Source organism: Dendrobates tinctorius, unplaced genomic scaffold (assembly GCF_039654945.1).
Source record: "Dendrobates tinctorius isolate UK_male_01 unplaced genomic scaffold, ASM3965494v1 ptg000039l, whole genome shotgun sequence".
NCBI classification, from domain to species: domain Eukaryota; kingdom Metazoa; phylum Chordata; class Amphibia; order Anura; family Dendrobatidae; genus Dendrobates; species Dendrobates tinctorius.
The window spans coordinates 33,245,157-33,821,872 of record NW_027361707.1 but is presented as its reverse complement, the minus strand read 5'-3'; the positions used below and the strand labels follow the sequence as shown (position 1 = coordinate 33,821,872).

General features: G+C 45.5%; 3 protein-coding genes across 11 annotated transcripts; all 3 read left to right on the top strand.

Annotated features, from left to right (window-relative positions):
• The first annotated feature begins 84,243 nt into the window (after positions 1–84,243).
• On the top strand, positions 84,244–148,330 carry TAPT1 (transmembrane anterior posterior transformation 1). 2 transcript variants are annotated; one of them, XM_073574626.1, is made up of 14 exons: positions 84,244–84,377; positions 91,882–92,012; positions 103,625–103,743; positions 117,263–117,425; positions 117,695–117,830; positions 120,320–120,417; positions 127,921–127,990; positions 128,520–128,600; positions 131,468–131,577; positions 133,499–133,558; positions 133,648–133,716; positions 134,134–134,210; positions 146,613–146,767; positions 147,524–148,330. In XM_073574626.1, the coding sequence occupies exons 1-14, from the start codon at positions 84,338–84,340 to the stop codon at positions 147,748–147,750; spliced, it is 1,536 nt and encodes a 511-aa protein (XP_073430727.1). In that variant the 5' UTR covers positions 84,244–84,337; the 3' UTR covers positions 147,751–148,330. The 2 variants fall into 2 exon arrangements, with proteins under 2 accessions (XP_073430727.1, XP_073430726.1); XM_073574625.1 differs by lacking the exon at positions 84,244–84,377 and adding an exon at positions 84,622–84,854.
• Positions 148,331–211,321: 62,991 nt separating this feature from the next.
• PROM1 (prominin 1) lies at positions 211,322–529,146 on the top strand. Of its 8 annotated transcripts, none has more exons than XM_073574616.1 (30): positions 211,325–211,538; positions 242,402–242,772; positions 345,114–345,172; positions 345,860–345,886; positions 353,074–353,279; positions 361,745–361,865; positions 364,019–364,082; positions 364,639–364,728; positions 404,216–404,433; positions 404,557–404,631; positions 407,265–407,328; positions 418,565–418,724; positions 427,994–428,146; positions 429,140–429,263; positions 455,144–455,247; positions 455,872–455,956; positions 457,519–457,665; positions 469,645–469,716; positions 474,577–474,669; positions 476,868–476,885; positions 481,468–481,521; positions 498,264–498,344; positions 498,684–498,752; positions 500,333–500,425; positions 500,919–501,034; positions 511,239–511,262; positions 511,668–511,736; positions 522,958–523,056; positions 525,538–525,574; positions 528,678–529,146. In XM_073574616.1, exons 2-28 carry the CDS (start codon positions 242,559–242,561, stop codon positions 523,022–523,024), a joined length of 2,667 nt encoding a protein of 888 aa, XP_073430717.1. In that variant the 5' UTR covers positions 211,325–211,538; positions 242,402–242,558; the 3' UTR covers positions 523,025–523,056; positions 525,538–525,574; positions 528,678–529,146. The 8 variants fall into 8 exon arrangements, with proteins under 8 accessions (XP_073430723.1, XP_073430721.1, XP_073430720.1 ...); XM_073574615.1 differs by having other exon boundaries at positions 242,399–242,772; XM_073574617.1 differs by lacking the exon at positions 476,868–476,885 and having other exon boundaries at positions 242,399–242,772.
• Positions 529,147–532,467: 3,321 nt separating this feature from the next.
• On the top strand, positions 532,468–554,902 carry FGFBP2 (fibroblast growth factor binding protein 2). Its single transcript, XM_073574624.1, has 2 exons — positions 532,468–535,522; positions 554,616–554,902. The coding sequence occupies exon 1, from the start codon at positions 534,711–534,713 to the stop codon at positions 535,518–535,520; it is 810 nt and encodes a 269-aa protein (XP_073430725.1). The 5' UTR covers positions 532,468–534,710; the 3' UTR covers positions 535,521–535,522; positions 554,616–554,902.
• Positions 554,903–576,716: the final 21,814 nt, after the last annotated feature.

Below are 576,716 nucleotides of genomic sequence, written 5' to 3'. Positions count from 1 at the left end.
AGGTCCCTTAAAAGACAATAATAGCAAGATAATAATAGAGGACAAAGAAAAGGCTGAGATATTAAACAGGCACTTTTCATCCGTGTTCACCAATGAACTAACTGTTCCATGGATCACTCAACAAGGCAAAAATCAAAGATCACCACCGGAAATAACACAAGAAGAAGTATGTCTGCGTCTGTGCAAATTAAATATTGACAAATCCCCTGGCCCAGATGGTATTCATCCACGGATACTGAGGGAATTGAGCTCAGTAATTGACATAATGCCATATCTTATATTCTTAGCCTCTCTTGTAACAAGAGTGGTACCACAGGGTATTTAAAAAATGTAAGAAGGTGGGGCAGGCAAATAGCATCCGGTAAGCCTTACATCAGTAGTGTGCAAATTTCTTGAGGGCATTATAAGAGATGGCCTGCAGAAATATATTGCAAAGAATAATATAATAACTGACAAACAGCACGGATTCATTAAAGATAGGCCGTGTCTAACTAGCATGCTGGGTTTCTATGAGGAGGTAAGTGCAGCTGATGTGATTTATCTGGACTTTATAAAGGCATTTGGTACTTTTCCACATAATATCCTTATACTGAAGCTCCATAAGCAGGGACTGGGGAAATTATATGCAGATGGGTAAGGAATTGGCTAAATGACAGGAAACATAGAGTCGTCATAAATGGTATATTCTCTAAATGGGATATAGTCAGAAGTGGGGACCACAGAGATCTGTACTAGGAGCAGTGAGGACCACAGGGATCTGTACTGGGGCCGCAGGGATCTGTACTGGGAGCAGTGAGGACCACAGGGATCTGTACTGGGGCCGCAGGGATCTGTACTGGAAGCCATGGAGTACCGCAGGGATCTGTGCTAGTACCAATTCTTTTTAACCTCTTTATCAATGACCTTTTGGATATGATTGAGAGTAAAGTGTCAGTCTTTACTGACGACACCAAACTATGTAGGAAACTAAGATCTGACCTTGACATTACAATTTTGCAAAACAATCAGTATAAGACGTCTGAATGAGCAAACACTTGGCAGATGACGTTTAATGTAGATAAATGTAGAGTAATGCAGCTAGGACGGAGTAATCCTTTTGCTGCATACACATTAAATGGGAGAATACTTGGGACTACAGAACAGGAAAAGGACTTGGGTGTTTGGGTTACAAGTAAGCTGAGCAGCAGTACTCAATGTCAATCAGCAGCCGCAAAAGCAAAGATTTTAGGATGCATGAAAACAGATAAAGTCCCACAATCCCAATGAATTTTTAATTTATAAATCACTTGTGAGGCCACATCTAGAATATGGGATCCAGTTTTGGGCTTCACATTTAAAATAGGACATTCAGAAGTTAGAGTCAGTTCAAAGGTTTTTATCTAGATTATTGCACGGGATGGAAGGCCTCTCATCTGATGAGAGGTTGGAAAAGTTTGGCTTGTTTTACTTAGAAAAAAGACGCCTCAGAGATCTCATTTATATGTATAAATATATGTGTGGTCAGTAGAGAGGACTGGCACATGTCATTCCTTCCAAGGACCATACTAAGGACCAGGGGGCACTCATTTCTGGTGGAAGAAAGGCGATTCCAGCAGCTAAACAGGAAAGGGTTCTTTACAGTAAGAGCAGTCAGGCTGTGGAATGGCCGACACTATGACAGATTTTAAAAAAGAGCTGGAAGATTTCCTCACTGCACATAACATTGTGGGTTATAGGTATTTTAGTGACAAAATGAGCAATTGGTGGAGAAAGGGAGAACTTAATGGACCAAGGTCTTTTTTCAGTCTTTCTAACTATGTAACTATATCTGAACAGTTTATCTTAATCTGAACTAATTATGTAACGAAGTAGACATGTAGGAAATAGAGTGAAAATCTTAGTACTGAGAGCTATAAATGGAGAAGCTGATAGAGAAGAGCTGATCCTCATGGACATGAGTGATATGTCCTCGGTGTAATAAGGACATATTAATATTATATCCGTTACCTGTCCCAAGTCTATCCACAGGTTTTGTTCTGAGCAGCTGAGTGATGAGATCCTGCGCATCGGGTGGAGGAGTGTTATCAGGATCCCATGGTATATCTCCTGTTATATAGAAAATTACAGAACATAAAACCTCTTTACTGGACTGTAAGATAAAGCAAAGGAAGGAACTAAACCAAGAGAACCAGGCAAGGCAATGATCAGATTATTCTACTTACCAATGATCGCTTTGTCAAAAGTCTCCTCACTGGAATACCCATCAAATGGTTTACATCCCATGAGAAATTCATATAATATGATGCCCATTGACCACCAGTCAACAGGTCTTCCATAGCCTTTCATCAGGATGACCTCTGGGGCTATGTAACACGGGGTGCCATACACCTGGAAACCAACAGAAGGTAGAGATGAGAATCGATGAGACAATTATTATGACAAGTTCTTCACATAAAAACAGAATGACAGAGGATAACATATCAGTAAAAAAGCTCTCTAAAAATGAAGAATGAAGGGAAGAGAAAATAGAGTTATGAGATTTGTGCAGAACAAGCTAAGTTCCTGTAGGTAATGCCAACCTCCTCGTCCAGGAACTCTCTGGTGATGTTCTCTGCTGATTGTTTGTAGATGTTGGTGTTTGGCATCATGACTCCAAGTTTCGAAAGTCCAAAGTCGGCAACTTTAATATGTCCATCAGATGTTATCAGGAAGCTGTGAAAGAGAAGATGATTTTAGCTTCATAGACCATGAGATAATAAAGGATAACTTTCCCCTTTGTTTTGCTACAGGTATTCACTTACTTATCCGGCTTCAGGTCTCTGTGCACCACACCGTGACTATGCAGATATTCCACAGCAAGGACAGCTTCTGCAAAGTACAAGCGGGCCAACGGGACAGGGAAAGGACCCCTGGTCCTTAGAAGGGTCTTACAGTCTCCACCTATAGAAGAAAGGAAATATGACCGGTGAGGGGTTTATACAGCAGATCACCATGATGTGTGATGAGAAGTGAGCGGAAACATTGGGGCAGGAGACAATATATAAAGATATAATGTACTGTATACTGCACAAATGAATTAGTCTGATGTCATGGTGAAATATAATCTATGTAACTAATGACATAAAGTGATGTCACATCTCATCTACAGCTGGAGATACTGATGTACTCAGTGCGGACATACAGGGAGATCACACATCAATGATATTCTGGACACCATGGTAAGAGATATCCTATAGTAAACGTTGGGAGGGGATGTAACGTCCACGGGGACAAGTCCTAATGATGTGAGAGGTGATAAGATGTCAGCAGACACAGGCTGAATATAATACAATGTACGTGTCCTACCTCCTACATACTCCATGACCATACACAGGTGAGATTTAGTTGAGAAGGAGCAGAGCGTGGAGACCACAAAGGGACAATCTGCGAATGTTAAGATGTCCCTCTCGATAAAGGCCAATTCTATTTTCTGTGGAGTATTCAGGAACCTCTTGGCCATTTTCTTCATAGCGAAGATCTGTTGTGATTCTTTATGGCGCACTAAGTGGACGGACCTGGAGAGAAGGAGAATCCATGGTTTATAATGAACCCTTATTAACAGTCTGTATATACAAGTCATTATATGATCTTTTGTACTAATGTTTAATACCAGCAGTCCGGCCATCACTAGAAATCCATGAAATAACACTACATAGATCACCTATGGGGGTCTGCACAATGCCACGTCTGCCGGACCCTCACCCAGGTCACATTATAGATGAGAGAATCTACCGAAATTCATCTTGGGCAGATTCACTATAACCGACCAGTAGATATGATTCAGTCCAAATAAAAATTGGTCAAAATTGAAAATGCTCCAAATGTCGTAAGAAGATGTTTTTAATCTTTCTCCACAGCCCAAGGCAGAATAAATGGAGGGGAGGGAAGAAGATAAAATATAATTAAACACATTACACCCCCTTGTCCTCGTCCCTTCCCATCCATCACTGCAGTCCTCCATCCTCTGCGCCAGTCTTTGGTTGTCCTCCCTTCTGCTGCTGAGGCCAGTGATCGGACTCACATGGTCATGGTGAAGGGTGGGGGTGCAGATGTCATTGGCGTCAGTATCGTGTCACCCCTCACGTGACCGTGTGCAGCCAATCACTATTATCAGCTCCATAATAGGGTCCCGAAAAATCCGAAGATCGGTGCAGAGGACAGGGAAGCGGTGGTGGAGGCAGCAGCATAAGAGCAGATGAGGTCTGGGACCGGTGGGTGTAATGTATTATATCATCCCTTTCCTTACAGACTGATTTGTTACAGATCTGGTCGCTCAGCTGTCTATAACTGAGCTGAATAGTGACATTGAGATGTGGACAGTGATGTGGACTCTGATCGTTTCCCTATGATAACACTGAATGGCAGAGCACAGAGGCAGCAGCATTGTCATAGGGAACCCTGAGAAACGGGGATTATGGGAACAGAAATCTCACCCAAAATGTCCCCTGCCGATCTGTATAGATGTCTCATAGTCGCTCATACGCGGCTCTCCTGCCGGGATCAATGATCTGATCACGTCCTAAAAAAGAATAAGAAATAATACTAAGATATAGAAGCTGCAGGAAAACATCTCAGGATGTAAAATCTTCTCCTATATTATGTCCCAGCTGATTTACACTGATCTGATGTGGGGAATGATACAAGCCGGACGCTCCGCAGACACGGATGTAATATAAGGGGGATCCTCTGTGTAACAGTATTATTGTAATGTGCTGGATAATACGGGAGATCAGTAGGAGATTATCACTGGAGGACTATGTGTCTCGTGCCGTGTAGTCTTATTGCTCTGTAAACGCTCCACCACCAATGAATAGCTGCTTTCTGCCTATGCACAGTGTACACGAAAAGCTGCCAATCAGTGGTGTGTATGGAGTTATACAAGGCTCAGGATTCAGAGCTCTGCTAGATCTGCAGTATAAAAAACTGGGATTTTATCCCATCTGCTGGAATCAGGGTCTCTGTCCCTACATCATGCTCCTCTCAAATCAAATAGCATAAACCTGGTGACAAAGTCCATTTAATATAAATGCTCTTATCTAACACCCTAATGCCATAGACATCCCATGGTTATATGGGGGATAATACTGGAAGGGTCACTCACACCCCATGATCTGGTGATACACAGAAACCCCCTATATCTGCACAAGCCGACATTAATATACTGTACAAGGGACTTGAATGCACAATATTTCTGTAATGACGTCCATTATCTCAGCTGCAGCATTTACAAGTAGGAAGACTCTGATAGAGCGAGAAAGAAGGGAAAATACAGACTTCCCCCCACTGAGCTGTGACTACATCAGCAGAATACAGACTGTCCTCACAGAGGAGGGAGCAGCACAGACAGGCGGTCATAAAACCTCCTGTGCCTTCCGGGGACTGACAGGGAGGCCTGTAAGATCCAACACCAGATCTTCTGATCTCTGACTGGTGATCTGGAGAAGATTAGACAACAAGGACGTGTGATAGAGAAGATGATGGCTCCTTACCGGGTGTTCCGATGAGCGTGCCGGACGTTCTAGTACACACAGGACTATATCGGCCAGATCTTTAATATAATCCAAATCTTCTATTTGAGATCTTTTTTCAGCCTATAAAGAAGAAAAGAAACAAAAAGGAAAAATGTGAGATGAGAAAAGACATAATTGGAGGCGGCCATTGTATGTGACATCTGCTCCTCTCTGCAGATAGAATAACTCCATATCTGGGGACTCATCGTGTTTTATATAGGAGGAAAGAAGAAGCTTCTCTCCCACCATTATTATCTGTGACTAGCTGAAGAGCCCGGCGCTGCCTGGGCATAGTAACTAACTGTGGTTAGTTATAACAAATTATAATTATCCTCCATCCCATAGTCCCGTGCCCATATACCCATCATACATATCCACCATCCCATAGTCCTGTGCCCATATACCCATCATACATATCCATCATCCCATAGTCCTGTGCCCATATACCCACCACACATCCTCCATCCCATAGTCGAGTGCCCATATACCCATCACACATCCTCCATCCCATAGTCCAGTGCCCATATACCCATCATACATATCCTCCATCCCATAGTCCCATGCCCATATACCCATCACACATCCTCCATCCCATAGTCCCTTGCCCATATACCCATCACACATCCTCCATCCCATAGTCCCGTGCCCATATACCCATCATACATATTCTCCATCCCATAGTCCCATGCCCATATACCCATCATACATATCCGCCATCCCATAGTCCAGTGCCCACATACCCATCATACATATCCACGATCCCATAGGCCCGTGCCCATATACCCATCATACATATCCTCCATCCCATAGTCCCATGCCCATATACCCATCATACAAATTCGCCATCCCATAGTCGAGTGCCCATATACCCATCACACATCCTTCATCTCATAGTCCAATGCCCATATACCCATCATACATATCCTCCGTCCCATAGTCCCATGCCCATATACCCATCACACATCCTCCATCCCATAGTCCCATGCCCATATACCCATCATACATATTCTCCATCCCATAGTCCCATGCCCATATACCCATCATACATATCCGCCATCCCATAGTCCAGTGCCCATATACCCTCATACATATCTGCGATCCCATAGGCCCATGCCCATATACCCATCATACATATTCTCCATCCCATAGTCGAGTGCTCATATACCCATCACACATCCTCCATCCCATAGTCCCATGCCCATATACCCATCATACATATTCGCCATCCCATAGTCCCATGCCCATATACCCATCATACATATTCGCCATCCCATAGTTGAGTGCCCATATACCCATAACACATCCTTCATCTCATAGTCCAATGTCCATATACCCATCATACATATCCTCCATCCCATAGTCCCGTGCCCATATACCTGTCATACATATCCTCCATCCCGTAGTCCAGTGCCCATATACCAATCACACATCCTCCATCCCATAGTCAACCATTATGACATCATAATGAGCGGCAGCAGGGCTTGCAACCTATGATGACATCAGCATCGCCATGGCAACCATTGTGACATGATAATGAGGGGCGGGGCTTGACACACACACACTTTTTCCCCCAGTATGTAGATACGGGCAAAATTGTTTGGTGAATTGGAACGCGCGGGGTTAAAATTTCGCCTCACAACATAGCTTAGGACGCTCTCGGGGTCCAGACGTGTGACTGTGCCAAATTTTGTGGCTGTAGCTGCGACGGTGTGGATGCCTATCCCGGACATACACACATACATACACACATACATACACACATACACACACACACATACATACACACACATACACACATACACACATACACACTTTGAGCTTTATATATTAGATTATGGAGAAGTTTTGTGCGGAGCGTCCGCCATTTACCTGGTGTAGTAGTGTCCTGATGTTGTGACATAAATCCGTCAGATACTCTGACGTTAGTTGATCTTGTCTGTTTTTGTTCAGGCAATCCTTTACTAGCTCCACCACCAGCCGGTAAGTGAAGCAGAGGACGCCATCAGGTGGTAGAAACTCAATGTCAAGGTCATTGACGGTAAGAATCTCCAATAGTGCTTGTACCTGAAAATGGTGCAAACGTAATTCAGCCATAGTGAAAAATTGCAAATGCTCTCAGTCACTATAGAACCAAAAATGGCGCCGATGATCCTGTGTACATTCTATAAGTAGTGACTGAGCTGTGATGTCACAATGGTCAAGAATCATCAGTGATGTCATAGTAGCCGAGCATCATCAGTGATGTCATAGTAGCCGAGCATCACCAGTGATGTCATAATGGCCGAGCATCATCAGTGATGTCATAATGGCCGAGCATCATCAGTGATGTCATCACGGAATCTTGTGATAGAATGTTGAAGGATCGGCTCTGCACAACTACAGTGGGGAAAATAAGTGTTTGATACACTGACAACTTTGCAAGTTTTCCCACCCACAAAGAATGGAGAGATCTGTAATTTTTATCGTAGGTTCAGTTCAACTGTGAATCTAAAAATAAAACATTATCACATTATATGATTTTTAAATAATTAATTTGCATTTTATTGCATGACATAAGCATTTAATCACCTACCAACCAGCAAGAACTCTGGCTCTCACAGACCTGTTAGTTTTTCTTTAACCCCTTAGTGACAGAGCCAATTTATACAATTCTGATCACTGCCACTTTATGAGGTTATATCTTTGGAACGCTTCAACGGATCCCACTGATTCTGAGATTGTTTTTTTGTGACATATTGTACTTCATGTCAGTGGTAAAATTTGTTCAATATAGCTTGAATTTGGAAAGAAATTTTGGCGAGTCCCAAAAATAGATAAAATCCTCAAATTTATTTCACATATTTTAAAAGATCATATAGGTTGGGGATACATCTCAACGCGTTTCTGGCAAAAGCCCTTATTCACTGAGATACAGATTCCTTATGATACATGGTAAAAAAAACAAATGGTAACCAACCGTTGATCAATGAACACACATGTTAGCAATCAATCACATATTGAGAATAATTTGCATAATCACCAAGCTAGATCCCCCCCCCCAAAAAAAAAAACCCTCCATAATCAAACCACCGGAACTTAATGTAGATAAAAAGTGTCATTTCTATAGTTCTATAGTTCATACCATTGGGGCATTTTGTTCCAAGTTTGATGATCCAAAACCATTTTTTTAGGGGCCACCTCACATTTGAAGTGAGTTTGGGGGTCAATATAAGAGAAAATACCCCAAAGTGACAACATTCTAAAAACTGAACCCCTCAAGGTGCGCAAAACCACATTCAAGAAGTTTATTAACCCTTCAGGTTCTTCACAAGAACTAAAGCAATGTGGAGAGAAAAAATGAAAAAAATTGTTTCCAAAATAAATTTTTATTTTCACAAGGGTATCAAAAGAAAATAGACCACAAAATTTGTTGTGCAATTTCTTCTGAGTACGCTGATACCCCATATGTGGGGAAAAGCCACTGTTTGGGTGCATGGCAGTGCTCAGAAGGGAGGGAGCACCGTTTGACTTTTTGAATGCAAAATTGGCTGGAATCAATGGTGGTGCCATGTCGCGTTTGGAGACCGCCTGATGTACCAAAAGAGTGGAACCCCCCATTTCTAACTCCAAATCTAATCCCAACACACCCCTAACCCTAATCCCAACCCTTACCGCAACACAACCCTAACCATAATCCCAACCATAACCCTAACTACAAACCTAACCCTAACACACCCCTAACCCTTGTCTCAACCCTAACCCTAATCCCAACCCTAACCGTAATCCCAATCCTAGCCCCAACCCTAACCCTAGCCCCAACCCTAACTTTAACCCCAACCATAACTTTAGCCCCAACCCTATCCCTAACTTTAGCCCCTACCCTAACCCTAACTTTGGCCCCTACCCTAACCCTACCTTTAGCCCTAACCCTAACTTTAGCCTCAACCCTAACCTAAACTTTAGCCCCAACCCTAACTTTAGCCCAACTTTAACCCTAATGGGAAAATGGAAATAAATACTTTTTTATTTTATTATTTTCCCTAATGGGGTAATAAAGGAGGGTTTGATTTACTATCTTTTTTTATTTTGATCAGTGTGATAGGGCCTATCACAGTGATCAAAATGAACCAATAAGAAAAATTTCCCATTGTTACACGGTGCAGGATGGTAGATCTCGGAGGGCGCACTGCGCATGCGCCCACCATTTCTTCTCGGAAGAAGACGCCGACGGCCGTGGGGGGATGCAGGAGGGTCCAGGGACACCGGGAGGTTCTGGGGGAAATCGGGGTTCCTATTTCTCTCTCTTCTGATGTGTGATCACATCAGAGGAGAGAGAAATTAAATGGAAAATCTGACTTTTATTTTTCCGGTCGCTGTTACACCGTTAATAACGGCGATCGCAACCCCAGGGTCAGTAAAAACCGACCTGAATCATGTTCTCTGGCATCTCAGCTACCCCCGGAAGTCGAGACCCTGGAGAAATTCCGACTTTGGTGGCACTATACCCTTATTCCTCAGCAACAGCACTCTGGTTTAAGTACGCTTAACTGCCGCCGCTGAAAGGCGATCCGGCGGTCATTATAGGGTAAGAAGCCCTCCTACTCTGCACTCAGTACCTGTATTAATCGCTCCTGTTTGAATTTGTTAACTTAGTCACCAAATTTGACCAGCAATAGTCAATATCCTATCACTTCTCAAATCTATACATCATCATTTATGTTGCAAAAAAATATCAAAAGAATGGAAACAACAAGAAGCATGTAATATTTTAATTAAAAGATATGAACTTTATTAGAACAAGTGAAAAAGATATATACAAAAAAGGTGCAATATAAAAAGTGACCAAAAACCAAGGCTGTGCTAAATAATACACGAACAACGCTAACATGTAGATAGCACCAAAAATATAGAATGAGAAACCTGAGTTGTACACTCAAAGGGTAGCTATATAATGGTTTCTGCTACATAAATATGCTTGCCAAATACTATAACCTCCTACCCATAAAGCATAAAAAGAGTGCTTCCAAAATGACAGAAAAAATCCGAATATGAATCACCGGCTGTTAAACCAACATGCCCCCAGTAACACTGATCATAATGGGATATATAAAAGGGCTATACCTGTCACCAAAGGCGCCTGGCCTGGCACCAAAGAGATGCAATGGAGTCCCTCTACATGTAAGTGCTGTCCACAATGAAAATTCCCTATCGGTTTACTATCTGTTAACCATGTAGATCTTTTTATATCAGCTGTAAATCTTTTCCTTATCAGTAGGTCGCCAATATTTTTCTTTCTTCTATAAGTAACTCACGGTTTATTCTGAGCTACAGTACTAAGGTCTCGCTCACTTTCCAATAAATGCCAGTTTTTTCTGATCGCAATCTTTATCAAACTCATATTTGGGTTATTTCTAAAAATAAAAAATAAATCTTTGTTTTCTTTTAATAATATCAGTTCTTGGCTTTTTTTATTAATTCTGTGTGCGTTTTTTCTTTAGCTCTATTTTGTGCCTCTTTTAGCTCTAAAGTTTTTTGTGAGTTTTATTGCTTGAGTTTCAAAACCTGCATCACTACTGTTGATTCGTCTTAGGCCGCGGGGTCACACTTGCGAGTGTGATGCAAGAAACTTGCGCGAGTCTCTCAGGTCAATACCCGGCACTACCGCCGGCAATCAGGACCGGAGTGTTGGGGCTGCATAGAAATACTCTCCGGTCCCGAGTGTCAGCGGCAATGCCGATATAACAGGCCAGATTAATCCCCCACCCAGAATATACCCAGGGTTAAAGTGGCCTAGGCCAGATTATACCTTTCCGGGTCAGAATATACCCCCAGCTTCTGTAGATCAGATTTTTCACGCTTTTGAGAACCATTGAGTGATATACTCAACAACGGATCCCCAGGAAGCACACGGGGCCCCAGGCAGCACACAGGGGCCCCAGGCAGCACACAAGAGGGCAGACACAGTGCACAGGGCCCCAGACATCGCACAGGTTTGAGTGATATACTCAAGAACTGGGCCATAGACAGCACACAGGGGGTCCCAGACAGTGCCCAGGGGGGCAGAGCGCACAGGGGCCCTGAGTGCTGTCTTTTCCCCCTTGTTCACTATCTCTGCCCTCCTGTGCGCTGTATCTGCCCCGTGCAATGTCTCTGCCCCCCTGTGTGCTGTGTCTGCCCGCCTGTGTGTTGTCTCTGCCCCCCTGTGCAATGTGTTTGCCCCCCTGTGCGCTGTCTGGGGCCCTGTTCTTGAGTATATCACTCAATACTGTGCGATGTTTGGGGCCCCTGTGCCATGTCTGGGGTCCCTGTGCCATGTCTGTGCTCGTGCTGCGGAAAATTCCACGCGGAAACGCAGCGGTTACTTTCCGCAGCATGTCAATTCTTTGTGCAGATTCTGCAGGGTTTTTACACCTAATTCATTATAGGAATCCGCAAGTGTAAAAACGCAGGGCAAATCCACACAAAAAACTCCGAAAATCCTCAGTAAATCCGCAATGAATCCACAGGTCATTTTACCTGCGGATTCTGCAGATTCTGCGCAGAAAAATCCGCACAGAAATCCGCAACGTGTGCACATACCCTTACCGTGCAATGATAACCTATGGAAAAAAAATTGGCTATGCACATGCTGTGGAAAATTCTGCACGGAATCTGCAGCTGTTCACTTTCCACAATTGTCAATTCTTTGTGCGGATTCCGCAGCATTTTTACACGCATTCCATTATAGATATCCGCAGGTATAAAAACGCAGACCAAATTCGCAAGAAATCTGCAGGAAATCTGCATAAAAACGAGTGGATTTTGACCTGCAGATTCTGCCAAGAGATGCAGATTCTGCATGAAAAAATTCCACACAGCAATCAGCAACGTGTGCACATACCCTCATAATGCCCATAAAATAAATATATCATCCACATATCGATGATACAAGTGGATATATTTGATCTATGGGTTGCCAACACTGTAGATATAATCATTTTCAAAACTAGCCAAAAACAAATTTGCTGTACCCGTTACTTGCACATACCAATTATTGTAAAAGGTGAAGGCGTTATGAGATAATACAACATCTAGTCCTTCTGTTATGAATTTTATATTTAGTTCTGTGTCCTGTGTTCATTCCAAAATCTTCGTAATAGAATCTATCCCCAATGATTGTGGGATCGTCGTATATAAACTTTCAACATCTATCGATGCAGTTTACAATCTTTTTGCCACTACAAATATGAAGGAATTTGAAAAAAAACATTAGTGTCTTTTATATATGCTGGTATTAATTTTAATAAAGGTGTTCTGTCCTCACTGAATAAGGCAGAACACTCCCCGTCTGGCATCAACGGATGTCACTATTTCCTTCCTCTGAAGACAATAAGACCAGTTCAGTTACTGGTCTGAAAAATGTCTTAAGTTCATTCCCTTTGGCCATCCTAAGTTCGACTTTGCGGATGTTGCCATTCTTACTTGGGAATGTTGCAGTCACTAGTCCAAGTGGCCACTGGTTTCAGTGGACTGGACAGTCTTTCACAAGGATGAGGTCACAAATCCTCAGATTAGGCCTAGTAGATTGCCACATTGTCCGTGGCTGCAGGGTAGACAAGTATTATTTGAACCACCTGTCCCAGAATGCATTGGCAAGACTTTGTACCTGTCTCCATTGGTGCTTGTAGAGGTCCTTGGCATCGAATCCTCCTGGAGGGGCACTGGATAGTCTTTTCTGGGTGAGGAGAGTAGCTGGAGTCAATGTATGAAGTATAGTATAGACACATGAGGTCAGATTTCAGCATCTGAGTCATCTCCCACTAGTTCAAAGGTGTCTGGAAAATGTTCCTCAGTGTACAATAGTTTTGGTCCTGAGAGCCATTTTATGCTCCCTAGTTGACTTGCATCAACTGCTCTAGTTGAGTGATCTGTAGGATTTTGGTCCGTGGGAATGTAATGCCACTGTTTTGAATGAACTGATCTCCTAATTTGTAGCACTCTGTTGACATAAACATAGAATCATCTGGTTTCATTGTGGATGTATCCCAGGACTACCTTGCTGTCTGAGTAGAACTTGGCTTGTGTCAGGTCGATATCCATCTCGGACGCGATGAACTCAGCTAACTCGACTGCTAAGACTGCAGCACAAAGTTCCAACCTGGGTATAGTGTGCTCTGGCTGTGGAGCAAGTTTGGCCTTCCCCATAATGAATCCAATGTGGCTCTGACATTTGGAGTCCACAATTTTGAGATAGGCAACAGCAACAATTGCTTTGACAGAAACATCTGCAAATACGTACAGTCTTTGGCTTTGAATTTCTGTAAACGGCACAGGGGTTTATGGTCTTCGAACATTCAGGTTGGAGAGGGCTGCTAAAGAGTTCTTCCATACTTCCCACTGGATTCTCTTATCAGGTGGCAGAGGTGCATCCCAGTCAGATGTTTCCTTAGTTAAGTCTCTTAGTAAGGCTTTCCCTTGTATAGTAACAGGAGCTGCAAAACCCAAGGGATCGTACAGGCTGTTGATGGTAGACAGGACACCTCCGCGTGTGAAAGGCTTTTCTTCCTGGCTGACCTGAAAGGTAAAAGGGTCTGACTGTAGATTCCAGAGAAGCCCGAGGCTGCGTTGCATTGGTGTGGGGTCTGACCTCAGGTCCAAGTCTCTGAGACTGTTACATAAGTCTTGTGAAGGGAATGCTTCCATGAGTTTTTGGCTGTTTGAGGCTATTTTGTGAAGCCTGAGGTTAGAGCAAGCAAGCATCTCTTGGGCTCTCCTGAGAAGACTGATGGCAGTCTCATTTGAAGGCATGGCTTTCAGACAGTCATCAACGTAAAAGTCCTTTACTATGAATTGTCTGACATCTGATCCGTATTCTGTTTCTCCTTCTTGAGCTGACCTTTTGAGCCCATAAATGGCGACTTCAGGTGAAGGACTATTGCCAAAGAAGTGCACTCTCATGCAATACTCTGTGATCTCTTTAGTAGGATCATTGTCTCTGTACCAGAAGAATCTTAGGAAGTTCCTGTCTCTCTCTCTCACAAGGAAACAATGGAACATTTGCTGGATGTCAGCAATGAAAGCAATGCAATCCTTACGGAAGAGCACAAGTACTCCGAGCAGTTTGTTAATGAGGTCTGGTCCTGTCAGTAGAACATCATTCAGGGAGATATCATCAAACTTAGCACTGGAGTCAAACACCACTCTAATTTGGCCCGGTTTCTTAGGGTGGTATACTCCAAACATGGGTAGGAACCAGCCTTCTTCAGAGTCTTTGAGAGTGGGAGCTAGTTCTGCATGGCAGTTCTCAAAAATCTTTGACATGAAGGAGAAAAATTGATCTTTCATCTCTGGTTTCTTTTGCAGATTATGTTTGAGAGATGAGAAACGTTTTAATGCTTGTTTTCTGTTGTTCGGTAGAAGTGGTCTGTGGGTTCTGAAGGGAAGAGGCGCAACCCAGCTGTTGGTCTCATCCTTTACAAGTCCCTTGTCCATTACCTCTAAGAACAGCTTGTCATCTACCGACATTGCCACTTGGTTGTCTTGCTTAGTTTTCTGGAAGACTGTGCACCCTAACTGATCCTCATAGCTTCCTGACACAATACTGCTGTCATGAGTAAAGTCTATTAAATAATTAGGCCGTTGGATGCTGTGTGGTAGTTCCTTGACATGGAACTCGTTGCAAGGTTGAAACAGAGATGGGCGTCCTTTCTCCAGTGTATTTGTTAGCATACTTGTCACAGAAGATGGGGCGTGCATATGTCCCAAGCATACATTTCCTATTATGACCCATCCTAGGTCTAGCTTTTGGGCATAGGGAGCATTGTGGAGTGCATTGATATGACATCTCACTTTATGGACCTGTAGGATATCTCTTCCCAACAGCAATATTATCTGAGCCTGATGGTCGAGTTACGGTATAAGGTGTACTATGCGTTTTAAGTGAGCGTGTTGGATTGCCATATCCGGCGTAGGTATTTCGGATCTGTTGTCTGGGATCTGATTACACTCGATGATTGTAGGTAGTTGTCGGCAGAATTGTCCATCTAAGGACTCAATTTGGTAGTCAGTAGCTTTCCTAACTGCTGTTGTCACAGTACCTGCACATGTCTTTAATGAGTAGGGGGTGCTTGGCCCTTTGATGTTGAATAGGTCAAAGAATGCTGATCTAGCCAAGGATCGATTACTTTGATCATCCAAGATAGCATACAGTCTTACAGCTTTGTCTCTATGACCTTTTGGGTACACTCTGATGAGGCATATTTTTGAACAAGACCTACTGTTTATTGTCCCTTTACAGACTTCAGTACATTATGAAGTGATCTCTGGCGTAGCTGCATCAGTGTTCCTTTCCTTCCCGCCATGCTCACTGTGTCTCACTGGCGTGTTTTGTGTACTCCATGGAGCTGGGCCAGGGTGTAGAGCAGTGTAATGATCTGTGGTGCCACATTCTGTGCATTTTACACTGACCTTACAATCCTTGGCGAGATGAGTTGCTTTTGCAATCTGGCATAGATTTTCCTCTGAAGGCTCTGCATTTCAGTAGAGGAAGAGGCTTTTGATGGAGCGGGCACTGCTTGTCAGCTTCTTGTACCTTTGACTCTAATTGGGAGCATCCAGCAGACCTGTAATTGGAACTTGGAGAAGAAACATAAGTCTTGTGCACTGCCACAGATGTTCTGTGTGGGTTTACAGCTGGTGACGGTGTGGCACATGACATTGCAAAGTCAAAGCTGGGATCATTTCTGATTGTCGCTTTTTCGTGTATAAAGTCTACAAAAACGGAGAAGGGAGAGAATGGAACACTGTTTTGTATTTGTACATGGAACCACATGTGAGCCACCTCTCATGTAGATTGTAGGGCAACTTTAGGACTGTCGTAGCTGTTTTCGTTTTGACCAAAGTCAGTTCACCAGATCACCAGTGAGTCCGAATTGTGAGGTTTTTCGCCCTTCTGATGACAAACGCTTGGAGACAAAGGGACTCGACACACAAGCCGTGGTCAAATCAGTTTATCTGACGTAATGAAATACAAGACATGTTTTTATACCATTTACAACAATATGTGACTCTATGGAGCTCCTTTGGCCCCCACCATCACCTCAGGGTAGTACCTTGTTTACAATGTACCCAGAACACGTTGTTGAGAACAAATATGATAACAAGTATAGTTTCCTTGAAGACAGAGACTAGTAGTCTACATAAGAATAATAAGAATAATACATAGCACTATTAGGCAAAAGGCAATTGAAGTCTTAAAGGCATTTAAAGGGATATAAAAGCAAACCATTAACTCTTCTATATCAATTTCTCCCTTTTGTAAATGGTATAACCTTTGCCACAGGGTCAGCTGATGTCCACAAAGGAGCTACTGTCTAATGGGTCTAGTACCCATAAGGGGGGTTCCTATCTGTGTAGGGAAGGTGACCTGATGTACGGACGGACGTGTCAGAATGGAGAAAGATAGGTATGCACAGTGTAGGTAGGTGTCAGTTATTACAGTGGGGAAACAGCTAGGAAAGTGTAGTGGACGTGCAGTACCTTGGGTGGACATTAGATGGCAGGGAGGAGTGTGAGCAAAGGACTTTACAGCAGCTTAGGGCTTTAGAAACCGTTGGTCATGGGGGGCGTGGTGACAGTTAGAGTGACAGTTTCAAGGAACCGGGAGAGTTATAAATACTGAGGGAGGGTTCCAGAAAGTTCCAGTCCCCAGGGGGAGCTCAAGTGACAGGAGGACTACGACAGTCTGTGCACTCTGAGGAGAATCCAGACCAGGGGGACTGAGGAGAGAGGACGTCAGGGGGGTGGTCCTGACAGGAAAGGACCGCAGTTGAGACGAGGTACTGGGTGTGAGACACCGTATGTGACACGACGACTGAGCAGTAGAAGCGCTGTTGGTTAATGGGCCTAAGGCGGCCACAGTGACGGAACTGTCAGGAGCGTCGACAGTAAAGGAGGGGATGGTGTGTGCAGACACGTCTCCAGTGTACGGTGTGAGAAGCGGCTCTGGAAACGGAGGGCCGCGAGGTGTGCCGTCAGTCGGACGGCAAGTGAAGAAATAAACTTGGACCTGTTGCACCCAGAATCTGCCTCCATCGTGTCTCTGTTGTCATCTCTGCGCGGTAAGAAGTGGGACCACCCCCTCCTACTCCACCCCCCAGCTCGCCCCACTGACCCTACATTTGGCGTAGTCGGCAGGATCGCCGCCGCTAATACCTCATCTTCTGCGGCAGGCCTGCCTCAAAGAATGGAAAAGGACTTGGACTATGCTGCATGGATTATAAACACCTGTGGATTACAAATGACATACCTGTGGAATATCAATTGGGAGCGCTGTGTCGGATCTGTGTGGCCAGCAGAGGATCCGGGGTGGTACCAGGTACTGTGCAGTATGGCGGTATTGCTTCAGCGCAGAGGAGAGGTCCGGGTGTTCGCAGTTGTTCAGAATGGACTGGGACCCCCTCCAACGTACCCCAAAAAGAAGCAGTATGTGCCTGGAGATCGACGCTTCCATATATTGGACCCTGACAGGTGGGTGGAGAGGCCTGCCGACACCCCACCTCACAGAGGGAGTGGCACAGAAGAAAAACTTGGCTGCGGCTGTCTGACGCCATTCGAGTGCTGCCCAACCGACGGTATGAGATGCTGCGGGTGTCGGGGCATTGGCCGCCTAGAGTGGCAATGGCGGCAGGAGATGGAGCTGCATCAGAAGTCATCTGTAGAACCACGGGCAGGCAGCGGGATGCTGAGCCGGGGAGCGGAGCCTGAGCGGAGTCAGCGAGAGTGGCCGCCACCAATATCGGCAGAGGACTTCTCCGCGGAGCCCCCGAGTTTGGAGGAAAGGCCCGCAGGACAGTGGAGCGAGGAACGTAGGCTGCGGGGAAAGCCGCGTGATGGTGAGACGGAGGCCGCAGCGCCGGGGAAGGTGAGAGTACCCCCGGCCCCACCAGTGCCTCCGCAAGCAGCCCCCACCATTCTGTCACAGCACGCGGCCCCCTGCGCACCAGAAGGCCTAGTTACATCGGGCCCTGTGGTGTATGCAGAACTGAGCGAGGCCCCCGCTCATGTCCCCGAACTACCCCGCCCGGAGTCACCAGTGCAGAGCTCACCCAAAGAAGACGCTGCTGCGCTTCCCCTGCTAATAGCAGCTGCATCGTTGAAATCAGCCGTTACTCCGGCTCAGTTGGAAGTAGTGGATGCGGCCTGTCCTGAGGCCGCGGTTATGTCGCTGCTGGAGTCGGCTGCGGCTGGCTTAGCGGGCCCTGTGATTCCAGCCCCCGAGGACCCGGTTGTCCCCATTTGCCACCTGGCCCCAGCGGCTGCTGAGCCGCAGAAATCATCGGCCGCCTCTGATCCACGCCCTTCTTCGGTTAAGTCCCGCCCACCGGACTCCAGGGCTCGTGCCGGACCCTCTGTTTGGGTCGCAGGAGTTATAGAGAAGAAGAGGGCCAGGGGGCAGGAAGTCTGGAACCTGCTCCATGAGAGGGGAGAGGCTGGCATGGTGGCTGCACGACCCCCGGGACGGCTCGTTTATGCGAACTTGCAGAAAGGGACACTTCTTGCATCCTGGGAGCTCCACGGTTGTGGGGTCCCATACTACTGACCACCGAAAGGAGGATTGAACTGTCAGGAGTTCGTTGCACCGTTGTGCAGGTCAAAAAGGACAGTTCGCGGTCAGCTTTTAAAAAAAAAAGAAATGTTTATCTGTGATTTTTATGTCTGTTTTTCTATGTTCCTCTTACAGGATAGTTTGTGTTTACCTGTTAGACTGACAGAGCGGGGATACTTAGAAGAGAGGGAGTGTCCATGTCCAAGGAAGGGGGGAGAAAGAAGACATGCAACGTTATGTTATATTTTGGTTTTAAAAGCAAGAGAAAATGAAAAAAAAAATTATAAAAATGGGTACTTGTGCTATTATAAAGTTGTTTAATGTATAATATGCCAAAGTAAATGCAACAGGTCCGGGTAAGGGAAGGTCTGCGGGACCAAAGGAAAGTGTGAGATCCGGTAGGGATCTAAGAGTTGAGGTCTGGGAGACCGGGACGCCGACCATGACATGTAATTGAAAGAAGGGAAAATGAGTTGGAAGACGTGAGAGAGACAGCCGTCCTAGGTCAGGTTCCCAACACCACGGACACCCCTGAAGGAGGAAGGCGGGCGCTGGTAATGATCTGGAAGGTAAGAGACCTCGATCATGGCGTACCGAATAGTGAAAGGTAACAGAAGGGGAGAGTAGGGGAAAGATACACGCCGTAGAGAGAATACGGGTGTACCTTGCCCAGTTTGAAAGACGTTGTCGTGTGGCGTGCGCGCTGGTGAGTAGCAGTAGGCTGCTCAGAGCATAGTGCTCCCAGTATGGTTCGGCCCCCGCAGATAGTGGGTTTGGCTCAACAGCTGGTCCGACAACAGAATGTAGGTGTAGTTTCAGAACGACAAAGGCAGGGATGACGATTGTCGAGGACGACAATGGACAAAGGAAGGGGGAGTGTAGGGAAGGTGACCTGATGTACGGACGGACGTGTCAGAATGGAGAAAGATAGGTATGCACAGTGTAGGTAGGTGTCAGTTATTACAGTGGGGAAACAGCTAGGAAAGTGTAGTGGACGTGCAGTACCTTGGGTGGACATTAGATGGCAGGGAGGAGTGTGAGCAAAGGACTTTACAGCAGCTTAGGGCTTTAGAAACCGTTGGTCATGGGGGGCGTGGTGACAGTTAGAGTGACAGTTTCAAGGAACCGGGAGAGTTATAAATACTGAGGGAGGGTTCCAGAAAGTTCCAGTCCCCAGGGGGAGCTCAAGTGACAGGAGGACTACGACAGTCTGTGCACTCTGAGGAGAATCCAGACCAGGGGGACTGAGGAGAGAGGACGTCAGGGGGGTGGTCCTGACAGGAAAGGACCGCAGTTGAGACGAGGTACTGGGTGTGAGACACCGTATGTGACACGACGACTGAGCAGTAGAAGCGCTGTTGGTTAATGGGCCTAAGGCGGCCACAGTGACGGAACTGTCAGGAGCGTCGACAGTAAAGGAGGGGACGGTGTGTGCAGACACGTCTCCAGTGTACGGTGTGAGAAGCGGCTCTGGAAACGGAGGGCTGCGAGGTGTGCCGTCAGTCGGACGGCAAGTGAAGAAATAAACTTGGACCTGTTGCACCCAGAATCTGCCTCCATCGTGTCTCTGTTGTCATCTCTGCGCGGTAAGAAGTGGGACCACCCCCCCCACTCCACCCCCCAGCTCGCCCCACTGACCCTACATCTGCTTCGCCCATCCACCCTCAGTGTGGACACTCACTTTCCCCATCAGGAATGGCCACCTGGGGTCTATGATACACTACAGAAGGTTCAGCCTTAGATTCTTTTTTTCACACATACATTATTCAGTAGCTTAAGTAATACATATATTAGCGCTTTTACGGCTACATAAAACAATAAGCAAAACAACAAACTTTGCATACAAGTCTATATAATGCCAAAAAAAATCCATCCTGCAAGGCCATTAAACCAATTTGCTGGATTTAGGAAAGAGAATGCGTTACCCCACCAGGAGTCTCTGTTTGCACTGTGTTGTTTTAACCATTGGTCTCTAAGTTCACCTATTTTGTCTATACTGGCCCTGATCTGGAGATTGCCAGCAGGGTCGATATAATTACAACATGTGGGACCAATTATCTGACACATTCCTCCTTCTTTTGCGGTCAGGTAATCTAGTACTATAGTATGTTGGTTAGTAACTACGATTAATTGTCTCTGTATTCTATTAGTTTCATTAAGAACTTCAAGAATCTGGAAAATCTGATCGTCCAGGTAGTTGGTAGCTTCCACTAATTTATCCCACATTTGGGTTATGAAGGGGTATATTAGCATACTACTGAATAATTTGTTATCCCCATTTCTACTAGATGTGGCCTACCATTTGGCTTATTGTCTGCAGCCCTTCTATACGAGGTGTGAATTGGAACTGCTGCAGTGTCTATTTTACTATGAGGAACTATGAAAGTGGCTCGTGTCAGTTTAGCAAGAGTGCAGACCCCTCTTATGTCCGGGCTCAAACACCTGTAGGCACGATGTCCGCAAACCAAGAATACTCCGTCAGGGAGAACACAAACGTGACCAGGGGTCTGTATACATTGGTATAAACTCAAAAGTCCTGACCTACTGTAGGCTTATGGGCACACCAAGTATTATTCATTTGTTTTCCACTTACACCAGATGTACATTTACCCCTTTCTTTCCTTATTATTTTACCCGTAGATGATTTACAGCCTTCAACACCATCTTGGTACACGTATCATTAACCTGTGTTCGATCGCGAGTGTATATGCGGAAGCAATTATTGTCCTCACCACAGGTGTCTGCTCCAGTGTGTTGAAGACTGAACTACAGTCCATCATTGGGAATAGGGTCTGAGTGAGGGATTTCCGACATCTGAGTCATATTCCCGCCACCACATTTGTACCTTTAGGCCGCGTTATATTAAACTGAAACCAGGGATTAGCGGCCCATTTGACTATAGCCAATGAGGCAGATATATCATGGGGCACACCTAGATTGAGTCCAAGTCTCATTGTGTATGCAGTGTGGGGTTAATACCTCCCATGGCTCCAGAGGTAAGGCTAAGTACGGCATAGTCCTCGCAGATACAGGGCTGTGTGTACAGATCCAACAGTCCTTCGGTTTCTGTCCTTCCATGTCCTTTATAAGAAGAGCATGATGCTGAATAAGTTTGTTGTCCCAATCATCATTTGAGAGTTTGTCCTGTGTCTCTGTAGAGTGCAGTAATCCTGTCACTGCCAGCAAGGTGATGAGGAGTACAGTCATTCTGCTGTTGACAGGACCTTCTTGCAGTGACTGGCGTGGATCCAGGTGGGCTTTCCCTCAAGTTTTACTGAAGTGGATGTGGTCAGCTGGACTTGGAAGGGGCCGTCAAATCGTGGGTCCAGGCTCCTTCTCACGTTTCTGCGTATAACCACCCAATCACCTGGATTCAGCTGATGCACATCTGCACTTTCATTAGGATCTGGAATGTATGAGAACACATGTTTATGCACCACATTAAGTCTTTCCTGCAAGTCCTGGACGTAGGCTGTCATAGCACCGTGTTGCATTTGTAGCACCTGTGGGAAGTACAGACCAGTCTTTGGTGCACTACCAACAGGACTTCAGAAGGAGACAAGCCTGTGTCTCTATTTGGAGTGTGTCTGACTGAAAAGAGTGCAAGAGGCAAGCACTCTACCCAGCTCTTTCCTGTGTCTGCCATGGCCTTTTGAATTTTCAGTTTGTGTCCCATTTAGTCTTCCACTTTCCCACTACTTTGTGGCCTATATGGTGTATGAAATGTTTGCTGTACACCCGGGGCCTGCATGACTTCCCTCATTATTTCTCCCGTGAAGTGTGTACCCCTATCTGTTTCTGTGGCTTCTGGGACACCATACCTGCAGATCAGTTCTTTCATCAGTTTGTCTGTAGTCATTTTAGCATTTGCACATTTTACCGGATAGGCTTCCGGCCAACCAGAGAAGAGATCTACACATACTAGGATATTTGCATACACTCCTACCTTGGTAGCTGTATGTCGTCAATCTGCAGTCTCTGAAACGGGTAGAGAGGCCTAGATGTCGCTTTATTAGGGACTTTTACTGTTTTACCTGGGTTGTGCTGTGCACAGATGAGGCATGATTGTACAAGTTTCGCGGCTGCGTAACTGAAACCAGGAGCGATCCAGAAGGCATCTACCATGGCACACATGTGACTTTTTGAGGTGTGAGTGGGGCCATGTGCTGCTTGCGCCATGATTGGGAACAGGGACTTTGGTGGGCACTAGAGTTGAGCGAAACGGGTCGAAAAATTTCAAAAGTCGCCGACTTTTGGCAAAGTCGGGTTTCATGAAACGAAACCCGACCCTAGGATGAGGTCGGCCACGAGGTCGGCGACTTACGTGCCAAAGTCGCGTTTCAAAAGTTTGTTTTGCGCTCTTTTTCAGCCAATCAGGATCCACGGACACTGTGGGCAACGTGATGACATAGGCAGGGGTCACCACCATCTTTCAGAAGGGCATGCAAGTGATTGGCTTGCTTTGGTGGGCGTCACAGGGGTTATAAAAGGGCGTGCACGCCGACCGCCATCTTACTTCTGCCGATCTTAGCATAGGGAGAGGTTGCTGCTGCTGATTCTGTAGGGAAAGCGTTAGGCAGGGAAGAAGAAAAAAAAACTGCTTCTGCTGCTAGCGATTTTGCCTGTACAACACACCAGTCAATGTGTGTGCAGTGCAAGGGGAGGCTATATTGTGGTGGATCAGCGGTGTTGGTTGTTAGGCTGCCTTCTAAGGCTTCCTGACAGCTGCATTGCTGTTAACCCACTGCTCTGCAAACTGCTTTTTTAAAAGCAATCCCAATTTTATTTTTTGTCCTGCTGAGGTACTGAGCGTGCATTTTTGCACACCATACAGCGGTGTACGCTCCTCACACAGTACCGTGTAACGGCTGTTATCACAGCCACAGTGAAGCTATCTGTTTGTCACTCTGTGAGAATAAGTCAAGGACATGTTCTGTTCTTACAGACCTGCACCTACTAGTTTTGTCTAGCTTTCAAACAGTTAAATATATTTGCTGTTGGATCACATTCAAAACTATAGAGAGACAGCGTGTGTCAGTCCGTATACTTAAAAAACACAGAGCTTGACAATTTTACGTACACCGGACAGCCGTGTACGTGCACGCTCCTCTCAGTACCGTGTAACGGCTGTTATCACGGCCACAGTGAAGCTATCTGTGTGTCACTCTGTGAGAATAAGTCGAGGATATGTTCCGTTCTTACAGACCTGCACCTACTAGTTTTGTCTAGCTTTTAAACAGTTAAATATATTTGCTGTTTGATCACATTCAAAACTATAGAGAGACAGCGTGTGTCAGTCCGTATACTTAAAAAACATGGAGCTTGACAATTTTACGTACACCGGACAGCCGTGTACGTGCACGCTCCTCTCAGTACCGTGTAACGGCTGTTATCACGGCCACAGTGAAGCTATCTGTGTGTCACTATGGAAGGATAAGTGGAGGACTTGTTCCGTTCTTACAGACCTACACTATAGGGAGATTCCTATTCTGCCCAATTCTACATACACCTTGTAGTTTGTGATACACTAGCCAATTTCTGCCTGTGACATAGCGCTCTGATATTCAGTGGGCCTCACACAATCCAAAAGTGTCCAGTGTCCACTAGTGTGTGCAGAAATTCAAAATCTCCCTTATCCTGTAGTCACTTTTTTCACACCTGTGCCATCGAGCCTGTGACATAGCGCTGTGATATTCAGTGGGCCTCACACAATCCATAAGTGTCCAGTGTCCACAAGTGTGTGCAGAAATTCAAAATCTCCCCTGTCCTATAGACACCTTGTACCTTGTTTTACATTACTATATAGTTTGTTGGATTTTGTCTACATTTCTACAAAAAATGAGGAAGGCTGGTGGAAGAGGCCGTGCAATTGGGCGGGGGTTGGCAGCTGGTAATGAAGGTGTTGGTGGTGGATCTGATGGTAGTGGCAAGAGCAAAATAGGACCGAATGCAGGAGGTGTTGAGCCTGCGTCATCGTCTGGCTCCATAAGGCTTCGAAGGCTTAGTTTTCTAGGAGTTGGCAAACCGCTTTTAAAGCCAGAGCATCAGGAAAAAGTTTTGTCTTACATTGCTGACTCAGCCTCCAGCTCTATCGCCTCCTCTTCTGAAGTTGTAAAAAGTAAAAGCACTGAGTCGTCATTGGAGGCTCATGTTCATGAACCACACCTTTCCTTGTGTCCTTCACCCCAACCAAGATTGAAGGATGACGCAGGCCATACTACTGATTACTCCATGGAGCTGTTTTCACATACCATGCCTGGATTATCAAGTGAAATGGTGAATTACCCAGGCCAAGATGAATCTGACATGGAGTGCACTGATGCACAGCCGCTGATAGATGATTCTGCTGGTACATTCACTCAGAGCACTACATTGTCCTCGCAGTGTACAGAGCCAGATTCTGACCCTGATGAGACTCAGGTGTCCCTTCCCGCACACTATACCACCATACACGGTGACACAGAGGAAGGTGCACATGACATTGAAGAGGAGGTGATGGATGACCCAGTTGTTGACCCAGATTGGCATCCATTGGGGGAAGAGGGTGCTGCTTCCAATAGCTCAGATGAGGAGAATCCACAGCAGACATCGACATCGCAACAGCTGTTATCTGGCAGGCCTGGAGCACTCCAAAGACAGGTTCCAAAAATCAAAAGAGTTGCTGGACAGCTTGTCCAGAGGGTCAAAAGATCACAGCGTGCTAGGCCGCAAAATGTCTGCCAAAGTAGGAAAAGTGCAGTGTGGCACTTTTTTGAACAAAATCCTCATGATCAGGCCAAGGTTATCTGTAAGAAGTGCGCAAAGACCTTTAGCCAAGGGAAAAATCTGAAAAATTTGAATACCAGTTGCATGCTTAGACATTTAACCAGCATGCACTTGCAAGCGTGGACACAACACCAAACCTCAAGTGCCACATGTGCAACTGATCACAACGAAGGTAGTCAGCAAAGCTACATTGTTTCCCCCACTGTAAGCCCACCGGTTAGCACTGCAGCAAATGTTGAGGTGTCGTTGCAAGGCCACAGCAGTCAGGGAATCCCACTGTTATATCAACGAAAGACTGATTCTAGGCCATCAGAAAGAACACCAACTCCATCACCATCATCAACCCTCTCTCAGTCCGCCCTGTCCACCGCTACTTCCACCATATGCAGCTCTCAAGTCCAGCTCACCCTCCCAGACACTATGAGTAGGTCAAGAAAGTACTCAGTCTCTCATCCGCGTACACTGGGTTTGAACGCCCACATTGCCAAACTAATCTCGTTTGAGATGATGCCCTATCGGTTGTGGAAAGCGCAGCTTTCCGCGAACTCATGGCCTATGCAGTACCACGCTATGACCTACCCAGTCGCCACTTCTTCTCTCGCAAAGCCATCCCAGCCCTCCACCATCATGTAAAAGACCGCATTGTCCATGCACTCAAGCAGTCAGTGAGTGGAAAGGTGCACCTCACAACTGATGCATGGTCCAGTCGGCATGGCCAGGGCCGTTACGTGTCCATCACTGCGCACTGGGTTAATGTGGTGGATGCAGGGTCCACAGGGGACAGCGGTGGTGGGACAGTGCTGCCTAGCCCACGGTATAGGAAACAGTTGGCTGTAGGCGTTCGACCCTCCTCCAGAAGCGAAAGCTCGTCCACAGAGCGCAGTCGTACGAGCACTCCATCTGCAGCTGCCACTGTTGCACACGAGGTGTCCCCCTATCGAGCAGCTAGTGGAAAGCGTCAGCAGGCTGTGTTGCAGATGATGTGTTTGGGCGACAGACACACCGCCGAGGTGCTGGCCGAGTACTTGAAGCGACAAACTGAGTCATGGCTGGGCAGTGTACATCTTGAGGCAGGCAACGCAGTTAGTGATAACGGCCGTAATTTTGTGGCAGCCATAGCCCTTTCAAAACTCAGCCACATACCTTGCTTGGCTCATACCTTGAACCTGGTGGTGCAGTGCTTCCTCAAAAATTATCCGGAGTTAACAGCCCTGCTCCAGAAGGTGCGAAGACTGTGCGCGCACATCCGCCGGTCACCTGTACACTCCGTTCGTATGCAGAAGCTGCAGCGATTGCTCCACCTTCCCAACCACCGCCTCATTATCGACATTGCAACAAGGTGGAACTCCACCCTGCACATGGTGGAGCGGCTGTGCGAGCAGAGGCAGGCCATAATGCATTTGTGGGAGGATACACGGCCAGGCACTTTGAGAGCAGACATGGAGTTGACAGGTGTGCAGTGGTCGAAGCTGAAAGACCTCTGTAAAGTCCTTCAGTGTTTTGAGGAATGCACACGGCTGGTAAGCGCAGACGACGCCATCCTAAGCATGAGCATCCCACTTATGCGTCTGCTCATGCAAACTTTGACGCACCTTAAGGAGCAGGCGTCTGCAGCCAATGTTGACTAGGAGGGAATCCTTGATGACATTCAGCCATTGTCTGCTCAGGGACCTCTCCTGGACGAGGTGGAGGAAGAAGAGGAGGAGGAGGATGATGATGGGGATGATTACTTAGGGGAGGAGGATGCATCTCGTGGGGCAAGTGAAAATGTTGGCGTGGCAAGGTCTGATACAGGGTTTGTGCGTGACTGGAGGGATGTGGATTTGCCAGAAAGTGCTCCTCCACCCAGCACTCGCAGTGCATCATTGACACCGGGAACATTGGCCCACATGTCAGATTATGCCTTGCAGATCCTAAAAAGGGACCCCCGCATTGCCAAAATGATGAACGATGATGACTACTGGTTGGCCAGCATCCTGGATCCACGCTATAAAGGCAAATTACAAAACATCATGCCACAGGAGAACCTTGACCTAATATTGGCTAATAAACAAGCAACTCTGGTAAATCGGTTCCTTGAGGCATTCCCAGCACACAGCAGCGGTGATGGTTCTCACACGAGCCGTACGGGCCGGGGGCAGCTTGGCAGAGGTGTTCATGGTGCACACAGCAGAAGTGGCGTTGGAAACAAGGGTTTCATGACAATGTTGTGGACTGATTTTTCAAGTACCGCTCACACAACTGGTAATACTGCATCGATGGAAAGTGACAGGAGACAGCAGTTGTCAACTATGGTTACAAACTACTTTTCCTCCCATATCGATGTTCTCCCACACAGGTCATTCCCCTTTGACTATTGGGCCGCTAAACTGGACACCTGGCCTGATTTGGCACAATATGCCTTACAGGAGCTCGCTTGCCCAGCTGCAAGTGTGCTATCGGAAAGAGTCTTCAGTGCAGCTGGATCAATCCTGACAGAAAAAAGGACCCGTCTGTCAACCCAAAATGTGGATGATCTAACCTTCATTAAAATGAACCATGCATGGGTTTCCAAGGATTTTGTCCCACCTTCCCCTGATGACACATAGGGTGACAGAAAAATGGCTTGCTTTGGTCCACCTCTTCCTGGGACTTGACCTATTTCGCCTTTTGCATCAGCTGAATGTCCAACATCAACATATGCCACTTTCTAAAACTCCCTAACTGTGCTGCCTTCCCCCCCCATGACCGGGGTCACCACCTAGCGCACAACACCGTGCGAGTGCCGTTGCCCTGGACAGGTGGGTAGGCCAACTCTTGGGCGCGGGCACTGGCACAGGGTCCCTCATAGTGCAATCAAGTGTCTCTGACGGTGGTGGTGCACACCTGCCGTCAGACACACCGCCGTACTATGAGGGGCCCAGTGCCAGTACCGACGCCCACGAGTGGGCCCCCCTTGCTTGGGCAGGGCCCCAGCATTTGCAATCTTTACCTCTCCCTGCTCCTCCGTTGTGTAGTCTGGGCCGTCAAATCCATACTGTGCCTGACACCGTCTGAGCCTGCCTCCTGATGTATAGACATACATGTTATCCGGGGTTACGGTACCCTTTCTCACCTTTGTGCAATCACGTGCAATCCATACTGGGCCTAACATCGTCTGAGCCTGCCTCCTGATGTATTGACAAATATTTTGAATGTGTATGCTATCCATACATGTTATCCGGGGATACGGTACCCTTTCTCACCTTTGTGCAATCACGTGCAATCCATACTGGGCCTAACACCGTCTGAGCCTGCCTCCTGATGTATAGACATATATTTTGAATGTGTACGCTATCCATACATGTTATCCGGGGATACGGTACCCTTTCTCACCTTTGTGCAATCACGTGCAATCCATACTGGGCCTAACACCGTCTGAGCCTGCCTCCTGATGTATAGACATATATTTTGAATGTGTACGCTATCCATACATGTTATCCGGGGATACGGTACCCTTTCTCACCTTTGTGCAATCACGTGCAAGCCATACTGGGCCTAACACCGTCTGAGCCTGCCTCCTGATGTATAGACATATATTTTGAATGTGTACGCTATCCATACATGTTATCCGGGGATACGGTACCCTTTCTCACCTTTGTGCAATCACGTGCAATCCATACTGGGCTTAACACCGTCTGAGCCTGCCTCCTGATGTATAGACATATATTTTGAATGTGTACGCTATCCATACATGTTATCCGGGGATACGGTACCCTTTCTCACCTTTGTGCAATCACGTGCAAGCCATACTGGGCCTAACACCGTCTGAGCCTGCCTCCTGATGTATAGACATATATTTTGAATGTGTACGCTATCCATACATGTTATCCGGGGATACGGTACCCTTTCTCACCTTTGTGCAATCACGTGGAATCCATACTGGGCCTAACACCGTCTGAGCCTGCCTCCTGATGTATAGACATATATTTTGAATGTGTACGCTATCCATACATGTTATCCGGGGATACGGTACCCTTTCTCACCTTTGTGCAATCACGTGCAATCCATACTGGGCCTAACACCGTCTGAGCCTGCCTCCTGATGTATAGACATATATTTTGAATGTGTACGCTATCCATACATGTTATCCGGGGATACGGTACCCTTTCTCACCTTTGTGCAATCACGTGCAATCCATACTGGGCTTAACACCGTCTGAGCCTGCCTCCTGATGTATAGACATATATTTTGAATGTGTACGCTATCCATACATGTTATCCGGGGATACGGTACCCTTTCTCACCTTTGTGCAATCACGTGCAAGCCATACTGGGCCTAACACCGTCTGAGCCTGCCTCCTGATGTATAGACATATATTTTGAATGTGTACGCTATCCATACATGTTATCCGGGGATACGGTACCCTTTCTCACCTTTGTGCAATCACGTGGAATCCATACTGGGCCTAACACCGTCTGAGCCTGCCTCCTGATGTATAGACATATATTTTGAATGTGTACGCTATCCATACATGTTATCCGGGGATACGGTACCCTTTCTCACCTTTGTGCAATCACGTGCAATCCATACTGGGCCTAACACCATCTGAGCCTGCCTCCTGATGTATAGACATATATTTTGAATGTGTACGCTATCCATACATGTTATCCGGGGATACGGTACCCTTTCTCACCTTTGTGCAATCACGTGCAAGCCATACTGGGCCTAACACCGTCTGAGCCTGCCTCCTGATGTATAGACATATATTTTGAATGTGTACGCTATCCATACATGTTATCCGGGGATACGGTACCCTTTCTCACCTTTGTGCAATCACGTGCAATCCATACTGGGCTTAACACCGTCTGAGCCTGCCTCCTGATGTATAGACATATATTTTGAATGTGTACGCTATCCATACATGTTATCCGTGGATACGGTACCCTTTCTCACCTTTGTGCAATCACGTGCAAGCCATACTGGGCCTAACACCGTCTGAGCCTGCCTCCTGATGTATAGACATATATTTTGAATGTGTACGCTATCCATACATGTTATCCGGGGATACGGTACCCTTTCTCACCTTTGTGCAATCACGTGGAATCCATACTGGGCCTAACACCGTCTGAGCCTGCCTCCTGATGTATAGACATATATTTTGAATGTGTACGCTATCCATACATGTTATCCGGGGATACGGTACCCTTTCTTACCCTTGTGCAATCACGTGTAATCCATACTGGGCGTGAGAACGGCTGGCGAGCTGTTAAGCAAGCTACAGCACCTGTGGTTTGCACACGTAAGTTTTTCATTTTTTCAGGAATGACGGTTAGGTCTAATTCCGGAACTGCGGTTGACCTGCACTTACTGGGAAATCATCGTTCGCGGGTAATAATTGTAATCAGTGATCCCCATCACTACCGTTGTTCAGCGGGTTATCTGCACCTGTAAGCGACAAACGCTGGCCTTTTCAGTGTAGCGCACATGCAGCCACGGACATGTAAGGGCATGACACACCAGTTATTGGCCAATCTCATGTGCCAGAGCCTCACGTGTCCCTCTAGTAAGCCGGACTCGGACCACGGGGCATGACGGAGTCTCGTTCGTTAACGGAATTAAGCTTGCAATGTGTGCATCTTTTCTGTAGCTGGCATGGTTGAGGTTTCCCAGGTGGAGTCGAATTTAACCGTAGGCTCCACTCCTGGTGGTGCCCTTCTGGACATTCCTTTAAGGTTCAGCTTTGCAACCATACTGCCCACGTAAAACAAACACTTTGCCTTCATGAACGCTGTTTGGAGGGTCATGACTCGTGGGAATAACGCCGCCCAATCAGTTAACCTGCTAGAGAGATCCTTCGTTGCTCCCAAGCATGACATCACACTCCCTAGGAGGAAGGTAATGCCACTGTGGCGTCCGTACTCCTGGGGGCGACACAAGTGCACTGATGCCCAGCCACTGCTCGATGAATCTGCTGGTACATTGACCCAGACCACTACATTCCCCTCGCACGCTACACGGCCTGAATCTGACCCTGATGAAACTCAGGTTACCCTTCCCATATACAGTTCCATCTTACACGGTGACAAAGAGGAAGCTGCAGATGAAAGTGCAGGTTCGGCCCACCCGCCATCAGACACACCACCGTACTATCAGGGGCCCTGTGCCAGTGCCGTCGCCAACGAGTGGGCCCCCCCTGCTTGCCCAGGATCACAGCACTTGCAAAGTTGAAATACTGTGCAGTGAGATGGAAGATGGGGACGACGAGGAGTCCAGACAAGTACAGGGATTCCCTAGCGAGGAGACTTATTTGATTGTTTTCAATGTTGGGACAGCAATTTTTGGGGAGCACTATACTCTGGAGAATGATAGATGGGGCCCACCATACACTGGAACATTCCAAAGGTGGACATCAGACACTGGAGCAGCATTTACAGGGCCCATTATACACTAGAGCATTAGAAATGGGGCCCATTATGTTTGGAGCATTATTTGGGCCCATAAGACAGTGGAGCTTCATCCATGGGGACCAACATATACTGTAGCATTATGTGGAGCTCATCATATACTGTTTCAAACATTATATGGGACCAATGATTCTGTATGGAGAAATAGATGGGCCTCGTCATGAGATGTAAAAAGTGAAGTATTTTTCATTGTACTATACCGCTATTTCTCTGCCGTATCGGAGCATGATGAGTTGTGGTATGTGTTAAAGGGGCACTCTTTCGCCCAGGGCACATGAAAACCTGGAGCCAGCCCTACCCCCCCACAACTTTAGCCAAATAACCCCCATTTTTCAGTGCGTAACTTGTATTATGAAGTTAATTAAGGTTGACAAGCTTAAGTAAGAAGAATTGATGCTTTTGGCATTCAAATGGGCACTGTAGGTGTGTTTCCTGTCCTCCTCTCACTGCCGACTTTTATTCCCCATTGACTTACATTGGGTTTCGTGTTTCGGGACGACCCCGACTTTTCCCTACAATCGGCCGATCTTGCTCGACCCGACTTTTGGAAAAGTCGGGTTTCATGAAACGAAGCTCGACCCTAAAAAAACAAAAGTCGCTCAACTCTAGTGGGCACATTTTATCCTTATTCTCCCATACTCCATTTGAGTTCAGCTCAGCTCCCAGTCTCCCCCGGTGTACCTTCTCTGTTTGGGCAGCCTTTTGCCGGAGGGATTTCAGGACATCTAGACCCAATGTGGCTGGAATACGCTGACTCCCCGCCACCGTCCACTGCTCTCTCTAGGCCGCCTTGTGCTATTTTAGCAGCCTCGTTCGCCCTTCTATTGCCCTCTACCTCCACGGAGTCACCTTTGTGTGTGCTTTTACCTTGACAATGCCAACCTGGACTGGTAACATCAATGCCTCCATCAATTGTTTCACCAGCTCTGCATTTTTAATGGGCTTCGAATCTGTGAAAATATTACCTGCAGCAGCTCTACACGCCTCAGTGAGTGCCTTCAACTCTGCCTCCGGCGCCGACATGTGAGGAGAGGGTGGTTCCGCTCGGATTACCTCATGTGAGGATACTACTGCATATCCAGTGTAGAATCATCCATCCTGGTGGTATCTGGGGCCATCTACAAAAAAGAAACTCAAAGTCTGCATTAGGAACAGGTTTTTCATGAACGTGTGCAAACCCAACTGTCTCCTGACTCATCAGTTCTATGCAGACATGTTCATGTGTCATGTCAAAGTATCCTTCCTCACTCACTAATACGGTCACCAATTCCCCCTTTTCTGAATCCACAGGCAGGAGGGTGGCTGGATTCAGAACATTACATCTTTTGAGGGTGACATACTCAGGAATTAGTAGAGCACACTCAAGTCGGAGCTGTCTGGCCATAGACAGATGTTTTGGTTGAACTTGTACGAGTATGGCATGGATGTCATGTGAGGAATAGATTGTCAAAAGAAACGTCAGTGTGATCTCACATGCCTTTCCTAGTAGTAGTGCAGCTGCTCCTACCGCACAGACACAATCAATTTTGTGTGAGGTCCCGAGTCTGATGACAAGCAGTCATAAAGTGGTTGGAATATTTGTGAAGCGGACCTTATCCAAGGCCTACTGTAGGTCACTAAACCTAGGAAAGTGCATAGATGCTGATGTGACCTGGGTAGAGGGAGATCTTGAATTGCCTGTTTCCTGTCAGGTGTCTGGTACCTTCGGTAATATAATGTCCCAACAAATGTCACCTTTTGTTTGTAATACTGTAATTTGTCATGTGAGACCTTGCAACCCTTAGGGTCATCCACATACTGTAATAGTACAATCAGCGGATGAGGTGATTGCCACTACTCAAGGATCCCTGCCATTGCTGCTGAATAGATGGCAGGGGATTTCTTTCCCCCTTTGTGGGAGGACTGTCCAACAATATTGTTCACCTTTATGAGTGTGACGGACTCAGCTCCTGCTGAGCCCATTTTTTGAGTGGACCCTCTGGGTCGTGGCACCCACCCACCTAGGGCGAGCTTACCTTGTGAGAAACCACCCCCTATACAGGGAGCGTCAGGGGCAAGACCAAGGGGGTGAGCCACCACGACTGCTGGGACCAGACGGCCGGCTCAGGGGACACTATTGAGTGTCTGGCAACAGGACGAGCAAGAAGCAAGACAAGACGTAGGTGCAAGGTATCTTCATTAGGATAACTCAGGATCACATACAGTGCAAAAACGTGAGAAAGCAAACAAGGAAAGGTGCGTGCGTGGGCACGCCAAGGTCCATAGCATGGTACGTGCCAGGTGGCACGCCTAGGTACAGGTAACGGCACGATGGCATCGGACTCCGGACTGCTGGCAACGATCGACATCATCAAGGCATCAGGCTGCGGACATCAGCTCCGGACGTCAGGCCGCAGTCATCCAGCTCATGATCTCTGGCAGCGATCGGCAGGTTCCGGGCATCCGGCAGGCAAACCAGGTTTCAGGCAAGGAGGCACGACAGATATCCAAGCAGGGTGCGTGTTAGGGAACACGCCAAGGTCCAAGGCTAGGTGCGTGTGTAGGGGACACGCCAGGGTTCAAGGCTAGGTGCGAGACAAGGTGCGTGTGTAGGGGACACGCCAGGGTTCAAGACTAGGTGCGTGTGTAGGTGACACGCCAGGGTTCACAAAACAAGACAGGGTGCGTGTGTGGAGACACGCCAAGGCATGAGACAGAGTGCGTGTGTAGAGACACGCCAAGGCACGAGGTACAAAACAGAGTGCGTGTAGAGACACGCCAAGGCACAAGGTCACAAAGCAGAGTCCTGCGCGTGCAGAGAGGCACACCAGGATCAGGCGAGGCAGAGTCCTGCGCGTGCAGAGAGGCACGCCAGGGACAGGCGAGGCAGAGTCCTGCGCGTGCAGAGGCTAGCTGATCGGGCTGCGGCACTGACAGACGGGCAAGACTCCAGCGAACCTGGCTGAGGCATGGCAGGCGACACAGCTGTCACTGACCGACGAGCACGGCTGAGGCACAAGCAGGCGGGCACGGCTAGGGCGGGCATGGCTAAGGCACAAACAGGAGGCTAGGAAGGCCAGGCGTATGCAAAGGGCACACGAAGAAACAGAGCAAGGGAAGACAAGACGAGAAACAAGACAGAGCTTAGGCAGTGTACGGAACCAGGGACGGAAGCATAGGCAGAAACACGGAATCAGGTCAGAGCAAGAACAGAGCTAGCAGCGGAGCGTAGGCCGAAGCCCAGAGCCGGGCCAAGGGAGAATCTTGGGACTAGCCTAGAAACGTGCAAGAGAGCATAATAGGAAAGAGTCTAGCAGCGGAGTGTAGGCCGAAGCCCAGAGCCGGGCCAAGGCAGAGCCTTGGGACTAGACATGGAAAAGAGCATGAAAGGAAAGAAAGGAGAGATGGTGCGTGTGCCAGGGAGCACTACAGGAGAGAGCGAGGCAGAGCAAGCAAAGACTGAGACCATAGGGAGGAACAAGGCAGAGCAAGGCAAGGTACGAAACAAGGCATAGCGAAAACAGGCAAGGCAGAGAATAACAGAAGGACTACAAGTCCAAGCAGGACAAGGATGAACATGGCACAATGGACAAACATAAGACAAGGCACGGGACAAGAGATGGAGTACGAGCACGGAGCGTGTGCAGAGATGCACGACAGAGCAGAGTGCAAGGGCACAGAATAGAGGGAGCGCTCCACAGACCAAGCAGCCATGCAGAGGCACAACACAATACTCAGGCCCTGAGCATAGGAAGGGGCGGCCTGATATAGGGCATAGCACCTCCTCTTCCAGGTCAGGATCAGGGGAGCACTTCCAGGTTCAGATCCACAGGATAACAGAGCACAGTCACATGATCAGAGTTCCAGACATGACAAGACGACTGCAGATCCAGTGCTGAAACCTAGACAGGTCACATGATCAGAGTTCCAGACATGACGAGACGATTGCCGAACCAGACAGTGCAGGATCCTAGGAAAGGTCACATGATCAGCGTTTCAGACATGACGAGATGATTGCCGAACCAGACAGTGCAGGATCTTTAGGAAATGTCACATGATCAGCGTTTCAGACATGACGAGATGATTGCCAAACCAGACAGTGCAGGATCTTTAGGAAATGTCACATGATCAGCGTTTCAGACATGACGAGATGATTGCAGAACCGGACAGTGCAGGATCCAGGCAGGAACACATGATCAGGAATCCTAGACATGACGAGAAGATCACAGAACGCAGAGCAGAAACGCAGGCATCCTGCAGCTCAGACATGAGGTGAGTGTGCACACTGCTCTAGTGAACATGCAGGACAGCAGACAAGATATGCACATGTACATCGCTCCAGGAGTTCTTGAGACAAAACAGACATGAAAACCAGGGGAAGAGTCTTGAGGAGATCATTTGCATATTCCCAGTACCTTCTGGGATAAGTGAAGAGTCTCTGCGAGCTCAACGATCACTGGGTTTTGGCCGTTGCAGCTGAAAAGAGGAAATCGGAAAACCAGGGGAAGAGTCTTGAGGAGATCATTTGCATATTCCCAGTACCTTCTGGGATAAGTGAAGAGTCTCTGCGAGCTCAACGATCACTGGGTTTTGGCCGTTGCAGCTGAAAAGAGGAAATCGGAAAACCAGGGGAAGAGTCTTGAGGAGCATTTTGGCTCATCTTTCATCGTTTTTAAGAAATCTCAATATGGAAGAGGCCAGGAGCCATTTGGTGAGCTGCATTTCATGCTACATGTTCACAGACTTACCAGTGGAAAAGCCAAACTTCACATGCCACAAATGCAAGCTTGTGTCCCTGTTGGAGGAAAAGTTGCAAAATCTCGAAGAGAGGTTAGCTACGTTGAAAATCATTAAGGAAGGTGAAGAGTTCTTGGACAGAGCAGAATTATCTCTTCATGTTACAGAAAGAGAAGAAATTCGAAGTGCACCTGAAGAAACAGAGGAATGGAGACATGTGACCCAGAGAAGCAGGAGGATCAGGAGGCAGTCAGCACCCATACTTCTCAGGAACCAGTACCAGGCTCTCACGCAGGAAAACGATGAAGAAATACATCATGATAAGACTTTGCCATCAAACAGCAACCTTGTACGCCTTCAGAGTCCTCCTGGATGGAGAAAGAAAAATGTTGTGAAGAAGAAACGGAGAGTGGTGGTCATGGGGGATTCCCTGTTGAGAGGAACAGAGGCCGCTATCTGCAGACCGGATATAACTTCAAGAGAAATGTGCTGTCTTCCAGGTGCAAGAATTAAAGATGTGTCTGACAGGATATCAGGACTCTTCAGACCTACAGATGAATACCCATTCCTTCTACTACATGAGGGGACAAATGACACCGCAAGAAATGACCTGGAAACCATCTGCAGAGACTTTGAAGACTTAGGCAAGAAAGTGAAAGAACTGGGAGCGCAGGTGGTCTTCTCTTCCATCCTCCCAGTGGATGGCCATGGAACAAGGAGGTGGAATAAGATTCTGCAGGTGAACAACTGGCTACGTCGATGGTGCCGTCAGCAAAGATTTGGATTTCTGGATCACGGAGTGAATTACTTATACGATGGACTACTTGCTAGAGATGGGGTGCACCTTACGAAGACTGGAAAGCATGTATTTGGAAGTCGCCTTGCTACACTTGTAAGGAGAGCTTTAAACTAGAACAACATGGGAAGGGAAGCAAAAGACCAGAAAAAGCCATACACCTGACAAATGCTATTGAGAACTCTGCTATTAGAAGTGGAAAGGAAGAACAAAGACAAAAGAATATAATTAATAAAAATATTGGAGAAAGAGAAGCCTATCACAAACTAAAATGTTTCTATACTAATGCACAAAGCATGGGCAACAAACAAGGAGAATTGGAACTACTAACACAGGAAAAGAAATATGATGTCATTGGAATCACTGAAACTTGGTGGGACGCTACACATGATTGGAATACAAGACTAGAAGGATACAACTTATTTGCAAGAAACAGACTTGAGAAACGAGGAGGAGGTGTCGCATTGTATGTTAGAAACGCATATATCTGCACAGAGATTGAAGCTTCAAAGACTGGGAGTTCTGTGGAAACTGTTTGGGTAAGAATACAAGGACAGAACAATGGAAAGGACACCATTGTAGGCATTTACTACATGCCGCCTGTGCAAGCTAAAGATATGGATGAACTCTTTATGCATCAAATGGCCAAGTTCTCCAAAAAATATGACATAGTTGTCATGGGAGATTTCAACTATCCAGACATTTGTTGGGAATCTCTCTCAGGCAAAACTAACAGGTCAAGGAAATTCTTATCCTCTCTTGCTGACAACTTTATCTTCCAAAAGGTAGGGGAGAAAACAAGGGGAACTGCTACCTTGGATCTAATCCTTATAAACAGGGAGGAAATGGTTGAGGAGGTAAAAGTGGCTGGGACCCTAGGAGGTAGCGACCATGCTATTTTAGAATTTTGGATAACTAGAGGCGGAAGACCTGTGAAGACTCAGCCGTCAAGGTTAGATTTCAGAAAGGCAGATTTTAAGGGATTCAGAAAGAGAATTGGAGGGATCCAATGGCTGGATATCCTTAAAGACAAAAATGTCCAGGAAGGATGGGAAATCTTGGAAAATGAAATTCTCAAAGCACAGTTGTTAACAATTCCGAAAAGAGGAAAGAATAGGAAGCATTTAAGGAAACCAGGATGGATGAACACAGAACTTAAGCACATGCTAAAAAGGAAGAAAAAAATGTTTATAAAATGGAAAGAGGGAGGCATATCTAAAGAAGAATATAATGCTGTATGCAGAACCTGCAGGGCACAAATCAGATTAGCTAAAGCTGAAAATGAATTGAGGCTTGCAAGAGATGTCAAAAGCAATAATAAAGGATTTTGGGGATATGTCAAAAGTAAAAGAAAAGTCAAAGATGCTATAGGATTTTTACAGGATGAAAATGATGAAATGGTAAGACAGGATGCTGAGAAAGCTGAACTTTTAAATTCCTATTTTGCATCTGTTTTCTCTCAGAAAGGAAATGTAACATCAACTGTTCTTCACTGTCCTATTAAGGGAATAGAAGAATCCAGGATATCTATAAACAGAAAGATAGTGAGGAAACACTTAGCTAGCCTAAATGAATTCAAGTCTTCAGGTCCAGATGAATTACACCCCAGAGTACTGAAGGAGATAGCAGAAGAAATTTTTGAACCCCTCTCCATAATCTTTGAAAATTCTTGGAGAACAGGAGAAGTGCCAGAAGACTGGAGAAGAGCAGATGTTGTTCCTATCTTCAAAAAGGGGAAGAGGGTGGACCCAGGCAACTATAGGCCAGTGAGTCTGACTTCTATACCAGGAAAGATCTTTGAACAAATTATTAAACAACATGTATGTCAGTACCTGGATAAGAATGAAGTGATTAAACAGAGTCAGCATGGGTTTGTAACTAATAAGTCATGTCAGACTAACTTAATTTCCTTCTATGATGGAATCACTGATTGGGTGGATCAAGGAAATGCTGTAGATATAGTATATCTTGACTTCAGCAAAGCATTTGACAAAGTCTCTCATACAATCCTTATTGAAAAAATGACTAAGTATGGAATGGACAAGGCAACTGTTAGGTGGATTCATAACTGGCTTAGTGATCGGACCCAAAGAGTGGTCGTAAATGGCTGCACATCCAGTTGGAAGAATGTCTCAAGTGGGGTACCACAGGGCTCTGTCCTGGGCCCTGTATTGTTCAACATCTTTATCAACGATTTAGATGAAGGAATTGAGGGTAAACTGATTAAATTTGCTGATGACACAAAGCTAGGAGAGATAGCTAATACTAGAGAAGAGAGAGAGAGGATTCAAAAAGATATAAATAAACTGAAGAAGTGGGCAGCAACTAACAGAATGGTTTTTAACAGGGAGAAATGCAAAGTACTACATCTGGGCAATAAAAATGAAAAAAGCATATACAGAATGGGAGGAATAGGGCTAAGTGATAGCACATGTGAAAAAGACTTGGGTATACTAATAGATCACAGATTGAATATGAGTCAACAGTGTGATGCAGCAGCAAAAAAGGCAAATGCAATTTTCTAGGATGTATTAACAGAAGCACACAGTCTAGATCACGTGAAGTCATTATTTCCCTCTACTCCTCTTTGGTCAGACCTCATCTGGAATATTGTGTCCAGTTTTGGGCACCACATTTTAAAAAAGACATCAACAAACTGGAGCAAGTTCAGAAAAGAGCGACCAGAATGGTGACCGGTCTGCAAACCCTGTCTTATGAGGAAAGGTTGCAGGATTTGGGAATGTTTAGTTTGCAAAAGAGAAGACTGAGAGGAGACTTAATAGCTGTCTACAAATATCTAAAGGGCTGTCACATTGTAGAAGGATCAACTTTATTCTCATTTGCACAAGGAAAGACTAGAAGCAATGGGATGAAACTGAATGGGAGGAGACACAGATTAGATATTAGAAAAAACTTTTTGACAGTTAGAGTGATCAATGAGTGGAACAGGCTGCCACGAGAAGTGGTGAGTTCTCCTTCAATGGAAGTCTTCAAACAGAGGCTGGACAGACATCTGACTGGGATGATTTAGCGAAACCTGCTTTGAGCAGGGGGTTGGACCAGATGGCCCAGGAGGTCCCTTCCAACTCTACAATTCTATGATTCTATGATTCTATGATTCTATGGCAGACATGACAAACATGGCGGACATGACAATGAGTAAAGGAAAAAGATACTGACAGTCAGGATGCAGGGGTACAGAGAAAAATGCACCTGCTAAATCAATGACTGTGAAACATTTTGACGTTACTGGGATCTGTGACAGTATTGTCTGTGTTTTAGGGATGATTGAGGTCACACTCACTGTATCATCATTAATAGCCCTTAAGTCATGAACCTTTCTGTAAGTGTCAGCAAACCCTTGAGTCCTTTTTTTTCCTAATGGGATACAAAGTGGTGTCGAAGGGGGAAGATCTTTGCAGGCCAGGGGGGTTTCTTTGCACCAGAACCCCTGCCTTAACATACTCTCTAATATCTCTGCTCGGAGCAATTGATATGGCTAGGCTCAAGGGTTATTGCTTAAAACAAGGAGGAGTGGTTCCTTTTTTTTTTTTTTCAATTTAATCATGACAGGGGGAATGGGCAAACGACTCACATCATTTTTCCCCCCTTGCCCAAACAGTGTCTGGCACCTGTCCCATTTCTTCATCCTCAGGCATTTGGTGTCAGGTGTTAGTTTCACCGCTTTTGTCATATACACCATTGCCGCAATCTTACACAAATGTTTATCTGAGAGGGGACTTGTGACTGTAATACCCTCAGGAGAGTACTGTATGATGGCCGGGATCGCACTCAGCACATCTGCTCCCAGTAAATTCATAGGGTTATTGTCACTAACAATAAGTTTTGTAAGTACCACAATTCCAGCACCTCACTGTTTCTATGTCCTTAGGTCCCTTATTACGTCTCCACTTTTTTCCTTGTGCTCCAGCATACATGACAGGTCGTCTTATTGTCCTTGTTTGCTCAACTTCTTTAGCTACCTTAAGGAGGTCTTTTCGGATCTACATATCTCCATTTAGGTCTGGCGTCTCGTAAGTCTTTGTTCATACCGTCAATGAATGCATTCACCAGTATTCTAACATCAAGTGGGTTTATGCAAATGTACCCCATGTCTGCCCATTTCAGCTGTAACCGTCCAAAGTACATCTCTACACTCTCTCCTTTTTGCTGTGTCACATTAGTCAGGAGTACGGACTGCTCTGATTGTTCCACTGTAGCCCATTGTCTTAAGGCCCCGTCTCACTAAGCAATCTCGGTAGCGAGATCGCTGCTGAGTCACAACTTTTGTGACGTAACAGCGATCTCACCAGCGAGATTGCTGTGTGTGACAGCGATCAGCGAGCGGCCCCCCTGCCGGTATCGCTGATCGCTGCAAGAAACCTCTGGACATTTCTTTGGTCGCTGGTCTCCCGCTGGCCAGCACGCATCGCTGTGTGTGACAGCGGGAGACCAGCGATCAGGTGTAAAAAAATAATAAAAAAAATAAAAAATATAGTTATTCTCACCTTCCGAAGTCCCGCGCAGGCATCCTGCCTCTCTCCACGCTCCGATCCCAGTGCTCCTTTGCACGAATGACCGCGAGACTTTGTTATCCCGCGAGACCGTGACATCTCGCGGTCATTCGTGCAAAGGATCACTGGGACCGGAGCGTGGAGAGAGGCGGGATGGCTGAACGCGACGTCGGAAGGTGAGAATAACTATATTTTTTATTTTGATTCTATTTGTACAGCGATGGCCAGCGATGCCGGGCGCTCGGCATCGCTGTGCTGATCGCTGGTGAAGCTGTCTGTGTGACAGCTCACCAGCGATCACATAGCGACTTACTAGCGATTCTGACACCTTCATATCGGTGTCGGGATCGCTGGTATGTCGCTTAGTGAGACGGGGCCTTTAGTGACTCACAGTATGTCTCCCCAGACCATGCAGATTTATCATCCATGCCCAGAGCTTGATCCTTTGTCACATCTGTGTGTGTCTTAATTATATGTCTTAGTGCGTCACCTGCCTTTAAACTCACCAACCTCTCTAGGTCTGCCCAGGTACACTTATATGTCTGCTGTATTTCCTTTATGTGTCTGCAAAACGGGAATGATTGGTCTTAAGGGTCAGGCAACTGCTTCAACAAAGCTAGCTGGTCAGAGGGGCTCCAGGGATAATACACCTGCATCTTTCTTATTCTAGTCGCACTTCTAGGTCCTGATGGGGTTGGTCGTCTGATGTCTACTGGCAGCTTACTCCTCGAAGTTCAATGTCTCCACTACCCACTATCCACACTATTATGTCAGCTTCTTATGATCTTGTCTGGACAGGATTTAGCGCAACTCGCTTAGGTCAGTAGCACAGGTCACACAAATAGCTATTCAGTCTGGGTTTGTCTGAGTCTGATCACAGTGTTTACAAGTCCATCTGTTTTGTCTGGGTCTCTGGTTAAATTTTGTCAATCAAAACAGTCATAATACACCTTCCATACCGCTGCACATTCATTCTCAAGCATCATTTATTCACTTGCCATTTTCTTCCCTTGTCTGTGCCTTTTTGTACATCCAAACATTCACACTCTGGTATTTTTGCCTTTTTAAATATTGGTCCAACCTGTTTCACTGCTTCCTTTCTTCTCTGTCTTTTACAATTTGCATAGCTGTCTTGGATCTCATTGGGGGCACCGACTGTACACAGAAAAAGTTGCCATGGCTTCAACCTTTTTCTGCTGACAGCTGACCTTTCTTCTGAAATGCCCTCCCAGTGTGCCTGGACCTCTGTCTTACAGGCCACACTTAGCAAGTCAGAGAGAGCCTGCCAAGGTGTAGCGGGAAGGCTCCTTGCCTCTCGCCCGGTAGACCTACAGGATGTAACGGGAAGGCTCTCTGCCTCTCACCCGCTAGATCAGCTGACTAGATAGGAATAGGCCTTTTTCCTTCTAGCCCAGCTCCATGGATTGTGGGAAGGCTACTTCAACTTAGACAGCTCACCATTCTTCTGAAATGCCCTTCTGTGTGTCTGGACCTCTGTCTTACAGCCCACACATAGCAATGTCAGAGAGAGCCTGCCAAGGAATATCCAGAGGGCTCCTCGCCCTCGCCTATCACCCACAACAAAAAACCAGCTGACTAAAGTAAGAAGGCCCAGGTGTGATAGGTCTCTGACCTACTTTATCAGCCGTACAGTCGGCTACCTCCTCTGTTGATACACAATTTGCTATACAAATCAATCACACAACTAGAAGCAGGTTCAAACACATTAATGACCAAACAATCACTTACAATGACCAAACAATCACTTATAATGACCAAACAATCACTTACAATTTCCTTCTAAATTAGGCACCATATTTTACTTTTAACTTCCAACTTCAATCAAGTACTGTTGCTTTAAAATGCACAAATCTTTCAGCGCGTACCTTACGGATAGAATTACAGAGAATTTTGAGCACAGCTCACAATCAGCAGAGATAAGAGCGAAGGGAGAAGAAAAACTGTGCAGCGGCATCATTCCCCCCTCCCATCAGAATATGCGTCCTTCACAGAATTCCGTAGTTCTTTAGACTTATCAAAATCAATTTCTACAAAGAAACTCAAAATCACGGGATTTCACTGTAAGAGCAGATAACTGTATAATGTGAGCAACCACGTCTTGCCCTTTTCCTGGCCAAATGCATTCAGGAAACTTTACAATGTAATGCCACATATAACACGAGCTATATCATTACTCAATTCATTCAGTCTCTGATGTAGATTTGAAATATCTGTAACGCATCTGTCTGGGATTCCACCACAACTAGAAAGGTAACAATCTCTTGATACAAAAATGATGTGTGATGATTCATTCATACATGCTCATTCAGGGATTTTTTTATACTCAATTCATTCAGTCTCTGAACTCATTCAGAGGTTCTCATAGACATACATACAAGGATTCACACAGCCTGCCTATCTTGGACCTTGGATTTAACACCTTAACCTACAGCAGTGTCCACTGACACTCTGAGAACACCAAAGCCAACTTTTTTAAACAACAAGAATCAATGAAAACCAAACCAACGTCAGAAGGTCCAAACAACCAAAAAACACAGCCCTATACAAAATACAGCCTCATATGATTTGCTGCCAATAAAAAATAACAACAACTGCACAGAGTCTATCCCAGACTTTGTTTGTGCTACACAGTACACCAGTACACAACCAGTTAGAATATTAGTATATTGCTAGAACAGATTGACAGATAATACAGATGACAATTATTATCTTATTACTCTATTATTCAACTCTCATACAGACATACTCACCACTCACTGGTGATGTGGGTTCTTTTGAACCGTATTTGTACAGTCTTACCCAGAGATATGTAGAGATCCTTAGAGAAGCTATAGATGCAGAATCAATGTAAGAATAAATGTTCTCACCTGCTGCAGCCTGGATTCTGCATATTCAACCTCCCAGGAAGCTCCCACATACGGATTCCGAATAGGCTGGTTTCCACGGCCCCACGTTGGGCGCCAAAAACTGTCGTAGCTGTTTTTGTTCTGACCAAAGTCAGTTCGCCAGATCACCAGTGAGTCCGAATTGTGAGGTTTTTCGCCCTTCTGATGACAAACGCTTGGAGACAAAGGGACTCGACACACAAGCCGTGGTCAAATCAGTTTATCTGACGTAATGAAATACAAGACATGTTTTTATACCATTTACAACAATATGTGACTCTATGGAGCTCATTTGGCCCCCACCATCACCTCAGGGTCGTACCTTGTTTACAATGTACCCAGAACACGTTGTTGAGAACAAATATGATAACAAGAATAGTTTCCTTGAAGACAGAGACTAGTAGTCTACATAAGAATAATAAGAATAATACATAGCAATATTAGGCAAAAGGCAATTGAAGTCTTAAAGGCATTTAAAGGGATATAAAAGCAAACCATTAACTCTTCTATATCAGGACTATAGGGTTAACACCTTTGGCTGTGTCAAGAAATGCAAGTCCTTGCAGGTCACCTTCACATTTGGCAACTAGGACTTCCTTTAGCAGGTCACTTAGTTCTCTAAGTTTCTCGAGACCTTTGTTAGATATTTTAGGAAAGTCATTGATTCTTTTGAACAAGGCTCTTCTCCTAGGTATTTGACTAAGAGGTCTTTCTCTTCCCTTTGTTGTAGCCCCAAGTCTCTAGTGACATTTTGGAAGAATGCTTTTCAAGATCTGTAACCTTCAGCGTGGTCAGTGAATTTCATGAGTCCCTAGGCAACCAGATCACGTCGTGTGAAGAACTTAGCAAATTCTGTTGTGAACCGGTTGTCAGCAGAGTATACTGGTGATGGGTAACCCTGATAGTGATGTGTGGTGTGTTCATACTTGTTAGTATCCTCAGGGCAGCATCATATTGCTTCAGTCTGACGTGTGGTGTGTCAGCAAGGTGATTCACGTTGGTTACTTGGTGAGGAGCAAGGTAGACATTAGCAGAGTTGTTTTGCTCCACGTTTTCCTGGAGCTGAGCCTCATGATGACTCTCACTTACTTCACTGGATGTGTCGTGTTCTTGGTTATAGTTTGGATCAGGAAGTTCATTTACATACTGCGATGTGCGTTGTGGTGAATCTTGCAGTGGCAACTTCAGACTTGACACACTGCTTTGGCAATGGAGCTCAGGGTTGTGTGCGGCTTCTAGTGAATGCTTTGGCTAGTGCTGCAGCAGCTTCTCTTTTTGCTGCTAAGCTCGCTAAGGCGGCATCCATGTGTGCCTTCTCTAACTGCGTGCTGCTCTCTAGGTCAGCTCTCTAATTTATCTTGCATCTCTTGATCAGCAAAGCTTGCTCGTATTTTGGCGGCCTCAGCATTTGCGCGGGCAATGGCGCTGCTGATGGATACAGTCTTTGAGGAGACGGAAGTAACAGATTTTGTCCTGTGTGATTTGTGGGGCATGGTGTCTTGGGGGAAAGCTTGGCTGTGCAGAGATTGCTGTAGCTGTAGTATTTCTCTAGGTAGCCAGTGACTTGAATCTCACTAGGTGGATTTCTGCAGTTTTACTAGTTCCTGCAGGATGGAAGGCAGTCTTTTCCCTGAATTCCCACTAGCTGGATGGCCGCTGTTTCACTGCGGTCCTGCAAGATGGAAGACTGTCTCTTCCCTTAATTCCCACAAGCTGGAGGGCCCCTGTTTCACTGCAGTCCTGCAAGATGGAAGACTGTTCTTTCTCTGAGTTCCCACTAGCTGGATGGCCGCTGTTTCACTGTTCTGTCCTCACTGAATTTATTTGCAGTTATACAGATCAGCTAAACCGCTATACCGGGGTCCAATAAGGAGACTGTAGGTTGAATCTGTGCTTTATTGAACGTGATGGTATATTGATGCGGTGAAACTACAATACAAACATATATACACTCTGTCAGTATGGGGTACATTGGAATACAAATATACATTATAAATCAAGATCTGCACTACTAGCTGAGCAGGGGAAAACTAACTAAGCAGGCTAATATGGGACAGAAAATAGATACAGGAAGCAAGATTACATACCAGCGATGTGCTCACAAGGGGAGTAGAGAAATTAGATGCTTCCAGGATGCAGGCTGAGGGAAAATGGTGGACTGGAGGGAAAATGGGGGCTGTACTAACCATAATCCTTTGCAAAAGCTTACCAGAATGCATTGCAACCTTACCAGAATACATTGCGACGGAGGGAAAAAGAGATTCAGAAAGTGAAAGTAAAATAACACAATAACACTGCGGTTATGACTCTGGTCACTAGATGGAGCCAGAGACACTGAAAACATTAACAAGCAGGTAATAATGGATTATGAATTAAATGTCGGAGACAGAAAAAAAGGTTTTAATTTCCAATCTAGGGACTTTGAAAGCGGTTCAGTAATAGATCCAACCTCTGAGATGATTGGACGTCCAGGGGAGCAGTTTTCATCTTTATGGACTTTTGGTATTTCATACCAATGGGGTTTCAACGGGAACTCTGGAAATAATTTTTCTGCTATTTGTTTAGAAATTGCTCCCTCTTTTATGTAAGATCTTAAATGGCATTTGTAATTATTGATCGGATCCAACAATAATTTTTTGCAAGACAATTGTCTCAAAGCCTCTTGTTTGTACAGTAGTAATCAGTTGTTAATAAGACGATATTACTGCCTTTGTCAGCTTTCCTTATAATCACACCTTTCCAACCTCTCAGATCGTTCAAAGCCTTTTGCTCAGCTGTAGTTAAATTCAGTGGCATAACTACAAAGTTATGGGCCCCGGTGCAAACTTTCAAATGGGGCACCCCATGCCAAAATACACGCACATTTCAACTCCGTAGACCTCATACACGCGCGGCTCCTCTCCGTACACCTCGTACACACCCGGCTCCACTCTGTACACTACATACACGCGCTTCTCCGCTCCGTACACCTGGTACACACGCAGCTCCTCTCTGTACACCTGGTACACACGCGGCTCCACTCCGTAAACACGCGGCTCTGCTCCGTACACCTCATACACACGCGGCTCTGCTCCATACACCTAGTACACACGCGGCTCTCTGCTCTGTACAACTCGTACACATGCGGCTCAGCTCCGTACACCTCATACACACGCGGCTCTGCTCCATACACCTAGTACACACGCGGCTCTCTGCTCTGTACAACTCGTACACATGCGGCTCAGCTCCGTACACCTCATACACACACGTCTCTGCTCCGTACACCTCGTTCACACGTGGCTCTGTTCCGTACATCTCGTATAAACGAATCTGCTCTGTACACCTCGTACACACGCAGCTCTGCTCTATACACCTCGCACACACACTGCTCTGCTCCGTCCACCTAGTACACATGCGGCTCAACTCACCTCGTACACACACGGCTCTGTTCCATACACCTCGTACACACATGGCTCCACTCACCTTGTACACACAGGGCTGCACTCCGTACACCTTATACACACATGGCTTCGCTCCGTACACCTTGTTCACACACAGCTCTGCTACATCCACACTGTGAACCCCTCCTGACCCCACACAGAAAATTTACCTCATCCAGCACCATGACAACCAGCACAGCAGAGTTGTGCATACACTGAGACCCCTGATCACATGATCCCTGACTCCTCCCCTTCTGTGACCTCATCACAGGTCCTGTGCGCAAAGAAAAGAACAGCCTAGGATGTCATTGTAGGCTGTGGAGGGCAGCGGTGGGTCTATCTGGGAGGGCGATGATGGGGTGCATGGGGGGCGTGGCGGCTCAGTGCAGTGCAGGAAGAATAGACTCCCAGGTGGGACTTGGGTGGGGTCAAAAACGGGACTGTCCCACGAGAATTGGGACAGATGGGAGATATCATGGTCTGTGAGGTTTTACCTGGCGGGCCCCTGACTCCCCCCGGGCGCGGTCGCAGTGGCGACTGCTGCGACCGTTATAGTTACACCCCTGGTTAAATTCTTAGTAATGGTTTTATTCAGCAAACATTGCAGATCACCTCTCACTCTATCATAGAACAAGTCCACCACATTTCCCGGACTGATAGGGGGCATAAAGGTTGATTTACCCCTCCTGTGAATGGTAATGTTGGAGTTAATAAACTAAGTTCTTTATGTGCAGATTGCTCTTCATTCAGACTTAGTAGCAAATTGACATCTTCTGCTTCTGCCCTGTCCCCTGAGAATAAAGAAGAAAAACCTATAGGGTGTACTTTTGTAATTTGGGATCTGATGTCTTCTAGACTTGATTTTTTTTATTCCCAAAGTTTTTATAGAAGTGAATTTTTCTAGTCGCTTTATATAGATCAATTTTGAAGTCTGTCATATTAAATTCTTCTGGTAAACAGTAATTTAGTCCTTTAACACATTGAAATGATCAGAGTTCAGGATATGTGAACTTAAATTCAAAGCTTCATTATTAGAAGATTTTATTTCCTCCAAGACACATTATTATTATTATTATTATTATTATTATTATTTATTATTATAGCGCCATTTATTCCATGGTTCTTTACAAGTGAAAGGGGTTACCTAATGAAAACAAGTACAGTAGTCTTAAACAATACAATTCAAGACTGGTACTGGAGGAGAGAGGACCCTGCGCGCGAGGGCTCACAATCTACAAGGGATGGGTGAGGATACAGTAGGCGAGGGTAGAGCTGGTCGTACAGTGGTTTGGTGGATCGGTGGTTACTGATGGTTGTAGACTTGTCGGAAGAGGTAGGTCTTCAGGTTCTTTATGAAGGTTTCGATGGTAGGCGAGAGTCTGATATGTTAATGCAGAGAGTTCCAGATTAGGGGGGATGTGCGGGAGAAATTTTTGATGTGACTGTGGGAAGAGGAGATAAGAGGGGAGTAGAGAAGGAGATCTAGTGAAGATCGAGAGTGCGTGCAGGTAAGTATCGGAAGACGAGGTCACAGATGTATGGAGGACACAGGTTGTGGATGGCTTTGTATGTCATGGTTACGGTTTTGAACTGGAGTCTCTGGGTAATGGGGAGCCAGTGCAGGGATGGACAGAGGGGAGAGGATGGGGAATAGCGGGGGGGCAGGTGGATTAGTCGGGCTGCAGAGTTCAGAATAGATTGGAGGGGTGCAAGAGTGTTAGAGGGGAGGCCACAGAGCAGGAGGTTGCAGTAGTCAAGACGGGAGATGAAGAGGGCATGAACTAGGGTTTTTGCAGATTCTTGGTTGAGGAATGTACGGATCTGTGAAATATTTTTGAGTTTAAGTAGGCAGGAAGTGGAAAGGGCTTGTATATGTGGTTTGAAAGAGAGATCAGTGTCAAGGATAACCCCGAGGCAGCGAGCTTGTGAGACTGGGGAGATTGGGCAGCCGTTTACTTTAAAGGATACGTTCATTGGGGTGGAGTCGTGTGAGATGGAGGAACATATGTTTCCTTTTGATGCTTGCGTTATCGCCGCCATCGTCTGCCTCCCCATCTTGTTTTTTTCCTAAAGGGAGAGGAAGCTATTTGCTCTTTATCAACAAAGTTATTATTTTTAATGTCTTTATAACCACTCGAATCTGATTCAGTCCTCCAGCCATCGCGATCAATGCATCTTTTTTTCTTGTAGTTAGTTAAGTAAACTGAATACCCCCTAACTAAGAGAAGGCTAAAAATATTATATACTGGTGATACCTGTAAGGCCTCTTTCACACATCAGGTTTTCGCCGTCAGGCGCGATCCGGCGCTTTTGACAAAAACCGGATCCGGCGAAATGCAATGCCGGATCCGGTTTCCCCCCATTGACTTTCATTAGAGCCGGATCGAGCCGGATGGCCATGCGTTTCATCCGATTTTCGCCGGATCCGGCAATGTGACGCGATCCGGCGTCTGGAAAAAACGGCTACTGTAACGTTTTTTGTCTCCGACAATGAAAGCCTATGAGCGCCGCAATGCGCCTGATCCGGCGACAGCCGGATCCGGCGGCCGGATCCGGTTTCTTTGGTCTGAGCATGCTCAGTAGCTCTGCCCACAAGACATATATAAAAGCAAGACAGTGGGACCCTCAACCACACCCAACATGACACCCAAGCCAAGAACCAGGAGCAGGAGAAGGCAGCAGACATCTGCAGCAGCACCAACAGCACCACCCCAAATGGAGCAGCATGCTGAACAACAGGAGGGGAGTCCAGCAGCAGATGAGAGACGGTAATTATCAAATCCCCCATTCCTCCAAACTAGGGCTATGGAATATCAAGATATTCATTGGCCCTTTGTTTCTCTTTATTCAACAGCCGCCCAATAGATGCAGCAGTAGCAGCAGCAATGGCAGCAGCAGAAACACCACCCACAGCCATGGAGTCTGGCCATGAGGAAGACAGCACATCTTCTAGGAGCCCTCCCTCGCATCGTCAGCGTTTGACGGTAAGTTTTTATTTCCAAAATCCATCATCTCTGTAATATATGTCTATTCATTGCCTTTTATTTCAAAACAGGAATCACAAGATGAAGAGGAGCTCCCAGAAGAAGAAGGAAGGGGTGGACAGACACTTGGAGTGGGCTCACAATTGGTAAGTTTTTTTCATCAAACGCAGAAACACAACATCACACTACACACAACACATAGAAAACAATGTTCTGCAGACCACACACAGCAAACAAATGCCTACATCCAAAGACATAACATTTTTTGTTTTCTTCTCTAGTCTTCCCAATCTGGTGCTCGGCCAAGAGGTCCTCACAGTGCCTCCCGGGGTCGTCGGCGACAGCAACGCGGCGGTCACCAGCGTGTAAGTATAAATATTTTTTTTTTTTTTTTTTTGCACTTTTTATTTCATTTCTTTTGTGGAGGCTAATTATGTTATTTTTGTCTTTTTCTTTAACAGCCTTCACAGCGTGCTCCCGACTCTGACGGTGAGGATGGAGGGATTTATGTGGACCGCCTCATCGATCTCGTCAGAGAAAGGGAGCCGCTCTGGAATATGGCTGACCGCCGCCACGCTGACCTGATCGTTACCCGACGACTCTGGGAGGAAATCTGTTCGCTCCTTGTGGACCGCTGGGAGGACCTCGAAGCTCGGGCCCAGATTAAAGAGCGTAAGTATATACAGTACCGGTTGCTTGATTTAAACCAGTGTTTCCCGAACTCCAGTCCTCGTGGTCCCCACGGATCATGTGTTCAGGATTTCTATTTACTTTGGAAATCCTGAAAACATGACCCCTGGGGACCATGAGGACTGGAGTTTGGGAAACACTGATGTTGTATACTAACCACTTTGTCCTTTCTCGTTTCAGGGGAGAGAATTGTGAAGCGGTGGCGGTCTGTGAGGGATCGTTTCAAGAAGGAGTTCAATAAAGAGATGCAGGCCCCGAGTGGATCTGGAGGACGCAGGAGCAAGTACAAGTACGCACGAGCCCTGTCGTTCCTCCGGGAGACAATGCTCACCAGAAGGTAAATATTACACACCACATGTGACAAAAAAATGTTTAGATGTAACTTTTTTTTTTCAGCCAGGGCCATACCATGTCACTATTTTAATTGTTTTTTTTTCTCTTTATTCCACAGCACGGTGAGCAGCACTCGGGAGCCTGCACGATTGGACCCTTCTGAGGCGATCCCTGAGGAGACCGGCACCGAGGGACACTTCGACCGCCCCGGTACATCTGCACCTTCCCAGCCTTCCCACACATTCGACCCATCTGTCCCATCCACCAGCACAGGAGCATCATGGCCGCCTACATTACATGAAGCTGCTGGTGAGGAGATCGCTTTCCCTTTACCCCACCCTTCTGCCACTGCCACCTCTAGTACACCTGCGGGTACTGGGCGGCAGCGGCAGAGGGGTCAGGAAAAGAGTTATGCGCCAGAGTTCTTGCATCTGAATGCATCTTTCCAGAACTGTCTAAAAGTCTTGTCAGAGCAAATCTCCGCAGGCTTTCAGCAGATCAACTCCAGCATTCTGGAGGTGAAGACACTTCTGCAAACCATGCATTCAGAAGCAAGATCTTCGCCAAACCACACCTTTTTCAGGTCTGTTGTGGAGCGCATGGCAACACTATCTCCTACCCAGCAGATGCATGTAATGCATTCGTGCCACGGTGCTCTACAGCAGGTTACATCCCAACCTCCACCTCCCACCACTGTAGTTCCTCCACCTGCACCCCCTCCAGCCACTTTCCATCCTCCCCCTCCTATTACATCTGCACCCCCTCCATCCTCTTTCCATCCTCCCCCTCCTATTACATCTGCACCCCCTCCAGCCACTTTCCATCCTCCCCCTCCTATTACATACCAGCAACCTCCCCAGTACCAGCAACCTCCCCAGTACCAGCAACCTCCCCAGTACCAGACATCTCCCCACTTCCAGCAACCTGCCCCGTATCAAACTCCTTCCCCGTACCAAACTCCTTCCCCATACAACTTTCCATCAACATCATCTGCTCCTACAGTCCCTGCCCAACCCTCCACTCCACCGCCCACCACCTCTTCGGCCTCCCACATGTCCACCCATTCTGTAGCTTTTTCCACACCATCACCTCTAACTGTTCCTTCCCCACCACGATCCCAGTCCTCTCTCCACACTCCCATTGTCGAAGTGTCCCGCAGCCCCTCCAGCAGTATTTCCACCCCACACTACACAGATTTATGATGTGTTTTGTAATAAAAATGCCCAGTTGGTTTCAAACCTTTATTAAAAAAGTTTTTTTAACTTTAAAAAACAGTTTACAAAAAAAAAATATTTTAAATAAAAGTTAAATTATTGTTTACACTGGTTGTCTGTCATTTCTTTCTGCGGCGAAATATGTTTAAAAAAAAAGGTTAAATACAGGGTATTTAAAAGGTAAAAAGGTATTCAAAACCAGGTATATAAATGTGGGTAAATTTTAACTTTTTGCCACAGTTGTGTTCCTGGTTGTGTTTGAAGCAAAGTATTTCACCTAAAAAGTTGTGTTTATTGTTGGTGATTTCCTAACAATGTACACAACTTTTGTTAAAAGGTGAAATACTTTGCATAAAACACAACCAGGTACACACCTGTGGCCTAAAGCTAAAAATAGAGACCATGACAAGATAGCCAACTTTGGTTGGCAAAGGTATATACTGTTGGTACAGAAGGTACACAAGTTTGGTTAGGGCACAAATCTTTCACACTCTGTCATCCTGCCAGTGTACTCTGCCTTGAGGTGACATAAAGTATAGTGCAAAATTGTCCCTCATTACTGAAACCGTCACAGAACTTCTAGTGGTAATGTCATGGTAATCTTGCAAGGTGGTTTCTTCAGAGGTGTCCTCAATGGAAATGGGTTCCTTGCAGATAACAAAATTGTGGAGTACCACGCAAGCTTTGATCACCTCGTCAACAGTTTCTGTCTTGAGGTTGATCGCAGTCAATAGGACCCGCCATTTGGCTGTCAGAATACCAAAGGTACATTCAACCATTCTTCTTGCTCTTGTGAGGCGGTAATTAAAAATGCGTTTTGGTCTTGTCAATCCTCTGCTAGAGTACGGTTTCAAAAGGTGTTCTGACAGCTGGAAGGCTTCATCCCCTACACAGACAAATGGCATAGGTGGACCAGATGTTTGCGGCAGCGGTCTAGGTGGTGGGAACTGGAAGGTGTTTCCATACAGTTTACGCCCCATGGCAGACAGTTTGAAAACTTGAGAGTCATTGGAGCGGCCATAGGCCCCAATATCAACAGCAATAAATTTGTATTCCGCGTCAGCGATGGCCATGAGGACAATTGAAAAATATTTCTTGTAATTGAAATATTCCGATCCCGATCCGGCTGGCTTTACAATGCAGATATGTTTCCCGTCCACAGCGCCCAAGCAGTTGGGAAACTGACATATCTGTTGAAACTTGTCAGCAATTTCAATCCACCTCTCTGTTGTGGGCTCTGGTAAAAACTCTTCAGCTAAGGAGTCCCACAGTGCACGGCATGTGTACTTCACTATTCCTGATATGGTGGAAATCCCGAGTCTGTACTGGAAATGCAGTGACGAAAGGGATTCTCCAGTTGCAAGAAATCTGTGGGGAATTAAAAAACAATCAATTAGTTTTAAATCACAGCATTACATACCAAAACTCAGCTATAACACTTGGAGATACAAACTACCACCAACAAGATTGCAGTGAAAGTGTGCTCTGATGCGATCACATCCAATAAATGTGGCTTACCTTAAAGTCACCATCAGACGCTCTGCGGGTGAAACAGAGAAGCGGCAATAGGTGTCCGCTTTTCTTATGAGGTGTGCAATGCGCTCCACCAAGTAATCAAAATTCTCCATTTTCATCCGCACATATCCAAAAAATGTATCCGGGTTTCGTCGAAGGTCCATGCAGAGTGTAGAATAGACCCCACGCGTCATTCTCTTGGCTGTGATGGGGTGGATCCACAAACGTCGTCTACGATGCCTGATGCGCTGCTGTCTCGCTCTCTCCTTCTCCAGAACAATCACCCTCAAACGATTCGCCTCCGCTATAAAATCCGCCAAATTCTTCAAAATATTTCCAATCACAACATCCATCTTCGCCAGTAACTTGCTCTTCTCTCCAACCTGCACTTTCTCCTCGACAACCTGTCAAAGAAGGGCTGTAGGAACATGCTATATATAGTTTTCCAGTAGCCAATCCCGTTCGGAAGGCCACAAGGGTCAATTTTAAAAACCGGATCCGGCGTAATCCGTCGAAAAACGGATAGAAAAACGGATGAACCGGATGAGACGGATCCGGTTTTGTCTGTCAAGAACAAGACGGATCCGGCAGAAAACCGGATCCGGAACATCAGGTTTTACAAAACATTTGCCGGATCCGGCGTTCCGGCACGACGCCGGATCGCGCCTGACGCCGAAAACCTGATGTGTGAAAGTAGCCTTAGGTACAAATGAGCGAAAGTTCATCCATAAAAGTGAAAAAATCTTTAAAAAAATACATGAGCAGTTAAAGAGTATAGTTGACGAGCTGAAGTAAATAAGTGCTGAAAATAATAAAAGTGAAAATAAAGTGAAAAATCCGACTACATACATCATGTGACCATGAAGATGTGATCAAGTGTAAAGAGAGGGTAAAAATTAAAGTGCAAGAGAGCGGACAGTTGTAGGGTCGTGGGCCGGACTGGGGGGTGGTCCCTCTGTATAGTGACGTAACAGACACAAGATGGAGGCAACTTTCGGGTGCAACAGGTCCAAGTTCATTTCTCGCCGTCCGTCTGACGGCCCCAGCAATACTCCGCAATCCTTTTCACGGCTCTCCGTTTCTAGGCCCCGTTACACACACCGTACTTTGCACTAGAGACGAAAATATACGCACCGTCCCTTATTCAATCTTAGTGACGTTCCTGACTGCTCAGTCACTGTGGCCGCCCTAGGCCTGTACACTGACAGCAATTTTACTGATCTGTTGTCGTCCTTAATTCGGTATGTTTTCCCCCGAGGCCTCGTTTGTACTGCGGTACTTTGTGTCAGGAGCACCCCCCTGACTTCCTTTCTCCTCAGTCCCCTGGTTTAGCTCTCCTCACAACACTCGAAATGTCACAGACTTCTTGTCTCTTGAGCTCCTCCCGGGGACTGGAACTTTCTGGAGCCCTCCTGTCAAATTTATATCTTTCCCAGTTCCCTGTAACTCCGCCCCCATGACCAACGGTTTCTAAAGCCCTAAGCTGCTGTCAAGTCCTGAACTCACACTCCTCCCTGCCATCTTGTGGTTAACTCAAGGTACTGCACGTCATCTACACTTTCCTAGCTGTTTCCCCACTGTCATAACTGATATCTGTCTAAGTGAGCAAACCCTTCTCTTTCTAGTCTGACAAGTCCGTCCACCCATCAGGTCACCTTCCATACACAGTCAAAAATCAAAAGGGCCGACATTCACAGAATGCCCTCCTGAACAACGTGTAGATGACAAACAATGTGTAAAAAGAAGAATTATTACCCTGGCAATGAATACGCGTAGAAAGCCAAAGTACAACTACAAGGAAAATAAGACAAGATGAGTGAGAGGGAAATGGGAAGTGAAAAAGTGAAGATTGGTGATATCTGCAATGCTTAACCCCTTTCTGCCATATGACGTACTATTCCTGGGACTTAATTCCCAGGGACGGGATAGTACGTCATAGCGATCAACAGCGCTCACAGCTGACACCCGGCACTATGTGTCAGGGGCGGTCACGCACCGCCCCCGACACATTAACCCCTGGCACACTGCGATCAAGCACAATTGCAGTGTACCTGGGATTTAGGGAAGCATCGGCAAGGAGGGGGCCCCCTCCGTTCTTCCCTGAGACCCCCGCAGCAGCGCGATGTGCAGCGCTGCTGCGGGGGCCTCGTTCCCTGCAGGTCCCCGGATCCAATTTGGCAGCGGCGACTTTCGGGGGCCTGCAGGGAACTGGCTTCATCACTGCCTGCAAAGCGCAGGAATGAGGAAGCTTGCTGAAGTGCCTGTGTCAGATGGCTGATATGTCACAGCGATCTGTGATGTGACGGATCAGTGATCTGTCACATGACAGTTATGTCCCCCTTGGGACAATGTAATAAAGTTAAAAAAAAGTGTAAAAATATTTGATAAAAAAATGGCTAAATAAATAAAAAATATATATATATTCCCTAATAAATTCATTTTTGTAAATAAAAAAACCAATAAAAGTACACATATTTAGTATCGCCGCGTCCGTAACGACCTGCCCTATAAAACTGATCCACTAGTCAACCCCTTTAGCGAACCCCTTAAAAAATAAAAAACAAAGCAAAAAATAATGGTTTATTATTTTACCGCCGAACAAAAAGTGCAATAACACGCCCATCAAAAAGACATATTAATAACCATGGTACCACTGAAAACGTCATCTTGTCCCACAAAAAAACGAGCTGCTATATAACATCATCAGTGAAAAAATAAAAAAGTTATAGCTCGCAGAATAAAGCGATGCAAAAATAATTATTTTTTATATAAAATTGTTTTCATTGCATAAAACAGCCAAAACGTAAAAAAAGACATAAATGAGGTATCGCTGTAATCGCACTGACCAGAAGAATAAAACCGCTTTATCAATTTTACCGCACGCAGAACGGTGTAAACGCACCCCCCAAAAGAAATTCTTGAAATGCTGGTTCTTGTTCATTCTGCTTCCCAAAAATTGGAATAAAAAGTGATCAAAAAAGTCACGTGCCCGAAAATGGTACCAAAAAAAATGAAAACTCGTCCCGCAAAAAATAAGACCTCACATGACTTGGTGGGTCAAAATATGGAAAAATTATAGCTCTCAATATGTGGTGATGCAAAAACTATTTTTACAATAAAAAGCGTCTTTTAGCGTGCGACAGCTGCCAAACATAAAAACCGCCATAAATAGTAAATCAAACCCCCCGTTATCACCCCCTTAGTTAGGGAAAAATAATAAAATAAAAAAAATGTATTTATTTCCATTTTTCTATTAGGGCTAGGGCTAGGGTTAGGGTTAGAGATAGGGCTAGGGTTAGGGCTAGGGCTAGGGTTAGGGCTAGGGCTAGGGTTAGGGTTAGGGGTGTGTTGGGGTTAGGGTTGGAGTTAGAATTGGGGGGTTTCCACTGTTTGGGCACATCAGGTGCTCTCCAAACGCAACATGGTGTCTGATCTCAATTCCAGCTAATTCTGCATTGAAAAAGTCAAATGGTGCTCCTTCCCTTCCAAGCTCTGCCATGCGCCCAAAAAGTGTTTTACCCCCATATATGGGGAATCAGCCTACTCAGGACAAATTGCAAAACAAATTTTGGGGTCCATTTTCTCCTGTTACCCTTAAGAAAATAAAAAATTGGGGGCAAAAATATCATTTTTGTGGAAAAAATAAGATTTTTTTATTTTCACGCCCGGACGTTATAAACTTCTGTGAAGCACTTGGGAGTTCAAAGTGCTCACCACACAGCTAGATAAGTTCCCTGGTGGGTCTAGTTTCCAAAATCGGGTGACTTGTGGGGAGTTTCAACAGTTTAGGCACATCAGAGGCTCTCCAAACGTGACATGACACCTGCAGACCATTCCATCAAAGTCTGCATTCCAAAACGTCACTACATCCCTTCCGAGCCCCGACATGTGCCCATACAGTAGTTTTCTCCCACACATGGAGTATCAGCGTACTCAAGACAAATTGGACAACAATTTTTGGGGTCTAATTTCTCCTGTTACCCTTGGGAAAATAAAAAAATTGGGGACTAAAAGATCATGTTTGTGGAAAAAATATGATTTTCTTATTTTCACGCCCGGGCGTTATAAACTTCTGTGAAGCCCTTGGGGGTTCAAAGTGCTCACCACACATCTAGATAGGTTCCTTGGGGGGTCTAGTTTCCAAAATGGTGTCATTTGTGGGGGGTTTCCACTGTTTAGGCACATCAGGGGCTTTCCAAACGCTGCATGGCGTCCGATCCCAATTCCAGCCAAAAAAATCAATTGGCACTGCTTCCCTTCCGAGCTCTGCCATGCGCCCAAATAGTGGTTTACCCCCACATGTGGGGTATCAGCATACTCAGGACAAATTGCACAATAACCCTTAGGGTCCTGTTACCCTTGGGAAAATAAAAACTGGGGGTGAAAAGATAATTTTTTGGAAAAAATGTGATTTTTTAATTTTACGGCTGTACGTTGTAAACTTCTGTGAAGCCCTGGGAGGTTCAAAGTTCTCACCACACATCTAGATAAGTTCCTTTGGGGGTCTAGTTTCCAAAATGGTGTCATTTGTGGGGGGTTTCCACTGTTTTGGCATATCAGGGGCTTTCCAAACGCGACATGGTGTCCGATCTCAATTCCAGCCAATAAAGTCAAATGGCGCTGCTTTCCTTCCAAGCTCTGCCATGCGCCCAAATAGTGGTTTACCCCCAATATGGGGTATCAGCGTACTCAGGACAAATTGCACAATAACTTTTACAGCCCTGTTACCCTTGGGAAAATAAAAATTGGGGGTGAAAAGCTCATTTTTGTGGAAAAAATATGATTTTTTAATTGTACGGCTGTACGTTATAAACTTCTGTGAAGCCCTTGGGGGTTCAAAGTTCTCACCACATATCTAGATAAGTTCCTTGGGGGGTCTAGTTTCCAAAATGCGGTCACTTGTGGGGGATTTCCACTGTTTAGGCACATCAGAGGCTCTCCAAACGTGACATGGCATCCGTTCTGAATTCCAGCCAATAGTGCATTGAAAAAGTCAAACGGCGCTCCTTCCCTTCTGAGCTCTGCCATGTACCAAAACAGTGGTTCCCCCCACATATCAGGTATCAGAGTACTCAGGACAAATTGGACAATAACTTTTTTTTGTCCAATTTCTCCAGTTACCCTTGGTAAAATTAAAAAAATTGGACCTGAAGTACTTTTTCATTGTTCATTTTTTTTAAACATTCAAAAAATTCCTGTGAAGCACCTGAAGGGTTAATAAACTTCTTGAATGTGGTTTTGAGCATCTTAAGGGGTGCTGTTTTTAGAATGGTGTCACTTTTGGGTATTTTCTATCATATAGACCCCTCAAAGTGGCTTCAAATGTGATGTGGTCCGTAAAAATAAAATGGTGTTGCAAAAATGAGAAATCGCTGGTCAACTTTTAACCCTTATAAACTTCCTAACCAAAAAAATTTTGGTTCCAAAATTGTGCTGATGTAAAGTAAACATATGTGAAATGTTACTTATTAAGTTTTTTGTGTGCCATATCTCTATGATTTAATGGCATAAAAATTCAAATTTGGAAAATTGCAAAATTTTCAAAATTTTCACCAATTTTCCATTTTTTCACAAATAAACGCAAGTTATATCAATGAAATTTTACCACTATCATGAAGTACAATATGTCACGAGAAAACAATGTCAGAATCACCAGAAGCCATGGAAGCGTTTCACAGTTATTACCTCATAAAGGGACAGTGGTCAGAATTGTAAAAATTTGCCCGGTTATGAACGTGCAAACCACCCTTGGGGATTAAGCAAAGATAAAAAGCATTTTATTGCGCAAGACATTAAAATTAAACTATATACCCAAGTAATACAAATTCTATGTACCAATCGGAAAACTGCCATTGCCACAGTGCAGTCAATATAAGCTGAAACATATAGTGCCCCCCAGAAAAATGATTAACACTAAAACAAGGTCCATGGTCACAAACCGAGAAGTATAGTGACCAAGATGGAGCTAATAGTCATAGGACACAGTACAGGGTCACATCTTCATTACCTGTCCTGTAGGAAGACCAAGTCTCCATTTTCTCACAACAAATAACTTATAAATGACATAACCTCAAAACGCATAAAGTCAATCTAATTTGGTGATGAAGAAAGCCAATTGCAGTGCAACCCAGAGATAAGGCCAGTATGTCCAGGTGGTCCGATTCCACTGTCCCGTCAGTTCAGGGTATCACACTGGATATGTATACTGGTCACCACGGCCCTGAGGTTTTACAATTATTGATTAACCGCATAAGGATAAGTCCAGTCAGCGTGTGTTCCTCGTGGTAAGTCAGCAATGTCAATAGGTTCTGTTATCATGGGCCGTAAAAATTGATTTTTTAAGAATGGCCAATATCCATCATGTCCGAAGTACAGACATCCAGTCTTCCCAAGATGGTAATGATAATGTCTCATGACCATAAGGTGTATAATGTCAGTCCCATGCAGCTGTGGATGGAGCCAACTAATGCGGATCCTGGAAACAGGGCAAGTGCGTCCCAGACCAACGATTCCTCCACATAATCTGTTCATAGTGTCGACCTGGAAGAATCTTCAAGTACCCCCGTCTTATGGTTTGATGGTTGCTGATGGACAATATGATGATGGTGAATTAGTGAATTAAAATCATGTAAGAAAAAATATAAAAATCCCCCCAACCAAACCTCTAAAATGATACCTACAAAAAAAGGCCTACAAATGATCACAAGAATGCCTCAAAACCAAGATTTTCATTCAAGCCTTGAGGTGCCAAAGTACCCAGCCTAAATTCCAGCGGCTTTCAACTTGGGCCAAGCATTTCCTCCATGGTATTTCTTATAGTGTCTAAGGATTGTCTTGATTGTTGTGACGTCCTCCGCTGTCTTGGCTTTTTCGATGTCATGATGGTGTTCCCGGACCCGTATCTTTAATTCCCTAGTGGTGAGCCCTGTATAAATCTTACCACATAGGCATGTAAAGCAGACACCAAGCAATATATAATGCACCATTATAATAAGCGAATAATCATCAGATATTTATAACACATTATTGGTGCAAGTATGGGACCAATATACAGAGCCAATCGCAACCAAAACTATTAGAAAAAAGAGAACATAGCGCTCAAAGAAGCCCAAATTTAATATATAAAAAGAGTATGAGTTTTATTAGCAAATCACAGAGAACATTAACATAGTGGAGAATCAAAGTGCATACGTGCATTAGAAAAAATACCAAAAAGGGTACAGGTAATACAGGGCACCGGAATTAATAGAATTAATATACATTTAGAGATCTGTACAAATAGGTGCCAATATTCCAAGGTACAGATCAATAAGTAATTGTACATGTACCGGGTATATCATATAGTGCGCTGGACAATGGAATAATAAATATATCATAAAGATCATAGCGCCATCACAACAGATATAGTCTTACCCGGATACTAATAGTGATGCCCTGGAGCCTGCACCCACCCCATGCCCGTTTCAGCGCTGCCTTCGTCAGGGGGCATGATTTTCATTCAAGCCTTGAGATGCCAAAGTACCCAGCCTAAATTCCAGCGGCTTTTAACTTGGGCCAGGCATTTCCTCCATGGTATTTCTTATAGTGTCTAAGGATTGTCTTGATTGTTGTGACGTCCTCCGCTGTCTTGGCTTTTTCGATGTCATGATGGTGTTCCCGGACCCGTATCTTTAATTACCTAGTAGTGAGCCCTATATAAATCTTACCACATAGGCATGTAGCGTGAAAGATAATGCTTTTTTCATGATCCAGTCCAGAGTTTGTTTTTTGCTGTCTTCTCTTTGGACTGGTCATGCGGGGGTTAATACCCTCTGCCTCTTTCTGGAGCTGGCTGGCCTATTTCAATCCTCTGCGTCCTGCGGGCCAGCATCAGCTATACTGCAAGCTTCCAAGCTAGTGCCTCTGACCTGCATTCCTTTAGTGTTCCTCCTGCCCCGATTACCTGGACTTGTGTGTGACCCGGCTTGCTCTCTGGACTCTGCTTCTGTTTTTTCCGTTTCTGATACCACGCTTTCCGACTGGCTTTGACCCTTTGGCTTGTACCTTGACAACGACTTACGTCTTATGTTTCTGATACTATGTTCCTGGTAGGTCCTGACTTTTCGCTCTTCCCTGACTACGCACTTGCTGTCTCCCTTGGTTCTTCTGCTCCTGACAGTTGCTGACTTTGGCTAGTCTGACCACTCTTTCATTACCTGTGACACCTGTGCTGTTGCTCTGTGTTACGCTGTGTGGGTGTGTGTGCAACCTCTCTTCCCTCACCATCACCCCCTGGTGGAGGTTGTGCTGTACTACACTGCAGCAGCACTTTACAGCCTTTAGACGCACAGGTGAAAAGTTTTTGATCCATCAAAAGTCATAACGCTGAAAAACACCCCCATAGCTTGATGCTGCCACCACGTTTCACTGTTGGGATAGTATTGGGCAGGTGATGAGCAGTGCCTGGTTTTCTCCACACATACCACTTAGAATTATCACCAAAAAGTTCTATCTTCATCTCATCAGACCAGAAAATCTTATTTCTCATAGTCTGGGAGTCCTTCGTGTGTATTTTTTAGCAAGCTCTATGTGGGCTTTCATATGTCTTGCACTGAGGAGAGGCTTCCGTTGGGCCACTCTGCCATAAAGGCTGGTGGAGGGCTGCAGTGATAGTTGACTTTGTGGAACTTTCTCCCATCTGCCTACTGCATCTGTGGAGCTCAGTCACAGTGATTTTGGTTCTTCTTTACCTCTCTCACCAAGGCTCTTCTCCCATGATGGCTCAGTTTGGCTAGAAGGCCAGGTCTAGGAAGACTTCTGGTGGTCCCAAACTTCTTCCATCTAAGGATCATGGAGGCCACTGTGCTCTTAGGGACCTTGAATACAGCAGAAATTCATTTGTAACCTTGGCCAGATCTGTGCCTTGCCCCAATTCTGTCTCTAAGCTCCTTGGCCAGTTCCTTTGACCTCATGATTCTCATTTGGTCTGACATGTACTGTGAGCTGTGAGGTCTTATATAGACAGGTGTGTGTCTTTACAAATCAAGTCCTATCAGTTTAATTAAACACAGCTGGACTCCAATGAAGGAGTAGAACCATCTCAAGGAAGATCACAAGCAAATGGACAGCTTGTGACTTAAATATGAGAGTCTGAGCAAAGGGTCTGAAGACTTATGACCATGTGATATTTCAGTTTTTCTTTTTTAATAAATTTGCAAAAATTTCTACTTTTCTGTTTTTTTTCAGTCTAGATGGGGTGCAGAGTGTACATTAATGAGAAAAAAATAATTTTTTTTGAATTTGCCAAATGGCTGCAATGAAACAAAGACTGAAAAATTTAAAGGAGTCTGAATACTTTCCGTACCCTCTGTGCGTAAACCACACGGGAAATAGCATTTAATTGCTGTGTCTGATCTTGTTGATCCTGTAGAATATAAAGCAGAAAGGGCAGGGTCCTCTCTCCCCTCTGTATCAGTCTATCATTGTTAGTTTGTTTACTGTAAGTGATATCTGTAATTTGTATGTCACCCCTTCTCATGTACAGCACCATGGAATCAATGGTGCTATATAAATAAATAATAATAATAATTCTTTGCTGTAGATTTGCAAACAATAGAGGGCACCACTGCACAGGATCACCTGTTACATGCTAAAGAACCATAGAACTGAATAAAGAGAAAGAGGCATGTATATATCAGGGATCAGCGAGAAATAGTATCAAACAATCCTTTATTATAACACCAGAACACACTATGAAAACATTAAAAACAATTAAAACTGCAAAGATGCAATCATGATAGTACCATAACCCATAAGGGTTGAGCCCCCGCAAAAACGACACATAGAAGGTACTCTGTACAAATAAGCAATAATAAAGTTAAAGTGGTACAAATTATTCCACCATGTAAATGTACTTTGAATACATAGCCAATTCAAATAAACCCAAATCTTCAGAGACTGTATGATAAATACAACAGGTACTACTCTGCTACTTGAATAGAATGAGAGGTTACCCCAAAATGAGGGGGAGCAGAGTGCCACATACAACCTGAGTCACGGAGGCAAATGCCTGCATAGGTGAAGATAGACAGAGGACGCTCATGCAGTGGGAGTTTAAAGGCATGGGAAGAGAACTGGGGCACAGAGAAGTTTCCCGATGTGTTACGCCAGTAAAACTGGCTTCATCAGTAGCGGTGAGCAAAGTGTGAGCGGGTGAGGTATAAATACCTTATTCAAAATGTGGCAGACAGGGAGCAGCTAGGAGCAATCGGCGTGTATGGAAGCAGATACTTCTGACCGGCGTACGCCGATACCGGAAGTAGGAAGCATATGTCTGCGCAGTTGCAGAGAGGCAGGTTGAAGTACTGGGAGCGGTGTACCAAGATGGCTGCAAAGTAACATACTGCGCATGCACCGGACAGCGCGCACTTGACAAAGTGGCAATGTATACAGAGAATGGGCCACCATTTTATAGGGATAGCGTGTTTCTGGGCGAAGGTCGAGGACATAAAGTTCCCCTCAGCCCCGGAATCCAAGGTAACCTCTACCTCCCAGGTGGAGGCCCCGCTATCTAAGGTCCCTCGGAATACCGGTTTGGGAGAAAAGGGTTTCATATCTGTCTGACCACCACCTATGGCCACTGGACATGATCGTTTTTCCGACCGCAGAGGACACGTGCTAGCCGAGTGACCAAATTGCCAGCACTGGTAACAAGGTGCGGAGCTTCGCACTGAACGTGGCTTGGGGCCGGCGCGAGACACCTCCATAGGTTCGGAGGATGTAGGCTCCTGAGCGGGAGATCTTAGCGGCTCAGTGAAGGTGGGAGCCAAGTTAACCCTTCGTCTGGATTGCGCACGTTCCAGCCCGCGCTCCGAAAACCGGTGATCAATGCGGGTGGAGATGGCAATCACTTCCTCCAGACTTGTGGGGACCTCTCTGGTTGCTAGAGCATCTTTGACATGCTCTGCTAACCCTCTCCAAAACACAGGGATGAGTGCTTTATCAGGCCACTCTAGTTCGGAAGCCAATGTCGGAATCGGACGACATAATGGCTGACCGAGAGAGACCCCTGTGTTAGGGCCAATAATTGGAGAGAGGTGTCGTGCGTGATCCGTGGTCCCAAAAATACCTGCTTCAGAGTCGCAAGGAACTGAGCAGCGCCCTGAACCACGGGATCATCACGCTCCCACAATGGCGTAGCCAACGCTAATGCCCTGCCAGATAAAAGAGAAACAATAAACCCCACCTTAGCCCGCTCTGTAGGGAACCGTGCAGCCAGTAACTCAAGCTTGATAAAGCACTGACTCACGAATCCCCTATAGGTGGCGCTGTCACCCGAAAACTTGTCGGGGAGCAGGAGGCGAGATATTGTCGGCATAGGCGTGAGTGTGGGCACGGGTGAGACAGCCTCTGCGACTGCCTGAGCAGTGGCTACCGTAGCATTCGCAGCTGAGGTGGAGCTCTTGATAGCCACCAACCTGCTCTCCAGCTGCCGAATGTACCGCTGCAGCTGCTGCAGGTCCGCCATTACTAGCCAGACCCTGGCGCTAGTATAATGTTAGGGACAGCGGAATGCATTAAATATAAATAATAGGAAGTGCGTTCGCCGCCCGGGGTCCACCGTGCAGTAGGTGTAACAATCACTGCTGAGTAATGGCAGACTCGCTATATGGCGGCATACTGCGCTCGGGTTAAACGTCACCCGAGGTGTGCAGAGCAGACTCTGTTAAAACTCACAGAGGCGCTTTAGTATAAATAAAGCATAAACGCCAAGCCTGTTAGCTTCACAAGTCTCAGCTGGCATGCACACACGGTATATGGTCACAGGATATAGCCCAAGGCAGAGGTCGGTGTCCGTCTTGACCTACCGTGCGTGCGGTGTCGCTACCGAGGATGCCGGTAAGTGCTGCTAACTGCAGCGCAGCGGTAACTACTGCCGCTGTACGACAGTGCCGTAAGGCATAACACTATCGGACGCTAGTGTAGCGGTGCAATACGTACTGTGGCATATGGCTTGCTATTGACTGGCGCTGACTATAACTCTAATTCCCTAACCACATACGTAATATCAGAGGGAAGGGGTTTTATAATGAGTCAGTCACCAGAATCATACATCCGTCACCATTCACACATAGCAAGTATAGTTTATACTAGCACATGGCCGAGCGGCCACTCGGGCCTTTTATAGCCATGCGCTTCCGGGACATTCCAGACCTCTGAGATGGGCCAATTAGATCAGGACAAGGACCTGAGCATGTGACCCCCGATCTCCACTGGGAGATCATCTCGTGGGCATGCCCAGTAGCGTGGCGAGAGGACTTAGCCTCTGGAGTGGTTTCCTGCAAAGCAGGTTGCGCTACCATTGCTGGTCCAGAGGTGGCAGCAACATCCAGACCCACAGTGCTAGTCTGAGCAGGGCGCCTGGCTCACCGAGAATGCTGTGCAGGTCCCTGAGTGGTCGGAAAGGAATGGGAAACCGCTGAATGTATGGCTCTGGATTCTTGCTGTGCAGCTGCTGGAATCCGACGCCTAACACCACCGAATTAGGAACCGCTATATATGTGGAGGATAGTTACTATAGCAATATACTTTTTTAAGCATGTGACAAATGATGGGAGCAACTGAGACTGCCTTAAGTACCAATGGGATTACGGGAATTATACTTAATCGAATAAACCCACCCTCATGGGATCATGGGATCACCATACTCGGCCCATTGACAGCAGTTTACCCTTATAGGTAGAATTACCCTGTGTTCACTACTACTGTATATTCCATTAGTGCAATCATTGTAGCTGGTTTGTCTAAAAATTGACACTGACAGTTTAGAATGTACACACAATGAAATGGACATGTGTTGTATGTCAGTGGGCAGGTCCCCGATAGACCTCCCCAACCGTCTCCATTGGCTGGTAGTTGCTTTTATAGCGATGATGCTTCCCACTCCGACACCCCCCCAAGGAAGAAGCACTAGCGAAACGCGCATAGGGGTTTGATCCATACAGGTAATATGTACATCTCCTAGTTTTGCCAAACAGTGTCTATATATGACTAGATGGTGGCCCGACTCTATCGGGTATTCTAGAATATGTATGCAGTTTATTTTTGAAGATTTAACAATAATGCAATAATGCACCCCCAATCCTGATATGTATGGTTCTCTCACCCCCAATCCTGATATGTAAGGTTTTCTCACCCCCAATCCTCATATGCATGCTACCCCTCAACCCCCTATCCTGGTATGCTTGGCCCCTGACCTCCCAATCCTGGAATGCATTGTCCTCTCACCCCCCAATCCTGGTATGCATGGTCCTCTCACCTCTCTTTCCTGGTATGCATGGTCCACTTACTCCCCTTTCGGGGTATGCATGGTCCCCTCACCCCTCAATCCTGGAATGCATGGTCCTCTCACCCCCCTCTCCTGGTATTCATGGTCCCCTCACCCCCCTTTCTTGGTATGCATGATCCTCTCACACCCCAATCCTGGTATGTATGCTCACCGTCACCCCCCTTACCTGGTATGCATGGTCCCCTCACCGCCTAGTCCTGGTACGCATGGTATCCTCACCCCCTTTTCCTGGTATGCATCGTCTCCTCACCCCCCTATCCTGATATGCATGGTCCCCTCACCCCCCTTTCCTGATATGCATGGTCCCCTCACCCTCTTTCCTGATATGCATGTTCCCCTCACGCCCCAATCCTGGTATGCATGGTCCTCTTACCCCCCTTTCGGGGTATGCATGGTCCCCTCACCCCCCAGTCCTGGTATGCATGGTCCCCTCACCCCCCTTTCCTGGTATGCATGGTCCCCTCACCCCCCAATCCTGGAATGCATGGTCCCCTCACCCCCCTTTCCTGGTATGCCTAGTCCCCTCACCCCCTTTCCTGGTATGCATGGTCCCCTCACCCCCCAATCCTGGTATGCATGGTCCCCTCACCCCCCTTTCCTGGTATGCATGGTCCCCTCACCCCCCAATCCTGATATGCATGGTCCCCTCACCCCCCAGTCCTGGTATGCATGGTCCCCTCACCCCCCCAATCCTGGTATGCATGGTCCCCTCACCCCCCTTTCCGGGTATGCATGGTCCCCTCAACCCCCAATCCTGGTATGCATGGTCCCCTCCCCCCAATCCTGGTATGCATTGTCCCCTCCCCCCTTTGCTGGTATGCATGATCCTCTCACACCCCAATCCTGGTATGTATGCTCACCGTCACCCCCCTTTCCTGGTATGCATGGTCCCCTCACCCCCCAATCCTGGTATGCATGGTATCCTCACCCCCCTTTCCTGGTATGCATGGTCTCCTCACCCCCCCAATCCTGGTATGCATGGTCCCCTCACCCCCCTTTCCTGATATGCATGGTCCCCTCACCCTCTTTCCTGATATGCATGGTCCCCTCACCCCTCAATCCTGGTATGCATGGTCCTCTTACCCCCCTTTTGGGGTTTGCATGGTCCTCTCACCCCCCAGTCCAGGTATGCATGGTCCTCTCACCCCCCAATCCTGGTATGCATGGTCCCCTCACCCCCCTTTCCTGGTATGCATGGCCCCCTCAACCCCAATCCTGGTATGCATGGTCCCCTCACCCCCCAATCCTGGTATGCATGGTCCCCTCACCCCCCTTTCCTGGTATGCATGGTCCCCTCATCCCCCTTTCCTGGTATGAATGGTCCACTCACCCCCCAATCCTGATATGCATGGTCCCCTCACCCCCCTTTCCTGGTATGCATGGTCCCCTCACCCCCCTTTCCTGGTATGCATGGTCCCCTCACCCCCCAATCCTGGTATGCATGGTCCACTCACCCCCCCAATCCTGGTATGCATGGTCCCCTCACCCCCCTTTCCAGGTATGCATGGTCCCCTCAACCCCCAATCCTGGTATGCATGGTCCCCTCCCCCCCAATCATGGTATGCATGGTCCCCTCACCCCCCCAATCCTGGTATGCATGGTCCCCTCACCCCCCTTTCCTGGTATGCATGGTCCCCTCACCCCCCTTTCCGTGTAGCCGCGACCAATCACTGCTGCGGCCCTCTAGCATGTCAAAAAATAATATTAAAAAATTAAAAAAGTTATTCTCACCTTCCGACGGCCTCCTGTCTTCTTTCCACGCGCCTGGCCTCACGTTCCCAGTAATGCTTTGCGGCTTAGACCGCTGATGACGTCGGTCTTCTTTCTCGCTCTCGCGAGAGTGACGTCGATCTTCTTTCTTGTTCTCGCGAGAGTGACGTCACCAGCGGTCTAAGCCGCAAAGCATTACTGGGAACGCAAGGCCAGCCGCGTGGAAAGAAGACAGGAGGCTGTCGGAAGGTGAGAATAACCTTTTTTTGATTTTATTTCTCTTTTTTACAGATTAAGGCCTGCGCCCGATTGAGTGCTGCGCCCGACTGGGCCTGCCGCTGATTGGTCGCGGCCTGGCGGCTACGACCAATCAGCGGCAGGCGCAGCTTACTGTTACAAACAGCTGCGCCTGTCGCTGATTGGTTGCGGCCTGGCGGGGGCCTGGCTGCCGCGACCAATCAGAGACCCTCGATTTCGGTTACAGACAGACATGATAAGGTGTTTATATATATAGATTATTTCTACATTGCGTTGCTACGCATATCATTTTGTGATGTCACCTCTATTAGTATTTATCCTCAGATGGGAATTTTCCCACAGCACTGTCTATCTGCATAGGCGGCATAACTTATGTACAGGTGCTTCTCACAAAATTAGAATACAATCAAAAAGTTAATTTATTTCAGTTTTTCATTACAAAAAGTGAAACTCATATATTATATAGAGTCATTACACACAGAGTGATCTATTTCAAGTGTTTTTTCTGTTAATGTTGATGATTATGGCTTACAGCCAATGAAAACCCAAAAGTCATTATCTCAGTAAATTAGAATACTTTATAATACCAGCTTGAAAAATGATTTTAAAATCCGAAATGTTGGCCTACTGAAATGTATGTTCAGTAAATGCACTCAATATTTGGTCGGGGCTCCTTTTGCATCAATTACTGCATCAATGCGGCGTGTCATGGAAGCGATCAGCCTGTGGCACTGCTGAGGTGTAATGGAAGCCCAGGTTGCTTTGATAGCAGCCTTCAGCTCGTCTGCATAGTTGGGTCTGGTGTCTCTCATCTTCCTCTTGACAATACCCTATAGATTCTATATGGGGTTAAGGTCAGGCGAGTTTGCTGGCCAATCAAGCACAGTGATACTGTTGCTTTAAACCAGGTATTGGTACTTTTGGCAGTGTGGACAGGGGCCAAGTCCTGCTAGAGAATGAAATTTCCATCTCCAAAAAAGCTTGTCGGCAGAGGGAAGCATGAAGTGCTCCAAAATTTCCTGGTAGGCGGCTGCGCTGACTTTGGTCTTAATAACACACAGTGGACCTACACCAGCAGATGACATGGCTCCCCAAACCATCACTGATGGTGGAAACTTCACACTAGACCTCAAGCAGCTTGGATTGTGGCCTCTCCACTCTTCCTCCAGACTCTGGGACCTTGATTTCCAAATGAAATGCAACATTTACTTTCATCTGAAAACACCTTGGACCACTGAGCAACAGTACAGTTCTTTTTCTCCATGGCCCAGGTAAGACGCTTCAACAGTCCAGTTCTTTTTCTCCATAGCCCAGGTAAGACGCTTCTGGCACTGTCTATTGGTCATGACAGAGTGGCTTGACACTATGAATGTGACACTTGTAGCCTATGTCCTGGATACATCTCTATATGGTGGATCTTGTAGCAATGACTCCAGCAGCAGTCCACTCCTTGTGAATCTCCCCAAAATTTTTGAATGGCCTTTTGTTAACAATTCTTTCAAGACTGTGGTAATCCTGGTTGCTTGTGCACCTGTTTCTACCACACTTTTTCCTTCCACTCAAGTTTCCATTAATATGCTTGGATACAGCACTCTGTGAACAGCAAGCTTCTTTAGCAATGACCTTTTGTGGTTTACCCTCCTTGTGGAGTGTGTCAATGACTGCCTTCTGAATACAAAGACCTGACACAACTTAGTGATGTGAAAGATTGCTTTTATTGTAGTACTTGAAAACGTTTTGGTCACATGGACCTTCATCAGTTACTACAAGGGATCAGAATTATAAATAAAGTGTGGTGTAGTGACCACTGTGTCTGCTAGGGGGCGCTGTGTGGATGTCCCAGGAGAGAGGATGAGTGGCAGAATACTGAATGACCATTATGTATCTCAAGGTGGATGGATATAACTGTGATGCTAAGAGAGCCTGTGTGCTGGACATGGCACAACCTGTGTGACCACAGTAATAACAGAGGGAAGCTCTGTCATGGATGCTATGCTGTTGATATGAACTGTTTTATGGAAAACCTGTGCCGGATGTGATTTATTGGCTGCCAAGCGAGTATCCCCTACCCGAATGACAGCGCTACCTTACAATTGGTGGAGAATGCTATGAGCAGTGTTGTAGCCTTGTTGCTAGGAGCAACGGAAGAGGACTGCAAAATTCGGTTGCTAAGGGCAACGGTTTCCAATAGCACATGGTGCAGTGCTGGCAACGCTGAGCCAGGAGGGCTGACAGTCTTGAAAGCTGTGTGATGTGATATAATGACCAGGGTCAGTGGGAAAGACTTATAGGACACTTCTGCGGTAGAGGGGTCCGAGAACCTGCGCGGCCAGCAGGTGACGGTCGTGAAAGCCGTGTAATATGCTGACCGGGGTCAGAGAAAGAGACTGGTGATTGCTAGGGTGCCTCTGCGGATAAGAGTTATCCGAGGACCTGTGTAGCTGACACAGGTAACGGACAGGTGTTCGTGTTGTACTGACCTGGGTCAGTGAGAGAGACTGTGTACCTGGAGGGTTCAGTGAGAAAAGGTCCTGGAGGGTCAGTGTTGGGAGGTTCTGGGAGAAGAATCGGATCCCTGGAGTATGTTGTATGACCTTGGACCTGGTGAGGCATAAGTGTTGGACAGTCTCAGGCGGAGACGGATGTCCTGAATAGCACTCGCCGAACCCCTGGACCTGGTGAGGCCGGTGTGTTGGGAAACCCTGGGAGGAGGGTCGGCTCCCTGAATAGCACCCGGTGCGCCCTGTGTGTTGGACGGTCTCAGGTGGAGACGGAACGTCCTGAATAGCACACAGACAGGACACGTGAGTTTTGTGTGGTGTGTTTTTTTTTCTCTTGTCTCAACTCAGCTGCGGTGGCTCAGGAGAGTCAAAAAGGTGACAAGCGGCTTGCTGTAACTTGGCGGGGTTACGAAGGTGACAAGCGGCTTGCTGTAACTCGGCGGGGTTACAAAGGGGACAAGCGGCTTCCTGTATCTCGGTGGGGTTACGAAGGTGACACCAGCAGCGGTGTGTGAACAGCAGCCGGGGGTGTCGGAGATTGGTGATAGCAGGAGCTGTAGTGGTGTCAGCAAGGACTTGTGTGGTATCGTAAAAGACATAAACTGTGTTATGTGAACTGCGGTCTAAGGAGACCGGTAAGACGGACATGGGGAAATCCCGAAAGGGGGTGGCCAAAATTGGGATGGTGGTCCAGAAAGGGGCCGAGTTTGCAAAAGTGGCAGCACTCGGTACCTCAGTGGACATGTCTGGGGAACCGCAGTGTGTGTATGTCTTTTGAGGAGTGCGGCATGTATTTTCCAGATAACGACGGGCCACAGGTGTGTACCGTGATGCTGCACTGGGAAGGAGTCTCTGGTAGGCTTGACTCAAAGAGTCAGGTGACTCTGACAGGAACTCCGCTCGTTTTATCTCTGACTGACAAAACTTCAGGGTTCGCTGCGACCACGGGGTCATTGTGAATTATACGGTGGAAAGAGTCCTGATTGAGATAACAAAGGGGGTTAATTGTCAATGTGGTAGTGTGCCACTAAACTTAGTGCATACCTTTGAGAGGGGTCAGGACTTTGTCTTGTTTGATGATATATGGCAGGAGGATGGAGACGTTCCTACTGTTGGGTTAGCAGACATGGTGATGGTGACGCCTGCTAAGCTGGACGGGTCGGTTGTAGAAGTGACCAGAAGAAGGGGTACGTCTGTCCAACGTACGGACCTGACGTCTCGTGACATGACGGATGGTGGGCTGGGAGATGAGACGACTGGAGTGGACACACGGTCAGAGGGTAACTGGAGAGTTCTCTTGGATGATCGGTGTGACTCAGACTCTAGGGGGTGACTGTGGCTCTGAGAGAGAGAGGGAGCACAGACTAGATGAGCTAGAGAAAGAAGTCTTCGAGCTCAAAGGTCACCTGGCATCGTGGCAAGGTCTGAATAAGTCCCTCAGAGAAGAGGTAGGAGTACTCACAGAAACTGTAAGAGGTCTTCTGCGGGAGAAGTGGGACGAAGACTTACAGCGGCCAGGCCTGAGTGATGAACAGAGTGAAGACAAGAAGAAACTGGAGAGTATGGAAGAAGAGATGATCCATATGCAAGAGAAGCTTGCTGCTGCAGAGCATGCTAAAAGGCAAGCACAGCAGGAAAGAGATGAACTGGCTGATGTGATTGCCAACAGTGGTAAAGATGCTCTGGCTTTGGAAGAAAAGAGGCGGTTAGAGTCTCGCATTGTTCAGCTGGAAGAAGAAGTGGAGGAAGAACAAGGCAACGTTGAATTAGCCAATGACAGGCTGAGAATGGCTTCACTTCAGGTTGACCATATGAATGCTGATCTGAAGACAGAACGTAGTAATGCTCAGAAGAATGAGAGTGCCCGTCAGCAATTAGTTCGCCAGAATAAGGAGTTAGAAGCAAAGGTTGCACTACTGGAGGAACAGCTTGATGCGGAAATTAAAGTGCGACAATCTGCAAGCAAACAAGTACGTCGTACGGAGGAAAAACTGAAGGTTATACTAAGGCAAATGGATGATGAAAGGCGTAGTTCTGAGCAGTACAAAGACCTGGCGGAGGGAAATGATGTGCGTCTGAAACCGCTGAAACGCTATGTGGAAGAAGCAGTGAAAGAGGCTCAACGTGCCAATACGTTGCACCATAGATTACAGTGTGAACTGGAGGATGTTACAGAGACAGCAGGTGCAATGAACCGTGAGGTTAATGCACTGAAAAGCAAACTTAGACGTGATGGGGTACTATTTGTTACAAAACGCTTAGATAGAGAAAGGATGGTGACTAAACAGTGTCTGACAACGCAGACAGACCGTGGCTGGAGGGTGAAAGACAACGACCGATATTCTGACCGCTGGGGGCGGGGGAGGCCTAACGTAGGGATGAGGCCGTATGACAGAGGGAGACGGTTCTCTCGACCTGTGGGGCAAGGTGTAATGAGTGCCCGATCTCGAGATCCTGGTGTAATGTTGTGTGTTCAACCCCACAAGTTTGAACAGAGGGGGGAGGTATGTGGTGTAGTGACCACTGTGTCCGCTAGGGGGCGCAGTGTGGATGTCCCAGGAGAGAAGATGAGTGGCAGAATACTGAATGACCGTTTTGTATCTCAAGGTGGGTGGCCTTGGGATGGAGACTTGTGTGTGTAGATCAGCATTGATACTGCTGAGGTGCTGTTTCAATGTGTTTTGGACGTCTCCAGGTAGCTGATGAGACGGGTGGGACCAGTTAACTACAAACCCACCCAGGGTGTGTGTTTAAGAACGCTATTATAAAGTGTATATGAGTGGTTGAAGGAGCTGTGATGGCCATAGCCATGTGACCCGATGGGCGTGGCTACGGACCATATAAGGTGGCCAGGGTAGGTCACATGGAGTGAATGCAGGGACCCGGTTGGTCAGTTTTGGAAGGTCCCGTCTGAGTGAGATGGGGCTGTCTGCCTGACAGCAAGTGAACGCTCTGTTAATGGCTGCACATGCCTGATAGTTCCCTTGAGGGAATGAATGTCTGCAGTATGGAGAAGCGGCCATGAGGTAAACCCGGAGAGGGGATATAACTGTGAGGCTAAGAGAGCCTGTGTACTGAACATGGCACAACCTGTGTGACCACAGGGATAACAGAGAGAAGCTCTGTCATGGACGCTATGCTGTTGACATGAACTGTCTATTGCTTTGAGGGTTTATGATGCCTAAATAAACCGCATGGACTGTGAGTGTTTTATGGAAAACCTGTGCTGGATGTGATTTATTGGCTGCCAAGCGAGTATCCCCTACCCGATTGACAGCGCTACCTTACAAAAGATACAAATTTTAAAGAAAACATACAATACAAAAATAATACATTAAGTATTTACATGAATAGAAATGGTTATTCGTAGAAAAAATATGATTTTCAAAGCATCTTGAACCACAATCAAACAAGGTACAGAGAAAAGGTGCCAAGGTGGTAAAGAGATAGATGGTGGAAAATATAGTAGTGCCAACACATACCATACTATAGCAAATGTAGGATTTTCTATGGAAGCTTAGTTAAAGCGAGTATAGATGTATCAGCATCTAAGATAAGAAAGTATTTTTACTCAGTGTAAGGTAATAACGTGGTTATAACGGGATGGTACACCTACCCGTGGGAGTAAGGAACTAAAAGAGGCTGGTTAGCCCTAGTTAGTGGATTGCCTATGGACACATAGTTGAAGTACAACATCTAAGATAAGAAAGTATTTTAAATCAGTGTAAAGATAGTCACATATGGCTATAACGGAATAGCACACTTACATATGGGGGTGAAGTACTAGTAAAGGCTCGTTAATCCTAGTCCTAGGATTACCTATGGATGCTTAATGGAAACAAGTATGGATGTGTCAGCATTTAAGATAAGGAGGTAATTTTACTCAGTAAATATGAGTGCTAGTGTTAGTGGGGATGCTGTGGGCATTGGTGGAACCCCTGCAAGGACACGCCCTATGGGCACCATATTTAGTGTGCTTCCAAAGTTTAATGGCAATAATATGCTCCTGTCTGATTGAGTGTCCCGGCTGCAAAGCACTCTGAAGAGTTATAACATCAGCACAGACCTTGAAGTGAACATTGCGTTGATTACCTTGGAGGGAGAGGCCCGTAAAAACGTCTGTCTACAGCTGGAACTCACTTGTAGTACCCTGAAGGAGTTAGTGAAATTCTTGGAAGAGATCTACGGCGAGACTGCTAGCGCGGGACACCTTTGCGCCAAATATTTCTCTAGACTGAAGCGGGAAGAGGAAGGGATCTCTCAGTATGCGACAGCACTGCAAGAAGTTTTGGCAGAAGTGCAAATGAAAGAGACGGATAGGCTCGGTGGCATGGGCTCCAAAGACCGGATACTCCGGGAACAATTCATTCTTGAACTGCACAACACATCCTTGAGGAAAGCACTGTAAGAACGGGTCTGTGTAGATCCGGCTCTTTCATTCCATCAAATCCTGGCAGAAGCAGTGTCCAGAAGCAAGGAAGACAGTTACGCGTCTGGGGTGATGCGTTTCCAGGGTGCCAATACCAGAGGGGACCCAAATCATCAGTAGGCGCTGGTCCAGGTACTGCAAGGTACTGCAAGACTTGCAGCGGTCTCTTGTCAGTATGCAAGACCAATTAACCCGGATGGAGCAAAGAATGGGAGAATAACAGTCTAACCCATCGTACTCATATAACCACTCTTCGGCCCGACCCATAAGGGATCGGTGGGTGCAAGCTCCCTTCCGTCAGGCATCGGAGGCATGAAGACAGGCCCGGGGTGCCCCTCGGCGGAGAGGATGCATCCAATGCTGGGAATGTGGAGGACAAGGGCACCTTGCCAGAGACTGCCGGAATTATGTTCAAAGCCACTGTTAAACTACCAACTCCCGCAGTAACGCGGCACTCTGCGGGGGAGGTAAGAAAAGAGGCCGCTCCTTATCATAATGAACATTTGATTGCTGGGAGTCCTATCCTGCGTGCCGAATTTGAGGGTGTTCCAGTGGATTGCTTGATAGATATTGGGTCACAAGTGACATCAATGCCAGAATCATATTTCAATCAGCATTTTCAGGCCCTGGCCAAGTCAGAGAAGGAGACAGTGATTCGGTTGTTTGCTGCCAATCAACAACCAATCCCGGTCACAGGGGTCATGTGGATGAATATTTGAATCTGTGGGCAAGAAATGGGAAAGAAAGGGATCCTGCTAGTCCCTGAGTCCATCATAGAAGATGTGCCTGTAGTACTGGGAATGAATATCCTACGAGAACTCAGATAGTGTTTACCAAACGGGGACCCAGTTATTGTAAGAAGGCTGCCACACACAGCCTACTCAAGAAGCCCTTCAGCGATTGATCCGCATCTGTGGGACACAAAAGAGTGTGCTGTCTTATCAGATGGTAGGGGTCAACAGGGCCCCAGGGAAAGAGCCTGTAATCCTGCCTCCCAAGCAAGAAAGTATATTACACCTTCCAGTGGGGATTCATCGCAACCTTGATGGGCTGAAGGTGATTGTTCAGCCTGTGGTAGGTGGAGGAGCAGACCAAGAAGTCATGATAGCTCGTACGATAGCGGTGGTCCAGCGAGGACACGTCTCCATAAGAGCTTTGAACATGGGCCCCAGGGAGGTGACCTTGCCGCGAGGGACAGATCTGGCCAATGTGTACCTACACAAGGGCGAAGTGATGAGTCATCACATGTCTTTATCGCCGATAGAAGGTACGGGGTGGACTCTGGCAGTTGCTGCAGGGCCCGAAGAGACTCCATCCCCGGAGTGGAATGGGCGGGTCATTCTGGATCAAATGGAAGTGGATGTGAAGGCCCTAGGCCCTGAGCGTGTGCAGGCGATAGAAGCTATGCTGTGGGAAAATCAGGCCGCATTCACTCGTCACGCCGAAGATTTTGGCTGTACCGAAGTGATAACACACGAGATACCAACCGGGGACGCTCGTCTAATTCGAGAACGATACTGGGAAATCCCACCCAAGATGTATCAAAAGGTAAAGACATTACTCGGGCAGATGCTGCATTCAGGAGTAGTGCAGAGTAGTCAGAGCCCCTGGGCGGCCCCGGTGGTGCTCGTCAAGAAGAAGGATGGTAACATCTGGTTCTGTGTAGATTACAGGAAACTCAATGCTTGCACTGTGCATGACTCATACCCGTTACCCCGCATTGAGGAATCCTTGACAGCATTGGGGAAAGCCAAGTACTTACTTCAGCCCCGATTTTGGCCTACGCAGATTTCGATCAACCGTTCCTGTTGTACACAGATGTAGCCTTCATGGACTCGGTGCAGTTCTTTCCCAAATACAGGATGACATGAGAGAGTCATCAGGTATGCTAACAGGTCCCTGTGAGACAGCAAAAGAAACCCCCACAATTACAGCTCTTTCCGGTTAGAGCTCCTGGCCCTGGAGTGGGCCATGACAGAGAAGTTTGCGGGATTCCTGGCAGGGATCAAGATTCAAGTTCGAACGGACAATAACCCCCTGGCCCACCTTGAGAATGCTAAATTGGGGGCCTTGGAACAACGGTGGGTGGCTCGCCTGGCCAAGTTTGACTTTACCATCCGTTATCACTCTGCCACTGAAAATGCAAATGCCGAGGGCCTGTCACAAGTGACGGTGGAAACACCAGTGGGGGATCTCGATGAACAACTCGAAGAGGAAGAAACCCCAGACTTCTGTAAGTTCAGGACCCCAGAGGTTGCGGTCCAGTCAGGTAGGGAGGCCTGCAAACTACCCCGATCTCTGGGGAGAACCAATGAAAAATGGTGATATGTTCAAGATGAAGACGAAGGGCTGAGACAGATGAAATGCTGGGTAGCGCAGAAGCGGAAGCCAGGCAAACATAATCTGGACGCTGAGATGAAGAGTGTCTTACACCAGTGGGATAGGCTGGAGGTGCGAGAATCAGTGCTATATCGCAAGAGACAACAGCCGAAAGACACTGAAGTAAGGTGGCAGGTGGTCATCCCAGGAGGAATGGCCCAAGAAGTTACTAAAGAAGCCCATGAATTCGGAGCCCACTTCGGGTCCACAAAGACCTACCAGTGGTTACAGCGGTAGGTGTACTGCCCCCAGTTGGAGTCCGTGGTAGAAAAGGTTTGCCGGCAATGTCGGGTATGTGACCTCGTTAAGAGTACTAAACAAAGACTGAACAAAGGGCACCCATCCAGACCATACATACTAAGGAACCACTGGAAGTCTGGAAGTGCCCATAGCTTATCCACTCTGACCAAGGTGTGTTGTGAACGCATTTTCTGGTCTACCAGTTGTGAGTTCTCCTTCTGGGCTCCCTCTGGTGGTAACAGGAGGTAGTGAGGTTGATTTAATTAGTAGAGATCTGCCAACTGATGATGAGGATAACGATTGGATCTCTGGAATCTCATACTGGATTTAAGACAGCCGAGCCCTATTCTGGTGCTGGTGATTCCTTCTGGCTTTTCAGGTCTTGGTTTTCAGCTCTGTTCCAGTCATCTCAAGCTAAGTGTTCTGCTAATGTTCACACTTGATTTTGTTGGTCTATTCAGTTTTTTGTGTGGTCAGCCAGCCCCGGCTGGGGCTGTGCTGAATTTCCACTCTTATTTATCTGTATTTGCCAATTTGCTTTTTGTCCCTTATTAGATTGGCCTCTTTTTTGCTCTGTCTCAGAATATTTCAGAGTGCTGATATAGTGGGAGAAGTCTAGTGACTTCAGGGTTAATTTTGATATCAGAAGTGTTGGACATTATTTTTGTAGGGTTTTTTGGGCAGATTGCAGACAGTGTCTTTCCTTTCCTGTCCTTTCTAGTTAGTTTGGGCCCCATCGTTTGCTCAGCCTATTTTCCTGCCTTTGTTTGTGTTTTCATCTTGTTTCACCGTCAATATATGTGTGGGGGCTGTCTATTCCTTTGGGGTCTGCTCTGGAGCAGTTAGTTTTCCCCTTTTCTTGCTTTAGGCTTATTTAGTCCTCCGGCTGTGACGAGGCGTCTAGATTCATCGTAGGAACGCTCCATGGCTGCTGCTAGTTGTGTGGTTAAGATTAGGGGTCTGCAATCTGCATAGTTACCAACCTCTCTGGTTTTCTGTGACTTAGCTTGTTTAGTTTTCCTCCTCGGTGACCCATTCATAACAAAGGTGCATGTTTCCAAGGCAAGGTGATGGAAGAACTGTATCGTTTGTATGGCATCGAGCGGTCCCGTACCCCCCTTACCACCCTCAAAGTAACGGAGCATGTGAACGCTTCAACCAAACCTTCCTTCAAATGCTGAAGACGTTGGAAGAGGACAAGAAGGCATGCTGGCCAGACTACCTGCCAGAGTTGGTCTGGACCTACAACAATCGGGTCCATTCCACCACGGGTTACACCTCACATCTGCTGCTGTTTGGAAGAGCTGGACAAGAGATCATTGAGTTGAAGTTAGAACAGCCAGAAGAGCTGATGGAGCGAACCGTCTCTTCATGGGTGAAAGAACATCGGCAACGATTGCAAACAATACGGCGGTTGGTGAGTCAGCAGCTACAGGAGAAAGAACATATGGGCCGTAAACCGATTCAGGAGACACCGCTCCGGCTCGGGGACCGAGTATTAGTCAGAGAGACATGCCCCAGGCGTAAGCTAAGTGAGGGATGGGAAATACAGCCTTACAAATTAATAGAGCGAGTGTATACTGACAGCCCGGTCTACAAGGTGTAGGCTGAGAATGGGGCGTCCGCCCCTAGAGTGCTCCACAGAAATATGCTGCGGCCAAGCCGGTCCGAGGCCCGTCCTGTACCAGTGCCGCTTGAGGGTCATGCTCCACTTCCTGAACCTGTCTTGCCTGCTGGTGAAATCAATGATGAATGGTGGATCGGCCCTGACACTGTGGGGGGCCCTCAGGTGGGCAGAGATGGTAATCTTCTGGATGTACCACTGCCGCCACGTGACGATGAGTCCAGACAAGAGCCTACTACAACTCCTGAAGCAAGTATTCCTCTGGAAGATAGTCAAGAAATCCGGAGATCCCAGATGTCTACTGCAGGGGTTTTACCAGCCCGATACATAGAACAGTGTTCATTGTCTGTCTCTCTGCTTGTGTTTTCTCCCCTATATGTGCTGCTCCGCATTGCAAGTGTCTCTATCCCACTGCAACCTTGATGCGGTGATGGTCGAGGACAACCATCTTTAAGTAGGGAGGCATTGCTATGGACCGTAGAGACAAGCTGCCACTTTAAGAGACAGCACCCCCCTTGTTTAGAGCAGTGGGACTGTGTGGTTTCTTCTGCCAGCACTGGAGAGGAGCTGCTTTTCTGTGTGTGAGGAGAGAGCCGAGATTTCTGCAGGAAGGAGACGTGCCTGGAGCTGTGAATAAAGACTTGGTAAATTCTTCTGGGGATAACAAGGTGGCTTTCCTGTGTTTCCGTGAGGAGCCATGAAGAAACACAAGAAAGGAATCCAGGGGAGGGAATCCACCATTTCTACAAGCATCACTGGACCTGCACACAAGGAGAAGACCACGTTGCACAGAGCTTCCGGGAAGACGTGTGCACCATCTTGCAAAGCTGCAGGGGCCCTGGGATTGGACTGAGATACCAATACTACTGTGAGTGTTAACCCCGTCTGTGCACATGCTAGCGTTTAGGATAGGCTGCAATAGACAGAGCATGGCAGCACGTGGCCTGGTTAGCAAAGGCCAGATAGGCTATAGTTAGCGTAGCATCATACATTACTGTGTTGTCTTGCCAGTTGGATAAATACACTAAAACCGCAAGTGAGTGTTATTTCATCTGATCCTGATTCATCAGATACAAATCTTAGTGCTTCTGATATTTCTTTAAATGAATCGGGTTATTCTATGAAAACACATTCCTTTCGGCCGTCCAAAAAAACTGCAAAAGTCGAGGCGGCAGGAAACATAGGAAACGTGTCGAGCTTGCCAACTCGTTACCAGAAAACACCTACGGTATAAGCTCTCCTGTTAATATATTGTATATATCTTCTAGGAATTTTTCCAAGGTGTAATTGGATGTCCTATCGCAGTGGTCCCCAACCTTTCTGACTTTGAGAGCCACATTCAGCTTAGAGAGATGGTCACGAGCCACATTCAGCTCCCACCCCCCAAAGCCCCCATTACAGGTATAATGATAACCAAAGGTTTTCCCTCAGAAATCACTTCAAAGCAGTACACTGAGATCCAGTGGTTGTTCCCACATTTCCCTCATTCATTAGTCACCCATCAAGGACTCCCAACACACTGTCACATCCAGCTTTGAGCACCTCCTCTAACAGGTAGTACCATCCTCCAGCGTACCATACCTAAATCATATCTAAACCCCGTGACAGTTTATGTGCATCTAGATTTGCTCTTCTGTGCAGGGCTACTCACACAATTCACCATTTTGAGATGTTCTCTTCATACTTGTTTGCTAGACCTGGAATTAATGCACCAAGCTGGCAGACAGCCGCGAGCCACAATTAATGAGATCGCGAGCCACATGTGGCTCCCGAGCTACAGGTTGGGGACCCCTGATCTAGTATATAATATCTAATTAACTCAATTTCTGGGCTCTAAACTTAATCTGTGACTTTTGTAGTGAAGAAAGTGCACAAAACCAGATGCAAAAGACCAAACACATTTAATAACCATAAACGTAATAAATCGAAAAGTACCCAAATTTCACAACTACCGCCAAAACCCTATTTGTAAGAAAACCCTAGTTATTTCTATGAAATATCCACAAACTTTCCATTATTCATTCATAAATTGAGCAAAATAAACAATCGTGATGAAAAAAAACACAAAAAGTACAAATCTTCAAAAAGTGAGAACCTTCAGGCGCAATGAGCCTGAGAGGCCACACCTGCTCTCCGCAAGGACGGCAGAAAAACAGAGTGGGGTGTGAAGTTCAAACAGACCCTAAAAATGAAGGCCGTGGTTGTTCGGGACCCCCCACCGCCTTGGAGAGGAGGGAACTCAATAATGCGTGTGAGGGCCTGTGAGGTCTACTGCGCCAGGAATGTGACCAGGTGAGACTGACAGGGTGATCGAGGTGTCCACACTACACACGCTGCAGCCTGTCCCTCCTGTGCTCTCTGACCTCACAGGTTCCTTTACAAGTGGCTTCACCTGGTGGGAACACATATAATAAGGATTCCAAAGGGCCAGCATTTCTTAGTGAGTGGATCCAAGTGATCCCAGTCACCACAGAGAGCCAGACTGCCCATCACTACGGCCATGCTGCCTCTGACACCTCCTCCTGCCAGGGTGCAAATAGGTAAGGAGTATGGCTGGTAGTTGTATAGTTTGTCCCTCTTTCTTTTTAGAGTGTTAGGACATGTGTCTCCATAAGAAGGGACTTCTTCACCAACCCACCAGGGCTGTGCAGCAATAACCCCCAGCAGCAATGCCACCTCAGGGAGAGCAGGAACCTGAGCAACAGCAAAGAGGACAGAGGGCATTCCACCCTCATCCAACATGGCGCTGGCGGCCTCCAGACCACGCCCCCTGGTGTAAGCGCAGTCATCGCTCTCCCTGGCGCCGGCGCCTGGTGATGACGTGCTGTGTTTGGTGAGACACACTCACTTCGGGGGATCCTGGCCGCCGCGGTAGGGGATGGCGGACGCGGCGGCTATCAGCGGAGAAGACAAGGAGGAGGATGGTGGGAAAAAGGCGGCGGGCCCCGCGGAGACACTGGGCTTCTACGAGAGGAGCGACATGCAGCGGGCGGAGGAGAAGAGGCGCCACCTGTCAGGTGACTGACAGGCCGGGGTGTATGGTGGGTGGGGGGTTAACCATGCAGTGACCCTGCTCCGGCCATTGTTTACCCAAGGGCCCTTCCCTGAGCGGCAGACAGGGGAGTGCTGTGTGTATATATATATATACCAGTGTCCGGCCAGCGCTGCAGACAGGGGAGTGCTGTGTGTATATATATATATATATATATATATATATATATATATATATATATATATATATATATATATACCAGTGTCCGGCCAGCCCTGCAGACAGGGGAGTGCTGTGTGTGTATATATATATATATATATATATATATACCAGTGTCCGGCCAGCGCTGCAGACAGGGGAGTGCTGTGTATATATATATATATATACCAGTGTCCGGCCAGCCCTGCAGACAGGGGAGTGCTGTGTGTGTGTATATATATATATATATATATATATATATACATATACCAGTGTCCGGCCAGCGCTGCAGACAGGGGAGTGCTGTGTATATATATATATATATACCAGTGTCCGGCCAGCCCTGCAGACAGGGGAGTGCTGTGTGTGTATATATATATATATATATATATATATATATATACCAGTGTCCGGCCAGCCCTGCAGACAGGGGAGTGCTGTGTGTATATATATATATATATATACCAGTGTCCGGCCAGCGCTGCAGACAGGGGAGTGCTGTGTATATATATATATACCAGTGTCCGGCCAGCCCTGCAGACAGGGGAGTGCTGTGTGTATATATATATATATATATATATATATATATATATATATATATACCAGTGTCCGGCCAGCGCTGCAGACAGGGGAGTGCTGTATATATATATATATATATATATATATATATATACCAGTGTCCGGCCAGCACTGCAGACAGGGGAGTGCTGTGTGTATATATATATAACCAGTGTCCGGCCAGCACTGCAGACAGGGGAGTGCTGTGTATATATATATGTACCAGTGTCCGGCCAGCGCTGCAGACAGGGGAGTGCTGTGTGTATATATACTGTATATACCAGTGTCCGGCCAGCGCTGCAGACAGGGGAGTGCTGTGTGTATATATATACCAGTGTCCGGCCAGCGCTGCAGGGGGAGTGCTGTGTATATATATATACCAGTGTCCGGCCAGCGCTGCAGACAGGGGAGTGCTGTGTGTATATATATACCAGTGTCCGGCCAGCCCTGCAGACAGGGGAGTGCTGTGTATATATATATATATACCAGTGTCCAGCCAGCGCTGTAGACAGGGGAGTGCTGTGTGTGTGTATATATATATATATATATATATATATATACCAGTGTCCGGCCAGCGCTGCAGACAGGGGAGTGCTGTGTATATATATACCAGTGTCCGGCCAGCCCTGCAGACAGGGGAGTGCTGTGTATATATATATATATATATATATATATATATATATATATATATATACCAGTGTCCGGCCAGCCCTGCAGACAGGGGAGTGCTGTGTGTATATATATACCAGTGTCCGGCCAGCGCTGCAGACAGGGGAGTGCTGTGTATATATATATCAGTGTCCGGCCAGCCCTGCAGACAGGGGAGTGCTGTGTATATATATATCAGTGTCCGGCCAGCGCTGCAGACAGGGGAGTGCTGTGTATATATATATATACCAGTGTCCGGCCAGCGCTGAAGACAGGGGAGTGCTGTGTATATATATACCAGTGTCCGACCAGCGCTGCAGACGGGAGTGCTGTGTGTATATATGGGTCAGCGTCCGGCTCTCGCTGGATGCATATTTTGCCATAGAGATAAGCAGCTGCTGATGGCTCCTGTGACGCTTTTCCCTGGTTACGGTTCAGTATGCCCAGATGTGCCCCCCATACATCACATGAACCCGCTGACCATTACCTGAAGGAGCAGTTTCCGTGTGTTATATGGCACCGATGTCCTCTCTGGATCAGGCCCAGAGTGCATTGTGTAAGAGGTCCTCCAAAGATATTGTATAAAATATTCAAATTTTATTCAATGCAAAAAATGACACAAAATATAAAAAGAAACAGCAAACCATACAGAAAGTGGAAAATAGCATGACACTGGGTGAAAGAAATTTTTGATGACTATTGAATGACTGGTATAAAATATAGCACATGAGGGAGCATATAAGAAAAATATTACATGAAAAAAAATGCTTAAAGTGCTGGTGCAGCAAGCAAAGACAGGTTACATAGTAGCACTAAATAGTTAATTGTAAAATTTCACATATCAAAGCCTAATAGCATGCTTGGTGAAGCTTGCAGCAGGATCATACACAAGAAAATAGATAAAGCACAGACATTGCTGGTTTCCCCATATCATGCTATTTTCCACTTTCTGTATGGTTTGCTGTTTCTTTTTATATTTTGTCATTTTTTGCATTTAATAAATTTTGAATATTTTATACAATATCTTCGGAGGACCTCTTCTCTATAGTGTTTATACTTGGTTTCACGGTCCTCCGTGTTATAACCCCCTTCCGTCTTTGAATATTGGTTTATGCATTGTGTAAGAGTTCTACATGGGCACGGTGCCTGGGCAGGTGTCTGACCCTGAGATCACAGCGCTGGATGTGGAGCGGAGCCGCCAGCTGTCGCCATATGTGTCCTCAGGTGAGGTGCGGGGTCTGCTAATTGATACAAATAAGCTAGCTATGGTTATTTTTTCCAGTGCTGGAGTGGAGCTTCTAATCTAAGGTTCCTGTCCCCGGTCTTAAGGTACTGTCACACTTAGCGATGTACCAGTCATCCCGGCCAGCGATGTGACGCGGTCAGGATCGCTGGTGAATTGCTAAGTGGTCGCTAGTGAGCTGCCACACAGGCAGGTCTCACCAGCAACATCGCTGGGGACGGGGGTCGCTACTTACCTGTCACACCAGACGATCCTGCATCCTCCCGCCCGGCTCCACGCGTCGCTCGTCGTAACAGCAGGAAGCGCCGCAGGAAGCTGACGACGAGAAACAGTCCAGCCGGTTCTCGCGCGATCAGCGATAACCAGCGGGGGAGCCGGTCGAAGGTAAGTATCACACACAGCGATATCGCTAGCAATATCGCTATAACGTCACTAGTTATAGCGATATTGCTAGCGATATCTTAGTGTGACGGGGCCTTTATACTCAGCTGCCGCCACCTTCACCTTTATCAGATCCCCCTTCTTGCCCATGATGTCCTCTTGTGAGCGCAGCTTCTGAGTGGCCGGAGGTGAGATGTCATGTAACAAGCTCTCAGTAAGTCTGAGGGCCACAATGAGGATCTCACAGACTTGTACTGAGTTGTGATCTCCGGCGTTCTCCATGAAACACTGGAGCGATCCTGCAGGTTACAAACTGCCTGAGACCGTCGGGAGCGGCGGCGATATAAGGGGAAGATGGCGGCTGGTGAGTATTACAGTAGGGTCAGGGACTTTGCTTTAGAAGCACCACTCCTGCAGTAAAATGAAGAAAAAAACACTGGTTTAACATTCCTATTTTTTAGATGATTCTTACGTTTCTGCATTTTTTTTTTTTTTTTTTTTACTCCTGCCTAATACTTTTGCACAGTACTATAAATAGAGCGGAGGTAACATCTTATGATTCCTTATCGATAGTCTCATAGTTCAGCAGGTAGACGGCAGCCATTCGAGGAGCTAACAGAGCGCTCACAGGTGTAGCAGAGCTGAGTGCGACATTTAAGGAGCTGTTGGGGTATTCTGTTATAGGAAGAGACAAACAGAATAAGTGATCCGTGGCCTCGGGTCTAGTAATGGAAGCAGAGGGATCCCATAATAATAGATCTGGCCCCTCTCCTTTCATTTGGCCGCTTTGTTATAGTGGCTCCTGACCTCCTGAGGCTGCTGCGGTGTAAATGCCCGGCTGGCCCAGGCTTCCTCCTGCAAATTCTGCTGTTTTCAGAGGCGCAGGGTGAAGGTCCTGTTGCAATCAGCTGATCACCCTAGCGGCTGCATGATAAAAGGGGTTCACTTTATTGGTCTGCCTCATACATGTTCCTTAATTAGCTGTAAGTAACATTTCTTCACTTGCGTCACTTAAAATCGTGTCGTATGTACCAATAACATCCAGAGCTGCCTTCAGAATTCTGCTGGCTACGATTGCAACCCACTGAGACATCTCTAATGGCCTCATACAATCGCAAGCTACACAGTCCCGCTCTACACACTATATTTCCTACAACACAGCGTTGGATGCTCTGTACTGACAAGGAGCCGGTAAGGGACTGGTTAGCGAGGTTACGTCTTAAAGGGGTTTCCGTGATCACAGGCTGCCATATCGTGACCACACCGCCAGGGTTCTGCAGACTTTTTTGTTCAGCCCAGAAAACCTCTCTGAAGTGTTGTCTTCCTGAGAGCTAGCAGTAAGGCAGCAGAAGTCCGAGCAGCGTCACACAGGTTCTCTCATAAGTATAGAAGCGGAGCTGTGCCCTACATATGGTGGGTGAAGGTTTGTGTCGGGGCACAGGAGCGGTGTCCAGTGCTTGGCGTTGTTACCCTTTATATTTCCGTCTGATATGGAGTAACAGCTGCTTTTACTCTTGTTTCTAGTTGTTTGTAGCAACCGTTACCATGAGCTGGTGCAGTCACCCCCCTGATATAGCCGCACACCACTGTTTTACAAGAAGCGTTGCCGTAGCATCGTCACGCCTGCGGGAGAGGTGGACTGGCATAGAAAAGGCCTTCTTGTGGGTGCTTGTTGCTGGCATATAGTAACGTGAGAAGTACTAAAGACCAAGATGTTAAGTTACGTACGTGGCCGGGTCTTGCCCAGCGTTATCCGAGAAATCAAAAGGGATTTCTTCTAAAATGGAACAATAAAGGGTTTGTACCGAGCCGATAACTTGTTCCACATCGATAGGACAAGGGAGAACGTATGAGCCTATGGGGCCGACTGCTGGAAACCCCAAGAATCCCAAGAATGGGGTTCTGAAGAGCGCCAGTCTGAATGGCTCTGATGTTCATCCTCCGCACCTACTGTCCATTCGTTCTCTGACTGCACGTGATGCAGAATATCGATCTTGGCCTTAAAAGGAAAACTTGTCGCCTCGTTAAAACACGATTTACCTGTAGATAAGGGGTTAATCTGCATGTAAATAGCATTACAATGCTGTGTGGCCACTGGGAGAAAAATTAACTCCTTTCCTCTCGAAAGCCGTTGGCCTTTAGTGCACGGAACAGCTACAGTCATCGCTCGCTTTTTTGGGAGTGATGTCCGGCTGTTAATCCGCCCCCATCACTTTGACAGCCGGCTCTGCGTCTTGTGTGTCTTACAACAAAGTGAACCCTGAGCGTTAAGATCAGACATTCAGATAGTACTCTCTCACCGCCGCTGCTCCGCTCTCTGTGTTTTGATTGCAGTGGTGACGTCATTACTATAGCTCACATCACCGCTGCAGCCAATCTTTGGGCTCAGTCTCTCTGCCGAGTGACGGTGGTGTGCACTTTAGTCCTGACATCACCGCTGCGGGAGGGTGAGTACTGTCTGGCTTTGTTCCTTGCAGTCGTTCCCCCTTTGTTATAAGTGGAGAACCCCTTTAAAATGAATATTCCATTTTGGAGCTCCACAGAATGGTCCTCATAGATGTATGATCAGAGAATCGCTTACAGTGCAGTTCCCTAATATATCAGTCTCCCAAGGATGGGCCTGATTTTTATGACACAGTTCTTTAGTTTGCACCATGGAGGGGTGATGCAATCAAATTGTCACCATCACTTCATCTCTGCGGACACCGTTGCATTATTTCCGTTGACGACTTCAGAGTCTTGACTTTGACATTTCTAACACTCTCCAGCGCGCCGTGATTCATGTCCTGTTGGAAAGGATCCTGCCGTATTATTACACGACGCAACTTGTGAGCAGTTTAATGAATGAGCTGGGAGAGGTGACATTGAACTCTTTACAGTATTTGCCAGGAACGTGATAGTAATGCTTTATAATGCGTACTGGTCTGGTCGTGCTGCAAAACAACGATAATGGAGCGGAAAAAGACAGGAGAGAGCTCTACATTACACACACATACCCCCCCCCCCCGCATTGCTGAGTTAACAGGCGCAGGTCTTCCTAAAGAAACACTAAATATACCAAAAAAAAAATCTGTGTAATCTCTCTTTAATACGCTTCCCTCCATTGATCCTATTGAAATACATAATTATAGATCTTCCCAATGCTCCCCTCCTCCGTCTCACATCCTGTATCCGGCTGTAAAACCACTTTCTGCAGCAGGAGCCTCCCCCAATTCCTCTGTTTGCAGTTGTAGACCAGGGCTATTAATCCTTGCCCTTCAGAAAACTGGTCAGAAGATTTCTAGGTTAGGAGCCTTTAGAATAAATTAAAGACTTTAAGAGGTTGTCCAGGATTTTTAATTCTTTAACTATGGGCCTAAAAATGAACAGGCAGTTGTTCCGGGCGCAGACTTGGAGTGTTCACCGACCACTCCTGCCAGCAGGTCAGCTGCTCCTTGTCAACAGAGGATCTCTTCTTTTTCCCGGCTGCTCTGTTGACTGCTCCTGCCAGCAGATCAGCTGCTCCTTGTCAACAGAGGATCTCTTCTTTTTCCGGGCTGCACTGTTGACTGCTCCTGCCAGCAGATCAGCTGCTCCTTGTCAACAGAGGATCTCTTCTTTTTCCGGGCTGCTCTGTTGACTGCTCCTGCCAGCAGATCAGCTGCTCCGTGTTAATAGAGCATCTCTTCTTTTTCCAGGCTGCTCTGTCAACAGGGCGAGACTGCTGTCGTCATGCTGATGGACAGCTGACTTACCGCAGTTAGGCATCGAGGCGCCAGCTGCTATTCAGCATAACGCCAGCAGTCACCACCCGTCAACAGGGCAGAAAAAAGGCCACTGCTCTATCGACGTGACGTCAGTGGAAGCTACAGGCGCGACCAGTGACCTCTCTGTGCTGACAGATTGGTGCCGGACACAACATGCAGGAAGTTGGCTATTACCTGCCTGTTCTTAGGTACATTGTAAGAAAAAAAATCCAAGATAGACATTTTCTTTTTGTGTCAAACTTGTAAACTGACTTTCCATACACTTTCTTGTTTTTCAGATTTGTCATTATTTAGGTTCATCAGTGCTGAGCTCACCCGGGGATATTTCCTGGAACATAATGAGGCAAAATACAGGGAGAGGCGAGAGCGGGTATATACCTGCCTACGGATCCCCCGAGAGCTGGAGAAGGTTAGTATGAATGAGAATATCAGAGAACAGTCTCTCACTGTGTGTGATCAATGGAGGCTGACTTCTGGCCTTCTATCTATCATTCTCCATAATTAAAGGGGTTGTCCAGTGGATTTTTTTTTTTTTTTTTTGCTGTTTTTTTTTTTTTTTAATGATCTGAAAGGAAATGAATATTATAACTTAAAACCGTCATTGATCACTCCCCCCGCCCTAGTACTGATACTTACCCAGTCTCATTCTAGTCATGTCTCGAAACTCCAATAATCGCCAACTACTCGCTCAGCTAGTCACTGTCAGCAGCGGTGACCTACCTAAGTCACTGGCTGAGCCGGCAATTCCAGCGTCATGGCAGGAAGAGAAAGTAGAAACCAGTGGAGGCCCAGTACGTATCAGAATTGGGTTTGTTGGGGGTAATTTCCTTGGGTGAGTTCCTTTTAATGAGGAAAGGGAATAAAGCAAGGATCAGGCATGTTGAAATGCCAACAGGCCCCACCTTCGTCTTGTACAACTTTCCTATATACTTTCTGTAACAATTTCTCATTTAAAGATCTCAAATTCCAGTCATTTGGAGCCGTTGTATTTTAGGGAATACAAAGGCTACTATTGTTCAGATATGAGGACCTGGCTGGGCCACCGAGTCTCCCAACCAGTTGGCTTAGGTCAGGAGGGCCAGTAGTCAGATTGGGCCTTCAGAGTCCTGCCTGATCCAAAATTTTATAGATGTGTGAAAGGGACCTAAATCAGAAATAAGCAATTGTCTAAATGGTCTGCAATAAACTTCCCCTACTATGTGTATGGTGCAGAAGCAGTGCAGCTCCTATCCATAGCTGGCTATGGTGCTGCTTCTAACCTGGATAACACATGGGGGTGTACGACTGTACGTGGTAGATCACAATGTGGAGAAGGTTCCTAAATAAAGCCTTATTTGGTTTTCTTCTGCCCACACTCACATTATCGTCCCAGCTGGAAAGGGGTATAAACTACTGCCAACCACAATTAGCAATGACTTGTTTCCCTTCAGAGGCAACGTATCGGGCATATTGAATTCTATCTGCACAGTCTTTCTACACATTCAATGGTTGACTTGTAGTGTGTATGCAAATTTACATCATCAGAAAGGACAGATCGCACACGCAGTACTGTATGCGAGTGTAGGTGGGGAGTAGCCTAAAAAGGCTGTCCCGTATCAGAGCACAGGGGAAGGTGAATCACACACCATGTCCAGTAAGAGAACTCATGGCAGACGACCATAGGGGAGTGGAGAAGTAACCATGTACTTTTCAGCTTCGGTGTCTATCCACCCATGGAAGCAGAGCTCAATTTCTAGGCTACAGGGGAAGTCGGTGCAGGAATGAAGCTGTGCTGAGACATGAGAGCTAGGGTAGACAGTAGCATTCAGGACCTGGTCTTCACATCCTGCATGTATTAGGGGGCAGATCCGCATGAGAAAAGTCTGAAACTAGGAGCAGGTTGTAAACTCCATATCAGGGTGTTTCAAAATTAATATTGATTTCAGAATGAAACTTTGTGCAACTTTTTTTTTTAACTCTAGGCTACCTCTAATATACACTTATATGGAGAAAAGTTTATCCCCCCCCCCCCCCCTCCACATTACACTAGGAGGAGCCTAAATGGCATCTTATTCTAAATCCATAGGCACTAATGTGGGGTTAGGTCCGCCTTACCAGGTATAAGAGCTTCCACTCTTCTGGGAAGGTACTCGACAGGATTTTTGAAGAGTCTGTGGGAATTTTCACCCATTCATCCAGTCTTTGTGAGGCCAGACACTGATGATGGAGGAGAGGTCAGGCTCACAATCTGGCTTAGTTGTGATCTCAAAAGTGTTTGATGGGGCTGAGATCCAAGCTTTGTGCCGCAGGTCAGGTTCTTCCCACCAAACTCGCCCAACCATGTGTTTATGGAACTTGCGTTGGGCACAGTCATGAGGAACGGAAAAAGGCCTTCTCCAAACTCTTCTCACAAAGCTGAAAGCTACTATTGTCCAAAATGTTTCTATATTCTGAAGCTTTGAAGGGGTTGGCTGGTCTTAAACTGCAATTCTGCAGTCACTCATGTGACTACAGACTTGTGAATCCTCACATCATGTGCACTGTGCTCTTTGAGGGTTTGCCGGGAGCAGGCGGTCATTTGAACGCAAATATACGATGTACGTCCTCCCGGCCACATTCCAACTGGATGCTCGTGACCTCACTTGTCTAGTTGGAATGTGCCTGGGAGTATGCATATTGTATACTTGCAGTCACATGACATCCCTCTGCTGACACCCGAGAATCTTCACAGTGTGCAGTGCGCACGATGTGAGTATTCACAAGACTGCATTCACATGATCTGCAATTTTACAGAACACGACTGCATGATTTGTAATTTTACAGAACACGTTTCCACTGCTCCAGAGTCCAGTGGTGGCGGCTTTACACCACTCCATCCGAGTCTCAGCATTGTGCTTGGTGATGTAAGGCTGCATGCAGCTGCTCAGCCATGAGGCTCCCAGCGGGGGCACTGAGTATGTGCTGATATTAATACCAGAGGAGGTCTGGACTCTGCAATTATGGAGTCAGCCAAGCGTTGGTGACTTTTCTGTCCTCTGCTCTTCAGCACTCAATGACCCCGCTCTGTAATGTTACATGGTCTCCACTCTGTGGCTGCATTGCTGCGGTACCTTCCGCTTCTAAATAATTCACTCACGGGTGATGGGGGAATATTTTAAGCGGAATTGTTGTCAGGACCTGACTTGTTACACCGGTGGCTCCTATTACTGGACCGCACTCAGTGAGCTCTGCACCATTGGCCGTTTTGTCACATGGTAGTAAAGGCAGATGGCATGGTGGGGGGCTGGATGTTATACACTGGGGGGCAATGAAGCCATATGTTATACACCAGAGGGGGATGGGACAGGATGTTGTGCATCTGGATGTGATGGAGCCGGATGTTGTGCACCGGCGAGGCAATGGGACCCGATGTTGTACACCGTGGGGGGGCGCAAAGGAACCCTGATGTTGTACACCGCGATGGGGTGGGGCAATGGAACCTGATGTTGTACACCGCGAGGGGGGGCAATGGGAATGGATATTGTACACTGTGGAGGGGCAATGGGACCGGATGTTGTACACCGCGAGGGGGGGGAGGGCAATGGGAACGGATATTGTACACTGTGGAGGGGCAATGGGACTGGATGTTGTACTTCGCAGGATGGGGGCGCAATAGGCACGGATATTGTACTTTGCGGGATGGGGGCGCAATGGGCACGGATATTGTACACCGCGAGGGGGGGCAATGGGAACGGATGTTGCACACCGCGAGGGGGGGGCAATGGGAACGGATGTTGTACACCATGAGGGGGGGCAATGGGAATGGATGTTGCACACCGCGAGGGGGGGCAATGGGAATGGATATTGTACACTGTGGAGGGGCAATGGGACCGGATGTTGTACACCGCGAGGGGGGGGAGGGCAATGGGAACGGATATTGTACACTGTGGAGGGGCAATGGGACTGGATGTTGTACTTCGCAGGATGGGGGCGCAATAGGCACGGATATTGTACTTTGCGGGATGGGGGCGCAATGGGCACGGATATTGTACACCGCGAGGGGGGGCAATGGGAACGGATGTTGCACACCGCAAGGGGGGGGGCAATGGGAACGGATGTTGTACACCACGGGGGAGGCAATGGGAATGGATGTTGCACACCGCGAGGGGGATAATGGGAATGGATGTTGTACACCGCGAGGAGGGGCAATGGGAACGGATGTTGTACACTGCGAGGGGGGGCAATAGGAGCGGATGTTGTACACTGCGAGGGGGGGCAATGGGAACGGATGTTGTACACTGCGAGGGGGGGCAATGGGAACGGATGTTGTGCACCGCGGGGGGACCAATGGGAACGGATGTTGTACACCGCAGGGAGGGGGGACCAATGGGAATGGATGTTGTACACTGCGAGGGGGGAGGGGGCAATGGGACTGGATGTTGTACACTGTGGTGGGGGGCCAGATTTTGTACGTCGGGGTAGAGTGGTGCAAGGGCCGGATGTTGTACAAAGGGGAGGGAGGGGCTAAATGTTGTACATGCGAGGGACTGGATGTTGTATGCCAGGGGACAGTGAGACTGGAGAGGAAATAACTAATTTCAGTGATGGAGACTGTGTTCTTTTACTTTTCGTACTATATGGAGAATTCTTTTTTGCCATTTGTCCATCACCGTTGTCGCCAGTTTCTTGTTCTCTAATGTCTCTTATTCTCAGGACAATGTCAGGGCTGTCAGGCACAAAGTATTCTCCTGCGATTTTTTTTTTTTTTTTTTTTTTTTTTTTTTTTTTTTTACATTCACGTCTGTCTGAGCAGAACTGAAAACCTTGTGTGATCCCATCTGCCCCAGATGAGAATCCGAGTATTTGTACAATCCCTGATGCCTCTGTAATGTGCTGTGTAATAGTGACCTTCTGCAGCCGACAGTCACCACAGACGATGACGACGTCACCGGCAGCCCAGAGAGAAGGGTCCGCTCCTCAGTCAGCAGCGTTATCTCAGAGCCGCACATGGATGTGTATCTGCAGGAACCAGCCCCAGGAGACAGACGAATCTGGCCTAAATAACGATCTTCGTGTATCTGAGCCGTCCCTCAGCCCGGGATATAGCTGTGTACTCTGTGGACAGGCCGCCATATGCTGTATACTACGCTTGCGTACTTGTCTAGGATGTTACCCCAGTCAGTGGCGGTTCATCTGTGAAACATGTCAAGCTGAAAGCCTTTTTCCTCCCTGGGATATAACATTAGTTCCTCTCCTCTGATGCTTTTGTGCCAGGTGTAACACCATAAAACTATAATCCCGTGCCACCGAGCCAACATTAGATGATGAGGTGCGCTCCTGCAAGTTTCGGGCTAAGATCTGACTGTACGAGAATCAATACAACGTCCGTCTAGTTCTTGATGGACATGTCAATCTCTGAGACGTGTGAAAAGCCATCAGAATCCAAGAATTAAAGGGGTATTCTGGTGAGGGCAAATAAAGCTTGTTCTTTGTACTCTGAAAAGTTTTTAGAGAACTTTCCAACATGTTTTCTGCATAAATTCCTCTGTTTTCAAGACCTCTGTTTGCTGTCTTTAAATAATATTTATTTATAATAAATCTTTATATAGCGCCAAACATATTCCGCAGCACTTTACAGTTTAACAGTTTCAAAACACAAGTCATAAGTAACAACGTTAACAATACAATAATTAAAGCAAAATAAGACGCCCCTGCTCGTGAGAGCTTACAATCTACAATGAGGTGAAGGAGATACAAAGCACAGGTGTGTATTTACAATAGTGTATAAACAATGATGGTCCAGCCATCTTGAGGGAGTGAGGGATGGATGGAGATGGAGTGAATGGGCTACACATGCACAGTTACACATAAAATGACTGATTAGTGAACGTGATAGGCCGCTCTGAACGAATGCGTTTTGAGGGAGCGCCTAAAGCTGTGTAAATTGTGGATAGTCCTAATTTCTTGGGGTAGAGCATTCTAGAGGATTGGCGCAGCGCGGGAGAAGTCTTGGAGTCGGGAGTGGGAGGTACGGATTAGTGCAGAGGTTAGTCGAAAGTAGTTTGCAGAGCGCAGCGGTCGGTTAGGCCGATAGAAATGAGGGAGGAGATGTAGGGGGGTGCCGCACTGTGGAGAGATTTGTGGGCGAGAACAAGTACTTTGAATTGGATCCTATAATGAATGGGCAGCCAGTGTAACGGTTGGCGAAGGGCAGACGCGTCCTAGTACCGATAAGCCAGATGGATGACCCTGGCCGCTGCATTAAGTATGGACTGGAGAGAGGAAAGTCGAGTAACGGGGAGGCCAATTAATAGAGCGTTGCAGTAGTCCAGGCGGGAGTGCATCAATGCTACAGTGAGGGTTTTTGTTTCCATGGTGAGAAAAGGGCGGATTCTAGAGATGTTCTTTAGGTGTAAGCGGCAAGAGATTGTATATAGGATGTGAAGGAGAGATTGGTGTCAAATATAACACCCAGACAGCGCGCCTGCTGCTGGAGTGTTATTATGGTGCCACCCACGGAGAGGGAAATGTCAGATTTAGGGAGGTTAGTAGACTGCGGGAGCAGAAGTTCAGTTTTTGAGAGGTTAAGTTTCATATAGAGAGCGGACATGATGTTGGAGACTGCGGACAAACAGTCACTGCCGTTCTGTAGTACAGCGGGGTAAGGTCGGGGGAAGACGTGTATAGTTGTGTGTCATCAGCATAAAGATGGTACTGAAAGCCAAATCTGCTGATGGTCTGTCCAATTGGGGCCGTGTAGAGAGAACTAAATAAAATAGGAACTTTAAGGCGGCTACTCTCTAATCCACCTGAAAAAGCGCAGCAAAAAGTGAACATAACGCGCAGCAATGTCAAAACGCCATTGTTGTGCACATGATCCATCCCATGTCACACTAAAACGACTAAAAAAAGTGATATGATCATCCTATAGAGTGAGCGTCGCCACCGCAAGAACAACGGCATCTCCATATCGGCATGTGCACGTACCCTAAAGGGGTTTTCTGGTTCCGGAGAACCTGTCCCTAGCCGCAATTAGTAAAAAAAAAAAAAACTCTACATTTAATTCACATTGAATGAGTTCACAGATTCCTGGCGAGATTCGAGCAAAGAGGCTGAATCAGGATTTCAGTAGAGATGCTCCTCATAAGACTTTACCCTCTGTGTCCGTGACCCTGAATGGAGGCTCTTACTTGGCTTCTTACTCGCAGTCGCCTCCACGATGATGATCGCTATTTTTTCCTTCAATCTCTGGTGTCGTTGACCTGGAGGGGCCAGGTGACTTGAATATATGGGAGAGGTGAGGCCGACTTTCCTCCGTGTAACGTTTCTTTGCAAAACTCCATATATGTGCTCAGAGACCGCTCTGCACATCGGCTTCCTCTGCGACATCCTCCGGGCTGTCTCTTGGCAACATCGATCTTAGTTGAAGATCTGCTTTGTAATTAGTGCTGGGAGTGTAGAAAATCCCTACTGATGCTGCTTTCCTTTTACTCACTGCTGTCTATAATCGCCTCTACAGCATGCTCTATATCAAGGTCCAGACAGATAGCCGTATTTCTCATGCGAATATCTCATTGCAGTGTCAGCACCTTCCTGACCTGAGCATGATGGTGTGATGTACACTGCCGTGTAAAAGATGGGCTCCCCTGGTCAAAATTACTGTTATTGTTAGCAGTTAAGCACGTTGAAGATGAAATGATCTCTGCAAGGCCTAAAGTTAAAGATGACACATTTCTTTTATATTTTAAGCAAAAAAAAATATTTTCTTTTGTTCACACTTTAAAAATTACAAAAAGGGAAAATGGGACGATGCAAAAGTTTGGGCACCATTGAAGATTTGTGGGATCAGATAACTTTGACCAAGGTTTCAGACCTTTAATTAACCTGTTAGGGTTATGGCTTGTTCATTATCATTAGGAGGAAAGGCCAGGTGACTTCCCAACTTTATGAAAGCCCAGCCTCCTCTTGGCTTGTGCCAAACACAGCAGCCATGGGTTCGTCTAAGCAGCTGCCTTGCACTCTGAAAATGGTGGAGGCCCACAAAGCAGGAGACAGCTATTAGAAAATAGCAAAGCGTTTTCAAGTTGCCCTTTCCTCAGTTCGAAATGTAATTAAGAAATGACAGTTAACAAGAACAGTGGAGGTCAAGATAATATCTGGAAGACCAAGCAATATTTTAGTGAGAGTTGCTTGTAGGATTGCTAGAGAGGCAAATCAGAACCCACGCTTTACTGCAAAAGAAATTCAGAAAGATTTAGCAGACTCTGGAGTTGTGGTACATTGTTCTACTGTTGAGACACATGCACAAATATGGCCTTCATGTAAGAGTCATCAGAAGGAAACCCTCCTGCGTCTTCATCATAAAATTCAGCAACAGATGTACGCAAAAGAACATCTAAACAAGCCTGATATATTTTGGAAACAAGTCCTGGGGGCTGATAAGATTAAAATAGAACTACTTGTCCACAATGATCAATGGTATATGTGGAGGAAAAAAGCACAGAATTTCAGGAACAGAACATCTCACCAACCATTAAGGATGAGGGTGGATCAATCATGCTTTGGGGTTGTGCTGCAGCCAATGGTACGGGGAACATTTCACGGTTAGAGGAAAGAATGGATTCGATGATATTTCAGCAAATTATGGATTCAAACATAACCTCATCTATAAAATAAAAAGCTGAAAACAGGATGGCTTCTATGATCTTAAACACACGTCAAAATCCACAATAGACTACCTCAGAAAGCGCAAACTGATTTGATTCTTTCCAGTGCCATGTATGACCCCTTTCTAATATAAGGAAATGGTACATCAGGACCTCCGGATCGGGGGTATACTTCGGCTCTTGCTGTAGGACGCCTCGGCACTATTCCACTATAACCTCTGCTGTTATTCTGCACATACAGAACATCCGTCTTCTGCAGTTGTTTTCGGTGTTATAACTTGGCGTCCGTGGATATAATGTTACCTCCCGGCACTCGCCCTTCTCCTTTGATTCTCAGATTCTGCGGAGATCCCTCCTATAATATTCTTTCTCTTTTAATCAGACAACCTTTGTCCTCGTGGAATATTCTGTCCCTATGGTCACGTTGTACCATATCTAAGATTTTTTATTTCTCCCTTAAATACCACAAATCGTAAAATTCCTTAAACCTGAGCAAGCGTGATAAAAATCGAGCTCGCCCCTCTGTCAGCGAAGTGGTGGTCTACAAGGGGGCAGCGACATCTGAGCTGTAATTTTAGTAAGCCGTGATCTTGGCAGGGATCGTAGTGAGCACAGACAGCTAAATGTGGCAGTGAAATGTCCCACCTTGCCAGGAGGAGAGGTGATGACTGCACGCCTCGCGATCGCTGCCGAGACATGCCCCATGTCCTGCTGAACATTGGAGTGAATGGATTTAGAGCAGTTTAGCAGATGGTGGCACTGTGCTAGGTATACACGGCCACTCACCGGGCATTCGGGATATATTACATTCTTGGCAAGTGGATCGGACAACTCACTGACACATATTGATTACAAGATCCTAGTGTTCCAGCTTGAAATGTTTGAAAAAATGGCAGCTGGGTGTTACTAAATTCCTGGTCAAAGGGCGTGTCCCACACAGACAAGTATGATGCAGCCCACACACACACGCGTCACCACTCCCCCTTACACACGGACAAGTATGATATCCCCAGTCCCCACACACAGACAAGTATGATGTCCCCACTCCCCCCCCCCCCCCCCACACACACAAACACACACCGATAAGTTTGATGTCCCCACTCCCTACACATAGACAAGTGTGATGTCCCCACACACACACAGACAAACATGATGCCCCCACTCCCCCGACACACGGACAAGTGTGATGTCCCCAGTCCCCCCCCCCTCCAACGCACAGACAAGTATGATATCCATACACATGTGATGACCCCACTCCCACCCCCACACAGACAAGTATGTCCACACAGCAATCTATTCTGAATTCTCTGCAGTTAGGCCCTAAGGACAGAGGTATCATTATTTGTTTCGCATGTACAGATCAAAAATTAACATTTCCAGCCTGTCCTGAATGTAAGTGGTCTGCTGTTACTGTGATATATACCTACATACAAATAGTGCCGCACTGTGAGCACACTGTTGTGTACAGGGGCGGCAGGTGTCAGGCAGATGCAGCACCAGTAACTCCGATGCTGGGAGACATCGAAGGTGCATTGTGTTTCTGAATGAACCTGCTTGGTTGTGTATTAATAGCCGTGCAGTCACCGCAGCCTGCACCAGTCCAGTTTTTTGCTTTCCCTGTACATGAGACCTCTCAATGTGGATTTATGTAGGGTTACTAAGAAGTAATGTTTCTTTTTGTGGAGAATGGTGCCATGTCGGCATGTGGAGTCTTACAGACCATACCATGCTCCTGTGGGAATTTAAAGGGGTTGTCCGGTCAACACAGATCAGTCTGCAGTCGCCGGTTTCAGACCCAGGACCAGGTCAGTGGGCTGCGGCCTCGCTCTCCGTACACTTGTATGGAGCTAGGCAACACCTACTAGATGGGGCACAGCCTCGGCTCAATACAAGCGTATGGAGCGAAGCCGTGCCCACTGGCCGAGGGTATGGATGACACATACGTACCTTCCGGTACCGGGTCTGAAACTGGTGAATCCTCGCAGCGCACAGAGCGTGCACTGGGGGGATTCCTAAGTCTGCAGTCACACACTCGGCACTGATGAGAAGCAAATGCTCTGAAACACAGGTCTGCAAATGGAGTGTTTTGGTTTGGATTTTTTATCCGAAGTTGTGCGGCAAAGCACATTAAAGGATCAATAATGACTCTTTGGATCTCTACATCCCATAAATGGCACTACGGTTTGTACTCTTCCTCTACAAAGAGGCTATTTGCATAAACCCATATATTTGTCCATGTACCGTATTATGCAAAAGTTTTAGGCAGGTGTTGAAAAAATACTGCAAAATAAGAATCCCTTCAAAAATAGACGTATTAATAGTTTATTTGTATCAGTTGATAAAATGCAAAGTGAATAAAAGTGAAATCTAAATCCCATCAGTATTTGTTGTGATCGCCGTTTTACCTTTGCTATTCTGTGGTTGTCGATTATGTAAATCAGACAGACTGGATGTGAGGTCAGGGCTCTGTGGGGACCTTATCTTCATTTTCGAGACTTATTGTTGTGTATGTTGAAGATAGTCCTTAGTGACATTGGATGTTTGTGGTCATTGTCCTGCTGCAGAGCAAATTGGACACCACCCTGGTGGTATTGCACGTTGGATAAGAATCTGCCTGTATTTCTCAGCATTGAGCACTCCAAGAAATGGGCAATATTGAGGACCGTAGAAGAAGTGATCGGCCGCGGTAACTTGGTGCAGCAGGTAAGACACATCTTGCTTACTTACCTGTTGAAATCGGAAAATGTCAAGCAGTGCCATCAGTTCAGAACTACCAGCAACCACTGGCACACAGCTACTCTTTGGAGGGGTCTTGCCAGAAGTGTTCTTCATGGAAGAACTGCTGCTAAAAAGCCATACCTTCAGCATACAAGCAAGGCAGAAGAGGGATACTATCATGAGAATCTGCGGGCAACAATGAAGCATGATGGAGGGTCCGTACAAGTTTGAAGCTGCATTTCATCCAATAGAGTTAGGGATTTGGTGAGGATTAATGCTGTACTCAGTGCTGAGAAATACAGACAGATACTTATCCATCTTGTAAGATCATCAGTGAGGTTTCTGATTGGCTCCAAATGTATTCTACAGAAGAACAACGACCTCAAACATACAGCCAATGTCATTAAAAACTATCTTCAGTGTAAAGAAGAACATGGAGCCCTGGGAGTGGTGATATGGCCTCCACACAGCCCTGATCTCATATCCTCCAGTTTGTCTGGGAATACATAAAGAGACAGAAGGATTTGTGCAAGCGTCATACAGAGAAGATCTGTGTTTAGTTCTCCGAGATGATTGGGACAACCTCCCAGCCAAGTTTTTATATGTATTTATACAATTATATTTTGCATGTAGTAGAATTAGAGGAATGACCTTCCCCGTGTTCCCCTTTGTCCTGCAGCTGATGATCTTCGGGTTCTTCCTGTGCCTGGATGCCTTCCTGTACGTGTTCACGCTTCTCCCATTGAGGGTGCTTCTGGCCTTTGTCAGGTTCATTACTCTTCCTTGTTGTGGGTTGAGGTAAGTGTAATAAAGATTTGGCCTCCAAGTTAAGCAAAATTTTCAATCATTAACCACTCAGTAAATGCCACATTATGTTCTTACAGCTTCCGATAAGGGAACCTCTTCTGATGTGCCATCTTTTTGCAGTGGAGCTTCAGGATAAGGTTGCAGCATTATGTGCCGCGCTGTCCCCGGATGCCTAAAATTAAAAAAAAACAAAAAACCTTTTCAGTGATTATTGTAGTAATTTTTTTTTTTCAAAGTTCAGGATTTTTCATTTCCATTACGTAAAGGCAACTTGTCTGCAGGATTGTGCTGTGTAACCTACTGTGTCAGGTCGGTGCCGTTATGCTGATTACAATGATACCTTGGTTGATGAAATCCGTCTTGTGGTTGTTGGGTTTTTTTCAGTTAATGATATGCCGGTGCTCTGGGGCGGCCTGTGGGGGGTCTTCATGTTGTGCTCTGCTTAGGTATTCATGTCTATGGCTTCTGACAGGTCACTGATCCCTCACTGACCTCCCAACTAGATCACATCCATGTTTAATCTGTATTTTCAGTTTACAACAACAACCACAAGACGGATTTCATCATCCAAGGTATCATTAATCAGTATAATGGTGCCAACCTGACAATGTCTGTAGGTTACTGAAAAATATATAAAGTGCTCTCAGTGAGAGAAACAAAATAGGAATCTTGTGGGTATGATACCTTTTAATGGCTAACAAATAATAGTGAATGTTGTTACAAAGCAAGCTTTCGGGACTGCTTATGTCCCTTCATCAGGCCATATCAGCCTGATGAAGGGACATAAGCAGTCCCGAAAGCTTGCTTTGTAACAACATTCACTATTATTTGTTAACCATTAAAAGGTATCATACCCACAAGATTCCTATTTTGTTTCTCTCACTGAGAGCACTTTATATATTTTTTTCTACTGGCTAACACGGTACCAAACCACTTACTCTGTCGCCTAATTGGGGGACACAGAACCTTGGGTGTTATGCTGCTGTCCACTAGGAGGCGACACTATGCATAATCTGAAAAAAGATTAACTTTGGCTCCTCCTCTGCAGTATACACCCCTAGACGGCGTCAGCCTTCTCCAGTTTTTGCTTAGTGTCGCAAGGAGGCACACCTTTTTTCTTCCGTTTTTTTCCTTTTTTCACGGAAATACAGATGAAGAAAAGTGGGTCTCCAGCGAGACTCCCGGCATGGCTCCCTCCTCGGTCCCCTATTAGGGGTACCCGGTTGAGGTTGAGGTGGTTTTTTTCCCCATGTCGCTCCCTCCCCAGTCCCTCGGGTCCTGGTTCGAGGTCGAGACCCCCCTCCTTCCCCAACACCCTTAAGGGGTCTGGGTTGAGGTCGAGGCGAGGATGAAGACCCCCTGACGGTGACAGACGCACCCTCCCTAATCCCCCGCAGGGGGTATTAGGTTGAGACGCCTCAGGTAGGGTCGGAGATCAGGCAGCATTCCGCAGCTTCCAGGGACCCCAGGCCGGCTGAGGGATCCTGTGGGGGCCGGGGGAGGGTGCGGACTGGATGGCACAGCAGAAACAGGGCTTTTGCTGTGTCCCTGTCTCTGCAGCAGCAGCGGCTCCATAGCCCTTCAGGGGCCCCCCATACGAAAACCGCTACCCCTGCTACCCCCACCGCTATCCAGTCGACCGTTCTGGGGGGGTCTGGTACAAATCCGCCCCCCCCCCCCCAGACTACCGCGCCGCTCTGGAGCCCTCCTGGGCATCAGGCTTCAAATTTAGACCGCGGCTTCGGCCTAGCTGAAGCCGCCCCCCGGATGACCAAAATGACACACTGGAGTGTCATAGAAGGGGCGGATTGAGGCAGAAAGGGCGCGTTTTTACACAGCCCAGCGCGCCCTTTTCAGCTCTCCGCCCCCTCCTCCCTCTCCTCAGAGCCCCGGTGGCCATTTTTTCTGGATGAGATCCAGGAGAGAAGCATCACAGCGGTCTCCGGGGGGCACAGAACTCGGATCTGTCGGCGCTGGACCTAGGGGCACACCGGTGGGGTAAGCTCACAGCTGGGTTCTCATTACTCAGCTGTGAATCTATACTTCCTATAAGGCTTTCTGTGGGTTCCCTCTGCGTAGCCACCCCTGTACGACCCCTTATAGCCAGCCTCTGTGCACTATGCCGGGCTCAAGGAAGAGAACCAGGCAGGAATGTTTCTATGCATTCTGCACAGCCTGCAAAGCCACGCTCCCTAGTGGCAGCACGTATCCGCACTGCCGGGTCTGCATCCAGAACTCTGGGTCAGAACCCCAGGGAGTCCCTACTGACGCTTCAGTGTCACAGGCCACGCCGGAATGGGCAACTCAGATGTCTCAGTCTATGTCACAGTCCATAGACAACCTAACTGCTACATTGCTGCAAGCTCTGCAGAGTCGGACCCCGGCTATGGACGGTACACAGCAAACGGACAGCTTGTCTCAGGAACATGCTGCTTCCGACTCTCACAGACGTAAGCGGACTCACAGGTCTCGATCACCTGAGTCGCACTATAGCACAAGGTCGTTCCCCTCTAGGGAGAGACAGCGTCATTCCAGGTCTCCTGGGCAGTCCCCTGCCACAGACAGACAGTGCAATTTACCACAGGGATCCCCCACCACAGAAGACCCCCGCCCCAGGTCGCCCTCCAGGGATCACCTTAGTGAGGCACAGGATTCGGAGGGCATCTGTGACTCCGACTCAGATAATGAAACGGTCAGGTCCGTGGTACCTTCTCCCCCTAGCAATACAGCGCTAGTTGAGGACATAATTTCTTCTATTCATCGGGTGCTAAAAATTCCAGAGTCGCCCCCGGAAGTCCCAAAACATAGGATTTGCTTCGAAAGTGTTCAAAAACCACCTAAGGTCTTCCCTAATCACGATGAGTTTGAGAAAATACTTACCAAACAGTTTGCGCAGCCTGACAAAAAATTCGCTAATCGCAAATATCTGGAAGCGAAGTACCCCTTCCCACAGGAAGACACCAAACAATGGGCAGATCCACCTGAAGTGGACCCTCCGGTTTCTAGGCTAGCAGCGCAGACTTTACTCTCTCTGCCGGATAGCTCAACCCTCAGGGACGCAGCAGACCGGCAAGTAGAACGCATGGCTCGTTCTATTTTCGAAGCGGCAGGCGCCTCTCTGGGCCCTGCGTTTGCTTCAGTTTGGGCAGCCAAGGCCATCCTAGCTTGGGCCAAAAGACTACAGGAGGGTCTTCAGGCTTCAAATCCTGAACTCTCGGACCAAGCGGTCCAGATGGCAGTGGTAGCAGACTACATGATTCATGCAGCCCTGGATTCCGCCAGAGGTGTAGCGGGAATAGCATCAAACGCCATCACGATCCGACGCATCCTCTGGCTGCGAGAATGGAAAGCGGATGCGGCCTCAAAGAAGTCCCTCACGCGACTTCCGTATTCTACTGGTAGACTTTTCGGCGAAAAGTTGGACACCATGATAGCCAATGCCACCGGGGGGTAAGAGTACCTCTCTCCCTCAACTAAAACCGAAACGCACGTTCAAACGAAGAAACCAGACGCGATTCCGATCCTTTCGGAATTCCTCGGGCTGGTCCGTTTCGCGCCCAGTGCAAAACCGCAACCGTTCTCCACGCAGAGACAACCCACGGACGCAGCAGCGACCGGACAGGGCTTGGCAGTCGAAAGCAGGCCAAGCGAAACCCAAGGGAGGAAAACCTCAGAACTTCACTTCATCATGACTCGAGACCTCCGGAAGACACCCCACCAGTAGGCGGCCGACTTTTACTCTTTCAGCAAGTCTGGCTGCCTATTACAGAAGACAGGTGGGTCAGGGAAATAGTGTCTTCCGGATACAAGATAGAGTTCACTTCCGTTCCACCGAACCGGTTCTTCCTTTCTGTTCCTCCAACACCACCAGAAAAGGCTCGTGTCTTCCACCAAGCGGTTTCCTCTCTCCTTCAATCAGGAGTTGTGGTGCCGGTTCCCGCGAACGAGAGATTCCGAGGATTCTACTCAAATTTGTTTGTAGTCCCCAAGAAAGGAGGCGGCGTCCGACCCATACTGGACCTAAAACAGCTCAACAATTACGTACGGGTCCGTCATTTCCGCATGGAGTCCCTCCGGTCCATCGTTGCATCCATGGAGCAGGGAGAATTCCTCGCCTCCATAGACATACAGGATGCGTATCTCCACATACCAATTGCTCCCGCCCACCAAAGGTTTCTCAGGTTCGCGGTCAACCAAAACCACTACCAGTTTGTCGCCCTTCCGTTCGGACTCGCCACGGCTCCAAGAACGTTCACCAAAGTCATGGCGGACACCATGGACGTCCTGCACTCGAGGCATTCTAGTCGTCCCGTACCTGGACGACCTCCTCGTCAAGTCTCCCACTTTCAAAGACTGCGAGGTCAGTGTCTCAATCACTCTAGACACTCTGAGTCGCCTGGGATGGCTAGTCAACCTACAGAAATCGTCGACCATTCCAACTCGGACTCTAACATTCCTGGGAATGGTATTCGACACCACCAGGGGCCTGGTGCTCCTTCCCAAGGACAAGACACTGGCCATCCGTCTGGGAGTTCGCACACTCCTTCGCAGTCCTCCTCGATCTCTCCGGTTTGCCATGAGAATCCTCGGCAGGATGGCAGCAGCAATAGAGGCAGTGCCATTTGCCCAGTTTCACCTCAGGGTCCTTCAGCTAGCCATACTCAGATCTTGGGACAGGAACCCCTTCTCCCTCGACAGGGAGTTCAGGTTGACGTCATCGACCAGGAGGTCCCTGCACTGGTGGCTCAAACCAACCTCGCTTACACGAGGGAAGCCATTCCTCTCAGGACAATGGAAGATCCTGACTACCGATGCAAGCCTGACAGGCTGGGGGGCGGTACACCTACATCACAGGGCACAGGGCAAGTGGTCACCGAGGGAAGTGACATTGCCCATCAATGTTCTGGAAATCAGGGCCATTCTCTTGGCACTGAGAGCCTTTCATCACTTGCTTGCAGCCTCGCACATACGGATACAGTCGGACAATGCCACGGCTGTGGCATACGTGAATCACCAAGGCGGGACCCGCAGCGCCCAAGCAATGAGAGAAGTGGCTCATATCCTCTGCTGGGCGGAAGACACAAGGTCGGTTCTTTCTGCGGTACACATTCCGGGTGTAGAAAACTGGGAAGCCGACTTCCTCAGCAGGCAAGGAATGGACTCGGGGGAGTGGTCTCTCCATCCCGAGATTTTTTACCAGATCTGTCAACGATGGGGAACCCCGGATGTGGACCTAATGGCATCCCATCTCAATGCCAAGGTTCCCAATTTCATGGCCAGGACACACGACCCGCGGTCGCTCGGAGCGGATGCCCTGGTCCAGGACTGGTTCCGACTCCTGTACATTTTTCCACCCCTCCCCCTAATAGCCAGGGTCGTGAGGAAGGTCAAGCAAGAGGGAGTTCCGACCATCCTCATCGCGCCAGACTGGCCCAGACGTACTTGGTACGCCGACATCGTCCAACTTACGGCAGACGCCCCCTGGCGTCTACCCGACCGCCACGACCTTCTGTCTCAAGGTCCGTTCTTCCACCAGAATTCAGGGGCCCTCAATTTGACGGCATGGCCCTTGAAACCTGGATTCTAACCCAGGCACGTTTTTCACCGGCAGTCATTGCAACTATGATCAGGGCAAGGAAGCCTGCCTCTGCCAAGCTCTATTATCGTACCTGGAGAGCCTTCTTTTCTTGGTGCGAATCTCATGGACAAGTCCCACTCCCTTATTACCTCCCGAAGGTACTAGGTTTTCTTCAATCGGGCCTAGATGCCAAGCTATCCTTAAGTTCGCTTAAGAGTCAGGTGTCGGCGCTTTCAGTCCTTTTTCAAAAGCGCATTGCTATTAAACCGCAAGTAAGGACTTTCATCCAGGGAGTTTCCCGATTGGTTCCTCCCTACAAACGTCCGATGGATACGTGGGACCTCAATCTGGTCCTGACAGCATTGCAAGCTCCACCCTTCGAACCTCTTAGAGAAGTTCCACTCTCCATTCTGTCTCAGAAAGTGGTTTTTCTAGTGGCTATCACCTCGTTACGCAGAGTGTCGGAATTGTCAGCACTTTCCTGCAGACGACCTTTCCTAGCCTTTCACCAGGACAAGGTGGTTTTTTTCGCACGGTACCATCCTTCCTTCCGAAGGTTGTGTCCAACTTTCACCTTAACGAAGAGATTTCACTGCCTTCCCTTTGCCCGGTTCCGGTACATAGAGTGGAGAAGGCTCTGCATACGCTTGACCTAGTCAGGGCATTGCGGATTTACGTGTCCAGGACTGCACCTTTCCGGAAATCCGATTCCCTCTTCATTCTTACGGAAGGTAGTCGCAAGGGGTTGCCGGCTTCCAAGGCTACCCTTGCCAGGTGGATCAAGTCCACCATACATGAGGCCTACCGACTTAACAGTTCCCCTCTTCCGGCCGGTATCACGGCACACTCTACACGGGCAGTAGGGGCCTCCTGGGCCATTCGGCATCAGGCTTCGGCACAACAAGTGTGCAAGGCGGCCACTTGGACTAGCCTACACACGTTTACGAAACACTACAGTGTTCATACCCTGTCCTCAGCGGATGCGAGCCTGGGTAGACTGGTTCTGCAGGCGGCAGTACCCCAAGTCTAGGGGACTGTCAGCACAATATTCGTCCACTGCTTCCCACCCAGGGACTGCTTTGGGACGTCCCAAGGTTCTGTGTCCCCCAATTAGGCGACAGAGTAAAGGAGATTTTTGTGTACTCACCGTAAAATCTCTTTCTCTTAGCCTTTAATTGGGGGACACAGCTCCCACCCTGTTGCCCTTACGGGCCGTTGTTTCCTGTTGAGTTCTCATATTGTTCTTGAGCTCGTACATAGTAGCCTTCTTACAGGCATGGTTATGTTATTTGGTTACGTTCCTCCTTATGCTTTGGCACAAAACTGGAGAAGGCTGACGCCGTCTAGGGGTGTATACTGCAGAGGAGGAGCCAAAGTTAATCTTTTTTCAGATTATGCATAGTGTCGCCTCCTAGTGGTCAGCAGCATAACACCCAAGGTTCTGTGTCCCCCAATTAAAGGCTAAGAGAAAGAGATTTTACGGTGAGTACACAAAAATCTCCTTTTTGTAGGTTACTGTGCACAATCCTGCTGACAGGATCCCTTTAATAAATGTGGCACATCTTACTCCGGCAGATCCTGGATCATTGCTGGCATACGAAACGCTAATCTTGATGAAAACCCCCTATAACACTTTCAAGGGTTATGGAAGCCAGTGACACATAGCACTTTTCCTGCAGGATCAGAGCAAAAGACAAAGGCCGGCTTTTATCAAGCATGGCGTCAGTTTAGTCACCCGCTGGACCTTACCGACTGATCCTGTGACACATTTATGACTGGTTCTATTTTCTTTGATAAATCTGTCATGACAAAAATCCATGACATATTACCTATCACACTGTTAAAAACGACGCCACTCTTTCTGTGCCGATATGTGCGTGGAGTAGATTTGGGATACCATTGTTACCAGACAGAGGCACGGGCGTGTACATTGAAGATGGCACCAGATTACAGGTGTAAGGCTAGTTTCACACTAGCGTTTCAGGGTGCAACGCACGGCCGCTGCTGAGCCCCGCCCAAGGCTGCGCCCCCTCCTGTCATCTCCGGTCGCATGAGGCTGCATGCGATCAGCATATCCTATATTTGGCGTTGGATACGCTGACCGTGCGCTGGTCTGATTTTGCTAGCACTGCGCCCAGAGCACAAAAATGCAACAGAGTGCACGATCAACGCTAAATATAGGATACACTGATCACATGCAGACTCATGCGATCGGAGGAGGAGATGACAGGAGGGGGCGGGGCTTAGCGGCGGCCGTGCGCTGCGCCCTGAAACGCTAGTGTTATACTAGCCTCATTGGTACAATTTAAAGGGAATCTAAAAAAAAAAGGCAGAAACATAATGATTAAATACCCTACAGTAAATTATTAAATCACATAGTGCATGAAAATAATATGCGGTACTTAGTTAACATGTTTTAAAAAAAAATAAATAATTCAAACGCCATCCCACCACTCCACGGTGACCATAATTAGGACAGTCCTATCTCTCATATTAAAAACCTTTACCGTTTGTCTAGTGACATGCATGTGGATAAACGCTGAGAAGGACTGGACCCAGCTAGTGGACACATAGCTATGGGGAATCCCATCAGTATAATGTTTAGCTCAAAGAAAAGGTAGGTCACACCTTTATATGCACAGGTGCACAGACTGGAAAAAATAAAAAAAAAACAACTGGGATATAAACCGGTGTGTATGCAACGTGTAAGTGCACGTTCACACTGGCCACTGACCAGAAAAAACTAAAGACAGACACAATGATTGAACACCCTGCAGTAAATAAACAGCATAGTGCATGAAAATATAATGTACTTGGTTAACATGTTCACACTTAGTTCAGTGGCCAGTGTGAACGTGCACTTGCTTTCTGCATTCAAACCAGTTTTATCTTCTGAAGATCTGCAGAGCACTGCACAGCATTCAGAACACTGATAGATCTGCAGAAGATAAAACTACATCAAGCAGCCCACTAAGTGATACGTTTCTGCCCTTACTTCGTGCTGCTCTCAGATTAGGTGGAAAAGACCTGATGACAGATTCTCTTTAATGCATAGGGAGGTGTGGACCACAGTCACAGTATTTTGCCCCACTTCCCACAGAGGTCAGTAGCTGGTGCCGGTGTTCCCCTGAATATCCTGCACAGATGGCAGCAGTGGCACCAGAGCTTTCCCATCATGGCGTATGATGGGGGTTGTAGACGGCTGGTATCTCCAGGAACTCATTATTCATCCATTGAGCCTCAGCGTCCTCTCCTCCGGAGTATTCTGGGCGATTGCTTCCCTGCGTTGTGCTCCTTGTGAAGCTTCTCTGGTATTGGGTATCGGCAGTCACAGACGAGGCTCATGTCACCGCTGGTGCACGCAGCATTCAGAAGGAGTCAGTCGGCACAGAATGACTGTTCAAGCCAAGCACAGGCACCCCGGTGCACCCCTAGTGTGTCCAAACAATTTGGTGCACCTTCCCATCAATTATTTTTTCCCCTGTGTCTCCGTTCCCTCCATTGAGATATAGGGGAATACATGTAGGTGGGAAGGAGCACTGAACTGTTGCTGACATTCACCCCAAAAATATGTCCTTAGAGCTGCAGTCGCCCATCGAAAGCCAGGAGTGTATATTTGTCCTTCTTTGGGGTGGATGGTGCTGTCCTACTTGTAAGGCCACTACTGGAAAAAATCTCTGCACACTTAGTCAGTGTGGACGTATGTGATAGTAATTCCATACTTTGAAGGGTAGGAAGTCTTCCAGCCTTATATACCTCCAGTAATGGAGGAGTCAGTACCGTGGACTCCCTATAATTCTGTGTTAGAGTCGCAGGTCAGAGTATGGCGCCCCCAAGCAGCAGGCACAGAAGTGCGTCCAGGGGAGAATTCACCCTTGTAGTATGGCACACCATGGAACGTGATAGAATATCTACAGGGTGGGCCATTTATATGGATGCACCTAAATAAAATGGGAATGGTTGGTGATATCAACTTCCTGTTTTTGGCACATTAGTATATGGGAGGGGGGAAACTTTTCAAGATGGGTGGTGACCATGGCGGCCATTTAGAAGCCGGCCATTTTGGATCCAACTTTATTTTTTCCAATGGGAAGAGGGTCATGTGACACATCAAACTTATTGAGAATTTCACAAGAAAAACAATGGTGTGCTCGATTTTAACATAACTTTGTTTCACTAGCTGAACAGCCCGGCGTTGCCCGGGCACAGTAACTAACTACGGTTAGTTATAACAATTTATAATGAATATATATATATATATATATATATATATATATATATATATATATATAGCCACATTCACCATAATATCCCACATCATCCCGTCAGCCAGGGCCACCGGACTACCACCGCTAATATCCCGCATCATCCCGTCAGCCTGGGGTCAGAACCAGAGCGCTGAGTGGAACGGTCCTAACTTCCATAACGGGGATCCCTTTAAGAGGGGCCTGGGGTCAGAATCAGAGCGCTGAGTGGATTTGCCCTGACTTGCATACCAATGATTCCTTTAATAGAATCCTGGGATCAGAACCAGAGCGCTGAGGGATTTGCCCTGACTTGCATACAGGAGATCCCTTTACGAGAGGCCTGGGGGTCAGTACCAGAGCATTTGAAGTCAATTGCCCTCACTTCCATACTGGGGATCCCTTTAAGAGAGGCCTGGGGTCAGAACCAGAGCGCTGAGTGGAATTGTCCTAACTTCCATACCAATGATCCCTTTAAGAGTCCTGAGGGTCAGAACCACAGTGCTGAGTGTAACGGTCCAAACTTCCGTACTGGGGTCAAACCAGAGCACTGAGTGGATTTGCTCTGACTTTGCATTCCAATGATCCCTTTAATAGAAGTCTGGGGTCAGAATCCGAGTGCTGAGGGATTTGCCCTAACTTCCGTACCAGAGATCCCTTTAAGAGGGAAGATGTGCCTATGGGATGGAGGATGTGTGATGGGTATATGGGCAGGGAGGGGGTGATTCATGTCTGTCATGTGCTCTCTGCTACTTTCTGGGGGGCAGACAATGGCTGGGAGCTTATGTTTCCGGGGATGCTAGATTTTTTCCCACCCGGTCAGTGTCTGCTGAGGTGTTGTGGAGTGGGAAAACTGTTGCTCATAGCAACCAATCACAGCTCAGCTTTCATTTATTAAACCACTCTGGTGAAATGAAAGATGCTTCATGATTGTTGACACACACATACACACATACATTCAATTTTATGTGTATAGATGAGTTATTTACAAGTTTATGACCACTTATAAAATGTGTTCAAAGTGCTGCCCATTGTGTTGGATTGTCAAGGCAACACTCTTCTCCCACTCTTGACACACTGATAGCAACACCGCAGAAGAAAAGCTAGTCTAAGGGGGTCAGATCGGGAGACCTTGGTGGTCATTCAACTGGCCCACGACCAGGAAACTGTTCATGTAGGACCTGACACCCTATAATGTGGTGGTGCACCATCTTGCCAAGCATTCCTACAAGGAATCTGACCCCCTTAGACTAGCAAAATGCAAGACGGTGCGTTTGGCGCAGGTCGGCACACCGTCAAAAGGATGCATGCGCCGGCAATCGCATACCTCTGAGCACAGCATGCATACCTAATGCTAAAGATAGGGTATGCAGGTCGCATGCAGCGTCATGCGCCCATTGGCGGAGCGGCCGGGAGGCGGCGCGGCTGGGGTCGGAGCTTAACGCTAGTGTGAAACTAGCCTTACTCATCGTTTTTTACTTTGGCTTGACCATGTGGTCGTGGTTTTCATTATGCAGATATTTTTGGCTAATTCATCATGTCGGACTTTTTGACAAGTTACAATTTATTTTCTTTGCACAATTGTACTCCAGTACCATAGTGGAGAGCAAATTTTTTATAACTTAGTGAAAAGGTTCATTCTGCATTTCACTATAAAAAAAAAAAAAAAAAAAAAACAACCAGCAGAATAGTAATAAAAAAAATCTTTGCATTTGCTCCAGATTCATTAAACATTGCGCTATGTTTCATACATTTGGTGCAATATCCGCTAGGACAAAAATTAAAAAAAATACTCCATGCGCAAATGACGACTTGACCCCTAAATGCTGCACTACTGGAGAGCGCAAACGTGATGCAAATGAAGGGGAGTAATGTGCAGTGTCGTGCTGTGCGCGCAGTATGAGCGGATAACTATTGCCTCTGTCAGCTTCAGAGTGGTGGATGTCCAGTCTTGTAAAGTTTTTAGAAGTGTTTCCCTCTAATGAGTAGAGAAGGGGGCCGCACATGTCGCCGGGCTCTCTATTCTACTCTGTGGGAAACAGCAGAGTCAGTTTGCTGTCGGTGAATGGGAAACAGCAGTCAGTTTGCTGTCGGTGAATGGGAACATTCCCTGCTGTATTTTGAGGCTAAAAACCCCTCTGGATGGAACATCACACAGTTCTCCTGTGTATATACATAGATTATACACACATATATACATACACAGTACCGGCAGGTTGGACATGTTTTCATGCACTGGTTTTCCTTTTTATTGGAATGTGCACAGACTGAAGTCAGCAAAATCACAGACACATGGAAACAAGGCATAAAGAAACGCGAGAAACAAACCAGGATATGTGCTAAATCTTACATTTTAAAAGTAGAATAAAATGGCGCCATATAGCATGGTACCGACTCCGACACAATTTTATTGAAGTAATTTACTACAACATTAAAGGGAACCTGGGACCAGAAATAACACTGTTAACATGCAGATATGGGGTTAATCTGCAGGTTAACAATGTTTTTATGCCATCCGGGGCCTGCACGCAACCGGGGATAAAATGATCTTTATTCTCCCCGCCAGCATTCGGTGTTCGGTCATGGGGGGCAGGGACGGCGCCGACTCAGTCACCGCTCTGATTATCCAGAGGGGCCATTGTGTCCGGGGGCGCTCCATATACTCAGAGCAGTTCTGTAAGTTTTGCTGCACATTACAATTTTGAGTTGATTCAGCCGGAATGAAAGCAAAGAACAACATTTTAATACAATTATTACGGTATGTTTATACTGCGCGATAAAGGATGGTGTAAAAGAAATGATCTACAATGAAAAGCTAAACAAGCCCTTGGTAGGATATGTGCCCACGATCAGTGGGTTGGACACTGCGTATTTATGTAGCGCCCAGCTGTGACAGCATTTCTAGAAATCCCATGTCCACTCTGCGTCCACAGACCGGATCACCAGCGGACACTGACATGTGGCACGCCTTTCAAGACCGCAGCATGTCCATTTCTCTTGCGGAGATGCACGTCTCCATAACAGAAATCACATCAATAGAATGTGTTGGTTGCGGTAAACTCACTCAGTTCAGTGATCACATGTGGATTTACCAGCGTTCAATAGACGGCCATGCTTTGGACGCTCCTCTTCCAAAGCTCTGCTAGTTCCGGATTGTGGGCACCCGACCTTATGGTCCCAAAAGGTAGAAGGGGCAAAACAGCATGGGGGGAATTTATGGGCTTTTATGGAATCTTACTATGATGGTCGAAATTTGGACCCCAACCCATGAAAACTGAAAGGCTGTGTCCTTCTTTTTAGTTTTCTGTATTCCTACGTCCTGCGTCTTGTGGAGCTGCGACTGTCAGTACAGCACCTTACAGAGACGCGTCCTGGAATAAGTGTAGCGCCACAGCTTATTGGCAGTACCTTTTTCAGTACGGGGGTCTGCATTGCTGCTGTTTCTCTTTTACTTCTGCTTAGCAGTTTAATGTCACTGATTAATCTGTAATTGCACATTGATGTCTTATCTTAAAGGGGTCCTCCTAGATTGACTGCTCCAAGGGCAACTCATCAATATCTCAGCCCAACAACCCCGCTAACAGAAAACCCTGCAGAATGTTTTATTTCTTGTGTAACACTGCGGTGTGACTCTAGAAGGCGCATTTTCTCTTGTGGTCAGTAACATTGTGTTTTTTCACATTCCCAGTGGTGGTCGTGTCCTCCAGCCTGCACAAGTGTGTGACATCCTGAAGGGGGTGATACTAGTGATATGCTACTTTATGATGCACTACGTGGACTACTCCATGATGTACCACCTGATCCGAGGCCAGTCTGTCATCAAGCTGTACATCATTTACAACATGCTGGAGGTAAGGCGCTAGAAGGCGCTGGTTCTGACCTGCCGTCCCTCCTGATCGGGCTTTAGTCCTGCAGAATATCTCGCTGGCTCCTGCTGTCATTTTCCTGCTCACGATCTCTGGTAGCGTGACGGTGAACACGTATGAGCTGTCGGTCTCGTGTGATTCTATAGATGTCCACCACCCTGGCCGTGTGTGGGTAACTTGTCTATCACCAGTGCTGCACCACACATGGTTTGATCCTCACCGCCTGCTATAAGCCATCTTGTCTCTCCCTCCAGGTTGCTGATCGCCTGTTTTCTTCCTTTGGACAAGACATTTTGGATGCTTTGTACTGGACGGCTACAGAACACAAGGAAAGAAAACGAGCCCACCTTGGCGTCATCCCTCACTTCTTCATGGCCGTCTTGTATGTCTGTATCCTTTACATATAGCGCCTCAGTGTTGTCCGCTACCCACTTGTATGGCCACGACTGTCCAGTAAGTGCCAGATTTAGGTTTCTAAGGCCTTGTTCACATCATGGCTTTGCCTTACTATTAGTTTCAGTCAATCCGAAATCATTCTTTTTATACTTGCAGATAGCTGTTTGCAGCATGAGTTAACTGAGAATTCATCAGTGAGCTTGTCCTTCTCATGGTGCGTTTTTGTTTATAAAATTAAAAAAGAAGCTGGCTGCAAAGACTTAGCCAAACATGAGAAAGATGGCCTTTTCTCCAAGCATCTCGCTCTTGAAAAACTTTGCTGGTGTGCCGGAGTCTACAAAAACTCCACGTGCACAGCTCCTTAGAAAAAGCTCAGTGACTGATTTTTAGTTATCAATCCTGTCACTTCATTAAAAAAAATGACATTAAAGGGAATCTGTCACCCCACCGCCATCAGGGGCTTATCTGCAGCATTCTGTAATGCTTTAGATAAGCCCCCGATCAAACCTGAAAGATAAGAACAAAGAGTTAGATTATACTCACGGGGGGCGGAGTCGGGTGTGGTGGGTGTCGCGGTCCGGCGCCTCCCATCTTCTAGCGGTGACGTCCTCCTTCTGTCGTGGCTCCTGCGCAGGCATACTTTAGCTGCCCTGTTGAGGGCAGAGTAAAGTACTACAGGGCGCAGGCGCCGGGAAAGGTAAGAGAGGTCCTGCGCACTGCAGTACTCTGCTCTGCCCTCAACAGGGCAGATAAAGTACACCTGCGCAGGAGCCGTGGCAGAAGAAAGAAGGAGGACACATCGTATGAAGATGGAAGGCGCCGGATCGGACGGCGACAGGACCGGACCGAACACCAGGGTGAGTATAATTAACTCTTTTTTTTTTTTTTTTTTTTTTTTTTTTTTTTTTTTTTCTTCTTTCAGATTACATCAGGGGCTTATCTACAGCATTACAGAATGCTGTAGATAAGCCCCTGATGGCGGTGCCGGCAGCTGATAGTCCAAAAATGGGGTGACAGATCCCCTTTAAATACTGAGTACCTCTTAATCTGACACTTTTTTTTTTTGTTTGTTTGTTTTTTTTTTTGTTTTGTGCTACCTTGCACCATTGCAGAGATATTCACATTTGTTCCTTCTGGAGCGCAGTATGTGAAATCTCTGCTTGTAGTGCAACTGGGCGCTTCTTCACAATCTTTGGGAGTCAATTGCACCCAGATGCTGCCAATCACGGCTAGGCAACTCATGCAGTAGTAGTTTCTGACACTGCCGAGCTGTGATTATTAATGGAGGGGAGGGGTGAAGGCTCACACCCCCAGAGAAGACTCTGAATAAACACCCACCAGTTGCACTACAAGGAGGGATTTCACATACTGCGCTCCAGAAGAGACTAATGTGAATATCTCTGCAATGGATTGACGCACTGCAAAACTGAAAAGAGCAGCAGAATCAGGGGAGGTCAGAGATTTTTACAACTCGGAAAGTGTTGTCCACCCCAGGACAAATTTTCGGGAAGCACTGTACCTTGCCAAATCGTGACAGATCACATAATTGTGGTTGTGTGATAACCGCTCGAAATGGCAAATGGAGCGGAATCCTAGCACCGTCTATGTTGCTCGGTATTGGGATTCGTTTTAAGCTGCGGTGCTTGCTGAAAGTTCGTCCCGGGGTTTAAAATCTCTTATCTCTAGATTTCTGCAATGTCAGGACAGCAAATGGTGCAAAATATTTAATGAAACTCAATTGGGAAAGTTTTTGTTAGCTCAAAATACATGCATTTAGGTAAAAAAAAAAAATCGTGAAGGTGAACATTAGTGATAAGCGAGCGTGTTTGGATAAGGTGTTAGCCAAGCATGCTCGTGTGCTTGGCTGTTAGACAGCCGCAACACATAGAATCATAGAATCGTAGAGTTGGAAGGGACCTCCTGGGCCATCTGGTCCAACCCCCTGCTCAAAGCAGGATTCGCTAAATCATCCCAGACAGATGTCTGTCCAGCCTCTGTTTGAAGACTTCCATTGAAGGAGAACTCACCACTTCTCGTGGCAGCTTGTTCCACTCATTGGTCACTCTAACTGTCAAAAGGTTTATTCTAATATCTAATCTGTGTCTCCTCCCATTCAGTTTCATCCCATTGCTTCTAGTCTTTCCTTGTGCAAATGAGAATAAAGTTGATCCTTCTACAATGTGACAGCCCTTTTTATACAGGGATTGCCCAACAGCCGCGAGACATGCAGCCGCGGGAACGCAAATAAATTATTCGATCACGCAGAAGGCTCTCGGCACCAGAGCATGCTCAGATAACACCTTATCCAAGCTCATTCGCTTATTGCTGCCGAGCATGTCCTTTAACAGAAATGATAAAAACTAGTCTTTGTAACAAGGAGACGTAGTGCACTAAAGGGGGGGGGCATCATCTGTTTCCAGGAATGTTGGGGTCTGTGTGCACAATGTTGCTGTGGTTGTTTTCCTTATGGCGTCTGCCCGTAGTCTTACATGCCATCCTCATATTGGTGCAAGCCACCACCCTGAATGTTGCCTTCAATTCCCACAATAAGTCACTTCTCACCATCATGATGTCTAATAATGTAAGTGCCGTATAGAGGTGATGCGTATTGATCATTGAGATACAGATATAGCTATATATTCTATATAGAATAGAAAGAGTATATATATATATTCTCTATTGTATCCATTATATGCATGTGATCAGGGGTATAGAAGATGTACTGTGCACTGTATGGTGGTAAGCTTTACAGTGCATTCCCAACATTTTATTCTTTTATCGCCTTATTGGAGGACACAGATTACCATGGGTGTATGCTGCTGCTGCTAGGAGGCTGACACTATGCAAAACAGGAAAATTAGCTCCTCCCCGGCAGTATACACCCACCGACAGATACCAAGTACCTCAGTTGGTGAGAAAGCAGTAGGAGAAGCAACGAAAAACTCCAAACATATGTACCAACCCAACAAGATACTCAAAGACCCAACACGGTACAACTTAGGGAGGGAGCTGTGTCCCCCAATGAAGGCTCCAAGAAAGAGATTTTACTGTAAGAACCAAAAATCCATCTTTCTTTATCGCCTTATTGGGGGACACAGATTACCATGGGACGTTCCAAAGCAGTCCCAAGGGCGGGAACAGCAATAAGAAACTACAGAACAGGAAGGGCTTAGGTCGGACGGTGTGCCACCGCCGCCTGCAGAACCTTCCTACCAACAACTGCATCAGACGAGGTCTGGGTATGAACCCTATAGAACCTCACAAAAGTGTGCAAGGACGACCAGGTCGCGGCCTGCAAATTTGTGAAGCCGAAGCCTGGTGACGAACGGCCCACGAAGCTGCCACATCCCGGGTGGAGTGAACTCTCACTCCCGGAGGGGGCCGTTTTTCCTGAAGTCCTCCCCAGCAGTATACACCCACCAACAGGCACTAATCACCTCAGTTTGTGCTTAGTGTCTGTAGGAGGCGGACCGGGATCTCCCCAGATCCGCATCTAACCATTTTCTTTTAGGTTTTGTGTGTGTGTATATTAATCTTTTCCCATTTATTTTCCAGATTCTACACCGGGAAACAGGGGGTAAATGTTCACCTTGCTTTCCCATATCATGCGGCTGAGCGAGCAATGTGGTGTTACCCACATCGCAACTCTCAGAACCGCAGGCAGGACCCTTTCCCTATCACCCTCAGGTGCTACGGGCTGACTTCAGGTGGCGGGTCCTAGCCAATTCCCCTCCTCACCCCTCTCCTGGGACAGGGCTGAGAGGAAGACGGCGGTCACTGGCGGTGACTGTCCGTTGCAGGCAGAAAGGTTTGGCGCCGTCTTCTGCACTATTGAGAGAGAGTGCGGGGCAGAGGACATTCCCAGCGGCACCCCCTCATCGCGGGCCCCTGTGGTCATCCTCTTCAGGAAGCATGTGGATGTCAGGTAAGCGGCCTAAAGGGCTACCATCAGTCCCATGCACGCTCCTTACAGCCTGGTAGCAGAGTCTCCTTTGAATTTCCCGCCCATTCTCTGCAGTCGCGCGCCTCTCTGCAGCCTTTCATCTCCCACGCCGGGTGTCCTTCCCCTGAAGCAGCAGGCAGCGGGGCCTCTCTCCCTTCCCTCATCCACCGCGGCGTCACGGGCTCATCGCGCCAGAATCAGGGCTCCGGGGGCAGAAACCGGAGCGGCGCTGATTTTACTTTCACTTTCTGTTCTGCTCCGGTGCGCGCCCACTGCAGAGCGCGTGCTTTGTTGGCGCCATTCTTCAGCCCGGCACAGGACTGCGCTCTGTTCATGGATCCTCTCATCTCCTTATGACTCGCCCCCCCCCCCCCCCCCCGCAGGTCACAGCCAGTCGTGCAGCGCTGCCGCCCAGCTCTAAGGTCCTGCGCCTCTGATTCCTTGTGTGAGACACGCCAGGGATCTCAGCTTTCGGGGCACTTCTGCTGTTCTGCTGCACATCAGATAACGGTGCTGGTGATGGTAGGCTCTTAATTTTTGTTTTTTTTGAGCCCCTAATTTTAGCTCCCGCGGCAGTACTTCCTATTCAGATACTGGCTGCAGTCATTCTGCAGTCCTTGCATATGTCCAACCCTGCAGGGACTCCTTACCCTAGACCCACCACTACCCACTATGCCTGCGCGCGCTGCAAAAAGAAGTGGGCGTCAGGTCACTTGTCTCCCTTCTGCCCGTCCTGCAGTCCTTCTGCGATGTCTGCCCCACCGGAGCACCCAGAGTCCTGGGATGAGCGCACCCCCCCTCCTCCAGAGTGGGCTGCTGCAATGTCTCTCAGTCCCTGGTCCGGGTCTTAGTTGCGAAAGTCGTTCCATCTTCAGCCACCTGTGCTCCGACCGCCTCTCACGGTGAGTCGTCTGCTCCTGACCCCGACCTCCACAGGGACAGGCCGGGTAGGATTGCTAGGAAGCGCGTTATCTCTAGCTCGTCTTCCAGCTCGCAAGGTCCGTCCGCTCCACCCAGGCTGCTTTTCTCGTCCCCCTCGTCAGAAAACGACCTTAGGTCAGACAATGTCTCTCTATCGGGATCTGACTCAGACGCAGATAACATGTCCAAGACTCAGGACATGGTCGATAGTCTCATATCGGCTTTTTTCAAAACGCTCGAAATAAAGGAAGAAAAAGCTCCTCTTCAGGACTGCTCCGTCCCCTTTAAACGAGCGAAACCCTCCTCCCGAACCTTTCCTAACCACAAAGAGTTTGAGACCACTTTATCCAAACACTGGGAGCCCCTTGAGAAGCGCTTCTCAGGCCGCAGGTACGTAGACGTCCTGTATCCATTCGATGCGGACCTTCTTACAAAATGGACGAAAGCACCCGAAGTGGACCCACCAGTTTCTCGTCTATCCTCTTTGAAGCATCCGGCGCCTCTTTCTGCACTATTTTTTGCTTTTGCCTTGGTGGCAAAAGTCATTTCAGCTTGGGCAAAAATTCTTCGCAGGGGCATTCTGTCGTCTGCCCCTCAGGACGCGTTGGCAGATCTGGCAGACCAAAATAATCATGCGGGTAAATACCTTTTGGCCGCCGCCTTAGATGCGGCCAGGTGTGTAGCAAGAGCTAACAGCAACATAGTAGCTATACACCGTATTCTTTGGTTGAAGTCTTGGAGTGCGGTTACCACCTCCAAGAAGTCTCTCACTAACCTGGCATTTCACGGCTCTAGACTCTTTGTCGCCAAGCTGGATCAGAATAATCTCCGATGCCACAAGTGGTAAAAGTACCTCTCTGCGGCCGTTTAGGTCCTTTCGTCCCTTCAGCAGAAGGATCATCCCAGCAGGACCGACCATCTGTCTCCAGAGACTGCAGAAAACCATCGTACACACACGCTCCCCGCTGGAGATCGAGAGGCCAACCCTCCAGGTCCTCAGGCTCCCGTTCCGGTAGATTTTCCTCAAAGTGACGGGTCACCCACACCCGGAAATTCTTCCAGGGTGGGAGGCAGACTTTCCTCTTTCATGGACGCATGGCTGTCTGTTGTCGATGACGCTTGGGTCAGGGAAGTCATCATGTCCGGATACAAATCGAATTTTCTTCCCCCCCCAATCTGGCGCTTCTTCCTGTCGCGATCACCAAGACAGCGGTCCCAAATTCCTGGGTTTCTTCAAGCCGTTTCCTCCCTTCTTTCCGCCTGAGTTATCGTCCCTGTTCTTTCAAACAAATGGTTTTCAGGGTTCTACTCGAATCTTTTCGTAGTTCCCAAAAAAGACGGCTCCCTTCGTCCAATCTTGGACCTCAAGTTGCTCAACCGCCACGTAAGGATCCTCCACTTCAAGATGGAGTCCCTGCGCTCGGTGATAGCCGCAATGGAACCCGGGGAGTTTCTCTGTTCTGTGGACATTCAGGATGCATATCTTCACATTCCTGTGTGTTTGCAACATCAGAAATATCTTCATTTTGCTATTCAAGAAAATCACTACCAGTTCATGGCTCTTCCCTTCGGGCTAGCCTCCGTTCCCCGCGTTTTCACGAAGGTGATGGCGACAGTCATGGCCATTCTTCGCTCCAGGGGGATCCTCATCATCCCTTATCTGGACGATCTCTTGATCAAGGTCTTGTCCCGTCAAGACTGTCTTCAGAGCCTTTAGATAACCCTAGATACTCTTTGCCGCCTCGGATGGATAGTCAACAAGAAGTCCGTTCTGACCCCCACTCAGCATCTGACCTTTCTGGGCATGGAATTCGACACGAATCTAGCCCGGGTGTTTCTTACGAAAGAAAAAAGTTGCAGCTCTCTCCAAGGGAATCCAAACCCTCAAAAGGCCAATGCCCATTTCCCTTCGGTCCTGCATGAAAGTTCTGGGGAAGATGGTAGCTTCCATGGAAGCAGTTCCTTTTGCACAATTTCACCTTCGCCCCCTTCAGCTGTCCCTTCTCTCAGCCTGGGACAAATCCACGTTGTCTCTGGACCGCCCCATTCTTCTTCCTCTCAGAGTAAGGCAATCCTTGACTTATTGGGCAATGCCAGCGTCAGTTCTACAAGGGAGGTCCTTTCTTCCGCTTCAGTTAGAAGTCATCACCACCGATGCCAGCCTTCTAGGATGGGGAGCAGTGTTCCATCAGAAAACGGCCCAAGGAAGCTGGAATCCACAGGAAGCTCTCCTCCCTGTCAATCTTCTGGAGATAAGAGCAATCTTTCTGGCCCTGCTCCGCTGGCAGCCTCTCCTCATAGGCAAACCAGTCCGCATTCAGTCAGACAACGCCACGGCTGTGGCATACATAAACCACCAGGGGGGCACGCGCAGCAAGCAAATAATGTCGTAGGTGACCAGGATACTGCGCTGGGCAGAACGTTACGTTCCGGCAATCTCCGCCATTCACATTCCAGGAGTGGAAAATTGGGCAGCCGACTTCCTGAGCCGTCAAGGCCTAACATCAGGCGAATGGGCTCTTCATCCCTTAGTCTTCGATCAGATATTCCAGCGCTGGGGCTCTCCAGATGTCAATATCATGGCATCGCGAATGAACCGCAAGGTTCCGTGCTTCGTAGCTAGGTCCAGGGACCCCCTAGCCGTCGCCTGTGACGCCCTAGTAATTCCGTGGTCCCAATTCCAACTTCCTTATCTGTTTCCGCCTCTTCCCTTGATCCCAAGAGTGGTCAAGAAAAAATCGGAAGGCGTCCCAGTGATTCTAGTAGCTCCAGACTGGCCAAGACGTCCTTGGTACGCGGAGCTGGTGAACATGCTCGCGGATGTTCCCTGGAGGCGTCCAGACCTTCCCTCGCGAGGCCCCCTTTACCACGAGAATTCTCAGTCTCTGAATTTAACGGCATGGCCATTGAGGCTTCGATCCTGAAAGAATCAGGTCTGTCCAGCCAGGTTATTCAGACTATGATCAGAGCCAGAAAACCTGCCTCTTCCCGCATTTACCACAGGTACTGGAAGGCGTTTTTCCGTTGGTGCGATGTTAAGGGAGTCTTTCCAATGTCCTTTTCCATTCCATCCATACTTGGTTTTCTCCAGTCTGGGTTGGATGCAGGTCTGTCACTCAGTACCCTCAAGGGCCAGGTCTCCGCTCTGTCTATCCTCTTCCAAAGAGAGCTCGCTCCCTTACCGCAGGTTAAGACCTTCCTCCAAGGGGACGCCCATGTGGCCCCTCCTCATCATTTGCTGATAGACCCGTGGGATCTCAATCTCGTCCTTAGCGCTCTCCAAAAGGCGCTGTTCGAGCCTATCTAGGACATTCCCTTATCTCTCCTCTCATGGAAGATAACCTTCTTGATTACCATTACATCCGTCAGAAGAGTTTCCGAATTGGCGGCCTTGTCATGTCGTTCCCCTTACCTGATTCTCCATCATGATAAGGTTGACCTCAGGCCCGTTCCTTCCTTTATTCCAAATGTGGTATCCTCTTTTCACATCAATGAGGACATTGTTCTCCCATTCTTTTGTCCTGCTCCTTCTCACCCTCTTGAGAAGTCACTTCACAAATGGGATGTAGTTAGAGCCTTGTGGGTCTATCTCGCCAGGACCTCTTCTCTTCGTCAGTCCGATTCAGTGCTGGTCATCCCTGAAGGTCGCCGGAAAGGGCTTCCGGCATCCAAATCCACGATCGCTCGCTGGATTCGTTCTACCATTCTGGAAGTGTACCGACTTCAGGAAAAACGGCCCCCTCCGGGAGTGAGAGCTCACTCCACCCGGGATGTGGCAGCTTCGTGGGCCGTTCGTCTCCAGGCTTCGGCTTCACAAATTTGCAGGGCCGCGACCTGGTCGTCCTTGCACACTTTTGTGAGGTTCTACAGGGTTCATACCCAGACCTCGTCTGATGCAGTTTTGGTAGGAAGGTTCTGCAGGCGGCGGTGGCACACCGTCCGACCTAAGCCCTTCCTGTTCTTTCGTTTCTTATTGCTGTTCCCGCCCTTGGGACTGCTTTGGAACGTGCCATGGTAATGTGTCCCCCAATAAGGCAATAAAGAAAGATGGATTTTTGGTTCTTACAGTAAAATCTTTCTTGGAGCCTTCATTGGGGGACACAGCTCCCTCCCTAAGTTGTACCGTGTTGGGTCTTTGAGTCTCTTGTTGGGTTGGTACATATGTTTAGAGTTTTTTGTTGCTTCTCCTACTGCTTTCTCACCAACTGAGGTGTTTAGTGCCTGTCGGTGGGTGTATACTGCCGGGGAGGAGCTAATTTTCTTGTTTTGCATAGTGTCAGCCTCCTAGCAGCAGCAGCATACACCCATGGTAATCTGTGTCCTCCAATGAAGGCTCCAAGAAAGAGATTTTACGGTAAGAACCAAAAATCCATCTTTTTACTGTAAGGTATTGTGATCACTAAACTGCATTATTTCGCTACATGTTTATGAAGTTTTTCATCCTATAAAGTTTTTTTTTTTTTTTTCTTATTACAGCTATCTATAAGCTGTGAGGTCAGCATACTCCGATTTAAAGGGGTCTTATCTCGGACATAAACATGTGATAGATGCAAGTCCTAACGCCATGAGTTCACTTTCTCGGTAGCAGAGAGAGCTGGACATACAGAACCACCGCTCTTCTGCCGGTGGCTGGGGAAGATCGGACATTAATGCTGTAACCTGTGAATACGTCATAAATGTCTGAGATGACGATACCTAATCCTCAGCACCCGCTTTATTAGAGGCCTCAGTTTACTGGTACATTTAGCTTGTGTTGCAGATGTCCTAAATCATTAGTGCCATGTTAGTCCTGTATGACATTCGCACAGGATATGCCATTAGGATGGTGGGGGCCCGAACACTGGGACCAGCACCAATCGGCAAAACGGGGAATTTTTCTCTATCGATACAGTATGGCGCAGCGGGTTGGATGCCCGACTGCTGCTCCATTCATTTCCTGTGGGACTTTTGAAAACTGCTGGGCACTTGACAGCTCCATAGTGGGTGAATGATTTGACGGTCTACCATGCACGCTGCCATACTACAGAACTAAAAGTTCCCCATTCTGGCAATCTGTGTTGGTCTCAGTGGTCGGACCCCCACTGACCCTGTGCGTAGGTGATGATGTGTTGTCACCGGACAATCCGTTAGTTACAAATAACATGGCGCTCTCTGGAGATGGTTGGTGACAGGTGAGGGTTGTGGCATTAGTTCTGTCCTAAACTTGTATTTTCTTCTCAGTTTGTGGAAATAAAAGGGAGCGTGTTCAAGAAGTTCGAGAAGAACAATCTGTTCCAGATGTCCAACAGTGGTACGTCTTCAGTATTGGCATTGATTTCATTGGATGCTCTCATATTTGGAAGGACGTTGGATTTTTCGTCTATCCTTGGCAGTGTCCCTTACTTCACATTTAGTTCTGTAGTTCCATCGGGAGGTGAACCCAATGACTGAACGTTGTGTTTTCTCCTGTGGTGGCTAATTATCTGTTTTATTAGGAATGTCCCAGGCAGTAGGACATCATGGTGTGGTCCACAGGGGAAAGCTGGGAACAAAGAAACTCTGACCTTCTCGGTGCATCCATGTATTACACGGCCAGCCATTCGTTAGTGGTTCCTGATGGGGGTGTAGTGGGTGCTCTGTGTGGTGAATGGAGTGGTGTTGATGGCGGGTGCCCTGTACAAGCCAGTCCGGGCAGCTGTAGCGGTACAGGATGCTTACATGGCAATTATGAAGAAGTGTGCCATGCTATGGTAGCGCCCCATGACCCAGTCTTCTGTCAATATATATGTAGACTGCTTGGTCGTATGATTTCCTTTGTAACCCTTCTCCGTTCATTGCAGATATCAAAGAGAGATTCACAAATTATGTGCTACTACTGATCGTATGCTTGAGGAACATGGAGCAGTTCTCCTGGAATCCAGGTCTTTACTTCATAGTCCTTTTTATATATGTGTATATAGATATATATAATGTATGTATATAACGAATGATGATGGGGGTTGGACAACCGTTTTTAAGTTGTCCTTCCCAGTAGATGACCGTTGGGTGACATGTACAGTACAGACCAAAAGTTTGGACACACCTCATTCAAAGAGTTTTCTTTATTTTCATAACTATGAAAATTGTAGATTCACTCTGAAGGCATCAAAACTATGAATTAACACATGTGGAATTATATAATAAACAAAAAAGTGTGAAACTGAAAATATGTCTTATATTCTAGGTTCTTCAAAGTAGCCACCTTTTGCTTTGATTACTGCTTTGCACACTCTTGGCATTCTCTTGATGAGCTTCAAGAGGTAGTCACCGGAAATGGTTTTCACTTCACAGGTGTGCCCTGTCAGGTTTAATAAGTGGGATTTCTTGCCTTATAAATGGGGTTGGGACCATCAGTTGTGTTGTGCAGAAGTCTGGTGGATACACAGCTGATAGTCCTCTGAATAGACTGTTAGAATTTGTATCATGGCAAGAAAAGAGCAGCAAAAACCATCAAGCGCTACAAAGAAACTGTCTCACATGAGGACCGCCCCAGGAAAGGAAGACCAAGAGTCACCTCTGCTGCGGAGGATAAGTTCATCCGAGTCACCAGCCTCAGAAATCGCAGGTTAACAGCAGCTCAGATTATAGACCAGGTCAATGCCACACAGAGTTCTAGCAGCAGACACATCTCTACAACAACTGTTAAGAGGAGACTTTGTGCAGCAGGCCTTCATGGTAAGATAGCTGCTAGGAAACCACTGCTAAGGACAGGCAACAAGCAGAAGAGACTTGTTTGGGCTAGAGAACACAAGGAATGGACATTAGACCAGTGGAAATCTGTGCTTTGGTCTAATGAGTCCAAATTTGAGATCTTTGGTTCCAACCACTGTGTCTTTGTGCGACGCAGAAAATGTGAACGGAAGGACTCTACATGCCTGGTTCCCACCGTGAAGCATGGAGGAGGAGGTGAGATGGTGTGGGGGTGCTTTGCTGGTGACACTGTTGGGGATTTATTCAAAATTGAAGGCATACTGGACCAGCATGGCTACCACAGCATTTTGCAGCGGCATGCTATTCCATCCGGTTTGTGTTAAGTTGGACCATCATTTATTTTTCAACAGGACAATGACCCCAAACACACCTCCAGGCTGTGTAAGTTCTATTTGACCAAGAAGGCGAGTGATGGGGTGCTATGCCAGATGACCTGGCCCCAATCGAGATGGTTTGGGGTGAGCTGGACCGCAGTGAAGGCAAAAGGGCCAACAGGTGCTAAGCATCTCTGAGAACTCCTTCAAGACTGTTGGAAGACCATTTCCGGTGACTACCTCTTGAAGCTCATCAAGAGAATGCCAAGAGTGTGCAAAGCAGTAATCAAAGCAAAATGTGGCTACTTTGAAGAACCTAGAATATAAGACATATTTTCAGTTGTTTCACACTTTTTTGTTAATTATATAATTCCACATATGTTAATTCATAGTTTTATTGCTTTCAGAGTGAATCTACAATTTTCATAGTCATGAAAATAAAGAAAGCTCTTTGAATGAGAAGGTGTGTCCAAACTTTTGGTCTGTACTGTGTGTCATAGTGAAGATTGACATTACATACACTATAGGGCTAAAGTTTTAAGCAGGTGTGGAAGAAATGCTGCATAGTAAGAATGCCATCTAATTGTTAGCAATTCAAATGCTAAGTGAATGAACAAATCTAAATCGCATCAATATTTGGTGTCACCGCCCTTTGCTTTCAAAACCGCATCAAAGCATCAGTTTTTCTAGGGACATTTGCACTAAATTTTTTATAGAACTTAGCAGGGAGTTTAACAAACATCTTGGATAACTAACCCACAGATCTGTGTATGAGGCTTGTGCAAATTCTTCTGTATATTCATGTAATCTCAGACAACTGGATGATGTTGAGATCAGGGCTCTGGTGGGGCCAGATCATCACTTCCAAGACTCCTTGTTCTTTTAGTTATTATTGACATTGGCTGAATGTTTTGGGTTGTTATCCTGCTGCAGAATAAATTTTGAACCAGTCAGACGCCTTCCTGGTGGCCTTACATGGATAAGTATCTGCCTGTATATAGAAGCATAGAGGGAACCTTTAATCCTGACCAAACCACCAACTCCATTTGCTGAAATGCAGCCTCTGATTTGCAAGTAGCTTCCACTATGCTTCACTGCTGCCTGCAGACTTTCATTATTGTGGTGCTTTATTTATTTGACTTGAATTTCTCTTTTGTTTATTCCTTTTTGCACTTTAATTGATTGAAAAAAATAAATCTCAGTAGTTTAAAGGCCCTTTTACATTTAGCGATGCACCAGCGATCCGACCATCGATCCGACCCGGTCAGGATCGCTGGTGCATCGCTAAATGATCGCTAGTGAGCTTTCACACAGAAAGACCTCACAGCGATTCAGCAGTGACGCAGCGCACGATACTCACCTTTCACACACAGCGATCCTGACGTCCTCCCGCCCGCCTCCGCGCGTCGCTCGTCGTCACAGCAGGAAGCTGACGACGAGAAATGGAGCCGCCCGATCAGCGATGGACAGCGGGGGAGCCGGTCGTTGGTAAGTATCACACATAGCGATATCGCTAGCAATATCGCTATAACGTCACAAAACCGGTGACGTTTTAGCGATATTGCTAGCGATATCGCTTAGTGTAAAACCCCCTTAAGTCTTCTTACGTTACGGCATTTTTCCACATCTGCCTAACATGTTTGTACTGTATATTTTATAACCTTTGTAATATCTACTGCAGCTATACATTAGTTTAGTGTTATTTCTTATTTCCGGCTCTTCAGATCACCTGTGGGTGCTGTTCCCTGACGTGTGCATGGTCATTGCCTCTGAGATTGCGGTGGACGTGGTGAAGCACGCCTTTATAACCAAATTCAACGACATCACTGCAGATGTAAGTGTTCTGCCAGTTCATCTCATTGCCGCCATTCCTTGCTGGCCTCTGTCTGGCCATGGGGGTTGTCTGTATAGCGTTCATTTCACTATGTAGAAAAGTGCAGCAGACCGCTCTCACCCATACAGGGTCACTGCCTGCCCATGCAGCCTGTGTGGCTCGGTCATTGGCTGCCCATCAGATGACTCTATCACAAAGGTGGGCAGCTCTGGTAATAGGAGTATTTTAGGATGGTGCCCTGCTGTGTTCAGTTTCTCAAGTGTTTTTTTTTTTTTTGTTGTGTTTTTTGTGTTGTTTTTCTACATTATGTTAATAAAAAAAAATAAAAAGGAACATGCATATTTCTAAAACTTTAAGGCGGATGTATGAAAACAATCTTAAAGCGGTTAACCACTTTTGCAGATTTTTTTTTTCTTAAATGCATTTATTTTTGGCTAAAAATTATTTTTGCAATTGGATTTCATTGCCCATTTTGCACCGTTGCCTTCTATAGCTTCTGTGTTGCACTTTCTAGAGCTGACCGTAGCACAAGGTGGCTGAGAATCCGTAAATGAGCTCGTTCAGATGGTTCAATGTCGTGTTTTTTTTTTGTTTTTTTTTTCTTCGTTTTTTTCCTTCTGCGCAGTTATGACTACAGACCACCTCCTAGTTGAATGTGCAGGGAAACAAGTAGCCAAACAGTGCAAAAAATTTTAATGAAATCCAATTACAAAAATGATTTTTATCCCCAAATACATTCATTTAAATAAAAAATAAAGCATTGTTCCTAGAGGTAAAAAAAAAAAAACTTTAGGAAAAACTGTCTAGTTACCAATCACAGTGCAGCTTTCCATACCTCAATGGTAAGACCCCTGACCCGGTCTTTTGTATTGAAGTTTCTAACGAGTGTGTGCAAAGGCCACTGTGATGGCAGAGGAGCAGGGTCGGATGTGACATGACCTACTGTGATTAGTGTATCATGTATCAGTGTAATCCTGCCTCTGATGATAAGGAGACTGCTGACAACTCTTCCTGATAGGACAGGAAATATGAGGCTTAAAAAAAGACTTCATAGAGTTTAAATGGTCGGGCTGCATAGAAGCGTAGTTAGACGTGATCATGTTGCTGCAGGAGCGGAGATCTGGCTTTCAGTTTATTACTGTCTGCATTTTCTTTATCGCTATGTACACTGCACTAAACAAGTGTTCTGTATGCAGTGATGGGGCGCGCTGACAGTGCTTCCTCCAAAAGATCCAGTCATCATGGAATCACTGTGTAGAAAGAGGGAGCAGGAGCTGCTGGGTCATAGGAGACTTTCTCAGCTCTGCTACGCCGCCAGCAGGCTCTGTGTCCCCTGTAACTGGGGATAATATACCATCCCCAGTTACAAGGGAAATAAGATGAAAATTTCAATATTGAAATGTCACAATGTCTTTTGTGACCTTATGGGCTGCACAATGTGTAAAATAAGTTAAAAATAAAATGATTACATAAATTAAAAAAAAAAAAAATTGAAGTAAATTTTATTGGCACATCAAATCACTGCTGCTAGCCCCGCCCCAATGCAAAAAAAACAAGTTAAAAACAAGTTACTGAATGTACATTACGACAGTGATATAAAAATGAAGCCCCATGTATCACGATGCACACGGCTTTTTAGATTACATGTAGGAAAAAAAATGTCCAATTTGCCATTTTTTTTTTTTTTTTTTTCATTTTTTTGTGTTCCAATCCACAAAAAGGAAATAAACCTGTGTATAGCAAAATGTGTAATGGCAATAATTTTCTGTGAGATAAACTTCCATTTTCTGCAACAATTTCAAGGGTGCCAACACTTTCTGTCATGACTGTACAGGTGCTTCTCACAAAATTAGAATATCGTCAAAAAGTTAATTAAATCCCTGCAAGTCGTGTCTGATGTGTCCCGTTATTTCTCCGGCAGGTATACAGTGAATACAGAGCCAGTCTTGCCTTTGAACTCGTTAGCAGCCGTCAAAAAAATGTACGTACATAAAAAAAGCTTATCAAATAATTAAAGGGTTTTATTAATTTTTAGAGCACAGACTTGAGCTATGTAAAACTTTGTTTCAGGCTTACACTGACTACAGCGACTCTGTCTCCCGGAGGATGGGATTTATTCCTCTCCCGCTTGCCGTGCTTGTAAGTTTATGGGCGACACTGGTGTATTATCTGGGTGGCTCAGTCATTGGCAGCCAAAGCCAAAAAAGCAAGAAGGAGATCGCTATAATGGATGGGACACGGCCATACTAATGACAGGTCCAGCTGGGTGATACTGTCACTCATGTCACTGCTTAGGGAAACCTCTGCTTGGTGATGGGCTGGCTGGAAATTAACGAGTTACAATAGCAGTGTAATGAAACCATAGTGGAGATATGTAAATATCAAGGGGATTTTACTGCTTTTGGAAAATCTATTTCTGAAGGCATAAAAAAAAACCTGAGCTTTTCTCACCCTTCCCAGGTCCAGAGCTTAGTCTCCGCCAGAAGTTTTATTCAGTTATTTATTCAATACCAATTGTGTTGGCAAAACTCTTAACCCCGTGTGTTCTCCTTCCAGCTGATCCGAGTGGTCACCAGTTCGGTCAAAGTGCAAGGAGTCCTTGCTTACACCTGCGTTGTGCTCTTCTACTTTGGGTGAGTTTTTCCACTATGGTTTGGTCAGTCCAATCTGAGTTTCCTATTGGTTTCATACCCTGGATTTTTATAACCAAAATGAAATACTTGGCTCTGAATCCAGTGATGGACACTTACTTGCATAATATACACGGTGTACATCATCGATGGCAATGTCCATGTCCACCTAATGCGCCGAGTGTCGGTGGTCGCACATGCTCAGTTACTGCCCACAGTTCTCTGCACACTGATCCTGCCCTGAAAATTGCGACTTTTTGGCGTTTTTGGACCACTTTCTTCCTGCTCTGTCAAGGTGGATGGAACTGAAGAAGAGACCAGACGTGGAAACTTCTTCCCAGAAAATATAGCAAAATGGACTTGTGTAACGTTTCTGCCAAAACCCATGCCCCTGATATGCCCCAACAATCGAGTGGGGGACTCCTCCTTACGAATCTGATGCATCTTATTCCTTAATTCCCCTCATTGAGACTGATGGATAAAATATTGGCGTTAATGAACTGGGAAAGAAGGAATTAGATCATCAGCTGCCGATCAGTAAGGAGCCGGATTCTGTCTAAAACCCACAGCCAGAGGCACAAATGAGCAGGAGGCAAAACATGGATGGCAATGTTATTTTAATGCTTCAAATGATGTTAATTACATTTGGAAAACCCCCGTAGTAAATGATGGAACTGCGATCTCCGTGTCCTAATTGACCGGTCATTTGAGGGGACATCTGAAGGACTGGCGAGGATGGAAATGTCTGGGGTTTTTTTTTTTTTTGTTTTTTTTTTTTATAGACTACTTGTATGTTAAATAATTTTGCTTTAGGTCTTCTCATCCAGTTAAGGATTTTTAACCAAATTTTGCCCAATTTATTTAGCAGAAAAATGACTGATCACTGGGGGTCGAAGTACTGGAACCGCCATTTATTCCCGAGAAGGAGGATCCGTCTGCAGAGCTTTGGGTGGGGCATACACAACTCTGCTCCATTCATTCTCATGGGGCTACTGGGGATGGCTAAGCTCTGCATTTGGTTATATCCGGTAGTCCTAAATCAGATCTCCACGTAATAAAGTAAAAGGAGTCCTGTACCAGAAGGGTAGTGGTAAAGCTCCCTGTGGGCTAAAGATTTGGCTGCACCTGTCCAGTATACGGCTTATGGTTTGTTAGGCAATCCCTGCATGTGTTGCAGCTGTCTTATAGCCGTAAGAAATGCAGCCGCGAGGACTCGGACATATTTTTTGAGCACGCCGGATTCACACAGTTGGCACCCAAGCATGCTCAGATAACACCTTATCCAGGCACGTTCGCTCATCACTACCAGACTGATGTTATATGTATATGGTAACCAGAAAAGTGAGAGCATTTTCTTTTGATGTTCAGTTCTCTGCACCCTGCAGACCTCGCCGTATGCTCCCTATTTGTCGTTCCTCTGGCAGGATTACCATTTTTAATAGCGGTGCCTCGTGTGCGCAGCCGTCTAGCGCTCTGCTCTATTTATTATAAACACATAAGTACTGCTCGGATTTCTGCAATACAGCTGTACCTAGACTTGGGACAGATTAGCTGCCATACGTCGATTTTAATTCTTCCAAGCGAAGATCTTATATCGCGCCCTTATCTCAGTAATACAGATGCAAGTGGCGCATAGGGAGCAAAATTCATCACATTAACTAGGGCTTAAATGAGCACTCAACCTAGGAGGGAAGGAATGTAAAAATTAAAGAAGGAATATATTCCGTCCGTCCCCCCCCTCCCCCGCCACTGCTTGTTAGTTTGTATGATGCTGAAACACAGTATTGTAGAAATCCTCCTGGAAACATCAGGGTTAATATCCTGCTGGTCATTTTCATCTGCAGCTTGTGGTGCTGAGGCTTCTCCACCTTCCCCAGGGGTCGGAGCCCACTGATCCAGTGCACGGGGGAGATCTGCTGCAGCCAGTTGTCTAACAGCTACACACAGTACAGTGAGGAGCACGCGGCTGAGCTCCTGAGACACACAGGACAGTGAGGAGCACATGGCTGAGCTCCTGAGACACACAGGACAGTGAGGAGCAAGCGGCTGAGCTCCTGAGACACACAGGACAGTGAGGAGCACGTGGCTGAGCTCCTGAGACACACAGGACAATGAGGAGCATGTGGCTGAGCTCCTGAGACACACAGGACAGTGAGGAGCACGTGGCTGAGCTCCTGAGACACACAGGACAATGAGGAGCACGTGGCTGAGCTCCTGAGACACACAGGACAGTGAGGAGCACGTGGCTGAGCTCCTGAGACGCACAGGACAATGAGGAGCACGAGGCTGAGCTCCTGAGACACACAGGACAGTGAGGAGCACGTGGCTGAGCATCTGAGACACACAGGACAGTGAGGAGCACGTGACTGAGCTCCTGAGACACAGGACAATGAGGAGCACGTGGCTGAGCTCCTGAGACACACAGGACAGTGAGGAGCACGCGGCTGAGCTCCTGAGACACACAGGACAGTGAGGAACACGTGGCTGAGCTCCTGAGACACACAGGACAGTGAGGAGCACGTGGCTGAGCTCCTGAGACGCACAGGACAATGAGGAGCACGAGGCTGAGCTCCTGAGACACAGGACAATGAGGAGCACGTGGCTGAGCTCCTGAGACACACAGGACAGTGAGGAGCACGCGGCTAAGCTCCTGAGACACACAAGACAATGAGGAGCACGTGGCTGAGCTCCTGAGACACACAGGACAGTGAGGAGCACGTGGCTGAGCTCCTGAGACACACAGGACAGTGAGGAGCACGTGGCTGAGCTCCTGAGACACACAGGACAGTGAGGAGCACGTGGCTGAGCTGAGACATTCAGTTTAATTGTGCAGTCAAAGATGTTAAGGTAGTAGATAAGAAGCTGATGACGCCATATATTATCCAGGGTCTATTTTAATGATCTGAATACTACTTACATTAGTATACGCGGTGGCTGGTAATTTATTGCCTTTAGGGCATACCCGAAGCACTGGCCCTTGACTGGCATGGCTCATCTTTAGGTTTTGTCAATTAAAAATTAAAGGGGTTGTCCGGCCCCTCGTGACTGCAGAATCCCCACATCGTGCATGGTGACTCTTTTCTGACCGTATGTGATTTGAATATATGCAGTCATGTGCCAACTAGACGTGCGTGGCCTCGTTGGATGCAAGCATATTGAGGAAGGCTGGACACGTCTAGTCGGAATGCGCCCACTCGCTCCATGCATCGGAGAATCCTCACGGCGTGGACACCATGCCAGGAGTCACATGCAGACTTGTAGCTTAAGACCGTACAACTCCTTTAATGACAAATGGTTTACTTATTAGTGGCTGCATAATTTAGCTGAAATTTTTCAAACCCCTAATAATAAGCAAACTATTTGCCCTAATTTTATAGTGCAAAGACTGCGATTTTAAGCACCTTCCCCCCACCCATTATAATCATATACTGTAGCACCTTACATTCAATTAAAATTTCGTACTCCCCCCTGCAGTGACCGCCCGTAGTAATAATTAATCCTCCCCAAACCTGCAGTAATCCGCAACCCCACATCCACGTATTATAATCACACTTCCCTATTGCATAATAATTAGCCTCCATAACAGTAACATACCCCCTGCAATAATAATTTCTTTCCCCCTGGGATTTTGATCACATTCCCCCCGTGGTATAATTATTCATCAACAATGGACGTTATCCTCTGTCTTATAATTTAGGGGATAGCTGCTGACCCCCGGGGAGGACTCCAGAACATACACTGCCTCCACTCCATGCATGGTCAGTGCTCAGCTATTTCTGTTAGTCCCATAGGCCATGAATGGAGCGGAGGCCTCTCATGCGCCCCTTTGCTTAATTCTGAATGGGGCTGCTGAGTCTGTGTCACATCCAGCCATGTGTGTCACATCCACCCATGTGTCTCCCATCCCTTAAGTGCCTGTGATAACTGGGCAGATTTGTCATTTCTGTGCCCCCTAATTAAAAAAAAAAACCCAGCACGTGAGAGAAGCACGCTGATAAAATAAGGGAGATGGTAAATTTGCTGTTGGCTGAGCTTATTTGGCGAGGTTATATATATGGTTATGGTTTAAAAATACACACAAATTGACAATCCAACATAATAAAGGGAATCTGTTACCAGATTTTATATCTATCTATCTATCTATATATATATATATATATATATATATATATATATATATATATATATATATATATATCTCTAATCTGAGAGCAGCGTAATGTAGAGACAGAGACCCTGATTAGTGATGTCGCTCTCTGGGCTGCTTGCTGTACTTTTGATAACCTCTTGCTGATAAAACAGTGATTTTATCACTAAATGACTAGTAAACCTGCTGGCATGTAGCCCAACCATGCCCCCACCTCTGGTTGGCAGTTTTCTTTGGCAGCTTTCTGCCTATATACAGTATAGTTTTTAATAAAAACTGCCGCAAGTAGTATAGAAAGTGACCCATCGCTGGAATCTGGGTCTTTACCTCTACAAGTCTACATCATGCTGCTCTCAAATGGGGTAGCAAAAACCCAGTGACAGATTCTTCTTAACAAGAATCTGTCAGCAACTTTTTGTTATGTAATCTGAAAGCAGCATAATGTAGGGGCAGAGACCCTGATTCTAGTGGTTACTTTCTGTACTGCTTGCTGCAGTTGTGATAGAATCCCTGATTTCTCTGCTGTAGATGTTTAAGTAGCCAAAATTCTGAATGCTGTATAACCCGGCCCATTCCCCTGATTGGCAGCTTCCTGTGTGCACTGTGCACAAGCTGCCAATCAGAAGTGGAGGCGGGGTTGCACAGCTTAGTCGACTGGCCTGCGCGTGGGTCCTAGTCCTCTAATGATGATCTCCTGCTGTTCAACCACTGATTGTATTGAAACTACAGCCCATAGCTTAGTAAATGACACAACCCTTGAATTGGGCTCTTTTGCACTATATTTTGCTGGTCTCAGAATGGCAAAAAACTGCTGACAGATTCCCCTTAAGGAATTTAATATCTTGCATATAGAAGAATTTACCTCGCATTAAAAAAAATCCATATTATAGATTATGATCTCTCACATATACGATAACCAAGAATATTATATATATATATATATATATATATATATATATATATATATATATATATATATACATACACACAGTGGGGAAAAAAAGTATTTAGTCAGTCAGCAATAGTGCAAGTTCCACCATTTAAAAAGATGAGAGGCGTCTGTAATTTACATCATAGGTAGACCTCAACTATGGGAGACAAACTGAGAAAAAAAAATCCAGAAAATCACATTGTCTGTTTTTTTTTTCATTTTATTTGCATATTATGGTGGAAAATAAGTATTTGGTCAGAAACAAAATTTCATCTCAATACTTTGTGATATATCCTTTGTTGGCAATGACAGAGGTCAAACGTTTTCTGTAAGTCTTCACAAGGTTGCCACACACTGTTGTTGGTATGTTGGCCCATTCCTCCATGCAGATCTCCTCTAGAGCAGTGATGTTTTTGGCTTTTCGCTTGGCAACACGGACTTTCAACTCCCTCCAAAGGTTTTCTATAGGGTTGAGATCTGGAGACTGGCTAGGCCACTCCAGGACCTTGAAATGCTTCTTACGAAGCCACTCCTTCATTGCCCTGGCGGTGTGCTTTGGATCATTGTCATGTTGAAAGACCCAGCCACGTTTCATCTTCAATGCCCTTGCTGATGGAAGGAGGTTTGCACTCAAAATCTCACGATACATGGCCCCATTCATTCTTTCATGTACCCGGATCAGTCGTCCTGGCCCCTTTGCAGAGAAACAGCCCCAAAGCATGATGTTTCCACCACCATGCTTTACAGTAGGTATGGTGTTTGATGGATGCAACTCAGTATTCTTTTTCCTCCAAACACGACAAGTTGTGTTTCTACCAAACAGTTCCAGTTTGGTTTCATCAGACCATAGGACATTCTCCCAAAACTCCTCTGGATCATCCAAATGCTCTCTAGCAAACTTCAGATGGGCCCGGACATGTACAGGCTTAAGCAGTGGGACACGTCTGGCACTGCAGGATCTGAGTCCATGGTGGCGTAGTGTGTTACTTATGGTAGGCCTTATTACATTGGTCCCAGCTCTCTGCAGTTCATTCACTAGGTCCCCCCGCGTGGTTCTGGGATTTTTGCTCACCGTTCTTGTGATCATTCTGACCCCACGGGGTGGGATTTTGCGTGGAGCACCAGATCGAGGGAGATTATCAGTGGTCTTGTATGTCTTCCATTTTCTAATTATTGCTCCCACAGTTGATTTCTTCACTCCAAGCTGGTTGGCTATTGCAGATTCAGTCTTCCCAGCCTGGTGCAGGGCTACAATTTTGTTTCTGGTGTCCTTTGACAGCTCTTTGGTCTTCACCATAGTGGAGTTTGGAGTCAGACTGTTTGAGGGTGTGCACAGGTGTCTTTTTATACTGATAACAAGTTTAAACAGGTGCCATTACTACAGGTAATGAGTGGAGGAAAGAGGAGACTCTTAAAGAAGAAGTTACAGGTCTGTGAGAGCCAGAAATCTTGATTGCTTTTTTCTGACCAAATACTTATTTTCCACCATAATATGCAAATAAAATGAAACAAAAACAGACAATGTGATTTTCTGGATTTTTTTTTCTCAGTTTGTCTCCCATAGTTGAGGTCTACCTATGATGTAAATTACAGACGCCTCTCATCTTTTTAAGTGGTGGAACTTGCACTATTGCTGACTGACTAAATACTTTTTTTCCCCACTGTATATTATATTGTATGTATATATACACACACTAACAATAACTAACAGAATGGTTTTTAACAGGGAGAAATGCAAAGTACTACATCTGGGCAATAAAAATGAAAAAAGCATATACCGAATGGGAGGAATAGGGCTAAGCAACAGCACATGTGAAAAAGACTTGGGTACACTAATAGATCACAGACTGAATATGAGTCAACAGTGTGAGGCAGCAGCAAAAAAGGCAAATGCAATTCTAGGATGTATTAACAGAAGCATACAGTCTAGATCACGTGAAGTCATTATTTCCCTCTACTCCTCTTTGGTCAGACCTCATCTGGAATATTATGTCCAGTTTTGGGCACCACATTTTAAAAAAGACATCAACAAACTGGAGCAAGTTCTGAAAAGAGCCACCAGAATGGTGACCGGTCTGCAAACCCTGTCTTATGAGGAAAGGTTGCAGGATTTGGGAATGTTTAGTTTTCAAAAGAGAAGACTGAGAGGAGACTTAATAGCTGTCTACAAATATCTCAAGGGCTGTCATTGTAGAAGGATCAACTTTATTCTCATTTGCACAAGGAAAGACTAGAAGCAATGGCATGAAACTGAATGGGAGGAGACACAGATTAGATATTAGAAAAAACTTTTTGACAGAGTGATCAATGAGTGGAACAGGCTGCCACGAGAAGTGGTGAGTTCTCCTTCAATGGAAGTCTTCAAACAGAGGCTGGACAGACATCTGACTGGGATGACTTAGCGAATCCTGCTTTGAGCAGGGGGTTGGACCAGATGGCCCAGGAGGTCCCTTCCAACTCTACGATTCTATGATATATATATATATATTTTTTTTTTTTTTTTGACCAATTCTTGTGTGCAGCGCTGATCCGCCCTTTGAAAATATATGCCGGTCAGGAAAACAGCACTTTTTTTCCCATATACACAGTTCGGGTGTGATTTCAGTGGTGTGAAGCAAGCTACTGCTGATTTTTATCTCTAGAAAAGAAAAAAGAAAAAAACAAGGATTGGCATGTAAGATGTAATCTGCCCAATAAACATCAGATGGCTAGAAGCCTGTAATATAGGGATGGGCTGACTAACAGAGAATCCTAATACATTTTGGATGGTGTTTCCTTCCCTGGCTGTCATGGCACCTAATAGATGAGGCTCTCGCCTATGGGATTGTCGTTCGTTTATGACAGATTATCTGAAAGAGGCAGAGATTGGGTGTTCCCCTTTAAATCCTTTATTTTACAACCATGATGTAGGAACCTGTGCTCCAATGCAATTACTGTGCGATTGGAGAAAATGCAATCCTGCCGTCACTGCCGAGTGTATGTGTTTGATCTAGTCCTCGCGTCCGCCACAGATCTGTGCTCGCTTTCTCACCCGGCCCTCCGGCTGTCACTGTATTAAATTGTCCTTTATAGCAGAGTTTTCGGTAATGTGCTTAATATCTCCGCTTGGCTTTCCGTACACTAAATTGCAATAGCTGCGATGCAGGGTTGTCCCGCAGCGATATATTTTCCTGTACATATATAAAATTAGACAAGCAAATCATTCCATTTCTTCCGATGCTCCTCCGAGCCACATACTGTATAACACAAGAAAATGCTGCACACAGCCGGACGTGTCCTGGAAATGATCACCGGGATATACAAAGTGATGGAAATGGATATAGATTACAGGGAATTCTGTCCGCACAGAATGACTGTTCAAACCAAGCAGAGGCGCTCGCTGCACCTTCAGTGTGGCCAAACATTTAGGTGCACCTTTCCTCCTGCTCTTTTTCCCTCTTTCTCCACTCCTCTTCTTTCATTGACAGCTCTGACTTTATAGTGCCAGAGAAGGGCGGATATGGATGAAAAAAGTAATTGGAGGGTGCACTTCAGTGTTTGACGACGCCAAGGGTGTGCTCCTGTACTTGGTGTGTATGCAGACAGGCTCCTTTTAAAGATGTCAGAGCAATCACTAGTTCAGAAGTGGACCTATGTGCTCTTATTTCATTCCGTCTGCGCCACTGAGTGATCCAATTTTTACAGTTTTCAAATGCGCCGTACAGTGAGGTGTGGGCCTTTTTGTCTAGTGCTTCTTCTGATGATCTTTATGAAGAGGGCGTGGCTCACAGGGTAATTATGCAGAGGAGCCTGAAGACACGCCCCAGAGGATCCTGTGCTCTGCACCCCCTTGATAAAGACCATATAAACTAGCACTAAATAAAATGGATCGTAAATGGCCAGTACGATACTAACGTTTATTTTAAACCATTGGTATATTTAATGTCATAATTTAGTGTTGAGCAATACTTTCCGATATTGGGAAATATCAGATCGGATTGGATCGGACCGATACCCAAAAAGTATCGGGTATCGCCGATTCCGATACCAGAAACCCATGCAAGTTAATGGGACAGAAATATCGGAATTAAAAAAAAAACAAAAAAAAACCCCTTTCTTTACTTGCACATCCAGTTCGGGAGGGGGGAAGAGTGTGGGCGGTGCGTGGGCTGACACTGTGCGTGTATGTGTGTGCGGGCCTGCCGGGGGTCTGTGCGGGCCAGCCGGGGGTTGTGTGTGTGCAGGCATCGTCCGATGGAACTACATGTCCCATCGGGCGATGCCTGCTACAATGACAGTGATTGACACATTAGCCAATGATGGGACAGTAGTAGTCCCATCATCCGGCTAATGTGTTGAATGTAAAAAAAAAAAAAAAACATACATACTTGCTACATTCATACAACATATATGCATACATACTTCATATATACTACATTCATACAACATACATACATACATACATACATAGTACATACTACATATATACTACATTCATACAACATACATACTTCATACATACTTCATATATACTACATTCATACAACATACATGCTACATACATACTACATATATACTGCATTCATACAACATACATACTTCATATATACTACATTCATACAACATACATGCTACATACATACTACATATATACTGCATTCATACAACATACATACTACATATACTACATTCATACAACATACATACTTCATATATACTACATTCATACATACATAGTACATACTACATTCATACAACATACATACTACATACATACTTCATATATACTACATTCATACAACATACATAGTACATACTACATATACTACATTCATACAACATACATACTACATATATACTACATACATACTGTACATAGTACATACTACATACATAAAATATGCTACATACATACTACATACAATACATTCATACAATACATACATTTAGACATACAGTACATATAACATAGAGTACATACTCACCATCACTTGTCACTTTGATCCCCGAAGCCAGTGTCATCTGTAAAAAAATATTAAAATAACAAACAAGCAATATACTCCCTGATCCACAGAAATCCACGAGTGTCCCACGACGATCTCCCGTGGAGAACAGCAGCATCAGCTGATGCCACCGCTCTCTAGGGGCCCAAGGAATACAATGACAGGAGATAGGTATCCTTCTGCACTGTATTCCTCCGCCACTGTAAAAAAAAATAGTCCCTAGTCTCACTTTTGGCATTGCTGTGAGAAAGTTCCCACGCAGCTTTTGCCATAAAGTGAGACCAGTGAACTATAGTAACCTCTCAGTGATGCACTGCAGGAGATCGTTGTGGGACACTCGTGGATTTCTGCGGATCAGGGAGTATATCGGTTGTTTATTTTAATATTTTTTTACAGATGACACTGGCTTCGAGGATCAAAGTGACAAGTTATGGTGAGTATGTACTCTGTTTTTATGTACTGTATGTCTATATGTATGTATTGTATGAATGTATTATGTATGTAGTATGTATGTTGTATGTCTAGCATGTTTTATGTAGCATGTATGTAGTATATATGTAGTATGAATGTAGTGTGTGTATATATGTATATATATATGTAGTATGTATATGTGTGTGTATGTAGTATGTATGTATTTTGTATGAATGTAGTATGTATGTTGTATGAATGTATTTTGTATGAATGTAGTATATATGTAGTATGTATGTTTTTTTTGTTTTTTTTACATTCAACACATTAGCCGGATGATGGGTCTACTACTGTCCCATCATTGGCTAATGTGTCAATCACTGTCATTGTAGCAGGCATAGCCCGATGGGACTTGTAGTCCCATCGGACGATGCCTGCACCCACACACACAACCCCCGGCAGGGCTGCACAGACCCATGATGATATAATTTCAGCAGCCAATCACAGCCACAACACTGGCTCATTGCATTATGGGAACTTCCGATTCCGGTATTCGATATTGTAAAAATATCGGTACTCGGTATCGGAATTGCAATACAGCGAATATCAGCCGATACCCGATATTTGCAGTATCGGAATGCTCAACACTAGTCATAATCTAATCTCTTTTCTTATATACTTTGAATAAAAAGTCCCTCTCATTCCCCCACTATGCTAGTGGCTTATGTCTTTTACCTACTTGATGACTCTTCCTTTGAGAACCTCCAGTGCATGCTGGGATAATCAAATGAGAAGTCATCGGGGCGGAAGCTGCTGTCACTGCCACAGCCTCTGCCCCTTCCCTGAAATGAAGCGTCATTCAGGGGCTGAGCTAGTCCCTGCTCTACAGTGCGTGCGTCTGTCATCAATTCTGACGTATGCTTAATAGAATCTTGTGACTGTGCAATCTTATTTTTAATGGACATTCACTTTGCGCTCCCTCGCCGGCTCTGATGTGAAGTGACGACTTGGCAAGAGAGGACACTGACAGTGTGTATTTTAAGGAGAAAACCTGTTGAGCAGTCTGGCCTCTGCAAGTGACATCATTTTATGGGGCGTAGCTGGTCTCTGCTCGCTGTATTCTCTCCTTAGACCGGGATCACGCATGCGCGGAATACGGCAGAGTCTCGCATGTTAATACCCGACACTGCCGCCGGAACTCAGGAGCGGAGCGTGTGGCTGCATGTATTGCTATGCGGCCGCACGCTGCGATCCGAGTGACGGCAGCAGGGCCAGGTATTAACATGCGAGACTCGGCCGTATTCCTCTCATGTGTGACCCCGGCCTTACAATGAGGCACTGGCAGTGCACTTTCTTGCCGACTCATCACTTCTCATTAGAACTGACGAGGGATGGCACTGTCACTGTGCATTAAGTAGCAAGAGACTGAAGAAAGGAACAGGCATGTTGTCTTTGTATTGCTGTGCATTTTATTAATTTCATGCAGCGTTTTTTTTTAACCTGAAAAAGACACTGTGCACATAGCCTCAAGCTCTTTAGTTTAGGTAAATTTGTAGGATTTTGGCCCGGGAGAAACATGTCTGATAAAAATGGTTGAGATCTTTACAGGGTCACCTTGTTGTGGCTAGTGGGCACACACAAATTTAGTTATAGAAGTGTAGCTGTAATGCAGCTTCTATTTCGTATGTTCAGTGCAAGCATATATCTCCGCTCATACAGTCCTGCGTGGTTTCATATGTGTGCCTTGTCCTTTGGCCAGAAGTCAGGCTGCTGCGGATTATGGGTGTCTTTGTCCTCGGGTCTATGGTACCACCAGTGCATGTAATAAGGAGGCCGATTGGACATTCTCAGACTATTTTGTAGAGTGAAATTGATGATGGTTCATTAGTTGCTATATAAATGATTTATGTTTGCCTCTTTTATCCTTCGGTTTCCAGGCTGATAACACTGAAGGTACTCAACAGCATCATTCTGCTGGGGAAGTCTTGTCAGTACGTCAAAGATGCCAAAATGGAGGAGAAGTTATTTCAGTCGCCATCCACATCCACACCGGGGAAAACGCCCAAGAAAACCCCAAATAAATCAAATCAAGGTGAGCACCTGCCTCTCCCCCACTACAGTGCGACAACCAGTCCTGATCATGCACCACACCACCTTACTGACCTGACGCTTTATTAGCAATCTTGTGTTTGTAGCAACAGCCAAACTTATTTTATTTATTAAGCTACCACATTTTTTTTTTTTTATGCCTTTTTTGCATATATTGTGTGTTACGAGCAATGTACTTTTCTTTTTTCTATATTCGATTGAAAAGCTTCTGCAATCTAGGCCAGAATATGCAATCAAATCCATATGTTTACAATGGCACAGGCTTAAAATCCCAGGACCAATGTGATGGGAAAAAAAAAAAATTGTGCATGAGACGCCCAGTCCAATATACTTCTTTGTTTTTTTTTTTTTTAAGTCTGATTACTTGTTGTAGACTATGGTCTCTTTTTTTCCCTTTAAGTATTTTGCTGTCCTCATGATTTGTAAGTCTTTAGGGTGGCATAGCGTCTTGTGCCATGAAATCACAGGGACTTCATCTTCTGCTTCTACTGTTAATTGCTGCATTTTTCCGCGTGAAAAAAGAGGTATTTTTGCTACTTACCGTAAAATCTTTCTTGGAGCCTTCATTGGGGGACACAGGTAACAGTTACCTGTGTCCCATGGTTGTGTCCCTCAATGAAGCGAAAAAGAAATGCTACATGTGAACAAGCCCTTACATTGTACAAAAAAAAAGAAAAAAAAACATGGTCAGATCTCAAAACCTCAGGTACTAACAGCGCTGTCTTGTGTGCCATGCCAGGAACGCCTACAGATGATTCTTTCAGCACTTTGGTCACCAGCCAGCCTGCCCACCAGAACTCCACCGCTCCTCTTCTCGTTCAGAGCAGCTCCGACCAGTTTCTGACCACCCCAGACGGCGAGGAGAAGGACATCACACAGGACAACCCTGATCTCAAACACCGATCGGCTGACAAGGATCTACTGGACATCGACCGCTTCACCATCTGCGGAAACAGAATTGACTAATCGGACTTCTGGAAGGGAAGAAGAATGTCCTGAACTTGGCACTAAAATATTTATTTTTCTTTAAATTATTTCCACAGGTGAAGCCTATGCCCCTTTTCATTGACAAACCTGCCTTGGCACAGGCTGAAGAAGGTGATATATTGTTTGTATGGACTCACGATTGACAGAACCCTGCTTTTTTGCAAAGCTGAGCTTTGTATGTGTGTGTTTTTTTTTTTTTTTTTTGATTTTAGTTTAGAAAATATTGGACATTCTTGAGGTTAGAAAAAAAAAAAAATTCTCCGTAAGTAATTTCCACATTTCGTAATACAGGATATTTCACTAGGCCAAGATCAAATGCCTTAAAATTTTCATATTAACAGAACCACAGAAAATTCAGGGTGGAGAGAAAATAAATTCCTTCATCTCTGTGTCATAAGGTTACTTAGATCCCTCAGACCTGCTCACATGTATGTAGATTGTTTGTATTTTAGAAGCCTTAATGTTGAAGCATTTTCTTTCTTTGTACATAGGTATACTGTAGATAAAAAAAAAAAAAATTAATGTATTTTAACAGGTACTAGTAAACCAACAAATCTCACTCACTGAGATGCATTTCTGGCAGGCGGTCTAAAGAGGTGTGGACAAGCTGTGATGGGCACAAACCATGTTTGCGTCTAACGTGGCATGTAGTAATGTGACTCTTCCACTTTTTTTTTTTTTTTTTTTAAATATACCAGGTAAGTTGATGACTAGCCATGACCGTCATGTATCATGCTGCATGCAAAGAACCTGAACTTACCATCTGAACTGCAAAAAGACGATCAGGAGGAAGGAAAACTGCGTATTTTATGTGGCGAGACCAATCAAACTGTCCAGGGCTTCATAACGGAACCCCAGAGGGGGGGTTGTGGTGAAAACAGGTAGGGCTCAGTATACTCAATTTCATTGAATAAAGTGCTGCTGTTATGTGACTACACTGATAAATAACCCTTTGTAGTCTGAAGCAGCCGTGATGCTCCCTTTCATCTGTCCCCTTGTTCTTGCTTTTGGCATTGAGCAGTAGTAAAATGTGGCTGACTGATGGGCACGCATGTCTGAAGGATCAGACCACACAGGGTTTGTTTGTAGTCTGTTACCGTAGAGATGCACAGTCCTGCATAGGAGCTGTGCACACTACATCATAAAATGCAGAGCGTCAATACAAAGTTAGTTCTGAAGATGGACCTTCCCTTAAAGGGAAATGGGTCCGTGCTTTAGACTATAATTCTGGACTTTTCTGCTCGCTGAACACAAATGATTTGTCTCCGGTGTCAGACTTGGAGCATACATTTCCCCATCTCTAGTCGTGTGGTCCTCCATGACCAACCATCTTTGCCGAAGATGTGGTTGAGCGCGGCCGGCGGAGGTGGCATTGGGAGTCTCCGTGTAATCTGTTTATTTGACCACGTTTTATACATGCATCAACTGAATGTCAATCTCATATAGAAGGTGAGCGCCTGTGTCTGAGTGCATGGCTTTAAATCCGTGTGTTCCCCCTTCGTAGGTTGATCCCTCGCCCACCTGTAGGTGCTATAGTTTATCCTGTCATGACCTTATCATTCCGTCAGAAGAATCCACCGTTCGATCCTATTAAGGGCACGTTAAGGAGATCTGTGGTGGTCCGGACTTGCAGAAAAGGTTTTTATTTTCTCCATAAACAGCGCCACTTTCGCCTGCAGGCTATGTCTGGTATTACATATAATACCTGACGAAGTGAGATTGCCCGCATTACCAGGTATAGACTATGGCCAAGAGGGATGTGATTTTTAGGAATTAATCTTGGTCATCTCCCCAACCCCTTTAAGGCTTCATAAGGGCAACTGGCAGTGTATCCAGTGCTGGATCCTGACCGTCTTTATCTACAGGGTGCCATGCTGTACGGATGCCTCAATAAGACCCATAACGGATTGTATTCAATCTGAATTACTAAATTATTGCCCAATGTTGTTGAACAGTTTGTAATCACAAAAACTGCCCCGCCAAGACCTTGCAGTAGGGGGCGACGTTAGACTATAGCAGTAACTAAAGGGGGTGATACAAGGGAAGGTCCCTTTTTCTGAGCAGTCAGCGGGATTCTCAGCTTTAATGAATAATCTGCAAGGTTTGTGCATAAAATTAGAATCCAGGTGTGCAGTAAAGCAGATGTTGTGGCCCTTGGGTGCCCTGGCTGGGGTATTTATGCCTTGTACTAGGTATATATAGACCCCTCTGTACACATACCGCCCATATACATGCACTGGATGAGGGCAGCAAAGTGCAGGGAGCCTCAAGAGCCAGTGTTTATATGCAGAAGCATCAGAAAATAAAACTCTTCCCTAAATAGTTTTTTTTTCAGAAACTAGACAACTGATGGAGTCTTCCTGCAAAGAATCTTAAATGCCCTCTGCAAGTCCTGATGGAGTAATTAATGTGTTTGCCAGTAGAGGGAGCTGAGGAGCGGTCTGCACACTGTATATACACTGCACTAATGACTGTCTGCAGTGAGCGCCCCCTAATGGTGGCCGCAGGTGGCCAACATATTCTCGTGGGTCTTCGCAGAGGATCTGGAGCCTTGTATCAAGAAATGCCGAGCTCTAGATGCTGTAAAGATGTAATTTTGGTTTAATTTTCAAATTAAAACACCAAAATGATATAAATGTGGAGCCAAAAATATATATTTTTTTTCACACTAATCCTGTTAGTGAGTTTGATCCGTGATTTATTGGACTTTATCTCCGTGCTTTGGTGCAGACCACTCTTGGGAAAAATACCCTGATTCCAGCGATGTGTCACTTACTGGGCTGCTTGCTGTAGTTTTTATAAAATCGGCAGGAGATTTATCATTAGAGGACTACTTACTATTGCTGCCATTTAGTCCATCTCTGTCCTCACCACTGATTGGCCGCTGTCGGCACTGTGCTTAGGCAGAAAGCTGCCAATCTGTGGTGTGGGTGGGGTTACACAGGGCTCAGCATTCAGAGATCTGCAGCAGATAAATTCGTTTTTAATTAGACCTGCAGCAGCTAGTAAAATAAGTAATGAATCGCTGGAATCAAGGTCTCTGCCTCTATATTATGCAGCAATCACCATGTCTAAAAAATAATTATACACTTGGTGATTATGATTAATATTATACTCGCCACCACAACACAGTAGAAGATTAGGGTTACGCGACTCTAGAGTTAGAAAACCCTTTACGGCAAATATTTTTCTTTTGTGGCCTTGTGACCCTTGCCAGAATACATTTCAGATGTAATTTTCTTCCAAACCATGAAAAGATCTGTAGAAAGCAGGACCCAGATAGTGTGGCAACGTGAAATTATGGGGGAAAAAGGGGTTCAGTTTTCCATAAATGGCGCCTCTATTGTCCAGGAGTTGTCTGGCATCGCGCTACAGCTCCATTCATTCTTATGTAAGTGCCGTAATAAGCTGAATGTTGCTCTCAGCTATCTCTGGTAGAGCCTTAGAGAACGAATGGCATGGCGGTGTGTATGCTCCATGACAACGCCAGTAACACCTGGATTGGAGGGGGTCCCAGCAGCCGGACCCCCAGTGATCAGGAATTTGTTATTATGGATGAGGGATAACGTAACTTCGAAACTTGGTACGACCCCTTATAAGTCGATTTTTCATGTTGATTTCATTTGGCAGAGCAAGGCTAGAGCAAAGTGCTTGAAGTGTTTTCATAGGGACCCAGGTTGTAATTTTAGGAAGAAAATAAAATCTTTCTTGATTGGTCCACTTCTGTATGGCCAGATTAGCATGTGGCGTAACTAACATATACTGATTATTTGCTAATGACGATATTAGCTGTGTGTGATGGAGCTTTGATAGAAATTCAATAATATTTAGTGCTTCAGTTTGATTTTATAATTGAGATGTTCTTGGCCCCAACAAGTGTCGGCCTCAGGTCTTGAGTTATATAAGTAGTATTCCTATAGGAGAGTTTTATGCGTGCGGCATTATTGGTAGTGCTGGGATGGCTATAATTGGTGGTTCTGCGATGGGCATTATTGGCGCTGCTGGTCTGGGCCATAACTGGTAGGGCCGGGATGGGCCGTAACTGGTAGTGTTGGGATGGGGATGACCAGTAGGGCCAGGATGGGCCATGACTGGTAGTGTCGGGATGGCCATAATTGGTAGGGCCGGGATGGGCCATAGCTGGTAGTGTTGGGATGGGGATTACCAGTAGGGCCATGACCGGTAGTGTCAGGATGGCCATAATTGGTAGGGCCGGGATGGGCCATGACTGGTAGTATTGGGACGGGTCATGACCGGTAGTGTTGGGATGGCCATAATTGGTAGGGCTGGGATGGGCCGTAACTGGTAGTGTTGGGATGGGGATTACCAGTAGGGCCAGGATGGGCCATGACTGGTAGTGTCGGTAGGGACGGGCCATGACCGGTAGTGTAAGGATGGCCATAATTGGTAGGGCCGGGATGGGCCGTAACTGGTAGTGTTGGGATGGGGATTACCAGTAGGGCCAGGATGGGCCATGACCGGTAGTGTCGGGATGGCCATGACTGGTAGTATTGGGACGGGTCAAGACCAGTAGTGTCGGGATGGCCATAACGGTACATTTTATCCCCTTCTTCCCCCAACATGAGTTGATTTGTATAGAGCTTTGACATGAAATTTGGGTTATCCGCTTATTTATGAAGGAAATGAAATGATTGGGGTTTTTTTTTTCTTCTGTTGGAAATCATATTGTGTACAAGTTTTATAAGTGCACCTTGTAAAACTCTTCAAAATAAATTTTGTAATCTTTTATAATCTCTGCGAAAAACTGTCATTTTATTCTGCTTAACATTTCTTGCAATGGACCCCGTTACCTGCACACGTGGTCTTCAGAGGGGAGACGTGTAATAAAAGATCGCTGACCCTGAAGTGCGCGGATATCGAGCATGGAGTCACCGAAGTGTAATGTACTGGGGAATGTCGGTCAGCGTTAAAGGGGGTTGTCTGGTGAAGAATTAACAGCTCGGGGGTCCTTTATTTGGGAAGGTGATAAAACTGCGTACACCTCTATGGAGGACCTGACCTGTTGTGCGATACATGAACAGCTCATTGCTCACCACTCGAGTGAGCATCAGGTGCTCGGGTACGTATAAAGTATCGCGGGTGCTTGAGGGTCGTGCTCTCGTTCCTGCTCCGCGTGTTTCACAGCTGTTACACAGGTAATCTCGGCATGTTCATTGGCTGTATAAAAGCCACAAAACATGGGGGGTCAAGAACCCCTATGCCCACTCAAGCGGCGAACATGCTCACTTATTATAATCTCTTCTCGACTGGTTTTTTTTTTTTGTGTTTTTTTTTTTGTGAAGGATGAGTAAAGAAAGACCGGAATAAAATATTGTACTGCAAAATTAATATTGAAAACTTGATCTCTTATTTCTTTTTTTTGTGTGTGTAATTTTCGGAAACCTGTATCTTAATTTTTCAGTTCATGGAGCTGTGCCAGTTCTTTTTTTTTTTTTTTTTTTTTTTTTTCTTGACAACTGATTTTTTATTTTTTTTTTTTAATTAACATTTTGGAGTAGGTATGACAATTTGATTGCTTCCTATTGCAGTTTTTCTAGCATTGCTGTGGCCAAAAAACTGCAATTCTGGTGTTTCGATTTTTTTTTTTTTTTCTGTGTTTACCGATTGGATTAATTCATTTTGTATTTTAATTTGATTTTTGTGGACACAACAATCTCATATGTTTTGGTTTTTCCCTTGGGGTAAAAAAATAAAAAACTACGATTGTATATTATATTACCATAGTATTGCCATATTTAGCAATGAAGCCCAGCCACAGGCTGACTTTTACAGGAGCAGTGTCATGACACACACGAGGGTCTTCAGCCCCACACCTTTCCCCTTATGAAGTATGGCCTCTACACTGCCCCCCCTTTTGAATATGACACTCCTGTAGTGTCCCCACTCCGCGTCACTCCACCCCATACTGATTCCTCTCCGCACTCTCCGACCACTTTGCTGAATCCACACACAGAAAGCTAAACTGTAGTAAGAGATAATTATCGCACTTACACCTTGGCTGCTGTAAATGAAGATCTTAATGGATGTCTTTTCACCCTCGCTGAATGCTCTTGGGATGCATTTCATCTAGATCCACTCCTGGCAGCTTTCCACCATTGAAGTTCCAAGGCCGGAGACACTGCAGGCCATGGTATCACATTTAGACCATGCAGTTGACAAACGTGGCCTAGCATGGTGTTGACAAGTGGTTCCTGAGATCCTTTCACATTCCCTCATGAAGGCCTCTTCATGGTGCCCACCTGGTCTCCAAACCAATCCCCAACTATCAATGCATGTAAGAGAAAAGCGGAACTCTTCACTGAAGAGGATAGACCTTCATTTCAGCCTCCGTTGTCGTCTTGCTCTACAACAGGGGTGGGGAACCATTTTTGTGCCAAGGGCCATTTGGAATTTTATAATAGCGTTCGGGGGCCGTATAAAATTATTAATAATGATGAGCGAGTATACTTGTTGCTCGGGTGTCCTCTGAGTATTTTGGCGTGCTCGGAAATTTAGTTTCAACGCATTTGCATGATTTGCGGCTGCTGGACAGCCTGAATACATGTGGGGATTCCTTAACAAACAGGCATTCCACACATGTATTCAGGCTGTCTAGCAGCCATAAATCATGCAGCTGAGGCGACGAAAATTAAATCTCTGAGCATGCCAAAATACTCGGAGGACACCCGAACATGCTCAGGAAAGCCCAAACAACGAGTATACTCGCTCATCACTCATTAATAACTGTCTTAAACATTAGTAAGCTGGTACCCATGGTAAACAGCGGGTTTCTATATTTCTTGGATACCAGCTCCCAGCGTCGCTGATCGTTGGTCTCTCGCTGTCACACGCAGCGATGCGCGCTGGCCAGTGGGAGACCAACGATCAAAAAATGGCCCAGGACATTCGAGCACAATCAGCGATACCTGGGGGGGGGGGTTCGGGGGCTGGTCGCTGATGCATGTCACACAGCGATGTCGCTGGCGAGATCTCTGTGGCATCACAAAATCAGCGATCTCACTATGAGTGACGGGGCCTTTTAGAGTTCATTTCCTCCCAGCAGTGGGGTTTTATATGCAGGAGCCAGGCAGGTTCAGAATGCTACTAACCTGCTGATTACGGTAACCCCATTTCTGGGGCCTGTGGTATACAGCACATGGGGGGTACATGGAGCCTGAGGTATACAGGACATGGGGGGTAAATGGAGCCTGTGGTATACAGCACACGGGGGGTACATGGGGCCTGAGGTATCGTGATTACCTTGCACACTGCAGCCGCACAGGAGGACGTGACACTTTCAGCTCTATCTCGCTCAGCAGTGGGTGGAGCGGGGGAGGGCAGCGACTCCTGTCAGGGTTGGTTCCTGTGCGCGGAGTCCGGCGTCTCTCTGGTGCAGGCTCGCTGACAATGCAGCCCCCTTGTCTATTGCTGCAGCAGGATTATAACTCTCCCTGTCCTGGAGCTGGCACCGCAGGAGTCTCCCCACTGACTCAGTCCCTCACCTGGAGCCGCACAGCAGGAGTCTCCTGAGTCCCCACTGATGGGAGAAGCGCGGCAAGATACTGTGCGCAATTCTTAAAGGGCCCGCGGCCAAAAATAGGGAAAGTGGGGAAAGCGGTTGCAGGCCGCACAAAATGATATGGCGGGCCGTACATTCCCCACCCCTGCGCTACAACAATAGTTCTTGAGAGTGGCTATGTTGGTCAGTGGAGCACCTATAACTGGACGTCTGGTTTATAGCCTAATGTCAGCGAATGTTGGGTAAATGCCTTTGATGGTTTGTGTAGATTATGTTTGATGCCTTAAGGCCCGTCCCACACATCGATCTCGCTAGCGAGATTGCTGATTTTGTGACGCCACAGCGATCTCACCAGCGAGATCGCTGTGTGTGACGGGGATCAGTGACCAGCCCCTCTGCCGGGTATCACTGATCGCGCTCGATCGTCCTGGGCCATTTTTGGATCACTGGTTTCCCGCTGGCCAGCGCGCATCGCTGCGTGTGGCAGCGAGAGACCAGCGATCAGCGACGCTGGTTTCCAATGTAAACATCGGGTATCTAAGAGCCGCGCGGCTCTTAGTCATCCGCTGTTTACATTGGAAACCAGCTTGCTCGCTGGTCCTGATCGCTGGAGGAGCTGTCTAACGATGTCCCAGCGATCCCATCCATGTTGGATCATTGGTGGGATCGCTGGAACATCGTTATGTGTAACGGGACCTTTAGGCTTGGTGTTTAATGTCCAATTTCACTGTTAGTAAAGAATAATTCACTTTGTGCCATTCTTTGAATCTGAGAAGACCACAGGAGCAGGACCATGTAGAGGCCTTAACGTGGGAAAGTCACACTGGTCCTACTCCTATGATTATGGTGGACGGGTAACATCATGTATGGACCGCTCTAGTCTTCATTCCAGGTACACTTAACAGCTTGGTGTTACATTGATTTATTCATGAAACCATTTTTCTGGCCATTTCTCCAAGTTGTCCCATGAGCAGTTTTTCAACACAGCAACACCTGGCTGTATGTTGCTTGTGCTACTGTGAGCAGCAGGCACAGCATCATGGCCTGCTGCGTCTCCAGCCTTCTCTCCCTTTGAGCACATCTGGGATGTTAATTTGTCGGCAATTCCAAAAGAAGCTGCCAGCAGTGGATTTTGATGATTTGCTGCCAGTGTATTCAGCGTGGTAAAACATTCCTCACACAACCATTAGTAACATGATTTCTAGCAGCCAAGGCGTGAAAATGCTTCTCGCTCATACTTGTTACTGAATAAATCGAGATGTTTTGAAAACTTAGTTTCCATTCTTTCATCATTTGCATATCATTATCATTTAATGATCCTGAGAATTCCATAATTTCAAGACTTTTCATTCTAGGTGTTGCAATTTCAAAATTGATTATAGATACAGCTCTGTTCTACAAGATATCGCTCCTCAGCCCCTCTATATGCAGCCCCATCTGTCAGTATAGCACGGTTCTCAGTCTCTTATATACAGCCTCTTCCTGCAGTATACTACCCCTCAGTGTCTTATTTGTAGCCCCATCCTGCCGTACATCACTCATCTCAACCCCTCTATACAGTAGTGTTCAAAACAATAGCAGTCCAATATGACTTACCAGATGAATCCCTGTTTTTGGTATAAATTATATTACCACTTGTCAAACAATTTCCCAGTTGATGCAGTAGATTCTAAGAAAACGACCATACTCTGCATTCATGATCAGCAGGTTATTGAGTCCGTGTATTAGAATAATTAATTGAAAGAGATGTGCTCCAAATAATAGCAGTGTACAGATCAATTAGTGAGGTCAATCATTCTGTGGAGAAATAGAGGTGAGTCATGTGGCCCTTATTTAAAGGTGAAGCCAGGACATGTTGTGCATGCATTTCTCCTTGAAAGCCTGAGAAATATTGGTCGTTCGAGACATTGTTCAGAAGAACAGCATACTTTTGATTAAACAGTTGATTTGAGAGGGTAAAACTTATAAAGAAGAGCAGACAATGATGGACTGTTTAACTAAAATGATCTCCAGTGCTTTAAAATGGAAAGCCAAACCAGGGAGACGTGGAAGAAAAAGGAAGACTACCATTCGAATGGATGGAAGAATAGCCAGAATGGCAAATACTCAGCCAATGATCAACTCCAGGATGATCACAGAAAGTCTCAAGTGACCTGTAAGTAGAGATGAGCGAGTATCTTCACTTCCCCGCTTATTCGGCAAGCTATAGCACTTGCCCAATAAGTTGCATTGGAACCCGACTTCCTGGATCTCGCCGGGTGAACAGCAGATCACCGTCGCAGCTGCATGTGTTGTGCGTGTGTCACAGCACATGTATGGAGAGCCCAACGCACAGGCTCTCCGTGCATATGCAGTGACACAGCTGCAACACATGCAGCTGCAGTGGCAATCAGCTGTACACCCGGCGAGATCCAGGAAGTCGGGTTCCCGATGCAGCTTATTCGGCAAGTGCTATAGCTTGCCGAATAAGCAGGGAACCAGAGATATTCGCTCAACTCTACCTGTGAGTAGTGGGACAGTGGGACAGTTAGAAGATGCCTGTGTGCAGCTAATCTCTTAGCAAGAAGTTCCTGCAAAGTCTCACTAAGGACATGTACTGAATGGGATACAATTTGCCAAAGATGACATCAACTGGCCTAAAGAGAAATGGAGAAACATTTTGTGGACTGAATAAAGTAAAATTGTTCTTTTCTCTTCGCCACGACAGCACCCACCTACAGAGGGGATCCGCCCCTAGGAACAGGAACCTACAGAGATAAAAGGGGAGGTCCCCCTCGCTCCATCAGTTGGTTTCCTGTTCCTAGGGAACCTGTAGAGAAAAAGGTGAAGAGGATATCTGGGCTGTGATACCACCTGTGCGGTCTCTGTGGGAACGGCAGGGGCTCCAGCGTCGGGGGAGGCCTGTCTCAGCTCCCCCTCATCTGGTAAGGATAGTGTGAGGCCAGGGTCCTGGTTGGTCCGCCCTGGCTCATGCGTGGAGCAGCTGGACTGGCTGTCACTTGTCCGAGAGGCAGGGTGCGGGCATCGGCCGCCCTGCTTCCCCTGCAGGTCATGTACGGCAGCGCGCAGCCAGGAGAAGGAAAGCCAGCGTGCGCAGAAGACCTGAGGAGCGCTCTCACCCGGAAGTACACGGCTTCACTTCCGGGGGGTGCCGGGGAGGCGGCGGTGTCAGCGCAGGAGAAGCGGCTGGGGAGCTGCACATGCACCAAAGAGGGGGACTTCTGGGTCTGTGCATAAAAGAGCCGGCCAGTAAAATCACAGGTGTGCAGTGATGTCATCTCCAGATGACCCCTCAGTGCACCCAAATGATGAAGTGGAGGTGCTACCGCACAGCAGCAGGAAGAGTGGCAGTGGACGATCCAAGCAGAGTGGCTCCACGGTCAGAAGTCGTAAAGACAGGAAAGCGAGTCAGACCATGTCTCAGGCTGTGCTTCCGCCTCTGCAACCGGTACCATGAGGACAAGCTTCACTGAGTGAGTGTTACCAACCACACCTATTAAGCTGATGGCCCCTTCTTTCTGTATACCCCTTCAGGTTAAAAAGACCGGAAAATCAAAGCATAAGGAATGTGCCCTCTGTTCTCAGGTCCTTCCTGACGGTTACCCCTAAAGGCTTTGTCAGATCTGTATGGGGCATACCCTACAGGAGGAGTCCTCAGTCAGAACGGAGGACATTAGGCTCATGATTAGTGAAGAGCTTCAAGCACTTGGCTCCAGCAAAGTCAGAAAGCAGAGGCCCAGCAGGGAATATACCTTTTCCGTGCCCAAGTCATCCTCGGAAAGTAGCAAGCTCAGATTCCTCACAAGAGTCATCATCCTCGGAGGAGGAAAGCCGCACTTGTTTCCCGGTCAACAGCATTAATAATCTAGTTAAATCGGTCCAGCGAACTATGGGGTTAGCTGATACCAGAGAGCCCCACAGCACAAGATATCATGTTTGCAGGCTTTTCTCAAAAGAAAAAGCAGACATTTCCTGTGATACCTGCAGTGAAAGAACTGGTTAAAAAGGAATGGGAGAAGCAGGGGCGAGGATTCCTTCCCTCAACATCCAAACAGCGGTACCCCTTTGACAATGAGGATTTAACATCTTGGTCAAAGGTTCCTAAGGTGGATGCAGCTGTGGCATCAACCTCACGTCGTTCTTCCTTGCCCGTAGAGGATTCAGGAACTCTAACTGACCCCTTTGTTCGTAAGGCAGATACACTCCTTTAAAAGGTCCTGGGAGTCATGCACAGGGGCCTTTAGGTCAGCAATATCAGCCACTTGCACCACAAGATCTATGCTAGTCTGGCTGGATCATCTGGAGGAAAATATTAAAGGTGGATTGTCTAGAGACAAGTTACGGGCCTCTATTCCTCTTATTAGAGGAGCAACGGCCTTCCTGACAGATGCCTCAGCTGATTCCCTGTGCCAAGCGGCCAGATCAGCAAGATTAACCAACGCAGCCCATCGTGCCTTATGGCTAAAGGGCTGGAGAGGCGACGCCCAGGCCAAAGCAAAACTCTGCGCTAGACCGTGCTAGGGTGAGTACCTGTTTGGCACAGTGCTTGACGAGATACCAAAGCAGGCGAAAGAAAGAAGGGGTTCCCTAACACATATGTTCCGTCCTATAAGAGGGCTTTCAGAAAGCAGCCATTCGGCAGAAAGAGAGCCTATAAAAACGAGAGACGCCGGGACAACAGGGAGACCAAGCACAGAGGTGACTTATTTGGCAAAACTGCCTACAAGCGTTGAGACAAGTTCCTCTAACCCCAACCCTCCGATGGGTGGCAGGTTATCTTTTTTTCAGCCATCAATGGAAGGCAATAACATCCAATCCCTGGGCCATTAGCCTCGTATCGTCAGGTTTGAAGTTAGAGTTCGCCCGGGTCCCCCCGGACTCTTTCATATTGACTTCTCTAAAGTCTCACGTGGAGCAGGAGGCTTTGGAGTTGGAAATCAGGGGTCTGCTAACCAAACATGTGCTAGTGGAAGTTTCGGTGAGCCAGAGTGGCAAGGGATTTTACTCTCCCTTGTTTCTTGTTTCTAAGCCAGATGGTTCCTACAGGACCTTAATTCATTTAAGAACGTTGAACGGCTTTCTAAGAACCCATACCTTCAAAATGGAGTCCATAAGTTCAGCAATTAATCTTTTGTTTCCCAGGTGCGTCATGGCAGTCCTGAATCTGAAGGATGCATACTATCATCTGCCATACATCAACAGTATCTTTGAGTGGCGGTCACTCTGGAAGGCCGTATCCAACATCTTCAGTTTGCAGCAATGCTTTTCAGCTTATCCATGGCTCCCCCGGGTTTTTCACCAGGCCAATGTTGGAGGTGATGGCGTATGTGCGGTTGAAGGACAGTTTAATCGTTCCATACTAGATGAGTTTCAGGTGGTAGGAAACTCCGTCTCCCAATGTGAGTATCGACTGGCTGATGCAGTTTCATCTTTGCAGGCTTTGGGATGGCTGATCAACTTGACCAAATCCAGATTGCTCCTGGTGACCCGGCAGACGTTCCTCGTCCTCCATCTGGACTCTAAGTCAAAAAGGTCTCCTCCCAGAAAAGAAGATGTTGGCAATAATAAATAAAGTACGGTCAGCAATGGCAACCCTAAGATGTCCCTAATGGAAACTGTACCTTCTCGGCTCCCTTACATCTTATATTCCTGCAGTGCAGTGGGCTCAGTTCCACACTAGACAGTTGCAGCAAATGATCCTGCAGGAGGAGCGACTGCAGGGACGGTTGGAGTGTCAACTGAGGTAGTTTGTTCCCTGTCATGGTGGCTGGAACGGGACCATCTCTCCAGGGGGGTCCAGTGGGTGCTAAGACCCTCAAAAGTAATTAGTAAGGATGCTAGTCCCTTCGATTGGGGGGCTTATTTAGGCGAAAGTGTATTCCAAGGTCAATGGTCCGTAAGTGAGGCAAACGACTCTTCTAATCTGAGAGAGCTAAAAGCAATTGATCATGCTATACGTGAATTGCTTCCATGGCTGTGAGGATCTCATGCAAGAGTCCTGTCTGACAACACCACCGCCGTAGCCTATTTAAATCTTCAAGGAGGAACAAGATCAAGAACACTAATGTCTACCACACAGAGAATTCTACAGATAGCCGAGGCACACCTTTTGTCCCTATCTGCCCTCCACATCAAGGGAGCAGACAACATCAGAGCAGACTTCCTCAGCCGCCATACGCTGCATCAGGGGGAGTGGATGCTCAGCCGCTGCATCTTCAGGAAAATGACAGCTTTATGGGGTCTTCCGGAAATAGACCTGTTTGCGATATGGGCCAACAGGCAGGTCGAAAAGTTTGCTTCGCTATACCGAGCGGACTGACCGGATATGCTCGGCTCCATTCATTCTCCGTGGCCTTTCCGTCTGGCATATGCTTTCCCCCTGATGATGAAAAGGTGAGAGTAATCTTGATCGCTTCAATTTGGCCCAAGAGGCCTTGGTTTTCAGGGCTCAGAGCCATGTCTTTATCCAACCCCTGGATCCTCCTGTGGGATCGGGACCTGCTTTCTCAGGGACCCTTCCTTCATCCTCGGGTAAATGGTCTACGCCTGATGGCGTGTAACTTGAAAGGCAGTTACTGAGACTAAGGGGGTTCTCGGAGAATTTAATTAATACCCTTCTGCACAGTAGAAAAGAGGCCACGACCAAGATATACACCAGGGTGTGGAGAAAATTTCTTAGCTTTTACACAGGGGTCTTCTCTAATGAGGTACCTATCCCTGATATCTTGGAATTCCTGCAGAGGGGTCGAGAATTGGGGTTGTCAGTAAATACCTTGAAGGTTCAGATATCGGCTCTAGGAGCCCTGTATAGCTACAATGTCGCTGGGGATAGATGGGTAGCCCGATTTATTGCAGCATGTCAGCAAGCAGACCCAGTTCATATTACTCGAATACCACCCTGGGACCTAAACCTAGTTCTTGAAGCGTTGACAGGGGCCCTGTTTGAACCCTTACACTTAGCTTCAATAAAGTGTGTGTCATTAAAGACGGCCTTGTTAGTAGCCTTAGCATCAGCAAGAAGAGTGAGTGATATCCAAGCTCTGTCAATGGATCCCCACTTCCTGTCAATATTCCAGGATAGGATAGTATTAAAACCAGACCCTTCTTATCTCCCTATGGTTTCTGCCAATTTCCATAGATCTCAGGAGATTTTTCTGCCCTCCTTTTATGATAGCCCTGCAACTCCCTGAAGAGGAAAAATTTCACACCTTAGATGTGAGGAGAGTGGTCCTAGCCTATATAGACAGAACAGGTCTCTCTGGAGACAGAGCAGGGCTCTCTTTGTGTCCTTTCAGGGCCACAGGAAGGGGTCTGGAGTGACAAAGGGCACGCTATCCCGTTGGATCAGAGATGCAAGCGGTCTGGCCTACTCGGCAAGAGGTGAAAGCCTTCCGGAGGGGATAAAAGCACATTCCACATGAGCTATGGCATCATCCTGGGCTGAGAGGGTGGACGTTCCAATTGACCTTATATGTAAGGCCGCAACTTGGTCCTTTTCATCTACCTTCTACAGTCACTACAGGCTTGACTTGTCTTCTTCCTCTGACTTAAGGCCCCGTTACATTTAGAGATGCACCAGCGATCCCGACAACGATACGACCCAGTCAGGATCGCTGGTGCATCGCTAAATGGTCGCTAGTGAGCTGCCAAACAGGCAGATCTCACTAGCGACGCAGCGATGCTCGGCGGTCGTTACCTGTCAGACGCGGTGAGGGTGACTTCTTCCGCCAGCAGTAAGCCGACGACGAGAAATGGACCAGGCCGATCTCATGCGATCAGCGATAGCCAGCGGAGGTCCGGTCGGAGGTGAGCGTCACAAAATTGGTGATGCTTTGGCAATATCCCTATGTGTAACAGGCCCTTTAGTCTTTGGTAGATCAGTTCTTTGCACAGTGGCCCTCCCAGGTGATTGTCTCTGAGAATCTCTCGGTGGGTGCTGTCGTGGCGAAGAGAAAGAACCCGATTACTCACCGGTAATGCTCTTTTACAGAGCCCACGACATCACCCCTCCCTTACATTATAGTTGCACGCGGTTCACTCCGAGTGGTGACGGGTTAGTCATATATAGGTAAAGATATATACGTATATAGGTTGATGTATGTAAAAACTTAAATGGTTTGAGGGACAATTAACTAAAGCTTGTGTGGCGGTTCCTCTCATTCTCTGTAATCCCACTGAGGGAGCAAGGGGGACCGCCCCTTTTATCTCTGTAGGTTTTCTGTTCCTAGGAGTGGATCCCCTCTCTCGGTGGGTGCTGTCATGGGCTCTATAAAAGAGCATTACCGGTAAGTAATCCGTTTTTTTTGGGTCCAAGGGACACTGCAGTGAGAATGTAGAGGTCTATAGGGAGCAAGTAAAGGTCTGCAGTAATTCAAATCTCTTTCTATTCTGCACCATGAAATGCGTTTTCAAACCGCAAGTAAATAAAGCCCTTTTTTTTCACTGAGGTGGATCACTGTAAATTCACTTTAAAAGGGTTTAATCAGGACTTGAATATTAATGACATAACCTTAAGTGAAACCTTATGGGTCATCAATATCAGATCGGTAGAGGTTGGGAACTGAGCTGCAGAACCTGGAAAAGGCAACAATACCATTTACTGAGCTGTGTTATTTCTGCTGTTCGTTATTATTTATTTTTTAGCATTAACATATAAACCCCAAATGTATTTTTACTTTCATCAACACCTTCAGATTTAAGTTGGGTCACAAAGTATCATTCTTAGTTAATTCAGAATGGCTAACCAAAATGCCAATATGACTTTTGGAAGTTTGCATATGGCCCCAGAGCCCAATTGGTGCAATGTTCAGTGCTTTGTTACCGAGCTCCCCGCTGCTCTGCTAAGTGAGTGATTTTCAAGGAAAGAACAGATGGTAATAAAACACAGCTGTGCTCAATACCAGCAGAGGTCACTAATGGTCAAAACAGCCAAAACGTATCATTACTTCAAATGGAACCATGGGGGGAAATGGCTCTAATATTGTAACAGAATCATCCTGGAGATCGTCCTAAACTTCTATCATCACTGCACAGAACTGAAGTGTTATCAGTATCGAAGAGGCCGATATGGTGTCTGAATTCCAAAGTGGAGCCCTGAGCTGGAATTTTGCAGGATTTGGTTTGCAAAGCCATTTCCTCAACTTGCTGGTCCGTACAATATAAGAGAATTGAGTCACCATTATTGTAATCCTGGTGAATATACAAAACATAAAACAGGTGGAAAGTTTCATTACCTTCCTCCCAGAGCCTTAGTGTTAATTCATGAAGGATATTATTTCTCATACATGTAAATAGATATCCCTGTGTATAATAAAGCCCAGATAAAGGAGGAGGACATAGTCGCTTCTAAAGGGTTAATCGGCATGAGGAACACATAGCTGCATCTAAGGCCGGGTTCACACAACTGTATAAATAATCATCTGTTTCATCCAGAAAATTCAGATGTTTTTCTTCTCACTTTTCATTCATGTACAAGCAGTTTTTTTTCTTTTTACAGCAGTTATGAATATTTTACAGTTTCCTATGTTACAGAATTGCAATGTACACAAAAATATCTGATGTGCCGCATCTGATTTTTTTCACGCACCCAAAGACTTGAACGGCCGAGTCTCATCTGATTTGCTGAAGAAACTAGTGCACGCTACAATAATTTTCACATGCAGATTCGGTCCATGAAAAAAACAAAATCGCTGATCTGCACTGCCCCATTGAATAACCTTAGTCCGAATGCTGTCGGTTTTTATATAGACAGCACTCAGACCAAAAATGCGTTCATGTGAAACAGCCCTAAGGGTGAGATGTGGTGTTTGCGACATGTATAGATTATGCACGGACTCTAACATCAGGAATCTAAAGTCTATGTGCACACCCATTTTTTAACCTTTCAAGATCCATGAGTTTATCAAGTGGAAAACTTTTAATTTAACGCTTCTTTTTTGAGGAGTTTTTAAGTTCTAGTGATGATCGAGCACTAAAATGCTCAAGTGCTCTGTACACAGAACAAGCAGGTCAGACGCTCGGACAGGATCAAGTAACGTGTAGAATGGAAGTCAATGGGAAGCTCAAGCATTTTTCCGGAAAACCCCAACAGCAGGGCTGGGGGAGGCAGGAAAAACACTGAAATTGATGGAAACAGCACTCAAATGGAATGGGAACAGCATGGAGATTACGCATGGACGCATCTCTGACACCCAGGTCGCTGCTGGAAACTAAATAAAAAATGTGGGATTCCCCCCCATTTTTGATAATTAGCCAAGGTAAAGCACAGCTGGGGGCTGATATTATCAGGCTGGGAAGGTTGATGGTTATTTCAGCCTAAAAATACCAGCCAGTAGTTGCCCCAGAATTGGTGCATCACATTAAATACGCCAATTCTGGCACTTTAGCCTTCCACAACTGCCCTGGTACGCTGACAATCGGGGTAATATTTTTTGGGGTTGATGTCAGTTGTGTAGTGTCAGCTGGCATCAAGCTCTGGGGTTATTAATGGAGATACTAATTCAGAAAGTTAAAAGGGAAAAAAAAATAGAATTTTTTTTAAAATAAATCTCTTAAAAAAGCTATACAGGTCCAACATAGTCTACAAATGGCAACCTGAAAGACGTAAAAAGAGAGATTTAAGAAAAAGACAAGACCATATCCCTCGTTCACCAATTTATTAACCCCGCTGCTTCAGCGTATTCCATGGCATTCCCACGATGACCTCCGATTCTATATAATATCACATTAGTAACGTTTAATCACATATAGACAATTCTGAATATAATTATATTGGCAAATAGTTTGCACCTACTTGGAGCCCTTTATAATGTTGGTGACTTCTAATATGAATAGTTCTTTTTTCCGTCGGGGGACGGAAATTTGGCCAAAATGTTAAAATTTTCAAACTTTTAAATTTTTGTGCCCCTGAATCAGAGAGTTATTGCACACAAAATAATTAATAAATAACATTTTCCAAATGTCTGCTTTGCATCAGCACAATTTTGGAAACCTAATTTTTTTTGTTAGGACGTTAAAATGGTTAAAATTTGACCAGCGATTTCTAATTTTTCCAGCATAATTTACATTTATCATTTTTTTAGGGACCACATCAGATTTGAAGTGACTTTGAGGGGTCTATAGGACAGAAAGTACCCAAAAGTGACACCACTCTAAAAACTGCACCCCTCAAGGTGCTCAAAACCACATTCAAGAAGTTTATCAACCCAACAGGAACTTCACGAGAACTGAAGCAATGTGGAAGGAAAAAATTAACATTTAGCTTTTTTCACACAAAAAATATTTAGACCCAAACTTTTTTTTAGGTTAACAAGAGAAAATGGACCCCAAAATTTGTTGCGCAATTTCTCCTGAGTACGCCGATACCGCATATAAGGGGCAATACCACTATTTGAGCCACAGCAGGGCTCAGAAGGGAGGGAGGGAGCACCGTATGACTTTTTGAACACAAAATTGGCTGGAATTGATGGCAGGCACAATGTCGCGTTTGGAGACACCCTGATGTAACTAAACAGTGGAAACACCCCACAAGTGACCCCATTTTGGGAACCATAACCCTCAACAATTTTATCCAGGGGTAGAGTAGACATTTTTGTATTTAAATATTTTTATTAAAGTTTTTATAAAACTGGGAGGTGGATAGGGAGGGGGAACAAGGAAAAGGGTAAATGTACATAGGGTAAGGGTCATAAAAAATTGAGAACCCTTGTAACAAAGCATGCATTAATAAGTATACAAAATACTAATATCAATAAGAGGCACAATAATGCTGAACCTTTAAGGAGGAGATACAAGAAGGCGGTCTAGTCCAATCACTTAAGGAGATGCATGAGAGAAATTTAAACTCGTCTAAATTTGCTGTTCCAGACATTCCACTTATTAATATGGTCGAGAATATTATTGTTACTAACTGCAAACCTCCATTCGAAAGCATTAAGTTGGTAGATTTTGTCTAGAGAGTAGACATTTTGAACCCACAGGTACGACACAGAATTTTAAAACATTAGGTCGTCAAATTGAATATGTCGTCATTGTTAGTGTTGAGCACAAGTGCTCGCAACTTCAGTTTGCATCAGGCACTCAACTATGCACCAGATATCGCGGGTGCCTGAGTGAGATGCTCGTGTCCCTGCCCCACGATATCTGGTGCTGTTAGACACCCCCAAACACGCAGAGATCTGCGATACTCTGTGCATACCAGAGCACCCGATGCAAACTCGAGTAGTGAGCACTAGCTGTCATATCGCCATCATTTTTTTTTTACTTTTGAAAAAACCCAATTTTAATTAAATCCCCAACACAACTCTAACACACCCCTAACACATCCCTAGCCCCAACCCTAACCTTAACACAACTCTACCCCCAACCCTAACATACCCCTAACCCCAATCGTAACACAACCCTAACTGCAAAGAATGCATGGGGGGTGACAAATTGGGGTCTGATTTAATTTTTTTTTTTCATTTTGATCACTGTGATAGGGTCTAGAACAGTGATCAAAAGGAACCAATAGGAAAAATTTCCTATTGTTGCCGGGTACCAGATGGCAGATCTTGGCCATTTTAACCCAGGAAGATGACGTGGAGGGCCAGAGCAGCAGCGCCTGGAGATGGTGGAGGTAACGGAGGGCTCGGGGGACCCCATTTCTCTCTTCTCTGATATGCTAGATCATTTCAGAAGAGAGAAAAATTAAATGTAAATCTGACTTTTGTTTTGTGATCGCCGTTCTTCTGTGAATAATGGCGATCGCATTACAGGGGACTGTAAAACTCTGCCCTGATCATGTTCTCCAGGGTCTCATCGAACTGAGACCCCAGAGATTTTCTGATGTTGAGGGGGGGAGGCGCTGTACCCTTATTTCTTAGCGTCGTTAAAAAGCCGCGCTGAGGAATAAGTACTCTTATCTGCCGCCTTTAAGGCTATGTGCACATGTGGATTTTATGCGTTTTTGCCGCGAAAACACATACAATAAGCAACCCATTGTATTCAATGGCATTCCGCACATGCTGTGCTAAGGCTGCGTATTTTTCTGCGGCGGTATCGCATCGCGGAAAAATATGCAGTATGCTCGTTCTTTTTGCGGAATCACGGGGATTCCGCACACATAGGAATGCATTAATCCGCTTACTTTCCGCATTTGGCTATGCCCACCATACGTAAAGTAAGCGGAAAATGTGCGGATGGTAGCCAGGGTCTGGAAGAGAGGAGATTCTCACCCAGGCCATGGGTACCATATCCATGTTAAAAAAAGAATTAAAATAAAAAATTGTGATATTCTCACCTTCTGGCGTCCCCAGGCCTCAGCAATGCTCCCGCCAACTCCCGTTGCCAGTGATGCCTTGCGACAATGACCTGTGATGACGTAGCGGTCTCGCGAGATGCTACGTCATCTGGGGTCATTGTCGCAAGGCATCACTGGGAACGGGACTTGCCAGGAGCATTGCTGAGGCCTGGGAACGCTGTGGGGGACGCCGGAAGGTGAGAAGATCACGATTTTTTTAATTATTTTTAACATTATATCTTTTTACTACTGATGCTGCATAGTCAGCCTCATAGTAAAAAGTTGGTCACACTAGTCAAACACTATGTTTGATGAGTGTGACCAACCTGTCAATCAGTTTTCCAAGCGATGCTTCAGATCGCTTGGAAAACGCTAGCATTCTGCAAGCTAATTACGCTTGGAAAACGCTAGTTTTTTGCAGGAATTCCGCATGCGGATTTCCCACGGCAGGGAGTTGCGGAATTGCCGCGGAAATTTCCACTGCAATTCCACATGTGTGCACATAGCCTAAAAGGTGTATCAGCGGTCTTTAAGGGGTTAAGCAATGTTTAAAGCCCAAGAGTTTGTATAGGCAAAAAAACACCAAACATCACCCCGGAGTCTTCCTGGTGTTTTTGGGACTCCCCATTGACCTGTATTAAATAAAGTATGGCGTGTTTTCCAAGCTGAAAACAACTGAAGAATGGTCACTTCTTTTATCCGCTTGGTGGTTTTGGAAACCTGAAGTGGTTAAAAGAAAAACAAAAGCCTGAAAATACGAACAGCAAGTCGTTTTACATAGACATGAATATGTTCCATTCTTTTGAGTGTTTTCTGACTGCTTTTTTAGGTGCTTTTTGGAGCAGACCAGCTCCAAATGCCCCTGAATAAAACCATTGTGTGAGCATACCCTTATGGTATCACATTTGCTATTGAGCAATATCAGCTGAGCAGAACCTCCATCACCAACATTTCGACTGATTATAGAAGCACAAGACTATGACTGAAGGGATTTCAGTCTGGAACGTAATCTCACCCTCTGCCATCACAGCAGTTTTAATGACCTAAATTTCCGTAATAATCTGCATTTTGTTAAGGACACATTCAGTTTAGTAGACTAGGCAATGCATATGCTTATGTCAGCTACCTCAGCAGATGCAGTGTGTTGGGATTATTTGACATTTTAATGCAATACGATATCAATGTAAGGGAATATTTACACATGGCAAATTTCTGGGTTTGGATGATCATTTTAAATTTATTACATCTGGTTGTTTCTGTAGCAGGTGAAAGGATTTCTACAAACCTCATTCAGGTAACCTTAAAAGAGGCCAGGTGAAGCTGATGTACTTGCTATCACATTACCACTATCATAGCGCTAAATTTAGGGGTGGAAAATCCTAAGGGTTTCTCCTCTTGAGTTATTCTGACACAATGATGAATCCCAAAGATACAGCAGAAGACAACCCTATTTGAAAGATAATTTGGGGCTGATCTAGAAGAAAGGTGGCCTCTTAGACTAGAGAAGCCAAAGATATTATTATATTTTTTATTTTTAAAGCAACATTAATTTCATGGTGCTTGTACTTGTAAAAAAGGGTTTTCCTTCATATATAAAATTAAACAAACAAACTGATAAGAGGGGGAGAGGGCCCTGCCCTCACGGGCTTACAATCTATGAGGTAATGGGGATGGAAACAGTAGATCGAGAGGTTTCAGCAGCTCTGGCGGTGTTGAAGTGGTAGCGGGGTTCTTTCAGGTTATAGGTTTTCCTCCAGAGATGAGTTTTCAGGTTGCTACCAAGGTTCCAAATTTGGGAGACAATCAGACATGTTGAGGCACTGAATTCAAGAGGATGGGAAATATCGCTGGAAATATCTTTGGAGACGATTGGGTGAGGAACGTATGATAGTGAAGGAGAGGACGAGATCTTGGGAGGACCAAGATTAGATTATGTGTGGGGAGGTAATGGGAGATTAGTTTGGAGATATATGGAGGAGACAGATTATTATGTCCAACCTTGTAAATCTGTGTTAGTCGTTTGAACTGGATTCATTAGGCCTGTTTCACACATATGTTTCTTCTGTCAGTTGCAATCCGTGAAAAAGGCGGAGAACGGATCCGTGTCCGTTGAGATACTAACGGGTGCCACCGGACCGTTATTTTGACAGATCCGCCGAAGACTGCATTTTAAAGGAACCGCAGCCTGGGGAAAAAAGAGAGAGAGAATATTTTCGCCTGTCCCCGCAACGGCATTTCATAGTTAAAATGCTTCCCGGCGTGATGCTTCCGGGCATGCGCACAGCAAAATAGCGGCCCGTACAAGAAAAATAACGTTGCAGTGTCCGTCCCATCCGCCCGGGAGATGCTGAAATCTTGGCAGATCCGTCAAAAAAACGGGTGAGACGGACGAACGTCAGTCAAGACCCGCCATTAATGTAAGTCTATGGGGGAGAAAAACGGATCCGCCCCTTTTTTGGCGGATTTTGACTGACGTCAAAAAGCGGAAGTGTGAAACAGGCCTTAGGGAATTGGAAGCCAGTGAAGGGAATGGCAGAGAAGGAGGAGTAGCAAGGGGAGAGGTGGGTCAACCGGGCAACAGAATTAAGAACAGATAATGAAAAGATAATCAAAAAACACCAATTGAGTAACGGGGTCAAAAGCATTTTAGTGTCAAGCTCTCCCCACTGTAATACAGACTTATGAATAAAGTGGAGAACTCCAAATATATTAACCACAACTGAAGAACAAACGGAGTAGCAACAAGCCACAATATGGATAAAAAATACAAATTTTATTACACCATTAGAATAAAAGTAGATCATACAGAATCCATACTGTATAAACTTAATACATATACATGGAGGAAACATGAAGGTGGGTGCAAAGTCAAGGCATATGAAGATCAGGGAAAGCTGTTCCTTTGAGAAAGCAGAACACACGAAACGCGCGTCAGGGGCTGCTTGGGGGGGTGATACGGTCTGGACCGGTTATGGGTAAGCTTTTTTATGGGTGATATACTCTCGCTATGGCCTTTTCATATGGGCATTATCTATGTATTATAGGGATTATTTATATCTAATATTGCCCTGGCACATTTGAGTTATCTTTTTCACCCAGCTTTCCCTGGTCTTTATATGCCTTGACCTTGCACCCAGCCCCTACCTACTTTCATGTTTTCTTCATGTATATGTTTTATGTTTTTATGGATTCTGTACGATCTACTTTTATTCTAATTGTGTAATAAAATTTGTATTTTTTATCCATATTGTGGCTTGTTGCTACTCCGTTTGTTCATCAGTTAGACTTAAAGGGAAGGTGTCATCAAAAAATTTTTTAAAAGGTTTGGAATTTCCACTTTTAAACACTAGGGGGAGCAGCTGCTGAAATTTGACACAAAAACCTAGTGTACAACTAGCTCACATTACTGCACAGCAATAAATATGGGCTGAGTCTGCTGACATGGGTGTGATGTCACTCCTCTCCTCCCCTCTTTTGTGTTTGCTAAGGGATAAGAGAGGATGACATTTAGGAACACAGTGCGGAGCCATTTTGTTGGTGACTGCAAAGTTATACTGACAAGTAGACGGTCACCAAGGATGGCAGGCAGAAAGGATTCTGTTAGTTGGTGCTGCCCTCTGTATCATGCTCACACACTGACACTCACACGATGATGCTCGCGCTCACATGCTGATGCTCATGCTGACGCTCACACTCACATGCTGATACTCACTCATGCTCACATGCTGACAAGCTCACACTTTGACGCTCAAACTCAAGCTGACGCACGCTCACACGCTCATGCTCACACTCACACACTGATGCTCACACTTACGCTGATGCTCATGGTGACACTTACACTGATGTTCACACGCTGATGCTCACACCCTGATGTTCATGCTCACACTCACACACTGACTCTAACACTCATTCTTGCACCCATGCTCTCACTCTCACGCTCACTCTAATACTCACACTTTCACGCACATGCTCACACTCAGCCTGACACCCTCATTACTAACCCGATAAGTAAGCACAAACACACACAAACCTACACACACATCGAATCCAGCCTATGTTGGAGTGTTAATAGAAGAATGGTTGTAACCAGACAGCACAGAGAAAGCCAATGGCTGGGGCAGATGTCTATAGCCTGGGAAGGTGGTAATAACTATGGAACTTCCCAGGCTATTAATATCAGCTCACAGCTATATACGTAGCCTTTACTGGCTATTAAAATGGTGGACCAAAAAAATGATGTGGGGTACCCCTACTAGTGGTTCAGCCGCTCAATCCTTATTCACATTCACGTCACTTGGCAGGCGAAAAGGTTTTAGAGTAGGGACTGTCCCACAAGGGTTGCCGTGACGTGGCGGGATGGCTTGTGCATTATTTTGATCAAAATTATGTTTACTAAATACCCTTATTATTATTACTACCTTTATGCATTATTTGCAGTATATTTTTTACTTTTTAGTTCAGGATATTTGTGTTTTTTGCTTTTTGTTTTCACAGCTATATACGTAGCCTTTACTGGCTATTAAAATGGTGGACCAAAAAAATGATGTGGGGTACCCCTTTAACTAATAACCAGCAAGGCTATGCAGACAGCTGCGGGTTGATATTAATAGCCTTGGAAGGGGCCATGGATACTGGCCCCCCAGGCTAAAGAATTCAGCTCTCAGTCACCCCAGAAAAGGTGCAATTATAAGATGCGCTAAATCTGGCACTTAGCCTCACTCTTCCCACTTGCCCTGTAGTGGTGGCAAGTGGGGTAATATTTGTGGGGTTGATGTCACCTTTATAATGTCAGGTGACATCAAGCCGACAAAACAAGACACCCATCCATTACTAATCCTATAGTTGCATGGTAAATAAAGACACAGCCAGAATAAAGTCCTTTATTTGAAATAATCACACAGACTCCTTTAATAATCTTAATTTACCATACGTACTGAATGCCTAATCCACCGACGACCTCGTCTCCTGAAACAAAAATAAAATAATAAACCACAAATATTCCTCACCTGTCCGCCGAGAATGTAATCCATAATTTCCCACAATGATCCTGATTACTTTAAGAGCAGTCACATCAGTGATGTGACTGCTCTCAAAGACAGACAGCGATACACTGACAGGAGGTAATCGCTCCCGCAGTGTTTCACTGAGCTGCAGTGAGAGTTCACCGGAGTTCATCAGCTCCGGTGATCTCCCTTATGGCACCACTGCTGCATAGGAAAATTCTCATGCAGCGTAGCCGTGAGAGCACCGGAGCTGATGAACTCCGGTGAACTCTCACGGCGTTGCAGTGATACACTGTGGGAGTGATTACCTCCTGTCAGTGTATCACCGGCGGACGGTTAGAGAAGTCACATATCCTGATGTGACTGTTCAACATGTGAGATCGCTGTGGGACAAACTGAATTACCTCGACTACGGCAGACAGGGAGTATATGTTGGTTTATTATTTTATAATATTTCTAGGAGATAAGGGTGTCAGGGATTTGGCGTGAAATGCGTATAATGGGTTTTTAATTTTTTGTGAATGTGTACTTTACTTTTTTTTTTTTTTTTTTTAACTGTGAGCACAGGCGCCAGCAGATGAGACTACTCTCCCATCAGTGGCACCTGCTGTCAATGTTATCAGTAACAGCAGATATGACCTGATAGGAGCAGTAGTCTCATCGGCCCATGCCTGCTTTTTTACCGCAGGTCACCACTGCAGGTCAAAGGGTCATAGTCTGCTGCGGGATCATGCTGACATCTGCCAGCATGATCCCACAGTGCTGTGACTGACAGTACCAGTGGTAGAGTTACCGCAAGTGACAGTCACAGTGCGGGGTCATGCTGACAGCATGAGCCCGCAGCACTCTGACCGGCAGTCTTACCGGCAGCTCCTGTCATCACACACACTGAGCAGTGTGTGCAATGACAGGGGAAAATAAAGCCCACAGCATACGCTGCTGGGTACAACAAAATGGCCGCAATCTCCTCCCACAACTGTGACCTGGACAGCCCAGGGGGGCATGCCCAGGTCACAGATAAGAGGCAGGAGGAGCTGCCTCAATGCAAGTGATGTGGTCAGAGTCCAACTGTTGGCTACTATGCCCATGGCTGCCATAAGTGAGGTGTGCAAGTGTCGTGTCCAGACACTTACGCCCACACTAATAAAAATGGCAGCCCCCAGTAGCAAACATGAAAGTCAATAAATAAAAAACTATTAAAGTAGTTTAATTTAATTTTGTATTGAAAATAATTGATTATATAATCAATAATTATTAATACAAAAATTAAAATCACAGCACCTTCTCTTTATAGCTCCAGGAGCTTTCAACTGAGCAGATTAATCCCTGCACTGCTAAAAGAAATTTACACCGTTTCATATGAAGGTGAAGTGCTTCTAATGAGTGCAGGAGTAGGAGAAATCAGACTCTGTGGTCTTCTCGCTCCTCTCTGTCTCGGTAAACCCGTGACACCTAGCCTAATTAATATCAAAAACAATAGTGGAAACACAATGATTAACCAAACTGTGACTGATTTTGAGAAAAAATGCTCGTAAAACCGAACACGAATCCGAATGTGCTATATTCGTGCCGAATTTGGGATTAGCGATCGTTTTCCAAACAAGTTTGCTCATCTCTAATAGGAAACATGGCATATATAAATATTGTTGTCAATCTATGGAATGCTACAATTATAATAGGAAATATGACATTAATATCTAGTTCATAGAAGGGGCCCTCGAAACCATCAGAATTTCAAGATTGTATGTGTGGAAGAATGGGCCAAAATCACACCTGAGCAATGCATGAGACTAGTTTCTCGATTCCGAAGGCATTTGAAGCTGTCATCACCAATAAAGGCTTTTGTATGATCTGTTAAATAAATTTTAACTTTTTAAACTTTGTGCAGATCCTTCTCAGAAATACCCCATATCACTGAACACTGTGTCTGTAATGAGGCGACCTACCTCAGTTGAGCCGCGTAAGCCTCCAGTTCTACCCATACTGGAGCTGCAGTGTGAGCGATGAGTCCCACTACCAAACCATACTCATCACTCAAAAATCGGCTAGGAACTACCATGAATAAATTTGCTCAGCTCGTACACTTCTGCACTAACCAGTACTACCTGGCTTTTAATATGTCGCCGAGCTTAACTTTCTGGGAGAGATAAATACTCCATCCAGTATCCTCCCTTTTGGTTGGGCCTACTTATCCCCCCACCCTCTTCTCCAGACCAGAGGTCTGGGCATTTTGAGCCACCACACAATGAATGCTTGATAATGCATCAACATTCCTCTGTGATTTCCCTGGTCTATGGTCTAGAAATTAAAATTCTACAGTGAAACACACCACCTTGTCACCCTTGGCATTTTTTTCCCTCTTATGTTTCATCCACGTCAGCAGGGCATGATCTGACACAAGCTTAAATCTCCTACCCAAGAGGTAATACTTCAAAGATTCTAGTGCCCATTTTACAGCTAGAAAAATATTCAGAATTGAGAGTTCTCAGTGGTTGATACCCTTTAATGGCTAACTGAAAAGATGGTAACACATTGCAAGCTTTCGAGACTAGTCAGGTCTCTTCAACAGGCTTTGACTAATACAACATCTGAAGAGTCACATATTTATGCACAATACAGCACAGAAAAGATGCAATAGATAAGACAAGTGACGTGAAGCAGAACTATCATTATGGGAGAGGGAGAAACATAAATATTGGACCAGTTCATAGATAAGGAGTATGGATATTTTATTGTCCTCTGATTGGGGTCTCCTAATGTGTTGTGATGCTCCCACAAGGTCTTAGGAGCAAATTCCATAACTGATGTAAAAAGACAAATAACTGGGGGTCTGTATGTGGGGGAGACAGGGCAAAAGCTTAGAACAAAGATGAATTCTCATCGTCACACAATAACAGAAAAAAAGAATGGATCTACCTGTGGCAAAACATTTTTGTGTGCCTGATCACAACACCATGGATATGAAATTACTGGTATTGAAAAGTAACTTCACATCTCAGAGAGAGAGAAGAGTCTGTGATTACAAGCTCATGATGACCTTTGACACTCTCAATGCTGGAATGAATGTGTTGCATGGATTTATGTCTTTTTACATCAATTAAGGAATTTGCTCCTAAGACCTTGTGGGGGCATCACAACACATTAGGAGACCCCAATCAGAGGACAATAAAACATCTAGACTCCTTATCTATGAACTGGTCCAATATTTATGTTTCTCCCTCTCTCATAATGATAGTTCTGCTTCACGTCACTTGTCTTATCTATTGCATTTTTTCTGTGCTGTATTGTGCATAAATATGTGATTCTTCAGATTTTGTATTAGTCTAGCCTGCTGAAGAGACCTGAGTAGTCTCGAAAGCTTGCAATGTGTAACCATCTTTTCAGTTATCCATTAAAAGGTATCAACCACTGAGGACTCTCAATTCTGAATATTTTTCTATCTCCTGGCTAACACGGTACAAAGATATACATCTTTCCTGTATCATTTTACAGCTAAGCATTCACGTTCAACAATGGTATAGTTTTTTTTCCACCTGAGTCAACTTGCTTCTGAAATATAGTACTGGGTGTTCTTCTCCATTTATAGTTTGAGACGACACCCAACCCTGTGTCTGAGGAGTCTGTATGAACCAAGAACTCCTTTTTCAAATCAGGTGTAATTAACACGGATTGGTTAAACACCGCTGACTTAAGGCACTAAAACGTTTGTTCCTCTTCGGGAAACCATGACACAATTACGGACTTTCCTCCTCCTGTCTGGTCCATTAAATGTGCTGTCCTTGAGGCAAAATTTGGTACAAACCTCCAATAGTAGCTGGTGACTCCTAAAAAAAAAAACTACATTTGTTTCTTAGTTACCGGTCTAGGCCAACTCTGTATGGCCTCAACTTTATTAATTTGGAGGTTTGATCAAGCCCCTGCCAATTACAAACTCCAGGTGTTTGGCCTCGTCTAGACATAAGGCACATTTTTCCGTATTTATTGTTAGACCTGCCATACTGATTAGATTTAGCAAGGCTTACACTTTATAAAGATGTCTTCCCCAGTCTGCACTGAAGACAACCACATCAAATAGGTAAGCTGTCGCGCAACTATTATGTGGCTTCAAAATTAAATCCATCAATCTCTGAAAGGTTGAGGGCGCTCCATGTAGACCAAATGGCATGTTCTTGTATTTGTACAAACCCTCCGGAGTGGAAAAAGCAGTTTTTCTTTGTTAAAGGAATTTGCCAATAACCCTTGGTAATATCCAGAGTCGTCATGTATCAGGCATTACAAAGTTTAGCAATTAATTCATCTACTCTGGGCATGGGATACTCATCAAATTTCCAGGCCAAATTTTTTAAATCTGACCATCGTCACTTTATGTGGTAATAACTCTAGAATACTTTAACATATCCCATTGATTTGGATAATTTTTTTTTCGTGACACGTTACACTTTATGATAATAAATTTAGGTTGATATGTTTTGTGCTTATTTATAAAAAAAAATATCCAAAATTTGACAAAATGTAACAAAAATTGCAATTTTCAAACTTTGAATGAGTGTCCCATTAATTCAGGTTGTCATACCATAGCAAAACATGAATAAATAACACTAACCTCATATCTGCTTTACATCAGCATCATTTGTAAAACGTTATTTTATTTTGTTAGCATTTTACTAGCTTTAAAAATGTAGCAGCAAGCATTTTTTTTTCTTTTCCAAAGGAAATTTACCTACCCAGGTTTGAAGTGACTTTGGGAGTCCTATATACTGGAAATCCCCCCAAAATGATACCATTTTAAAAACAGCACCCCTTGACATATTGCAAACTGCTGTCAGGTAGTTTATTAACCCTTCAGTTGCTTTTCAGAAATTAATGCAAAGTGACAAGACAAGAATGAAAAAGTGTATTTTTACCACCTAAATAACGCTAAGTTCTGAACAGGTTTCTACAAGCGGCAGACTCTAAGGACGCTATTTGGTCATGAATTGCCGTGGCAAACATCAGGACCACACAATCATTATCTCAGGGTGCCGATGGGGATAAAGAGGAAACCCCCACACTCTGTTAACCATTTATATGATGTAGTCACTATTTACAGCATCATCTAAGGGCTTAAACAGATATGGACGGTGACAACATTGATTATGGCTAATGCAGCAAGTTGTCAGCTATAGTGTACAGCTGACAGCTGCTGAAATGTTACCATATATCTCAGGTCAGTAAAAAGACGTATTGGCGGTCATTAAGAGGTTACGGTTTTTATTTTATTACCTGGTTCTGTAATTATATCATGTTTTATTAGATAGGTATTCCCAGGCAGGTATGATGGGTTGATGGAAATTTTGGGGCACCCTGCATGGTTAGTACCTAGTAGCACCCACATCTGAAAGTATCACAGCTTTTTGTAAACAGCCAAGAGTTCTCCAATTCTTGTTTGAAGGATTTTCATCCATTCTTCCTTGGAAAATTCTTCCAGTTCTGTGAGATTCCTGAGTTGTCTTGCATGCGCTGCTATATTGAAGTCTAGTCACAGATTTTCAGTTATGTTTAGATAAGGGGACTGTGAGGGCCATTTTAAAACCTTCAGGTTGCGCCTTTTGAGGTCGTCTATTATGGATTTTGATGTGTGTTTATGATCATTATCCATATGTAGAAGCCATCCTCTTTTCATCTTCAGCATTTTTACAGATGGTGTTACGTTTGCATCAAAAATTTGTTGAAATTTCATTGAATGCATTCGTCTCTCTACCCGTGAAATGTTCCCGTGCCATTGGCTTCAACACAACCCCAAAGCATGATTGATCCATGTTTAGTGGTTGGCGAGAGGTTATTTTCCTGAATTCTGTGCCCTTTTTTCTCCACACATACCTTTGATAATTGTGGCCAAAGAGTTCCATTTTAACCTCATTGGTCCACCACAGGACTTGTTTCCAGAATGAATCAGACTCATTTAGATGTTCTTTTGCATACTTTGCATACTTCTGACACTGAATTTTGTGGAGAGGACGCAGGAGAGGTTTTCTTCGGATGACTTCCACGAAGGCCATATTTATGCAGGTGTCTGAACAGTAGAACAACTCTACAGTCTGCTAAATCTTTCTGAAGTTTTTTTGCAGTCAAACAGGGGTTCTCATTTGCCTTTCTAGCAATCCTATGAGCAGCTAGCACTGAGATTTTGCTGTCTTCCAGACTGTATCTTGACCTCCACTGTTCCTGTTAATTGCCATTTTTTAATTACATTTCAAACTGAAGAAGGGCAATTTGAAAAAGCTTTATCTTATCTTCTTTTAGCCTTCTCCTGCTTTGTGAGCCTCTACCATTTTCATTTTTAGAGTGCTAGGCAGCTGCTTAGAAGAACAAATGGCTGCTGTTTTTTGACACAAGGTTAGCGGAAGCTGTTTCTTTTAAAGCTGGGAAATTTGCATCACCTGGCCTTTCCTAACAACAATAGTGAACAAGCCATAATACTAACAGGCTACTTAAGGTCTGGAACCTTGGTCAAAGTTATCTGAGCACACAAATCTCTTTTGCATTGGCCCATTTTCCTTTTCGTAATTTTTTTAAATGAAAAAAAGACATTTTTTTTGTCTAAAATACAAAGGAAATGTGTCATCTGTAACATTAAATCTTTTAGAGATCATTTTATCTTCAACTTGCTTAACTGTTCACAATAACAGTAATTTTGACTGGGGTTCCAAAACTTTTACATGCCCCTGTATATGTGGGGCCATCATACTATATATATTGAGTAGTGGGTCCATAATGATATATATATGTGGGGCAGTGGGGTCATCATAATATATATATGGGGCAGTGAAGTCATAGTCTATATATGGGATCATCATACTATATATGTGGAGCAGTGGGGTGATCACACTATATATGTTGGACTATCATACTATATATGTGGGGGCCAACATACTACATATATGGAGCAATGTGGCCATCATACTATGTATGTGGGGCAGTGGGGCCATCATACTATATACTGTACTGTATATATGGGCTAGTGGGGCCATCATTCTATTTATGTGGGGCACTGGGGCCATCAGGCAGTAAATGTGGGGTCATCATAATATATACTGTATATATGGGCTAGTGGGGCCATCATGCTATAAATGTGGGGTCATCATACTATATATGTGGGGAAGTGGGGCCATCATACTATATATGTGGGGCAGTGGGGCCATTAAACTATATACATGCAATATTCTACTCGCTTCCCAATAATCACAAGGGTTTGAGACCAATGAAAGGTCGCCAATTGTTTCTGGAATATACTCCTGCACTCAGAATTCGAGCATCTATGTGGATAGGATCCCGGGACCATTTGTCATTTCCCTGCCCTCCTACATAATGGACACACCTGACCTTCTCCTCAGGTTGGAAGATATTATCATTGGTGAAAATAACCAGTTGGCATCAATAGACGTTGAGGCAATCATCGCACACAAGGTTGGTTTTAAAGCAGATGATCAGGACCTCAAATCAAGAGGAAAACACGTGACCCCATACAATACCTTTGTTAATGAGATATTAAAATATGTATTAAAACACATTTATTTCACCCTTAACGGTAAGTTCTACCACCAGCTCAGGGGCTCTGCGATAGGGAGCTCATGTGCCTACATGTAGTAATCGCAGGTACGGGTACGCGGGATGCAGTGAAGAGACGGGAGACGGGATGAACTTTAAGATGTAACTTTTATATAAATATAGATGCCTATAGGGGCTATCTCAAGCAACAAAACAAGCTAACAGCAGTTATCCTCGCAGGGATCAAAACAAGAATACACTGGTGACACAAACACGCACTAACCCGGCAAAGACCTGTCACTAAAGGGCCGCGGTATGGCTGACTACGGGTCCAGAATGTTAACTACAACGTGTTACTTATCCTCCCCAACATCCGGCAGAGCGATGATCGATGATGCTTCGGCGTATCAGCCACTGGGCCCAGCCGACAAGGATTTCGCGGAGACTTTGGGCGTTCCTACGCCCTGGCGAAGTGGGGGCACAGCAGGCCCCTGAAGAGTTCCTCTGCGTCGCACCTCCTGGCGGAGGTGGGACGGCGCTGCCCGGGGTCCGTAGGCCGCAGCCGCGGGCAGGAGCCAAGCTGCAGGGGCCGCAGGCGGCAGAAGACAGGCCGCAACTGCAGGCTGGAGAGAAGCGGCGGCGGCCGCGGGCGGGAGCGGACAGGTCGCACCCGCGGGCTGGAGTCATCGGGCCACACCCGCGGGGTGGAGTCGGGTGGCAGCTGCCGCGGGTGGGAGCAGACGGGCCGCACCCACGGGGTGGAGCCAGGCATCGGCTGCTGCAGGCAGGTGTGGTCGGGCCGCACTCATGGGGGTGACGTCTCCCTTCTGTTAGCGGTGAGTGTCCCTTCAGTCTCTCCTGTTGTTAGGAACGGCGGAACGCACTAAATAAAAATAAAGTGCGTTCGCCGCTCGGGGTCCACTGTGCAGTAGGTGTTACACCGCTGCTGGGTAATGACAGACGAGCAATATGGCTGTATAATGAGCACGGGTTCAACTTCACCCGAAGTGCACAGAGCGGGCTCTGTTCACACACAGAGGCACCGCAACAAAAACATACAAAAACGCTGAGCCTGTTAGTGTCACAGGCCTCAGGTAAATGCACACACGGTATCAGGTCACAGGAGCAGGACCTAAGGCAGAGGAGCTGCGTCCGTCTAGACCTACCGTGTGTGCGGCGTCGCTACTGCGGGCGCCAAGAAGGGCTGCAACTGCAGCGCGGCGTAGGACACTGCCGTTGGACGACACAGCTCCAAAGCAGGCGCAATGTCGGACGCTAGCGCAGAGGTGCGGTGTGCACAGTGGCCTAAGGCTTGCCTTTATGCATCTATTAGCCCTCTGTGTCCGTACTGTTACACACTTAACATTATGGCTGGTCCAAACAATCAGGGCAATTGTTACCACCCACCTTTCGTGTCTCCCCTTTTTCCGTCATAGATTGTAAGCTTGCGAGCAGGGCCCTCATTCCTCTTGGTATCTGTTATGATCTATGTGATTATTGTTAAGCTGTAATGTCTATCGTCTGTACAAGTCCCCTCTGAAATGTAAAGTGCTGCGGAATATGTCGGCGCTATAGAAATAAAATTTATTATTATTATTATTCCCTGCTGTTACCTTTCTGTCATTGCCAATCTCCGTCTGTAGTGCACAAATCGTCCCCTCCTACTTCCAGTCAAGTCTGTCCGTCAAGTCACCTTCCCCACACTGCCCACGCGAGAACCTTCGGCCGAAGGTGAGGGGGGACAAAGGTCTTGCCCGGTGGCACAGAGTTTGGCCATTGCGGGGCCCCATTATCCTGGGGAACAGCGTGTTGACAATGGTAACCGCAAATGGAGTTTTGTGCCGGACGCGCCTCGAGAACAGCGCGAGACACCTCCATGGGCTCTGAGAGTAGAGTCTCTGACTCGGGTGGTTCCAGAGGCTCAAAAAAGTTGGGAGTTGAGGTAACCTTCCGTTTGGATTGAGCATGCTCCAGGCCGCGCTCCGAAAAACGGAGATCAATGCGGGTGGAAATGGCAATCAGCTCTTCCAAACTTGCAGAAACCTCTCTGGTAGAGAGAGCATCCTTAACATGCTCCGCCAAACCTCTCCAAAACACAGGGATGAGGGCTTTGTCAGACCACTCCAGCTCAGAAGCCCGTGTCCGAAAACGAACGGCATACTGACTATCCGAGTGGGATCCCTGAGTCAAAGCAAGGAGCTGAAGAGAGGTGTCGTGCGTGACCCGTGGTCCCAGGAAGACCTGCTTAATAGCTGTTAAAAACTGAGCAGCGGTCCGAACCTCAGGGTCACCACGCTCCCATAGTGGCGTGGCCCACTCCAACGCCCTGCCCGACAGAAGTGAAACAATAAACCCCACCTTAGCCCGTTCCGTAGGGAATCGTGCAGCCAGTAACTCCAGCTGGATAGAGCACTGGCTCACGAAACCCCTGCAGGAGGCGCCATCGCCAGAAAATTTATCGGGCAACGGGAGGCGGGAAACTGTCAGCGCAGGGGAGGACGAGGACATACGTGAAACCGCCTCTGCGATCACCTGTACAGCAGCCTCCGAAGACTTCGCCGCTGAGATAATGCTCTCAAGAGTAGCCAACCGGCCCTCTAGCTGGCGAATGCAATGTAGGAGTTGCTGCTGATCTGCCATTACTAGTCAGACCCTGGTGCTAGTATAATGTTAGGAACGGCGGAACGCACTAAATAAAAATAAAGTGCGTTTGCCGCTCGGGGTCCACCGTGCAGTAGGTGTTACACCGCTGCTAGGTAATGACAGACGAGCAATATGGCGGTATAATACGCATGGGTTCAACATCACCCGAAGTGCGCAGAGCGGGCTATGTTCACCCACAGAGGTGCCGTAACAAAAACATACAAAAACGCTGAGCCTGTTAGTGTCACAGGCCTCAGGTAAATGCACACACGGTATCAGGTCACAGGAGCAGGACCTAAGACAGAGGAGCTGCGTCTGTCTAGACCTACCGGTGTGTGCAGCGTCGTTACTGCGGGCGCCAAGAAGGGCTGCAACTGCAGCGCGGCGTAGGACACTGCGGCTGGACGACACAGCTACAAAGTAGGCGCAATGTCGGACACTAGCGCAGAGGTGCGGTGTGCACAGTGGCCTAAGCCTTGCCACTGACTGCTGAACTAATTCCCTATCCACATGCGTAATATCAGAGGGAAGAGGTTTCTTAATAAGTCAGTCACCAGAATCATACATCCGTCACCATTCACACATAGCAAGTATAGTCTATACTAGCGCACAGTCGAACGGTCATGCGCGCTTTTTATAGCCGTGCGGGACCTTCCAGATCTCCGAGATGGACCAATGAGATCTGGAGCAGGACCTGGGCACATGACTCCCGATCTCCAATGGGAGATCGTCTCATAGGCATGCCCAGTATGAGCACAGAGGAGCTTAGTCTCTGGAGCAGTCTGCTGCAAAGTAACCTTCTCTGCAGTAGATAGACAGCAGGAGACCGCAGAATGTGAGGCTCTGGATTCCTGCAGAGCAGACGCAGAAACCTGACGCCTAACACCTTGTTGCTGCTCTGCTCTCCTTGCTTTGGTTCTGGCTCTCGCTCTGGCTCCCTCTAACTTCCTCGCTTCTCCTCTCCTGCTGTGTTGACTGACTCCTGCTGGCGCCCTCAGCCCCTTTTATAGTAGCTCCTCCCCCAACCTTTCTAGAAGTCTCTGTGGTCCTTCCCCCATTAGTGTCCCCCGGAAACAGTCTCCCTAGGAACCTTGGTGACTGCCCCCTTGGTTCTGGCTGGATACACAGCGAGTACACTCCCCCATCCTGTATGCTCGACAGTCCTCGGGCGAGGGCTTGGGGAGGCCTGGGTTGGTGTATCGAGACGAAAGTTTCCTTTGCCATACGAACTGATCCTGTTCGTAGCGTTCAGGGGGTTTGCCAGCTGTTGGCTGCTCAGAGTGTCTTGGTTCAACTGTGGTGGAGTCTTCTCGGCAGGTGGAAGGTGGCGGGTCAGTCGGGCCTGGTGGGTTGACTGGGTCCACTGGGATATTATACCTTGAAGTGTCTGTTTGTACTGCTGGGAGGTCTTCCTCGTCATTCTCATCCCATACTGCTGGCAGAGGTTCTGAGACCTGAGGCATGGTCTCGGGTCGCGTGGGGTCGGTGGAAGTACAGGGCCGTAACATATTATGGTGCACGGTACAGGTAGGGAGATCCCCATCTTTCTCAGGTTGTATTTCGTACACTGGCCCGTCGGAGCTTACTCGGGCAACACTCGATATGGACTCTCTTCTCAGCGGGGTTGCAGCTTCTTCTGAGGGTGCTGATCTCGTACGAGTACCTGATCCCCGGCCCGGAGGACGATTTGTTGAGGCAGAGTCCCCCTGGATGTTCCAGATCCTGGAGTTTTGTGTGGACGATTCGGTGCAGGGTTTGTAGCCGATGCCGGTGGTTCCGGACCCACGACGAGACCCCTGTCCACGGTTGTTGCTCTTCCGGATTTAATTCCACCTCCGTGATCCCCTTGCCTTCCCGGCTAAACAGCAGCGAGTAAGGGGTGTAACCAGTGACTTGGTGTACCCGGTTGTTATAAATCCACACCAGTTCAGGGATGTACTCAGGCCAGCAGGCCTTCCGGTCGCTCTCCAGAGTGCGTAACATTTGGATTAGCGTCCGATTAAATCGTTCGCAGGCCCAATTCCCTTGTGGGTGGTATGGAGTGGTCCGGGATTTATCAATACCATACAGATGGTGTAATTCTTCCATGACTTTTCCCAGGAAGCACGCACCCTGATCTGAATGTATCCGTTGGGGGCAGCCGTACACTTGGATAAAGTTTTTACAAATCGCATAGGCGGCTGACTCCGCAGTTTGAACTCGAGTAGGGGTTACCACGGCGAATTTGGTGAAACGGTCCACCATGACGAGACAATATTCATACCCCTGGTGCGCTGGGCCAATGGTCAAATAGTCAATCATCAAGAGTTCGAGGGGTGCTGATGTTACTATGGTCTGCACTGGGGCCCGTTGTGCGGGTGGTTTAGTTAGCTCGCATAGGCGGCACTCACGGCAAGCTTCTTCCACTGCGGTCTGCAAGTGAGGATGGTAAGCTATTTGTTGTAACCACTGAAAAGTCTTTTGAGCCCCGAAATGAGCCCCTTTTTCATGGGCCTCTAGAGCTAGTTCATTAAGTTGGGCTCCTGGTACGACTACTTGCCAAGCTATTGCTGATGTTGTCCGCGATACCGCCTTGCGGTACAATAGTCCTCCTTTGATTACCAATTTCTCCCATTGGCGTAGCATTAACAAAGTGTCCTGAGTCAAAATTTGTCTCTGAGTGTTGTTAGGTATTTTGCCGGTGGCCACCCATTGGCGCAGGGCCCCAATCTCTCCATCTTCTTGTTGCTGCTGGATCCACTTGTCCCGGGATTGTTCTAGCATGCCTCTAGTGAGTCCTATGTGGGATTGTTCTCGGGTCGTGGCAGTGAGTCCGGTGGGGGTCAGAGCGAACGGCGTCTCTTCTCCTTTCAGTTTGTCGTCTCGACTGTGCCCTGGGGTTGTATGTCGAATCCTGGAGAGGGCGACAGCATGTACATTCTCCGCTCCCCTTTTATAGATGATCTTGTACTTGAACTTAGCCATCCGGGCCACCCATCATTGCTCCAGGGCCCCTAATTTGGCATTTTCGAGGGGGGCCAGCGGATTGTTGTCGGTTCGTACCACAACCTCGGAGCCCGCCAGGTACTCTGCGAACCGCTCCGTCATGGCCCACACTACTGTGAGGAGCTCAAGCTTAAAGGAGCTGCAATTGTCAGGATTACGTTCGGAGTCATGAAGTGATCGACTGCCGTAACCAGGGGTGAACCTAGCCTCTCTGCTGCCTGAGGCAAGCAGCAAAATGACGCCCCCCCCCTCGCACACAAAGTAAATTTTCATATCTATCCTGTAAAACTGAGTACAATAGTGGACATTTTGATTTAGATAAATAGAAAAAAAAAGGTGTCCAAACACAAGGATGTCAGCGCCATCACACGCACATACAAGAACAACACAGAAGTATCCAGAACAAGGGTCATTAATGGCAATGGTCGGCCTGGCACAGGGCCGGACTGGGACAAAAATGTAGCCCTGCCACACAAATCCCACCAGCCCACAAACTATAGCACTCATCACCCCGATCAGTGAATTTTTGCTATACTTTGTCGTGCCCATATCACTCTCTTTAAGGAGTTATTTGAAGAGCCACATGTGAATGGCACCACAGTGGGTATGATTGACCACAGCTCCATTTACATGGTGCTCTTCAAAGCTATGTTACCTAGGATCATGGGGGTCCCAGCGGTCAGATCCACAACAAACAAAGTCATCCCCTATCCCCACACAATGCTCCATACAGTATTATGGGCCCCATATATTACTGCATACAGTATAATAGGCACCTTATACTACTTCATACAGTGTAATGGGCCCCATATATTACTGCATACAGCATAATGGGCCCCATATAATGCTCCATACAGTATAATGGTCCCCATATATTACGTCATACAGTATAATGGGCCCCATATATTACTTCATACAGTATAATGGGACCCATATATTACTTCATACAATGTAATGGGCCCCATATAATTCTTCTCCCCAAACCTCGCTGCTCTGGTCTCCTCAGTGTATTCTGATCCTCTGCACTGCTTGGCACAGGGACATCATTACCTTTACGTATATAATTGTCCACTTGGACTGATAGTAATAGTGATTTGTTTGTACCCTGTTGTCTGGGGCTGGCCCACTTTATGGGGGTGCTCAGGGCATATGATTATACACCAATAAAAAGTATGAGAGGCTCAAAGTGACCAGTGCCACCTAGTTTCCTACCCCCCTTATTCTACTGGTACTGTGGGCACGCTGACTGGTACTGAGGAAAAGAAAGAAAGAACAGAGAGAAAAAAGAAAACAGAGAGAGAAAGAAAGAACAGAGAGAGAGAAAGAAAGAGGGGAAAGAAAGAAAGAACAGAGAAAGAAAAGAAGAAAGAACAGAGAAAGAAAAGAAGAAAGAAAGAAAGAAAGAAAGAAAGAAAGAAAGAAAGAAAGAAAGAAAGAAAGGAAAGAAGAAAGAACAGAGAGTGAGAGAAAGAAAAAAAGAAAGATTAGAGAGATAAAGAAACAGAGAGAGAAAGAAAGATTCTATAAAGATACTATAGCAGCCCAGCTCCCACTGTAGTGCCCACCTGTCCCTCAGGACATATCATGATCCGCTCACATGGCCGGCATCCCCGAGTTCAAGGCAATCCTGCTATCCGCGCTGTTGGAGGAGGACACTGTGATGGATCTGAAGCATTCCCTGAAGTGCCTCCATGGTTCAGTCACAATCTCCTCCCGAAATTACCTAATTTCCGGTCAGCTTCTAGCACGTCACTTCCGGTGGAACGTCACGTGCAAATTTTAAAGTGCTCCTCGGGGCTCTACCATGTACTCCTGTGTCCGCGGGAAAAGTAGTCTCCCAGCCGGGGCAGTATCTCTCTCAAAATCGGGACTGTCCCGCTGGGAGGTATGAATGCTCCCCACCACACACCTTGTACATGTATGGCTCCGCATACATCCTACACACACTGTTCCGCTTTTTATGCCTCGTACACACGGCTCCGTTCTGTACACCTCGCACACACACGGCTCCACTCAGTACACACATGGCTCCACTCCGTAAACCTCGTACACCTTATACGCACGTGGCCACGCTCTGTAAACCATGTACATAAATGGCTCCACTCCGTAAACCTTATACACATGCGGTTCCGCTCCATACACCTCACACACACGCGGCACCCCTCCATACACACACGTGCGACTCCGCTCCATACACCTCGTACACGTGCGGCTCCGCTCTGTACAACTCACACACTCGCGGCTCTGCTCCGTACACCTCGCACACATGGCTCTGCTACATCCACACTGTAAACCCTCCCTGACCCCACATATAAACTTCACCTCATCCAGGACAATGAGAACCAGCACAGACAGCAGAGTCCTGCATAAACCAAGGGCTGATACTGGGTACTGGGGGAACATTATACTGTGTATGGGGGGGATGGCGGTACTGGGGGAACATTATACTGTGTATGGGGGGATGGCGGTACTGGGGGAACATTATACTGTGTGGGGGGGTGACGGTAGTGGGGAACATTATACTGCGTGTGGGGGATGGCGGTACTGGGGGAACATTATACTGTGTGGGGGGATGACGGTAGTGGGGAACATTATACTGCATGTGGGGACAGGAAAGGGACATTGCAATATGTGTTTCGTTACTTCCTGTTTTCCATACTTGGGTCATATATATCTATCAGAGGAAAAGGAACAAAATGCTATGATTCTTAGAAAGTGACAACAAAAAACCACCCAGATAGTCTCAGCTCTGAAAAGGTTAGTTCCCCCTGTGCCCAGTAATGGGGAGCCTACGGCACCGGCCTCCACGCGCAGAGCCCCACTTCACATAGAGAATAATGGGGCCTCCGGCACCGACCTCCACCCGCAGAGCCACACTCCACACAGAGAATAATGGAGTCTCCAGCACCGACCTCCACCCGCAGAGCCGCACTCCACATAGAGAATAATGGAGCCTCCGGCACCGACCTCCACCCACAGAGCCACACTCCACACAGAGAATAATGGGGCCTCCGGCACCGACCTCCACCCGCAGAGCCGCACTCCACATAGAGAATAATGGAGCCTCCAGCACCGACCTCCACCCGCAAAGCCCCACTTCACATAGAGAATAATAGAGCCTCCGGCACCGACCTCCACCCGCAGAGCCACACTCCACACAGAGAATAATGGGGCCTCCGGCACCGACCTCCACCCGCAGAGCCGCACTCCACATAGAGAATAATGGGGCCTCCGGCACCGACCTCCACCCGCAGAGCCGCACTCCACATAGAGAATAATGGAGCCTCCAGCACCGACCTCCACCCGCAGAGCCCCACTTCACATAGAGAATAATGGGGCCTCCGGCACCGACCTCCACCCGCAGAGCCGCACTCCACATAGAGAATAATGGAGCCTCCAGCACCGACCTCCACCCGCAGAGCCCCACTTCACATAGAGAATAATGGGGCCTATGGCACCGACCTCCACCCGCAGAGCCGCACTCCACATAGAGAATAATGGAGCTTCCAGCACTGACCTCCACCCGTAGAGCCGCACTCCACATAGAGAATAATGGAGCCTACGGCACCGACCTCCACCCGCAAAGCCACACTCCACATAGAGAATAATGGAGCCTCCAGCACCGACCTCCACCCGCAGAGCCGCACTCCACATAGAGAATAATGGAGCCTCCAGCACCGACCTCAACCCGCAGAGCCGCACTCCACATAGAGAATAATGGAGCCTCCAGCACCTACCTCCACCCGCAGAGCCACACTCCACATAGAGAATAATGGAGCCTCCGGCACCGACCTCCACCCGCAGAGCCACACTCCACATAGAGAATAATGGAGCCTACAGCACCGACCTCCACCCGCAGAGCCCCACTCCACATTGGTGGGCACTGATCTCATTAAGGAAAGTGCCACTGACTGGGTGGGCCTTTCCTACCCTCCCCTTACCCCTGATTGGTTCGGGCATGACAGCTGCCCTTCCAGGATTTTGTGAGGTGGGGTTTAAGTATGGGGGAGCCAATTGGGATAAAGAAGGGACTAGCACAGCCCCTTCCTACGTATATAAAGTCCTTGGAGGTTAGCAGCCCTTCCTCTTCCTCCGTTCACTGCGGTCCTGGAAGTGCTTTTCTAGCACTGTCTGGTAGGAAGATGGCAGACCCTCTGATTGAGGCCCTGCGAGCTCGGGTTCTACAGGAGGGTGAGCCCTGGCTTCGGTCAGTGATGGAAGGGATCAGCGCTCACCTGTCCTCGGCGGTTATGCCCCATAGCGCGGTTTCAGCGGCGGTCGCCCCTGCCGCGGCCGCTGTGGCCCAGTGTGTGCAGCCGGCGGCGGGGGGGCAGGGAGGCAGGCGGTCTGAGCGCCGTACCCGCCCTCCTCTGCGTCTTCGGGAGGCCTCACCGGCGCCTGCCGGGGTGCGTGGGCGGCGGGCGGTGAGGCGGAAGTCGCCGCCCCCTCACTTCCGGTCTGGCGCCGATGCACGTGAGGCGGCGGCGGCGCGACAGGAGGTGGTGATCCGGTCCCCGGCGGCAGCGCGCAGCAGTGGTAGCGTGCGCGCATCACGGGCGGTACCCTTAGAGTCGGGCACAGGGAGGGAGGTGTGGGGTCAGGGCAGTGGGGAGCTGTCGGTCTCAGCGGTGGGACCCATTATGGGGGGCAGGAATAGCACCTCTTCCGCAGGGTCGGCGGAGGAGGCAATTAGGGCACAGGCCACGGTGCCATTGGGGGGGGACAGGGACAAGCACCAATTTTACAGCAGCAGCCGGCGTTAAGCCCGGCGCAGCCGCCCTTGATTATGGCCGTTAGTGCCACAAGGGGTAACTTAAATACAGATGAAACTGTGGCTACGTTTAATGACGCCCAGTTGCCGCAGGCCCCGAACATGGTGGCTGCAGAAGGGGTTGCAGGGGTCCATGTGGATGTGAGGGGTTCCCCAGGCAGGAGTGAGGACAGGCGTAGGCGCCGGAGATCCTCGTCTTCTTATTCGTCGTCCCCACAGTCGCGGCGGGAGCGTCGCAAATCTCGGAGGAATGGAAAGAGGTCCCGGCGGTCGGGGCGCAGGGATCCTTCGCGTGGACGTCATCATCGTCGGTCCTCGAGGCGTGGCTCCCCATCTTCGGTGTCGGAGGTGTCCAGCACGTCTGCGAGTCCTGAACATGGTCGGGGCCCTCCTCCTAGTCATCGGGAGTCGAGGGCGCGGTCAAGGACTTCCAGCCTGGTCGAGACGGCCGTACCTCCCAGGGCTACAAGTCGCAGCACGTTCAGCCTAGAGATGTGTCCAGGAGCCGGAGTACCTCCATCGATGGGAGTCCCTCCTCCATCAGCGGACACGGGTGAGTGTTCCCTTTTGGGACTGCAAAGTGCGGATAATGCTGTGGTTATTTCAGCTCTGAAGGCGTTGATTGGGCAATTGCCCTTAACATCCGGTGTTGCACAAGACAAAGCCAAAGTTGATACCGCGCCAGCGGGAATATATAAAGATACCATGTTTTGTGGGGTGAGTGCGCTTGGGTCGCACATCGACGAGGAAACAAACAAAAATTTGGAATAATGGTTATATAGATATTTGGTCGCTAATTTCTGTGGATCAACATACAGTGGATAAGGAGAGGAGAACGTTTGAGAGATTTACGGATAAAGGGCGCCAGATTGTGGCAAAAACGATGAACAATTGGTTGCAGGCTTTTGCAGTGCTGGGTTGCATTATGGGACAGAAGCATCCGGGTCGTTGTTCGGAGCTTTTTATTTACCAAGATTTGATTTATAACTCTTATAAGGCCCATGGTGGATCGGCATGGTGGCGGTATGACGAAGAATTCCGGAGGAGATTGGCTCTCCATCCAGATATTGGTTGGGGGGTGAAAGCGACCGAGGTTTGGTTAAGGCTAATGATGACACAAAGGCCATCTCCCTTTCCATCAGCGGCTGCTGGACAAAGCGCAACAGGTTCCAGTTCAGTGGTCGTGCGAAGACCCGGTGCCTGTTGGTTGTTTAATGAAGGGCACTGCAGATTCTACGGCCTTTGTAAGTTTAAGCACGAATCTTCGGCATGCGGCGGTTCCCATCCAGCATGTAAATGTTCGCGGCCGGTAGGAAAGTTGCCAAGTAAGCCGCAGCAAATTGATAGGAAGGACGCCGGTGAGCGTAGTCGAGATGGGACCGCGGTTAGACCGCTATCCTAATAAAGAAGCGGCAGGTCAGCTGCGTTTTGGTTTTTCTGAGGGCTTTTTCATTCCGTTCCAACTGCAAAGATGCAGTGGTTTCCCGGAGAATTTGAAATCAGCTCGGGAACATCCAGAGGTTCTTGTCGAGAAGATACAAAAGGAGGTTCGTCTTGGTAGGATGGCGGGCCCCTTTTCAATACCGCCGTTTTCGGAGTTTAGAGTGTCGCCGTTAGGGGTTATTCCAAAGAAGGAGACGGGTTCGTTTCGATTGATACATCACTTATCGCATCCGAAAGGGTGTTCCGTCAATGATGGGATTTCGCCCGAAGATGCATCGGTGTCTTATGCATCGTTTGATCGGGCGGTAACGTTGATCAGAACGGCGGGAGAAGGTGCTTGGTTGGCAAAATCGGATATTGACTTGGCGTTTCGTTTGCTGCCAGTGCACCCGGATTGTTTTCATTTGCTAGGTTGCCGAGTGGACGGCGAATTTTTCTATGACATGTGTCTTCCCATGGGATGTTCTATCTCTTGTTATTATTTTGAGCTTTTTAGTTCATTTTTGGAATGGGTAGTGAGATGGGAATCGGGGAGCAGCTCCGTTACCCACTACCTTGATGATTTTCTTTTTGTTGGCCCAAAGGGATCTGATTTATGTCACAGGTTGCTTGTGGCATTCACGTCCATTGCAGAGAGATTTGGTGTGCCATTGTCCCAAGAGAAGACCATCGGCCCGGTGCAAGTTTTATCGTTTTTGGGCATTGAAATTGATACGGTCGCAATGGTGTACCGTCTTCCCAGTAAGAAGGTTCAAAAATTGATGTCGTTGATTGATGGATTCATGTCAGTTAATAAGGTGACTCTTTTACAGATGCAATCGCTGTTAGGTCTCTTGGTTTTTGCCAGCAGAATCATGCCAGTGGGCAGGGTTTTTTCGCGGAGGCTATCGTTAGCTACTAAAGGTGCGTCTAGCCCCCATCACAGGGTGCGGGTTACAAGGTCTATGAAGGCAGATTTGGAAGTGTGGCGGTCGTTTTTGGAACAGTTCAATGGTCATACCTGTTTCATGTTGCCCTGCCGCATGGCTCGCGATTTGGGATTACGTTTCACAGGAGATACAGAGACTGTTTTTTTGGCGGTTTTCAAGAACAGAATGTGTAGGGAGCCATGGCCGGAGGTTTGGCGGAGTTCGGAGTTATGTCGTGATGGGACATTATGTGAGATTTTTGCGATTGTCCTTTCAATGGAACTTTGGGGTGAGTTACTCAGTAACCAGGAGATTCATATGCAGACCGCTGATTTGCGCGTTGCTAGATGTATCAATCATATGTCGTCCAAGTCGCAGCCGGTATTGAGCCTGCTGCGCCGTTTGGCTTTATTGAGCCTGAGATTTAATATCTGGCTTCGAGCTCAATTGGTACACGAAAGTGATCTTTGCATGTCTAACTTTCCCATTCCCCATGATTTACAGGTGCTATCAGGTTCTTGCCCCAATGCTCTCCAGGAGGTTTTTCGATGTCCGCTGCACCTGTGGGAGGTGGTCGCGAACAGCTGATGTCGCTGGTTCGCTCGTCGGTGACTGCGTCTACGTGGCAAGCTTATGGTAAGGCGTGGAAGGAATGGTGTTTACTGGCGGGTTCCAGGCCGGTGCAAGTCTGCGGGGAGGCGAGATTGCAAGTGGTAATAGAGTACCTCTGCCATTTGAGGGATAGGGGTTTGTCTGGGACATCAGTACAGCAGCGTTTGTCGGGTATTGCCTTTCATTTTCAATTGTTAGGTTGGGGGGATGTGACGAAATCCTTTATTATTCGGCAGGCCATTAAAGGGTGGAAGAGGATTCACCCTACTAGTGAGTGTCGGCGTCCTATTTCGCTAGCCTTACTGGGCCAGCTGATAGAGATTTCGCAAAAGGTCTGTAGTTCGAAGTTCGAAGCGACTCTCATATCCGCGGCGTTCAGTTTAGCATTTTTTGGAGCGTTAAGGGTTGGGGAATTAGTTCCGAGGGGAAAACACGGTTCAGAGTGTGGATTACTAGTTGGGGATGTAGTTTTCTTGGACACAGCGGTGCGGGTACGCATAAGGAAATCCAAGACTGATACATTGGGACGGGGCTCTTGGGTGTTGCTGAATGCCTCAGACTCCCCAACGTGCCCGGTTGGTTTGTTGACGGCATACTTGGATATTAGATGCGGTGGTGAATTTTTCTTCACGCACGCAGATTCGTCGCCATTGACGAGATACCAATTCCAGGCGGTGTTCAATAAATGTTTGACGGGGGTGGGAGTGGATGTGCGTGATTATGGCACACATTCTTTTCGCATTGGGGCTGCTACGGAGGCTGCTAAGGAAGGTTTGCCTGATGATGAAGTTCAGCGGATTGGGAGGTGGCGTTCAGCGTGCTTTGCTAGGTACATTCGTCCAGATTTATTGTACTAACGCTTCAATTCTTTCTGCAGATCCGGTTAGACCAACGGTATGGCTGCTGGGACACTCGTACATATTTTGGGCAGCGCAGCGAGCGGAGTGCCGCCCTGGTGGGAGGCACTTAGGCTTTCGAGATGTGTCCTGCATGTGGAGAGGCATCAGGGGGTTGCAATGGCCGCAAGTTCTCCCGGAAGTGGTGTCGATTTCAAGAGGAACCAGGGGTCCGACAATTTTGGTTTTGCATGCAGGGGGAAATGATTTATGTTCCTACAAAATGGCGGAGCTCCTTACGATGATGCGAGCTGACATGGAGCGATTTCATGGTTTTTTTCAAGAATTGGTTTTCGTATGGTCAGAAATTGTTCCTAGGGCGGTGTGGCAAGGAGCGAGGGATGGTATAGCCGTGGAGCGCACCAGGAGGAACATAAATGCTCGGATTTCTAAGTTTGTTCGTGAGCGTTTTGGGGTGGTGGTTAGGCATAGACAGTTGGAAGGGGACAATGCTGCATTGTTGAGACCCGATGGGGTACATTTGAATGATATCGGGCTCGATATCTTCCTCTCTGGTCTCCAAGATGGCATTGAGCAGGCATTGCTGTTGATGGGTGGGGGTCGGAGTCCTGTCTGAGGTCAGGATCCTCCGTGGCGTTGGAGAAGTTATGGCACGAAGCTACGGCTTGCCGGCTGACTTGCCTGCGTCTATGGAGCGGGGCATTGAGCGGCTAGCGCGTTTTAAGAAAGCTAAGTGCCTGTTTACAAAAGGTTGTTAAATTTTATAAAAGAAGTTTAATAAAGCTGTGACCGACTTTCACCCATCATTCGATCTCAGTGTCTAATTAATAGTGGTTAAGAGGGGCTGAGGAAATGCGTTAAGGGGTTACCTTCCCCTCCTTTCAGGTCAACACAGTCTGGTGGGCACTGATCTGATTAAGGAAAGTGCCACTGATTGGGTGTGCCTTTCCTACCCTCCCCTTACCCCTGATTGGTTCGGGCATGACAGCTGCCCTTCCAGGATTTTGTGAGGTGGGGTTTAAGTATGGGGGAGCCAATTGGGATAAAGAAGGGACTAGCACAGCCCCTTCCTACGTATATAAAGTCCTTGGAGGTTAGCAGCCCTTCCTCTTCCTCCGTTCACTGCGGTCCTGGAAGTGCTTTTCCCACCCTCCCTCCCCTTTTTTGTTACAAATTTGCTGATGTTACGTTATTTCGTTCTTTATTCATAGTTATTACAAGTCACGGCGTTGGAGAAGTTATGGCACGAAGCTACGGCTTGCCGGCTGACTTGTCTGCGTCTATGGAGCGGGGCATTGAGCGGCTAGCGCGTTTTAAGAAAGCTAAGTGCCTGTTTACAAAAGGTTGTTAAATTTTATAAAAGAAGTTTAATAAAGCTGTGACCGACTTTCACCCATCATTCGATCTCAGTGTCTAATTAATAGTGGTTAAGAGGGGCTGAGGAAATGCGTTAAGGGGTTACCTTCCCCTCCTTTCAGGTCAACACTGTCAGAGAATAATGGAGCCTCCGGCAACGACCTCCACCCGCAGAGCCACACTCCACATAGAGAATAATGGAGCCTCCAGCACCGACCTCCACCCGCAGAGCCACACTCCACATAGAAAATAATGGAGCCTCCAGCACCGACCTCCACCCGCAGAGCCGCACTCCACATAGAAAATAATGGAGCCTCCAGCACCGACCTCCACCCGCAGAGCCGCCCTGCACATAGAGAATAATGGAGCCTCCAACACCGACCTCCACCCGCAGAGCCACACTCCACATAGAGAATAATGGGGCCTCCAGCACCTACCTCCACCCGCAGAGCCCCACTCCACATAGAGAATAATGAGGCCTCCAGCACCGACCTCCACCCGCAGAGCCCCACTCCACATAGAGAATAATGGGGCCTCCAGCACCGACCTCCACCCGCAGAGCCCCACTCCACATAGAGAATAATGGAGCCTCCAGCACCGACCTCCACCCGCACTCCACATAGAGAATAATGGAGCCTCCAGCACCGACCTCCACCCGCAGAGCCGCACTCCACATAGAGAATAATGGAGCCTCCAGCACCGACCTCCACACGCAGAGCCACACTCCACATAGAGAATAATGGAGCCTCCAGCACCGACCTCCACACGCAGAGCCACACTCCACATAGAGAATAATGGAGCCTCCAGCACCGACCTCCACCCGCAGAGCCGCACTCCACAAAGAGAATAATGGAGCCCCCAGCACCGACCTCCACCCGCAGAGCCACACTCCACATAGAGAATAATGGAGCCTCCAGCACCGACCTCCACCCGCAGAGCCACACTCCACATAGAGAATAATGGAGCCTCCAGCACCTACCTCCACCCTCAGAGCCACACTCCACATAGAGAATAATGGAGCCTCCAGCACCGACCTCCACCCGCAGAGCCGTACTCCACATAGAGAATAATGGGGCCTCCAGCACCGACCTCCACCCGCAGAGCCACACTCCACATAGAGAATAATGGAGCCTCCAGCACCGACCTCCACCCGCAGAGCCGCACTCCACATAGAGAATAATGGAGTCTCCAGCACCGACCTCCACCCGCAGAGCCACACTCCACATAGAGAATAATGGAGCATCCAGCACCGACCTCCACCTGCAGAGCCACACTCCACATAGAGAATAATGGAACCTCCAGCACCGACCTCCACCCGCAGAGCCACACTCCACATAGAGAATAATGGAGCCTCCTGTACCGACCTCCACCCGCAGAGCCACACTCCACATAGAGAATAATGGAGCCTCCAGCACCGACCTCCACACGCAGAGCCACACTCCACATAGAGAATAATGGAGCCTCCAGCACCGACCTCCACCCGCAGAGCCGCACTCCACATAGAGAATAATGGGGCCTCCAGCACCGACCTCCACCCGCAGAGCCGCACTCCACATAGAGAATAATGGAGCCTCCAGCACCGACCTCCACCCGCAGAGCCACACTCCACATAGAGAATAATGGAGCCTCCAGCACCGACCTCCACCCGCAGAGCCGCACTCCACAAAGAGAATAATGGAGCCCCCAGCACCGACCTCCACCCGCAGAGCCACACTCCACATAGAGAATAATGGAGCCTCCAGCACCGACCTCCACCCGCAGAGCCACACTCCACTTAGAGAATAATGGAGCCTCCAGCACCGACCTCCACCCTCAGAGCCACACTCCACATAGAGAATAATGGAGCCTCCAGCACCTACCTCCACCCTCAGAGCCACACTCCACATAGAGAATAATGGAGCCTCCAGCACCGACCTCCACCCGCAGAGCCGTACTCCACATAGAGAATAATGGGGTCTCCAGCACCGACCTCCACCCGCAGAGCCACACTCCACATAGAGAATAATGGAGCCTCCTGTACCGACCTCCACCCGCAGAGCCACACTCCACATAGAGAATAATGGAGCATCCAGCACCGACCTCCACCTGCAGAGCCGCACTCCACATAGAGAATAATGGAACCTCCAGCACCGACCTCCACCCGCAGAGCCACACTCCACGTAGAGAATAATGGAGCCTCCTGTACCGACCTCCACTCGCAGAGCCGCACTCCACATAGAGAATAATGGAGCCTCCTGTACCGACCTCCACCCGCAGAGCCACACTCCACATAGAGAATAATGGAGCCTCCAGCACCGACCTCCACCCGCAGAGCCACACTCCACATAGAGAATAATGGAGCCTCCAGCACCGACCTCCGCCCGCAGAGCCACACTCCACATAGAGAATAATGGGGCCTCCGGCACCGACCTCCACCCGCAGAGCCACACTCCACATAGAGAATAATGGAGCCTCCAGCACCTACATCCACAGCAGAGCCACACTCCACATAGAGAATAATGGAGCCTCCAGCACCGACCTCCACCCGCAGAGCCACACTCCACATAGAGAATAATGGGGCCTCCAGCACCTACATCCACCCGCAGAGCCACACTACACAGAGAATAATGGAGCCTCTAGCACCGACCTCCACCCACAGAGCCACACTCCACATAGAGAATAATGGAGCCTCCAGCACCGATCTCCACCCGCAGAGCCACACTACACAGAGAATAATGGAGCCTCCAGCACCGACCTCCACCCGCAGAGCCGCACTCCACATAGAGAATAATGGGGCCTCCAGCACCGACCTCCACCCGCAGAGCCGCACTCCACATAGAGAATAATGGGGCCTCCAGCACCGACCTCCACCCGCAGAGCCACACTCCACATAGAGAATAATGGGGCCTCCGGCACCGACCTCCACCTGCAGAGCCGCACTCCACATAGAGAATAATGGAGCCTCCAGCACCGACCTCCACCCGCAGAGCCACACTCCACATAGAGAATACTGGGGCCTCCGGCACCGACCTCCACCTGCAGAGCCGCACTCCACATAGAGAATAATGGAGCCTCCAGCACCTACCTCCACCTGCAGAGCTGCACTCCACATAGAGAATAATGGAGCCTCCTGTACCGACCTCCACCCGCAGAGCCGCACTCCACATAGAGAATAATGGAGCCTCCTGTACCGACCTCCACCCGCAGAGCCGCACTCCACCTAGAGAATAATGGAGCCTCCAGCACCGACCTCCACCCACAGAGCCGCACTCCACATAGTGAATGGAGCCTCCTGTACCGACCTCCACCCGCAGAGCCGCACTCCACATAGAGAATAATGGAGCCTCCAGCACCGACCTCCACCCGCAGAGCCGCACTCCACATAGAGAATAATGGAGCCTCCAGCACCGACCTCAACCCGCAGAGCCGCACTCCACATAGAGAATAATGGAGCCTCCAGCACCTACCTCCACCCGCAGAGCCACACTCCACGTAGAGAATAATGGAGCCTCCGGCACTGACCTCCACCCGCAGAGCCCCACTCCACATAGAGAATAATGGAGCCTCCAGCACCGACCTCCACCCGCAGAGCCCCACTCCACATAGAGAATAATGGAGCCTCCGGCAACGACCTCCACCCGCAGAGCCGCACTCCACATAGAGAATAATGGAGCCTCCAGCAACGACCTCCACCCGCAGAGCCACACTCCACATAGAAAATAATGGAGCCTCCAGCACCGACCTCCACCCAAAGAGCCGCACTCCACGTAGAAAATAATGGAGCCTCCAGCACCGACCTCCACCCGCAGAGCCGCCCTGCACATAGAGAATAATGGAGCCTCCAACACCGACCTCCACCCGCAGAGCCACACTCCACATAGAGAATAATGGGGCCTCCAGCACCTACCTCCACCCGCAGAGCCCCACTCCACATAGAGAATAATGGGGCCTCCAGCACCGACCTCCACCCGCAGAGCCCCACTCCACATAGAGAATAATGGAGCCTCCAGCACCGACTTCCACCCGCACTCCACATAGAGAATAATGGAGCCTCCAGCACCGACCTCCACCCGCACTCCACATAGAGAATAATGGAGCCTCCAGCACTGACCTCCACCCGCAGAGCCGCACTCCACATAGAGAATAATGGGGCCTCCAGCACCGACCTCCACCCGCAGAGCCCCACTCCACATAGAGAATAATGGGGCCTCCAGCACCGACCTCCACCCGCAGAGCCCCACTCCACATAGAGAATAATGGAGCCTCCAGCACCGACCTCCACCCGCACTCCACATAGAGAATGGAGCCTCCAGCACCGACCTCCACCCGCAGAGCCGCACTCCACATAGAGAATAATGGAGTCTCCAGCACCGACCTCCACCCGCAGAGCCACACTCCACACAGAGAATAATGGGGCCTCCGGCACCGACCTCCACCGGCAGAGCCACACTCCACACAGAGAATAATGGAGCCTCCAGCACCGACCTCCACCCGCAGAGCCACACTCCACATAGAGAATAATGGGGCCTCCAGCACCGACCTCAACCCGCAGAGCCACACTCCACATAGAGAATAATGGAGCCTCCGGCAACGACCTCCACCCGCAGAGCCGCACTCCACATAGAGAATAATGGGGCCTCCAGCACCGACCTCCACCCGCAGAGCCCCACTCCACACAGAGAATAATGGAGCCTCCAGCACCGACCTCCACCCGCAGAGTCACACTCCACATAGAGAATAATGGAGCCTCCAGCACCGACCTCCACATGCAGAGCCACACTCCACATAAAGAATAATGGAGCCTCCAGCACCGACCTCCACCCGCAGAGCCACACTCCACATAGAGAATAATGGAGCCTCCAGCAGCGACCTCCACCCGCAGAGCCGCACTCCACAAAGAGAATAATGGAGCCTCCAGCACCGACCTCCACCCGCAGAGCCACACTCCACATAGAGAATAATTGAGCTTCCAGCACCGACCTCCACCCGCAGAGCCACACTCCACTTAGAGAATAATGGAGCCTCTAGCACCGACCTCCACCCTCAGAGCCGCACTCCACATAGAGAATAATGGAGCCTCCAGCACCTACCTCCACCCTCAGAGCCGCACTCCACATAGAGAATAATGGAGCCTCCAGCACCCACCTCCACTCGCAGAGCCGCACTCCACATAGAGAATAATGGAGTCTCCAGCACCGACCTCCACCCGCAGAGCCACACTCCACATAGAGAATAATGGAGCCTCCAGTACCCACCTCCACTCGCAGAGCCGCACTCCACATAGAGAATAATGGAGCCTCCGGTGCCGACCTCCACCCGCAGAGCCACACTCCACATCGAGAATAATGGGGCCTCCGGCACCGACCTCCACCCGCAGAGCCACACTCCACATAGAGAATAATGGAGCCTCCAGCACCGACCTCCACCCGCAGAGCCACACTCCACATCGAGAATAATGGGGCCTCCGGCACCGACCTCCACCCGCAGAGCCCCACTCCACATAGAGAATAATGGAGCCTCCAGCACCTACATCCACAGCAGAGCCACACTCCACATAGAGAATAATGGAGCCTCCAGCACCGACCTCCACCCGCAGAGCCACACTCCACATAGAGAATAATGGGGCCTCCAGCACCTACATCCACCCGCAGAGCCACACTACACAGAGAATAATGGAGCCTCTAGCACCGACCTCCACCCACAGAGCCACACTCCACATAGAGAATAATGGAGCCTCCAGCACCGATCTCCACCCGCAGAGCCACACTACACAGAGAATAATGGAGCCTCCAGCACCGACCTCCACCCGCAGAGCCGCACTCCACATAGAGAATAATGGGGCCTCCAGCACCGACCTCCACCCGCAGAGCCGCACTCCACATAGAGAATAATGGGGCCTCCAGCACCGACCTCCACCCGCAGAGCCGCACTCCACATAGAGAATAATGGAGCCTCCTGTACCGACCTCCACCCGCAGAGCCGCACTCCACATAGAGAATAATGGAGCCTCCTGCACCAACCTCCACCCGCAGAGCCACACTCCACATAGAGAATAATGGGACCTCCAGCACCGACCTCCACCCACAGAGCCGCACTCCACATAGAGAATAATGGGGCCTCCAGCACCGACCTCCACCCACAGAGCCGCACTCCACATAGAGAATAATGGAGCCTCCTGCACCAACCTCCACCCGCAGAGCCACACTCCACATAGAGAATAATGGGACCTCCAGCACCGACCTCCACCCACAGAGCCGCACTCCACATAGAGAATAATGGAGCCTCCAGCACCGACCTCCACCCGCAGAGCCGCACTCCACATAGAGAATAATGGAGCCTCCTGTACCGACCTCCACCCGCAGAGCCGCACTCCACATAGAGAATAATGGAGCCTCCAGCACCGACCTCCACCCGCAGAGCCACACTCCACATAGAGAATAATGGAGCCTCCAGCACCGACCTCCACCCACAGAGCCGCACTCCACATAGAGAATAATGGAGCCTTCTGTACCGACCTCCACCCGCAGAGCCGCACTCCACATAGAGAATAATGGAGCCTCCAGCACCGACCTCCACCCACAGAGCCGCACTCCACATAGAGAATAATGGAGCCTCCTGTACCGACCTCCACCCGCAGAGCCGCACTCCACATAGAGAATAATGGAGCCTCCTGTACCGACCTCCACCCGCAGAGCCGCACTCCACCTAGAGAATAATGGAGCCTCCAGCACCGACCTCCACCCACAGAGCCGCACTCCACATAGAGAATAATGGAGCCTCCTGTACCGACCTCCACCCGCAGAGCCGCACTCCACATAGAGAATAATGGAGCCTCCTGTACCGACCTCCACCTGCAGAGCCGCACTCCACATATATGGCCGTTCTGTGCGCACAGGACCTGTGATGAGGTCACAGGAGGGGAGGAGTCAGGGGTCACATGACCAGGGGGCCCTTACTACTTCTCCATCAATTACAGCCTCTTGCACGATCGGCTGCAGCACCAGCGTGCAGACTCCGAGGCTAAATTGTAAGTGCTGCAGGTAGAGGAGCGCATAATGCCACCCCCTGCTGCCTGCCGCTTCAGCAAGTCGCTCAACTTGGCTCATTATAGCTGCGGCCCTGGCCGTAAGCGATCACTCTTTCCCGGCCGTCTTGGACTTGCGACAATACAGCTCCTAGCCCGTGTAGGCTCTCATCAGTGTGCAGTATGAACGGCTGCGAGAAATCCGCATAAGCTAAAGTCAGGGCTTCCGAGGGTGCGGCTTTGAGATCTCGAAAGGCCTCTTCCTGCGGTTCTCGCTCCTGGATCTTCCATCCATTCGCTCCGGCAGGGGCCCCCTTCAGCAGGTCTTGCAGGGCTCAGGCTCAATGAGCAAAGTTCTTTACGAAGCGACGGTAATATATGGTCAACCCCAGGAAGGCTAGTACATCTTTTACCATCTCGGGAGTAGGCCACCCTTGGATCGCGGTGACCTTTTCCATGGACGGTCTAACTCCTTCGGCAGAGACGGTATTCGATCTGTGTACGAAACAGGTGGCATTTCTGGGGCTTTACCTTCAACCCTTACTTCTGCAGCCGCCCGTGCACCTGCCCCAAGACGCGGCACGTGATACTGTCCTGTGTGACACAGCCCGCAGGCCGTTAACTAAAACAACAAGACAAGGGGAGGGGAAAACAATTACAATGGTGGGCCCTGCGATAGGGAAAGGGGATGTGGAGATCTCCTGCACTCCCCTGAGTCAGTGTCCCTAACGCTCCTAACGTTCCCTATGCCAGTTCTGCACCGGGCGCCGATCAGGAACCTGTCACCCTAGCACACCCTACACCTATCCCTTGCTAGAGAGCTGGGTGGTGCAGGCACTGGCCCCACCGCTGTACTAATACACACTAAGGAAAAACACAAACGGGGAAACACCACTTAGCTTTACTCTGTTGCACTTGCTCCTGGCAACAGAGTCCACCACCAGAATGCAGCTCTCCTCCTGAATCACTGCCACCAAGCTTTGTCAGAGCTACAAGGAAATCCCCTATGACTCCTTCCACACCAGGGCTAAGACAGTGCTGCAAGGAGCGCTCTCCAGCTCCTTCCTCCACCTAGGATGGTTGAAATGAGCACTATCACCAACGCTGATTGCAACACCTGTGACTCTTTTATAGCAGAGCCAGCAATAACCCCTGCATTATAATCATGTGCACTTAACTAAAAAACTACAGTGCAATGACGCTCACCACCACTGGGGGCAAACTTGAACAAACGACACCACAGTGCAATAATCCTAATGGCCACCGGGGGCAAAAACCAAACTTAAGCACAGCTTAGAAAAAAAAAAGGTTACCTGTGCTTTTTATCAGTCCTGATCCAGCATGGATCATGACACCAGGGTAGAGGGTATGAGTCCTTCACAGTGCAGGCGTTGAGTTTGCGTTAATCCATACAGACCCTCAGTGTCCATGTCCTTCTTCCGCACCAGCACAATGGGATCTGCCCACAAACTCTCGCTTTCCCTAATGACACCCGCTTGTAGCATCTGACCGAGCATCTCTCTCACTTCCTGATATAACTGAGGGGGAATTTGCCGGTAACGCTCCCTGTTGGTATCGCATAAGTGATCGCTGTGGTGCAGCCGAAGTCATCCTCATGAGTCGCAAAAACGGATTGGCATCACCCCAGTAACGCTTTCACTTGTACCTGGGTGGGTGTGAGTTCAGATAGTTCAGCGCGCATCTTTTCTATTATGTGCCGACCTTCTTGGATGTATTGAGGTTCGGCTGTCAGAGAAGTGGTGACTTTTCCTGACCACGGGTCTTCTGGATTCACTGCCGACTGTATAATCTGGGGTGGTATGATTTCTTCGGGCATGCCCACTACCACGCCACTTCACCCCTGATCTGTCAAATTTACGCAGCGTACAAGCACCATCCCTTCTCATACCACAGCCAGTGTTCAGGCCACTAAGAGTCCTGTAGGGAATTGTTCCATTACTGAGGGTTCCAATTGTACCTCCACCCCCTCCAGCGGGGTATGTGCTCAGACGGGCAGGGTCAGTACGGTCTGTCCTGGTGGTAGAGTGAGTTAAGTAGAGGCCGGCACAACCATTTTTCCCAACGTTTCCCCCTGACTAGACTTCCTGAACTTGAGCTGTACAAATTAACTGTTGGAACACCTGTCGCTGGGGGGGTGTGGGGACTCCACTGTTTTAAAGCCAACTGAGGTTTGTCACTGAGCAGTTTTCTGAACTCTTTCAGGATATTCATCCCCAGGGTTACAGTATGACCGTGGCCTGCCTCCCCCAGGGTCAGTACGATACCCCTCTGTCCAAGATCCTTCCCGCACAAGGAGATCTGCATCCACACCACCCCTGCGACCGGGATGGGCAGGTGGTTTGCTGCTGTCAGTTTTACTACCAGGCCCCTCTCAGGCCGGAGGGTCTCTGAGAAGTGTCGGTGAAAATACGCTTCGGGTATCCTGGTCACTTGAGAACCAATATCCACCAGGCAATGCACGGCCTGACCATCGAACTCAGCCCAGACCATTGGTCATATAGGCACCAGATTTGTGTGACTTTCACCACTCCTTCCCTTCCATTCTGGCTCCAGGCGACACCCACAGGCTTGGAGCCCTTTAGTTTAAAAGTCGGCACGGCCGGGGACCGGCCCATCGCAGACATTCCCTAGCCATATGTTATACTTCTCCGCTGTTATAGCAAGCGAAGGGCCTCTGTTGGTGGAACCTTCAGGCCTCGTTACGGACATCTGCTTCACCTTGGCCCCCTGCGGTGTACTGGCTGGCTTCAACTTTCTTCTTCACCTGGGCCAATTCCCCTTGAATATTCAACAGCTCTTTTCTCATCTCTTCAACCCATTGGGGTTCAGCAACTATCTGCACTGATGCTTCATCACTCTAGACCTTCCCTACCGGGACCGTCACCCCCTGTTCCTGTTCACAAGAGCGGGCATCTTTTCCTGTCAGCAAAAGTGATACGAGGGTCTGCCTGCACCCGCTCTCTCAGGGTCTGCTTGGTCAGAGCATCCCGCAGGCCAGTCACTAAAAAGTCACGCAACACGACATCTGTTGGCCCTATCCCCAGCCCATCCTTTCTAACAATGGCTGTGTGTAACTCTTGCAGTGCATTCATATATTGCGTAACCGTCTCCCCCTCTATTTGCAAAACAGGGGAGGCCTCAGTTCCCCTATATTACTTGGGTCTCCATGGGTCGTCCCTAAGATTCAGAGTACTTTACCAAACGTATCACGGTCTTGGGGGGTATGCAGCATCACGGAGTGTCGAGCCTCTCCATCCAAAGCCATAATGGCCACATCGGCCTCGAGCACGGGGTGGTCATAGGGTGCATTCTCATCATACCCCTCATGCGCTCCGTCCAACTCCACAACATAGTATTGGACCCTGTAAATTTTGGCAAGTTATTCAGTATGGCCCCCAGAGAGATACTGGTTCTGGGTCCAGCTGCCTGTTCTGCCACCTCCGTACTATTAGACTGCATCATGCAGACTATGCACTCGGAGCAGTGGGGAGGGAGTCAACCTTCTCCTTGTTCTCCTGTCGCCTTCCCGTCAAATCTCCCATGTTCCCGCACTCAGGCTCTTTTATCTCTCCCACACCCCCTGCTGTCCAGCGGAAGGGTCCTCCCCTCCCAGAAGAACCTTCCCCCGGTAACAGTGGTGACAGTCCCGATAGTTCTGGGCCCAACGTGCACCGCTGACTCTGTCCCGGCTCATGTTCTTACAGGGCAAGTTACATTTTTATCATGGTTTCTGGAAAGATTTTTGCAGCGGAAATGCACTAACTAAAGTATATTACATGGCAGAACCCGGACACTTAGGAAGGTAGTGCATGGCATTACCAGGCCGCAGGTATAGCTTCCCTTAAGGGTTAAGCTATGGCGGGAAACTGTTTTCCCGCCACTATTTTACTGATATTTTCTATATATTTGAGTCCAGACATTGGTTGCTGGTGGACCTGTCCAGTCAGCTGCACATCGCTGGGTGATGTGTAGTTTTCTCCCCAGTGACATGCGTGGAGAGGACAGGCTAATGTGGCACCCCTGAGGGTTCAGTCGCCACAGAGATACTGCACCTCCTCCTGAGGTGTGGTACCCCACCATCCAGGTAAGGTGGAGACACCTGACCACACTCCAACACCTACATCCCACACAACATAGTAGTGTAGCAAAGCACCCTTTGGTGGCTCCCTGCTTGGAACACGAAGCGTGCTGGGAGGCGGATGGAGTTAGTTGGCACCAAAAGAGCGGGAAGAGTTTAGGATTTGGTCAGTATGACAGAGTCAGAGGAGGAGTGAAGATCCCCTGAGTGGGATGGATGAAGGAAGTGCTGCAGCCGACCTCAGTGACCTGGGTCCGCTGGCACAGGAAAGGAACTTTGCTAGAAAGCCTGACTCTCTCCATCAGAAAGAAGGATTAGCACGGAACGTAAGGAGGACTAAGGATTAGGGTTAGAGCAGAACCCTTCCCAAGTTCACAGCGCATGGCCGGGGTCCGGTCCCCGAGGTGGTATGGATACTAATGGTCCTGCAGCAGACACCAGAGGAATAGAAGGTGTCACCACTTTATTCCCACACAAGACTTGGGGGCACAACAGCATCGAGAGTGAGCCGGGACTGAGTAGCAAGGAGTCCCCGAAGCAGGCTACAGCTGTCTGCCGTACAAGTAGAGTTCATAGGAACATCTGACAGGAGGAACTCCAGTGTAACTCAGTACTGTGAGTACTTCACTATAAGCGCAAAAGGGAGACGTTCAGAAAAGGCACATATGTTGACGGAGTGTTGGAACGGAGTATTTCATCTTGCCTGGAAGCTGGCTGAGCCCCTGACCTGGAGGACACGGCACAGATGTGGGCACCTGTATGCTCAACAGACTGAGCGTAAAGCTTTGGTACTACATGCCCTGGTGTCCTCTGCTTATTTCTGCGCCAACCCACTCAGCACTGCTACATCTCTGTGCTTAACACTACACCATTCTCCTCTCCTCACTACCTCTCCATCTACACTGCCCTGGGACTACAGCCCTACCTGTGGAGGGCCACAACATCATTGCTGCACCACAACATCTGTCCCAGAGGATCTGTCTGCAGCGTCGGCTTAACATCTTCATTGCCGAACACCATAGGTGGCGTCACGAATCATCATCCACACGCTCAACATTCCCCTTTTACACCCAGGGCCTCGGACCGGGTCACAGCTACCATGACATCTCCCATTGAAATCCACCGGGCCCGGCTCAGAGTACCCCGCTGCCCTGGGTGCGAGGGCGATCCACTAACATAAACAAAGTATGGACTGGAGGGATAAGAAGAGGCAGCGATGAGGGAAGTTGTCATTCCTCATCGTTGCCATACCTAAAGTGCTGCCCCACCCTCACTTCCTCGCTTTTATTTTGTCACGGGCCTGTGGATAAATTCAGGAAACTGAATGGACAGCATGATGGCAAACGGGCTTGAGCTTTAAATAAACTGCGGTATGGTTTAGACGTTATTGAGTTATGTATTAAAATTTAATAATGGCTGTGGCCAAAATTCCATTTAAAAGTCAATGTGTCTTGTGTATTTTCATTATGTTATTTATTGCCTTAACCCATCAGTGACCACCAATACGTCTCTTTACTGACATGTGATATAAGAGAATAGCATCCCCCTACAGGTGATAATCCTGAAGCTATCAGCTGTACACTATAGCTGACAACTTGCTGCATCAGTCACAATCAGTGTTGACACTGACTCTAGTCGTTTAACCCCTTAAATGCTGCTGTCAATAGTGACTACAGCATCTAGGTGGTTAACAGGGTGTGGGGGGCTCCCTCTTTAACCCCATTGGCACCCTGAGAACTTGATCATGTGGTCCTGATGTTTGCCATGGCAGTTGATGGCCAAATAATGGCCTTAAAGTCTGCCGACTTTAGCAGCCTGTTCAGACGTTATCAAAATTTAGGCGGCAAAAATACACTTTTCATTCCTGTCATGCCACTTTGCATTAAATCCTGAAAAGCATCCAAAGGGTTAATGAACTACCTGAAAGCAATTTTGAATACATTGAGGGGGCGCTGTTTTTAAAATGGTATCACATTTTGGGGTTTCCAATATATAGGATCCATAATGTCACTTTGAAATTGGACAGATACCTAAAAAAAAGTTTCGTAAAATTGCTTGAAAAAAAAATCAAAAGTTACTGCTAAATTTTTAAACCTCCTAAAAGGCTAACAAAATAAAATAGCATTTTACATGTGGTGCTGATGTGAAGCAGACATGTGGGAAATGTTATTTAATAATGTTTTTGTGTGGTATGACTAGATTAAAGGGATAGTCGTTCAAATTTCAAAAATTGCAACTTTTAAAAAAATGTTGGCAAATTTCTAATATTTTTATAAATAAAGGCAAAACATATGAACTTAAATTTACCATTGTCATAAAGTATAATGTGTCGTGAAAAAACAGTCTAAAAATCGATGGGATATAGTCAAGCATTCCAGAGTCATCATTACTACATAAAGTGACGCGTCAGATTTTTTAAAAAGTTGGCCAGGTCACTAAGGGGTTAAGGGTCAGTAGCGTGTAAGGATCACGGGCTGTGTTTTGTCATTGGTTCACCCTATATTATGATTAAAAATGCATCAAAAACCTCACTGAAAAAAGTGCATCAAAACGGTATAAAAAGAAACCCACATGTTCTTACAAAATCTAAACCCACTCACACGTTCTTACAAAATTGCACCAAAAATCACATCTTTTTAGAAGCGGAATTTAGTGTGGAGATTTCAGCCTGAAAAAGTCATAAAAAACTAGGCACGCATATACCATTAGGGTTCATTCACATTATTTTCGGTTCGAGTCCTGTCGTGGAAAAAAAAAAAACACAAACACATGTTCTTCAGTTTGACTGTTGAGATGACCGTTTTTTTCACGCAGACTGAATGCGTGAAAAATAAAGTCGTAGCGTGTGCTGGTTTCTTTCGTATTTTGGATGAGACTCGCCTAATCAAGTCTATGGGTGCGCAAAAAAAAAGAAAAATAAATTTCCAAACGGATCATTCATACAGCATCCGATTTTCGTAGATACGTTGCCGTTATTAACGCAAGAAACTGAATTTGCTCTTGTATATTTTATCGGCTGCCGATGTATAAAAATGGATGACGATAAGGATGAAAAATAATCCGATTTTTTTTCTGGTTGAAAATCAGACGCTTTTTTTTTTTTAATACACCCGTGTCAACTTAGCCTTTGAGAAATAAAAGATCCCGCTCACGAGAACTTCGAGAACTTACAATCTACCCTCTTCTCCGGTAAAGTATACCGTATATATTTCCCACCGGGAGATCCGACAGAAGAGATACAGGTGGTGTCATGGTGTCACCTTGTCCCTGAAATTCCGCCTCTTAAAATTCCCATGCATGAGAGAAAAATATTCAGGATTGAGAGTCCTCAGTGGTTGAAACCTTTTAATGGCTAACTGAAAAGATGGTAACACATTGCAAGCTTTCAAGACTACTCAGGTCTCTTCATCAGGCATTGACTAATACAACATCTGAAGAATCACATATTTATGCATAACATGCATGAGAGAGCGAGAGGAAAATATCCACCTTGCAGCGGCGGAGAGCTTTGGATGTGGAGCCCCTGAGAACTAGGTCATGAATAATTCATAGTTGGGTGGTCTCGGCAAACCATTGAAGATTGTCATTGGGTTGAAACAGAATGACTCTTCCTTCTACAGAGTGCTCAATGAGGATGCAGCAGATAGACTCACTGCAGGAGAGGAAACCTAGCAGCTAGGCACTGCCATAGATCCAGCAAGTCATTACTGACCCCAGGGGGCATCTCATCCATGGCACAGGGGGGCTATGTCTCTCTCCCAGGTAAGTCTGATACCTGCCTGATCTTACATCCTATGTGCTGCCATGTTATCCTGGGGTCACCGCATCCTCCAGTAAGTCACCACGCTGGGATGATGTCCTTGCTGGAGGACAGGTGAATTATTCTGCATGGCTGGTGCTGTGATGGACACGGCGGGACCAAGTATCACATTGTCACCGGTCCAAGACAAGCAACGCTTTAATTAAATAGTAACATGCATCCATTGTATTTCCTAAAGGAAATGAGTGCGATTAACCAGTTTATTACCAGGGGAGGATGGAAAAGTATGCTTTGAACTACTCCCCCCCCAGCAGAACTGCCTCATCCACCTGTTGTCCTTACGACAAGCATTTGCGTCCCCTTCCGTTAACATCATTTCATGCCAGCTTAAACGCAGCGAGTGGGATTGAATCCTAGAGACGGAGAGGGATAATAATGATTCTGCTGTTCCCGCTGGGGTCTCACAGCACAAGGGGTGGTCCGCCATCCGCTGGGAGTTGTAATTGAGAGTCTCCCCTATTCACCTGGATGGGGACCTCCTAGTGAACACCTGGGGCAGTGCCCTCTCCGCCTTCTCACGGTTAACTCTTGCGCTTCCATGAGCTGCACGCACAGCAGTAATCGATTAAATTAGAAATTGCAAATGAAAAAATTGTCACTATATCTTCATGTGGTAACATTATTAAGGGGGGCTATGTATGTAGCATGGTGGGTTTAGAAAAAAAAATTCACTTTTTTTTTTTCTAAAAAAAATCATATTTTAGACGACTGCTGATCGCTCCAAAGGTAATTCCTAGGCCATTCTAAACGAAGTTGAAAAAAGTAGGAGTGTGTTCACACAGTTCTCTTTTTTTTTTTTACAGAGTCTTTTTGTGCAGGGAAAAAAAAGCTACGTAAATTAGGCGGTTTTTTTGATGCGTAGCTTATGCATTCAATTAAACGGGTAGAAAAATGCAGCAAAAACCAGAGCTAAAAAAAACCCTGCAAAATTAGCCTTGTGCATAAGATTTTCCAAATCTTGTGTATTTTTGTGCTACTGTAAAATGTCGCATTTTTTTTTTTGCACCGAAAACTGCTACATGTGAACACGCCATAAGCTATGTTCACACGCTGCGTTTTTCAATGCAAATTTTAAGCTGCGTTTTACAGTACCAGCAAAGTCTTTGAGATTTCCGAAATCTCATGCACACACATTGGTTTTATTTTCCTGACTGATCTGGATAACTGCTGCGTTTTTGAAAACTTCAGCATGTCGCTTTTTTCAGTGTTTTTTTTTTCTGGCCAATTTGCAGCGTTTTTCACCCATAGGAAACGATGGGTAAGTGCAAAAACGCAGCAAAAAAACGCAGGTGTCAGGTTTTGCTGCGTTCTTTGGTGCAAAAACATTAAGGAACTTGCATCATAATTTTTTGGGTTGCACTAAACTTTATCAGCATGCAGACAGCAAAAACGCAGCAAATATGCAGCGAAACCTACTTTTTTTTTAAAGCAGCTTCTTTGAGCAGGTTTTGCCTGCAGAAAAAAACACAGCAAAAAATGGAACATGTGAATAGAGCCTTAGGCTATGTGCACACGTTGCAGATTTGCTGCGGATCCGCAGCGGATTTTCCACGCAGAATCGCTGCAGTTCCGCAAGTGATTTACAGTACAATGTAAAAGAATGGATAAAAAAATTTGCTGTGCACATGCTGCGGAAAAATCCGCACGGAATCCGCAGCGGTTTATTTTAACCCCTTACCTACAATTGACGTAATATTCTGTCCATGTGACCATGGACCTAATTACCATGGACAGAATATTACGTCATCGCGATCAGCGGCACCCACGTGGTGAGCGCCGCTGATCGCAGCCGATTGTCAGCTAATTCTCATAGCTGACACCCGGCACAATGTGTCAGGGGCAGTCACGGACCGCCCCGACACGTTAACCCCTTGCACACCGCGATCAAACACGATCGCGGTGTACCGAGGGTTAAAGGGAAGCATCGGCAGGGAGGGGGCTCCCTCCGTGCTTCCCTGAGTCCCCCACAGCAGCGCAATGCGCAGCGCTGCTGCGGGGGACTCCTTTCCTGCAGGTCCCCGGATCCAATATGGCGACGGGGGCCTGCAGGAAGCTGGCTTCCTCAGTGCCTGCAAAGCGCAGGCATGAGGAAGCCTTCTGCAATGCCTGTGACAGATCGCTGATCTGTCACAGTGATCTGTGATGTGACAGATCAGCGATCTGTCACAGGACAGTTATGTCCCCCCTGGGACATTGTAATAAAGTAAAAAAAAAATAAAAAAAAAGTGTAAAAATAATTTAAAAAAAAAAAATCGCTAAATAAATTAAAAAAAAAAAAAAAAATATTCCCTAATAAATTCATTTTTTGGAAATAAAAAAAAAAAACAATAAAAGTACACATATTTGGTATCGCCGCGTCCGTAACGACCCGCCCTATAAAACTGTCCCAATAGTTAACCCCATAAGCGAACCCCTTAAAAAATAAAAATAAAAAACGAAGCAAGAAATAATACCGCCGAACAAAAAGTGCAATAACCCGCGATCAAAAAGACGCATATAAATATCCATGGTACCGCTGAAAACGTCATCTTGTCCCGCAAAAAACGAGCTGCAATACAGCATCATCAGCGAAAAAATAAAAAAGTTATAGCTCACAGAATAAAGTGATGCAAAAATAATTATTTTTTATATAAAATTGTTTTCATTGCATAAAACCGCCAAAACATAAAAAAACGACCTAAATGAGGTATCGCTGCAACCGTACTGACCCGAAGAATAAAACCGCCTTATAAATTTTACCGCAACCGGAACGGCGTAAACGCACCACCCAAAAGAAATTCATGAAACGCTGGTTTTTGTAAATTCTGCGTCCCAAAAAATGTAATAAAAAGCGATCAAAAAATGACACATGCCCGAAGATGATACCAATAAAAGCGTCAACTCGTCCCGCAAAAAATAAGACCTCACATGACTCGGTGGGTCAAAATATGGAAAAATTATAGCTCTCAATATGTGGTGATGCAAAAACTATTTTTACAATAAAAAGCGTCTTTTAGCGTGTGACAGCCGCCAAACATAAAAACCGCCATAAATAGTAAATCAAACCCCCCGTTATCACCCCCTTAGTTAGGGAAAAATAATAAAATTAAAAAAATGTATTTATTTCCATTTTCCCATTAGGGTTAGGGCTAGGGCCAGGGTTAGGGTTAGAGCTAGGGCTAGGGCTAGGGTTAGGGTTAGGGCTAGGGATAGGGTTAGGGTTAGGGTTAGAATTGGGGGGTTTCCACTATTTGCGCACATCAGGTGCTCTCCAAACGCAACATGGCGTCTGATCTCAATTCCAGCCAATTCTGCGTTGAAAAAGTCAAATGGTGCTCCTTCCCTTCCAAGCTCTGCCATGCACCCAAACAGTGTTTTACCCCCTCATATGGGGTATCAGCCTACTCAGGACAATTTGCAAAACAACTTTTGGGGTCCTATTTCTCCTGTTGCCCTTAGGAAAATAAAAATTTGGGGGCAAAAATATCATTTTTGTGGAAAAAATTGTTTTTTTTTATTTTCATGCCTGGGCGTTATAAACTTCTGTGAAGCACTTGGGGGTTCAAAGTTCTTACCACACATCTAGATAAGTTCCTTGGGGGGTCTAGTTTCCAACATGGTGTCAATTGTGGGGGGTTTCCACTGTTTTGGTACATCAGGGGCTCTCCAAACGCGACATGGTGTCCGATCTCAATTCCAGCCAAAAAAGTCAAATGGCGCTGCTTGCCTTCCGAGCTCTGCCATGCGCCCAAATAGTCATTTACACCCACATATGGGGTATCAGCGTACTCAGGACAAATTGCACAATAACTTTTAGGGTCCTGTTACCCTTGGGAAAATAAAAATTGGGGGTGAAAAGATCATTTTGTGGAAAAAATATGATTTTTTAATTGTACTGCTGTACATTATAAACTTCTGTGAAGCCCTTGTGGGTTCAAAGTTCTCACCACATATCTAGATAAGTTCCTTAGGGGGTCTAGTTTCAAAAATGGGGTCATTTGTGGGGGTTTTCCACTGTTTAGGTACATCAGGGGCTCTCCAAACGCGACATGGTGTCCGATCAGAATTCCAGCCAATTTTGCATTGAAAAAGTCAAACGGCGCTCCTTCCCTTCTGAGCTCTGCCATGCGCCGAAACAGTGGTTGCCCCCCACATATCAGGTATCAGCGTACTCAGGACAAATTGCACAATAATTTTTGCAGTCCAATTTCTCCTGTTACACTTGGTAAAATAAAAAAATTGATCCTTAAGTTTTTTTTTTTGTGAAAAAAAGTTAAATGTTAATTTTTTTTAAATATTCAAAAAATTCCTGTGATGCACCTGAAGGGTTAATAAACTCCTTGAATGTGGTTTTAAGCACCTTAAGAGGTGCAGTTTTTAGAATGGTGTCACTTTTGGGTATTTTCTATCATATAGACCCCTCAAAGTGGCTTCAAATGTGATGTGGTCCGTAAAAATAAAATGGTGTTGCAAAAATGAGAGATCGCTGGTCAACTTTTAACCCTTATATCTTACTAACAAATAAAAATTTTGGTTCCAAAATTGTGCTGATGTAAAGTAAACATGTGGCAAATGTTACTTATTAACTTTGTGTGCCGTATCTCTGTGATTTAAGGGCATAAAAATTCAAAGTTGGAAAATTGCGGAATTTTCAAAATTTTCGCCAAATTTCCATTTTTCTCACAAATAAACGCAAGTTATATGAATGAAATTTTACCACTAACATGAAGTACAATATGTCACGAGAAAACAGTGTCAGAATCACCGGGATCCATGGAAGCGTTTCAGAGTTATTACCTCATAAAGGGACAGTGGTCAGAATTGTAAAAATTGGCCCGGGAATTAATGTGCAAACCATTCTTGGTAGTGAAGGGGTTAAGCAGCATGTCAATTCTTTATGCGGATCCGCATGCGTTCTTACACCCATTCCATTATAGAAATTCGCTGGGGTAAAAACGCAGGTGAATCCGCAGTAAATCTGCACAAAATCCGCAAAAAAAGGCGTGGATTTTGACCCGCAAATTCTGCCAAGAGATGCAGATTCCGTACAGGCAAATCTGCAACGTGTGCACAATACCTTAAAAGTGTTTCTAAAGTTATATTCAGCATCTTAGAGAAAAGGACTTTTTTTTTTTTTTCTTTTTTTTTCTCCCCTCAGGTGTTATCCTAGTTTCATCAGGTGTTTTGTTTTTTTCCTGAAGGAGGCAAACTGTGAAAGTGTTTTTTTTTTTTTTATCCATTTGATTCTGAGGAAACACATGAAACCCAGATGAATCTCTGAAGTGCAAAAGTACAAAGTCTGTGGTCTGTTTTATATAGGTCCTTTAATGGCCGAGAATGTGTAAAACGGATGAGAATAGACAAGCTCTGATTGTCACACACTGAAGTCACAGATGCATTTTTAAAGCTCATGTGAGTATGGAGCAAAGGAACTGGTCAGTATTTGGTCAGTATTTGACCTCAGGATCTATTACCCAAGACCAGAAGTGGTGACGTGTTTCTATCAGGGTATGTGTCCACATTACGGATTTGCTGCGCTTTGGACGCAGTGGATCCCTGCTCCACCCAAAGCGCCGCCCCTTGTTCTACGCGCGGTGATTCATTGAACACACGCGGAATCACCGCATTCTATACATAGAACAGTGCCATCTATCTTGTGGAGACTGAGCATCTCTGCATGATAAATAGACATGCTGAAGTCTAAAGACGCACCGCATGGGCGTATACGCAGGTGCATAGTGGAGACGGGATTTCATAAAATTCCCTCCACTGTGCTGTAACATCTGGAGGCTGTGGCTGTACGCAGCGTCCAATTCGCAGCAAATCCTGACCATGGAAACATACCCTTAGGGTGTGTGCACACGTTGCGGATTCTGCTGCGGATCCACAGCGGATTTGGCCCTGCGGATCCGCAGCAGTTTCTGCTGCAGTGTACAGTACCATTTAAGGCAATGCAAAATGAAAATGAAGTCTTTTGACCTGCAGATTTAGACAAATCCGCATTGAGAATTCCGCAGCAGAATCCGCAATGTGTGCACACACCCTTATACTTTTTGTTTAACTGTTCCTCTCCTAGTTTTGGTTTACAAATATTGAGGTGAGAAACTCTCCAAATACTCAATGTGTGTACACGGCCTTAAGGCCGGGGTCACACTGGCGAGGAATACGGATGAGTGAGAGGCGCTAAAAGCACGCATTAGACACGGACAAATGATTCTCTATGGGGTCCCTCGCACCAGCCGTATATTTCTCATCCGTATTCCAGGCTCCGCGCCAATCGCAGCATGCTGCGATTCTCAGCGTACTACGGCCGTAATACGCCAATGCAAGTCTATGGGTGCGCAAAAAATACGGATTACACACGGACCACACATGTGACCTGCAAGAAATACGCACCCGGTGTCTTTTAGCAAAGCCGGAAATTCAGTGCGCTATACAGTAAACTCACACTGACAGGTTTAATAAAGAAAGAATAGATATAGACACATAGAATACACACATATATATATATATATATATATATATGCATTCTATGAGTGTATATCTATTCTTTCATTTCTTTATTAAAACTGTCATAGGGCTCCATTATATGTCCATTTTGCAAGCCTGCGAGAAAATCTTGCCATACGGATGGCATACGGATTACATACGGATGCAGCCATGCGCAAAATACGCGACCACACCTTGATTACAGATGACATACGGAGCACTGTTTAGGGGTCTGTCATCCATATTACGCAAGTAAACTACGGACCGTATTTTGCGCAGGTTAGTGTGACCCCGGCCTAAGGCTCATTCACACATCAGTATTTGGTCAGTATTTTGCATCAGTGTTTGTATGCCAAAGCCAGGAATGGAACTTACCAAACAAAAAAAATATAATTGAAAGACTGATGTCTGTTCTTTGTTTTGGAGACACTCCTGGTTTTGGCATACAAATACTGATGAAATACTGATGTGTGAAAGAGGCCTTAGGTTGTTTGCGGGGTTTTTTTTTTTTTTTACATGCTTTTTTTATCCCTTTCTTGATGCCGCACTTTTTTTGTACATCGAGTTTTAAATAAAGTTGCTTTTTTTTTTATACTTCCTGGTGTTCGACTTTGACAAAACTTTAATGATTCAGTCATTTGTGAATCACATTTCCGCCGCATAAACGAAATGTGCTAAAGATGCATATTTTTTTTTTTTTTTTATAATTTGCTGTTTTTTCCACATCTAATGCAATTAATTCTTTGGAGAAAATCCGCACATAAAACTCTGGCACCAGAACCAGCCGAGTGACGAGCTTTATAGCAGCTACACGGTCTGCGGCCATTAGCGGTACAACACTGCTATATGTGGATTTGTCATTTTTCATATGGCCGCTATGACAGTAATGTGGCCTTTCGGGGTACGTTTCCACGGTCAGTAAATGCTGCGGATTGGATACTGCGTATCCGCATCAGCCAGATGTTACAGCATAGTGGAGGAGATTTTATGAAATCCCATCTCCACTGTGCGTGCAGGGACGCCTCCGGCTTCCCTGTGTACACGGACATGCGGCGCATCTTTCAAGACTGCAGCATGTCTATTTATGGTTCAATGAACTCGTGCGGAATCACTGCACGTACAAAAGCCGGCAGCGCTTTGGACGGAGCTGCGTCCAAACACTGTCAATACTGACCGTGGAAACATACCCTCAGGGTAAGTTTACCTGAACCAGATTTGTTCCCAGGGCCGGCCCGAACGTATAGGCAAACTAGGCGGCCGCCTAGGGCGCCGACCCAAAGGGGGCGCCAGAGAAAAAAAAAGAAAAAAAATTATAAAAAATCTTTTCAAAAGGCAAAAAGTTTTAGGGATGGAAAGAAAAGTGTACATATTTAAGGGCAAATATGACGCAAGAGAGGTTGGTTGGATTGGCAATCTGAAGTTGCTGAACAAATTAATCTCGGTGACTTAGTGTCATCCTTTTCAAAAAAAAAAAAGGGCAAGGAAACAAAAATTTTAATTACCTATGGTCGTTTTTGTTTTGTGTTATTGATTACTTTGTATATATTTGTCCTATACAACTTCTCAGAAGATTAAAGAGTTAGGGGAGAGTTAATTAATCATTGTTGTTGTTGTGGTTTATTTTGCTCCTAAATTTATATCCCAAGTTTTCATCTACTGCCAAGAATAGTAGGGGCGCAACAAAATAGTTTCGCCTAGGGCGCCGTAATCTCTCGGGCCGGCCCTGTTTGTTTCCAAGAGTTTTATGACCGTCTCTCATTCGTGTTAATGGGTCTTGATCGCAATGTTCACTGCAGAAACAACCCCATTCATGTGAATGGAGCTGATTTTCAGTGGCAAAAATTTGTGCAACATTTCTGCCACAGGTGATTCTGCCGCCACAGCTGAATGGATCCTCTCTCAGGTTGTGTAGGAATCACACTGAAAATTTCCAGTTCAGTGCCTGTGACTGGGAATCATTGCCTGTATCTGCAGCAGAACAATAGTCACAATGCATTGAGAGCAGGTTGAAGACTTATTTTTTTCACCCTCTGGATTTGAAGCCTATTTCACCCAATGCATTGTTATTGTGGATTTCAGGCCACTGCAGCCAGGACTAATTGCAACGTGGGTGGAAAGTGCTTACTATAAGTGACTTCACCCTGTATACTGTAACACATATGGAAAACAATATGAGTGCAGCGCTGCCATCGTCTGCCTCCTTCTCATCCGCTCAGTCTACAAATAGCATTGTGGGGGCTAACGTACAGGGAAGAGAAGCTGGTGTTACCGAGATACCTGCTGAATCAGGGAAAAACGGGATGGACCCGCTCTGCGCACTGCACTGCACTGCCTGCCAGTTTCCGGGTTGAAGTTTTGGAAGGGATTGATTTTTGGATGATTTGGTTATGCATTATTTAAGATGACATTTACACAAAAGTATTTTGGTCACTAGTTTATATTAGTATTTGTAAGCCAAAATTGGGGCCCACGTGATTGGGGCTCAGTCACACGGCTGTATAAATCGGACTCTGGTGCACGGACTGGACGGCAGCTCTCCCCACCCGAGCGTGACACCTTCCTGAATTTCTATGAAGCTGTCACACGGAGTGGGAGAGCCGACGGCCAGTCATGCACTGCGATCCGATCTTGGTCCCATTTATACGGCTGTCTGCACTCTTAGGCCTCTTTCACACATCAGTGTCTTCGGTACGTGTAGTGACAGTTTTCTAACGTACCGTAGACACTGATGAATGGGTCTATGCACATGTCAGCGTGTTTTCATGGACCGTGTGCAAAACACTGAGACATGTCCGTTTCAACACGGACACACGGCCCGCAACACGTGCTGCACATGTGCACATGGAGAACTGTTCACACTGTCCTCCGTGCTCACGGATGGCCACCGGGAAGAAGCGGCTACTGTAAGCGCTGTTCCCGGCGGCTGGTGCTGACCGTGGCTGTGATTCTTCTCTGCTGCTCTGTGGGCAGGAGAGAAGAATGAATGAAAACCCGACGTGGGGTCCCCCTCATTTTATGAACCAACCAGACGAAACTTACAGCTGGAGGCTGCTGTTTTCAGGCTGTGGGGGGCCAAGATCAATGGCCCCTTACCAGCCTGAGAATATCAGCTCTCAGCTGTCAGCTTTAGTCAGGTTGGTTGTCAAAAATAAGGGCGACCCCACTCCGTTTTTTAAAATTTTTTATTTAAATAATTAAAAAAACAGCGTGGGGACCCCTCTATTCTTGACAACCAACCTTGCTGAAGCTGACAGCTGAGGGCTGCAGCCCCCAGCTGTAAGTTTCGTCTGGTTGGTTCATAAAATGAGGGGGGACCCCACGTCGGGTTTTCATTCATTCTTCTCTCCTGCCGGCAGAGCAGGAGAGAAGAATCACAGTCACAGTCAGCACCAGCCACCGGGAACAGCGCTTACTGTAGCGCTTCTTACCGCCGCTGTCCATGTGGTCCTGATGCGGCTCACGTGCGGCACATGGTTGGCACACGTGTACACACAGACACGGATAGCTCCGGTACCGGTTTTTCCGGACCTGTGAAACTGGCCTTAAAGAAAGATTTGCACTTTATTTTTCATCTTTTGGATCTGCTCCTAGCTTTTGCTTACAATCATTGATATAAAATGATGACTTAAAGTGCTTTCAATTAAACCTAACAGGAGATTCTTGTTGTCCATGTGTTATTGCATCCGCTACAGCAATTCAGTGAAATAATATTTTGCAAGAGCCCTTGTGGACTATACGTCTCAGATTACAGCGCGTCTCCCCACCCCACTACCCTAGACACACAGGTCCCTCTCTACATGTGTTTAGTGGAACAACCACAGGGGCCCTGCCTTGGCCTAGTCATCTGAGACGCACAGTCCCCAAATAGATGTTCTAAGCATGTTTTCTAGTAAAGAGGGCAGTAAGCCCTAGATGGTGACAATGGTGTCAAATGTGGCCACCGGGTAACGGCCAAGATTGTTTGTTTTCCCCTCCGCCCAGTTTTTGCACCCATTGGTGCCTACCTTACTGGATCACGGGACCAGAACCCCATGGGGGTTAGTAGCGGTGGATTCCGAACTGTGTGCTCCAGAACTTTGCTCCCACTTTAACCTTTGGACTGGCCCCACGTTTAACATGCAGCCCACCATCGCTATCGGGGCCCGGGGTCCGCAGAAAGGAGGGAGGGGAAGACTGTCTCCAGAAGGACTATGGCCACAATATAGACTGTTGGGTCTGAATGAGGCCCACTTCAGACTTCGAGCATCAGTGCTAAAGGGCCTACCGGTTTTTGTGGACTATGGACCTACCTGCAGAGAGACTGGTACTCTGTTGTATGTGTTCTTCAAGGTTGCTATGGCCTGGGACGGCCATGTTTAAGGAGGGGAGGAGTGCAAGAGGGTGGCAGTTCCCCTCAGTTGCACCCTCCTCTCCTTCCGTGTGACCCTTCTGTGCACTGTTTATAAATGTTATGTATTGTGCTGTGTTTGCCTGGTCCTAATGTTTACTATGGTAATGTATGTAACCGTGTGTTAGAAGTGGGGAAAGAGTTAAGTAACTTAGGGGGCTGGGTCAGCAACCTCAAGAGCAGACAGGAAGTCTCAGTCTGCAAGCAGAAAGCCCAGGTACTTGGGCACTTAGTTCAGGGCAGAATGTTTATTGCAGAGGGGCACTGCCAGACACCCCAGAGACTGAGTATCAGGACTAAGGACTTCAACACAGGCCCGCAGGACTTTGTAAGGGCCTTTGCTGAAGGGGTCTCAGGTGCCCAGATTCCAGCAATTGGTTTTTCTTCGAACCTCAGCCACTACGGCCGTTGTGGGTACGGTCGTAGCAAGCGTCAAGGAGAGAGCAGGAAGCCAGTGTTAAAGTCACCTATTTTGTCCTCCTTGCATCCTCGTTCAAATAAAATTAATTTTCCCTGTTGGAGAGCTGCTGCATCCCTGGATCTTTTGTTTCTTGGACTGCTGAGACCCAAGGAACAGAAGGTAATTTCTGGGGAAGTACTGTGTCGGTCCCGTCTGTCTATGTGCAAGGCCGGGGGTGCTCGCTGATAGTGTGATCTGTGGACTCTGCCTATGTACTGTATCTGTAAATAACCCGCAACTACCCCCCCCGCCCAGTTTACCCTTGCTACACTGTCACAGCCAAACACAGAGGCTCTCCATGCATGTCTTGTGCCTGTCACACAGCCGCGACACATGCAGCTGCGGAGCCAATCAGCTGATCAGCAGGCGCGCTCCATATATCCGGGTTCCCTCTGCAGCTTATTCGGCAAGTGCTATAACTTGCCTAATAAGCAGGGACCCGATCAAATTCGCTCAACTCTAGTACTGGCACCTTTTGAGCTCTTGCCTCAGGACAGGCAGTGTGACAGTGCCATAAGAGGAGGAGAGCTGATAGAAGGATTTGTTATCTGACACAGCTAAGCTCAGCAGTGCTGCCCACACAGACTGCCAGGAGATGAAAGCTCGATGGTGTCAGGAATGACAGACAGGGTATTTGTAAATGTTCTGAAGTGAGTTCAGGCTGTCTGTCTTTATGTGTCTCACTCAGGAGTAGCCTGCTCTAAGCTGCTGGGGGCATGTTCTTTTTTGTGTGTTGTTGCCTGCTCATGATTGGTCAATATTATACAGGGAAAGAAGTACACGCCAGCAGTGAAAACTATCTGATGTCACCCAAACAAAAATTAACTCATTAGCTACCATCTACTTTGCTTATATTTCTCTAACTTAGGCCTCTTTCACACATCAGTTTTTCGCCGTCAGGCGCGATCCGGCTTTTTTTTTGTAAAACCGGATCCGGCAAAGTGCAATGCCGGATCCAGTTTTTCCCCATTGACTTGCATTAGCGCCGGATCGCGCAGGATGGCATTGCGTTTCATCCGTTTTTTGCCGGATCCGGCTACTTGTCTCATTCCGGCTTCTGGAAAAAACGGCTACTGTAACGTTTTTTGTATCCGGCGAAAAAGCCGGAAGCGCCGGATCCGACGCTTCCGGCTTTTTGCCACAATGAAAGTCTATGGGCGCCGGAATGCGCCGGATCCAGAAAAAGACGGATCCAGCCACCGGATCCGTTTTTTTAAGTCTGCGCATGCTCACATCCAATTGGCCAGCCCCCAGGAAACAGATATAACCTGCTAGACGGATCCAGCAGAAAAACGGATCCGTTTCTACAGTTCTCCAAAATTTATGCCGGATCCGGTTTTTCTAAAAATAGCCGGATCCTGCCTGACGGCAAAAAACTGATGTGTGAAAGTAGCCTAAGAGGCACAATTAAAAAAAAAAGCAAAACATAATAATGTTTTGTTTTTTATAATAGTGGTTTTGCAGCCACTATTATATTGTGTCAAGTTCAAGATGAACAATTTGGTGAAAGGTCCTCTTTTTAAAGCAAAGGAACTCAAATATTGTTCCTTTTCTGGCATTTATCAGCAACTTGTCTTATGTTGTTCATTCTCTGTGTCCTTTGCTTGCTTAACTTAATTAACGATTAATGTCTATGATTGAATGGGCGATTGTTAGTGATCAGTAACTAGTAATAAGTGATTAACCTGTGATATCAATTGAGCATTTTTATCGCTAAGGTATGAAGACTTGGGAATGTCACGAATTGATTGATCTTAATGTTTATGCCAGGATGTTTTTCAAATGCAAAATATGTGGGAGATGGCAGAAAGAATTCCTGTCTGTAATCATTACTTTCAAGACACTTGTAGAGGAATATGCTGTGTACACAGCCCACTGAGAATGTCTAACAGCTCACACTGTGTGGGTGTCAGCTAGATATCAAAGTGATTGCTCCAATCCAGAATATCGCATACGTGGATAGTAAGTGATCAATAAAATCATTGGATTTCCTCACAAGTGACTAGAGATGCTCTGCAAGAGGGTAACTAGAAGGATGGGTGCAAATAGTTCCTTTGCTCAATATGAGGACACCAGCGCTATTAAAGGGGTTGTCCACTAGGACTCCCCCTTCTTAAACTAAATGTTTGACCCCGATAAAATAATAAAGCCTATACTCGCCTCCACTTCCAGCACTATTCCTGCGGTGTCAGCACTCGCTCTCCGCGGGACTGTGATGCGATGTTGTGATGCAGGCGCCCAATCAGCGCTGGCGTCACTGTCTCCACCTTCATACAAACTGAACATGAAGAGGAAGCCAGGGATCAGCTGCAGGCTGGACATCCTCTTCATGTTCAGTTTGTCCGAAGGCAGGGACTGAGACGCCAACCTTGATTGTGCGCCGACGTTATGTGTCACAACACCGCATCACAGCCCCGGTGAGAGCAAGTGCCGACACCGTGGGAACGGAGCCGGCATTTGAGGTGATTATAGGCTGTATTATTTTATCGATGCCGGACTTTTAGTTTAAGAAGGGGCTGTGCTAAATGATGCTTGCAGGGACAGCCTTTTGGACCGTCCCCAATAAGGAGTACAGTGGTCCAGTTCCTGTGAATATACTATTTCTCCGGAATTGAAAAAAAAATAAAGAAAATGTCATTAGTAATTTATTCCTAAATAGATGCTGCTTACCCTGCTGACCTTCCTGTCTAACAGGAGTGGTGAGGGTAAGTTAAAGGGGTTGTCCGGTCTAAATTGATAAGTCTGCAGTCACTCTGTGACAGAAGACTTATGAATCCCTCCAGCACACATATTTTGCACTATGAAGATTTGCCGGTTTCTAAGCCGGGAATGACGGGTAGGTATTGTATTGAGTAAGCCGTGCCTACTAGATGATCGCACCAACTGGACGCCACGTCACTTGATGGGGTGCAGTCTCACTTAATAAAAGTGTATGGAGCGAGGCTGTGCTCACTAGAAATGCTCTGGCAGGGAGTATGCAGAACCCATACGTACCCATCGGTCACGATTAAGAAACCGGTGAATCCTCACAGCGCACATTGCATGCACTGTAGTTATTCATAAGTCTGAGGTCACACAGAGTGATGGCAGACTTATTAATTAAAACCGGACAATCTCTTTAAAGCTGATCACACTGCTGTCCACAACTGCTGTCCTGGAGGTAACAGGAGTGCTGAGGTAAGATGAGGCTGCTCACGCTGCTGTCCTTCCGCTCTAACTGATCTATTATTAATATTATTATTTAACCGCCTTTAGCTCGATCTCTAGCCATGGTGACTTGATGTATGAACACTCTGTAGGAAGATCGATCTTGTGCAAGCCTAGATAGGTCCATCAGAGTCTTCGCTGCCATTATCTTGATTGTATCAAACCATCGAGTTGCTGGTCTTCCCTTTCGCCTTGTTCCTTCTATTCTTCTGACCATGATGTCCTTCTCCTGTGATTGCTCTCTTCATATGATATGTCCAAAGTAGGCAAGTTGTAGCTTGGTGATCCTTGTGTCGAGTGACATGTCTGGCTTCATTTGTTCCAAAATTGAGTTGCAAGTCCTTTGTGCCATTCATGGTATTGATAACATCCATCATCAGAAGTATGTCCCATTCAATGGATTAAAGGACTTTTTAGAAAAAGGATTTGGTGATTGCTACTTTTCATATTTCTACTACATGTGAACACTCCTCTAGTCTGAGCCTATGCACCACGATACAATTCCATAATGCTGTGTTTCATATGAAAGTACGAAATCTTTGTTAGCGTGTTTATAGTTTGGTGCCATATAACCTTTCTCACCTATTATAACATCCTTGTTCAGCACCACATTTCGAAGGCGATGAGTCTTCTTCTGTCTTGTTTCCTATCCATATGTGACTACTGTCTTCATAGACAGTGAAATGTTCCTCGATTTTAAGACCTTGTCCAGAGACTTCATTGTTGATTTGCCCATAGCTGTTCTCCTATGGACTGGTGCTGATGTAAGAAGAGGCTGCTTGTACTGCTTACACTGCTGTCCATTCTGTCTATGTGATCTAATATTTGAGACACCAGGGGTCCTCAGGTAAGAAAAGATGGTTATACTGCTGTTTTTCTGAATGCTGAGAGGCTGCAACACGGAAATAACCTATACCAGATACCAGGGGTGTACACTGACAGCTTGGGGCCCCTGTGCAACAAATGTGTTTGGGCCCCTCTCCCTGCCCGGTATGCTGCTCATGATGAGGGCAATCTGGGACCCCTGGAGCCTCAGGCTCCGAGAAACAAACCAGATCGCCTTCATTATTACTGCCCTGCAAGCAGGATGGTCCATAGCAATCACAGGGCCCCATAGCAAAAGTTCTGTTTGGGCCTTCCCACACCTATTAAAATATATATATATATAGTTGTGCTCTAAAGTTTACATATCCCAGCAGAATTTTTGCTTTCTTGACCTTTTTTTCAGAGAATATGAATGATAACTCCAAAACTTTTTCTCTACTCATGGTTAGTGGTAGGGTGAATTCATTGTCTATGGAACTAATGGAAATAGCCGAGCGCAGCGCTCGGCAGCTCTATAGATAATGGAGAGAGCAGAGGCCGAGCATGCACAATTCTGCTCCATGCAGGTTGAGACTGCAGACCCCTGTTCTCAGAATCTCTGGGGGGCTCAGTGGTCGAATCCCTAGTGATCAGTAAGTTATCCAAGATCTGATGGATCATACATACACACACATATCATACATATGCAGTACATAAGCACAGATACACACATATGCCGTACATACATACACATACCATATATACACCGTACATACATATACTGTAAATACATACACTGTACTGTATATGTACACTGTACATATCCACATTTATATACATATATAGTATGCACATACCATACACACATACACAGATGTACAAACACACACATACATATACTGTACATCCATACACACATACATAAACAGATGCGCGCATACACGGTACATACACACACATAGCTATGCATATACAGATGCTCACATATACATATACTGTACATACACACCCATACATATGTACACAAACACACACATACTAATATATGACATCAGGTGGTCAGATGAGCCCTGGAGGAGGTCGGCCACATAGTTGAGATCAGCTGGAGAGGACTGCAGAACCCACTGTGGAAGATGGAGACACAGCAGAGAGGACTGATATCAGCCCTCTGCTGCAGCAGTGCTGTCCCGTGCAGTGAGCCCTCTTCCCCCAACCTCTTCTTTGTGAGATGCTGCAGCCTGCTGGGAAGGAAACAGTGCAGGGAGCAGAAGACCCCCTGTAAGTCCTGCTCTTCCTCCAATGTTGTCCCTAGTGTGCAGTGCAGCCCGGGATCCCTGACTACAGGTGAATACTCACCATTGGGCCATGAAGGAAGTCAGAGATGGCAGCCAGTAAGCACTCTCATCAGTCTGGTGGAGAAAGCGCTCATTGGCCAGCGTCTCTCCCTGCATGACATGCCCCTTTTTGAACTCCTGCACTTTGCGGGACACTCTCCACTGCTCTGGGTAGTCGCATGGTTACAAGAGGGAGTGTATGACATGCTGCATGACACTGGGCCCCTCTCACTCCCACCCGTAATCTTGACTCAGTGGCCCCATAGCGGTGGAATACTCTGCCACTATGGGCAGTAAACCCCTGCCTGCAAGGGCCCTCCTCCATCTTTGGGTGCAAAGGCAGTTGCACTGGCGGTATGTCCACACCTACCACATACTGTGCATCTATCATAAGGTCACAGCAGCAGAGGTACTTCTGGTCATGCTCACAGACACTTGTACTATTATCAGTATAAAGATACAGCAGCTCTATTAATTTACTATAATGATTACCTTACTAGTCATGACATGTAATTTGCAGTATCAAAGGTATTTAGAAAATTATTAAAGCAATTGAAACATAAGGTGATTGAAAAAAAAACACATACTGTGACACTGAGTCACTTCTCACGGAAAAGCCATGAGTTGTGGAAGTCAAGGAGTCCAAGATCAAGAGCCAGGAGGGTATGTTATAAACAGAGGTGAGAGACAAAAGCATATCTGGGTCACAGTCCAGAATTCCAAGATGAGAGATTGGCAAGGCAAAAGGGGAAATACAAAAAGTAGTCAAAAGGCAAATCCAAGATCTGGCAACAAGAATCAAAATATCAGAGTACAGAGCAAACACACCACTGAGCTGGAAGCTACAACTGCCAGTAGTCCCAATGTAAGGGGGTGGCAGCGCTATGGACAGTAGAGACAAGCTGCCCCTTTAAGAGACAGCACCCCCTTGGTTAGATCAGTGGGACATTCTGCGCTTCCCTGCTGTAAAGACTGTTTGGTTTCATCTTCCAGACTACAGAGGGGAGGGGCTGCTTTTCTGTGTGTAGGAGAGACCTGAGATTTCTGCAGGAAGCAGGTGTGCCTGCGTGAGCTGTGAGGAAAAGAATGTTTAGTCTGCGACTGTGACTTTGTAAACTATTCTGGGGAATAAAAGGTGGCTTTCCTGTCTTGCCGTGAGAAGCCAAGAAGAAATGACAAGAAAGGGATCCAGAGGAGGAATCAATCGTTCCTAGGAGCATCATTGAACTTGCACACAAGGAAAACAGAGCTTCCAGGAAGAAGTGCACACCATCTTGCAAAGCTTCAGGGGCACCCGGGAATGGACTGAGATACCAACTACTGTGAGTGTTAACCCCATGTGCGCACGTTTAGGGTTTAGGATAGGCTGCAATAGACAGAGCACGGTAGCCATGTGGCCGGAGTAGCAGCGGCCAGATAGATTATAGTTAGAGTAGCAGCATACTTTACTTTATTGCATTGTTTTGCCTTTTGCAAAATACACTGATCTGTAATAGTTGGTGCACCGTGCCATTTGTACGGCCCAGCTAGAGAATATCACTTTTGTAAATTGTTTTATGTCATTGCATACCCCTGTTTACAATTAACTAACACTGCATTCTTTGCCTTTAAATAAATTAACCCTTTGTTGCTTGCACCTCATCTTGTGTACCGTAGTCTCCCTGCATTGTGGTGGTGCCCCTGCCATCGCTTCACCAACATAGTCAGCCAAATAAATGGCCAAGCAATCACCCTGAAAGTGCGACACATGGAGGATTTCCAGCAGGCCCGGCATAATTAGGTTGCAAGGAAAACCCACAAACAAAACTGACAGTACAGCATGATTCTGCATATTATAGGATGACCGAGCTGTCACTCACAATGCTGACATCCCGGCATGCCCATGCAATCCATAGGATAGCTGAGCTGTCACTCACAGCATTCCTAGGACACAGTACGCAGTGGGATCCTGGCACTTGCTGTCATGATCCAGGACGGGGTTTCGCTTTGGCCCGTCCTGATCAGACTGGGGGTTAATTGTTCCGCCTCTCTCTGGCAGAGGGCAGCTATTTAATGCTCACTGGACCTAGGTCCAGTGTCAGTTATACTCCTGCCCTCGGCTGAGTTAGTTGACCTTGTGCGTACGTGTACCTTGTGCCTGATATCTTGCTTGCTTGTTTGGTTTTGATCCGGTTCTGTCCCTGTTACGAGTTCTGCCTGCCCCTCTTGTACTGCGCTACCTCTCGTGTATGACTCTCTGCTTGTGACCCGACTTCTCTCTGCTCGTCCCCTTGGTACCACGTCGCCCTCTTGTGTATGACCTTTGGCTTTGTCTGACCACCCGTCTGTTTGTCCCTCCTGTGCCTCGTTTGCCCGTACTGTTGTGACCTCCGTTTTGCCTGACTCTTAGTTGTTGGATAGTGTCCTGTCATATCTGAAAGCAGGACGCTGAGCCCTGCCCCCTTGCAGTCACCTGACCATAGGTCCTGTGCCAGCTTGTTAACTTCAGTGTCCGCAAGTTCTGTGCCTCTTTACTTTCCGGCGCTGACTGGACCCTGACACTAATAGTTTGAAGCACGCATTGTCACCTCTGCTGCCCTGCTCCACAGGTATCTATTAGCACTGTTTCTGTACTCAGGACACGCGCACTGGCTCAGTGAGCGAGTGTAGTGCGGTGTCTCTGACATTTGCCTCCTGTACTGGAAACACTCCTGCAATATTGGCACTGCAATTCCTGTTGGTCAGGTGAAATTGCCACATTATGTCACATGACCTCTGCAGTCAATCAATAACCGCTGCTCAGCTCCAGTCTTTCAGTAGTCCGCCAGAGCAGACATCTGATTAGCTCCAGCAGTCATGTGACCTAATAATGAAATGTGACGACCCGGAATCACAGCACTGATACCGCAGGAGCAGTGCTGGTCCGGAAGGTAAGTATAACTTTTTTTCATATTTTATTTAAAGCACAGTAGCAGTTAAGAAAACATTGCTCAGAAGTTGACAAACCCTTTAATAATGGCATTTTCTTTACTTTTCTTTTTCTTTTCCTTCTTTCCTTCCTTTTTTTTTTCATCAGTTTCCTTCTTTCCTCTTTCTCCTTTTCCTTGTAGAACACTTTTAAGGTGGCAGCTAAATTTGCCCACTAGAGGACATGTATTGAAAGGTTCCCCCATAGAGCTTCTTCTCTTGGAGGTCAAACTTACCTGTTAAGTGGGGAATCGAACATCACAAGTATATAATCTTGCCTAAATAAACTTTGAATTAAAAGTAGTACAGTTGTAAATGAAGAGCATCATATTTCTAAGCAGGGTGTCCTCGCCGATTCCTCAGAATTCTTCATGCTCCTTGTTGCTTCTTATGTATAGGCAGCTTAATTTTTTTTTTTTTATATCTCTTGATTTTATAATTTATATGCCTCATCAGGATTTCATACAGATGTCAAGCCTCCTTCAATGCATATAAATGGGATTTTTTTTGTAACTCTATTGACATGCAGCAAAAAAAAGGTTCAAATTTTTGGCACAGCAGAAGCAAATCAGCCACAGAAATAAGTAGCCAGGGCCGGACTGGCCATCTGGCAATTCTGGCAAATGCCAGAAGGGCCTGTCTGGTCATAGGCTGCCTTGTCTGCTACGTTGTTAACAGAATTGGTGTTCTCAAGACACTCATACTGTTAAGAGTTGTGATGGAGCACAAAGTCGCTGACTCCGTCACTTATCCCAGCAGGCCACGGGTATCATTAGAAATACTGGTCTTGTAGAAAATCTTCATTTCCTGCATCTACAGTAATATTAGTAATATCTCCCACCTGGTTCATGGGTACGGGGACAGCATGGGCCTGTGTGATTTCAAATGCCAGGGCTGAATTTCAGCCCCAGTCCATACCTGTAAGTAGACATTTACTTTTCTGTAGATTCAACTTGGAGGCTCAGAGTATTAGCCTTCTTAGATGACAAAGTGCAGATATGTAGCATAAATATGAGTGTTAAGGTACTGTCACACTTAGTGATGTACCAGCGATCTTGACCAGCGATATGACGCGGTCAGGATCGCTGGTGCATCGCTAAGTGGTCGCTAGTGAGCTGCCACACTGGCAGATCTCACCAGCGACATAGCAGGGGTCGGGGGTCGCTACTTACCTGTCAGACGCGGTGATCCTGATGTCCTCCCACCCGCGTCCACACGTTGCTCATCGTCACAGCAAGAAGCTGACGACGAGAAACGGTCCAGGACGTTCTCGCGCGATCAGCGATAGCCAGCGGGGGAGCGGTCGGAGGTACGTATCACACATAGCGATATCGCTAGCAATATCGATATAACGTCACAAAATCCAGTGACGCTACAGCGATATTGCTAGCGATATCGCTTAGTGTGACAGGCCCTTTAAACTAGGATTTCTGAAGAGTTCAGTAGTAAGTGTCAGACTAAAACCAACACATGAATATACCCATAGGGCTGCGCATTCATTGTTATTGGTTCAACCCGCAAAGAGACTAATGTACAGTGCGAGGCATCACCTCCAGCACAAAACAGGGCAGTAATTACTGATTAATAGTGACAAGCTAATTGGTTTCTCACATTTCTGAAATGATGTAATCACTCCTCCAGTACGGCAAATGCAACAATTAAGAAAAAAAAAAAAAAAGTGTTGTAGATGAGTCTAACAGACTCTCGTCTTCTTCCTCCTGCTGGGATCATTTTGTTTTTGTATCAAGAAAGTGAATTTAACAAAGATAAAAAAAAAAATGTAAAAAATCCACTCAAATGTGTCACATGGTTTACACCATTTTAATAATGCATATTCAAAATTGATAATTCTGCCCCTAGTCCAAATCTACCCTCTCCTGCCCGAGGACCCACATTGTCAGTTTTCCGCAATGATCATTCATTTGCTAATTAATAACGATTTAAGGTGAAGTTTTTAGTTTTCAATAATAAAGATACAACAAAGTAACTGCCGAGTAGAAATGAGTAGTGATGGGCAAACCTCTGGATGTTCGGGTCTGGCGGGTTCGGCAGAACATATTAAAAAAAAGTTTGATTCGGTTACCCAAACCTGGATTTGTATTTCAAGTGAAAAACTTTATTCTGGGTGCTTTTTATTTACAATAGGACTATGGGCTTAGTAATGGAAAGACGTCTTATAGATGCCACTTCATTAATAAGCCTTGGGCTTGATGTCACCGAACAATACAAACACTAACCCCACAAATATTAAACTCACTTGCCACCTCTACAGGGCAAGTGGGAAGAGTTAAGCAAATAGCAAGAATTCCAGCATCTAATAGATGCAAGAAGAAGGACCGTACCGCGGGTAGCTATTCTGTGCCGGTTCCGGAACCGTCGGGGCTGTCTCCTCTGTCAGGGGAAAAGCTTAAGGGACCGGACCAATAATTACAGACAGAAGCAGGGGGTGTAATTAATGGGGTACCGCAGAAGCACATGCGGAAGCAGTCAGAGTTGGTGGGAACAGCGAGTGCTCCGGCCCCGGAGTATCTGTGCAGCGCAGGCCGATGCCCAAACTCCGCCACCCCCGCCGCTGGCAGAGACTGTAAGGAGAGATATGTAGTGTGTCCGTCGATTGACACAAAGCAAGGTGCCAGACGACACGGGCCTGTGAGTACCGTGCGTGTGCCGCCTTTAAAGAGACTGGGTGCAGGACCATTACTTGCACCCGGACTTCCCAGTGTACATCCGCTGGAACACAATGGGCGCAGACGGCGTGGTGGCCCACGCTCTCCTGACTACTTCAGAATCTGGACTAGGGGCAATGGAAGGTGCTGAAGACCGACCACTGTTGCTAGAAGACGAATCCGCATTATCTTCAGGACCCTCACCAGACAAGTACTACGCCAACCTCACCCCCTGCTTTGGGATTCACCTCATCTCAGAGAACGCCTGACAGCTAATTTGATCTAGCACGAACTGCCACTATCTGTTCCCTTGTTTTTTGCATTGACTCTGCACATGCATCTTCATGCATCTGAACTGCATTTTTTCTCCCTTTAACCGTTGCCTCCCTGCGTGAAGTATTTCTCTGTTAAGTAAAACTGTTAACCCCTGCTCTGCCTCGTCTGTCACTGCATCCTGCAACCTGCTCACATAGATGCACCTTTTCTGGGCAGCTGCGGGCTGCTATTTTTAGGCTGCTGGGGCCAATATCCATGGCCCCTTACCAGCCTGAGAATACCATCCCCTAACTATCTTTTTTTAGCTTGGCTGGTTGTCAAAAAGGGTGGGGACCCATGCCGGTTTTTAAAATAATTTAAATCATCTTAAAAAATGACTGTGGGACCCCTCTATTCTTGATAACAACCATGATAGAGCCCTTGGATGTCAGTTTTGCCTTGCTGGTTATCAAAAATAGAACAGACTCCTCATTATTATTTTTTTATTTATTTTTTAGCAATTACTTATTTATAGCGCAGGTGCCAGGTGAATACTCCCATCTGTGGTGCCTGCTCTCACTGTTATCAGCGACAGCAGCCATAGGCTGATGAGAGTTGTATTCTCTCATCAACCAACACCTGTGACCAGTGGTACACTTTTTCGGCTGGTCAGCTGCTGGCTCACGCTGTCATCGAACAGAGCGGGAAATGCAGCTCTCTGAATGGTGGTAATAATCTTACTATCGATCACAGCCACCAGTGTTTCTCTGCATGACAGCGCGGGAAATACCCGATGTTTGGGATGCCAAACCTGCACAGTAACACTGAATTACTGGAGAAGTCTGTGTTCGGGATCCGTACCCAGTAGGTAGGTAGGTGTTTGGTACAGACCCCAAACTTTTCTGTTCGGGCTCGCCCATCACTATAGCTGAGCGATTTGATTAGCACTCCTCTGGTTCAGCATCCAGATGGTCCTGGGTTACAGGCGGTCTTCACTTCTGCACTTGGCATCCAGATGAAACTGTGCCTGGGGCGTAGCCATAGGTGAGTGTCATGTGTCTGACACCTCGAAACGTTCTTACAGAAAAGATAAAGAGTTTTCGGTGGCTGTGTGTATGCTGGCAGTGTTGCTATTGGTACCTTGAACTTCAGACCAGTCCCAATCCACTCTTCACCAGGTCCATTAGACTTCAAGACAAGAACACCAGGCACGTTCTTAAAAACAAGTCACTCTTTACATGTCAACGCACTCAGGTACACAAGTCAGCATGCAGTTAACATCTTCTATCTCATACAAAGGTACATTCGTATCGGTGCCGGGCAACAGCACTTTACATGTGGATGGTAAACAAGCAGAGCAAATGAGATAAACCTCCACTTTCCCGGTGCAGGGACACGTGCAGTCTGTGATCCCATACAAGGGCCGCTCCTCCTAGTGCCGCTTCCCTCTTCTGTGTCCTCAGCTGGGCAAGACCCTTCCTTCACAGGTCCCCCATGTCTGTCCAACACTGGACTCATTTCTTCCAGTAATGGATTTCAACCACATGCCTGTTGAACAGGATCTGTCGCCTCCAAAATTCCATTACGATTCTTGCTGTCTTGTGCCTCTCCGCTCCAAGCTAGTTCTGTTCTTCTCCAGAACTCTGCACACTCCATACTCCACTTAAACTAACTTCATCCTCTTCCTGTAACTACCCAAAGATTCCAAATCCTCCTACCCACTATGGGCCGTCCTTAAAGTTAACTCTCTCATAACTTCTCTATTCCACTGTTTCTGGGCGAAACTTAACCTTTCACCTAGTTCTGTACAAGAATGAAAAGGAAGACAGTGATCTCTTGAGACCATTGGTTAGTACTGCAGCCCACAAGGAAATTTATACTTGCTATTGTAAGGAGATGGACCGGATCGGGGGTACCTCTCTTGCGCTTGCTCCGGAACTGTCGGGGCTGTCACCATTGCAACCCAGACTGACCTTTGCACTCGACAGCAGGGGGCGTGACTAAGATAAAAAAGCCTGGGCGCAGGAAAGAGAGGAGACTTGGCAGGAAGACGCAGCGCGCAGCAGGGGAAGCTTGGTGCTCCGTTCTCTGAGCACCGTGACAGCACAGGCCCATGGTATAGATTCCCTTTCTGCCAGCTACAGTGACTGACCAGAGACCTGCCCTGTGCCCGTTGGCTACCGCAACTGAAGGTGCCAAACGCTCCGGGCCAGTTGTTACCGCTCGTGTACCAGGTGACTCTCCTAGAACTGTGCCCTTCCTCACCCACATACTGCTGACATGCTACGTTAAGCTCTGGCAGTGTTAGAGACTGTGCTGCACTTTGCATAATGAATCCTGGACCCAGGACCCCACACAAGACAGCAAAGACTCACCGCCACCGCCGGGAACCGGATCCTCAACTTCTTCAGGACGACACCGGAATCATCATGCACCAGTTATGTAGGCGCCACCGTTGGAACCTAAGACTGCAGTCAGGAAGCCGTTGGACTGATAAGTTAACCCTTCATGAACAGTTACTATACTTATTACAATTATCCCTGCCTATCTTTTTCCCTCCCTGCGTGGAGTATCCCCCTGTTTAAATAAAATCAACGTTAACCCTTGTTCTGCCTGTTGTGCGTTACTGCATCCGTCAATCTGCTCACACTACCACTAGAAAACTTTTCACACAACAAGAATCATTAGCATGTTGCCTCAATCTCTTCTGGGGGGACAGGAATCATTATCCACCCTATTACACAGAGGAGTGCAGGATGCCAGAGGTAGAAAGGAAAATCAGCTATCACGGAGGACTGTCTTGATGCCAAACCAGGGCAGCGCAAAGCAAATTGCCCTTTTTCTTCTGTCTGGTTAAAGGATTTATCCATGACATTATTACTGTCGGCTTAAAACCTGACAGGCAGGTAGATGCTGACTACCTGCTTGTTCTACCCGTTGCCAGGCCAGCACAGAGTGGTCACAGACCTCTCCTGACGGCGATTCAGCTGCTCGACGTTAATAGAGCAGCTCTTCATCTCCTGTCTGACGATGGGGCGTGACTGCTGATGTCATGCTGATTGACAGCCGGCTCTCCGCAGTTAGGCTGGTTTCACACTTGCGTTTTTTTGCGCTGGATTTTAGCGCTAAAAAACGCATGCGTTTTTTTTCTTATATTTTGCATGGGATGCGCTTATGTGCGCATACACATGCGTTTGTATGCGTTTTTCCGCACATGCGTTTTTTTGCGGTATGCGCTCGGGCGCACAAAATGCATCCTGTTGCATTTTTTGGGCGTCTGACTTGCCTCAAAACAACGCATGCGCGCGCAATGCGTTTTTTTACAGCAAGACACCCATTATAAGTCTATGGGTGCGCATATGTATGCATTGGCATGCTTATGTATGCGGTTTTTTTTAACCATTAGTTAGACAATGGAATTTAGGGGTTTGAGTTAGAGTTAGGGTTAGTTAAGGGGGTTCAGGGTTAGGGTTAGGGTTTGGTTAAGGGTAAGAGTTAGGGTTAGTATGGTTTGGTTAAGGATTAGGGTTAGTGTATGGTTTGGTTAAGGGTTAGGGTCAGTAAAGTCATGGTTTGGGTCAGTGTGAAAGGCCACCTAATGTTGGAAAAAACGCAAACGCGGTAAAAACGCATACAAACGCATAAAAACGCTGCGTTTTTTTCATGCATGCTCATAAAAATGCTTGAAAAAAACGCAGCGTTTGTATGCGTTTTTTTAATGCATTTTTTTGCGGGAAAAACGCGCTGCAAAAAAAAGCAAGTGTGAAAGTAGCCTTAGACAGCTGGCTAGTACTAGTAATCAGCATGACATTGCACTCACATCCCATCATCCGAGCAGCCCAGAAGAACAGCAGCTGAATCACTGGCAGTGGTTGCTGCTCTGTTGATGTGACATAGACGGAACCTGCTCATGCGCTGGCAGGAGTGGTTTGTCACCACTCTGTGCTGGCTGAGAGTGGCGCTGGGCACAGCAGGCAGGTAGATAGCACCTACTTGCCTGTTTTTAGGCCCGTAATAAAAAATACTCCTGTATAAAAAAAATTTTAAAACCTGTAACTTTCTACTTATCCCCTGCTTACACTCAACAAGTTTGTACTTCTTTGTCCAATTTGAAGCGTCTCAGACGTGGATAGTTATACTCATTCACATCCTCTTGTTTTCTTTTTTTTACCTTATTTAAAAGACATGCTACCCTTTTTGGTGAGTGATGGCGCCTCTAAGTGTTACGCATAGTAGAAGCTGCTGATAGCTTTGCTTTATTTTCACATATATTACTATAAGGTGAATGGTTTCGGAAACTAAGTAAGATTTCTCTTGTCTCTGGGGACTATTGTCAGGATAATCTCATGTTAAGAGAGTCAGCTTCCCAACCTGTCATCTATTATCCTGTTTCACAGCCGACCTTTGGCAGCATCAATAAAGGAAGGTACTGTTTTACGATTTCATGTGGATTTTTAATGTTGAGGGTTAAATTGATATTTTCAAAATCAGCTAAACAAAGGATTCACATTTAGGTCCATGTCCTATCTAACGTCTAACGCTGTTATAACTGGTGTATCGAGGAATTTTTTCGCAATCTACATTTTCTATTGTCTGCTTTGATGGATTTATTTTAAAAGGGAATGTTATTGGGATAATTTTTCCCCTAAAAAACTTTTTTATATAGTCCTGATGCTCTCTGAAAGATATCATCCACACCTATACTGATCCAATTTTCTGATCCCTGGCCAAAAAAAAAAATTGTTGTATTCAATCATATGCCAATGAAGCTTAACCCCTTCGTGACCTTGTTTTTCCGTTTTTTTGTTCCCCAATATGGCCATGCGAGCGCTTGTTTTTTGCGGGACGAGTTGTTCTTTTGAATGACACCATTGATATTATATTGTGTACTGTAAAACGGGAAAAAAATTCAAAGTGCGGTGAAATTGCAAAAAAAAGTGCACTTCCACAACTGTTTTTGTTTTGCTTTTTTACCATGTTCACTAAATGCTAAAACTGACCTTCCATTATGCTTCTCCAGGTCATTATGAGTTTGTAGACACCAAACATGTCTAGGTTGTTTTTTTATTTAAGTTGTGAAAAAAATCCACATTTTCTAAAAAAAAAACAAAATAGTCTCCATTTTTCGTGATCTTGGGCTGGGTGATGGTTTATTTTTTGCTGATGTTTTTATTGATACCATTTGGTGCAGCTATGATCTTTTGATTGCCCGTTATTGCATGTTAATGCAATGTTGTGGCGACTAAAAAAACGTAATTCTGGCATTTCGATATATATATTTTTTTTTTTCACGCTGTTTATCGATCGGATTAATTCTTTTTATATATCGATATATTGGGCAATTCTGAATGTGACTATAACAAATTTGTTTTTTTTTTGTTTTTTTGGCAAATGGGGGGTGATTTAAACTTTCATTTTTTATATATTTTTAAAAACATCTCTCTTTTTTTTACTTTTTACATGTTTCAATAGTTCACCTCTGAGATAGCAAGTGATCATTTCTGCTAAAGTGCCAACCTATGGACGGGAATAGTAACGCGCTTCCGGTGCTGTCATGTTAAATGCCACTGAGAGCGAACAACAGGATGTAGTGACAAGCAGGAGGCAAATCAAGGGTTAACGGGTATTTATTACAGGTGTTACTCCTCGCAGGGAGATAAAAAGTTGAAAGAGGGAGTTTGGGATTCAACACAAGACTAAATATTGAACAAAAAGGTAAACTTAACAGTCTAACATTTTTGGAGGGAGGAGGCTTGAAGAACTCATTGTTGTGCAGCAGACGACGCGTGAAGTCTCTTGCCTGGAGGAACATGAGGTACTGTGTCCTGACAGCCGCGATGTGTCCTGACCCTCCGATACGTAGCTTCGAAGTCCTGGAACAAGCTGTTGGTAGAGAAGGAGCCTGTGGAGCTGCTTTGGATGGACAAAGTTAAGCGGTGGAAGTCAGGGGCATACTGTCCGACCCTGCGTGGTCCCCCTGGTCAGGCCTGCAGCCCGCTCCGTTTACAGTCAGTGGTGTGGTACGGGACGTCACTTCAGTCTGGGAGGTGAGCAAGCCAACAGTCATAGGCTGCTCACGGTTCGTCGGCGTCTGGGATGGCAGTAAGCAAAACGGCCTGGCCTTCTGATATCGTCCTGAGGAGAGTGAGCAAACCTTCCCCCTACTGCGCACACTGCCTTCCCGCCAATGACCCCGTTTTCTCACGCTCCAGAAGTGTTATCTCTGTCCCTCCCCCTGCAGTCAGGTGCCCAGTTCTGTCCTGGTCAGAAAGTCTCACTCCTGGCAACAAGGGTGACAGCCCCAATAGTTCCGGCCCCGAAATGAGAGAAGCACTGCTAGATGTATTACTAGGGATGTTACTGGCCCGGTCCATCTCCCTACACCAATGTACGATAAAAAAATTACGGGCTCATCACCGTTGCCCGCAGCAAACAGGGGGAGGCCACCTTAGATGTACCTATACGTCTATGGTGATAAAAGGGTTAAGTTCTCTGGGAGTGTCAAAGCACTTTTCAAGCCTCTGTCTTCCTGGCTGTATTTCCCACTCTTATCCACCTTCCTCTGTGGGACTGACAACTCACTATCAGTCAAGCAGAGTACTATGGGCCTGGAGGCATAGATTTAGGAAGTGCTTTGATATTCCCAGATCACCTAAGCTTCATTTGCATATACATCAAATCAGCAATTTATTTAATTATTTTTTTTTCAGCCAGGGAGCAACAGATTACATCAGTAAAGGCGTGGGTGACATTATCTTTCTTAGGCTGGGATCACACTACGGTGTGTGATGTGAGAAACTCGCACGAGTCTCTCGCATCAACACCCAGTGCTACCGCCGGCACTCGGGACCAGAGTGTGCCGCTGCATGTATTTCTATGCAGCCGCAGCTCCGGTGCTGAGTGACAGCGGTAGCGCCGGGTGTTGATGCGAGTTTCTCGCATCACACACGGTAGTGTGATCCCGGCCTTAGAGAGCTAGTCAGGTTCCCTTTAAAGGGATTTCTCTATAAGTATAGCATAAATAACACACACAGGTATAATGTAGCTGTTGTGAGGAAGCAGTCGCACCCAGAAACCAACAAGGCCCAAATGTCTATTCTTCACTTCAGAAGGCGCCAGTCATATAACGGCAATTGGTCAGTGTGGGGGCTGTTACACGTTTTGCTTTGCAGCCGAGGAACCTTTTAAATTAAAGAGGTTTTCTAATAAAGACGTTATCACTTACCTATGGGATCGGAGATAAGTTCAAGATTGATAGGGGTCAGACAGATGAAACCACTACCTAAGAGTCCCCTTTTCTAGTCATCAGTGAGGGTCTGAAATGTCGGACCACTTCAAATATATAAACTGATAAATTGGATAGTTGACAAATTTTTGATTTTTTTTTTTTCTCACCGGAAAAAAACCACTTATACCTCTGACACAAAGTAAATGAATATATTAGGAGTCCAGGCCCTATTCACATTATACTCCTTTGGAGAACACCATGAAGCTGATTTATCAAAGATAATGCAATGTAACATAGTAACATAGTTTTGAAGGCTGAAGGAAGACCTTATGTCCATCTAGTTCAGCCTATTTTTAGTGCAGCTGTTCTGTATTGTTGATCCTGGGGAAGGCAAAAAACCCACAGAGTAGAAGCCAATTTTCTCCATAGGGAAAAAAATTCCTTCCCCTAAGCTGGGTCAACCATCTACCTATAATATTCTGTTAATGTCAATGGAAACGTGGCAAACTAGTCCTCTTGTTTCTTTTTCAATAAGGGCTGTGAAAATGAAGAGAACTTGATCTCTTGTGAAAGGTCATCTGTTCTAATTTTCCATTAATCTTCATTTCATTATAATATTTTAATTTTTTTAATTCTGTCCATTTTTCAGCAAGTCGTAAAACAATACCTTGCATTGCCATCATCTAGTTGATTATCTAAAATCTGCAATATTTAACCATACAGTACCATCAACGATTGTGTAACATTTAACACGATATGCAATACTCTGGATTTTTTTTCTCTGATGGTGTTTTACTTTTGCTGATAAAGAAATATATTCTAGTTGGTGAACCCTGATCTGCTTTTCTAGTGGAATATATAAGACACGCAACATAAATTATCCATAATTTCATTTTCTTGAAATATTACTCTAGAGAACTGTACAAGTATCCTAATATATTATAACCTAAACTATTCCAGCTCCTATTCTGGTATCCTGGAAGGCAGCTATTGAGAAACCTCCTTAATCCATGGACGTTAATATGGTTTTGTCTCTCCTCTTCCCAGCAGTGACCTGTAAGATCCTGTCTACTAAATCCCTTCCCACCTCCAAGTGATCAGACGTTCAGATCAGACACAGGACTGAGGACATCAGCTGCTCCTTCAAAAGAGAAGCTACTACCATATCCAACCCACCACCTCCAAGGCTCATGTGGTTGTGACACCAATGGCTCTTAAGCTTTATATACTAGTGATGCTGTTCTGTGGAAGTACTATTAGTGAAAAATCCCTCTCTTACAATATTGCACCATTGGATTTTGGATATGTACCTACTGGAAGCTATGACACCAATGCCTACCATGAGCCAGGACCTATCGGCTTGTTGTTTCACCTCGTTCAAGGATTCCTGTATATTGTACAGCCCAATGCATTTCCTCAAGGTACGTGCCAATGCCTCCATTATTTACTCCCGTCTTAATCTGGATGCAATGATGTCACCTACTTGTGATTATTTCAGGCTGGACTTAGAATTAGGATAACGCAATGTTGTCATCGTTTTTTGTTTTCATCGACCTAATGACGAGATAAATATTTTGTAACGGTAATGTCATAGGCCTTCCTTGCCTTGGAGTAGAAGATTCAGTTTGGGCTATTTCCCTGGTTGAGGCAGAATGTCTTGTTGGCGCTTCCCTAGAGCACAATACCGAAGACACCATCCGTGCCAGCCACCCCCAGTTTTAAATTGTGTAACATATTATAGGTTAGTTCACATCATATTCAAGACTTCTTCTCTCATACGTATTTTTAGACCATGGTTCGATGGAGAAGGGAAACGTTTCAGTAATTCCTAAGATAATATTTTCCCTTTCACATATGCCACCATCCGATGCTCCTTCTACGGAAAAAACAGATCTCCCTTACGTAATATAAACCTAATTTAAGAAGCATGGTATACAAGCCAGTACTAATCCAATAAAAACCTGATGGTTGAGTGAGTTTAAGAAGCATAAAAACATTTTTCACAATAATTCAATCAAATCAAACATAGAATCAAAAAGTATGAAGTGGCACTCGCCTGTGAGAAAGAAAAAAGGAAAGGTGAGTGCCACATTGTGCTCTTTTATTTTATTTTTGCTCATCTAAGGCAAATTGGGAACTCCATAAAGACAACTTGTAGGATTAAACCATACCCACAAGAATAAAGGAAAATGGGGCACAGGAGGGGCAGGCAAGAGCCATAGATTTTTAAAATTTAATGCTACTGGTTTTAAGAAATGGAATTGTGAGTGGTAGGAAAAATTAAAGGAGTCATACATTTTGTCATGATATTTAATGTTCTGCAAATGATCATGATATCGGATATTCAACATATTTCCTCTATGAACATTGCTATCAGTTTAAGTATAACACATTCTAGGGAACTATGGCCCCAATTCATCATAATTTGCTCGTTTTTTTTGTAGTTAAATTGACTTCCTTCTTGCCGATTTATTATTTAATTTGAACTTTTTTTTTCATTAACTTTACTTGGTTTAGCCTGTGTTTTTCTTTTTTTTTCTTCCGGCATTATGGTGGAGGTTTTCCTTATCCAGATGTTTTACCCTATTTCATCATTTGTAACTTTTTATGTAATGTCAAAATAGGTTTGCACTATTACGCTCTACCAGTAAAAAAAAAAAAAAACAGTCTAATTTTTATTTTTGCGCAGTTGAAGACTAACGTGTGAGAGTTGAAACGATTTGGCTTTTTGCTTTAAAAAAAAGGCACAAAAAAAAAAGGGAAAAGACCAAAAGTAGATTTTATGCAAAATTTACCGTATATCCCGCTTGTGCTTTTTTTTTTTTAAAGAATTAGACACAAAAATTGGCAACGACTACCCCAAGAAAAAAAGGATGAATCGGGGCCGATCTCTGAATTGGTTTTCCAAGCATCAAAGGTGTAAAGGAAATTGTTGCTTTTGTTGAATCCATAAAGATTTCTTTTTAAATCCATTCTTTATACCTAAATCAGCTCACTTTTGTGTTCATTGTTTTAGGAATATCTAGACCGGGCTGTTAAATGACGCTCGTGGATGGTATTGTACCATCTTCATATCAACGTAAAATATTCATCTCTGGGGAGGCTCAGAGGCTACATGGTGATATATACCATTCATGAACACATTAAATAAATGTCAAGAAAGAAAAAATAAATAGAAAGCTTAAAAGAAATAGTAAATTGTAATAGAAACTCTCATACAAAACTAAAAAAAAATTGAAAAAAGAACATTTTTTTGGCAATTGTAGCCTGGTTATGTGTTTTAATAATTATATAGCTGCAGAAGAAGACCTAAATAATTGGTTATGGGTGCGTGGTCCTTTTGAAAAAACGGTTCACATGAATTTTTATCTCTTTCGTTCACGTCGGCAGTATATTAACTCGTAATCATCGTCATACACCGCAGGTTGCGTGAAGAATATTGGGTGTTGTACATTTTAATTATTCTGACAGATTTCTGGCTTTCAGAGTTCTTCTACCACAGAAGAGCTATAGTTTTATGAAACCATGGAAACTGATGTCTAAAATAGGATAAAAGCATTCCATTTTCCAGTTAGGCTGGTTTCACATTTGCGTTAAAACAACGCTGCGCCCTGCGCCGTTAAGCCCCGCCCCGAGCCGGCTCCCTGCCCGCCCCATCCGGGATCACCGCCTACTTTCGCATTTGCACGCATGCGATCGGCGCACCCTATCTTTAGCATAGGGTGCGCAGATCATGCACTGCCAGTGTGAAAGTAGCGTGCTGCGCACTTTTGACGGTGCGTCGTGCGCGCCGAAATGCAACATGCTGCATTTCGGCGCGCACGGCGCACCGTTAAAAGTGCGCGGCATGCTACTTTCACACTGGCAGCGCACGATCTGCGCACCCTATGCTAAAGATAGGGTGCGCCGATCGCATGCGTGCAAATGCGAAAGTAGGCGGTGATCCCGGATGGGGCGGGCAGGGAGCTGGCTCGGGGCGGGGCTTAACGGCGCAGCGTTGTTTTAACGCAAATGTGAAACCAGCCTTAGAGTCACTTTTTTTTTATGCATTTCCTTAAATAAACAGGTTTTGGAATAATAATAATAATACTGGAGTTTGGTGATTACCGGCTGTGTCCTGGATGAATGTTTGTTAGGAGGGTTTTCTGGGTTTTAGCTAAATGCTGCGCATCTAAAATTTATAATAAAAAATGATGCAACTTTTTAATATGCATTATGATATAATTTCCTACAAGTTTCAAACTCTCTGCTTCCTCTTCATGTCTACATTCAGAGTCTGAAAAGCTTTTATTCACGGGTACTAGCCCTATACTTATGTGATTTTCACATTATTAGGGCAGTTTTTCAGCCTTTGCATACAAATGTGGCTGTTCCTATCCACTGAGAGCAAACAGATATTGTTTCTAAGGCCGACGTCACACTACGATAGACTGTGGAGAAGTGCTATGCGAGAAAACATTGCATAGCACTCAGACCAGTATTAATCTATGGAGCAGATCACATCTGAGATTATTTTCTCTTGCCAAATCGGCATGCTGCGATTGGCACTGAGACTCAGCTCACTCACACCCATATAAGCCTATGGATGCGAGTGACGCAACGCACATCACTCGGATATCACCTGAGTGCGGTCTGATATACGCTGACCCCGGCAATGGAGGAGAAGGAGAAATTACTTTTCTCCGCCTCCTCCGCAGTTATGCTCTGATCTTCTCTGTGCGAGAGACTCTGAGCACAGTAGCATGAGACTCGGCTCGCCGGGGCTCTCACATCGGATGCCATACGCTAGCGTGACTCCAGCCTTACAGTCTCTCACAAGTTTGACACCAAATATCGACATTTAATTCTAGAGTAGCAAAAGTTTTCAGCCCATTCCGAAGGCCCAATTTTTTAATTTTTGGGTTATTCAGCCCTTTTTGAAAAAGCCATAACTTTTTAAATTCTTCCGTCACCTTATCAAGGCTTGTGTTTTTTATTTTAATTTTTTTTTAGGATAAGTTGTAGTTTACAATGACACAATTTACTTTATCTTATGATGTACTGAAAAATGCTACAAAAAAATTCCAAGTATAGTAAAACTGTTAAAAAAAAAAAAAAAAAATATTTTAAAAAAAGTCTCCATTTGGGTTTTTTTACATTTAGTTTTTATGGCGTTCTTCAGGTCAGTATGGTTAAAATGCCAACGTTGCATAGTTTTCATTTGTATATTTTAGTGGCTAAAAATTATTCATCACTTTATAAAGATAATAAAAATGTTTTATTATTATTCGAACACGCCGAAGACACTCTATTAGCACATGAGCATGCTCTAATAACACCTTATCCGAGCACGTGCGCTCATCACTACTTCCTACTTCACTAATTCCTACCTACATAAGGAAACCAAGGGAGCTGTGGCCCAAAACCAAAAGTAGTTCTTCCTACTTATGGGATAATAGGAAACCAAGAAAAAACTGCAGAAAGAAGGGAAACTCAATAATCATGTTTTATTTGTGCCTCATTAAAAGTATATGACAAATTAAAGTACACAGACACATAAATGGTGGGTGAGCCAAAAAACATAGAATGTCTACATGGTAATACTAAATGCCACAATTTGTAAGATGCAATGTAAATCTATTGGACAAAAAATGTTTTTTAAAGTCAATACAGTGGAACATAAATACGTATCAGTGGTGGTCATTGTGGACTATGTAAGATCACCCTAATGAGGAATGGAGTCCACAAATGTTTGGAAGAGGTATACGAGCAGTGATGTGGTCTACCACCATACGCCCGACGCACGTTTCACAGATGCTTCTTCCATTGCTCATCGGGGTGATCTTATGTGGTTCACAGTGACCCCACTACTACTTACTTCTGTTATTCAAAAAAACACATATGAAAGGTAACTCGCCAAACACCCTGACTGATGCACTGGCAGGATGCAGCAGAGCCCCATTGATAAAGGCTGGGGCAGCACAGGTGCATTCCACTGATGAGAGCAGCCAGTAACCCATCATGGTCTGGCTGCCTCAAGTAAAAAAAATGCACACAGATAAGGCTTGCATAAGACATAATTCACACAGATAAGTGCGATGCAAGGTGTGTGGGCAGCCTATTGATGACGCCCATAGTGTTAGCAGGCGGGCCGCTCTGCACCATACATATGCATCACACAGAACAAAACCAAGCCAACATGGAAGTCTCTAGCTGCATCCTGCAATAATGATAAAAAGTGCAAAAATATAAATAGATATGGGGTATTAGTTACTATTTTGGCCAAAGCAGATAAGCTCACAACCCAACGTCAAGGGTCCCCAGATATTGTGAGTCCCTAACACTAAATCTAATCGGCTCACACAAAGGAATAAAAATTCCAAAATTCCAAAATTCAAAAAAACACATATGAAAGGTAACTCACCAAACACCCTGACTGATGCACTGGCAGGATGCAGCAGAGCCCCATTGATAAAGGCTGGGGCAGCACAGGTGCATTCCACTGATGAGAGCAGCCAGTAACCCATCATGGTCTGGCTGCCTCAAGTAAAAAACTTCTGTTACCCTGTAATGTTTGCCAATATTCTTTAAATTGATAACATATGCATTTTTTTTTTAGCACAGACTTAAAAAGTCCTATGGGCGGTCAGGAAGTAGTTAAACAGAGATCATATTTTACCAGATGTCATTCATAGAAACGTAGGTTTCATGTGAAGAAGTTCAAGCTTGTGGAATTAATTTGCTGGATAATTAGAAGAGGATTTGTGTGAGGGTCCTTTGACAATTCTGTTTAAAGTAGGTCAATAGCAGAAACCTGTTTTAAGGCCAAGAGGAACATCTAAGGGGCTTTCATTAGATGGGTCCCGTTCAACACTAGAGATTTCATGATTATTGGACTTTGATATCACATCATTAAGAAAATAATAATGTAATACTTTTTTTTTTTTCTATAGGTTTTGATAAAATGTAAATTTTTTTTATAAAATGTAGACTTTCTCTGCTTAGAATCTGTAATATTGAAAGGAAGATGTCGCCAGAAAATGACTTATTGCTTAGATCAAATTTTTAAACTAAATATACAGAGGGTTCGGAAAGTATTCAGACCCCTTTAAATTTTTTACTCTTTGTTTCATTGCAGCCATTTGGTAAATTCAAAAAAGTTTTCATTAATGTACACTCTGCACCTCATCTTGACTGAAAAAAACAGAAATGTAGAAATGTTTACAAATTTATTAAAAAAGGAAAACTGAAATATCACATGGTCATAAAGTATTCAGACCCTTTGCTCAGTACTGAGTAGAAGCACCTTTTGAGCTAGTACAGCCATGAGTCTTCTTGGGAATGATGCAACAATTTTTTTACACCTGGATTTGGGGATCCTCTGCCATTCTTCCTTGCAGATCCTCTCCAGTTCTGCCAGGATGGATGGTGAACGTTGGTGGACAGCCATTTTCAGGTCTCTCCAGAGATGCTCAATTGGGTTTAGGTCAGGGATCTGACTGGGCCAGTCAATAATGGTCTCAGAGTTGTTCTGAAGCCACTCCTTTGTTATTTTAGCTGTGTGCTTAGGCTCATTGTCTTGTTAGAAGGTGAACCTTCTGTCAAGTCTGAGGTCCAGAGCACTCTGGAAGAGGTTTTCATCCAAGATATAATAATAATAATCTTTATTTTTATATAGCGCTAACATATTCCGCGGCGCTTTACAGTTTTGCACACATGATCATCGCTGTCCCCGATGGGGCTCACAATCTAAATTCCCTATCAGTGTGTCTTTAGAATGTCTATGTACTTGGCCGCATTCATGTTTCCTTCAATTGCAACCAGTCGTCCTGTCACTGCAGCTGAAAAACACCCCAATAGCATGATACTGCCACCACCATGTTTCACTGTTGGAATTGTATTTAACAGGTGATGAGCAGTGCCGTGTTTTCTCCACACATACCGCTTAGAATTATAACCAAAAAGTTCTATCTTCGTTTCATCAGACCATAGAATCTTATTTCTCATAGTCTGGGAGTCCTTCATGTGTTTTTTAGCAAACTCTATGCGTGCTTTCATATGTCTTGCACTGAGGAGAGGCTTCTGTCGGGCCACTCTGCCATAAAGGCCCGTCTGGTGGAGGGCTGCAGTAATAGTTGACTTTGTGAAACTTTCTTCCATCTCCCTACTGCATCTCTGGAGCTCAGCCTCTAAGATCTTGGGGTTCTTCTTTACCTCTCTCACCAAGGCTCTTCTCTCACGAATTCTCAGTTTGGCTGGGTGGCCAGGTCTAGGAAGACTTCTGGTGGTCCCAAATGTCTTCCATTTAAGGATTATGGAGGCCACTGTGCTCTTAGGAGCCTTGAGCACTGCAGAAATTCTTTTGTAACCTTGGCCAGATCTGTTCCTTGCCACAATTCTGTCTCTGAGCTCCTTGGCCAGTTCCTTTGACCTCATGGTTCTCATTTGGTCTGACATGCATTGTGAGGTCTTATATAGACAGGTGTGTACCTTTACAAATCAAGTCCTATCAGTTTAATTAAACACAGCTGGACTCCACTGAAGGAGTAGAACCATCTCAAGGAGGACACAAGGAAATGGACAGCATGTGACTTAAATATGAGTGTCGAGCAAAGGGTCTGAATACTTATGACCATGTAATATTTCAGTTTTTTGTTTATAATAAATTTGCAAAAATTTTTACATTTCTTTTTTTTTCAGTCAAGATGGGGTGCAGAGTGTACATTAATGAGAAAAAAATGAACTTTTTTTGAATTCACCAAATGGCTGCAATGAAACAAAGAGTGAAAAATTTAAAGAGGTCTGAATACTTTCTGTACCCACTGTAAAAACAAATCCTAACATCTTCCAATTTTTTTTACTTCAGCCCCTAAGCTTAACCCCACTGTCACTTTGAGGTGATAAATCTGGAACTCTTCAGTGCATCCAAACTGATTCTGAAAGTTTTTTTATGACATATCCTACTATAAGATAGTGGTAACATTTCTTCAATATGATGTGTTTTATTTGTGAAAAAAATGGAAATTTATCAAAGATTTAGAAAATTTAACAATTTTCAAAGTTTTAATTTTTACGCCCTTAAATCAGACAGTTATGTCACACAATATAGTAAGTAACATTTACCACGTCTACTTTACATGAGCACAATTTTGGAAATATATATATTTTTTGTTAGAAAGTTATAAGGGTTAAAAGTTGACCAGCAATTTCTCATTTTTCCAATAAAATTTACAAAACAATTTTCTTAGGGACCACTTCACATTTGAAGTTGCTTTGAGGGGCCTATATGACTAGACCACTCATGGAACATATCAGATGTGTGGTGAGCACCTTGAACCCCCAGGTGCTTCACAGAAGTTTATAACATTGAGTTGCGAAAATAAAAAAAAACATATATTTTTCCAAACACTTGATCTTTTAGTCCCCAAATTTTTTTTCATAAGGGTAACATAAGAAAATGGGCTGCAAAATCAGTTGTGCAATTTCTCCTAAGTAGGCTTATACCCAATATGTGGAGGAAAACCACTATTTGGGCGCAAGGCAGGGCTCGGAAGGGAAGGAATGACTGTTTGGAATGCAGACTTTGATGGAATGGTCTGCAGGCTTCATGTCACGTTTTGGAGAGCCCTTGATGTGCCTAAACAGTAGAAATGCCCCACAAGTGAGCCCATTTTTGAACTGTTCTACTGTTTCTTCATCTACTGTTCCTCCTGGAACTAAAGGTATGAAAAGCGTTGTGCATTGCCATCTGTACGATGTTCATGGCCAGCTTCTTGTACTACCACATGGCTTTTCCCATGGCACTGTATCGCTGGAGGACTTGATCAGAGAGATCAACTCTACCCCAAGTTCTTGTTGTACCCCAGTACACAGTCTGGTTTGTGGACCTGTGTAGAGGTACACTACCGTTCAAAAGTCAGGAGTCACCCAGACAATTTTGTGTTTTCCATGAAAACTCAAACTTTTATTAACCAAATGAGTTTCCAAATGAATTTAAAATCTAGTCCAGACATTGACAAAGTTTGAAAAAAAAGATTTTTATTTGAAATAATAATTTTCTCCTTCAAACTTTGCTTTTGTCATAGAATGCTCCTTTTGCTGCAATTCCAGCATTGCAGTTATTTGGCAATCTAGCAGTTAATTTGCTGAGGTAATCTGGAGAAATTTCACCCCATGCTTCCAAAAGCCTGTCCCACAAGTTGGTTTGGCTTGATGGGCACTTTTTGCGTACCATACAGTCAAGCTGCTCCCACAACAGCTCAATGGGGTTGAGATCTGGGGACTGCGCTGACCACTCCATTACAGATAGAATACCAGCTGCCTGCTTCTTCCCTAAATAGTTCTTGCATAATATGGAGGTGTGCTTTGGATCATTGTCCTGTTGTAGGATGAAATTGGCTCCAATCAAGCACTGTCCACAGGGTATGGCATGGAGATGCAAAATGGAGTGATGGCCTTCCTTATTCAAAATCCCTTTTACCTTGTACAGCACCAAAGCAACCCCAGACCATCACATTACCTTCACCATGCTTAACAGATGGCGTCAGGCACTCTTCCAGCATCTTTTCAGTTGTTTCTGCATCTCATAAATGTTCTTCTATGTGATCCAAACACCTCAAACTTGGATTCGTCTGTCCATAACACTTTTTTCCAATCTTCCTCTATCCAATGTCTGTGTTCTTTTGCCCATATTAATCTTTCCTTTTATTAGCTATTCTCAGATATGGCTTTTTCTTTGCCACTCTGCCCTGAAGGCCAGCATCCCGGAGTCACCTCTTCACTGTGTAGTCGTTGACACTGGTGTTTTGCATGTACTATTTAATGAAGCTGCCAGTTGAGGACCTGTGAGGCGTCGATTTCTCAAACTAAAGACTCTAATGTACTTGTCTTGTTGCTCAGTTGTGCAGCGGGGCCTCCCACTTCTCTTTCTACTCTGGTTAGAGCCTGTTTGTGCTCTCCTCTGAAGGGAGTAGTACACACCGTTGTAGGAAATCTTCAGTTTCTTGGCAATTTCTCGCATGGAATAGCCTTCATTTCTAAGAACAAGAATAGGCTGTCGAGTTTCACATGAAAGTCCTTTTTTTATGGCAATTTTGAGAGTTTAATGGAACCAACAAATGTAATTCTCCAGATTCTCAGCTAGCTCAAAGGAAGGTCAGGTTTATAGCTGTCATGGTTAGGACATGGTTAATGTCCTGTTCTCACAGGGTTAACTTTTGCCGGCCTCTCTTTGGATCTGGGAGGGGTATTTATACTCACTCCAGACTAGCATTCTCTGTCAGCTATACTGTTATTCTGGCTGTGTGTCTGACCGACCCCCCCTGGTGTGCGTGTACTGCATTGCTTGTTTGATTCCCGTGTATGACCCGGCCTGTCCCCTCACTCTGAACTCCGTCTCACATTTTAGGTACTATTGTCTTCTCTGGTTCTGACCTCCTGGCTTGGCTATTGTTACTCCGCTACCGTTTGCCCCTATTGTACCGTCTATTGCCCGTTCTGGTTTTCTGATCTATTGCTACGTCTTGACTATCCGCTCTGTCTAACCCTTTGGTAGTGTCCTGCTATCTCGTGCATTGACCCCGGCTTGATCTGGTTTCCGCCCCTGTCTATGCCCCTTGGTAACTTGTCCCGTAGTTACCTTTCTAGGAGTTTCCCTGCAGCTCCTAGCTCTGTGGAGCTTAGGCCACGCCCCCGGCAGTCACATGCTTCAGGTCCTGATAGTTTGAAGCATGCATTGTCACCGCTGCTGCCCTGCTCCACAGGTATCTTTGAGCATGGTTTTTTGTACTCAGGACATGCGCACTTGCTCAGTGAGCAAGTGTAGTGCAGTGTTCTTGACAATAGCTTCTCTAATCTAAACTGTTTTCAGCTGTGCTAACATACTTGCACAAGGGTTTTAAAGGGTAATCTAACCATCCATTAGCTGTTAAGGTCTGCGGAACGCACCAAATAATATGAAAGGAGATATGAGGTGCGTTCGCAGCCCGGGGTCCACCGTGCAGAGATGGAACCTGCTGCTGAGTAATGGCAGAACTAGATAGTGGGTAAACGCTTGCTGGATTAACTTCACCCAGTGTGAATAGAGGCAAACTCTGTTGCTCCACAGAGCTGCTCAAACTCACAGAGCTCGTCTGAGTGAGCGCTAATTAGAGGTCACAGAGCCCTGTCCTAGAGACTTCGGACTATAGCTACTCTAGACCATCAGCGCTCGGCACCGCGACTGCGGTGCCAGCAAAAGGTAATAGTATATATAATCGCACCAAGTGCTCACAGTACCGCTTCGGCGGACGCCACTAACTGCCCAGGATGGGGAGGAAAGCGCTAGAGGTGTGCACTGCTACCTGGTGCGGTACGACAGTGCCCGTAGCAGGGAGGCACAGTCAGTCGCTAGCGTGTGCAGAGTACTGGGAGCACCGTGGCGTGAGCATAGCCACCCATTGGCGCTGACTCACATTCTGAATCCCTAGCCAACATGCATATCAAAGGGAGGGGAGTCTTAATGAGTCAGTCACCAGATACATGCATCCATCATCATACACACAAATAAGCATAAGGGTCTATACTAGCGCATGGCCGAGCGGCCATGCATCTCTTTTATAGCAGCATTCTTCTGGGACCTTCCTGATGGTCCAATCCCAGCTGAAGAAGGACCTGAGCATGTGACCTCCGATCTCCAATGAGAGATCGTCCCATGGGCATGCTCAGTGGACCGAAAGGAGGACTTAGTTCCTGGAGTAGCTCGCTGCTGACCAGCATGCGTTCCTATAGCTGGATCAGAGATGGCAGCAGCAACCAAACCCACAGTGCTGGTCTGAGCAGAGCGCCAGGATCGACGAGTCTGCTGAGCAGCCTCCTCTGTGGCTGGAGAGGAATGGGAGACCACCGAAGGCAAGGATCGGGATTCCTGCTGTGCAGCGACAGGAACCCAACACCTAATATTAGCCTTCTTACACAGTTAGCAAACACAAAGTACCATAAGAACACCGGAGTGATGGTTGTTGGAAATGGGCCTCTATACACCTATGAAGATATTGCATTACAAACCAGACGTTCGCATCTAGAATAGTTATTTACCACATTAATAATGTATAGAGTGTATTTCTGAATCATTTAATGTTAGCTTCATTGGAAAAAAATGTAGTGTACCTTATACAGTGTCAGGGGTGCTGCTATCACCATGTATGGTGGTCAAGAAAAGGACATGCCTCTTGTCCTTTTACTTGACAACCAGCATGTTGTCGCTACATTGGGCTCTGCTCTCACCTTTTCTGAGCAGCTGCAGAATTAGCGTCTTAGGGAGAGAGATTTGAACAGTGGGATGCTGGTATAAATTATCTACTTAGAGGTGATAACCTTGAGCCAGCAGTGAATGCACCAAATCCCACATAATTTTCCAACTCACTCCCAGGACAGGCAGACATTCAGGAGTTTAAATGAGGGAGTCTTTGCCTTCATAAACACTAAACTTGTGGCTGTACCCTGAGGTACTCTCACACAGTTTGTAGAGCTTAATTCCATACCTGGCCTTCTTACTGGGCAAGTATTGATGGAATTTGACCCTCCCCTTGAAATGGATTAGGGACTCAACCACACAGATGTCCCTTTGGGGCATGTACACCCTCAACAAACTAGTTGCTGAAGTGATTAATTACTGGCCGAACTTTGAAAAGACGGTTAAAGTTGGGGTCATCTCGGGGAGGACATTGTGCATTATCATTGTAAAGCAAACACTTTTGGATGGCCTCAAAACGTTTATGGGTCATGGCCATATGGAACAGTGGAGTGTTGTATAAAGCATCAACACTCCAATATTGCCAAAGTTCTGGCTTCTTCGCTATCCCCATGTGAAGCACCAGGCCCCAAAAAGTCATCATTTCTTCTGCATCTACAGGAGACCAGTTAAAAAATTATGAAGGGAGGTTTTGTGCCAAAAATTGCTGGGCATACAATTTTTTTTGGGCCACCATGAGGTTTACAAAATCCTCAGAGAAAAAGACTTTGGAAAAGTCAATTTCTGAGAGGCCGGTGTCGTCAAGTTTTATTCCTGATTGTGCCAGAAAATCAGGAATTGGTGTCCCAAAGTCTTTAGTGGGTGAAGTCCACACGGGGTCTGCAACTGTGGGCACTGGTTGTTTCTGTACTGGGGCATCTCTGTTGTGGTTCATCATCACTTGAGGAGGAGGCAAAATAAAGGAAGGTGGGATCCTCTCCCTCACTGTCAGTGTCAGAGGCAAGGAAGGTGTATGCCTCCTCTGCTGAATACAGTTATTGGGATGAGAGAGACTTCTTTTTTATGTAATTGATGTTTGTGTGTGTACCAAATATTATTCAAGTGTGTGTGTGTGTGTGTGTGCTTGGTGTAAACTTTTTTTAATTTAGAAAAGAAATAAAAAGGTAAAACTAAAGAAGAAACAACCAGAGGTTGATCACTGATGTGTGTCAATGATCAGCATTTGAGTGCTGTAGGACGGTCTCACGAATGGTTCTTTTTTTTCCTCGCTGACACTAACTCAATTCAGTAAAATATACTGTAGTAATAATGATTTCTACAGTATATTTTTACTGTCCCTAATCTAAATTATTTTTTTATCCTCTCTTCATAAAAAACCCCTCAACAACCGGAGGTTGATCACTGATGTGCAGTGATCAGCACTCGACGGCTGTAGGACGCATGGCTGATTCTTTTTTTCTTCCTCATTAACACAAATTCAATTTGATAAAAAATACTGTAGGACATGACGATTACTTGGCAATATTTTTACTGTCCCTACTCGTTTGTCAAAAATGAGCACAGGTGCTAATCAGGTGTGTACTGCTGATCAGTGGCTCGGCAGCTGTACAATGCACCCATGGAGTGGTGCAAAGGGGGAGAAAAAATAGAAAAAAAAATTGTTGAAAACTGCGAGCACAAGTGTGGATCAGTGGTTTGCATCACTGATCAACAATGGGTGGCTGCAGGATGCAAACACGAAGGTGGTCAAATAAGGGGAGAGACAAAAAAAAAGTTGTGGAAAACAGTGAGCATGGATGTTGATCAGAGATTCGTGTCACTGATCAATGCTCGGCGGCTGCAGGACGCATGAAAAGGAAAAAAACTGCTAAAAATCGAGCAATCAAGTACTGATCATTGCTCAGCAGCAGAAGGGGCGGTGGGGAGGGTGGTAGTTGAAAAAAGGGGGGGTAAAGGGACAGGTGGGAAAAGGGGTGGTCCAAGTTGGGAGAGGGTGATTGGGGTGGATTAGGAAATATCAAACAAGGATCAAGAACTATTTCTTCTTGTTCAGCAGAAGTACAGTCAGTAGCAACAGCAGCAAGAACTGTGATGGGACAGGCTTTGTGGCACCACAAGGCCGTGCATGGCACACAAAGTGACACAGTAACCATCCTGTACAAATCCGCATCTAGAATGAGGAAGTACAGGACGGTCACTGCCTGGTCACATCGCATCTCTGCGCTCTGATTGGTGCGATCAACAATGACAACCAGAGCTGGATCTGTTGATCCTGGTGTTGCTAGGCTCCACCCTATGATCGATGCCCTTACAGCACCGATCATAGGATTGACATCACTGTTTCAGGCAATGTGATTGCCTGAAACACTGAGAAACGCAGCAATTTGCTGTTCAGAATTGAACAGCCAATCACAGCGATCGTAGTTGCAGGGGGGCGTCGCCACCCCTCGGGATGATGATTCCATGTGCTCTGCTTCAAGATGGCGGCAGCATTTTAATGCGATCACTGTGCCTGCTCATACTACAGGAGAAAGGATCCTGCTGACCATAAGAGCTTACACTCTACATGAGAGACAGAGGACCCCACTGACCATAATAGCTTACACTCTACAGGAGATAGAAAGGACCCTGCAACCATAAGAGCTTACTCTCTACAGCTGAGAGAAAGGACCCTGCTGACCATAAAAGCTTACACTCTACAGGAGAGAGAGGACCCTGCTGACTGTAAGAGCGTACACTCTACCGGAGACAGAGGATCCCGCTGACCATAAGAGCTTACACTCTACCGGGTGTGAGGACACTGCTCACCATAAGAGCTTACACTCTACAGGAGAGAGAGGACCCTGCTGACTGTAAGAGCGTACACTCTACTGGAGACAGAGGATCCCGCTGACCATAAGCGCTTACACTGTACAGGGGTGAGAGGACCCTGCTGACCATAAGAGCTTACACTCTATAGGAGAGAGAGAACCCTGCTGACCATAAGAGCTTACACTCTACAGGAGAGAGAGAGGATCCTGCTGACCATAAGAGCTTACACTGTACAAGAGAGAAAGACTTATCAAGTGGCTCCGGAGATGGAAAATGACTCTTCCGTAGCTCCATTGGGAACCACTGATCTGTGATGGCCCAGGTACTGACCACCAGGTACTGTACAAGGTATGATAATGTGGCGCCCCTGAGGCTTCAGTCACCACAGAGGTACTGCACCTTCTCCTAAGGTGTAGTGCCCCACCATCCAGGTAAGGTGGGAACTCCTGACCACGCTCCACACATGCATTCCATACACAGGATAGTTCAGTGGGGCCACCTAACAGCTTCATGCTGGGGGTTAGCAGAGCATCCCTCGTGGAACCCTGCTTCGTAACACGAGATGTGCTGGGAGGCGGGTGGAGTAAGATGTCACAAAAGAGTGGGAAGAGTGAAAGTTAGTAGTTAGTTGGTTAGAGGAGAGAGAAGAGAGAAGATTGGTGTCTGAGGGACGTGCTGCAGCAGGTCCCAGTGATCTGGGCTGCTGGCATGAGAAAGACCAGAGAAAGAGACTGATAAGATTGATAACCTAACCTTCCATAAGAGAGAGAGAGAGAGAACGGAACGAAGGAGAATAGAAGGACGGTGGGAAGCAGGTTGAGAAAGAGAGAGAACCTTTCCAGTCCAGAGAGCGCAAAGGCTGGGGCCCGGTCCCCGAGGTTGATTGGATCTTTATGTCCGGCAACAGACACTGGAGGAGTAGTGAGCCACTAATGCCTTGCTCCCATCATAGACTTGGGACACAACAGCAACTGAATAGAGAGCCGGGACGCAGAGTGGAGTCCCCGAAGCAGGCTACAGCTGTCTGTCATACAAGTAAAGACTAGGAACACCTAGAGAGAGGCATTCCAGGGTAACTAAGTACTGGAGTGCTTCGCACCTAAAGGCGCATTGGAGGAGTCGTTCAGTAAGGTACATGTTGGCGGAGTGTGGAAGGGAGAATCCTATCCTGCCTGGAGGTTGGCTGGAGCCCTGACCTGGAGAACACAGTACGGAGGCAGGCAGTTGAGTGAACTGCAAACAGTGAGTAAAGCTTTGGAACCGCATACTCTGGTGTCCTCCAGTTATTCCAGCACCACTACACCTGGGTACCAGCCTCCATACCATTCTGCGCCTCTCCTCATCCATTGTACCTACACTGCCCTGGAACTACAGCTCCACTTGTGGGGAGCTACACCATCTTTGCTGCACCACACCATCAGTCCCAGCGGATCTGTATGCAGCGTTGGCTTACCATCTTACTTGCCAAACACCACGGGTGGCGTCACGAACTATTCGTATAAACTTCAATACCACTAACATCACCGCCATTGATATTGGGCGCCCAGGGCCACGGACCGGGTCACCGCTGCTGTGACACATTCCCGCCTTGACACCAGCCCGGTACCGAGTACCCCGCTGCCCTGGGTGTGCGAGGGCGACCCAATAATCCACTAGAATTCATTGCCGCAGGGAATTAAGAGGAGGCCTGCGTAGCAATGTAAAATGATAAAATGACGCTAGCCTGCTCTGTGATGCTTCAACAATGTGGGATATGTTGCCGGCAAGTTTTTATTTTTTTGCCAATATAATTTGAAAATGTTCAATTCATGTGAAACTATGAATTTCAATACATTTGACTTGAACTCAATCCTCCACGGATCCATCCGCTCATCTCTTGATCATCTCATCTCTAAATGGATTATTTGGTGTTAATGATATCTGGTGTAGTGATGAGCAAATGTGCTCAAATAAGGTGTTATCTGAGCAAGCTGTGCTAACCAAGTGTCTTCGGCGTGCTTGAAAAATACGTTCGAGTCCCCGCAGCTGCATGAATCGCCGCTGTGCTACAGCCACAACACATGAAGTTTAAACGTTAGACAATCCCTGCATGTGTTGTAGCTGTTAAGTAGCCACGAAACATGCAGCCGCAGGGACTCTAACATATTTCTCGAGCACACCGAAGTCACTCGGTTAGCACACGAGCGTGCTCAGATAACACCTTATCTGAACCCGTTTGCTCATTACTACAAAGGACATCATTGACACCAGACAACCTACTTAGGGGAAGAGAATTTTTATAATTTTGCTGAATACTATTCCTGTGCAAACTGCAGACGATCACTGGTGTGACTAGCTGCAGCGTTCACATTTCCGTATGATGAGATATCTTTGCTGTAACAGGAAGTAGAGTCTGCCCACAGACACCCCATTTAGCTTCTGTGTGAAGGACCCATATTTTTTTATGTGGAGCTATCATGGTTGTCCCCTTTTTTTTTGGTCTTGGGTACATTACACTTTAGAAATTTTTAAAAAGTTTTTACATGACCGCTCGACTTTGTGACTAAGTTAAAAAGCCCCTATTGGCGGCTAATTCGCTTTTGACCGCAAGAATAAGGATACAGATATAACAATACAATATCTCTTTCAGGTCAAGACCTTAAAAAAATAATGAATATATGCACAGCTATGTCCAAATGACTTTCTCTGCATATGATCAGTCATCTGTAACTAGGGCTGGTATTAATGGCTTCAGTTACAGGGGAAATTCAGCCTCCCAGGTGCATAACAGAGCTGTCTGACTCTTTTAGGTCCCATCAGCTCCTGTTCCCTCACTAGTCACTACATGTGTCATTCACATGATAACTGGAGAGGAGGAAACGCCGTTAAAGGGACTCTGTCAGCCCAGAATGACTGTTCAAACCAAGTAGAGGCGCTAGGTTACTTCACAGCGGGGCCAATCATTTATAGACACCTTCCCACCTGCTTGGTTTCTCTGGTTATCTCTTGGTTTTTATCAAGCCAGTGCTGTCAATCAAATAAGGGGGGGTGGAGATTGAGGGAAAACAAGCAGGTGGGAAGGTGTATATAAATGACTTTGCCCCGCTATGAAGCACTGAGCGGCAGGACTTAGTTTGAAAAGTCATCATGTGCTGACAGTCTCTTTAATGCTGTGTCTACAGCAATTGGTAAGGCAGAGACGATATTGAACCATCTCTGCCCTCTCTATTGGTAGTCCGTCTGTGTTTGGCACAGTGACCTGCCCATTGTCCTCACTTTTTTCAGGATGTCTCTCGGAATAAATATGGAAAACATATAAACAATCATACATGTCATATTGGAACTTTCCTGAGACTCTTCCTAGTGTTATCTGTACACTGGATCATAGGGATTTAAAGAATTTCTTCTCATTTTAAACCTTAAAACAAGACATTGCTGAACCAAAACTGCCTCCATGTATTACTGGCATGTATCCTGGTGCAGATCAGCACTCCTGTTTTCGGGGATGGTGCGCAGATCTGAGTCATGCGATTTAATTAGCTAATCCTTTAAGCTTTTTTTCTACCATATGTCAGTCAATTTATAATCCACAGTAATGAATATGTTCTGTGCTTTTTTTTTTCTTTTTTTTATATATATTAACTGTAATGGGTTGTATGGCACAGACGATATTAACCATTTGTCCACTAAGAATGTTGGGAATTTATCCTGATTATTATTCAGGATGGAGAACCTTAGACGCGAGGGACACTGGGGAAGCAGATAGTTAAATCTTCTCTCACTTACTTCCGACTGTCGAGACTAATAGTTAGCATGTGGTAACTGAAGTGATAAAGAAAAGTGCTCATTGCAATCAATGGGGATGAGATGGGGAAGATTCAAATGCAAATGATGGATTAGAACTTTACGTGGAAAGAACATTTAGCGCATGAGAGTCTAATTTCTGTTCATCGGTGTTTGTGGAAAAAGAGCTCAGATCTAAAAAAACAAACTACTAGCTAGAAGTCTGTGAGGTTACATCATTGTAGTAAAAGAGCAGAGAATGGTAGAGTTAATGTATAAGGTCACATACAGCATAACAGTGGAAACATACAGTACAACACTCACTAGCAGGATCTAGTTCAGAACTTAATTTTTCATTTTATTTTAACATTTAATGAAGAGATAGGAAACAAGGGTGTAAGATGGTTGAGTCAGAGGATACCAGGTAGGGGTTCCAGGAGTGATGCCTCGCAGAGGTTTTGTGCAGCAGGAAGGTGGAGGGATGTAACTGCAGAACTGGCTTTTACTATATCAGGAGTGCACAATACAGCGTTACACAATATAGGTTCAGTCTATTCATGGTTACACAGTTATGCCGACACAGTGTGACATTGTTGTCTAGGACAGGAGCAGACGTGTTTTCTCCAACTGGACTTGTCTTGGTCTTAGGTAGACTCATTCCTTCAGACACCAAAATTTCTCACTTCCCTTGTGCACATTAATAGGCAACTAAATTCTCTGTCCGTCTCTCGGGCAACTCTGCCACTTTGCTTTACTTTTCTTAGGTTCTCCTCAGTCTAGAGCAGGGGTGGGTAACCTTTTTTTTTTCTGCCAAGGGCCATTTGGATATTTTGACCATCAGTTAGGAGCTGTACAAAATTATCAACTTGAACATTTTCCTATTATATTTACTCACCCCTAATGTGATGGCTGTGGTGAGATGTTTGATGCTAGGTGGTAGGGATGATGTTGCTACTCACAACTGCTTTTCCAGATTTGCGCTGGCCTGGAGCACAGTCGACTTTTTGCAATAAGTTTTGGAAAGAACTCGCAGAAGTAAGTTGTTTCAAACTCAGATGTATATTACACTGCATTTCTGCTCAAACTGGGAAATGTATCACCGCTTGCGCATGTTACATTGATATAACTCAAGCAGTGGGAAGTCTGCAAAATACATCACATAGGAGACAACGAGACTGCTTTATAGACATGACATAGGATACACTGGTACTGGTGCATATACATCACATACGCTACTTACAAAAAAGTAAGGGATATTTGGGTTTCGGGTGAAATTTATGGAAAATATAACAAGTTCACGATACAGTGATATTTTACATGAAAGTAGGGCATTTAAAGTAGAAGCATGCATTGGTGTTTTACTCTTCGCAAACAATTTATTGAAATAAAAGTCAACAACAGTGGTGGGTATATCACCCCAAAAATGTTAATGTGGCCTTGAGCATCAGTTACAGCTTCACAACAAGTCTGTCTGCTGAGGCACGGCATCACCCTCTTCTTGAAGGGCGGCTCTCAGGTCATTGAGGTTCTGGGATACAGAGTTACGAGCCTCTCCACGGTGACTCGGCTGATCCAATATGTTTTCTACAGGATTCAGGTCTGGAGAAAGTGCAGGCCACTCCATTTTAGGTACCACAGTCTGCAGCAGAAGATGATCTTCTGATGATGCTATCTAAATGAGATGGAGCATGCTCGTCCATGAAGGTGAAATTAGGCTTTTGTTGTTCATGCACCGACACAATAACTGGATTAATGATGTTATTCAAGTAGTAGGGACTTGTCACGCTACTTGTCACTGTACTATTCACAAAGTGTAGGACAGTTCTGTATTGATTATGCACACCTGTCCAGTGTCCACACTAACACCACCATCAAATGCTCTTCTGGTTACAACAGTGGCTGACGCATAGCGGTTTCCTTGACGTCTCCAACATCATTGGCAGCCATCATTTCTGCTCAATGTGAATGTCACTGAGGCCCACTGGTCCCTTGTCCAGCATAGATGCTCCCTGGCCCATGCAAGATGATGATGCCTGTGCCTGGTGGTGTTGGCAGTTACCCTTTAAGGTCATCTAACACGCAGATCACACTAATGTAAATGGTTTCAAATGGTCTGACGTGACATTTGGTTGCCTCTCGTATCCCTTAAATGTGTCTGGAGTTGTGTGGCATTCATCATCTTGTTCCAAAGGACATTGTTCACAATTAAGCAGTCATCATTGTGGGATGTGGCCAAAGGATGTCCACTTTTCTGCCTTTCTGTGATTCTTCCAGTCTCTCTGTATCTCTGTAGCAACCTCATGATAACAATGTGACACTCTAAGCTCAGTGGCCACTTCCGTATGAGAACATCCTGCTTAAAGCCTTGCAACTGCAAGGTACAATGTTGATAAATTGTTAGGTGTCGTCTTGGTCTCATGATGTCAAAATGTGGACAGCATGATGAGGAGGGACTGTTTAATGCCAGTGCTAATTGAACTATGACATTTACTGGGCGATTCATGGATCAAACACCTGTTGTGAATGTTGCCATTAATCTCCTTGTTAGAAAACAGGAAGTTGTGCAAAATGTACTGAAACATTGAACAGTTGGACATGTGCATGTGCAAAGTTTAGAGACGGTCAAATTAAGTACACCTAAAAAGGTTGGAGTGCATTTTAGGATCATCCAGAAATTTCACCAGAAAGCCAAATATCCTTATATTTTGATACATTTTGTGGGTAGTGTATGATAAACTGAGATTGGTGTATGTACAGCACATAGGAGACACTGAGACTGCTGTATATACATCACATAGGAGTCATCGAGACTGCTGTGTATACGTCACATAGGAGACATTGACTGCTGTATATACAGCACATATCAGACACTGGGACTGATGTATATACAGCCGTAGGAGACTCTGGGACTGGTGTATATACAGCACATAGGAGACACTGAGATTAGTGTATGTAGATTACATAGGATACAAAGGCTGCTGTGTATACATCACATAGGAGACTGCGACTGCTGCCTTCATAATAGGAACGAAAGAGCAGAGTGCGCTATTTCCACCCACAAAAAAATGTCTTCATGCTGGCACTGATCAGCAACAGGACGTCATTCTTATCTACATGCACTGTATCATGCTCAAAGTCTAAGAATAAATTAAAGGACCCGCAAAATGGGGCCAGCGACCCAAGCACTGTGGTCCCGTGAATTTGCCTTGGGGCGGAGGAAATGACTCAAGAGCGTATGTCAAATTCAAGGTGTGCGAGCCGAATATGGCCCACGATGTCATTTTATGTGGCCCACAAAGTCCGGACACAGAAGGACTGACTCTCCACTTTGCCCAGTGCTGTCCCCTCCGCTAAGTTCGGGTTTCATCTTATGGCATAAGATGCGGGCCATCGATTGGCAGAGGGGACATTGCTAGCACAGGTAGTGTGTGCCATCTTGAATTCTGAGCTCCAACATACACCTCCACACTACTCTTTTCTGCAATTCCCAGGCAGTAGCACATCACTGAGTCATACTCAAGAATCTCTCCAAGATAGGAAAGTCAGTGCTAATGAGGTGGAAGGGGCTGGCTATTATCTAACCTGGTTTTTAAAGGACATTTTGACCCTTTAATGACCAAGTGGCACACCACAACATAAATGGTTAAATGATCTAGACCAGGGGTCCCCAACCACCGGTCCGCGGCCCAGGACCGGGCCATTGGGGTTCTTTTGCCAGAGCTGCCGCAGACCAGCCGTAAACACTGACAGTGTGCTCTGCGGCGGCACAGAGCACACTGCAGATGCTTGCCCTGGCTGTTCGTTATCACTGGGTGAGTCGCGCGTAGAGGCACGCAGCGCTCATCACATGTGAACACTGCAACGCATGTGTGGCTGCAGGCGGGAACACGCTGACGTTGTTATGTGTCAGCGCTGTCTGTGGGCAGGGAGCAAGCCCTCTGCTTTCCCGCCCGTGGCCATAGTAACACTGCAGCCGTGGCCTGACTGAAGCAGCAGCAGGGAATGAAGAGAGAAAGAGAGGTATTTTTTTGTATATATGTATATGTGTGTGTGTGTTTATGTATGTGTGTATCTATATGTGTGTATCTGTGTATGAATGTGTGTATGTGTTTATCTGTGTGTATCTGTGCATGTATGTGTGTGTATGTATCTGTGTGTGTATCTGTGCATGTGTGTATCTGTGTGTTTGTATGTTTGTATGTGTGTTTATCTGTGTATATCTGTGCATGTATGTGTGTGTGTATGTGTTTATCTGTGTATGTATCTGTGTGTATCTGTGCATGTGTGTATCTGTGCGTATGTGTGTGTATATGTGCATGTATGTGTGTATGTATGTGTGTATCTATATATGTGTGTGTTTATCTGTGTGTATGTATGTGTGTGTATGTTGTATCTATGTGTGTGTGTGTGTGTGTATGTATGTGTATATATATATATATATATATATATATATATATGCCCCACCTCAACCCCGCTGGGCCATGTAAGTATGGTCTTGCTAGAAGCCAGTCCCTGGTGCAAAAAAGGTTGGGGACCACTGATCTAGACTACTTTATCAGCAAGAAGGAAATATGCCTGCTCGGACACTTCCATTTGGCGGATAGTACAGTGGGTACAGAAAGTATTTAGACCCCTTTAAATTTTTCACTCTTTGTTTCATTGCAGCCATTTGGTAAGTTTAAAAAAGTTCTTTTTTCTCTCATTAATGTACACTCTGCACCCCATTTTGACTGAAAAAAAACAAATGTAGAAATTTTTGCAGATTTATTAAAAAAGAAAAACTGAAATATCACATGGTCATAAGTATTCAGACCCTTTGCTCAGTATTGAGTAGAAGCACTCTTTTGAGCTAGTACAGCCATGAGTCTTCTTAGGAATGATGCAACAAGTTTTTCACAACTGGATTTGGGGATTCTCTGCCATTCTTCCTTGCAGATCCTCTCCATTTCCATCAGTTTGGATGGTGAACGTTGGTGGACAGCCATTTTCAGGTGTCTCCAGAAAAGCTCAATTGGGTTTCGATCAGGGCTCTGGCTGGGCCAGTCAAGAATGGTCACAGAGTTCTTCTGAAGCCACTCCTTTGTTATTTTAGCTGTGTCCTTAGGGTCATTGTCATTTTGGAAGGTGACGCCGTTTATGGTCCCCGACAAATAAATGGCGAGTGTTCCGGCACACAGGGTTCCTCCTGTCGGCGACGGCCCGGAAGCTCCACATCCAACTTCGTCCAGCCGGGGATTCCGCACTCCGGGAACCCGTGGTCTTCACCGGGCGCTGACTTTGTGGCCGGGACAGCTCCATGGAATGATTCGCCGGGGCCTCTGCCAGTTCTTCCCAGGGCCTGCTGGACCGCGTTCTTCCATCCTCCTTCCTCCAGCACCACTCTATCCGGCCCAAGCCTTGACAACTCTGGGTGCAGGAATGCTCCATCGCTCCCGAGTTGCCGTCGCTTACTGGTACCGCACCACTGCTTCCAGAATCTTCTGGGAGGCCGCACCCATTTCTAGGTGGGTACTCCCCTGTCAACTCCACCCAGGTGCAGGAGTTCTGTAGGGGAGGGTGAGGTTTTCTTCATTTCAGCCACTCCCACCAGGGGATCATGACAAGCAAGATCTAGAGTGTACAGAATATTTCTGATGCTATCCTATATATGAATCAAGGTCTCGATAGCCAGATATCTAATCTGGGGTTTCCCTGAATGCTAGCCAAGAGGCCCAAGTGTTATATAGTCTGTCAGGCTTCCCTGTGGTTTGGGTTAGCAAATACTCCATTCTATAAATATCATTGAGTTCTGCAACAAATTCAGAGCAAGAAGGGTATTTCTCTTGCTTCCAAAACCGGGGGATCAGATTCTGAGTAGCCGTGAGAAAGTGCCTGAGGAGATTCTTCTTAAACCTGGAAATCGACATATCACATAAAGATAAAAGTGCAAGTTCCACTGTAGGTTGAATTTGACATATTGATAACCTGTTGTAGAGATCAAAAATCGACAACCACAACTTCTTTATAGGCGGGCAGTCCCACCATATGTGAACATATGTTCCTTTATCCTGTAAGCATCTCCAACATGTGTCCAGAATCACTGGAAACATAGAATGCACCATAGAGGGACACCGGTACCACCGTGTTAAAATCTTGTAGCTCCTCTCCTGTGATACCGAGTGTAACGACGTTCTAAATGTAAATAGAAGCACCCTGCCCCTCTCCTCTTGAGAGAAGGATCTCCCCAAGTCATGCTCCCATTTTGAGAAAAATAATGGGAAATCATGTGTTGAAATCTGACTTTTTTGGAAAAGATTGTACAGCAAAGAAACTGTGTGGGCCTGAGGGTCCTCCGTGACACAGAGCTCCTCGAAGGGAGTTAAAGGTCTCCTGATATCATTTTGTTTTGATATAGCAGTTATAAAACTTCTTAGTTGTTCATAAAAGAACCAGGCACCTGTGGGTGGTACTCCGCCCTGAAATATCTCATCTAATGACCTCATATGAGATCGATCCATGAAATCATAAACAATAGGATGTGAACTCCTACACTTATCTAGATAAAATTTCCTATTAAAACTGGCAGGGAAATTAGGGTTATCATAAATAGGAGTCAGTGTCCCAGGAGATGTTGAGGTCTGAAGAGCCCTGTGCCTCTGTTTAGTGAATAAGATTATGTTCCTGGTCAGGAACAGCAAGGTGGCTCCCCCCTTCCCCCCACCCCCGTGGACCACAGTATAATTTGAGGATCACTACCATTAAGATCACTTTCCAAATTGACCCATTTCTTACAATCCCTGCTATGATATAAATCTAGAATACAAGTTCCCAATGACGCACGGCTATAAGTTAGAAAGTCCAGTAGGCCAACTCCACCCATTCTTTAAGGATGACTTAATAGGTGGTATGATATTCAAGCCCGTGTATGGGACCACACAAACTGGGAAATCACTTTTTTAAGGCAGGAAAAAAAAGGAGGCAGGTAGATATATGGGGATCCTTTGGAAATAATAAAGAAGGCGTGGCAATAAGTCCATTTTAATTACATTGGCTCTACCAAACTATGATAACGGGAGTTTGTGCCATTTTTCTAGGTCCGATTCTGCTTTATGTAAGGCAGCCTTGAAATTGGTATCATATAGCCTGGACACTCTAGGTGTTACTTTGATTCCCAAATAGGTGATGGCATCAGAACGCCATTTAAAGGGGAAGGAGGTGCGCAAATTTTCCACCATGGAAGGTTGTAATGATATATTCAGAATCGCAGATTTATGTGAGTTAATTTTAAAATTACGTAATAGGCCAAATTCATGTAACTCTGAAATAATGTTTGGTAAGCTTATTGTGGGGGAGGTGACATACAAGAGAAGATCATCCGCGAAAAGTGTCAATTTGTGTTCTTGTGACCTCAATTTAACTCCTTTTGATTGAGGGGTTATTACGTATTGCGGTGGCAAGGTACTCCATTGTTAATATATATAGAAGGGGGAGAGTAGACATCCCTGCCTTGTACCGTTCCTAATTGGGAATGCATCTGAGAGAGCACCATTCACCTTAACTCGTGCGCTAGGACATGTATAAAAAGCTGAGATCCTCTGGAGCATTATTCCTTTCAAGCCAATACCTTGTAGAGCTTGAAACATGAAATCCCAGTGTACCCTGTTGAAGGATTTCTCAGCATCAATCGACAGGATACTCATGGGGTCCCCCTCCCTCTCCGCCCTATCTATCAATGATATAGTCCAGATGGTATTGTCTCTCGCCTCCCGCCCTGGAACTAAGCCCACCTGATCTTGATTTATCATGTTCGGAAGAAGGGGTCCCAATCTTTTTGCGATCATTTTTGCGTAAATTTTAATATCTAGATTTATTCAGGATATTGGCCTGTAATTGTTACAGTAAGAAGGGTCTTTGCTTGGCATAGGTAAGACCTTGATGTGAGCGGTCAAAGCCTGGGAAGGAAAGGATCCTCCCGAGGAGATAGAATTACACATTGCGAGGAGCATTGGGCTCAACAAGTCAGAGAATGACTTATAAAAACCAGCTTTATACCCATCCGGGTCAGGACTCTTTCCCTGCTTTAGTTCTTTAATTGTTTCAGACACCTCCTCCAATGTAAAATCTTTTTCTAAGTCTGTCAGTTTGTCCTCCGGTATGGGAGGAATACTATTTTGTTGTAAGTGCATATTAATTTTATTTTGAAGTGACTGTACTGGTAGATCCCTATAGTGACCGGCTATATTATATAAAGTTTTATAATAGTCACTGAAGCCCACAAGAATATCAACGGTACTGTGTACCTTCCTTCCCCACTTGTTTTGATAAGGGGTATATAAGTGTTTAAGTCACGCGGGTGTATAGCTCTGGCCAGTAACTTGCCGCTTTTATTTCCAAGTTGATAGAAATGGTTCCTGAGCCGTTCCTTAAAGCATCGTGATTTCTGGTCCAGTAAAGTCAACATTTCTTGTCTGGCGATAGAGAGATGTGCAAATGTAGCGGGGTCTAGATCACGTATATGTTTATTTTCTAGTTTGTAAATTTGATCTGATAGACTGGATAACTCAGCGATTCTCTCTTTTTTCAGATAAATACCCCCCTCACAACACTTTGAGGAGAGAGGCAGAGGAGCAGCGCAGTGTAGGCTGAGATATAGAGCCAGGGGCAACATGTGGCCGTTTGACCATTAGAGGGCAGTGGGGAGCGTAGGAGAGAGTCGTAATGTAACTGCCAGGGATCAAGGTCACTGCCATTGGTTAAGGGTTACTGTCAGGTGATAGTGGGCAGAGCTACTGGGAGTATAAGAGGTCAGGGAAGGTTCTGGAAGTTCCAGTCAGCCAAGGGAGTTCACTAGAGAGGAGAGTTTGCTCTAGGTAGAAAGACGGAAAAGGCCTACAGAGAGCTACTGACAGTGGAGACGGTCACGGGGGGTGGCCCAAAAGGACAGTGGCTGCGGACAGAGACAGACTGTGAGGATCAGGTGGACGGCGTACTCTAAAGGGTGAAACGCTGTGGTGAAAGTGCTTAGGGCAGCCACAGCGGAGAAGAGCCATAGAGGATGCCACGAACGGTAATACAAGAAAGAGAAAGTACCCGGGTCTGTGTAAAAAGTAAATTGTGGACAAATCCTGTGATGAAGTACGGTGGTCGTCCGAAAACGGCCAATAAAATCTGAACTGTTGGACACAACCCTTGTCTGAGTCTCATGTCTGCCGGTTCCTCAAAGTGGGTCACCCCCCAGTCCTGTTGGATCAGCACCACCTAATCACCTCACTCAGCCCGACCCTACATTTGGCGTAGTCGGCAGGATCGCTGCCGCATAGTCATCTTCAGCGACAAGCCTGCCAGCAAGTACCAGGGGACCCCCCCAAGCTGTACGGGGGTGAAGAATTTTACTATCCCTGTGGATTACAATTTGGGACTGAGCTTCGAGTTTCTGTCTGTCAATAAGTGAAACTGGAGCAGAAAAGTGGACTTCTAATATGGCTGTGACATATCAACGGCAGGAAGAAACAGGAGTTTGAAGCCGTAACTGACAAGCTAGGATGGTGTCGCATCTGCCCCTGGGGGGAACGGCTTACATCAGGAGACAGCCTCCCTCCCATATTGGCCCTTGGAAAATGGGTGGAGAGGCCGATCAATGCCCCACCCCCGAGCGGGAGTGGTCCTAGTGAAGAGACAGGGTGTAACTGTTTGGCGCCATTGAGCCTCGGGAACTCAGGCGAAATGCGGCGTTGCAGCTGTCGTGGCCTCGGACGCCTAGAATGGAGATGGCATCAGGTAGTTGAAGCCCCCCCCCGGGAGACCTGTCCCTGGGAGCTAGTCTCAGTGCCCCGTGCCCCGATGCAGCTAACGTTGGAAGAAGCTGGGCGAGTCTCTCCCGCGGAGTCATTGGGCCTGGAGGCTGGCCCTGCCGGAAGGCAGGGCGAAGATCTATGACAATTGGAGGAGCGGTGGGACAACCTGCTGGGAGCTGCGACGCTGGGGAAGGTGAGCGTTCCCCCGGCCCAATCGGCGACATCGCAGACAGGGCCCACCCCCATGCCCAACGCAACAGACAGGTCCCCGGGTCCGGACATCGGCCCTCAACCTCCCTGGACTATTCCCGTCTCTACAGTGACTACGACCCTGGATGAGCTCACGGCTCTTGTTGACCATTCCGAGCCGCCTCGCCCGGCAGCGCCGGCGCAGAACCAACCCACAGCCGCCCCTGCCATGCTCTGGAGTCCGGTCGTGGCCTGCTCATCAGAACCTGCCGTCATCACGGGCCCGCCACAGAAAACCGCGGCCTACGGACCAACACCCGCGGCTGCCGTTGCTGCATCCGCAGCCATGACTGCGGCCTATGTACCGGAGCCCACGGCCGCCTTGATTCCGGTTGTGACCGACTCCCCAACTCATCTGAAGAAGCCTGCGGCCTCCTCAGTCCCGCCTGTTACTCCAGTGGCGGCCTGCTTCCCCTTGTCCGCTGCCGCTTCTGCTCCACCCTCGGCTGCGGCCCGCCCACCAGACTCTGCAGCCTATACCGGACCCTCCCCTTGGGTTGCGAAGATTATTGAGAAGAAAAAGACCAAAGAGCGGGAGGTGTGGGCGCTACTCCATGAGAAAGGAGAGGCCGCCATGTCTGTTCCACGTTTATACGGGAGGCTGGTACACATGAACAAGGGAAAAGGTTATGGTTTCATTTGGACCTTGCCACCGGCTATAAGATCTACCTAAATGTAGCCTCTGTTAAGAATGAACGTGACCTGTGGGAGGGAGGCTTGGTCTCGTATTACAAGGAACACTGTCCCCGTGGACTCTACGCCATAGCGGTCATTGCTTACCCTGAGGGGTATGAGCCCCCAAAATAGAGACACTACTGGCATCCCAGAGACTCTACGGCGGTGGAGTCCCCTGTTACGGCAAGTCAACGGCCGTCAGGAGGTGGCCCGGAGGGCCCATACAATGGACTGCCGGGACTGCATGCACCGTTGCACAAAGAGGGGACTGTTCCGCGTCCCCATAGAAAGCATAGGCTCCTCCAGATGTAACAGGAATGCCAGTGGGGGTGTTGTTCATAAAGGAAGGGAAAGCGCCCCTGTACTCATTCTGATAATAGTTTTTTTTTTTGTTTTGTGCTTGCTTTGTTGTGTGTTTAAAGAGTATTGTTCTTAAAAAAAAAAAATGTGTGTTCAACAGGTTCCGGATGCATGCAGTATGACAACCGTTACGAATTTAAGAGGACAGTACGTCAAGACAGAAAGAGTGTAGACAGACCAGGGTACATGAGTCGGGCCCCCATTACCACACATCCCTCAGAGTAAGATTGTCGAGGACGATAATAGACAAAGGAAGGGAGAATGTGGGGAGGTTGGTCTGACGGGCAGATCGGCCTAAGGAGAGAGGCAGAGGAGCACCGCAGTGTAGACTGAGATATAGCGCCAGGGGCAACATGTGGCCGTTTGACCATTAGAGGGCAGTAGGGAGCGTAGGAGAGAGTGGTTATGTAACTGCCAGGGGTCAAGGTCACTGCCATTGGTTAAGGGTTACTGTCAGGTGATAGTGGGTGGAGCTACTGGGACTGGGAGTATAAGAGGTCAGGGAAGGTTCTGGAAGTTCCAGTCAGCCAAGGGAGCTCACTAGAGAGAAGAGTTTGCTGTAGGTACAAAGACGGAAAAGGCCTACAGAGAGCTACTGACAGTGGAGACGGTCACGGGGGGGTGACCCAAAAGGACAGTGACTGCGGACAGAGACAGACTGTGAGTATCAGGTGGACAGCGTACTCTAAAGGGTGAAACGCTGTGGTGAAAGTGCTTAGGGCAGCCACAGCAGGGAAGAGCCATAGAGGATGCCACGAATGGTAATACAAGAAAGAGAAGGTGCCCGGGTCTGTGTAAAAAGTGAATTGTGGACAAATCCTGTGATGAAGTACGATCGTCGTCCAAAAAGCGGCCAATAAAATCTGAACTGTTGGACACAACCCTTGTCTCAGTCTCATGTCTGCCGGCGCCACAAAGTGGGTCACCCCCCAGTCCTGCTGGATCAGCACCACCTAATCACCTCACTAAGCCCGACCCTTCACTTTTTAAAGCTTTCCACTTGATAGGAAGAGATGTGGGATCTTCACCATGATCAATTATAAAATTGGATATTGATCGTTCCACCTCTGATTTGCACAAGGTGTCTTGAAGTAAATTCTCATTCAGGCGCCCTTGAGGATTTTTTTTAATGGTCTTTTTGAATTGTTTCTCAAATACTATTCCTTTGGGGTGTTGTGTGAAGTAACAGTAAAATGTAGTAAACAATTTTTGGTAGATGAGGTCTCATAATCGCTTTCTTTTGCCTATGGCATAGTTTACAAATGTTCTGAATTATTTTTATAGAATGTCTACTAGCATGCCGCCTTCCAGCGAGTGACATAGTGAGAAAACAACGTGTCACATGTAATATATTTACCACATCACCATGGCATAATAGTAAATGTGTTGCTTGAAAGTGCTTGAAAGTTTGTGACCCTTCAAAATTTTCCATATTTCTGCATAAAATTTACCTAAAACTATATCTGATTTTCACAAGTCCTAAAAGTAAATAAAGAGATCCAATGAAATGAATCCAAAATATTAATTTGTCAATTTTTTTATGTAAGGAAAAATAAGAAAAATTATCCAATATCACAAGTCTGTGAGTGGCAACAGTATGTGAACCGTACAGATTAACAGATATTTGAAGCTAAAATTATAATTTGATGTTTTCAGTAAATGGGATGACAATCAGGTGTGAGTGGTCAACCTGTTTTATTTAAAAAAACAAAACAAAACGGGTATCTGTGAAAGACTGATCTTCACAACGTATTTTTTGTTAATGTGTATCATCGCACAAGCAAAGTAGATTTCTGAGGACATTAGAAGAAATGTTCTTGATGTTTTTCTGGCTGGAAAACCATCTTTATAGAATTTGAACTCCACCAATCAACATTCAGACAGATTGTATTCAAATGAAGGAAATTCAAGATGATTATTATACAGTTAAGGAGTAGTTCACCAGTAAAGATTATTGCAAGGGATTTAATTGTACCGAAAGTGACAAAGAAACTTAAGATAACCTTTAAGCCACTAAAGGCTCTCAGACATTAGGTAATGTTAATGTTCATGAATCTACCTTCAGGAGATTACTGAACCACAATGATGTGCATGGCAAGATTGCAAATAGAAAGCAGTTTGCTAAAGATCATGTCACGGGTTTACCACGACCGTGTGGAGCCAGAAGACCGCAGCATCTGATTGCTCCTACTCCAGCGCTGAGAAGAAGCACTTCTCCTTGATTTTAAGGCTGTGTGCCCACGATGCGTTTTGTTAAGTGTTTCCGCAGCGTTTGTGCCGGATCAGACTCTGCAGAAATGCTTAAAAGATGCATCAAATTAATTAGCATGCGTTTTTGTCTTTTTGTGCCAATGCATGCGTTTTTAACCGCTGAGGAATCGCTTAGCGGCTAAAAACGCAGCAGGCTCATTAATTCCCGCATTGCTCAGCGTTTTTAGCCATCCCCAATGTTCCCAGAAATCGCGTGTCAAAAAACGTGTCAAAAACGCGTAAAAAAACACGCAAGAAACGCGCGGAAAAAGATGCGCGTTTTCTGGTAAAGGGGATCCTTTTCCTGAGCGTTTAAAAACGCTAGCGTGGGCACATAGCCTAAATGTGTTTATTCCTTCTGACAGTGTTGGAAATCCATGTGCTCACAGCTGAGCTCTGTTAGACATTCCTTTCCCCTTTATAATCTGAGCTCTGTTACAAATCCTTGTCAGAGCTAGCATTTGCTGCATGACTAACGGACAAAGAAGAGTTCACATGAGAAGGAAGGTTGGAGGAGTTTCAGTGACTGTTGCTTGGTTTGCATGTGTGATAATTCCCTATCCTTATCTATTTTGGTTTATACCCCTACCTTCACGCCCCGGTGCATTCCTCTTAAATATGAGTGAATATTTTGTATGCCTGGAGTTTTCTGTTAACCCCTGTTTGTGTTGCCTTGTTTGTGGGGTTGGTGTACTATGGTGCACAGTAGCGCCCCCTCTTCCATGGGTGGGGGAAAAGAACAGACGGAGGGCTAGCTTAGGAGATAAGTCAAGGGTGGAGGCCCCGACATCTTCACCTTCAGAAGTATCCCGGAGAGCAGGGCGAGCTAGGGCGCCTCCTAGTGTTAGGGACAGGAAGGAGCCCCTGATTCCGGGTCACCCGAAAGCTGTGTCGTGACAGATCACATGCACGAGCAAGTAGGTTTTTGGAAGAATGATTTGTGGACAGACTAAAATAGGGATTTTTAATTTATGCCTAGCATTAGGATTGGAAAAGGAAAAACCTGACACCGTCAGTGAAGGCAGTATTCTGGTTTGGACATGATTTGCTGCATCTGGGCCATGGCAGCTGTTAACATTGATGGAGTTTAGGTCAAATTTATGCAGAAAATTAGAAAATTGTGAAGGGTGCCCAAACTGTTAAAGCGTCACTGTATACTGAACCTTGTTTCCTTCGTTCCGAAAATATATTGTTGATCAGGGCCTGCTAAGTAATAACTAACACCATGCCGAATGGTACTTAACCACAGAGGACCATGAAGAGTGAAGAGAATGGCTCCCTGATCTCTCATTAATATTGGATAAATGCTCCGGCAGTGGCTGTAAATAAACTCCTCTCCATGATGTGGTGGTTACAGGTTAATTATTCATAACGCTCAGATAAATATAGCGGACGAGCAGAAAAACACAATCTCGTCATTTCGGATTTTTTTAAGCCGGCACCACATAGCAGAAAATCATTTGTAATATTTATAGCACAAAAGACACATTTTCATGTACTCGTAGACGTTCCAGTAAAGAAATACTGAAGATAATGAAAAGAATATTCTGAACAACCTATGATTTAGTGCTGGGTCTCAGCCATCAAATTTCTGTCACTGGCAGCCAGGACCAGAATTACTGGTAATGCACATGACTCTACTCCAACGTCTTGTTACACGTCTGGCCTCCATCTCTTGGCGCTGCATCTTCCTCCTCTTTCCGCTAGCAATCTCTGCTCCTCGGGTTGCAGTGGCAACCTGACAATTCTGACATCTCCATCTTTTGAGCTACGTACAGCTCTGGCAAAAAATTAAGAGACCACCACATCAAAACCCTGTCATGGGCAGCCCATGGGCTTCGAGGACCACCCCTTCTGGGACGTTGTGTTTAAAATGTTATGTTATATGTTTAATAAAAGGCTGCTGTGGCCAATTTATCCAAATACCTCTGGAGTGTTTATTTTATTGGGGTATGAATCGATGGGGTTGGATGGCCAATAAGAGTTTTAAATTACTAGGTACGGAAGCTCACATGAATCACGAATACCCATTTGTCATGGGCAGCCCATTCTCCAAACTTGAACCCCAATGAAAACCTCTGGAATGTAATCAAGAGGATGATGGATAGTCACAAGCCATCACACAAAGAAGAACTGCTTACATTACTGCGCAAGAAGCAGTGTGAAAGACTGGTGGAAAGCAGCCAAGACGCATGAAAGCTGTGATTAACAATCATGGTTATTCCACAAAATATTGATTTCTGAACTCTTCCCGAGTTAAAACATTAGTGTTGTTGATTATGAACTTGTTTTCTTTGCATTATTTGAGGTCTGAAAGCACTGTTTTGTTTTGTTTTTTTAATTTTGAACATTTCTCCTTTTCAGAAAAAATATACAAAATTTATTGCTTGGAAGTTCGGAGACATGTTGTCAGAAGCTTATAGACTAAAAGAACAATTTACATTTTACTCAAAAATATAACTGTAAAGAGAAAAATCAGACAAACTGAACACTTGGAAGTGGTCTCTTAATTTTTGCCAGAGCTGTATATTGTCCAGCATAGTCAGGTAATTGCATTCAATTACAAACTCAGCTTTACTACTCCTGTCTCACATTTCTTCATAACTTTGTTATACTCCTGTGCCAGCTCTACTACTTGAACTATGATACAAGTTCAGATCTGCTACACTGGTCCTTCATCCATCAGCTACTTCTGCTACATTGCACTACCAGCTCTGTTACATCGCTGTACTATATCACTGCATGAGCGCTCCATATTGAACTCTGTTGCAAAGTCAGCTCTGCTACATTGTCAAGTATCAAGCTGTACCTTTGAGCTTGCTTTGCTTCATCATATCTACATCTTATGCAACCCAGTTTTGCTCCTCCAGTTCCTCACCACTAAGTTAGCCCTGCTCTATTGCTTTGGCTACTCTACTACACTAGTTGCCATAACTCCAACTGATTGTTGATTGTAACTCTGCTGTACCAGTTAGGCTATGTTCAAATGTTGTCTTTTGAGGTGATTTTTTGCTGTGTTTTATTTAATGCAAATTAAAAGTTGCTTTTAACAGTGTCAGTGAAAGTTATAAGATTTCAGAAATCTCATGCACACGCTTTTTCCGACTGAATTGGAAAAATTCTTCATTTTTCAAAAATCTGCACCATGTGTCACGAAAGAGGGAGAAGAAGACCCTACTGAGAGGGAATGAGGGATGGGACACCTCCTGAGCTCCAACCTGAACCTGTCACTACACTCCTCTAACGCCTTCAGTAGGTCCTTCCCCCTGCCACCGTCACAAACCTTGTCCTTCGCTGTCACCTCACACTGCCCTGGCTAGTGCACTAGCCGGCAAGGACGCTAGCCTCACCACTGAAAATGGTACAAACATAGGGTGTGGTGACAAACACGAGTTAGACAAGGTAAAAACACCACACTTGGCTTCCATACTCCGCTGCCAAGCTCCACACAGCAGAGGACACAGAAACAGGACTACGAACTCAAGAAGTAGCTGATACAATGCTGACACCATAGAGCTGCAACTGCACAGCTGGTCTTCACAGAATAAATCTATCACCAACATTCAGCTGATGCATCAGGTAATTATTTAAAAGATGGTGGGAATGGTCACCACCCACTTCAGCTGACATAGCAACTCTGCAGCTCCAGCACGCTGCCAGCAAGGGAAACTGACATTAACACCCTGCTGTCCTGAAAGGAAAAAAGCTACATTTAAATTACAGTGGAACCCTACCTGCCATGAATCAAAAAATGGGTCGTGACAGTATGTTAATTCTTGAAATTATGCTGCGAAAAATGCCATTTTTGCAGTGTCTTTGTAGAATAAAGCTAAATTTATTAAACGTGTGCTATAGACAAAGCACAGATGTAAACCGCATCCAAAAATCACTGCAAAAAACATGTCAATATAGCTGCCAAAAGAGCAGGTTTTAACTGCAGAAAAAATGCATAAGAAAAAGTGTGTAAACATCACCTGATTAGTGTTTTGACTTGGCTACTACCATGACACAGCCGGGACACATGCAGCTGTGGAGCCGAACAGCTGATCAGCCGGAGAGATCAAGGTATCAGAGTTCCCGCTGTAACTTATTCGATAAGCACCACAGCTTGCCGAATAAGCAGGGACCCGAACAAATTTGCTCATCTCTATTTGTTACCACTCTATTGTGACAAAACTATATATTGCATAAGTGATTTTATAATGTATTAATAGTGACTTCTTTCTTTTTATTATCCATGTGATGGGATAACATTATGAGAATGGTCCAAGTTCTTGGAAGTGTTTTCAAGGTTTATTCCCATGCTGGTGCATGCAAACATGAAATATACAATATATGAATTGCGTTACTGCTCTAGAAAATAGAGAAAAACGAAGATACTTAGTGCATAAATTGACCAATTCATATATGGCCACAAGCCACAACAAGGCGATCTTCTTTCCTGGGAACCTAACCTAATGCGATTCCTCTCCTGGGCTAATAGCCTATATTTATGTGGGTAGATAAGATCCTGCCGTGATTAAAACCACCATAAGCTGATGGGTGAAGTACTCCGTTACAGAGCCTATGTATACAGATATAAAAAAACTGACCATCACCTGCAAAGAACTAGTGTGAACAGGTTCTTGTCTGTTTTCTAGAGCAGTAATGCAATTCCAATTTCATATTTGCACGATATAGCGTTACAGAGTACAATTTTATTTGTTAGTTATATACGAAGGTGGCTATCCTTAGTTTGCACCTGATCACACTTGTTCTTTGTTTGGAAGTGATGGTCAGTATTTGATAGTTATCTGCATAAGGCTATCTGCACACGGTGTCTTTTTAGATGCTGGCGTACCCGCCGAGTTCTCCACGGCGAAGATGTTTGCTGAAGTATGTTTATAGGCGCTCTCTACGTTGTTTTTTGCAGTGGCGCCGGTGCTGGCATCCTCTTTTTATCTTTTTTTTTTTGTAGTTTGAACATTCGATAGTGAGCAACTTCCAAAAAGAAGCCTCCCAAATAATCGTGCTACTTGTTTTAGCCACTCCACAATGTTTGAAACCTGGAGCAGTTAAATTAAGTGACCTAAAGGTAAAATATGTGCACAGTCCATATGTTAATTCTTTGTAGCGTTATTTCTGGTGGGTTTTAGGTGGAATCCACCTGAAAAAGATATTGTGTGCATATATCTCAAGAAGTGATTGTCAAAAACTTAAGGGGATCTGTGCAGACACGATGGTCAGTGGGTGATCTCATCCGCTGCCTCGACTATCTTTCGAGAGACTGCATGGACCAGGGTTCATCCCACTGAAAGCCTGCACTCCTTTCCCTTGGGCATAAAACTATTCAGACAACAAAGGGTGAGGGTAAAACAGTGTAGCAATACTACATTCATCCACAAACAGACAACATGTGGAACAGTCCCAGAAAACACCCAAGATGGTGCAAATTACAGAGTGTCACCTTTTTGCTGGCTTGCCAGGATTAGAGCAGCTGTGACTTAGGGGCTTCCAGGGTCAACTACCCCCACCAGTGGCACACTGCCTTTGGTGGGAAGCCACAACAAGGAGGTAACAACAAGCTTAGGAAGCTTATAGTCCATTGAGGTACATGGCCAGATGACCTGATTGTCCCAACCTGGCTTCTCCAAACATCTCCATAGGGTTAGGTGACCGGATGGTCCCAACCTGGCTTCTTAGAACATCTCCATGGGTTCAGGTGACGTGATTGGAGAATCCTTGTTGGGCCAAATGTCTTTGGATGTTCAGTGATGGTCAATGGAGCAGATATGTATTCCTCCAACTGGGACTGTGGTCCTTTTACGCTGACATCCTGTAGAGTATCTAAAATCTGTAACCCACCCGTTGAAACCATGATGTCCTGGCTGCTGTTCTGTAGAGTCTCCCTTCAGAAGCATAAAGGTCCCTTTTTATACCCACATCTGTCCTTCAGACCATCATCCACAGGTTAGGGGAAGGAATTCTCATTGTTTGAGTATTCAATCAATCTGCATAGTTTGTCCTTCACTGTTTGCAGGTCAACAAGCTTCATTAACTAATAAAATGGGTAATCAACATATTAGCAAATTTCACTGTGTCCCTGTCTTCCAAAGATCACACCACAATAAGTTGCAACAAATATCAATTTGACTAGAGTCAATGTTCAGGCTCTTATGAACAATGGCCTATGTTTCTTGACTCGCCGAAGAAAAATACGCCAGGCCAAGTTAAGAATGAATGCTGTGTTGTCACTGGACCTAATAAAATTTTACAATGGGATCGAAAAGCTTCAAGTTATTAAAGATTAAGCAAATTAGATCTGCATAGTCCTGGTCCAGCAACCACGTCGCTAGTCCATGGCGGGCGAACCAGAACACGATAAGCCTCCTCCTACCTGCTGGCATCCCCTGCTCTTGTGATTAGTAGTCCCGGTGTGATGATGGTGTGTGTGTGTGTGTCATGCCACAATGATGACGTTGTGCCAGCCACACTAATCAGAAGAGGGACAAGAGATGTTGATAGGTAGGAGGTTCGCAGGGCTCTGGTCAAGAAGCCACAGACTAGTGTGACATTATTTGCTCAACTCTGCAAGCTACGCATCGGTACCTGTTTCTACCCATGAGCTCGATTTCAGATAAAGCAAGCAATACAGACTTTTCCTGCCATCTATAATTCAGATACGGGCTTTGTTACTCATAGTGAAGGGCTTGATGAAGTGACTGCTTGATTTTCCGGACCCTTTGCTGCCATCTCATCTTTTGTCTGTCTTAAAGTGGTTTAGGTTTGATTTCACAATTTGCAACCAATTAAATTCTAAAATGTGACTTCATGGTGTGAAATGTGCTAGAAGGACCGTCATGCAGCTTCCCCTATACCAATATCTACAGCAATAAATGGATCACTGGTTCTTGAAAAAATACACACAGAATAAACATAATTGATGCAGCATTTACTACAAACTTCTGGATAAATGACAACCGCAGAACTGCAAATAAATTTTGAGGCGGCCCGATACCCTATCTAGAGGCTGTCACATTCTCTTCTCCCAGGTAGATGAACACCGGCATGCCTATCCAAAGCATTTATCGGATGTCCTCAGGAAAAAACATACCAGGCCCAGTTCATTATTGCATTGGTGCCTGTGTTTTGTCTAGTTTTTGATGTTTGTCACCTGTTTTTCATTCATTTGTTTTCTTTTTCTTTATTCACCAGCATAGTCATGGTTTAGGGTTTATGGATGTTTTCACCAGATTCATCATTTCCAACAAGTTACAAAATTTCTGGCAAATGTACTCCCACCCCTCCCAGGAGAGATTTTATGTTCTCCTGATATTTTTGAACAATTTTTGTAATCCGTTTTTTTTTTTTTTTCAAAGACAGAAATAAAGACCATTTTACTTGACGCCAAATTGATTAGCCGCGTGCACCATTTTGAATAATTTAGCACAGAAGTGTATAGGGTTGCCAAGGAAAGGAGACAAAAGTAAATGATAGTCATGGTGTCTGCAAGTTTGCCAGATTTTGCGTGGGTACTGAAACAAATGTATAGGTTAGATCAGGGTTCCCCAACTCCAGTCCTCAAGGCCCACCAACAGGTCATGTTTTCAGGATTTCCCTTGTATTGTACAGGTGAAGCAATTATCACCTGGGTAATACTAAGGAAATCCTGAAAACATGACCTGTTGGTGGGCCTTGAGGACTGGAGTTGGGGAACCCTGGGTTAGATCATCCCTTTGTGTTTTTCTGGACATGGGGCCAAGGCTTAGCCAGGGAGAAGGATTAGCATTCCTGTTTCTTATTGCAGGCACATTACTGGGGAAGGGCTCCTGTTAGAGCCAGTTGCAGTACAGTCGGACAAAGATTTTGCTAGGAAGATTGGGAGAGTAATAGCTAATCTTCTAGGACTAGAGTTGAGATACAGAACACAGGACCCAGGTCCAGTGTCCATGCCAGTAGCCCGTATCTTCTGGACCTGAGTCCTGTGATTAGTAGGCCCAATGTGATGTTATGCATGTGTTGCGCTGCAACAATGATGTTATGCCAAATCTACCAATGAGAAGTTGAGATGGGGATATCGGTAGATAGGAGGAGGCTTGCAACGCTCTGCTGTAACATGGCTGCTGGACCAGGGTCTTGTGAATCTTTTTGCTCAACTCTAGTTCTAGATGAACTATTATTACTCTATCAATCTCCCTTCCAAAAATCTTTTAGGCAACTGACTGGAGCCCTTTCCCATTGATCCACTTTCAATAGGATACTGGAATGCAACTGCTCCTTCTCTAACATAGAAAATTTCTTTATGTATTTCAAGGCAGTGGAGGACATTAACCGAGCGGAAACCCCCATAACTAATCATGCATTTACCATTTGGAAAACCTGTTTACCAGAACCCCTATGAATCGTGAGCAGCGCCGGTTTCTATAGGAGCCCGATGTTCGTTTCAGTCAGATAGCGTTAATCCTAGATTAATTCTTCTGTGGGGTATGAGCAACAAAACTGCAGCTTTTTTCTTCTATTGTATCCCCCCAAAAATCAAGCAACCTGTAACAAATAGGATTAGTGAAATCAACACTAAGTTTGGGGCTCTTCCAAAAATGGGAGAATGTATTGCCAGCGTTTCCTGTGCCAGCTCGGTCGTGTGAAACCACGTTAATCCTCCAGTGTTGTCTATTAATTGGGTCACGGCAAATATTATCAAGTCTTCTTATACTCGTTCCTTACTACTAGTTAATACATTCCAGAGGAACTTTTAGAATATTAGAATATTAACATATTTGTTGCCATGGTTTGTAATAATATATCACAGTAAATTGGTTGTTTTTTTGGGAACGTATAATTTGTACCATAAACAATGGATTATATGCTAAATAGCTGAAAGTCAAATTTATTTATGAGTTGACCAAGATGATTGTCTATAAAATGAGGCAGTCTCACATTAGAAGCAGTAGTGGATGGTGAGATATGGAGCCCAAAAGTCAAAAGTTCAGTACTGTACATTGCATTACTATCTCTAGCAGTCCTATAGACAATGACTGGAGCTAAGTTCGAACATGGGCATCTCCATTCCATTGAAGATGGGGCTTTAGTTAACCTATTTGGCCTTGTATGTAGTTTAGAGTCAATATAAATATTAAATTAAATAATTCTTTTACATAATACAGACGGTGAAATAAGGATTGAACACGTCACCAATTTTCCAAGAAAATGTATTTCTAAAGGAGCTATTGACATGAAATTATCACCAGATGTCAGTAACAACCCATCCAATCCATACAGGCATATAAATCAAACCATAGATGTCCATAAATTAAGTTATGCGTAATACATTTTTGCAACAATAAGGTTGCGAAGGTCTTGAGACGGCTCACTGGTTTTACCCATCATGAGATTTTTTTGTGTGGCACCTTGGTAATGAGACACATTTTTATAGGTCATAAGTTGAACTAGCTGATATTATTTTTCACTAAGTGGCAGGATTGCTTTCTAATTACTGATAGATTTCAGCTGGTGTCTTGACTTTCCATGGGTTTTTGCATCTCTTGATGTGTTCAATACTTTTTCCCTGTGTTATTTCTTAATTTATGGACATCTATGGATTGATTTCTTTTCCGGTGTGAATTAGATGGATTGTTACCGACATCTCGGTAGAATTTCATGTCAATAGCACCTTTTAGAAATATATCTACTTAGAAAATCGGTGACAAGTTCAATACTTATTTCACCCGCTGTATACCCTGTAACAAATAATTATTGATAAAAACATTACATCAATAAAATGTGGGTTGGGATTACAAGGTACAATTCCGTTCTCATATAGCATATTTCAATGGTTACAAACAATTGCAAAAAGTCCCTTCCTTAACAACATACAAAATTAGATCACAGGGGTCACAGGCCGTGCGCAGTATGCGTTTGGCGGCGCATGCGCCTTTTTGACGGTGCGCCGATGCAACCAAACTGCAGCAGGTTGCGTTTGGCGCAGGTCGGCGCACCGTCAAACGGACGCATGCGCCGCCAAACGCATACTGCGCACGGCCTGCGCCCCCTGTGATAAAGATAGGGGACGCAGGGTGCATGCAGCATCACGCGCCGGTGGGCGGAGCTACCGGCTGGGGCGCGGCAGGGGCGGGGCTTAGCGGCGGGCGTGCGCAGGCCGTCGCTGCGCTCATAAACGCTACTGTGAAACTAGCCTAACTGCAGTGTCCTCACCTGTGTTCAAAATATTATTTGTATAGTTACTTTTAGTGGGGATATTTGAAACTTGCAAATGCAATATATGCAAAATAGAAGTGTACACACTGTTACAAATAAGGCATCCAGTATTGCAAAAGGGATAAGCGTTAGTAAAAAGGCAGGTAATATTAACAGATAGATTAAGGATGAATTACTGGATGTTTGCATAGTGAATAAATAGTAGTAGCAGAGCTCAGCATGTTTAGACGTGCAAACAGTAATCAAGGTAAAGAAAACAATATTATTAACGGCAGAGGCAGCTCAGAGGGGGCGAAACACATGAGTGGGCCCCTAACTGGTAACCCTGATTACAACTACAGTGGTGCACCCTAATTGTGGGTAGGGGGGAGCCTCAGCCGATGACCCTGCTGTAGCTGAAAATAAATCTACATAAAGACCAACACCGATATTACCGCCACATGGCGATATAATGTGGTAGATACCTGTCATGCCGAGCATACAAGTGGCTACAGTATAGTTGTCGATGGTGACATTCAGCTGACATTCTAATTGAATCGTTCACTTTTCCAGTCTTCTCCATCTGGCCCAGACCGGCATGACAACTTTTCCAACCACAACTTCTTTAAAAGGTTGCAACAAAGACACATTTGACTTTGCACATTTCCTGCACCATCCTCATCTATTCCCAACCTGCACAACCTTATCATCCTGCTGATCAATACTGAGCCACTGCTGCCGTATGTGTGATGTCACGGAGGCCTACTCCAGTATCACGCAGTCAAAAGAGCAAGAGATGAGTGTACAGTCCCAAGAACCGAAAGGTCCATAAAACAATCCACCTCACACAGGAAAAAAATAATCCAGGAACAAGGATACGGTCCAGTAACAGGATAAATGTCCCGGGAGATGAGTTGATCCTATACTTAGAGGTTGATGTTTCTCCGTGTAGGGCTCCGCCAGCAGTATATTCCAGGGTAATCAGAGTTTCTCCAAGTCTCTCTGGGGAGCTGGCCTTGGCATCAGCATCCCACAAAATATCTATCTTGCTGGTTTATCTGACCTCCTCAGGTACCCTCGTTATATCCAGGGGGTAAGCAGACAGTTTGGAGGGTTTTCAGGAGTCATGAATGGACAGTCAGGAAAAGTCAGCATGGGTTCATCAAGAGGCATGGACACATTCAGGCTGCAGATGGTAACTGAGATAATTCAATTATCATAACTTTTGTGAGGGTAAGACTCAAGTGAAGACAGTGAATACACAGAATGATACAGAGCAACATGACAACACTCCTAAAATCAGTAAAAATATGAACATTGACAGAATGATACTCCACACATAATATCACACCATTACATGTCTGTATTACTGCACCTGCTGCTTGGTGTAATAACAGTGCTCCTCTTAGTGCCCCACATGATAATGCCTACCACTGTGCCCCTTACATAGGAGTAATGCCTTTTTTGCACCTTCTAGATAGCAAAATTGCTCTCTTGAAAATATTAATGTCCTGTGCAAGTGCCTAGAAAACAGTGCACACATTTTTCGCCTGGAAAGTAATAATCACCATGTGTACCTTTGATGGTCAAAATACCTTGAGTTCCCTTATAACAATAATCCTTATTAAGTGCCCACTTAAGATTTATTAATGTCTCCAAATCTATAGCTCCTGTATACTCAGTATGGTGGGTCCACAGCTGCCCTTCACGCAGTATGGTGGGCCCACAGCTGCCCTTCACGCAGTATGGTGGGCTAAAGCTGCCCTTTACGCAGTATGATGGGGAGCCACAGCTCCCATATACACAGTATGATGGAGCCACAGCTCCCATATACACAGTATGATGTCCTCACAACAATCGTATACATCGTATGATAGACCCACAACTCCCTTATACATAGTTTGATATCTCCATTGCTCCCCCAAAACACAGTTTAATGACCCCGACAATAGCCCCTACACTGTTTAAGGGCCTCCATAGTAGTATTCAAACTATATAATTGCCCTTGCATTAGCTCCTACACTGTATAATGGCCCCCAAACTTTGAGAACCCCCCCCCACAGATGTGCCTACAATGTGTGAGCCCCTCCAACACTGTATTTCTTTCCACCAAGTCTCATAATTGTTAAAGAATTGGAAGTTGAGTCTGCAACTGAGAGTGTGAACATGACCTAAGACTTCCATAGAACTCATCCTTATTTCTGTCCTATTCAAAGTAGACTGCTTGCAATAGATCAGTCTCAGGAAATAATTGAGAAAGATCTTATGCAAAAGAAAATTTTAGAAAAATCTAACCAAAAATGTGAAGACCGTCAGGCGTTGCAGGAAATGAATAACCTTAAGTTCAAACAGAGGCTGGACAGACATCTGTCTGATATGGTTTAGTGAATCCTGCATTGAGCAGGGGGTTGGACACGATGACCCTGGAGGTCCCTTCCAACGCTAAGACTATGTGCACATGTAGGGTCGGTGGGCCGGGCTGGTGGGTGGTCCCTCGATACCGCGCAGCAACGTACAGACACAAGCTGGAGGCAAGTTTCGGGTGCAACAGGTCCAAGTTTATTCTTTCCCTCGCCATCCGCCAGACGGCCTCACAGCACACCGCAATTTCCTTTACAGTTCTCCAGTTACAGAACACAGGGTGACACACTTTCTCCAGGGACGTATATTTATGTACCGTCCCCTTTTACACTCTACAACGCTTCTGACAGCTCCGTCACTGTGGCCACCGTAGGCCTGTGCACCAACAGTAATTTTACTGGTCAAACGTTGTTTAAAATACGGTGTCCTACACCCGGATCCTCGTATATACTGCTGTACTTTATGTCAGGACCACCCCCCTGACTTCATTTCTCCTCAGTCCCCCTGGTTGGGTTTTCCTCACAGTGCAGCAACTGTCACAGTTTCTTCGTCACTTGAGCTCCCCCTGGGGACTGGAACTATCTGGAATCCTCCTGTCAAATTTATAGCTTTCCCGGTTCCCTATAACTCCGCCCCCCATGACCAACGGTTTCTTAGCTCTAAGCTGATGTCAAGTCCTATGCTCACACTCCTCCCTGCCCTCTAATGTCAGTTCAAGGTACTGCAAGTTACCTACACTTTCCTAGCTGTTTTGCCTTTTGAAATCTGACCAGTCAGTCCGTCCGTCAGGTCACCTTCCCTACACACACATGTGGAATTGCAGCAGAAATTTCTACGACAATTCAGCAACTCTCTGCTGCGGGAAATTTGCGGGAAATCCGCATACGGAATTACCGCGAAAAACTAGCATTTTGCAAGTGTAATTAGCTTGGAGAATGCTAGCATTTTCCAAGCGATCTGTAGCATCGCTTGGAAAACTGACAGGCTGGTCACACTTGTCAAACAGTGTTTGACATGTGTGACCAACTTTTTGCTATTGAGGCTGCCTATGCAGCATCAGTAGTAAAAATATATAGTGTTAAAAATAATAATAATAAAAAAAAAAATCGTGATATTCTCACCTTACAGCGTCCCCCGCAGCCTTCCCGAGCCTCGCGATGCTCCCGGCAAGTCCCATTCCCAGCGATGCCTTGCGACAATGACCCCAGATGACGTAGCATCTTGCAAGACCGCTACGTCATCACAGGTCATTCTCGCAAGGCATCGCTTGGAACGGGACTTGCCGGGAGCATCGCTGAGGCCTGGGAACACTGCGGGGGACGCCGAAAGGTGAGGATATCACGATTTTTTATTTAAATTCTTTTTTTTAACAGGGATATTGTACCCAGGGCCTGGAGGACAGTCTCCTTTTCTCCAGACCCTGGGAACCATCCACACATTTTCCGCATACTTTGCGTATGGTGGGCATAGCCACATGCGGAAAGTAAGCGGATCAATGTATTCCTATGTGTGTGGAATGAGCATGCTACGTATTTTTCCGATGCGATTCCGCCATGGAAAAATATGCAGCATTAGCACAGCATGTGCGGAATGCCGTTGAATACAATGGGTTGCTTATTGTATGCGGCAAAAACGCATAAAATCCGCAACATGTGAACATAGCCTAACATTTTAGGATTCTATGAGAAGTACTTACTATCGATAAAAGAGGCAGGGATGTCTTAATGAATGTAGGTTTATATAGGGAACGTACCATAAAAATGTTAAGACAGTGACACCTAAACAGGACAAGTAGAAAATTTCACCAAAGGAATTCAAATTCAATAAAGAACTTCCTGGACAAAGGAAACTTTTTTATTTCTGCTAACATACATGTAAGTGTTGTGTGCATGTGGATCGCCCGCCAGGGCAGTGGGGCACTCGGTACCGAGTCGGTATCTCAGAGGGAAGTGTCACAGTAGCGGTGACCCAGTCCGTGGCCCTGGGCGTCCATGTAAAAGGGTTTGAGCATGCAGGATTAAAGTTTATAAGTGGATGATACGTGACGCCACCTGTGGTGCTCGGCAGTGAAGGGGTTAAGCCGACGCTGCAGGCCGATCCTCTGGGACAGATGGTATAAGGCAGCAAGATGTAATAGCACCCCACAGGTAGAGCTGTAGTCCCAGGGCAGTGGTAATAGGTGTTGAGGAAGAGGGTGTAGTGTCTGGCACAGAAATGTAGCAGTGCTGGAGAGTTTGCAGGAAGAAGGCAATGACACAGCAGGGTGGAGTTTCCGTTACCTTTACAGTGCTTTGTAAGTGCAGTCCAGGGTCCAGATTACAGATGGAACAGAGGCTGGCCAGCTTGGAAGCAACTTAGGAATCTCTCTATCAGATGGGTTGTGTAGTCTCCTTTCTAGCGCTTTCTGAGGTACTTGCAGTACTGTGTTACACTGAAGTTCCACTTGCTTGTTCTCTTTTAGAACTCCCTCGCATGGCAGACAGCTGTAGCCTTATTCTTCTGGCTCACACGTTGCTGTTGTGCCTCCGAGTCTTATGTGGGAACAGAGCAATTACAGCCTCCTATTCCTCCGGTTTCTGCTGCAGGAACATCAGTATCCATACAACCTTGGAGACCGGACTCCAGACCATGCGCTACAGCTAGAAGTGAGCCTGAACTCTGCTCAATCTTCCAGCTTGTCTCCTCACGTCCACACACGTTTCCCTCCTCACCCGAACTCACTAATTTCCCCTTCCTGGCCCCCAGAGAGTAGCTCTTTTCCCAGTTTTGGTTCAGAGCTCCCTCTGCTGGCCTGGAGTGGGAACTGTGCTGTGTGTTGTATTTACCTGATAAAGAGACCCTTCTTTGCTTCCAAGCCTGACATCACACTCCCTAGGAGGAAGGTAATGCCACTGTGGCGACCATACTCCTGGGGGCGCCACACATGTACAATGTACATAGAACCAGGACATACACCTGATTGGTGGCCAACCCTCTTCCTCTCTGCTTGGCTTATGAGAAATATTCTCTAATGGGGTCGCATGCTGCTGGATCAGTAGGGCCAGAATCACTGCCGACTATGCCTTCCCTAGTGCCACAGCTGTACCACAGGGTGTAAACTTTGAATCATGGTGGATAATGACTTTGAAATCAATAGTATTAAACATGATTTATCATTATTACGTAGGTCTATTAATTATGTTAACTAGAATTTCATGTTATTCGGGCTATGTTTAACCCCTTAAGCCCCAAGGGTGGTTTGCATGTTCATGACCGGGCCAATTTTTACAATTCTGACCACTGTCCCTTTATGAGGTAATAACTCTGAAACGCTTCCATGGATCCCGGTGATTCTGACATTGTTTTCTCGTGACATATTGTACTTCATGTTAGTGGTAAAATTTCATTCAAATAACTTGCGTTTATTTGTGAAAAAAACGGAAATTTGGCGAAAATTTTGAAAATTTCGCAATTTTTCAACTTTGAATTTTTATGCCCTTAAATCACAGAGATACAGCACACAAAAAACTTGATAAGTAACATTTCCCACATGTTTACTTTACATCAGCACAATTTTGGAACCAAATTTTATTTTTTTTGTTAGGAAGTTATAAGGGTTAAAAATTGACCAGCGATTTCTCATTTTTGCAACACCATTTTATTTTTACTTACCACATCACATTTGAAGTCACTTTGCGGGGTCTATATGATAGAAAATACCCAAAAGTGACACCATTCTAAAAACTGCACCCCTTAAGGTGCTCAAAACCACATTCAAGAAGTTTATTAACCCTTTAGGTGCATCACAGGAATTTTTTGAATATTTAAAAAAAATGAACATTTAACTTTTTTTCACAAAAAAAATACTTCAGATTCAATTTTTTTTATTTTACCAAGGGTAACAGGAGAAATTGGACTGCAAAAGTTATTGTGCAATTTGTCCTGAGTACGCTAATACCTGATATGTGGGGGGGAACCACTGTTTCGGCGCATGGCAGAGCTCAGAAGGGAAGCAGCGCCGTTTGACTTTTTCAATGCAAAATTGGCTGGAATTCGGATCGGATGCCATGTCGCATTTGGAGAGCCCCTGATGTACCTAAACAGTGAAAACCCCCCACAAGTGACCCCATTTTTGTAACTAGACCCCCCAAGGAACTTATCTAGATATGTGGTGAGAACTTTGAACCCACAAGGGCTTCACAGAAGTTTATAACGTACAGCGGTACAATTAAAAAATCATATTTTTTCCTCAAAAATGATCTTTTCACCCCCAATTTTTATTTTCCCAAGGGTAACAGTACGCTGATACCCCATATGTGGGGGTAAACCACTAATTGGGCACATGGCAGAGCATGGAAGGGAAGCAGCGCCATTTGACGTTTTTGGCTGGAATTGAGATCGGACACCATGTCGCGATTGGAAAACCCCTGATGTACCAAAACAGTGGAAACCCCCCACAAGTGACCCCATTTTGGAAACTAGACCCCCCAAGGAACTTATCTAGATATGTGGTGAGAACTTTGAACCCCCAAGGGCTTCAAAGAAGTTTATAACATACAGCCGTACAATTAAAAAATCATATTATTTCCACAAACATGATCTTTTAGTCACCAATTTTTTTATTTTCCCAAGGGTACCAGGAGAAATTGGACCCCAAAAGTTGTTGTCCAATTTGTCCTGAGTATGCGGATACCTCATATGTGGGAGAAAACTACTGTATGGGCACACGTCAGGGCTCGGAAGGGAAGTAGTGACATTTTGGAATGCAGACTTTGATGGAATGTGCAAAACAGAAGCCGCGGAGACACCATCACATGTTTCTCAACGCAAGCAATGACTAGCCAGGTCTTTCACCGGGAAGGAACAACCACGGGAAGAGCAGTCTCCAATGAAGGAAACCACCTATGCCAAAACATGGTATCCATCCAGACAGCTGTTTCGGGGTATTGCCCCTCATCAGTGTGGAGTAGGAAATTGGCTAGTAGGAGCAATGCCTAGTAGAAGACTATGAAAAATGAGGATGATTGACCTCATGGAGATCAACATCCGACACTGCGGAGACACCATCACTTGTTTCTCAACGCAAGCAATGACTAGCCAGGTCTTTCACCGGGAAGGAACAACCACGGGAAGGGCAGTCTCCAATGAAGGAAACCACCTATGCCAAAACATGGTATCCATCCACAGACAGCTGTTTCAGGGTATTGCCCCTCATCAGTGTGGAGTAGGAAACTGGCTAGTAGGAGCAATGCCTAGTAGAAGACTATGAAAAATGAGGATGATTGACCTCATGGAGATCAACATCCGACACTGCGGAGACACCATCACATGTTTCTCAACGCAGTGATTCTAGAGCACTGCCCCATCCCTTATGGGAAATATGTAAAACATGCAAAACAGAAGCCGCGGAGACACCATCACATGTTTCTCAACGCAAGCAATGACTAGCCAGGTCTTTCACCGGGAAGGAACAACCACGGGAAGGGCAGTCTCCAATGAAGGAAACCACCTATGCCAAAACATGGTATCCATCCACAGACAGCTGTTTCGGGGTATTGCCCCTCATCAGTGTGGAGTAGGAAACTGGCTAGTAGGAGCAATGCCTAGTAGAAGACTATGAAAAATGAGGATGATTGACCTCATGGAGATCAACATCCGACACTGCGGAGACACCATCACGTGTTTCTCAACGCAGTGATTCTAGAGTACTGCCCCCATCCCTTATGGGAAATATGTAAAACATGCAAAACAGAAGCCGCGGAGACACCATCACATGTTTCTCAACGCAAGCAATGACTAGCCAGGTCTTTCACCGGGAAAGAACAACCACGGGAAGGGCAGTCTCCAATGAAGGAAACCATTGATGGAATGGTCTGCGGGTGTCATGTTGCTTTTGGAGAGCCCCTAATGTACCTAAACAGTAGAAACCCCCCACAAGTGATGCCATTTTGGAAACTAGACCCCCTAAGGAACTTATCTAGATATGTGGTGAGCACTATGAACCCCCAAGGGCTTCACAGAAGTTTATAACGACTGGGTGTGAAAATAAAAAAATCATTTTTTTCCACAGAAATGATATTTTTGCCCCCAATTTTTTATTTTCCTAAGGGTAACAGGAGAAATTGGACCCCAAAAGTTGTTTTGCAATTTGTCCTGAGTAGGTTGATACCCTATATTTGGGGGTAAAGCACTGTTTGGGCGCATGGCAGAGCTTGGAAGGGAAGGAGCACCATTTGACTTTTTCAACGCAGAATTGGCTGGAATTGAAATCCGACGCCATGTTGCATTTGGAGAGCACCTGATGTGCCCAAACAGTGGAAACCTCCAATTCTAACTCTAACCCTAACCCCAACACACCCCTAACCCTAATCTCAGCCCGAGCCCTAACCCTAGGCCTAGCCCTAGCCCTAACCCTAATGGGAAAATGGAAATAAATACATTTTTTTAAATTTTATTATTTTTCCCTAACTAAGGGGGTGATAACGGGTTGATTGATTTACTATTTATGGCGGTTTTTATGTTTGGCAGCTGTCACACGCTAAAAGACGCTTTTTATTGTAAAAATAGTTTTTGCATCACCACATATTGAGAGCTATAATTTTTCCATATTTTGAGCCACCAAGCCATGTGAGGTCTTTTTTTTTGCGGGACGAGTTGACGTTTTTATTGGTATCATTTTCGGGCACGTGACATTTTTTGATCGCTTTTTATTCCGAATTCAGAATGAACAAAAACCAGCGTTTCATTAATTTCTTTTGGGGGGTGCGTTTACACCGTTCCGCGTGCGGTAAAATTGATAAAGTGCTTTTATTCTTTGGGTCAGTACGGTTACAGCGATACCTCATTTAGGTCGTTTTTTTATGTTTTGGTACTTTTATGCAATGAAAACTATTTTATATAAAAAATAATTATTTTTGCATCGCTTTATTCTGCGAGCTATAACTTTTGTATTTTTTTTGATAATGATGCCGTATGGCAGCTCGTTTTTTGCGGGACAAGATGACGTTTTCAGCAGTACCATGGATATTTATATGCGTCTTTTTGATTGCGCTTTATTGCACTTTTTGTTTGGCGGTATGATAATAAATCATTATTTTTTGCTTCGTTTTTTATTATTATTTTTTAAGGGATTCACTAAAGGGGTTAACTAATGGGACAGTCTTATAGGGCGGGTCGTTACGGATGCGGCGATACCAAATATGTGTACTTTTATTGTTTTTTTCTTTTTTTATTTCCAAAAAATGAATTTATTGGGGAATATTTTTTTTTTCTAATTTAGCGATTTTTAAAAAAATTATTTTTACACTTTTTTTTAACTTTATTAGGTTGTCCCAGGGGGGACATTACTGTCCTGTGACAGATCGCTGATCTGTCACATCACAGATCACTGTGACAGATCAGCGATCTGTCACAGGCATAGAAGCAGATTTCCTCATGCCTGCGCTCTGCAGGCACTGAGGAAGTCAGCTCCCTACAGGCCCCCGAAGGTCCCCGTCACCATCTTGGATCCGGGGACCTGCAGTGAAGGAGACCCCCGCAGCAGCGCTGCACATTGCGCTGCGGTGGGGGGCTCAGGGAAGCACGGAGGGAGCCCCCTCCCTGCCGATGCTTCCCTTTAACCCCCGGTACACCGCGATCGTGTTTGATCGCGGTGTGCAAGGGGTTAACGTGTCGGGGGCGGTCAGTGACCGCCCCTGACACATTGTGCCGGGTGTCAGCTGTGATAATCAGCTGACACCAGGCCGCTATCAGCGGCGCTCACCACGTGGGCGCCGCTGATCGCTATGACGTACTATCCCGTCCCAGAGAATTAAGTCCCAGGGCACATGGACGGGATAGTACGTCATATTGGTCACTTATCAGGAGACTTGACTGCTCTTGATATTACGCAACGATTACGGACGCCAGTCTGAAGCGCGTCTGTGTTCATTTTAGTTTTGTTTGAGTGCTGTTGTAGCATATTTTTTACAATGAAGAACTAAAGGTGATAGTTTACAGCTTTGGGGGTTTGTTGGTGGTAGATATATTGATTTAGTAGATTTTTTGGGCAACTGGCTGGATGGTGCTCAGAATATTCTGTTATGCATCCAGACTATCTTCCATGTCTTGCATAAGGAAGACAAAAACTGGCATCTCTGGTAAAATCTTGGCAGCTTTATTTCATTTCCATTAAAAACAGGTCACGAAGAGGACAGTGTTCTGGTGTTGATGCGTATTGACTTTAGCAGTCTGAATCGTAACAAGATCTTCCATGTCTGCATGGTGAACCGATCCTCTTCCTCTCGGCTTGATTTTTGAGAAACATTCTCTAATGAAGCTGTATTCTGCTGAGATCAGTAGGGCCCATTATTGTACCAGAATCGGAGCTGAATGTGCCTTCCTTTGGTACCTTGGTGGACTAGTCCAGCCATGAATGGACATTAAACAAAATCCAGCTTAGGCTGGTTTCACATTTGCGCTTTTGTGCGCAGCGCATCGTGCGCACCCGTGCGCATGCGCACTGCGCACCTATGTTTAACATGACGTGCGCATGGTCTTGCGCACACTTGCGTTTTCGTGCGCATGCGTTTTTTTGTCTTTCGCGCCAGGCGCGCCAGACGCAACATGTTGCATTTTTTGGTGCGCCCTGTCTCGGCATGCGCTCGCTTGCGCACGGAATGCGCAAAAACAACACATTGAAGTCTATGGGAACGCATGCGTGCGCATGGTCTTGCGCACGGTTGCGTTTTTTTGCGCATGCGTTTTTGAGTTAAACAAGTCTAGAATGTTCTCTAGACAATGGAAAAAATGACACACCTAAAAACGCATGCGCATAAAAAACGCAAACGCATGCTAAAACGCATGTAAAACGCAAGCAACGCTGCGTTTTTTTGACGCATCAGTGTGCGCATGACGTTAAAAAAACGCGCGTTTGTTTTGCATTTTTCTTTGCGTTTTTTATGCGCCCGATGCGCTGCGCAAAAAAAGCTAATGTGAAACTAGCCTTATCCTGTTCATATATCTGTCTGAGATCTAAAAAACAAATAAGAATCTGTCAAATAATAAACCCAGTGATAAAAATACACAAGATTATATTTTACATAGGAACATTATCTAGTACTAAGATTCATTTGACTCCAGAGCTGTACTTGTAATTCTGCTGGCTGTCATTTGAAACAATTAGCAAACCATTTGTTAGATACATCCCTGTCAGCACAGCTGAGACCCTTTAATAAAGTGTGTTATACAGTATATGGTTGGCCGCAACTTTCCCTTGTAAAATCATTTGTTTAGCGGGGGGATGCCAGGAGCCTGATCAGCGTCTCCAGTCTGAATCTGACAGTGTATGATGAAACAATTCTTTTCTGTATCAAGTATTATTATGGGACCCTCAAAGACCATTTGCTCTGGAACCTGTCAACATTCAAGCATTTTCACGACAGGGGAAATGAAGCATTGCAGTATTGAAAAAAAAAATTGATTGGCAATTTGTTTCATCTACAGATAACATTTTTAGAAGAGTGGATTAATTTAAGATTTTTATGCTGATCACTAGAAAATGTCATTCATCTTTTGGTTTCTTTTAGATGGTTTCCGTTATCAACAGAAGCATTTAAAGGAAATGTAAAAAAAAAAAAATCTTTTTAACTTCAATGGGAATGTGTTGTGAGAATTCTCAACTGGGCTCTGGTTATTGTAAAGCTCTCCAGTCTCTCTTACTTCCTTGTTGTGGGAGTGGGGCACTCCTCCTGAAGTGAGAGTTCTCCTTCAGTACCTTTGTGAGGAGACTGCAGGCACATAGGATGCAGTCACGGACTGTACACAGACCAAGGGTGAAAGGGGTTTATTAAACAGTAGAAACTCCACGCAAGGAGAAAACTGAGGGATAATATTCCTTAAAACAGCAAAAGGCTAATGGGGGGATAACTTAAGGAACAGGGACAAGTAAAGCCAACAATACAATGAAATATAACTTATCACTCAGGCGGCAGTCACGAATGGACTTCTGTCTGTGACAGGTGCTGCCTAGATTGAGTCGCAGTGGGGGTCTGTCACAATCCTGAGGTAAATGATGTAGTATCTTTTGACGTTGGATGTGTCCTCCCGTGGTCCTGACGATGGCGGCGAATCCTCAGGATCCTGATGTGGGTCTTGGGTTCAGCAGATGAGGTGATAAAGAGGGATACGTCCTTATCCTCAGCGGTGAGTGTCCCAACACTGTGGAGATTTGCAGCACTGCCCAAACACAGTTTTTACAATGGGCAGCCCAATTCGCTGTGCCGAATCGACACACGCCTAAGTCCCCTTCACAGACCTTGTCTCTCACGGTCAGTACTGTCAGTGGGGGCGGCTGTGTCAGTTGTCTCAGCGAGGACAGGGATGTCGGCTGGGACAGCGGTGTTTGAGCGATGCTCAGTTGACGGTCTCCTGTCAAAGCACTCTGCCGTTCCCGGCTCTGCTCTGCCCAGATGCCTCTCAGCTGATTTTACCTCATAGACATCCCGTGCCCCTGAAGTTCCCGCCAAAACTGTCCGGTCACTCTGGCGCTGCAGCTCTGTCTGCTTATCCACGCCCCCTTTTCTCAAACACAGAGTATGGTCTGGAGTCACAATCTTTCTACCCCATAATATAGGTGACAGTCCCGACAGTTCCGTACCCTTCACGGAGGAGACATGCCTAATTAGTTCCTTCCCCTTACACCTTCATCATACTATTGAGTTTATGCCACTGTGACACATTAAAGGTCTCTCATTATTTGTTCTGAAGTCTACACTCTTATTACTGTGTTTGCATGTAGAGATAACCGTTCATTTGAAGAAGCACAGTGCTCGGGGAAAATTAGAGCAGTGGAGAACTACTCTGGAAATTGACAATGGTGTGAGCTGGAGAGGAATGGATAGGGGGATTTTGATTTAACAGTACTGATAACAGCAGCTCTGGAGTTTGGGAAGTGGGGTGTGATCAGCTAACTGCTGTATAGAAATCAATGAGTTAGGCTAGTTTCACACTAGCGTTTGGAGCGCACATGAAACGCATGTCAAAAGCACATGCAAATGCTTGTAAACGCTGTGTTTTTTTGTAGAATTATTGTGCACATAACTACAAAAAATCGCAGCGTTTTTATGCGTTTGTAAACGTTTTCCATGCGTTTGCATTTTTTATGCGCAATAAACTGGAGAAAAAATCCTTGAAAAATTCTTGCAACACACTCCACCAATGGGACACCAGTGGGCGTGTCTTATTGAAATTCTTTATATAGCCCCTGTTTACAGCTGAATTCTTCACATTTGCTTGCATTTGACTTGAGAACATGGATCTGCGCTGGAAGAGCTTTGACTTGGATCTGGACTTGAGGATGGCTCCGGCTTATGCCGTTGCTTGCCATGAACAGAGGGAGAGAGAGGCAATGAAGACGGCAGCAGCGGCGTTTGTGGATACATCCCACTATTGAACTCCGGGAGAGCCGTGGAGCGTACCACACCCTCTACAGCGAGCTCCAGGCAAACCCAGAGAAATTTACGGATTATACCCGGATGACCCAAGAAACCTTTAACTATTTGCTTGGTCGGGTAAAAGAAGTCATCCGGAGACAGGACACGCAGCTCCGGCATGCGATTACTCCTGAGGAACGGCTCCTGGTCACATTACGGTATGTAGTTTTGCAAAACCAATGCCTGCCTAATTTTCTTTGTTGTGACATGTACTCTTCCAAATCTGGCAGAATTATAGTTCTGCCATGTAGTTAACAAAAGGCTGCGGTAATTTTTTTATGGCATGTATTGAACAAAAGGCTGCAGATATTTTTTGTAATTTAACGTGTGATGCACAAATATTAATTTTTTTTGTTTTCTTTGTGTCACAGATTACTGGCTACTGGAGAGACCCTCTCGTCACTGCACTTCCAGTACCGGATTGGAATCTCCACGTTGTCTGGAATTGTAGCGGACACCTGCCGGGCTTTGTGGAACGTTCTTTGTCCCGAATTCATGCCCATGCCAATCGCAGAAAAGTGGTTGGAAATCGCCGACAGATTCTGGACTGTCTGCAATTTCCCTAACTGTTTGGGTGCGGTGGATGGGAAACACATCCGGATTATCAAGCCCAAAAGAACTGGCTCCGAGTTCTATAACTACAAAAAGTACTTTTCTACTGTACTGATGGCCATTGCGGATGCAGACTGTATGTTTATTGCAGTGGACATTGGGGCATTTGGCCGTGGAAATGACTCCCAGGCTTTTAAGAACTCTGACATGGACAGGCGGTTGTATGGCAACAACTTCAATTTCCCCATGCCACGGCCTCTTCCCAACACCGAAGGTCCGCCACAGCCATTTGTAATGGTTGGTGATGAAGCGTTCCAGATGTGCCAAAACCTGCTCAAACCCTACTCCAGCTGGGACTTGGATCTCCACAAAAGAATTTATAATTACAGACTCACCAGGGCCAGGAGAACAGTAGAGTGTGCATTTGGTATACTTGTATCTAGATGGCACATTCTTGGCACAGCTATTAATCTGAAACTGGAAACAGTGGATGAGGTGGTCAAGGCCTGTTTTGCTCTACATAATTTTGTAATTTCTCGAGAGCCCCCGAATTTAGATCTTGATGATGTTGCCCCTAATCTATTGCCTGAATTTACTCAGCACCCTCTCAGGTCATCCGTTGAAGTTGGCCAAATGAGGGACCAATTTGCGGCCTACTTCAACTCAGATGTAGGACCGGTGGAATGGCAAGAGCAAATGGTGTAAAATTATTTTATTGCATGTTGTTGGTATGTTAATAAAAAAACCTGTTTTTATAACTGTACTGAGTGCATTCTCTGTTTTTACACTCCCAATACCATTAGCAAGTAGCCTGGTGTATCAGTGAATTTATGATGCCGTGTTTTGTGCATCATGAATTCACTAATACTCCTGAGTAGGTGACATACACACACACACACACACACACACACACACACACACACACGTTGCATTATTACCTTTATAATCTCTACAGTGTGTTCAATTAACAGCGATGGTGGAGATAATACCACTGTGTCAGGTAAAATACCCAGGCCTTGTGTCATGCTGAATACTTATCACAAATGGCCATTACAATACAGATTAAACTGCAGCATCACTACACTCTTCTGCAAAATATATGGAGAGTTATAGCAACGCTGCAGGTTCAAAATCAATTCACCTGCCCCGGTGTGATAGTGATGCAAGGTCAGGGTATTTGGGAAGTATATTTATTTTCACCATCAGTAATGTGTTTCTTCCACAAACACGTAATAGAGTATGTGGTTATTTACAAGGTATATCTATAGTTCCTTGCCTTTTCTCTAATAGTTAAATAAGAACGGAAAAAAAAGCAAGGTAACAATAGCTATGCCTTGCACTCAACACCATCCTCTATGCCAGGGTTTCCAAAATGTCCTAAATGTCAACCAACAGATCATGTTTCCTTTTTTTTTTTTTTTTTTGTAACTCCAATGGAATTACTAAAAACATGATTTGTTTGTTGGCTTTTAACACTGTAGTTGGGGAACATTCCATAATTTAGTGTGTGCAATACACCAGATATCTCCATTACTGATGTTTCTTGTGTCAGTCAAGGAGATATGTGTTGTCAATGAAACCAATCTACATGACTTGTCTTTTTCACAGCAGTCTCTACATTTTTTAATATTGCTCTGACTGTATCCAACTTCACTCCTCACGGTCCACCAACAGATCATGTTGTAATGAAATACATATCTCCATTGATAACGGTTTCACAAGAGCACAAAAAAAAGAGGATTCCATACAACATGATCTGTTGGCGGACCTTGAGGGCTGGAGTTGGGGAACCCTGCTGGATCCAGTCTGTGAAATATTAAAAGACTGTAGAGACTGCTGTGAAAAAGACAAGTCATGTAGATTGGTTTTGTTTTTGGACAACACATATCTATATGAGTTGTCTTTTCCGCAGCAGTCTCTACATTCTTTTAATATTTCACAGACTGGATCCAGCAGGGTTCCCCAACTCCAGTCCTCAAGGTCCACCAACAGATCATGTTGTAATGAAATCCATAGCTACGTTGCTAACTGCTTCACAAGAACCCCAAAAAAAGAGGATTCCATACAACATGATCTGATGGTGTATCTTGAGGACTAGAGTTGTGGAACTCTGCTGGATCCAGTCTGTGCAATATTACAAGAATGTAGAGACTGTTGTTGAAAAGACAAGTCATGTAGATTTGTTTAGTTGACAACACATATCTCCAAGACTGACACAAGAAACATGTCTCAGTAATGGAGATATCTGGTGGCAAAAACGCTAAGTGTACGGCGCAGTGTGTGTAGTTGGTGATTGACACAGTAACCAATCCAAATATTTTTAATGCACAATTGCACATTTATTTTGTAACAAAAAATAAAATAAACTTTTTTTTTAGGAATGACGTTTGGGGGAAGATTGGGATACTTTGGGTGTGTGGAGAGACGAGGAACGACTGGAGGTTGAGGAAGGGGTTCTAGGAGAAGGGGTGACGAAAGTACTGGGGGAAGGGAGCTCTGGAATGGACATGGAGGCAGGTTGAGACACATTAGGAGGAGAGGGTGGATGGACGAACTAAGTTTTTTTTTTTTTTTTTTCTTTGGCGCCGGAATATCCTGCCCGGACCGACTTGCAGCCCGTGACCGCCTTACTCTGGTGGACCGCCTGGTGATGGTGGACTGTGTTGTTGCCCTGTAAAATAGGGAATGCGGATCACCCCTTTGCTGCTCTGTGGTGGCGGTGGCGGTAGAAGTGGCAGTGGCGTTGTTGCCCCGTAAAATAGGGAATGCGGATCACCCCTTTGCTGCTCTGTGGTGGTGGCGGTAGAAGTGGCAGTGGCGGTGCTCCTAGAAGGGGAGAAAGTTGGGTTGGTGCTCCGAGCAGGAGGCTGCCTGTCTGGGATCTCAGCCAAAGTTCTTGGGGGACTCCGAGGAGGAGTATTGGTGGCGGTGATCTTAAGATGAGAAGTGGTGGTGGTGCTCTTTTGATGAGGAGTGGTGGTGGTGCTCTTTGGATGAGGAGTGGTGGCGGTGCTCCTTTGCTGAGGAGTGCTGGCGGTGCTGAGGAGTGCTGGCGGTGCTCTGTTGCTGAAGAGTGCTGGCGGTGCTCTGTTGCTGAAGAGTGCTGGCGGTGCTCTGTTGCTGAAGAGTGCTGGCGGTGCTCTGTTGCTGAGGAGTGCTGGTGGTGCTCTGTTGCTGAAGAGTGCTGGCAGTGCTCTGTTGCTGAGGAGTGCTGGTGGTGGTCCTTTGGTGTTGACTGGTGGTGTCTGTGGCCCAAGCAGGTTCTGTGGTGGTTTGGCTCCAAGATGGTGGTGCTGTGGCGGTGGTGGTGCTCCATACAGGAGCAGCGCTTGCCATAGTGGTGGTGGTGGAGGAGTGTCCAGCAGCACTTAGACTTGGGGTGGTGTAGTGGTGTCCGACTTCGCTGGGAATGCAGGTGGCCGTGCAGTGGTATGCAGCAAAAGTCGGTAGTGTGGTGAAGCGAGTCAGCGGTGGAACTGTTGGAGATGACACCACTGACTGCTGCACATACCAATTCTGCTGCATAGCCTGCAAGCATAGCCTGCATGCCCTGTTCAATTTTACTGAAAAAATGGTGCGCTGGTCTGTTGAGGTCGGCCTCCAGATGGTCAAGGCGCTGGTCAACAGAGTGGAAGCGGTGTTCCATGCGGTTAAAACCACGTTCCATCAGGGAAAAACCGCTTTCCATTCTGGCGGACAGCGCCTTGGGGCTGCCCTTAAAGGCCTCGCTCAAGAGCATGAACTTGGGCATGACCAGTGACAGAGACCTGGGACAGGGGAACACCTGATGGACCAGATTCCTGGTCACCAGCTGTCTGTATTGCTGACCTGCAAGATGCTTCCTGGCTGTCGGATGGCTGGGACGGGTGCGAGGTTGATTGATGAAGAACCGCTCCCGGGACAGGGTCAGGTTGCAGGGTGCTGCTCCAAGTGCTGTGGAAAGAAAGGGAAAACATTAGTATCATGCATTTACAAGAAGCATCACCTGTGTAATTGAAAAGCACATAGTAATAACAAACAAAAAACAAAAAAAAAAACTTACGCTCTGCTGGCAAGGACCGGTCTCAGGAAAGCCAACTCTCGATAATAGCGGTACTTTCTTCTGCGCCTGGCCGCTGAACCACTCCGAACCTGTCCCTCAGCACGAACATCAGTGTTGAAGCGGTCCTTCATCGAGCGCCAACGTGTGCGGATTTTGTTCAATGTTGGGAAAAAAAAGAAAAAAAAAATTTAGAAAATGCACTTAAGGAAACTTAATTATCAGCACACACAATGGATATAACTTTGAAAACAGTCAATGGTGCAGCACAAATAAAATTCTAGACACAATGCAGTCACTGTTTGTACTGAGGACACTGTTATGTTTCCTGCTAGAATATATGTAGCAGCGAAAACAACAGTATCATCAGGAGCAAGAGTGAAAACCGGATCATGACAGCAGAAGACAAAAAAAAAAACTGTTTTCCACATGGCATTGATGTGTTTAATGCAAGAATATATCTTGCCAAAAAAACACCAGCACCATCTGGACCATAATTCAATGCATCTTGCAAAAAAGGATGCGTAAGACCTGGGTTATTCCAGAAAATATGAAAGAATCACTGAGCAATGTCTAAAAATTTGTAGGATTCTAATGGCCCAACTAAATTGCACCTGTCCATTATCAGATAAACCGTGGACAAGACAAGTATGTATGACAGAATGCATGGAAAATTCTGTACTTAATTTGGCTGTCTCTTGAACACAGTCCTTGTCTATATGCCCTATTTGAGCACATAAATGCTATAGACCCACTCAAGACCCCTTCTCAATGAGGAAGAATGCAGAGCCAATCAGTAACACCCATCTGATCCATTCATATGTCTGAGAAGCAATGCTACAAACATATGTTTGCCCGGGTGTCAAGAGCCAGACCAGCGGCTCCAATCTGAATTAATGTGGGGAGGGGATGGATTTTTTCCTTCTCTTTCCTATTTCTTTTGCATTTATTTTCAGGGCATTTATGCTCCTATCTCTCCATTGCTATTGATTTTTTGGGTGTGCCAAGCAATTAATCTAAAAAAAGACCCAAACAAAGAATGATAAATGTAATTAGAACAAAAACTTGTTGTTTTCCCATAGGTAGTTGCAGGTAGGAGTTACGACTCTCATACACATTAAAGAAGACCTTTCACCAAATTTTTCATGCTGTGCTGGACACACGATGCAAAATTGGCTGCAGAGCAGAATAGAATGGTTTTTTTTGTATTTTTTTTTATTTTTTTTTATTTTTGCTAAATTCACCTCTCCATTGTGGAGATATTGGCATTTAAAGTATAGGCACATAATGAGTTATATTTTATCAAGTCCAAATGGGTAGCAAATCATAGATGTAGAAGTACACACCCCTATGGTTAAGTATCTAATAACACCCACTTGGCTTAACTAAAGTTAACTCATTAGGTGCAAAATACTTTGCATTCTAATATCTCTAACAAGGGGAGGCAAAATTAAAAATCTGACACAATTACATCATATGTACAGTCAAACATAATAATAAAATGGTGCAAGGTCCTCCTTAAATAGCTATCGGAAGAATAATCATTCGTCCAACAATTACCTCCACTGTCTAATAACATCAGAACATTCAGGTCATCTGAGCGATCCTGTATCTCTGAGAAAGCTGCTGCCGGACTCCTATGGCAGAGACCCAGATCAGCCATTGGAAATCTAATATGCATGATGAAGATGATGTCGGGGGGATAGTTGAAAGGCCTACATGAGTGGTCGCTATTGAGCTGCCACACAGGCAGATCTCACCAGCGACATAGCAGGGGTCGCTGCATACCTGTCAGACGAGGCGATCCTGACGTCCTCCCGCCCGCGTCCACGCGTCGCTCGTCGGCTCCACAGGAAGCCCATCAGGAAGCTGACGACGAGAAACGGCACAGGACGTTCTCGCGCGATCAGCGATAACCAGCGGGGGAGCGGTCGGAGGTAAGTATCAGACATAGCGATATCGCTAGCAATATCGCTATAACGTCACAAAACCAGTGAAGTTATAGCGATATTGCTAGCTATATCGCTTAGTGTAACAGGCCCTTTAGAGTAGTTGGCGAGGGTTCTTGCTGAAGTCCATTGTCCTTCAATTAAAATGAGCTCTGATTAAAGATTGGTTAGATATGTTTTTATACATTCAAAAATTTTATGAGATTGTTTTTGTGTGTTTTTTTATGCCCTAATTCTAAGTACGGTAATTGATTGTTCATTACCAAAGTCTATAGATCGCATTTGATAGTTCTCTACCTGCGTACTTCCATGCTACTTTTCCTTCCTGCCAAGTCTTGCTAATGATTTCCCAGTTTGTTTCTACACTTAAACTTTCATATGAAGGAGTTATTACGGTTAAGTTAAGTGAATTGAAGTGCGGTGTACTTCGGAGGCCGACAGGCGGACGGCAAGAGAATAAACTTGGAACTGTTGTACCCGACACTTGCCTCCATCGTGTCTCTGTTACGTCTCTGCACGGTAAGAGAGGGACCACCCCCCAGTCCGGCCCACTGACCCTACACTTGGCGTAGTCGGCAGGATCGTCGCCGCTAATACATCATCTTCAGCGGCAGGCCTGCCCTAAAGAATGGAGAAAGACTTGGGCTACACTGCTTGGATTACAAACACCTGTGGATTACAAATTTCCCACCTGTGGAGTACAAATTGGGAACGCTGTGGCGGATCTGCGTTGCCAGCAGAGGATCCGGGGAGGTACCAGGTGCTGTGCTGTGCAGTATGGCCGTGTTGCTTCAGCGCAGAGGGAGAGGTCCAGGTGTTTGCAGTTGTTCTGAATGGACTGGGACCCCCTCCAACGTACCCCAGGGGGAAGCGGTATGTACCCGGAGGCCGATGCTCCCATATACTGGACCCTGGTAGATGGGTGGAGAGGCCTGCCATCGCCCCACCCAGCAGAGGGAGTGGCACAGAGGAAAAGCTTGGCTGCGGCTGCTTGGCGCCATTCGACTGCTGCCCAACGGACGGTATGAGACGCTGCGGGTGTCGAGGCATCGGGTGCCTGGAGTGGTGACGGCGGCGGGAGGTCGAGCTTCTCCAGAAAGCGTCCCCCTCAGAGCCACGGGCAGGCAGCTGATTGTTGATTGGAGAAACGGAGCCTGTGCGGAACCAGCGGGAACGGCCACCGAAGTTACCAGCGGAGAGCCTCCCTGCGGAGCCCCTGAGCCTGGAGGCTAGCCCCGCCGGATGGCGGGGTGAAGAGCGGAGACTGCAGGAAGAGCCGCGTGATGACGTGACAGAGGCCACGGCGCCGGGGAAGGTGAGAGTTCCCCTGGCCCCGCAAGCGGCCCCCACCATTCAGCCGCAGCACGCGGCATCCTATGTCCCCGAGAGCCCGGCCAAGGAGGGCCCTACCATATACGCAGAACTGAGCAGGGCCTCCGCTCCTGGTCCCAAACCACTCCACCCAGTGGCGCCACGCCTGGTGGCGCCGGTGCGGAGTCTGACCATAGAAGACACTGTTGCATCCCCTCTGCCGCTAGCGACCGCATCTTCAAAGGCGGCCGCTGCCCCAGCTCCGGATGAAAATTCAGGTGCGGCCTACCCTGCGGCCGCGGCTGCTGTGCCGGTGCTGGAACTGGCTGCGACTTGTTTGACAGGCCTTGTGGCCCAATCTTCCGGGAACACGGCTGCTCCCACCCACAACCCGGCCCCAGCGGCTGCTGGGCTGCTGACATCATCGGCCGCCTCTGCCCCGCTCTCTTCTTCGGAGCCCCGCCCACCGGACTCCAGAGCCTGCGCTGTACCCTCTGTCTGGGTTGCGGAGGTTATTAAGAAAAATAAGGCCCGGGAGCAGGAGATATGGAACCTGCGCCATGAAAAGGGAGAGGCAGGTATGGCGGCTAAGAGATCTATGGGACGGCTGGTGTATACCAACATCGCCAAAGGATACGGCTTTATTCGGGATGAGACTGGCCAGAAAGTTTATATACATGTGACTTCCATTTGTCACGGTCGGGCTTTGAAAGAAGGAGACTTAGTGTCTTACTACAAAGAGTACTGCCCCTGCGGTTATTATGCGGTGGCCGTACTTGCAAAACCCGAAGGATGTGAACCCCCGTGAAGAGGACTTGTGTTGACACCCTCGGTATCCCAGGAGCTCCACGGCTGTGGAGCCCCTCACTTCTGACCACTAAAAGTGGGTTAGACTGTCGAGAGTTTGATGCACCGTTGTGCAGGTCATATGGACAGTTATGTTTAAAAAAAAAGTTTTTGTTGTTGTGGTTTAACTGTTGTTTCTATTTCCTTTTCCTGTCTTTCTTTTGGTCTATGTTCCTTTTAAAGGAGAGTATTCGTAAATATGTTTGCCTGACAGACCGGGGATACGAAGAAGAGAGGGAGTGTTCTTGTCCAAGGAAGGGGGGGGAGAAGATATGCAATGTTATGTTGTTATATGTTGGTTTTAAATGCAAAGGAAAATGAAAAAAATATATATAAAAAAATGGGGTACTTGTGATATTGTAAAGTTGTTTTGTTGTATAATATGCACAAGTAAATGCAACCGGTCCGGGTAAGAGAAGGTCTGAGGGACCAAAGGGAAGTGTGAGATCAGAAAGGGGTTTATGTGTGGAGAAGGTCTGGGAGACCGAGACGCCGACTATGACATGTAACTGAAAGAAAGGTAAAAGAGATGGAAGACGTGAGAAAGACAGCCATCCTAGGTCAGGTCCCCGACACCACGGACACCCCTGAAGAAGGAAGGTGGACACCGGCAATGATCTGGTACGTGTGAGGCCTCGATGATGGCGTACTGGACAGTGGAAGGTGACAGAAGGAGAGAGTAGAGGAAGGTACACGCCATAGAGAGAATATGGGTGTACCTAGCCCAATTTGAAAGACGTTGTCGTGTGGCGTGCGTGCTCGTGAGTAGCAGTAGGCTGCTCAGAGCATGGTGCTCCCAGTATGGTTCGGCCCCCGCGGGTAGTGGGTTTGGCCCAACAACTGGTCCGACAACAGAGTGTAGGTGAAGCTTCAGAACGACGAAGGCAGGGATTACGATTGTCGAGGATGACAATAGACAAAGGAAGGGGGAGTGTAGGGAAGGTGACCGGACGGACAGACTTGTCAGAATAGAGAAAGGAAGGTTTGCACAGTTTAGACAGGTGTCAGTTACTACAGTGGGGAAACAGCTGAGAAAGTGTAGTGGACGTGCAGTACCTTGGGTTGACCAGTAGAGGGCAGGGAGGAGTGTGAGCAAAGGACTTGACATCAGCTTAGGGCTTAGGAAACCGTTGGTCATGGGGGGCGGAGTTACAGGGAACCGGGAATGATATAAATTTGACAGGAGGGTTCCAGAAAGTTCCAGTCCCCAGGGTGAGCTCCAGTGACAGGAGGACTATGACAGTTTGTGCACTGTGAAGAAAACTAAACCAGGGGGACTGAGGAGAGAGAAAGTCAGGGGGGTGGTCCTGACACAAAAGTACCGCAGTATAGACGAGGCACTGAGGTAAAGCATACCGTATTGAGAGAGACGACTGATCAGTAAAAGTACTGTTGGTTTATGGGCCTAAGGCGGCCACAGTGACGGATCTGACAGGAGCGTCGAAGACTGAAGAGGGGACGGTGCGTATATGTACGTCCCTGGTGTAAAGTACGGTGTGCGTGAAGCGACCCTGGAAACGGGGGGCCGATAAGTGAAGTAAAGTGAAGTGAAGTGAATTGAAGTGCGGTGTACTTCAGAGGCCGTCAGGCGGACGGCAAGAGAATAAACTTGGACCTGTTGTACCCGACACTTGCCTCCATCGTGTCTCTGTTACATCTCTGCACGGTAAGAGAGGGACCACCCCCCAGTCCAGCCCACTGACCCTACAATAGGTCTGTGATGTCTGCAAATTGTGTACGTGACTAGATCCGTGTGCAGCTCAACCACATCGTAGACTAGGTCGGTGTAAGAGTCTCTTGCCATTACATGCACTGTTCTCCCCCATAAAACAAACCATAAAGGCTAGCATTGGTCCAATGAGGTCTTAAATGCACATATGTAAAGGAGTTGAGGCAGGGGGCGTACTATCTACATAAGCCCTAAATCTAAAGGGCCTGTCACACTAAGAGATATCGCTAGCAATATCGCTATAACTTGTGACGTTATAGCGATATTGCTAGCGATATCTCTGTGTCTGATACTTACCAGCGACCCGCTCCCCCGCTGGTTATCGCTGATCGCACGAGAACGTTCAGGACTGTTTCTCGTCGTCTGCTTCCTGTGACGCTTCCTGCTGTGAAGACGAGCGACGCGTGGAGCCGGGCGGGAGGACGCAGGATCGCCTGGTGTGACAGGTAAGTAGCGATCCCCGTCCCCAGCGATGTCGCTAGTGAGATCTGCCTATGTGGCAGCTCACTAGCGACCACTTAGCGATGTACCAGTGATCCTGACCGCGTCATATCGCTGGTCGGGATCGCTGGTACATCGCTAAGTGTGACAGTACCTTAAGAAACTGTCATAATAAGATCTCTCAACAGTGGTTATCCTGATGAAGACAATTCAGTGATGTTATTTATAGATGAGGCAAAAGCAAATTAAGAAAAATAAAAAAAGTGAAAAAGTAAAAAAAACAAACAAACAAACTGCAGAAGCCATGTAGGTATATTATTAATGTGGCAGATATCACATTTGCTGACTTCAGTGGCATCATACAATAATTGCACTGGAAAAGCACTCCTTACATGGACCACACACGATTGCTGTAGGATTTTTGTGCCTTTTGGTCAGGGATTGTGTGTAACAGAAGAGATTCTGGATGATCTGGCAGATGCATCTCACTTGGAAGACTGCACACAAATGTGTAGCTGTCGCTGTTCCCAAGCCATTAGCCTGCCAGATGGAGCGATTTATCCATGTGAGTGCTGATTGGCATTGTTAGCAGGCAGTGCTCAACATAGATGTACTAGATGTAGCTTTTGAATAATGGCACGCTTGTTATTCTACTTTCCGATTTCTACATCTGAGATACTTGTAAAATCATGCATATGTCCTCTAAATTGACATGTTTTACTGATGCTAATTTTTTACTATACCCCAAAAAATATATATATATAATTTTTTTTCATAAAGTAGTCTACAGCTGGTCATACACCTCACTTTTCCTCTCGACTTTCTCTCCAACCCTCCAATAAGCATGCATGTGTTTAGGTTCGTCGGATGCAGTGAACAGCAGGAGGCAGAGGAGGGGTTAACAAAAGTTTGCTCAAACAACTGCTAAGTATGAATTCAAGGAAACCTCTGCGCAGGGAGGTATTAAGGCAAATAATGAACTATACAATAAACACTGCAAGAAGGGGAAATGTGAAGATAAAGACTTATCGATTGGAGTTCTTGTTGGGGAGTGGTTGGAACAATTCTTGGTGGCGTCGCAGTCCGTGAACAAAGTCTCTGGCCCATCAATGCAGAAACGAGATGCACTGTCTCCTGACTGTGCCGAAGTATCCGGATCCGTTGGTCTTGGGTCTGTGGAGCTTGGGTCCGTTGAAGAGGGGGGATAGAGTTCCTTCTGTGGGCTCCTAGACTGTGACGTGGTACACCGGGAGCACAACGACGTACAGGCCACAGGGGTGACAAGGCCTCGTACCAGAAACACAGCGTTCAGGAAAGGTCGGTACATCTGCTGCACTACCCGTCACGGGTCTCATTCGTGGAGGGACACTGGGTAAAGGGTGCAAGAGGTGGACAGTCTGTAAAGGGCTGGCGTCAGTGGCTGCAGTTGAGGAGACGGAGTCAACTTTTGTCCTGCTCTGTAGTCGCCTTCCCGCCAAGTCCCCTTCCTTCCCGCGCTCCGCTCCTTTTTAAGTCTCCCACACCCCTTTCTGCAAGGTGCTCGAGTTCTCCCCGCCCAGGCAAGTCACCTCCCTGCAACAGTGATGACGGCCCTGATAGTTCCGGCTCCAGAGCATATCTCGGACCGACGACACAGCTCCTGCTCTCCTCCTTACACATGCTCAGATGAGACGTGTTCACAATAGTGAGAGGGGAACAGGCCACGGCAAAACCTCTCTAGTAGGTGTTTCTTTCCTTTAAGAAACAAAGGATTGTACATGTTAAGATCCAACATGCCCAATCCTTTTCATTTGCCATTCTGTGAATGTTGGAGCCACCCTTATACACAGTAGATGGTTGGCTGGTCCTGCTTCGATTGGTGTGTTTGGGTGATGTTCATCTAATATTTACTTTCAGACTATAATAGATGTGGACTGTTGTGTTAATCGGGACCCTGCTCAAGAAATCTTATCGGGAGGGCACATGCAGTACATGCTCCGAGACCTCCAAGATAACTATTCAGTGAAAGTCTAAGGGAGTCACTGGCTCAGCACAGTTTTTAACTTCCATGCCAAGGACCATACACATGCAGCCATCTTTAACTTTTAAGACTGTGATAGAAAGTCAAAGTCTCACAATATTTTTCAAGCAGGGATTTATTGCTGAAAGTCCCTGTTCTTTGTACGAGTATCGCACCTGCCCCGGGTTCAATGCCCAGCCTTGTTTCCTCCTCCTATAGGCAATTCTCTTTGTGCTGGTTCATGCTGGATTATACCATGACATCATCACCCAAGGCCTTTTAAAGCAGCTCAGGCGGCCATGTGTTGTCTGAATAGAGATGACATTGCTCTGTGCAACCACGTACTTGTTGGGAGTTGCACCATCTTTTACTTGGCTCAGCTCCAACTCCTTGCCTAACTATGTCCTGCTATTCCTGACTTCCATTCAACTACCAGCATTTATTTCTAGGCTCAGCCTAACCTACCTATGTGTAGTCCACACCTATCTCCTCTAATCAAATTTCCAGATTACCAATTATTTTTGCCTCTGATCACACTTCAGTTATTGCATTCAAGGTAACTCATCACATTAAGCAAGTTCCTAGTTAGCCTATATTTCTGATAATTATGTGTGAACTTCACTTCTGCAAGTAAGAACCAGTTGCTATTACTTCTGTGCTATTCTTCGGTTAACTATTTAATAGATGCAGACTCCTGTTTGCCTACATCTGATATATAAACCATAAAGTCAGTTACTAGATTGGCTATTTGTCCATTACTACTGCGTGTAACCACACATCTGCAAGCAAGAATCTCTTGAAATTCTATCACTGGTATTCTGCTATTAACTGCATCCCTCTTGGAACATACCAGACTGCATATATTTTTCTGTTAGTCCTATGATTAACTGTTTCCCTGCTGGACAACATCCTTACATGTGGTTCTGCTTCTTCCAGGACTTCCTGCTTCAATTGTCTATATACCATCCTACATGTTTCACTGTCATGGTGTAACAAGGTGGCACGGGGTGATAGTTGTGGGCGAGTCCATTAAGCAACAGTCAGTGAGCACCGCGACACCTTGCACGTGGAAAGATGGCTACTCACTGGGTCTGCTGGAATTCTAGTCTCATGAAGCATCACAGAATCACAGTTCTTTTCCAACAGTTGAACTTTACTAGATAGTAAGGCATCCATCACAAAAGCAACACTATTCACACAGGGCAACGTTTCCTGTACTTTCCCTGCCTTGTGGGCAGACTCTATTCTCGCTGTGCTTTCCTTTCATCTGCCATCTGGGCAGCATCTTTGGATAGTTCATGTCCCATCTGTACCTTCAGCATCACCAGCTCCCTGTCAGCCCCTTGTCCTTCCTGGGGATGATTCTGTTGAGCTGGTGCCCAACTGCACTATTCTCCAGCCTGGGGTCCCTTATTGCCATCCATAGCTTTACCCCCACGGCCTGTAACTATCTCACTGCATGCATCCTGCCCTTGGGAAGGCTGCCCCTGAGTTTGCTTCCTCCGCCATCTGAGGGGAATCCATTCCTCTAGGTCCCTCTGCTGCCTGAGCCGCAGACCGCTCCCAGACCTGGCATCCGATGCCACCGCGGAAGGACATGCTTCGCCTCTGCATATTGTCAGGCAATGGCGTCTCTTCTCCAGACACACTGATTCCTCCTTATGGGCTCCTTCGTGGGTGGAGTCACCTCCGGCTGCTCTACCTGTTTCCTCACACTCTGTTGGAAAGGCTGAAGCTACTTCTTCACCTGCACCCATATCAGGTGGGCATTAATCACAGTGGGATGTGGCTTCCTTCCTTTTGGCGCCAGTTTCTTTCTAGGATGCCCACGAAAGGCAGCACCACCATCCATTTTCGTGCCAATAAATGTCTCCTTCTCGACTGTGTTTGGCACCATCTTGGACCACAACTCAGTCACCAGTCCATATGTCCAGGGAATCTTTTCCACCAGTTTTGTAGCTGCAGAGCTTCTGGATTCGATCCTGCCGACAAGGTGGAAATGTAACAAGGTGGCACGGGGTGGTAGTCATGGGCGAGTCCATTAACAGTCAGTGTGAACCCTGGCACCTTGCATATGGAGAGATGGGTACTCACTGTGACTGCTGGAATTCTAGACCCATGAAGCATTTCAGAGTCACAGTTCTTTTCCAACAGTTGAAATTTACTAGACAGTAAGGCATCCATCACATCAGCAGCACAGTTCACACAGGGCAACATTTCCCTTACTTTCCCTGCCTTGGCGGCAGATTCTATTCTCTCTGCACTTTCCTTTCCTTTGCCACCCGGGCAGCATCTTTGTACAGTTCATGTCCCATCTGTACCTTCAGCATCACCAGCTCTCTGTTAGCCCCTTGTCCTTCCTGGGGATGATCCTGTTGAGCTGGTGCCCAAATGCACTATTCTCCAGCCTGGGGTCCCTTATTGCCATCTGTAGCTTTACCCCCATGGCCTGTAACTATCTCACTGTATGCATCCTGCCCTTGGGCAGGCTGCTTCTGAGTTTGCTTCCAGACGGGGAGTGCCTTTCCCATATCTCCCTGCTCTGTGCTGCTCTGCTCTGTGCCCCTCCCATCTACTTAACTCCTTGCTGCCTGTGCCTAAACCAATACCTTACCTATCCTAGTCTCTATCTCTAATGTGCCCCCTTCTATTCTAATCCCCCTACAGTCCTACACTACTTCCTAATCTAACCCTAACTCCTTGCAGAACACATATTAAAGTTGTCCATATTACTGTACATGCACATTGCAGTATACAACAATGCATCAATAAACGCTGAGGTGCCGCAGGTAACCATGTGAACAGTGTCCAGGAGAGAGAAGGCACACAAGGGTCCTCACCACCTCCTTACAATGGTACTTTCTAATTCACGGGACATCTGAGAAAACCAGTTCTGCTGCGCTATTGCCTCTGGACATGCTTATTCGCCTTTACCTATGGCTTAGAGAATCCAGTTCACAAAAAGCGTCCATGAGGCTTGGGGACAGAAACCTTGACATCTGACCTGTTTCTAATGAGGCCTCCAATAAAAGGCATTAGTCAAAATATTATGCTACTTGCAGGTTGAAGTACCGAAACATGAGCAGGAAATAATCTATCTGAAGCAAAGTACAGTGGAAATCATGATTCGCGCTAGAACAAGTAAGTCAAGAAACCATGAATAAAGACATTAAATAATAACACTCCTCATTAGGATTATGATGGGAAATTAGGCTGGAATAAAGACTGAAATGGAGAATACAAAAGCTGGAGATGCTGGCGTGGCGATTTAGTGTATATCTCCACTTGGTGTCACTGTGAAAGCGTGCCTATGTTTTTGTTCTCCAGAGTGCTATGACACAGTGGTATGATGCTAATAGTCTCTTCAGAGCAGAAGCAGACTTCACCTATAGCGCCACCTATTCCAGACCTCCTGACGAAACTGCAGAGATGGTGAAACGCGCGTCGAGGTGTAGCCACAGACCTTCATCCTGTTTAACATGACTGCAAGTAATTTATCATCCATCTTCTTTTAATGATACATGATCATATACGTAGTCCTTAGTATATACACTCACTGGCCACTTTATTAGGTACACCATGCTAGTAAGGGGTTGGACCCCCTTTTGCCTTCAGAACTGCCTCAATTCTTCGTGGCAGAGATTCAACAAGGTGCTGGAAGCATTCCTCAGAGATTTTGGACCATATTGACATGATGGCATCACACAGTTGGCGCAGATTTGTCGGCTGCACATCCCTGATGCGAATCTCCCGTTCCACCACATCCCAAAGATGCTCTATTGGATTGAGATCTGGTGACTGAGGAGGCCATTTGAGTACAGTAAACTCATTGTCATGTTCAAGAAACCAATCTGAGATGATTCGAGCTTTATGACATGGCGCATTATCCTGCTGAAAGTAGCCATCAGATGTTGGGTACATTGTGGTCATAAAGGGATGGACATGGTCAGCAACAATACTCAGGTAGGCTGTGGCGTTGCAACGATGCTCAATTGGTACCAAGGGGCCCAAAGAGTGCCCAGAAAAAATTCCCCACACCATGACACCACCACCACCAGCCTGAACCGTTGATACAAGGCAGGATGGATCCATGCTTTCATGTTGTTTACGCCAAATTCTGACCCTACCATCCGAATGTCGCAGCAGAAATCGAGACTCATCAGACCAGGCAACGTTTTTCCAATCTTCTACTGTCCAATTTTGATGAGCTTGTGCAAATTTTAGCCTCAGTTTCCTGTTCTTAGCTGAGAGGAGTGGTACCCAGTGTGGTCTTCTGCTGCTGTAGCCCATCTGCCTCAAAGTTTGACGCACTGTGCGTTCAGAGATGCTCTTCTGCCTACCTTGGTTGTAACGGGTGGCAATTTGAGTCACTGTTGCCTTTCTATCAGCTCGAACCAGTCTGCCCATTCTCCTCTGACCTCTGGCATCAACATGGCATTTCCGGCCACAGAACTGCCGCTCACTGGATTTTTTTTCTTTTTCGGACCATTCTCTGTAAACCCTAGAGATGGTTGTGCGTGAAAATCCCAGTAGATCAGCAGTTTCTGAAATTCTCAGACCAGCCCTTCTGGCACCAACAATCATGCCACGTTCAAAGGCACTCAAATCACCTTTCTTCCCCATACTGATGCTCGGTTTGAACTGCAGGAGATTGTCTTGACCATGTCTACATGCCTAAATGCACTGAGTTGCCGCCATGTGATTGGCTGATTAGAAATTAAGTCTTAACACACAGTTGGACAGGTGTACCTAATAAAGTGGCCAGTGAGTGTATATCTTCTATGTTATTTATATTGAGTTTCATGTTTCATGTACTGTGGGTCTGTTAACTATTTATGCATGGACACCAATGCTGGTAATTGATATTGCTTACATTTTTACTGTTTGATCAACATGGGTGTTCATGTTACTATTTTAGTATGTATTTCTATCAGGATGTTTAGGTCATAAATCTCTATAATTCTTGTCACTGTTGTAATTGTCCATGATTGTCAGGGAATTCATTATCCCTGATATTATTTAAAGGATTAATTGTTTTTTGTATACTTTTTGGTAAGATTATTGCAATATTTGAAATAAAACTTTTCTTATATCATTTTTTATACAATTCTGATCGTGTTGCTACTTCATTTTCGCTATTGCTTAAATTATTATGCATGTGGTTATAGTTTTGCTGCTGCAGCAATTAAATCACATTTTTTTCCATGTGCTGAAAAAAACAGCTATGTGACTGTCTCATAAGGTGTGCGTGTCACAAATTGCACTACTGATTTTGTGTACTCCTGTTTTATTACTGTAATTGGATAATTTGACCAATACTGTGTCCTGTTGCTACGATTTATTTTTTGTTACTTTTGGGAAGGGGGAAATTGTGATTAAAAAAATACAAAAGTGAAGTAAAACAAAAGGCTTTTTTGTAGGACTTTTGAGTCACAGTGAATCGATTTGACACAAGTTGAATTTCCCAGGAAAATTCTGCGAAGCTGGAAGGTTCAAATATCAAAAGGTTTGCCGATCCCTACTTACATGGAATCTTTTATGAAACATATTGTTTTATTTAACCACTTCATGACATGGCAATTTTCCAATTTTTTTTTTTTTTTTTTCTCCCCCCTCTTCCAAGAGCCATAACTTTTTTTTATTTTTCTGTCAATATAGTCATAGAAGGGCTTGTTTTTTAGTGTGACAAAATGCACTTTTGAATGTCACCAACCATTCCATCACATAATATACACTACTGGAAAATGGACAAAACTTCTATGTGGTTTGTTTTGAGGATTTTTATTTACCTTGTTCACTGTACGGTAAAACTGACCGGGCAGTATGATTCTCCAGGTCAGTACGAGTTCACAGATACCAAGCATATGTAGTTTCTTTTTTTATTTAAGCTGTGAAAAAGTTTTTGGAAATCTACAAAAAAAAAATTGGTTTTGTCACCATTTTCCTGAAACCCATATCCTTTCTGTTTTCGTGGTGGGCTCCTGGATTATTCCAAGGTAGATATGTACTCTAGTTACTATAAAGTTGTATTTTCTGTTTCGTCATATGCATACAGGTGATATACTCTCATTTTAAACATTTTGGTTCCGAACCCTTACCTTATAGATTGGGACATACAGTTGGTACATTTTAATATGACCAGCCTTTTAAATTCTCCCTCAATATGGCCATGTGAGGGCTTGATTTTTTGCGGGATAAGTTGTACTTTTGAATTGCACCAATGATTTTACTATATAAAGTACTGGAAATCTGGAAAAAAAAATCCAAGTGCGGTGAAATTGCAAAAAAAAGTTGTGTTTTTTTTTACCATCTTCATTAAAATCTAAAACTTTCTAAATGCAGCAATATGAAATGTGTATTTTTTATATTTTTATTGTTTTATTTTGAATAAGGCAAAAGAGGGATGGATTGAAATTTTTTTAATATTTTTTTTAAATTTTAAAATATTTTTTAAAATATTTTTTCACTTTTTACTTGCTTTAATAGTTTATTTAGGAGACTTGAAGTTGCAATATTCTGATAGCTCGTGAAACACATAGCAGAGCTGCAGCCCTGCCGTGTGTAGCAGAAATGATCATCACAGGGTGGCGCTCCTGGCAGATCGGCAATGACAGCCACGGGGGTCTCCTGCATACCCACCCATCAGCGCCCTGCGATTATGTGACAAGGGCGCTAAAGGGCAGAGCTAGCAACGCGCTTCTGGCACGATCATGTTAAATGCCGTTGTCAGAGATTGACAACGGTATTTAACATGTTAACAGCTACGGGTGGATCACGATTACACCCATAGCTTTTAGGACACATGACAGCTGATCAAATCAGCTGTCATATGCCGGAAAAGATGCGGGCTCAGCGCTGGAGCCCGCATCAAAGGAGGAGACACAACATATGAGATGTGTATCTATATATGTCGTGAAGGGGCTAAGCTCTCAGCATGCATAAAGACTTACAATACTTGATTTTTGTCTTGCTATTGCACAATTGAAATATATGAAGTTCATATAGACACAATAGTTTTTATGTACTAATTGTGTATTCATTTTGCGCTTCTAAATTTTCTGATTGGATCACTGTAGTCATCAGCCTACATTCGTCTTTACCATTCTGTATACACTATTATCCAGGTAATACCAATTACCAATTGTCTTCCTGTCGTTTCTCACTGTTTTTTTTATGTATTAGTTTAGTTATCATTAATCATGTTTTAACACTGTATGCTAAATAATAATTATTTTTATAAATAGTTTTTGTTCAAAGCTCTTCCTTCTTGGTGTATTCATGTTCACTATATGGTAATGTGAGCGACAGCCGGGGCCATAGTCATGGCCCGCAAAGATGTCTGTTGAAGCGCGCCCTGGCCACCCACATCATATACGTAAAGTTTCACTGTCTCACTTGCCTGGTTCTCAGAGGCCTCCCTTAGACGCAGAGACACTTTTTCATTTGATCTGGCACATAAAGAGACTGAGTCCAATTCCAACTTAAAACGTAAAACTTTACTTGTTATCAATTGCAGCACGTCCACATCAGTTACAGCATCAACACAGAGTTCTGCACAGTTCACATCCTTTACTTTCCCTGTGCTGTTCCCCATGTCCTTCAGTTGGTACCCGGGTCGCCCCGTTTCAACCGATACTGCAGCATCCTCCCAGTTCAGCTTCACTACAATCAGGAGTTTCCTTGCGTTTCTATTCTACTGCACTTCTGCTGCAACTTCTCCTGTAGCCTTTCCCAGAGTTACTGGCCACCACTGGTTCTGGATGTCTGGGCTCAAAGCTTAATCATTGCATGGTCACTGTATAGCCTGGGCTCTAAGCCCACCCGAGCTGTCTGGGTGCCCTGGCCTTACTGACTACAAATCAGGAAATCCTCTGCCTTATCCACAGTGACCCCTCTTATGTTAACTAGTTCCTATCCTAAATTTACTAACGTGCCCAATCTAGTGGCCTAATAAGGTTACTACGCTCTCCCTAAAATACAATATATAATATAAATTCTAGCAGCATTATAAGGCAACAATATACATGCAGATAAATAGTATATTTACATTCCAAACATAAACATGTTTGGGATATATAGGGGAGTCCTGGAGATCGTCTACAGTAAAACTGAGCTGGCAACATGATTGTCCAGGTCAGTACAAGTATGCAGGTACCAAACGTCATTTTCATTTTTCGGGCTGTGTGAGGGCTTATTTTTTTGTGCCCTGAGCTGCCATTTTTACTGATACCATTTTGGAATACAGTGGGTACGGAAAGTATTCAGGCCCCTTTAGATTTTTCACTCTTTGTTTCATTGCAGCCATTTGGCAAATTCAAAAGTTATTTTTTTTTTCATTAATGTGCACTCTGCACCCCATCTTGACTGAAAAAAAAACAGAAATGTAGACATTTTTGGAAATTTAGTAAAAAAAGAAAAACTGAAATATCACATAGTCATAAGTATTCAGACCCTTTACTCAGACACTCATATTTAAGTCACATGCTGTCCATTTCCTTGTGATCCTCCTTAAGATGGTTCTCCTTTATTGGAGTCTAGCTGTGCTTAATTAAACTGATAGGTGTGTGCCTTTACAAATCAAGTCCTGTCTATATAAGACCTCACAGTGCATGTCAGACCAAATGAGAATCATGAGGTCAAAGAAACTGGCCAAGGAGCTCAGAGACAGAATTGTGGAAAGCCACAGATCTGGCCAAGTTAACAAAAGAATTTCTGCAGTACTCAAGGTTGCAGTACTCAAGTATTCCTCATTGTCCCATGGATTTCAGCCTGGACAATCGCATCATGGCACCATCCAGGTTGTAAACCACATTCTGCTTACTAATCGGCCCAAGGAGACTTCCTTTGCAATTTTCTCCTTCGTAATCGTGGAATTCTTGCTTGCTGATTTTACATTTTGCGCAAAAAAATGGCTCCTTGGTATAAAAGAAAGGAATGAAAAAAACAAAACAAACATGAAGTATGACGTCAACGCACAACTTCGCTGCTTCACCCTTACATGGGGACATCACAGCAACACTCACCGAGGCCTTTCTCTTCAAGGGGGAGCTTTCCCGACTGGCTGCAACGGACTGCTGGGTGCTGACCTCCATAGATGGAAAACTCGTTTTTATGCTAGGATGCAATTCCAGGCACCTACAAAAACCCTCATTATACTTTGCCCACGCAGTGCCCCCATGGGATTTATAACTTTATATTCTGAATCCTTATAAATGAATAATTCAGAACAGCGTTCAGGGTGCTACTGACACATAATGCAGCCTAGGACCGTAAAGGCTTGAATCCAATTACCCATAGTCCTAGTCACTTTAGACTTTCTATCAAAGATTCTATCCATATTTGGTCTCCGCTCTTTATCGACTGTATGCTGATCGACCGAGATCAAAGACCAAATATCGATGTATTGATTTAGACCAAATTTTCTCTTGTCTCGTCATCCAGGTGATCACCTAAGAGGCTAAAACTGCAGAAAAAGGCTTGCTTGTGTAGGTCCACTCGAGGCACAACTAAAGGTGACTTAACCGGTTGGGGCGGGGGTTTGGCTGAGTCTAACTTTATGGTAAAACCTTAATGGCTGAACCTTCCTTAACACCGGAGCCTTAAGCCCCAGTGAAATGAAACTTACTGATGGAACTTGCAATGGCCCTGGCAGGGATTTCGGCACCATGCGAGCTTGACTCAGCCTGTGGCACAACCGACTAGCTGACAGTGAAGTTTGCCCCCTTTTACGCTGGCTTGACCTGCTCAAACAGCAGGAACTGTTACCCGATGAAGATGTTGAACGCCAACAAGATGATGTGGAATGATGCGATCTCCTGTTGCTTCTGGATGATCTGGAAAAATGCCTGCGACTACACCTTTTGCTTCCAGTGGCTCTACTACGCCAATATCTTGCAGAGCTTTGGGACAGGACATGTAGCGTGATTTTGAGGGTGACTCCTAGGTGACGCAGTGCCTGGAACAACAATTCTAAAAGATTCTTCCATTTGTGAACTGGTAGGTGGGGGCTCACAGGCATCAAATATAGTGTCCTCATTCTCCTCCCCACCTGGGGCCTTTGCAGGGGATGTGGTGACCCCTTCATTAGCCTGGGTAGCAGGAGGGGATAAAGCTCCCTCAGCACGGGAAGTACTCCTTTGTTTGTGGTATATTCGATGCAGTAGACGACTTGATGCATAAAGCATTAAAGGGGGCATCTGAGACTTTACCTGCCTGTTGTGCCCAGCGCCGTTCTTCCCCAGCACAGAGCGGTCACATACCTCTGCTGACTCGACAGGGCGGGTCTTCTGACATTCTGATTGACAGCAGGCTCTCTCAGTGTGAGAGATGGATCCCTGCTGCCTATCAGAATGATCTCGGTAGTCCTGCCTCGTCGACTGAGTCCTGCCTGTTAGTGCTTAGATACATTTTTTTATTTTTTTTGTAAAGTCCTGGATAGCCCCTTGTGACTAATGCCTGTTGGTAACTGAAATTTCCTGATCATTTGAAAAAAGCCTTTCTGGGAAAGCAAGTTACCTTTTAGAAGGCTGTTCTCTAAATACACTAGGTGATCGTTTCCTCCAGAGAACGTACCCGCTTAGCAACATACCAGCAGCCAATGTTTAGTATACATGCTTCAGAATAACATCTTGGTTGGTGACTGGTAAATATTTTGCTATCATAGATTTAATTTATTTAAATTGTAAGCTATGCGGGGTGGAAAAATGTGTCAGGACATGAAATAGTTATTAAATCTGTGTTCAGTTTGATATAAAAAAAATTCATTTTTTTAAACTTTTTTACTGCGTTGAAAATGGATGTATTATATCATCTGTCCATCAACCTAGAACTAGTCTTTCATTCTCCGCATTAAAAACGTGCTCATCAGAGCAAATGCGTCTGGCTCGTACCAGCTCTCCATATGAAATTAACTTGGTAGTGTGACTAGGGTGACAGCTGGATGCCAAAAGAATAGTATTTCCTGAGATAGCCTTCATAAGTAGCGACTGTGGACTATTCCTGCCCCAGGGTCACCCTGTAGCTATAAATCAAGAAAGGGGGTACAATTTCCCCGAGGAGATTGTGTGAAACTAAAATTAAGGTAATTGGAATTCAAACGGGGACAAAATGGGGTACAGACTACCAAACTAAATTATCAAAGAATGGATTAGAAGAATTAAAGATGGCCTTATACAAAATACCAAGTTTCGGGAAAATTCTGACCCCATTGCGGCTCCTTCCACTTGTAGAAAATATACAGAATTGAGCATAAATTTTTTTGTCATAAATTAATAAGTACTGAGTAGTGAAGTAGAAGTATAATAAATTGCTTAATTTCAGCGCTATATGAGCTGTAGCAGTCCCACTTAAAATCATCAAATATTTGGAATACAGTAGACCTGTCTTTAAGGTAACCAGGTATCCTCAAAACTAACAGCTGTAAATACTCATCTAACCATTCACTTTTTTTTTCATTTAGTGATTCAATGCCTCTAAATAAAGGCTACATGGAGTCAAAAACTGTGGGCCATATGTTGGGATGTGTTATGTTGATACCTTTCTAGTCCTTGGTTTAATTAGGTTGGGACATGGTGGTCCAGCGTTTCCATATTGTAAGGAATTGTGGGTGAGTATGATTATCCCAGCTGGTGAGTGTTAGGGGCTGGCGGAACGCACCAAATAATAAAGAAGGTATTTAGGTGCGTTCGCAGCCCGGGGCCCACGGTCATTGAGGACGTGATATGGCGGTATAATAGGGGAACACATGGGGTTAACTTCACCCAGTGTGTACAGAGGCGGACTCTGTTACCTCACAGAGCGGCACGACTGCCAAATATAAATGCCATAGCCTGTTGATGCTCACAGAGCACGGCAGTGTGAGCGCTCATGTATAGTCACAGGACTCCACCCCTGAAACACTGGGTCAGAGTCCCTCTAGACACACTAGTGCTCGGCACCGCAACTACAGTGCCAGGAAGAAACAAATAAATAAATAGATAAAGCACAGCACCGCTCTGGTGGACGCCACTAACCACCCAGACTAGGGAGGAAAGCGCTAAACTTGTGCACAGCGCTGCACTGGCGGAAGCAGTTACTTAACTCAGAACGGAGGTGCTTTGAACAGAATGGCACCGTATGGTGCTACATGAGGTGCTGTGGCAAGGTAGCTTCAGTGGCGCAAGACCATGCCACTAGTGGCGCTGACTCTAAACCCTAAACCCTACGAACAAGCACAACCAGAGAGGGGGGAGTCATAATGAGTAAGTCACCAGACTCAAGCATCCTTCATCACACACACACAAATAACAAATAGAGTCTATACTAATGCATGACCGAGCGGCCATGCAAACCTTTTATAGGAGCATTCTTCCGGGACCTTCCTGATGGTCCAATCTGAGCTTCTTGAGGACCTGAGCACGTGACTTCCGACCTCCATTGAGAGGTCATCCCACGGGCATGCTCAGTAGGCTGTAAAAAGGACTTAGCCTCTGGAGCTGCTCGATGCTGGCTAGTGCGGATTGCTAAAGCTGACCCAGATGTGGCAGAAGCAACCAACCTGACTGCACTAGCCTGAGCAAGACGCCAGGATCGATGCCTTTGCTGAGCAGCCTCCTCTTCGGCCGGAACAGAATGGGAGACCGCAGAAGGCAAGGCTCGGGCTTCCTCCCATGCAGAGGCAGGAACCAGAAGCCTAATAGTGAGTTCCTCATAGCAACAAATTGGGTTGATTTGTAGTTTAGTTTTATCAGTGTTTTTGATCATTATCCTCACTTTTTCTCTGATGAGGAAAAAAAACCATGTCTTTACTATTTTGCACTGACCAATCAATCAGCAAAATATCACGGATATGTGAACAGTCCCATAGACCATAATGGATACGAGAGCTATCTATGAAAAACACTTATAGCACTTCTGTGTAAAAGACTGATGTGTGAATGAGCTCTTAGGGATTTATTCACCCTCACATTGGCATATACAAGTCTCCTCACTCTGACATGCCAGGCCTGGCTTGTCATTCTCCACAAGGAGAAATGTTGCCCCCTAGATCCCAGTCTTAAGCCTCTCACTGTTACAATCCATTTTTGGATTTGTGGCAGCTCTGGTTCCTCTATAATTTAAATATATCTTTTTTTCTTTTTAGGCCAGTGGGGGTTAATGTGAGTTTCCCTTGTTGGCAGCTTGGTGCAACTGCATAGTTGCTAGATCAGCTGATGTGGATGGTGACCACTCCAACCATCCTTTAAATGGTCACCTGATGAATCAGATGACTGTTGGTGATAGTTTCTCTGGAGACCAGCCAAGTTGCAGCTCTTTGTTGTCAGCGCTGTAGCAGCTATTTCTGGCGTTTGGGGTCCTGTTTCTGTGTCCTCTGCGGTGTGGAGCTTGGCAGCGGAGCCTGGTGCTAAGTTGTGTTTTTACCTTGTCTGTCTCGTAATTGTCACTGCCCCTGTGTTGTACCATCTGCAGTGGTGAGACTAGCGCCCTTGCCAGCCAATGCACTAGCCAGGGCAGTGCGAAGTGACAGCGAGGGATGAGGTTCGTGATGGCAGTGGGGGGGGGGGACCCGCTTAAGCGTTAGGGGAGTGCAGGGACAGGGTAAGGTTGGAGTCAGGAGGTTTCCCTTCCATCGTTCACTATCGGTAGGGCCTACCTCTCCTTCATTTCCATCCCTGTGTGTGTGTGTTGTGTCATAGGCTGACCGACCCCCTGTGGGGGCGTTACATTTCATAACACTCACCCAACCAAATCAGATCTCATCCTTTGCACTGATGATTGGCAATATCCCGAAACACAGTGTCTGCAAATTGAGATTCTGGTTTGGCTTTTACCCTAAGTCAAGCCAATGCTCAATTTTTGACTTTTAGGATTGCTACTTCCAATACATGGAGATAGTTCTATTCCTCTTCCTCTATGAATTGGCAATTTACATATTTAATTCTTCAGAGGAGCATACATGGCCTATATAAATCTCCTAATTCTCACAGTCCAAGCCAGGCTTGTCACTCTCCACAAGGAGAAACTTTACACCTTAGAGTGTGGCTTTCAGAAATCTATGTTCTTTTCGCCTAACAACCCCAACAATCTGCTTTGTAGGAAAAACGTATCAAGAAAGCACAATGTGTTGGCAGAAATTTCCATAGTGTTGAGAAGGTGAAAAGGTGAAACTCATGTCAAAACTTTGTGTGTTTTTTAATGTGTGATTGTTTTTTATACCGTACAGTATTATCGGATTGTTTCACCCTGTAAAAGAAGACAATCTGATAATACCATTGTTAGGATGTTGCTAGTTACACAGGTCTGTAATATGGTCAAATCCATAGTTTTTATGCTGCGACTTCGCTCTCAGTTCTTCTCTTACTTCTGCTTAGTTTCATTAGCCATCATCTACTTTTTAGTACAAGACGCGGGGGCATTTCTTCTGTTTTCCAGCCTGTAAACAACAAGCTTTGTACTCGCTGTAGAGACAACCACCATGCACAAAGCACAACAGCTGGGTTGACGTTAAGCTCCCTATTATTAGACGACGCAAGTACTGATCTAATCAGGTTATGTCTGGTCAAGCTCCTTTGTATCTTGTGGATGCTCAATAGTGGCTGCAGACAGGGGCTTTTTGTTCGCTGCTTGGCTTTGATCTGATATGAACTTGTCATGGAGTGTACATTACTTGTCCATTGGTGGATTCAGTGACATGCGAAAACTGGGCTATCGCTGATGCCCCGAGCTCTTATTGACCAAGGCTTGTTTCTTACCATGGGAAAAACATGTGTCATATTGGTAAATGTTGAACATACGCTTGTGCACGTATCAGTTTTCATCCCTTTTTTTTCATAGGAAGTATAAAATGCAAACTGCTGCTCTTTTTCAATCAATTTGAAATAAGGATGAAAATTGGAGCTGTTTGTTTTAACATTGACTCCAATAAGGTTTCTGATATAAAAGTGTGAGGCTGTTAAAAATTGAAAAGTATTTATGAGAAACAGGTCTAAGGGTGTGCGCTCATGGCGTCTCTTAAAAAATGTAGAAGTGGAAGCCACCTGAAGCATGGACCTGTCAATTCTTCTAGCTGTTTCTAAGCTTTCAAAGCCTGAAATGGATAGAAGAAGTTACAAAAGACAGAACTTGTGCACAGAACTTTAGTTTTATCATTGCTGTACATAAGTTCTTTATTTTTTTACATTTGTTGAGTGCTTTTTCAGGTGGTTTCCAGGCAGAATCCGCCTGAAAAAGACAATATGTGCACATAGTGTCACGATCCATTTTTGGATCTGTGTCAGATCTGTATTCTAACATTAAAACTTTTTTCCTTTCAGGTCATCGGGGGGTTAATATCAGTTTTTCCCCCCGGTAGCCGCTGATGTAACAACATGGCTAGTGAGTTTGCTGATGCTGATGGTGACCACTCCCACCTTCCTTTAAAAGGTCACCTGGTGCATCAGCTGGGTGTTGGTGATACACTTCCTCTTTGGAGACCAGCCAAGCTGGAGTCAGGAGCTGGCTGAGTGCAGTGGAACTTCAGGTATTACCTTGATCCGATGCCTGACTCTGCTGTGTGGTGAATTGCAGCAGAGAAAGCTAAGTTTTGTTTTTTAGATGATTTAACCCCGAGGTGTCTGTCTTATCTTTCCTTTTGTTATATTGGTGCAGTTCACTTTTTTCCCTGTCTCACCTCCTGGAGAGGGGGTTGGGGGTTTAGCTCAGGGCTAAACAGGAGACAGGGACAGGTCGTGACTTGGGCCTCACTACCTTCAAGTGTACCCCCAAGTTAAGGAAAGTTAGGGCACCCCCATAGCCTGAGGGGCAGTTCGGGGGCCCAGGTTCCTCGTCCCCTGTTTGCCCAGACCCGCCTAGTGACACATAGCCTAAAAAGTAAAGTTCTAGTTAACATTAATTGAATGCACACAATGGCCTCAAAGTTGCGCAAAATTTTTGCAGCTTTTGGCATTTTCGGACTAGTTTCTCCCAGGACTGCCTAAATTAGCAGAGCTGGAGCAGGACAGGGGTGTATCAGGGACGTGGCAATACAGATTGTCTAATTCATAAGCTGTGGAGCTCCTTACGCCAGGTTTGTGACAAGATGTATAAAGGTGCACGCTACTTGTCAGATGCTCCTGATACATTAAGAGGAGTATGTGCCTCTTAATAAACCTGGCGCATCTGACTCTAGCATGCCTCCTCTTCATGACTGACGTGAACGTCATTGGTCTTGATGAATCTGAGTGTATAAGCATAGCAGCTATAATGCCTCGGTCCCAGAGACTCAATGGGCCGCTTGCAGATCTGGCCACCACCCCAAGGTCTGATAAGTTAGACCTAAAATCCAAAAGCCAGTATCTAGAAAGGAAAAACATCGATCTCATATCTCTTATTCCTGGTAAAGAACTGGGCCTGGATTTCAACCAACCATCTAATATGCATAGGGGGCCTACCGACTGTCCTCCAATAGATGTCAGGGGATATAAAGATGAGGTGGTTGGAATTTAATCATTTGATCTTTCAGTTCTACAGAGAGATAAAAATCCTCTTCTGGCAGGGAATCTCTCATAGTGAATGCAGGAACAAACCGAGCACTCTTAGCATAGGGGAATCGAGAGAGACAACTGTTGGCCAAACGATAAATTGTCCAACAGTTATCTAATATGTGTGGCCAATTTTAGAGTTTGGGTCAGGAGACCTGCGACTGATCTGGAAATAGTGGTCCAAACTCCGACCATGAGTCCTCAGGGATAGCTTGTTGCCCTGCCCTTTATCAGGGAGGCACACAATCTAATTTCCATTCTGTGCTGCAGCTACATCATTACACTATAAAAGCAAATGCGACTCACTTTGCGACACCTACACCATCATGACCGCAACAAGCAAGTCGCAAAAAAAGCCAACCCAGTCTGTTTTTTTGTGAATTGCTGGTCGCAGTAGTGTATGTGTTGGAATGCGACCCCTATCGCTTCTAAAGCATCATGAAGTAGCAGCGGCACTGAGTGAACTTCGGTCTTGAGGTGGCTGGAGTGGCCAAACTCGCCATGTAGACAAGCCTTAAAGACACACTTAGCTACCTTAGCAGTGTGCTGTCAAAGTGGGAGCTAAACCTTGTATCCAGAGAAAACTCCAACAAATAAGTGGAGAACTGTAGAAATGTTGTTCTTGGTTGGGTTTGAAACTTGGACCCCAGCGAAGCAGGACAACTGTGCTGACCACTGAGCAATGAGTTTCTGTAGAAGACACAACAAGAAAACACAAAATAACAAATTTGAAAAAATACTCTGCAGTAAAAACATGGCAGTAATCAGCAAGTGCTGTATAACAAATACAGGGTATTTTCTGTAGAAGCAGGATTCTTGGCCTATGTTCATGCAGCATATTTAAGATGCTGGCAAATCTGCTGAATTTTCCAAGGTGTAAACGCTTCAGGAAAACGCCAACGGTCGTTTTCCTGAAGCGTTTGCACTGGCGTCTTTTTCAGTGCGGCGGCTCTGCATTAGTGCGGCAACTATACTGTATAGAGCAAGTGGCTACCCATCAAAGCCACCCAAAGACTGAAAATATCACTTTTTTATTGGTTTCAAGGTTTAAAAGCCCTGAAGATGTAACGTACAACAAAGCATGCACACAGCAATGTCGTTTTCACATTGCTGTGCGTTAGGTTAATTTTTTTGCTTGCGTTTTGCGGCGCGTTTTTAGATGGATTAGAGGTGAAAACTACCAGAAAAGATGTTGCGCACACATACTCTTAACCTACAGTACCTTTGCCAGGTTTCTCACTTATCGTGAATTTGGCGCACTCCTACCGTATATACTACATACCCTGCAGCGCCAGGTTACCTTTGGATACTGTATGAGGTCCATCCATTGCTATAAGCTCCTCTGCTCACATGAATATCCATGAATTCCTTTCACCACTGCTACATTGTAATGACTTTCATTTATTATTGGTTTCTATAATCATCGCATTGTGACCCCCAGGAGCAGATTAGTGCAGCAGAGTGGCAAAATCTAATGTTTAGCCAGTGTGATAAAAGAAATCCTGACCTTGCAAATCAAATGAACCATAAAAACACACAATCGTGTCCAGACTGGCGCTGCGCCATTATTACTGGCACCACGTGTAATAGGATTTTAAGAAATGTTCCTAGAATTGCTTCTTTGGAAAATTATGTCTGTAGTATCCACTGTATAAAGGATATAGAGAGGGTGAAGAATTTGCCAACCATATAAATATTGAAATAACATAGTAACATGGTAAGATAGTTATTAAGGTTGAAGGGAGACTTTAAGTCCATCTAGTTCAACCCATATCCTATCCTAACTTGCCCTAACATGTTGATCCAGAGGAAGGCAAAAAAAACCCATGTGGCAACAGTAAGCTTCACATTGGGGAAAAAAATTCCTTCCCGACTCCACATACGGCAATCAGACTAGCTCCCTGGATCAACGCAATATTAAGGAGACTAGTGTATATACCCTGTAATATTATACTTTTCAAGAAAGGCATCCATTCCCTTCTTAAATTTTAGTAGTGAATCACTCATTACAACATCATATGGCAGAGAGTTCCATAGTCTCACTGCTCTTACAGTAAAGAATCCGCGTCTGTGAGTATGCTTAAACCTTCTTTCCTCCAGACGTAGAGGATGCCCCCTTGTCCCCGTCACAGGTCTAAGAGTAAAAAGATCATTAGAAAGGTCTTTGTATTGTCCCCACATATATTTATACATTGTAATAAGATCACCCCTAAGCCTTCGATTCTCCAAACTAAATAACCCCAAGTGTAATAACCTGTCTTGGTATTGCAGACCCCCTAGTTCCCTAATAACCTTGGTCGCTCTTCTCTGCACCCGCTCCAGTTCAGCTATGTCTTTCTTATACACCGGAGACCAGAACTGTACACAGTATTCTAAGTGTGGTCGCACTAGTGACTTATATAGAGGTAAAATTATGTTCTCCTCATGAGCATCTATGCCTCTTTTAATGCATCCCATTATTTTATTTGCCTTTGCAGCAGCTGCTTGACTCTGGCCACTAAATGTGAGTTTGTCGTCCACCCATACACCCAGGTCTTTTTCAGTGACTGTTTTGCCCAGTGTTTTACAATTAAGCACATAATTATAAAACTTGTTCGTTCTACCCAAGTGCATGACCTTACATTTATCCCCATTAAAGCTCATTTGCCATTTATCAGCCCAAGCTTCTAGTTTACATAAATCCTCCTGTAATATAAAATTGTCCTCCTCTGTATTAATTACCCTGCAGAGTTTAGTGTCATCTGCAAATATTGAAATTCTACTCTCTATGCCCCCTACAAGGTCATTAATAAATATGTTAAAAAGAAGCGGGCCCAAAACTGACCCCTGTGGTACCCCACTGCTAACCGTGACCCAGTCCGAGTGTGCTCCATTAATAACCACCCTTTGTTTCCTATCCCTGAGCCAGCTCTTAACCCACCTACACATATTTTCCCCTATCCCCATTGTTCTCATTTTATGTATCAACCTTTTGTGTGGCACCGTATCAAAAGCTTTTGAAAAGTCCATGTACACCACGTCCACTGCATTCCCTTGGTCCAGTCCGGAACTTACCTCTTCATAAAAGCTTATCAGATTAGTCTGACAGGAACGGTCTCTTGTAAACCCATGTTGATATTGGGTCATAAGGTTATTCTTCTCCAGATACTCCAGTATAGTATCTCTTAGAAAACCCTCCAGGATTTTACCCACAGTTGAGGTTAAACTTACTGGCCTATAATTTCCAAGTTCAGTTTTTGTCCCCTTTTTGAATATTGGCACCACATTTGCTATACGCCAGTCCTGTGGTACAGACCCTGTTATTATGGAATCTTTAAAGATTAAAAATAGTGGTCTATCTATGACTGTGCTTAATTCCTGCAGTACTCGGGGGTGTATCCCATCCGGGCCAGGGGATTTGTCAATTTTAGTGATTTGTAGACGCCGCCGTACTTCCTGCTGGGTTAAGCAGGTGACATTTAATGGAGAATTTTTATCCCTGATCATGTTATCCGTCATGGGATTTTCTTGTGTAAATACTGTTGAAAAAAAGTCATTTAGCATATTGGCTTTTTCCTCATCCTCATCCACCATTTCACCCAGACTATTTTTAAGGGGACCAACACTATCATTTTTTAGCTTCTTACTATTTATGTAGTTAAAGAATATTTTGGGATTATTTTTATTTTCTCTGGCAATGAGTTTCTCTGTCTCAATCTTTGTTGTCTTGATTTGCTTTTTACAGAATTTATTTAATCTTCTGTATTTAGTTAATGCCTCATCACTACCTACTTGCTTTAATTCTCTAAATGCTTTATTTTTATCTCTTATTGCGCCCCTTACAGCTCTATTTAGCCATAGTGGTTTCCTCCTATTTCTCGCATATTTATTCCCATACGGTATATATTGTGCACAGGTCCTATTCAGGATGCTAATAAACGTCTCCCATTTTCTTTGTGTATTTTTATGTCTCAGGATATCGTCCCAGTTAATTGCACCAAGATCATCTCTGATCCGTTGGAAATTTGCCTTCCTGAAGTTTAGTGTCCTTGTAACCCCTCTACTACACACCTTATTAAAGGATACATGAAAACTTATTAATTTGTGATCACTATTACCCAAGTGACCCTCAACCCTTACATTTGATATGCGGTCTGGCCTGTTGGATAATATTAGGTCTAGCAGTGCCCCCCCCTCTTGTTGGGTCCTGAACCAGTTGTGAAAGGTAATTGTCTCTCATCGTTGTCAGAAACCTATTACCTTTGCTGGAACTGCAGGTTTCGGTTCCCCAATGTATTTCAGGGTAGTTGAAGTCCCCCATAATAATGACTTCTCCTTGAGTCGCTGCTTCATCTATTTGCTTTATGAGGATATTCTCTGTTGCTTCCATTATTTTTGGAGATTTATAACAAACCCCTATCAGTAATTTATTATTTTTCCCCCCTCCCCTTATCTCTACCCACAGGGACTCTACATTTTCATTAGATTCATATATATTATCACGAAGGATGGGTTTTAAGGATGATTTTACATATAAACACACGCCTCCCCCTCGCTTATTTGTACGGTCATTTCTGAACAGACTATAGCCCTGTAAATTAACAGCCCAGTCATGGCTCTCGTCCAGCCATGTCTCAGATATCCCCACCATGTCATAATTATGTTCCAACAACATTAACTCCAGTTCCTCCATTTTGTTGGCGAGACTTCTGGCATTAGTATACATGCACTTTATGTATCTCTCTGTACCTCTATTCTTTCTTAAATTATTAACTGTTCTAACCCCACCCCCCATGCCACCTCCACCCCCAATGTCATTATTTGTGCCCAGGTCTCTATCTGCACTGTCTTCCCCTCCTATAAAAGGAATACCCTCCCCCCCGTCCCTAGTTTAAACACTCCTCCAACCTTCTAGCCATTTTCTCCCCCAGCACAGCTGCACCCTCCCCATTGAGGAGCAGCCCGTCCCTAGCGTAGAACCTGTAGCCTACGGAGAAGTCGGCCCAGTTCTGCAGGAACCCAAACCCCTCCTTCCTACACCAATTCCTGAGCCACTTATTAACCTCCCTAATCTCCCGTTGCCTCTCTGGCGTGGCACGTGGTACAGGAAGTATTTCCGAAAATACCACCTTGGAGGTCCTTGCTTTAAGCTTACAGCCTAATTCCCTGAAATCATCTTTAAGGACCTTCCACCTACCTCTAACTTTGTCATTTGTGCCAATGTGCACCATGACCGCTGGATCCTCTCCAGCCCCTCCCAGTAATCTTCAACCCGCTCAGCGATGTGTCGGACTCGAGCGCCAGGTAGGCAGCACACCGTTCGACGATCCCTGTCTTTGTGACAGATTGCCCTATCTGTTCCCCTAATAATTGAGTCTCCCACTACCAGAACCTGTCTGGCCTGCCCTGCTCTCCTATTTCCCCCCTTACTGGAGAAGACACTCCTCCGGCTTTCAGAGGACATGCCTTGCTGCAGCAGTGCTACTCCTGCACTAACACTCCCCTCATCTGCCAACTTAGCAAACTTATTGGGGTGTGCCAGATCAGGACTAGCCTCCCTGGTGCTCTTCCCTCTGCCCCGCCTTCTAACTGTCACCCAGCTAGCTGCTTCATTGTCCTGCAGCTCCAACCTAGCATCCCCCCCCCATCTATCCCATTGAGCGTCTGCTCAGTGAGCAGAAGACTCCTTTCCATATTGTCTATGGATCTCAGTGTTGCCAGCTGCACATTTAGATCCAGTATCTGGGCTTCCAAATGCACAACGTGCTCACATCTCGCACAGCAGTATGCACCCTCGACCGGCTGTTCAAGGATTTCATACATGCGGCAAGACGTGCACTGGATGGCATTGGCAATAGTGGAGCACATCCTAATGGGGATTGCACCAGACAATAAGATAAGCAAAAATAAATTAAAAAAAAAAAAAAAAAAAAGTATTAATATAACAGCAATTCAGTAAGACCTCCCTTGGAAACTCCCTGAATCTAAAGTCACTGAATTTCAAGTCACACACTTACCACAGTTCGCACTTACGCTCATGTCACACTCAGCTCGTTCACACTCGCTCAGGAAGAAGATTTAAGAGGTTTTTTTTTGTTTGTTTTTTTTCCCCTTTTACCAGCACACCACCTTGCTGCTAAATGCACTTCCAAAAGCAAATGCGGTATTATCTGTGCCCTGCATTATACAGTGCATTACTGCACACAATGCAGCTTTCCACCATGTGGCAAAAATATGATTCTCAGCATCTCCTGACAAAGGAATCCTGGAGTTGTAGTTGCACAACAGCTGGAGAAATGCAGCTCTATGTGCTGGACACAGCAAACATCCATCCTGGAAGCAGCTCAGCTCTCCTGATACATTGCAGAAACCTCATCCACAGTGTGAACTAGGTGAGGAAAATATGACGATTGGGCCACGGTCACATGAGTGTATAAATCGGACTAGTGCAATGCGAGAAAACATCATACTTGCACTCTGGCCAATGTTATACAATGATTCAGTGCTCATCTGCAAGTTTTTCCTCAGCTGTCATCGGACCGATAAAAAAAATTGCAACATGCTGCAATTGTCTGCGAGAATCGGATCGCACTCGCAAATGCAAGTCAATGGGTACGAGAAAAAAAAACAGAGGCAACCTGATTTTTCATCAGCCAAGTACATTAAATTCACAGCCAGAACCATAAGAATAGCTATATAGATAAATAAGATAGATGTCCTGCAGATATTTAAAGTCATAATCCCCCTACACTTTCACCTTTTAGTGCCTCTCATGTGGCTATATAGGGTGTTTAGCCTTATTTTAATCTATTAAATAAATAAATAATGCCAAACAATGACGTGGCTTGCCCCCTATTTTTTGATAACCAGCAAAGGTAAAGCAGACAGCCGCAGGCTTATATTAGGAGATTGGGAAGGTCAATGGTTATTGGGCCTTTCCCAGCCTAAAAATATCAGCCTGAAGCCACCCTAGAATTGGTGCATCACATGAGATATTCCAAATCTGGCACTTTGCCTGGCTCTTCCCGATTGCCCTAGTTCGGTGACAATCGGGGTAATGATAGTTGGGGTTGTTGACAGCTGTGATTTGTCGTGGATCGCGGGCTTCTGTGTGATCGAACTACATTGGGAAGTGAGATTTTTTTTTCTTTTTTCTTTTCACAGGAGATTTGAACCATGTCTCATTCTAAATGCTACGAGCACGTTTTAAATTTTCCTCAGTGCTGCAGCTGACAGTTCTGTGAGAAGACAACTGCAACTGCATATGTGTTTGTAATGAGACAAAGTTCAACTCTGCTGTACTATGTTAGTTCTGATCTCACTGAAGAGCTGTGTGTTATTATGAGAGCAAAATGTCAGTCATTACATGTCTCACACTGTCTCACATTTTGTCTGGCCCATAGATCTTAGCAGCTCATTTACATAAAGAAAAATGTAGATTTCTCTGGAATAAAACATCAGATCAGAGATATCAAGGTACTCTGAGAGGGCTGCATTATACTCTGTGTGTGGCTAAATTGTACTCTGAGGGGGCTGCATTATGCTCTATGAGGTGGGCTGCATTATGCTTTGAGGGGGGCTGCTTTATGCTCTATGAGGGGGCTGCATTATACTATCTGTGGCTGCATTATACTCTGAGGCAACTGCATTATACTGTGTGTGTGGCTGCATTGTACTCTGTGGGGGTTGCATTATACTCTGAGGGGGGTTGTGTTATGCTCTATGAGAGGGGCTGCATTATGCGCTATGAGGGGGGCTACATTGTACTCTGAGGTGGGCTGCGTTATACGCTATCAAGGACCATGGGGAGTGCATTATGTACTATATATGTACTATATGGGACCTGCATTGTACTGAATCGAGGACTATCAGTCCCCATCATTCTTCCTCAGCCGGTGTAAAGAAACTGGGTAACAAGCGTCGAACAACCTCAATATTTTCGATCACACTTCAATATGTGAGCATGTGGGGCCCCACTTTAAACTTCTGCCCAGGGCCCCTCTTTGTCTAAAGGTACTGTCACACTTAGCGATGTACCAGCGATCCCGACCAGCGATATGACGCGGTAGGATCGCTGGTACATCGCTAAGTGGTCGCTTGTGAGCTGCCACACAGGCAGATCTCACCAGCGACATCGCAGGGGTCGGGGGTTGCTACTTATGTGTCAGACGAGGCGATGAAGACGTCCTCCCGCCCGCATCCACGCGTCGCTCGTCGTCACTGCAGGAAGCTGACGACGAGCAACCGTCCAGGACGTTCTCTCGCGATCAGCGATAACCAGCGGGGGAGCGGTCGGAGGTAAGTATCAGACATAGCGATATCGCTAGCAATATCACTGCTACGTCACAAAAACCAGTGACGTTATAGCGATATTGCTAGCGATATCACTTAGTATGACAGGCCCTTAAAACAAGCCCAGTCTTAATGACACTGGCTGTATGTTTAGGGTCCTTGATCTGCTGCAAAATAAATTTGGAGCCAATCAGACGTATCCCTAATGATAATATATGACAAATGAGTATCTGCTTGTATTTCTCACCATTGAGTCCAACATTTAATCCTGACCAAATCCACAATTCACTTTGCTGAAATGCAGCCCAAACTTTCACAGAACCTCCCCCATGCTTCACTGTTGACTGCAGACACTTATTAGCAGGTACGGACTGGGACTGAAATTCATCCCAGGCATTTGAAATCACACAGGCCCATGCTGTCCCCGTACCCATGAACCAGACGGGATATATTACTAATATTACTGCGCATGCGTCGTTTTGACAATGCGGTGACCTGCGTCAAACTCAACATGTTGGAATTTGTTGCGGTCGCCTCATCGTCAAAAAACGACGCATGCGGACGCATCTGCATACATCCGCACAGCCTGCGTACCCAATGTTAAAGATAGGTACGCAGGCCGCATGCAGACGTAGGCAGAGCTGACCGGAGGAGGTGAGGCAGTGGGTGGAGCTTCACGGAGGAAGTCCGCATCAGTTCGCAGCTCTTCCGTATGCTAGTGTGAAACTAGCCTAAGCTACATTGTTCGACCACTGCATCTAAATTCTTCAACGCTCCCCATTTCTTGGTCCGCTCATTTACCTCTCCCTTGTTATCTAACATGCCAAAAAAGGGGAAATGTAGCATGTAAAGGCAAGGATCACCACAAACAGTATGACAAGTAACAATTTTTAATTGTTATTGAGACAATTAAGGTTAGACAAGCAACAAACAAGTTTAAAAACCATTAAAAAAACAAAAAAACAAAAGGTTATCAAATGAACAACAGCATGAAGGGCATTAATTTAATTGTCTCAATAAAAATTAAAAATTGTTACTTGTTAGGCTGGGGTCACATTGCGTTATGGCCCTGTGTTTAACACATCCGTTACATAGCAGCACTAACGCTATGTAATGGATGCGTTAACGCACCCATTGGCCGCCATTATAGTAACGCATCCTAACGTATGCCAAATTCAGAATGCATTAGCGATGATGCGTTACTTTGTGACGCACCCTCGAATGCGGTCTACTGCGTTTTGGGTGCGTCGGGTCAAACGCACAGTGAATGGATGCATGGTAAAACATGGTAACAAAATGCTACCATGGGTGAGCGCATACGTTAGCGCTAAGGGCAAAAAAGATGTAAAAAATGACATCAGCGTTAGCGCATCCGTTTAACGGATGCCCCTAACGCAATGTGAACCTAACCTTATACTGTTTGTAGTGATCCTTGCCTTTACACGCTACTTTTTCCCCTTTTTTTTTGTCTCTTGATTACTTTTTCCCATGTGGTGGGAGATCCCACATATTTATATCATCACATATTTACTTTGGCTACTTTTACACTTACTGCTCTTTATGCGGTTCGGTTTTGCAGCCCGTTTTTGCGGGCCGTATCATCGCATTTTTTATGGTCTGCCGCAATAACGGACCGCAAAAAAGCTTGCGGATCGCCGTTTTTCATTTTTCCAATACTATGGAAATAGTATTGGGAAAAAAACAGCGTTCTGCAAAACCGGAAGTCACGGTGCACCGCAAGAGCAAACATCCGTTTGTTTTTGCGGTCCCATTGTTTTACAATGGGGGCCGTGTCCGTACGCCGTGAAAAAGATCGAGCAAGCTTGATCATTTATCACGGCCGAAAACACGGTCCTCACTGCCGTACGGCACACAGTCTATTGGGGCCGCAAAATCGGCCCGCAAAAACACAGTAAGTGTAAAAGAAGCCTTATTGGTAGTGCCCTCAGTTTTTTGGGTCTTGATTGGTTATCGAACATGCCCTTACAAGCATCATGTATGCTTATGTACAGGAGAAATCGCTGCTAGATGACCGCTCGTTGTGTTTCGTGATTAATGCTAGCTTTACGGTTACTGAATATAAATATATTATCAGTACAGAAGTTCAATCCTTCCTCCACTGTAGAGAGTAGATCACTGCGCTGACGAGATTAGTCCTATTTCTTCCAGACAACCTCTGTAAAGTTTAGGAGTGGCTGAGTGCAGACTCCTATATTCTGTCTGTTCGCATCTGTACTTTGCACCTTCCATAGCTCAGAAACAATAGTACTATCCAATGCAAGCATGGCAGGAATTATAGGACTGATAAAGTGTCATTATAGATGGAAAACATTGCCACCTATTGACAACAGTAGGAATTACAGTGTGAAAATTGGTGATTCTTTCTTGCACTCATTATACAGTGGTTTGCAAACGTATTCACCCTCCACCCCAACCCTGGCTTTTTGGGGTTTTCCTACCTCACAACCTGGTGTTTCACTGTTTTTTGTTAGGGTTTGCTTCAGTTCATATAAAGAACATGCCTACAACTGTGAACATTTTGGTTTTCATTTTACTGTGAAGCAAACAGCAAATAGGAAAGAATAACTAAAATCTTCAGTGCCCATAACTAGAGGGTGGGCCATTTATATGGATAAACCTAAATTAAATGGGAATGGTTGGTGACATCAACTTCCTGTTTGTGGCACATTAGTATATGGGAGGGGAAAAACTTTTCAAAATGGGTGGTGACCATGGCGGCCATTTTGCTAAAGACAGTAGAGCCTCCTTTTGCAGAAATTACAGCTACAAGTCCCTTTGGATAATTCTCTATGAGGTTTCCAACATCTTGCCTCTGGGATTTTTGCCCATTCCTCAAGGCAAAACTGCTCCAGCCCCTTCAAGTTTGCTGTGCACCAGAGGAAACCATCTATCTTCAAGTCTGACCACAGATTCTCAATTGGATTAAGGTCTGGGCTTTGACTAGGCCACTCTGAAACATTTACACATTTCCCCTTAAAATGCTCGAGTGTAGCTTTAGCAGTATGCTTTGGGTCATTGTCTTGTTGGAAGGTGAGCCTCAGCCCCAGGTTCAAATCACTGACAAACAAACAGGTTTTGCTCAAAAGTAGCCTTGTATTTTGCACCATCCATCTTCCCCTCAACACGGACTACGTTCCCTGTCCCTGCGGCCGAAAAACATCCCCACAGCATGATGCTGCCATCACCATGTGTTCTTGAGGTGATGAGCGGTGTTTGTTTGGCATCAGGCATAGCGTTTACCTTGGTGGCCAAAATATTTAAATTTTTATGCAATCTGACCACAGCACCTTCCTCCATACATTTGGGGAAGTCTCCCACATGTCTTTTAGCAAAGTCAAAATGAGCCTTAGAATTTTTGTGTGTAAGTAAAGGCTTTCTTTGGCTCTTTCATCCATAAAGGCCACCTCTATGGAGTGTAGGGCTTATTGTGGTTGTATGGACAGATACTCCAGTCTCTGCTTGGGGACTCTGCAGCTCCTTCAGGGTTACCTTATGGCCGGTGTGCTGCCTCTCTGATTAATGCCCTCCTTGCCCAGGCTGAGAGTTTTGGTGGGAGGCCCTCTCTTGGCAGGTTTGTTATGGTACCATGTTCTTATTTGATGATATTGTGGATTTGATGGTGCTCCGGGAGATTATCAAAGATTGGAATATTTTTTTATAACAAAACCCTAATTTGTACTTCTCAGCAACTTTGTCCCCTGACTTGTTTGGAGATCTCCTCTTGCTTAATGGTGTTGCAGCCTCTGTGGCCTTTCAGAAAAGGTAAAGTGAATATACTGACAGACATGTGACACTTATATCGCACACAGGTGGACGTCCTGTCTCTAACTATGTGACTTATGAAAGTAATTGCTTGCACCAGAAATTTTTAGGGGCTTCATAGCAAAAGGGATGAATACATATGCACATGCAAATTTTTATTTATTTGATCCCATAAGTATAAATTATGTCTATATTTTTCTCACTTCACTTGTCCAGGGCATACCACGACAGAGAGAGCCAAGAATGTCTGCTCACAAGAAATCCTGCACTGATTACAACTGCTTCACCATCCTATTAAATGGTACAGATTTTTTGCTCTGTCATTGCAAGGGTTCGGTTAATCAGTTCAGTTGATCTCCTGGAGCTCTCCATTCTGAATTGTTGCAGCTGTTCAGTGTTGGCTACTCCCCTCTAGTATATATGCTTGCCCCTAGCACTTAGGAGTTGCTAGTGATAGTCCTACTTCCTGGTTTGGTGTTGGAGGAGTTATTCAGTGTTTGCAGTAGGTGGTTGGAGAGTTGTTCTAGAGATTGCTGCGTGGAGTTGGTTTGCATGTTTATCCTCATCCTTTCCTATTTGGTTTCTCCTACCTATCCCTCCCCTGTTTTCCACTCTATTGTTTTGTGAGTATTTTTGTATGATTTCTGTTTTCTTTCATCACTGTCTGTCAGTCTGGTTAGTGTTATCCTATACACTCCAGCCTTTCACCTCCCTGGGTGGGGGAGAGATTAGATAAGGTTTAAGATAGGAGCATAGTAAGGTATGTGACCCCAGCATCTCCACTATCGGGGGTAATCTGGTGGACAGGGATAGACTAAGGCACCCCCTATTTCGAGGGATCAGGTAGATGCCCAGAGTCCCTGGTCACTACGTGACTGTCATGATCCATTTTCGGATCCGTGGCAGATCTGAATTCTCACAATAAAACTTTTTTCCTTTCAGGCCATCGGGGGTTAATATCAGTTTTCCCCCCGGTGGCCGCTGGTGTGATGACATAGCTGGTGAGTTTGCTGATGCAGGTGGTGACCACTCCCACCTTCCTTTAAAAGGTCACCTGATGCATCAGCTGACTGTTGGTTATACAGGTCCTTTTGGATACCAACCGTGCTGAAGACGGAGGTTGCTGGTGCAGTGGTGCTTCAGCTGAATGCTGTTATCTGGTGCCGTACTCTGCTGTGCGGTGCATTGCAGCAGAGAAAGCTAAGTGTGGTTTTTGTTACCCTGTTCCTTTTGCTGTCTGTCTATCCTTACCTTGTGTTGTATTAGTGCAGCGGTGGGACCAGTGTCTTCACTTGCCAATTCCCTACTTAGGGATATGTGCAGGGCAAGTGAGGGCTAAGGTATCCTGCTCACAGACAAGTTGAAAGAACCTGTATAGGGATGCTAGTAAGAGCAGGGCATATCCTCAGGTGACCGACCGATTGTTTAGTGACCGACCGATTGCAGTCGGTCACTACAACCGATTTGTGACGTTATAACCAACTCTCCCATTTTTTTTTTGTGAGCCATGGCCCAAAAGAAGGCCTTTGCCCAACTGCTTCAGATCCTCACCGATGAGCTTAGGGTGCTGCTTGGTGAGGTGCTACAGCCATTGGTGGGGTTCCGGGCCTCAGCTCAGGTGCAGGCTCTTCCAGAACCCAAGATATCTCTCCCAGACAGGTTTTCTGGAGGGAGAGATAAATTTTTGTTTTTTTCAGGAGACCTGCAAGTTATACTTCAAGCTCCGCTCTTGTTCAGCAGTGAGTGAGGTACAACGGGTGGGTTTCATCATATCCCATCTTAAGGGTGATACCCAATCCTGGGCCTTCTCCCTGCCGGCCGTTTCACCATCTCAAAGTTTTTGCGGCTTTGACGAATGTGCCCCCTGTGGTACTTGCTAGGGAGGAGGACACAACGGTGCAGTCGGATGAGCACATGCAGGTGGGAGGAGTTTGTTCCCAATCGGTATTGCCTGCGGTTCGTCGTGGTGTGGGGGCATGTTTTTACTGTGGCCAGACTGGGCATTTTATCGGAGTCTGCCCAGCACGTGCCAAAATATTTGTACCATCTAAGAAGCCACGTCCCCCTGGTCATGTGGAAGGAGGTGACCAGGGAGTGTATATTTTCTCCATTTTTTTCACCTCAGTGTACCTTAACTGCAGAAGTGGTGGTTGGTGGGGTAACTGAGAGTATACCGGTGCTTGTAGACAGTGGAGCAGGTGTCAATCTTGTGGATGCTTACTTTGTCCAGACCCATGGCCTGAGGTGTAGGATGCTAGCAAAACCCCTAAGCATCCAGGTCATTGACTCTGTCCCACTTAGCCACGGGAGGTTGACCCAAGTCGTGGATGATATACATCTGCGTATAGGGACTCATCATGAGGAGTCCCTGTTGTGCTACGTCTTGGGGGAATGCCATCACCCATCATTTTAGGCCTCCCTTGGTTGAAAAGACACAACCTGGTCATAGATTGGCGGTCTAGGCAAGTAGTCAGCAGGGATCAGTCGTGTGAGGGCTGCTGCCCAGGGGCTACTGTCTCTGCCGTCATTCTACAACTGTCCCCTTCTTCTCCAGTGGGAGGAGCAGAGGTGCTGCCAGATATTAGGGGCAAGTCTCAACCCTCATCACTAGCTAACCCTGAGTTTCTGAGTCCTCTTAGGAAGAGGGGTCAGAGGATGGTGATGGTTCCTTCTGAGCATTGTGGGGGTGTAAGTCTGACGACACAGGGGGACGCCTCTGTTGTCGATTCTGTGAAGAGTTCACCATCTTGTGGCAAATGTGTGCATGGCAATAAATGTTCAGGTCCGGACCTGTATGTGAATGAGTACGTATGGGTGTCCACCAAAGACATCCGGTAGAAGTGTGCTGCTGGGGCCTGGAGTTCTCGGGTGATTGGGCCGTATCGGGTGTCGGCCATTCTCGGCCTGGGGACTTACCAGCTGGTATTACCCCCAGTAATGCCCATACACAAATCATTCCCCAGGTCGGCACTCTGGAGATTTGTGGCACCTCCGGAGTATACGTTATTGTCACTTCCATCAGTCCGTGTTTGCCAGAAACCTGAGGGTCAGGGGATTGCCGAGGTGAACTCTGGTGGATCGAGGTGTCCTCACCATAGGTTGCTTTCAGGTGAGGTCCAGTGTTGAGGGTCCAGAGGCCCCTCATTGAAGGAGAGGTACTATCATGATCCATTTTGGATCTTGACGAATCCATCTCACATTAAAACTTTTTTCCTTTCAGGCCATCGGGGGTTAATATCAGTTTCCCCCCCAAACCCCCCACCCCCACCGGGAGGTCGCTGGTGTAATGACATAGCTGGTTAGTTTGCTGATGCAGGTGGTGACCACTCCCACCTTCCTTTAAAAGGTCACCTGATGCATCAGCTGACTGTTGGTGATACAGGTCCTTTTGTGTTAGGGCTGGCGGAATGCACCAAATTATAAAATAATAGTAGGTACGTTCGCCGCCCGGGGTCCACCATGCAAAGGTGTTACGCTGCTGCTTAGCAATGGCGGACGCACAATATGGCGGTATAACATATGCCGGTTGAATGTCACCCGGTGTGCGCTGGGCGGGCTCTGTTACATCACAGAGTCGCCAAAGCACAAAACACAAATACTGAGCCTGTTCAAGCTCACAGAGCTCAGAAGGATACACGCTCGGTATACGGTCACAGGACTCTGGCCCAAGACACAGGGTCAGCGTCCCTCTAGACCTACCGTGTGTGGCGTTGCAGCCACGAACGCCAATAACGGTTGCAGACTGCAGCGAGGCGACAGACACTGCCGCGGTATGATAATGCCTTGTAATAGGCCACACTATCGGATGCTAGTACAGTGGAATGATATGCACCGTGGCCTGTAGCTTGCCACCGACTGGCACTGACTAATTCTAGTTCCCTGTCCACACACGTGATATCAGAGGGAGGGGAATCTTAATGAGTCATTCCCAATACATGCATCCATCATCATTCACACATGTAGCAACTAGAGTCTATGCTAGTGCATGGCCGAGCGGCCATGCAAACCTTTTATAGCCGAGACCTTCCGGAAGCTTCCAGATCTCTGTGATGGACCAATCAGATCTGGAGAAGGGCCTGTGCATGTGACTCCCGATCTCCAATGGGAGATCGTCCCGTGAGCATGCTCAGTGGAGCGATGGAAGGACTTAGCCTCTGGAGTGGCTTGCTGCTGAACAGCCTGCTTTGCTATTGCTGGGCCAGAGGTGGCAGCAACAGCCAGACTCACAGAGCTGGTCTGAGCAGAGCTTCGGGAATGACGAGACTGCTGAGCAGGCTCCTCTGCGGTTGAAGCAGAATGGGAAACCGCCGAATGCAAGGCTCTGGATTCCTGCTGTGCAGTGGCAGGAACCTGACGCCTAACGCTTTTGGATACCAACCGTGCTGAAGACAGGAGCTTTCTGATGCAGTGGTGCTTCAGCTGAATGCTGTTATCTGGTGCCTTACTCTGCTGTGCGGTGCATTGCAGCAGAGAAAGCTAAGTATTTTGTTACCCTGTTCCTTTTGCTGTCTATCCTTACCTTGTGTTGTATTAGTGCAGCGGTGCGACCAGTGTCCTCACTTGCCAATTCCCTCCTTAGGGATAGGTGCAGGGCAAGTGAGGGCTAAGGTATCCTGCTCTGCGAGAGGTTAAAAGAACCTGTATAGGGACACTAGTAAGAGCAGGGCACATCCTCATGTGAGTTCAGGAGGTGTCCATTTCCCCACTCCCTATCTCAGGGCCCACCGTTGTAATTGTGTCCCCGGAGTTACCTTGTTTATTTTACCGTTTTGTGACCAACCGATTGTTGGGTTGTGTCACACGGGCCAGTCACTTCGTGACAGTGACACACACTATCAAATCGGATTACACAAATATGTAAACACAGGTTTTCACGTAACAAAAGAGCTAAAAAGCCAAGGTGGTTGAATACTTTTGCAAACCACAGTATATTTTCACCTCGAAAGTAGCTGGAGAGCACTGGGACCCCAATCACAGATAAGGGAGTCACCAATAACTCCTTCAGAGTTGAGCTCCTTAAATGAAGATACTGCGAACTGCATGGATTGTGATGAAAACAGGAAAAAGTCGATCGGATATAACTGGGCCATTTAAATAGCGTCCTCTATAATCCGCTGTGCCGTTACTTTGCTGTATAGTGGATGCTTGTGGTTGTACTGTATGGCCATTTACAGACACAGGGAAGACATTACTAATCTGGCGGGAGAGGGGTTAATGTAAGGAAATACATTTCTGATTTATCACTGACATACAGTCTATTTGTCCATTTCAGACCTAGTGAAGCGGATAGCACAGCAGAAGTTTGGCGAAACGCGCAATGACTATCAGAAGGTAATATATTCAGTGCTTCCAGATTATATAGTATTCAATGTCTACAGCGAAAGTGATGAATAAATTGAGGAAGAAATGTAGTGAATTAAGTGAAAACCAATTCTATAAATTATTTCATTTTTAAAGGAGCACTAAGTGAGCTAGAAGAAAATAAAACACTGAAAAAATTTGAAGAAAATATAAATAATATGTAGATGCAGAAGAAGAGTGCAACAGTAGCACCCTGGTGCCATGTGACACCGTGGAGAGCAGAATTCCCAGAGTTTTAACACTAATCTAGTTTTTTTTTTTTGTTCTCCTAATTGTATATTTTTAAAAGGTTTTAGATTTTAGTCTCCTTTTAATTTTATGATGTTTTTCAGGAGGTGCACTCCTGAAGGGTATATCCTGTTTTTCAGGGACTTCACCAATTTGATATTTGTGTTGTGACTATCCTATTGATTTCTAGGATGTGACGAATATAATGAATATTCTAGTATAATCGCATCAACACTTCATACTAGCCATAGCCCCGATGCATGATCTATAGCCTCTGTAGAATAAAAATGTAGCTGACTTTACGCTTTGTTTCTGACTCCTTGTTTTTTCACTGTGTTTTTGATGTATTCATCCATGAATGGTTTATCCTGATATTAAGCTTGCTGCATCTTCATTACATGCTGCCCACGACCGCTGTGCCTTCTGCAGCCAGAGAACGTCGTCCTGACTCTGCAGGTAATCTCATCTCGTTATATTGTAGACCTGTAACGTGCCAGTGGGATGTCTAATGTCCTGCGATCTCTCGCCGTGAGGACACAATTCGGTTTTCTCAATTTAAAAGACGGTGTTGACAATAAAGGCAAAGTCTATACTGAAATATCCAGCATCGCCCAGAGATGCCTTGTAGTATAATGGTACCCTTGTTGTACCAGGTTGTGAAGGGAACAGTCAGGAAAAAGTCTTTACGATATATGCCATGTAACACATGAACCATATCCTTAGCTTCTGTAACAACCCTAGAGGAAGCCCAAGTTCCATTGTTCAGGATTAAGAGGAACAGGTGCGGAGCTTTCCCCACAGCTAGTGTTGGACAAAAGTACTTTAGAAAACGAACCTTGGGGTAAATTTATACAACGTCTTTTTTAAGGTGGGTTTAGGGCTGGAACGCTCTGAAAAACTCACCTGAAGAAATGATAGTGAAACAAAAAAAAAAAATGAACATATGGTCTCCAAAGACGACAAGCAGTTAAAAAAGTGAGCTGACCATTCTTCAGATGTTTTCCCGCTCTAAACACAGTTTATTATTTAACAATTATTTAACAATACAGATATATATACACTGCTCAAAAAATAAAGGGAACACTAAGATACCACATTGTAAATATTACAAATTAATCTTTATTCATTACATAATGGCATGCGTTGAGAACAAGAAAAGATAAAAATGATCAATGTAAATCAAAATGAATATCCCATGAAGGTCTGGATTTGGAAGGATACTCAAAATTAAATTGGAAAATCAAATTTCAGGCTGATCCAACTTCAGTGGAAATGCCTCATGACAAGGAAATGATGGTCAGTAGTGTGTGTGGCCTCCACAAGCCTGTTTGACCTCCCTATGACAATTAGGCATGCTCCTGATGAGTCGGCGGATGTTGTCTTGAGGGATCTCCTCCCAGACCTGGACTAAAGCATCCACCAACTCCTGGACAGTCTGTGGTGCAATGTGACGTTGGTGGATGGAGCGAGACATGATGTCCCAGATGTGTTCGATTGGATTCAGGTCTGGGGAATGGGCGGGCCAGTCCATAGCTCCAATACCTTCATCTTGCAGGAACTGCTGACACACTCCAGCCACATGAGGTCTGGCATTGTCCTGCATTAGGAGGAACCCAGGGCCAACTGCACCATCATATGATCTCACAAGGGGTCTGAGGATCTCATCTCGGTACCTATTGGCAGTCAAGCTACCTCTGGAAAGCACATGGAGGGCTGTACGGCCCTCCAAAGAAATGCCACCCCACACCATTACTGACCCACTGCCAAACCAGTCATGCTGAAGGATCTTGCAGGCAGCAGATCATTCTCCACGGCATCTCCAGACTCTGTCACGTCTGTCCCATGTGCTCAGTGTGAACCTGCTTTCATCTGTGAAGAGCACAGGGTGCCAGTGACGAATTTGCCAATCCTGGTGTTCTGTGACAAATGCCAAGCGTCCTGCACAGTGTTGGGCAATGAGCACAACCCCCATCTGTGGATGTTGGGCACTCAGACCATCCTGATGGAGTCAGCCTTTTTTGACTAATCTTGCTTTACATCTGTGAACCTTGCTTTCAGACTCATACTTGGTCTTAAAACCTCATTTACATGTGATTGCTTTCTTGCCTTGTGGTAGTTTGGCAAGTTCTTTCTACCAAGCTCTTTCTACCTCCTGTCGCCTCCAGCTCAAAATATTTCCAGAATCCGTCCTTTCCTCAATCCTCAGTCTACTAAAATGCTTGTGCATGCCCTCATCATCTCCCGCCTCGACTACTGCAACATCCTTTTCTGTGGACTCCCTGCTAACACCCTCGCACCTCTCCAGTCCATCCTTAACTCTGCCGCCCGACTAATTCATCTCTCTCCTTGCTACTCCTCCGCTTCTTCTCCCCTCTGCAAATCCCTTCACTGGCTCCCATTCCCTCAGCGTATCCAGTTCAAATTACTAATACTGACCTACAAGGCCATCTATAACCTGTCTCCCACATATGTCTCTGAACTAATCTCCCGATACCTTCCCTCACGTAATCTCCGGTCCTCCCAAGACCTCCTTCTCTCCTCCACACTTATTCGCTACTCACCCAACCGCCTCCAAGACTTCTCCCGAATAGCCCCTATTCTCTGGAATTCTTTGCCCCAAGTCCGACTGTCAACCACATTTGGATCCTTCAGACGGAACCTGAAAACCCACCTCTTCAAGAAAGCCTACAGCCTGCAATGACCCCGCTACCTCCTTCTCTCTCACCATTACCGGTGATCTCACCTCAACCAACACCGAAACTGCTGCAACCCTCCAACCTACTGTCTCCTTCCCCACCATCCTGTAGCATGTAAGCCCGAAAGGGCAGGGTCCTCTCTCCCCTCTGTATCAGTCTGTCATTGTTAGTTTGTTTACTGTAAGTGATATCTGTAATTTGTATGTAACCCCTTCTCATGTACAGCACCATGGAATCAATGGTGCTATATAAATAAATAATAGTAAAAAGTTTCCAAGTTTGACGTTGATAAAGGGACTTCATTTCCTCATTAACCGCATTAATCTACTTCAGTTTTTCATGGACAGGTAGTTGTTGCATCTCATCCCATGACGGCGGCACTGAACCGGGTATTGTTTTGACAGAGGATAGAGGCTTAGCTGGTATACCCTTGTTTGATCTCAATGATCTCCTAACTTCAGCTTCTCCTGATTTTTCTGGTGCTTCTTCAGTGGTCGAAGAACCTAACCAATCTTCTACATCCTTTCCCTTGTTATTTTGAAATTGTGACCGAGATTGCTGATGTTGCTTCAGCCGAACAACTGGTGCGATGCGTTGAAGATTGAGCGACATGAAGTTACATCTCTGCTTATTGTGACCTTGTTCATTTTTGAGTGCATGATTCTATATCCTTACTTGGTTTCACTGAGATGATATTCCAACTTGGTATGTCTTTCTTTGGGAACATGTACAAATACTTGTGTCCTTCTTTCTGCTACACCATTTTGTTCAAGATTGTATGGTACAGTCATCTGAAAACATGATTCCATTTTTCCTTAAAACGCTTTGTGTCTAATTACTTGTATATTCAATTCCATTATCTGCACACAGAATTTTTGGCATTCTCCCAAATTTGTTATATACTTCAGCAAAATATATTTCAAGTTTCTCTGAAGCTTCATCTTTGAGGTGAAGCAGACAGACAACTGTAAATCTTGAATAATCATCAATATATGTGAGAAAATGTCTCTTCTTTCCAGGTGTTTTGCATACTCATTGCACCACAAACATATGAGTGTATTAAGTCCAGAAGCTGTTTTGATTTGGTAGTACTATTACTAGGAAAGGATTTTTTTTTACATTTTCCCTTTAAGACAGCTAGTACATTTCATTGTCTAATTAAACAGATTGACTGTAATGCCATCAGCAAGATGTTTTTGAACTAACTTTCTTATTGCTTCTGGGTCTCCATGAAAAAAACAATTGGATGGATATACCTGGATAACAGTATATAATAAAAAAGTTTTTTATGTACTAATTGTAAAGATATCTTGTGCTTCTAAATTTTCTGATTGGATCATTGTAGTCACTACCCTATCTTTATCATTCTGTACATACTATTATCCAGGTATACCCACCAATAGTTTTTTCTAGGGTTTCTTACTGCTTTTTTTATATACTGCATTCATAGTGGTTTATAACACTCTGTGTATGCTAAATAAAAAATATTGTTATATATAGTCTTTGCTCAAAGCTTTTCCTTCTTGGTGCATTTATATTACTATGCTTTATGAATTTCTCCTGTTTTAGGATAAATATATATATATATATATATATATATATATATATATATATATATATATACTCACACACTGCTCAAAAAAATAAAGGGAACACTTAAACAACAGAATATAACTCCAAGTAAATCAAACTTCTGTGAAATCAAACTGTCCACTTAGGAAGCAACACTGATTGACAAGCAATTTCACATGCTGTTGTGCAAATGGAATAGACAACAGATGGAAATTATTGGCAATTATCAAGACACCCTCAATAAAGGAGTGGTTCTGCAGGTGGGAACCACAGACCACATCTCAGTACCAATATTTTCTGGCTGATGTTTTGGTCTCTTTTGAATGTTGGTTGTGCTTTCACACTCGTGGTAGCAGGAGACGGACTCTACAACCCACAAAAGTGGATCAGGTAGTGCCGCTCATCCAGGATGGCACATCAATGCGAGCTGCAGCAAGAAGGTTTGCTGTACCAGTCAGAGTAATGTCCAGAGGTTGGAGGCAGGGGCGTAGCTATCACGGTCGCAGCAGTCACCACGGCAACCGGGCCAGTGGGGAGTCAGGGGCCCGGCAGGTCAGACCATGATATCTCCCAACCGTCTCGACCCTTGTGGGACAGTCCCGTTTTTGACCCCCCTGCGTCCCACTCGGGACTCTATTCTTCCTTCACTACGCCGCCACCCCCCCCATGCACCTCATCCTCGCCCTCCCAGATAGCCCCACTGCAGCCCTCCACAGCCTGCAATGACGTCCTAGGCTGTTCTTTTCAGAGTGCACATGACCTGTGATGAGGTCACAGAAGGGGAGGAGTCATTGGTCACATGATCAGGGCATCCGTGTCTGCAGGACTCTGCTGTGCTAGTTGTTATGGTGCTGGATGAGGTGAAGTTTCTGTGTGGGGTCTGGAGGGGTTTACAGAGTGGATGTAGCAGAGCTGTGCGTGTGTTCAATTTTGGACGGAGCGGAGTTGTGTGTGTACGAGGTGTACGGAGCAGACCTGTGTTTTTACGAGATGTACGGAGCAGAGCTGCGTGTGTACGGGATGTTTGGAGCGGAGCCGCGTATGTACGAGATGTATGGAGCAGAGCCGCGTGTGTACAAGATGTATGGAGCGGAACTGCATGTGTACGAGATGTATGGAGCGGAGCCGCTTGTGTACGAGATGTATGGAGCGGAGCCGCATGTGTACGAGATGTATGGAGCGGAACCGCGTGTGTACGAGATGTATGGAGCAGAGCCGTGTGTGTACGAGATGTACGGAGAGGAGCCACGTGTGTACGAGGTGTACGGAGAGAAGCCACAAGTGTACGAGGTGTACGGCACAGAGATGTGCGTGTATTTTGACATGGGGGGCACATTTGAAAGTTCGCACCAGGGCCCATAACTTTGTAGTTACGCCACTGGCTGGAGGCGCTACTAGGAGACAGGCCAGTACACCAGGAGACGTGGAGGGGGCTGTAGGAGCGCAACAACCCAGCAGCAGGACCGCTACCTCAGCCTTTGTGCAAGAAGGAACAGGAGTAGCACTGCCAGAGCCCTGCAAAATGACCTCCATAAGGATATTCTCAGAAATACGGTGAAGATTATGATGCCGCGTTTTCTCCAGCTGCTTAGCAGATCACATTCAAGACTCTAATGGCTATAGTTGCTGTACAAAATGTTTGACAGACATTGAGACATCAAAATGGCCTTTTTTTAATGGTGACATTGAAGAGGACTTGTATGTGACTCAACCTGAGGGTTGCAAGCTGACAGACAAGATGCTAAGATCCTAAGCTATAATAAATACCAGTTGTAAGCTGTGTTTTCTTTGTTCCTGAATAAATATATATTCGCTGTGGAATTGCTGGACAGTAGAGAGATTAATCCCCTGCCCACCGAATCCTCACAGCATGCGTGAGGATCTACAAGTCTGCTGTCACGTAGAACAACTGCAGACTTTCGTGTCAAACCTGGACAACCCCTTTCAGGCAATAATTACTTGTCTTGCCTCTGTGTGCAGTGTACTTAGACAATGCCTGGAGGACGTCCTAACATTTCTTAGGAGATCTGCTGTTGCTTCTCGTTTGTTTTCGCGCTAATATTAATTATTTCTGATTGCGTTAACTACTCGTGACCTTGTTATACTGATGAAGGAGAGAACCATAACGCAAGAGGCAAGATGATGGCAGCACTTTAGGATGAGATTAAAGGAAAGTTTTAAATAGATAAATTATTATGCCACGATATAAAACATTGCCCCCCATCCCAGGGAATGGTCGCTTTATGTAACATTTGCCCCATAATGAGCAGCTGTAGGTTGGACATTTTTAGCTACTGTATGTCCCATTTTTCGCAAACTTGGGATGGATCTAAAGCCTTGTGAAGGAGAATCTGTCACCACTCCTGACTTGTTTGTTTCGGTATATACTTGCATCCTTTCTGCATTGTGTGGTTCCTCTCCCATTCCTCCCCGAATTATATGAATAAATGTAACATGATTGATGATGTATAATAGTTGATGGATCTGGTATGGGGGAGATTCCTCTGTATCTTTTATGGACACCTTCAGGGGAAATTTCTTTGACTGCAGAATGCGTTAACTCAAAATTTGTCAGTGAGTTTATACTGATGGGAGAGTTTATAAGTCTTATCTTCCTTCCTCTGAGCTTCTTTCAGCTGATATATGATCACATGAATAATGACCTGAACTTTGTAGTCATAAATCAGCTGAGAGGAGCTCAGAAGTAGGAAGAAAATAGTTCACCAATGGCTTTTCAGTCAATTGTTTCAACAGCCAGAAGTAAACCGTAAAACACAGACGCAAAAGAAAGCAAGCGGTACAAAATGTTTAAGAAAACCCAAATGGAACAACATTTTTTTAGCCAAAAGTACACAAACAGTCCTTTTATTTAGACCTTTTTTTTGTTAAAACCGTGTTTCTAAACTGCTTTCTGAAAGTGAAAAGACATTTTAATCAGGTACCTACAAGGCTGTAATTGACCATATTATGAAGTTGTGAGAGTGAGCAGAGGGGACAAGTGCAATTCAACATTTTGTGATAGAAAAGAGGGTTGAAAAAGAGGAACTCATTAGGGGGTGGGCTGTGCACACCTTGGAACAAGTGGAAAAGTATGAGATTTGCAAGATCTTGTCCACCATGTTTGCCTAAAAACAGTGATAATCTGATAAAGTCAACCTGGGAAACCTGTATAAAAAGTGTAATCATCACAGATTAGGATCATGGACTTTGCCAAGAACATTAAATCTGATAATCATTAGTATAATCGGAATCTCGCAGCTCTGAGGACACAGTTTCCACTATGGGTCTTGGATAATTGATAGATGTGTTGCGTTTTATGGTTGACGTTTTCACTCTCACTCCTCCACTGATGATGCATTTCTTCTGATATACCAGACCATACACTATGAGGTTGGCTTCATCGTTGCTGCTTCCCTGGGACTGATCTTCTTCTTCTTGGTGCCCCTGGTGGGACTGTGTTTCTGCATGTGTCGTTGCTGTGATAACTGTGGAGGAGAGATGCATCAAAGACACAAAAAGAATGCAGACTGCCAGCGAGGATGTTTCGCCACCTCCCTCTTTGTGACGACTATGATGATAAGGTATGTGCTGGATATTATGTTACCATTAAAGATGGTCTGTCACCTGAATTCACATTACAAACTGCTTATATTATTAACTAGAACTTTTAGACCAGATGAGGTTGGTGTACTTACTTTAATTATTCGTATCAGAATGGCTGTATAATCTTCAATCACAATCTCTACTCAGCCTGACTTATTTCACAGTTCCTCAGTGTCCATCCTCCCTGCTGAGATCTCACACTGCTCAGTATACTATAAACTGCAGCTATCAGTGAGGATGATTGGATGGAGACTGAAAACTGTAGGAGTCATGAACGCTCCCACTTTTTTGCTGGATAAGGTTCCAAAAGAGAAAGTTACATACATATAAACAAGGCTACACATCAAGCTCCAGTGTCTGTACACAAATATAATTAATTTTATTATTATCATAATACCAACAATAGGAGTCAAATTCCCACATTTAAAGGCAACTAAAAACCTTCTAGTGAGTACAGATTAAGGTCTAGACCAATCATAAGGTCACAGACTAGGCCTATAAAGCAAAATCATACACTTACATGATAAATATGATTAGTAGCAACACAAATGCTTTTCTCAAAATAAATCTGGATACTGTAGCATATGGGACAGTGCTTAAAACCTAAACCATACATCCAAATTAATAGAATGCAGGTTCAAGAAAATGCATAAAAAAGAGCATACGTAAATGATAAAAAGGAGTCCAAGGGGGCAATATTCATCAAAGTGGAAAAAAAATGTGTATGCAATAGGATTATAGTCAGTTGCAAATCACTCATCCTGTTGCAGCCATGCGTATTGCCAAAATGGCTTCAGCAGGGGTATTGAGGCGTCGCACAAATAACTGTGCTAACATGGTTATGGTGCTTTTTAGGTGCACTCATAAAAGCTCATTTTAAGATCGGGATTATTCAACCCATTCTGACATGAAGTTGTGAAAGTCAAGCCTCATTCAGACATCAGTTTTTCACATACAGTGGGGCAAAAAAGTATTTAGTCAGTCAGCAATAGTGCAAGTTCCACCACTTAAAAAGATGAGAGGCGTCTGTAATTTACATCATAGGTAGACCTCAACTATGGGAGACAAACTGAGAAAAAAAAATCCAGAAAATCACATTGTCTCTTTTTTTTTTCATTTTATTTGCATATTATGGTGGAAAATAAGAATTTGGTCAGAAACAAGCAATCAAGATTTCTGGCTCTCACAGACCTGTAACTTCTTCTTTAAGAGTCTCCTCTTTCCTCCACTCATTACCTGTAGTAATGGCACCTGTTTAAACTTGTTATCAGTATAAAAAGACACCTGTGCACACCCTCAAACAGTCTGACTCCAAACTCCACTATGGTGAAGACCAAAGAGCTGTCAAAGGACACCAGAAACAAAATTGTAGCCCTGCACCAGGCTGGGAAGACTGAATCTGCAATAGCCAACCAGCTTGGAGTGAAGAAATCAACTGTGGGAGCAATAATTAGAAAATGGAAGACATACAAGACCACTGATAATCTCCCTCGATCTGGTGCTCCACGCAAAATCCCACCCCGTGGGGTCAGAATGATCACAAGAACGGTGAGCAAAAATCCCAGAACCACGCGGGGGGACCTAGTGAATGAACTGCAGAGAGCTGGGACCAATGTAACAAGGCCTACCATAAGTAACACACTACGCCACCATGGACTCAGATCCTGCAGTGCCAGACGTGTCCCACTGCTTAAGCCTGTACATGTCCGGGCCCGTCTGAAGTTTGCTAGAGAGCATTTGGATGATCCAGAGGAGTTTTGGGAGAATGTCCTATGGTCTGATGAAACCAAACTGGAACTGTTTGGTAGAAACACAACTTGTCGTGTTTGGAGGAAAAAGAATACTGAGTTGCATCCATCAAACACCATACCTACTGTAAAGCATGGTGGTGGAAACATCATGCTTTGGGGCTGTTTCTCTGCAAAGGGGCCAGGACGACTGATCTGGGTACATGAAAGAATGAATGGGGCCATGTATCGTGAGATTTTGAGTGCAAACCTCCTTCCATCAGCAAGGGCATTGAAGATGAAACGTGGCTGGGTCTTTCAACATGACAATGATCCAAAGCACACCGCCAGGGCAACGAAGGAGTGGCTTCGTAAGAAGCATTTCAAGGTCCTGGAGTGGCCTAGCCAGTCTCCAGATCTCAACCCTATAGAAAACCTTTGGAGGGAGTTGAAAGTCCGTGTTGCCAAGCGAAAAGCCAAAAACATCACTGCTCTAGAGGAGATCTGCATGGAGGAATGGGCCAACATACCAACAACAGTGTGTGGCAACCTTGTGAAGACTTACAGAAAACGTTTGACCTCTGTCATTGCCAACAAAGGATATATCACAAAGTATTGAGATGAAATTTTGTTTCTGACCAAATACTTATTTTCCACCATAATATGCAAATAAAATGAAAAAAAAAACAGACAATGTGATTTTCTGGATTTTTTTTCTCAGTTTGTCTCCCATAGTTGAGGTCTACCTATGATGTAAATTACAGACGCCTCTCATCTTTTTAAGTGGTGGAACTTGCACTATTGCTGACTGACTAAATACTTTTTTGCCCCACTGTACATGTTTGGTTTTTTTTATGGATAGAACACGTCTGTTATAGTCTATGATCTGTTCCCATATCTGTGTATTTTTGGGTACTGAGTAACAACACAAAATCACATACAATTTATGGATCAAACTCGCCAATGGGGAGTCTGTGGCCCATGAAAAATCGGAAAGCTCGCTGATGCCAACCGTGCGCTGTTTGTTTTTCACTGACTGTTTGATAGAAGAATCTCAAGAAACTGACATCTTTTTATTTATTTTTTTCTTTTCATATGAGAAAATCTGTCATCTAATTTAGAAATTTCTCTAAGAAAAATCAGCGTGGAGTAAATCACATCATTAACTTCCAAATCTGCAAACTATTTACATTGCTTCATTACAGAAATGGAAACCTGCGTTGTGAAACAGGCCTTTAATAATGTCAAATACAAAGATAAAATGCATTACATTTGAGTCCCTTAAAGGGATCCTGTGTCCTCCAGAAATGCTTCTTCCCTGTAGTTATAGGGATAATCTGCAGGTAAAAAGCTTTTAAATCCTGTTTACTCAACTTGCCAGAGCAGAGATACAGGGAGAAAATTAAACTTTATTCTCCCTGCAGCCACTTGCTTTCAGTCATCGGGGCGGAGCAGGGAGCGATTATAGTCACCGCTCGCTATAGTGTGAGCGATGACTGTAATCACTCCCCTGGCAATTTGATTAACAACCTACTCTGCACACACTGCAGAGAAGACTGTCAATCAATGTGCCAGGAAGTGATTACACATTACACATGCTCACTGTATACAGCTCCTTGCATCAGCCCGATGACTGAAAGGAAGTGGCTGCAGGGAGAAAAAAGCTTTATTTCCTCCCTATAGCTGCCGCTCCAGTAAAGCAGCCAGACCCTGTTTACCTGCCGATTACCACTATGTCTGCAGGCAAATTTTGTTTCTAGAGTAACAGGCTGCCTTTAAAGGAGTCAAATTTAAGGTATATGACCTTGTTAAAGACCTGTTTCACAATACATGTTTCCATTTCTGTAGAAAAGCTTTAGGAAACATATGAAGACTGCCTATTTCACAAGAAAGAAGATTCTCCCTTTGATCTCTTGGGTAACTATTCTGTAAGTCAATGTCCAATCCATAAAAACCTTGAATCACATTGGTTGGTATCTCTAAAGTTAGTGGGTTGGATACTGACCTGCGAGGTAAATAGATACCTATTAATTAATTTTTTCAAAGGAACACATGAGAGGCCATGACTATTGTGGAGAGCCGGAATAATAGGCTGAAATGAATTGTACTCAATATTAATATTACATTTAATATTAATATACAATAATTATCACTTAATATTGAGCAGAATTAAGTATGCTGACACCCCCTTATATACAATATGAGCCCACAGACAGCCTCCTATATACAGTATGAGCCCCCACACAGCCCTTATATACAATGTGAGCCCTGACATAACCCATAATAATAATAATAATAATAATAATAACAACAACCCCTATTTACAGTATAAGCCCACACTCGTCCTCCCTATACAATATGAGCACTCACAGCCTACTATGTTATGAGGTCATTTTCCCCTTCACCATTGAGGTCTGATGAACTCCCTCTTCTGGTGAAGGAATGTAGTGAGGCTGATTACCAAGCACCTGAGCTGGGAGAGGATGACTGGGCGATGGGGATCTCTGACTGGATATAAGGCAGCTGACGCCCTTCTGCCTCGCTGGTGATTTCTCTGTGGAATTCTAGGAGACCAGTATGATTCCTGCTCCTCAAAAGCTAAGTTTTCTGCTTTGCCTTTTTGCATTTGTGTTTTGGTTTTAGTTTGCCTTGCTTTTCTGGATTCTGCCATTCCCTGCTGGGGTGAGCTGAATTCCTTTTTTGTCAGTTTGCTCTGTCTTCAGAAAATACCTGAGTACTGACATAGTCTTTTTGAAGCCTAGCATCTTCAGGGCCTTTTTCCCAGTCAGTCTGTTGGCTCTTATTTTGATAGGGTTTTTCACGGATTGCAGACAGCAGCCTTCCTATCCTGTCCTATCTAGTTAGCTTGGGCCCCATCATTTGCTCAGTCTATTTTTCTATCTGTGTTAGTGTTTTTTCTTCTTGCTTCACCATCATTATATGTTGGGGGCTGCCTATTGCTTTGGGGTCTGCTCTGGGGCAGTTTAGATTTCCCTTTCTGTCTTTAGGCTAGGCAGTTCTCCGGCTGTGATCGAGGGGTCTAGGGCATCGTAGGAACCCCCCACGGCTACTGCTAGTTGTTGTTGATAGGTTCAGGGGTCTGCAATCCGATAGCTGCCAACTTCTCTGGTTTTCTGGACTTAGCTAGCATTTCTGTTTTTGCCTCCTACGGTGACTCATTCATAACACTACTATATACAGTATGAGCCCCCTATATACAGAATGAGCTTACACACAGCCCCCTATATACAGTTTGAGCCCACACACATTCCCCTATATACCAAATTAAGTATGCGAACAACCCCTAATATACAGTATGAACCCACAGACAGCCCCTCTATATACAGTATGAGCACCCACTCAGCCCCTATATAAAGTATGAACCCTAACATAGCCCTTACATACAATATGAGCCCACACATAGCCCCCCAATACAATGAGTCCTCACAGCCCCCTCATGCAGAGTGAGCTCACACACAGCCCCTATAATATACAGTATGAGGTCTGACATAGCCTCCTATATATAGTATGAGCCCACACACAGTCCCCATATATACAGTAAGCCCACACATCCTCACAGTATGCATTATGAACCCACACAGAGCCTTCTATATTTTGTGTGAGCCCCCACACAGTCCCTATATACAGTATGAGCCCAGACATAGCCACCTATATACAGACTCAACCCACATACAAGCCCCCTTTATGCAGTATGAGCCCACACACAGTTCCTCTATAAGCAGTAAGCCCAGACAGCCTCCTAGTATACACTGAGCTCACACACAGCCTCCTATATACAGTATGAGCCCTGACATAGCCCCCTCTATGTCCTATGAGCCCACACACAGCTCTCCTATATACAGTATGAGCCCAAACACAGCCCTTATATACAGTATGAGCACACATACAGCATCCTATATACAGCATGAGCCCTAACATTGCCCCTAATATGTATTATGAACCCACACACAGCCCACTATATACAATATGAGCCCATACAGTGAGCTCACACAGCCTCCCTGTATAGAGAATGAGCCCATACACGCCCCTGCTATATACAGTATGAGCCCACACAGCCCCCTTGTATACAGTATGAGCCCTGACATAGCCCCTATATATAGTACTAGATGGTGGCCCGATTCTAACGCATCGGGTATTCTAGAATATGTATGCAGTTTATTTTTGAAGATTTAATAATAATGCAATAATGCACCCCCAATCCTGATATGTATGGTTCTCTCACCCCCAATCCTGATATGCATGCTACTCCTCAACCCCCTATCCTGGTATGCATGGTCCCCTGACCCCCCAATCCTGGTATGCATGGTCCTCTCACCTCTCTTTCCTGGTATGCATGGTCCTCTTACTCCCCTTTCGGGGTATGCATGGTCCCCTCACCCCCCAATCCTGGAATGCATGGTCCTCTCACCCCCCAATCCTGGTATGCATTGTCCTCTCACCCCTCTTTCCTGGTAAGCATGGTCCCCTTACCCCCCTTTGCTGGTATGCATGATTCTCTCACACCCCAATCCTGGTATGTATGGTTCTCTCACCCCCAATCCTGATATGCATGCTACTCCTCAACCCCCTATCCTGGTATGCATGGTCCCCTGACCCCCCAATCCTGGTATGCATAGTCCTCTCACCTCTCTTTCCTGGTATGCATGGTCCTCTTACTGCCCTTTCGGGGTATGCATGGTCCCCTCACCCCCCAATCCTGGAATGCATGGTCCCCTCACCCCCCAATCCTGGAATGCATGGTCCTCTCACCCCCCCAATCCTGGTATGCATGGTCCTCTCACCTCTCTTTCCTGGTAAGCATGGTCCTCTTACCCCCTTTCGGGGTATGCATGGTCTGCTCACCCCCCAATCCTGGTATGCATGGTCCTCTCACCCCCCAATCCTGGTATGCATGGTCCCCTCATGCCCCTATCCTGGTATGCATGGTCCCCTCACCCCCCTTTGCTGGTATGCATGATTCTCTCACACCCCAATCCTGGTATGTATGCTCACCGTCACCCCCCTTTCCTGGTATGCATGGTCCCCTCACCCCCCAGTCCTGGTATGCATGGTATCCTCACCCCCCTTTCCTGGTATGCATGGTCTCCTCACCCCCCTATCCTGGTATGCATGGTCCCCTCACCCCCCTTTCCTGGTATGCATGGTGCCCTCACTCCCCAATCCTGGTATGCATGGTCCCCTCACCCCCCTTTCCTGGTATGCATGGTCCCCTCACCCCCCTTTCCTGGTATGCATGGTGCCCTCACTTCCCAATCCTGGTATGCATGGTCCCCTCACCCCCCTTTCCTGGTATGAATGGTCCCCTCACCCCCCTTTCCTGGTTTGCATGGTCCCCTCACCCCCCAATCCTGGTATGCATGGTCCCCTCACCCCCATTTCCGTGTAGCCGTGACCAATCAGCGTCGCGGCCCTCTGTCCACGACCAATCAGCCACACGGCCCTGTAGCCGCGACCAATCACTGCCGCGGCCCTCTAGCATGTAAAAAAATATTAAAAAATAAAAAAAAGTTATTCTCACCTTCCGACGGCCTCCTGTCTTCTTTCCACGCGCCCGGCCTCGTGTTCCCAGTAATGCTCTGCGGCTTAGACCGCTGATGACGTCGGTCTTCTTTCTCGCTCTCGCGAGAGTGACGTCGGTCTTCTTTCTCGCTCTCGCGAGAGTGACGTCATCAGCGGTCTAAGCCGGAACGCATTACTGGGAACGCAAGGCCGGGTGCGTGGAAAGAAGACAGGAGGCCGTTGGAAGGTGAGAATAACCTTTTTTTTTTTTTTTTTTAATTCTCTTTTTTACGGATTAAGGCCTGCGCCTGATTGAGCGCTGCGCCCGACTGCGCCTGCCGCTTATTGGTCGCGGCCTGGCGGCCGCAACCAGTCGGCAGCGGGCGCAGCTTACCGTTACAAACAGCTGCGTCTTTCGCTGATTGGTTGCGGCCTGGCGGGGGCCTGGCGGCCGCGACCAATCAGCGCCCCGCGATTTCGTTTACAGACAGACATGATAAGGCGTTTATATATATATATATATATATATATATATATATATATATATATATATATATATATATAGATGAGCCCTCACGCAGCCCCTATATTCAGTATGAGCCCTGACATAGCCCCCTGTCTACATTCACACTGACACATAAACCCCCACACATACTCGCCTTGCTTCTGTTTCCCCGGTGCTCTGCTCCAGCCTGTGCTGCATGCACTGAAGCTCCGCACAGCTGACCCGATGTAGTGATGTAAACACGTCTGCTTTTTCAGTTGCACATGCTCAATGGTGAAAGACGGAGTTGGCGGCTCCCTCCTCCACCATTATACTCACCACTGTTTGCACCCTGAGGATGTCCTACGAGGGAGGACAGCCTCATGGTTCGGCCAGTGGGACGCTTTTTTCAGCCCTTCAGTTGTCTCTGTTCGTAGGCCAAACAGGGACAGACAGATGGCTGGATGTGGCCTGTGGGGCCGCACTTTGCCCAGGTGTGATCTAAGCCAACCCAAATACCCAGTGCCCCTCATTTATCCGCAATCACTGAGAGCAGCTCCCAATGGCCACATTTTAACATTTATTTTAACCCACCTACTGGATTAAACGTCGGCCATGTAACGTTCCTGCAGATGTAACGTGATTAATGGCTTCATGTGTAGGATTTCGTGCTCTTCTGCTTGTATTAACCATGCCGCCCTGTTCCTCGCAGTCTCGGCGTTCTCTGTGCATTTGCTGCAAATCAGAATCTTACCGACCAAATTCGCGGGTCAAAAAAGCTGGTGCAAAGCAACTTCAAGGACCTGAAGACCTTGTTGGCGGACACTCCCATGGTACAGTACCCAGTCGTGAATACGCTGTTTAATATGAGCATATAACGCCTCTAAACACACAATAGCAGGTGCCATGATATATAATATATGCACTCATTATGTTTTATAGATATTTTTGCTGTGGTTTATGGTGGTATCTCTCTTGAGTTTTTATTTGTCTTCCGGTCATCCTAAATGTGTAAAGTGTTTTAGTATCAGTAAGAAAAAAGAAAAAAATCACAGCATTGTAAATTTACAAAATAACCAACAGAGGGCAGTATCGATCTTCAAACAAAACCCAATCTCTAATTTATTGTAAAACGTAGTTTTATTATACTGGTTGTAAAATAAGCAGCTTGTTAAAAAAGCAATCTATCTCTTAACTCATAACTGCAAATTAGAAGCTCATGTTGTGGCGTCTCCACCCTACGGTCATGTTTGGAATCATTTAGGATCATGGCCGGCGTTCCTATCAGTTGCTCAATATTGTAAACCATGAAAGAGTTGGGGATCTATACCTTTAAAGGGAACCTGACATGAAAAAAAAAAACATATTAAACTGCAGGTATGTGACTAATTCTTGGGGCTGCCTTGGGCTTTCAGTCATAGAGGCACGGCTGGTGCGGTTCAGTCACTGCTTAGTGAGTGGCAGCTGTAACCGCGTCAATGGCACTGACTGACAGCCGGCTCTCGTACAGTGCATCAGTGAAGACTCGGCTGTCAGTCAGTGCCGGGGGCGCGGTTACAGCTGCCACTCAAAATGTCCTGAGCAGTGACTGAAGCCGCGTCGGCCTCACCCCTATTAGTGAAAGTGGGAGGATGCCTGGAGGAATAATGTTCATTTTCTCCAGGTGGCCGGACTCAGGGACCGCTTCTATTACCCTGCAGATTAACTCCATATCGGCAAGTTAATAGCATTTTTTTCACATGGCCGGTTCCCTTTAAAACGGATCTGTGAACACATTGCCCATTGCAAACTGTATGCATAATTAAACAGATCTCTTAGACCCGATGAAACTGCTGTACTCACTTTGAAACTCTATGTCAGAACATATAAGCAATACAAGAGCACAGCTAGAGTGAAAGAGCTCATGTGTCCAAGTATAATCAGTCTCCGTCCACCCCGCCTGACTGACGGCTACATCTTGTACTGAGTAGTGTGAGATTCCAGCAGAAGGAGTAGCTGTCAGTCAGACTAAGCTGGTGGAAACTGTGAGAACGTTCTAAAAGGTATATATCGCCATTCTGACATAGATTATTACAATGAATACACCTGCCCCATCAATCTACTTAATAATGTTTTCCGTTTGCATAGTGAAAGCTGGTGCTACTTTAAGGCTATGTGCACACATCGAGTAAATGAATGCAGAAATTTCTGCATAGTTTCTGCAACTCTTGGCAGGAAAAAACAGCTGCAAAAGTGGGCATTTTTTGCAGCGTTTTTTGATGCATTTTTGTTTGCTCGTTAGACTGATTTCCAAATTCTATGGAGATGCAATATTTCCTCCACTATCCCCACTGTTGCTTCTTCTTGGAGTCGAGAAGAGGAGCAATAAGTGCCGGCCCAGTGACCGCTAAGCTTGACCTCTTGCTTGCTGCCACTGTGTTGCAGGTTCCGATGCAGAGAGCAGCAGTTAAGAGGAGTTTGGCTCCAGCTGCTGCTCTCAGCACCAAAAAACATGACAAGGCTGTCAGTGTGATGAAGTAAGCTTTGTCGTCTTAGTCGCTGCCTATGCCGAGTGCAACAGCCATTGAACAACTGATCTTGACTTCTGCACTCTGTATCAGCAGGTAAAAACCTGCCTCTCTTCTTATGGAAACCTGCTGGGGAAGCTGTCACAAATTTAAATAAGTGTACCCTGTTAAAAAAAAAAACTTAATGTTCTGATAAACTTTCAACTTTTTCTAACCCCCAACTAGGCTTATGGTTAGGATTAGGATTCAGTTCAGGACTAGGGTTAGAGCTAGGACTGGAGGATGAGTTAGGGATATTGGGCACTGGCGACCCACACGACATGATAGTGCCGGTGTTTACCCCTTGCTCTTCTTGTAAATGTGAATTACACATCTAGATCTCCTCATTATCATCTCCATTTGCCTAGTGTTCTGCAATCACACCACTTGGCTTTATGGCACCTTTACATGTCATGATTATATTTATTTTTTCCTTTTAGCAAATTGACTATTTATTGGACAAGTTTAACATCACCAAGGAGAAGGCGTTGGCGGAGCTGAGCAGTAAGTAATACATAACACGTATCAGTAGTAATATTAGACCTATGGATGTAAGTAGCAGGTTAGTGGCCATAGCAGTGATGAGTGTAGAGGATGATGAGGAATACACACCAAAATACTTTTTTAGTCCTTAATTATCCTGATCAAAGAAGAGCACATCATCATCCATTACATCCACGGCTACTTAGTCTGCATGATTTGCATGGTATCAGGCTTGGACTGGCCCACAGGAGAACAGGAGAATCCTCTGGTGGGCCCCCATGCAGGTGCGGACCTCCACCTTCTTATCTGAGCAGTACATGGCGCAATACACTTGATTCACTATATACAGACAAAGGCAACGTCTCATTAATTTAATAATCCTCCCAGTTTATCGCTATAGAAGTTTGTGAATGAGATTAAAGTCGTATTTGCGTGTAGTTAAAAGTGGGGCTGCAGCTGATGTCACCGGTCGCCCCTTGGCACCCCAGTCTGACACTGATTATTGTAGACCGCTCTTTGTGATCTACGGTTGAGTGTTTTACTTACTTGCTGGTTGTCTGACAATTTCCTCTCTCAGATGTCGTGCCTTTGCTAGGTGAGCGTGTCCATGATCAGCTTGGGAAAGACGTCCGTCCTGCTTTAGATGGCGTTCTCAACATGGCAGGAGGTAATTATTATATTAGTAATATTATATTAGTAATTATTATATCTATTAGTTCTATAATGCTTGATGTCCGTTTGATAATGTACTTATTATTGAGGTTATTACTATGTTTCTGTTCTTCCCATTTGAAGGAAATAAGCATGGAGAGCGGCACTTCCACTGGATCAATAAAACAAGGATTTTCTTTAACAAGCCATACAAAATACATACAGGGCTATGTATGCATGTATGTCTGTATGTCTTTTTTATGTCTTGTTAAATAAAATCCTTGTTTTATTGAGCCGCTGGAAGTGCCGCTCTCCCTCCATTTTTCCTTCTGTTGTTGCCAGCTAGAGACATGGCACCCACCAGTTTTGCCTCCCATGGACTCCAATTCTTACAAGCGTGGAAAGATCCAACCACCTCCTTTTCTGTTCTTCCCATTTGTTTGGGATAATTCCATTGTTTGCCTCACCGTAATATAAGTTTCCATAATTTCATAAAGGAAATTCAGTCTGGATTACAATTGGTTGGAATTGATCTCTGGCTGCTGGATTGGAACCATAAGAACTGCCTCCTATCTACCAACATCCGGGACTCTTCTTTTGATTAGCTGACCTGGTGCAATGAGGATGTTGCGTCAGGCCAGCTAATCAAAAGAAGATCCGGATGTTGAGTGGTAGCTGGCGGTTCTCAGGAATCCCATCAGATGGCCAGAGATTACAGTCTTGGCCTCTGGACTGGGTCCTGAGAATCGAGTGGCACTAACTCGTCTTAATAGTTCATTTTTCCTTATAAACTATATGTGGTTGTCATGACTTATGCAGACATTAGGCGATCAACAGGATTCAGTGACTACATGTTATTGGGCATGAGCATAGCACGCTAATGTCTGAAGTAAGATTCGGCTTGCATAGGTTTATTAGGAGCTGATTTGCCACTCTGGGTCAATTGCAGAGAGTACGTGGAGCAAGTAGGAGCTGTGCTAACCGATGTAGCCCGAAACGTGTAAATGTGTATGGGAAATATTTGAGTGTGGTGTGTCACTCCGAATTAGGGAAGGCAGATTGACTCTATGACTGTCCAGGGCTGAGGGCAGCATTGCTGGAGAAAGAGACTGCCTCTTAGCGAAACAGTCAAGCAGCTCTTCCTATGTGAGAGTATTAAGTGGTTATTCCAAAAATCATAATGTGGTCTCAGTTTTCTGTACTTACAGAATTAATTGTGCGCCAATACAGACTATTTTTAAATTTGCACTGATTTGCAGCTATCATCCCCCCTAATAATGACTCCCCAAAGGCTCACTTTGCTCTGCATTGTTAATAGATCCATCCTTTGGTACTTCTAATGATCCTGTCTAATAATACATCCGACAGACGGATTGCAGCACAGCTCAGCTATGTTATGCTGAAGATCTCACTGATACCACCTGCATTTGCACCTAATGACCTTAATTCATTAAAACTCAATTACCTATGTCTAATATAACATCCCTGTGTAATAACACATCCCCCAGATCCTCTCATGACATCCTCATTGCCCTGATAGCTGTGTTGTGGCACACGTCAGCTATCCTATGCTCAGCTCTGCTATGCATGTAAGGGAAAGCATGATCATGCTCTGCCGATCTCCTTGAGCCGCCAATGAAATGTGTAGTTTGTAAATAATAATTTTGGTCAAACAGTGAGTCACAGTTACTACATTCAAATCTATCTATCTCTATCAGCAAGTATACAGGGCAGTAGAGGGAGAGACCTGCAGCACTGAGAAAAAGCAGGCTGCTGCAGGGAAATGTAGTTTTAGCATATAAGAGTAGGATTGCCAATTCAGTTCTGTAAAGCTGGATGCACAGAGAGGCCAAAGGAAATGCACAATTCCAGCCCAACCGATGCTGGCGGTAAGAGTATGCTGTTACGTGACCGCAGGTATGTGATTTGCAAACTTTTGGCCACATTCCAACTAGACGTGCAGAACCTCTCTCAATGCAAGTGAATCGAGTAAGGTTGAGCATGTTTAGTCAGCATGTGACCGCATGTATACATGTGGGGAGGAGGACCCCCATATAGTGATTGGGCCGGAACCAAGGGGACCGCCATCAGGGTTATTGAAGGAACCACATCAGGAGGATTACAAAGGGAGACATGCGACTGAAGTTGTCAGGGCAACAGGGGGCGGGGCTAGGGTAAAAGGAGCAGGGGGCGCGCTGCGGTGGCAGTTGGGAGAGAGCGAGAGAAAAGACAGGATGCAGGGTGACTTGCAGGGGCACCGAGAGGAGCCTGAGAGTAGAAATCTGCGCATTGACTGACAAGAGAGACGTGAGAGACTGTTACCAGAGACTGCTCTCCGCCCCCGTTCTGAGAGAATCATCCCCGCTGCCCCCCGCCTTGGTGGGAGAGGAACTTTACCTCAGGTTGTGGCCGTGAGTACACGTAACCAGGTCACAGAGGCCTGGACACTTCTCCCCAGCCTTCCCCCATCACGCCGACCTGGCCGTCACCGGCCTGAAGATACGCCACCTCGTCACAGGCGAGATAAAAGGCCCACTACCCCGGCTTTGGGAGAGACTCCTTGATAAAGGACGGCTACAGGTCATCTGGGGAACTGCGTCATCACCGCGCGCCACCATCAACGCTTTCATCAGGGCCTGTTGCGCCCCACCGGCATCGTTTTCTTCAGGGCCTGTTGCGCCCCACCGGCATCGTTTTCTTCAGGGCCTGTTGCGCCCCACCGGAATCGCTTTCTTCAGGGCCTGTTGCGCCCCACCGGCATCGCTTTCTTCAGGGCCTGTTGCGCCCCACCGGCATCGCTTTCTTCAGGGCCTGTTGCGCCCCACCGGCATCGCTTTCTTCAGGGCCTGTTGCACCCCACCGGCATAGCTTACTTCAGGGCCTGTTGCGCCCCACCGGCATCGCTTTCTTCAGGGCCTGTTGCGCCCCACCGGCATCGCTTTCTTCAGGGCCTGTTGCGCCCCACCGGCATTGCTTTCTTCAGGGCCTGTTGCGCCCCAGTAGCATCGCTTTCTACAGGGCCTGTTGAGCCCCATTCCTTCCCGGAGAAGCGAGGCTTCAGGACAGCCGCCTCAGCAACCTCTACGCGGCCGCGCTCACGAAACCAGCAGTCCCTGGAAGGCTAAGTGGCATTATAATCTTGCTAAGATTGTTGAGTCCCTGCGTGGACTGTTTGTTGTTGTCCTTAATTTGTTTGTTCAGCCAAGCCCAGTGGCTACAGTTAGATAAAAGTTATTTCGAAAACCACCATCCGTCTAGTGTCTCGTCACTGCATCCTGCGAACCTGCTCAACCCTACATACAAATCACATACTTGCTGCTACATGACTGCCCGCTCTCGTGGCTGGCACTGGAGAATGTGGACACTGTGCAGTGCGCAAACTGTGAGGATTCAACAGTCTGCAGTCACATTGAGCGTCTGCAGACTTTCAAACCAAACCTGGATAACTCCTTTGACAATAGTACAGGTATTGAGCTTTGTAAAACATATTGCTATTGTGAGAATAACACTTTATAGGGGTTCTGACAACCATTACATGTTGCTCAATCCATGGGCATAGCATGTATGCATCTGACTTCCTGATTTCAGCCATGTATTTTTGACTTTGAAACACTGTGCAAATCTATCCATAGCTCTTTCCCTGCATGTGTGTATACAGAGAGACTTGTTTGTCACCGGCAGGGGAAGGGGAAAAGCTGTCGGGGACCTGCCTTTCCGACTAGTGTCTCGTGTGTCTCAGTCGCTGGCGGTTTTCCTCTGAAATGTTGCAGCATTTCCAAGTCAAACATACCTGGCTAAAATCTTACAAATAACTCACAATAATTGCTGCAGTGCTATGACTGAGTCAGCCCCCAAGATAGTGAAGGAAGGACCAGCTACATCTCTGAACATAAGAGAAGTGTTACACACGTGGTTGTGACACTACTATGCCACAGTCTGGGAAGAACCTGGAGGGTTAAGCGAACACCTGACTTTCGTGAGAGCCCCTGATGGTGGGGTTAGACTTGGCTCCAGGTGAACACCAGGTGCAACTCGAGGATGGACCCACTGAGCCATGGCAGCTAACACCCAAGGGGGACCAAGAAGCAGGACTGGCCAGGAACTGGTTAGTGGGATGGTACGGCTGAAAGACCAGTGTTGGATCAGGCACAAGCAGGACTGGTACAGGGACATGGGACAGCCACAGGTACAGGATCATAGATACAGGTTCGCAGATGCAGGTTCAGACTGGGCAGGTGAGGTTAGCAGGTGCGGGTCAGACTGATCAGGTGTGAGCAGGTTGGCAGATGCAGTGACAGTCAGGAGGCAAACCAAGGGTTAACAAGTTTTTGCTTAACAGGTTATTACTCCTCTCAGGGAGATAGGGAGAATGTGGTAAAATGCAGGCAATATAGGGAATACAGGGGTATAATAGGAAAAACCAACGCAGAAATAACAAATAAAGTAATTCTCAATGAAGTCAGATGGCTTCCTGACAGAAAAGTTCCCGGAGTAGATGATGGTGCCAACAGCCGTCAGCACCGCGTGGATCCAGTGTGGGCCGGAAGGAGGTGACGGTCCGTGCCCGGTCGGCAACGTTAAGTCATTGAAGAATTCTGTGGAGTCCTCAGTACGGAGACTCCTGTGACCTGGCAGAGTACGGGACACTGTGCTGACAGAATTAAGTGAGGCTCGACGATTCTTCACCGAGGTTTCAAGAAACCGTCCCCGGTAAAAGTCAGTCTCTATCAGGCGTCACGGTAGCACCCCTGACTATAGCGTAGCGGTTTTCACTTTGATGGGTCGGAGTCAACCTACACCCGGCGGGCTTCTGGTCCGAGTCCTCGCTGCAAATTCCAGTCACGGCCGGGCGCGAATCTGTGTCACTAACGGTCTCTGAAGCAGGAGTACTCACTTTCTTCAGCCGCGTGCTGCGCCTTCCCGCCAATTGTGTATGTGCTTGCGCGCTGCGCTGCCCCTGGTAACGTTTAGCCATGCCCCCTGTCAGCAAGTGGAAAGATCGGTCTGGTTGCCTAAACTTTGCCCCGGACAACAGAGGAGACGGCACTGACAGTTCAGGACCCTGCACAAGAAAGACACCCCTAAGCCAATTTCTCTTCTTACACAGGATCAGGACTATACACAGGCAGGGTGGATTTGGGTATGGATTCAGCAGGATGGACTGGAACAGGGGTAGATAGAGCAGTCAGGATCAGAGAGCACAGGTACGGGGAACTAACCACTAGCTAGCAGGATCCAGACTGTATCACTAAAGTACCTAGATCACTTCACAATAGGGGAAGATGCCTTATATACCAAATGTCTCTCAGCCATTGGCTGGGGAAGATTTTAGTAATCATACTGACCATTTAAGAGGGCGGGAGCGTACGTGTGCCCTAAGCACACTCCAGGAGACCTGCATGCTGTGCGCAGGTCCTGGAAGGGAGCAGATGCCAAGGAAGAGTGGACAGGTCAATGCACACACGTCCGTGCAGGAGGGAGGAAGAAGCCATTAATACTGTCCATAGATCTTCGCCTGTCATTGATCTGGGTGTTGTGTTTTACTAAGTTAATATTACAATTTACAAAAAAGGATCTAATTATAAAAGTAGATATCTAGCATTAGCGACATCACAGGGACCTCTCTATGTAAAGGTTCTGGTTATGTCAACAATATCGGGATTGTGTCATGTTAATCAGTGTTATGTCAGGTTTTCATCCATGATGGCAGACCGTGAGGGATGTGTCCAGACAGGCCTGTGTAATCACACCTGATACACTTGAGTTGGGCCTCGGGGCTCTCGCATTAAGAGCACAGCAAACATTTAGTTGTCCTATGGCAACATTATTAATTTTCGGATGATTTATCCCTGTCTTCTGTAAATTCTTGCTGAAAAGCTCGGCATTACTCATCTGCGCAGCATAATGTCACCACAGAGGAATGTCGAACTCTGACTTACCAGCACAGGTAGTGAGATACATCCTATGAAACGAGTGGGAGTGGGCTATTAGTATTTTTATTTATGTTGCTCTTATGGTCCCAATTATTTAAGAGGAGACATGTAGAAACCCAATTAAAAAGATACAAGCTTTATTAATATTCTCTAAAAACCACCATAAGGTGGTACATACACACCACAAAGAAACACACCGTGAAAGAACACACACAATCTTGGAATGTACTAGGAATCCCTAGTGTTTTGCCTATGCTTGTTTCTTCCTAGCAGCAGAGGTTGGCACCCTAGGGGGTAGCGTTGTGGCGCCTTCGCTCAGCGATGACTACCCCTATGATTCCCTAGATGCACCCATGAACAATAAAGAAATCACTAATGCTAGTCATAGGCCACACCTGCAGATAAAGAGACCCTATTCCCCAAGGTAGATGATAGAGTAGGACAGAGAACCAGATATTTATTATTTATTTTTTTAACAAGGTCTTCTCTCTTGCGGTTCACGATCCTTGTTTTGCCGTCTGCTGATAATGCGCAGTAGGATTGATGAATATCCAGTGCCCTGCGTCGCCCCCTGATCATGCGCAGTCCGGTATGGTCCAGGACATCTTGAACCAGAAGATAGTACTTCCGTGTGCTCTAAGCTGGAGCACAATTTGGCTGATTATATTGAGGAGGAGGACCTGTTATAGGTAAAGCGGGCTATTTAAGTGGAGACTGGTTATCTCAGTTTGAACATCACATCTTATCGAGACACACCATTTGGTATTAGGCCTCCTGATAAGCCGTGAAGGTGAAACACGTTGTAGCAATGGCATGTCCTTGATATCTAAACCATAGATCATAACACACCATTGTTTTAGGGGTGTGAGTCTCAATTGATCCACATTCCTTGGGCTAGTTCTATGTGTGGCAGTCATTGTATATCCTTGATTATAAATGTACTGTGTTTTGGGGCATTGAATCATGTGCCTTGATTTATGATATTATATCAAGTTGGATCAATAAGGACTTACGGGCTTACTTGTGAGAACTATTATATTTTTGTATCTATGAAAGCCACCAGTGCCATGTGTACATGAATGTTTTTAATTTACCTTGGAGTATAGGGTCCCTTTATCTGCAGGTGTGGCCTATGTCTAGCATTAGTGGTTCCTTTTTTGTTAATGGGGGCATAAGATTGGCTATAGGGTCTATCTAGGGAATCATAGGGGTGGTCATTGCTGAGCGGGGGCGCCACAACGCCACCCCTTAGGGTGCCAACCTCCGCCGCTAGGATGGAACAAGCATAGGCAAAACACTAGGGATTCCTAGTACATTCCCAGGTTGTGTGTGTTCTTTGTGGTGTGTATGTACCACCTGAGGGTGGTTTTTAGAGAATATTAAGAAAGATTGTATCTTTTTGGAGTGGGGTATTACTCTGGACAATGCCCTGCATCCCACAACCAGTTTTTTGAAAACATAAAGATCAAGATCAATTATTCATAGAGAATGGAAATGTCAGCCCTGTTTTATCAATAGTTACTCGAATTGTTAGGAAATTGTCACAATAAGCCCCCTGGTGAACACTCACCGGCGGTTGCAGCAGTCCATGTGGTGTTTGCAGGTACGCCGGATGCAGCGTCGAGTCACGAGACAACTACGGTGCTTTTAAAGATTCGTTTATGGGACTTGAGGGGACTTTCCTCAGTCACGGCCTGATCACCGAAACAGGGGTAACACAGGTTGCCCACGCAGGGGCTTTAAACAAGCAAACATGGTAATGTAGAACACGACTACTCCCGGCAACGGCCGGTCACTATAGGGCCACGGTGTGGCCGACTACGGGTCCTTAAGTATAGAGTCTACTTAGCTGTCCTGACATCCCTCGCCGTTCTGGCTGCTGGCCTTTCGACAGAAGAGTTGCTGGGCCCAGTTGTTGAGGCGCTGTTGGAGTCTTCGCGCTCGCTGGCGCGCTGAGGCCTTTGGAACCCCACGGGCCCCGGCGCAGTCCTGGGACGAGTAGGCTGCAGCCCCCGGAGCCTGGCAGGCGGCAGGGTTGTACGGTGGCGAGTGACAGACCACCTGCGCAGCTAACGGCTGCGACGGGGAGTCTGCGGTCAGGAGTGGCCCGGCCCCTGATGCAGCCCGGAGCGGGACAGTGGTGGCCGCCGACGGCGCAGTGCTGGTCGTGGCGACTGGTGTGCGCAGGGTGAGTGCAGGTGACTGGGCAGGGCTGTGGATCCGAGCTCAGGGGAAGCGGCCGCCTCAGCCGCGGGCAGAGGGGAGATAACAGCGGCCGCAAGCTATGCTGGGGCCGCAGTGGCCGCAGGCTGTGGAGAGGTAGCAAGTCTGGGACGATTTGCTGGATACCGTCCCCCTGGAGTCCTCAGTCGGAGTCCTCCCTGGCGCTGGTCAGTCACTCTGGTTGGCAGTCGCTCCCACGCTCTCCTATTCTCTATGTCCCGGTCTGCTGACTCATCGTCTGAGGAATTCCCCACCCCCTTTATACTGGTCCCTTCCCTAGCTCTCCTGTCTGTCACAAGGGTGCGTCGCTGAATACTGTCCCCCAGGGACAGTTTCCCCTGGAACCTGGATGACGGCCCCCTCGATTCCAGCCCGGGCACCTGACGGGGGGCCGCTCTTCCCACATCCAGACAGGCAGTCAGGAACCCTGGACGGCCAGTGGTAGCAGTGTCCTAGAATCAGGCAAGATGACAGTGGTGCAGCAGGAACCAAGCGCTGGGTCGTGAGTGAGCAGAGAGGACTTGCAGCACGTGACCGCGGGTAAGAGGGAAGGAGGCTGGGCCTACTGCGCCGCTGTTGGAGCCGGCGCTGCGGAGTCTCCAGGGACAATGAGAAAAGGGGTAATAGGGCGCCAGAAAGTTACATAAGTCCAAGACAAGCCTTGGTCCAACACAGATCGGGCGAACGTAGTGCACAGGGATAAAGCCAAAAGAGTAGTCAATAATGTAGCAAGAGTCAGAGAACCAGAGGAAGCAGATAAACAGTACAGAAGCGGCAGGCAATAATCACAACGAGGACAGAACCGGGTCAGAACCACACAAGCAAGCTGTCACACAGGCACAAAGCACAGGCACACAGGGGTCGACACATACTCAGCCAAGGGTAAAAGTATAACCGACAAAGCATGGCTCCACAATGAGGCTCTAAAAAGCCTCAGATAAGGCAAAAGGAGGCTATCCGGTTTAACCCTTAACACCCCAAACCGAATATAACCAACAGACCATGACAGAAATATCGTGCACAGATCTGTTACCTAAAGGAGATGTGCACTTTATAATAAAATTTAAAGTCAATGTCCATTTTTCCATCTAGGTTGGTCCAAAATTTAGCACTGACAAATTTACTTTTCTAAGGTGTTTCTGCTACAGAGCTCAAAACCCTCTGTAAAGACATTAATTTAAAATATAACATTCTAACTACCTGCAGCCACCACTAGGGGGAGCATAGGAGGTCACTTCATACTGCTGAATAAATACATAGTATGTAGTAGGCTCATAAGCTCCCTCTACTGGTTAGTATGGAATGAAGAATATTTTTATAAAATTCTGACTCCGATTTGTCATAGTCTTGAATCTTATTCTGGAGTAAAAATTGTTCTATTCAGTCACTTTTACATTTGCAGTTTATTCATGATTTAATATGTACCATTTTTCATTTACGCTACTTGTTTGATTTTATGTGTACATTTTGGGTGTGGTTTTCTTCATGCACACGTTTTAGCCTAATTCATCAATTTTGGCTATTTGAAATGTTACCAATTTTTTTTTCTGCACATCAGTGTACAAAATCTGCTTTACTTTTGTGCATCTGAAGACTAAAATGCAACGTTTTTAAAGATCATGTGACATTAGCTTAGTAAAAAGGTAAAAAGACAAACAAATGTTAAAAAGGTCACTTAAATAAAAATGGAAATGATGAATTGGGTTCTATGGGTCTCACAAAAATAGAGCTCTAAATGCTACGAGATGTTATCAAATGGCCAAGTTCTCCAAAAAATATGACATAGCTGTCATGGGAGATTTAAACTATCCTGACATTTGTTGGGAATCTCTCTCAGGCAAAACTGACAGGTCAAGGAAATTCTTATCCTCTCTTGCTGACAACTTTATCTTCCAAAAGGTAGGGGTGAAAACAAGGGCATCTGCTACCTTGGATCTAATCGTTATAAACAGGGAGGAAATGGTTGAGGATGTAAAAGTGGCTGGGACCCTAGGAGGTAGCGACCAAGCTGTTTTAGAATTTTGGATAACTAGAGGGAGGTAGACCTGTGAAGACTCAGACGTCAAGGTTAGATTTCAGAAAGGCAGATTTTAAGGGATTCAGAAAGAGAATTGGAGGGATCCAATGGCTGCATATCCTTAAAGACAAAAATGTCCAGGAAGGATGGGAAATCTTGAAAAATGAAATTCTCAAAGCACAATTGTTAACAATTCCGAAGAGGGAAGAATAGGAAGCATTTAAGGTAACCAAGATGGATGAACACAGAACTTAAGCACATGCTAAAAAGGAATAAAGAAATGTTTATAAAATGGAAAGAGGGAGGCATATCTAAAGAAGAATATAATGCTGTGTGCAGAACCTGCAGGGCACAAATCAGATTAGCTAAAGCTGACAATGAATTGAGGCTTGCAAGAGATGTCAAAATCAATAATAAAGGATTTTGGGGATATGTCAAAAGAAAAAGAAAAGTCAAACATGCTATAGGATTTTTACAGGATGAAAATGATGAAATGGTAAGACAGGATGTTGAGAAGGCCGAACTTTTAAATTCCTATTTTGCATCTGTTTTCTCTCAGAAAGGAAATGTAACATCAACTGTTCTTCACTGTCCTATTCAGGGAATAGAAGAATCTAGGATATCTATAAACAGAAAGATAGTGAGGAAACACTTGGCTAACCTAAATGAATTCAAGTCTCCAGGTCCAGATGAATTACACCCCAGAGTACTGAAGGAGATAGCAGAAGAAATTTTTGAACTCCTCTCCATAATCTTTGAAAATTCTTGGAGAACAGGAGAAGTTCCAGAAGACTGGAGAAGAGCAAATGTTCCTATCTTCAAAAAGGGGAAGAAGGTGGACCCAGGCAACTATCGGCCGTTGAGCCTGACTTCTATACCAGGAAAGATCTTTGAGCAAATTATTAAACAACATGTATGTCAGTACCTGGATAAGAATGAAGTGATTAAACAGAGTCAGCATGGGTTGTAACTAATAAGTCATGTCAGACTAACTTAATTTCCTTCTATGATGGAATCACTGACTGGGTGGATCAGGGAAACGCTGTAGATATAGTATATCTTGACTTCAGCAAAGCTGTTGTGAGTTCATTTTCCCCTTCACCATTGAGGTCTGATGAACTCCCTCTTCTGGTGAAGGAAGGTAGTGAGGCTGATTACCAAGCACCTGAGCTGGATGATGATGACTGGGTGACGGGAATTGCTGACTGGATATAAGGCAGCCGACGCCCTTCTGCCTTGCTGGTGATCTCTCTGAGGGATTCTAGGAGACCAGTCTGATTCCTGCTCCTCAAAAGCTAAGTTTTCTGCTCTGCTTTTTGCATTTGTTTTTTGGTTTTGTTTTGCCTTGTTTTTCTGGATTTCTGCCATTCCCTGCTGGGGTGAGCTGAATTCCTTTTTGCTCTGTCTTCAGAAAATACCTGAGTACTGATATAGTCTTTTTGAAGCCTAGCGTCTTCAGGGCTTTTTTCCCTATCAGTCTGTTGGCTCTTGTTTTGATAGGGTTTTGGCGGATTGCAGACAGCAGCTTTTCTATCCTGTCCTATTTAGTTAGCTTGGGCCCCATCATTTGCTCAGCCTATCTTTCTATCTGTGTGAGTGTTTTTTCATCTTGCTTCACCGTCATATGTTGGGGGCTGCCTATTGCTTTGGGGTCTGCTCTGGGGCAGTTTAGATTTCCCTTTCTGTCTTTAGGCTATTTAGTTCTCCGGCTGTGATCGAGGGGTCAAGGGCACCGTAGGAACCCCCCACGGCTACTGCTAGTTGTTGTTGATAGGTTCAGGGGTTTGCAATCCGATAGCTGCCAACTTCTCTGGTTTTCTGGACTTAGCTAGTATTTCTGTTTTTGCCTCCTACGGTGACTCATTCACAACACAAAGCATTTGATAAAGTAGCTCACACAATCCTTATTGAAAAAATGACTAAGTATGGAATGGACAAGGCAACTGTTAGGTGGATTCATAACTGGCTTAGTGATCGGACCCAAAGAGTGATCGTAATTGGCTGCACATCCAGTTGGAAAAATGTCTCAAGTGGGGTACCACAGGGCTCTGTCCTGGGCCCTGTATTGTTCAACATCTTTATCAACGATTTAGATGTAGGAATTGAGGGTAAACTGATTAAATTGCTGATGACACAAAGCTAGGAGGGATAGCTAATACTAGAGAAGAGAGAGAGAGGATTCAAAAAGATATAAATAAACTGGAGCAGTGGGCAGCAACTAACAGAATGGTTTTTAACAGGGAAAAAAGCAAAGTACTACATCTGGGCAATAAAAATAAAAAAAGCATATACAGAATGGGAGGAATAGGGCTAAGCAACAGCACATGTGAAAAAGACTTGGGTATACTAATAGATCACAGACTGAATATGAGTCAACAGTGTGATGCAGCAGCAAAAAGGCAAATGCAATTCTAGGATGTATTAACAGAAGCATACAGTCTAAATCATGTGAAGTCATTATTGCCCTCTACTCCTCTTTGGTCGGACCTCATCTGGAGTACTGTGTCCAGTTTTGGGCGCCACATTTTAAAAAAGACATCAGCAAACTGGAGCAAGTTCAGAAAAGAGCGACCAGAATGGTGACAGGTCTGCAAACCCTGTCTTATGAGGAAAGGTTGCATGATTTGGGAATGTTTAGCTTGCAAAAGAGAAGACTGAGAGGAGACTTAATAGCTGTCTACAAATATCTCAAGGGCTGTCGCATTGTAGAAGGATCATCTTTATTCTCATTGGCACAAGGAAAAACTAGAAGCAATGGGATGAAACTGAATGGGAGGGGACACAGATTAGTTATTAGAAAAAACTTTTTGACAGAGTGATCAATGAGTGGAACAGGCTGCCACGAGAGGTGGTGAGTTCTCCTTCAATGGAAGTCTTCAAGCAGAGGCTGGACAGACATCTGTCTGGGATGATTTAGTGAATCCTGCTTTGAGCGGGTTGGACCAGATGGCCCAGGAGGTCCCTTCCAACTCTACGATTCTATGATTCTATAGGAATGAAGCTTGCATAGAATGTTTTACCTGCAAATGTCATGACTATAATAGGTAGGTAAAATTTATCTACAACCCCAGTTTTCCAAAAATTGTGACACTGTAAAATATAAAGAAAACATTAATGCAATTTTGAAACCTCTTATAACCATATTTTATACACAGGAGAACATAGGAGACAGGCCAGAGGGTGAAAGTTAAGACATTTTTCCTTTTTATTTGAAAAAAAATACTGTAACTCTTTTACAAATTGATGGCAGCAACACATCTCGAAAAAGTTGGGGCCGGACCATGTCTACTATTTTTTCTTAATCCAACAGTCTGTAAACGTCTGGGAAGAGAGGAAACAATTGCCAAAGTTTTGGGAGAGGACTGATGTCCCATTCTTGTTAAATGTAGGATTCTCGTTGGTCTTTGCTGGATTTTTAGTTTTATAATTCACCAAATGTTTTCTGTTGGTGACCGGTCCGGAGTGCAGGTGGCCGGATCATCATCCGAACTCTTCTTCTGCTAAACCATGCGGTTGTGATGGAGACAGTATGTGGGTTAGCATTGTCTTGCGGAAATATGCAGGGCCTTCAACGAAATTAAACATTATCTGGATGGGGGCATATGTTGTTCTAAAACATTCATCTAGTCCTCAGCACTCATCGGCCTTTCAAGATGTGTAAGCTGCCTATGCCATAGGCACTAATAGTTTCAGATTTTTTAAGGTGGAAGGCAGACGCATGTCCATATTGAGTTCAACCCATAGCCTAACATCTTGATCCAGAGGAAGGCAAAAACCCCATGGGGCAGACATTAGTAGCTCCATATTAGAGGAAACATTCCTTCCTGACGCCACATACAGCAATCAGACTAGTTGTAACAGGCCAAATGAACTCCTGTCCAGATTAGCCCCAGGTATAGTTTGACCCAGGCCAGAGGATACCTCAGGGGATAAACTGTCATTGGCCAAACTATACCCGGGGTATAAAATAGCCTAGGCCAAACTATACCCCTCCTGGTTACAACATACCCCTCTATGTTATGAGCCCTTGTAAGTTAGATAGAATTTACATGCCATTTTTTTAATAACTTAAAATGGACTTCCCCGTAGTGGGAAGGTATTTGTGTTGTTAATCACTTGTTGAAGATTGATCTTAGGGCCCCATCACACATAGCGACGCACCAGCGATCCGACAACGATATGACCTTGTCAGGATCGCTGGTGTGTTGCTACATGATCGCTGGTGAGCTGCCAAACAGGCAGATCTCAGCAGCGATCAGGACAGCAACCACGCGGGTAACAAGTTCAATTTTTTCAACTGAAATGGATCAGAAGATGAATGTTGGACACTTTTCCTTGTTTTGTTGTTAATACAATATGGCTATGAGAGATTTCCAAATCATTGTTTTCTATGCATTTTACACAGCGTCACAACTTTTTAGGAATTGGGGCTGGAATATACCCCATTGTTTTGTGTCTATAACTCCAATGTTCCTATTTGTCTATATGGTAACATATTAAAATCTGTGATCCAAGGGGTAACGTTTTTCCTTGTGGAGAATGACATGCCAAGCCTGGCATGCCAATGTAAGGAGACTTTTAAGCCTTGCAATGCTCCTCTGGGAAATTAAATATGCAAATTGCTGCATGACTTATGATAAAAGCCAAACCAGAATCTCAATTTGCAGACACGGTGTTTTGGGATGCTGCCCCCCTCATAGATGCAAGTATGAGATCCGGTTTGGCTAGGTGAGCGGTTTCTAACCAGGATCCAAAGGGTAACATTTCTATTTGTGGTTTGGCTGTTATCCTAAGTCATGTGGAAAGGCTCGTTAAAAGTTCAATATTGACTTCTAGGATTGCTACATCCAATAGTTGGCACTAGAGTTCTCGTCCTCTTCCTCTCTGAAGAGGCATTTTGCATTCTACAATCTGTGTAATGTTTGATTCCATGGACATTTGTTCATGCCTCTGTCCTCTATTTCGGTTTTGACGGAAAACTGAAAGGCTGCAGCTTTTTAGCGTCTGCTGATTGGCTGCAGTGGTCACGTGATATAACTGTAATTTGACTACCGGGAGATTCGGCTCAGACATCAGAAAACCAACTCCGGTCCCAAAGGTAAGTAGTTTTTTTTCTTTAGCTATTACGAAGGGGTCGTCTCGCGGTATGCAACACCTTTTAATAAAAATTAGAGGAAAGATGGAAAAAATATGACTGCTGGATCAAACTGCACATTTCCTTGTGGTGTGGAACCCTGGAAAGACATCGATGTGCCTAAGAGCTGTATGCACAAAACAATAGGACATTATGTATAAGGGTTATGTGTTACGCATATTGTATGTTACAGTTCAGTCACCGGATATATGAAATGTGTGTTGTTGGTTGCACTGATCTATAAAAGAAAACTTAGAAAACTTCCCATAAAATTCTTATTGTGCGTTTGAAGGGTTAATGGGGCTTTTTCTAAATACATTGTGACTTTATGTATTAAAACCGTTAATGCTCAGATCATTTTCATTCATTCTCATGGTCTTTTTTTGTCTTGTTGTGATTTGTTTCATTATCACTTTTTTGTTGCATATTTTATTTTCACGTCTGTTCGGGTTTTGTCTTAACTTGAAGTCAAAGTGGAAAGGGCAATTAAAGGTAAAAAAAAAAACTGTGAAAAATCTGTGCTGTGAAGTGATTGTTCCATGTGTATCTAGCTGTGCCGTGTGTAGTCTTGTCATTCTATTTGGTTCCACCGACTAAACAGACCCTAAATATGAAAAAGAAAAATGGCGGCACTCGAGAGCACTGGAGGCAAAATGACCACCATGTCAGAGGTGTAGTTATACGGTGTGTGGTGATAGAAGTCACACGTAGACCCCAGATGGGTAAGGGAATCCTCCTGCCACAAGAGTGGACGGTAGTATCATAAATGATGCTTGATGGGTGGGAGGCTTCAGAGCAGATTCTGCATTGGGCCCTAATGATTCTATTGCAGAAAGTGACAGTCTCTAGCCACAAGTATCTATCTATATACTGGTATCTATCTATCGTTCGTATATACACAGTGCCAGGTACGGACTGGGGCTGGAATTCAGCCCTGGCATTTGAAATCACAAAGGCCCATGCTGTCCCCGTCCCCATGAACCAGACTGGATATATTACGAATATTACCCTGGATAGAGGAAAGGTAGATTTTCTACAAGACCAATATTTCTAATGATAACCGTAGGCTACTCTTAGCAGAATGAGTGTCTTGAGAACACCAATTCTGTTAACATCGTAGCAGACAAGGCAGCTCATGACCAGACAGGCCCTTCTGGCATTTGCCAGATGGCCAGTCCGGCCCTGCACATTGCCTTGAAAAATGCCTTGAATACTCTTCCACATTTTTTCACTTCATACCCGCAAACTTAATTGGAATTTATTTGGATTTTATGTGAGATACCAACATAAAGTAGCAAGTGTCTGTGAAGTGTAAAGGAAATGATATGTGGTTTTCTAAATATTTTAAAAATATAAACCTGAAATTATGACGTGCATTTGCATTCAACTCCCCTGAGTCAATATTTTTTGTAGGACCACCTTTCACTGCAATTACTGTTGTAGTTCTTTTGGGGTCTGTCTCTACCAGCTTTGCACATCTAGAGGCTAAAAATGTTTTCCCGTTTTTCTTTGTAAACTACTGTAGCTCTCGCTCAGTGAGATTGGATGGAGGTGTCTTAAATAATTAAAATTTGAGCTTAATAATGAGCCCCTTTAGCTTGTAATGAACTATAAATTACACACATATAAATTGGATTGCTCCTAATTAGGTAATTATTACCTTAAGGTGTAATCTAAGTAAATAGCTAGACTCCAAAAGACCAGTAGTGAGCGCTGTATATCTTGACGTGTTTGGATCAAAGCATATACATGTGTGTGAAATCCCATTGAGAATCTGTGGTAAGACTTGACAATTGCTGTTCACAGGTGTCTCCATCCAATCTCACTGAACTAGAGCTAGTTTGCAAAGAGAAATTGGCAAAAATTTCAGCATAAAGATGTGCAAAGCCCCCAAAGACTTACAGCAATAATTGCAGCAAAAGGTGGTCCTACAATTTTCAAACTGATATTTTTAAATATTGAAAAAAACATGTATCATTTCATTTACACTTTCCAAATATTAGCTACTTTACGTTGGTATTAAATAAAATCCCAACATTTAAGTTTTTGAGTGTCATGTGAAAAAATGTGGAAAAGTTCCACATAAATTGGATTGCTCCTATTTTGGTATTTATTACCTTAAGGTGTAATCTAAGTAGATGTCTAGACTCCAAAAGACCAGTAGTGAGCGCTGTATATCTTCATGTGAAGTCACAGTAAATGATATTTGCCAGTAGAACGTGGGTTAATACCATGGCTCTTCAGGAGTGCTATCCCGGCTGGTGACAGACACTCCACGCTCCCCTCTTCCAGCGGCGCCGGCGTGTATCCCTGATGAAGGAAACCGTGTTTTTCCCGAAACTAGTTGGAGAGGAATTGGTTCACCGCGCTCCCTGCAACCTACCATGTGACCGAAGGTCTTGTGGGCTCACCTCACGCCACAGCTTCACATCGTGCACGCTACACGCCGGCGCACCGCTGGTAGAGGGGAGCGTGGAGTGTCTGTCACCGGCCGGGACAGCACTCCTGAAGCGCTGTGGTATTAACCCATGTTCTACTGGCAAATATCATTTACTCTGACTTCACATCAAGATATACAGCGTTCACTACTGGTCTTTTGGAGTCTAGACATCTACATAGATTACACCTTAAGGTAATAATTACCAAAATAGGAGCAATCCAATTTATGTGGAACTTTTCCACATTTTTTCACATGACACTCAAAAACTTAAATGTTGGGATTTTATTTAATACCAACATAAAGTAGCTAATATTTGGAAAGTGTAAATGAAATGATACATGTTTTTTAAATATTTAAAAACATCAGTTTGAAAATTGTAGGACCACCTTTTGCTGCAATTATTGCTGTAAGTCTTTTGGGGCTTTGCACATCTTTATGCTTAAATTTTTGCCAATTTTTCTTTGCAAACTAGCTCTAGATCAGTGAGATTGGATGGAGACATCCGTGAGCAGCAATTTTCAAGTCTTACCACAGATTCTCAATGGGATTTCACACACATGTATATGCTTTGATCCAAACCATCCATTGTAGCTCTGGCAGTATGTTTAGGGTCGTTGTCCTGCTGGAAATTAAACCTACATCCCAATCGCATGTCTTTTGCAGCCTCTAATGTGGTTTTCTTCCAAGATTGCCCTGTATTTAGCTCCATCCATATTACAATCTTCAGGTCCTCCAGAGTGACTATGGGCCTCTTGGCTACTTTTCTAATTAGTGCTCTCCTTGCTTCGGATATCAGTTTAGGTGGACGTCCGTGTCTTGGTAGGTTTGTAGTTGTGCCATACTCCTTTCGTCTTTGGATAATGGATTGAACAGTGCTCTGTGAGATGTTCACAGCTTGGGCTATTTTAATAACCTAAACCAATTTTACTCTTCTCCAAAACTTTATCCCTGACCTGTCTGGTGTGCTCCTTGGTTTTCATGATGCTGTTTGATCTCTAATGTTCTCAAACAAACCTCTGAGGCCTTCACAGAACAACTGTAGTTATACTGAGAATAATTTACACACAGGTGGAATAAATTTATAATTATGTGACTTCTGGAGGCAATTGGTCACTCAGGATCTTATTTAGTGGTATCAGACTACATTTCCTATGAGTAAGGGTGTCTGTGCACACAGGGTCGGACTGGCCCACCAGGATACCGGTGAAATGCCCGGTAGGCCCCTGGGCCCCAGAGAGGAGGAGGAAGAAAAAAAAATTAAGGACGCGGGCCCTTTAAAACTGAAGGAGGCCGGGGCATAGGCGCGTGGGCGCATGCACGCTGTCCCGACCCACCGCTAGGACCAGGGCCAGCGGCACCACCACCCGACGAACCAGGTAGGCGCTTGGGGCATTGGGCGAACGGGAGTGGGACAGACAGCATGGGGTCAGTGAGTTGTGGGCCCCCCCGGCACCAGCGCTGGCATCAGGCCCCCCTCTAATACTCCCCTCTCCTCGTTCCAGCAGCTGCAGTGCCAGGGTCTTCAGTGCCCTGTGACTCTGCGACGTCTCAGGGCAGAGGGAGCTATAACGTTATCACTGCGTGCTCAGTCTCTCTGTCCTGAGCGTTGCAGAGTCTGGAGAGACACTGAGTGAACAGGACCTGCGGTGGGAACGGGAGAGGTGAGTACTTGATTTTTTTTTCTTCATGTATGCATGGGGGGCATAATGTGCTGCATGGAGGAGCAGGGGGGGCCATAGTATGCTGCATGGAGGAGCAGGGGGGCCATAGTATGCTGCAGGGGGGGCGGGGGCCCATAATGTGCTGCATGGAGGAGCAGGGGGGCCCATAATGTGCTGCATGGAGGAGCAGGGGGGCCCATAATGTGCTGCATGGAGGAGCCGAGAAGGCCATAGTATGCTGCATGCAGGAGCAGAGGAGCCATAGTATGTTGCATGGAGGAGCAAGGGGGGCTGGGGGCCCATAATGTGCTGCATGGAGGAGCAGGGGAGGCCATAATGTGCTGCATAAAGGAGCAGGGGAGGCCATAGTATGCTGCATGGAGGAGCAGGGGAGGCCATTGTATGCTGCATGGAGGAGCAGAGGAGGCCATAATGTGCTGCATGGAGGAGCAGGGGGGCCGGGGGTTCATAATGTGCTGCACGGAGGAGCAGAGGAGGCCATAGTATGCTGCATGGAGGAGCAGGGGAGGCCATTGTATGCTGCATGGAGGAGCAGGGGAGGCCATAGTATGCTGCATGGAGGAGCAGGGGAGGCCATAGTATGCTGCATGGAGGAGCAGGGGAGGCCATTGTATGCTGCATGGAGGAGAAGAGGAGGCCATAATGTGCTGCATGGAGGAGCAGGGGGCCGGGGGTTCATAATGTGCTGCATGGAGGAGCAGAGGAGGCCATAGTATGCTGCATGGAGGAGCAGGGGAGGCCATTGTATGCTGCATGGAGGAGCAGAGGAGGCCATAGTATGCTGCATGGAGGAGCAGGGGGACCATAATTTGCTGCATGGAGGAGCAGGTGAGGCCATAATGTGCTGCATGGAGGAGCAGGGGGGCCATAGTATGCTGCATGGAGGAGCAGGGGAGGCCATAATGTGCCGCATGTGTGGTACTAGCAGGTACGCAGGATGCAGTGACGAGTCGCGAGACGGTTTGATGCTTTTGGTAATAACGTTTATAGGCCTAGAGGTGACTTTCCTCAGGCTCGGCCTGACCGACCAAAAGGGGTAACAAGGGTTGCCCTCGCAGGGGCTCAATACCAGTAAACACAGAGTAGAACACGACTACATCCAGCAAGAGCTGGTCACTATAGGGCCGCGGTATGGCCGACTACGGGTCCTTAACTATATAGTCAACTTAGCCGTCCTGATGTCCCTCAGCGTTCTGGACGGTGGTTCTTCGGTGGAGCAGCCGCTGGGCCCAGCTGCTGAAGAGTTGGCATAGTCTTCGAGCGTTCCGCCGCTCCTGTGGCGCTGGGGCACCTCCGGCCCTGGGGGAGTCCTTGGATGAGTAGGCCGCAGCCCCTGGACGGGGGCAAGCGGCAGCGATGCGGGGTGGCGGGTGACAGGCCACCTGCACAGCTAGCAGCTGCAACGGGGAATCTGCGGCAAGCAGAGGCTCGGGCCCTGCCGCGGATCGGAGCGGGACAGTGGTGGCCGTAGACGGCACTTGGCTCGCCGCGACCACGGGTGAGGGCAGAGTGGCTGCGGGCAGCGGGAGACAGGCCGCAGCCACGGGTTGGAGTGAGGTGGCTGCGGCTGCTGGTGTCCGCGGGCAGGAGCGAGACGGCAACGGCCGCCAGTGACCGCAGGCAGGCCGCTGCCGCGGGCTGGAAGAAGGCGGCGGCCGCTGGTCGATGCGGGGCAGGGGCTCTCGGACGGTTGTCTCAGTGCCGTCCCACTGAGGTCCAGGGGAAGTATCCCTCCTGTCTTCGGCCTCCTTCCTGGCTCTGGTGAGTCGTTCTGGCCCTCTATCGCTCCCACGATCTCCTGCTCCTTCTGTCTCGTTCTGCTGACTCACCGTGACTCTTGTTCCCTGCCCCTTTTATATTGGCTCCTCCCCTAGTCCACCTGTCAGTCTCCACAGTCCGTCCTTGAACTCTGTCCCCCGGAAACAGCTTCCCCCGGAATCCAGGTGACGGTCCCCTTGGTTCTGACCCGGACACTCGACGGGGACCTCGATGGGGACCCTCTCTCCCATGCATGGAGGAGCAGGGGAGGCCATAATGTGCTGCATGGAGGAGCAGGGGAGGTCATAATGTGCTGCATGGAGGAGCAGGGGAGGCCATAATGTGCTGCATGGAGGAGCAGGGGAGGCCATAATGTGCTGCATGGAGGAGCAGCGGGGCCATAATGTGCTGTATGGAGGATCAGGGGAGGCCATTGTATGCTGCATGGAGGAGCAGGGGGGGCCGGGGGCCCATAATGTGCTGCCTGGAGGAGCAGGGGGGCAATAATCTGCTGCATGGAGGAGCAGGGGGGCATAGTATGCTGGATGGAGGAGCAGGGGGGGCCAGGGGCCCATAATGTGCTGCATGGAGGAGCAGGGGGGCCATAATTTACTGCATGGAGGAGCAGGGGGCATAGTATGCTGCATGGAGGAGCAGGGGGGCCATAATCTGCTGCATGGAGGAGCAGGGGGGGCATAGTATGCTGCATGGAGGAGCAGGGATGGCCAGGGGCCCATAATGTGCTGCATGGAGGAGCAGGGGGGCCATAATATACTGCATGGAGGAGCAGGGGGCATAGTAAGCTGCATGGAGCAGCAGGGGGGCCAGGCCCCCATAATGTGCTGCATGGAGGAGCAGGTGCCCCATAATACTGTATGGAGGAGCATTTTACGGGGCCCAAAATACTCTATGGCGGACTATGAGGTGCCCATAATACTGTATGGTGGACAATGTGGTTGCCCATAATACTGTATGGCGGACTATGAGGTGCCCATAATACTGTATGGCGGACTATGTGGGTGCTCATAATACTGTATGGTGGACTATGTGGTTTCACATAAAACTGTATGGCGGACTATGAGGTGCCCATATTACTGTATGGCAGACTATGTGGGTGCTCATAATACTGTTATGATTGAGTCACCGTAGGAGGCAGACACAAAAATAGAAGCTACGTCCAGAAAACCAGAGAAGTTGGCAACTATCAGATTGCAGACCCCTGAACCTATCAACACAACTAGCAGTAGCCGTGGGGGTTCCTACGATGCCCTAGACCCCTCAATCACAGCCGGAGCGCTAAATAGCCTAAAGACAGAAAAGGAAATCTAAACTGCCCCAGAGCAGACCCCAAAGTAAAAGGCAGCCCCCAACATATAATGACGGTGAAGCAAGATGAAAAAACACTCACACAGATAGAAAGATAGGCTGAGCAAACGATGGGGCCCAAGCTAACTAAACAGAAAAGGAAAGGAAGGTTGCTGTCTGCAATCTGCCAAAACCCTATCAAAGACATAAGCCAACCAGCTGATATGAAAAAGACACTGAAGCAGCTAGGCTTCAAAAACTAAATCAGCACTCAGGTATTTTCAGAAGACAGAGCTAAAGGAATTCAGCACACCCCAGCAGGGAATGACAGAAATCCAGAAAAACAAAGCAAAACAAAGTCAAAGTACCAATGCAAAAAGCCGAGCAGAAAACTTAGCTTTAGAGGAGCAGGAATTCAGACTGGTCTCCAAGGATCCCACAGAGAAATCACCCGCAGGGCAGAAGGGCGTCGGCAGCCTTATATCCAGTCAGTAACTCCACTCAGCCAGTCATCATCATCAGACTCAGGTGTTTGATAATCAGGCTCACCACCTTTCTTCACCAGAAGAGGGAGTTCCTCGGGCCTCAGTAGTGAAAGGGAAAATGAACTCAACAGTACCTCCCCCTTGAGGAGGGGTCACCGAACCCTCAACCACGCCACCAGGGCGATCAGGGTGAGCCCGATGAAAGGCACGCACCAATCTTTTGGCATGAATATCAGAGGCAGAGACCCAGGAATTATCCTCCTGACCATAACCCTTCCACTTAACCAAATACTGGAGTCTCCGTCTAGCCAGACGGGAATCCAGTACTTTTTCTACCTCATATTCCATGTTACCTTCAACCAATACAGGGTCTGGAGGTGCCACCCCCGGAACAACAGGTTCAACAAACCTCTTCAACAAAGATTTATGGAACACATTATGGATTTTAAATGTGACAGGAAGAGCCAAACGAAAAGAGATCGGATTAATAATCTCCAAAATCTTGTAAGGTCCAATAAATCTAGGCTTAAACTTAGGAGAAGCCACCTTCATAGCAATATTTTTTGATGATAACCACACCATATCACCAACCTTAAACTGGGGACCAATGGTCCTATGTCGGTTGGAAAACCGCTGGGCCTTTTCCTGGGAGAGAGATAACTTATCCACCACTTGGTCCCAGATCTGGTGCATTCTCTCCACCACAGTGTCAACACCTGGGCAGGCAGAGGGCTCCACCTGCCCTGAAGAAAATCGAGGATGAAACCCAAAGTTACAAAAAAAAGGTGACATCAAAGTGGCAGAACTAGCTCTATTATTTAAAGCAAATTCGGCCAAGGGCAAAAATGAAACCCAATCATCCTGATCAGCAGAAATAAAACATCTCAAATATGACTCCAAGGTCTGGTTTGTTCTCTCTGTCTGCCCATTGGTCTGAGGGTGAAAAGCAGAGGAGAAGGACAACTGAATTCCCAGCTTGGAACAGAAAGTTCTCCAAAATCTAGACACAAACTGGACTCCTCTGTCAGATACAATGTTCTCAGGAATCCCGTGCAAGCGAACCACCTGTTGTAAAAACAGGGGCACCAACTCAGAGGAAGACGGCAACTTAGGGAGTGGTACAAGATGAACCATCTTAGAGAACCTATCACAAATCACCCAAATAACAGTCATCCTTTGAGAGACAGGCATATCAGAGATGAAATCCATTGAAATATGGGTCCATGGCCTCTTGGGGACAGGCAAAGGCATCAACAACCCACTAGAGCGAGAACACGATTTAGACCGGGAGCACGTCCCACAGGACTGCACAAAATTCCTGACATCACGAGACAAGGAGGGCCACCAAAAAGACCGACTCACCAGATCTCTAGTACCAAAAATACCTGAATGACCAGCCAAAGCAGAGCAATGAACTTCAGACATCACTCTCTTCTTCCACTGGTCAGGAACATACAACTTTCCACTGGGACAACGCTCAGGATTGTCCTCCTGGAACTCTTCCAGAGCACATCTCAAATCGGGCGAGATGGCAGAAAGAACTACCCCTTCACCTAAGATGGTAGCAGGCTTGGTCACCACAGGAGAATCAGCAAAGAAGCTCCTAGAGAGGGCACCTGCCTTGACATTCTTAGTTCCAGGAAGAAAAGAAACCACAAAATCAAAACGTTTAAAAAACAAGGCCCACCTAGCCTGTCTAGGGTGCAAGCGCTTAACCGACTCTAGGTAAATCAAATTCTTGTGGTCAGTGAGGACCACGACTTGATGCTTAGCTCCCTCCAACCAATGTCTCCACTCCTCAAATGTCCATTTCATGGACAACAGTTCCCTATTCCCCACATCATAGTTACGTTCAGATGGAGAGAACTTTCGGGAAAAGAAAGCACAGGGATTCATTTTAGATGTTACAGGATCCTTTTGGGACAAAACAGCTCCTGCACCGATATCAGAAGCATCCACCTCTACCTGGAACGGAAGTGAGACATCAGGTTGCCGCAAAACCGGGGCGGAGGTGAATCTTCGCTTCAGCTCCTGAAAGGAAGAAACAGCCTCCGGAGACCAATTTAACACATCAGCACCCTTCTTAGTCAGATCAGTCAATGGCTTGGCAATACTAGAAAATTTTGCTATAAATTTCCAATAAAAATTAGCAAAACCCAAAAACTTCTGGAGGGCCTTCAAAGAAGTGGGCTGAACCCAATCGTAAATGGCCTGTACCTTGGCCGGGTCCATTTCAATAGTTGACGGGGACAAAATAAATCCCAAAAAAGAAATCCTCTGTACTCCAAAAAGGCATTTAGATCCTTTGACATACAGGGAATTCTTCCTCAAGATCCGGAACACAGTCCGAATATGTTCCACATGAGAATCCCAATCCTTGGAGAAGATCAAAATATCATCCAGATAGATAATCAAAAATTTATCGACAAAATCTCGGAAAATATCGTTCATGAAGCACTGGAAGACAGAAGGGGCATTAGTGAGCCCAAAAGGCATCACCAGGTACTCAAAATGTCCCTCCGGAGTATTAAACGCCGTCTTCCATTCATCCCCATGCTTAATGCGAATAAGATTATACGCCCCCCTGAGGTCAAGCTTGGTAAACCAGCAAGCACCTTTAACTCTGGAGAATAGATCAGAAATCAGGGGTAATGGATACTGATATTTAACAGTAATTTTGTTGAGGGCACGATAATCAATACAAGGTCTTAATGATCCATCCTTTTTGGCTACAAAAAAAAAACCGGCACCTAAGGGTGACGAGGATGGTCTAATATGACCCTTCTCCAACGCCTCCTTAATATAGGATCGCATAGCCTCGTGCTCGGGTACAGATAAATTGAAGAGCCGACCCTTGGGAAATTTATACCCCGGGCTCAGTTCAATTGCACAGTCATAACTCCTATGAGGAGGCAGGGACGCAGACTCATTCTCACTAAATACATCATAAAAGTCCGCGAAATAATCAGGAACATCATGCGACTGAGGAGAGGTGGAAAACACCGGAGCCTCACTAAAGGCACACCGACAACCCCAACTCACCACAGACACAGATTTCCAATCCAAAACTGGATTATGAATTTGTAACCAGGGAAACCCCAGAACAATAGTATCATGCAGATTATGCAACACCAAAAATCTGCAATTTTCTTGATGGTCTGGGGCGACCCGCATTACCACCTGGGTCCAAAACTGAGGTTTAGTTTTAGCCAAAGGAGTAGCATCAATCCCCCTCAAAGGGATAGGCGTCTGCAGAGGTGTCATCGGAAATCCACAACGTTTAGCAAAATCCAAGTCCATTAGGTTTAGGGCTGCTCCCGAATCCACAAAAGCCTTGGAGGAAAATGTGGACAGGGAGCAGATCAGAGTAATAGCCAGAAGAAACTTAGGTTGAACACCACCAACAGAAAACGTGTGTGCAAAGCGTTTCTCTCGTTTAGGACAGACAGAAATAATATGTGAGGCATCTCCACAGAAAAAACACAACTTATTACGCCTTCTGAACTCCTGACGCTGCTCTCTGGAAAAAACTCTATCACATTGCATAGGTTCAGACATTTGTTCAACAGGTGGCAACACCTCTCGTGCAGCTTTGCGTTCACGCAAACGCCGATCAACCTGAATGGCTAATGACATAGAATCGTCAAGACCAGAGGGAACAGGAAATCCCACCATAGTATCTTTTATGGCTTCTGACAACCCCTTCCGAAAGAGAGCAGCCAAGGCATTATCATTCCAGGTAGTAAGTACTGCCCACTTTCGGAATTTTTGACAGTACAATTCTGCAGAATCACGACCCTGGTTCAATGCCAGCAGGGTGTTTTCAGCCTGATCAATGGCATTAGGTTCGTCATACAACAACCCCAAGGCCTGAAAAAATGCGTTCACATTAGTCAGAATAGGATCATCTGGTTTCAAAGAAACGCCCAATCCTGGGGATCGCCACGCAGCAAAGAGATGACAATTTTAACCTGCTGCGCGGAGCTCCCTGACGAGTTAGGCTTCAAGGCAAAAAATAATTTACAATTATTTTTGAAATTCAAAAATTTAGACCGATCCCCAAAAAATACATCAGGTGTAGGAATCTTTGGTTCAGCAGCATGTGAATGAGCAAGGTAGGCGGAAATTCCCCGCACTTCTGCAGCGAGCTGCTCCACACGATCAGACAATTGCTTTATCTCCATTGAGAGAGAAAAAAAAATTCGCCCTACGGCCTCAGAGATATAGAGGAAAAAATATACACACCTTTTTTTTTTTTTTTTTTACAATTCTTTCCTGCTATTGAGTACCCTAGGATCTGCGGTATGGCGGGTGATTCTGTTATGATTGAGTCACCGTAGGAGGCAGACACAAAAATAGAAGCCAGAAAACCAGAGAAGTTGGCAATTATCAGATTGCAGACCCCTGAACCTATCAACACAACTAGCAGTAGCCGTGGGGGGTTCCTACGATGCCCTAGACCCCTCAATCACAGCCGGAGCGCTAAATAGCCTAAAGACAGAAAAGGAAATCTAAACTGCCCCAGAGCAGACCCCAAAGTAAAAGGCAGCCCCCAACATATAATGACGGTGAAGCAAGATGAAAAAACACTCACACAGATAGAAAGATAGGCTGAGCAAACGATGGGGCCCAAGCTAACTAAACAGAAAAGGAAAGGAAGGTTGCTGTCTGCAATCTGCCAAAACCCTATCAAAGACATAAGCTAACCAGCTGATATGAAAAAGACACTGAAGCAGCTAGGCTTCAAAAACTAAATCAGCACTCAGGTATTTTCAGAAGACAGAGCTAAAGGAATTCAGCACACCCCAGCAGGGAATGGCAGAAATCCAGAAAAAACAAAGCAAAACAAAGTCAAAGTACCAATGCAAAAAGCCGAGCAGAATACTTAGCTTTAGAGGAGCAGGAATTCAGACTGGTCTCCAAGGATCCCACAGAGAAATCACCCGCAGGGCAGAAGGGCGTCGGCAGCCTTATATCCAGTCAGTAACTCCACTCAGCCAGTCATCATCATCACACTCAGGTGTTTGATAATCAGGCTCACCACCTTTCTTCACCAGAAGAGGGAGTTCCTCGGGCCTCAGTAGTGAAGGGGAAAATGAACTTGCGACAATACTGTATGGAAGACTATGTGGTTTCCCATCCATAATACTGTATGGCGGACTATGTGGTGCCCATAATACTGTATGGCGGACTATGTGGTGCCCATAATACTGTATGGCGGACTATGAGGTGCCCATAATACTGTATGGTGGACTATGTGGGTGCTCCTAATACAGTATGGCGGACTATGTGGTGCCCATAATACTGTATGGCAGACTATGAGGTGCCTATAATACTGTATGGTGGACTATGTGGTTTCCCATAATACTGTATGGCGGACTATGAGGTGCCCATAATACTGTATGACGGACTATGTGGGTGCTCATAATACTGTATGGAAGACTATGTGGTTTCCCATCCATAATACTGTATGGTGGACCATGTGGTGCCCATAATACTCTATGGTGGACTATGTGGTGCCCATAATACTGTATGGCGGACTATGAGGTGCCCATAATACTGTATGGTGGACTATGTGGGTGCCCATAATACTGTATGGTGGACTATGTGGTGCCCATAATACTGTATGGTGGACTATGTGGTGCCCATAATACTGTATGGCGGACTATGTGGTGCCCATAATACAGTATGGCGAACTATGAGGTGCCCATAATACTGTATGGTGGACTATGTGGGTGCTCATAATACTGTATGGCGGACTCTGTGGTGCCAATAATACTGTATGGCGGACTATGTGGTGCCCATAATACTGTATGGCGGACTATGTGGTGCCCATAATACTGTATGGTGGACTATGTGGGTGCTCATAATGCTGTATGGCGGACTATGTGGTTTCCCATAATACTGTATGGCGGACTATGTGGTTTCCCATAATACTGTATGGCGGACTATGTGGTTTCCCATAATACTGTATAGTGGACTATGTGGGTGCTCATAATAGTGTATGGTGGACTATGTCGTTGCCCATAATATTGTATGGCGGACTATATGGACCCAATTGGCAGAATGTGGAGCTTTTATCCCCATTAGACTGGAGTGGCATGTCTGACTTGATCACTGATCCATTCATTCCCTCCGTGGCTGCACTTGTTTTTTTTATAGAAGCCCTAAAGAGAATGAATGGAGCTGCGGTCAGATATCCCACCTGCTGCTCCATTTTAAAATGGGGATAAGTGTCTTATCAAGGATAAAACTTCCTCATTCTTCCAATCGGTGCAGTTTCTAATGGTCGGACCTAAGCGATCACCTATCCTGTGGAGCCCATGGATCGGTGATAACTTGTTTTAACCAAAGAACCCCATTAATGTAAACTACCCTAATTATACATCTCAGTTATGGGGGCGCACAGTAGATTTGCAGGAGCCACCTGTGTTTTACAGCCGATGCTCCACTATAATGGGGAATGGATAACAACTGACAGATATTTGCATATAGCAGTAGGGTGGGCCCCTAGAGTTCATTCCCTGGTGGGCCCCAGACACCCCAGTCCGACCCTGCGTGCACACCAGAAGCGTGTCAGGCTTCGGGGTCTTTTTAAACTTTTTAAAACTGCTCCAATAAATAATAGTTTTATTACCAGATTGGATTGGGCCAATGGAATCTCTTTTTTTTCTCCTGTACTGGGGGTTGAATAAACGATAAACGTGCACGTCACAATTTTCAGAGAATGCGTGACGTCTGAAATATACACTTTCACACAACCCGGCCTTGTGCAAATCATATGTAATAATAAGTAGTTTTGCAGAAAACAGCCAAAAAGTAATTCTAGGGTTAAAATAATTAGAAAACCATGTATCCTTTCCTTTACACTTCACAAATACTTGGTACTTTGTGTTGGTCTATCACATAAAATCCCAATAAAATACATTTTAAGACTGTGAGTGTAATGTGGAGAAGTTCACTCGGTATGAATACTTTACCCAGACACTAGGCAATATGTTTTCACTGCTTTGAGACCTTAAGCAGAACAATGTGATCAATCATTCCTATTAAACATTTTTTTTTCTTAAAAAAAGCCAAATCGATCTTTACAGAAGTGACATTTCTGCAGATTTCAATGATGGAGCCGTCACTTCCACTCTTGTATTTTATGATTATATTAAGATACGGAGCGGTGTACGCGAGGAAGGAATAGATTATGGTGAAGACTCTATCCTTCCAAGTTAGGACACTAAAGATGATGCATGAGGTTGTCTGACCTGCAATAAATGGGAAGTGTCTCCTCATCACAGTGAAGGAGAATAAAGCTAAGGGACTTATTAAATCGCAGCTGTTCTGCAGCAAATCTATCTGATCCCATAACCATCGATCACGTAGAAATACAACCAATAGAAAAAGAGTTAATCGTCCTGATTGTCAAGAACTCTAGCCATTAAAGACAATACGGATAAAAAAATAAAACTAAGACTAATAAAAAAAAAATAAAACTGAAAGCTCTAAAATATATTTATTGGATCATTCAGAACACGGAGGACTGTATATTATTTTATTTTTCAGGGTAACGAGGAGATCAGGATCAGACAGATAAACAGATTACCCAGATTCTGACAATATCATGGACCCCGACAACCTTTAAAAAGACATCCTCCTCTGGGCCATTCACTTTCTGCCATGGAGAGACAATTTGCAAATAAACTATAAACCGTTGCGGTATTCGTTCCCGATTTTGAAGCAAAATTCATCAACATGGCGCACTCGATTCATGTATTGGATGCCATATTAAAAAATCGCCTTATTACTGCTTTTGTTGGCACAAAAAGTCGCTAAAAGAGCATCAGTTTTAGCCTATCCGAAAATACACCAGGGGAGAACTGGAGTGAAATTGCGCCAAATTTTGAGACTTTTTAAAAAAGTCGCCATTGATGAATCAGGCGAAAACATCTGCAATCGCTAAACTCAGCCCATAAAGCAGAAAAAATAATAATGAATTAGGTGCAAATGAAAAAAAAATGCAAAACACACAAAACTAGACAAAAAAAACAGGCGCAAATGCAATGGTGATTCGGAGTCATACTATCGCATGAAGATAAACAGACCTGCACCATTTATGTATAGATTGAAAGGGGATTTAATCCACTCTTTGGGGACTTTATTTTATTACGTACATACATGCAGATATGGCTAAAAATCATTTTTGCCACTGGTTTTGTTCAAAATTGTCACCGTTTCCCTTTTTACAGGCTCTTTTTTCTTGTACATTCAATTTTAATGTGATCTGTTTTCATCAATCAGTTGAGCGGAGCTTGGACAAAGACAGTTAAAAGTTATGAACTATTCTCGTTTTGCAGCCAGCAATAGACAGTGTAAAACAAAGACTATGGATTCTGGTTTGTTTCTCCCCAGCTCCAACACAGTCCACACTGATCAACTTCTCCAGCTGACTGAGACATAAAGGTGAACTAATGTCCTGGGTCTTAGTCAAAGCTAGCCAGGTGCATCTAATCCAGACCTGCAGCACTAGGATTTAACCACGTCATACCTGGCTTTCCCACAAAGCAGAGACCCTGATTTCAGCAATGTATCACTTCGTAGAAAGCATGTTGTTTCAGTAAAATCCGTGTGTTACCAGCAGAAGATTAGCACTACAGAACTAGTTGTCTCGTTCCATGTAGTCCTTCTGCTTAGTGTAACTGTTACAGCCCTGCTGGAATCATTGCTTGGCCTCCCATCCCCCACACACCAATTTACTCACTCCTCCAGGCCATGCTGTGACTTCTGTCTGCTGCCAGCTCCATGCTGTGTGCCTCTTGCTTCCTGCCTACTCTCTCCATGCTTCCTGGCTGTGTTCATAGGGGGGCGGCACCAGAACTCTCTGGTTCTTATGGAATCAGGGTGCACCTGTCTAATGTGTCCCTGACCAATTACCAAGAGGCCTCTAGTATTTAGGGCAGCTCCACCCAGTGGAACCGGCCTGTGCAATGTCTAAGCTCAGTTAGTGTCTTGCTGCTGAGTTGCCAGGTCTTGTTCTGTGTTTCGGCTTCTCTGAATGCTTCTATCCTAGCTTTGCTTTGTATCTGTCTGTCCGCCCTCCAGGAGGCAGAATAGCAGAATATCCTAGTCTCTGTACTATTGCTCCTGACCTTGTCTTGTACTTTTCCTTGCCACCCTTCAGGAGGCAGAATATCCTGGTCCCTGTGTCTTTGTTCCTGTGCCTTGTCTCGTAGCATTACCTTGTCTGAACTCTGTCCTATCTCTGTCTCCTTGTCTGTGGCTTCTTTCTCTGCTGTGTCTTTCCTTGTGTCCTCTCTGTCTGCTTGTGCTCCGCACTCTTGTGACTCTATCTGTACGCCGTACTCTTGCAGCTCTGCTTATGATCCACACTCTTGCGGCTCTGCCTCCTCCGTACTCTTGTGACTCTGCATGTGCTCCGTCCTCTTGCAGCTCTGCTTGTGCTCCATACTCTTGTGGTTCTGCTTATGCTTCGCACTCTAGCAGCTTTGCTTGCTCTGTACCCTTGCGATTCTGCCTGTGCTCCATACTCTGCGGCTTTGCCTACTCAGTACCCTTGTGACTCTGCCTGTGTGCCACACTCTTGCAGCTCTGCCTACTCCGTACTCTTGCAGCTCTGCCTGTGCTCCGCACTCCTGCAGTTCTACCTGTTCCCTCATCCACCATTCCTTCTTGCCAGTACGAGTACCTGCACCTGCTGTGTGAACAGGTCTCTACCTGTTCCTCCATACACCATTCCTTCCTGTCAGTGCCAGTACCTGCACCCACTGTGTAACCAGGACCCTACCTATTCCATACACCACTCCTTTCTGCCCGTGTCCCTGTGCCTTTCCAGTTGGTCCTTGTCTCAACCAGCCATGCCCGCCTGCCAGTGTCTCAGCCATTGCCACCTGCCCGTGTCTCAGCCGTGCCCGCCTGCCTGTGTCTCAGCCATGCCCGCCTGCCCGTGTCTCAGCCATGCCTGCCTATGCGTGTCTCAGCTGTGCCCGCTTGCCAGTGTCTCAGCAGTGCCCACCGTGCTCACCTGTCTGCTAGTCGTGCCTGTCGCCCGTACCTGTCCTAGTGTTTCGTCTCCCCAAGTGGGATCAGCAGCCTCAGCCAGACACCACCCTGGAGTGGCAGCTGCCTGCCGCACAAGCCTGACCTCACCATCAGAGGCTCCAGTGAAAACCAAGGCAGCTGTCTTAGTCACGCCTGTTATGATTGAGTCACCGTAGGAGGCAGACACAAAAATAGAAGCTACGTCCAGAAAACCAGAGAAGTTGGCAACTATCAGATTGCAGACCCCTGAACCTATCAACACAACTAGCAGTAGCCGTGGGGGGTTCCTACGATGCCCTAGACCCCTCGATCACAGCCGGAGTGCTAAATAGCCTAAAGACAGAAAAGGAAATCTAAACTGCCCCAGAGCAGACCCCAAAGTAAAAGGCAGCCCCCAACATATAATGACGGTGAAGCAAGATGAAAAATACTCACACAGATAGAAAGATAGGCTGAGCAAACGATGGGGCCCAAGCTAACTAAACAGAACAGGAAAGGAAGGTTGCTGTCTGCAATCTGCCAAAACCCTATCAAAGACATAAGCCAACAAGCTGATATGGAAAAAGACCCTGAAGCAGCTAGGCTTCAAAAACTAAATCAGCACTCAGGTATTTTCAGAAGACAGAGCTAAAGGAATTCAGCACACCCCAGCAGGGAATGGCAGAAATCCAGAAAAACAAAGCAACACAAAGTCAAAGCACAAATGCTGGCTCAGGTGTTTGATAATCAGGCTCACTACCTTTCTTTACCAGAAGAGGGAGTTCCTCGGGCCTCAGTAGTGAAGGGGAAAATGAACTCACAACAGTACCTCGCCCTTGAGGAGGGGTCACCGAACCCTCAACCACGCCACCAGGGCGATCAGGGTGAGCCCGATGAAAGGCATGCACCAATCTTTTGGCATGAATATCAGAGGCAGAGACCCAGGAATTATCCTCCTGACCATAACCCTTCCACTTGACCAAATACTGGAGTCTCCGTCTAGCCAGACGGGAATCCAGTACTTTCTCTACCTCATATTCCATGTTACCTTCAACTAATACAGGGTCTGGAGGTGCCACCCCCGGAACAACAGGTTCAACAAACCTCTTCAACAAAGATTTATGGAACACATTATGGATTTTAAATGTGACAGGAAGAGCCAAACGAAAAGAGACCGGATTAATAATCTCCAAAATCTTGTAAGGTCCAATAAATCTAGGCTTAAACTTAGGAGAAGCCACCTTCATAGCAATATTTTTTGATGATAACCACACCATATCACCAACCTTAAACTGGGGACCAATGGTCCTATGTCGGTTGGAAAACCGCTGGGCCTTCTCCTGGGAGAGAGATAACTTATCCACCACTTGGTCCCAGATCTGGTGCATTCTCTCCACCACAGTGTCAACACCTGGGCAGGCAGAGGGCTCCACCTGCCCTGAAGAAAATCGAGGATGAAACCCAAAGTTACAAAAAAAAGGTGACATCAAAGTGGCAGAACTAGCTCTATTATTTAAAGCAAATTCGGCCAAGGGCAAAAATGAAACCCAATCATCCTGATCAGCAGAAATAAAACATCTCAAATATGACTCCAAGGTCTGGTTTGTTCTCTCTGTCTGCCCATTGGTCTGAGGGTGAAAAGCAGAGGAGAAGGACAACTGAATTCCCAGCTTGGAACAGAAAGTTCTCCAAAATCTAGACACAAACTGGACTCCTCTGTCAGATACAATGTTCTCAGGAATCCCGTGCAAGCGAACCACCTGTTGTAAAAACAGGGGCACCAACTCAGAGGAAGACGGCAACTTAGGGAGTGGTACAAGATGAACCATCTTAGAGAACCTATCACAAATCACCCAAATAACAGTCATCCTTTGAGAGACAGGCATATCAGAGATGAAATCCATTGAAATATGGGTCCATGGCCTCTTGGGGACAGGCAAAGGCATCAACAACCCACTAGAGCAAGAACACGATTTAGACCGGGAGCACGTCCCACAGGACTGCACAAAATTCCTGACATCACGAGACAAGGAGGGCCACCAAAAAGACCGACTCACCAGATCTCTAGTACCAAAAATACCTGGATGACCAGCCAAAGCAGAGCAATGAACTTCAGACATCACTCTCTTCTTCCACTGGTCAGGAACATACAACTTTCCACTGGGACAACGCTCAGGTTTGTCCTCCTGGAACTCTTCCAGAGCACGTCTCAAATCGGGCGAGATGGCAGAAAGAACTACCCCTTCGCCTAAGATGGTAGCAGGCTTGGTCACCACAGGAGAATCAGCAAGAAAGCTCCTAGAGAGGGCGTCTGCCTTGACATTCTTAGTTCCAGGAAGAAAAGAAACCACAAAATCAAAACGTGTAAAAAACAAGGCCCACCTAGCCTGTCTAGGGTTCAAGCGCTTAGCCGACTCTAGGTAAATCAAATTCTTGTGGTCAGTGAGGACCACGACTTGATGCTTAGCTCCCTCCAACCAATGTCTCCACTCCTCAAATGCCCATTTCATGGCCAACAGTTCCCGATTCCCCACATCATAGTTACGTTCAGATGGAGAGAACTTTTGGGAAAAGAAAGCACAGGGATTCATTTTAGATGTTACAGGATCCTTTTGGGACAAAACAGCTCCTGCACCAATCTCAGAAGCATCCACCTCTACCTGAAACGGAAGTGAGACATCAGGTTGCCGCAAAACCGGGGCGGAGGTGAATCTTCGCTTCAGCTCCTGAAAGGAAGAAACAGCCTCCGGAGACCAATTTAACACATCAGCACCCTTCTTAGTCAAATCAGTCAATGGCTTGGCAATACTAGAAAATTTTGCTATAAATTTCCGATAAAAATTAGCAAAACCCAAAAACTTCTGGAGGGCCTTCAAAGAAGTGGGCTGAACCCAATCGTAAATGGCCTGTACCTTGGCCGGGTCCATTTCAATAGTTGACGGGGACAAAATAAATCCCAAAAAAGAAATCCTCTGTACTCCAAAAAGGCATTTAGATCCTTTGACATACAGGGAATTCTCCCTCAAGATCCGGACCACAGTCCGAATATGTTCCACATGAGAATCCCAATCCTTGGAGAAGATCAAAATATCATCCAGATAGATAATCAAAAATTTATCGACAAAATCTCGGAAAATATCGTTCATGAAGCACTGGAAGACAGAAGGGGCATTAGTGAGCCCAAAAGGCATCACCAGGTACTCAAAATGTCCCTCCGGAGTATTAAACGCCGTCTTCCATTCATCCCCATGCTTAATGCGAATAAGATTATACGCCCCCCTGAGGTCAAGCTTGGTAAACCAGCAAGCACCTTTAACTCTGGAGAATAGATCAGAAGTCAGGGGTAACGGATACTGATATTTAACAGTAATTTTGTTGAGGGCATGATAATCAATACAAGGTCTTAATGATCCATCCTTTTTGGCTACAAAAAAAAAACGGCACCTAAGGGTGACGAGGATGGTCTAATATGACCCTTCTCCAACGCCTCCTTAATATAGGATCGCATAGCCTCGTGCTCGGGTACAGATAAATTGAAGAGCCGACCCTTGGGAAATTTACACCCCGGGCTCAGTTCAATAGCACAGTCATAACTCCTATGAGGAGGCAGAGACACAGACTCATTCTCACTAAATACATCATAAAAGTCCGCCAAATAATCAGGAACATCATGCGACTGAGGAGAGGTGGAAAACACCGGAGCCTCACTAAAGGCACACCGACAACCCCAACTCACCACAGACACAGATTTCCAATCCAAAACTGGATTATGAATTTGTAACCAGGGAAACCCCAGAACAATAGTATCATGCAGATTATGCAACACCAAAAATCTGCAATTTTCTTGATGGTCTGGGGCGACCCGCATTACCACCTGGGTCCAAAACTGAGGTTTATTTTTAGCCAAAGGAGTAGCATCAATCCCCCTCAAAGGGATAGGCGTCTGCAGAGGTGTCATCGGAAATCCACAACGTTTAGCAAAATCCAAGTCCATTAGGTTTAGGGTTGCTCCCGAATCCACAAAAGCCTTGGCGGAAAATGTGGACAGGGAGCAGATCAGAGTAATAGCCAAAAGAAACTTAGTTTGAACACCACCAACAGAAAACGTGTGTGCAAAGCGTTTCTCTCGTTTAGGACAGACAGAAATAATATGTGAGGCATCTCCACAGAAAAAACACAACTTATTACGCCTTCTGAACTCCTGACGCTGCTCTCTGGAAAAAAACTCTATCACATTGCATAGGTTCAGACACTTGTTCAACAGGTGGCAACACCTCTCGTTCGCGCAAACGCCAATCAACCTGAATGGCTAATGACATAGAATCGTCAAGACCAGAGGGAACAGGAAATCCCACCATAATATCTTTTACGGCTTCTGACAACCCCTTCCGAAAGAGAGCAGCCAAGGCATTATCATTCCAGGTAGTAAGTACTGCCCACTTTCGGAATTTTTGACAGTACAATTCTGCAGAATCTCGACCCTGGTTCAATGCCAGCAGGGTCTTTTCAGCCTGATCAATGGCATTAGGTTCGTCATACAACAACCCCAAGGCCTGAAAAAATGCGTTCACATTAGTCAGAATAGGATCATCTGGTTTCAAAGAAAACGCCCAATCCTGGGGATCACCATGCAGCAAAGAGTTGACAATTTTAACCTGCTGCGCGGAGCTCCCTGACGAGTTAGGCTTCAAAAACTAAATCAGCACTCAGGTATTTTCAGAAGACAGAGCTAAAGGAATTCAGCACACCCCAGCAGGGAATGGCAGAAATCCAGAAAAACAAAGCAACACAAAGTCAAAGCACAAATGCAAAAAGCCGAGCAGAAAACTTAGCTTTAGAAGAGCAGGAATTCAGACTGGTCTCCAAGGATCCCACAGAGAAATCACCCGCAGGGCAGAAGGGCGTCGGCAGCCTTATATCCAGTCAGTAACTCCACTCAGCCAGTCATCATAATCAGGCTCAGGTGTTTGATAATCAGGCTCACTACCTTTCTTTACCAGAAGAGGGAGTTCCTCGGGCCTCAGTAGTGAAGGGGAAAATGAACTCCCAACACATGCCCCTTCCAGGGTAGTCTGGTTTCTGGCACAGTGGGGCCACAACCCCCTGGTTCACGTCCACCAGTCAGGGCGTGAGCGTGATAGTAACCACACAACCCCATCACTGATTGGCAGGTTTCTGCCTATGCACAGTGTACACAAAAAGCTGCCAATCAGTGGTGTGGGCGGGGTTATATAGAGCTCAGAGAACAGCAAACAGTATCAAAACTGCAGCAAGCAGCCCAGTAATTGACACATTACTGGAATCGTGGTCTCTGCCCCTACTTTATGCTGCTCTCGGATAACAGCAAAAACGTGCTGACAGATTCCCTTTAAGAATAATATCACTATATCATTGACCTGACACATGTCATTGACTTACCACATCTGGTTCCACCAATTTGCAGGACTTCTCTTGTACTTCACGTATTATATGGAATTCACTGTCCCTTACAATTAGATTTGTTCCCAACATTACCAGCTTTAGAGTGGCTAGAAAAATTAGAGAAGAATATGCTAAAAAGCTCTTTTTTTAATACAACTATTGCCGAAGGCGAACATACAACCTGACTTCTAGTCTGTTCTCAATTCGCTTCCCTCGTTACATCGCTCCAGATTTAACATCTTTGTAGGCTCCAAGATACGGACTGGTGAGGCATTTGTGCAATTCTATGTATCTTCCCTGTGCCAACACAAGGGGCTTGTCTAATAAATTAAATTAGCACCATGTACCTATTGTATCACTTTTCCCATTCCAGTTAGATTGTAAGCTCTTAAACGGTAACGTTCATTTTAATTCTTATTTTATAGATCAACATACAAATGGAAATAAGCAACTATATAAAATATCTTATCAGAGAAATCTGCTTCCTTCTCCTCCAGGACTGATCTTTCACTCTCAATTCATTGGTAAAAATTCTGGATTCACTTGGAAGACAGGTTTTACCATTACAGAGATAGGAGATGACAGTTGGTGCTTTTAAAATTCTATGGAGGGAAAAGGGGGAGGAGCTGGATTCACTAAATACAAATTGAGAATTTTGAGAATCAAAGATGAGTCCTGGAGGAGAAAGAAGCAGATTTATCTGATAAGATATATTGGAAAGTTTCTAATTTTCTGTTTACTATTAATTTATGAAAAAATTACAAAGATGGTTACTTTTTAAGAGCAAGGGATCTCTATCCTTTTGTTACATTGTTTGTTCATTTGTCCAGAATACTTGCCATTGTACTTATGTGTGATCTCCCTCATTGTAAAGTGATGTGGAATATATTGGCGTTTGAAGAATTAGTATTATTATTATTGGTTGGCCCAATTTGGGGAGAGCAGGACGTTCAGAATTTTACAATTGAACCTGGACCATTGTGATGAGACCTGATGGATGAGCGAAACCAAATGATGCATTCTTAGTAAGGCTTAGGCTTCTAATAAAGTATTTACCGCCATATTTGTATTCTCAGCAATCAAGGAAACAAAGGAAGCTTTGGAGAACATCAGCGTTTCTATGGAAGTCCTTCAAGAGGCAATGGACCGACTTCATGAAAACCTTACAGATGCCAAGATCCAACTAAACACGACCTTGAGCGACCCAGCGTGCTTCACCAACGTGGCGCTGATTCCCTGCAACAAGATCAAGAGCTCGCTGTCCCAGCTACGGGTCAATGCCAACTTCAGTTTGGTAGGTTAAATAAAGAACCAATAAATCAACTCCAAAACTAAAATCTGACCATCCTTCTAAATAATATGCTATTGTATGGATCCTCACTCAGTAATTGATGCTATCTTAAATCACTTTTTGCAGTTACCAGACCTAAGCCACCATCTTGGCAAATTAAACATCGTTCTGAAGACGGATCTCAGTAACTTGGTGCAGAAGGTGAGATGCTGAAGGCCTAGGACAAGGATATTCCAGTAGTTCTAGGCAGATATTAATAAAGCATTAGTCACAACTCCAGCATAAAACAAAATAGTTGTTAGTAGAGATGAGCTAATGTTTTTAAACTGAAATTCGCTAGCTGTTCTGCCTTCTTCCACATATGACGCTGTGTGGATTCCAGCATACGGCTAAACCCTTCATCTACTCCCAGTAAAAAGACTCTATGAGTGCTTAAGTCTATATTTATTGAGATGATGTGAACAACAATGGTAGATGATAACAGATGATATAGTGGAGGAGATTGGTGAACACAATTGTGGATGAGATCGGGTAAAAGCTATAAGGAAACAGACAGTACAATATATCAGTACTGGCAGATAACAACACAATAATACAGGGTGCTATTACATCAGTATCAGCATTATTACAAAGGTTGAGTAGTACAACACACAATGCAGTGAAGAGAGATATCTAAGAAACTTAAGGCTGCCAGCATTGCACTACCTGAACAGGGATGCATCTATCTAACATGCAGTGCCAGAGCATTATAAGGAGCTTGAACACATTGCACATATCACGGGGGCTGCATTAAGGCTAGCTAACACAGATACATTGCAAACAAATAACTGTATTAAACCCTCACTGGAATCCGCTTGACAGAAACAGTGATTTTGCAGAGAGCAGGACACGTGTGAGTAGCTTAGGGATCCGGGGGAAAATGGCTACAACTTCCTAGCCTGGGAAGATGAAAAGGCGGTTCTAAACAGATCAACTATTAAAGGGAAAGGATTCTAAAATCCGAGAACAGAAAAGAGAAGAGCAACTATGACATCTAATGGCCATAGCTGGAACAGCACTTAAGAAATTTCTTGCTGCACATGAATGGGCAGAACACTAGCTTTTCTGAAATTTTCCCCAAAATGTAATTCACGGCAAACTGAAAGTACTGCAAGTCTATGGATAAATGGATGGTAACCAACAGCCTAGTCTTCACACATTAATCTTCTTCCATGCTGTGCTGTGACACACACTTGGTAAACTGTCTTCAAAGTTTTATGGCTTTCACTTCCTATCTCTGCGGCAAGTGGTGTACGCAAAGTCCGATGCGCCCCGATACAAAACATGTACCTTGGACCCCAACTGCAGGTTGGGCCTGTGTAGCATTCTACACCCTATAAATGCATATGTTGTAGCCCACCATGTAATAAGGTCCCCCATCAGGGGCCCCTTTCAGTAATGTCCCCCATTTTGAGCCCTTTTCTGATATAAATCCTCAATCCTGGGCCCCTTCTTAGTATAATGCACCTCATCCAAGGCCTATTTAGTAATAAAAGTCCCCATCCAAAGCGCCTTTCAGTAATAATACCCCCCCATCTTAAGTTCCTTCCTGGTATTTTGTACTCCATCCTAGGCCCCTTTCTGGTATAATGTACCCTCATCCTGGGACTTTTCCTGATATATTGTCCTCCTTACTGGACCCCTTCCAGTAATATCCAGTAGTAATGTCCCTCATCCTGATATAATATCCTCCATCATGGTATAATATCTCCTGTTCTGCCACTCTTTAAAAAAAAAAAAAAAAATACGAGCAATTCTATTTACTTTTCCTTACTCAACCGACATGAGGCGTCCTCTTCTGTAGCTGGAGCAAAATATGTGCTGGTGTTAGCGGACCCCCCTCTTGCACGATTCCGATCGTGGTTGCACAATTGGCAATCATGATGCTACACCCCTCTGTATGGTTAATCTGTGAGCTGTGAAGTCCTCTCAATATCCAGATTCCCCTCAATATGGTTTCTATATTTCCTGCTTCTGCTTTTATAGTGGCTATGACAATCCCTTCTAACTGGCTGAGCTATACCATGGGATGCGATAGCTGCTACATATAATGGGGAAGCCCACCCAGGAGCACCAGAGGTCATGTGATTCTTCTCTGGCTGATGCAGTTTTTTTTCGATACGTATAATGACAGCTCGCATTTCAGGAAATTTGCTCTGGGTGAATTGCAAATTGTTCAAGTTCATCAGGTTCAGAAAATTCCCACAAATACGATACAAATTTGGTTTATATTGATTTGATTTGCTCATCTCTAGTTGTTGGCCAGTTCTTCCTTATTCAATAGGATGAAAGAGGGTAGGAAGGGGGCGCTGTTACTGTGTGTCTACCACATCCATTGGTGTTGCATCAAAATGACTTAATTTTAACAAAGAAATATTTAGCTTTCACCACTTAAAAATTTATACGCTTGGAAAATATATTTCTGCTGTAAAGGTTACACTTAAAATCGGGTTTCTTGTGGTGTTCTGCTGACCTCTTGCAATTACCTGGCTGCAATTGTTACGTTTGCCTGCAGCGCCTTCCCTGGTGAAATATTGCATTACACGGTACCTATGTCATAATTATGAAACAAAAAATCTCCAATTTTAATTTAAAGGGATTGTCCAAAATTAGAAAAGTATGACTGCATTTTTTTTTTATCGACACTGCACCACACCTGTCCAAGGCTTAGGTCTGATATTGTAGCTCGGCTCCATTGAAGTAAACGAGGGTAATCTACGTTACTGTATGCAACCTGTGCAACCCATTTTGCATTTTTTTTATTTAATTAACCTGTTTTTACTTTCTTCCCTAAGGGTTATGCTGCTTTCAATAACACTCCAAAAATGGTACAAAACCAAACTAAAAACATAGAGGAAGGTGAGTGACTTTCTTCTACCGTGGCACTAATGATACCGTCTTATGTCATTTATACGGATATTCCAATAGATCTCCTCCGGCATTAGGACCCCGTTAGACTGTATCCTTCATGGTACATAGTATTCAGTCATTCACTGATCACTTCTCGGAATGTTATACAGTACTGGGCACAGGATGATGATGATTTTGGATAAGACGTTTTGCACATGGCCAAGTATGGAGCCACACCGCTAATATCTGCTTGTAGGGCAAATGCTGACTAAGTCCTTACCTTTCTTGTAGCAATCCTTTTTTGAGAAATCTAGTGTTGATGTTTTATGCTAATGAATTGCAAGTGCACCGCGATGTGACAGTGCACTTGCATCTCTCCCAACTCCCGCCTCCGCCTGCCTCTGACTGATATGTCACTCTTTTCCCAGTAACCTGCCTCTCCTGACTGATAAATCTTTCAAGCGCCGGAGCGGTGAGTGCCCAGTAAAGACCTCATGATGTCACAAGACAAGCGCATCGATCTGCGCAGGCACTTGAGAAAGATCTGTCAGGGGAGGCAGCTCACTGACACAGGAGTGACCTGTCAATCAGAGACAGGAGGCAGGCAGGGGGCGAGGAATAGGGAGAGAGGCAGGAGAGCAACGTTCCGCCCCACTGCACTTGCGATACAATTTCACCAATGGATTTCTCTAAAACACCATATCAGATTTCTACATGAAAGGTGAGGATTTACTCTGCATTAAAGCACCTTTATATATAATCCTAATGACAGGTTCCTTTCAAGTTTTTAAAACTTCCATCCTCTCTGTTGCTAAAAATGAATTATTTAGGTAACAGATAAATTAACATTTTTTTTTTCTTTTTAGAATGAAATGCACAAATACAAAGTACATAATCTAATATGGCTCCAATGTGTGACTTTAGTGCTCCAATTATAGGGTAGCATCATGGCTTTCAGAGGCTGAACTCTCCCCCTGGTCCCTACTCCGGGGTGGCTTGTAGGTTCCCAATAAATATAGTTATGTTTCCTTACTACACCTCTGGAGTTTGACCTCCAGATGAAGGTGAGACATGTGAAAGCCTAGCTCAGTAGCGCCCTCTTCCTACTTGCTGGCACAGGATGACCTTCATTATAGATGGCCAAAGGTACGTAAGGCATCTGTATGTCACTGTATAGTATAGAGTCGCTTCCAATGAACATCACAATTGGGTTCACCCTTTGGAGACATTAATAATATTGTGTTTTACAACTGGGAGTAGTTTCAAGAAAAGAGTCCATACAGGCACAATCTGAAGAATACAAGTGTTCATGATTCCCTGTGGGCATGGCCTATGTGTCCTCTCCATTGCCCACGTGGTCTCTTCATGGCAGCCACGGAAATTCTGATTTCCCTGCTGCTGCCTTGCTCTGAGGAACCTGGATACCAGATCTTGATGGCCATTTTGATAATACAGGGCCTTTAAATATGCTGGTGCTTTAATCCCTCCTGAAGCATAGGAGTACAGTGATGGCATAATAATATAATAATAATAATTTTTATTTCTCTAGCGCCGACATATTCCGCAGCACTTTACATTTCGGAGGGGATTTATACAGACAATAGACATTACAGAATAACAATAATCACATAGATCATAACAGATACCAAGAGGAATGAGGGCCTGGCTCGCAAGCTTACAGTCTATGAGGAAAAAAAAAAAAATGGCATGAACAGGTGCTGCAGGAGGAAGGACATCATATTAATTACACCCCACTAGCTGGCGCTATACCATCATTACTGTGTCTGTGGATGCTGCACCGGATGGCAGTACAATTTACAGCCGTTCGTGACATCGTTTACATCTGGCAGATATAGCTTTTGATTCGGAGCCCGGCATTCTCTAGCTTTGTCTCTGCTGCTGTTTTATTGATTTCTCCCTTGTCTCTTAGATACAAATCATTTATTAATTTTAATATTTAAAAGTCCTGAGCAAAATCCTGTAAATCATTTGTGAAATACATTTGACTTCTTTAAATCAAATGAAGCAAGTCGTTCTACAGCAGATCTACCCAAACGTTAGAAAACCATCACTTGCAACTATGCCGATCTGTTACCCTATTTCATAACACAAACTGTACTCACTTGTCAAGTAGATCTTAGACCTGATGTGGCAGGTGTGCTTACTTACCAATCCATCTCAGAATGACTTTATAAACCTTAGGCTGGTTTCACACTTGCGTTTTTTTGCGCTGCTTTTTAGCTCAAAAAAAGGCATGCGTTTTTTCCCCTATACTTTAACATGGGTGCGCATATGTGCGCATACATATGCGCACGTACACGTTTGTATGCGCATGCGTTTTTTTGCGGTGTGCGCTCGGGCGCACAAAATGCATCCTGTTGCATTTTTTGTGTGTCCGACTTGCCCCCAAAAAACGCATGCGCACACAATGCGTTTTTTTACAGCACAACACCCATTAAAGTATATGGGTGCACATACATGCGCATTGTAAAGCGCACGTATGCGCAAAAAATGCATGCGTTTTTTTAAAAAATGCACCAAACCCGCAAAAAAACGCACACAAACGCATGATGCGTTTTTTTCATGCATTTGTGTGCGCAAAAAACGCGCAGCAAAAAAACACAAGTGTGAAAGTAGCCTTACTGAAAGTTTCTCCGTTTCTGCCCACCTAGCCTGATGAACAGGTCCTCAATGTCTTTCCTCCCTGCTGTTGCTGAGATCTCACGCTGCTGAGTAAAAGCTGCAGCTATCAGTCAGGCTCGATGGAGGTCGAATACGCTTGGACTTGTGATCTAATTTATTCTATAAATAAATTTATTCTATAGTTAGATTCATAAATGTTTGTATGAATATCATAGTTATACAGCCATTCTGACTTGGATTTTCAAAGTAAGTACATCAGTGTCATCAAGCCTAAGAGATTAATTTAATAATGTATGCAGTTTGAATTGTGAAGTATGGTGATAGATCCTCTTTAAAGGGAATCTGTCAGCAGGTTTTTGCTATGCTGAGAGCAGCGAGATGTAGGGGCTGAGAGCCTAATACCAGCAATGTGTCACTTACTAGGCTGTGTTGTGGTTTCAACAAAATCAGTGTTTTATCAGCAGGAGATTATCACTACAGGACTAGGTGTCTCGTACCTCCTACTCCAACTACACCCCCATCACTGATTAGCAACATTCTGTCAATATACCGTGTACACAGAAAGCAGCCAATCAGTGGTGTGGGCGGGGTTGTACACGGCTCAGCATTCCGAGCACTGCTACATCTGCTGCAGATAAAACAGTGATTGTATGAAAATGACAACATGCAGACCAGAAAGTAACACATCACTGGAATCAGGGTGTATGCCCCTACGTCATGTTGCTCTCAGATTACATAACAAAACCTGCTTACCGATTCCCTTTAAATCACAAGCAGACTGCCTTTAAAACTCATCCAAATATTATCATCCAACTTTTCTAGACTTTTTAATGGCCTAACTGCCCAGTTATACATTAGATGGTCTCTTAAATATAGGCAATGCAAAGGTAACAGTCTCATCAGGTCCTGGTGCATGAGGAGGTCCAATCCACAACCACATAAGAAAATTGTCATTCAGAAGCGACAAATGTTATATTGTGTAAGAGATCAGATGTACCATTCAGGAGATGTAGCGAGCGACTGTCAGACTGGTTATTATACAGCAATATCAGAAAAAGTATGACTAAAAAATAGCTGCATGGACTATGCAAGGATGTATAGAAAAAAGCCAAGAGTTACTTTAGAAGTATCTTCTCTTACACTGCCCGTGTTACATCTTGTATAATTCTGCTGGTTTTCAACAAGCAGCTCACAAACAGCTTACAACACAGCTGGGACAACTTTTTACTATGTCAGATTAAGAATACACTTTACTAGAAAGCAAATCTCTAGAGCGGACCCTGGAAGATTTCACCTCTACAGTCCTCGTAAGGCCGCGTTCACACGCAGCGCTTTATCTGCAGCCAAAAGTTGCTCTCTAGGCAGTAAAAATGCTTTTACTGTGTTTTCGCATCGTTTCGTGCAATGTTTCTTGGGTGTAGATTTCATGTACGTTTTGTCTACAGTACACATTACAAAACGTTAGTATTCATCAAAACGCCACGAAAATGCCGCAAAATGCTAGCTGTGTTGTTTTGTTTTGGGTTTTTTTGCAGCATTTACCGTATTCGCATTCTCATTGCTTTACGTTGATGAAAAATAATGCTGAAATAGATGACACGCTGCAGATTTCAGAAACGCGGCAGTTTTCAAATTAGGTCAGGAAAAAAAATAAAGTGTGAGATTTCTGAAATCAGTAGCTTTCAATGTGCATAAAAAGTGGTGCAAAAGAAGAAAAAAAAAAGCTGCAGGTAAAATGCAATGTAGCCAAACCGTGAGTGCAGCTCTGGAGGACACTGTAACCCACATGTAGATGTCTGATCGGCAAAGGAGAAGTGTGATTGTCTTATCGTAAAGCTGTAAAAACTTTAAAGGACTGTTCAGATGGAGATACTGGCACTGAGACCAAACTACCACAGCCAGAGCGCAGACTAGCATTGTATATAAAGTATATCGTGTACTGTATAGATTTCTTCAAGGATTGTTTTGAAAATGTCTTATTTCCCTTCGTTTTACATTATCTATTTTTACTCTTTCTGTTTAGTTGGTTTGTGACTAATAACTTGTTTTGTTTCCTATTATTAAAAAAATCTTTTCGGACCTGTTTTTGGAAATGTTACTCAGCCATTCCCTGTAAGTTGTTCCTGGATAATGTATCCTCTCCGGAGACTGTGTCCCTTATATGCCACGCGGAAAGTCAGAGCTTTCTTTAATCACAATTGCTGCCCGAGTATATTACTACTACTACTACTACTACTAGCACTTCTATGGCCACCACCATTACTACTACTACTAGCACTACCACTTCTATGGCCACCACCATTTCTACTACTACTAGCACTACCACTTCTATGGCCACCACCATTACTACTACTACTACTAGCACTACCACTTCTATGGCCACCACCATTTCTACTACTACTAGCACTACCACTTCTATGGCCACCACCATTACTACTACTACTACTAGCACTACCACTTCTATGGCCACCACCATTTCTACTACTACTAGCACTACCACTTCTATGGCCACCACCATTTCTACTACTACTAGCACTACCACTTCTATGGCCACCACCATTACTACTACTACTAGCACTACCACTTCTATGGCCACCACCATTACTACTACTACTAGCACTACCACTTCTATGGCCACCACCATTACTACTACTGCCACTATCATTGCTAGGACTTCCACCACCACTACTACTACACTACTACCAGTATTATTATCGCTAGTATGATCACCATCACTAGTACTACCATTTCTATTATTATATCACTACTATGACTTCCACTACCACCACTACTACTACTCTTACTACCAGTATTATTATTACTGCTACTATGGCGGCCGCCAACACAATCACTACTACTACCATATCTATTATAAAAGCACGACAGGGTGGGCCATTTATATGGATACACCTAAATAAAATGGAATGGTTGATGATATCAACTTCCTGTTTGTGGCACATTAGTATATGGGAGGGGGCAAACTTTTCAAGATGGGTGGTGACCATGGTGACTTTAAGGGGGTGAATTTGTTGTTTCCTCCACAATAAAAAGAAAACCAAATGTTCATAGTTGTTATGTTCTTTACATGAACTGATGCAAATCCTCAAAAAATAAAACAATGAAATTCCAGGATGTGAGGTAGCAAAACATGAAAAATGCCAAGGGAGTGAATACTTTTGTAAGTCATAGTAACTGTGTTTTTTAGGAATGAGCTTCAATGCACTGGAAAACGGAGGAAAAAAAAATCCAAATGGTGAATGACTCACCCCCACCCCCGGGACCACACAATTTAGATACCACTGTCAGAAATTATCAGCAGCGGGCTAAAGCCCCCGTCACACACAGCGAGATCGCTGCTGAGTCACCCTGCCGGGTATCGCTGATCGTTCTCGAAAGCCCTGGACTCTTTTTGATCGTTGGTCTCCCACTGGCCAGCAGGCATCGCTGCGTGTGGCAGCGGGAGAGCAACAATCGGTGAGCTCCCAGCTCATATCCAAGGTAAACAGTGGGTTTCTAAGTGCCTCAGGGCGCTTAGAAACCCGCTGTTTACCTTGGCTACCAGCTCCCAGCGCCAGCCCGCTGGTATCTAAGGTACACTGCAGGTAACTAAGTGACGCGCACGCTTGTTACCCGCGTGTCGCTGGTCCTGATCGCTGGTGTGTCTGCCTGTTTGGCAGCTCACCAGCGATCATGTAGCGACACACCAGCGATCCTGACAAGGTCATATTGTTGTCGGGATTGCTGGTGAGTCGCTATGTGTGACGGGGCCCATAGAGCTCTGCTCTTCTCACTGCTGTTGATGGCAGATAATGACTGTGTAACCCAGGCGATATCTGCTGGGAATGATGCTGGTTCCGTTCCTGAGCCCACAAAGAAACTAAGGACCCGACATATGATTTAAAAATATGACCAACGTCAGGAACTGTTTAAAGTATATGAAGAGTTTGGTTGGGGAGGCCAGATAATGGTAAATCTGTGTAATGGCTGTGTCTGACCTACAGAAACATGGTCTGATCATACCACAGCTCCTGGGCAGGGGAGGAAGCAAAAGAGAGAATACAGACAGGACAGCACAGGATCACAGCTGATTCTGTGAGGTAAAACATTTCACTACCTGTTTTTAAACAATGTTTTACCTCACAGAAAGAATCAGCTGTGATCCTGTGCTGTCCTGTCTGTATACTCTTTTGCTTCCTCCCCTGCCCAGGAGCTGTGGTATGATCAGACCATGTTCCTGTATGGTCAGACACAGCCATTACACAGCACACAGTAGATGAACAGTTATAAGATTATCTCAGCACAGGGACATTTTGTTTAAACACAGCCAATTGTGGAAAATATTATTCCAAGATCTATTGATTAAAATGAACATTTGTTCATGGGAAAACCCCTTTAACTTGAAAACCTGATTTAAACTAAAAGACATTTAGATTTTTGCTTTGGGATTTAATTGCATCATGATGTAGTCTGATTCCAGGGATTTATCACTTGCTAGGCTGCTTGGCGCAGTTGTGATAAAATCCCTGTTTACTCTGCTGTTGGTCTGTCAGAACTCAGAATTCTGACCCTGCCCACACCACTGGCAACTTTCTGTGTATGCTGTATATTGTCAGCAAGCTGCCAATAAGGGCTGGGGGGAGTGGTTACACAAAGCTGGACTGCCTGGCATAGAACATCCAGTCCTGCAGTGATAATCTCCTGCTGATAAAACATTGATTGTATTGAAACTACAGGAAGCTGCTGAGCAAGTGACACATCGCTGGAATCTGTGTCTCTGCCCCACATAATGCTGCTCTCAAATTACATAGCAAAAACCTGTTGACAAAGTCCCTTTATGGAAACTACAGTAATCACGTGCGCTTAACATGAATCATATTTTTATTAGAGTCTAATATACTGAAATAAAGCAACGCTACTGGTGGACTTTACTCATTAATACCCCCAAAGTTCTGATACAAGCAAAAATTAAATGGACCATTTGTTAATTGCCTGCCATCCTTAAATGAGCCCTCTCTTCTGGTACTAAATGGGCAACTCTTGACACCCTTGGACTTGTTAAATTCAACTCTAGAGCAGGGGTGCACAACCTGCAGCCTGGGGGCCACATGTGCCGTTCTGCATGGTGACCATCCATGGAGATACAGACATGCTTGTTTGTGTGTGGCTGTTTGGGATTCCTTGTTTCCTCTTTGTCATGCCAGAAAAATTCTCGTGAGTTACAGGTTGTCATCTAAGCTTCTGGATCTTTTTGTGCCACTTAACTCTACAATGGGGAGAGCTACGTTCACAAATGATTGATGCTGCACAAACCATGGCCAACATGAATTAGAGTTGGGTTGCACAAGTGTAGCTAGGTATATTATTCTCTGAGACATTTCAGAGAAAATATACTTTAAAGAGCCGACCATGGCCAATAACCTGAGACCAGACTAGTATGGCGCTACCCCCTGTCGGCAATTCCCAGCACTGCTAGAGGTGATTGACAGGTCTCACCTTATGCACGTATTATGCAGAGACCGGTCAGTCACCTGCATTAGCGCTGGGAAGAGCCGGATGGTGGCGGTGCTGGACTAATCTGGTCCCCGGTTGGATTTCCAGCATTTCAGAGACTAATATACCTGGCTGCACCTTCGTTTGTAAGTGGTAGCTGAAGGGAAAAGTGGACCCTCATTATTCCCATAGGCTCAGGTTCCACTTTCTGAACTACTATATTTTTTAGGCATTTATGGAATATACATTTGATAAGACGAAAAGTGTTTAATATTGTAAGATCCATATAAGTTTTATTCTGGGAGTGATTCAACAAGAGAATGTGGCCCTCGGACCAGAAAAGTTTGTGCATCCCTGTTATAGAGGGTGTTGATAAATGCAGGGGCAGACACTGACCGCTTGGGGCCTCTGTGCAAGAAATGTGTCTGGTCCCCCTTCCTTTTATGGCAACAAAGCTACATATATATATAGCCACACACACATACATGTGTGTGTGTATATATATATATATATATATATATATATTACCTAGTCTCCTTTATTATGTGTATTGCCTTCCCTTATTATACAGTGCCTCTCTTGTTATGTACAGTACCATCCCTTACATATTGGATTATATAGAGCCATGTTTTTTATTACTTACCGTCCTGTCTTGTTAGCTGTATAATGCAATGATGGCTGATGGAGCATGGGAAAGCTTCCTTTCTAATGGAGGAGATGATAGACTGGTCATCTGGTCACCGGCTCCTCGATCAGCAGTCATTTTATATCTAAAAAGAGAGGGGACTATGTAATAAAGGAGGGTGTTGTGAATAATAAAATTAACAAGAATGCACCATGTAAGAGACAGCACTATACATAACAGCAGAGGAAGATATATTATAAGGGACGGCACCATGTATAACGAGAGGATGGTACGTACTAAGGGACGGTGTTATACATAATAAAAGAGGAAACTATGTAACTAAGGATAGTGTTATACAGAATTAGTGAGTACACTATATGCTAAGGAACCATGTTATACATAATAAGTACGTACACTATATGCTATGGGACTGTGTTATACCTAATAAGTACGTACACTATATGCTAAGGGACTGTGTTATACCTAATAAGTACGTACACTATATACTAAGGGACTGTGCTAGACATAGTAAGTGAGTACACTATATACTAAGGGAGTGTGTTAGACATAATAAGTGAGTACACTATATACTAATAGTGATAATGTCTTACTCCACCTCCCCCTGTTCCTAAGGCAATTGTAAGTCCCCCTTCCTCCCATCCCCATCCCCCACACCTCTCATTGTCATCCTCCCCTGCATGCCATTATTGTCATCTCCCACACCCCATCATTGCCCTCTTCACCACCTCCATCATTGCCTTCTCCCCCACCACTCCCATCATTGCCCATTCCACCACCTCCATCATTTCATCCTCCCCACCACCCCCATTATTGCCCTTTACACCACCATCATTGTATTCCCCCCACCCCATCTTCATTTCTTTTTCCCCCACCACCTCCATCATTGCCTTCTCCCCTACCACCTCATCATTGCCTTCTCCATCACCCCATCACCTTCTCCCCATCACCCCCATCATTGCCTTCTCCCTATCACTCCCATCATTGCCTTCTCCCCATCACTCCATCATTGCCTTCCCCATCATTGCCTTCTCCCCATCACTCCCATCATTGCCTTCTCCATCACCCCATCATTGCCTTCTCCATCACCCCCATCATTGCCTTCTCACATCAACCTCATCATTCACCCCATCATTGCCTTCTCCCCATCACCCCCATTATTGCCTTCTCCCCATCGCCCTCATCATTGCCTTCTCCCCATCACCCCCATTATTCCCCTCTCCTCCACCTACACACACACACACATATATAGCACTATTGCATATTCCCGCAGCGCTACACATGCAAGCACTCACACACACCACCACCACTCATCTCTATACACACACACAGACATATACATACATACAAAACACACACACACCACCTCTCACCTGTCCGCAGCATCACCAGTGCCCGCGCTTCCTCACTCTTGCACAGCCGGCCGCTGAATGACATAATCCAGCGGCACTGCTCTCTGTGTCAGAGACGGGAAACGCGGGCGCCAACCAGGATGGATCCTTGCTGCTTCGCTCCTGCTATTTTCTCTTGCAGGCAGCGGAGCTGCTGGGATCGTTCCCTGCCCAACGCACAAGAGGGCAATCTGGCCTGGGGCCCCCCAGAGCCTTGGGCCCGGAGAAACCAGCCAGATTGCCCTCATTATTAACCGACCTGCAGGGGTCCCCTGGAGCCTCTGGGCCCCGGTGCAGCTGCACCAGTTGAACCGGCGGTATGTCTACCCATGGATAAATGTTGATCTGCAGAAGGCTCCTAAATGCTTTGAAGAGTTGAGTCCACGGAAAAGTGAAAAGATGCTTAGTATGTAAAGTATAGGTATGAAATAGACCCTTCAAACCATTTTTTGGGGTCCGATTCCTACTTTAGCTATATCTGGTTCCAATCTCTATAATACATTTGTTATAGAATTCATATTCCATCTTGACAGGGATGTCCGACGCTTATGAAATCTACTTGTGTAACTCATCGATGCCATGAACTTTATCAGTGTAGCATGATAAAAGTTCACACATTACAGAAAGTCACTGTTTACACACCCCTTTCAAGTCTGAACACCACTAGCAGAATATATGACAGACCTTGCTTGGAAATAGATCCCACAGGCAGAAAAATACCTAAAATTCCAAAACCGAAAAAATGTATGTTTATGAGATGTTCAATGTGAAAGATAAAGAGAACTCTGACTTTATCGCCTGACTTCATTAAACACCAGTTGAGTACGTCTAGTGTGTGCCGTGTCCATTACTCATCACGTGCCCCGTTTCCTCATTCATGATACATTTGTGAGTTCTTTCTATTAATCATCAGTTGATACATGACATGGACGGGCAGCCTTTGGACCTACAGTTTTGGAGAGCTACATGTTCTTCTTTTTTTTTTAGGATATGTGGTTAATCAAAGCTGTGTCATCTAAGATTGCCGAAAATTGATAGGAAATTTTGATTTTCCATTTGTGTTTTTGTTGTTTTTTAGATGTAAAGAACGTTTTGGATTCTATCGGAGTGAATATCACAATCTTTTCCAAAATGATCCCAGTCAATCAAGTACTATCCAACCTCACGTTCTTTCTAGCTCAAAGTGAGATGCATGTCCGGGACTTTTATCCTGTAATCGAACAGTATGACTTTTACAGGTATGGTATGGTTATTGTGCTCTATCTATGCTGTTCGCATCTAGAGACTTGATTATTTCTAATTAGCACTTAGTCACAGAGAAGGTGTTTAATGTAGATACAATGATTGGTGGGGTTATTATTCCCATAGTCCGATTTAGTGACTGCCAGGGTCATTTCAATGATACACTATAAACGTAATCTATTATGGTAAGATGCCATAAAAGACAAGAAGTGAGGAAAGACAAAAGGTATATTTGAAAGGATATTTTTATTGCTTAACAATTTAAAACAATTAATAGCAATAAATAAAAAGGCAGGGCAAAAGGGGCCTCCAATTGAAGGGGGAGGATGACCAGCAGCAATAAATACTTATATAAAGGCAAATAATTAGAATTAATACAAATAATGTAGACAATGTCCCAATTTCCTAAACCCCTAAAGTAAGGGCCAGTAACATACAAACTCAGCAAATGCAAATTTATTGCTTGTTATGCTGAGAAATGACATAAGCACTATTTAAGTGCAGCCATTGTTAGAAGGGGATGGAGGGGACACAATCCGGAGTACTGGAGTAAAAAAGGATGCTTGTAATTGTTATGTAGTATTGTGCATAACAATAGTTCTGAAGACCAGACTCAGATAATAGGTATAAAAATTCAAGAGGTTCATGTAAATTGATGTACCTTTTATGTAGCTGAGGTAGGGACAGGTACTGTGGGACTGTGCACAGAGCAGTGGATGCTGGTTATGCTCCCCCCCGCCCAACGAGCCCTGTTGGGGCTCGTTTATTTTTTGCTTTTTCTTTGAGGTGTTAGTTATATACCTTGTAGTGCAGCGGTATCCACACTGAGCAGTGATGAGGCAGTAACCCAGCAAAGTTCAAAACAAAAGTCTCTTTAATGCTTCAGCATACTCTCAGAAATGCACAGCCCACAATATCCTCCAGTACACAGCTGGATCACAGCCAGGAACAAGACAGTCCACATCCTGTTCGCAGCCGGACACATATCCTCCAGATTACAGTCGCTAAACACGCCAGTCCACCTCCATGACCCGTTGCCGCGGGTGACTGCACCGCCATGTACGCTGTGGGTGCCAGGCCCTTCAACTCCCTTGGCTGTTTGGCTCCGCTTGCCTCTTGTTGCCTCACACAGGTGGAGCTCTGCAGACCCTCCTGCTCTGCACTCTAGCAAACACCAAACTGACCCTGACACACCCAAACCCTTTATTGCAGGGCTTTTAACTGGAATCTGTGGCCGTGGAGCACATTGAAAACCAGAGCAGGTTTTCCCTAAATCTGTCTTGGACAACTAGCATGTCCAAGACCTATACTCACTTTTATTCTGCATTGCAACCACAGCTACACCTGTGACTGTAATGCACTCCCATGGTCTCAATACGCCTCCATGCGCATCCTAGGGGAAACACACAGCAACCACTACATGTGACACCAGTCACTGCCTCACAGCCTCTTTCCGTACTGATCGATCTCCCTCTATTCCAGAGAGAATGACCTGCTACTCAGTGGATTTGGAATGTTCTTGGAGAAATTCCCCAGATTGTTTTGCTTTAGTTTTGGATATCCTCTATGAGAACTCTCCTTAGACATGCCTTCATGGCGTCCCCTAAATCCCCCTGTGACAATGTCACTAGCAAAGTACTGGAGGGGAGGTATGTTTCACGAGGGGTGTTAGCTTCAGTAGTAGCAACATAGCAAATGCTCAAGCACACCAAGTGATGAAAGGAGTTAACCAGCCATGTTTAGTTCTAGATTGATTGAATAGCTGTAGAGTTGGAGGAGTCCAGAGGATAAGTACCCAGCTTTCTAGAGCACTCAGTGTGGGGTGGGCCTGGAAGTGCAAGCTCTGGAGCTGTTTTCTTGTTAAGGGAATTTGAACCCTGTGTCGTTTGTTCCTGCCTGAAGCAGGCGGATTCCCATAGCAACAAGGACTGAGCCATACTTTATGTTTTGTTTTCCTGTTAGACCAGGAAGGCCAGGTTTGTTTTGCTAGCGTTGCACTGGTTTATGCAGTATTTTTAATAAACCAGTGGAAGATTTGAAGATACTGTTCCTGTGTCTACCTCTGTGCAGACAACTGAGCCGATCTGCCACACCACGTAGACACGGAATCAGTGTTATCCTGAAAATACTGCTAGAGAGTGCATGTCAATAACCTGTCATCTATGATTTGGATCCAGAAAGGATCAACTATCCATGGTGTGAGGGATGACTCGAGTCTAGGTAATAAGCAAAGGCACAACAGTAAGGCATGTAAGGCTCTAGGACACGGGTGGGGAATCTTTTTTTCTGTCAAGGCCATTTGGATATTTATACCATCCTTCTTGGACTGTACAATTCCTGTGCTATCTCCACCCAAAAAGTTAATCCCTATCGATGACACTGGTGCGAGGACGTTATCATTCATTGCACGCACCTCAGCATTCAGTAGTGGACAATGTGTGCACAGAACAAGAAGAAATTAAAGGGCAGACGGCCGGGAAAATACAAATGCTGGGCCAAGCACTGAGATTCTGCCCAGAGGCTGGATACAAGATCATCGAGGGCCGTACACAGCCCGCGGGCCTGAGGTTCCACATTCCTGCTCTAGGGAGATACTGTATAGAATTTATAAGGACAGGACATGTTCTGATCTCAGGGATAGATCCATGCATGTCAGTGCTTCATGTTATTTGGAGGAGCAGGAGAACTGTCGGGCAGTGGGGGTATTTGACTCGCCAGAGATCAGATGAGTGACATTTCCATAAGTAGTTTACCAAACATGGCCTGATTTATCTTATAGCTATCCCAATATGGATGTATAATGTTCTTGAAGTCTTCTACAAATTAAAAAAGAGACTTTAATCCTAAAGTGTTGGTATTAATTTCATCACATTATTGTTATTTGGAGGGAGGATGTAGACCGCTATCAACAGGAGTTCCTTCGAGAATATTCTACAGTCAATAGTGACAAGTCCACCGTCCCTTTCAATGTTAGCGGATAGAACTTGAAATGGGCTAGATCTATGAATCAGGACAGTGATTCCTCTGGAATAACTTGAAAATGTAGAATGGAAGCTATGACTGATCCATGGGCGGTTTATAGATGTTGTTTTGTCTTTTTTCTAAAAGCCTGTCTTGTAGGCGTACAACTGCAGGTGAATGATTCCAAATCTGTAATGACCCAGACAGGGCCATTACAAACCTTTCTGCATTTATAGGAGCCTGTGGAATAATTCAATGCTTTGAGGTATTAGCAAAAAAAAAATGGAGCATCCAGCCCAAAAATAATAAACAACATGAGTATTCGAAAAATACCAATTTATTGTAAATTATTAAAACCAACAATACAAGACAAAATCAGTAATTGTAGATAAGTGCAAAAGAATTAAGGAGACAAACATGTCTGGTGCATACTCAAAAAATGCACATGTATCCAGCATAAAAGAAACTCCTTTCAGTGGGCACTTTTAGAAGAGGGATCATATGGTGGATACTAACTTAACCTCTTGCCATTACTACCATCGCTCCTGATCGGGATTTAACATGGGGTTTACGTTTTTCCTTACAATATAAACCACTGGCCTCACATATATTCCGTGAAAGGAGTTTCTTTTATGCTGGACACGTGCATTTTTTGAGTATGCACCAGGCATGTTTGTCTCCTTTATTTTTTTGCACTCATCTACAATTACTTGTCTTGTATTGTTGGTTTTAATAATTTACAATAAATTGGTATTTTTCGAATACTCATGTTGTTTATTATTTTTGGGCTGGACGCTCCATTTTTTTTGCTAATGTTCTGATGATGTAGGCAGTTGCCCTTCCCTTGTTGAATATGTTGACTCATATCACCCATAGTTTTGGTTTATTTTAAAAAAAAGAAAAAAATGCTTTGACGTATTGCCTGGTGTCATTCTAGCAGGATAAACATAAGTTGTTGCTCTGTAATACCACTGGAGACCACCAGGCGGCGGTATAAGGGTAACCAAGGGACTGTATTGGAGGGTGTCTGATCAATATCTTTACTATGTTTGTTCACTATGGTGACCAGAGAGAGAGTTAGGCTGGTTTCAAATTGGCGCTTTTGTGCACAGCGCATCGTGCGCACCCGTCCGCATGCGCACTGCGCACCTATATTTAACATGACGTGCGCATGGTCTTGCGCACACTTGCGTTTTCGTGCGCATGCGTTTTTTTGTCTTTCGCGCCAGGCGCAACATGTTGCATTTTTTTGGTCCGCCCTGTCTCGTAAAAAAAACGCATGCGCACGCTTGCGCACGGAATACGCAAAAGCAACACATTGAAGTCTATGGGAACGCATGCGTGAGCATGGTCTTGCACATTCTTGCGTTTTTTTGCGCATGCGTTTTTGAGGTAAACAAGTCTGGAATGTGATCTAGACAATTGAAAAAATGTCACACCTAAAAACGCATGCGCATAAAAACGCAAACGCATGCAAAAATGCATGTAAAACGCAAGCAACGCTGCGTTTTTTTGACGCCTGATGCTAAAAAAAGCGTTTTTTTTTGCGTTTGCATGCGTTTTTCTTTGCGTTTTTTATGCGCACGATGCACTGCGCAAAAAAACGCTAATGTGAAAGTAGCCTTAGCAGTTGAAGAGAGTTAGGCCCGACTAGAGGTGAGGCGTAGAGTGAAAGGGCTGCTAGGATTGGGTACCTTGTCAGACAGTTTTTTCTGAGCCCTGATAACCAAGAGCTGACAACAGAAGAAATGTAAATGCACGTTCCTGCCTCATGCAGGGAATCTAAATACAGAACCCAGAGAGACCTAGACACTGGTGAGCGGCACTCAGCATCCTGTCCGCTATAGTAGGTAGTTCAAGAGGCCATGGATGTGACTACCGCATTCACAACCCCGCTCTCTTAGTAACCAAGAACATTAGTGATCTCGAGGCTATTGACCATGAGGAATGGGCTAAGAATCCTCAGGAACGCTGCAAGAAGCTTGTATGTGCCTAGACATCACGTTTATAGCAGGTTACAACAGCCAGAAGGGCTCTACTAAGTAGGAAAGAGACTTGTAAAGGGGTAAATCATTTTGAGACTGCAGTACACTTTTGAGAAGCCATTTGTTATATTAGTTGTGTTGACCTTATTGTTTGTTTCATTGGTTTATTGCAAACAGTAGAAAGTTTGTACATTTTTCTAATAAACCCAATGTGCAATGGGGGGTGAATACTTTTGATTGTAACTGTATAAGTGTGTTTGCGTCAGTCTTTTTAACTATATACAGATATCAAATAGCTTAATTTCCATTCAGCTGGTAGTCACATTAATGTAAAATTGGCAATTATGAGATGAATGTTGATATTTCAGACACTTTGTCCAGACTTGATTTTCTGGGAAATTTTGATTGTACTTCATTCCCTTTTAATCTTAACTTTAGATTTAAAAAAATTTAGCTTTTTTTTTTTTTTGCTATTCTATTTGCTAAGAAGAGTTGTGAATATATCTGGGCTGCTGATTCCTTGCAGGTGACCACACTGAGCCGCCTTGCTCCTGAGGATGTCACTTTAAATAACAAGGGCTGATTGGCCTGAAAGTAAAGTGGGGTCCAGGGCCACTTAGAAAAATCCCATTTGTGCCCGGGCTGCATTGTTAAATTTAGGTTGGGGTTACATAGCATGAAAGGGGTCACGTTGCCAAAGTGTTTTCTGTGTAGCTGCTACATCACATCGTCATATAAGTAAATCATCTTGCATTGCGATGCCTGGTGAATCGTATCCCCCACATCCCTCTATGTACAGTATGATGGCCCCACACACCTCTGTATACAGAATTATGGTCCCATAGTCACCTATATACAGTATAGTGGCCCCGTAGCTATCCTATATACAGTATTATGGCCCCACAGAGCCTCTATACACTGTATGATGGCTCCATAGCCTTCCTACATACAGTTTGATGACCCCATAGACTCCCAAATACAGTATGATGGCCCCATAGACTCCCTACATGCAGAATGATGGCCCCATAGACTCCCTACATGCAGAATGATGGCCCCATAGACACCCTACATGCAGAATGATGGCCCCATAGACTCCCTACATGCAGAATGATGGCCCCATAGACACCCTACATGCAGAATGATGGCCCCATAGACTCCTAAATACAGTATGATGGCCCCATAGACACCCTACATGCAGAATGATGGCCCCATAGACTCCCTACATGCAGAATGATGACCCCATAGACTCCCAAATACAGTATGATGGCCCCATAGACTCCCTACATGCAGAATGATGGCCCCATAGACTCCCTACATGCAGAATGATGGCCCCATAGACTCCCTACATGCAGAATGATGGCCCCATAGACACCCTACATGCAGAATGATGGCCCCATAGACACCCTACATGCAGAATGATGGCCCCATAGACTCCCAAATACAGTATGATGGCCCCATATACACCCTACATGCAGAATGATGGCCCCATAGACTCCCAAATACAGTATGATGGCCCCATAGACTCCCTACATGCAGAATGATGACCCCATAGACTCCCTACATGCAGAATGATGACCCCATAGACTCCCAAATACAGTATGATGGCCCCATAGACTCCCTACATGCAGAATGATGGCCCCATAGACTCCCTACATGCAGAATGATGGCCCCATAGACTCCCTACATGCAGAATGATGGCCCTATAGACACCCTACATGCAGAATGATGGCCCCATAGACTCCCTACATGCAGAATGATGATGACCCCATAGACTCCCAAATACAGTATGATGGCCCCATAGACTCCCTACATGCAGAATGATGACCCCATAGACTCCCTACATGCAGAATGATGGCCCCATAGACTCCCTACATGCAGAATGATGGCCCTATAGACACCCTACATGCAGAATGATGGCCCCATAGACTCCCTACATGCAGAATGATGATGACCCCATAGACTCCCAAATACAGTATGATGGCCCCATAGACTCCCTACATGCAGAATGATGACCCCATAGACTCCCTACATGCAGAATGATGGCCCCATAGACTCCCTACATGCAGAATGATGGCCCTATAGACACCCTACATGCAGAATGATGGCCCCATAGACACCCTACATGCAGAGTGATGGTCCCACAGGCCCCCTTTATACAGTTTCATGACCTCACAGACCCGTATATAAAAGTATAATGGCCCTACAGCCTCCATATCTAAAGTATAATGCCGACTAAAGAGCTAACCTCTTGCTATGCTACTCATCTCCAGTCCGGCCCTGTTGCTTGGAGATCCTTCCGGCAGGTACAGGCAGTGCCAGGCACGCTGCGTGATGTCATTCATCAGGCACGGCCTTGCACCGCATGCTGCATGGCCTTGTCTGCTATTCTGTGATGCGACCAAGACCACACATTTAAAAACACAGTGCGGGCCTGGAAAATGGCTGCACTTCTGTCAACTTCTGTTAACTGAGAATCTGTCAGTCAACTCGTCATGACAGTCTGAAGAAGAATGTGTAATTCTTTTATCCGTCTCTTCCTGAGCCCCTCTTGGCTGCTTTCTGACCACAGACCACATCAAAGTTAAACGTACAGTGAAACAAAGAGCCTGCAAAAGCAAATGGTGCAACAGTTTTTATAAAACCCCAATTGGAAAAAAATATTTTTAGCTCAAAATACATGCATTTATATATAAAAAAAAAAATAAAAAGCAAAAAAAACTTCAGTACATAAGATATATATTGTTGGTTTTATGACATATGCACTATATGTGATACAAGAATGAATGTACCATATCAAAGCGCCATCCTCTGCAGCCAGCCACGCACTCTTTTATGTCACCGTAGCCAGATCCGCACCATGACACTGTATGGCTGGAGTTACCCTTTAAGTGCTCTGTAAGTGTCTTCCTGCTCTCCCAGCTGATACCTGTGCATATAGTGAACACTGGAGAGAAAACACACAGATGTGATCTGTATGATGTGACTAAATGCCTGAGAGGAACTTCTGCTCCTCCGGGCCAGCTATTCTTGCATATATTTATCAGGAATTAAGTTCATCTCAGAGTCATTTTGAGTAAAGTTACTTAATGTTTTATACAGCCACCTCTAAAGTATGTTCTGTGCTGTATGGGGACATTTGGAATCTTTATATAAAGCAAAAATCTGGAAACGTGATGTATTTTAGGCAACAAAAAAAAATGCAATTTTTTACATTTTAAAAACTGCAAAAAGAGAAATAGGCCAATGCAAAAGTTTGTGCACCCTGCATGGTTAGTACCCCCTTTTGCAACTATCACAGCTTGTAAACACTTTTTGTAACCAGACAAGAGTTTTTCAATTCTTGTTTGAGGGATTTTCAGCCATTCCTCCTTGGAGAATTCTTCCAGTTCTGTGAGATTCCTGGTCCAACGTGCATGCACTGTTATTTTGAGGTCTAGCCACAGATTTTCAATGATATTCAGATCAGGGGACTGTGAGGGCCATTGTAAAACCTTCAGTGTGCGCCTTTTGAGGTAGTCTGTAGTGCATTTTGATGTGTGTTTAGGATCATTATCCATTTGTAGAAGCCATCCTCTTATCAACTTCAGCTTTTTTTATAGATGGAGTTATGTTTGCATCAAGAATTTATTGAAATTTCATTGAATTCATTCTTCCCTCTACCTGTAAAAATGTTCCCAGTGTCTTTGGCTGCAGCCCAACCCCAAAGCATGTTTGATCCACCCCCATGCTTAATGGTTGGTGAGATGTTCTTTTCCTGAATGTCTGTGCCCTTTTTTCTCATACCTTTGATCATTGTTGCCAAAGAGTTCTATTTTAACTTAATCGCTTCACAGGTCTTGTTTCCAAAATGCATCAGGCTAGTTTAGATGTTCTTTTATATACCACAACTCCAGAGTCTGCTAAATCTTTCTGAAGGTGTTTTGTAGTCAAGCGGGGGTTCTGCTTTGACTCTCTAGCAATCCTACGAGCAGCTCTCAGTGACATTTTGTTTGGTCTTCCAGACTTTATCTTGATCTCCACTGTTCCTGTTAACTGCCATTTCTTAATTACATTTCGAACTGAGGAAAGGGCAACCTGAAAATACTTTGCTATCTTCTTATCACCTTCTCCTGCTTTGTGGGCCTTCACCATTTTCAGAGTGCTAGTCAGCTGATTAGAAAAGCCCATGGATGTTGTTTTTTGGCACAAGGTTAGAGGATGCTGGGTTTTTATAAATCTAAGAAATTTACATCACCTGGGCCTTCCTAACCATGTTTTCTATTTTTTCTATTTTTCAGCAATTAAGTAGTTTTCATTAAAAACTGATGTCTCCTCTGCAGGTGGTTGGGATCTCTTGTCCTTTGTTGCATGGTGACACTTATCGTCGTCTTCTATTTCCTTGGCCTGCTATTTGGGTCTTGTGGCTTTGACCAACATGCTTCACCAACCACGAGAGGCTGCATCTCAAATACTGGAGGGAATTTTCTCATGGCGTGAGTATACTTTGCCCATCTTGTAGGTACCATATCATATCTCCCTCCTGATTCAGTGCAGTCTTACATGGTGTCCTTATTGGGAGCTGTGGCATATAGTGGTTGGGGGGGACAGAGAGGCGGTAGTCCTTGGCTCCAAAGTCTATTTATGTGCACAATTTCATCTACTTGCCCCTCGAACATGTCACCTGCACTGTAAAGTGATTGGCGCCTGCAAGTGTGCAGTGAGTGCCCGCCTGTAGTTGCCTATGCAGAGCGTAACCTGCAAAATGAGTTTATCATCACCTATTTCCCTCTGCATAGGCAGAAATGATGACCCTTAGTATAAGGAAATAAGTTTGTTATCATGGACACTGGTTGTGCAGATCACAGTAGATTACAGTAACTCATCTTCGCTGCTCTGCTCTGCATAAACAGCAACAGAGACGACAGAAGATGATCACAGATTGAATGAAGACTGAATTGAATCAATTACATTGCATGTGATTCAATACTATCTTCTTTCATTTACTAAGAGCTGCTTTTAAATTCTCACACTTTTCTTAACCCTAACTAGATTGTAGGGATAGAATTAGGGCTAGGGGTTGGTTTAGGGTTAGGACTAGAGTCTTTAAAATTGTTACATAAAAAATAAAAATACTATTAAAAAAAAGAGAAGAAAAATAATGTATAACATTTTATTTTTAAAATTGTAACAAAAGCAGGAATTAAAAAAGAAACCTAGGAAATTGGAGGTCAAAGTGCAAACTATAATAACATATGCCATTTACAATACATGGGCTTGGCAGATAAGGGGCTAAATACTGGAGTTGTGGACCCAACTCTGGAAGCGCAAACTGTTCAGGAGCAAAGGGGCACAAAATACTTACTGTGCCCCAGGGAGGTGGTAACTTGCGCTATGCTACTGATTGGAGTCCCTAATAATTCATGATTTTATGCCACATATAGGGGTTTTTTTTCCTGAAATTCTCCTTTTTGAATATTACTTTGCAGCGGAGTTGGATTCAGCTTCCTCTTCTCCTGGGTTCTCATGCTGATCGTGATTGTTACATTCTTGGCTGGAGGAAATGTAGAAAAGTTGGTGTGTGAACCTTTTCAAGACAGATCTTTGTTTAAGGTGAGAATGAACGTCCTAGACCTTAACTGTAGGGTAAAAAAAATGGCAATTTTTTTAACACCTACCGTATTTACATTCTGAGGGCCCACCTTTCTCCCCCACTCATGGTTGGCACTATGAACTCTCCTGAAGAAGAAGCCAGGGCCCACCGGAGGATTCTCTGGTTCTCTGGTGGGCCAGTCCAAGTCTGGCAGCTTTGGACTGGAACACCTTGGGCCCACCAGAGAAAATCATTCTTGGGGCCCACTATGTAGCTACATAGAAATAAACACAAGGCCACCAATTGTGCGATATAACACGCTAATATCAGGGCATAACATACAGTTGTGGCCAAAAGTATTGACACCCCTGCAATTTTGTCAGATAATACTCAGTTTCTTCCTGAAAATGATTGCAAGCACAAATTCTTTGGTATTATCTTCATTTAATTTGTCTTAAATGAAAAAACACAAAAAGAATTGTCCTAAAGCCAAATTGGATATAATTCCACACCAAACATAAAAAAGAGGGTGAACAAAAGTATTGGCACTGTTCGAAAAATCATGTGATGCTTCTCTAATTTGTGTAATTAACAGCACCTGTAACTTACCTGTGGCACCTAACAGGTGTTGGCAATAACTAAATCACACTTGCAGCCAGTTGACATGGATTAAAGTTGACTCAACCTCTGTCCTGTGTCCTTGTGTGTACCACATTGAGCATGGAGAAAAGAAAGAAGACCAAAGAACTGTCTGAGGACTTGAGAAACCAAATTGTGAGGAAGCTTGAGCAATCTCAAGGCTACAAGTCCATCTCCAAAGACCTGAATGTTCCTGTGTGTACCGTACGCAGTGTCATCAAGAAATTTAAAGCCCATGGCACTGTGGCTAACCTCCCTAGATGTGGACGGAAAAGAAAAATTGACAAGAGATTTCAACGCAAGATTGTGCGGATGTTGGATAAAGAACCTCGACTAACATCCAAACAAGTTCAAGCTGCCCTGCAGTCCGAGGGTACAACAGTGTCAACCCGTACTATCCGTCGGCGTCTGAATGAAAAGGGACTGTATGGTAGGAGATCCAGGAAGACCCCACTTCTTACCCCGAGACATAAAAAAGCCAGGCTGGAGTTTGCCAAAACTTACCTGAAAAAGCCTAAAACGTTTTGGAAGAATGTTCTCTGGTCAGATGAGACAAAAGTAGAGCTTTTTGGGCAAAGGCATCAACATAGAGTTTACAGGAGAAAAAAAGAGGCATTCAAAGAAAAAACACGGTCCCTACAGTCAAACATGGCGGAGGTTCCCTGATGTTTTGGGGTTGCTTTGCTGCCTCTGGCACTGGACTGCTTGACCATGTGCATGGCATTATGAAGTCTGAAGACTACCAACAAATTTTGCAGCATAATGTAGGGCCCAGTGTGAGAAAGCTGGGTCTCCCTCAGAGGTCATGGGTCTTCCAGCAGGACAATGACCCAAAACACACTTCAAAAAGCACTAGAAAATGGTTTGAGAGAAAGCACTGGAGACTTCTAAGGTGGCTAGCAATGAGTCCAGGCCTGAATCCCATAGAACACCTGTGGAGAGATCTAAAAATGGCAGTTTGGAGAAGGCACCCTTCAAATATCAGGGACCTGGAGCAGCTTGCCAAAGAAGAATGGTCTAAAATTCCAGCAGAGCATTGTAAGAAACTCATTGATGGTTACCGGAAGCGGTTGGTCGCAGTTATTTTGGCTAAAGGTTGTGCAACCAAGTATTAGGCTGAGGGTGCCAATACTTTTGTCTGGCCCATTTTTGGAGTTTTGTGTGAAATGATTTTTGCTTCATTCTCTTTTGTGTTTTTCATTTAAGACAAATTAAATGAAGATAATAATACCAAAGAATTTGTGATTGCAATCATTTTCAGGAAGAAACTGAGTATTATCTGACAAAATTGCAGGGGTGTCAATACTTTTGGCCACAACTGTAAGGTAGTACACATCTTAATGATATAGCAGGGGTTGGCGCCACATTTTGGTTCAAACTCAATGATAAATGTTCCCTGGTGTTTATTAACCACTAGGCCAATGTGTTATAGCACCAGTGTAGTGGAGGGGATTTTATGACATCTCATCTATACTCTGAGAAAATCCATGGCGGAAATTGACTGATGCAGATTTAACATATTCACCACCGATTTCACCACCGTAAAGGTGCGACATTACATAGTAGTAAACGCAGCAATATCTGCACAATGTCTGTGTGGATATTTCCGCTGTTAATTTGCTGTTTGATTTCTGCAGCAAATACATTATGTGAATGCCCCCTCTTCTTCTAGTGGTGGGAGTCCTAGATCACTTATGTATGACATTGGAGTAATATCAAAAGAGCTTTCCCTCACATCCCCCATACATTTTTTACAGAAATCACACTGCCACCTATAAGGCCATAACTTTTTATGAAGGGCCTCATTTTGTTAATAGTAGCAGGGGTGGGATTCAGCCGGTTCTCCCCGGTTCGGTGGAACCGGTAGCTAAAAAAGCAACTGGTTCCCTGAGCCGGGGAGAACCAGACCCGCGATCTGGTTCCTTGTTGCAGCGGCCAGCGGCGCCGGCGCGCAAGTTGACACCACAGAGCGGAGGAGGAGAGGAGCCGAGGAGGGACTCTTGCGCTGCTCCCTGGCCTGCAGTACGCGCACTCCACCCCGCCCGCCAGATGCCACGCACTGATACGTCACATGCACACACTGTGACCCTGCAGCCCCTGCGCACTAATACCTGCTGCAGTGCAGTGATTGGGCATCTGATCTCTGACTGGAGTCACGCGCGCGCCGTTACCCAGTGTGTGACTCGAGTCTGTCTGTCTGGCCTGCGGCCTGCCTGCATCCTGCCATCATCTTCATCATCACCTCGGTCACCGGCGCGGTGGTGTGGCAGTCAGTCACCAGTTGGCAGTTAGTGTGTTTGTGTGCACAGATGGTGAAGCAGGACGGTGCGGGGGCGCTGGGGGCGGCGGTGAGTACTGGCATTTTTTTTTTCTTAATGCCGGGCACAGCCTATTGGGGATTATGCTGCCTATGGGGGATTATGCTGCCTATGGGGGACATTTACCTGCCTATTGGAGACATTTACCTGCTTATTGGGGACCTGTGCTGTCTAGTGGGGACCAATGCTGCCTATTGGGGACATTTACCTGCCTATTGGGGACCTATGCTGCCTATAGGGGACCTGTGCTGTCTATTGGGGACCTTTGCTGCTTATTGGGGACCTGTGCTGCCTATTGGGGACCAATGCTGCCTATTGGGGACCTGTGCTGCCTATTGGGGACCTGTGCTGCCTATAGGGAATAATGCTGCCTATTGGGGACCTGTGCCTGCCTATTGTGGACCTGTGCTGTCTATTGGGGACCTGTGCTGCCTATAGGGAACAATGCTGCCTATTGTGGACCTGTGCTGCATATTGGGGACCTGTACCTGCCTATTGGGGACCTGTGCTGCCTATAGGGAATAATGCTGCCTATTGGGGACCTGTGCCTGCCTATTGTGGACCTGTGCTGTCTATTGGGGACCTGTGCTGCCTATAGGGAACAATGCTGGCTATTGTGGACCTGTGCTGCATATTGGGGACCTGTACCTGCCTATTGGGGACCTGTGCTGCCTATAGGGAACAATGCTGCCTATAGGGCATTAGGACACAGACAGACTGTCGTATGAATCAGAATGTAGTGCACAGCCTGGCCAGCCGGTCAGTCAGTTGAGACAGCTGCATAGAAATATATGCAGCTGTCACACTCGGTCAGGAGAGCCGCTGGCCAGAATGTGCACTGTTCTGATCTCATTCCAATTTATTTTTTTTCAACTGTTTGACTGCGCCCCTACTTGTATATGTTTGAGGAAAAGGTGCGTGTAAATGGGTGTGGCTTAATAACGGGTGTGGCTTAAAATGGGTGTGGTTTTCCTACACACAAACACAGAACCTGTTGTTAAAAATTTGAATCCCACCCCTGAGTAGTAGGGAAAGAGAAGTTTTAGTCAGGGGTGATAAAGGGGTAGAGGGGTTCAATCTGAGGTGATACAGGGGGAGGGAACACAGTCAGTCAGGGGTAATACAGGGGGAGAGGGACTCAGTCATTGTGATACAGAGGGAGGTGGTACTGCCAGAGGTGATACGGGGGAGGGGACACAGTCAGTCAGGGGTGATACAGGGGGAGGTGGTGCAGTCAGGGTGACACAGGGGGAGGTGGCGCAGTCAGAGTGATACAGAGGGAGGTGGCACTGCCAGAGGTGATACAGGGGGAGGGAACACTGTCGTCGGGGTGATACAGGGAGAGGTGGCACAGTCAGGGGTGATACAGGGCGAGGTGGTGCAGTCAGGGTGATACAGAGGGAGGTGGCACTGCCAGGGGTGATACAGGGGGAGGAGACACAGACATTGGGGTGATACAGGGGGAAGGTGGCGCAGTTAGGAGTGATACAGGGGGAGGTGGCGCAGTCAGGGTGATACAGAGGGAGGTGGCACTGCCAGGGATGATACAGGGGAAAGGGACATAGTCAGGGTGATACAAAGGGAGGTGGACCTGCCAAGGGTGATACAGAGGGAGGGGACGCAGTCATTCAGGGGTAATACAGGGGGAGGTGGTGCAGTCAGGGTGATACAGGGGGAGGTGGCACTGCCAGTGGTGATACAGGGGGAGGTGGTGCAGTCAGGGTGACACAGGGGGAGGTGGCACAGTCAGGGTGATACAGAGGGAGGTGGCACTGCCAGAGGTGATACAGGGGGAGGGAACACTGTCGTCGGGGTGATACAGGGAGAGGTGGCGCAGTCAGGGGTGATACAGGGGGAGGTGGTGCAGTCAGGGTGATACAGAGGGAGGTGGCACTGCCAGGGGTGATACAGGGGGAGGAGACACAGACATCGGGGTGATACAGGGGGAAGGTGGTGCAGTCAGGAGTGATACAGGGGGAGGTGGCACAGTCAGGGTGATACAGAGGGAGGTGGCACTGCCAGGGATGATACAGGGGAAAGGGACACAGTCAGGGTGATACAAAGGGAGGTGGGCCTGCCAAGGGTGATACAGAGGGAGGGGACACAGTCATTCAGGGGTAATACAGGGGGAGGTGGTGCAGTCAGGGTGATACAGGGGGAGGTGGCACTGCCAGGGGTGATACAGGGGAGGGGACACAGTCAGTCAGGGGTGATACAGGGGGAGGTGGCGCAGTCAGGGTGATACAGGGGGAGGTGGCGCAGTCAGAAGTGATACAGGGGGAGGTGGCACAGTCAGGGGTAATACAGGGGGAGGTGGTGCAGTCTGGGTGATACAGGGGGAGGTGGCGCAGTCAGGGGTGATTACAGGAGTAGAGGGGCTCAGCCAGGGTGATTTTGGGGCGAGGGGGTTCAGCAGGTGTGATATGGGGGAGGGGGTACAGTCAGGGGTAATACAGGAGTAGAGGGGCTCAGTCAGAGTGATTCCTGGGTGAGGGGGTTCAACAGGGGTGATACAGGGGAGGGGTGCAGTCAGGGTGATTCCGGGGCGAGGGGGTGCAGTCAGGGGTGATATAGAGGGAGGGGTGCAGTCAGTCAGGAGTGAAAGGAGAGATGAGGTAATGGGCCCTCAATTATTCCTAAGTAACTTAACCCCTCCCCCTCTTCCACCCCAGAATAAAGGCCCCCCATTTACACTTATGTTAGGCTGGCAGGGGGGCCCTTGTTCAATCTTTTCAGCTGTAGCAGGGAGTCCTCTATCTCCCTCTGCTGCTTACACTATGGGGGAGGGCCGTTATAGGTGACAGCAGCTCATTACCAGAGCTGTGCTGTACGGCCAGGGAGAAGAAGACACAAACAAAGCTAACACTGATTGGCTGCGCTGTGGCCAATCAGTGTTAGCCTTATCAAGAGCTGCTCCACTCTCCCGCAGGGAAGAAAGGTGAGTGACATAGAAACTTATGAGACCATAAGAGTGCTATGTCAGCTGTGTTATCAATGACGTCCGCACTGCTCTCTGAGGAGCTCTAAGTGCTGGAGCCAGGAGTAGTAGTGACGTCATGCTGGGAGAACGTCCTGCTCGTGGCTCCCCCCACAGTTAGAGAGCAGTGCGGGCATCACTGATCACAGCTCAGCTGCTGCAGACTGTGGCACACTGTAAGTAACAGAGTACTCTTGTGTTCTCATGACTTTTTTCTGTCACTGCTAAGGGAGAGCGGTCAATGTGCACAGTGCTGGCACAGGGACTTATGTTCACTATGCCAACTGTGTCAAACACTGCCGGCTGCTAAAGTGAAATTAATATCCACCCTTCTCCACGCCCATTGGGGCCTCGAGAGCAGTGAATATTCATTTCACTTTAGTAGCAGGAACAGGAGCCGGCTTCTGCTTCCTGTCACCCGCTGCTGCTCTGCTTTCATCTGGGGCCCCCCATAGCAGCTGCTCACTGGCTGGGGGCCCCTGGAGCAGTGGGGGCCCTAGGCAGTGTAAAGGTACTGGAAGTAAAGTTCGTTGGATGCAGTGAAGAGCCGGAGGCAGAGAAAGGGTTAGCAGAATTTACGTAAACAGGTTATTGAAGTACAAGGGATACTCCGCAAAGGGAGATGAAATCAACAACGAAATGGCACAGGAACACTGAGCGCAAAAACACAATATTTGGGGGGAAGGGGTGTACAAAAGAGGTAACTTATCGCTTGAAGTTCTTGTTGGGAATAGGCTGGAATATCTCCCGCCAGTGTCGTAGATTGTGGACAATGTCTCTGGCTCTGTTATGGAGGAAAGAAACGCACTGTCTCCCGAACGTGCCGATGTATCTGGAGTCTCTTGGCTTGAGTACGTGGGAATGTAGAAACAGTCTCTTTTGTTGATTCCTCCGGGATGGCGCAGAACACGAGCAGCATGCAGGCCCGCAGCCCTCGGAAGCGTGCAAACCTCTAACGGAGTCACTATGAACAGAGCGAGTAAAATTATCTTTCACTGAGAGCGAGAAGGACCTGACCAATACAGGAGCATCCAGGGACAGCTCAGTTAGGACACACTCTGTTGGTAAGTCAATCTGCAGGGAACTAGAGGATGCAACGTTCGCAGTTGGAGCAGTGGGGAGGGAGTCAACCTTCTCCTTGTTCTCCTGTCGCCTTCATGCCAAATCTCCTCTGTTCCCACGCTCAGCTGCTTTTATCTCCTCCATGCCCCCTGCTGTCCAGTGCAAAGGTCCTCCCCACTAAGATGAGTCGTCCCCCGGTAGCAGTGGTGACAGTCCCAATAGTTCCGGTCCCAAATTGCACAGGGAACTGCTGACTCTGTCTTGGTTAATCTTCTTACAGCAGCAGCTGCCTATGCCTGGGCCCACCAGAGAATCCTCCGATTCTCCGGTGGGCCAGTCCGACCCTGTCTCCATGAATAATACTGTAAGCTAGAGAACCCTATAGGTGACATTAGTCCTCTTCAGTGGAGGCATAAGAGAACCGACTATTCAATTTTTAAAGTGTTTTTAAAGTATGTATTAGATTTATTCCCAAAGTCATCATTAAAGGGGTTAGCTATTTTTTTTTTAACATTGTATCTAAGAATGATTTCTGCCAGAACAGAGTCTAAGAAGTAAGGTTTCTCCTTGCGGAGAGTGACATGCCAGCTGTGGCTTGTCAAGGTAAGGAGACTTATTCGCCGTGCAATGCTCCTCTGGGAAAATAATATGCAAATTGCCTCTTCAGAAAGAAAGAGGACTTTTACTCTACAGCGCCACCTATTGGTAGTAGCGATCCTACAAGTCACAATCAACCCTTTAACGAGTCTTGTAGTATGACTTAGGATACAAGCCAAATCAGAATCTCAATTTGCAGACACGGTGTTTCGAGCTGTTGGCTCTCGTCAGTGCAAAGTATGAGATCTGATTTGGCAAGGTGAGAGGCTCTGGACTAGGGTCTAAGAAGTAATGTTTCTCCTTGCGGAGAGTGACATGCCAGCTCACCTAGCCAAATCAGATCTCATACTTTGCACTGACGAGAGCCAACAGCTCGAAACACCGTGTCTGCAAATTGAGATTCTGATTTGGCTTGTATCCTAAGTCATACTACAAGACTCGTTAAAGGGTTGATTGTGACTTGTAGGATCGCTACTACCAATAGGTGGCGCTGTAGAGTAAAAGTCCTCTTTCTTTCTGAAGAGGCAATTTGCATGCCAGAACAGAGAGATCACAGATCTCTCCTTCTGACGATTCTGTGTCTTCCGCTGATAATGGGTCGCCCTCCCAGGGCTGTGGGGTACTCGGTACCGGGCCGGTCTCTCAGAGGGAGGTGTCACAGCAGCGGTGACCCGGTCCGTGGCCCTGGGCGCCCATGTAAAAGGGAGTTGAGAAATGGGAATAAAGTTTGTGAGTGGATGATTCGTGACGCCACCTGTGGTGTTCGGCAAGGAAGGTGTTAAGCCGACGCTGCAAACAGATCCTCTGGGACAGATGGTGTGGTGCAGCAATGATGTTGTAGCCCTCCACAGGCAAGGCTGTAGTCCCAGGGCAGTGAGGATAGGTGTTTAGGAAGAGGGTGCAGTGTCTGGCACAGAGATGTAGCAGTGCTGAAGATGTTGCAGGAAGGAGGCAAGGACACAACAGGGTGCAGTTTCTTTACCTTTACTTTGCTTGGTAAATGCAGTCTAGGGTCTTGATTACAGATGGTACAGGAGCTGGTTAGCCTGGAAGCAACTCAGGAATCTTTCTGTGCAGATGGGTTGTGTAGTCTTCTTCCTAGCGCTTACTTGAGGGACATGCAGTACTGTGTTATACTGAAGTTCCTCCTTCTTGTTTCCTTTTAGATCTACCTCATATGGCAGACAGCTGTAGCCTTCTATCTCTTCTTTTGGCTCACCCGTCGCTGTTGTGCCTCCGAATCTTATGTGGGAATAGAGCATTTGCAGCTTCCTGTTCCTCTGGTTTCTGTTGCAGGAACGTCAGTATCCGTACAACCTTGGAGACCAGGCTCCAGATCATGCGCTATCACTAGGAGTGAGCTCTCTATTCTCCACTTAACCTTCAGCTTCTCTCTCCACGTCCACACACGTTGCCCTCCTCACACTAACTAACTAATTTCCCTTTCCCGGCCCCCAGAGAGCAGCTCTTTCCCCAGTTTTGGGTTCAGAACTCCCTCTGCTGGTCTGGAGTGGGAGCTGTGCTGTATGCTGTGATTAACTGCCAGAGAGACTGTAGCGGACAGGGAATGAACAATGTCCGAGAGTGGACCCTCTGGGTCGCGGATCTGGAGCCCCTGGGTTGAGCGCGCCAGGTGATGACCGACCCCTATACAGGGATTGTTAGGGGCAAAACCGCAGAGGACAGAACCGCGACAGCCGGTACCAGGAGGGACGGCTCGGGTGCACGGAGCAGCAGCGAGGCCAAGAACACTGGACAGAGATGTAGAGAACCCGAGCAGGGTTATAGGAAGCGGAGGCCGCAGGCAGCCGCTACTAGTAGGACACAGGAGGAGGCACTGGAGCAGAGGGAGTGCACACTAGGAGGACACAGATGGAAGTACAGAGACGGGTTACATACGAGACCTAGGGAGCGGGGAGAGAGAGACAAGGAGAAGGCGAGACAGAACGGAGACCAGCAGGGAGACGGAAAGAGGACCTAAACTAGATCCCTACAATGACAGAGGGGGCCAGAACAGAGCGTAAAGTAACACACTATCCTCAGGCGTCCTCTCTACAGAGAGAACGCCTGCAATATCATAGGACCTGGAAGTGGGCGGTACGCACCGCCCTCAGCGCCGCCCACCGCCAACAGAAGAGAGAGCGCTGGCGCGTGCCCGCGACCTAAGAAGGGGGCGCAGGGACGTCGGAGGACAGAGAGCTGGGTGAGAGATCACGCTGCGGCGAGGGTGCCGGTGGGAGGTGGTAACAGCTGGCGCTGCCGGAGCGGAGGCGAGGCCGGGCACGGCCGTGAGCGTTACAGTACCCCCCCCCCTTTACATCCCCCCTTTCTGAGATTGGCCAGAAATCTTTTCAATATTAGGGGGGCGTTGATGTTTTCTCGAGGCTCCCAGGACCTCTCCTCAGGGCCAAACCCCTTCCAATCAACAAGAAAGAGGGATTTCCCCCTGACCCTTTTCAAGGCTAAAATGTCCCTTATTTCAAAGATGTCATCCGAGCCAACAGGCGAAGGAGGGGCAATGGAGGCCGGTTGGAACCGATTCAGAACTACAGGTTTCAGGAGCGAGACATGAAAGGCGTTGGGGACCCGGAGTGAAGCCGGCAATCTCAGTTTATAAGCCACCTCATTGATGCGTTTTAGCACCTCGAAGGGGCCGATGTAACGAGGACTCAACTTATAGGAAGGAACTTTCAAGCGGATGTGCTTGGTCGAGAGCTAGACCTTGTCGCCAGGATGGTACGGAGGAAGATCCCTTCGTCTCTTGTCCCGCATGTTTCTTGATTCGAGCACTGGCATTCACGAGGGCCTCTCTGGTCTCCCTCCAAATCTTAGAAAATTCTATGGCGAGAGCATCTGCTGCGGGAACTCCTGATGACGTGATAAAGGGCAGTGGAACACCCGGATTGCGGCCAGAGACCACAAAGAACGGAGACTTGGTGGTCGACTCACTGGGGTGGTTGTTATGGGCGAATTCTGCCCAAGGTAGAAGTGAGACCCAGTTGTCCTGATGAGCGTTGGAAAAGTGACGCAGATAGGTTGTCAGGCCCTGATTTATCCGTTCCAAATTGCCCGTTAGTCTGTGGATGATAAGCAGAGGAGAAATCGGTGGATGTACCCATAAGTCGGCAGAGAGCCCTCCAAAAGCGAGACGTAAACTGAACCCCACGATCAGACACAATCCGTAGGGGGAGACCATATAACCTGAAGATCTGGTGGATGAAGATCTCGGCCAACTTCGGAGCTGACGGCAATCCGGCCAGGGGGATAAAATAAGCCATCTTAGAGAAGCGGTCCGCTACGACTAAGATGGTGGTGCAACCGCTGAGCGAGTCAAGTCAGTCACGAAATCCATAGCAATTTGCTGCCATGGAGCCTCCGGAACAGGCAACGGATGGAGAAGGCCGGAGGGGAGGGTCCTTGGGACCTTGTTCCGAGCACAGGTTGTGCAAGAAGCAACATAATCCTCCACGTCTTGGCGGAGGGTGGCCCACCAGTAATAACGGGCGAGAAGCGAGAGGGTCTTCTTGGTCCCGACGTTCCCAGCAACCTTGGAGGAGTGCCCCCAGCGTAACACCTCCAGACGCTTATTCCGAGGCACGAAGGTTTTGCCTGGCGGAGGAGCAGAAAAGTTCACAGGGGCCACAGTGATCATTTTGGTAGGCTCGATAATATATGATGGACCCTCGTCCTCCTCAGGCGACTGTAAGGACCTGGAGAGTGCATCCGCCTTGACGTTCTTATCGCCGGGCCGGAAGTGCAGCTTGAAATCAAACCGAGAAAAATACAAGGCCCATCTGGCCTGTCTGGAGTTGAGCCTCTGCGCGGACTGCAAATAGGCCAAATTTTTGTGGTCCGTGAAGATAGTAATGGGATGTACCGCCATTCTTCTAGAGCCATCTTAATGGCCAGCAATTCCCGGTCTCCAGTGGAGTAATTGCACTCGGCAGGTGAGAAGGATCTGGAAAAGAACCCGCAAGGCACCAGTTGTCCTGAGGAGGCTTGCTGAGAGAGAACCGCCCCAGCTCCGGTGGAAGAAGCGTCCACTTCTAGAACAAAAGGCCTACTGACCACCGGCCGATGTAAGACCGGCGCTGAGGCAAAGGAGCGTTTTAGCGCCAGAAAGGCGTCTTCAGCCTCGGGAGACCAGCTGTTTGGCTTAGTTCCTTTACGGGTCAGGGCCGTGAGGGGTTTGGTCACTGTGGGAAAAATGCGGCATGAACTGTCGGTAATAATTCGCGAATCCAAGGAAATGCTGGATGGCTTTTATACCGACAGGACGGGGCCACTTGAGTACCGCAGCGAGCTTCTTGGGATCCATCTTTAGACCGGAGTCTGTGATAATATACCCCAAGAAGGGTAATGAGGTCTGTTCGAAGAGACACTTTTCAATTTTGGCGTAGAGGCAATTCTCCCGGAGTCGGTGCAGGACCATGCGTACGCTTCTCCGATGAGAGGATAGGTCAGGCAAAAAGATAAGAATATCATCTAGGTACACTACTACGCACGAATACAGGAGATCCCGAAACACTTCATTAACGAACTCCTGGAACACGACTGGAGCATTGCAGAGACCAAACGGCATGACCAAATACTCATAATGGCCGTCACGGGTATTGAAGGCCGTCTTCCACTCATCCCCTGCGCGGATCCGGATCAAATTGTAGGCTCCCCGTAGATCCAGCTTCGTGAAGATCCGAGCCCCTCTCAGCCGGTCGAACAATTCCGGAATCAGCGGGAGCGGGTATCGATTCTTAACCGTGATATTGTTCAGGCCCCGATAGTCGATACATGGTCTGAGGGATCCGTCCTTCTTCCGAACGAAGAAAAAGCCTGTGCCTGCTAGGGATGCGGATTTCCGAATAAACCCCTTGGCCAAGTTCTCCTGTATGTACTCAGTCATGGCCGTGGTCTCAGCTGGGGATAAGGGATACGTTCTCCCTCTGGGCGGCGTGGCTCCGGGAATCAGGTTGATGGGGCAGTCATAGGCCCGATGCGGGGGCAGGGAATCGGCTTCTTTTTTACTAAAAACGTCGGCGTACGCGTAGTACGGTGCGGGAAGACCCGGAAGATTTGGCTGGCATAGGCAGGGAACGAGGATGAAGGATGGGCAGCAAACACCGTGCGTGGCAGGAATGACCCCAGCGTAGGATCTCCCCTGAGCGCCAGTCGACGACTGGCTCGTGCAGCCGGAGCCAGGGTAATCCTAAGAGGACAGCGTGGGACAACTTAGGCAGAACATAGAAGGCAATTCTTTCAACATGAAGCGCTCCAATTTGTAGGTCTACTTCGGCCGTATCCATGGTGACGAGCTCGGGAAGAGGTTTTCCATCGACGGAGGTGATAGCACGCGGATCTTTTAAGATGACCACCGGAATCTGGAGTTTATCCACCTCATCTTGCCAGATAAAATTACCCGCCGCACCCGAGTCCACATACGCCTCCACAGATCTGCGCTCCCGACCTGAAATAATTAAAGCTGAAAGGGTAAGGGGCAGAGAGGAATTATGATCACCTAGGGAGACCCCTCTTACCTGACCTAGGTGGAGGCGTTTCCCGGTCTCTCCGGACAGGTGCGCACAAAGTGATTGGCTCCACCGCAGTACAGGCAGAGCCCGTTCGTCATCCTCTCCCTGCGACGCTGCTCAGTCAACCTAATCCGATCTACCTGCATAGGCTCGGGAACTATACTAGTAGCGGGAGCTGAGGGGCGCGGAATGGGCGCTTGATACAGCCTGAAGGGTCTGCGCTCCCTAACCGATTCTCGAGCGCGCTCCAGAAACCGCAGGTCTATGCGCGTGGCCAGGGATATGAGATCCTCCAGGGTGGTTGGGGTATCACGACCGGCAAGTTCATCCTTAATTTTACTTGAGAGGCCTCTCCAGAAGGCCCCCACAAGTGCCTCATTATTCCATCCAAGTTCCGACAACAAAGTCCGAAAGCGGATGGCGTACTGTCCCACAGTAAGAGACCCCTGGCGGAGGTTAAAGAGGGCCTCTGTAGTAGAAGCTAAGCGTCCGGGCTCGTCAAAAACTTTGCGGAACGTTTCCAGAAAGTTTTGAATACTAGACACGATGGGATCGTCCCTCTCACATAGAGGATTCACCCAGGCCAGGGCTTCTCCCTCAAGATGGGAAACAATGAACGCCACCTTGGCGCGATCAGTGGGGTATTGTTGGGGCAAGAGCTCAAAGTGCAGTCTGCACTGATTTAAAAATCCCCGACATAGTTTAGAATCTCCGCTATACCGGGGAGGCTTTCCCAGTCGGGGGGCGGAGACGAGGCTGCGTCCCTGGGTGGGGTAGCGGCGGCCGCGGCAGACTGCAAGGCAAGCAGTCGGTCGTCAATGGACGCCATATAACCCAAAATGTGGGACTGGGCATCGCGCTGCTGCGCGAGCTCCTGCTGAAGGCTGACTAGGAGGGGGGCGTGCCCTGGGTCAGAGGTTTGCAGAGCAGACAACCGGGTGTCCATGGACTTCATGAAGGACATTATCCGGGTCTGATTTTCACGCAGGAACAGCAGTTCCTTCTGCGTAGCGCCGCGGCACCGGCGGGGTCCATGGCCTGAGGATACTGTAGCGGACAGGGAATGAACAATGTCCGAGAGTGGACCCTCTGGGTCGCGGATCTGGAGCCCCTGGGTCGAGCGTGCCAGGTGATGACCGACCCCTATACAGGGATTGTTAGGGGCAAAACCGCAGAGGACAGAACCGCGACAGCCGGTACCAGGAGGGACGGCTCGGGGACACGGAGCAACAGCGAGGCCAAGAACACTGGACAGAGATGTAGAGAACCCGAGCAGGGTTATAGGATGCGGAAGCGGCAGGCAGCCGCTACTAGTAGGACACAGGAGGAGGCTCTGGAGCAGAGGGAGTGCACACTAGGAGGACACAGATGGAAGTACAGAGACGGGTTACATATGAGACCTAGGGAGCGGGGAGAGAGAGACAAGGAGAAGGCGAGACAGAACGGAGACCAGCAGGGAGACGGGAAGAGGACCTAAACTAGATCCCTACAATGACAGAGGGGGCCAGAACAGAGCGTAAAGTAACACACTATCCTCAGGCGTCCTCTCTACAGAGAGAACGCCTGAAATATCATAGGACCCTGAAGTGGGCGGTACGCACCGCCCTCAGCGCCGCCCACCGCCGACAGAAGAGAGAGCGCTGGCACGCGCCCGCGACCTAGGGAGGGGGCGCAGGGACGTCGGAGGACAGAGAGCTGGGTGAGAGATCACGCTGCGGCGAGGGTGCCGGTGGGAGGTGGTAACAGCTGGCGCCGCCGGAGCGGAGGCGAGGCCGGGCACGGCCGTGAGCGTTACAGAGACCCTTCATTGCTTCCAAGCCTGACATCACCCTCCCTAGGAGGAAGGCAATGCCATTGTGGCGACCATACTCCTGGGGGCGCCACATTATCACATCGACAGAGAAGCAGCTTCTCTTCCACTCTGCTCTGTTGACAGGATGTGACTGATGACATCATGCTATTGACAGCCTGCTCCCTGCTTCCTAACTGCGGGGAGCCAGCTGTTAATCAGCATGAAGTCGGAAGTGTTATCCCGTTAACAGAGCAGCCCGGAAGAAGAGGAGCTGTTCTACTGACGTGGAGCAGCTAAATCGCAGGAAAGGAGCGGTTTTGACTTCTCTGTGTCAGCACCAGGTACATCAGGCAGGTGATTATCTCTGTTAGCAGCTACCTGCCTGTTAGTTTTTAGGCATATAGTAAAAAAAAAAATCCTGGACAATCTCTTTAAAAGTTATCACCAATTTCAAGATGGGTAATAACATGGAGATTAGTGGGGGCTCTGGCCACTGGGCCCCCTACTGATCCTAAGAGCAGGGCTCTAAAATGCCACTTTGGTTGCCGCGCATTCGTTCACAGCTCCATTCACTCTCCCGGCTATCTCCAACACTCCAATGGAGAATAAGTGGAGTGGGGGCACGCCTGCGCAGTCAGCGCTCTATTCCAATGGCCCATCTCAGAGCACCAATCTCAGAATTCCAGCATTCTCATACCCACCAATCCACAATTTATCACATATCTATTGATCGGGAGTCCTCCGTGCAGCGATCGGAAGTTATGTGTGAATCACTCATGGATGTGCAGTGTTGTAGACAGTCCAGTGAGACAAGTTAGTTATTGTCTCTATGCACGTTCCTCTTCATCGTCAGGCACTGTAATATTTCTTGACATGTTACCATCCCAATGCATAAAGGAGTAGTAGGAGTCTGTGTATAATCCACACAAATATGACGCTCCGGGGGAGATCCCATTTGTCTGTCCTTACAGCTTATTTTATGGTGCATATTTTCTCAAGCCGCAGCCTGTATGACAGCCGAGATATGTCAGTCACTTGCTCTCTGCTCCCGGCACCAGCACAGACACTGGAATCTTATTTTGCTCACAGATAAAAACTTTTTTTATTTCTAGTAATAGGTGATTTCATTTTGTCATTTTTCAGTAATTTTTAAGTGAATGGTTTAACAATAGGAAGGAATGCCTGACAAATGGGATTACATTATAAGCATACTATTAAAAAAAAGGTCTAATCTGGCAAGTAATCATCTCAGCATTTACATTCACCCTCTACTACAGTTGTGGCCAAAAGTATTGATACCCCTGCAATTCTGTCAGATAATACTCAGTTTCTTCCTGAAAATGATTGCAAACACAAATTCTTTGGTATTATTATCTTCATTTAATTTGTCTTAAATGAAAAAACACAAAAAGAATTGTCCTAAAACCAAATTGGATATAATTCCACACCAAACATAAAAAAGAGGGTGGACAAAAGTATTTGCACTGTTCGAAAAATCATGTGATGCTTCTCTAATTTGTATAATTAACAGCACCTGTAAGGCTGGTTTCACATTAGCGCATTTTCAGCGCGCGCACGGCCGGGGGTAGCTCCGCCCCCGAGCCGGCTCTCTGCCCGGCGTGCCCGCCCCTTCCTTGTAGCGCCGCCTCCTAGCGGACAGCGGCGCCTGCGATCGGTGCACCCTATCTTTAGCATAGGGTGCGCCGATCGTGCGCAGGCCGTGCGCTAGTTGCGCTTTGACCTGCGCTGCGCACTTTTGACGGTGCGCCGTGCGCGCCAAAATCCGAAAAGTTTGATTTTGGCGCGCACGGCGCACCGTCAAAAGTGCGCAGCGCAGGTCAAAGCGCAACTAGCGCACGGCCTGCGCACGATCGGCGCACCCTATGCTAAAGATAGGGTGCGCCGATCGCAGGCGCCGCTGTCCGCTAGGAGGCGGCGCTACAAGGAAGGGGCGGGCACGCCGGGCAGAGAGCCGGATCGGGGGCGGAGCTACCCCCGGCCGTGCGCGCGCTGAAAATGCGCTAATGTGAAACCAGCCTAACTTACCTGTGGCACCTAACAGGTGTTGGCAATAACTAAATCACACTTGCAGCCAGTTGACATGGATTAAAGTTGACTCAACCTCTGTCCTGTGTCCTTGTGTGTACCACATTGAGCATGGAGAAAAGAAAGAAGACCAAAGAACTGTCTGAGGACTTGAGAAACCAAATTGTGAGGAAGCATGAGCAATCTCAAGGCTACAAGTCCATCTCCAAAGACTTGAATGTTCCTGTGTGTACCGTGCGCAGTGTCATCAAGAAGTTTAAAGCCCATGACACTGTGGCTAACCTCCCTAGATGTGGACGGAAAAGACAAATTGACAAGAGATTTCAAAGCAAGATTGTGCGCATGTTGGATAAAGAACCTCGACTAACAACCAAACAAGTTCAAGCTGCCCTGCAGTCCGAGGGTACGACAGTGTCAACCCGTACTATCCGTCGGCATCTGAATGAAAAGGGACTGTATGGTAGGAGACCCAGGAAGACCCCACTTCTTACCCCGAGACATAAAAAAAGCCAGGCTGGAGATTGCCAAAACTTACCTGAAAAAGCCTAAAACGTTTTGGAAGAATGTTCTGTGGTCAGATGAGACAAAAGTAGAGCTTTTTGGGCAAAGGCATCAACATAGAGTTTACAGTAGAAAAAAAAGAGGCATTCAAAGAAAAAAACATGGTCCCTACAGTCAAACATGGCGGAGGTTCCCTGATGTTTTGGGGTTGCTTTGCTGCCTCTGACACTGGACTGCTTGACTGTGTGCATGGCATTATGAAGTCAGAAGACTACCAACAAATTTTGCAATGAGTTTCTTACAATGCTCTGCTGGAATTTTAGACCATTCTTCTTTGGCAAACTGCTCCAGGTCCCTGATATTTGAAGGGTGCCTTCTCCAAACTGCCATTTTTAGATCTCTCCACAGGTGTTCAATGGGATTGAGGTCTGGACTCATTGCTGGCCACCTTAGAAGTCTCCAGTGCTTTCTCTCAAACCATTTTCTAGTGCTTTTTGAAGTGTGTTTTGGGTCATTGTCCTGCTGGAAGACCCATGACTAGAGTTGAGCGACTTTGGTCGGATCGGGTTTCGTGAAACCCGAACGAAACAAAATAAGTTTCAGATGAAACTCGTCCGACTAGAGCAAAAAAAGTCGGAGTTTCGTCCGACTTTTATTTCCCATTGACTTGCATTGGGGTCGGGTTTCGGACGAAACTCCGACTTTGTTTTGCTCTAGAAAAAAACATGGTCCCTACAGTCAAACATGGCGGAGGTTCCCTGATGTTTTGGGGTTGCTTTGCTGCCTCTGACACTGGACTGCTTGACTGTGTGCATGGCATTATGAAGTCAGAAGACTACCAACAAATTTTGCAGCATAATGTAGGGCCCAGTGAGAGAAAGCTGGGTCTTCCTCAGAGGTCATGGGTAGAGTTGAGCGACTTTGGTCGGATCGGGTTTCGTGAAACCCGAATGAAACAAAATAAGTTTCAGATGAAACTCGTCCGACTAGAGCAAAAAAAGTCGGAGTTTCGTCCGACTTTTATTTCCCATTCACTTGCATTGGGGTCGGGTTTCGGACGAAACTCCGACTTTGTTTTGCTCTAGTCGGACGAGTTTCATCTGAAACTTATTTTGTTTCATTCGGGTTTCACGACACCCGATCCGACCAAAGTCGCTCAACTCTACCCATGACCTCTGAGGAAGACCCAGCTTTCTCTCACTGGGCCCTACATTATGCTGCAAAATTTGTTGGTAGTCTTCTGACTTCATAATGCCATGCACACAGTCAAGCAGTCCAGTGTCAGAGGCAGCAAAGCAACCCCAAAACATCAGGGAACCTCCGCCATGTTTGACTGTAGGGACCATGTTTTTTTCTAGAGCAAAACAAAGTCGGAGTTTCGTCCGAAACCCGACCCCAATGCAAGTCAATGGGAAATAAAAGTCGGACGAAACTCCGACTTTTTTTGCTCTAGTCGGACGAGTTTCATCTGAAACTTATTTTGTTTCATTCGGGTTTCACGAAACCCGATCCGACCAAAGTCGCTCAACTCTAGTCATGGGTCTTCCAGCAGGACAATGACCCAAAACACACTTCAAAAAGCACTAGAAAATGGTTTGAGAGAAAGCACTGGAGACTTCTAAGGTGGCCAGCAATGAGTCCAGACCTCAATCCCATTGAACACCTGTGGAGAGATCTAAAAATGGCAGTTTGGAGAAGGCACCCTTCAAATATCAGGGACCTGGAGCAGTTTGCCAAAGAAGAATGGTCTAAAATTCCAGCAGAGCATTGTAAGAAACTCATTGATGGTTACCGGAAGCAGTCGGTCGCAGTTATTTTGGCTAAAGGTTGTGCAACCAAGTATTAGGCTGAGGGTGCCAATACTTTTGTCTGGCCCATTGTTGGAGTTTTGTGTGAAATGATCAATGTTTTGCTTTTTGCTTCATTCTCTTTTGTGTTTTTTCATTTAAGACAAATTAAATGAAGATAATAATACCCAAAGAATTTGTGTTTGCAATCATTTTCAGGAAGAAACAGTATTATCTGACAAAATTGCAGGGGTGTCAATACTTTTGGCCACAACTGTATGTCTCCATATAACAGTCTCCTTTATTCATCCTGAGCTGCCTGATTCAGGAATATATAGCTATAACTACAGAACATGAAGATTGTAATGTTATATCATCCTACAGATTTATAGGCTGGTCCGGAGGGCAGTCATTATGGGCAATGTCACCATTAGATGTTGTCACCCAGCGTGGGAAACCAAGAAAGCTAAAATACTTCTCACAAATAGATAACTTAGGAACTTTTTCTTTAAGAAGATGAAAAAAAATTCCTTAAGAATGAAAAATTAAAAAGAAAAATGTCAAAGTTTAGAAAAATTTGTGTCTGGTACTATGTAGGATACACAGATATTCCAAGCATGTAAAATCCAGCATTGCAGAAGGAGTACTCATAGATTCACACCCTTAGGCCAATAGTATTTTTATGGCTGTGGTTTGGTGCATATTTTCAGACAAAGTCAGAATTGGTATTTAACACGAATGGGAAAATAAAAGAAAGTCTTATACTTCTCTACCTGATACACTGATACAAATGTAACAAGGTGGCACGGGGTGGTGGTCTCAGGCGAGTCCACTTAAAGCAGCAGGCCACAAGCACCCCGCCACCTCCTTACACCACTCCCTCCTAAAAACACGGTCGTCTTCGACCGTCAAGGCCTATATAAAAACGCAACGTAGTCCTTTAATGAGTGCAAAGTCTTTGTCTATTATTGCCGGTGGACCAAACGTGGCCCAGCTAGATTAACGCATTCCAGTTAAAACAGTCCATAAAACATCACAGTCCTTAAGGCAAGCTTAGTCTCTTAAAGTGGCTTGATGGCCATTTAACACCCGTGCACTTGATCCAGACCCGGCTCGCTCCTCAGATTTCTTGCACACAACTTTCCCCCTACCTCGTTTTAGTGGGCCACAAGTTTTTAGAAGTTGGGGGCTGAATAAAACATGGAGCCAGTCCAAGAGTTGAAATGGGGCAGAGTCCAGGGGCAACACAGTCCAGTTCTTAGGCAGCCACACACAAGGCCCACCGCAATCAACCCACATAGGGATACAGTCCCGTGGTCCAGCAGGGGAGGTGCAACAAGCGCAACTGAAAACGGGGAGGAGGGGTAAGTCAACTTTAGTCCATTGTGACCGCATCGGCCACCACGGATGCCTTGGTCCTTTGGTGCCATACAGGGACCACTGCCCTCTCAGGGATGGGAAACAGTCCCTTTTTAATTTTCCTTCAGTGCAACTAGCGCAACTCACATTTTTTTTTAAAGGGGCCGCTTCAGTCTATGCACGGCCGCTGTTTAGTGTAATGGGCCGCGCGTATGTGTGGGCGAGGATCCGCTGGAGGAGGAGTCTCCACTGTTCCTATGGCTGCGCATCCCTTCTAGCGGTGGTCCCACAGCTTCTGGCTCTGCTGTTCCATTTGCGGCCGCCTCACTGCGTCTAGGCGCCGCTCTCTCGTGTACATCTGCAGGAACTGCGGCCGCAGCAATCGACCATTCACCCCACTGAGCCTCCTGCGGTGAGCTTGACTCCCAATCAGAGGCCATCTGCATGGCCACCGCCTATGGCCCTCGGGGTCCCTGTTTTTTGGCAAAGGCAACACGGTCCCCCATCTGCAGAGGACCGCTGAAAGTAAGGGACCCCGCATTCACATATATCTTGGCTCCAGTATCGGCTTCCTGGATTAAGCTGTATCCTCTGGCCAGGTCGAAGTGCCTGACCACACCGCTGGTCATCCGACTAGTGGCTGCTCCCCCGCCGGGGCGCGGCAACTCTCTGACAATGCAGCGCTCTTGCCGATTTTTCTCCTGGATCCCACGTCATATCCACTGGGCCTCTCCTGCTGTGGGCGTCTGGGGGTCCTCTGCATACACACTGCCGGCACTGGACAGGACAGGTGCGGGCCTGGAGGACACAGATGTCACCAACATCAGGGATTGCGGAGGAGTTGGGAGACATAGTGCAGCCGAAGATGACGGCGGGGCCACAGAAGGTGCAGGGGCAGCAATCATGGCGGCACGTCGTTCGGACAGAAACTTGCTATTCACCGCTGCGGTGTCAGGTAACAGTCCTCCTGGGCGACCACAGGGACCGGTGATCGTGGTTGCGACAATCCCTCTCAGTGCAGCCTCCAATATCCTCCAGGCTCCTTCTGGATCCTCCAGTTCCGCAGGTTGCTCGCTCTCCAACGGCCCCTTGCCCGGCAGCTGGGAAGGGTGCCATTCCTCAAGCTCCTCAGACCACCACGCCTCCAAGTGCTGACCCGTCTCTGCCTGGCCCATGGATCGCCTCCTGTCTTGGTGACCAATGCCCTCGAGGACCAACATGCTCCTCCTTTCCATCTCACGAAGTAATGGCGTCTCCCTCTCTGGACACACTGTCTTGCTCTGCTGGGTCCCACCCATTCATGGGCGGGCTCATGCTTGGCTGTTTCACCCGTTTCCTTGGGTTCTGCAGTATGGGCGGGGACCTCTTCTTCTCCTGCACCCATTTAGGGTGGGCGTTTTTCACAAGGAGGCACAACCTCCTGCCTTTTGGCACCAAATCTTCTCCATGATGCCCACGAAAGGTGGCAACATCTCTTATCTTCGCGCCAAGGCCACCATCTTCTCGGTAGCGGTCGGCACCATCTTTACATTTTCAGCAACGGCCAACTTTGTCTCCTTCACAGCGGTTACGGATTCACAAGTCCCAAATGTCCTCTGTTGCAGTCCTGCAGTTGTGAAGTTGCGGGGGTCCATCCTGCTGACTACGCCAAATGTAACAAGGTGGCACTGGGTGGTAGTCGCAGGCGAGTCCACTTGAAGCAGCAGTCCACAAGCACCTCTGCCCTTTGCACATAAAACAGACAGGACACATGCAACCCCTGGCAATTTACCTCTTTTCCACAGTCACTGCAGCATGAGCAATCAGGATCCAGGAACACAGTTAGAATCCAACAGAGAAACAATTTATTGTAGAACAAAAGAAGTAGAAAAAGTAGATGCAGTAAATCAGGTGAAACTTTCTGCTCCTTCCCTAGTATCCTTCACTGCTGTACCAACGGCAGCAACAGTAAAAGTGGCAGTCCATAAGCCGATGTCTGGATGCTTAGGCTATGTGCCCACGTTAGTGTGGCGCCCTGAGGGTTCAGTCACCACAGAGGTACCCCACCATTCAGGTAAGGTGGAGACACCTGACCACACTCCAACACCTGCATCCCACACAACACAGTAGTGTAGCAAAGCACCCTTTGGTGGCTCCCTGCTTGGAACACAAAGCGTGCTGGGAGGCGGGTGGAGTAAGATCTGCACTAAAAGAGCGGGAAGAGTGTAGGAGTTAGTCAGTTTGTCAAAGGAGTCTGACGAGGTCAGTCTGTGAAAGGAGATCCCCTGAGTGGGATGGATGAAGGAAGTGCTGCAACCGACCTCAGTGACCTGGGTCCGCTGGCACAGGAAAGGAACTTTGATAGAAAGCCTGACTCTCCATAAGAAGGAAAGGATTAGTACAGAACGTGAGGAGAAGAAGAGAACTAAGGATCAGGGTTAGAGGATAACCCTTCCCAAGTTCTGAGCGCAAGGCCGGGGTCCGGTCCCCGAGGTTGTATGGATACTAATGGTCCTGCAGCAGACACCGGAGGAATAGAAGTTGTCACCACTTTATTCCCACACAAGACTTGGGGGCACAACAGCATCTATAGTGAGCCAGGACTAGGTAGTAAGGAGTCCCTGAAGCAGGCTACAGCTGTCTGCCGTACAAGTAGAATTCATAGGAACATCTGACAGGAGGAACTCCAGTCTAACATAGTACTGTGAGTACTTCACTAAAGGCGCTAAGAGAGACGTTCAGAAAAGGCACATATGCTTGCGGAGTGTTGGAAAGGAGTACTTCATCTTGCCTGGAGGTTGGCTGAGCTCCTGACCCAGAGGACCCGGCACGGATGCGGGATCTTGTGCCAAAAGAGACTGTGAGTAAAGCTTTGGAACTACATGCCCTGGTGTCCTCCACTTATTCCAGCATCAACCTGCCCGGCACTGCTACATCCCCTGCGCCTGACACTACACCATCTAAGTGTCACTTCACCTACTCTGCCCTGGGACTACAGCCCTGCCTGTGGAGGGCTACACCATCATTGCTGCACCCCACCATCTGTCCCAGAGGATCTGTCTGCAGCGTCGGCTTAACACCTTCATTGCCGAACACCACAGGTGGCTTCACGAATCATTCATTCTAATCATCAAAGGCACACCGAACATTCCCCCTTTTACAATGGGCGCCCAGGGCCACGGGCCGGGTCCCAACTGCCGTGACATCTCCCATTGAAGCTCATCAGGCCCGGTACCGAGTACCCCCACAGCCCTGGAAGGGCGACCCATTAGCGTTTTTAAATGCTCAGGAAACGGGTCTCCTTCCCAGAAAACGCGCGTTTTTTCCAGCGATTTTTGCACGTTTTTTGCGCAAAAACCGTGTGTTTTTGATGCGTTTTTTCCGCGCGTCTTCTGGACTATAGGAAATAGCCAAAAACGCGGACCTAAGTGGAAATTAATGAACAGGCTGTGTTTTTTACCGCTAAGCGTTTCCTTAGCGGTAAACAAAGCATCCATTGGCACAAAAAGGCCAAAATGCTTTAAAATGAATGGGATGCTTCTTTTAAGCGTTTTTTATGCGGTTTGACCCCGAAAAACGCATCAAAAACGCAACGAGGGCAAACAGCCTTATACTCCTCGGTGGGGCACTTACGTAGTCCAGGTGTCCACTTCACAGCCCGTGAGTCTGGGGCATCAGTCCCTGAGCCCTCCATGTGTTCTGACAAACTCCAGACGCTGCTGAACACCTGCCCTTGGCAAGCCTGCCCGAGCACTGACTAGAACAGGAACTTCCTTTTCCTTTTGGAACTATTAACCCAACCCTCTGGGTTAACCCCTTCTGTCCCTGCTTCTAACATATGCATTGCAGACATAGCAGGTACAACACATTTCCCAGTACATGTTAATAACAGTGCAAAACGCAGAAAACATCACAGCACATACATTACAAGATAATACACACAGACACTTCACAGTAAGGCATTAATACACAAGTACACCCTCCGGGTACCACATAAAGTGCACGGGACCAGCACATAGGAGAGAGAGGAGACAATGAGGTTCTCCGCCACCTCACAAAGCCTGCATATATGGATCAGATCCTACATCTCAAACATCTACAGAATACATGGAAACCTTTGATGTGAATGGAGCCAGATCCATTAATTTTCTCCATAGCTTGGCACAGGCTGCAGGGAAACCCCATGGGACTTGAGTACATCAAAGGGGTTATCCAATTTTTGACAATAGCTTCTTGCTAGGATAGTCCCTTTTAGAATATGCCGATCTGAAAAGTACCCTTACTAGGACGGTCAGCTGGTATTTAAGGGGACATCTGTCTGTCTGTAAGGGTCCATTTTCATGGACTGACTGGTAGCACTGAATGACCGCTATTTGGTAAACCTTCACCGATTATCAGTCATTTAGTAGCCTGTTTTACACCGGCAGACTCTAAGCGATGCACACCGAGCGATCTGTAATAGATCTAAATAAGTCTAGGTGATCAAGAGAATCGGGTCAATTATGCTAATCACACTCTGATCATACTCCCATCTTCTCCATTTTGTCAGTCCGTAGCAAACAGAGTTGTATGGTCACGTGCAATCCAAATATCAGATCCAACTTGTGCATGCTGGAATTTTTTTTTCCTTGGACCGACTCTGCCCAAGGTAAAAATCAAACATGCGCATAACCCCATAGAATAACACTGGTCTGAGTGAGATACAATGTTTTGTCAGATAGCACTCGGGACCAAAAATACGGTCATCTGCATCTGCCCTTACTTTGCTCAGGGCGCATAGGCTGCCATTGTTTTAGGCAGCACAAGTCCTGTTTATACAGGACGATGTGCTACCGAAAGCAATATTTTTCTCTGCAGCCTGTTTACGCCAAACGAATACTTATTCTTAAAGAGGTGGTCCACTACAATATACAGTATATTGTGCCCAACAATTTGAACCTTTCAAATATGGTAAGTCTTTTTGCAAATACCTTATGTTGACATATTTGCCTCTATCGCTCAGTCCCGATTACGTGACCCCCCAGCTGCATCCGGTGATGTCATGTCAACTTTGGGACTCTGGAAGTTGACCTTGCATCACCGAGGCGGGACGCAGTCTCACGCACTCCGCCTGATTGACTGGGCTTGGACTAGTCATATGTGACACACAGTTCCCAACCGGCTGAAATAACGGGGTGGTCACCGATTCATGGCGCCTGTGGTTGCTTTTAATATCACAAGGTTTTTTCTATGGTAAAGTCCCCTTCATTTTTCACCAGTAATAATGAACAATACTTTTCAGCCATATGTAATAAAATTTGGTTCTTTTTGTTTTCTAGGTTCTGGATACTCCATATCTGCTGAATTCACAGTGGAAAAACTATCTCTCCGGTGCTCTGTATCAAAACGCCAATATAAATCTAACATTTGAAAAAGTCTACAGGTAAAAAGAAAAAAACAAAAAACAAAGATGAACAGACAGGAACCAATTTTATGGGAAGAGGTAGACTTGTAGTTACAAGGTTTTTAGACTCAAGGTAGAACATTTACCTGGGTCCATGTTCCAAGCAGTCCTGTCAACTGTATATGGTAACATCAGGACGTGTATATACAGTGGGGAAAATAAGTATTTGATACATGGCTGATTTTGCCAGTGTTCCCACCTACAAAGAATGGAGAGGTTTGTAATTTTTATCGTAGGTACACTTCAAATGTGAAAAATAAAAGCCAGAAAATCACATTGGCCACATTTGATCTGGTGACAGAGCCACTTTAAATATAACAACCAACACGTTCCCGATTTGTGCAGCCACTTTTGCTAGAACAGAAACAAAAGCACCTTGTCCAGGGCTGCTCTTCTGCAACTAGTTTTTCCCAGAATCTACCATTGAAACGCCGACAAAGATAGTAACAGAGTGTTCTACTGACCCCCAATGAATACCACGTAAGGCAGCAACTCCGCGCATCCAGGGTGGTTTCTCCGACAGTGGAATTAATGGACATCCCCCTTTTAAATGCATTATTATTTGGGAAATGGCTGATCCTATACCTTTCCATTCTTTTCCAGTGACTGCAAGGAAAACAAAGGTGTTTTTACAGCTCTTCAAATCGATAATTTGTTTAATCTCAATGAATTCTTAAATATCAGTATGGTAAGTGCTAATGTTGTGGATGAGATTTTTGGGAAGTATAGTGAGTGAGGTTTTCTGCGATTCTTGAGTGTAGTGTAACACTGACATACTTTAATTATAAGAGTGGGATTTGCACACAGTAACTTACAATGTCTGCTGTATGATTGCACTCCGATGTCTAAATAGTGAAATGGGACCCGTAAATGGAGCAACAGTAGTTGACACTTCCACCATCTTGTAGTGAACTTCAGCCCTATTCCCCATCTCTAACATCAAGCTCCTTTTTGACACATGATCCCATTGGGATCCACAGAATTTACAGTAAGGTTTTCAAATTTCAATAGAAGGGTAATTTTGTAAATTTGAAGATCTCCCTTAGTATTTAGCATTACTAAATTGCTTCACCTCTGTCGTAATTTTTGTCAATTGGATACCATAACAGACCTCAGTATAAAAATGTTTCACATGTCCAGAATTCTTTGTCTAAATTCAGACCATGATTTCCAGTCTGGCCATGGTTCTCTTGACCCAAGCTCAACAACCTCATATATGCCTATGAAGCTGTTGGTTTGGGGTCAGGAGAGCAGTGACCAGTCTGGTCATTGCAGATTGTACTCAGATTTTGAATGTTGGACATATGAAACTGACCTAAGTCAATGGGGTCTGCCAGGCACTGTTGGAATTTGTTGTCTGACAGCCAATTTTGTCATTATAAGGAAGCCATAACACAGATGTGACTAGAGCGCTACATTATGATTAGGTGTGACTCCAAGGGGATATTGGCAGCATTGGATGCCTGTTCAAGAAAAGTACATGGGCTCCTTGTAATGTGATGTGTCAACCAGCCACTTTGACTTGACCAGGATACAGAGCAACGACCGCAAATCCGGTTTGTTGAGAGCAAGGAGCTCTAGTCCAGTAATTATAAGCCATGGTTAACAGTTCTCAAAGAGTTTTCCCATCTTAAGCACCTATAGTGCATTCCGAGGATATGCCATTAATGTCCGATAAATTAAGTCTCACTTCTGAGAATGACACCTACAGTTGTGCTCAAAAGTTTACATACCCCTGCAGAATTTTTTCTTTCTTGGCCTTTTTTCAGAGAATATGAATGAGAACACCAAAACTTTTTCTCCACTCATGGTTAGTGGATGGGTGAAGCCATTTATTGTCAAACTACTGTGTTTTTTCTTTTTAAATCATAATGACAACCCAAAACCTCCAGTTGACCCTGATCAAAAGTTTACATACCCTGGTGATTTAGGCCTGATAACATGCCGTGGTATGTAAACTTTTGAGCACAAGTGTATCTCCAGAGCAAAGGTCCTCTGACTTGCGCCCTGACCAATGAGGTGGCTGACGACCATTGTATCTATAGGTGAATGATTGGAGAGGTTTAAGGCATTGGTATATTTGGTGGGGCACACTTATCTAATAGGGGAGTACCACTTTGACATGCAATCAGGTAGACTGTAGGAAGCCCAGGTATTTTGTTTTATGATTGTGATGGGCTCCGTCGCTTACGGTATGTCCATCCCGGTGTGAGTTTTCAGCACTTTACATCCTCGCTCTTGGTTTCCCAGTACGTTGATGAAATATCAGATCGGATTGAGATGATGAATATTAACCTGAGGAATATTGTTTTGCTGGATCAAAGAGGAAGAAAGAATTTAGAAGATTTTAGAGCCACAGGAATCGATGGCATCGACTTTGAAGCATTTTTATCAGAGGTAAGTACGCGCTATGAGAGGTGGTCTCCATGCCGTGAAGGACTTGTATGTGACATAGACCAGCATAAGCCATATAACATGCTTTTGTACGTATGGGTGCAACTCAATTAAAATGATATAAACATGTTATAAAAAGATGCAATTTCCAGTATTTGTCCATGTTGTCCACAATATCATAACGACATTGACATCGCATCTCTACATGAAGCAACTTGTAGGCAATGAAATGTCATCCAAGTGCCCTGCATGTCTACATTCACACACAGAATACAACTGGTCATTATTGTATTGGGTTGGTTTTCCGCTTACATTGGGGGTGTTTGGTGTCTATTTGCTTCACAAAATTTATGTTGGGTAATTTGCAGCAGGCTTCAAAAAACTTTCTGTAAATTTTTGGACAAACTGTAGAAATAACCGTCCACTCGGGAAAAGCTGGAGAATCTGGTCAAATCCAATGTTTTTTTTTTTTTTAGAAAAATATATAGATGACAAATGCAACCATAGCCCGCCACCACATAAAAAAATATTAAAAAGTCGGGCAAACGAGTTTCGGACGTATGTCCTTAATGAGTGCAATGATTGCATCGGGTCCCATCGGACTCTAATTATGCCTCTGGATAGGGGATAACTTCCTGATGGTTGGGGATCCAATCGCTTGGACCACCACTAGAGTTGAGCGACTTTTGGTTTTTTAGGGTCGAGTTTCGTTTCGTGAAACCCAACTTTTCCAAAAGTCGGGTCGAGCAAGATCGTCCGATTATAGGGAAAAGTCGGGGTCGTCCCGAAACACGAAACCCAATGTAAGTCAATGGGGAATAAAAGTCGGCAGTGAGAGGAGGACAGGAAACACACCTACAGTGCCCATTTGAATGCCAAAAGCATCAATTCTTCTTACTTAAGCTTGTCAACCTTAATTAACTTCATAATACAAGTTACGCACTGAAAAATGGGGGTTATTTGGCTAAAGTTGTGGGGGGGTAGGGCTGGCTCCAGGTTTTCATGTGCCCTGGGCGAAAGAGCGCCCCTTAAACACAGACCACAACTCATCATGCTCCGATATGGCAGAGAAATAGCGGTATAGTGCAATGAAAAATACTTCACTTTTTACATCTCATGACAAGGCCCATCTATTTCTCCATACAGAATCATTGGTCCCATATAATGTTTGAAACAGTATATGATGAGCTCCACATAATGCTACAGTATATGTTGGTCCCCATGGATGAAGCTCCACTGTCTTATGGGTCCAAATAATCTCCAAACATAATGGGCCCCATTTCTAATGCTCTAGTGTATAATGGGCCCTGTAAATGCTGCTCCAGTGTCTGATGTCCACCTTTGGAATGTTCCAGTGTATGGTGGGCCCCATCTATCATTCTCCAGAGTATAGTGCTCCCCAAAAATTGCTGTCCCAACATTGAAAACAATGAAATAAGTCTCCTCGCTAGGGAATCCCTGTACTAGTCTGGACTCCTCGTCGTTCCCATCTTCCATCTCACTGCACAGTATTTCAACCTTGCAAGTGCTGTGATCCTGAGCAAGCAGGGGGGGCCCACTCGTTGGCGACGGCACTGGCACAGGGCCCCTGATAGTACGGTGGTGTGTCTGATGGCGGGTGGGCCGAACCTGCACTTTCATCTTCAGCTTCCTCTTTGTCACCGTGTAAGATGGAACTGTATATGGGAAAGGTAACCTGAGTTTCATCACGGTCAGATTCAGGCCGTGTAGCGTGCGAGGGGAATGTAGTGGTCTGGGTCAATGTACCAGCAGATTCATCGAGCAGTGGCTGGGCATCAGTGCACTTGTGTCGCCCCCAGGAGTACGGTCGCCACAGTGGCATTACCTTCCTCCTAGGGAGTATGATGTCATGCTTGGGAGCAACGAAGGATCTCTCTAGCAGGTTAACTGATTGGGCGGCGTTATTCCCACGAGTCATGACCCTCCAAACAGCGTCCATGAAGGCAAAGTGTTTGTTTTACGTGGGCAGTATGGTTGCAAAGCTGAACCTTAAAGGAATGTCCAGAAGGGCACCACCAGGAGTGGAGCCTACGGTTTAATTCGACTCCACCTGGGAAACCTCAACCATGCCAGCTACAGAAAAGATGCACACATTGCAAGCTTAATTCCGTTAACGAACGAGACTCCGTCATGCCCCGCGGTCCGAGTCCGGCTTACTAGAGGGACACGTGAGGCTCTGGCACATGAGATTGGCCAATAACTGGTGTGTCATGCCCTTACATGTCCGTGGCTGCATGTGCGCGACACTGAAAAGGCCAGCGTTTGTCGCTTACAGGTGAAGATAACCCGCTGAACAACGTTAGTGATGGGGATCTGTGATTACAATTATTACCCGCGAACGATGATTTCCCAGTAAGTGCAGGTCAACCGCAGTTCCGGAATTAGGCCTAACCGTCATTCCTGAAAAAATGAAAAACTTACGTGTGCAAACCACAGGTGCTGTAGCTTGCTTAACAGCTCGCCAGCCGTTTTCAGGCCCAGTATGGATTACACGTGATTGCACAAAGGTGAGAAAGGGTACCGTATCCCCGGATAACATGTATGGATAGCATAGTGTGCACATTCAAAATATATGTCTATACATCAGGAGGCAGGCTCAGACGGTGTTAGGCCCAGTATGGCTTGCACGTGATTGCACAAAAGTGAGAAAGGGTACCGTATCCCCGGATAACATGTATGGATAGCGTACACATTCAAAATATATGTCTATACCTCAGGAGGCAGGCTCAGACGGTGTTAGGCTCAGTATGGCTTGCACGTGATTGCACAAAAGTGAGAAAGTGTACCGTATCCCCGGATAACATGTATGGATAGCGTACACATTCAAAATATATGTCTATACATCAGGAGGCAGGCTCAGACGGTGTTAGGCCCAGTATGGCTTGCACGTGATTGCACAAAGGTGAGAAAGGGTACCGTATCCCCGGAGAACATGTATGGATAGCGTACACATTCAAAATATATGTCTATACATCAGGAGGCAGGCTCAGACGGTGTTACGCCCAGTATGGCTTGCACGTGATTGCACAAAGGTGAGAAAGGGTACCTTATCCCCGGATAACATGTATGGATAGCGTACACATTCAAAATATATGTCTATACATCAGGAGGCAGGCTCAGACGGAGTTAGGCTCAGTATGGCTTGCACGTGATTGCACAAAGGTGAGAAAGGGTACCGTATCCCCGGATAACATGTATGGATAGCGTACACATTCAAAATATATGTCTATACATCAGGAGGCAGGCTCAGACGGTGTTAGGCCCAGTATGGCTTGCACGTGATTGCACAAAGGTGAGAAAGGGTACCGTATCCCCGGATAACATGTATGGATAGCGTACACATTCAAAATATATGTCTATACATCAGGAGGCAGGCTCAGCCGGTGTTAGGCCCAGTATGGCTTGCACGTGATTGCACAAAGGTGAGAAAGGGTACCGTATCCCCGGATAACATGTATGGATAGCGTACACATTCAAAATATATGTCTATACATCAGGAGGCAGGCTCAGACGGTGTTAGGCCCAGTATGGCTTGCACGTGATTGCACAAAGGTGAGAAAGGGTACCGTATCCCCGGATAACATGTATGGATAGCGTACACATTCAAAATATATGTCTATACATCAGGAGGCAGGCTCAGACGGTGTTAGGCCCAGTATGGCTTGCACGTGATTGCACAAAGGTGAGAAAGGGTACCGTATCCCCGGATAACATGTATGGATAGCGTACACATTCAAAATATATGTCTATACATCAGGAGGCAGGCTCAGACGGTGTTAGGCCCAGTATGGCTTGCACGTGATTGCACAAAGGTGAGAAAGGGTACCGTATCCCTAGATAACATGTATGGATAGCGTACACATTCAAAATATATGTCTATACATCAGGAGGCAGGCTCAGACGGTGCAGGCACAGTATGGATTTGACGGCCCAGACTACACAGCGGAGGAGCAGGGAGATGTAAAGATTGCAAATGCTGGGGCCCTGCCCAAGCAAGGGGGGCCCACTCATGGGCGTCGGTACTGGCACTGGGCCCCTCATAGTACGGCGGTGTGTCTGACGGCGGGTATGCACCACCACCATCAGAGACACTTGATTGCACTATGAGGGACCCTGTGCCAGTGCCCGCGCCCAAGAGTCGGCCTACCCACCTGTCCAGGGCAACGGCACTCGCACGGTGTCGTGCGCTAGGTGGTGACCACGGCCATGGGGGGGGGAGGCAGCACAGTTAGGGAGTTTTTGAAAGTGGCATATGTTGATGTTGGACATTCAGCTGATGCAAAAGGCGAAATAGGTCAAGTCCCAGGAAGAGGTGGACCAAAGCAAGCCATTTTTCTGTCACCCTATGTGTCATCAGGGGAAGGTGGGACAAAATCCTTGGAAACCCATGCATGGTTCATTTTAATGAAGGTTAGATCATCCACATTTTGGGTTGACAGACGGGTCCTTTTTTCTGTCAGGATTGATCCAGCTGCACTGAAGACTCTTTCCGATAGCACACTTGCAGCTGGGCAAGCGAGCTCCTGTAAGGCATATTGTGCCAATTCAGGCCAGGTGTCCAGTTTAGCGGCCCAATAGTCAAAGGGGAATGACCTGTGTGGGAGAACATCGATATGGGAGGAAAAGTAGTTTGTAACCATAGTTGACAACTGCTGTCTCCTGTCACTTTCCATCGATGCAGTATTACCAGTTGTGTGAGCGGTACTTGAAAAATCAGTCCACAACATTGTCATGAAACCCCTGTCTCCAACGCCACTTCTGCTGTGTGCACCACGAACACCTCTGCCAAGCTGCCCCCGGCCCGTACGGCTCGTGTGAGAACCATCACCGCTGCTGTGTGCTGGGAATGCCTCAAGCAACCGATTTACCAGAGTTGCTTGTTTATTAGCCAATATTAGGTCAAGGTTCTCCTGTGGCATGATGTTTTGTAATTTGCCTTTATAGCGTGGATCCAGGATGCTGGCCAACCAGTAGTCGTCATCGTTCATCATTTTGGCAATGCGGGGGTCCCTTTTTAGGATCTGCAAGGCATAATCTGACATGTGGGCCAATGTTCCCGGTGTCAATGATGCACTGCGAGTGCTGGTTGGAGGAGCACTTTCTGGCAAATCCACATCCCTCCAGTCACACACAAACCCTTGCCACGCCAACATTTTCACTTGCCCCACGAGATGCATCCTCCTCCCCTAAGTAATCATCCCCATCATCATCCTCCTCCTCCTCTTCTTCCTCCACCTCGTCCAGGAGAGGTCCCTGAGCAGACAATGGCTGAATGTCATCAAGGATTCCCTCCTCGTCAACATTGGCTGCAGACGCCTGCTCCTTAAGGTGCGTCAAAGTTTGCATGAGCAGACGCATAAGTGGGATGCTCATGCTTAGGATGGCGTCGTCTGCGCTTACCAGCCGTGTGCATTCCTCAAAACACTGAAGGACTTTACAGAGGTCTTTCAGCTTCGACCACTGCACACCTGTCAACTCCATGTCTGCTCTCAAAGTGCCTGGCCGTGTATCCTCCCACAAATGCATTATGGCCTGCCTCTGCTCGCACAGCCGCTCAACCATATGCAGGGTGGAGTTCCACCTTGTTGCAATGTCGATAATGAGGCGGTGGTTGGAAAGATGGAGCAATCGCTGCAGCTTCTGCATACGAATGGAGTGTACAGGCGACCGGCGGATGTGCGTGCACAGTCTTCGCACCTTCTGGAGCAGGGCTGTTAACTCCGGATAATTTTTGAGGAAGCACTGCACCACCAGGTTAAAGGTGTGAGCCAAGCAAGGTATGTGGCTGAGTTTTGAAAGGGCTATGGCTGCCACAAAATTACGGCCGTTATCACTAACTACCTTGCCTGCCTCAAGATGTTCACTGCCCAGCCATGACTCAGTTTGTCGCTGAAAGTACTCGGCCAGCACCTCGGCGGTGTGTCTGTCGCCCAAACACATCATCTGCAACACAGCCTGCTGACGCTTTCCACTAGCTGCTCGATAGGGGGACATCTCGTGTGCAACAGTGGCAGCTGCAGATGGAGTGCTCGTACGACTGCGCTCTGTGGACGAGCTTTCGCTTCTGGAGGAGGAGGAGGAGGGTCGAACGCCTACAGCCAACTGTTTCCTATACCGTGGGCTAGGCAGCGCTGTCCCCTGTGGACCCTGCATCCACCACATTAACCCAGTGCGCAGTGATGGACACGTAACGGCCCTGGCCATGCCGACTGGACCATGCATCAGTTGTGAGGTGCACCTTTCCACTCACTGACTGCTTGAGTGCATGGACAATGCGGTCTTTCACATGATGGTGGAGGGCTGGGATGGCTTTGCGAGAGAAGAAGTGGTGACTGGGTAGGTCATAGCGTGGTACTGCATAGGCCATGAGTTCGCGGAAAGCTGCGCTTTCCACCAACCGATAGGGCATCATCTCAAACGAGATTCGTTTGGCAATGTGGGCGTTCAAACCCAGTGTACGCGGATGAGAGACTGAGTACTTTCTTGACCTACTCATAGTGTCTGGGAGGGTGAGCTGGACTTGAGAGCTGCATATGGTGGAAGTAGCGGTGGACAGGGCGGACTGAGAGAGGGTTGATGATGGTGATGGAGTTTGTGTTCTTTCTGATGGCCTAGAATCAGTCTTTCGTTGATATAACAGTGGGATTCCCTGACTGCTGTGGCCTTGCAACGACACCTCAACATTTGCTGCTGTGCTAACCGGTGGGCTTACAGTGGGGGAAACAATGTAGCGTTGTGTCCACGCTTGCAAGTGCATGGTGGTTAAATGTCTAAGCATGCAACTGGTATTCAAATTTTTCAGATTTTTCCCTCAGCTAAAGGTCTTTGCGCACTTCTTACAGATAACCTTGGCCTGATCATGAGGATTTTGTTCAAAAAAGTGCCACACTGCACTCTTCCTACTTTGGCAGACATTTTGCGGCCTAGCACGCTGTGATCTTTTGACCCTCTGGACAAGCTGTCCAGCAACTCTTTTGATTTTTGGAACCTGTCTTTGGAGTGCTCCGGGCCTGCCAGATAACAGCTGTTGCGATGTCGATGTATGCTGTGGATGCTCCTCATCTGAGCTATTAGAAGCAGCACCCTCTTCCCCCAATGGATGCCAATCTGGGTCAACAACTGGGTCATCCATCACCTCCTCTTCAATGTCATATGCACCTTCCTCTGTGTCACCGTGTATGGTGGTATAGTGTGCGGGAAGGGGCACCTGAGTCTCATCAGGGTCAGAATCTGGCTCTGTACACTGCGAGGACAATGTAGTGCTCTGAGTGAATGTACCAGCAGAATCATCTATCAGCTGCTGTGCATCAGTGCACTCCATGTTAGATTCATCTTGGCCTGGGTAATTCACCATTTCACTTGATAATCCAGGCATGGTATGTGAAAACAGCTCCATGGAGTAATCAATAGTATGGCCTGCGTCATCCTTCAATCTTGGTTGGGGTGAAGGACACAAGGAAAGGTGTGGTTCATGAACATGAGCCTCCAATGACGACTCAGTGCTTTTACTTTTTACAACTTCAGAAGAGGAGGAGATAGAGCTGGAGGCTGAGTCAGCAATGTAAGACAAAACTTTTTCCTGCAGCTCTGGCTTTAAAAGTGGTTTGCCAAGTCCTAGAAAACTAAGCCTTCGAGGCCTTGTGGAGCCAGACGATGACGCAGGCTCAACACCTCCTGCATTCGGTCCTATTTTGCTCTTGCCACTACCATCAGATCCACCACCAACACCATCATTACCAGCTGCCAACCCCCGCCCAATTCCACGGCCTCTTCCACCATCCTTCCTCATTTTTGTAGAAATGTAGACAAAATCCAACAAACTATATAGTAATGTAAAACAAGGTACAAGGTGTCTATTGGACAGGGGAGATTTTGAATTTCTGCACACACTAGTGGACACTGGACACTTTTGGATTGTGTGAGGCCCACTGAATATCAGAGCACTATGTCACAGGCTCGATGGCACAGGTGTGAAAAAAGTGACTACAGGATAAGGGAGATTTTGAATTTCTGCACACACTAGTGGACACTGGACACTTTTGGATTGTGTGAGGCCCACTGAATATCAGAGCACTATGTCACAGGCTCGATGGCACAGGTGTGAAAAAAGTGACTACAGGATCACAGAGATTTTGAATTTCTGCACACACTAGTGGACACTGGACACTTTTGGATTGTGTGAGGCCCACTGAATATCAGAGCACTATGTCACAGGCTCGATGGCACAGGTGTGAAAAAAGTGACTACAGGATCACAGAGATTTTGAATTTCCGCACACACTTGTGGACACTGGACACTTATGGATTGTGTGAGGCCCACTGAATATCAGAGCACTATGTCACAGGCTCGATGGCACAGGTGTGAAAAAAGTGACTACAGGATCACAGAGATTTTGAATTTCTGCACACACTTGTGGACACTGGACACTTATGGATTGTGTGAGGCCCACTGAATATCAGAGCACTATGTCACAGGCTCGATGGCACAGGTGTGAAAAAAGTGACTACAGGATCACAGAGATTTTGAATTTCTGCACACACTTGTGGACACTGGACACTTATGGATTGTGTGAGGCCCACTAAATATCAGAGCACTATGTCACAGGCTCGATGGCACAGGTGTGAAAAAAGTGACTACAGGATCACAGAGATTTTGAATTTCTGCACACACTAGTGGACACTGGACACTTTTGGATTGTGTGAGGCCCACTGAATATCAGAGCACTATGTCACAGGCTCGATGGCACAGGTGTGAAAAAAGTGACTACAGGATCACAGAGATTTTGAATTTCTGCACACACTAGTGGACACTGGACACTTTTGGATTGTGTGAGGCCCACTGAATAGAGCACTATGTCACAGGCTCGATGGCACAGGTGTGAAAAAAGTGACTACAGGATCACAGAGATTTTGAATTTCTGCACACACTTGTGGACACTGGACACTTATGGTTTGTGTGAGGCCCACTGAATATCAGAGCACTATGTCACAGGCTCGATGGCACAGGTGTGAAAAAAGTGACTACAGGATCACAGAGATTTTGAATTTCTGCACACACTTGTGGACACTGGACACTTATGGATTGTGTGAGGCCCACTGAATATCAGAGCACTATGTCACAGGCTCGATGGCACAGGTGTGAAAAAAGTGACTACAGGATCACAGAGATTTTGAATTTCTGCACACACTTGTGGACACTGGACACTTATGGATTGTGTGAGGCCCACTGAATATCAGAGCACTATGTCACAGGCTCGATGGCACAGGTGTGAAAAAAGTGACTACAGGATCACAGAGATTTTGAATTTCTGCACACACTAGTGGACACTGGACACTTTTGGATTGTGTGAGGCCCACTGAATATCAGAGCGCTATGTCACAGGCAGAAATTGGCTAGTGTATCACAAACTACAAGGTGTATGTAGAATTGGGCAGAATAGGAATCTCCCTAGAGTGTAGGTCTGTAAGAACGGAACAAGTCCTCCACTTATCCTTCTACAGTGACACACAGATAGCTTCACTCTGGCCGTGATAACAGCCGTTACACGGTACTGAGAGGAGCGTGCACGTACACGGCTGTCCGGTGTACGTAAAATTGTCAAGCTCCGTGTTTTTTAAGTATACGGACTGACACACGCTGTCTCTCTATAGTTTTGAATGTGATCAAACAGCAAATATATTTAACTGTTTGAAAGCTAGACAAAACTAGAAGGTGCAGGTCTGTAAGAACGGAACATGTCCTCGACTTATTCTCACAGAGTGACACACAGATAGCTTCACTGTGGCTGTGATAACAGCCGTTACACAGTACTGTGTGAGGAGCGTACACCGCTGTATGGTGTGAAAAAATGCACGCTCAGTACCACAGCAGGACAAAGAAAAAAAATTGGGATTGCTTTTAAAAAAGCAGTTTGCAGAGCAGTGGGTAAACAGCAATGCAGCTGTCAGGAAGCCTTAGAAGGCAGCCTAACAACCAACACCGCTGATCCACCACAATATAGCCTCCCCTTGCACTGCACACACAGTGACTGGTGTGTTGTACAGGCAAAATCGCTAGCAGCAGAAGCAGTTTTTTTTTCTTCTTCCCTGCCTAACGCTCTCCCTACAGAATCAGCAGCAGCAACCTCTCCCTATGCTAAGATCGGCAGAAGTAAGATGGCGGTCGGCGTGCACGCCCTTTTATACCCCCTGTGACGCCCACCAAAGCAAGCCAATCACTTGCATGCCCTTCTGAAAGATGGTGGTGACCCCTGCCTATGTCATCACGTTGCCCACAGTGTCCGTGGATCCTGATTGGCTGAAAAAGAGCGCAAAACAAACTTTTGAAACTCGACTTTGGCGCGTAAGTCGCCGACCTCGTGGCCGACCTCATACTAGGGTCGGGTTTCGTTTCATGAAACCCGACTTTGCTAAAAGTCGGCGACTTTTGAAATTTTTCGAGCCGTTTCGCTCAACTCTAACCACCACTATTCTCGAGAACACATTGAGCGGAGGTCGAGCATACGCACCACGACGCCATTCCGTCTCAATGGAACCTCAGTACTCAGTTATGTACAGCAATCCCATTGAGAATGAATGGAGTGGAAGTGCACATGCTCAACCTCGGCTCCATTCACATTCTCAGGATCAATCAATTTTAGGGCTCATTAATGTACAAGAACAACAGTCCAAGTTTTATTAGTGATGTTTTTCAGCGTTTCATTCGAGTTTCGTCAGTTTTGTCTTGGATGAAAAACCAAAAATAAATTTAAAAAAATTTCAGTTTTGAAAAAAAAGCGCAGCAGGCGCTAGTCTCATCCATTTCTCGGATGAGGCTCACTCATACATTTCAATGCGTGTGCGCTAAAGCGAGGCCATGCAGACTCCATCCATTTTTAACGGATCCCATTGCAATTGTTATAATAGGAAACTCTAATTATTTTAGTTATTGTTGTAAAAAAACAGGGCATATGGATGAAAATATGAATTAATAATCATCCATATTTTCTGGACTCGGCCTAAGGGCTCATACTCACTTGCGAGAGACTCGCACAATTCTCTCGCATGAAAACCTTGCACTGCCGCCGGCACTCAGATAGGAAAAGTGCGGCTGCATTGAAATACATATAGCCGCATGCTCCGGTCCGAAAACCGGCAGCAGTGCCAGGTTTTCATGCGAGAGACTTGCACGAGAACCGTGCGAGTCTCTCGCAAGTGAGTATGAGCCCTAATACTGAGAGATGGGGGGGGAACAGACAGCCAGCTGGACGAGGAGCAAGAGTTCGGACTGATCGGAAACGTCTTTACAAAAGCACAGTTACGCCTGTTTCACACTTCAGTTTTTTGTGTCAGTTAAAATCCGCCAAAAAGGCGAAAAAATGGATCCGTTCCTAACTGATGTGAAGCCACCGGATCCGTTTTTTTGACGGATCCGCCGAATGAAGAATTTTAAAGGAACCGCTGCCCGAGAGAGAGAGAGAGAGAGAGACTGGACATGTCTTATGAGTGGAGCAAACTGTCCAGGCATCTCGGCGGACGCAAAAAAATTGACGGATCCGCAAAAAAACCGGATCCAACGGATGGCCATCCGTCAAGATCCGCCGGTAATGCAAGTCAATGGGGAAAAAAACGGATCCGCCAAAAAAATGGCAGATCCGTTTTTTTGCAAAAACGCCGGATTTTGACTGATGGTCAAAAACGGAAGTGTGAAACAGGCCTTAGATAAAGGACTTAGACACTCTGCAACAGCAGCAAAATGGTGGGAAATATTTAATAAAGACTAATTAAACAGTTTTCACTTTTCATTTAGGAAGCAAATGAACAATTAAAAATGTCTATGGCAAGATACAGTATACAGAGCCGGCTTTAAAACACTGTTCACACCCTGTAGAGCACGAGTACGGCCCAGCCGCTCAAAATAGGCATAAATCGCTGAGCCTTGTCACAGTTTTTACATTGAAGGTTTTAATTTTTCTGTCTCTAGACCGGGAAAAGCAGCACAAAGGTGGATCTCTTGGCTTACGCCAATGAGCTGGAAGAAAATGCTGACATGCTGGTAAGTCTACCGTACACTCTTTGTTCTTCATATATTGCAGGATATAAATTTTATATTTAAAATTTTAGAATTAAATAATATGAGCAAGCATTTCTACAGATTTCTTCTGATTTCCTTGAAGTTTGGAAGTTATCCATTATTAATTGGATAGGGGATAACTTCCCTATCGCTGGGGGTCATAGAATCATAGAATCATAGAATCGTAGAGTTGGAAGGGACCTCCTGGGCCATCTGGTCCAACCCCCTGCTCAAAGCAGGATTCGCTAAATCATCCCAGTCAGATGTCTGTCCAGCCTCTGTTTGAAGACTTCCATTGAAGGAGAACTCACCACTTCTCGTGGCAGCCTGTTCCACTCATTGATCACTCTAACTGTCAAAAAGTTTTTTCTAATATCTAATCTGTGTCTCCTCCCATTCAGTTTCATCCCATTGCTTCTAGTCTTTCCTTGTGCAAATGAGAATAAAGTTGATCCTTCTACAATGTGACAGCCCTTTAGATATTTGTAGACAGCTTTTAAGTCTCCTCTCAGTCTTCTCTTTTGCAAACTAAACATTCCCAAATCCTGCAACCTTTCCTCATAAGACAGGGTTTGCAGACCGGTCACCATTCTGGTCGCTCTTTTCTGAACTTGCTCCAGTTTGTTGATGTCTTTTTTAAAATGTGGTGCCCAAAACTGGACACAATATTCCAGATGAGGTCTGACCAAAGAGGAGTAGAGGGAAATAATGACTTCACGTGATCTAGACTGTATGCTTCTGTTAATACATCCTAGAATTGCATTTGCCTTTTTTGCTGCTGCATCACACTGTTGACTCATATTCAGTCTGTTATCTATTAGTATACCCAAGTCTTTTTCACATGTGCTGTCACTTAGCCCTATTCCTCCCATTCTGTATATGCTTTTTTCATTTTTATTGCCCAGATGTAGTACTTTGCATTTCTCCCTGTTAAAAACCGTTCTGTTAGTTGCTGCCCACTTCTCCAGTTTATTTAAATCTTTTTGAATCCTCTCTCTCTCTTCTCTAGTATTAGCTATCCCTCCTAGCTTTGTGTCATCAGCAAATTTAATCAGTTTACCCTCAATTCCTTCATCTAAATCGTTGATAAAGATGTTGAACAATACAGGGCCCAGGACAGAGCCCTGTGGTACCCCACTTGAGACATTCTTCCAACTGGATGTGCAGTCATTTACGACCACTCTTTGTGTCCGATCACTAAGCCAGTTATGAATCCACCTAACAGTTGCCTTGTCCATTCCATACTTAGTCATTTTTTCAATAAGGATTGTATGAGAGACTTTGTCAAATGCTTTGCTGAAGTCAAGATATACTATATCTACAGCATTTCCTTGATCCACCCAATCAGTGATACCATCATAGAAGGAAATTAAGTTAGTCTGACATGACTTATTAGTTACAAACCCATGCTGACTCTGTTTAATCACTTCATTCTTATCCAGGTATTGACATACATGTTGTTTAATAATTTGTTCAAAGATCTTTCCTGGTATAGAAGTCAGACTCACCGGCCTATAGTTGCCTGGGTCCACCTTCTTCCCCTTTTTGAAGATAGGAACAACATTTGCTCTTCTCCAGTCTTCTGGCACTTCTCCTGTTCTCCAAGAATTTTCAAAGATTATGGAGAGGGGTTCGAAAATTTCTTCTGCTATCTCCTTCAGTACTCTGGGGTGTAATTCATCTGGACCTGGAGACTTGAATTCATTTAGGTTAGCTAAGTGTTTCCTCACTATCTTTCTGTTTATAGATATCCTGGATTCTTCTATTCCCTTAATAGGACAGTGAATAACAGTTGATGTTACATTTCCTTTCTGAGAGAAAACAGATGCAAAATAGGAATTTAAAAGTTCAGCCTTCTCAACATCCTGTCTTACCATTTCATCATTTTCATCCTGTAAAAATCCTATAGCATCTTTGACTTTTCTTTTACTTTTGACATATCCCCAAAATCCTTTATTATTGCTTTTGACATCTCTTGCAAGCCTCAATTCATTTTCAGCTTTAGATAATCTGATTTGTGCCCTGCAGGTTCTGCAGACAGCATTATATTCTTCTTTAGATATGCCTCCCTCTTTCCATTTTATAAACATTTTTTTCTTCCTTTTTAGCATGTGCTTAAGTTCTGTGTTCATCCATCCTGGTTTCCTTAAATGCTTCCTATTCTTCCCTCTTTTCGGAATTGTTAACAACTGTGCTTTGAGAATTTCATTTTTCAAGATTTCCCATCCTTCCTGGACATTTTTGTCTTTAAGGATATCCAGCCATTGGATCCCTCCAATTCTCTTTCTGAATCCTTTAAAATCTGCCTTTCTGAAATCTAACCTTGATGTCTGAGTCTTCACAGGTCTTCCGCCTCTAGTTATCCAAAATTCTAAAATAGCATGGTCGCTACCTCCTAGGGTCCCAGCCACTTTTACCTCCTCAACCATTTCCTCCCTGTTTATAAGGATTAGATCCAAGGTAGCAGTTCCCCTTGTTTTCTCCCTTACCTTTTGGAAGATAAAGTTGTCAGCAAGAGAGGATAAGAATTTCCTTGACCTGTTAGTTTTGCCTGAGAGAGATTCCCAACAAATGTCTGGATAGTTGAAATCTCCCATGACAACTATGTCATATTTTTTGGAGAACTTGGCCATTTGATGCATAAAGAGTTCATCCATATCTTCAGCTTGCACAGGCGGCCTGTAGTAAATGCCTACAATGGTGTCCTTTCCATTGTTCTGTCCTTGTATTCTTACCCAAACAGTTTCCACAGAACTCCCAGTCTCTGAAGCTTCAATCTCTGTGCAGATATACGCGTTTCTAACATACAATGCGACACCCCCTCCTCGCTTATCAAATCTGTTTCTTGCAAATAAGTTGTATCCTTCTAGTCTTGTATTCCAATCATGTGTATTGTCCCACCAAGTTTCAGTGATTCCAATGACATCATATTTCTTTTCCTGAATGGTTGAGCCCCTATTAACTTAGAGAGCCTGGGTTCTGAAGATTCCTGTGTGAATGGAGTAATGATCGATGATGCCCATCTGCGCCACATTCTTTCACAATGGTGGTGTCGAAGACCAGCTGACCGCTGTGCTTGGCTATCTCCAGCGGTCCCATTAAGAATGATTAGAGCAGGAGTGTGCATGATCCACCATTGCTTTAATCACACGGGACTCTTCAGAGCCTCGATTCTCCAATTCAGCCAGGTCCCAGAATTTGGACCCCCAACGTTCGGGAAGTTATGCCCTATCCAATAAATAGGGGGAATTGTCCAAACTTGGTACAACCCCTTTAAAAGAAATATCTAATTATGCAGAGCAGATAAATGTCTTAACTAGTGATGAGCAAGCATGCCGGATAAGGCTTTATCTGAGCATGCTCAGGTGTTAACCGAGTGTCTTCGGCGCACTCAAATAATTTGTTCAAGTCCCCGCGGCTGCATGTCTCATGGCTGTTAGACAGCCACAACACATGCAGGAAATGCCGAGCAGCTGCGAGGGACTCAAACATATTTTTCAAGCATGCCAAAGACCCTCTGTTAGCACATGAGCATGCCTGGATAACGCCTTACCCGGGCATGTTCGCTCATCACTGGTCTTAACATATTGTGATCGCTGCTGGAGCTCCAATATTCAGATATAAAGTTTAAAGGGTTGATCTCATCTTCTTTTGTTCAGGAGCACATAGCTCCTCTGCCCACCAACTTCTCGTTGGGGCAGGGGGGTGGTGCGTTTCTGAAGACTGACAGTTCTGACCAGTGGCATGGTTATGCTGCTGATCTGAACTGAGCACTCTGCAATGGGGACAGAGGTAGCTTTGCCTCTGCATCATCGCACGGAGCGTAGAGGAATTGGGGCTTGTCTGATGCAGAGATCCGGCAAGCGGAATGGACTCATTACCTAGGACTCTACCGTGGCCGATAATCTAGGGTATAATTGGTATACAATAGGTTTAAAAACCTCTCCGTTACTGAGAATGGGGAGGATTTTTTTTTTTAAAAAGAAGGGAAACTGCAACGTTGCTTGTTTTTATAAGTACTTTGCAATGTCGGCTATTTAGGAACTCGAGAAAACCTTGTTAAATAATAAAATGTGACTGTAGACACCACTAGCGGGGGGCTTAGGAGTGTGCCGCATACTGTATTTCTACAGAGATCTCTTTAGTAGTGGCTGAAGGAAGGCAGGGTGCTTTTATTTAAAGGGAATGTCCACTACTCGGCCAACTCCTTCTCAAGTGCTATATTATACAGTATCGACTGTTTTTATTTTATATGGGGGAATATAGCAAGTGAGTAGTGACCAATCACTAACTCTGTCAGCAAGGAATTTTAGACTTTTCTAGTTGAAAAAATGTAAATAGTTTTCAAAACTGGTCATTTACTTTTCGAGAGAAGATTAATTTTTCCTATTTCAAAGAGCAGGCTTCTTCTGTATCATCACTTATTGTTTTGATACTGGCAGTATGACTAATAATCTATATGGCTATTTCTAGCTTGCGATTATGGGTCAGATGTGGCCATTACACATGTGTCCTTCCTTACTTTTCCTGGACATGTCTTATGAGTGGAGCAAACTGTCCAGCTATGAAAACTCCACCCTGATTTAGGCGATACTGTTGGACGATGTTTGTGTCTTACGTAGCCGCTGAGCGATTCTGGTGGGAATCTGATGATTGCCACAACCTTGGATAATGAATGCGATGACTTTAGGTTCATGTCGGGTAGCGCTTCTATGGGCCAATTCACAATGCTGCCTTACGCTACTAATCGATGGACTTGTTTTATGATGATTAACCCTGTGTTGTAACGCAACTTTTACATCAATAACGACTCTGCCCAGAAATCTTTCTATTTCCTTTCAGCCAAAAGGAGCATTAGGAAATGCTTTAAAAGGACACGCAAATAGTATACGGATGATACACCTTCAGCAAGTCGTACCGATGGAGCAGTCAATGGTAAACACTATGGGTATTCTATACTGTGTAGGCCGAAAAGGGGATTGGGATGGGCCGCTGGACTCTACCTTGTGGCTACCATTGGTGTTCTCCAATATACGGGCGGCTGTCATATTTTCACTCTGTCCTTTACATGAATCCATGTGTCACACATATAGTGGCTGCCGTTATGTAGCTTAATGGCACTAATCTCAGTCACTACAGCCATTACTTTTGCTTGCAGTTTCCGCTTAACGTGTAGAAGTCTAGGTAAAGCAAAGTTTCATGACCCCGCTTTTTTTCGAAGGACATGTGGTTGCTCAATTGTCAATAAGGGGCTCCAAAATAAAACATGTCCTAAAAAAATAGTCAAGAAGATCCAACAGAAGGCGAATCAGAAGGCGAATCAGCATAGCACTTAACTAGATTTGGTCACAGATGTCTCACTTTGAAAATGGTTAGTTCCCCCCAAAAAGAAGTTATTTCCTAACTTTAGGATAGTGAATAACTTGCTGACCATGGGGTCTGACCGCTTACACCACCTGAGATCTCAAGATCGGGAATCCTGAGATCAGGAGTCTACAGCTCCTTCTTGAATAGATCGGAGATGTACGTGCCTGGCCTTTGCTCTGGTCATTGTCTATAGGATGCCAGAAAAAGCGGAGAGGTGTTTTCTGCTATTTCCGGCAGTCCCATTGGTAATGGAGCAGAGGTGGAGCATGTTCATCTCGACCCCCATTCAAGAAGGGGCTGCTAAGCCCAGTTCTTTGGGATCAGTTGGTGCCCTACAGCGGTCAGACCCCCATTGGTCAACAAGTTATGACATATCCTATGTATAGGAGATATCTTGGTGTTTTTTGGGACTAAGCCTTTCAGCTTGGGTCACAATTGTGTGATGGCTCAATTTATCTCCATACTCCACAAAAGATGTAAAGAGGAGCTCTTTCCGACAGCCCCAGAAACATTTTAAGGAGTGGATGGACATAAGACCATATTTATTGTTATAATGTAGTGAGGAGGAAGATGGAGCTTGGGACCCCACTTCTAGTGATCAGTGGGGGTATAGTGGGGGGGCCATTATTGTTCCGACATGTATCACTTATCCTCTAAATAGTTGATAAAGTGTTTTCCCATGATGGATATTTCAATGAAGCCAACTAAACGAAACATAGGTCCAATCTTTCCATTGATTGCACATTTTGGTAGAAGACGTGGCCAAGTCCTCAGTGACTGTGTCTGAAACATCCAGGGTTGATGTAAGAACTGCAAGGGCTTATGAAACATGTGCACTAACACATTGATATGTATATATGACATTTGACATTCCAATATTACTTCCCTCCGGTCCATTTCCCTCATGGATTTAAGGGAGTTGTCCGGGCTTTTCACATAATCTCAGTGCATATCTGGGCTGCAGGATGCTGACAATAAGTAATTTACCTTCTGTGGCCAGTTTGCAGCGTTTTCTAGATATCTTCTCTTGCTTGTAAGAAAACGTCCAGGGGGGGTGTGTTCTGGCATTGAAATGAGAACTCATCGTTGCCTCCTCCCTCACTAGTTTCACTTTCCATAGATCACTGTTCAGAGTGTGTCTGGGGGAGGAGTAGCTGGGTGGTTCTGCTCTCTGCACTGAGGCTGCAAGAGGGGGAGGATTTGTTACTGTGTGAGGAGGGATAGGCTTGTTCATGTGGTTGGGGAGGGCCTGTAGCTATGAAGGGTGGGGTTGTTGCTATAGCGGGCAGGTTTTTAGTAGAGTAGGAGGAAACGACCAGTTCTCATTTCAATGCCAGAACACACCCCCTCTGGACTTTTTTCTTACAAGCAAGAGCTGATATCTAGCAAACCCTGCAAACTGACCACAGAAGGTAAATTACTTATTGTCAGCATTCTGCAGCCCAGATATGCACTGAGATTATGTGAAAAGCCCGGACAACCCCTTTAATAACCTATTAATGTGCCTCTTCTAGTTCCTTTCACCACACAATATCCTTCAGAAGTCAGACAATACCCTGCACATGTCCCACCATGGTCCTCACCTCCTCTATACTGTCATGAGATCAGGAAATGGGATAGTTTTAGAACTAGTAATCCAATATGGCAGGCTTGCATGTCCCAATACGGTCTACACAATGGTTTGCTCTCGGATAGTTCAGGAGCCATGGTGCAGTTTGAGTTCTATTGCTCATGTTGCTTTCTTATTCTTCCCTCTGCTTTTCAAGAAATATGTTAAAGCCAGGGTAAGCATACATTACATGTTGCACGTCTGTAAATGTATGTTTTACCTGTGGTGTTCTATGTTGTGAATAGGGTGACTATTACTATTGAAACATCCAGGTCCTCAGTGCCATCTTGTAAGAAAAGAAGGCTTTTGGGATCTGTAGAGGTGTCACTATATGTCACTATGAGAAACTAGACAATGGTAAGTCAACGGCGGCATATGACAGATCCAAGGCATTGGATGCAAGTCAGCTGTGATCTTTGTCATTTTACATATGTATAACACATTTGTCTATGTTTATTAGTGCATGGTGGAATAGTCAAACGAGACCTCATCAGGAGGCAGAGGCTATGGTCACTGCCACAGCCTCTGTTTCCACCCTGAAATGAGGCATTAACACTGACGTCCGTTTCAGTGGTTGGGCTAGTCCCTGCTCTGCAGAGCATTTGTCGGTTATTAATTCCGACATATGCTCAGTTCGAACTCCCTACTTACATTGGAATATTCTTATCACTTCAGTGTGACAGTGCGCTCCCTCGCCATCTCTAATTAGAAGTGATGAGCTGGCAACAAAGTGCACTGTCAGCTTGCATCGGGAGCAGAGAACATGGTGAGCAAAGACCAGCCCCTTCCTAAATAGTGATATTTGATGGATTTTCACGTTTCATCAGAGCCGGCGAGGGAGCACAATGTTGTCTTTGTGAACTGAGAAGAATATTGCACAGTAAGAAGGGAGCTCGTACTAAGCATATGTTGGAATTGACAACCGGTCCATTCTCAGTAGAGGAATTAACCCAGCCCCAGAAATGGACGTCACTGATGACACTTCATTTCAGGGTGGGGACAGAGGCTGTGGCAGTGATCACAGCCTCTGCCCCCTGATTACCTCTCTTTTGAGAATCCCACCATGCGCTGTGGGTTCTCAAACGAAGTGTTATCAAAGTGAAAATAAGTAGGAAAAGCTATTACCGGTATATTATTAAAATAAATAGCGAGACATTTAGAATGAAAATCAATATTAGTTTCAGACCACATTTGAGTATCATCACCAGATGTCAACGATGGACAGAAGCAACCTTTTTCAAGAGTACGATAAACCAATTGGCTTTATAACTATCCCATTCACTTACAGTATGTAAAAACAATACAGCAATACAGTGTCCTAACAGTAGTGCAACCCAGTGACCAGACAGCTCCTTTAGTGTGGGTTACAAAATACTTTACTCTGGCTTAAAATATCGCATCCTAATGTTTATTGGGTTCATGTTAAACAATTTGCTCACAACTATGATTTTAATGACCTGTCGTTAGCATAAGTCCCCAATATCAGGTCAGTGGGGTTCCGGCACATGACCTCCAGCAATCAGACGTCACCAGCTCCGGCCGGATGTAAACAGTGTACGGGACAGAACAGCACATCTCCGTACACTGTGTAGTGGTCACTCCTGGGTCCTGCAGATCAGCTCTTAGTGAAATGAGTAGCATAAGTCACCAATATCAGGTCAGTGGGCGTCCGACACATGGCCCCCAGCAATCAGACGTCACCATCTCCAGCCAGATGTAAAAAGTGTACGAGACAGAACAGCACATCTCCGTACATTGTGGAGTGGTCACTGCTAGGTCCTGCAGATCAGTTCTTAGTGAAATGAGTAGGATAAGTCACCAATATCAGGTCAGTGGGCGTCCGGCACATGGCCCCCACCAATCAGACGTCACCAGCTCCGGCCAGATGTAAACATTATACGGGACAGAACAGCACATCTCCGTACATTGTGTAGTGGTCACTCCTGGGTCCTACAGATCAGTTCTTAGTGAAATGAGTAGGATAAGTCCCCAATATCAGGTCAGTGGGGGTCCGGCACATGACCCCCAGCAATCAGGCGTCACCAGCTCCGGCTGGATGTAAACAGTGTACGGGACAGAACAGCACATCTCCGTACACTGTGTAGTGGTCAATCCAGGGTCCTGCAGATCAGCTCTTAGTGAAATGAGTAGGATAAGTCACCAATATCAGGTCGTTGGCCTTCCGACACATGGCCCCACCAGCAATCAGCCATCACCATCTCCAGCCAGATGTAAAAAGTGTACGAGACAGAACAGCACATCTCCGTACACTGTGTAGTGGTCACTCCTGGGTCCTGGAGATCAGCTCTTAGTAAAATGAGTAGGATAAGTCACCAATATCAGGTCGGTGGGTGTCCGACACATGGCCCCACCAGCAATCAGCCGTCACCATCTCCAGCCAGATGTAAAAAGTGTACGAGACAGAACAGCACATCTCCGTACATTGTGGAGTGGTCACTGCTAGGTCCTGCAGATCAGTTCTTAGTGAAATGAGTAGGATAAGTCACCAGTATCAGGTCAGTGGGCGTCCGACACATGGCCCCCAGCAATCAGACGTCACCAGCTCCGGCCAGATGTAAACATTATACGGGACAGAACAGCACATCATCTCCGTACATTGTGTAGTGGTGACTCCTGGGTCCTACAGATCAGTTCTTAGTGAAATGAGTAGGATAAGTCACCAATATCAGGTCAGTGGGCGTCCGGCACGTGGCCCCCAGCAATCAGACGTCACCAGCTCCGGCCAGATGTAAACATTATACGGGACAGAACAGCACATCTCCGTACATTGTGTAGTGGTTACTCCTGGGTCCTGCAGATCAGTTCTTAGTGAAATGAGTAGGATAAGTCCCCAATATCAGGTCAGTGGGGGTCCGGCACATGACCCCCAGCAATCAGACGTCACCAGCTCCGGCCGGATGTAAACAGTGTATGGGACAGAACAGCACATCTCCGTACACTGTGTAGTGGTCAATCCTGGGTCCTGCAGATCAGCTCTTAGTGAAATGAGTAGGATAAGTCACCAATATCAGGTCGGTGGGCGTCCGACACATGGCCCCACCAGCAATCAGCCGTCACCATCTCCAGACAGATGTAAACATTATACGGGACAGAACAGCACATCATCTCCGTACATTGTGTAGTGGTGACTCCTGGGTCCTACAGATCAGTTCTTAGTGAAATGAGTAGGATAAGTCACCAATATCAGGTCAGTGGGCGTCCGGCACGTGGCCCCCAGCAATCAGACGTCACCAGCTCCGGCCAGATGTAGACATTATACGGGACAGAACAGCACATCTCTGTACATTGTGTAGTGGTGACTCCTGGGTCCTACAGATCAGTTCTTAGTGAAATGAGTAGGATAAGTCCCCAATATCAGGTCAGTGGGCGTCCGGCACGTGGCCCCCACCAATCAGACATCACCAGCGTCTGGCCAGATGTAAACATTATACGGGACAGAACAGCACATCTCCGTACATTGTGTAGTGGTCACTCCTGGGTCCTGCAGATCAGTTCTTAGTGAAATGAGTAGGATAAGTCACCAATATCAGGTCAGTGGGCGTCCGGCACATGGCCCCCAGCAATCAGACGTCACCAGCTCCGGCCAGATGTAAACATTATACGGGACAGAACAGCACATCTCCGTACATTGTGTAGTGGTCACTCCTGGGTCCTGGAGATCAGCTTTTAGTGAAATGAATAGGAAAGGTCATCAATATCCCAGCAGTGGACAACCCCTTTAAGGATAAAATGTTTGTTGTGTAAGTAAATTAATATCATGTGATCTGATTATTAACCAGTTACAATGGCTGCCCTTTTTGATGTGGCTATTTGGCTGTATGGAATTTGGGATGTTAACGGGGTTGTTCACTACTTGTACATCCTCTCCTTAAATTAAGCAGGGCCCTATTGAAAATAAATATACTCGCTTCCCGCACCAGCGTTGTTCTCATCGATGTCGATGCCAGCACCTGCGTGACATTATTTTACATGAAAACTGCAGCCAATGAATGGCCCGTTAATGGGTAGCAGTGCTCACCCCCCATACCTATGAGGGAAGTGTGCACAAAGCAATCCATTAGCAGCTGCTGATTGGGCGCAGTTCTCACGTGACATAATGCTAGTGCTGGAAGACAGCGCGCTGAGAACAGCAATGTCCTATTAAAGTCACCAGGTTTTTGCTACCTCTTCTGAGAGCAGCATGATGTAGAGGCAGAGACCCTGATTCCAGTGGCGTGTCACTTACTGGGCTGCTTGCTGTCATATTTATAAAATCACAGTTTTCTCTGCTGCAGATCCAGCGGTTCTCTGAATACTGAGCCCTGTATAACCCCGCCCACACCACTGATTGGCAGTGTAAACTTTAGCAGCTTTCTGCCTATGCAATCAGTGGTGGGGGCGGGGGTCTTACAGAGCTCATGAATATGGAGGACTACATGGCAGCAGGTTTATTAGTCCTCTAGTGATAATCTCCTTCTGTGACTTTATCAAAACTACAGCAAACCGCCAAGTAAGTGACACATTGTTAAATTCAGGTCTTTGTCTTTATATTATGCTTCTTTCATATTAGGTGGCAGAAACCTGGTGACCGATTCCTTGTAATAAGTATTGATGTGTATAGAAGAGTCAAACAAGGTGAAATGTTTGCAAGATAATTTTATGCTTATTTATATGAAAGTCTATCCATCCTTCATCATCAACATGGTTATGCTACTAAAAACAACATAGTGTTTTGATGGAAGTACTTTATTTTACAGGGTGTTTTAAATCAAAGTATTAAATTACTAGAAAGGACGTCATTTGATATTGAGGTATGTAATTCTTGATCACCTTGTCTTGACTATGACCATATCACCTATTTATATATAATACAGAATATATATTAAAAAGTAGTTAATATTAAAGGGAATGATTCATCAAAAAATGACCTATTGATTAAATCAGGTTCTGCATTAAATGTATTTTTTTTAAATGTCATTTTATATACGGGCCTATGGGATCGTGAATATGCATGATGGGTATATTGGCATGGGACTATGGGATGGAGGATAATTATAATTTGCTATAACTAACCACAGTTAGTTACTATGCCCGGGCAGTGCCGGGCTCTTCAGCTAGTATGTATATATATATATATATATACATATATATATATTGTGGTGTAGTGACCACTGTGTCAACTAAGGGGTGCTGTATGGATATCCCAGGAGAGTGGATGAATGGCAAGATAATGAATGACCGTAATGTATCTCAAGGTGGGTGGCCTTGAGATGGAGATTTATGTGTGTGCTAATCAGCAGTCATACTGCTGAGGTGCTGGTTCAATGTGTCAGGGACTAGTTACCTACAAATAATAACGCTATTGTAAAGTGTATATGTGTGTGTGAAGGACCTGTGATGAGGTCATAGTCATTTGACCCGGTGGGCGTGGCTATGGACCATATAATGTGGCCAGAGTAGGTCACATGAGGTGAATTCTGGGACCCGATTGGTCTAGTGTGGAAGGTCCCGCTGAGATGGGGCTTCCTGCCTGACAGCACGTGTGGACGCTGTGGTGAATGGCTGCAAGTGCCTGAGAGTTCCCTGGAGGGAATGAATGTCTGCAGTATGGAGAAGCAGCCATGAGAGAACCGTGACGGGGTGAGATATAACTGTGAGGCTGAAAAGCCTGCGTATTAGACATTGTACAACCTGTGTGAACACAGGGTTTACAGAGTGAAGCTATAATGGACGCTCTGCTGTTTATATGCTGTTGCATATTGCTTTGGTTTATGATGATGAATAAACCACATGGACTATACTGCTTTATGAAAACCCGTGCTGGATCTGGTTTTGTGGTGGCTAAGCAAGAATCCCCTAACTGAATGACAGCACTACCTCACAATATTAAAAACTAGACATTTTTAAATATTTCCACTGGAACCATTATAGAGTCACACCTCCTGTAATTTCTGGAAGTTCACATGTACATTGGCAGCAATAGACTGACACACGGTATCTTTTGTATTGAAGTGTCTAATGAGCATGTGCACAGGTCATTGTGAAGGGAGGAGGAACTGTGACATCACCTATTGTGATTGGTGGAGTCTGTGTTATCAGCTGTATGTCACGCTCATGCCCTGACTGGTGGGTGTGAGCCAGGGGGTTGTGGCCCCACTGTGCCACAAACCAGACTACCCTGGAAGGGGCGTGACTAAGACAGCTGCCTTGGTTTTCACTGGAGCCTCTGTTGGTGAGGCCAGGCTTGTGCGGCAGGCAGCTGCCTGGTGCCACTTCAGGGTGGTGTCTGGATGTGGCTGCTATTTCCACTTGGGGAGACAGTGGCACAGCAGAGACACTGGCAGGTGGGCACACCAGAGACACTGGCAGGCAGGCATGGCAGAGACACTGGCAGGCGGGCACGGCTGAGACACTGGCAGGCGAGCACGGCTGAGATACTGGCAGGTGGGCACGGCTGAGACACTGGAAGGCTGGCATGGCTGAGACACTGGCAGACGGGCACAGCTGAGACAGGGCAGGCAGGCACGGCTGAGACACAGGGTAAGAAGTTACGGCTGAGACATGGGGCAGGCAGGTGTAGTGTATGAAGGAACAGGTAGAGACCTGTTCACACAGCGGGTGCTAGAACTGGTATAGGCAGGAAAGAATGGAGTATGACTGAACAGGTTTGGACCTGTTCACATAGGAGGAGCAGGTACTTGTACTGACAGGAAAGAGTGGAGTATGACGGAACAGGTTTGGACCTGTTCACACAGGAGGAGCAGGTACGGGTACTGACAGGAAAGAGTGGAGTATGACGGAACACGTTTGGACCTGTTCACACAGGAGGAGAGGTACGGGTACTGACAGGAAAGAGTGGAGTATGACGGAACAGGTTTGGACCTGTTCACACAGGAGGAGAACCGCAAGGCTGTGGAGAAGCATTGTAGAGCAGCAAGAGGTTCTGCAGCAGCAGAACCAGGAACAAGCAGAACCACAAGAGTATGGAGCACAGGCAGAGCTGTTATGAATGAGTCACCGGAGGAGGAAAAAACAAAAATGCAAGCTAAATCCAGAAAACCGGAGAGGTTGGTAGCTAGCGGATTGCAGACCCCTGATCCTATTCACCACAACTAACAGTAGCCGTGGAGCGTTCCTACGGTGGTCCTAGACGCCTCTTCACAGCCGGAGAACTAAATAAGCCTAAAGAAAGAAAGGGGAAATCTAAACTGCCCCAGAGCAGACCCCAAAGCAATAGACAGCCCCCAATATGTATTGTCGATGAAAACAGATGAAAACACAAACACAGACAGAAAGACAGGCAGAGCAAACGATGGGGCCCAACTACCTAGATAGGAAAGGACAGAAAAGATGCTGGCTGCAATCCGCAAAAACCCTACCAAAAATGTCCCAACACGTCTAATAGGAAAAACGGCCCTGAAGTCACTAGACTTCAAAATCCCTATATCAGCACTCCGATATATTCTGAAGACAGAGCAAAAGAGATTTAACCGATCAGGGACAAAAATGGAAATTCAGCAAAGCCCCAGCCGGGGCTGGCTGAACACAAAACTAAGCAAATCAGACAAAATCTCATGGAACAATAACAGAGCAAAACTTAGGTTTAGAAGACAGGAACTGAACTGGAGGCCAGAGCTCAGAGCAGAGAAATCACCAGCAACCCTACAGGGCGTAGGCTGCCTTATATCCACTCAGAGATTCCGGATGTCCAATCGCAATCCACCTGTTCAGGTGACAGGTCTCTCCCATCCAAATCAGTTTCACGACCTCCCTTCACCAGCAGAGGGAGTTCATCGGACATCAAAGGTGAACGAGAAAATGATCTCACAACAGTACCTCCCCCTTGAGGAGGGGTCACCGAACCCTCATCCACGCCACCAGGCCGATCAAGATGGGCCAGATGAAAAGCACAAATCAATATTTCGGCATGAATATCAGATGCAGAGACCCAAGAATTATCCTCCTGGCCATAACCCTTCCACTTAACCAAATACTGGAGTCTCCGTCTAGCCAGACGAGAATCCAGTATCTTCTCAACCTCATATTCCACATTACCTTCAACCAATACAGGGTCAGGAGGTGCCACCACAGGAACTACTGGCTCAGCAAACCTCTTCAACATAGACTTATGAAACACGTTATGGATCTTAAATGTAACAGGAAGAGCCAATCGAAAAGAGACCGGATTAAGAATCTCCAAAATCCTGTAAGGTCCAATAAATCTAGGATTAAACTTTGGACAAGCCACCTTCATAGAGATATTCTTTGATGACAACCAAACCATATCACCCACCTTAAACCGGGGACCAATGGTCCTATGCCGGTTGGAAAACCACTGGGCCTTTTCCTGGGAGAGAGACAACTTATCCACCACTTGGTCCCAAATCTGGTGCATTCTCTCCACCACAGTGTCAACACCTGGGCAGGCAGAAGACTCCACCTGCCCTGAAGAGAATCGAGGATGAAACCCAAAGTTACAAAAAAAAGGTGACATCAAAGTGGCAGAACTAGCTCTATTATTTAAAGCAAATTCGGCCAAGGGCAAAAATGAGACCCAATCATCCTGATCAGCAGAGATAAAACATCTCAAATAAGACTCCAAAGTCTGGTTTGTTCTCTCCGTCTGCCCATTGGTCTGAGGGTGAAACGCAGAGGAGAAGGACAACTGAATTCCCAGCTTGGAACAAAAAGTCCTCCAAAATCTAGAGACAAACTGAACTCCTCTGTCAGATACAATGTTCTCAGGAATCCCATGCAAGCGAACCACCTGTTGCAAAAACAAGGGCACCAACTCTGAGGAAGATGGCAACTTAGGGAGTGATACAAGATGGACCATCTTAGAGAATCTATCACAAATCACCCAGATAACAGTCATTCTCTGAGAGACAGGCAGTTCAGAAATAAAATCCATTGAAATATGGGTCCATGGCCTCCTGGGCACCGGCAAAGGCATCAACAACCCACTAGAGCGAGAACAAGGTTTAGACCGGGAGCAAGTCCCACAGGAATGCACAAAATTCCTGACATCACGAGATAGGGCGGCCACCAAAAAGACCGACTCACCAAATCTCTAGTACCAAAAATACCTGGTACCAAAAATACCTGGATGACCAGCCAATGCGGAGCAATGAACTTTAGACATCACTCTCTTCCTCCACTGGTCAGGAACATACAATTTTCCAATGGGACAACGCTCAGGTTTGTCCTCCTGAAACTCTTCCAGAGCACATCTCAAATCGGGCGAGATGGCAGAAAGAACTACCCCCTCACCTAAGATGGTAGCAGGGAATCAGGAGAATCGGCAAAGAAACTCCTAGAGAGGGTGTCTGCCTTGACATTCTTAGTGCCCGGAAGAAAAGAGACCACAAAATCAAAACGTGTGAAAAACAAGGCCCACCTAGCCTGTCTAGGATTCAAGCGTTTGGCCGACTCAAGGTAAATCAAATTCTTGTGGTCAGTGAGGACCACGACTTGATGTCTAGCTCCCTCCAACCAATGTCTCCACTCCTCAAATGCCTATTTCATGGCTAACAGTTCCCGATTCCCCACATCATAGTTGCGTTCATATGGGGAGAACTTTCGGGAAAAGAAAGCAGAGGGATTCATTTTAGATGTTACCGGATCTTTTGGGGACAAAACAGCTCCTGCACCAATCTCAGAAGCATCCAACTCTACCTGAAACGGGAGTGAGACATCAGGTTGCCGCAAAACCGGAGCAGAAGTGAATCTCCGCTTCAGCTCCTGAAAGGAAGAAACAGCCTCTGGAGACCAATTCAGCACATCAGCACCCTTCTTAGTCAAATCAGTCAATGGTTTGGCAATACCAGAAAAATTAGCTATAAATTTACGATAAAAATTAGCAAAACCCAAAAACTTCTGGAGGGCCTTCAAAGAAGTGGGCTGAACCCAATCATAAATGGCCTGTACCTTGGCCGGGTCCATTTCAATAGTTGACGGAGACAAAATAAATCCCAAAAATGAAATCCTCTGTACACTGTAAGAAAAAGTTCTACTGAGAGCTGGAAGAGTCGGGAAGAAGTTCCACAGACGATCTCTTATCAAGCTGAGGTTGAAGGTTTATTCGGAGATACACGGCAAAACAGATACAGAATAACAGAGGAGTTGGAATATGCGGGCAAAAACAGGAATTCAGACAGGCAGAGATTCGCTAGGAAGTCTGGCGATGATAAGGCTCTGTGCCCTGGCCATGGTGAGGCACAGTGGCATGATGGCGATGGAATGGCAACAAGCAACAGTAACAAGAGCTTCTTATACATTATCAGAACAAAGAAAGCTGCATTTTGCCGCAGAGGGCGTTAACATTATAATTCTAAGGAGTTTTCATGGTAATCTACAGAAACGTGGTTTAGAACAGAGAATATAATGACATAATACGAAGATATTAATTAACATTTCTTCAAGCAACACTAAAACCCATAAGTCATTGGTATCTATGGCTACTGTCCTAAAATCTTATCATTGTCTCCAGTCTAGGTCCCTAAATTCTTACATCCTGACATTTTAACTACTCTACACTTCGCTACCACACTATCACGTATAAGCATACTGGCCATATATTTGGTGACCTGTGACCCTATTGATCGATCCAATCTTCCTCTACGCACATCGGCTGAGGTTGCTAGGAGACATGATCTCATTTTGCCATCCTCCATCTATTAGTTCTTTTGTAGAAGTAGATTCCTTTACAACTTGTGTAATTCTGACAAAATGGCTGCTAGAGACAACATGACCGCTCAGTATATCATGGCTGACCATTCTCTTACAAGTCCCCCTCTCTATCCAGAGTACAACATACAGTACTGCAATATTCATGGGTGAATTATTGAAAATAAGAATATTGGGGTAATTCAGTGCTTTATGCACGTGTGTGTAAGGCAAAAGTCCCTAAAAATAGAACAAACACATAATAAAAAAATAATTCAAATAGTCCTGAAAAAAATAAGTTGCACAATAGTCGTCTTTTGGTCTTTTTCTTCTCATTCCTTGTCTTCTGGATTTTCCTGATCTTCTCCCCCTCTCACACTATCAGAGTCCCACTGTATAGTGTGAAACATCTTCTCCTGATCATCCAATAGGTTCATGGTCCCAGGAGTCGAATATGAAAATCTTCAGCGGACCTGGAGGAAATAGAAAAAAAAAGTGGAGTATCAGTCCTTACCAGAAATCCCAGTAAAATAATTAAGAAGTCTACACTGATTGATATGAACCATTTTAATCACCTTTCTAGCGTGAAAATTTGAGCAAAGACTTAATCATTGTTGTTGGGATGTAAGGCACAAGTCTATCATTAACTCGTTTGTAATACAAGCACTCCCCCTCAATGGGCAGGTACTCGAGGGAATTGAACAGGGATGAGTCTCCATCCTTCTCCTGTGCCTTCATGAGATCTTGCAGAGGAGAAAAGACAAGGGGGGGCTCACGGGGTTGTTTTGTGACTGCAGCGATGATTTCTTGAGGATATTTGTCATCGCCTGTGAGTGCAGCCTCCTTGGCTGCGTGGTCTACATATGCATTGCCAAGGATGTGGGGATCAGGAATCAGCCTCTGGTGTCCTCTAATCTTACAGAAAAACCATAATTTTGGGAATTCTTTGCCCCGCTTCTCAATTTGTTTTAGAATGTCTGCATGCTGCAAGGGCTTGTTCTGAGAATCAACCATCCCCCTAAGGGCCCATACATTAAGATATAGAGTGAGTGACGACACGACATATGCGCTATCACTGAAGATATTCATTGGCTCTGGACACACGAGAATGACCTGTAAAGCTGCTTCCAACTCAGCTCTTTGAGCAGAGAAATGACCTGGGAGTTTATACTGCAGCAGCAATGGCTTAGCTGGAAACCACACAGCGAAGCCTGTGACGTAATGCCCCTCATGCCAATAGCGAGCTCCGTCAATATAGGCACAGGGGATTCCCTCTTGAAAGTCTGCTCGGAAGGGAGAGGGAGTAACATTAGCCTGTTCAATTTGACAATCGTGACTTTTTCCTGCATACTGCATCATCTGGGCTAAGTGATATTTCTCACCCACTTCGACTTGTAAGTCTCTAGTCTCAAAATCAATGATCCATTGGGCCATTCTCTGTGAATTAATACCTGAAGCTTTTCCCTTCAGCAAAGTTTTGAAGGTGACATGCGGGGTTTGTAGAATTAAAGGAGCGAATCCCACTCTATATGTCTCACTTGATTCATAGTCCAGTGCATGCCCAGTAGGTGCTACATACACTGAGTGAATCCTTTTTCCACGGGGGTCAGCAACCTGGAGTAATAACCTAGGGCATACAACTGACTAGACACTTCTGGGCTTTCTTTGGGCCATTTTTGTAGGAGCACAGAAGAAATAGAGATATCACCGGTGTGAGTCTGAATGTAGAAAGGCTGGGAAGGGTCAGGGTTAATCAATGCAGCAGCTGCCGTAAGGGCGCGCTTCAATCCCTCAAAAGCCTGTAAGGCTGCTCCTTCTACAGTTACAGGGGTAAAGTCATCATCAGCATTTTTCAATAAATCATACAGTGGTTTAGCCAAATTGGCAAAATCTTCAATAAATTCTCTGGAAAAATTAATAAGACCCAAAAATTTTCTGAGTTCAGTAATATTAGTTGGTATGGGGACAGCCTGAATAGCTTTAACCCTATCATGCATGGGCTTCTTTCCTTCTGCTGAGACAGACACACCCAGAAATTTAACCTCTGATTTCATCAATTGTACTTTATCTAGACTCATTTTGAGCCCTGCATCTTGTAAAGCCTGACAAACATTTTCAAGGGTTTCTCTGTGTTCACATTCATCCACAGTTTGAATCAATAAATCATCCACATACTGCAAGACTTTGTCTCCATACCCGAGGGGTTCTAACATCTGAGCCAATGCCTGATGGAAATACACAGGAGAACTGTGAAATCCCATGGGCAACCGCGTGAACAGGTATTGCACATTCTCAAAAGTGAATGCGAAGCGGAGGGCAGATTCAGGTGTTAGGGGTACTGAGAAAAAGCCATTTGCAATGTCTAAACAAGAAAACACTTTACAATCACTCCTCAGCTGTGACATAACTTCAGGGACAGATGCAACAAGGTGAGCAGCTGAGGGAGTGTACTTATTTACAAGTCTCAGGTCTACTACCATTCGAAAACTGCCATCTTCCTTTTTTACAGGTAGAATAGGACTGTTACATGGAGAATTACCTTTCACAACAACACCTTGTTTCTCCATTTCACTGACTGCTACCCTTATGTAAGGGATTGCGTCCTCCGGAATACGATACTGGCGCTGGAAAGGTGGCAGTTTTTCACCATCAATTTTAACCTGAGTTTGCATTAACCCACAATCAGTTTTCTTTGAGACCCACAATTCAGGGAACTTTTGCTTCAATTCATTCTTTAAAGCATCATTGTCAGCATTTTCAACATTTTCACCAGTACATGCTCTGAAACTAGCAATGGGTAATTTATGACTCTCCTCCTCCTCCTCCTCTACAGGGACAATTACAGAACAGATAGTGGCTTCTTTGTTCCGCCACAAGACTTTGTACATAAATCAACAACAATTCCCATTGCTCCCAAAACATCAGTTCCCAAAATAGTGTACCGTAACTGTGGGTTTACCCAAAAAGCGCATCGAAGACCCCTTTGCTTCGATCCCCCTGTGTCCTGAAATATCAGGTTCACTGGACGACTTTTTACTGCTTGAATACAGGAGCCCCCAAATTCTACCAAAATTGGTAGTCTCAGGCAGTCCAGGGGGTGACTGCAATTTGTGTCTTGTTACTAAAACTGAGGCTCCTGTATCGATGAGGATGTCTTCCCAAGGCAGCCCCTCTATTCTCCCTCTGACATAAGGTCTACCGTCCTTGCCCAGGGAAAGGGGGGCAAGGAGGGTAAGGGGAACAGGGGGAGCACTCCATCAATCAGTGTTACCTGCCGTGGGAAGCCCGAAAAATCCATCATCCCCATCTGGACATGGCTTCCGTCCAACAGCTGCCACCTCCGCCCCAAAGAGATCCTTAGTCAGGGTCCGGTCCTCATGTTCCTGTAGCTCCTTGATCAGGGGAGCACAGGGACGAGGAGGAGTGACCCCTCCCTTAATAGCATGGACCTCCGGGTGCGGATGAGTGAAAGCCATTGGGGAAGGAGCAGGAGCAGAAGGCTCCTGTGAGACTGGGTTAACCATTTGAAGACCATTGTACTGCTGATACTGCCTAAGGTCATTCACTGCTGGATACGGAGGTCTAACTCCGAAAGGTAGTCTAGAGAACTCCCGGGGCTGTTGGGGATTAAATGGTGCCTGGGGTTCTAGGGGTACAATTCCTGGCACAAGGTTGGGACAAAAACGTCTAACATGTTCCAGATGTCCACAAAAATAACACAAGGGAGGACCCCTCATGGGATCCCTTGGGGGCTCTGCCGAACGGGACCTGCTCATTCTCGGTACCTGGCCGTACCCCCCGGAACCCCTGGCCTCCCCGAATCAGCAGATACACCCCGAGGTGAATGGCATGCAAAAACATTAGACTCATCACCCTTCACCTCGGACTGCATCGTCCTAACAAAACACTCCCTTACCTTCCTCCCAATTAGGCAAATTTTTAATAAATTTAAGATGGATCAGGAACATTTGGTCAGGGATATTTTTCTCGGGGTCGAAGCAGCATCACACCTAACCTAGGGTCTGCATGTGCTGGAGCTGTTGGGACAATATATCTTTCCTCAACTGTATCTGCATAAGCTGGAGCTGTTGGGACACTATATCTTGTTATGTACTACTTCACTCATTCTCCTAACTCTTCTCCAGTCTACACCTGTATTTACATCAGCACTGTGTCTCGAAGCTGCAGTGTCCATCTGTGACATAACTGCTCTCAGCTGCTGCTGCTCGCACCCCTCCTCTCTGTGCTTCGCTGCTAGCTCCAGCATCTCGCTCAGCTTTTCTGATCTCTCCCTATATGCTGCCCCTCCCCGGGTGATCATGTTAACATATTGTTGTGTAAGCTGCCTATCAAGAGCCTGATCAAAAGTTATGACTGTCTTACAGAAAGCCACTACTTGGCTATTAGCTTAACCTAGTGAATTCTTTCTATCTAGTTCCCTGTTCTCGGTGGTAAACCAACGCATACAATTTAACCACGTGGTTTCCACATTAACCCTCTCCAGCTGGGGTGTGCCAGCATATTTCTCTGCCTGCTTCTGTAACCACTCCATATTTACAGTGGTCTACAAGGACGAGTTTTACTCTGTTCTAGTATCAACAAATGCAATTTAAGCAACGTTAGATACTCACACCTCTCTCGAATGGAAGACCTCCTGCCGGCTGTTTGGGGGTCGACCAGATATCAAAAGAGGTGCAGCCGTGATTCCAGCCTCACTCGTTAGCTTGCCAGGCGTCTCCCCACACCCTTTTAAAGCTTCTTGCTACCGGGCACACAAAAAAATTCTCACGTCCTTGTAGATAGCTTCTTCTTTTTATAGTCTTTTTTTTTTTTTGTCCGTGGTTTTCTTATAAAAAAATCGGGCAGGCGGTCTCGGAGCGATCACGAGAGGTTCTCCTTCAGGCTGGCTTGCTTTGATCGGTTTCACTTGTGGCCACACGCGTTTCTTTTATTTTTTCTCTTCCTCTTCCCACCTCCAAGCTCTCATCTGCAGCTTCTTCCGGTGGTTCTTCTGGAGGCAGCTCTCCGGAGCTGCTCCTCCTGGCTGGCAATCGCCACTTGTAAGAAAAAGTTCTACTGAGAGCTGGAAGAGTCGGGAAGAAGTTCCACAGACGATCTCTTATCAAGCTGAGGTTGAAGGTTTATTCGGAGATACACGGCAAAACAGATACAGAATAACAGAGGAGTTGGAATATGCGGGCAAAAACAGGAATTCAGACAGGCAGAGATTCGCTAGGAAGTCTGGCGATGATAAGGCTCTGTGCCCTGGCCATGGTGAGGCACAGTGGCATGATGGCGATGGAATGGCAACAAGCAACAGTAACAAGAGCTTCTTATACATTATCAGAACAAAGAAAGCTGCATTTTGCCGCAGAGGGCGTTAACATTATAATTCTAAGGAGTTTTCATGGTAATCTACAGAAACGTGGTTTAGAACAGAGAATATAATGACATAATACGAAGATATTAATTAACATTTCTTCAAGCAACACTAAAACCCATAAGTCATTGGTATCTATGGCTACTGTCCTAAAATCTTATCATTGTCTCCAGTCTAGGTCCCTAAATTCTTACATCCTGACATTTTAACTACTCTACACTTCGCTACCACACTATCACGTATAAGCATACTGGCCATATATTTGGTGACCTGTGACCCTATTGATCGATCCAATCTTCCTCTACGCACATCGGCTGAGGTTGCTAGGAGACATGATCTCATTTTGCCATCCTCCATCTATTAGTTCTTTTGTAGAAGTAGATTCCTTTACAACTTGTGTAATTCTGACAAAATGGCTGCTAGAGACAACATGGCCGCTCAGTTTATCATGGCTGACCATTCTCTTACATACACCAAAAAGGCATTTCGATCCCTTGACATACAGGGAATTCTCCCTCAAAATCTGGAACACAGTCCGAACATGTTCCATATGAGAGTCCCAATCCCTGGAAAAGATCAAAATATCATCCAGATAGATGATCAAAAATTTATCCACAACGTCCCGGAAAATATATTTCATGAAGCACTGGAAGACAGAAGGGGCATTAGTGAGCCCAAAAGGCATCACCAGGTACTCAAAATGTCACTCCGGAGTATTAAACGTCGTCTTCCATTCATCCCCATGCTTAATGCGAATAAGATTATACGCCCCCTGAGGTCAAGCTTGGTAAACCAGCAAGCACCTTTAACTCTGGAGAATAGATCAGAAATCAGGGGTAACGGATACTGATATTTAACAGTAATTTTGTTGAGGGAACGATAGTCAATACAAGGCCTTAATGAACCATCTTTCTTGGCCACGAAAAAAAACCAGCACCCAAGGGTGAAGAGGATGGTCTAATATGACCCTTCTCCAACGACTCCTTAATATAAGATCGCATAGCCTCGTGCTCGGGTACAGATAAATTGAAAAGTTGACCCTTGGGAAATTTACACCCAGGGCTCAGCTCAATTGCACAGTCATAACTCCTATGAGGAGGCAAAGACACAGACTTATTCTCACTAAATACATCATAAAAATCAGCCAAATAGTCAGGAACATCATGCGACTGGGGAGAGGTGGAGAAAACAGGAGCGTCACTAAGAGCACACCGACAACCCCAACTCACCACAGACACAGATTTCCAATCCAAAACTGGATTATGGATTTGCAACCAGGGAAACCGCAGAACAATGGTATCATGCAAATTATGCAACACCAAAAATCTGCAATTTTCTTGATGGTCTGCGGCGACCCGCATTACCACCTGGGTCCAAAACTGAGGTTTATTCTTCGCCAAATGAGTTGCATCAATACCCCTCAAAGGGATAGGCGTCCGCAGAGGTGTCATAAGAAACCCACAACGTTTAGCAAAATCCAAGTCCATCAGGTTCAGAGCCGCTCCTGAATCCACAAAAGCCTTAGCGGAAAATGTGGACAGGGAGCAGATCAGAGTAATTGCCAAAAGAAACTTAGGTTGTACACCACCCACAGCAAATGTGTGTGCAAAACGTTTCTCTCGTTTAGGGCAGATAGAAATAATATGAGAGGCATCTCCACAGAAAAAACACAGCTTATTACGCCTTCTGAACTCCTGACGTTGTGCCCGAGACAAAACTCTATCACATTGCATAGGTTCAGACATTTGTTCAACAGGTGGCAACATTTCTCGTGTAATTTTACGTTCACGTAAACGCCGATCAACCTGAATGGCTAATGACATAGAATCGTCAAGACCAGAGGGAACAGGAAATCCCACCATAGTATCTTTTACAGTTTCTGACAAACCCTTCCAAAAGAGAGCTGCCAAGGCACCATCATTCCAAGTAGTAAGGACCGCCCACTTTCGGAATTTTTGACAGTACAACTCTGCAGAATCCTGACCCTGGCTCAATGCCAACAGGGCTTTATCAGCTTGATCAATAGCATTAGGCTCATCATACAACAACCCCAAGGCTTGAAAAAATGAGTCCACATTAGCTAGAAAAGGATCATCAGGTGTCAAAGAAAACGCCCAATCCTGGGGATCGCCGCGCAGCAAGGAGATGACAATTTTAACCTGCTGCGCAGAGCTCCCCGATGAGCTAGGCTTCAAGGCAAGAAATAATTTACAATTATTCCTAAAATTCAAAAATTTAGACCGATCCCCAAAATACACATCAGGAGTAGGGATCTTTGGTTCGTTCAGCAGCATGTGAATGAGCAAGATAGGTGGAAATTCCCCGCACTTCAGCAGTGAGCTGCTCCACACGATCAGACAATTGCTTAATCTCCATTAAGAAAAAATCCTCCTACGGCCCCAGAGAAAAAGAGGAAAAAATCTACATAAAAAAAAAAAAATTCTGACACTTTTTTTTTTTCTTACAATTCTTTCCTGCTATTGAGTACCCTGGAATCTGCGGTATGGCTGGTGATTCTGTTATGAATGAGTCACCGGAGGAGGAAAAAACAAAAATGCAAGCTAAGTCCAGAAAACCGGAGAGGTTGGTAGCTAGCGGATTGCAGACCCCTGATCCTATTCACCACAACTAACAGTAGCCGTGGAGCGTTCCTACGGTGGTCCTAGATGCCTCATCACAGCTGGAGAACTAAATAAGGCTAAAGAAATAAAGGGGAAATATAAACTGCCCCAGAGCAGACCCCAAAGCAATAGACAGCCCCCAACATGTATTGTCAGTGAAAACAGATGAAAACAAAAACACAGACAGAAAGACAGGCAGAGCAAACGATGGGGCCCAACTACCTAGATAGGAAAGGACAGAAAAGATGCTGGCTGCAATCCGCAAAAACCCTACCAAAAATGTCCCAACATGTCTGATAGGAAAAACGGCCCTGAAGTCACTAGACTTCAAAATCCCTATATCAGCACTCCAATATATTCTGAAGACAGAGCAAAAGAGATTTAACCGATCAGGGACAAAAATGGAAATTCATCAAAGCCCCAGCCGGGGCTGGCTGAACACAAAACTAAGCAAATCAGACAAAATCTCATGGAACAATAACAGAGCAAAACTTAGCTTTAGAAGACAGGAACTGAACTGGAGGCCAGAGCTCAGAGCAGAGAAATCACCAGCAACCCTACAGGGTGTCGGCTGCCTTATATCCACTCAGAGATTCCGGATGTCCAATTGCAAGCCACCTGTTCAGGTGACAGGTCTCTCCCATCCAAATCAGTTTCACGACCTCCCTTCACCAGCAGAGGGAGTTCATCGGACATCAAAGGTGAACGAGAAAATGAGCTCACAACTCAGAGCCTAAAGAGTACAGAGCAGGCAGAGTTGCAAGAGAGCGAAGCACGAACAGAGCCGCAAGAGTGCGGAACACAAGCGGACTGGGAGGACACAAGGAAAGACACAGCAGGAAAAGAAGCCAAAGACAAGGAGACAGACAGACAAAGGTAGGACAGAGTTCAGACAGGGTAACAATACGAGACAAGGTACAGGACCAAAAACAGAAGGACCAGAGTATACACAGGTACAAAGCAAGGCTATAACAAAGACACAGAGACCTGGATATTCTGCCTCCTGGAGGACAGACAGAGAAGTACCAAGCAAAGCTAAGAGTAAGGCCTCCAGAGAAGGAGGAACACAGAGCAAGACCTGGCAGCTCAGTAGCAAGATACTAACTGAGTTAACACATTGCACAGGCAAGGTTCCACTGGTTGGAGCTGCCCTAGATACTAGAGCGCTCTTGGTAATTGGTCAGGGACACAATATACAGGTGCACCATGACTCCATAAGAACCAGAGAGTGTCAGCGCCGCTCCCCTATGCACACAGCCAGGAAGGATGCAGAGAGCAGACAGAAAGCAAGAGACACAGAGCATGGAGGTGGCAGCAGACAGAAATCACAGCATGACCTGGAGCAGTGAGTAAGTTGGTGTGTGGGGGATGGGAGGCCATGCAGTGATGCCAGCAGGGTTGTTACACTGTGTATTGATGTTGGCAATCAAGGTAATCCTGACTCTGATGATAAGGAACTTGCTGAAAACTCTTCCTTAAAAACGGCAAATAGGAGTCTAAAATAGCCTCAATGATCAGTGTGAAGATTGCAAGATTACTATTTTTTTTAATACAGATCATAGTATGTGAACTTATTGCCAACATTTTATAAAAAATACATTTACTCTAAAAAACAGTTTTAAACAGTAGTAAAACGCCAGGCACATTTTCATAACCAGTAATATATCAGGCCACCATAAGTTGTTGCATTGACTGTAAGCACGCCCTGGCATTTGACTGACAGCTAGCTCTGCATTAATGCACTGTAGACCGGACTGTCTGTGAGTGCGGGCTGTCTGTGAAGTGCGGGCTGTCTGTGAAGTGCGGGCTGTCTGTGAAGTGCGGGCTGTCTGAAGTGCGGGCTGTCTGTGAAGTGCGGGCTGTCTGTGAAGTGCGGGCTGTCTGTGAGTGCGGGCTGTCTGTGAGTGCGGGCTGTCTGTGAGTGCGGGCTGTCTGTGAGCGCTGTCTGTCTGTGAGCGCTGTCTGTCTGGGAGTGCTGTCTGTCTGGGAGCGCCGTCTGTCTGGGAGCGCCGTCTGTCTGGGAGCGCCGTCTGTCTGGGAGCGCCGTCTGTCTGGGAGCGCCGTCTGTCTGGGAGCGCCTGGGAGCGCCATCTCCCTGTGAGCGCCGTCAGTCTGGGAGCGCCGTCTGCCTGGGAGCGCCGTCAGTCTGCGAGCGCTGGCTGTCTGCTTACACTCGCCGTTGCTGTGAGTAGTGACTGTAAGGCCGAGTGCACATGTACTTTTTGGCCCTGCGGATTTTTCCGCGCAGAATGGAATAAATCCGCAGGTCAAATGACCTGCATTTTTCCTGCGGATTTCTTCCATTTTTCATGCGGTTTTCTTGCGGTTTTTGTGCGGTTTTCTACTGCGGAGATGGAAAAACCGCACAAAAGAAGTAACATGCTGCGGATTTTGTACTGCAGGAAAACCGCGCGGAAAAATCCGCAGCGTCTGCACAGTGGGTTTTTTTTTTTCCATTGATTTTAAGGCTACTGTACATCACAATGCAGAAATGCAACGTTTCTGCGCGGTAAAATCCGCTGCGGATCCGCTGCAAATCTGCATCGTGTGCACACAGCCTAATTGATTCAGGCACACCTGCATGACTGAAAGCTGGTGGCTCCTGGGAGAAAATGAACTTTATTCCCTTTATTTCTCCCAGGAGCCACCGCCTTTCAGTGCCGCGCTTACAGTACTGTGGCCAGGCACCTTCATAACACTATTAACCTGCAGATGTAGGGATAATCTACAGGTTAATAGCATTATCGGACCTGACATGGTCCCTTTTAAGTAGAAAACAAATGGCCTACGAGGTATAACTCCAGGAGCGGCTGTGACTATCCTGATTGGTGTGCTATATTATATAGTACTGATCTATCTCTGAGCATACGTTTGTTCTTTACTCTAGGAAAAGGTCCGTGATGTCATTTCATCGATTGATGCGGCTCAGACGCTGATCAATAACAATGCTTCCGCAATCATAAAGCAGGTATGACGCTTCTTGTAATTGATCCGTATAATAAGATTATTTTTTTCAATTTGAGTTTATATTGCTGTATGCAAAATCTTACATTTTCTATGGTTAGATGTGATCACAGACCCAAAAGAATGAGGCTGCACTACTGAGAGATTGATTATGTTTTTTTACGTTCTTTTCAAATCGCATTGCTTTAAACTGAGATTATAGGGCTCCCCAATCCGGACCCCTACAATGTGCCATTTCTAATACTGATGCTGACATATGTGGCCCCCATCAGGCACCAGGTATGAGTGCAACCTCTGCCATATGAAAGGTTAGCTAATATTAAGTATTTGTGCTTTGTTTCAGGAATCCAAAAAGTTCATTGATACAGTCCTCAGCTACTTTGTACAGTATGTTCAGTGGGTGAAAGATTCAGTAAGTAAATCTGAAGATATACACATATATGGACTGTATGTGTGCATGTATATTGGCATAAAGACCAGAATAAAATGGGTTAAAACTGCACTGCCGTCAGAAGGATGATGAGGAGGCAGGAATCCAAGATTGCGATTTATAGGTCAACGCATTTCAAGGTATCAAACTTCTTCATCGGGACAAACTCCATCGAACTGATGAAGAAGTTTGATACTTTGAAACTTGTAAAATCATCCGTATCTAATATTATGATTTTACTGTTGTGAGATCCAAAGTCCGAGCTGAAGTAACTTTATTAATTGCACACATTGATAAAAACATGACGGTTTTTAATCATCGCGTTTCGAAGTGCACACACTGATTCCTCACTGAGACACGGAATTCAGCGATGTGTCACTTATTAGGTTGTGTGTTGTTTTACTACAATGAGTGTTTTATCAGCAGGAGATTATTATTCCCAAACTAGCTCCCACGTGCATCCTGGTCCAACTTCGCCCCCAGCACTGATTAGCAGATTACTGTCACTGTACATTGTACACAGAAAGCTGTGTTGTGGGCGAGATTAGCTTTCTGAGCTCTGTTACACCCTACAGCTAAAAACTCTGATTATATCACAACTGCTGCACCAAGTAAACTAAGTGACACATCGCTGGAATCAGTATCTCTTTCCCTACATTATGCTGCTCTCAGATGAGGTAGCAAAAACCTGGTGACAGATTTCCTTTAATACCAGACAGGAAGGAATACAGCAGAACCATGTGTATGAGTGTCAGTGAGTGGTACCCTGAGCAATATATACTGGGTGTAAGTATGAGAAGGGGAAAAAAGGGAAAGTCAGCTCGCCAATTGCGGCTACACCTGTTGTCAGGACTAGGTAACATCCGCCTGAGTCATGGCTCTGTAGTAATGTCCAAGAAGGAGGTAGAAAATCCAGCGAGGAAAAGGATAGTGGATAAGTCTGAAATGCGTAGGTCTCAGGCAGCGTCAGTTAAGTAGTTTAGGCCCACCACAGAAAATGATTTTTGGGGCCCACCATGCATAAGTGGTACTAACAGGAGAGTCGGCCCTTATCGTTATCTCCCATCTTGTCAAGATAATGATCGGTGAGCAGTCATAGGAATGATTGTCCCCAACTATTGACTAGTCCGAAAAATCCAGTAATCAGCTGACAAATCAGCAAAACCGTAAGTGAAGCGCTGCAATGTGGCCCACCAGAGGATCCTCCGCTCCTGTGGTGGGCCAGTCCTATGCTGCTCTCATGTCCTATGTGGAGTAGCATGTTTTAACATTGAAGACCAGTTTTAACTCTTCAATAAATTTGAAATTTGACTCATTATCCTTTTCATCGCTTGATTTTCCACCTTCTTCTTGGATACCTTGAACAACACCCACAGGTCCAAAACGTGAAGGTCACTGTCACGGGCTGTTGATTGATTTGCCTAATATCTGTAGTCTACATTAATATGGGAAATGAAAACAGTCAGTAGGTAGGTTAACAACACATGAAGGAAGTTCCAGATATGGTTAATAATCTGTCTTTTTTTTTAACTAACGCCATTTTTCCGATCGTGTCTTTTCAGATCGCCCTGGATGTTGCAGGATGTAAACCCATTGCAAATGTCATAGACACCGCAGTAGATGTCTTTTTATGCAGTTACATCATAGACTCGGTGGTAAAGAGCGTCATATTTCTCATTATTTCATTTGGAAACTTATAGAAAACTTGGGATGTATTTACAGTGAAACCTCCGTGCACAAGGAATCCCCGTCCAGCGCTTCATCTCTGCCGTCCTTTCTTACAAATACTGTACATACCGTACCGAGGCTCCTGTCCTGCTGGGAAATTACCTCTTTTTACACTTTTTACCTCCCTCTCATATATTTCCGCTATTACCTGGGGGGACAGGTGCTGCGGTAACAACACAACAGTGCAGAAAACATTCATCCTGCACGATCCGACCCCTATAGCGAGAGGGATTATTCAGAGGGATACGTTATATTATATTTATAGAAAAATAAGACACAGAAAAGAAACCTTGTGCAAAACTGATACCTGCCAGATGCACAGCCCAAGGGGGACGCGGAATTCTCACCGGTGGTCTTTGAGTTCATACCCGGTGTTAGGTATAATACAAATAATACGTTATTTTCTCTCTTTTTTTTTAGAATTCCTTCTGGTTTGGCTTGGGAGGCTCCACAGTATTTTTAATCCCTGCTATTATTTTTGCTATCAAGTTAGCAAAGTTTTATCGTAGAATGGAGACAGAAGATGTTTATGACGAGTAAGTGTGAATATGTGCTCAAAAGTTTACATACCCCGGCAGAATTTTTGCTTTCTTGGCCTTTTTTTTAGAGAATTTGAATGATAACACCTAAACCTTTTTCTCCTGTCATGGTTCGTGGTTGGGGGAAGCCATTTATTGTCAAACTACTGTGTTCTCTCTTTTTAAATCATAATGACAACCCAAAACATCCAAATGACCCTGATCAAAAGTTCACATACCCCATTTCTTAATACTGTGTGATAATTGTGGATGAGGTTCTTTATTTTCTCAGATGGTAAAGCTGCCCACTCTTCTTGGCAAAAAGACTCCAGTTCCCGTAAATTCCTGGGCTGTCTAGCATGAACTGCGCGTTTGAGATCTCCCCAGAGTGGCTCAATGATATTGAGGTCAGGAGACTGAGATGGCCACTCCAGAACCTTCACTTTGTTCTGCTGTAGCCAATGACAGGTTGACTTAGCCTGGTGTTTTGGATCATTGTCATGTTGGAACGTCTAAGTACGTCCCATGCGCAGCTTCAGGGCTGATGATTGCAAATTTGCCTCCAGTATTTGCAGATAACGTGCTGCATTCATATTTACTTCAGCTTTCACCAAGTTTCCTGTGCCTTTGTAGCTCACACATCCCCAAAACATCAGCTGTTTTATACATCATTCCTGTTTTATACAGCTCAACTACATTTTCCCGTAGATCCATTGACAATTCTTTTGCTTTCCCCATGTCTCACAATCCAGAAACGACAGTGGCTGGATGAAAGATGCATGAGTCTGTCTGGATCCCAGAAACTCACTCAGCTTTTATGCACACACACTGATTGATTACAAGGAAACAGGTCACAGGTGAGGATGTTACCTTTTGTGGCCATTCAAACCCATTTGTGTCAACTTCTGTGCATGTTATCAGGCCAAAATCACCAGGGTATGGGAACTTTTGGTCAGGGTCATTTGGATGTTTTGGGTTGTCATTATGATTTAAAAAGAGAAAATACAATAGTTTGACAATAAATGGCTTCACCCAACCACTAACCATGAGTGGAGAAAAAGGTTTGGTGTTATCATTCATATTCTCTGAAAAAAGGCCAAAAAAGCTGGGTTATGTAAATGTTATATATATATATACACAGTATGTATGTGCATTGCTTCTTAGCAGTGACATTTTTCATATATAAATTGAGACTCTTTTCTTTTCATTTTATTATACAATATTTACTGTGCAGATCTGGCGGTGAGGACCCGAGATTCCTAATATAAAGGGGTATATGAGTTTGGTGAAGCATCCATACTCCCACTGTGGTAATCAGTGTTTTACATGACCATCCAACATAGTGTATCTATCGTAGTATTACTGAGTTAATTTAAAGGGAATCTGTCAGCAGTTTTCTGCTTTGTAACCTGACAGCAGCATGATGTAGGGGCTCAGACCCTGATGACAATGATGTATCACTTCCTTTACTGGGTTCAGCAGTTGTGACACAATCACAGTTTTCTCTGCTGCAGATCTAGCAGAGTTCTGAATGCTGAGCCCTGTATAACCCCGCCCACATGTCTGATTGGCAGCTTTGTGTGTGCATTGTATATTGAAAGAAAGCTGCCTGTTATTGGTGGGGGCGTGTGTGGACCTAGTCCTGTAGTGATAATCTCCTGTTGATAAAACACTCATTATATTGAAGCCACAAAATACAGCCCAGTAAGTGATACATCACTGAAATCAGGGTATCTGCCCCTATATTATGCTATGAAAAAAAAAACCCTAAAATAACAACAAGCTCAATAGGGTTTTTATCCAAGTAACAATAGGGAGACCAAAGACAATGGTTCTCACCTGGTAGGGTTGTGTGACCACAGCCACTCTTCTGCTTATGGCTGCTGCAGACCCATGATAAATATAAAGTGAACTGAAATGAAAGGGTTTATTCAGTGCTGCCAGAAGATCAAAGATGGAAGATGAAATGGTGCCCAGAAATGCGGTTTCTTTGGCAACGCGTTTTGAAGTTCAAGCGTCAAAATGTGGTTTGTCCTAATAAAAAAGTTTTGAAACGTGTTCACAAATCGCATTTCTGAACACCATTTCGTCTTCCATCTTTGATCTACTGGTGGGGCAGAATTAACCCTTTCATTTTATTTCTGTTTACTTTATGCTGCTTGCAGATTACACAGCAAAAGCCTGCTGATGGATTCCCTTTAAGCTGTGATCCCCATCACTTGTGTCTCCCAGTTCCTCACTGTTTTAAGGTGCAGTACAATATTCCAGTAATGACTATATCATCTCATTTAGAGCTCATTTCAATAGATTTTTAATGTATTTTGGCTGCTGGTGTAGAGCTCTACAAAGTTTTATTTGTTTGCTATCATTTTACAAGATTAATCTGATTGGTTAGTCATGAAATAAAAATACTACTACTAATAATAATAATCATAGTAATAATAATAATTCTTAGAATGTTCTAACATAACAAAAGTAGTCAAACATATCCTACAGCCCTGCCAATACACCTGCTGTTCTGGCATCATACTGTCTATGGATTTCTCTGCAGCTAATCATGCGCCGTCTAGTCACCTGATCTTTGCAGGCAATCAATGTGATTTTGAGGACTATTTTTACTGCAATTTTGGTTGTTTCATATAATTTTATTAGGATGATATAACAAATCTGCATTGTGTAATAGGACTGGACAATAACTGTGATAGTTCTAGATTGGGTTACTGCAGGCAGTGACTTGAGTTATTAGTCCTCGGTAATTTAGGACTGTGAATGAGGCTTCTATGTTTATCGATACTATTAAAGAATGTTTGGGCTTTGTAAGGATACTGTGCTTAGAAATAAAATTATATTGGAAGATGATACACAGGAGGGGATTCCTTGTAACTAGCTTAGTATAACAAAGAGTAAAAAGCTTTATTTTTTTCTACCATTTCTTTATTGATCAGTCTTTGCTAAGTTATGAATCTTTGTATTATGCTCCTTTACCTTAATTTGCTTCTTTCTCTCCCAAGCACCGTGAAAGCACTTTGCAAACATTTCAGTGAGTTACAGGTCGTGTTACAGCCAACAACAATAATCTGAAAGGGCGAGTGAAGGAGCTTGCAAGTGATTTGCTCCAAGTTTGCTTTGGCTTATGTGTGACTTGAGTTTCAGTGACTTTGAAGTTAGAGAATTTAGAAGCGTTAATTCACTGCTTTTATTTACTTGTTTTGTGCCATCTTCATTAATAAAATGTCCTACATTATTGACAACGCTATCCAGGGTTCAACTTGTTGCCCCAGCCGTTTGGAGGTCTACACTGCTCTTTGAGATTACCTAGGTCCATCAATTTCAACCTTACTCTACCAATTACTGTATTTTGCGGATTATAAGACGCACCGGATTATAAGGTGCACCCAAAATTTTGAGGAGAAAAATAAGAAAAAAAACTTTTTTGAATAAAATGGTGATGCCTCTTATAATCCATGCGTCTTATTTCTAACCGGGGGTGGTGGCTGCGGTGAAGCCAGGATCCCAGGATCGCTGCTGTAGAAGGCAAGAGTGGCACATTGCTTCAGGCCGCAGGCTGGGATGAGGGGGGTGTTCCGATGTGCACCGCTGCGGGTGAAAATGGCTGCGGTGCTCTGTGGTTCAGGGGGGCTCCGCTGGCATTTTGTGAAAGCCTGGAGCCCCCCCCCGCATATCCATTACTGCGATGCGGTGGCCTCTGGGAAAACGGCCGCCGGGGCTGCGCATACTCAGAGTGCGATCTCGGCAATAAGATCTTGGGTGCCGAGATCTCGTCTCCTGACATCTCGGGAGGAAATCTCGTTGCCGAGTTCTCAAGCTGAGCATGCACCGCCCCGGCGGCCAATTTTTCTGGAGGCCACCGCATCGCAGGAATGGATGTGCGGGGGGCTCTGGGAAAATGGCCGCCGGGGAGTCGCATGCTCAGATTGAGAACTCTGCAATGAGATCTCCTCCCGAGATGTCAGGAGATGAGATCTCGCACCTGAGATCTCATTGCTGAGATCTCAATCTGAGCATGCGCTGCCTCGGCCGTCATTTTCCCGGAGGCCACCACATCGCAGTAATGAATATGTGGGGGGGGCCCCGGGCTTTCACAAAATGCCGGCAGAGCCCCCCAGAGCACCGCAGCCATTTTCACCCGCAGTGGCGCACATCGGAACACCCCCTCATCCCAGCCTGTGGCCTTCAGCAATGCACCACTCTTCTTCCTTCAGCTGCAACCCTGGGAACCTGCTCCACCGCGGCCGGAAAGGTATATCCGCGTTATAAGATGCACCCCCATTCCCCCCCCAAATTTGGGAGAAAAAAAGTGCGTCTTATAATCTGAAAAATACGATACACATTTTATCATTAAATTAACTATAACCCGCGATGTTATATGTTTCAAGGAAATCATCCAGCCCTTTTTAAAAAGCAATCATAGTGTCGGCCATAACTACCTCTTGTGGTCGGGCATTCCACAGTCTGACTGCTCTAACTGTATGGAATCCTTTCCTATTTAGCGTTTGGGACAAAGTTTACCTTCAGCTGTGGGTAAAATCCTTGAGAGTTTCCTAAGAGATTCTATGCTGGAATATCTCCATAAGAATAACCTCATGCCTCAGTATCAACATGGGTTTATGAGGGATCAGTCCTGTTAAACTAATCTGATCATCTCGTATGAGGAGGTAAGTTTCAGGCTGGACCTGGCTAATGCTGTGGATGTTGTCTATCAGGACTTTTCAAAGGCGTTTCATACAGGATATAAAATGAAAAATTGGGACAAGGGGCCAGTTATTAACCCAGAGAGTGGTTATTAATGGGACACAATCTCACGTGGTCACAATTAAAGGGAACCCCTTACCAATTTTTGAGTCTTTCAACAAATGCCGCCACTGTTATCTGCTCCTGTACGGCATTCCACAAATGAGTATATTATCTCCTGGCGCCCACTGTATACCCCCAAAAATACCATAAAAATTGCTTCTGCTCTGTACTTACATGAGCTTGGTCCGGTCTGATGGACGCCAACGCAGCGGCGTTTGTACCTCCGGCTCTGATTGATGTGCGTGACGCATTTAAAATATTTATTAATGACTTTGTTAGGGGTCATACAGAGTAGAATTTCAATATTTGCAGATGACACTAAACTCTGCAAGGTAATCAATACAGAGGAGGACAATTTAATGTAACAGAAGGATTGATAAAAGCTGGAAGATTGGGCAGTGGAATGTCAATTTAAGTGTAATGTAGATAAATGTAAGGTTATGCACTTGGCCAGAGGAAGAGAAATGTGTAATTATGTACTAAATTGTAAAACATGGGGTAAACTGTCACTGAAAAAGACTTGGGTGTAGAAGTGGACATTCAACAAACTAAACTTTAGTTATCCATGCCAGGAGGCTGCTGCCAAGGCAAATAGAATCATGGGATGCGTTAAAAGAGGCCTAGATGCTCATGCCTAGAGGAAAGAAGGTTTAATCATAATCACAGATGCAGATTCTTTACTGTAAGAGCAGCGAGACTATGGAACTCGCTGGACCTTGGTGTTGGTTGATTGGTTGATTCTAGGGATGGGCGAATCTACTCGTTAGGACTCGTTACTCTGCGAGTAGTAGGGGACTCGCAGGAGTCGGTACTCTGCGAGTTTCCAAGCGATTACTCGCACAGTAACGAGTCCAATGCAAATGAATGGCAATCCTAGTTTTTGCATAGTTTCTTAGCGAGTTTGTGTCAGCAGCTGGACACAAAATCGCTAAGAAACTAGGATTGCTTGTATTAAACTGTGAAAAAACTAGCTAGGAGTTCTCTCTCTCTCTCTCTCTCTCTCTCTCCTCCCCAGCACAGGACAGGAATCGCTGCAAAACAGAGAGAAAGAACTCCTAGCTAGTTTTTTCACAGTTTAATACAAGCAATCCTAGTTTCTTAGCGATTTTGTGTCCAGCTGCTGAATCGCTAAGAAACTCTGCATCCCCATTCTCCTCCTCCCCAGCACAGGAATCGCTGCAAAACTCGCATCCCCATTCATTAACATTGGACTCGCTAGACTTGCAACGAATAGCGAGTTTCCAAGTCGGACTCGTTACAGCCTAGCGATTCCGAATATTTCAGGATTCGCCCATCCCTAGATTCACCAAAAAAAGTTCAAGGATGTCTTTCTTGAAAAATGTAATATTACAGGTTATAAGTACTAGATTCTGCTATTGGACGATGAGAACTAGTCTGATTGACTGGGGAGTCGGGAAGGAAATTTTCCCTCAATATGGGACAATTAGCATCTACATCATGGGGTTTTTGCCTTCCTCTGGATTAACCTGTTAGTCTATAGGTTCAAGTTGGTGGATTTAGGTCTACCTTCAACTATAATGGGAATCTGTCAGCAGGTTTTGATATGTAATCCGAGAACAGCAGCATGTAGTATCCAAAGCAATATGCCACTTACTAGATTATGCTTTACTGTTTCAGTACAATTAGAGTTTTATCAGCGAGAGATTATCACTACAGGACTAGGTGTCTTGTGCCTTCTAGTCCAATCATGCTCCCACCACTGGTTAGCAGCTTTCTGTCAATATATAATCTGCACAGGAAGCTGCCAATCAGTGGTGTGGGTGGGGTTATACAGAGCTCAGCATTCCGAGCTCTGCCAGATCTGCAGTAGAGAAAAATGTGATTCTATCATAAGTACTACACTCAGTAAACTTACTGACATGTCACTTGAATGAGCGTCTCCATCCCTATGTCATGCTGCTGTCAGATTGCAAAAGCCTGGTGAGAGTCCCTATAAAAATAATGAAAGCATAAAAATGTTTTTTTAAAGGGAATCTGTCACCCCTTTTTTGAGATATCATATAATGATATAATTCAATGGTGTGTCACATAAGGATTCTCTTAGTACTTTTGCTTCCCCTGAACCCGCACCTTTCATGTATAAACACCTGTTTTATATCGGTTCAGATGTATGTAAATTACCGCGGTCCGTTCCGATGGGCGGGGCTTATTCACCTGCTCCCCCCCCTCCCTGCCTTGCTCTACGCATTTCTTCTTTCTTCTTCCTGCACTCACGTATTGTTTCAGCGCTTGTGCATTGCAAAGGCCTCCGGAGCTTGCGCAGAATGCGTTGCTCAACTGTGGGTAAAGCATATAATCGGTACTGTGCATGCGCTGGTGTTTTTCAGCGTGGTCTATGTCCCGGAAGTCTTCAGATGCAGGACACACTTCCGGGGCATAAACCTCGCTGAAAAACACCGGCGCATGCACAGTACCGATTATATGCTTTGCCCACAGTTTGGCAAAGCATACTACGCAAGCGCCGGAGGCCTTTGCAATGCACAAGCGCTGAAACAATACGTGAACAAAGGAAGCAGAAAGAAGAAATGTGTAGAGCAAGACAGGGAGGGGGGAGCAGGCGAATAAGCCCCGCCCATCGGACCGGACCACGGCAATTTACATACATCTGATCCAATATAAAAAAGGTATTTATGCATGAAAGGTGCAGGGTCAGGGGGAAGCAAAAGTACTAAGAGAATCCTTATGTGACACACAATTGAATGATATCATTATATGATATCTCAAAAAGGGGTGACAGATTCCCTTTTAACTGCCTAGTTCATGCTCCTTTAAAACCTGCTATGAACTGCTGCTCTGCCAAGAATGTGCACACAGACGCTATTCACAACCACGCTCTGTGTGTGAGCTTCTGTGCTCCCCTCTCCCATGCTCACAAAGTGATCGTAAATGGCTATAGATTTAAGGATTCTTTGTAGAGATCAACTCAAAGCAGACTCTAAAAGCGCAGGAACTAGGCAGTTAAAAAACATTTTCAGCATGGTGTTTGAGAGAGAAAGAAGCAAAGTAAGGTAATGAAAGTATATTCCAGATTCTTAACTGTGCAGAATGCTGATCAAGAATTAAAATACGCTTAGTTACTTCTTTAAAGGGATTCCCCGAGAAATGTAATAAAATAAGTAATACACATTTAAATATTGAACATTTTTCTAAATACCTTTATTTAACAAAAAGGTATGTGTTATCTAGTGCACTCTGTGAAGATTGGCAGCTGCCGTTTATATCCCTGTGCAGCCCACCCTAGATTTTAGAAAACACGCAGTAGGACGGGCTGCATGAAAACCATCTGCTCGACACAGAGGCCATGTCAGAGCAGTGTCCAAGATATTAGCAATCAAATTATTTGGCACCTGATAAGTAAACTTTAGTTAAATGGAACCTGTCAGCAGGATTGTGCACAGTAACCTACAGACAGTGTCAGGTTGGCCCCGTTATACTGATTAAAATGATACCTGGGTTGGTGAAATCAGTCTTGTGGTTGTTGTTTAACTTTCATTTGTAGTTTTCAGTCAATGAGATTCTCATGCTCCGATGCAAACGGATAAATTCTACTGCTGCTGTCTTGGTGGAGACCATTTTTTTTTTCCTCTAGCAAAACTGCGCAGCCGGCGCCTCCTGCACAGTAGCAGCTATTGCATTCTGCATTATGCTACTGCGCAGGTACAGCCAGTGCCATTTTTAAGGAAGAATTTTTTTCTCAAGCAATTTAGAACATTAAATAAAATAAAAATATGCATATTATAGATGCGATCATGCCACAGTGAAGGTGCCGACACCTGCGAGATGAATGTAATTTTTTTTTTTAAACCATAACATTTACAGTACGTAAATAGGCGGCAGGTCACTGAGGAAGCACAAAAGTTTAATTAACTGAAAACTACAAATAAAGATTAAACAACAACCACAAGTCAGATTTCATCAACCATGGTATCATTTTAATCAGTATAACGACGCCAACCTGACACTGTCTGTAGGTTACTGTGCACAATCCTGCTGACAGGTTCCCTTTAAGTCCAAGTGTGTGATTTCACTATAGGCGTGTACTTCTTTTCCCTGTTTGAGTTGCTAACACCCGCTTGGACTTAACAAAAGATAACTTATTAGGTGTCAAATACTTTGATTACTAATATCTCCCCCAGGAATTTAAAAAAAACAAAACCAGTTTTATTCCACTCTGCAGCCACTATTACATCGTATGTCCAGTTCATGTAAAATTTGGAGAAAGGAAGGTCCTCTTTAAGAACAGTCAATTAAATAAGGTGTACTCCCGGAACTCTTGATTTTCTTAGCATTACCAATCAAAATGAATGACTTAAGGTGCTTTTACATTGCACTTTTCTCCACGTCCGTGGGTCCCATTGGGGCTTGTGTCCAAACCCCCCCCTCAAAGCATATGTATGTGTAGACGGAACCATAGACTGTAATGGTGACGGCAGTGTGAACGTCTGCTCTGTCATGCATCACTTTCGGGCGTGTACACCTACTGGAGGCGGTCACCGAGTTGTTGTAGATTGCATTTGAGTGTCCACCTCCAGTAGGTGTAGACTCTTCAAAATTATGCACATCAGAGCACACGTTCGCTCTGTCGGCACCATTATAGTCTATGGTCCAGTCAGCGCATACGTCCAAATCCCATTTCACAGGGGGTTCGGACTCAAGCCCCAACGGGACCCACGAATGTGGAGAAACGGGCAATGTGAAAGCACCCTTAGCGTCAGGTGACTTTTCTTGAAAGTTTTACTTGACCTAATGCTGTTATATTGGAAATCCTCTTCTACTAGACTTTACTGATTGTCTGGAGGAAATATGTTCTAGAATTGAGACCCACAATGACTTTACGATCACATAGCTGGAGTAGTGCCATTTTTTAACTGATGTATACGGTGGTTGTCTTGTTTCACGATCATGACTTCACCACATGACCAATACAATTACAACAAATGTGCTTCTGTACCTCCTCACTGTGGCCGAATGTGTCCGTCCTAATTGGTTTTTCTTCTCTTACTTACAGTACTTCTGTTTCAGGGACTTGGCATTTCACTTTATGATAACTGTTTTTACCATTCGACTTCCTCATGCCTCTTTCTTCCGTTTTGCTTCACTCTCCGAGAACCTTTACCGCTATCCGTTATCCATATTTTCTCTTGAATTTTGCTTTCACCAATGCAGACAAATCCTATAGATTGCGTAATAACGGTGCTGCCGGAATGCACTTGCTTTGCTCAAAAGGTGCTTCTAGCGCTACTAACCAAATGTAAAAAAAATCAGGACTGACTACAAGTCTGACTCGCTAGAGCACAAGCTTATATTTTTTTAGTACAAGTCATTCATTGAATACTAACTTTGCCGGTTTAAAAGTAATTTTCCCTCTTTTTTTTATATCTTGTAGTGTTGAAACTGTCCCCATGAAAAAGTAAGCTTTTTATGCAATTTTTGTGTTTTTCCTTTTTTATTATTATTTTTGTATAATCCTCACAAAGGGGCTATCTTTTATTTTCTGATACCTTTAATGTCTCAGTCTGTGCTTTTCTATGTCTTTTTTTTTTTTTATACCAGAAACACTAATTTTCCAATAATATGCACGATGAAAGAATAAGATAAAATTAACTCTATTTATTTTAATACAGTTTGGGATTTTTATTGCATGGCACTCTTTTAGTGATCCAGTTAGTGTCACACAGATTTACATAGAAATATATATCACGTCACGTTCATTTTATTTTTTTCCACATTATTGATCTATTTTCCTATATATTTTTTCTTTTTTTCTTTACATGATACATCAATTTATTTTTGTCATGCAATTGTTTTATTACAGTATGGAAAATGGTAATAATGGTTATCATAATGAGTATTTGTATGGTATACGCAATCCTATTATGACAAGGTAAAAAAAAATTTTAACGCATGCCTATCTGGTTATCGTTCATTTTTATGCATGTTTTTTTTTCTTGCATGATTTTTGGCCGTCCTGGTTTGCAGAGACACATAACATATGTTTTCGTTTTATTTGCTAATCTATACAGTTCATTGCTAGTTGTACATCTGGTCTGGCTTTTTAGTAAGAGATTTTTTTTCAGGCTTGCAAACTTTTTTTTTTAAAGTAAACTATTAAAATAATAAAACAATTCAGTAGTCATCATCCTCTTAACCCTAAAAAGGTGCTTTATACAGTAAGTTGCCATTACAGCATTGAATGAAGTAATTGACTTCAACAGTCACATGTTGTCATCCATGTAGAGGCGCTATCTAACTATTGATGGGGAACGAAAGAACTGTTGGTACTTTTTTTTTCCTACATTTTTGGAAACATTTTAGATGCCATCCTTTTAGGCTATGTTAACACTGCATCTGGTGCATACACCATGGATCCCTAAGACCTCGACAGATGCCAAAAGAATGCCATTCTGGCATCCAGTACCTGATTCCAGCAATGTGTCACTTACTGGTCTGTGTGCTACTGTTTCCGTAAAATTAGTGTCATCATCAGGAGATTACCACTACAGGACTAGATGTATCGTGCCTCCTGGACAATTGCTGTGTATAACCCGCCCCTCACCACTGATTGCCAGCTTTCTGTCAATGAACAGTGTACACAGCTGCCAATTTGGGGTATGGGTGGGGTTATACAGAGCTCAGCATTCTGAGCACTGCTAAATTTGCAACAGAGAAAACGGGGAAAAATGAATGCATGTACACCAAGAAATTGACATTTCTGGAATCAGGATTTCTGTCCCTTCATCATGCTGCTTTCAACCTGCTGACAGACTCCCTTTGATACACCTAAAAATCTGATTAATAAATGATAAAACTAATATATAACATCAGATCACAGAGAATGAGAAAAAGTTAGGAAACCTCCTGGATATATATGTAACCCAGCAATACATATATCTGCCACTTGATGGATAAGACCACAAGTGCATCCTCTGATACCAAAAATGATAAGGAGGTTATGTATATCTATATCCATCTATCTATACACGCATATATATACACACACATTTTATATATACAGTGTATATATATATAGAGAGAGAGATATAGATATATATATATATATAGAGAGAGAGAGAGAGAGATATAGTGTGTGTGTGATATTTATACACAGCAAAAGTAAGTATAGAAAACAAGTACAAAAATGTGCAGGCAAGTAATTTAATTAAAAGAAAAAATCCTTTATTAATACACATATGTGTTTTGCTGGAAAAGCTTCATCCACGGGAAAGGTCTAACACTCGTTGACAGAGGTGGGTCCCTGATATTCTGCTGATGTATTTTGGTTTATTTTCTTTTGACAACTTTGTAACATATGTCTAGATGTATACCTTGAGTTTTCTTGTCTTCATCTCTTTTCTTTATCGTCCTTAGTGGTAGGCGTACTTTGGTACTTTGCAAGTCCAATTATATTTATTGAATTTATATATTACTAGGTGAAGAGCCCGGCGTTTCCCGGGCATAGTAACTAACTGTGGCGTAAAACAATCAGAGGAAAAGTATATTAGAAACACGTCACCACTTCTGTATTTTTCTCCCACTCCTGGTTTTTGCTTATAAATACTGAGGTAAAATACTGACCAAATACTGAAGGTGTGAATGTGGCCTTATACACTGCCTCCACCTGCAGGGCCTCACTCTTCTCTATACATAGCCTCATACTGCAGCAGCATCTCACTTCTCTCATTTTCCCATCACGCCTCTCATTTTCCCCCTCACATCTTTTTCCCCCTCATTCCTTTTATTTTCCCCCTCGCTCCTCTCATTTCCCCCCCACACCTGCCATTTTCCGATCACTCAACTATTTTTCCCTCACTCCTCTCATTTTCCACTCACACCTCTCATTTTCACCTCACTCCTCTCTTTTTCCTCTCGCTCCTCTCATTTCCTCCCCTCACACCTCTCATTTTCACCTCACTCCTCTCTTTTTCCTCTCGCTCCTCTCATTTCCCCCCCTCACACCTGCCATTTTCCGATCACTCAACTATTTTTCCCTCACTCCTCTCATTTTCCACTCACACCTCTCATTTTCACCTCACTCCTCTCTTTTTCCACTCGCTCCTCTCATTTCCCCCCTCACACCTCTCATTTTCTCCTCACTCTTCTCTTCCCCTCACACGTGCACAGCAACTTCCTGTTATGAGCACAGTGGTGTAATCCACGAGGCTCATCCCTTTCCCTTGATGTCATGCCTCACAGGAGCAACTCCATTCTAGACACGGCAGAGCTAAATGTGGCCTGTTCCTGCCGCGCACTAATACTCTGAAGGCGGAGGCCCTGATTGTAGCTCGCAGCGGCTGCAACGTCACAGCCGGTGAGTTTTGCAGGGTGGCTTTTGAGGTCAATGTGTCTCCGCCTGTGTGTGCTAACAACGTGGGCCGTTTGGACGGGGTTTTGCGTGTGGAGTGTGGCTATGCGGAGTGGGTGTGGCTTGATACATGCACACACACACATACATACACTCAGCTTTATATAATAGATATAGATTTTGGTTTATGTTGAGAGATATGTGTTCATGCGCAATTGTATATGTGAAACAATAGACAAGGCCCAATTCAATAAATGTAAAAGATGAAGACAAGAAAACTTAAGGTACACATGTAGACATATTGTCACAATCCATTTTTGGATCCGTGGTAGATCTAGATTCTCACATTGGGATGAGCGAGTAGTGAAGCATTCGGACTCGCTGTACTCGTTACGAGTACCTCCTAATACTCGGGTACTCGTAACGAGTCCAATGTAAGTCTATGGGAAATGTGATTAATGGGCTGTGTGTGTGTGCTGGGCTGGGCAGGGACTGTGCGAAGACTGTGCCGAGCTGTGCGGGACTGTGCTGGCCTGTGTGAAGACTGTGCCGGGCTGTGCGGGACTGTGCTGGCCTGTGTGAAGACTGAGCCGGGCTGTGCGGGACTGTGCGAAGACTGTGCAGGGCTGTGCGGGACTGTGCTGGCCTGTGTGAAGACTGTGCCGGGCTGTGCGGGACTGTGCTGGGCTTTGCAGGTACTGTGCAGGACTGTGCTGGGCTGTGCAGGTACTGTGCGGGACTGTGCTGGGCTTTGCAGGTACTGTGCGGGGACAATGCTGAGCTGTGTGGGACTGTGCTGGTCTGTGTGGGACTGTCCTGGTCTGTGCAGGACTGTGCTGGGCTTTGCAGGTACTGTGCGGGGACTGTGCTGGGCTGTGCGGGACTGTGCTAGGCTTTGCAGGTACTGTGCGGGGACTATGCCGGACTGTGTGGGACTGTGCTGGGCTGTACAGGTACTGTGCAGGACTGTGCTGGGTTTTGCAGGTACTGTGCGGGGACTATGCCGGGCTGTGTGGAACTGTGCTGGCCTGTGCGGGACTGTGCTGGGCTTTGCATGTACTGTGCAGGGACTATGCCGGGCTGTGTGGGACTGTGCTGAGCTGTGCAAGTACAGTGCGGGGACTGTGCAGGCTGTGACGAATATTGCGAGGCGAGTAGTGAAATACTCGCCCGGATGCGAGTACCGCAATACTCGCCGAGTACCAAATCCTAACGAGTATACTCGCTCATCCCTATTCTCACATTGAAACTTTTTTCCATTCAGGCCATCGGGGGTTAATGTTAGTTTTTTCCCCCGGTGGCCGCTGGTGTAATTACATTGCTGCTGAGTGTGCTGATGCAGGTGGTGACCACTTCCACCTTCCTTCGTCACCTGATGCATCAGCTGACCTTCGGTGTTAGAGGTCATTCTGCAGCGACCATGCTGGGAGGAGCTTGCTTGGAGCAGTGGTGCCTCAGCTGTTTATGGTGAATCTGGTGTCGTTATCCTGCTGTGCGGTGCTTTACAGCAGAAAGCTAAGTGTTATTTTTGTTACCCTGTTCCTTTTGCTGTCTGTCTATCCTTACCTTGTTTTGTCTTAGTTCCCTACTTAGAGATAGGTGCAGGACAAGCGAGGGCTTAGGTATCCTGCTCGGCGACAGGTTGAAAGAACCTGTATAGGGACATTAGTAAGATCAGGGCACTTCCTCAGGTGAGTGCAGGAGGTGTCCATTTCCCCATTCCCTACTGACAGGGCCCACCGTTGTTAAAGTTTTCCCTGGTGTGTTTTTTGTTTTGCTGTTTGGTGAAAGACCAATCTTTGGATCATGTCGCATTGGTCAGTCAATTCGTTACACATATGTTACAAAGTGGTCAAAAGAAAATATACCAAAATTCATCAGCAGAAAATCAGGGACCCACATCTGTCAACGCGTGTTCAACCTTTCCTCTGCATGAAGCTTTTCCAACAAAACGTGGAAGTGTAATAATAAAGTAGCTTTTTTAAAATTAAGTTACTTGCCTGCGCACAATGGCGGATCTTAATAGGGGCGGATGGGGCGGTCGCCCCGGGCCCAAGGTTTTTTGGGGGCCCAGGGCACTGGCGTAGCGTGGTGGGGGGGCGGTCCGCCCTAGGCGGCATGTGTGTGGGGGCGGCGCGGCAGCAGCAATTCCACCCTGCAGTGCAGTGCAGCGGCGGGCAGGGAGCGATGCGATCACGGCAGCTCCGCTGCCTGCAAGAGTGAATAGCTGGAGCGGAGCGGCAAGGGTCCGTCCTGCTTCCTGCCCGAGGCCGCGCTTCCTGTTTCACACAGAGGAGCGCCGCTGAATGACGTCATCATTCAGCGGCCGCTGCTGTGTGAGGGAGGAAGCTCGGGCGATGCTGCGGACAGGTGAGAGGAGAGAGGTGGTGTCTTGTGTGTATGTATGTATGTCTGTGTGTGTGTGTATGTCTGTGTGTATGATGGAGCAGGCAATGATGGGAGTGATGGTCTAGAAGGCAGTGATGGGAGTGAAGGAGCAGACAATGATGGGGTGATGGAGCAGGCAGTGATGGGGTGATGGAGCATGCAATGAGGGGAGTGATGGGGTGATGGAGCAGGCAATGATGGGGTGATGGAGCAGACAATGATGGGAGTGATGGGGTGATGGAGCAGGCGGTGATGGAGCAGGCAATGAGGGGAGTGATGGGGGTGATGGAGCAGGCAATGATGGGGGTGATGGAGCAGACAATGATGGGGTGATGGAGCAGGCAATGAGGGGAGTGATGGGGTGATGGAGCAGGCAGTGATGGGGTGATGGAGCAGGCAGTGATGGGGTGATGGAGCAGGCAGTGATGGGGTGATGGAGCAGGCAATGAGGGGAGTGATGGGGTGATGGAGCAGGCGGTGATGGAGCAGGCAATGAGGGGAGTGATGGGGGTGATGGAGCAGGCAATGATGGGGGTGATGGAGCAGGCAGTGATGGGGTGATGGAGCAGGCAATGATGGGAGTGATGGGGGTGATGGAGCAGGCAATTATGGGGTGATGGAGCAGACAATGATGGGGGTGATGGAGCAGGCAGTGATGGGGTGATGGAGCAGGCAATGATGGGGTGATGGAGCGTGATTTTGTGCGTATTGGCCGTAGGCCTACAGCTTATGTGCAACGTCTTTTTAGGCCATGTCCACACGTGGTGGAATGGTGGCGGGTTTTCCGTATGGACCCGCAGCAAACCAAGTGCTGCGGTCCGTACGGCTGTCAATTCCCGCACGGGGACCGCAGCGCTCAGGTGGGAAGGGGGGTACAGGGGCCCAGGTTTTATGAACAGCCCCGGGCCCATAGTCCACTTAATCCGCCACTGCCTGCGCATTTTCTCCTTTTTTGCTATACTTATTTTTGCTGTGCTTTACAATATGATTGGACACCACCCAAACAAAGAAGTGTTTGCTTGTTTGTTTTTTTTAACTGTAGTGACCTACGCAACTGTGTGGCTCATAGTTTTGTATATTGGTGCTTTATTATTATTATTATTATTATGCATTTATATAGCGCCATTTATTCCATGGTGCTTTACATGTGAAAAGGGGAAATATAGACAAGTATAATAAACATGTGTAAGACAAGGGACACACAAGTACATAAGGAGAGGGGACCCTGCCTGCGAGGGCTCACAGTCTACAGAGATGGGTGAGGATGCAGTAGGAGAGGGTAGAGCAGGTCTTGCTGTGGTTCAGTAGACCGAGGATCATTGCAGGCTGTAGGCTTGTCAGAACAGGTGGGTCTTCAGGTTCTTCTTGAAGGTTTCGGTTGATGGTGAGAGCCTGATGTGTTGCGGCAGGGAGTTCCAGAGTATGGGGGAAGCACGGGAGAAGTCTTGTATGCGGTGGTGGGAAGAAGAGATAAGGGGGGAGTAGAGAAGGAGATCTTGAGATGATCGAAGGTTGCGTGCGGGTAGGTACCTAGAGACCATGTCACAGATGTATGGAGGAGACAGGTTGTGGATGGCTTTGTATGTCATGGTTAGGGTTTTGAATTCTAGCCTCTGGGCAAGAGGAAGCCAGTGAAGGGCCTGGCATAGGGGGGAGGCTGGGGGATAGCGGGGAGACAGGTGGATTAGTCAGGCAGCAGAGTGTAGAATGGACTGGAGCGGAGCCAGAGTGCTAGAGGAGAGGCCAGAGAGTAGGAGGTTGCAGTAGTCGAGGCGGGAGATAAGAGCATGCACTAGTGTTTTTGTGGTTGAGGAATGAGCGGATCCGGGAAATATTTTTGAGTTTGAGGCGGCAGGAGGAGGCGAGGGCTTGGATATGTGGCTTGAAAGAGAGCGCAGAGTCGAGGATCACCCCAAGGCACCGAGCGTGCGGGACTGGGGAGAGAGAGCAGCCGTTGACATTGATGGATAGATTTGGTGGAGGGGTAGAATGAGATGGGGAAAGATGATGAATTCTGTTTTGTCCATGTTCAGTTTGAGAAAGCGAGCAGAGAAGAAGGCTGATATAGCAGACAGACATTGTGGAATTTCAGTCAGTAAGGAGGCGAGGTCGGGTCCAGATAGGTAGATCTGCATGTCATCGGCATAGAGGTGATACTGCAAACCGTGGGATTCTATGAGCTGTCCCAAGCCGAAGGTATAGATGGACAATAGTAGGGGTCCTAGGACAGAGCCTTGGGGAACACCGACAGACAGGGGGCGAGGTGAGGAGGTGGTGTGTGAGAGGGAGACACTAAATGTTCGGTCTGTTAGGTATGATGAGATCCAGGATAGGGCCAGGTCTGTGATGCCAAGAGATGAGAGAGTCTGTAGCAGGAGGGAATGGTCTACGGTGTCGAAGGCAGAGGACAGGTCCAGGATAAGGAGGACAGAGTAGTGTCGCTTGCTCTTGGCGGTTTGTAAGTCGTTAGTGACTTTAGTTAGGGCAGTTTCAGTTGAGTGATGCGGTCAGAAGCCAGATTGTAACCGGTCAAAGAGGGAACAGGAGGAGTGGTGGGAGGACAGTTCAAGATGTACATGCTGTTCTAGTAGTTTTGAGGCGTAAGTGAGAAGAGATATTGGGCGATAGTTAGACACAGAGGATTGGTCAAATGAGGGCTTTTTGAGGATGGGTGTGATTGAGGCATGTTTGAAGGATGAGGGAAAGACACCATTTGTAAGTGAAAGGTTGAAAAGGTGTGTTAGAGATGACTGTGGCCAAGGTAGGGATGAGGTGAGACAGGAGTGGGTCGAGGGCACAAGTGGTGAGGTGTGATCTTGACAGAAGGGTGGAGAGCTGATCTTCTGTCATGGTGGAGAAGCTGGCTTTTGCAGAACAGGGTTGAGCGGCTAAGAAGGGCATTGGGGGCTGCGGGCCAAAGTTTTGTCTGATCGTGTCTATCTTCTGCTTAAAGAAGGAGGCAAAGTCTTCAGCAGAAATGAGAGGAGGGGGAGGAGGTGTTGTGGGATGGAGTAGAGAATTGAAAGTGTTGAAGAGCTGTTTAGGGTTGTGAGACAGGGAGGATATGAGAGATGCAAAGTTTGTTTTGCGGCAGAGAGCGTTGACTTAAAGCTGACAAGGGACTGCTTGTATGCGTTGAAGTGCTCAGTAGAATGGGTTCTCTTCCATCTCCGCTCAGCGGCCCTGGAAACCCGTCTCAGTTCTTTGGTCAGGCTGGTCAGCCAGGGCTGCCTGTTGATTGTTCGAGTTTTGCTCTGCGTGAGAGGGGCAGCCGAATCGAGTGTTGCTGTTATTGTGGTGTTATAAAAAGTGGCAGCAGAATCTGTGTCATGAAGGGAAGCTATGTCTGTAAGAGGGAGAAGGGACTCAGAGAGTGATTGTAAATTGAGGTGTTTGAGATTCCTGTGAGGGTGGGCGAGTTTATGGAGCGGGGGTTGCGCAGTAGGAGAGGAGAGGGAAGAGAATGTCAGTAGGTTGTGGTCAGACAGGGGGAGGGGTGAGTTATTGAGATTAGTGAGGGAACAGAGACGAGTGAAGATAAGGTCCAGTGTGTGACCATCTTTGTGAGTGGCCGCAGAGGACCATTGAGTGAGGCCGAGGGAAGCCGTGAGTGAACGAAGTTTAGAGGCAGCCGGGGTGGAAGTGTCAATGGGGATGTTGAAGTCGCCCATGATGATGGCGGGGATGTCAGCAGAAAGGAAATGGAGTAGCCAGGTGGTGAAGTGGTCGAGAAAGGTGGAGATGGCTAGTTCTGGGGGACGGTAGATGACAGCCAGTTGGAGGTTGGAGGGGGAATTGATGCGGACGGAGTGCACCTCGAACGAGGAAAGAGTAGTGGAGGGTGGCAGAGGAATTGGGGTAAAGGAGCAGGTATCAGACAGGAGCCAGCCAACTCCTCCACCACGTTTGATGCTGGGGCGAGGGGTGTGAGAGAGATGGAATCCGCCATAGGAAAGCGCAGCTGGAGAGGCTGTGTCAGAGGGAGTGAGCCAGGTTTCAGTGATGGCGAGGAAGGAGAGTTTGTTGGTGATAAAGAGGTCATGGATAAATGATAGCTTGTTGCAGACAGAGCGTGCGTTCCATAGGGCTCCAGGTAAGGAGGTTGAGGGAGTGGGGGCTGGATGAATGGGTATGAGGTTATCATGGTTGCGAGGACGTGTAGAGGATCATGGCAGGGTGGTAGAAGTGAGTGTAGGGATGTGTTGAGGAGGGCCAGGATTTGGGGATACGTCGCCAGCAATAAGGAGTAGTAGACAGAGCATTAAAAGGTGGGGGCAGGATAGGACATGATGTGGCTGTGCGTGTCTGGAGAAAAAGGATTGTATGTGGAGGAACAGTTGTGAGGAGAAGGTTAGGTGGCTGGGGAGAATGGAGGGGGAGATGAATAGATCCTTACTAGGAGGGGGGATTGCAGGAGTTAGGGAGAAATAGAGTAGTATGGGGGTGATAGTAAAAAGAAGGCGAAACATTGTTGTGGTGTTATAGGCTGTTACCTTGCAGTCAAATTCCAGTCCAATTCCAGTCTAATTCAGAGTACTTAGAAATCAGTACTTTGAAATAAGGATTTTGACATTGATGGAGCCAACTACGTCTGGAGCAGACCCATGGTGCTGAATATATGTGCAGCTAAAGACAATCAGGTGTGAATGAAAGTGGGGTGTGACTGCCCAGGCCAAATGCACAGAGTTAAGCAGAGGTCATAAAAGGGGGAAGGGGTTATACAGACCACTTAGATGTGTGGCAAAGATAACAAGATGGAGTACAATTATGGATACAACAGGATGGGTAAGCAATGCATACCATATAAAATACAATGCAGTTCACATGGGGCATTCAGAAGCATGAGAAAGTGGTGGAAATTCAGCAATGCATACTATAAAAAAATACAATGCAGTTCACATGGGGCATTCAGGAGCATGAGAAAGTGGTGGAAATTCAGCAATGCATACCATATAAAAATACAATGCAGTTCACATGGGGCATTCAGGAGCATGAGAAAGGGGTGGAAATTCAGCAATGCATACCATATAAAATGTTCCATGGATACCTACTGAGGTTTCCCTGTACATGTACTGAACATAGACTTTAAACGCAATGGGAATAGTGTCACAGTGATATTTGCATGTTTAAGCAAATTGGAAATGTTTAAAATGGGAACTGTGCAGTTGTCATGTAAAAGTGCTGTGAGTTGGGCTGACCTGCTATTCTGTTTTTTTTAAGAAGGTCTTATTATTTAGTGCATGGCTGTTGTTAGCTATAGGTAAATGAAGCATGAGCATCTAAATAACTATTGCTGATTAGTTTGCTTGACTCATTACATGTCTAAATGATATTAGAAATAAATCATATATGTTTTTCCTTTTCCTACAATTTTTTGGAAAAACATATCTAACTAGTCAGTTGTTGTGATTTGCTATACTGAAAAAAATAAATGAACAGATTTCTTAATTACTCTAACAGATTTATAAAAATCTGTTGAATTACTCTGCAGCGCTACCACAGGAGAAAAGCATTACACTGTGGTCAATAAATTCAATTACTGTCCTATGTACCAGGTCCTCCAGCCAAGAGCTGCTCTTATTTGTGGATAGTAAATGAAGTATCTTAAAGTGTTACTTAACATTGGATCATATTTTACTACTTTTGTAAGCTTTCAAATTTGCTGCAGCTCGGTGGTGGCCCAGGTTCTGAGATCCCCACGAATCACTGAAAAGACTGCTCCGAAGTATGGAGCTTACGGAGGCAGAAATACAAGGTTCTTACCAGAGTGCACAAAGAGTGGAGTACATGCTCAACAGAAAGTTTATGGGTCCGTAATCTGATTGGTGCATGTTTTTAGGCCGGATCTGAGTGCTTCGGCCTCCTAAACTTGGCACTTCTGACCAATCTTTTAAGTGACCATTGGTGTCTCAGGTCCTGGATAGCCACTGATCTGCACAGAATTTAAGGGTCTACAAACATAAAAACGTGCTCCAAAGCAAATGAGACCCCTTCCATTAACTGAGAATATAAAGGCTTATTTGATAATAGGTTTTCTAACCCATACACCCCTTTACATGTTCCTTGAGTTACCTCTATATCAGTGTTCCCCAACCCCAGTCCTCAAGAGCCACCAACGGTTCATGTACCTGCACAGGCAATAATTCCATCACTTGGGCAATACTAATGAAATCCTGAAAACATGACCTGTTGGTGGCTCTTGAGGACTGGAGTTGGGGAACACTGTTCTATATGGTCTTTATGGTCTTTATGCTTTGCGAAGAGCCTTTGCCAGCTTTGTGTATAATGTAAAGCTGCATGGTTTTAATTTTTACAGTTTAAAACAATGTTGAATGTTTCTAAATAAATGCTGGCTTACACCTGGTGACATTTTATTTTTTTGATACCACGTTCCTTGAATTTTCTACTTGGATAGCCTATCTTCATTTGACACTGTGAGTAGATTCCCTCGAGCTTCTGCCCCACCACGTCAAGATGATTGATGAATCCTATCCAGTTGTATGACATTGTCGAGGTATCATATCTGTTCTCTGTAGCTTGACTCTTGTTCTTCTTGGCTCAAGTTTTTGCCTCTATCCTTTACTAAGTTCTGTACAATTCTATTTCTTGTTTTCTTCCCAGCTTTCTAACACTGGTGCTTCTGTAACAATCCACATAATTCTTCTCAACAATAAGTCATACATACATGGATTAGACTTCCACAAGAAAATGCCCCACCGCTCAGAACCCCACTGATTACGAGAATAGTTGTCCTGATGCTATTCTACAATTCCCCTAGGTTTCCCAGGATTTTTTTTCAATTGGCCGAATAGTAAGGAATGAGTTAAGATAAAGAAACAAGCATTACCTACTCTAAGAATTCCCACCACTCCACCACTGTAGTGCAGATGCACCTTTCATCTCTTTCAACACCAAAAGTGATAACATCCCGATGTCAGTAATTTCAGCATTGCACCCAATTACTGGCCTTATTAGTCAAGTGTCATACATTAAAAATCACCAATGAAGCCAGTGATTGACTGCAGTGGTCAAATAATTGATGTATGGGAAATTAGAACCGCCAGTAATGGGACGACCACTGAAACTGCAGTACTTGGGTGGTAGGGAATTCAAGGAGTAAAAATTCTAATTTCTTGGTTGTGGATTATTCCCTACATCATAACAAATGTAAGAAAATCCTGCAACTATTTTAACCCAAAGAAATAATTCACCCAGAACAAACCTTCTCATATAGGTAAAATGGACATGGGCCTTGCAGAGAGCATGCACGATTCCCATGGCCGTTCCCAAGATTTGGTTTAATCACACATTCTACATTACTGAACTGTAAGTGTTGAGAATAGTTATGTCCTGCAAGAATAATGGTGTGCTTCGGATAAATGTCATCTTTTCACTATTTGTGTCAATGCTAACGTTTTACCAAAATTAGGCATTTTAATTACTTCTGTTTGAATAATTGACTTTTAGATCTGGTGTAATCAGCTGATTTGTTTGTTTTGGGCTTTGTCATGTCTAAGCTATTTATTGTTTTGGTTTATGTAATATATTGAATGCTATTGACATTGTCTGTAAAATCAGGGGTCATGAAATAATTAAATGATGGTTTATGTAGCTGAAATATGGTTTTAAAGGTATTTGGTATTGAATACATCAAGATTAGATGATGCTTTTAATTAAAAATTATATACATGGAGGTTATGTTTCTAAAGTTTCTAAAGTTTTTATTGGAAATTATTTGGAATTAAAGGACTAAATATTCATAAATTAAAACAGAGTATTAATGTCATGCAAAATTCATGCTTTCCTAAAAAAGTTAGAAATTAAAAAAAAAAAAAAGAATTCAAAGTATGAGAGATTTTTCACCTTTCTAAAGTGTATTGAACTAAAAATTAATGCTGGCACTAGACAGATTCATTTAGAAGATATCTTACTTTTACCCAACTAATACCACAGTTGAAGCTTAGGGTGGGAAAATATGAGAAAGGTGCCTATTCGGTCACGTTTTTGTCAGGTCAAGGTCGGGTCCAGGCAAGCGTATGAAAAATCGACCACGTTTTCGGGATTGTCCTCCATATTCCATCCATGTGTCTGTTTTTTACATCAGTGTGGCATACATATTTATGGATTAACAGTTTAAAATATAGAAGATCACATACAGTTTCCTCAGTTACTAATTGAAGTGATCCGTATGGTATCAGCAGAATAGGTGAGTCTCATACAAAATACAGAAGAGAATAGTGCATGCTGGGATTTTATTTTTTCATACAGACACTTGGTCCACGTGAGAAAACTGGAATCTGAAGAAAACAATTGAATTACATCCAACAGTCCAAACGATAGCCGGCACTCACATCTTCTTGAAACAATTGCTTTACTGATCCCGTAGTATAAAAGGCACAAAAAATGGTTGAACACAACAGCACAAAAAATAAAAAGGCAGAAAAAAAATATCTGCTGTGCTCCCAGGCAACATATCTCAAACCAACATGGTCCTTTTATTTATTTTCTGCCTTTTTAATTTTTGTGCTGTAAGGTTCAATCATTTCTTGTGCCTTTTTATACTACTGGATCAATTCCTTGAAGAAGATGGGAGTACTCGCTATCACTTGGACTGTTTCTATTACTTTAGTATTTTGCCGTGCACCCAGACAGGTGAGCTGATTTGCTCCTTTTTCACAACTGAATTACATCGGTCAGTGTGATGTTCGATCACTACACGGACCACACACATCCATATAATACCCCTGTCTGAATCACCCCTAATCCTGGGCAACCACCTTTATGCTTACTGACTTCACAGAACAACTCAACATAGATTTCGATTGAGTGGAGGGTTTTCTTAATGTCTCGGAGAAGCAGTTTAGAATTAGACTAGAGCAGGACTCTTGACCAAATACTATGTAAAAAGAAAATTAGAAATACGTAACAGGAAAAAAAAAGTGTAAAGTTTATTTTTATTAACATATTAAGTAATATCTTTCTTTGTTCATTCCAGTGCTATGGAACAGTGGTAGAAAACAATGGAGATTATGGTAAGTAAAGTCAATTAAGAACTGACCAAAAGTTTTCAGGGAATACATGTTACGCCTCACTATAAATAACACATCTAAAAATATTAATACGAGTTAATAAATGAAGTATAGACCTAAAGATGAAAGGATTTACATTCTGATCTGCAAAAAATCTCTGTTGCAAATCAGAAACCTAGAAAACATGCAGTACTTTGATAAATTACATAGAACAACTTATAAAATCATCTGTGAGGAACATTCCAAGCAAACTGCCAGATGACCATGGAAAGCCCCTACACATATCACCTTGAGCCTCTTTTCTGAAATTTCTAGAATACTGAGAATTATTGTAAATTTCTGACTTGGATTGATGTAGCGTTAGGAAGAATAAATTGAAATTATATAAAAGTTAGCAACAGGTTTTAAGGGTTTTTTATTTTGGCCAGAACATAAATTTCTATATGACTGCAGATTGCAGAATCCTGACTGTGGTAGAACATTGAAAGAAGGAGGAAAACTTGCAAATTGGCACGTGACCTCTACAAGTATCCAATTCACACACTTACAGTCACATGACCGCTTGAGCAGGTAGAGGAGAATCCTGACAGTATGAACAGTACCCTGAAAATGTATTCAGACCCTATGAAGTAGGGTACAAACCTCCACTAGGTTGAAAAAACTACAAACCGTCCAAGAATCCAAGGCACCGAGTAGTCTCTTTCAAAAAAAGATTTAATGACACAAGTATACACCCAAAAAAACACTGACATTCGGCGTTTCGGCCACTCAGGGGCTTTATCAAGCCAAACAAGAGGTGTACATAGCACAAAACAGGTATTATTTATAGAAAGTCAGTTGTAGACCACTCCACTTAGTTCCTCCTACTGTTCCAACCTCCATAACCATGAAGATCTCCCCCACCCTCACTTTTTACCTTATTTTATTGATTTAATCCATTGCTTTATCCCACTAATATTTAAAAACACCACTAGATCCTCTTTACATCAACTTTTTTCTCTCCCTCGCAATCGCTGCCTAATTGAGAATGATAATTGACGATGCCTTGATTCTCCCTACTGTAATTGGCTTATTTGGCAGTGATCTGATCCATGACGCGTGTACTTTTGCCATTTTGCTGGCAGGTGATCGGGGCCTCGATAGCACAGTGGGAAGTGTCCTGAATGATGCACATGTCACACGACCGCTGAGCCCACATTATACACATGATCTTGGTTACGTGACAGATTATGGTGCTGTCAAGACCAGCCTCGCCATGATTGGCCCAATAAACCAAGATGTTTGCTGAGGTGTGTCTTCCATTGGGACATCTGTATGAGGCAGAATGTCCTGTTCAATACCCCCTGTAGAGCATCCTATGAGTGTGTTTGGCACCATTTTTTAAAAAGTGTATCCTCCTTTGGCGTCCTGGTGTTACTGGAGACTAATCAATAGTTTTCCCGGTGTTCTCCAGTAAGTAGATGAGCTGAATTTGCCACATATTACTGGCTGATTGGATTACTCTGGGTGTATATATGAGAATGTCCTTGTTTTTTTCTTGCTCTTCGCTGTAGAAATGCATATTTATTATTAACTATTCCATCAGCGATATCTTGATTGATCTCTTTTAAAAAAAAAAAAATTATTTATGTAGTGTCTCTATGGTTACAAAGGTTGGACCAGTAGGAGGAACTAAAGAGAGTGGTCTACAACTGACTCGCTATAAATAATACCTGTTGTTAAGAACTGACCTTGATTGGAGTTGTGGTATTGCAACCACTATAGGCAACGCTGACAGGTAGTGTAGACAGGAATCAGCCAGACGGCGCAACATGGGAGCAGCAATATAGTTTTGAAGGATAAGCAGGTGGCACAGTCAGGAATCAGCCAGAGGTCAATACACAGGAGAAGCAGTATAGTTTCAAGGATAAGCAGCAGATGAAAAGAGAATTTGACTAATGATTGGGAGCTCAATAATCGTGCATGGAAGATAGTGCAATGCCAGGTTTAAGTAGGAAGTTCAGTCAAGAGATTCCTGGGTGGAGCCAATCAGGAACTCGGGGTGGAGATAATCAGGAACAACAAAGGTAGTATCTAAATTAGCAAGCAACTGTCCAGCGAGCTGAATAGCTCAAAGAGAAGTACTGCCATCTGATTCACAAGAGCTGCTGGGTTTGAATCCTGACACCTGTTTTATATTGTGTGAAAATGTACACCTCTTGTTTGGTTTGATAGAAGTTCTACATGGACAAAGTATCGGATGTCAATGTTTCTTTTGTGTATACACTAGTGTCAATAAAACTTTTTTGAAGGAGACTACCCTTGCCTTGGATTCTCAAATTGTTTGCATCTTCTTCCACATGCTGGCTGTGGAAGAAGGTGCCATGGTCAGATGAGACCAAAGTAGAACATTATAGACATGATGAGGTTAGTGCACTTACTTTTATTATTTATAGCACATTGGTTATATAATTCTTTTGGAACATGTACAACTTAATCTCTGCCCATTTGTCCCGATTGACAACTCCTCAGTGTCCCTCCTACTTGCTAAATTCTCTCATTGCTTAGTACAAGCTGCGGCTTTTAATCAGGCTGGATGAGCAGAGAATGACTACACCTGGGCTCATTGAGATGAGCGAATATTTCAATATTCAGTTCGGATTACGATAGCTGTATTTGCAATATTCGCTGAACGCCATTGGACTCAGAAGGGAGTACAGATGAGCAAATATGTTCGGAATCGATCATCAAACATAAATTCTGCACTAATATGTTACAAATATGGCACATTCGGATTAACCGATCGTTTTCCGAACATATTTGCTCATCTCTACGTCATAAGCATAAAAATCTAAAAAGGATTATACAACCAATCTGACATTAATTTTCAGTAAGTACACCAGTCTCATCAAGTTTAAGAATTATATTTAACAATGTATACAGCTTGTTTTGAGAAAACTGGTGATAGATCCACTTTGGCTGGTACATGAGACCAAATAGCTTTTTTTTTTATAGGGTATAGACTTGTGATACCTATAGATTCTGTTCATTTCATGTGATTTTTCTTTTTAAGATCCAGAGATTTGAATGCTCCTTTCAGACGAATATAATCGTTTTTTTTCCATAGGTGTGGCATCATACACTGAGATCACGCAACTTCTGTCTCTGCAGAGTGTAAGCTTTTTTTTTTTTTTTTTTGTAATATGTAAGATATGACTGCTGGACAGACCATGAGAAGTCTTCATGGATTTTCTTCAAAAAATTCCTTTTCAAAGAAGAACAATTACATGTCGGACTGTGTAGAAACTCTTCCAAATGTCATATTTGTGGCACTTCTTTTAATTGTATGTAAATCTGTCACTGCCAAGAGGTCCAGTAATGCTACGCTTAGCAGAACTATGGGGTTAAGAGCAAGCGTTTACACTAGTAATTTTTGTATGACGAACTTTTGTATTTATACTCACTATTTATTATGGTGTTTTAGTTACGTGTTCTGTAAAAAAGAAAAAAAAAGAGAAAAAAAACTTATCGTGTATCAATTCAGTTTGGAATTCTTCACTTGTACGGTCAGTAAAAGTCAACATTGTTTAATAACATTTGGTGTTGCGTAGTCCTTATGTGGCTAGTTTAATGATCAGCTCCCATCTTCTCATCTTTTACATTGAATTTATGCTTCTGTGAATAAAACCTGTCATTTTATAGGACTAATATCAGTGGTGAAGCTACTGGCCAGGTTGATGTTGGTTCAGAGCAGGAACGGACCCAGTGTCAGACTGAAGAAGATTGGGCCCACCAAACAATTTGATTCTGAGGGCCCACCTTTCTCCCCCACTGAAGAGCCCCATATCAACTGCAAGGTTTGCACAATGAACTCTCCTGAAGGACAAGCCAGGGCCCACCGGAGGATTCTCCGGTTCTCTGGTGGGCCAGTCCGACCTTCAACGGACCGAACATGTTCTGGGCCATGAGCAATACTGGATATGGGCACCTTACCATTCAAATATGTAAAAAGGCCTCTCTAATAAATATTCCACCTCCTGTGACTTCTAATTGGTACTACATATTCTTCAGAAATTGCATCAATTAAAATGTTTAATTTTTTTCATGTTCTGTCTGTGTTTTTCACAGAACACCTACCAAGTATAGCCTATGTGGCTGTTCACATGTGCATTTTTTTTGTTTTTTTGTGGACTAAATGGCAAGCAAAACATGCAAAGACAATTTTCGATCAGAGTCACAGATGAAATTCACCAATTCAAGTCTACAGATCACGGACAGCAATAGGTCGGAGAAGCTTTGCCATTTTTAATTTTATTTGAGCATATGGGAAAATCACTGATAAAACATTGATTGTAACAACTGACACACTGACCAAACAGTGGCGAAACTACTATCCAAAACACTCATGAAAAAGGGTACGAAAAAAAATCACTGATGTCTGAATGAGGCCTCATGAAGGGGATCCTATCCGTATGTTTTGCGCTCAAATCAAATCTGTTTTCAGATTTTTTTCTATCACTTTTCTAACATTCCGTTTTAGGGCTCATGCAGACAACCATATTTTGAGTCCGAGTGCGATCCAACAAAACATCAGATCCCAGTCGGACCAATGTTATTGTATAGGGCCGTACACATGTCTGATTTTTTTTCCTTGGACAGAGCCACTGACAGAATGGAAACGATGAAGAATTTTTTTTACTTCTCTATCTTCTCCTTATCCAATAGAATCGGATTACGCTCTGATCATAGTTTGGTCAGAGCGTGATTTGCATAATCGGCCCAATTCTCCCGGATGAGAGAATACACGGTTGTGTGACCCCGGCCTTAAATAGACAGCTGATTTAAATCTCCAGGAAACAAGCGTGCATATTTAAAATTATAAGGGTATATTCAAATAATAACTTTTTTAATGCATTTCTTTCTGCATGAAAAAGCAGTCTATGGTTTAAAAATTGAAACAATAATTACACTAGTTTTTTGTGTGGTTTTAAAGTGTTTTTGGTAAGTTTATTTGAGCTCAAAATGGGTTAGCAGAAAAAAAAAAACACACAAAGGGGAAAAACTACAGAATGCTGGAAAAATTGACACTGTTTTGTTTTTATTTTTTTTAAAAAAAGCACCACATGTAAAAAACATAAATAAATAAATTGTGTGAATGAAATTTTATTCATTTTACTCTAATCCAAACCTTAACCCTAATCCCAGGCCTAACCAGAACACTATCCCCAACACATCCCTAACCCTAATCCCAACCCTAACCCTAATCCAATACTTAATCCCAACCCTAACCATAGCCCTAACCTTAATGTGAAAATGGAAATAAATTTTAAAAAAATTAATTTATTATTTTGCCATAACTAAGGGGGTGATAAAAGGGTGGGTTTTATTTACTATTTTGTAGCGGGTTTTGATATTTTTTTTTCCTTTTTTATGGTGTTAAGGGTTATAAAAAAAAATTGCGTGGGCTCACGCGCAATTTTATGCGCCAGAGAGGGAAAGCTGGCAACTGGGAGCAGATGTTTATAGCCTGGGAAGGGGGTAATATCCATGGCCCCTTCCTAGGCTATGAATATCAGCCCCAGGCTGTCTGCATAGCCTTTACTGGCTATTAAAATAGGGGGACCCCCAAAAAAAAGACTTGGGGTCCCCCTATAATTAATACCCAGAAAGGCTAGGCAGACAGCTGCGGGCTGATATTCATAGCCTAGGAAGGGGCCATGGATATTGCCCCCCCCCTGGCTACAAACACCAGCCCACAGCCGCCCCAAAAATGGCGCATATCTAAGATGTGCCAATTCCGGCGCTTAGCCTCTCTCTTCCCACTTGCCCTGTTGCGGTGTCAAGTGTGGTAATAAGGGGTTAATGTCACCTTGCTATTGGCAGGAGGAAGGCTCTAAGGGCGCCAAAGAAAAATTATGAGTAGAGCTAACAAAAATCCCATTCTTAGGGTTATTGTACTTCTGCACAATTCAAGCACATTACCACTAAAAGGAAAAAAGGTAATATAAGGACAAACCACAGACCCTCGTACAGAGCTATCAGAACATTTCTTGGACTTGTGAGTTATTGCAGAGAATGGATTCCCTCAGAATCATCCTTCGTGCAACCCCTATCTGACATGTTCGCTGCATGTAACAAGGGTCTACCATTTGCATTGACACAAGAAGCAATAAAAGGGTTCTAGAACCTAAAAGATGCTATTTTGCCAGCACCAGGATTGGGAATTACTAGATGGTATGTGCACACATTAAGTATTTGGTGCATACATTTCTGCATCTCTTGGCAAGAAAAACGCAATTTTTGCTGCGTTTTTTACTTGCATTTTAATGCAGATTTTCCCGACACATCATTATGGGTGAAATCTGCTGCAAAAACCCTGAAAGAATTGAGGTGCTGCATCCAATCTGCAAGTCCCAAATAAGCAACGTGTGCATGAGACTTCAGGATTCTCATTCGCTTTGCTGGCCTCAGGAAACCCTTCAGGTTTTGTTACAAATTGTCCCTGAAAAAACGCAGCAAAACTGCAATGTGTGCACACAGCCTTAGAGCCCTGCTTTGAAAGCCCTTACCAGGTCCAGCTAAGTGTATTGATTGACAGTCTGCTCTCCTGATCTACATGTCTCACACTGGTAATGTCCCCCTTCATTTAAAATAAGCTCAGGAGGCAGATTCTCAGGGAGATCTATGTCCGGCCCTTAGATTTCAACAGCTAATTTACATATTGATAAAAACATGTATTTCTCTGGAATAAGACTTTGGATCGCAGATATCAAGGTATCACTTTATTGAACTTCCTATGACCTTCATGCACATATACACAAGTGGTCAGAATTGTTGGTACCCCTCGTTTAATGACAGAAAAACCCTCAATGGTGACAGAAAAAACTTGAATCTGACAAAAATAATAATAACTAAAAAATCTATAAAAATGAACAAATGAAAGTCAGTCTAATGTGACAAAAGGGACATGTTAAATCAAGGTGTGTCCACTAATTAGCATCACAGGTGTCTACAATGTTGGAATCAGTGAGTGGGCCTGTATAGTGGGCTACAGATATTCACTGTGCTGTTTAGTGACATGGTGTGTATCACACTCAACATGGACCAGAAGAAGAGAAGGAAATAGTTGTCTCAGGAAACAAGAAAGAAAATTATAGACAAATATGTTAATGGTAAAAGTTATAAGACCATCTCCAAAGCTTGATGTTCCTGTGCCTATAGTTGCACATATTATTCAGAAATGTAAGCTCCATGGGACTGTAGCCAACCTCCCCGGACGTGGCTGCAGGAGGAAAATTGATGACAAATCAAAGAGATGGATAATACGAATGGTAACAAAAGAGCCCAGAAAAACTTCTAAACAGATTAAAGGTGAACTTCAAGCTCAAGGAACATCCGTGTCAGATCGCACCCTCTGTCTTTGTTTGAGCCAAAGTGGACTTCATTGGAGACAACCAAGGAGGACACCATTGTTGAAAAAAAATCATAAAAAATCCAGACTGGAATTTGCCAAACTACATGTTGACAAGCCACAAAGCTTCTGGGAGAATCTGGCACATCAACTCTATGTTCACAGACGGAAAAATGAAGCAGATCAAGAAAAGAACACTGTCCCTACTGTCAAACATGGAGGAGGCTCTGTTATGTTCTGGGACTGCTTTGCTGCATCTGGCACAGGGTGTCTAGAATCTGTGCAGAGTTTCAGTCGCAGGTCATGGGTTTTGCAACAGGATAATGACCCAAACCACTCAGCTAAAAACACCCAAGAATGCCTAAGAGGAAAACATTGGACTATTCTGAAGTGGCCTTCTATGAGCCCTAACCTAAATCCTATTGACCTTCTTTATTAAGAGCTGAAACATGCCGCCTGGAAAAGGCAACCTTCAAACACGAGGCAACTGGAGCAGTTTGCTCTTGAGGAGTGGGCCAAAATACCTGTCGAGAGGTGCAGAAGTCTCATTGACAGTTACAGGGATCGTTTGATTGCAGTGATTGCCTCAAAAGGTTGTGCAACAAAATATTAAGATAAGGGAACCATCATTTCTGTCCAGGCCTAATTCATGAGTTTTATTTTTTTTTTTCAATTCTGTGGGAACATGGTTGAAAAGTAACGTCTGACTTTCATTTGTTCATTTTCATAGATTTTTTTTACTTTTTATTACTTTTGTCAGATTCAAGTTACTTCTGTGACCATTGTGGGTTTTTCTGTCATTAAACGAGGGGTACCAACAATTTTGACCATGTGTGTTGACGGTTTAGGAGGGTTGATCCTACTGAGAGCTTCCCTTTAAACCAATCATCTAGTACCGTATATATGATGAAATGACAACAAAATGGGACAATAAGTTTCTTAAATATAATGGGATAATAATGCAGATGCATAATTTATTGGACTGCTAGATATGCACTCATTCCCCAATATCGGCTAATTCTTAGCCATATTTTGCAGTTCCAGTTCCCATTAAGGACTTTCTCACTGCACCAAATGAATGTGAATCTCCTCAATATGGAGGAACCCAATAAGAAGCATGGAATGGTAGAATGCTCCATCTTTGGTGGCATTGCAATACAAGTACAATCGCATACCTTACGATTTATCGCATGTTACACAGAGCCCAGTAAAAGAAGGATCTTATGTATCATCAAATGACAGTCACAACATGATAGGTGCTGACAGTGACATCATGGAGGTTTACAGGAGAGACCTTACACATATAAGCCAAAAAGGTCACAGTACAGTATTAGCAGCAAACACGGCCTCATCTGCTGTCTACTCAACCCAGCCCCCAAGCGTAAGCCTGCAGCTGTTGTATGCCCTAATAGTTTTAGTATATACATTGGGAGCTTTTCCATGCAAAAAGGTATGAACTGGTGACTAATATGCAATTCTGTTTTTAACCGGTCTTCATTTCAGACCATGTTGCATTTTTTTTATCGGTGCCTATGTATTTTATTGCTTTCAAACTACTCAAAACAGATATTAACGTGTGAAATGTATTCATAATTATCATTATTTTTGATACTACACTAGAAGAAAACACAGGTACGTACTACAATGACCAGAACCAAAAACGATCTTCACTTTCCAATAAACAAGAAATTCATGCGCTATAATTTGTAAAGGACTTTCACCACTTGACTATTTACAAAGATTGACAAGATGCGTCTTGTTCCCGTTCTGCGAGATCACACAGGGTCGTTAAACGTTGCTTTGAGCTATACATTACAGGCACATTCTTTGCGTGGACAAGCTTCTCTTTTTCTCAGAAAGCCTTACACTTTCAGATTCAGACATCAGTGTACCTTTGTGGCTCACGCTGAGCACAGCTGCCTGACTAAAGCATCGGGCCATCATCTCAAAAGCATAAGAGGCTTCCAAAGCGAATTTCTGGCCATGAAGTGTGGCACGGTCATAATCACTATGGCCATGGTCTGGGTGGGGACCCTAGCCCAGCAGCCTGGTACAGAAGAACAAATTCCCTTTCAAACTATAAACAGAGATGCTTGCATCATGACCATCAGTGGTCAAGAGGAGAAAAGAGTAAGAATCGAATGCAAAAATCAGGGCAATAATATTTTATGTGAATTTGTATCCAAACCAAGCCACTGCCGAGCATTCAACAAAGACCAAAAGGGATTTTGGAACCAGCTTAGCCAAGATTTAGAAAACGGTGGAAATCCATGTGAACCCAAAGTGTTCAAGCACAGTATGTGCCCAAAGGCTCCTGCACCTTCTCAATTCAAGCAAGTAAACCCTCGGAATCAACAGTCTGATACCTCCAAATCTGAGAAGAAACCACCACCAACAAAAAAGCCAACAACCAAAAAACCTCCATCTACCAGGAAACCGGACCCCCCAAAACCTAAACAACCGGAAGAGCAAAATCCAAAAGCTGTGAAGATGGCAAAAGATCACTGCTCATGGTTCTTCCAGACATTCTGCTCCTACATAATAGAGATATTCGTATAAAGGTAACCTTAACATTCAATTCTAAATATTATATCAATGGATCATGATTTATGCATAATGAGTAACCCCTATAATTGATCTCCGTATAATCATGGCATGTACTGTTTTTACGAAGATTCATTAACCTCTTAATACCGGAGTTATTTTGATTATGAACCTTTTTTTTTTGCACATAATGTTCAAATGGTTATTATTTACTTTAGATTTCAGGTTATTAAAGTGTTGTGTGTCATTTTTGTAAAAACAGAGCTTCCCTTAATCAATTTTTTGCACTTTTTTATTGGAACTTTATTCCGTAATACAAGTAAAAATGTTTCACAAGTAAAAAAAAACAATAACCTACAAAACCTTTTTCCGTTATTTCCCTCTGGTCATTCTGATGAATGGCATGCCCTAGTCACTTGTCACTTCCAGACAAGATATCACTTTTTTCAGTTGTTATGCCTTTTATTAACAACTCTGACAAGTGAAAGCTATCATGGTCAGAGCTGGACAAGAGGGGAACACTCCTTGATGACTGTCAATTGTTACAGCAATCATTTCAGGTTAAATAATTAGTACAAGTTTGGTCAGGGTTGAGCAATGTAAAAGTTTTAACACTGTAACATACCTGTTAAGTTTTAGTTAGGCAAATTGATTCATGGGTCTTGGGTCCATCAGCCAGGTAAGTAGCCTTTGGCCACTGGGAGGGAGGCACACGAATCAGTTATCTTCTGGGATCATCGACACGGCCTTTGATTAACCAGTATGGCTCCGCACAAATGATGTCATGCCAGCCCAGCTAATCAATAATCACATCCCAGAAGTTAAGAGACTCACAAATCTCTCATCTAGTGGTCATAGAGCAGTGACCTTGGTGAAGGACCAGAATCTTGCGAAATCTAGTTCCCAAGAACTGACTTGGGGCTCAGTGAAAATTCTCAACTTTGGCAAAACACATCAGCTCTCAATGGACCCAATTTATATTACCTGTAAATTACAATTTTAAAATATTGTGAATAATTGCTGTAACACCTTTAGGTTCTTTTTTTCCTAGCTAAAAGTTGCCTTTGAGAGCCCTGCATACTGTTATATGTTGAACCCAATAAATAAAGAATATGCAGTAAATTCCAATGCTTTATCTATCAATGGTTCCAAGGATCCAGAATTTTATGTGCCAAAGGTTAGAGGATATGAGGTTCTGTTTAGTGATGTGCGAGTGTCTCTGGCGTACCCGAAAAATGTGTTTGACTCTCTGCGCCTGCATGTCTCATGTCTGTTTGACAGCTGCAACAGATGCAGGGGGTTGCCTAAGAAGCAAGTAATCCCTGCAAGTGATGCGGCTGTCAAACAGCTGCAAGCCATGCATCCGCGGGGACTAGAACACCTTATACAAGCACGTTCGCTCATCACTATTTCTGTTCGATAAAAAAAAACAACAGTTCAGACCCTAAGGACTCATTCAGACGTCCATTTTTCGCATACGAGATCTATCATTGTTTTCACAGATCGAACCCGTACCCAGTGTAATCTATAGGGTAATTCACATATACGATTTATTTTTGCAAACCTTGTCAACTACATCAAATGGTAGAAACATGCCTGACATTGATTCGAGTTTTGGATCAAAATTGACAATGCAAGAACGTCATATGAGTTCTGCCCATTTTTCACGTACCTCTCGATAAGAGAATCTGAGGAATCTGATGAAACTTGGACCAAACTCGGATGAAACGCTCTACAAAATCACTAATGAAACTAAGACTGTTTTTCCTCATACATGACAAAAATAGACTTGTGAATGAGCCCTTATAAAGATGTATAATAAATCTGCCACAAACCTTGGATTTCAAAATGCTAATGGTTGGTATATGCATATGCATTGTATCTGCTGCAGAATATTCACAGTGAAAGCCATATAGGTTAAAAAAAAAAACGCAGATTTTATTGAGGAAATGCTGTGAGATTACATTGCAAACGGCGAAATCTGGATCGAAATATGCTGTGTAAATTGATGAGAATTTTTAATCTACAGCGTAGGAATCTGCTGAGGATCATGACACTCCATTGCGTATAATCCACATATTTACATATGCTAAGGCTCCTATATTTTGCACATTTTAGAAAACATGATTGTTCGAGTACGGTGCGATATACACCAACGCCGGCAGCGGTGGAGATGGAAAAATTACTTTCTCCGCGTCCTCTGTAGCTGTTTTCCAATTTTCTGTGTGCAAGAGGTTCAGAGCACAGTAGCAGGATACTCTGCTCCCTCTCGCAGCAGAGCAGGAGCTGAGGGTCATTAGCATGTCGCAACCAATGCCATACGCTAGTGTGACTCCAGCCTTAGGCCGGGATCACACATGTGAGGAATACGGCCGAGTTTCACATGTTATTACCCGTCACTACCGCCAGCACTCGGATCGGAGCGTGCGGCCACATAGCAATACATGGAGCCGCACATTCCGCTCCCGAGTGCCGGCGGCAGTGTCGGGTTTTAACATGTGAGACTCGGCCGTATTCCTCGCATTTGTGATCTTGGCCTTACAGAGAGTGTAGAGCTGCTCACTAAGGTGGACCTAATCCATCAATGTGAAACACAGTTGGCAATGAACTACTACCTTACTAGATGCTGGAACGTCCCCCCTAAGTGATAATAGATGATCCCTAGGTGGGGTTTCTGAATCCAGATCTATCATGATCAGGTGGGTGCATCTATTATATAAAATTGGTTGTATTAATAATTAGTGATGAGCGAACGTGTGCGGATAAGGTGTTATCTGAGCATGCTTGGGGTCCAACATGGTATCTTTGGTGTGCTCAAAAAATATGTTCAAGTCCCCGCGGCTGCATGTTTCGTGGCTGTTCAGCCGCAGCACATGTATGGATTTCCTGTTTGTTAGACAGTCCCTGCATGTGTTGCAGCTGTTGAACAGCCATGAAGCATGCAGCCGCGGAGACTCGAACATATTTTTTGAGCACACTGAAGATACCATGTTAGACCACAAGCATGCTCAGATAACACCTTATCCCAGCACGTCGGTTCTCTCATCACTATTAATACTCTCTTATATGTGAATGGGAAACATGAAATGGACTCATGAGAAAGTTTCAAAAGATGCTGGTATGTACTGTTTTCCCCCTACGTAGGGAAGTGGACATGTTCTATCCTTAGGCTTAGGATTATCTTTGTTATCTTAAGAAATTGCTCTACTAAGACGATTGGAGCATTGAACTACTTTCTGTAATTGGAGACGAGTCCCGTAGGCTGCACATGACAAGTACACCGGGACCCTCAGCCAGGGACTTGTGAAACTACAATCTGATTTATCGAAAATGTTTTGGGGTTGACATTTCCCAATATATAGCAATCATTCAATACATTCTCCTAAAGTTCTCCAAAAGACTACAACTATGAGAAAACTAATCCTGACCTAGGTGAACAGACCACCCCTCCACAAGACCTATTTCACTGCAATGTTGAGTTCTTGTCTCAAAAAAAAAGTTTCACTGCGTTACAATTTACTTTATGCCTTCAATTGATTTTGGTACCTTATAGATATTGAAAATCTAATTAATAGCAGTGCGGAGTTCAATTAGTGAGGTCATTCATTCTGTGAAGAAACAGGTGTTAATTATGGCCCCTATTTAAAAGAGGACAGCAGGTATTGTACCTGCTGGTTTTAGCCATTGATCTGTGAGCAAAATGGGTCGTTCCAGGCATTGTATCGAAGGAGAAAGAACTTTGAACAAGAAGTTGACTGGTGAGGGGGAAAATCATATAAATAAGTTCAGAAAATAAATGACTGCGAACCTAAAAAAAAAAAAAATGCCAATGCATTAAAATGGCAAACAAAACGTGAAACACATGGTACAAAGAGAAATCCTACCATCCACATAGATCACAGAATCACAAGAATGGTAAAGAAAAGATGCAACGCGCAATTGGATCTTATCCAAGTAAATTAGTGATGATAAAAAGGGTTTAAAGGGAATCTGTCAAATATTTTTTCACATATAGGCGCAGGCGTCAGGAAAGGTCAAAGAGGTCCAGCGCCTGCGCACTGCAGTACTCTGCTCTGCCCTCAACAGGGCAGAGCAGTGCGCCTGCACCGCGGCGGGAAACAAATAAGAGGTCGTCATCGCTAGAAGATGAGAGGAACCGGACCGGACCGCGACACCCATCGGACCAGGACCGCCCCTGGGTGAGTATAATCTAACTCGTTTTTCTTCTCTTTCAGGTTACATCGGGGGCTTATCTACAGCATTACAGAATGCTATAGATAAGCCCCTGATGGCGGTGGCCGCATCTTATATAGGAAAAAATAGGTGACAGATTCCCTTTAAGCTCATCTGAAAGGGTTGTGTGGGACACAACCACTGATAAGGGAAAATGTCAGCTGCAGAAATATCCACGAGTGTTTTCAGAGAGATTCCAGAGAAGAGCGAGTAGAGCGCATTTTATTTTTTATGTGCTGCTGATTTAGACACAATCCAAAAGTCACATGGACATTAAGCCACTTTTTTCCTGAGATGCTTTGGATTGTGTCTAAATCAGCAGCTCATATCAAACAATCCACTCTACCCCCGGTATCTCTAAGAATGGCAAAGAAGCATCCAATGATCAGCTCCAAGGAGATCAAAGAAGATCTTCGGTTACCTATGAGTTCTGCAACCATCAGAAGACGCCTATGAGAAGCTGAAATATTTGGAAGAAATTGTATCCAGTCAGAGGGTCCTAACCTCTAGTATTAAAACTTTACCATGTGTCAAGAATGACCTCAATGTGAACAAGGGCGGAGCAGGACAGGAGCCCAACTATGGACACCCAGCAATGTGATGTTATACAAATGTAATGTCCAGCTCAAAGAAAGGGAGCCGTCACCATTGTGAGCACAGAGTGCAAGAACCTGAAGCAAAACTGAAAAAAAAAAAGAACTGGACTATAAGATGGTACACATGCAAAGTGCAGTTTCATGGCCACACCGGCCACCAAACAGTCAAAACCCAAGAAGGAAACAAAATCAACACACATCCTGCTATAAGATAAGAGAAAAGCAATAGTCAAGAAATGCACACTGGCGCTCCTACCTAGAACAATGATGGGTAGCTGCAGATGATAGAGGTAGGCTTTGTGCAAATCCTACTAAATAAACTAACAGAAAAATAAAAAATTAATATCACTGCGCTTACCATCAAGAAACAATAGTAATAACAAATAGTGAGCACCAACAACAACCAGTACCTAACTTGCAGGGGACCGTGAAAATGCAAACTGGTGATTGCAATCACTATACTGCTGCAAGGAGTTAACAAGTAAAAAAATATGAGGCACGTACTCTGCTGGTCAGGCTGTGAATGAAGATGCCGTTCAATCCAATAATCCAAGTTTTATTATACTCGTGATTATTTTTAACTTATTAATAAAAATTTGGTTTTAGCTGGCTAAATGCAGCATTTAGTGCCATTTTACAATTATTTTTTTAATTAAAACTTTCCTTCCTTTTACTCCATTACATATAATAAAACTTATCGTATCCTTGCCAGCACCCTCTGTCTTGACACACCTCTGTTTGAGCCTTGGAGCACTTATGCTAGCTACCATCACGGGAGGACGCTCCCTAACCTTTGGTACCTGTACCTGCAAGCTAACCATCTTCGAATGGTGTCTTCATTCACAGCCTGACCAGCAGATTAGGTGCCTCATATTTTTTACTTGTTAGGCTGGTTTCACATTAGCGTTTTTTAGTGCAGCGCATTGCCCCTATGTTTAACATGGCAGGCGCATGGTCTAGCGTTTGCACGTGTTCGTAAGCGTTTTCGTGCGCATGTGTTTTTTTGTAGTGTGCGCCTAGGCACACCAGATGCAACCTGTTGCATTTTTGGGTCCGTCCAACGGCGTCAAAAAAACGCTTGCGCACGGAATGCGCCAAAATAACACATTACAGTCTATGGGAACGCAGGCGTGCGCATGTACATGTCGTTTGAAATCGCATGCGTTTTAAGAGTTAACATGGCTAAAACACATGTGCCTAAAAAACGCAAACGCATGCAAAACACATGATGCATTTTTTGCATGCGTTTCTATTGCGCACGAAGTGCAGCGCTAAAAAACGCTAATGTGAAAGTAGCCTTAGCTGCATGCAACATGCAACAGTTTAGTGATTGCAATCACCAGTTTGCCTTTTCACAGTCCCCTGCAAATTAGGTACCGGTTGTTGTTGGTGCTCACTATTTATTATTACTTTTGCTTCTTGAGGGTAAGCGCAGTGGTATTAATTTTTTAAAAAGCAATAGTGCTTATAAATGACATAGGGCACTTGGTAAACAATTTTCCAAAGAACACATTGATTGGCCTAAACAGAAGTGGCGCAACATTCCATGGACAGATGAGAGCAAGACTGTTCTTACTGGGCATAAAGGCAACAGACAGTCTGTGAGACGACCCATAAACACCGAATTCAAGCCACAAGACTGTAAAACATAGAGGTGCAAATGTAAGGGTTTGGGGATGTTTCTCATACTCTGAAGTTGGGCCCATTTATCACATACCAGACACCATGAACCAGTTTGAATATATGAAATATTGGAGGTCACGTTGCCTTATGCTTAAGAAGAAATGCCCTTGAAATGGGGGTTTCAGCAGGACAATGACCCCAAACACACTAGCAAACGGGCAACATCCTGGTTCCAGACCAACAAAATTGATGTTATGAGGTGTCCAGCCCAATCCTAAAACCTCAATCCAATTGAGAATTTGCGGAGTGATATCAGAAATGAGGTTTTTGATGCAAAATCTAAGGATGCAAAAGAACTGTGAAATGTCGTCCGGTCAGCTTAGGCTGGAATATCTGTTCAAAGGTGTCAGATGTTCGTTGACTCACAGATGAAAATCAATCATCAGAAATAAAGATTATACAAGTCAATATTAGTTCAGTGATTATACAGAAAAGTGAAGGGTAAACAAATTTTAGGTTATGCTGTAAATCCGGGGTGGGGAACCTATGAGCTTTTATCTGGCCCCGGAGCAGATTCTCAGGGACTGCATTCTGGGGCAGGGAGCTGAATTTTGTTTGCCACAAGCTCATTAATTTCTTCTTGCTCTGTTAGCACATACACAGTGTTTACTACTGAACACTGAAGGGCATGCAATGAAAGATTAAGTCCTGACACCAGTGCCAGAATCAGGATGTACTTTGTGGGCGGAGTTTGCACGGCCCCCGAAGGATGGTATAAATATCCAAATGGCCCTTGGCCGAAAAAAGATTCCCCACCCCTGCTGTAAATGTTCAAGTTTGTAAATCAAAATGCTGACACTGCAATTTTTTTGTGCAGCCTATTAATCCTTTTTCTTTATTTTTAGTTGATATTTTGCTCATGTTTTCATTCAGAACTGAATGTGCAGCTCCCGGTGCCTTTGTGTATATGGAAATAAATGATATTATGAGGATTGAGCGTTTTCTCAGTTGTTTTAAACACACTGCTATTATTTTGCACCTAACTGTAAGCACAATATAGAATAATTGATGAATGCAGAAGAATGCAGGTATCATATCTATACATATAAAACTCAAAATCTGTAGTAGCCCGCTCTATACAAAGCCACAGTTCTCGCCCGATTTGGGTGAAATTTGGCACGCCCCCTCTCCACCCACAGGAGCAGAATACTGCGCACATTACATCTCGCTTGTGTTCTCCCGTCATCAGATTGGGGCCCCCCAAAGTTAGACCCTATACATATAATGGAGAAATGTGAAGGTGAAAGTAAAAGTGCTGAGGGGAAAACAACAGTTGTGACTGACAGACGGATTATAACGACGGCGCCAAAGAGTTGCTGCTAAAGGAGCTGCACCACCATACACAAACATTTCACAAACATCATAGAAACATCACGCAGACAGCACACATACACCAATCCACAAGCACAACACCACACAAATACCACAACACATCACACAAACCCCAGACCACTCTAGACACACACAACACAAACACCACCCCACAAATACCACAACACCACCCCATAAATACTACATGCACACCACATACAAACGCACGCACAAGCACGCAAGGACCACACATGCATGTCAATCACTTAAAGTAGTCGGCATTATTTGGAGAGCCCGTGTTTTTCACATGGACAGTTATATGTTGCTTGCTCTACAGTGGGTAACCCCAAAAATCTTTTCATACATGCACCTGGAGGTAAAACCAGAAAAAATGTTTACCAAAAAGCACTACAATAGACAGCTGTTTAACTGTAAGCCAATTTTATTCTTTTGTCCGTGAGCTACTTATAGATTACACTGGAGGGAGGAAGGGTGTCACGTGGACCCGTCCTGTGTGACGCGACCAGCAGGCCAGTAACTAAAACAACAAGACGCGGCACGTGATACTATCCTGTGTGACACGGCTCGCAGGCCGGTAACTAAAACAACAAGACAAGGGAAGGGAAACTGTTATGAGCTCATTTTCTGCTCCACCAGCTGGGAGTTCTCCTTCCGTTCTCCCTCTGGTGGTAACAGGAGGTAGTGAGGTTGGTTTAATTGGTAATGGTCTGCCACCTGACGAGGAGGATAATGATTGGATCTCTGGAGTATCAGACTGGATATAAGACAGCCGACGCCCTATCCTGTTGCTGGTGATTCAGTCTGCTTCTCAGGTCTTGGACTTCAGCTCTGCTCCAGTCTTCTCAAGTTAAGTTTGTTTTTGCTAATGTTCACACTTGCTCTTGTTGGTCTACTCAGTTTTTGTGTGGTCAGCCAGCCCGGCTGGGCTGTGCTGAATTTCCACTCTTATTTATCTGTATTTGCCAATTTGCCTTTTTGTCCTTTATTAGATTGGCCTCTTTTTGCTCTGTCTCAGAATATTTCAGAATGCTGATATAGTGGGAGAAGTCTAGTTACTTCAGGGTTCATTTTGTTATCAGAAGTGTTGGACATTATTTTGGGTAGGGTTTTTTGGCAGATTGCAGACAGTATCTTTCCTTTCCCGTCCTTTCAAATTAGTTTGTCCCCATCGTTTGCTCAGCCTATTTTTCTGCCTTTGTTTGTGTTTTCATCTTGCTTCACTGTCAATACATGTGGGGGGCTGTCTTTCCTTTGGGGTCTGCTCTGGGGGAGTTAGTTTTCCTCTTTTCTTACTTTAGGCTTATTTAGCGCTCCGGTTGTGACGAGGCGTCCAGGACCATCGTAGGCACGCTCCACGACTGCTGCTAGTTGTGTGTTAAGATCAGGGATCTGCAGTCTGCATAGTTACCAACCTCTCTGGTTTTCTGAGACTTAGCATGTGTTGTTTTTTTTCCTCCTCGGTGACCCATTCAAAACAGGAAACAGTTACAATGGTGGGCCCTGCGATAGGGAAAGGGGATGTGCACTCCCCTGAGTCAGTGTCCCTAACGCTCCTAACGTTCCCTATGCCGGTTCTGCACCGGGCGCCGATCAGGAACCTGTCGCTCTAGCACACCCTACACCTATCCCTTACTAGGGAGCTGGGTGGCGCAGGCACTGGCCCCACCGCTGTACTAATACACACTAAGGAAAAACACAAACAGGGAAACACCACTTAGCTTAACTGTTGCACTTGCTCCTGGCAACAGAGTCCACCACCAGAATGCAGCTCTCTTCCTGAATCGCTGCCACCAAGCTCTGTCAGAGCTACAAGGAAATCCCCTATAACTCCTTCCACACCAGGGCTAAGACAGTGCTGCCAGGACCTCTCTCTAGATCCTTCCTCCACCAAGGGTGATTGAAATGAACACTATCACCAACACTGATTGCAACACCTGTGACTCTTTTATAGCAGAGCCAGCAATCACACCTGCATTATAATTATGTGCACTTAACTTAAAGAAACTAGAGTGCAATGATGCTCACCACCACCGGGCAAACTTAGAACAAATGACACCACAGTGCAATAATCCTAATGGCCACCGGGGGCAAAAACCAAACTTAAGCAAAGCTTAAGAAAAAAAAAGGTTACCTGTGCTTTTTATCTGTCATGATCCAGCATGGATCAGGACAAAGGGTTGCATTATGTTGTTAATTGGGTGTAAATGTTTTATATGTTTGTGTAAGGTGCATAAATTTTCATTTTTGATAAAAAAATAGTTCAAAAAATAGTTGTAATAGTTTATGCTACATAATATGTATTGAATATGTAAAATCAATAAAAATGTTGAAATTAAAAAAAAGTTGTTCACATCGATGTAATGACAAATTAGTAAAATGCCAAAATAATAAAAATTTAAAGTGGAAAAAAAACCTACTGTAGAACTCTGAAAATGTCAACTTCAGGGTGACACTGAAAATTTTACTTTCGCTACCATAACAAAAAATGTATCATATTTTCCGCGAGCGAAGCCGCGAGTATTCTACTAGTAGCCTATATTATCCATTCTAACTGATTAACTAAATGATGTATGCAAACAGGAAAAACTGTGTGCGTGTGTATATATTTGGTAAATTCTATATGGTAAATTCTATCTAGAAGACCACCTCTTTGAAAAGACCCCCTTATCCAGACTAATTATGTTCTGCAACAGATTAGAAGACCGCTTTTCTATGAAATTTGGAGTGGTCATCCAAAAAATGGGTTCACTGTTTATCCATTTGGCAGGAGTGTACTTTGCATGAAATATTTTGCATATATAACAAAAAAATGTGTACTAATTCACATCAATGACGGGAGAACCTTTATACAAATTTTTCCAGTGGAAATCTTGAAAATCCTTTATCACTTTTCCAATTCTTTCTTCAGTCCCACTGAGGGTTGGAAAATCTCTTTTAAAAATTGTGAAAACTCAGGGGAAAATTAGCACATGGGATTCCCATCTTCTGGGTTAGATGGTTGACATAGTAGAATATAGGTTTCACACTGGCTGGAACCAGTTTCATGTTTTCATCACTCAATAAAATTATTCTTATTATTATTTATTTTTATAGCGCCATTTATTCCATGGCGCTTTACATGTGAGGGGTATACATAATATATACAAGTACAGTAATCTTAAACAATACAAGTCACGAATGGTACAGGAGGAGAGAAGACCCTGCCCGCGAGGGCTCACAATCTACAAGGGATGGGTGAGGATACAATAGGCGAAGGTAGAGCTTGTCATGCAGCGGTTTGGTGGATCGGTGGTTACTGCAAGTTGTAGGCTTGTCGGAAGAGGTAGGTCTTCAGGTTCCTTTTGAAGGTTTCCATGGTAGGCGAGAGTCTGATATGTTGGGGTAGAGAGTTCCAGAGTAGGGGGGATGCGTGGGAGAACTCTTGTATGTGATTGTGGGAAGAGGAGATAAGAGGGGAGTACAGAAGGAGATCTTGTGAGCATCGGAGGCTGCGAGCAGGTAAGTACCGGGAGACGAGGTCACATATGTATGGAGGACACAGGTTGTGGATGGCTTTGTATGTCATGGTTAGGGATTTGAACTAGAGTCTTTGGGTAATGGGGAGCCAGTGCAGGGATTGCCAGAGGGGAGAGGCCAGGGAATAGTGGGGTGACAGATGGATTAGAATAGATTGGAGGGGTGTGAGAGTGTTAGAGGGGAGGCCACAGAGCAGGAGGTTGCAGTAGTCAAGGTGGGAGATGAGGAGGGCATGGACTAGGGTTTTTTGCAGATTCGATGTACAATACAAAATAATATTGTGATGTTAGCCAGAAAAATTAATGTAAATACTTAGGTGCCAAAAAAAATGAGAAACGTATCACTCCTTGAATACCTTTCTCATTTTTTGGGACCTAAGTAATTACGTTGCAGATTCAATAAAATAAGTCTTATCATATAGAAAATAGTAGAAGAAATCCTTGGCAGCCTGACCACCCATGCGGTGCACCCTTTCGCTATATGTTTAACATCTTCATGATGGTGATAATTTTCAAGAATGGTACGTTGTGGGAGAAAATTTCTTAAAGGGGTTGTTCAAAGATCAAAGTAATGTTTTTCCTAAATCTTTATCTATTTAGTGCCATTTAGTGCCATAACCTATACTATTTTCTAATATAGTTGAATTAAAAATTCCTATCCTTCCCTAACTGCTTTTTCTTTTTTTTTCACTTCCTCTTTGATGCTTCCTTCGAGAATCCCAATGCATGCTGGGATACTGAAATGAAGCATCATCAGGGAGCAAGGGCTGTGGTCAGGGAATCAGCCCTTTCTCCCTCCCTGAAACAAAGCGTCATCAGCGAGCAAAAGACCAGAGCCGCCCCCCCGCAAGTGACGTCACTCTTCTCTGCATGCAGGGTTTTTTGATCATCCGCTCTGTTGCTAGCTAGTTACTGCTGATCTAAGTCGACAACAGAGCGCACACTGTCTTTGTCCACCTCGCACTGAGCCCAACCCCTGAAATGAGCATCACTATGACTTTGTTTCAAGGAGTGGACATGCACTTCTCTCCTATCCAAGAGAGAATTTAAATTTGAGCAATCATATAATTGATCTACTATATTTTTCTGTTCCACTCTACACAGTTAAAGAGACTCTGTCAGCATGTAGGGACAGGAACCATATTCCAGTAATGTGTCACTTGCTCAGCTGCTTGCTGTAGTTTAAATACAATCATTGTTTTATAAGCAGGAGATTACCTCAGTAGGGCTAGGAGTAACATGACAGGCAGTCCAGCTAATCTGGGTAGCCCCACCCCCACCACAGAAAGCTGACAATCAATGATATTGTTGGACTTTTACGCAGCTCAGTATTCAGAGCACTGCTACATGAACAGCAGAGAAAACAGAGATTTTATCAAAACTGAAGCAAGCAGCCCAGTAAGTGACACATCGCTGGCATCAATCTTCCAATCCCTACATCATGCTGCTCTCATTCTACATAGCAAAAACTTGCTGACATATTCCATTTAAAGAGGTTATCATATCAGAGACTATCCCTTTGAAAATTCAGCCTTTGGGGCAGTCTTGGCATCCCGCTCCTGACAACCACAGCCAGCAAATAATGTCTTTTCCTAAGCAAAGTCATGGCTGTTACAGGAGAAATACAAAACGGCAACTAAAATGCACAGGAGAGAATAGGCTGCTACTGATCCCAATGACTGACCTCCCTTAATTGATGACTAAACAGATTTATTTCTAATCACTTTTAATTCAATTAGTAAGAAAGCATTAATGGGGTGAGTGGATTACCCAAATGGGTTTAGGTGAAGAAGTCACTGGGAGGTGAGCATGTAATTGTGGTCTAAGATAGTATGAAAAGACAACTCAAAAATATAAACAAATTATTTATTCATGTATTTTATCTAATTTTGCTGATCGTATAAAGATTATTTAATCCAGTTCAACATCTGCAAGATTTAGAATAAATTGCAGGATGGAGGTCGGCAATGTGTCACACCACTACCCGCTAGGGTTTGCATTGATGAAACTTCTACGTTTCATTTGGAATTTCCAAAAACTTTTTCTTGTTTCTTTTCTAAATCTTTTCAGCAATTTTCTTGCATAAAACTGTATTACAACATGTAATAACCAAGAGATTTTCAATAACGCATGATCGTAACCTTTGCATATATTAATGCACACTGACACAAAAGATCAATTTGCATATGTTAATCAGCAGTTTAGAAAGTTATTAAGTTATTATTATTAAGTTATTATTAAGTTGTTGTTGTTATTATTATTATTATTATTATTATTATTATTAAGTTACTATTTTTAAGTTATTTGTGACGCCACAGCGATCTCGCCAGCGAGATCGCTGTGTGTGACGGGGATCATCGTCCTGGGCCATTTTTTGATTGCTGGTCTCCCGCTGGCCAGCCCGCATCGCTGTGTGTGGCAAGCGGGAGACCAGCGATCAGTGACGCTGGACGCTGTTTCCATTGTAAACATTGGGTATTTAAGAGCCGCGCAGCTCTTAGTTACCCGATGTTTATCTTGAAAACCAGTGTGCACGCTGGTTTCTAGAGTAAGCAGCGGGTATCCAAGAGCCGCGCAGCTCTTAAATACCCGATGTTTACATTGGAAACCAGCTTGCTCGCTGGTCCTGATTGCTGGAGGGGCTGTCTATGTGACAGCTCACCAGCGATCAACCTAACGATGTCCCAGCGATCCCATCCATGTCGGATCGTTGGTGGGATCACTGGGACATTGATATGTGTAACGGGGCCTTAAGTTTCTTACATCTAGAGAAAAATCTAAAGAATTCAAGTGATGTGTTTGTAGCACCAATCTTGGGGTGGAGGGTGAGGGTGAGGGATTATGCGAGGGGATAAAGGAAAGGGAGGAATTTGAGACGGAAAGATGGAGACGGGAGAGTTTTGACTGTATTGGAAGGCAAAGAGTTATTAAAAGCAAAGGCTATTAGGAGGTTATACGTGCAATAATTGTTACGATTATTCCTTCGGAAGGGAAATTCCAAACATGTTTTGATGCAAACTTTATTTTCTCCCTGAGAGGCATAGACACTAAATGGTTATGGTCATTTAGGGTGGTAGAAGCTTTATGGTTCCATTGTCAGAAGAGGTTCAACATTTTGGTAACTACTTTCGCACAGTTTCTTGAACACCAGAACAAACATGTAATGCAAGTTTCAATCCATAGACCACGTGCACATGTTAATTATTTGGTCAGTTTTTTTTACATCAGTATTTATAAGCCAAAATCATGAGTGGAACAATCAGAGAAAAAAAATAATAGAAACCCATCACCACTTCTGTATTTATCACCCACTCCAGGTTTTGGCTTACAATTACTGATGTAAAATACTGACCAAATACTCAACAGGTGCACGTGACCTTATGATGATGCCAAATGATTTGGGTATGTTGCAAAATGGCTGTCAGCTCTTATCCAAACCTAATATGGCACTAATGGAGGTGATACCTTACTACAATGTGCCCTTCATAGGGCTTGAAATTTTAGGCTGCAGTAGCCACTTGTATTGTGTGTCCTTGTGTCTCCGGGGGTGTCTAAAGCTGCTAAGAAACTATCCTTCTCCAGAACCCAACTGAACACTGGTCATGCGTACTTGTAGCACTCACATTTGCAAGAAATAGTGGTCCCTTGTTAATGCAATCCAAGTGCCCAGAACTGAATATAGGATGTAACTTACATAAACAGTGTGCAGCACACAGTACAACTTTAGGGCCAGGACCTTTTCACCTTGCAGTAAGAGGATTTCAACAGACGCTGGCCCAGTATCCGTTGCGATCACCTGTAGACTCAATCTCTTCTTCCTCCACTTTGTCTTATCATCTGAAGGTATCCAGTCCTTTTCCTGACTTTTTGGGACTTAATGATGCTCTTGGCAATATCATAGCCCCTGGCTTTCTTGCTACGCTCCAGTAGATCTACTAGGATCTTTTGGCCATTATTTTTTCCCGGGAGCTTTCTCGCCAGCACTCATCTCCCTTTACTATAGATGCAAGTCCTATGCTCTGCAGCCAGAGACCGATTCCATTCTCTGTCATTACTATGACATATGGAATAAAAAAATAACTTCATAAAAAAAGAGATGGATTCTAGTTTAACAATATTATAACAAGAGCGTTTCTTAAACTAAGTAATTTTGCCTCTTTATAAATTGGTTTATTTAGTCTTTCCCTAAGGATCTGTTTAAGAGAATCTACATAAAAGATGCAAAAGTGCAATAGGGTCTTATCCAAGTGGTAAAAAAGAATAAATAGGTAGTTATTCTCATCGTATAGGGTTGTGTGTGACACAACCACTGAAAAAGCATCGATTCCAACTGCTGCAGCTTTTAAGGAATAGTACTGAAATTTGCCACAGGTAATGGAAGTAACCCGTGTTGCTGGATAAATGACAAGCCACAATGGAAAATTAAATGTTGGTTCATTGTCAACGCATTTCAGAGTGACTCCGACTCTTTCTCCAGGAAAACCACAAATAAAAGCATAGGATAACATACATGCAGTTAAATATGTGCAAAAAAAAAATCGAAAAAGGGGTATGTACAGTCAGTCACACATAATCGAGGATATTATTATTAATGCATCAAAAATACACAAGTATCTTTTAAATAACTGCATAAAGTTAGTAAAAGAAAAAAAAATGCATAGAAAAAAGAGAAAATGTGTCCGTGTAAATTTGTTTAAATTGTCTGTTGTCAGTATTAAACTTGGTATGCTGTGGAGAGAATGATCTCAGAGGGATCTGTGTGTATAATGTGAGGCTAGCTCACAATATAGGTAGCACATTTGAAATCTCACCTTACATACCCCTCCCCTTTCACCTTTTTTTTTTACATTTTTTCATATATTTAACCACCTGTATGTTATCCACTACTTTTATTTATGGTTGTCCTGAAGAAGGTGTCGGAGTGACTCTGAAATGCCTTGACAATAAACCAACATTTTCATTTTCCATCATGGCTTGTCATTTATCCAGCAGTGCAGGTTACTTCCATTACCCATGGCACGATTAAGAGAACCTGTCACTCAATTCATGCTGCCCAAACCACAGGCAGCATGAACCAGAAACATTCGGCACGACTGCAGCCAAGTATGGTTTCCACTAAAATGCTCCAGTGCTTTCCCTAAGTGTAGAGGAAAAAACATGATGCTAGAGGGAACCTGTTGTATACACAAATCCAGGCAGCACAATTGCTATGGAGTACGAATAGAGCTAGGGTTGATGTTCCAGTAGAGCTGACCACTTGCTCAGTAGACTTCAGAATATTTAGAAAGAGACCAGCGCCACATAATTAGCAGGTTTGCCCCAAAATATCTTAATTGTGTTTTTCCAAATACAAACAGACACATTTAATTCATGCTGCTGAAACCATGGACAGTATGAATTAGAGCCTGGATGGTATGTTTATCTCTTGAAATGCTTCGGCGTTTCAGAAAAAATAGTTTGAAAAGCCAGTTGGGGATCGTAGGCATCCAGTTTCTCTCTGCTCTACCAGAATAGCCTCGTTTCTGCCTATGGTTGCTGGCCCACTCTTCTTCTCATCCTCTATAGGAGTTAGGGCTTGGGCTTATACTCTATATTCACAATAGGTTCCCTTTCACATCATAGTTTTTTTACATTTAGCATTTGTGCTGGGAAACCTCTTATTGTACAGACAACATTTTGAAAAGGCTCCACTGTCAAACAGGGGCTGAAAGAGTGTCCACTGCTAAACAGGGGTCTCTGGGCGATGGCCGCCATTGTTAGGCATCCAACACAAGCTCTGTTTAATTTTTACGTCGGCAGCTTTTCCTGGTGTATATGTTAAATAAGGTCAAAAATGCAATATAAGCAGAGCCTAACACTAATCCACTGTAGAGGGAGAGGAGACTTTATTAGTCCAGTGATCACAATGTCAAATAGAATTATTTTAATTGTCCCCAATAAAATAATCACTGTATGGTACAAGAATAATACATCTGATGATAAATTAAACTTATTTACATAAAACTTTACAATTTTTAGTTCTCTTGTAAAGTTTAGCACTAAGGCCGGGGTCACATTGCGTTATGGCAGTCCGTTAGATGTACTGCATTACACCGCGGCATAACACGGTGTAACGCAGTCCGGTAACGCTGCCATTAACCCCCATTACCAGGCGCATCGCGGCATGCTCTCGCGATGTGCCGTCATTCAGTGACGTAGCCTCGGACGCGGGCTGCAGTGTCTGAGGCTCCGTCACCGCTAGCACAGATGAATCATCTGCGCTAGCAGGTATAGCATAACGCGGTGTAACGCAGTCCGGTAACGCTGCCATTAACCCCCATTACCAGGCGCATCGCGGCATGCTCTCGCGATGTGCCGTCATTCAGTGACGTAGCCTCGGACGCGGGCTGCAGTGTCTGAGGCTCCGTCACCGCTAGCACAGATGAATCATCTGCGCTAGCAGGTATAGCATAACGCGGTGTAACGCAGTCCGGTAACGCTGCCATTAACCCCCATTACCAGGCGCATCGCGGCATGCACTCATGATGTGCCGTCATTCAGTGACGTAGCCTCGGATGGGGGCTGCAGCGTCTGAGGCTCCGTCACCGCTAGCACAGATGAATCATCGCGTTACGCTATACCGTTAGCACAGCCCGTCAACGCTATGCGTTGAACGGGCTGGGTTAACGCAATATGAACCTAGCTTTACAGATACAATGGCATGATGGCTGTACTTTGGATGGTGACTGCCTGTCTGCGGGGGATCATAGAGGAGCATTTCTACATGGATATTGCGTATTTATGATCTACACTCAGCAAAGGTGGAAAATCTGACATATCGACTCAAACAAACTCATTACTCCACTCACACTTTTTATTAATCCAGCAGAGAAGACAATGTTTTTACACCTTCTGTATGTTTTGATGTCACAGACCCCAGATCATAACAAACGTAAGATGTAAGAAAAATGGTAAGACTTCTTATACTCACTGCTCACCTCTTCAGCTCCTCAATGTCACCCGACTGATCATCATCACATCTTCTGATATGACCCTTGTGCTGAAATCCTTGGAGCTCTCACACTGAGCGACGACTTCCAGCTCTGACGAGGCCCATTTGACGAGGCCCATTTGACGAGGGTTATAATAATAATCTTTATTTTTATATAGCGCTAACAAATTCCGCGGTACTTTACAGTTTTGCACACATTAGCATAGCTGTCCCTGAAGGCTCACAATCTAAACTAAATTCCCTATCAGTATGTCTTTGGAATGTGGGATGAAACCGGAGTGCCCGGAGGAAACCCACGCAAACACAGGGAGAACAAACAAACTCCTTGCAGATGTTGTCCTTGGTGGCTAACCACTGAGCCACTGTGCCAACCTGGGTTCTGCGCAAACATGTGAAAGGTCACAACGTCATGATGCGACAGGGACCAGGCAGGTGACAATGACAAGAGGAGGGGCTGGAGAGGAGTAAAAGGTGACTATAAGGATTCATTTATTTTATTTTTTTTCTAACATGTAAATGTCTCATTATGGTTCCGAAACTGCTACATCCATGCACAAGCTAGTTACAAAAAAAATCTGAATTTTGGCAAATGTGGATTTTTGTAAAATTCGAGTAGAATGCAATTCCACTTAATCTATTTGTCCATCTCTAGTTCTAATGAATCAATGGCATTTCCTACAGAAGACGTCATTCTTGCATTATAATCTGTACATTTCATGAAAAATTAATGAAGTCCACATGATATTGTTTTGTCTTCCAGATGCAAAAGATGGAAGAATTTCAAGCAGGAGGGTGTTTGACATTTCGCAATGGGACTATCCTTGTAAATATAGATATTATATACCCATCACAACCCTTTCTTTAATGGCTTCTATAAATCCAAGTCTGCAGTATTGATGGAACATGAACTGTATTTACTGAGCGTCTTCTGGAGTCTCAAGTATACCGAGAAAAAGAAAGATTTTGTACATAATGTTTGACTTATTATAGCAATCATATTGTTTTGTGTGTTATTTTTCATGATACATTCTATTAATTAATAAAGTAACTATGACTACAGTGTGTTTGTGATTACTAGATACTGGATTTCATCAATATATTGAATGGATGGGATTGTAATGTGGGACGTTCTGAGATGTTGTGCCTGCTCCAAATTAAATTGCAAAGATCCAGCCATGTACAAGAGAAGACCACGCTAGCACACTTTTAGGCATAAAAGCAGAACTCTGTTTATTACATTATGGTGGCTCTTTATATAGGCATTTCTGTGATATACAGTTAGGTCCATATATATTTGGACAGAGACAACATTTTTCTAGTTTTGGTTGTAGACATTACCACAATGAATTTTAAACAAAACAATTCAGATGCAGTTGAAGTTCAGACTTTCAGCTTTCATTTGAGGGTATCCACATTAAAATTGGATGAAGGGTTTAAGAGTTTCAGTTCCTTAACATGTGCCACCCTGTTTTTAAAGGGACCAAAAGTAATTGGACAATTGACTCCAAGGCTATTTCATGGACAGGTGTTGGCAATCCCTTCGTTATGTCATTCTCAATTAAGCAGATAAAAGGCCTGGAGTTGATTTGAGGTGTGGTGCTTGCATTTGGAAGGTTTTGCTGTGAAGGAAACATGCGGTCAAAGGAGCTCTCCATGCAGGTGAAACAAGCCATCCTTAAGCTGCAAAAACAGAAAAAACCCATCCTAGAAATTGCTACATTAGGAGTGGCAAAATCTACAGTTTAGTAAGAAAGAAAGCACTGGTCAACTCATCAATGCAAAAAAGACCTGGGCGCCCACGGAAGACAACAGTGGTGGATGATCGCAGAATAGTCTCCATGGTGAAGAGAAACCCCTTCACAACAGCCAACCAAGTGAACAACACTCTCCAGGAGGTAGGCGTATCAATATCCAAAGCTACCTGTTGTGAGTTCATTTTCCCCTCCGTCACTGAGGCCTGGTGAACTCCCTATTCTAGTGAAGGAAGGTAGTGAGCCTGATTATCAGGCACCTGGGACTAATGAAGACGATTGGCTGAGTGGAGTCACTGACTGGATTTAAGGCAGCCTACGCCCTTTTTGCCCTGCGGGTGATTTCTCTGTGGACTCTTGGACACCAGTCTGATTCCTGCTCTCCTAAAGCTGTTTTCTGTTTTGCCTTTTGCATCTAAGATTTGTTTTTGTTTTTCTTGCTTTTTGGATTCTGCCACTCCCTGCTGGAGTGTGCAGTGTTCCGTGAGCTCTGTCTTCTGAAAGTACCTGAGTGCTGATTTAGTTTTTGAAGCTTAGTTGCTTCAGGGCCATTTTTATATCAGCTTGTTGGCTTTTGTCTCTGATAGGGTTTTGGCAGATTGCAGACAGCAGCCTTCCTATCCGTTCCTATCTAGGTAGTTTTTGGGCCCCGTCTTTGCTCAGCCTGTCTTTCTGTCTGTGTAAGTGTTTTCATCTTGCTTCACCGTCATTATATGTGGGGGGCTGCCTATTGCTTTGGGGTCTGCTCTGGGGCAGTTAGATTTCCCCTTTCCTTCTTTAGGCCTATGTATCTCTCCGGCTGTGATCGAGGGGTCTAGGTCATCGTAGGAACCCCCCACGGCTACTGCTAGTTGTGTTGATAGGTTCAGGGGTCTGCAATCTGATAGTTGCCAACTTCTCTGGTTTTCAGGACTAGCATTTCTGTTTTTGCCTCCTACGGTGACTCAATCATAACAGCTACCATAAAGAGAAGACTGCATGAAAGTAAATACAGAGGGTTCACTGCACGGTGCAAGCCACTCATAAGCATCAAAAATCAAAAGGCTAGACTGGACTTTGCTAAAAAACATCTAAAAAAGCCAGCACAGTTCTGGAAGAACATTCTTTGGACAGATGGAACCAAGATCAGCCTCTACCAGAATGATGGAAAGAGAAAAGTATGGCGAAGGTGTGGTACAGCTCATGATCCAAAGCATACCACATCATCTGTAAAACACGGCGGAGGCAGTGTGATGACTTGGGCATGCATGGCTGCCAGTGGCACTGGGTCACTAGTGTTTATTGATGATGTGACACAGGACAGAAGCAGCCGAATGAATTCTGAGGTATTCAGAGCCATACTGTGGGCTCAGATCCAGCCAAATGCAACCTAACTGATTGGTCGTCGTTACATACTACAGATGGACAATGACCCAAAACAAAGCCAAAGCATCCCAGGAGTTTATTAAAACAAAGAAGTGGAATATTCTTGAATGGCCAAGTCAGTCACCTGATCTCAACCCCATTGAGCATGCATTTCACTTGTTAAAGACTAAACTTCAGACAGAAAGGCCCACAAACAAACAGCAACTGAAAACCACCGCAGTGAAGGCCTAGCAGAGCATCAAAAAGGAGGAAGCACAGCGTCTGGTGATGTCCATGAGTTCAAGACTTCAGGCAGTCATTGCCATCAAAGGGTTTTCAACCAAGTACTAGAAATGAACATTTTATTTACAATTATTTAATCTGTCCAATTACTTTTGGTCCCTTTAAAAACAGGGTGGCACATGTTAAGGAGCTGAAACTCCTAAACCAGTCAACCAATTTTAATGTGGATACCCTCAAATGAAAGCTGAAAGTCTGAACTTCAACTGCATCTGAATTGTTTTGTTTAAAATTCATTGTGGTAATGTCTAGAACGAAAATTAGAAAAATGTTGTCTCTGTCCAAATATATATGGACCTAACTGTACATTGTATATTGTCGGGATCGCTGGTGCATCGCTAAGTGAAACGAGACCCTAAGTCTCCTTAGACAAAGAAAGTAGAGTGACTTGTTATCTAAAGTTAGCCTCCATTTCATACAGCAGGAGAAGCACGTAGACACAATCAATGGAGGCAAGATAGATACCGGTAAATAAATTCTGCTCTCACAGAACCTTTATGGAACTAATGAACTCAGGAAAAGTAAAGCAGAAGTTATTTGTCAATGATTTTAATGCAAATATCCTTTATTGGTCCATTAAAGTAAAATATTAAGCCAACATACAAATGCACAGTACATCTTCTTCTTAGGACAGGTTCTTATGATGTTTCCGTGCTCTTAATATCATCTAAACGCTTACTATTTTACTTTTTTTTAAAACTTGAAATCATTGTACTCTTTTACATCTTATCTAATATGCTTCAATTTTTCATGTACATATTTAGGAGATTGAAGTGGTTATCCACTACGGAATAATCCCTTGCTGATGGGCTCAGATAACTGAAACAAATGAAAGAAAACTGATACTCTGCTTCTGATCTAACATTGTTCCTCCATACTCAGCAATGCGTTCCCCATCGGTCTGCTTGGATGTACTTTTGGTAGGGGGCGTCACTTGAAGCCTGTAGGCTGCCAATCGGCTGCAACTCTCACATTTTTTTGGAATGGAAGAAATGGTGTTTCTTCTGCTTCGACAAAATGTGAACACTGCAGCTGATCAGCAACTACTGTTTGGTTGTAACACTCATGTGATGTCTCCCAACAGAACTGATCAAAGTAGACCTTGCTGAGTATAGTGGCGCAATGACAGTGTAACAGCCCTGCCGGCGTAACTGCATTGCCTCCCATCCCCCACTCACCAACTTGCTCACTGCTCTAAGCCTTGCTGTGATTTCTGTATACTGCCAGCTCCATGCTCTGTCCCGCTAGCCTCCTGTCTGCTGTGTTCATGTTTCCTGACTCTGTGTATAGGGGGCGGTGCCTGAACTCTCTGCTTCTTATGGAGACAGGGTGCACCTGGCTAATGTGTACCTGACCAATTGCCTAGAGCCCTTTACTATTTAAGCCTGCCCCACCCACTGGAACATTGCCTGTGCAATGTCTAAACTCCGTTAGTATCTTGCTACTGAGCCTGCCAGGTCCTCTCCTGTGTATCTCCTCCTTCTCTGGAGGAATTCTCCTTGTCTTGTCTAGTACCTTTGTCCACCTGCCAGGAGGCAGAATATCCTGGTCCTTGAGTCTTTGTCCTTGTACCTTGTCTGAACTCTGTCCTTCCCCTGCCTCCTTGTCTTTGGCTTCCTTCCCTGCTGTGCCTTTCCCTGTGTCCTCCCCGTCCTTGCTCTGCACCCTTGCAGCTCTGCCTACTCTGCACCCTTGCAGCTCTGCCTGCTTTGCTCTGCTGCTGCAGAACCTCTTGCTGCAGCTTCTCTCCGCAGACCTTGTGGTTCAGCTTTACTCCGCACTCCTGCGGCTCCACCTACTCCGCACTCCTGCAGCTCCGCCTACTCCGCACACCTGCGGCTCCGTATATTCCACTCCTTTCTGCCTGTATCCATACCTGCAACTCCTGTGTGAACAGGTCCAAAACCTGTTCCTTCATATTCCATTCCTTCCTGCCTGTATCCGTACCTGCACCCTCTGTGTGAACAGGTCCAAACCTATTCCTTCATATTCCACTCCTTCCTGCCTGTATCAGTACCGGCACCCGCTGTGTGAACAGGTCTCTACCTGTTTCTTCATATACCACTCCTGCCTGTCCTGTATCTCAAGCCGTGCCTGCCTGCCCTGTGTCTCAAGCCATGCCTGCCTGCCCTGTGTCTCAAGCCGTGCCCGCCTGCCAGTGTCTCAAGCCGTGTCTGCTTGTCCTGTGTCTCAAGCTGTGCCTGCTTGCCCTGTGTCTCAGCCATACCTGCTTGCCCTGTGTCTCAGCCTGCCTGACAGTCACACCTGTCCAAGTGACTTGTCCCCGAATGGGATCAGCAGCCACAGCCAGACACCACCCTGGAGTGGCACCCGGCAGCTACCTGCCGCACAAGCCTGACCATCGGAGGCTTCAGCGAAGACCGAGGTAGCTGTTGTAGTCACACCCCTTCCAGGGTAGTCTGGTTTGTGGCACAGTGAGGCCACAACCCCCCGGTTCGCTCCAATCAGCCAAGGCGTGAGCGTAACAGATTATCAATTTTTTATTTTATTTTTCATGTCAGTGGACCAATTGATAAGGTGATGTCCAATGGTGGATAATCTCTTTAACAGGTTGGAATTAAAGTAGACCAAACGCCAAATTTCACAATACAAATTGCAAACATTAAATAGATCAGAGACCTGATGGAGCACACATATTTTCAAAATTTGTGTCAAAATGGCTGTACAATCCTAAATGAAAGTTTACTTGTCTAACAGGAAAATTAGCATTTTATGGCCAATTTTAATAATAAAATATACATTTTATATATCACAGCTTAAAAAAAATGCACAGCCATTATACACCTTCACAATTAAAAAAAGCAAAAAACTTGTTGATCAAATTGTATAATCCTGTTTGCCACTTTACAGTGACCTCTTATAGGGTCTTGGTGCTAGGGCATCAGAGGAATTGAACGGTCCTTATTTTTAAACCCAGACAACCCATTTAAAAGTAAAATACATGACTAAAAAGGGTCATCATTGGGCCCTCTTCATCTTTTATTTTTTTAATTTTAAAACTTTTATTAAATTTTCAAAACACAAATGCAAGTGTCATAACTAGAGTTGAGCGACTTTGGTCGGATCGGGTTTCGTGAAACCCGAATTAAACAAAATTTGAGTCTGATAAAACTGGTCCGACTAGGGCAAAAAATGTCGGAGATTCATCCGAAACCCGACCACAATGCAAGTCAATGGGGAATAAAAGTCGACATTGAGTGGATGCCAAATTTTGTTTCATTCGGGTTTTACGAAACCGGATCCGACCAAAGACGCTCAACTCTAGTCATAGCCATCATAATTTCAGTCATGTTAAGAGTGAATCCATTAAACATATCACAATGCATATAGCATTAAACAGTAGACATATCCAAAATTCGTACTTACAGTTACATTAAAAATAACATTGAAGTGTAAAAAAGAAATCAGACTAAAGGCCCCGTCACACATAAAGATGCACCAGCGATCCCGACAACGATACGATCTTGTCAGGATCGCTGGTGCATCGCTACATGATCGCTGGTGAGCTGCCAAACAGGCAGCTTCACCAGTGATCAGCACCAGCGAGGATGCTGGTCTCTAAGGTAAATATCGGGTTATTAATCGCTGCGCGTCACTTAGTTACCCGATGTGTACCTGAGAAACCTGCATGCTCGCGCCGGGAGCTGCGAGCACGCAGGTTTCTAAGGTACACATCGGGTAACTAAGTGACGCGCGCCGCTTAGTAACCCGATATTTACCTTAGAGACTAGCTCACAGCGCCTGCTTAGAGCACTGGGAGCCTCGCTGATCGTTGGCTCCCGCTGCCACACGCAGCAATGCACGCTGGCCAGCGGGAAAGCTACGAAGAAAAAATGGCCCAGGACGATGCTGCACGATCAGCAATACCCGGCGGGGGGGCGGTCGCTGATCCCCGTCACACACAGCGATCTCACTGGTGAGATCGCTGTGGCGTCACAAAATCAGCGATCTCGCTGTGTGTGACGGGGCCTTAAGAGAGAGAAAAAGAGAGAGTAGAGAAAAGAGAAGAAGAAGCAAGAGGGAGGTGGGGAAGTACTGACAAAGGGGACAATGAACTATAGAGGCACCAGAACTGCTGAATCAGTTGTCTTCAATAAGATCCCGATATTCATTGGGGGATTTAAATTCCATCAAATGATACCATGATTTGTAAAAAATTTTCACATGAGTTGCTTATTGTCGAGGTTAATTCCTCCATCAGCATTATCTCATTCATTTTAGAAAACCATAGAGAAATTGTTGGGATGGTGTCTTTTGTTTCCATTACAAAGGGTTGCACGCTGTAACAGATGCAATTAAGGGTCTCAATATAGAATCTTTGTGCGCCCTCTTCTTTTTAATATGTTTATTAATAACCTTGTTGAGGGAGTACAAAGTAAAATTGCAATATCTGCAGATGATACTAAACTCTGCAAGGTACTCTACAAAGAGGAGCACAATTTATTATTAAAGAAGGATTTGGAGAAGGTGGAGGCTTGGGCTGAGAAATGGCAGCTGATGTTTCATGTAGATAAATATAAGATCATGTATTTGGTCCAAGAAAGCAAAATGTGTAATTATGCACTAAAAAGTTCAACACTAGGTAAAATTGTCACTAAAATAGACATTGGTGTATTGGTGCAGCAAATTACTTTAGTGACCAGTGCCAGGCAGCTGCTGCCAAGGCAAATAAAATCATGGCATGTAGAGATAAGCGACTTTACCTTTTTTCAGGTCCAGTCGGGTTTCATGAAACCCGACTTTCTCAAAAGTCGGGTCGAACGAAATCGGCCGATTATTGTGAAAAGTCGAAGGCCGACTGAAACACGAAACCCAATGCAAGTCAATAGGGAACCAAGGTCGGCAGGGAGTGGAGGACAGTAAACACACCTACTGTACGGTGCCCATTTTAATGTCAAAAACATTAATTCTTATTACTTAAGCTTGTCAACCTTAATTTACTTTATAATAATAGTTAGGCACTGAAAACTGGGGGTTATTTGGCTAAAGTTGTGGGGGGGGTAGGGCTGGCTCCAGATTTTCGTGGGCCCAGAGCCAAAGAGTGTCACTGGGCTCTTTTAACAAATGTCACAATTCATGATCCTCTGATACAGCAGCGAAATAGCGTTATAGTACAATGAAAAATACTTCACTTCTTACATCTCATGACTGATATCCATTTTAAATTTTCCAATAGCTCCAAAAACGGACAGTATATTACTCCATACAGTATTATGGCCACCGCATAGTGAGCCATACAGAGTAATGAGGCCCATACATTTCTCCATACAGAATCATTGGTCCCATATAATGTTTGAAACAGTATATGATAAGCTCCACATAATGCTACAGTATATGTTGGTCCCCATGGATGAAGCTCCACTGTGTTATGGGCCCAAATAATGCTCCATATATAATGGGCCCCATTTCTAATGCTCTAGTGTATAATGGGCCCTGTAAATGCTGCTCCAGTGTCTGATGTCCACCTTTGGAATGCTCCAGTGTATGGTGGGCCTCATATATCATTCTCCAGAGTATAGTTCTCCTCAAAAATATTTGTCCCAACATTGAAAACAATTAAATAAGTCTGTACTAGTCTGGACTCCTCGTCGTCCCCATCTTCCATCTCACTGCACTTGGATTGTTTAGGCAGAGGGGGTACAGACGTGATGTCATCGCGCTCTCTGACCAGAATGTCACTGTCAGGAAACGCGGAAGACGTCATGGCGGTGGAGCAGGGAGAGGTAAGTATTTCAACTTTGCAAGTGCTGTGATCCTGAGCAAACAGGGGGGGCCCACTCGTTGGAGACGGCACTGGCACAAGGCCCCTCATACTACGGCGGTGTGTCTGACGGCGGGTGGGCCCTCGGCAGAGACACTTTTGCGTACTATGAGGGGCCCTGTGCCAGTGCCATCGCCCATGAGTATGCCCCCCCTTCCTGCTCAAGGAACCTGCACTTTCATCTGCACCTTCCTCTTTGTCACCGTGTAAGGTGGTATAGTATGCGGGAAGGGGAACCTGCGTTTCATCAGGGTCAGATTCTGGCTGTGTAGAGTGCGAGGGGAATGTAGTGGTCTGGGTCAATGTACCAGCAGTGGCTGGGCATCAGTGCACTTGTGTCGCCCCCAGGAGTACGGTCACCACAGTGGCATTACCTTCCTCCTAGGGAGTGTCATGTCATGCTTGGGAGCAACGAAGGATCTCTCTAGCAGTTAAACCAACACACAACACATTTCCCACTCCAGGCCAGCAGGGAGACCTCTGAACCTGACTACTGAGGAGCTTCTCTCTGTGGTCGGGAGGAGGTAAGTTAGGGCAGTTTGTGAAGGGAAGGGGAAGTGTGTGGACGTGAGAAGGGGAGCTGGAGGATGAGCAGAGTTAAGGCTCACTCCTAGCTGGAGCGCATGGTCGGGATTCCGGTCTCTGAGTTTGTAGGGACACTGACGGTCCTGCAGCAGAAACCGGGGAAAGTAGCAGCTGTAAATGCTCTGTTCCAAACTAAGGCTCGGAGGCCTCAGCAGCGATGTGTGTGAGCCAGAAGGAAAAGGCTATAGCTGCCTGCCATACGAGAAAGTTCCAAAAGAGAGTCAACAGGGGGAACTTCAGTGAACTCAGTACTGCGAGTACCTCAGATAAGCACTAGAACGGAGGCCACACTACCTATCTGCAGAGAGAGAATGCCAAATTTGCTTCCAGGCTGACCAACTCCTTCTCCATCTGTACTCTGGGTCCTGGATGGCACTTACCAAGTACAGGTAAAGGAACTGCATGACTGTGTCTGTTATCTTTCTCCTGTGCCTGGCGCACGACTCTGCTACATCCTGCACTGCACACCATCTACTAACTCTTTCATCTGCCCTGCGATTACAGCCCTACCTGTGCAGGGCTTTTACACCTTAGCTGCATCACATCTGTCCCAGAGAAGCGACACTGCAGCACAGGTCAATCTGATCAGAAACCACAGGTGGCGTCACGTATCATTCACCTATAAACGTTATTCACCCCTTTGCATTGACGCCCAGGGCCACGGAACGGGTCATCACCACCAACGTGACATATCCCTCTGAGACACCGGCCCGGTACCGATTAACCCCACTGCCCTGGCTGGCCACCCACACTCCATGTCAGATTCATCTTCGACTGGGGAATTCACGATTTGACTTGATAACCCAGGCATGGTATGATAGAAAGAGCTACATGGACTAATGTGAAGTGTGGCCTGCTGCATCATTCACTTTTGGTGGGGGTGAAGGACACAAGAAAAGGGGTTCTTCCTGACCAGGAGCCAGCACTTGACGACTCAGTGCTTGCATTTTTTGAAACTTTAGAAGAGGAGGGCTTATATGCTGGAGTCTGTTTCGGCAATGTAAGCCAAAACCAGTTCCTGATGCTCCGGCTTTAAAAGTGGCTAACCTACTCCCAGAAAAGGTAGCCTTCCAGGCGTTCCGGAGCCAGACCATGACGCAGGCTCAACACCTCCTGCCTTAGCTGCTATTGTGCTTTTGCCACTACCAGCAGATGCACCACCACCATCACCCCCAGCTGGCCCCCCCATGCCCACGTCTGTGGCCTCTTCCACCAAACTTCCAAAATGTTGCAGAAAATGAACCCAAAATAACATCAGATATATGGTACTGTATCAGAAGCGTACAGCTCTATACAGTCAAAGGATGATTGTCAATCTCCCTATATATACCATCAGTCACACAGAGATGCTCACAGGCTCAGTATGGATTAGACAAGAATATAAAAAGTAGAAAAAGTGTACAGTATCATCAGATAGCAGGTATATATAGTATAGTTTAAACATTCTAAATCTCCGTAGATATTTCAGGAGGCAGACACAGACGCTCTCAGGCTCAGTATGGATTACAACACAATATAAAAAGCCATAAAACAGTAATGGATCTGAAGAGTACAGCTGTACACAGTGTAGGGGTCATTGTTGTCAATCTCAGTATTTATTTCCACAGTCAGAAAATAACTCTCACTTGGTCAGTTTGGATTAGACCAGAATATAAAAAGCAGTAAATGGGTAATGTATCACAAGCGTAGAGGTGTATATACATCTAAATTGCAGGAGTAACCCACAGACTGTCACATGCTCAGGATGGATCACACCACAATATAACAAGAAGATCCGCAAGAAATAATCACACATGTGGGACAATGTTCCAGGTGTCAATGATACACTTAGAGTGGTGGGTGGAGGAGGACTTCCTGGCAGAAAGGGTACAGTATCACCAGATACCAGGTATATATAGCATAGTTTAAACATTAAAAATGTACGTCTACATATTCAGGAGTAGTGTTGAGCCACCCCGCTAGTGTTCCAGTTCGTTTTGGTTCGTCGAACACGAGGCAAGTTCGTCGAATGTTTGTCGAACATTTGACCAACAACGTCGAACACCATTGAAAACAATGGCAGGCAAACACAAACACATACAAACACATAGAAAACAATTATAAAACACCTTAAAAGGTGTCCCAAAGCAGATAAAATGCTCAGAATACAAAAATATCATATGGAAAACGGCAACTACATATAGAAAAGAGGTGGAGGAGTAAAAGGAGGAGGAGACACAGATATAGGCATGTCATGCCCTTATGAAGTCAAGAAAGGCTGGAATAAAAATGTAAAATACCAAAAAACAGTAAAAATCTGAAATCGAAGACGATCATATACAGTCGGACTTCCCACCATAAATTAGGCCAACTGCCGATCGGGTGGTGTTATTCCCACAAACCTCCGAACAGCGTCCATGAATGCAAAGTGTTTGGTTTCCAGGGGCAGTATGGTTGCAAAGCTGAACCTTAAAGGAATGTCCAGAAGGGCACCACCAGGAGTGGAGCCTGCGGCTTAATTCGACTCCACCCGGGAAACCTCAACCATGCCAGCTACAGAAAAGATTAACAGATTGCAAGCTTTGTCGATTCTGTGGGTGGTGGTAGATGTCCGTTTTTAGTTGTGCTAGCGATTTGTCAGCTTAATTCCGTTAACGAACGAGACTCCGGCATGCCCCCGCGGTACGCGTCAAGCTTACTAGAGGGACACGCGAGGCTCTGGCACGCCAGATCGATCAATAATAGGTCTGTCATGCCCTTACATGTCCGGGGCTGCATGCGTGCTACACTGAAAGGTCCAGCGTGTGTCGCTTACAGGTGCAGAAACCCGCTGAACTCCGTTAGTGATGGCGATCTGGGATTCCAATTCTTCCCCGCGAACGAGGATTTCCCAGTAAGTGCAGGTCAACCGGAATTCCGGAATTAGGCCTAACTGGCATTCCAGAAAAAATGAAAAAATTAAGTGTCCAAACCACAGGTGCTGTAGCTTGCTTAACAGCTGGGCTCCTATGCTGAGTAGCATGCAGTTCTTACATAAACAGGCGGCATAGCTTGGTTCACGGGTGGGCAACTCTGCTGAGTAGCAGACAGTGCTTACATAAACAGGAGGCATAGCTAGGTTCACAGGTGGGCTCCTCTGCTGAGCAGTAGACACCGGTACTAGTCCCAAAGTATTCACTGGGCTAAATGGAGTTAAAAAATGGTTCTTACATAAACAGGCGGCACAGCTTGGTTCACGGGTGGGCTCCTCTGCTGAGTAGCAGACACAGTTACTAGGCCCAAAGAATTAACTGTGCTAAATGCAGTCAAAAACTGGTTCTTTCATAAACAGGCGGCATAGCTAAGTTCACTGGTGGGCTTCTCTGCTGAGTAGCAGACAGTGCTACAAGGCTCAAAAGGATTTTCTGGACAAGATGCAGTAAAAAATATTTAGAAACACACACGGTGTAGCTCCTTGACAGGTGTACTACACCACTTGCTACCACACACCGCTACTATGCCATGAAACAGTCTATTAACATTGAAAACCATTATTAATGTGAAAATGAAGTTACGCTTTTGGTGAACGAACCGTTCTCGAACGGAACCTCGAACAGCCGAATTTTAAGCAAAGTGTTCGAGTTCGACGAACGGCTCGAACACCGCCCAAAACAGCTGGAATATTAACTTGGCGAACAGATCAACTCGAACACCGCTCATCTCTAATCAGGAGGCAGACTCAGACGTTCTCAGGCCCAGTATGGATTTGACAAGATTGTAGAAAGTTGAGAAAGGGTACAGTATCACCGGATAACAGGTATATATGTAGCATAGTTTACACATAAAAAACCTATGTCTATATATCAGGAGGCAGACTCAGAGGGTATCAGGCCCAGTATGGATTTGATGTGATTGTATAAAGTTGAGAAAGGGTACAGTATCACCGTATAACAGGTATATATGTAGCATAGTGTACACCTGAAAAACCTATGTCTATATGTAAGGAGGCAGACTCTGAGGGTCTCAGGTCCAGTATGGATTTGACGTGATTGTACAAAGTTAAGAAAGGGTACAGTATCACCGTATAACAGGTATATATGTAGCATAGTGTACACCTGAAAAACCTATGTCTAATGTATATATCAGGAGGCAGACTCAGAGGGTCTCAGGCCCAGTATGGATTTGACGTGATTGTACAAAGTTGAGAAAGGGTACAGTATCACCAGATAACAGGTATATGTAGCATAGTTTAAACATTAAAAACCTATGTCTATATATCAGGAGGCAGACTCAGAGCGTCTCAGGCCCAGTATGGATTTGACGTGATTGTACAAAGTTGAGAAAGGGTACAGTATCACCGGATAACAGGTATATATAGCATAGTTTAAACATTAAAAACCTATGTCTATATATCAGGAGGCAGACTCAGAGGGTCTCAGGCCCAGTATGGATTTGATGTGATTGTTCAAAGTTGAGAAAGGGTACCGTATCACCGGATAACAGGTATATATAGCATAGTTTAAACATTAAAAATCTATGTCTATATATCATGAGGCAGACTCAGAAAAGTCTCAGGCCCTGTATGGATTCGACAAAATTGTAGAAAGTAGAGAAAAGGTACAGTATCACTGGATAGCAGGTATACATAGCATAGTTTAAACATTAAAAATCTGCGTGTATATTTCCGGAGTCCGACAAAGACACTCACAGCCTCAGTATGGATTAGAAAAGAATCTAAAAAGTCGAAAAAGGGTTATGTATTCGAAGCGTACACCAGTATAAACTGTTGGGGTATTTTTCAATCTTCATATATATTTCAGTCTCAGTAAGACAGTCCAGACTCTCCGCAAGAGGAAACGAGATGGATACAAGTACAGAAGGAAAGTCGGCTGATTGCAGAAATTTTGGAATTACTAATCATGGTAAAAACTCCCGGGAGAATTCTCAGAGGCGATGCTGACCCTCAATTACTTTGTCTGTGGAGACAGCGAAAACAGTTCTTGCGAAGAAAGGTTTGCTGTATCGCAGTACCATGGAACCCATCACCGTTATTCATCTCCATCAAACTGTGATCACAGGGACAGATGTAGACATTGTCTTCACTGCCTATTATGATCTGTCAGGTAACTTTGGAGTGCAAAAGACAAGCCACAGGCCGTAGGCGATTCTATTGGATTGGCATGAGAGGACACATTTAAAAATGTGGTCAGGAATGTCACACGTCTGTAAGTCGGAAAACCGTGAAAACTGATGATAAACCACCACTGCATCTCACTGTGAGTCGACGTCCATAACAAATGGTAGCCATTGATCATCTGAAGATTTGTATTGGCAGTCCCAGTGAAGTATTTAACAGGCCAGACTACACAGTGGTGGAGCAGGGAGAGGTTAGTATTGCAAGTGCTGGTGCCCTGAGCAAGTAGGGGGGGCGGCGGTACTGGCACAGGGCCTCTCATAGTACGCCGGTGTGTGTAACGGCGGGTGTGCACCCCCACCATCAGAGACACTTGATTCTACTATGAGGGACCTTGTGCCAGTGCCGTTGCCAAACAGTGTGCCCACCCACCTGTCCAGGGCAACGGCATTCGCACGGGTGCGTGCGTCAGGTGGTGACCCCGGCCCTGTGGGGGAGGCAGCCCAGTTAGGGAGGTGGAAAAAATGGCATATGTTGATGTTGGACATTCAGCAGCTGCAAATGGAGTAATTGGAGAAGTCCGCGGAAGAGGAGGACAAAAGCAAGCCATTTTTCTGGCAACCTATGTGTCAGCAGGGGAGGGTGGGACAAAATCCTTTGAAACCCATGCATGGTTCATTTTAATGAAGGTTAGATCATCAACATTTTGGGTCGACAGACGGGTCATTTTTTCTGTCAGGATTGATCCAGCAGCACTGAAGACTCGTTCAGATAACACACTAGCAGCAGGGCACGCAAGCTTCTGTAAGGCATATTGTGCCAATTCAGGCCAGGTGTCAAGTTTACTGGCCCAATAGTCAAAGGGGAATGACCGGTGAGGGAGAACATCGATATGGGAGAAGTAGTTTGTTACCTTAATTGACAACTGCTGTCTCCTGTCACTTTTGATCGATGCAGTATTACCAGTCGTGTGAGCGGTACTTGAAAAATCAGTCCACAACATGGTCATGAAACCCCTGTGTCCAACGCCACTTCGGCTGTGTGCACCATGAACACCTCTTCCATGTTGCCCCCTACGGCTCGTTGGAAAAACATTACCGCCGCTGTGTGCTGGGAATGCCTCAAACAGTTTACCAGAGTTGCTTGTTTGTTAGCCAATATTAGCTCTAGGTTCTCCTGCGGCATGATGTTTTGGAATTTGCCTTTATAGCGTTGATCCAGGATGCTGGCCAACCAGTAGTCGTCATCGTTCATAATTTTGGTAATGCGGGGGTCCCTTTTTAGGATCTGCAAGGCATAATCAGACATGTGGGCCAATGTTCCAGGTGTCAATGATGCACTGCGAGTGCTGGGTGGAGGAGCACTTTCTGGCAAATCAACATCCCTCCAGTCACGCACAAACCCTGTACCTCACCTTGCCACGCCAACATTTTTTCTTGCCCCCTGTGAAGCATCCTCCTCCCCAAAATAATCATTCCCATCATCCTCCTCCTCTTCCACTTCTTCCTCCACCTCGTCCACGAGATTTCCCTGAGCAGACAATGGCTGACTGTCATCAAGGCTTCCCTCCTCCTCCTCCTCCTCGGCTGCAGATGCCTGCTCTTTAATGTGCGTCAAAGTTTGCATGAGCAGACGCATAAGTGGGATGCTCATGCTTATGATGGCGTCGTCTGCGCTTACTAGCCGTGTGCATTCCTAAAAAAACACTGAAGAACTTTACAGAGGTCTTTCAGCTTCGACCACTGCACACCAGACAACTCCATGTCTGCCTGCAAACTGCCTGCCCGTGTATCCTCCCACAAATGAATTACAGCCTGCCTCTGTTTGCACAGCCTCTGAACCATGTGCAGGGTGGAGTTCCACCTTGTAGCAACGTCGATAATTAGGCGGTGCTTGGGAAGGTGGAGCAATCGCTGCAGCTTCTGCATACGACTGGAGTGTACGGGCGACCGGCGGATGTGCGAGCACAGTCTTCGCACCTTATGGAGCAGGGGTGTTAACTCCGGATAATTATTGAGGAAGCACTGCACCACCAGGTTCAAGGTGTGAGCCAGGCAAGGTATGTGTCTGAGTTTTGAAAGGGCTATGGCTGCCACAAAATTCCGGCCCTTATCACTAACTACCTTGCTCAAGATGTAGACTGCCCAGCCATGACTCAGTTAGTCGCAAGTAGTCGGCCAGTACCTCCGTGGTGTGTTTGTTGTCGCCCAAACACATCATCTTCAACACAGCCTGCTGACGCTTACCACTAGCTGTTCGATAGTGGGACACCTCGTGTGCAACACTGGCAGCTGCGGATGGAGTGCTCGTGCGATTGCGCTCTGTGGACGAGCTTTCGCTTCTGGAGGAGGAGGAGGAGAGTCGAACGCCTACAGCTAACTGTTTCCTATACCGTGGGCTAGACAGCACTGTCCCACCGCCGCTGTCCCCTGTGAACCCTGCATCCACCACATTAACCCAGTGCGCAGTGATGGACACGTAACGGCCCTGGCCATGCCTACTGGACCATGCATCAGTTGTGAGGTGCACCTTTCCACTCACTGATTGCTTGAGTGCATGGACAATGCGGTCTTTCACATGCACGTGGAGGGCTGGGATGGCTTTTCGCGAAAAGAAGTGCCGACTGGGTAGGTCATAGTGTGGTACTGCGTAGGCCATGAGCTCGCGGAAAGCTTTGCTTTCAACCAACCAGTAGGGCATCATCTCTAACGAGATTAGTTTGGCAATGTGGGCGTTCAAAGCCAGTGTACGCGGATGAGAGGATGAGTACTTTCTTGTCCTACTCAGAGTCTCTGGTAGGGTGAGCTGGACTTGAGAGCTGCATATGGTGGAACTAGCGGTGGACATGGCAGACTGAGAGAGGGTTGGTGATGGTGTTGGTGGTGTTGCTGATGGCCTAGATTCAGTCTTTCGTAGCAATAATATTGTGATTCCATGACTGCTTTGCCCTTGCGACGACACCTCGACATTTGCTGCTGGTGGTGTGCTAACCGGTGGGCTTACAGTGGGGGAAGCGATGTAGCATTGCTAACTACCTTCATTCGGAGCAGGTGCACATGTGGTATGTGAGGTTTGGTAGTCCGTCCACGCTTACAAGTGCATGGTGGTTAAATGTCTAAGCATGCAACTGGTATTCAAATTTCTCAGATTTTTCCCTCGGCTAAAGGTCTTTGCACACTTCTTACAGATAACCTTTGCCTGATCATTAGGATTTTGTTAAAAAAAGTGCCACACTGCACTCTACCTACTATGGAAGACATTTTGAGACCTTGCACGCTGTGCTAATTTGACCGTCTGGCCAAGCTGTCCTGCAACTCTTTTGGTTTTTGTAACACGTTTTTGGACTGCTACGGTCCTGCCAGATAACAGCTGTTGCGATGTCGTTGCCTGCTGCCGATCCTCCTCCTCTTCTGAGCTATTGGCAGCTGCACCCTCTTCCCCCTGTGGAAGCCAATCTGGGTCAACAACTGGGTCATCCATCACCTCCTCTTCATTTTCATGTGCACCTTCCTCTGTGTCACCGTGTAAGGTGGTATAGTATGCGGGAAGGGGCACCTGAGTTTCATCAGGGTCTGATTCTGCCTCAGTACACTGCGAAAACAATGTAGTGCTCTGAGTGAATGTACCAGCAGAAAAATCTAGCAGTGGCTGTGCATCAGTGCACTCCATGTCAGATTCATCTTGGACTGGGGAAATCACGAATTGACTTGCTAACCCAGGCATGGTATGTGAAAAGAGCTCCATGGAGTAATCGGTAGTGTGGCCTGCCACATCCTTCACTTTTGGTAGGGGTGAAGGACACAAGGAAAGGTGTTGTTCCTGACCAGGAGCCTCCACTGACGACTCAGTGCTTTTATTTTTTTGAAACTTCAGAAGAGGAGGCGAGAGAGCTGGAGGCTGTGTCAGCAATGTAAGCCAAAAGTTGTTCCTGAAGCTCCTGCTTTAAAAGTGGTTTACCTACTCCCAGAAAAGAGAGCCTTCGAGGCCTTGTAGAGCCAGTCTATGATGCAGGCTCAACACCTCCTGCCTTAGGTGCTATTGTGCTTTTGCCACTACCAACAGATGCAACACCACCACCACCATCGGGATCAGCTGGCATCCCCCACCCACTTCCATGGCATCTTCCACCATACTTCCTCATTTTTGTGAAAATGTACCCAAAATACCACCATCTATATGGTACTGTAAAACAAGGTAGAAGGTGTATCTACTATTGGTGAGAATTTGAATCTCACTATAGATTGGAGGACGCAGAACTATTGTCTCAGGCCCAGGAGAGATTACACCTCAATGTAACAGGCTGAAATTGGATGGTGTATGACAAGGTGGAGGGTGTATCTAGTATTGGTGAGAATTTGAATCTCACTATAGATTTGAGGACGCTGAACTATTGTCTCAGGCCCAGTAGAGATTACACCTCAATGTAACAGGCTGAATTTGGATGGTGTATGACAAGGTGGAGGGTGTCTATAGGATTGGTGAGAATTTGGATCTCACTAGAGATTTGAGGACCTTGACAATGATGCTCTCAGTCCAAGTATGGACGCAGGCAGCCTAATAAGCAGGACTGCTGCACACACAAAAGGGTGGAAAAATGAACGCTTGTTAACTGTGCAGAAAAGAGGAAGAAAAGTATTTTTGCTTTTAAAAAAGCAGTTTGCACAGCAGTGTGCAAACAGCAATGCAGCTATCAGGGAGCCTTATAAGGCAGCCTAATAACCAACAGAGCTGATGCACAAAAATAGAGCCTCCCCTGTCACTGCACACAAAGTGTTGTGTTGTATAGTGGAAATCGCTAGCAGCAGAAGCAGTTTTTTGGTTCTTCTTCCCTGCCTAACGCTCTCCCTTATTCTGAATCAGCAGAGCAACCTCTCCCTAATGCTAAGATCGGCAGAAGTAAGATGGCGGTCGGCGTGCACGCCCTTTTATAGCCCCTGTGACGCCACACGAAGCCAGCCAATCACTTGCATGCCCTTCTCATAGATGGTGGTGACAGATGCCCATGTCATCGCGTTGCCCACAGTGTGCGTCCTCCATCATTGGCTGAAAAAGGGCGCTGGAAGCATCTTTTGAAACACGACTTTGGCGCTCTGGTCACTGACCTCACGCTATGGTTGGGTTTCGCTTCATGAAACCCGACTTCAGCGAAAGTCGCCAACTTTTGAATATGACCGACCCGTTTCGCTCAACTCTAATGGCATGCATTAACATATATTTAAGTCAAAGGTTGTGTCCTGCCTTTAACCCCTTCACCCCCAAGGGTGGTTTGCACGTTCATGACCGGGCCAATTTTTACAATTCTGACCACTGTACTTTTATGAGGTCATAACTCTGGAACGCTTCCATGGATCCCAGTGATTCTGACACTGTTTTCATGTGACATATTGTACTTCATGTTAGTGGTAAAATTTCATTCAAATAACTTGCGTTTATTTGTGAGAAAAATGGAAATTTGGCGAAAATTTTGAAAATTTCGCAATTTTCCAACTTTGAATTTTTATGCCCTTAAATCACAGAGATACAGCACACAAAAAACTTGATAACTACCATTTCCCACATGTTTACTTTACATCAGTACAATTTTGGAACCAAAATTTTTTTTGTTAGGAAGTTATAAGGGTTAAAAGTTGACCAGCGATTTCTCATTTTTACAACACCATTTTATTTTTAGGACCACATCACATTTGAGGTCACTTTGAGGGGTCTATATGATAGAAAATACCCAAAAGTGACACCATTCTAAAAACTGCACCCCTTAAGGTGCTCAAAACCACATTCAAGAAGTTTATTAACCCTTTAGGTGCGTCACAGGAATTTTTTTGAATATTTAAAAAAAAATGAACATCTAACTTTTTTTCACAAAAAAAATACTTCAGGTTCAATTTTATTTATTTTACCAAGGGTAACAGGAGAAATTGGACTGCAAAAGTTATTGTGCAATTTGTCCTGAGTACGCTGATACCTGATATGTGGGGGGGAATGACTGTTTCGGCGCATGGCAGAGCTCAGAATGGAAGGAGCGCCGTTTGACTTTTTCAATGCAAAATTGGCTGGAATTCAGATCGGACGCCATGTCACGTTTGGAGAGTCCCTGATGTACCTAAACAGTGGAAACCCCCTACAAGTGACCCCATTTTGGAAACTAGACCCCCCAAGGAACTTATCTAGATATGTGGTGAGAACTTTGAACCCACAAGGGCTTTACAGAAGTTTATAACGTACAGCAGTACAATTAAAAAATCATATTTTTTCCACAAAAATGATCTTTTCACCCCAATTTTTATTTTCCCAAGGGTAACAGGACCATAAAAGTTATTGTGAAATTTGTCCTGAGTACGCTGATACCCCACATGTGGGGGTAAACCACTATTTGGGCGCATGGCAGAGCTCGGAAGGGAAGCAGCGCCATTTGACGTTTTTGGCTGGAATTGAGATCGGACATCATGTCGCGATTGGAAAACCCCTGATGTACCAAAACAGTGAAAACCCCCCACAAATGACACCATTTTGGAAACTAGACCCCCTAAGGAACTTATCTAGATGTGTGGTGAGAACTTTGAATCCCCAAGGGCTTCACAGAAGTTTATAACATACAGCCGTACAATTAAAAAATCATATTTTTTCCACAAAAATGATCTTTTCACCCTCAATTCTTATTTTTCCTAGGGTAACAGGACCCTAAAAGTTATTGTGCAATTTGTCCTGAGTATGCTGATACCCCACATGTGGGGGTAAACCACTATTTAGGTGCATGGCAGAGCTCGGAAGGGAAGCAGCGCCATTTGACGTTTTTGGCTGGAATTGAGATCGGACACCATGTCGCGATTGGAAAACCCCTGATGTACCAAAACAGTGGAAACCCCCCACAAATGACACCATTTTGGAAACTAGACCCCCTAAGGAACTTATCTAGATGTGTGGTGAGAACTTTGAACCCCCAAGGGCTTCACAGAAGTTTATAACGCCCGGGCGTGAAAATAAAAAATTCGTATTTTTTCCACAAACATGATCTTTTAGTCAACATTTTTTTATTTTCCCAAGGGTACCAGGAGAAATTGGACCCCAAAAGTTGTTGTCCAATTTGTCCTGAGTATGCTGATACCCCATATGTGGGAGAAAACTACTGTATGGGCACATGTCGGGGATCGGAAGGGAAGTAGTGACGTTTTGGAATGCAGACTTTGATGGAATGGTCTGCGGGTGTCATGTTGCCTTTGGAGAGCCCCTAATGTACCTAAACAGTGGAAACCCCCCACAAATGACCCCATTTTGAAAACTAGACCCCCTAAGGAACTTATCTAGATGTGTGGTGAGCACTTTGAACCCCCAAGGGCTTCACAGAAGTTTATAATGCCGGGCATGAAAATAAAAAAATCGTATTTTTTCCACAAACATGATCAATTAGTCCCCAATTTTTTCATTTTCCCAAGGGTAACAGGAGAAATTGGACCCCAAAAGTTGTTGTCCAATTTGTCATGAGTACGCTGACACCCCATATGTGGGAGAAAACTACTGTATGGACACACGTCAGGGCTCGGAAGGGAAGTAGTGACGTTTTGGAATGCAGACTTTGATGGAATGGTCTGCGGGTGTCATGTTGCCTTTGGAGAGTCCCTAATGTACCTAAACAGTGGAAACCCCCACAAATGACCCCATTTTGGAAACGAGACCCCCTAAGGAACTTATCTATATGTGTGGTGAGCACTTTGAACCCCCAAGGGCTTCACAGAAGTTTATAATGCCCGGGCATGAAAATAAAAAAATCGTTTTTTTTCCACAAACATGATCAATTAGTCCCCAATTTTTTTATTTTCCCAAGGGTAACAGGAGAAATTGGACCCCAAAAGTTGTTGTCCAATTTGTCATGAGTACGCTGACACCCCATATGTGGGAGAAAACTACTGTATGGACACACGTCGGGGCTCGGAAGGGAAGCAGTGACATTTTGAAATGCAGACTTTGATGGAATGGTCTGCGGGTGTCATGTGCGTTTGGAGAGCCCCTGAT

Excerpts from the sequence above, each read along its gene's own strand:
- TAPT1 (XM_073574625.1), top strand. The coding sequence starts at position 84,716 with ATGGCGGACGCGGCGGCTATCAGCGGAGAAGACAAGGAGGAGGATGGT. Across the intron at positions 128,601-131,467 it reads GCAGTTCTCCTGGAATCCAG|ATCACCTGTGGGTGCTGTTC; the intron begins GTCTTTACTTCA and ends CCGGCTCTTCAG. Across the intron at positions 133,717-134,133 it reads CTCTCCCGCTTGCCGTGCTT|CTGATCCGAGTGGTCACCAG; the intron begins GTAAGTTTATGG and ends TTCTCCTTCCAG.
- PROM1 (XM_073574616.1), top strand. The coding sequence starts at position 242,559 with ATGGCTCTTAAGCTTTATATACTAGTGATGCTGTTCTGTGGAAGTACT. Across the intron at positions 501,035-511,238 it reads ACAGAAGATGTTTATGACGA|TGTTGAAACTGTCCCCATGA; the intron begins GTAAGTGTGAAT and ends TATATCTTGTAG. Across the intron at positions 511,737-522,957 it reads CGCAATCCTATTATGACAAG|CCTATCTTCATTTGACACTG; the intron begins GTAAAAAAAAAT and ends CTACTTGGATAG.
- FGFBP2 (XM_073574624.1), top strand. The coding sequence starts at position 534,711 with ATGCGTCTTGTTCCCGTTCTGCGAGATCACACAGGGTCGTTAAACGTT.